The 408,353-nt window shown below is 42.2% G+C and overlaps 4 protein-coding genes and 1 long non-coding RNA gene across 19 annotated transcripts; 2 read left to right on the top strand and 3 right to left on the bottom strand.

Annotated features, from left to right (window-relative positions):
- Nucleotides 1–14,499: 14,499 nt before the first annotated feature.
- On the bottom strand, nt 14,500–58,793 carry ZNHIT6 (zinc finger HIT-type containing 6). Of its 2 annotated transcripts, none has more exons than XM_077333128.1 (10): nt 58,644–58,792; nt 53,337–53,402; nt 53,140–53,246; nt 52,624–52,709; nt 45,944–46,047; nt 35,273–35,341; nt 34,384–34,464; nt 34,115–34,195; nt 19,238–19,374; nt 14,500–14,827 (listed from the first exon to the last, which is right to left on the bottom strand). In XM_077333128.1, the coding sequence occupies exons 1-10, from the start codon at nt 58,694–58,696 to the stop codon at nt 14,751–14,753; spliced, it is 861 nt and encodes a 286-aa protein (XP_077189243.1). In that variant the 5' UTR covers nt 58,697–58,792; the 3' UTR covers nt 14,500–14,750. The 2 variants fall into 2 exon arrangements, with proteins under 2 accessions (XP_077189243.1, XP_077189245.1); XM_077333130.1 differs by lacking the exon at nt 14,500–14,827 and adding an exon at nt 28,723–28,785 and having other exon boundaries at nt 58,644–58,793.
- Nucleotides 58,794–61,344: 2,551 nt separating this feature from the next.
- Nucleotides 61,345–295,864, bottom strand: COL24A1 (collagen type XXIV alpha 1 chain). Of its 7 annotated transcripts, XM_077333120.1 has the most exons (61): nt 295,525–295,864; nt 276,049–276,113; nt 271,341–272,653; nt 255,216–255,269; nt 252,810–252,863; nt 251,693–251,746; nt 249,128–249,181; nt 243,263–243,307; nt 241,156–241,209; nt 235,719–235,763; nt 233,088–233,141; nt 226,636–226,680; nt 219,147–219,200; nt 214,631–214,675; nt 207,692–207,745; nt 206,065–206,109; nt 205,515–205,568; nt 201,746–201,799; nt 201,388–201,441; nt 198,016–198,069; nt 184,795–184,848; nt 181,195–181,239; nt 171,934–171,987; nt 171,380–171,424; nt 159,066–159,119; nt 156,626–156,679; nt 155,108–155,161; nt 149,608–149,661; nt 147,336–147,389; nt 146,919–146,963; nt 146,765–146,809; nt 136,791–136,844; nt 134,777–134,830; nt 134,378–134,431; nt 132,803–132,856; nt 126,253–126,306; nt 122,128–122,235; nt 118,274–118,327; nt 117,954–118,061; nt 115,836–115,889; nt 113,583–113,636; nt 106,608–106,664; nt 105,087–105,140; nt 102,772–102,825; nt 102,592–102,645; nt 98,507–98,560; nt 94,522–94,629; nt 93,820–93,927; nt 89,883–89,990; nt 88,877–88,930; nt 88,552–88,614; nt 85,443–85,484; nt 83,591–83,644; nt 81,200–81,235; nt 74,870–74,905; nt 73,871–73,897; nt 72,651–72,716; nt 71,199–71,367; nt 69,784–69,893; nt 64,109–64,324; nt 61,345–62,419 (listed from the first exon to the last, which is right to left on the bottom strand). In XM_077333120.1, the coding sequence occupies exons 1-61, from the start codon at nt 295,578–295,580 to the stop codon at nt 62,273–62,275; spliced, it is 5,130 nt and encodes a 1,709-aa protein (XP_077189235.1). In that variant the 5' UTR covers nt 295,581–295,864; the 3' UTR covers nt 61,345–62,272. The 7 variants fall into 7 exon arrangements, with proteins under 7 accessions (XP_077189235.1, XP_077189239.1, XP_077189236.1 ...); XM_077333124.1 differs by lacking the exon at nt 72,651–72,716; XM_077333121.1 differs by lacking the exon at nt 85,443–85,484.
- Nucleotides 186,813–235,434, top strand: LOC143835474 (uncharacterized). Of its 3 annotated transcripts, XR_013230159.1 has the most exons (6): nt 186,813–187,124; nt 212,465–212,544; nt 220,825–220,930; nt 231,600–231,752; nt 232,225–232,412; nt 235,078–235,434. It is a non-coding gene; the product is annotated as an uncharacterized LOC143835474 (long non-coding RNA). The 3 variants fall into 3 exon arrangements; XR_013230161.1 differs by lacking the exon at nt 231,600–231,752 and having other exon boundaries at nt 232,294–232,412; XR_013230160.1 differs by lacking the exon at nt 231,600–231,752.
- Nucleotides 187,293–190,843, top strand: LOC143835472 (uncharacterized). The gene is made up of 4 exons (XM_077333127.1): nt 187,293–189,178; nt 189,648–189,731; nt 189,912–189,995; nt 190,275–190,843. Exons 1-4 carry the CDS (start codon nt 188,557–188,559, stop codon nt 190,772–190,774), a joined length of 1,290 nt encoding a protein of 429 aa, XP_077189242.1. The 5' UTR covers nt 187,293–188,556; the 3' UTR covers nt 190,775–190,843.
- A 79,754-nt stretch (nt 295,865–375,618) lies between the features above and the next one.
- Nucleotides 375,619–407,537, bottom strand: ODF2L (outer dense fiber of sperm tails 2 like). 6 transcript variants are annotated; one of them, XM_077333113.1, is made up of 17 exons: nt 407,360–407,537; nt 405,155–405,318; nt 400,659–400,785; nt 398,855–398,986; nt 396,966–397,028; nt 396,011–396,082; nt 395,728–395,844; nt 391,472–391,657; nt 389,713–389,822; nt 387,022–387,157; nt 386,384–386,494; nt 385,009–385,113; nt 384,695–384,853; nt 381,809–381,894; nt 381,571–381,733; nt 378,995–379,120; nt 375,619–376,767 (listed from the first exon to the last, which is right to left on the bottom strand). In XM_077333113.1, exons 1-17 carry the CDS (start codon nt 407,372–407,374, stop codon nt 376,639–376,641), a joined length of 2,001 nt encoding a protein of 666 aa, XP_077189228.1. In that variant the 5' UTR covers nt 407,375–407,537; the 3' UTR covers nt 375,619–376,638. The 6 variants fall into 6 exon arrangements, with proteins under 6 accessions (XP_077189228.1, XP_077189229.1, XP_077189230.1 ...); XM_077333114.1 differs by having other exon boundaries at nt 405,155–405,311; nt 407,360–407,525; XM_077333115.1 differs by lacking the exon at nt 407,360–407,537 and adding an exon at nt 406,894–407,109.
- Nucleotides 407,538–408,353: the final 816 nt, after the last annotated feature.

Genomic DNA, 408,353 nt, shown 5'->3' with positions numbered 1-408,353 from the left:
CTGAAAAGGCTCTGCTGGGACTTGTGGACAAAAAGTCACATGGGATGGGACTGCAGTAATAAAGGGAGTCGGCCAATATTGACCCTCCTCCACCTCATAACAGCATAGAAACACCGAACTCAGAATGCAGGACGAGATGGACCTCAGCCAAGGAAACTACTACTTCAGGTGAAGGGACCCTTGTATAGCTCCTTGAGACAGGAATGTGTTCTTAGAGAGACTACTCCTTCTAGAGGTTCAAGAAGATACCACTGGCAAAGTTTTCTTTTTTCATAGATGTGCTCTTACTAGTTGTTAGAAAATGTGCAATTTCGTTTCTAATTACCACTCAGTGTAGAAGTCTGGATTCAGGCCCATAGAGAATGCCTTGCTTATATGAATCAAAGTATTTGAACCCAAGTTTTTCCCACCCGTGTCTAACATTCTCCATTGTCACATTACTTCCCATATGGGGTGGGGCAGGGGCATGCACTACAAGTATCAAGAGATATCAGCTATCGTTTCTAGGACTAGAGATAAGTTTTATTACATTATATTTCTACTCAATTCTAATTAAAAGGGACAAGCAAACTGCTAGCATACAGCAGGCTCATAAAGGTGCATTCCAGAACTACTGACAAGGGGACTCAGTGAATGCAGGAGCTCAACCCCTTTTAAAAATCGTCTATTCTCTCTCAGGCTTGTCATGTTCTCCTCACAAGGCTTTTGTATCTTGAGCTGTTTGGTATTTAAGTACCATCTGGACACTGGCCTTCACTACTTTTGAATTTGTCTCTACAGAAGTGTGACATTTATTGGAGTAAGTTTGTCCAAACTTGCAGTTCATCCTGAGAATCAAGTGTTACTAATTAAGAAGTAAAGTTATCCCTTCTGGGATACTGCCAGTACACTTTCACTTGATGTACCAGTGATTTAATGTCCTGCAAATATATGTGTGATTTCCCCTACTCAAACTAGTGGTGGACCTGAAGAATCATAGAGTTGGAAGGGACCTCATGGCTCATCTAGTCCAACCCCCTGCACTATGCAGGACACTCACATCCCTATCGCTCATCCACTGTAACATGCCACCTCCTTAAACCTTCACAGAATCAGCCTCACTGTCAGATGACTACCCAGCCTCTGTTTAAAAATCTCCAAAGATGGAGAACCCACCACCTCCCGAGGAAGGCTGTTCCACTGAGAAACCACTCTAACTCTCAGGAACTTCTTTTGGATGTTTAGATGGAATTTCTTTTGAATTAATTTCATCCCATTGGTTCTGATCCATCCCTCTAGGGCAAGAGAGAACAACTCTGCCCCATCCTCTATATGGCAGCCTTCTAAATACTTGAGGGTGTTTATCAGATCCCCTCTTAGTCACCTCCTCTCCAAGCTAAACAAACCAAGCTCCCCCAACCTTTCTTCATATGTCTTGGTCTCCAAACCCCTCACCATCTTCGTTGCCCTTCTCTGGACATGCTCCAGTATGTCTACATCCCTCTTCAACTGTGGTGCCCAACTGTGGTACTCCAAGTGGGGCTGTAACCCATTAATACTTCAAAGCTTACTGGACTTCGCTATATTTTGGTATTGCATTCACCTATGAGTTCAAATTAAACCCCAGTTAAAGGACATCATGCTCCTACTCTTTACATAAAGATGTAGAAGTGGTAGGGATTTATTTTAACTAAATTCATGGGCAGGTGGGACTCAGCACTAGAGGTCTTTTTATAAGGCTTTGCTCATAAATTTTCAGAGCCATGGTAAGCTGTGGTTTTGCAAAAGGAAAGCAGAAGTAGTTTATAGAAATACAAGGATAACCCCATGAGTTGAAGTAATTGGGAATCTGGTATTTTGCTCCTCTATGAAGCTTACTGAATCATCATCCTATTAATCCATCCCTTGATCACTAACTGCCTACTTGGCTCTCTGAGTCCTGTTATTCCAAACTGTTTTAAACATTAAGCACCAGAAACTGACCCCCAGATGTTTTGTATGCACAGCTAGAGCTCCCCACTGAGTTATGGCCATAACTCCCTGATGGTATCAGCCCTGACAAATCCAAGTGGATAACACATTCCAACTATTTCCCCACCCCCTTATCCATTCACATGGATTATTCAAAAATATTCCCATAGAGAAAATAGCAATCTTGGAAGAGACCTTGTGTTTACACATAATCCCAGGATCTTCATAGCAGAGTTGTATAAAACCCCTGAGAACATAAATGCAGTTTGTAGGAATTCAATTGCTCAAGCTCTTTGACGTCTTGTAACCACACTGTCAAGAAAATTACTGTCCCCATCATTTAAGCCCTTTTAAAGCTAGCCAGTGATCCTGAACTGTTTTTGCAGAAAACAAGGTGAGTTGCAAATATTCAGGGTCACATTAGCTTTGGATTTCCCTCCCCCTCCAAGCCCTGCATCACACCATCATTTTTAGCAACCCTGGAAAAATGCAATCGCTTCACCCTTTGCCTCCATTAAAAGCAGTCATAGAAGATGCAGAATGTAAGCAACTGGGCAGAATAGAAGAAATTTGAATGAATGAAAAATTACCAGTTGTAAAAATTGCATTTCATGGTAAAACTATACACAAAACTGCAATGGAATTTATGATGAACCACTGCTATGGCTGCAAGTAACCAGCAGTTACAATTTAAGAAGAGTTGGGTTTTTATATCCCACTTTTTATTACCTGGAGTCCCAAAGTGACTTACAAATACTTTTGTCTTCCTCTCCCCACAGCAGACCCTCTGTGAGGTAGGTGAAGCTGAAAGAGATCTGAGAGAACTGACTGGCCCAAGGTCACCCAGCTAGGGAATCAAATTTGGATCTCCAAATTAGATGCCACTGCTCTTAACCACTACACCAAACTCACTCACAACTACATAGTAGTTCTGAATTTCTACTGCACTTCCTTTTTCAACTGTCCAATGAAGTAGGGCAGTATTTTCATTTTACAGAGGACACATCAAAACTGATGGTGCGGGACTTGTCCAAGCACAAAAGAAGAAGAGTTGGTTTCCATACCTCGCTTTCCACTGCCAGAAGGTATCTCAAAGCAGCATTTAAACTTGGGTTGGAACAGTTGCTGTCTGCTGCTCATGGCAGCAAACTTGCAGCCGAGTATCTTGCACAGAAATCAATTGACACTGTGGTTGGATGCAGGATGTCAGTCCAGATGAACGTATAGGAGCAACTTACAAAAGGTCAGTGAGATGAAAAAATGGATCAGAATGGACAGCTTTAATCAGCATCTTGGAATGACTTTTGAGTACATCATTTTCTCTTTCATTCTAACCTACCTCACAAGAGTGCTGTGAAAATGCCAGTTCAAGAACATAAAAGGGTGGCGGTATACAAATATGTTAAATAAAATATTGTTGCTTGTCTTCAGAGAAAATATATTACAGAAGATGCTACCAACATTTTAAGGTTTTTGAGCAGGGTTGGCTCAAGCCATAGTATTGCTTGAGGCAAAAATGAATTTTGCTGCTAATATGAGGTCTCCCTGCTCCAGGAAATCTTTGGAGGGAGAAATGAAGAAGCGTCAACAGACATCTTACAAAATACTATAGCCAAAATTCTTTGGAATAAACCCTGACAGTTCAACTGGTACAAACGTGATGTATATTTGAGGAATACATGTTTCCCCCCCCCACCTCTGCACGTGGCTCATGGCTCCCTTGTGAACTGCCATTCCCTGTACTGAACCGGCTGAAGTCCACAAGGGGCCACCCTTGTGCTACAGCAAAAACACCACCACCCCCAACCCACATTCAATAGACAGCATGTTATGTCAGCTGAACTAGTACAATGATTTACTAGTGGGTGTTAATGTGCTATCAGTAAGCAAAAACCTTCCCCCCACTGCCTCCTTCTGAGATTACAAATTACATGAAGAATTTTATGCTGTCATATTAGAGGCTAAACAGGAAAAAAAACACAGCTACAGAGTTCAAGTCTTCACCCACCCATATATCTGTAAAGAAATGCTAGACTTAACACAAAACTATGCATCTCTTTGTTTGCATGTATATTCTGAATTCCAGCCACACTGTAACACTTGTAATTACTCATAAAATGACAAAACTGTGTGTGACTTTAAAATAGATTATTCCCAGGGCAGGAACACACCACACAAATGTCAACTCAGCCTTCACACAGCAGTGTTATAACAGTAGAGGTTTTTCAAAATGTAAAAACAAGAATTTCTATTCTAGGGCTGAAGGAAATTCATCAAAAGTTCAGTAAGCAAACCAGAATCCCAGAATGGGATGGTTGAACAAACTCTAGTAGCAATTACAGTAATCCCTTCTGCTTACCTAAAGGTTCCTGGTCAGAGGCAGGTGTTGTCAGCTGCAAAGGCACTCACAGGCCATTCTCAAATCTACAATATTTGCAACACAGCTGCATCGTGCCCATCCTGCATCGTGCCCATCCATCCTCTTGGCACAATATAAACTGGGTAGTTTCCTCAGAAAGTAATTTATTTATTAGATTTCTTACCTGCTGCTCTCAGAGCTGACTTGCAGCGGGTTCCAATCAAGAATAAAACCCCAATACATGACAACCATAAAAAAAAAAAACTAATAACAACCTGCTCTGGTAATGAGAAAAATAAAAATCCCTCTCTACCTCCCATGTCCCCCCCCATTAGCAGGGCTCAAATCCCCAGGGGTGCTGATAGTTCTTAGTTGTGGAGAGGCCCCTTCGATCTCCCTGCCCTCCACCAAAGGCCTGGCGGAAGAGCTCCATTTTACAGGCCATGCAGAACCATGAAAGCTCCTGCAGGGCTCTTAGCTCTTCCGGGAGCCCATTCCACCAGGTCAGGGCCAAGACTGAAAAGGTCCCTGGCCAATTTTTAATCTGTTCACTGTTTAATACATTGCACTTTGGTCTCACCACTCTTTTTCTCAGCTAGAGAGAGAGGACTCAGTATTTTGGTTTTGGAACTGCCACTGCAGAATTAACTTTAGTCTGAAACCATCGATGGGTTGTAGATCTTGGCTAGACTGGTAGAGAGGCAACGGATGTTGTAGTAATGTATCATCAGAGACTGGCACTTTGTGTGACAAGAATGGGACTAACCTGCAGGTCCTAAACCACAGATCAGTTAATCTGGAAAATCTTCTCCCAGTACTAGACTAGAAACTCTTCAGAAATAAAATACTCCCATGGAAGGTTGAGTTCTATGCCCCAACTCCCTGTACGTTAGTCCTTTGTTAAAGTGACAATACTGTTTATGATCTAATAGCGAGTGCCACAAAGGCAAAGAAAATGAAAGTAAAAGGGGAAAACGGGCCTTTTGCAGCTCCGCTGCCTAGGCCCATGCGCCCTAGCAATGAGACATCTTGCACTCACGTGTCCCCCAGTGATTGAGTCTGCGGCGCCACCACTCTCGCCGCCTTCCCAGTCTGATTGCACATGCGAAATCCAGACGCGAAGCGGGGCCACATGCTAGGCAGAGCCTGCTACCACTCGTGCTCTCACCTCCTCCAACGTAGAGAAGGTGGGAAAGGGAAGAGGAAATAACTGCTCACATTTTTAAAAATATTTTTTCTTTCTTCCAAATAGCTGAGAGAGTAGCCAAACTCACCACGCTTCCTCTTGAGGCAGAAACTGAGGACAGAAAGGGCTTTTCCCAAAGGAGACAGGAAGTGCAAAAGATTGGATCTGCCTCCCTCGAAGAGGTGGGAAAACACTCACAAGGGAAAACACTCCTGGCCTACAGGAGAACATTTCTGAGATGTTTCCCAGTCATTATCCGTGCCACACAAAAATCCTAGTATCACTGATAATCTTATTTGGTTTACTCACAAAAGCTTCTTGCATCTTGGGTGGGTCCTAACTCACCAATTGGGAATGACTAGTACAAACACATTACAGCTTCTGAAGCAAGCCATTCCATAGGAAAAAGAGAAAGAAGACAAAAGGAAACATGAACTCAGTGTGCATGGGTTTTAATCTACATTCTAGCACTAACAAAACTCCCAGAGTTCATTTGGTATTAATTCCCGCCCCCCTTCAGAATTAGATCACAAGCCACCTGAGATCAGGTGTATGCTTGTGATAAAAAAAATTCTGATAATTTCATTAAGATACTGATACTATTCCTTAAGACTGTGGGTCCTTGGATCACTGTCCTCTTTTCTAAAAATGCATTCTACCATTGCCCTGTTATTAATCTTCAAGAGAGGGTGGCATCACAAATCCAAATAGAATACAAACGGATAGTAATGGGTAAAGATTTTTTTTGTATTGCAGAACTATCCAAGATTCCATTCCTCTTTGAACTATAATAGCTTTTCATTAGGGAATAGTGACTTGTTTTAAAAATCTCCCTTTATGCTTTCCAGGAGAATCCATGTAACAGCCATTTCCTACAGGAAGTTGTTTCCTGAACTCTTGAATCATTTTGTGCTGTAACCCTAAAAAATTATCTGTACAACAGTAGAACTTTCCCTCTAGACAACAGGGCCTACTCCAGCATCCCTTACAATCCAAACGAAAAAATTACTAGGTCACATGTGCATGAGAGATGCGATCTTGTAGGTAGAACAGAAGCAGCTCTGAAATAAGTAGTCCCATTCCAGAAGTAAGCTAACTCAGTTCCTTCTGTCTTACAAATCTCTGAATTTGCATTCGTCTATAATCCCAGCAGTGGCAGCCTCCTTTTATCCTTTGGTGTTGTCTGGCAAAATGTTATGCATTCCAAAAGGTGTATTCATAATCATAAAGCAAATGTAGCAAATGGTGAAAGAAATAAAACAGAAGGAATGTATTCAAGAGATTAAGGGCAAAATCAATGACACAAAATAAAAATGTAATGAAGGCCCAGCTGTCAAATGCTTTTGTGTTAAAGCCTGAGGCCTCAAAAGCAGGCCAACTGCCTTCCGTTCAAGCAGAGGGCACACAAGGTTATAGGTGGCCAGGCCAGGGGGACTCCACATGCCTGCGTGCCATTCAGCATTGTTCCCTGGAATTTGCACAGCAGGGTAGATGAGAATTTGGAGACTAGCCAATGCTGGGAAACCTACACAAATCTTTCCAGCCCTTGCATTTCTGAAAAAGTCAGGAAAGCTCCTCGTCTGCATCACAGTCTGCTCGGAGCCCATATAAAAGTCCAGACAAAAATCCTAATTGTTGCACACAGACAGGAGCTTGAAACAAACAAGCAGATAGAGACACAATCATCACAGTACTTCCCCAGCTACATCTGTGAAAGAGAACCATTACAGGCAATGTAAATTAGTTGTAAATAGTCTCAGAAAACAGCCGGATGGATGTTATAAAAAACAGAGGGTTGCACTTACCTGTCACTGATGTTCGAGTGGCTTCTGTGCACATGGGACGAAGATGAACTTACAATGCCACAGTCTGCCAGTCAAGGATTACCAAGCATCAGCCATTTTAGTTCTTTGACTGGTATTCTTTTGTCCTTGGATTTGGAATCAGCTGTTCTGATGTAGGTTGGATCTTGGGGATGACAGTGAAAAAACTGATTCCCTGCATAGCCTGATCTACCAGCCCATTCCACCCTAGCCCACCATAAGGCTCTTGTCCTCCTTTCATCCATTCATCTGCAAACATCTGGAGGACAATTTGGTGATCCAAGGAAGTCAGCATGGATTTGTCTCCAACAGGTCCTGCCAAACCAACCTAGTTTCCTTTTTTGACCAAGTAACAGGTTTGCTGGATCGGGGAAATTCGGTTGATGTCATTTACTTGGATTTTAGTAAAGCTTTTGACAAGGTTCCCCATGATGTTCTGATGGATAAGTTGAAGGACTGCAATCTGGATTTTCAGATAGTTAGGTGGATAGGGAATTGGTTAGAGAACCGCACTCAAAAGAGTTGTTGTCAATGGTGTTTCATCAGACTGGAGAGAGGTGAGTAGCGGGGTACCTCAGGGCTCGGTCCGGTACTTTTTAACGTGTTTGTTAATGATCTGGATGAGGGGGTGGAGGGACTACTCATCAAGTTTGCAGATGACACCAAATTGGGAGGACTGGCAAATACTCCGGAAGATAGAGACAGAGTTCAACGAGATCTGAACACAATGGAAAAATGGGCAAATGAGAACAAGATGCAATTTAATAAAGATAAGTGTAAAGTTCTGCATCTGGGTCAGAAAAATGAAAAGCATGCCTACTGGATGGGGGATACGCTTCTAGGTAGCACTGTGTGTGAACGAGACCTTGGGGTACTTGTGGATTGTAAACTAAACATGAGCAGGCAGTGTGATGCAGCGGTAAAAAAGGCAAATGCCATTTTGGGCTGCATCAACAGGGGCATCACATCAAAATCAAAAGATGTCATAGTCCCATTGTATACGGCACTGGTCAGACCACACCTGGAGTACTGTGTGCAGTTCTGAAGGCCTCACTTCAAGAAGGACGTCGATAAAATTGAAAGGGTACAGAGGAGAGCAACGAAGACGATCTGGGGCCAAGGGACCAAGCCCTATGAAGATAGGTTGAGGGACTTGGGAATGTTCAGCCTGGAGAAAAGGAGGTTGAGAGGGGACATGATAGCCCTCTTTAAGTATTTGAAAGTTGTCACTTGGAGGAGGGCAGGATGCTGTTTCTGCTGGCTGCAGAGGAGAGGACACGCAGTAATGGGTTTAAACTTCAAGTACAACGATATAGGCTAGATATCAGGAAAAGGTTTTTCACAGTCAGAGTAGTTCAGCAGTGGAATAGGCTGCCTAAGGAGGTGGTGAGCTCCCCCTCACTGGAAGTCTTCAAGCAAAGGTTGGATACACACTTTTCTTGGATGCTTTAGGATGCTTAGGGCTAATCCTGCGTTGAGCAGGGGGGTTGGACTAGATGGCCTGTATGGCCCCTTCCAACTCTATGATTCTATGAATTCTACCTCCAAAGAGGTTTGACTCAATGGAACTATGATTTGACAGACAGTATTGGTGATGAGTTTATTTAACAAACCCCCCCCCCCCCAGTAAAATTATATGGTTCAGCCAAAGTTAACTCAGTGTGCTGATGAGTAATACATTTTGGCAGGAAAACATCTACCTAATATAGTTTCTAAATTTTGTAATCTGCAACTACCTATTAAATTTTAGCATGCATGTGTTTACTGCAATTTATTGTTTGTCTTGCATACATCTGATTTCCCGCTACTTCACTGCAAAGTCCATGAAACAGAAACATATGCTCTTCCATAGCAACATGCTAATACAAACACAGAATAATCTTTGTTCACTGGAGTACACAGTTCAGGTTTTTTTCTTATTAGCACAATCTGCATCTGCATACAACTCAACCAAATTCCATAGCAACCACACAAATACAAATGACTGCTTTTAACAAAAAGTTTTCCGGGAAATAGCCTGGAATTTTAAAAGTCAGAATACACTGTTTGTAAGTAAACACAGCTTGGATTGGGTAGCTCTACTGGCTGAAAATGTTTTCTTCTGTGCTCAGCTCCTTGGAAGAAGATAATCTGAGTCTTCAACTTCTTATGTTTGAGAAATTACAATTTCATGTGTTTTGTAAATGAGCCTCTATAATCCCAATGTTGTTGTTTCCTTAAAATAATAAATTAAAATAACATCTCTTATTAGGCACAGGTTAAGTCTCATTGTATTATTCAAAGACTACAGTATGAAACTACCCTTTGAGACAAAGTGTATAACTTTTGCTTTTGCATTTAGTTAAAACACCATTCTATTTCACAGGAACTCAAGGCAGTTTACAATGCAATATAATAATAATAAAATAAATACATAAAAGCCATTAGAACAAAGTTTGTTCAACATAGTTTTATTCTGGGTGTAAGCTTTCATGTGTACATATACACTTCTTCAAATACTAGTTAAAAACTTTAAAATCACTAAAATCAAGAATTTAGAAACTGCCAGCAGGTAGAACTAATCAAATGACATTTTGAATAAAACTGCCTTTAGCTGCCTCCTACATATTGAGAGTGAGGGGGCCAGGTGCACCTTCCTGCTGCTGAGAAAGCCCTCCCTCATGTACCCACCAGGAGCTTCTTTGGTCAATGGAAAAATCAAAAGGGCCTCCTCTCCTTGTGATTTTAGTTTGTGGACAGGATCATATCCTTTGTGGACAGGATTATCCTTCAGATGCTGAAGCTGGGCAAAAGCACTCCAAACCACAGCAGCTACCCAATGTTCTAAGATGGCATCTGCACTTAGCAATATCCCAATATTGGTTCAGAAATTCAGCTGGGGTCTGATTGGCTGTTAATTTCTTTCGCTCGTGGTTTAATTGCAAACAAAAAATGGGATAATAGCAGTTAGAGACAAGAGGAATGATCAGAAGCTGTAGACTTGGAAAGAAAGATTTTTTAGAAGTCCCTGAAACAGTAAGCAGGACACAATATATTGTAGGCCTTATGATTTCCCACTCTCACCACCACAGAACCCAGTAAAGCTCATCAGGCCCTTGTCTTTTCAGTATCCTCTTCCATCAGTGCAAGAATGGCCTACGGCAAGCTGAGAGGTGGCCCCAGTGGCAGTTGCACCACCAGACAACCTGCATGGCTTGGACCTCTACCACAGTGAGGCCCATTCTGCACTGGCAGTGCTTCGCCGAGCTGCTGCTGGGTGTTTGGGCCAGGACAGGTTGCTCCGTCTCTTCCTGGGTCCAGACAGGGGAGCATTTTCCCAGCTGCACCTAATACACCTTGGAGTTGTGCCTCTGAATGAGGCAGCTGGGGCGGCAAAGTTACAATGCAATATCCCATTCTTAAATTTAAAAAAATACCCCAGGCAGATCCGTCACAAGGTGCAGTGTGGCGGAGCCCACTGGGGATTTTGTATCCCTTCTGGGATGCTGTAGTCACAGCTGTGGATGGGGAGGAGCTGGGCCAGGACAGCCTGACTCTTCCCATCCCCCGGCCCAGGCCCGATATAGGCTCTGTCAGCGTCCAGGCCAAAAAAGAGAACATGGAAGTATCCCTTACTGCAAGACAAATGAGGACCTGAGTCAGGCTGGGTCTGGGATGGCTCTGGCCTGACCACGATGTCACGTGGAACTGGGAATTTGCCCTGCCACTGGATGAGCGGTGAGGCAGGGCAAATTTCTGGTGCAGAAAAGCAACAGGTATAAGCTCACTTGTGCAAGCCTGACCATTGCTCCAGGGACATTTTAATATTTTTTTCATGTCTGCTTCCCATAAAGTATTTTGCTTCATCTCAGTTTCCACTGGAGCCTTTTCAGTTGCTTACAGAACCCTCTGGAACAGTCTAAACAACTGTGGAAGGCTAGTTTGCTTTTATGTTTTTAAGGGTATGTAAGATTTTGCTGGAAATGGCTCAATAAGGTTTTGAACTAAAATGGATTGTCAGTTCTTTTGCGAATACCACCATTCTGAATGTGCATGGACAAACGGTTGAAATGGTTCAGAACTGTACAGATTATATTATAGCAGTCCGAAAAAGTGAACCACCAAATGCTTGGGAGTTTGGGGAATCTTGGGACACCCGTCTCAAGCTCCAGTGATTCAGACTGGATATGCTGCAGTGACTATATTCTCCTCCATTCTCTCTGGCTGCTTCAATGACTTAGCCTGTGTCTTCTGGAACAGCAGAGTACAGATTTGAGAAGAATTGTTTCAAGATTGTCTACCTGTGCACATTCAGAATGATTGACAGCTATTTGGCTTAAAGGTTACTAAGCCATGCCCACTTACTGAGCCATTCATCAGAAAGGCTAGCTCTTTTAAAACTGATTTCTTCGTATCTTTCTTAAAGCAAGACATTTTGTTTCACAAGATACTTTATAATATTGTAAGCAGTCCTGAGCCACAGGGAAAGGTGGGTACAAATATTTTTATAAATAAATAACCAAGGTCCCATTTACTTTCATGTTTTACCTCTCTTGGGTTTTCTCTCACATGCTAGATTATTATAACTCCTTAAATCCATATTGATCTTTATGGTATCATTTTATCCTAGTCCTAGACACAGTACATTTGCCTTACAGAAAATGACATAGTGTGTCCGTGCCAATTAATTCCAACTGGTCCATCAGTCCACCCACCTACACTGGGAGGAATGGTAGCTATTATCAGCCCCCCCCCCTTCATAGATCTCGGCTGGAAAGTATCACTAGCTTTGATTAAATGTTAATTATTTGGGGATCTAAAGATAGAGGAGGACTTCTGCCTTTCTACTGGCTGCCTATTGATTATAGTGTAATCAAGAGGCAAGGCAAGGTCCAAAATTGTTACTCCACTCTTTATAGTGCCTCTGACAGGCAATGTTAGGGACCTGTCTGCAGCCAGACAGCACGTGGCTAGACCTCATTCAGAACAAGGTTGTGTAGCATATCCTAGTCCCTAGAGTCCCCTGAACTAGGAGACAGACTACAAGATCTGCTGGGTTCTATCTGGGCTTCCACCAAATTCATGTGCAGCCTGGAGCAACCACCATACTATTTTATTGATTTATTTGTAAATTCTGTCTCCCTCTTCCCCCATTTTGTAAAATGAACACAACAAATAGTACCTACTCATTCATATGAGGACAATGAGCTAATGTTTATTTAACACTCTGAAGCTGCAAGAGTACCAACAAGAGTTGAACTTGCTATTACCGTAGCACTTTTTTCCAGTGCTTTGTCCAACCGAGCTTTAAATGACTCAGTTAATGTTATGATCTCCATTTCCCTGGGGTGGCTGTTGCACTGAACAGTTGAACAAGTTGTTAGGGTTTTTAGGCTGATTGTCTAAAATCTGTCATCTACTTATTTTTTTTCTGAGTTGAAGCCCATTCTGAGCTAACTGGCAGATGGGGTCGCAGCACATCACTTTCTATACAATGCAGCCTGCCCAGTGGATCAGGTAGCCAGCCACATCTAAGTAGTATTCCACAGTATTTTTGATCTGCAGAAAATTCACACCTTGCAAGGATCTATAGATTTTAGGATATTTTCAAAATGATTAGGTAAATATTTCTCTGCTTTATTTTAAGGATCACAGTCCTGTCCGCAAGCCCCTAATGATAATTATTTTCAGGGTATCCTTTAAAGCAGGGGTAGTCAAATTGCAGCCCTCCAGATGTCCATGGGCTACAATTCCCATGAGCACCTGCCAGTGAACGCTGGGAATTGTAGTCCATGGACATTTGGAGGGCCGCAGTTTGACTACCCCTGCTTTAAACAGTGTTCCTCTATATGCATCCAAATGAATGCACTCCAAACATGATTCCAAGAATGGCATGGAAAAATTACTTGCTCTTTGGCATGAGGATTCCTCTTCATCCCTCACTCAGTTCTCTTTGCTCTGGAGCTTTAGAGGACTTTGACTGCTAGAGGTATTAAGTTGTTACTGTGGCATTCTTCCAAGGAAAAGCAGGGAACCTCCACTGAGGAATTCCACAAGCCTAAGCAGCATATGGCAGCACTATCAACTGTGTTAGATCCAGCAACCCTGTTAGTCACAGATCTTTCCTGTTCCTTCACAAAACTATTTCTTACCCTGGGGGAGTTGATTCTTGGAGTCACTGGACCCATGTGGAGTAAAAGAGCATCTGGGTTGGCAGCCCGTAGTGGGCACAACTAGACTTCCTGCTTCTTATGTCAATGGAGTTGGCACTTCTGCCAGAACACTGTTGGCAGCAGAGGGGAAAGATTTATCCTCTCCCCTCAGCTCACTGCTGTGGCTGTTACTCCATGTTGGGTAACACAATCTGATAAGTTACTTTCCCATAGTCAGAGGAGGCTTCTGGGGGAGGAGAAAGTGGGGAAGTTTAGCAAACTTTGCATAACTAGATTACTGGATCTAGCCCATACACTAATCATATCCACACAAGACCAATACCATACCGAACCTAAACACTGTTTTTCTGTTTTGAACCTGAGTTCTAAAAAAGTTCATTTATGTCTATAAGAGGAGAGTTGAGCATTAATTGCTGAGTGAGCAGCATCAAGTTGCATCAACCTAAGTCTTACCAGATTACTGTGTGCACATATAGAAGGAAACAAGATGAATTCAGGTAATGGGTTGTTTTCCTCAGGCCATTTCTGCTCTCTCCCTCCTCTTACTAGCCCCTCACATTATGACTTGTCTTGTGCTTGGGGTGTGTTTGTGTGAAATGATTTTCTTACTTCACTTTTGTTGGCTACATTTCCTTAGATTCCTTTAGCTACCTCTAATCTATTGTATTGTGTGAATGGCACAACAACCTGGTTCAACCAAGAATCAAATGCCTGTTTATACTTTGCTACAATCATCTCTTAAATGGATTTTCAATATGGATGTCTCTTGACATGTACTTTTGCTGTGTTTACATTCTTAAGTTTAATAATCAATATAAATCTTATAGCATTTCAGCCCACCAGACAATCTAACCTTGCATTGTCGATTCTGTTAGTAACCTGCTAAGCACTCATTCTGAGGTTCTTCTCTCCCCTGATACTTGAAAGCTCTTCAACTGGAGAAGCTGGGGTGAATCTGGAATCATCTATGATAGCATCTCCTTTATAGTACATCTAGGCAAGAACTGAACCAAATATTGAAAAAGGATATTAACAGAAAGTATCTTTAATTACAAGCTAGGGCAAGAGTTCAGTGCTTAGTCCATAAATCCTCCTTTGTCAGCAGTTTTCAAGAAATGAAACTGAAGTTAGTGCATCAATTGTATTAGGTATGTTTGGATTCACAGACTTCTGCTTTAGGTACAACACATTAAAAATGTTAAAAATATACCCGCCTAATATATCTTCAAGGGTTAAATGTAGAGAAAGCTATTCCATTTCCATATATGGTCCATTTATTTTCAGGAACTATCTTGGATTTCTCCTTCTTCTTCAGATGAGTTTTCCTTAACTAAGTCTTTACTGGGGTTCTCAGCATCTACGGTGGAGGAGAAAAAAATCAGAATACTTTCACACAAGTTTTTGGGTTTGTACCTTCATACATGTGTCTATCATCTGTCCTAAGAAAAGTTATCATATGAGCCTTATTTTCTCTCCATAGAAGGAATGGCTCCAACTAATTTCTACAATAAAATGAAAGGGACAGAATGACATATAAAAGAAAATACACATCTACATAAAAAAATAAACTTGATGAAATGTATGCAAAACTTTGAGCTCCAACTTTACTGGTTGAAGTATCTTTACTCTCTTGTCTAGATGCCATTGAAGTTATACAGATGCATTCTAAGTACTATTATTCTTTAATCAGTAACTATACATTTTTGGTAACGCAAGACAGATTTTCTCATTAAGACTTCTTTGATAAAGTATTTTTCTAATAATCACCAACTGACATCATGTATAAAAACAAGCACATTTGCGTTAAGTAATATTAGCTTTAAAAAGGCACCCTTGAGAAGCATCATGTGGTTTTCCTTTGCAACAAGGGTTTATATATATTTTATTGCTGATGTCTGCTGACCTCATCTAAGGAGAAGCTGTAGTATTACAGCAGGAGAACCAGGGTGAGCTGGAGGGTTAAAGAAGAAGAGAGGGAGGGAGGAGTGACAAGCACATTGGAAAATGGTGTGACATCACCACTCAGTGTGTTGGTCAGTCCAGGGACTCTGGACAGCTTGAACATGTAACATTTCTGGCTCTAGAGCATGCAAACACTCTGTTTAGATGTTGAAATATACAAAACTACTATACAAGTATGTCATGCTTTAATATTGTTGAAAGGATTCCAGCATGAAACAATTCTTAGCCATATTCTGTGTAAGTCACAATCCTAAAATTGAAGAACTTTACTGCATAACAATACAAAATTGTGTTATATGAGGTTTTGCTGATAATGCTATATTACATCATGTGCTCTATAAGTATCTTTAACTCATTGCTTTATGAAAAAAGACTCTTTCCAGAACATAAAAACCTAGCAGCCCAGGTTCCCTGAAACTCAGTTTAAACCTGAAGCAACATGAAGTAGTCATATTTTTCTTGTGCATATGCAGCTATATACTTCCATGCCTTTCTGATGCAGAGTTGTAGCTCCACAGCCTAGTTACAACCTCTGTCTCAACCTTACCCAATAATGCTTGACCCTGAACTCACAGAAAAATCAAAGGTTGGGTCCCTGTTCTATTGAACATATAAATGTCCTCCTTCGTTGATCTATGTTTTCCAAGGCAGCTTACAGTTGAAGACAAGTAAGTCTGACAGCAATATGAGAAAATTATCTCTGACAGCACCACAATGAACAATTTAAAAAGAGCAGCAACAAATTACTAAAACCAGCCAGCTGGAACAAGCCAAATACAATAGTTTAAAAGGCCAATTAACGTTACAGTCAAGAACAAAAGCAACAAATTGCATCATGGATCATGACACAATGTAAAAACCAGTAAAACAAACAAATATAAAAACACACAAGTACTCAAGAAAGCTTCTTGTAAAAACAACTGTCTTTTCCTAGTGCTGAAAACAGGTTTGACACCATCAGAAGTCTGTGGGGAGAGTGTTCCAACATTATGTGATCACACAGAAAAGGCTTTATTGGCCTTTGTAAGGCCAGTTTATCTGTGTAGCACATGCCATGGGCCTCACAGTGTCTTCCCCACCATGGATCAGGGCTGTAGCCCCCCCTTTTTTTTCTCTACTTAAGGACACTTGGAATGATAACCCTTTCACCTGTGGGGGGCCACTCTGTCCCTTCTGGCTGCTCCCATTGCAATTTTACTCTGCTAGGGCCCTGCAAGTCATTAAAATGGCTGTGGTGCTGTGGGCCCTGCAAATCCTTAAACCACTCCTTGGCCTCTGACAACAAGGTCAACTGATGGGAGGGATGGACATGGCAGCAGGCAGTTCTTTCTGTACCCTGGTCCAAAACTGTTTAGGGCATTTAAGATAACAACTGGATTCAACCCAAAAGACAACTGGCAGCCAGATATGTTCTCTGTAACCTTGACCTGTCAGCAGTTCTACATCTGCCTTTTGAACCAGCTGCAGCTTTCCAAATAGTTCAGAGCCTTCTAGGATGGTGTCTAGTGTATATTGTGTACACCTACTCTGGCTAGCTAAACCAAACTTGCCAAGAACTCTAATGTAGATGAACATCATTCTGCAGATCATGTGCACATATGTGTATGTGTGTGTTTTAGGGCAGAAATAGTCAACCTGTGGTCCTCCAGATGTCCATGGACTACAATTCCCACGAGCAAATGCTGGCAGGGGCTCATGGGAATTGTAGTCCATGGACATCTGGAGGATCACAGGTTGACTACCCCTGTTTTAGAGAGAGAGAGATTTCCAATTCTGGGACTTCCATATCACTCCTTAACAAATAAGGTTCCTGCAAGAATGAACAAAACAAAACAACCAAAATCCAGACAACATAATAATGCAATAAACCTATAAAAATAAACCAGCAGATTAAACATTAGCTCAGTTCCTTGAACTGGTCTTAACTTCCAGAAGCACAGCGGATGCCTTCCAAATAAGGATAATATCTCTTCTTTCCTAAATGAGAACAGGGACTTTTCTGAGATTTAGAAAGCATGAAATCACCTTCTAGAATTTCTCTCAGGACTGTCACTATTAAAATTTAGATAATGTGGAGGCTCTTCCAAGGTATATTTTTGCTGTCATTCAATGAGGATAGCAATTCTTAAGATGCCATTTCTTGTTAATTCAGTAAATGGGTTTGGAATCAAAGCAACATTTTTGTGCAAATTACTAATCTGCCTGCCTGCCAGGGGTGCAAAAATGTGGTTACCAGATGCCAGTGACTCCTGGCTACTCAATAAATGACCGGCACTGGAATTGCTCAGCCAAGAAAAGCAGGAATGTTGCTTGGCCCTGGTTTGCCTGATATGTACCTTCTCAAGCCTTTACCCCACCCCCACCAATGCCCTTCCCTACCCTGGTCAGACATTGCAGCTATTATGTATACTGCAGCTACAATATATGTAGTATAGTAATGAAAGGCCCTCAGCATGTCTAGAATGCAATCCTATGACTAATAATACATCTTATAGGCAAATACATGAGGGACATCAGAGGGCAAGAAAGGAAAACTAAAGGAAGATTTTACCCCACTGTGCTTTGAGTATTTAATTTTGCAATGTTCTTTGTACTTTATTAATATAAAGGTAAAGGTAAAGGTATCCCCTGTGCAAGCACCGAGTCATGTCTGACCCTTGGGGTGACGCCCTCTAGCGTTTTCATGGCAGACTCAATACGGGGTGGTTTGCCAGTGCCTTCCCCAGTCATGACCGTTTACCCCCCAGCAAGCTGGGTACTCATTTTACCGACCTCGGAAGGATGGAAGGCTGAGTCAACCTTGAGCCGGCTTTATTAATACATAAGAATTCAAAAGTAGGTGAGCCAATGGCACTTGTTTTATTTTTTTCTTATTAGCTAATTTAATTGCCAATTTTAAATTTAAAAAGCAGTGAGGGGAAAGCCTTCAGTTTAGATTTTCCCCTTCCCCCAATGGAAAGTTCAGTAACTCCTATGAAGCTTATTATGGAATGTTACTTTCATGAACGGATGGATAAAAAAGTGCAAGAGCATGGTACTAAATGGATAACACAAAAGGGGTTTCAAAAATTGCTTGCTCTCCAGTTGATGTCCTGTTACTGAGGCTATAAAGGCAATGTATCTGTTCCTTCTCTCTATAAACATACAGCTATATTGTTATTTCCAAATTAGTAATGAGAGAAAAATATCTCCCAATGATGTACCTGGAAAAGTAGATATATTTATCTTCCTGTGGCAGATCCTTTATAAGGTGATATTTGTACCTTGTAAATTAAGGCTGCAATCTTCAGAACACCTTCCTGGCCATATGCCCCACTGAATACAATGGGACTTGCTTCTGAGCAGACCTGTTTAGGATTGCTCCCTAACTTGATTTTACAGTAGATTAAGAAGATATTACTGGGCTGTACAGCAAACCATAATTAGAACAATTAGATCTTCAAAGCAACATAAATCTTCAATTACCAAACAGATATCTCAGTGATTAAAGCAAATCAACTATGGGTGTTAACAAATGCTATGCTACAAACATTATACAAAAGACTATTCTTATAGCAGGTATGTGTTTGATATCTCAGAAGAATGATAACAATTTACCAATATGCTAGTAGAAAAATGCTAGCAATGCTATTTGAAATGACATGAAAATTTAATTATAAAGTGTAAACCAGAATGGTTTTAACCTGCAGGATTGCAGTAGAGCATTGAAAGTAGATTATTCACATCTAACACTAATAAAATGCTATTTTATTAATTAGTGCTTGTTTACTATATCTTACTGTACAATATTTAACAATATAAATACCTTTATTCTTATTGTAGCCAAGAACAGCCATATCCGTCTTGAATTTTTTCAAAACAACATGCAAAGATGGATATTCAATGACAGTCTTGCCCCTCAAATTGTCTAGAAGGCCTTTGCTGGCATCTAGTTCTTCATACCTTTGAAAAAGCAATCACAAAGTTAAGCAGCCTGCAAGCGTATAAAGTTGTTTAAAAATAAATCCTGCACAAATCTTCTAGGATTTCTATCCTTCCACAAATCCTATTCAGACATGGGAAGAGACTATTAAAGAAGAACTTCTACAGTCCCATGTGTCCAATAAGAGGCTAGTTTGCTTAGTAGTGGAATGCTATCCTCTGTACAGAGGCAAAGGCTGTCTTTATTAATATGATGGAAAAATGTCCCATTTCCGTATTTTACTGAGCCAGTACATTTTAGGTCAACTGTCTGCTTCTTTGCCCATTTTGGAATATACTTCAAAGGAAAGGAATACAAAATACCTTCCCCATAAAGCTCTTTGTCTCCCACAAAAGGATGAGTGGGTGAACCAATTTTCAAACTTTATATCCTCATGAATTAGACCAAATATCATTTTATACATACTTTAATTTCAGGAGGAAATGTATATAATTATTTTCAAAGTTTACAGTAAGTTGGACTACAATTTACCAAATTTCATCTTTATCTCATGCTGGAATAATTGAGATATTTACAGCTTTGTCTATTATTCCCTTTGTGTGTATGTAAAGTGCTGTCAAGTTGCATCCAATGGATAGTGATTCCAGCCTGGCGCTTTCAAGGCAAGTGAAAAGCAGAGGTGGTTTACCATTGCCTTTCTCTGCAGAGTCTTGGTTCTCTTCCAAGGAGTGAGCCTGCCTAGACTCTGAGATCTGATGAGATTGGGCTACGCAGGCCACCTTCCCGCCCTTATTTTCTATTTACAAGGAGAAATAAACTTCTTTTCAGACCTTCCTAGTAATTGGTCTATCACAAGCTGTGTGTGTGCAAACTTAAATGGACTCCGGGGAATGGTAGAGGACAGGAAGGCCTGGAGGATCATCGTCCATGGGGTCGCGATGGGTCGGACACGACTTCGCACCTAACAACAACAACAAAGCTGTGTGTGAACCACATTTCTGCTGGGTCAGTGATGTGTTTGCCAGCTGCCAAATTTCAGTGGTATGTCAACCATGTGTTATGCATGTTCCCTTGCATATTCAATTTTGAGTTTCCTAATCCAGGGGTCCCACATTCCTCGGTGCCAAATTTGGAGATATTTTAAACATTTTAAAAACACTACAGAATCCCATTCTGATGCATACAAATATATTATCAAAGATTTCTAGTAAGTGGGGGCATATTTATTTTATTATTTTATTTATTTTCACATTTCTATACCGCTGCTCTCAAAAAGTCTCACAGCGGTTACAAAAGTCCGATAAAACACAATAAAAAACCCATAAAAACACCCTTTAATACATTGGTCGGATGGTGGTCAAAGAGTTCCAGTCTCCACCCCATTCAGTCCATGGGTCAAAAGCTCTCTCTCACTAGGATGGCATGTACTGATTTTAAAAGCTATCAGCAATAGGAAACACTGAAAGTCATCTGTATACATTTCTGTACACTGAATGGTCTTTGGGGAAAAAACAACAACAGGACATTCCTGCCTGAACAGATTTTGTTACTGCCTAGCCTCTTGAAATTAGATGTACAAGCACTTCTGAAGCAGTCGCACTTTCCAGTCTGCACAGAATCAGTGAAGAGAAAAGAGGGATGAAAGGTTACTCATCTTTCCATATAATATAGCATGTACCGTATTAGCAGATGACTCACTTCTTAAAGTAGGTGATTGGTTCAGAGCCCTCTAGGGAAGGTAGAACTTTTGGGGATGATTTCCACAAGAGTTCTAAGGGCTGTCTCTTCTGGCAGTTGCTGGGATTACAGCTTCTGAACTACTGCATTTTTCCACACAAGGGGCAGCTGGGGCATAGAGAACATACTACCTGCCATATTATCTGGGGGACTGGATGAGGAGGGGGATGAGGGGAGGATTGATGAGGTTAGACCTCATGAGGAATGGGGCTGAAGGGTTATTGGAGTTGGAACAAAGAAAAACATTTAGAGAAATTAAAAGACAGCCAGGTGAAACATATGCCCAGTTAGGTTGTCGCCTTAAATAGGAGGGCTGAAGGGACTAAAGTAAAATGAAGCGATTTTACAGGCAATTTCCCTCACAATTTAGATGGTTCCTGAGGGATTTTAAATAAAAAGTGGATGAAGCCACCACTTTATTAGATGAGATTAAGGGGGACATGGGGAGGCATCTTTCCCTTTTAAATAAGTTGTGTCCCTCAATCTTAATATTCCAATTATGAGTGCTATCCCACCAAGGTTCTGTAACGCCTATTAGGTCACAGTCCCCTTCTATTAGGACTTCTGGTTCTTCCTGCTTGTTTCCCATACTCTGTGCATTAGTGTAGAGACATTGTAATCCTTCATTCATGCAGTAGGCCTCAGGTCATCACCAGCTAAGCAGCAGGCAGAAATAGCTGAGCCCAGTGAACTCTGTTGTCTTATACCCTTTTGAAATCTTTGCCCCCCTGGCTCCAACCCCAAATTGACAGGAATTTCCCAACTGAAATTAGCAACGCTATCCTCAAGCAAGGGCATTATGAACCCATCACTCTTTTAAAGATCCTGTGATTTCCTTTTCACCATCTCAACCATCTTGACTGTCCTATGAGAAAAAAATCACATGCCTTGCCCTGCTCCATGGATCAGCAAGCCTCTTCTAGAGAAGCAGGTTCAGATTACTTTTATGTATATAATGCTTATGTGTCTACCTTTCCCCCAAGCATCAACAGTTTTCTGATCGTTCCTGGCCCTAGAGAAACACGCCTGGCCTCGACCAGGACCAGGGCCTCTTCGGTCCTGGCCCCTACCTGGTGGAATGAGCTCACGGGTGAGCTGCAGGCCCTGCGGGATTTACCAGCTTTCCGCAGGGCCTGCAAGACAGAGCTCTTCCGCCAGGTTTTTGGTTGAGGCCGGGGTCAGCGAATGAGTGCCAGCATCCCCCCCCCCCCGGACTAAGTAAGTTAGATCTCCTCCCCACCCTCCCTTCTGCTCTGATAGCAGGGGATAGGAATAATGAGAGTTTCCGCCATGTTGGGATTGTTTTTAAGTCTTTTAATGGGTATTTTAATGGTGATGAGACTATTGTGACCTGCCACGAGCCTACGGGGAGTGGCGGGAAATAAATCTAATAAATAATAATAATAATAATAATAATAATAATAATAATAATAGAGCCCATTGTATTTATTTGTACAATGGGATTTATGGGCCAATGGTGTCACCATTACGCTTCTTTCTGGCTCAGAACCTATCTACAAACAGTTTGCTAGAGCCCAGTGTATTTTTTTTCACACAATGGGCATTATTGCTACTATATCATAAATGTTACGATACTCAAGAGAGTGGAAGCAAGAACTTTGTTACACAAACATCACTTCTGAAACCTCTCTCCAAGGAACTATCAAAGTATTGGTGCTCAGTTTGCATATTTCCATTTTTGTATGATCAGATGTACCATAATAATCCCCTTATATAGCAAAACATATCTGAACTATAACTTCTGGACAGAGTTAAGATTTCTAATAAAGACTGTAGTTTAATCCAGAGCTCCTTGAAGTGGTAAACCAAAGTTCAGATTTTTGGCTACCCATATGACTGTATCAACCAGCCAATTACATATAACAGAGATCGTCTTCTCCGGAGGAGGATGCATTAAAAGCTAAGAACAGGCATCATCACATGGTTTCTAAATAGCTACGTTAGCCATATGAATTCTTTATTGTGATAAACACAACAATCCTTCATGAGAGCCAGCTTTTAATCTGGCAAGCCAGGTTTGATTTCTCGCTCCTCCACATGCAGCCATCTGGGTGACCTTGGGCTCATCACAGCCCTGATAGTGCTACTCTCATAGAGCAGTAACATCAGGGCTCTCTCACCCCCACCTACTTCACAGTTATTGGTACCTGTTATTGGGGGAGGAAAGAACAGCAATTGTGCAAGCTGCTTTGAGACTCCTGGTAGACAGAAGTGGGGTATAAAATTTTCTTCTTCTTCTACTGCAGAAACACAAATATTTCTATCTCTAAAGATACTGCAATTCAACACTATCCCAGTAATTGTAAAAATACAATCTGAACTGTAAAGATCAGATATAAGCAAGTGTTAGAGGCTCATTTCCTTCCCTACTGTTAATTTCTATAAACTATATCACTTGCAGACTTATCAATAACCACAGCATGTACTGAACTATTTGCTGCATAACACTATTGGGAATCATATATTAAAAAAACCCTCAGCCACTAGCTCTGGAACTTGCTTCTTCTGGTTTTGGAAGAAACTGAACTTTAAGCAATGGTTACTTCCCTCAAATCCAGCTTCAATCATCATGAAAATATTTGGTTTCGTGTTTCTTTCAATCTGAAGTAATTATGACCAGTTCTTACTGAAACCTTTTAAAAAAGGATAACAGTATATTGCATTTCTCATTCAATGAGTGCATTCATAACTTGTGGATTAACACATGAACAGAAACATATTTACTGATTTATTTACAGTACTTTAATGCAAAGTGTGGCAATACCTTTCCGTTGGCAACAGTCTCAACACATTCTTTTCTGGTTAAGAAAACATTTACCACCAAAAGGCTAAAGTCATTCACATGCCACAATACACTTTCCATTATCTCATGTTTTAGACAAAACATCTTTAGCGTCCAGCTTGGCATAGCATAAAAGATTTGTACTTTAAACTATTTTATGATAGTAAATTATTCTAGTGTTAGATCACCAAGACATAGCTTTAAGTAAAGTTTATTGGTTGACAGACAGTGACAGCTTTTGGCAAACATATCAGATTTTGGTGCAGTGTGAAGAGCAGAAGAGTCTTAAGAGAACAGTATTGCAACAAAACTAAATATCTGGAATGTATCTTGTTTTTAATTCCTTGGTTATCCTCTCTAATTCAGCCTTTTCCAACCTTTTTACCAGTGAGAAACCCCTGAAACATTCTTCAGGCTTTGAGAAACCCCAGAAGAGGCATAATAGTGCAGAACACAGTTGGGAAGCAATAGCTGGGTACATGCCCACCTGGGGCCCCTTCCCATCTCTTCCAGGCTCATCACCAGCCATTTGGGGAGGGGAAAAATATATATTAAAATATATATTAAAAATTAACTAATTCCCACACATTCAGGAAACCTTTCCAGGGCCATCAATAAACCCCAGGGTTTCAAGAAACTCTGGTTGAGAAAGCTTGGTCTAATTAACTCAAATGAACAACTCCTAGATACAGTCTTCACCAATGCTTTCATAAATAGTCTACTTATTAGATCTATCGGCTCCTTTTGGCCTCCTGCATGTTACTTGCGCAGCAACTAGAAAGCAGAGGGGTGGGCAGGCCACAGCCTCTAAGGGGGGAGGGAGAGAAACATCTGAGAGTTGGAGTGGAGACTTCTGTCAACTCTATGAACAAAGAACAAAGATGATGACCAAAACTGGCTTTACTCTCAAGGGCTTGCATATTTGGCATTACAAAGCTTGAATAAAGTCTGTTACGACTGACCAGCAGTCGTATAAGCTCCAAAAATCTTTCTGCATGCTTCCCAGAAATCTGAAAGAGCAGTCTACTAATCCTTCTGCAAACTGTTGTCATATACAGTGTCATAAATGTATGCCTCTTCAACAGAGCCTCCAGTTATTCTCTCATTGGTGAATTCATTCATCCCTGCCACAGTTCAGACAGCAGGAAATTCCCTGCTAAGATCACTCCTTCCTGCATGTCATCTAGGGGGCCTTTAGTTTTAATAGTGGAATTTTTGTAGCCTGTGATTAAAGATAAAAATGAAAATCCTATGCGAGCTGCTCTCCTGTGATAAAGCAGGACTATCTCATCAAAGAGTCTGTCAGATGAACAAGGCATGCATACTTGGAAAAGAATGCCTGTAACACTGATTTTTGTTCTTTAAAAATCATGCTGATGCCAATTAACTTAAACAATGACTTCTGAAGCAGCTGTGCATACTCTTAAATTTTGAAATATTCCTTTAACTGAAAACATTAAACAGAAAACATAAATTTAAAAAACCTAGATAAGTTAACTTAGGATAAATTGAATAATGCTTCATGATCTTGAGAGAAGTTAAAGAGAATTTCTTTGAGGGCTCAGAATGTTTAAACCTCATTTTGTCATGGAGAGGGGGCAGGACAGAGAGTGCACAGAAGAGATGTACATAGCACTTCAGATTCCTTTTAAGTACTGGTTTGAGAGGCTACAGCAGAGATAATAACTACCAGATGGACAGTCATTCCTAAGTGGTGAATAACTGTTTCTTGTGGTTACGATTTGTGAACGGGAAAATAGTGAAATAAGCTTCTCAGAAGGAACTACATTCATAATTATACATTCAATTTTGCTGCAACTATGAACATTTGGATTTTGAAAGAATCTGGAGATATTTTACACCATGATTTATAAAGACTACTACCAGCATCTCCATGATAGCTTTGTTTAGACCTCCCAGGGCTGCTCTTGAAGGCTGTCCAGAAGCTACAGCTGGTACAGAATGCTGTTGTTAGAATATAGACTGGAGTGGGTTGTAGGGACCATATCACTCCAATCTTGTTCCATGCACACTGGCTTCCAATTTGTGTCTGGTCTCAATTCCAGTTGTTGGTATTGACCTTTAAAGCCCTGTATGGTCTGGGACCAACATTCCTCACCTTGTCCCATACAAACCTACCTATTCGCTCTGGTCATCCTCTGGAGCCCTGCTTTGCTTAGCCCTGCAGTCTGAGGCTAGACAGGTAGTGACTTGATAAAAGGCCTTTTTTGTCATGGCAACAAAACTTTGGGCTCCCTCCCCAGGAGTCTCCTATCAATGTCTTTCACCAGTACTAAAACCTAAAATATACATCTGGCTATGAACTTCCTTGGCCGCCCCACAATAAATGAAATTCTACAAGGACATGGACACTTCCCCTACAGTCTCCATCATGTTTACCCCATCTACTAAATCTTGCCTGTTAATATTAATTTGAGCATGGATGAGCCTCTCACAAATGCCTCCACCACTTGAAAAAGGAAGCAATTGGCCAGGGAGGTCAAGAAGTTGCATGATTCTGGATGCTTAGCAGAGTTTGTCTCTCAGAACACATTGGAGAGGCTAAAGTTATCCATAAGTACAAGGTCATCTTGCTTGGATAGATTGTCAAGCTACTCAAAGATGGCAGTACCCCCTGCATACACATGAACAATGACTTCTAGACAACAGACTCTACATACGATAAACTGAACTCCATAGGATCCACCCCCATGACAAGAAACAACTGAAAAAACAGCAGATCTGAGCATGTGGACAGAGCCCATACAATCAAAAGCACATAACTGAATATGTAGGGAGTAGGGTGGTATGATTACACTTTTTTACCCTCAATGAGCATTGATTTCAGTGGTATAACGGAAATATCATTACACTAATGTCTGTGTTTTAAATCTAGACACAAAAAAGTATTGATACTGTATGTGTTTCAGTATACTGTCTTAGTAATACCCTTTTAGGATATGATGTTCATGGTATTATATGATATTATGACATAGGAATAGAAGACTGCAACATGTTACATCACTGTGTATTCCAGAGGTATGTAATAGAGTTGGGTGCTTTGGTGTCCAAAGCAGCCGGTCTCTCCTGGTGCAGCCAGCGCCCCACCGGGGGGGAGGGGAGGCACGGGCATCAGAGCACCGTGCCTGAGTGTGTACATGCCCACCAGTGCACTGATGCCCTCACCTTTCTTCCCCCCTCCGGGGCGGCACTGGCTATCCTGGGAGAGACTGGCCGCTTCAGACGATGAAGCGCCCAACCCTAGTATGTAATTGTGCAATGGACACATGTACCATTTTCAAGTTGTTTTCCTACACCATGAAGGAAAAACGGCACATGCAACTACAGAGTTTATCAGATCTTGCACTGCAGAACTGTTTGTAAGGCAGGCTTCAAGCATGGTGGAGGAGGAGAAGCAAGCTGGTGATGGGGAAAGGGGGAAGAAAAACATCACCAACCTCTGTGGCCATCTTGCTCTTTCCCTGGGTGACTGCTGTTGTGGTTTTACTGAACTTTATCTGATGACAGGCTTGCTCTCCTCTCAGCAGCCACCTGGATTTTGGGTTGTGAGTGAAAGAATTATGAAGGATGGCAGGCTGTTGAAGAGGATGAGACCTTTACCCCTGAAACAACACCTGTAGCTCTGGGAGACTCAGAGTTCTCTCCTCTGGGCCCTTCAGTGGCAACTGTTTCAAAGTATGAATCACATGTCTACCACAAGCCCCACCAGGAAATGAGCTTGCCCATTTTCATGAAACATGGATAGGGGCCACATCCAGGAATGGTACTTACAGAAGCCACAGAGGCATGTTAAAAACCCTTCCAAAGCTACTATCACTATTCTAACGGGTCCAACGTTAAAGATGAGTAGTGAATTTTTGGTATCTAGGCAATATGCACATTTCAGGTCTGAATGACAGCACTTTTGACCTAGTATTTTTCAACCTCAACTAATAGATTTTGTTATGTTAGACAATGCACTAAGCTCCAAATCAGCCTGGGTTGCTCCCAACAGAGTACTACAACAAATGAAGGATGCAACACACTTCAAATCTGAAGTCGAGACCAATTTATCATTATAACTAGTAGACTGAATAATTTACTAGAATGAAAGTATCCAGAATCAAATTCTTTTTTTTTTTTAAAGAGGTATGTGAAACATACTGAGAGGCTTCAAGAGCAGACCAGAAAACAGAGTATATAGTTTCATGGAACTCTGGATAATAAAAAGGGCCTGTATGTTTCTGCTACTGCAGGATTCACATCAACCAAAAAGAACTTTGGACTCAGGCCAGAGCAGTAATTCCACATTTGCAAACAGCAAAACATCTATTCCACCCACATCTCTATCCCATCCAAACTCCCAAATATGGTTCAGAATGTAAATGCAAATATTAATCACACACTCAAACCTCAAGGACTGAAGAATCTTAAGTAGTCTGATCATTTTGCCAAACTATAGTTATGATGAAAAATGGTGGGAAAGAAAAGCTGATGCAGTAGGCATTGCATAATTCTGTGTAATCATTTGCGGTCTTGGAAAAGGGACTTTGGAACAGAAACACGAGGTATTTAATCTACTGTGAAAACAATGCAGCTACACTAAAAGACAGTTGTTTCCATGTATTTATTTTATCCGGCACATTTCTTCTCATGAATAAGAGAAAGCTGAGATTACGCTTTCACTCACACACTGTGATACAAAAATAAGTTCTTAATTCAGTATTTTATATTCCCTTTTACAGGTTTTGATATTCTTACAGAAGTTTAAATTTGCCATCTACTTGACAAATTGCCAGAAATCACTGAAAAATAAATATGTTCCCACCTCTTTGCCAAGGAAGGAAGGTCAAACATCTGACAAGGTCAGAAGAACAGTTCTAGTTCATTTCTGTTGAGAAGAGATAAACAGAGGGATTCCCTTTTGGCAAGGTTAAGTGGAAATAGTTGTGAAGGTTCTTTCTAACAACATGCAACATTCCCACCATCTTAAGTGACAGAAACCATGAAAGCAGCACTATTTCCCTCTTTTTTAGAAATTTAACCCCAAATTCTGTAACATTCACATACTGTGAAGTAGTCTCTTGGTATCTTGGCTTAACTTTTTCTGTATTACCCAGAAGGTGGTAAAAGCTTCAGCATGAAAAAAGAGCACATGTTTAAAACATTGCACTCACTTGATGGACCAGAAATTCAGTTGGATTCCACAGATAAAAGCTACTCTGCTCCTATAGCAGCCCACTGAGATGCCCAAAATGCTTTTCCAGGACCGTTTACGTACTGGAGGTTTCATGCCGGGATGCAGGCTGGAGTTTTAGTCGTGGCAGGTTGCCTCACCTCTTCCTCCACCCACACGGGGAAGCATTTGGCCCGGTGCTCCTCATCTGCTCCCGATTTGTGCTCCTGCATGGGAGCTGGGGCAGTGAAGTTCCCAGTGTGTAAACAGTCCAGGTGTGTGCACATTTGTGGCTCTGCAGGAATAACATGCAGTATAACATGGGGTTCTGCAAAGGGGAAATCAGCAAAAATCACATGCCAGCAAAAGTGTTCTATGAACACAGGTCATTGATGGAGTCAACCAATTGCTCCTTAAAGCATTCAAGCCTTCATCTTTCCATCCTATTCTACCGTTTGTACAAAATGTATTTGTATATTCTTCAGTGAACATTGTTTCTGCAAGAAATAACTCTCCGTTAGGGCCTTTTCCACTACTGGTTCCAACAATCAGACTGAATTCTCAGTAAATGAGAAGATGAGCTTGCCTCAAAGAGTTAGTGAAGGTGTTACGGCACATGGGCATTAAACAGGTAGAAGAGGAGAAAAAGAGCTGTTTTTAACCCTGCTTTTTCACTACTCGAAGGAGTCACAAAGTGGCTTACAAAACATTTCTCTCCCCACAACAGACACATTTCTCTCCCCACAACAGACACCCTGTGAGGTAGATGGTACTGAGAAAGCTCTGTGAGAACAGTTCTAAGAGAATGAGGACTAGTCCAAGGTCACCCAGATAGTGGCATATTCTTGAGTGGGAAATTAAACCCAGATTAGTCTTCTACTCTTTAACCAATATACCACATTGGCTGCAGCAGGAAAGCATCATTGTCCAGAATCTCCACTCCTAAACACTTGTTTAATTGAGGTCCAAATACATTTAACAACTTAGCAGTTGGTATAAGAGGAAATAGGCATGAATTCGGAAAACGTGGTTCATGATGTGACTTGTCTGTCAACAACAGACCAATATGAATTTTTAGCCACCTCATGAACTAGCTCAATTTGTGAAATGCCAAACTCACTGTGGTTCTCCAGCTGACTCTCCTCTACCTGCCCTCCAAGTTTCATGAGGACTGGATTTACGGGGTCTAAGTTACGGATCCCCAAAGAAAGTATCCCCAAGAAAGCAACTTCCGGGGGTCCTTTGGGGAGGGGCATAACTCAGACCCCATAATTCCAATCCTAACCAAACTTGAGGGTATTTAGAGCAGAGTCAGCCTGAGATCCCCTATAAATTTTGTGTCTCTAGCTTGGGCAGGATCTGTTCTATACAGACTTGAACCTACATACGTCTTTTTGACAACTGCAACTTCAGGAGGTTCAGGAGTATATAGAACGACTCCTATACAAGCTAGCAACTTCAAAGGGGACCTCCTTCAGATGATCCTCTACATATCCTCTAAACCAGTGGTCCCCAACCTTATTATCACCGGGGACCGGTCAATGCTTGACAATTTTACTGAGGCCTGGGGGGGGGTAGTCTTTTGCCGAGGGACATCGCCACCACCTGAGCCCATTCCCCACTTGCTTTCCCGCCAGTGCCCCTGACTTCTCGCCGGCCACTGGGGGGCGCTGCCAGCAGCAGCTGTGCAGTGCTACGCCGAGGGGGAGCCCCAGCCATGGTGGCCGCTGGAGAGCACCAAAGGTGAGCTGGCAGCAGAGTGGCAGGGCAGCCCCCAAGGCAGCAGCCGGGGAGAAGGACGAGGAGGAGCTGCGGCCCGGTACTGACTAATCGACCGGGGGTTGGGGACCACTGCTCTAAACTGTTGCTTTGAAAACATTCTGATTGAGCTGTCTGGGAATGAAACTGGCATAAACCTCTACAAACAACTTGATAGTTCATGCCTGGCATCTTCCCGGTTCATAGAAAGTTCATGTCGGGCACCCTAATTTCATGAAGCATAAATTGGCCAAAATTCATCACGAACTTTAATTTGTGAGCCAGTTTGTGCCCATCCCTAGATACAAGTCTTCACTGTCTGATATCCCCCCCCCCAAAAAAAAAACTACCATGTGCCCGCCAGGGCAAGCGAAAATAATAAAAAGGTTTATCCTGGGAGAGATCAGGGCATTGCTGGACATCAATCAGTTCCCTAGGGCCTGAAAGATGGAGCTGTTCCACCAGGCTTATAGTTATGGCCTACAATAACACCCACTGAAATAGCTGGCCTCACTGCTAGGACGAGGAGCAACCAGAAGATTGGCTCCTTATTAGAGGACTCCCATGTCTGGGGATTTTAGAGGGGGTATTTGTGTACAGTAATTCTTTTATAGTTTTAAATTATATATTGATTTTACTGATGTTATCTGCCCTGCATTCAGAAGGGCAGGCTAAAAATAAAAATATTATTATTATGCCTTTTTTTGTGCTAAAACAGTAACTATTGGTTACTGAATTTTACCATTCCTCTATAGTTTCCTTAAATAAGTTTTTAAAAAGCCCAAAATACAAACTCAAATGCATAAAGCATAAATACTTGATTTTCAAAATCTCAAAGAAATTTTAGAAAACTGGATGTATGTTATACCAATCATTTGTGATTTGTCATCATCAACCCCGCCATATAAACTTTTACTGCTTCACACTCACTTTGTCAATATCAAAACCATTCACTTACAAAGACTCTTCCGGCTACTCTCCATGGAAAGTTAGGTGTATTTCCCAAACTACATTGTTTAATTTGGCAGTTGTGTTTTTCCTTCCCTTACTGGGAAAAAAGCAATCATCCTATGCATGATGTCATTCTGAAAATATCCCAAACATAATATGTTGCACAACATTATTTTGAAGACAGGTATTTCTAAAAATAAGGTAAGCCTTATTTAGTGCTACTCCCCACCCTTCCACTAACTAGATCAGAAGAATAACAAAAATTGCTCTTTTAGATTCTCCAGGCTGAAAAACTTATTTTAAGCCAAACTCTTAACTGTATTTACAAGCAGCTTCTAGCATGAGGAAGAAAAAAAGTTGGTTCTTATATGCTGCTTTTCTCTTCCCGAAAGTTTTAATGCAGCTTACGTTCACCTTCCCTTTCCTCTCTCCACAACAGACACCTTGTGAGGTAGATGAGGCTGAGACAGCCTTGATATTACTGCTTGGTCAGAACAGCTGCAAGCCCAAGGTCACCCAGCTGGCTGCATGTGGAGGAGGAGTGGGGAATCAAACTCAGCTTGCCATATTAGAATTTAATGTTCATAACCACTACACCAAGCTGGCTTTTGTACTGCTAGGTTATGAAGATAGTTTAGCTTGCTATATGTTTTATATTCACAACTTTTATTAGCTGGACTTTAAATAATTGTCCTCCAGGATTATTCCCCAGTGCATGTCTCGCCAAGGTTCTGAGAAAGATGGATCCACACCTAGCATAGAAATCACAGATTAAGATTGGAGAGCCATAACAGGAGATACTGGAATGCTGAAGGCCACGACCAAGAAATTCCAATTCCCGCTGATGAGAAGAAACTCTCATGTTAAGTCCAATGCTTTGTTCTTCCATCAGTGGAGGAAGGTATCTTTGTATGGAATACTGAAAAGCTCTTGCCCATGGTGGGAAAAACAAACAGGAGAGGAATTACTATGGAACTACTTTTGGAACATTCTTCTACCAAACAAGTCTCTGCCAAGTCAATCATGGCTCTTCTATAGTGTCTCACAATACTAGACGTTGAGTCCCAAGTCACTGTCCTACAGATTTCTGAGAAAGATGCACTGGTGGAGAGGTCCACTGAAGTAGGGGTCACTCTCATAAATGAGCAGTGACCTTTGAGGGCAGCCGAAGATCCTGAATGTTGTAAGCCATGGAAAGCAATGCTTTGATTCATCTGCCTATGGCTGCTGCCGCCACCTTATTCCCATGGCATTGGGTAAAGAGAAGATGAACAAGGAGTACACAGTTCTGAAGGCTGCTGCCCTCAAGTTCTCCTGAAAAGAACACAGCTCATGTCTGATTAGAGAGGGTGGAAAGCTCAGAAATCTTAAAGGCTGGAGTTAACTTGCAATGGAGAACTGGATAGGCCTGCTCTCTTTTGGAAGTGCTTGATATGGCTATCAAGAATTGTCCTTTGTTGGGGCAGAGATCTGATGAGAGAGCTGTGACCTGATGATAAAAAGTGTTGTCTCTGAGGCCCAGTTCCAAGCCTTTCTGGAGGAAACAGACTTCTGGTATGCCTGTTGTAATGGTTTTCCTTCAGTGGCATCACCTCTGGGAAGGTTTCCAACTGGTGGGGAGAATAATATTCAGAAGAGAGTGGCGCCAATGCAATAGATCTAACAATGATCTCGATGTTAGAGATCTCAATATTGGAGGGGATCCTCCGATGGATTAGTGGGAGAGCTGCCCTGGCCTCAACCATATGCCTGGCGGAAGAGCTGAGGCCTTAGCTGGGCCACTATGATCATCAGGTAGAAACTCTAAAGTCAAAGGAGTCCTAAAAGGGAACACCCTGTATTGAAAACATTGTGGAGATTTCAGGAGTTCTTTTTGGACTTTTGGATGACACACAAGTTTACTTAGATCTGCAATAGCCCAAACACTTAAACATATTTGAAAGTCTATAATGCAGAAGACAAAAACACAACACAAATGTAGGTTTTGTTATAGTCGCAAAATGTACCAATTCCTCTTTATTGATTTTTTATATAACCTGAACAAATTATACTGAAATGCTTTTATATCAATCTTGCTTTTTGAACATTAGCAACGGCAGGGCCCTTCCTTATACTGTTCCACTGATGGCACAATCTTACCCTGTGTTTTCTCTTTTATTGGTCTTCAAATCTCCCCCTTGCCTAGAAATACCCCTTCAGGGCTTACAAGAGGAGGATGGTGAAAGGGAGTGGGGAAATATTTTCTTCTACATGCAGAATGAAAATAGGATACAACCCAGAATCTCTGAATAGTTTTCAAACCTTTTATTTTCTACAAATAAATTAAATCTCTTACCTGCTGGAGTTGCATGGGGTGATTTCAACTTTCATTAGAATCTGTATATCTGATGGAGGAGATGCTGAGTAGATTTTTAACCTAAAATAGAAAACAGTACATTTTATATGCTCTGGTACACCATAAAGAATTTTCTAGAGTGCATTATTTAAAAGCAAATTACCAGGGCAATGTGCTTGTTGCAGGACTGTGTAACACTAAGAGATGACAGGCTAGCCAACAGATTTTCATAGCAGATTTGTGTTACAAATAAATGTTTCAGTACGTACCTTTGACAAATGACAGGATCAGATTCTTGAGGATCAGTATAGTACTTAAGAACATCACACAATGGTTTATCATCTGGCACCCTTCAAACACAATACAGAGGTACATTAATCACAGAGTTTAATGTTTCCTAGAACAAACACAACAATGTCACTCCTGTATAAAAAGGCAACTATACATACTATGGAAAGAACTATAATACCAGGAGTTAGATTCAAGTGGGTAGTTGTGTTGGTCTGAAAGAGGAGAATAACATGTAAAAATCTACTGGCATCTTTAAGACCAACAAAGTTTAATTTAAGTTATAAACTTTTGTGTTTTGTCCCAAGAATATCAATGACGGTTCTGCCTAGATTTTTGTATGCTAATGGCACAATCTTAAGCAGAATTACACTCTTAGGTTCCCTGAAGTTAACAGGGTTTCAAAGGAGTTGTGTCTAAATAGGATCATCTTATAAATTTCTCCTTTCCTTATCTAGCAAAGTACCACTTTAAAATATTTGATACATTTATATTATGTTTTTCTTCCACTAGTTGATGTCTTTTAATTAGCTTTACTAGATGTGTTGTCTTACCCATTTTAAAAATAAAATTGTCTTGAAAAAATACACAGATTGAACAACTTTACTAGCAGTGCTACAAAAAGGACTGTAATAATGCAAGTTCTTTGCAATGACTGTGATCCAAAAGCCTTGTATACATAAAATTAGACATGGATCACCTTTCTAAACAAAATGATGAAATAAGTAGTTTAAACTGATTTTTACATTCTTGTTATAATTTCAGTTTTAGAAAGAAATTCACATTCTTTTTAAACAAAATTACTAACACAATATATTAACAGATCCTAAGTTTGTGAAGAGCTATACTACAAACAAAATATTTAGATACCTTTTTTCGGTGAATTTGGCATGACTGTGAGGAAATATGAGCTTCAAGTGCCAATAAAACTTTTTTTCCCTGAAACAAAAACAATCATTAATATAGAAAATATAGACACAGTGGCAGAAAATGTACTAATATTCCAGGGCTTGTTCATGTAACATACTTCTTAAATTCCTTCCTTCTCAGAATTGTTTACATGAGTAGAATTTAATCTAATAGGAAGCAGAACTAATTGTGACAAAATAATTCTGAATACAAAACCTACTTTAAGTTGTACAGCTTAAAATTGTATTCACTGATACATACATACTTAGATTTCTATACCGCCATTCCCAATTGGGCTCACGGCGGTTTACAATAATAAAAAGATAAAACACAATAAAAACATCAGAATTATATTTTACTGATGTAAGCCACTCCAAGCCTCATTTGTCAAGAGAGTGATGAGGCATAAACTTGATCATTTAATTTATTTTATTCCTCCTGGACATAACATTGCAGATATGAACGTCATGCTTTCTTAACCCACTGCAACATACTACATAACCCTTTACTGAGGTCCGTTAGTTTTCTTATGCTTGATATTGCTTCTTTCTTGATTAATAGCAGTTCATCATAACTACACTTTTGTATCACTGGAAATTCACATAATCCATTGTACACTTATGTTCTCACCTGCTATCTTTCCACTTCTACATTATCTCCTTGCCTTCATTTAAGATCTGATATAATTTCTGTCATTTGCAGTAGCTTCTGTAACTCGCTCTATGCAGGCCTATCCTTGTCTTTGACGCAGAAATTACAACTGGTACAAAATTACAACTGGTACTGTGAGGGTCCTCACTCGGTCATCTTGGAGGGCGCATATCCCGCTGGTGCTATGGAAGCTGGTGCTATGGCTGCTGCAATTGGCAGTAGATCAACTGGCTGTCAACATAAGTATGTGTGGCCAGTAGCAAATACGGGAGAGAATTTTTTTGATATGTATAATGAAAATATGTTCTTGAGTTACTGACAGAATATAACTCACTGGAATGAGACAGCATTCTGTAATATGTATATAGAAAACAAAAAGCATGAAGGAAAGTTACCTTTAAAAATAACTAGGTAAAAGTAGAAAAAAAAGAGATTAACTTAAACAAACCCAGTAACAAAAGCTTAAATTATCCTGATTGTTTTTTAAATACTGGACTGACCATGATGATGCTCTGACCTCACCCTACCCCTCCAAGGACTTGCTCAGTGTCCTTCCTTAATGCAGTGGTCCCCAACCTGCGGGCCGCGGCCCGGTGCCGGGCTGCGAAGGCCATGGCGCCGGGCCACAGCTCCCTCTCCCCCCCCCCGCAGTAAAAAACTTCCCAGGCCGCAAGCTTGCGGCCCGGGAAATTTCTTACTGCGGGAGGGCGGGGAGAGGGAATCAGGGCCAGGCCGCGCATCGCGCATGCGCGGCCCGTGCGGGCGCGGCCCAATGTGCGGGCGTGGTCCACGCGGGCGCGGCCCGATGCCCTGCCGGTCCCCAGCCTCAGAAAGGTTGGGGACCACTGCCTTAATGTATCTGAGGAAATGTGCGTGCACATGAAAGCTCATACCTTGAATACAACTTTGTTGGTCTTAAAGAAGGTACTGGACACTAAATTTGTTCTGTCACTTCAGACCAACACATCTACTCACTTGAATCTTCCTTAATGGTAAAACTACTCACGTGGTTGTAAGCAAGAAGCAAAAAATTATATTGAACACAAAACCACGGCGCCTTCCTTCGAACACCCACCCTGCTTTTTGTGTCTGAAACCATGAGAGGTTGGCTGTGGCTTTACAGCTGCAGCTCATTAAGAAAGAAAGTAAAATGCTAGGTCTTGCTGCAGTATCTCCACAAGTAATGTCTAAATGATAATATATATTTCCACTTGCAGAAATGAGGTATGTAAAACAAGAACCCCAAAGAGATTCTGCAGACGGTATTTCTTCTCTTTCAGCAAATTGTGTGTGTAATTGTACAGGTTCTGCAGAAAGGGTGTGATCCTTGAGTATGCTGAGACTTTGTTTAAGTGTTAGCATACTCTTTGATAAACTAAACCCATAGCTCACTGCAGTGAAGTATTAGATGTAATATCTAAGGCCCATCATACAGAACCAGAAGACGCAGTACTTTCTTCTAACTGAAGAAACAGAGTGCAAGGAAATAAACTGGCAGCAGGGCCCCTATCATCCCGCCTTCCAAATGAAAAAGTACGGACTTCATTGAATGTGTTCCATATACACATGATAAAATCAACTTTTTATAATAACTGTGCTGGAAATGTGCCTAGAGACTGATAGGCAATCAACCAGCTGCCAAATACCATTCCTCTAGATCTGGATCTCAGCTCAGCAAAACAGTAGGACTACAAATAACCATATTTGCTGTCCTATGCAATTCACAACATGTAGAAGGAATGTATGTCCCACTATCCATAAAGGAGGGCTTTTTAATGTTAAGAGAAGGCGGTTGTGACTGCCAATGGTTCTTATATATACACAATTAACTGGAAGATTTAAAATGGCTAAGAAAATGTACAGATTTGACAATGCTACAAATATTTTTGAAACTGAATTATGTAAACATGGCAATTGTGTAATTACAAAAATGTACAAGATGTTATTGAAATGTGAAACAAGATGAACAAATAAAAGAATGTTTAGTTAAATGGAATAGAAATTTTGGTTTATTGTTGTTAGGTGCGAAGTCGTGTCCGACCCATTGCGACCCCAAGGACAATGATCCTCCAGGCCTTCCTGTCCTCTACCATTCCCCGGAGTCCATTTCAGTTCGCACCGAGAAATGTTGGTTACAATGTTCAAATAGATCAATGGGAAAGAATGTGGAATAAGGGGATTAAATTTACAATGTGTGCCAATTTGAAAGAGAATTTTTATAAAGTGACACCAAAAAATGTGTAAAATGTATAAAAATATGTCTGTGTAAAATGTATAAAAATATGTCAAATCAGTATTGGAGGTGTAAATAAATCCCAGTGATGTTTTATCGTATGTGGTGGACTTGCTCTAAGGCTAAAAATATTTGGCCTCAGATTCATATGTATGTACGAAAAATCTTGAAAATTAATGTTCATATGAAACCAATAATAATTTCACTTGGACTAAATTTAGGAAAAAATATATAGACATGATTCACTCACTCTACACAGGCCTACCCTTATCCTTTATCCAGAAACTGCAATTGGTGCAGAGTGCAGCAGCCAGGATTCTCACCAATACACCATGGAGATCTCACATCTGGCCTATAATTCAACAACTCAACTGTCTCCCAATTGAATTCCAGATTAAGCTTAAGCTTTTGGTTCTTACCTTCAACACCATACGCGGTCTGGGCCCAGCGTAACGTCTCTCCGCCTATACTCCTCAAAGAGCTTTACACTCCACCACCTCCAACGGCTGCGGATCCCTGGCCCCAAAGAACCATGTCAGTCCTCAACAAGGGCCAGGGCATTGTCTGTCCTGGCCCCCACCTGGTGGAATGAGCCCCCTGAAGAGATCAGGGCCCTATCTGAACTCCCACAATTCCGCAGAGCCTGCAAAAGGGAGCTCCTCCACCAAGCATTTGCCTGAGACTGACCACAGGTCCCCCTCAGGCATCCCCTCCATGGCCTGAACCAGTCTGACCTAAGGGCCTTAGCTAAGGTCCTGTTCCTATTAAATTATTATTTAAGATAGCTGAAATTTTGTTATTTAGATTGTTGTTGTATTTGTTTATGTTATATTTTAAATTGTTCCATGTAACCCCCCATATTGTTGTATATAAACCACCCTGAGCCATATGGAAGGGCGGCACAGAAATCAGATAGATAGACAGACAGACTCAGGGCAGAGTACATTGTATGATGAGTATATAATGATGAACAGTTAATAACATATTTAAAACAATTAAAACAGCATCTTTAGCCAATCACAGCATCTATTGTTACCGTTGTTTCCAGCTGACTCCCTATTAATAGATCTTTTCCAGATTAGAATGTTTCTACAGTTTAAATTTATGTGCCTCTGAGCTCATTTTCTCCTTTGACTATTTGGAGACCTCTTTAAAACCATCCTGTAAATAAATAAGCCTCCTTTCTTATTCACAGACAACACCTGCCTCAGTGATCTGTGTTTTACTTGCTCGCCATAAAGCTTACCTCATGGCAATGACTCCAAAGACTTTACACTTGCTTTCCTAACTTAATGGGAAGCTTTACAGTTTAAAACAAACCTAGTTTCCCAAATTCATAAGAGGCTGGGTGGGTCTCTTCAGTGGGAAGAAAAGGCCTTTCACAGGCCTGATTTGTGGAAACATGAATTTGGAGATTGGGGTGATGAATATATAAGATGGATCTTTCCACAAACTTGAGAAAAGCCCCAGGTTGACAGAACAATCTGAAAAGTGTTAATGAATAAATAAAGTTGGGGGGGATTTAAAAAGGTGAATGGGAATGAGAGAAAGAAGTACAGAAAGGGGAGAGGACATGGGGGCTGTAAAAAGGAAAGAAGAAATTGTGTGGTGAAAAGGTTACAAAGGGAAATTTTTATTTATTTAGTTAGATTTACATTTTTATACTGCCCATCCATACGGCTCTGGGTGGTATATGAAGTATGATCACCGCAACTCCTTGTGGGTTCTCTGTTTCTATTCCTTAACTCTGATAAGTACCAGAGTTTTTGAGAGAGACTTGAAATTCCAGACTGGTTCAAATGCATGCTTACAAATTCCTGTTGCTCTTTTCACACGTAGTCTGGCCTTCCCTCATAAAATGGAAAGAGGAGCTAGAGGTAGAATTAGGCAATGATGAAGCAGCAGTCATCTTTGAAACACAAAGAATTGATTTACAACCTTCCTTAATTCACTTTTCAGTAAACTAGGTCCCTACAGTGTTCTATATTTTTTCTAAGCCCCTGTAAACAACCCTGATCCAGCCTAATTAAGTGATTATCGTCTCCTGTGAAACCCCTAAAATCTCATTAAAGTAAATGAATGCAGAGGTTTTTATGATATACCATAACAGAATCATTAGTATGGTATAGCTGAAGTTCTAACAACATAGGGAACCAGAAGGGGCCCATCTCTCCTGAAACCTAGCTAAGCTCCTGCAATTACTCCACTGAGATTTGATATAAGCAAGAAAGGTGTGTTAACACTGCTGCAAATCCAATTCTTTCTTAATCACTGTAAGCTGCAAAACAAGACAATTTACCGAGAAGCTGACTGAAGTGCCTTTTATTAATACACATTGGGCCTTTTACTAGGAGGGTGCAGAGCAGCAGGAGAATGAACTTACCACATGCAGTGTACTGCTCAAACACACAAGCACAGAATTTAAAGTTGCAAGGAAAATAAAGGATGCTTTCACGGTGACTAACTGAAAATAAAGCAATTTTAAGTATCTTCAACCAGATACAAAACACAGTTTCAAATGTAATACTTCTGCCTTGATTTGAGCAGGATTCCCAATAGCAGAGCAGTATTTTAACAGGCCTGAGTAAACAATATGGAAAGACTAAAATTTATTCCACTGTTCATCTAAATCACAGTAAACTCAATATGTATTGGAGCCAGAGTGTGAAACACTGTAAGCTGGACTGAATAATGTATTTTTCTATTACATGTTCTTTATGCATATGTCCCCCCCCTTTGATTGCTTCACGTTTGTATTATTTAGCCTGCACCATGTGGGGATACAGATTTTCCACATTGGAGAAGATAGCACTTCCTCTGCATCCTGCTGACTGCAGGAGACTGTACAAACGATGGGCAATCATCCTTGCAGGCTGCACAGCTTGAGTCTAACTACATGTTTTTGGCAGATAAGATACCAACCAAAACGGTATAAAATGTATATACTGAAGATTTAAGAGCCTGCTGTTTGATTCTAGACAAAAGAAAAAGAAAAGGCTAGGAACTAATATAACCCATCATTTTAAAACATTTCCCAGTCCTAGATGCCAGCATCATGGTTTGAAGGCACCTGAGGGTTCACCTCCTGTAGAAACCTAACCTTCACATTCTCTCAGGCTGACCCCATTTACCAGGCACAGCTTACTAATGGTACACTTGTAACCATTTTGTTTTTACCAAGTATTTACAAGTAGCAGATTACCAACTGGCTAGCTGTCTTTTGTACTTGAATCAAACTGTTTCAAATTACCTACAGGTCCTAACAGCTATTCAATCCTCACTGTTAGGAACAGGGGACTAATATTAGTTTAAGAAGGACAGAAATCCCCCCCCTTTCAATTTGCCTCCATCTGAAAATGCATTTCTGAAGTTCAAATATTATTTTATATTTCTCTACAGACTACTTCTTGGCTGTTTGACAAAAAAGCTATGACAGCAGTTTTAGTTAGATAAATTAATATACTTGCAAATGCAAATTAATACACTTGCAAATGTACGGATTTTCTAATCTGTTGCAAGAGAGACATCTACTGGTGTGCAGCTGGAATGTCACATTTCTTTTTGATTTCTAATTAAAGGTACTTGGTGTATTAAACTGTCTTTACTACAGTCAGAGAGGGAAGATGATATACTGTAGCAGGGGTCTCAACCTGAGGCCTGTGGGCCACATGTGGCCCCCGACCTCTTTCTGTCCAGCCCTTCAACCTGCTTGTCTGCTGCTATCACCCTCAGGGCATTTTTCCTGAGACCTATACTGTTCTTCCTGCCTCTAAGAGGCACCACCCACTGCTGCTCATCCAGCTTTTTAACTCTCCCTCTCCACGAACTGCCATCTTGAAGCTATGTATGTATGTATGTATGTATGTATGTATGTATGTATGTATGTATGTATGTATGTATGTATGTATGTATGTATGTATGTATGTATGTATATAAGGAAGGTAAAGTCGCTGTGTGAATGGGTTCAGAAGATGTCAGGTTTCCTTTTGCAAAAATAGGTGGGAAAAGGACAGTAAAAGGCCTGGTATTTTTGGGGGGGAAAGTTTACAAAGTGTTTTGGATACAGAACATCTCTAAAGGTTCCATCCATCAAAGCAAGTTACATTTTGGTTTAAGATGTGACTCTCTTTAGGCAGTGGCCCTGCAAATGCAGCCCCCATGTGCCAAAAGCTTGGGGACCCCTGTACTACAGGATCACAAAATGAAGCCTGATTAAAGAAATTCAAATATTTAATTCTCTTTTTATTTAACTTCCTTTTGGCTTTAATACAAGGATGAAAGTATGTTTATACTTCCATTTGAAAACGAATGTGTGGGTTATTCATAGATGAGGTCTTGACATTCTGCAAGACCTTACACCAACTTTAGACGCCGAAAAGGAACAGGAGGCCCTTTGGCTGCTTCTGAAGGATACACTAGACGGCTTCAGACGACTCTGCTAAGTGGACAGGATACTGACTTTGACAAGGCCAACCACTTGCCCCCTCTACCCATATAACTTAGTCTCCAAACCCCTCACCATCTTTGTTGCCCTCCTCTGAACACACTCCAGGTTATCTACATCCCTGTTCAACTGTGGTGCCCAAAACTGAACACAGTACTCCAAGTGAGGCTGAACCAGAGCAGAGTAAAGCAGTACTATCACCTCCCGTGATCTGGATACGATACTCTGATACAGCCCAAAATTCCATTTGCCTGTTTAGCCACCGAGTTACAGTGTTGACTCATGTTCAATGTGTGGTCTACTAAGACTCCTAGATCCTTTTCGCACATGCTACTGCCAAGAAAAGTCTCCCCCATCCTATATTGGTGTAGCTGTTTTTTCCTACCTAAATGCAGAACTTTACATTTGTCCCTATTGAATTTAATTTTATTCATCTTAGACCACTTCTCGAACTTATCAAGATTATCCGGTATTCTGATTCTGTCTGCTGTTGTATTTGCTACCCCTCCCAGTTTAGTTTAGTTTCAAAGTTTAGTTTCAAAGATGGAGGTCCTGTGGTTTAGTAGGAAAGGTCCAGGTGAGGAAGCACAACTGTCCTACCTGGATGGGGTGTAACTATCACTCACGCACTTAGCCAAAGATTTAAGCACGATCTTTGACGCCTCCCTCGCCATAGAGGAACAGATCATGAGAGTAGCTCAGCTAGCATTCTCCCACCTGTGTCAAACCAAGCTACTAGCTCCCTACCTAGCCCCAGAACATGTAGCCACAGTGATCCAAGTGATGGTCACCTCTAGGCTGGTTTCTTGCAACTTGCTCTAAACAGGCATGCCATTATCCAGAAACTCCAGCTGGTGCAGAGTGCAGCAACCAGGGTTCTTAAAGGAACACCTTGGAGGGCCCAAACCTGGCCCACACTCAGTTGCACTGGCTACCAGCTGATGACCAGGTCAGGGTTAAGGTTCTGGTAATCACCTTCAAGGCCATTTATGGTCTCAGCCCTGAGTACCTATGCTCTCCAGAGAGAGCATGTAGAGAGACTATGTAGTGTGTTACCATCAACAAACTGGTGATCTCTGGCCCCAGGGAAGCTCATCTGACCTTGACCAGAGCCAAGGCTTTCTGTCCTAGCCCCCACCTGGTAGAATGAGCTCCCAGATGCCATCAATACTCTGCCAGAGCTAAAAGAATTCTGTAGGGCCTGCAAAATGGAGCTATTCCACCAGGCTTTCGGTTGAGGCAAATGAACTCACCACTCACAAAAGAACAAAAATCATTGTTGAATGTCAAACTGGATGGGCAATATCAAGATGACCACACTACATTGTGCTATGAGTTCTTGCTCTTCTTATTTGTTCTTACCATTAGAAAGTTATATATTCAAATCAAAATGTTATAATTGTACTACAGTATTAAGGTTTCAATGTAAACCACCCTGATCCACAAGGGAGGGTGGTATATAAATATATACCCTCTTGTGGTTACCAGTTGAATTCCGGATCAGACTAAAGGTTCTGGTAATTACCTTCAAGGCCATACGCGGTCAGGGCCCAGTGTACCTGAGGGACCGCCTTCCCGCCTATGCCCCCAAAAGAGCTCTATGCTCTACTGCCTCCAATCAGCTAAGGATCCCTGGCCCTAAAGAAGTCCGTCTGGTCTCGACCAGGGCCAGAGCATTCTCTGTTCTGGCCCCTACCTGGTGGAACGAGCTCCCAGAAGAGATCAGGGCCCTGACAGAGCTTAAACAGTTCTGCAGGGCCTGCAAAAAGGAGCTCCTCCACCAGGCATTTGGCAGAGACCAGACGTAATCTACAGCAACCAAGGGCCCCTGCTCCCCCTCCACCCCCCCCCAGAATTCAATCAATAAGCCACCCCGCTCAGAATCCCATCAACAAGCCCTGGACCTGTTTGTATTACGATTGTTTACTGTTATACTGTGTTGTGTTTGGTTGCAATTGTTGGTTATCGATGTACATGTTCTACAGACTGTTTCATGTATGGTTCTCTGTTATAATGTAAACCGCCCTGAGCCTCCGGGGAGGGCGGTATAGAAGTATGATAAATAAATAAATAAATAAAATAAATAATAAATAAACAAAATTCTGATTAATAAATGAAAAATCCACAAGCCAACAGCAATAATTTATTATAATACACACAAGCTAGTTTTTACTGAGGAGTGAAAGGATTTGCCAGAAACAGTATTTTGCCCTAATATTTGGCACCCCCCACAAGACTCCCAAATGGGGCTTACAGCAATTAGAAAACAACATTATGAAGGGGGAAAAATGTCATTTCAAGCAGCAAAATATAAGTCAAAACTAGTGAAGCTTCTTGGAGGAGACAAAGTCAACTAGATTGTAGTTCATATATTGTCAAAACCTAAATTTTCACGAAGTGTGTTTACATACAGTCCAAGCAGCAGTATTGTGTAACCTTTAACACCAGCCATTGCCGATAGCAGAGGAAAGAACCACAGGTTGCGTCTATCGGTCATGCTAAGGACCAATCACCAACCAGAGGTCCAAACATCAACAACTCAGCAACGGGACTAAAAGTGGCAATTGGAAACAGGAGGGGAGGACAGATATGATTCCCATATAGGAGATATAATTACCATTGATAATTAACATGTTTTATGGTAAATTATTTGAGCAGTAAGGGAAAGAAAGAAAAAGAAATGGAGTCATAAATAAGGTAAAGGTAAAAGTATCCCCTGTGCAAGCACCGAGTCATGTCTGACCCTTGGGGTGACGCCCTCTAGCGTTTTCATGGCAGACTCAATACGGGGTGGTTTGCCAGTGCCTTCCCCAGTCATTACCGTTTACCCCCCAGCAAGCTGGGTACTCATTTTACCGACCTCGGAAGGATGGAAGGCTGATTCAATCTTGAGCCGGCTGCTGGAATTGAACTCCCAGCCTCATGGGCAGAGCTTTCAGACATCTGCCTTACCACTCTGCGCCACAAGAGGCTCTTCATCATAAATAAACAACCCCCCAAAAGCCTCTTGAAGCTACAAACCAGCACAGTGCTAGATGCACCCATATGGGATTGTGGTCCTTAATTTATCAGGACATATTTAGTATAGGCCTGTACCATGTTTGAGCCACCAAACAGCATGCATGCATGTGCTGTATTCTTTCCGGCACTGGAAACTCTGTTTTTTGTAGCCACACCGATAGAAAAACCAGGAAGGGAACTGAGCTCCTGATAGTTCACAATACTCAGCTGGAGGACTATAATCCGAATGAAGAAGGTTGCTTAAATTGCCCTGACCCCAAAAGAAAATTAAGTAGTAACTTACTTATTATTAAAGAACGTAGAATTCTCTCGTCTCTTCGTGAATCCAAATGGTAAAGTTTTCAGGTGTATGTTGTATCTCCGGGCTCGGTTTCTCAAAAAGTTCACCTGATAGCAATAGTAAAAGAGTTTCAAAACATGGCATTTCCCCCCTAATTGCTTGAAAGGCCAAGCCATGAGCTGAGAGTGAGGGGATAAAAACAGAATGAGGCATGCAGTACCATTCCCAAAAAAGTGCAAGGGAATATAGTGCATGCTGTGCTCTTCCTATATGGAATTTATACGTTTGGAAAGCAAGGTTTGACAGCATCTTGTATACCACCCCTCTCCTCTAAATTATTTACAGTTCCTGTAAGTTATTTTTGCTGTCTTCAGCCTTGAACAAACAGGCCAAAATGTTTATGAAAGGTTGCTCTTCTGCCAAACTACTTCTCAAAGCAAGGAACAATTCCACAAAGTTGGTTTGATGTCCAGGAGAAAATTCCATTGTGGGAAAATAGGGTCTATCAGGGCATGCTCAGAAATATCACATGAGGTCACAAATCAAAAAGCTGAGCAAAGTAATGCACTGATGTAATAGCAACTGTATGAACAGACCACATCTTATAACCCCTGACCTCAGGCTAGTCACACACTTTCAACTTAGCCAGCCTTGCAGAATTGTTATGAATATAAAATGCTGTGCAGGAAGCTTCTCCGGGTCCCCACTGCAGAGGAAAGTGAGGTACAAATGAAGTAAAAAAGCAAAAAACAAACAAACAAAAAACACCCCACAATTTACAGCCGTACACAACCTAATTAATAGTGTAGCCAGCCTTAGAATTACACTTTAAGATTCTTAATATTTAGAGTTAGGTGCTTCTGAAATGTATACTAAAAAAGCAGTATAAATAATACACGTAGCAATTCCTAAAATAATTGTTTTATATAAGAGGTTCAGCCATACTGGACTTAATACTGAACAACAAGCAAGAGTTGGTGGATGAGGTGAAGGAGGTGGGGACCCTAGGGGGAAGTGACCATGTCCTCATAGAATTCCTTTTGAGATGGGGAGCCAAGGAAGCTTGTAGCCAGAAGCGGATGTTGGATTTTCGTAGGGCAAACTTTAATAAACTCAGAGACATGATGAGTGTCATACCATGGACGAGAATGCTGGAAGGGAAGGGAGCATGTGAAGGGTGGGCGCTACTCAAACAGGAGCTATTGCATGCTCAATCAATGACTATCCCAGAAAGACGAAAACACTGCAGGAGCTCCAAGAAGCCTATTTGAATGAACAGAGAACTTCAAGAGGAACTAAGAAAGAAAAGGAAAATGTTCAGGAAATGGAGGGAAGGACAGAGCTCTAAAGAAGAGTACCTACAGGTTACTAGGCACTGTAGATCAATCATCAGAAAGGCCAAAGTTGAAAGCGAGCCAAGATTGGCCAGGGAAGCCCATTTAACATGAAAAGATTTTTCAGTTATGTGAGGAACAAACGTAAAATAAAGGAGGCAATAGGCCCACTGTTGGGTGCGGATGGACAAACTCTAACGGAAGATGCAGAGAAAGCAGAAAGGCTTAGTGCCTATTTTACATCTGTTTTTTCCCACAGGTCAAAGGGTTTAGGCACATCTAGAGATGGCAGTAGCCAAAGGATAGTGTCTGGGTGGCAGGTTAACATGGATAGAGAGGTTGTTGAGAGGCATTTAGCTGCACTGGATGAGTTCAAATCCCCTGGTCCGGATGAAATGCACCCGAGAGTGCTCAAAGAACTTTCCAGAGAACTTGCACAGCCCTTGTCCATCATCTTCGGGACCTCTTTAAGGACTGGAGATGTCCCGGAGGACTGGAAGAGAGCAAACGTTATTCCGATCTTCAAAAAAGGGAGGAAGGATGACCCAGGAAACTACGGACCAGTGAGTCTGACCTCTGTTGTGGGCAACATAATGGAGCAGATATTAAATGGAGCGATCTGCAAACATCTGGAGGACAATTTGGTGATCCAAGGAAGTAAGCATGGATTTGTCTCCAACAGGTCTTGCCAGACCAACCTGGTTTCCTTTTTTGACCAAGTAACAGGTTTGCTGGATCATGGAAATTCGGTTGATTACTTGGATTTTAGTAAAGCTTTTGACAAGGTTCCCCATGATGTTCTGATGGATAAGTTGAAGGACTGCAATCTGGATTTTCAGATAGTCAGGTGGATAGGGCATTGGTTAGAGCAGTGGTCCCCAAGAAGGCCATGGCGCCGGGCCGCGGCTCCCTCTCCCCGCCCCCCCCCCCCGCAGTAAAAAACTTCCCAGGCCGCAAGCCTACTGGATGAGGGATACGCTTCTAGGTAGCACTGTGTGTGAACGAGACCTTGGGGTACTTGTGGATTGTAAACTAAACATGAGCAGGCAGTGTGATGCAGCGGTAAAAAAGGCAAATGCCATTTTGGGCTGTATCAACAGGGGCATCACATCAAAATCACAAGATGTCATAGTCCCATTGTATACGGCACTGGTCAGACCACACCTGGAATACTGTGTGCAGTTCTGGAGGCCTCACTTCAAGAAGGACGTCGATAAAATTGAAAGGGTACAGAGGAGAGCGACGAAGATGATCTGGGGCCAAGGGACCAAGCCCTATGAAGATAGGTTGAGGGACTTGGGAATGTTCAGCCTGGAGAAAAGGAGGTTGAGAGGGGACATGATAGCCCTCTTTAAGTATTTGAAAGGTTGTCACTTGGAGGAGGGCAGGATGCTGTTTCTGTTGGCTGCAGAGGAGGACACGCAGTAATGGGTTTAAACTTCAAGTACAACGATACAGGCTAGATATCAGGAAAAAAACTTTCACAGTCAGAGTAGTTCAGCAATGCCTAAGGAGGTGGTGAACTCCCCCTCACTGGCAATCTTCAAGCAAAGGCTGGATACACACTTTTCTTGGATGCTTTAGGATGCTTTGGGCTGATCCTGCGTTGAGCAGGGGGTTGGACTAGATGGCCTGTATGGCCCCTTCCAACTCTATGATTCTATGATTCTATATATGAGATCCTAGTGGATTTGAAAAGCAGATATTTGACCAACTCACTCCTGAACCACTTTTCATACCTTGCTATTTCCATCCAACTGAAGCAATCTGAAGACAACTTCTGGTCAGTGACTGCCTCCCACTGTATGGGCAAAAACATTTTGGGACAGGGATTTGCTTTTCCCTGTGTTGCTTACAAATGTGCATATCCCATTTCTGTGTGTGCATGTATGAGTGTGCGCATATGTCTGCACCTGTGTACAAGTCAATGGCTATGTTAACTACAGGGGGCAAAGTAAGACACACTTCCATGGCACTAAAAGACTCCTTCTGCAAGACCCCAGGACTTGCTGTGTGCTGTATGCAGTTGTATTCATAGCTATATACAATAATATCCAAAATCTTCCTTGCAATCTCTTTGTTCTATAATAAATCCAGTGCCACTGTGCTCCATGCAAAAATGTGCATGGAAGAACAAGGAGGTTTGTGTACTGATCCTCTTGCAATCCACAGGCCCCTGTTAATGACTAGGCTATCAAATGAAGTTATTTAAAGTAACTTTTGACAGGATGGAAACATGGTGCATTCCTTTTACATGAGTAAAGTAAGACTTCCATTTATATTGTTCCTGCACTTCTTTATGACTGTGAAAATGTAGCTTCCTGATCCAATTCAGAAAATTTAAGATGTGCATGAAGCAAACAGAATAAACTGATTAAACTAGATGATCACCCTTAAAGAATGCACTCCTCTTACTTTTATTCCTTCTAATAATGCAGATTAATGCTTACATTCTTCATAACCGCATCTGGAGAATATTTTTAAATAGTGCTTAGAAACCTTATGACAGCTGTTCTGTAAGTAGTTTTATTATCTTCCTAATGGCACTAACATGACATTGCCCATAGTGTGTTATCTCAAAAGCCTAGAACTATCTACATGGAGGCAAAAAGGCAATAACATCATTTGTCTATTTTAGAACTATAGACTGCCTAACAAGGCATTTCACAGACCACCAACGCTCTGGTGCCCTGGTTACTGAAGAACTGAAACAATCGAAATGATCTGCTTGTGTGAAAGCTGCGGGCAGAATACAGGCTCTTTCTGCATGTATGGAAAGCAAGGAAGTGCCTTTCTTCCACACAACTGAGCTAGAGAGTCAGGGGCATAGGCCACCTGTTTCCTGATAGCAGGACTTAGGTGAACGCAAAAACCTGCCATTGTCACTGCAGACTAAGTGCTCTCAGTTTTGTAAATCATGGCTGGCCAATGCTGAAGATGATGTGGCTGGGGTTCCTGACAGTGGAGCCCTTGACAGAGAGAGAGGCGGGTGGGAAGTGAAAAGCTAGCATGCTCCCCAGCTAGCACGTTCCCAAGGTTTTAAGTGTAATCAGGGCAAGTATTTAGGAACATCCTCTGCTTTTGGGGGGCATTCCTGCTGTCATCTGAACCGAGGAGCTGGGGTGTAAGAATGAACCTGTAGGAGCTGGCTGCAGGCAAAATAGCCAGATGATATTCTATCATCAAACAATTTTACTACCTGGAAACTGTGATGAACAGGCTAGGTCCTACTGATAAGATTTAACTCTTTTGTGAAATAAAAAACTCAAATCTGATAAAAACACAAAAAGCCAAATAAACAGGCAAAAGCCCCAGATAGATCAAAAGATAAACATATGTTCTGCACAGGACAGGAAGATCTCAAGCCAAAGATCTTCAATTTAGAAAAGCTAACTCAGACTTTTTGTAAGTTTCATTTCTCATTTCTTACAGCATACAAATTATCATTGGCCCTCATGTTCTGTCCAAGTCCATCAGAGCTGGAACACTTTCCCCACAAGGAGATATTGCTACAGGGCACTAGAATCCCCCCCGACTCCCCCCCACATATTCCTGGAGAATAACATTTCATCCTTGAAGGCCATGATGGGGTCTCTAGCAACCTACAAGGTAGTGCCCTTTTTGTTATCTTGCACATGGACTTTCTCACTTCCCAGTAATGGCGTTTGCCAGGCTCTTCTTGTCTCTAAAAAACTGTGGCTAACTCTTATTAGAGTTTACTGAGTCTATTTTTCTGTGGTCCCACACTGCCTCTCCCTAGAAGTGACCAGTGAGAGCTGATGGAGTGTTGGGGAGAGACAGCTGGAAAACAGCAGTTAAAACAGCATTTGAGAGTTGGCAGCTATAGAGCTGAGAGGGAAAAGAGGATGCCTGACTGGTGTAGTAGTTAAAAGCAGCAGCTTGTAGTCTGAAGAGCTGGTCTTGATCCCCTGATCCTCTACATCAGTAGTTCCCAACCCCCGGTCTGGGGACCGGTGCCTGTCCGTGGATAAGTCGGTACCAGTCTGTGGCTCCTCCTTGTCCTCCTCCCTGGCTGCTGCCTCGGGGGCTGCCCTGCTACTCTGCCGTCGGCTCACCTTTGATGCTCTCCGGCGGCTGCCATGGCTGGGGCTCCCCCTCGGCGTGGCACTGCGTAGCTGCTGCTGGCAGCGCCCCCCAGTGGGTGGCGGGAAGTCGGGTGCCGGCAGGAAAGCAAGTGGAACAGGGGCTCAGGCGACAGCAGCGACGTCCCTTGGCAAAAGACTACCCTCCCCCGGGCCTCAGTAAAATTTGTCAAGCATTGACCGGTCCCCGGTGATAAAAAGGTTGGGGACCACTGCTCTACATGCAGCCAGATAGGTGACCTTGCATTAGCCACAGTCCTGATAGTAATTGTTCTCAGAGAGCAGTCATGTCAGAGCTCGGTCAGCCCCCACCTCTATCTCACAGGGTGACTGCTGTGGGGAGAGGAAGGGAAGGTTGTGAAAAGTAGGGTATAAAAACAAACTCTTCTTCTGGTTGAAACTAGTCAATTTGTAACAAAGGATATCAACAGTGGGAATAGGAATAAAGTTCAAAAGTTTAATAAAATAGTATTTGCTTTTGTTACTTTTAAACTGGAACCAAGTAGATAATCCCAGTGGTTCTGCTTTATTTTTAATGTTTTGTTTTGATTTTCTATTGTCTTTCCTATGTTACCATGCATCACTGTATCCAGACAATGAGTTCATCAATGATGTGCCCATAAACTGGATTAGTAAGACAGCAAGAGCACATGGTAAGCAGCAATAAAGATATAAGAAAGCCCACCCATCACTACACATTCCCATAAATCACATCGCATAATATAATTTACAACAGCTCAGATGCTTAACAATCAAACGGCTAAGGAAAATGTGGGCAGAAAAGACTGGCTATGTTGAACACTTTTAGATAAATTAGGGGCTAGCTGTATATTCTGCACTACTGCACATAGCCTAGCTACCACACTGGCATCTTTTTAGAAGGAAAAGAGAAAAGCTGCATCTCAGAGGCTGAGTAGAGAAATGGCAGGTGGAAGAGGGCACAAATCCATTTCCCCAATCACATCCCTTCTCACAGCAGCTTTCCTCCTTTCAACAATACACATGTTTATGTGTAACACAGCTCGCTTCTTGAAGTTATTTTGCACTATAATCTTATAAAACATATTTCAGATGAAGTTAACATTTTCAAGCACATTTCAACATATTTTGAAAGTTACCAGGTTCCCCTTGTGACTGGTACTTCTGGCTTTCTCCACGTCATTTGTTTCCAATTTAATATTAACAAAACCCCCACAACACACGTTTAAATGTTCTCTTTTGCATTACAAACAAGACAGGAACTTACAAATTTATTTGTTCTTGGTCTATGTGAAGCAACATCCCGAGCAGCACAGTCAGCCATTCTTCCCACATCTTCCAGAAACCGATAATCTGAAATCAGCAAGGAAACAGATTCAGAAATACAGCCACAGGCAAGGAGACATGAGTCACCTGTAACTGTTGCATGTGAAGATGCAGCATTGTTCTAGCAACTAATTTTTGTGCATTAGATTGATACACTTAACATAAAGTCAGACATGTAAAATGGCTAGAAATTTTCAAGACAGATGAAGAGAAATCCCCTATTCTTCCACTGCTCCTCCCCAATCTGTCACAGCTAAGCATTTCTTGAATAACATGCACTGTTGACAGTGTCTATTCTTGACACAAGAGTGTTAATATTCTGTCTACTCAGGTTTAAAAGAACGCAACATTAACAGAACATGGCATAAATGTGGTTCACTGACTCCTCACTCCCACCTATCTATTTGATAGCACGCTCGATCTGCAAACAGAGAGAAATGTTCAGAAACACCATTACCGCTTAGAAGATTTAAGTCACTGAATTGGTTTATAGAAACAAATGCTGTTTTTTCTCTGACTCCATTACAGTTGTATGTAGTTTTATGTTGTTTCACACAAATCAAACTGAAAAGCAAAGAGAGAAAATGTACTGTCACCCAACTTGCTGCACATAAGGGAAAAAAGCAAGAACATGTTCCTGTCAATTTTATGTACCTGCAGGAATATTTCATACAGCGAGGACACCGATACTTCGCTTCTTCCGTGTTACATACTTCACACCTTAAATACAAAAATTACAAGACAAATTACACTTTAATAGCATGGGTGTATTAAAGGGTATTTTGAGAAATTGTTTTTAAAAACGATGGATATACTTCTTAGCTAAAACTGGGATTGAGTCAGCAGACTGGGGTCCTCCCCCCGCCCAACATAGCCAACTGAAATTCTTTTAAATGCTGTTCTTTTTTATTTTTACTTAATTTTTTAAAAACAAAAACAAAAGAATACAGGGGGGAAAGTAAAGAAAAAATATCAGTGGTGGTGGGGCTACATGTAAGTTTCTACAAGCAGTTTCCAAATATCTAAAAATAAGTATATGTGCAATTGCTATCTATATGCCATGGTATTCAAATATTGATATAAAATTCTACAGCCCCCAATCCATAGATTTACCAGAAGCCAGTTTTTATCTTTTCAGCATTGAAATATGAATCTTTTAGTTGTAGTAGGGGCAACTGTTAGTACTATCATTCTACAAGGCATATCCAGACCTCAGCACACCCCTACCTGATTCATCTCCTCCCCTTATTTTGACTAGCTGATGTTCTCTTGCTTTCTCTGGATTTCCATGGGAGCAGGGTCAGAGTTATACGTAGAGACCTGTACCTTTTGCCTTAGTTTTGACAATGCCTTGCTGAGTGTTTTCTTAATAAATGAAATCTTTTGCTTCAAATCAAGAGTTTGCTTTTCTGGGTAACTGAGGATCCTCACACTTTTCACACCACAGAACTCAGTTTCCCAGGAGAAAGTGGCTGCTTTAGAGGGGGACTCGATGGCATTGTACCCCGCAGAGGTCCAGGGATGGCAGCCTCCATGTGGGTCCTGGGTATCACCCACACCGATAGCTCATTTGTAGACTACAGATATCAGTTCCCCTGGAGAAAGTGGATGCTTGTGAAGGGGGACTCAGGGGCATTGTGCCCCACAGAGGTTCAGTGATGCTAGCCGCCACGTGAGACCTGGGGATCTCCAGGTAACAGAGATCAGTTCCCCTGGAGAAAATGGCTGCTTGGGAGGGGGGACGGGACACTCTGGGGCTTTGTACCTCTGCATTCTTCCTTGGGAGGAGGGGAGAGGAGTCCACGTAGCTTACAATGGGAGGGGAGGAAAGAACCCTTTCCCCGACAGAAGCAAGCACTTTGCTGTGGGAATGTGAAGTGGGAAGGGAGGCGTGCTCACCCTTACACGCATGTACAGTCCAACAGATGGCAAAAGAAAGGCACAAAACCTGTGAGCGGCCTGTCCAAGGGTGGCAGAGAACAGGGTGGGTCCCTGTGCTGTTGCTGAAGAAGGTGTGGCTACGGCACAGCAGGGGTTCCGCTGTCTGTGGCCCACCTAGGATATCACCATTACAGCTGGCCTCCCTCAGTGTTCCCTCTGGCGCTTTCAGCAAAGCTGGCCTTGAGGTCCAGGGCACAGCCTTAGTGCAGGCAGTCTTGTAAAGGTACATCACCGGGGGAGAATGGCTCAGGCTCACAGCCCTCTCTCATCATGGGGGGTGTTCTTCCAGCAGGAAAAAGGCAGTCCAGTTTCATCTGAGGTTGTTGGCCAGATCCCTAGATTATCTTTTTCCTACTGGTGGAACACTGCCCCCTACTCAGGGCCAGTCATCTCCTGTTTTAAAGGTGTCGCAATATGGCTTTTTAAAGATTCTCTAGTTGCAGAAATTGCAAAATGAATGGGATCCATTCTAGCATAAGTAGGCCCCAATGCATTCTACCTAGAAATGAAATGCTGCTCTTGAGTGAAAGGGTACCTCCATGAACATAATGGGGGAAAGAGAATGGGAAAAAGAAATGTGCCTTAATGGTGCATGTTTGTTGTGTTCTCAAATATATCTTACGGAAAGAAAATATGCATGATCATCCATGTGTTATCCCCTGCAGAGCATCATGACCTTGTTTACACTCATTTCAATTTCAGGCTTAATTGCTAAATATTTTTCCACTTTCAAAACTATAAAATTTATACAGTAATTTCATTTTTATAACTGCCGTTTGAGGCAAAGTTCATAGTGACCCAGGATGCAGCCTGACACAGTAGAGTTTTCCATGCAGACAAAGAGCAGGCAAATAAAGTTTAAAGCTACCACCTTTTCCCAGCCAGAATTTCTGTGCATTTAACAGCTGTGTGCTAACTAAATCAATCACAGGAAACAATGTGACAAAACTTGGTCATAACTGTTCACAATTCATGATATATTCCAGCACTATGGGCCAAGCCCGTTGCATTCAGGAATACAAGGGGCGCTAGATTGGGGGTGGCCTCTCTCTCTTCCCCAGGACCTGGAAATCTGCAGGCTGGAGGCCCCTGGGCAGGGGCAGCTCTCACACAGCAGGGATCTGCAGCTGCAGAGGGAAGTGGAAGGAGGAGGGGGTGGTCAGGGGTGGGGGGTGGAAGGCAACGGGCTGGCCACTGGACAGACAGGCAAGCCGGCTGGAGGAGGAGGCACTCAGGGGTGGGACAGCCACTCTGAGTGGATGTTAAGTGCTGAGTGGCACATAAGCCATGAGACACGCTCCTCCTCCAAGGCCTTACCAAAAATATATTATTGTAAGGAACCAAGAGGTTGAGACCCCACAGAACAGAATCACTCCCCAGACATCACTATCGAGCTTCAGGCCAAAGCTTTAAGAAATCTTTATTGGAAGAATCAGAATTCAGGATCTACACTTTTCATGTGCTCACAGACAGGAATCTTGAAAGAGACACCCAAGAAGGGGGTCCACACAGATTATATACCTGGTCTTAGGGAGGGGAGCAGGGAATAGGCTTTCCGTGGGAACCTGGGTTCACACAGGAAAAGAGCAATAGTGTTTTTCTGATCTCAGAGGTGCCAAAGGCCACTCCTTTGGCCATCTGCTGTTATTTAGACTACTTAGCAGAAGGCAACCTTGAAGCACAGCGATAAGAAGGCACAGCAGAATAAGCCTTTTGAAATGCAGGGAAAGGATGGGGGGGGGGCGCTGTGGAAGGAGCCCATGGAGGTGTCACAACCCAGCAGAAGATCCGGGAGCGAAAATGAACAAAGAATAACAAGGGACGTGGGTCATGACAATTATATGCAACAGATGCCTTCCAATGTTAGCAGCATACAAATAAATTGATCACAAGATGATACTTTGAACGAATGGACTTCTAATTCATATTCACAGTACCTATAAATGCCAATACAGACCAGAATTATCACTCACTACCTAAGCATGTAAATCAATATAGAAACATTAATTAATCATGTATATGAAGAACTAAAAAGAAACGTGGCAGCCGGAAATACACAAAATATTAAATTATTGTCACAGACTCACTTTGGGAAGTAGGAGCACACAGATCTTAAAATGCAGGCTCATATGAGAGCAGATGTAAGAGAGCATACGTAAGATTCATGTATTTTTCCACTAATTCATTTCAGGTCCAGAATAATTCTTATAGTGCCTAGAGATGCATGCCCTCATATGGCCATTAGATTACAAACATCACTTCTAGCAGCTTTTAGAGTTAGAATCTGACTTCTGTTCATCAGTGATCAGAATGATCTTCTTTACAGCCTACTGCAGTCTTTCTCAATTTTTTTACCATTGAGAAATCCCTGAAACATTCTTCAGGCTTTGAAAAACCCCCAGAAGTGGTACAATTGTACAGAATATGGTTGGAAAGTATAGCTGTGTACACAGGGCCCCTCCCCTTCCCAGACTCTCCAGGCCCATCGGCCATTTTGAGAGGTGGGGTATATCGACATGACTATATATGGTCCTAAAGGTAAAGGTATCCCCTGTGCAAGCACCGGGTCATGTCTGACCCTTGGGGTGACGCCCTCCAGCGTTTTCATGGCAGACTCAATACGGGGTGGTTTGCCAGTGCCTTCCCCAGTCATTACCATTTACTCCCCAGCAAGCTGGGTACTCATTTTACTGACCTCGGAAGGATGGAAGGCTGAGTCAACCTTGAGCCGGCTGCTGGGATCGAACTCCCAGCCTCATGGGCAGACGGCTTCAGACAGCATGTCGCTGCCTTACCACTCTGCGCCACAAGAGGCTCTATATATGGTCCTATCACCCAATATATGTTTAACAAACTTTAAAAATATTTTAAAAATTGATTAACTTCCACCAATTTGGGAAACCTTTCCAGGGTTTCGTGAAACCCTGGCCTATTGACTGATCCTTACGTCCCAACTGTCTTTGAGCAGAAAAATCTCAAAATCTTAGGTTGACATGAGCTGAACAAAGAACTAATGTTTCTATAATATAAATTATGTACCAACCAATACATAATCTAATCAGTCTATTATTTCAAGTGTTGGTTATAATAGGACATGTTATATATGGAGAAATTTTATGCAAATAATTTAAAATTCGTTTTTATTGGTTTTACTTAGTTTCTGAAAGCCATATGGGTCATAATAATGCCTGAATGTAGACGGTGTGTGGGGAAGATGCAACGTTAGTTTATTGGGTCCCCGCTAGGGTTACCATATTTTTAAAAGCAGAAAAGAGGACCAACATAACAAATCTCATTTAAAATATCCTGACTATTTAAGCCAGGGATTCCCAGCCAGAGTTCCAGGGAACCCTGGGGATATGCAGCCCACTTCTAGGGTTCCTTGAAGTCTAAAGAACTTTTGGGGGCTCCTCCATAGTCAAATTGCTACTAATTAGGAATATTCCTAACCTTCCAACTCCAAAAGAGCTCATTTTTAGAAGAGCCCAAAAGATGGTAGACACCAAAACCCAAAACGAACCCCAAAGAGGACATCTGGTAATCCTAGATCCCACTGAGGAGATAAGCAGGGTGTAGAAGAGGGACTGATACACAGTTTCTCACCAAATCAAGCACATCAACGAACTTTAAAACACTCCTCAGAGCCATTTCTCGGGGTTTAAAATGAAAATAATGAAATGAGAATAAGAAAGAGCAGCCCTGCTAAGATTCATGGGTCAACGGTTAGCCATTTCCTCGCCACAACAGGCTAACACAATTGGATGCCTGCATACATTCAAAAACTGCAGGCGAGCAAAGGAGAGCCCTTGGCGTGTGCGCGCTCCTGACTAAAGATTCCTTTGAGCCGCCGCCCCTCCAGAACGAAGAAGAGCACGTGGACCCCCTGCCACGCGGAGCGCGCCCGCCCCTGGGGAGGGAGTTTCGTCCCCGAGCCCTTCCCTTAAAACAGACTCCGCTTCGGGGTCAGGAAAAGAGAGCAGGCAGGCAGAGCTGCCCGCCCCGGGACAGAAAAACGCCTACCTCTTCAGCGACATCTTCCGTTTTATATCTTCTTCGCAGCGCTCGTCAGCCATGATCAAAACCTCCCCTTCTCGATGCTCAGAACCGGACTGCGCCGTAATTCCGCTAAAGCCTAGACCGGCTAAGTAGGCGCATGCAAGCGAATGGCCTCCCCCTAGCGGCCGGAGTTTGGGAAAGGCCCCCGACAACCGGGGGAGGGGGGGGGAGGGGACACGAAGAAGCACGTTTCCGTCAACCATCGAAGGGGCTTGCAGGCGGGGTGGCGGATTGGTTACAAGTGGCTCCTGCCGACTGCGGTAACTTCTAAAGCCAGAGGGCTGTTTTTGGGCTCAGGAAGGGGTGAGTGACCCCTGTGCCTGCTCAGTCAGCAACAGTGTTCACTAGAGCTTTGCTCTTAGGTAAATCTGATATAATATTGCCGTGCATGCAAAGAAGGAGCTCCCTTGTTTCCAGAATGCTTTCCTAATCCGGAAGATCGCCAGAGGGGCCAATGTAGGACCCTTTGGAGCAACCCACCTTCACCCTATGGTTCCCTTCCATAGCCATAGATTTCGGAGTGGGATTTAACATTCCTAAGCAAATGGCTTTCACCATAACTCTCTTTTTAAAATGTTTTTTTTTTAAATTTGAGACATGACTGTTTCCATGTGGGCGGCCTCTAATCTGGAGAACACGGTTTAATTCACCGCTCCTCCACATGCAGGCAGCAGAGTGACCTTGGGTTTTTCACTATACTGTTAGAGCTGCTTTCACAGAAAACTTGTTAGAGCTCTCTCAGCCCCACCTACCTCACAGGGTCTCTATTGTAGGGAGAGGAAGGGAAGGTTATTGTAATCTGAGATTTCATTGAGTAGTGAAAAGTGGGGTATAAAAACCAACTCTTCTGACAACTTTAAAAAGGTCAATATCTGGCAAAAAGAAAAAGGAGCTGGTCTGTCTTGGGACATTATCTAGAAGTTCACTTCTGATAATCTGAAAGTGTCTCTGGTTCAAGATGCATATTTCAATGTCATTAAAATGCACAAATCATCGTGGGGTGGGAAATCTGTCTTTGGCTGTTATCATTCTGAGTATGGTAATTTACTTAAAGGAGGGGAAAAAGTATTATGTAAGAAAACTGTTCTGATTATTAAAAATAGGTAACATCTCAGGGCATAAAAATAACCACTTATATAGTTGATGATGTAAAAGTAAAATGTTAGGGGGAAATAATGGCAGCCCCACTTTGATTGTGGAAGGCCAACAGGCTCATGAATAAAGGGATTAACAAAGGTGTTAGACTTCAAAGTTTATTGTCCCCATAAACCACGCCAGTCTGGGTAACTTCCTGCTGGGATATGCAAGATCTGTCGTGTGCATGATTCAAAAGGACATGAAGAATATCCTACAGGGGGTATCACAGGAGAGATGTCTTTAGCAGAGATATATTCTTGATATTTTTTGAATAGTCCCCTGCTATGTCATGATTGGCTCCATTAGGAGAATTTTTGCTGCTTCGAGCAACTTCTTCCCTGATTGCTTCTAGAACAGACTTAAGGAACACAGAAGAGAATTAGAATTCTCTGTCACCTCTTTCTATAGTTGTTTCTCTTCTAAATAAACTAGTTTATTCATTAAAATAACCTAGTGCCGCATTCCTCTTGGCATAAACCCTGCCAACCCCTCTGAGGTTATAATGTTCTAACATTAAAAATTTGATATGGAAATTAACATGAACAACCATCAATAAACATATATATGTGGTATGTATAAAATCTGAATTAAGGATACCATCACTATATGTGGTTATTTGGATTGCTTTTTATTATAGCTCTCTTTTTAAAATGTTTTAGTTATATGGTAATCTTTTATCATTTAAACATAGTATTCCCTCAGTGGGGTTCAGTGCCATAGAATCCACCTCCCAAAGAATCAATTTCCCAAGGAAACTGTTCTCTGTTGTCAGCAGGTGAGCAGGAATTCTGAGGGATCCTCAGTTCCCACCTGGAGGCTGGAATCCCTATCTGGGAATTTTGGCTGTCTCACGCTGTCATCTGAGCTGCTGTGCCTCATGCTTGAGAAAAAGAATAAGGCAAGGAGGGAAACACTTCTCCTCACTCCGGATTTATATCCTGCCTCTCATGACTTTTGTTGCCTCGAGGCGGCTAACAATTAAAACCATATATTATATTAACATTACTATTTGTTAATGTTATTAATATATCTTATAATTTGCGTACGTGTGTGTGCGCTGTGGTGGCAGGCAGGGAGTACAATAGTCATGTGACTCTTTTTGGTTGATGGTGATTACAAATATGGCTCTCCACAAGCTGTGAAGTGAGTATTGTTGGACTACATAAACTGGCCCTTCTTTACTAGTCAGAATGTTTTGTATTCCAACTGCTGTTTATTATATTCCAATTGTGTACTTTCTTAAAGCATAAGAGGTAAAGCACAAATCTTCAAACATTGTGCATATTTAGGTAAAATACATTCTTAATTATTTGAGATGGTTTAAAATAATCAATGTCTCTTCTCTTTCAAGAGTATATGGTTGCATTCTGGACAATACTGGATTGGCGGGTTAGGGTTTTTTCAAGGAGTCAAAGAGTATTTCTGATATCTTGAGGACTGAAAAGTTTCCCAGAAGAAATTATAAAAACTACAACAGGGTGAAGTAGATGAGGCCAAAACTCATATAATACCCAAGAAACTAGAGTAATACAGATTATTATAATTTAATAGCACCCATTTAAAATATATGCTGTATTAACATTTTCAGCAGTTACAAAATATTTACAAAATACAACATTGTAGGTGGCCTTGGATAGTTAGAAAAAATCCATAACTGCAGTCCAGAAAGTTTAAAAAGACTACTATATGTAGCCCTTCTACAGCTACAAATTCCTGTTATTTCTATATGTACCAGATACAATGCCCTGTCTCATGTATCAGTTGCTTGTCTAAGGCAGAAACATTTTAAACAAAATTTTGACATAAATAATGTTTTCACTCAGATATGACCATTAATTTTTTTTACAATGACATTCTCTTGATGTAACCAGTACATAGAGCTTGAATAAAATAAAAAGCACCCCCAATAAACTATGTTAAGGCCACAAACACTTTGTGTTTTATATAGAGCACCAGGCAAAACAGACAGGAAACACAAAAGAGGTAGTGTATCATCTGTTAAGATGTCTGTTTCCATAAAGAACTGTAATACAACTTTAGTGTTTAAGGAAAAGATTTGGCTTTGGTGGCATAACTCTTTCTCATATCATTATAATACAAGCTATTGCACATTTGGGAGCATTAACCAAGGTGCTCCTTTGTACTGTATGCCTTCATCTTTCCTTAGGGGGTTCTGGACAGTGCTTTTAAAGAAGTTAAGAACATAGGTTTTTCCAGGTATATGTATAACTTTCAGTTCCAGAGAATAATACAACAAGCACCAATCACAAAATTAAATATGTTAATTTTGTTTTTTTAAAAAACCCACATTTTTCCTTCTTAGGAGGAAGTCTTTTTCTTCCTGAGATTATTTAAGAAACAAGCAAAACATTTCTTTTCAATTCTTCTGTAGCTTTGTAATAAACTCCTTCCAATAATTCCATGATGATGTAAGAAGCCCAATTCCAGTCAGAAGCCTAGAGAAAACATACTGAACCACTTTCTATGTAGTGCTGTTGTCCTTGTTTGAGATATGGAAATTTATGCACTTGAATGACAGGTAGTTGACTGGTATCTTGAGTATGAAAAAGGAATTGGGTTTTATGCCAGCTGCCATCTTGAACCTGCAATGCATGTAAAAATATCGTAAATAAAAGTATATTAACATTATAAATGAATTAAATAAAACAAGCAGCTTGCATACACAGGTTTTGTTTTGCCTATTCCTTAAACAGAAAACAATAGCAACAATAGAACATTAATTTGATGTTCCTATTTTCCTAAACTGGATGATATTCCCTTTGGGAACAAATCCCACAAGAATCTAAAGTGTAGATTGATATGGACTCCTTATCCTGTATTGTGTTAAATTCTGAAAACACTCTTCAGAAGTTATAAAAATAACTACATGTTATCTTCTGCAATACTGACCTAATTTTAATTAAAACTGTTACCATGTATAATGTATAATATAACTCAAAAGCAGCATCTGGGACTGGCATAAGAACTCCCAAGTTTTGAAATTTACAGTCATTCTTCTTGCCCACCCAATCAAGATTAGAGATACAGTGGAGACTACTGAAGAGTGAAATTTGTGGAGAAAGGAATCTGTGAGATTCTTTAGAAAAATTCCATACAACATAGTTTTCTGCAGAAATAGATCTCAGAGAATCTCACAGGAAAAATACCAATTAACAGCAGGCTGAAACTGCATGACATTTTTAAATATTACTATCAGTCTTCAGCAGAATAGTGAGCATAATATATTGGCTAGAGTGCTGGACTTGAACTAGGGAGATGTAAGTTATGCCCATAAAGTTCAACCTAACCCATCTTCCAGAATTATTGTGATAATAAAATAGGATAGCTCCATGTACACCACCCTAAGCTGTTTGGAGGAAGGACAGGATATAAATGTCAGATGTGTGGATGGAAAGTGGTAGGAATATAACCAAGTGGAAAATGCTGATTTGGTAGTAGTTTAGCACCTACTCCGCATGGTTTCCAGGTCTTTAAGGGCTTGTCATTCTGCCATCTGTCTGCACACTGAAGTCAGTGTGAGTTTCATAGAACAAATGATGACAAGAACAGATTTTGTGCAAATGGATACTTCATGGTTTTCTTGAATAAAAGCATTTAGTATTTGGAATGCAACATCTTGTTCATAACCAGAGTTGATCCAGTATCCATTGGAAATAAATTAGTTCTACAAGTTTCCATGAAATAGTTTCAAACATTCTGATTTTTAAAAAAGTTTAACCTTTCAATTTTTATTATGGATTAGACATGGATGGCCTGCCTATTGGCATAATGGTTATAGGGAGTAGGAGTTTGTGACACACTCGGACTGAGGCAGGAAGGGCCACAGCTGGTTATGTCATACTGACTTCTGCATTTCTACTTACCTCTCTCATGCCACATGACCTCTGGAAAAATCAGAGTTAAAATCACCCCAGATCACCAGACAGATGTGGGCTGCAAATGTATGTGACACCTCATATTGTGGATTTAACTTCTAGCATGGTTGCTCTAAAGGTTGGGTGTTCCTAATTTATGACACTAGGATAACAACATTAATGTTCATAATGTCTAGAGTGCCTGAAATCTAATGCTAAAGGCAAATATAATTGATGGACACCACAGTTCCTGTTAGCTTCTGAAGAGAAGCTGACATGTGTTAATGTGAATGTGCATGGGTGGGTGAGGAAATCATCTTCATTTAAAGAGAATTTTAAATTATATGTTACGTTAGAAAAAGACAATTTATATTAAATCTATTTGTAGAGATTTTAATATAGCAGTAGATAGTTTACCATGCATTCATCACGAAGCACTTTTGGTTCAAAGGAAGTATTTGCTTCAGACATTTGACCATTCCATCCTTTGAAGCTGATGGATGGTTTCTGGGCACCTGGTTCATTAGTTCCCCAGACCGGAGTGTTTAAGCAGTGAACGGTGATGGTATGGATTGCTTCTGAACTCAGCAAATGAAGAAAGTTCATCTGTACTTTTCCAATGCCAAACTCCAACTGGTGAACAAAAACATATTACAAGACAATCAGATGGACCTCTTTGGCCACAAAAGAGCAATGAACTTATGTATAGGAAATACCTTTCAAAAGCTTCATAAACATTTACTTCTTCTGGCTTAACAAACTAGGTATTTAAACAGTTAAAAGTAAACTAGTTAGACAATATATGCCCCTTGCACACCACAGAAATATGTTCCTCTTACATAAAGGTTTGAAGAATATGAGTAGGGAGCTAACATACAGTTAATAGTCAGAAAAAAAAATCAACGCCTGTTCTTCAAGAGGTCAGTTCCATATGGTAGTTTCTTATGGACATACGTTGACAGCATAAATCTAATGTTTCTTCAGCTGTATCCAACTAGGTTTTGTGCATTAGCCTGTGTGTCCTCAGGGAGTAAAAGCTTTTAAAGACTGCTCCTATCTTCTTAAATTTTTTCCATTGCTTTGAGAACCAGAATAAATGTGATAAATACAAGAACTACTGAAAGGCAACTAAGACTGTGGCTTATGGTCACTGCAGTCTGTGAACATCTGGAGAGCCACAGTTTGGCCACTCCTGCTTTAGACTATGGCAAAATTCTTCTGTGGTCCTGTTTGGACTCATGATTATTTGGCATAGCTCTGTGAGAAAAGATGCCTGTTTGGCAGGCTATAAGAACACATTCCTGTCTTAAAACTGCTACAAACAAGGATAAGTTGAGGTTAACAGCAGGACCTGATTGTTTTTCCAACTCCAAGGGAGGTCAGAAGACTTTCAGCCAAAACAAGTGTCTTTTCCATGACAGCACTAGCACTGGGAAACAGCCTGCCAAAGGAAGCTTGTGAAGTGTCATCTCTGTTGCTGTTTCTTGGAAAGTGTGAGGTAGAATTGTTTAAAAGGCCATTTCAGTAATTTAATGTGTTCTTAGCCCTCATAAATGTTTGCATTTTACATTTTGTAAAAATGAATCATAGAATCATAGAGTTGGAAGGGGCCATACAGGCCATCTAGTCCAACCCCCTGCTCAACGCAGGATCAGCTCAAAGCATCCTAAAGCATCTAAGAAAAGTGTGTATCCAACCTTTGCTTGAAGACTGCCAGTGAGGGGGAGCTCACCACCTCCTTAGGCAGCCTATTCCATTGCTGAATTACTCTGACTGTGAAAATTGTTTTCCTGATATCTAGCCTGTATCGTTGTACTTGTAGTTTAAACCCATTACTGCACATCCTTTCCTCTGCAACCACTGGGAACAGCATCCTGCCCTCCTCCAAGTGACAACCTTTCAAATATTTAAAGAGGGCTATCATGTCTCTTGTGGCGCAGAGTGGTAAGGCAGCCGTCTGAAAGCTTTGCCCATGAGGCTGGGAGTTCAATCCCAGCAGCCGGCTCAAGGTTGACTCAGCCTTCCATCCTTCCGGGGTCGGTAAAATGAGTACCCAGCTTGCTGGGGGGTAAACGGTAATGACTGGGGAAGGCACTGGCAAACCACCCCGTATTGAGTCTGCCATGAAAACGCTAGAGGGCGTCACCCCAAGGGTCAGACATGACCCGGTGCTTGCACAGGGGATACCTTTACCTTTACCTTTATCATGTCCCCTCTCAACCTCCTTTTCTCCAGGCTGAACATTCCTTATCTTCATAGGGCTTGGTCCCTTGGCCCCAGATCATCCTCGTCGCTCTCCTCTGTACCCTTTCAATTTTATCTATGTCCTTCTTGAAGTGAGGCCTCCAGAACTGCACACAGTACTCCAGGTGTGGTCTGACCAGTGCCATATACAATGGGACTATGACATCTTGTGATTTTGATGTGATGCCCCTGTTGATACAGCCCAAAATGGCATTTGCCTTTTTTACCGCTGCATCACACTGCCTGCTAATGTTTAGTTTACAATCCACAAGTACCCCAAGATCTCGTTCACACACAGTGTTACCTAGAAGCGTATCCCCCCTCCAGTAGGCATGATTTTCATTTTTCTGACCCAGGTGCAGAACTTTACACTTATCTTTATTAAATTGCATCTTGTTCTCATTTGCCCATTTTTCCATTGTGTTCAGATCTCGTTGAGGACATGATTTAAGGTTTACTATTTTACAGACTACTTATGAAAAACTCCACTTGTGGTTCACTGCACACAACCAATCTATTATTATTTCAGAATGTTGAGCCAAATAAGTGATATAACTCAAAGATTAAGTGCATGATATTTTAGCTTAGTCTCCAGAGTTAACAAAACATGATGGAGAAGGTGTGCTTTGCTGCAGAGGACTGTTCTCGATTTGTGTTTACTTCACCTATGTGAAAACAAAACATTGGACTTTACCTGAAGGTTTCTTCTCTTCAGTGGGGTGAAGTCATCCAGGTGGTTAGGTCATGCCTCTGCTTGCTAAGGTGGGCCAAACTGAAATGCACATTTTTGCCAGTTCTCCTTCAGTGACCACTGAGTGACCTCTCCAGTCTTGTCCAAGCCCTGATGCATGGTTATAGTAACTTGCATCCATCAGAATAGCTTCTCTGTGAATGTCCCACATCCCCTTCAGCGAACTTCCTTGCTTGGGGGGAGAAGGCTGAGTGGCAGCTACTGGTAAGGAGGTGCTTTTACCGCTTCCCCTTGTGGGTCAGCTGAGTGGCTGCTACTGGGAGAGGGGGCTCACAGCTGCTCCTCCGGCCCCACTGCTTGGAACAGCTCTAGAATGGCAGCCGTCTGTCCTCTTCTTCATCTTGGCAGATTTGTTCCAAGCAGTGGGGCCGGAGGAGCAGCTGCCTTGAGGCACCGCTCTACTCCTTTTCTTGTCCCCAGTTCACTGGAGGGGCAAGCGCTGGACATCATTTTCTGGCTGCTGCTGCTGCTGTCATGTTGGATGTGTCAAGAACTGGAGCTCCAGACTCCTCAGGGGTCTCTGCAGCCACAGTGACCCCTTCCCAGTGGTTTTGCTCCCATGCTGGCAACCCGAAGGTTTTTCAGCCTGCTCCTGGCTGTGGCTGGCGTTCCAGAGCACCAGAATAATTGCTGCCGCCGGTGGTAAGGTTGCCATCTGTCCCCTCCCTCTCCTTGGCAGGCTTGTCCTGAATGGCGGGGCTGGAGAAGTGGCCTCCTTGCAGCGCTGCTCAGCTCCTTTTCTTGGCCCCAGCCTGCTTCATCTTCTGGCCTGCCTTGCGAGCACTGGAGGGGGAAGGCTGGACATCTTCTCTGGACTGCCGCTGTGTTGGAGGTGTCAAGAGCCAGAGCTCCAGATCACTCCTCAGGGGTCTCTGCAGCTGCATTGACCCCTTCTCCTTTGCTCCTGTGCCCCCTGAAGATTTTGGTGAGAAGGCTCTTCAAAGATTTCCTTCCTTCCTTCCTTCCTTCCTTCCTTCCTTCCTTCCTTCCTTCCTTCCTTCCTTCCTTCATTCCTTCCTTCCTTCCTTCCTTCCATCCATCCATCCATCCATCCATCCATCCATCCATCCATCCATCCATCCATCCATCCATCCCTGTAGTTTGTAACTAAAGGTCTGTTTGGGCACATAGCAGGGCTCTAGTTGTCCTACCTGAGCAGTAGCGCAAATCAGACTGGAGAGGTCACTCAATGGTCACTGAAGGAGAATTGACAAAAATTTGCATTTCAGTTTGTCCTACCTGAGCAAGCAGAACACACCTAACCACCTGGATGACTTTGGCCCCACTGAAGGAGAACCACAAGGGCAGTTTTATAATAGCTATGCAGGATAAAGAGTAGGGCCTAGTCTGCATACAATAGATAATGCACTTTCAATGTGCTTTCACGGCTGGATTTTCCTGTGCGGAACAGGAAAATCTACTTCTAAAGTGCATTGAAAGTGATGTCTTGTGTGCAGACTAGGAGTAGGTCTGCCAAGTCCAGCATCTTTTCTCACACAGGAAATGCCTACAAAACAGGTCACAGAAAGCCAAAAACTTCCCCTGTTATTGCTCCCCAGCACTGGTGTTAAGAGGTTTACTACCTCTGAACATAGTGATTCCATTTAGTAGCTGTGACTGACAGCCATTGCATTAACTGCTTTGTCATGAAATCAGGTTCTGACTGCTAAATTTACTCAAAAGCTTTTGGCAAGGGACTTCGTTAAAAACTTTTTGGAAATCTATGTGTATGATATCTATTTGATTACCCTGGTTTATGTGTTTTTTAACTCTCTCAAAGAACTCCAAACAGTTGGTGAAGGAACTTTGTATTACAGAAGCCATGCTAATCCTTTCTCCAAAGGGTTTAATTCACCATAGCTGCAACACACTGATTTTCCTTATCCTACCAGGTTTTTGAGGGCCAAACTAGATGAGATGGCATTTCCAAGGTTGCCTTGGTGATATGCTGCTATTTTTTAGAGAGTTCCCCTCATGAAGCTCTATTTAACCATTTATTTATAATTTATATACCACCTCTCCCGGTATAACCTGCTTGAAGCAGTTCATAACATTAAAATCTCTAATACATAAATATGTACCAATTTAAAAATTAAAAACAGCTAAAATACATCAATCAGCATTAGCCAAAAACAATTTGGTTCTGGATTGCACTGTATCCAAGGTTGGGTTAATCTTGGGGGGGGGGGCACTTGATGGTATGTAGTTAGTTATTTACAGGTCCCATCCAAAAGTCTGGCTGGAAAGCTCCATTTTGCAGGCCTTTCAGAGCTGAGGAAGTTCTTGAAGAGCCCGCAATTCTTCCGGGAGCTCATTCTAACAGGTAAGGGCCAGGACCAAAAAGGCCCTAGCTACTGTTGAAGCCAAATGTACTTTTCTAGGGCCAGGGATAACCAGCCAATTCACATTGGCTGAGAGAAGCACTCTTTGGGGGGCATAGCCAGCCAGGCAGTCCCTCAGTGTTGTGAGGGTTTGGATTCTGGTTAGGATCACTGAGGTATGGAGGGAGAAGGGCCTCCCAGCCATATCATTTTCCCAACCTGAAATGGCATGAGGGGTTGTTATCTGCTGATACCCCCTCCCTCACCATTGGGAACACACTCTACAAAATGGTGGCATCTCCTCAAGGTGAACTCAGGGATGCTATCTTGTCAAGTTTAGTCATGTGTTACCACTATATTCGTGATCTCACTTGACACCATTCCAAGTATTTTCCCATTTATCTCAGAGACAACTGGCATTTTCATAAAGATAGTTTTTCCTTCTCTAAGCACCCTGAACATGCACATCTGCCCTTACAATGCTTTAGTCTCTTTGCATGGTTTATGGTAAGAAGGGCTCCCATGCACAGAGCTTGTCACCCAACCCCCAGAGAGCTATACTCAGAACAAGGTTCATCATCTGAGGAGCTGGTATTGTGTAAGTGATAAATCCCTTTCCCTCATCTTGATGTCTTCTACTGTCTTGGAATACATCACCATGCCTTTAGCACATCTCTGAAAGTCTCATCTGTATATCTACCTGCAGCTAAGAGAGGAAAAACATAATGCACTGTAGATACCAGTTGGCCCTAATGCTGCAAAAGAGAAACATATACCTTAGTCACAGATACAGGTGATAAACAGGTCTGGCCACCAGCAGTAAAGTTGCAGAAAACTTCAATGGCATCAGAAGTACATCCAATATTTGGATCAATCCAGTATTTCCCTATCAGTTGAGAAATGTAAAGGCAGAATAATTCTATTACCCCTTTCTCCAATTCATAGTGTTTAGAACATTTTGGATACGTCTGTAAGGTACATTAGAGAGAAGTTGGCTACACCACTTATTTTCAAAAGTTAGGCCCTGACTTTCTGTCCTCAGGACCACCAACGCGATTAGCAAATTAAAAAAACCATAATAAAAACACATCTTAAAACTCAGTCAAGCCAAATTTCATTCAAAACATCAAAGCCAAAGCTAAAATGCAAGCAAAAAATACAATTAAAACAAAGGGAAAGGAGGGATCACTATGGGACTATCAGGTGAAACACAAAAGTCTTTGCCTGCTGGTAGAAGATGGTAACAGATGGGGACAAATGACTCTCCCTTGGAAGAAAGTTCCAGAGTTTTGGTGCCACAACCAAGAAGGCATTCTCATGGTTTGCCAGTCAGTTAATCAAAGGAAGCAGGGTCATCTGAAGTACAGCCTCAGAAGATAGTGATCTGGTAGGTTCGTAAGGGAGCAGGCAGTCCTTTAAAGTCATTTGGGCTTTAAAGATCATCACCAACATTTTGAATTGTGCCTCAAAACATATGGGGAGCCAATGTACATGGGTCAGGAATGGAGAGACATGGTCTCTGTGACCCACCCTAGTCAATATCCTAGCTGAAGCATTCAGTACCAACTGAAATTTCCAAGGGCAACCCCACAGAGTGCGTTGCAGTAATCAAATCTAGATGTGATGACAGCATGCACCACAGTGGCTAGATCTTTTCCACCTAAGAAAAACTACAGCTAGCTAACCAGTTGAAGCTGGTAAAATGCCAGCAGCTTATCCAGCAAAAGGCTTGAGTACAAGAGGACCCTCAGACTATAAATTTATTTCTTCAAGGGGAGTACAACTCTATCCAGAACAGGTGATACCTTAGGGCTAGTGCCAGCCTTCCATTCACTGGTTTGGGGCATCTACAACCTCCCTTGGATCAGCCAGAAGCACAAGATAGAGCTGACTGAAAAAGCATAGGGGACAAAATCAAGATTTGTGGGACCTTAGGTCAAAGACAAAGAGGTTGAGTAGCAATCTCCCAGACCACCTTCTGAAACCTACCCTCCAGGTAGGTCTGGAACCACTGTGGTTCCAGCTTGAAACGGCAATCCAGAAAGATACTGCAATCAATGGTATTGAAAGCCATTGAGAAGTCCAGGAGAATCAACAACCCCCTCTGTCCATCTCCCAGAGCAGGTTTTCAAAACAGCATCTTCTTCTATTACTTTACACTTGTTATACTTGATGGTACTGGAGGACTTACCATCAGAGACCTTGCGTTCACAGTTAAGCAAGTCCCTGCAGATACGTGCTGGGTTGTCTCGAGTTCCCAATGGATTCTTGATAGTATGTAGTAAATTGGTAAGATAATGTAGTGTTTTGAATATCTCAGCACTGTGATCCAGAAATGTTACTTCAGTGTTCTGGTAGCTCTGCCAAGAAGAAGCTTTATATAGTTACAGTACCACAAAGAAATGCCACTGCCTTGGAATATGGAGCTCTATCAAATAGGACGGTGTGTATAATGTATCCAAGAGGATTCTCAAAAACCAACAGTTTTATGAGAGAATGAATGGAAAATATTATATAAGTTTAATGCCAAAGAACAGCATTTTTAAATGCCAATGGTTGTTTTCAATATATAGAATAGATAAAATAAAATGATGTCTCCACAAGAGATATAGGACAGGCCTTTCTTAAATATCACATTGTACTCTACTTGACATATTCCTGTTAAATCCCAATTCAGAGGCAGTGATATTCATCCCCATATATGGTATGGTGGGGAAGTCAGGGAAGAAACAGGAAAACAGATGGCACTGTTGTTATCTATTAGTAGCTTAAATAACTAAACAAAACTCAAAAGCTAACAAAATGATTCAGGCAAAGTTAGAGGAGCTGTATCATTTATACTAGCCAGCAGGGGCTTGTGACACTTGAACCCTTATATTTAGTATAACACTCACAAAGGCGATTCACATATTGTTGGGGATTAGAATAACATTTTCCACGGATAAAATAGATTACTAACAAAATGTGATATCTTTGTAATAAAAGTGTTTCTCTGAGAAAATATATGATTCTAGCTCAACATCTGAGACATTTGTTAGATTAAAGAAAGTAACCCCCAATTGTAGATAAAAGTTATGAGAAAACAGTAATGCTATCAATTATGCTTTGCACATTCAGAACTTATCTTAGGTTTCTGCCCCACAAACAAAACAGCACTTGGTATTTTAATGCATGTTTCAAATTGACTAGTATTGCATAATGCTTTTAGTATTTAGGTGTAAAGCCTCCAAGATTCACATGCAAAACTGAGTTTTAGCTGGGTAGTCAAATCTACACTCTTTAATATATCAACAAATTTTACCATATTGTATATTAAATAATATAAATACTGTTTGGGTTACTTTCACTTATTTAAAAATGTGATTCTCTATGTTGAGCTAACTTTATACTTATACTATGCATTACTTTTTCATGCCAAGCAGTTTACTCCTTTTTTGGGGGAAGGGGGAGTCTATTCCATTTGTTTAAATTGTTATTTTGTAAGCCCCTTTGATTCTTCATTGGGAAGACAAATGATTCTTCGTTGGGAAGATAAAATACTCAAATACATAGCAAATGTGTAGGTATGTGGTAAATAAACTCTTTATGAATAAGCAGGTTGTCTTTGAAATTTAAATGAAAAGCATAGAGAATGTGTGAGTACCTCCATCTGCAATGCAGCATTTGAATCAATCAAGCCTTGAATAGCAGCATTGATATCAATTTGCCTCTGTATATAATTAAAAAAATAGCAGCGTAATCAACAAACGGAGCTTCAAAAATTATTGTACATTTTCCAAAGGTTTCTACATAATTATAATATTATTACCACATAAGAGTTGTTTTGTATGGGACTCTCAAGCAAGGGGACTATCAGATCACAGAATGCCACATTTCCCTATACGTTTCAATAGGTAAGGTGATTCTGGGACACCTATGATTGCCATTTCTATTCAGGAGAAATCAATGTGCATTCATGTCTTGGAATGCAGGGGAACATCCATAAAGTATGTTACACATTAAGAGTTCCAATGGTGGATTAAAGTTGAGATTAGATATTGATTAAAATGAACAGAATGTTACCAAACAGGAGGGAGGGGAGCCTTTTAGAAGTGACATATTTTACCAAAAATTTCCAAGAATAGAAATGGACATGAATTTTGGCTGATTTGGCTGAAGCAATGTTAATGAACTGAAGAACAGTCATGAATTTTCACAAATCTTGATGCAGTTTATGGTGGTTCATGGAGAGCAGAAATCAGTGGTTTAAACCCCTGCTTTTTGCTCCCCATTCCAGGTGGGAGAAGAATGTTCTGGAAAAGCTTCAGGTGGAAGAATAATGTAATGGAAATGTTCCTAAAGAGTACCCATATTTGAAGAGACTGACACAAAGGATGATTTCTACTTAGTGATGCCTATACAAAGTGTGTTTTTATAAATGTCACTGCTAAAAAAGAAAATAGACTAAATATCAGAGACTTTAGCACTGAAACTTTGAGTCAATTGGGTATATGGTGCCCAGCATGCCTGAAGACAAACATCCTGTCCCTTTAACACACACTTAAAGTGAAGAAATGGCTTGTTAAACATTTTTCATGGCATGGAAGTAAACACCACTTGATATATAATACCTAATTAAGTCTCTATTAAAAAACAGGAATTTTTCTCATGGCCTGTTGGCAAGCCTAGCTGAATTAGTGAGTAGAGTTCTTCAGAATTTCTTCCCATACATCCTTTAGTGAAATGAATAGGAGCTTGGTAACAACACTCTTGGTCAATTCAAGTACATATCTAAGGAAAATTATTTGGTTGAATATCTCAAAGGACTGAATCTCAGCTCTGTATCTAACACTATCATAATCACAGGAGACATATATAACTTACTCTTGAACCTGGTGCTCCAGGTGGACCCTAGAAAATAGCAGGAAAAAGAAATACAAGAAGCCTGATTTCTTATTACTATGCAGTCATATTTATATTAGCTAGCAGTGAAGCCTGTTGTATTCAGGAATGCAACGGGCCTAGCCCAAGTGATCAGACTCCTGCCACCCAGGTCCACAGGGAGCAGGAGGTAGCATGGGTACTGGAGTAGCCCAGCAGGATCACCTGGGCCAGCCCTCCGGCTGTGGGGCCTGCATGTTTGGCAGGCTCCCCCCCATCCCGGTGGGACTGGAACTGGGCAGGTGGCAAGAACACTGGGGCCTGTCCTCAATTTGTGGCACCACCAAACATGGCCATCCTCCTCCCCCATGCCCAGTGTATGAGAAGTGGCGTCAACAGGAGCAGCCCAGTCAGGGCTGGCCCTCTGCCCATGGTGCTGCCAAGCATAGACTGTCGCTCCTTGCACTGGTCCCAGATGGGTGGGAGGTGTCATCAGAACCAGAGTGGCCCAGCCGGCTAGCTGGGCTGGCCTTCCTCCCACATCGCCGCCAAGCATGACCAGGCCAGGACCCAAGCAGGCAGCTGGGGAGCAGGGGGTAGTCCTCTGGCTACCCCCTGGCTACCATGACTAGGAGGATATGTGTGGACTGGAGCAGCCCAGTCAGGTGAGCCAAGCCACCATGACCAGGTCTGAACCCGCTGTCCCATCTTACCTTGGGCATCTTGCCAAGGAGTGAGGTTGGCTCTTGTCCTGGCCTGGTAAGTGGCCAAAAGTGGCAGGGAAGAGAAGGGGAATGAAGACCAGCAATTAGCCCTGAGTGGGTGAGTGCCCTCTCCCTACTGGGTGCATATCCCCCACTGCGGGCTAATTGGAGGCTTTGGCCCTGGGCCATATGGGAGGATGGTATAAAAATCTAAGAAAATAAAATATAAATACATAAATGTCATCGGAAGCACAGACATAATTGTATGTTATGATAATACTAATAGTTATTTACTTACAGGTAGACCTGGATAACCTCTTGGTCCACGAGGACCCTAAGTAAAAAGAGATTATACACATATATATTTAAAGAGCCATATTCCTGTTTGCAATGTAATTTACTTAAAACCAGCAGAAAAATATAATTTATGTATTGGATTAGCTACAAAAAAGACCGGTGGGGCAAGAGCTATTGTCTACTAGTTTTGACCTTAACAAAGATTTTTCAGTGTTGCTAAAGACTATTTGAGCATTCCTAAGAGTTCCTGATGTGGGCTTTTTAAAAAGTGAGGAAGTTTCTTGATAAAAGGTGCCTGCTCATTAGGATTGGATACTGACATGCTATATTTTTATCCAGTCAGCTCCATAGAGTAGCATTTAGAAGTAATTAAATATAATAACAGATACAGGTCCAGTTAATATATGATGTAAATTGATTTAAAAGTATGTTAACTATTTTGTATTATATTATGATTTGTTAGCTACTTATATAAACTACTAGTAATCAAGACCGCTGTAATCTAAATACAGCGGGCGCTAGACCAGGGAGCCCTCGGCAGCCGCGCTCTGCGCGGCTGCCGGGGGCTCCCTTGCCTGCGGCCTGACACGTCGGAGGCGCTTTGTGCCTCCCGACGTGTCAGGCCGCCATCAAGGGAGCAACTGCGAGCCGTGCTCTGCGTGGCTCGCAGTTGCTTCCTTGTCAGCAGGGCGGGAATCGGCCGGGCCAATCGGCAGGCGCAAAGCGATGGTCTGTCCGGAGGAAGGGGCCAATCAGGCCCCTTCCTCATCACGGACAATGCCCTCCCACCAAGCCCTTAACGAATTATTTAGTCCACGGCGCCCGTGGCGCTGCGGGCGTGTTAAGGATATGCAAATATTAGCCTTAAGTCTATTTTAGAATATTGAACAAGCATGCAGAAAGAAGCAGTATTTTACCTGGTTCATACTGGCAAGTACTTGTCTAGGAATGGATCATACCTTGATTCCTCTTTAAAAGGAAAATGTCTACTCCTGTTACATAACAAGATGCCATTTGTGTTCATGGTTTAAATCTTAACAAAATATCATGTGGGAAGAAGCCTTCCTGCAGCTGCTACCACCAATGATTCCAAAAGTTGCTAGAGATAAAATTGCTTCCATCCCTCTGCTATTTAGGACATGGAGACAGAGAGCTGCAGCTGCTCATTCACTCTTATCTCCTTGCAGTACCTCATTGAATTTTGATTCTTATACTCCCCCCGCCCCCGCCAAGATACTGCATTCCCTTGAGGGTAACTGGTTAGCTCCTTGCCCAAAGTGTGAGGTGAAGAACTGATAGCTGCTTGTAGCTACCCGAGAAGGAGCAATTACTACAGCTTCATTGAAGCTGTATTCCAGCCACTGCCTCATTAAGTGTATGGACCGGGGTATGCAATCTGAAACTACCTTGTACACAGAATAATAGAAATCCTGAACACACTTTGATTAAAATTCTCATATACTGATTTGGAATTTAGTTTATTGTTTGGACTAAAGCTCACAAGTGACAAACATTCCAAATATCATAGTTATCTAGCTGGTGTGCTTGGAATGACTCCTTTCTCAGCTTGTTTTTCTGACAAAGGAATTGCAATCTGCAAGATGAAAGGGAGTCATATTCTATGTGTAAACTGGTTCCTCTCATGTGTGGCTACTGTGTGAGTGTTGTTATGCAGCACCATAATTAGTAGATTCTGGATATGTTGATAAATCCTCTGGTATTCAAAGCAATACCTAGGGTTTTTTTAAAGCTTCTCTGCTAAAGAATATTAACTATACTATGGCTGCATTATGCCAACAATAGTGGGCTGCTGGTGTAACAGGAGCATAGGATTTGCTCTGCCCATTTGTGATATGACAGTTTACATTTTAAAAAGAACACAAAACAGTCTTCCAAACTAAGATTCTTCATCAGTTAAGCCGTATTTTTTAAAAAAATCACTAAATCCAGTAATACCCAAAGAAAAAACCTTCAGCTACTTTAACTCTGAGCATGACAGGATACTTAAATGCAAGAGCGTAACTTAAGAACATGTAAAGGAGGTTAAATAAATGAAGTTAAATAAAAATATACTGTAAATCAACAAATGTTTATTATGCTGTTGGGGAAAGTAGAAGCTGTGGAGGAGGAGGGTGGCTCTCTCCTGCTCCTCATAACTCTAGGGCAGTCAAAAGCTTTTCAGATACCAGCACTCTGGATCCAAACTAGGGTGGGCCCAGTGCACCCCTCACCCCTCATCCTTATTAGTAGCACCCTTCTATTTGGTGGGGTGTTCCCAGGCATAAGACCAGCCTCAATGGATGAAGACACAGCCAAAGTTAAATAACTGGTTTATTAAACAAAATGTGGCAATAGTCAAACAGGTGAAAATTAACAGCCAAAGGATCCAGCCATTGTAATACGGCTACCTCACTGGTTCTTAGCCATGCCTCCAGGGACAGTTCCAACCTTTTTGGGAGATGGATAATCTGCTGATAGCAGCCTCTCTGCCATCCAGTGCTGATTCTGCACTTGCTTTGTTTTTTCCATTGTCGATCCTGCTGAATTCAGATCCATTTGAACCTGGGTCTTCCTCCTTCCTATTTCCCCCACCCCCATCCCTGAATTGAAACAGAAAGTGTTCTGCATTTGATTGGGAAGCTCATAGCGGGGAGGGGAGCCAAGCCCAGAAGGAGGCTCTTTCTTTTCCTGAATGAGTGGAGGGGGGGAGAGGATTGGAGACAGCAGCCTCACAGCGGGAAATAAATCCAGAAGGCCAATCTCTGCTGAGAGAAGTGTGGGCTTCTGGAGTGCAATTACTTTAAAACAAGGCAAAAATAAGTCTTGGGTGGGAGACCCTGCAACCGGGAACCAGGAAGTCTTTGAACTGATGCCCAGCCAATCAGGGACAGACTGCCTCTCCACATCAGCAATGCAGGAAGTTAATCCGGCAAGTCACAGAAGATCTACACTATACTGGGGGCTTTAAAAACCAGGGCAGAGTCTGTACTTCGTTTATTCCATTGTCAATCCTGTTGAATTCAGATCGCTTTGAACTCGGATCTTCCCCCCCCCCCCCATTGAAACAGGAAAGTCTTCTGCACGTGGTTAGGGTAGTTCAGAAGGGGGGGGGAACCAAGCCTCTTTCTTTCTTTTCTTGAAGGGGGGGGGGAGAAGCCAAGCACGGAACCTCTTTCTTTTCTTGGAGGGGGGTAGGTGGGAGAGGATTGAAAAAGGCAGAGAAGGAAGAAAAAATCCAAGACCGACAGAAGTTGGAAGACTGTTGTGGGAAGAGGAAAGGGAAGCTGAATGTAAGCCGCTTTGAGCCTCCTTCGGGTAAAGAAAAGCGGCATATAAAAACCAACTCTTCTTCTTCTAAAAAGCAAAGTAGAGACTCCAGATCTTGAGAGAAGAACACTTACCTGGGGTCTTATATTGTCTAGTTTGTTTCTAAGTCAAATTCAGGATACTAGTTATGGCCTTTAAATCCCTTCAGTGCCCAAGACAGACCTATCTAAAGGACAATCCTCTAACTTAAGCCCCTGTGTGTCAACTATGGCCTTCAGGTGACTATCTACTTGCTGCTCTCTTGCTCAAGATGGCTCACTGACTTTTCAAAACATGAATGGGGCATCTAATGTAGTATCTCTGACCTGGGCCTTAGAGCAGTACAATAATGCTGTTCTGAAGAGCACAACTCATTTATAAACATTCTCTTATACAAGAAAAGACAAAGAAATTCAAATGTATGCAACTTAATCTCCATCACAAACCAGACTACTGCTTGAAAGTCACAGAGAATCTAATAGGAATGCCAACAGCATTCCTCTCCTTCAAAGAATAAATTCAGAACGGAATTAAAATTATTTGATCTCCGTTATTTGTGATAATTATTAGGACTAAAGCTCTTTCCTGGCTGTAGAGACTACGTTAATGGTTTTGTGCTGCCAACACTTTTCTTCTGACAAGTGTCTCATGCAATGAATTCATCAAAGAGGGAAACCACTCATTGCCAGTTGTGCAGAATTTCAAAGGCAAAAGGAAGTTATTCAGTGGCACAGAGATGTTCATTTTCCACTGAAATTCCATGGAAAGATTCATTGACTGGAAGCTGGGTGTTTATGTCACAGTATTTAAAAACAATAATTAATTTTTAAAATTCAAACTTGCCCTGAAGTGTTGTGCTGTTCTAATACATCTGTACTATGATCTGAAATGCATGTCAAATACAACATTAGAATAAAGTTTGAGTCCAGTGACACCTTTAAGACCAACAAAGTTTTACTCACTGTACAAGCTTTTATGTGCAATCACACTTCTTCAGATAGGTTACTCTTGACCCTAGCTAGTCCTTCCTGGCAATTATCACTCCCCCCCCCCCAATCTATATATAAGGTTGAGGAAATTCTGTTTTACAGTATATGAAGCATACACACAAAAGGTTATAGCTTGAATAAAACTGTTGGTCTTAAAGGTGCCACTGGACTCAAATATTGTTCTGCTGCTTCAGACCACCATGGCTATCCACCTGGACAATATTAGACTGTCATGTAATATTCTTAACCCCTTCTCTTTATCCCCACTCGCAACACAGTACAAAGATTCAAGACCAAAATCTTCAAACGTATCTAATTAACTGTGATGTTGGAATGCTTAGGTTAACACAGAGCCAGCGTGGTACAGTGGTTACGAGTGGCAGCTTCTGTTGTGGGGGGAGAGGAAGAGAGTCCTTCGGGCAGTGAAAAGAAGGGTATTAAAACCAACTATTCCTCTTCTAGGCTAAATTTGGGGTACTTTTCTTCCTAGTCACTGTATTTCTTAATCAGTTTGAGTAAACTGAACCCCCCAAAATCTATATTTTCTGATATTCCAAATCCCAATGCCGGTATGGTATTCAGATTTGAGATTTTTCAGAAATCCCAATTTTTTTCAGTTTTATTATACCTGTGCAATTTCCGTACATCAGTTAAAAATGTGTTATGCCTGCTGAATGGCAAAGCGCTAAATATTTTTGTGCTTCTAAGCCCCTCTTCACCTTTTCTGTTGTCTCACCTTTGTCTGCGACTTTTCACACGTCTCACCCTCCACAACTGCTGCTGGAAATGGCAGAAGAGAGCAATGTGCCTTATACACATTGTGCTTCCGCCTGTCAATCAATGCAGGTAACCAAACCCTTTTCTCCATATTTTAAAGGTCTCTGAATGCCCGCTAATTTCTTTTAATGCATACTTCTCCGTTGAAATCCCCATGCATCTAATCATAGATGCATAGTGCTTTTTGAATGTCACCCCTTATGGGATCACGAATCCTTTGAGACATTTAAAAATTAATATCACGTTCCTGATATTGGGGGTGGAGAAAACTTTCAAGAGCCATGCTTTATGTTAAAACTTTGAAAAAAAATTATTTTATTTCTGGTATTGCCTGCACGCTTGTTTGCCTATTCGTTGCTCCAGGAAGTAAGCCATTTAAAAAAAGAAATGCCTGTCTCCGGGAACAAGGGAGAGGGAGGTGAGTGTGAGGGCAGGACGAGGCAAGCGACTCTAGTGTGTTTGAGCCTCCATACCTTCCCTCTGCTGGTTGCCCTCTGGTAGCTAGAGCTAAATAGGTTGGTGAATCCACCTTATGCGATTCCCCAACTAGTGCTTTAAAATGGAGGTTGTAGCTAGCTGGTTACTGCCCAGATGCTGGATGTGGGCAACGCCATATGGAGGGGCCAGAATATAACAACTTGGTAAGGTAAGCATTTTACGACATTTAACAGGTGCGGAAATGTGCCCTCTGTGAACCCATATAGTCAATGTTTCTCCTAAGGTGTAATGGAGAAGTAATCCAGGGATATCTGGAAGTTGCCCCTCCCCCTGTTTTTTTTTTTTTTTTGGTAGTCAAGACACCAAATTTGCTCTGTAGCTGCTTCTCAAAACCCCCCAAGTTTCAAAAAGATTGGACCAGGGGTCCAATTCTATGGGCGCTCAAAGAAGGTACCCTCATCCTCCATTGTTTTCAATGATGGAAAAATGCATTGTAAGGACTTCCAGTTCCTTTAAACACCTTCTATGAGCCACAAGTGCACCCGAAAGGTATTTAAAGGGACTGAAATCACTAGCCCTTTAACTTTGGCTATTCAGTGGTCCTGAAAAATCCTAACTATTTGGGGGAATTTTGGGGCACAGCTATTTTGGATAGCTAAAAAAATCCTCAGATGTTTATGCAACTGAAATACCAATAAAGTATTTTTCAAATTTGATATAGCTAAATGCACATCCCTACTCTAGAGCCTAAAAGTCTTTACATTCTAAGTTAAGTAACCTTAAACCATTTTAATGTAAGTATTAATGTTCTTTTGACTTACGATTTCACCTCTGGATCCTTTATCACCTCTGGGGCCCTAAACACAAAAATGAAAAAGAGCTGTCTTCATTCTTCATCTTCTCAATTGCTACAAGCACTTGTTTAGAACTTACAAATATTTGAATAATTGTATGAAAAATGACATTCATATCACATCCAAAGACATCTATAGACCACTGGAACTATATTTTTGTTCTAGGGTAAACAGAATTGACACATTATAGTATTTTAAAAACCATCAGCCATTTTTGTCTATTCTAGATTACTGTACACTACATATATTTAAAGTTAGTTAAGATTTGCAAAAAAGTTTACAATAAAATAATGGATTATTCACTTATTCATAAACCACTGAGCCTTTGTGTGAATACGCATGTCTTAGGTGGAAGACAATCCCCCACTACTGGGGAGAGACCCAACATTGACCTTTTGGATGTTTCTAAGCATAACACATTATAATTATACCCTGAACTGTTCTGTGATTTCTCATTGGACACTAGAATATTAATACTAAGGTATTTGGGAGATTTATTAGTAGCAGTTCAAAGAGATCTTCATCTGGAAGTGGGTTTTTGAAGAACGGACTAATTCAATACAATTCAATAATACAGTCTTTCACCAACTGCACAACTGGCCAGGTGGAAGAATAACTACTATCCTTAACACGCCCGCGGCGCCGCGGGCGCCGCGGACTAAATAATTCGCTAAGCCCTCAGGTGGAGGGCTTTGTCCGTGATGAGGAAGGGGCCGGATTGGCCCCTTCCTCCTGACAGACCATCGGCCGGGCCAATCGGCAGGCGTGAAGCGCCTGCCGATTGGCCCGGCCGATTCCTAACCTGCTGAAGGAAGCAACTGTGAGCTGCGCGGAGCGCGGCTCGCAGTTGCTTCCTTGAGGGCGGCCTGACGCGTCGGGAGGCGCGAAGCAAAGGGAACCCCCGGCAGCCGCGCGGACCGCGGCTGCCGGGGGCTCCCTGCCCGGCGGGCCAACGCTGCGAGAGGCGCGAAGTGCCTCTTGCTGCTTCAGCCCGCCCGCAAAGGAACCCCTGGCAGCCGCGCGGAGCTGCATTTAGCTGCAGCGGGCTTGATTGCTAGTCCTCCATAAATCTCTCAACTTCTACAGACTTTCAGTGCAAACTATCACTGGCATTAGGAACTAAGGATAGATTAGGCATTCTTCTTATCTATGGGTTACCTATAAGTAGGTAAGTTTATTGTTGCAGCTTTATGCCAAACAACCATAGTGACAATATGTGACTGCCCAGCCACCATCCCAGTCACCATAGTGACTGACCAGCCACCATCCGCCCCACTTGATCTGGCTGCGAGCTGCCCCCCAAGGCCACCTTAACCTGCTTGGCTGGGGGCCAGGGAAGGGGAACCCTTTCAAGACCCGTTCTTAGGAACGGGCTTTGAAGCTAGTATATTTATATTTGCATGTGTAACAACTTTTGCCCCTCTTTTTGGGAAAATCTTTCAGGCTAGATGTATAAACTGGGAGCAGTGGTTTTTGAGGTAGAGAAAGATATTTTCCACACACAATGGATATGTAAACAGGCAACAGATAACTGGAAACAGGTGGTTGAAATTGTATCAATCAAATTGCAGAGACACATTTCCTATAAACCAGAGATCATACTGTTAAAATTATGTAGCTGACATGCCTAAAGCTCTTCAGGTTTTTACATATAATTTTTTTCAGGTTTTTTACATATAATTTGTATAATTTTACAAGCTTTATATATAATTACCATAGCCAGATAGGAACAGGAAGCACGAAAAAGAAGGCCCAAATTCATGACTAGCTGGTAAGAAATCTACACATGTACCCTACCAACACGAGATACTTTAAGATTAAACTCATTATGGTGAAGGGTTGTGCAAAGAAGAGAACTTGCAGCAAAATGTGAGAGAGTTCATAATTTCACAGGGTTGTTATGGTTCGGGTAGACATGCTCATCTTATACCAATTATGTACACACTTCTTATAATGTATATCTTTTTACAGTATTAAATAAATATGTTTTAAAACCATATACTTTTCTGTAGATGAAAACTTTGTGCATAGGAAACATTAGGCTCTGGACCAGGAAAGATGTTACTATAATGTTAGTTAAGGTACATCAGTACTTAGTTGCATTTGTAACAGACATTTTTAATTAAGGATAATGCAAATGAATAGAACTTGTCTATTTCTTAGAAAGGCTACTTATACTGATTTGCAAATGAATATTCCCTTGACCCTGACTGAAACCCCCTTCACATTATTTGTCTTGCAGGCATGATATAATATGAAAGAGGCCTGATCTATTTATCTGTTAGAGTGGGAAAGCCTTCACATAATGAGAGAAATGCTATAAGGTTATCTTAAAAAGATATAACAAACTACACTTACAGGTTTGCCTGCTGGGCCTATGATGCCTTCATTACCAATAGGGCCAGTATTTCCCTAAATACAAAAAAAGCAAAGGAATTGCTAAAACAGTACATGAAATCAGATCTATGAAAATACAATATAACAATATATTAGCATATAATGAACATACAGTTCTGCAACTGGCCCACACCACACTAGTCGAAGATCTGTGAAATTCTACTGGTCTTTCAAAGAATGATGCTGTTTCTGGATATGCAAGATAAATTTTCATCTTGTGGTTAAGTACTGCAAGAAATTTCAGTAAACCAATATGTATCTTAAAGATATTTGTTACCAGCAAGACAATAAGAATGAATTTACAGTGAAATCCTATGCACAGTTACCAAGTCTAAGCCCGTTGATTTCAGTGATCTTAGATAGGGGTAACTCTGCATAGGACTACACTGTACAGGCTTGTTCTGCTAAAGCAGGAAACTCCTTTACTCAGCCATTTTTACTTAGCCTTTGATGATCAAAGAGAGAACAACCACCACAAGCTGCAAGGTTCACAATGTATTTGAAGAGTACAATCAATCTCAAAAGACACAGTAACAATATATCTAATTCTTAACTTTCCCAAATTTGTGGCTACTTAAAGCCATAGACTGGAGCCATAAACAACAAGACATATATATCTACAAACCTGAAAAATGCCCAAGGTTTGAGAAAAATCTGAAATCTAAAATGAACACCAATATTTTGAGAGGGGGAGGGGGTTATTAAATTTCCCAAAATAATAGCAATGCCTATAGTTTTACAAAATAAATGCCCTCAATAGCCGTTGCTTAGTGACCACACAGTGGGCTTATCTGCACTGGGCTTTTAAAGCTGGTTGGGTTCAGATAAACAAAAGCCTTCTACACTTGATACTGATTGCCAGTCAGGATTTCCCCCCTCATCTGCACAGGTGAGCATTGACACTGGAGTCAAACTACTTACTCCCTAGCATATTGAAGAGCGGATTTTCCCCATTTCATCAAAGAAACGCAAGCCCATGGCAGTTTGGTGTAGTGGTTAGGAGTGTGGACTTCTAATCTGGCATGCCGGGTTTGATTCTGCACTCCCCCACATGCAGCCAGCTGGGTGACCTTGGGGTCGCCATGGCACTGATAAAACTGTTCTGACCGAGCAGTGATATCAGGGCTCTCTCAGCCTCACCCACCTCACAGGGTGTCTGTTGTGGGGAGAGGAAAGGGAAGGTGACTGTAAGCTGCTTTGAGACTCCTTCTGGTAGAGAAAAGCGACATATAAGAACCAACTCCTCCTCCTTCTCCTCCTCCTCTGACCTTGTGCTGAGGTTGCTCCTGATTGGTTTGTATGTGGCAGGAATAGCTCCTTTGTTCTGTTCCTCCATTTCAGTTTCAGCTGGATTGTGTCTAAGCTTCTGTGCAGTGGAAGTGCTTTTCTGATTTTCCTGGCCCCTTAAGTGAAGCATTAATCACTCCTACCAGAAGGAGTTAAAGACAAATCTGTGGCTGTCTTCAGTTGCTGTCCCTTCTCCCAGTCTCCTGCACTGCTTTCTGCAAGCGTTTTCCGTCCGTCAAACACATGTAGCAGATTGGGATAAGGGACAAAGTGCCTCCACACAGTTGTTTTTTAAACAAAGAAATCCTAGTGTAAAACATCCCATTCACTTTTTAAAAAAGATCCGAAGGAATAAACAGCTCAAGGTAAGGACAGCTCATCTTTACTTCATGCTTATCAGTTCACTTAAAGGGGAAGGCCTGCAATGGAACCACCAGACGTTAAAGGGCCTGGTCCTTCTGGAAACTAGCTAATCAGCAGAGACCAATCAAATCAAGGGAGGGGGGAGAAAAGTCTCAGAGATTACCTCCTGCAAAAACTGGTTTTTCTGGTTTCCAGGGAGAAGAGTCTATTTGGATGCAGATTACAGCAGGTGGGTTAATGCTCTTTCAAGTTGGAGAAATGATTGTTGTAGATTTCTGGCAATATCAGAGTCTGAATTGAATAGAAATCAGCAGAACCAGGAGCAAAAAAAAAAATCATTTGAGTGCAGAGTCAGCCAGTATTTCCATATTTTAAGCCTTTGTTTCTGTCATTAAAAGACAGAAAAATGGTGCTCAATACTTTGCAGGGCTATTTTGTTTTTTGGGGGAGGACTCACTAGACCTAGGGCTCACCGACAACCACTGGGTAATTTGATACCATAGGAATTGCATGAGTCACCCACCCTTGATCACGCAGCCGCATAAAGGCCACTGTGGTACAGTGATTAGTTTCAGATTAGGATCTGGAAGACCCATGTTCAAATCACACGACTGTGGAAACTCACTGGATGATGTTGGGTCAATTATATATTCTCAGACTAACTTGCCTCACAGGGTTGTTGTGAAGATGAAATGGAGGAATGGAGAATGCAGAAAGCTGCTTTCGGTTGCTCTTGTAGGCATAAATGAAATAATATAGCTAAAGAAGTGGGTGGAGTTTAAAGGTTGGTTGGTAGATGGGAAGAAGAGAAGAAGACAGGAAAAGGTCAGGATATGGGGGCTTCCAAGAGGGTATTAAGAAGTAATAGAAAGAAGAAATATTGTGGGAGATATGGGAAAATGAGGTGCCCCCAGCAAGTTATTCATAAAAGTTTCATGGTCCAAAAAAAATTTGCCCTTGATTGGGACATCTGGATGCAAGGATAAACTATGGCTAGGATCCTGTGGTAAATTCCTATAGGCAGGGGGGATTTCAATCAATGGAACTGAATTTCTTCACCTCACCTGCAGTCTAAAATAATTACCAAAATACTGCTCCTGGGGACAGAGGATCCTCAGGAACACCATGAGGTAAGAGACTCAAAAAAATCACCACCCTTCCATTTTTATCCACATGACTAAGCTTTATGTCATACACCAGGATTCTAAATCAGGTTGAAATGAAGATTTACAGAGAACTCCCCACCCACCCACACACACACAATTCAGTTTGCTTCACGCAGTTTGGATGTCACAAGGATGGCCCTGACTCACCTGAGGCCATGACATTGAAGATGTGGTGAAGCGGGGCCAAAAGAGAGCAAGCGTACATCTGGCCACCGGAGGCCTGGCAAGGGCACTGGCAGCCAAGGGTGCCAAGTGCAGCTGACCAGCTCTCATGGCAGCAAGGGGTGGTGGGGAAGATGGGGCCGGGCAAGCCCCCCCTATTTAAGAGGCTTCTGTGTGCCAGGCCCCCTCTTCCTGCCAGCCAGTGGCGACATTTCCCACCCGCCCTCCCTGTATTAATTTCTTACATGTTGTCAAAATAAAAAAAGATATTGAATATTACACCGTTCACAAAAAGTCTGAACAGAGACGATGCAGATATCACTAATGACAATCAATCAATCAATCAATCACTAATGACTACATTCCTCCCCAAAAGAGATTACAAACCTCACAAATGAACAAAAAGAGATATGCTCTAGTTTTCTCTGCTTCTAGGGACATACAGTGGTCATTGCTCATGCTGTTCAAACTACCATACCAATTTACAAGTTTAAATAGAAAACAAGCAGGTAAACTGTGCAAGAAGAGATGAGTTTCTTAAAGCAAAAAGCTGGTATAAAATTTTAAAGGGACAGACAATTAATACAGAGTCTTACAAAAAAGAGTAAACCAGTCAGTACAAGAAGCCATGTATAAAAAACATCTAAGATACCAAGCTGAATTTAATCAAGAAGGTGACAATGTCTGCAGCTTCTTTTTGCAGGACTTGAATCTTAATCCAAATTGTTAAAGGGGCGCAGTTTGTGAACCCAAATTACAGTGAACAGCATGAGCAATTACCATTGCACATTCCTACAGGCGAAGAGACCGAGAACATTTGCAAGTTATATCTCTTTTCGTTCATTTGTGAGGTCTGTAATTTCTTTTGGGGAGGAATTTAGAGAAATTAGTGATATATGCATCTTCTTCATTACTTTAGACTTTACACAAATGGTGTAATATTATTTTTATTATTATTTTGATGCAGATTACGTTATACACTGACAAAGTTTATCGAAACAAGGACAATTAACCAGGACCTGCTTGTTCAGTGGTTCTCCACCTTCCAAATGCCATGGCCCTTTAATATAGTTCCTCATGTTGTGGTGACACCCAGTTATGCAAGTGTTCTTTCACAGAAATTAAATCAAAACTGACCAATGGCATGATTGTATATAAATCGTTTTCCCACCCGGGGTTTTTCAGTTCAGTTCTGCCTCTTGTCACACCATGCCAATCTCGCTCTTTTCCACTGCTCCAGACAGACAAACGCTCTATCTCGATCTACCTCACAAGCCTGTTGTATGGATGGTGCCCCCCCATGACCCCTGTGAAAGGGTCGTTTGACCCCCAAACGGGTCCCGACCCCCAGGTTGAGAACCACTGTGGTTTTTGAATATTATGTTGTTGTAAATTGTGTTGAACTTTAGTACTCTCCAGTTAGGAGGTTCTTTCAGTAAACTGTTTATTCAGCCTGCAGGGATTCATTTGTTTACTTGATATATAGATATATGAATGGGTGTGAGACAGACTGACATCACGTCCGTTACGACTCCCCTCTCTGATAGGAGAGTAGTCCACATCTTGTCTGAGTGTATAATTTGTTCCTTTAACTCAATTTTATTTTTATCTTTTCCCTACATAATTATGTCCCACGTAAACTATTAAAAAAAAAAAAAGAATGGGTGTGTATATATAGATATTTACATATGTAAAATACAATAACAATTGCTGCACTTTATCTGAGCTGGACTTCATCACTAAAAGTTGGGCCAGTCCTCGTGTCAGCACATCATCACACATTTTTCATAGTTCTGGTTCACCAAGCCTTTGTATGCTCTTGCTTGCTAGCATAGCAGAAAATTTTACCAGACAGTCATACAGCCCTATATACACATATGGAAAGTTGTGGCAGCAATTCAGTAACAGAGTGACTGATAGTTTATAGCTGTGCAGAAGACTTACTATTTGGCCAACTGGCCCTTTTGGTCCTAGAATTCCCATTAAACCAAGTTCGCCTTCAGGACCCTAAAAATAAAGATCATGTAGGTATTTATTTTGACAGCAGAACTGGTTTCATATTATATTTGTTTTGTAATCATTACTCATTACATATGACTGGAATTCAGATTTTTTTAAAGGCAGAATCCAGGCAAAGTTTCAGCATTTTCAAATTGCATTTATTTCAGTGGGAGAGCTAAGGTTATATGTTACTGTCTCCCATTCAAATTAATAAATCTTATAAATTAATAAATCTTACACATGCTTAATTCTTCAAAAGTGATCATACCTTAGGACCTGGGAATCCTTGAAATCCCATCAAACCTGGATCACCAGATTCTCCCTGTAATATTAGCAGACAGAAGGACTTACTGCTTGGATTCATTTATTTCCATGCTGGCCAAATGGGTTCAAAATGTATTTAATAAAAACTACATTTAATTTATACTATTAAAAGACTAAGAGGAATGCGGTAAAAATATCTGCAAGAAGAATACCACATTATTAGTACAGAAAGTCCAGGATTATGTAACCATTCCCTGCAGTTCTGATGGTAGAGGAACATGCAGTGTGTTACCTGGGGGGGCCTATGTGTACAGACATATTCACATAAAAGCAGTCCTTGAGATATTCTGGTTTCAGAGCTTTTGGGGCTTTAAAGTTGAAACTTCCTGGGAATTAGTACTTTAGGATTGCCAGGTCTACTGATCCAGTGTGAGTCTCCCACACCTCGCCTCCCTGAACTCCCACCCAACTCACTTGAACTTGCAATATTCCAATGTCACCTGGAAATGACAGCAGCCTTGGGTTGTTGGCAGAGGGTGACACTCTGATTTTCTGGGGAAACTAATTCTACCTTAGAGTTTTGGCCAAAAGCCAGAGTGCTGCCAACCAACATCTCTGACATGCTGATGTCACTTCTGGGTGATGTCAGCATGTTGTGACACTCCTCCTCACTCCCAAAATGCTCCCACTCATCTCCCGTTAGCAGTGTTAAAGGACATGGCAACCCTAATACAATGGTTTCAGAACAGAAGTTACATGATCATATTGGCTCATCCCTGTCAATAATTTTATGGTGATGTAGCTTCTGAATACTTTTCAGAGACAGCTCAATATAGACTGCATTAAGGCATGTACACATTTGGATAGGTCTTTCCCCTCTAGGAAAGGTGACAGTATATCAACTAATAAAAGGCATTTCTGGACCTGGCTACTAAGGAGCAAGAACAGATCCAGGAGCACACAGTCTATATACAATATTAGCTACTTTACAAATGACAGAAGATACATACAGCATGCCCTTTCAGGCCGGGATCTCCTGGCGCACCTTGATCACCTTGTGTCCCAGGAAGGCCTCGTTTACCTTGCTTTCCTGGATGCCCTGAAAGTCCTCGTTCACCCTACAAAACAGGGAAAAATGTGTACACTCATTGTTCAGACAGAGGAACACCCAATGGCTTCTTTTGAAATGCTGTATGATGTGTTCATATACCCCCCAAATAGCCTTACGCTCCATCACCTACAACTGGCTGTGGATCCCAAGCATGTCGGACCTCAACAAGGGTCAGCGCCTTCTCGGTCCTGGCCCCCACCTGGTGGAATGAGCTCTCTCACAATCTCGCAGAGCCTGTAAAAGGGAGCTCCTCCACCAGGCATTTGCTTGAGGCCGACCAGGCCAAAAACACCCACTGCCCCTCCAGGCACCCCTCCCATGACCAAAGAATCTGACCAACCCAAGGCTGCGTCAATGTTCCTGTTCCTGTTTAAATATTGTTCTGGTTGACATGTTATATTTGTTATATTTGTTGCAATGTTCTATGTAATTTCCCCACGATGTTATATGTAAACCACCCAGAGCCGTATGGAAGGGTGGTATAAAAATATTAAGTAATTAAGTAATTAATTAAGTAAGTAGTGTGGTGGTTAAAAGTGGTGGCTTTGAATCTGGCAAGCTGAGTTTGATTCCCTGTTCCTCCACATGCAGCCATCTGGGTGACCTTGGGTTTGTCCCTGCCACGATAGTGCTGTTCTGACCAAGCAGTCCTGTCAGTCCTCTCAGCTTCACCTACCTCACAGGGTGTCTATTACGAGAAAAGGAAGGAAAGACAATTTTAAGCCAATTTGAGACCACTTTGGGCAGTGAAAAACAGGGTATAAAAACCAACTCTTCTTCTATTATAATTTATTCCTTATTCCTAATATATCTTATTAGGTTGGAGATTCAGAATTACTTCAAATCTGTATTAAAAGTGACTTTTTAAAGTATATGCATTTATTAATCCTGAAATTTACTTTCATTTGGTTAAACTTTTCTTTCCCCAGACATCAGCAAATCTGTAACTGCCATTTTTGCATTGCACTTTAAAAGAAAAAATAATGCAATGTTTTCAAAATATCTTTTGAAACCTAGAGAAAGAGCAAGTTACAATGTCCAGGCTATCAGGAAGGAATCTTTCCTCCTGGACAGATGGAGGAGGGGGGGGGGGAGAAGAAGTACCTAGGTCCGTTCTGCATTCGTCCAAAATAGCACAATGGTTACTAATTGAAATCGCTACAGTTTTGCCGTTATACACAACGTCGTTGACAATCTGCAACACTCCTGAAACTGATCCGCAAAAAGCGCTTCGTTGTAGCGCTTTCAGGGAAATCCCAAAAAGTGGATTCACCCTCCGGAAAGCGCTACACTCCTAGCGGAAAAGTTCTGTGCATTACCATTGTTGCGGTTTCTGCAAAGTCCCTCCCCCTGGCTCTCTCCTCTGATCTTCCGGCGAAGCGGTCGCCATTTTTTTTCTCCGAGCGAGCGGAGATCAACGCACCGGCAAGCCTTTGTTTACCCAGCGAGGCTTCCCCGGCTCTGTTTAAAGTCACCAAGCACAAGCAACACAGAGGCCCGTTTGCTGGTTCATTTTCCCTTTATTTTTCACACTGTTTTCGGCCGAAAATCGCGCCCGTGGGGGGGGGGGGATTTTTTTTTTCACTCGGGGGGAGCGTGGCAACGATGAAACGGCAGCTCAAACACCACCTGCTAGCTGGATGTGTCTCTCCGTTGCAACGAATTAACGCATATTCGTTGCAACGTGTGTGTGTGTGTTTTTTTAAACCTTCCTTAAAGGGAAAGGGGCTGTTTTGGAGCATAACGGCCGCCCATTGGCTGCTTGACGGCCAGGGGCGGGACACAGCTCAGCAATATCGCTTCCTAGCTAGCGATTTTTGCCGAGACCGGAACCCTGTGGAAAACGATAGAAACGCAACTGGATTCCACTACAAAGGCAGGTATGCATAACGACGAATTCCACTATTTAAAATGGCGATTTTTCGTTCCGCAAACAATTTGCAACATGGATCCCGTTGCGGAATGGCCCCTAGTGTTTTTTTTTCTGCCAACCTACAGAGATGTTAAAAATAAGAATGTATACAGGTTTTTTTTTCTGCTTCAGGAAGAATGAGAGCTGAATTCAGCAGAATTGCCTGGTCTTGTATTCCAAAACAAGTAAATTAAGCTAGTCCAAGTTGGAATAGGGCCAATCAGGGTGCCAGTTTTGCTGGCTGCACCCTGATTGGCCCTGTCCCTGCAGCTCCCGCCCTCCGTCCCTGGACTCTAGCCTCTTTGCTCTCAGATGCACCTCACTGCCTGGAGCCAGCAGCAAGTAAGGGGAGAGGGCCCTGGGTAAAGGGTGGTGGTGGAGGCCTGCTAATGGCCTGCTAATGGAGGCCTCTTGGCCTGCTAACGAGGGCTGCTGGGCCTGCTAAAGAGGGCCTACAGCCTGCTGACTGCCTGCTAAGGAGCTCTGTCCTGCACCCACCAGCCCCACTTGATCAGGCTGTGAGCTGTGGCCCAAAGCCACCCCCTTTTCTCTCCCCACAACAGACACCCTGTGAGGGAGGTAGGACTGAGAGAGCCTTGATATTACTGGTAAGTTAGAACACTTCGAACAAGGCTGTGACAAGCCCAAGGTCACCCAGCTCGCTTCATGTGGGTGAGCGGGGAATCAAACCTGGCTTGCCGGATTAGAAGCCACCGCTCTTTTCCAGTTCATTTGAAATGGCAATACAAATTACAGAAAGTTTACCAAAGTCAGCCTACATACATGTTTTATCACTTGGGTCATCCATAACAACATATAAATGTACAAGCTTTATTCAAGCCTAATTTTTGTCTTTATTATTTAATGCATCAAAGGAGCCCAAATACAATGTAAAGGAGCTTGTCTGTCTGTCTGTCTGTCTGTCTTATAGACCGCCCCTACTAAGACATCTCAGATCAGTGCACATGGAACAGTAAAAACAAAAAAGTACATTGAAGGCATTTTGCAACAATAAAGAAGGAACAGAAAAGTCAACAACAAACAAACATATAAAGCATCAGTAGGCCGCCTGGCAGGGATGGGTCCAGGAAGGCCCTGTTGCTGGTCTCAGCCAAAAGCCTGACAGAAGAGCTCCATTTTGCAGGCCCTACAAAATGTTTCAGCTTTGATAGGGCCTTGATTTCATTTGGGAATTCATCTCACCAGGTTGGGACCACAGCCAAGAAGGCCCTGGCTCTAGCTCAGGCCAGGTGAATTTTTTTTTTTGGGGGGGAGGGGGAGCAGAAATCACCAGCCTGTTGGAATGAATGGAGCATGTCACTCTTTGGGGGATATTGGGAAGCAGACGGTCCTTGAGGTACGCAGGACCCGGACCGTGTATGCCCTTGAAGGTGAGTACCAGCACAAACCTGATCCAGTATTCAACTGGTAGCCAGTGTGGCTTCTGAAGGATTGGGGTGACGTGGGTCCTCCATGATGTTCAGATGAGGACCTGGGCAGCTGTGTTTTAGACCAATTGTAGTTTCCGGAACAGGGATAAGGGAAGGCTTGCATAGAGTAAACTGCACTAATCCAACCTAGAGAGGCTGTTGTGTGGATCACTATGGCAAAGGGTTCTGGGGCCAGATGGGGTGCTAGTAGCTTGGCTTGTGAAAAATTCCATCTGCGCTACTTTCATGATGTGAGATTCCATGGTTAAAGATCATGTCCAGGTTCCTGACTGATGGTGCAGTTTTTAGTTGTACACTTTTCAGGCCAGGGAGGTACACTTCAGGGGGGGGGGGGGTGTCAGGCTGATCACCATCAGGAGGTAGAGCTGGGTGTCATCAGCATACTGGAAACAACTCAGGTCACAGTTTGGACCAGCTGGGCAAGAGGGCTCATGAAGATGTTAAACAGTTTATAAGTTATACAATTCTAGTACCTTTAGTCCTGGTGGTCCAGCATTTCCTGGCATACCTGGTAACCCCTTTGGTCCCTGAGTTCCAGGATATCCTGCCAGTCCAGCTATTCCTGGGCTGCCTCTGTTACCCTTGGATAAGCAAATAGCAAGTAATTTGCCACTGATTTACCACTGATTACTTGTTTTGGTCACTAAAACAAAGGTCTTTACTTCATGCAAACTAGCTTGTTTCACCTACATTTAAACACAAACAGAAACATTTACACTTAAATAAAATAAATGGTTGGATAATATTATTGCTTAGAAATTACCTCTACAATTTCATAAAACTTCACAAAGCCATTAGACTGGTAATATATTCTATGAAGGACCTCTACTGACAACCAGACATAAAACACGGTCCCATCTCAAAGCAAGGCAGAGCTTCCTGGAACCAATTTTCCGCTGTAAAAAAGCAGTCAGATTTTGTTTGACGACTAATGCTTGATACTTATATTTCCATTGTGGTGTGGTTGCTGCATGGTCTGGACATATACCCCAATGTGGCATACCGGTTAATGAAAAACACATGGGAAATGCAGATGATGTGGCTATTTCTCAGATAATGTTTTCAAGCAAGGAGACGTGACACGGATATGAAAAGTAATCATCTTTTTGTCCCTTCTGGCATCTGGTAGTTAAAAATTATTCCATGAATAAAGATGTGACACAAGTATTACTCACAGGAAAAGCCTCTTGCCCAGGTAAACCACGTTTTCCAGGACTCCCAGGAATGCCCTCTGGTCCAAGATAGCCCGGTGGACCCTTTTGACCTACATGACCAGGCTTACCCTGAAATAAATTTGAATCTTATTAGACTGCCAAACAGCATCAATATCTGGAGTGTGCAGCTTAATTATTGCTTCTATTACATTGTTTATCTCCTGTTTTCTGATAGCTAATGAGACATCAATATAATATTTAAATAAATTATTGCCAAGAAGGGTATTTATACAGGTAATAGGACTGTTCTATAACAAAATGGTTCAGAAAGATACTTGGGTAAAAGGTTAGGAACTATGGACTGTACTAGTCTGTATAGTTTGTACTGCTGTTGTAAATAGGATCCTATTATGTAATTTTAGCTGTAATTGTAGCTGTAAGTAGGATCCTATTACGTGGCTCTGGGATCACTTAACAAATTTCTCTCAGGTTTCATCAATATTACCTCCATTACATAGCTTATTGGAGATCTCATAATGTTATATATTTGCTTATACTGTGTAATCTGCTTTGAAACTATAATGAATGAATGACTAAATCTTTAAATAGGACAGGGTCCTATTAAATAAAAGAGTAAGGCCACCTGGGGAGGAGTTAGGGCGGGCCCTGTCCAGGATAAAAACTCAGAGGGCCCAATCAGGAGCCGCGAAGCGGCTCCTGATTGGGCCCTCCGAGTGTCCATCCAGGGCCAAGCAGCCAATGGGGAGGCGCGCAAAGTGCCTTCCTATTGGCCCCTCACCAGGAAAGACCAAAATTCCATTCACCCAGCCCAGTCTGGCTGCCAGTCTGCTCCTGACCACCAAAGGGAGAGGAGTTCAGTAGGGCTGCCAAAGGGGATGAGAACAGAGGCTTGGACAGGCTGTGCCAGCCCGTTTCACCCCAAGGCTGTCCTAACTGCCATGTCCAACTGTAAATTGCCTCAGAACCCTGACAGAGCTGGCAGGAGGCTGCAGAGTGCTCCCCCTCCCCCCTTCAGGCCTGCTGCGAAGGAGCCTCTGACAGGCCTTTCCAAGAGCAACGCAGGGGAGACTGAGGGCCTTCCTTTTGAAGGGGGGGGGGATTTCCCCTTCTGCCAAACAGTTGCCTGACAGGGAGGCTACAGAAAAGCCCCTTCTTACTTAAAATACTGCTCCGCCCGGAGGTTAGACACAGCCAAGCCATGTGTCTTTCTTCTTTGCAACTCTCTGCAGATTTGAGGCCACTGCACAGCGTTATTCTGCAGAGGAAGCTGGCTCTTTTGTCTCCTGTTTCATCTGCACAACAACCCTGTGCAGTAGGCCTCAAGTCTTTCAATTCAACAACAACCTGTGTGGGAAGCCTTAAATGTTTCTTCTCTACCACAACCCTGTCCAAAGTTGCCCTTTCTGCCTCGGTAGCTGATCTTTATACTCTGCAGGTGAGCTGTAATTCCAGGAGCTCTCCAGGCCACACCTGTAGGTTGGCTACCCCTGGGTTGGAAATATTCCTGGAGGTTTAGAGGTGGGACTTCAATATCGTACAATGCCTCAGAGTCCAGCCTTCACATGAGCCATTTTTGCCTGCAGTTGGTAGGGAGTGGTGCAGGAGTGTCCCTCCTGGCCTATGGGCTATGGCCAGCCCTTACCAGCAACTGTTTTTATTCTGGGGCACAGACAGGCAGACCAGCATCAGTCCTGTGAGTCTGGAAAGTGCAGGAAGATCTAAATAAATGTTTACAGCCTGAAACTAAATAGAGAACAAGTAAATGTCTGGAGACACATAGTAACTGAAATAGTAACTGGCAAATAACCTTGGCCTGGCAAATAAAAAAACAGTATTAAAAACCTTACTAAGGTCAAGACTGCTGTGCACAGACAGTCTTCCTCTTAGGGTTGCCAGCTTCCCTGTGAGGCTCGCTACCCCACCTCCCTCATGGCAAGTCTGCTATGGGGAGAGAAGGGGAAGACGATTGGAAAATGCTTTGAGACACCTGAGGCCTGCTGGGTCACTGCGGCCCATTCCCAGTTCTCTCAGATCTCTCACAACCCTACATACCTCACAGGTTGACTATTGTGGAGAGACAAATGGAAAAGGTGTTTGTAAACCGCTTTGAGACTCCTTTGGGTAGTAAGCAATAGGGTACAAAAATCCGTTCTTCTAAGGAGCAACCATGAAAGAAGCATGTGGGCACATAACATTTTATCAACAGTGAAAATATGGGAGACAGAAGGAACAGGGTGGACACCTGTGTACTGTGACTGCCCTATGTGTATTAGGGCAGAGGGACATTTCGGTGAATGTGGCCTAATTCACACAAGAAGGGAAATGACGCAGAACTGGGGGGAATTGGTTGCCATGTAATCTTCCCCTAAGAAGAGTCTCCAGTCTGATTTTCCCTTCACATATCTGAGGATATGGCTCTGGAAAGCTCATCTGTAACCACTATGCCACAATTCCCAAAGGTCAGTCCTCTCCCACACTCAACGAACATTCCACACCACAGGTTCTTGACACCCATATCTCCACACCATGGCCTCATTTGCCACCATGCCACCACAACCTCCCACACAACACACATGACAACCCCATGCCCTTACAGACTGGACAACTCCTCCCCTTCCTCTTCCCACTGCCAAGCTCTAGCGCCCATTGTATTCTTGGAGACAACGGGCTTTGCCCCTAGTAAATGAATAAATCAACAAATAGAATAAAACTTATACAATAGTACCTTGCTCACATACAAAAGTGGGATTAAAAAGTACTGCACAAAAGTAGCAATTTCAGCTGCCTAACAAATGTATATCTAAAATAATACAACAGAAAAACACAAATAGATTCAGGTGGATAGCTGTGTTGGTTTGAAACAACAGAACAAAGTTTGAGACCAGTGGCACCTTTAAGTCCAGTAAAGTCTGAGTCTAGGTATAAGCTTTCATGTGCCTTTTGTTCTAGAAGAAATAGAAATTCACTTAAGGAAAGGCTTACTGGTGGAAGAGCACTGTTATCCTAGTTCCTCACCTCACTTGTAACCCTAGCATCTGAAGCCCAAAACAGGGTATCTCTTGTTACCTTTCTTCCATTTGTCTAATAAAGGGTCTGGTTGTTCTGGGGCCAGCCCCTTTGGAAACTCTACCCTTCTGGCATTCCCATGGGATCTGACCAATTCCCTATGGGAAGCTGTTTCTGCGCCCCCTCCCATCCCAGCTGCAACTCATCTCCTTGATTTTTACAAAAAAAATCAAGTCAACCGAAACATTTAAATACCCCTTTCAGAAATGCCAAACTATAATCGAGGACAGCAGTATCAATTAACAACAATCAGATGCCACTGAAATTCAGCCAAAATATAAAAAACATCAGTCTGTTTTCTAGACCAACAAATCTTGCAAATAACACCGTTTACAGCTACAGCATCAGAATGAAGAAAACCTTAAAAACAATAGAAAACAATCTTTCTAAAGATAAGCACCCATAGCAGGATGATCAAAATGAGAGCATCTGAAAGCAGACACTTTTAAAGATGTATTTGACCCAAAATTATCCTGCACAGTCATAAAGTAGCTGCCTGATTGTGGATTCACTCAGTTCTAAAAAGTCATTCCCTTTTCAGAAAAGTTACAGTAAATAATAACTGTCAGAGCAGGAAAATGCCCGAGGCTTCCATATATGAAATCAGGGAGCAAACAGTAGTGAAGAATAAACAGAATCAAGTCATAAAAATCCATAAATCAATAAAAGCAGTTGATCTCTATTCATTTCATAACAACTGTATATGCATTGCAGACCCTCTGAAGAACATGGTTATAAAAGGCAACAAATGATCTTGGTATAATTTTTCTGCATGTATATGCGCCAAGTTGTATAAGCTACGTAACTGAAATTCATTGGCTTTTTGTTGTTTCCCGCATTAAGCAATTTGGATCTGCCTTTGCGCTACTTGATATCTGAAATGTAAGCACATGATGAACAAAACAGTCTGTTTACTTACAAGCATTCCAGGTTTCCCAGCTTGACCACTCATTCCCTTTTTTCCAGTAGGACCCTGGAGATTCCAAAACATCTGTTAGCCAATAAACCTGATGAAACTTAGCAACAGTCAGAAGCCTGCATTTCTCTGTCAAGGAGTTAGGAGCATTTGTATTATTTAGTGTTATGTCAATGTCAAAGAATGACAATCACTTCCATCAAGAGTAATATATTATCACAAACTTCTTGTACACTCATTATCTCTCTTCCTACCTCTTGGGTTTAGCAAAACACTGCACTGCTTCAAAAACATATCACACACATACATCCATACATTCAGCCACAATAGTGAATGGTGTTCTACTTTGGGCCGGGAATCAATTGTGTACTGAGTGAAAAACTATAGTTGTTTAGCTTTTGCTAATACAGGAACATTACACCACAAGGAAGTCATGCTCATGAAATGTAGGCCTTTTTCACACAAACAACTTACTGCATATTCTCTGAGCAGTCAAGCTTGACTTCAGATTCTATGATTGCCTTCACACACCATTCTTTTTTCTCCAGTGTATTTATTCTGCAGCTACAGCCTCAAAAAACAGAGTTTTCTTAATTCAGGTGGGATTATCATTTGTGACGTGCAGAGGGGCGTCCAGGTTTTTTTTTAATTGAAGCAATTGCTTATCACAGCTGCACATTAGTGTCAAGTAAGCACCTTTAATTTAAATCCTCCTGGTTCAGTTACTTGAATGAAAGGAACACAAAGGAACACAGGGAAACTACAAGAAATTGTCCTGAAACTGGCAAAACTTTATTGAAACTGATGACTAGAGCCTATTACACTTATTTAAAGGTGGGGTCTTTTTTACAAATGTCATGAGTCTATCAGTATGAGGTTATCACTAGTCCTGGTTTGTTAGGAAAACTATTGACAAGGAAAGTTTCTCTTGCAAACTACCACAGGTTTGATTTTTACAAAAGTCACATGCAAAGCAAAGAGGGGAAGAGAGAAGATGACTCAGTCTCCCCCTTTTCTGCAATGTGGCTTTGCGTGTGCAGACTCTGTGGGGTGGGCCACCATTGAGCCCATATCCCTGAGACTCACTGGGGCAGGGAAAGAGGAATCAGCTGAGCCTCATCTGTCAGGCCAAGCCCTTGGCCCACCAATGGGCTGTGTGCCTGGCTCACCAGACAAGTGTCTCTGTGCCACAGGGGCTTTCTGCCCATCAACCTCTTTGGCCTGGAGAGTGGCTCAGAGGACTTGCTGTGAGCCTTTTTGTGATAGAATTCTCAGGCAGAATAAGCATGCACCCCATTGCATAATTCATGAGGTATAGAGGATGGTATATGCAGGTCTACTGCCCTGGAGCATACACACGGATATATGATATGCTTAACAGTGAAAATGGATAATGTGGTCTTTTTCCTGTGTTTCTGATTGTGCCAGGAAATGCAAGAAAATGGTAGTGTCTTGTACTAAGCCTTACTGTATAATTGCTTGCATTTCTGCTTGCTAAAGATCTTGTGGAACTGATTTTCTAGCAATCTAATATATAAGGTTCACATGGAAGAAACTGAAATGGTTAATGATTTTCTGTTCCTTGGCTCAATAATCAACCAAAATAAAGAGTGCAAACAAGAAATCAGAAGGAGATTGAGATTTGGAAGGGCAGCATTGAAGGGACTAGAAAAGATCCTTAAATGTAAGGAAAGGCTGCTGGAGATCAAGATCAATATCATTCATACTATGGTATTCCCTAATACTGTGTATGGATGGGACAGTTAGACAATGAAGATAGCTGACAAACAAAACTGATTCATTTGAAATGTGATATTGGAAGATACCATAGACCCCCCCCCCAAAAGAAAAACAAGTGGGTTTTAGAGCAAATCAAGCCTGAACTCTTCCTAGAAGTTAAAATGACTAAACTGTGGTTATCAAGAGAAGATGAGACTCACTGGAAAAGACAGTAATGCCAGGAAAGTTTGAAGGGATTAGAAAAAGAAGAAGATCCTGCATCGCCTCCATAAGACACAGTCTTCAGCTTGCAAGACCTAAACAAGGCTGTTCATAATAGGATACTTTGGAAGACATTAATTCATAGGGTTGTGATAAGTTAGAAGTGACTTGATGTCATGTAATATACATAACGTATAGGGAGGAAAGTGCTAGACGTTGTGAAAGATCATGTGGAAGCAGAACTGTGCTAAATCCATTTGTGTTTCCACTTGTGCATCATGACTTCATTTGAGTGATGCTGGAGCTTTCCTTCAGCAAAAGGAGGTAATTATACCAAGGGAATACTATCTACTATCAGTGGAAGTAATTCACAGGTTCCAAGTCTGCACAAACTGTCAATTTTGTATTTGTTATCAGTTTGGAATCTGTTTAAAATACATTTTGATTCCTGTTCTATGCAATCAATGTAGTAGGAGCAGCTCAATATTTCTCATGTTACTAGCAGAGATTTAACTGCAGTTTTAAGATGTACATTTTCCATTAAGCTTATGGCTGGTAAATTATTTGTAGGAATATGCCTGGAATATTATATTTCAACCTAGGGAGCATAATGGAAAATTTGAAAGGGGGGCAACATAGACTAAACAGTTTTCTTTTTTTGGTTCTGAATTATGTATGTCTGCCAAACATTAAACATCCTGCAATTACAGGAGAAGCTTCACAGAGCTACTGAGATATGTAAGCTAACAAAATGTGATCTTGCCTTTACACAGATTATCACATATCCATCAAAAACTAATTTTACTGTGCAGGACTAAGTTGAAAGTAGAAGTCTTGAAGGTGCAAGTGGGTGCAAGAGCGTTAAAAACTGCTCTTTATTTAATCCTTTAAAATTACTTATTTGGCTACTTTAACTGCACATTCAACTCAAAGAATTAATTTCAAAATGTAACATCTGTACTTGGTCCTTTGGACTGAACCCCAAACTCATTGTTCCAAACACACAGGAATTGTGCCATAGCTGTGCTTTCTTTACAAATGAATTTAAATGGATAGTAACAGTGGTCACAACCACAAGAGTTTCTATAAGAAATGAGCATGCCCAGTAAAATTTCAGATTTCCTTTCTTTAAGTAACAGTCTTTCCACATTGCTACTTCTGAAATTCACACGAATCTCAAAAAGTAGCTTTCTCTTTAGTTCCTTTTCATCAAAACAAACATAAAACAAAACATCTGAAGAACATGCAGATTAAGTTGTGAGGGTCTCTGGTGGTCTCCGTCATCTTGGATATTCTGAGCTATTTTCCTAAGCAAACTTCTTTTAAAGAATGCAACATTTTAAATTTTTTTTACTGAATTTCCAGAAAAAGAACAACTTTATATTAAAAAAAATACTTCAGACAAAAAAATTATTCAAAACCACAGGCATGATGCCAGAAAGGCTACTGCTACTCAATTTGTCTTTTATATCGGTACTCAAAGACCTTCAACAGTTGTTTTCTACTAGCCCTGCTCTATGAGTTGCTAAACAAGTACCATGGCACAAAGGATCATATGTTGACTCCCAACAACTGCAGTTAGGGCCAAGGGCCCAACTGCTTGTCCCACCACAACACAATCCATCAGCACTGCTCTCTGCATCCTAAGCAGGGAAATAATAGGACTGGTCCCTAGTATAATTTTATCCTGCCCTGACTCCAAGAAACTCAAAAGCAACATACAAAGAACAAGAAAAGGGCTACTAACAGCATCAGAACTGCCATTGCATCTTTTAGTCCAACTTGCTGTTTCCGATGGTGGCCAAAGGTACATGTCAGGTATAAAATAACACCTGCACCTTCTTTATTATATAAAATGTGACTTAGGAGGACAAGAGGGAGGATTGAACAGCAGTGGCAGCCTCAATATTGCCTTGACTCCCCAGAAAAGCTTGGCAAGTCTGCTTAGTTTTAATATTTAAAATGCTGTTGAAGACTTTTTTATTATTATTTCAGCAGGCATTTGAGAGCTAGGGCTTATTTTAATCTTGGATTTTTAAATTTGCGCATAAGTACTTCTAAAGAAATTATGAGTTTGTTAATCTTTAAAGTACCAAGGAGCTTTAAAATAATCAAAACAATATATTATCTCATCTCTTTTGACTTACTCGAGATCCCCGCTCTCCTTTTGGTCCCGCTTCACCCCGTTCACCTGGCTCACCCTTTGGGGAGGAAAAAAATCCATTAAAAAAAAGTCAGAGATTGTCCTGAAGTAACAAATATGAAAATACAATTGTATTATTTTAAAATGAGAACAATGAAGACAGCCCACTTTACAATACACTTACTGGTGGTCCTTGTTGTCCAATAGCTCCTCTGTGTCCTGGATGTCCTGGGTTACCCTAGAAACCAGAGAACAACATATTACTGGCAGGCAAAGTATGCACTCCAACATGTGGATTTCATTGCAATACTAGATGGTAGGAACTTTTTTGGTCTTTCAGCTATATCTTATTCATATGTGAAGTCCCAAAACTTCCATTGCACTCTATTATATTAAAAATAAAATAATATTCAACTCAAGAACACATAAACCTTGGCCCTATTCTCTGTCTTCCTGGTTATCCATCCAATTTCATCAGCAAAATATAACTAACTCTGCTTTATTTCTGACTACAGATGCTGCAGAGAATATGTTCAGCCTGCTAAAGTACCATGCTCAGTGCTCTCCATCACTAATGAGACAAAACTCAGATCATTTTGCCATTCACACTGAACAGCTGTTGAACAGCTTTGTGGCTGCACAATAGCTGTGGTGGTTGAGTTTCAACTCCTACTTTGCAGGATTCTTTCACATATATGCAGTAAGCGAAATCAATTCTTCCCAGATGGTCAGAGGATATTATGGCTCCAATAAATCTGTTTGAATATATATATGAGTGAAATTACCTTGACAATAATGTGGGCCTGAAGAAACCTGGCTAGAATTGTTTAAAGATATGTTTATTTTTAATCATGGACTCATTGATTTCCTCACTTCATTTATGTAACCGGCTACTGAGTGGGAAGCAGAGAAGGCTGGACTGTGTGGGAAGATGCATGTATAGAGAACTGTCAGTTGAATCTGTGAAAAGCAGCTCAACAGAGTCAAATTGTTTCTGATCACCACCTAGTTCAGTTAATACCATGCTCAGTTGTCACAAGCAGAATCCAATAATTCAGTGAGTTGTGCAGGGGCATCTGGACATATTCAGATCTATCCAGTTTGCACAATTAAGTTGCTTTCTTTCTTCTTTTTTTTTTACAAATAGACTGCTTCTCTAGTAAATTAGATTATTTAATTCTTGGGCTAGAAGTGGACACAAGCAACAATGAAATCACCCTGTAGCACAAGTGGCTACCGATCAGTCACAAAGCTGCTTGGCATGGTATTGTACTTGAGATAAGCTCTCACCTCGAAACATGAGACAATCCAACAGGAGATCACCTCACACATAATCAAGGGAGTTCAAACAAGTTAAGTTTTTCAGGTAACTGTGTTTGCAGCCAAGTTCTCAACTTGTTTAATATGAACATGGGGACATGAGTCATTATGGTGGTCCTTGTGGTACATAAAATGTGTTTCCTGTGTGTTTACCTATAGGTACTAGGGACTGAATCTAAGACTTTCTGCTCTACCACAACAAAATTTGAGTCCAATGGCACCTTTAAGACCAACAATGTTTTATTCTAGGTGTGAGCATGTACACTTCCTCAGACAGTGAAATAGGAATAAGCAGAGTACAGATATTAGGAGAGAGTAAATTAGCAGTAAATTAGTAAACAGCTCTACCACAGGCTTTTTGCAGCGTTCCTTTCCTCTGAGAAGCTCCATTTTAACCACAAAATATCCCAGTGAGGTGCACAATGATTCTCCCACCATGCAGTGAACTTATTGGCTCAGAAGAGATTGATAATTTAGGTCTCTGTATCCCAAAGACTTCTGAACCATGGGTATTCGGAAAAATGCAGAAACAATACATTGGGGGTTAAGCCTATTTACCAGCATTGTGGCCCCAATTCACTTTTTAGCCTTTAAAGAAGTAGGAGTTCTTAATTATGGATCTCCCAATTTGTATTTAGTTTGGTCTTGAGACTTCTAAAAAACTGTTGTTTCATCTGTTTTAGTGGTGCCTCCTTCCTGCCATGTATTTTAATTGCCATTTTATGTATGTGCATTTTATTGTGTATTATTTATATTTATTGCCCTGACCTGGATAGCCCAGGGTAGCCTGATATTGTCAGGTCTTGAAAATTTAGCAGCATTCAGTCCTGGTTAGTACTTAGATGAGAAAACAACAAGGAAGTCTCAGGTTGTTATGCAAAAGCGGGCAATGACAAACCACAACTGAGTATCTCTTGCCTTGAAAAATCCAGGTGACCATAAGTTGACTGTGACTTGATAGTCTCTCTCTCTATACCCACACACAAACCCATATACACACATATATACTGTATTGTACTCTAGGTGTGTTTACCTTGGTTTTAATAACTCTTAAGACTTTCTTTTTATTATGTACATTTTAAATCTGTTAGCTGCCTTGGTAATCCTATATAAGTAAAATAAATAATAAAACAGACACAGATCATAAATACTGAGCCAAAAAACAAACTATGTTTTTACCTGGTAACCTACATCACCAGGCTCTCCTCTATCTCCACGTTCACCAATAGGACCCTAAAAAAATTAATAAGAGGCCCAATTGTTATAAATGCCATTTGTAATATAAATTGATTATGGGGGGAAATAGAAATTAAAAAGAAATAATTCAGAAAAAAGGAAAGAAACAAGAATGCTTTCAAAATTCTATATGTGAACCGAATTATTTTGTAATTAGCTCTACAATGGAAAATGATTAATATATTTATAGCCCGAGTACATGAAATACTAAAATTATTTGTAACTAGCAGTAAAGCCCATTTTAAAAATGGGCGTAGGAAGGCGAGCGAGCCAACTCCGGAGGTGGTGGCTGGTCCGCGAAGGGTTCTCGCCATATCTGTGACATAGGGAGAGCGCTTTGCAGGCCAAGCATGGTGGGAAAGCCCCCTCCCACCAGCTGTGCACCTCCGGAGGTGGCGGCTGGTCTGAGAAGCACTCTTGCCACGTCTGTGACACAGCGAGAGGCCTTCGCGGGCCAAGTGGGGCGGGAAAACCCCCTCCTGGGGGCAGCACACCTCCGGAGGTGGCGACTGGTCCGCGAAGGGCTCTTCCCATGCCTGTGATGTGGCGAGAGCCCTTCAAGGGCCAAGTGGGGTGGGAAAGCCCCCTCCCACTGGTTGCGCACCTCTGGAAGTGGTGGCTGGTCTGTGAAGGGCTCTTGCCTTGTCTGCACCCTTCTTGCTGGCCAGGAAGATTCTGGTAGTGAGGCTTGGTGACCTCCTCAAAGAGGCGGGCGCTGTGCCGGATTGGCTCGCTAGCCAGACAGGAGGTTTCTGGGTCCGGACAGCACCCGGACACAGCCAGACACAGCCAGATGGGCATTTCAAAAATATATAGAGGAACTATGGTAAGGATAAGGCAATTTTAATTTTTAAATTCCACGGGTTTATTAAAACAAACTGAAAAGCAGTTTGCCACTGCAGAACACAGTGGAAAAGTCAAATATATTTAAAAATGCTTAACATTTATGTAGGGTCTTATAGAAATCACAGCTATTATTTCATTGTTCTTGTCAAGTTGCTGCACTGTTATTTCCATATTAAGCTTAAGAAATTAATTCTTAAAATACTGACTAATTCCAGGCCACCTAGCAGGGCAAGAATTAACATTTGAACCAGGGAAATCCTTGGTTCATAACCCACACACTTGGGTGGCTTACTACTGAGGTAATATTTTAATTTAATATTTTAATTGTGACTTCCAAGATCAACTGAAAATGCCACAGGGCACACTTGCCATTCCAAAGGGGAACATCCATTGGTCTACAATAATTCTTTTGTCAGAAAATACATACAGAATTTTAAAAAGCTGAATGTGTGCAAGTCCAGACATAACTTTGTATTTTAAAACAACCACACTGATTCCATTTTTTAAAATCCAATCTGATGATAGTGTCTGGAGACAACTATATATTTTTGGAGAAAATCATTTCCTGCCTCCTATTTGGAATCACTTATATAGTTTTCTGGATAAAGAAAGACCTACTGGTTCACCTATGGGCCCAGGTGGTCCCAGTACTGTGCTGTCTTCACCAGGATAGCCCTACAATAAAGACAGATCAATTGTTTATTGGTCATTAAACTTGAGCAAGTCTTTGGTATTTATACATGAACATCTGAGATTATTTCCCCTCTACTTTAAACAACTGGGTATTTGCAATTAGACATCAAATACTAAACCCAGACCTTTAGTAATCCGTATATTTATGCCACATTAGTAGATATATAAATACAATTAGGGTTGCCAGGACTCTTGTAACTGCCATTTGGGGATGGGAGTGTGCATTCCGGGATGTGGGAGGAAAACTAACACAGCATGCTGACATTACCGAAAAGTCACATTGGCACGATGGCAATGTGTGTGTGTGTGTGTGGGGGGGGGGGGGGGGCGATTCTCTGGCTTTTGGGGAAAGTCTTTATTGTAGAATTAGCTTGCCTGATATAAGCACATTTACGTCCTGATTTTTACCTCCCCATGACTGGTAAGTTCCTCCAGTTTCTGAGAGCCCTAAAAATAAAGGGGGGGGGGGGAGAGGCTCCAAACCAGGGGATCTCAAGGCCCAACCTGGCAACCCTGAATACAATCTAACTAGTTACTTCCACATTATGTCCTTTTTGTGGTTCTGAAGGATTCCTTTTCCCTCAGTCAAATGCAAGAGGAAAGGAATGATAGTTCTACACAAAATTTAATATATTGCTGTATTCCATTTGGGGAAAATCATTTATGCTTAAATGATGCTTAATTTTAAGTAAAATAAGGTTGCTTCCCCATGGAGATCTTTCTTTGCACTCCTTCCTAAACTGTAACACTTAGACCCATTATGCACGGGGGGAATAACACACATTTGGGGTGGAATGGCGGCGACTAAAATCACCGATAACGCACGGTGCCGGCTGCAACCAGCCGCAGATTCGGTGCATGCCGCCGAAAAAGCCACGTTAGCGAAACGCGGAAGAAAGTGCAGCTTTCGGGTGACCGGGGCACAACCAGAAGTGGCACCGGGATCGCTGCGTGCATAATCAGTTACTCTGGGTTTTGCCGCTGTTGCGCCCCGTCCCGTGCATAACTGGTGTGCTTCGCGTCTTCCCCCTCCGCGTTTTCCATGTGACCCGAAATCGCCGTTTTGGCGGCCGTGCATAATGGGCCTTTGAATAGGTTTCTGCATGGTGAAGAAGAGTTGTTTTTATACCCCGATTTTCTCTACCTTTATGAGACTCAAAGCAACTTCCCTTCCTCTCCCCAAAACAGACCCCTGGTCCTTTTCTGCACACATTGGATAATACACTTTCACTGTGCTGTTGAAGCTAGGAAAATCTGCTTATCAAGTGCATTGAAAGTGCATTATCCAATGTACATGGAACAAGCCCTTGTGAGGTAGATTAAAGAGTTCTTAGAGGTCACCTATCAGTCTTCTTGTGGAGGAGGAAGGATTCAAACCCTGCTGAGGAGAGGAAGGGAAGGCAATTGTAAGCCACTTTATGATCCCTTCAGCCAGTGAAAAGTGGGGTATAAAACCCAACTCTTCTTCAGATTAGAGTCTGCCACTCTTAACCTTGACACCATGCAGTTGTGCAGTCATTCCCTTTCTGAGTTTTCTCAAACCCTTCTCTACAGTTTCCCAAACCTGCTTTGACACAATGTTTCCTGAAAGATCATAGTCAAAGCAAGTTGGATCTAGCTTGAATAAGAAGGTGTGAATTTCCACTTAACATTCAGTTACATAATTCCACGTATCCACTATTACTCCCCCTGCCCGCCATCATCACCAGTGGGATTTTAAAACTAGTAAGTAAATCACTATTATACTATAATGATGATATATTTACTGCTGATTTTAAAAACCCTGCAAAAATAACCACTGTGGGGCAGAGAGAAATGCCAGGTATGATGGGTAAATACAGAGAAAATCTTTGTGCAGAGGCTCCAGTGCAGCTATGAAAGCTTTTGTATTCACAGCAACAATAAGCAAAACAATCCCTGTCCTAGGATGGAAGCAGCCTAATTTAATTCCATTTGGTAAAGAACCTGCTTTTTCCTGTAAGTGTTCCTTTACATTTTGATTTTGCTTTTTTGTTTCACAGCATGGCTATAAATGCTTCTGTTTCTCCATGCTTAGCTAATTATTCTGAATGAATCCTTATTCATTCCCTTTTCCAACAGAAAGAAGGAGACTTTAAATTATGGCTTTTTCCTTTCTGGCCAACCATACAATGTGTTTTAAAGGCAGTTGTTTACGACAAGAAAAAAAATTAAAGCAGAACAAATGAACAGCAGAAGTACCTAGCAAGTATATGGCCAATTGTAGTTAGAGTCTCACCCCCTTCAAGGATCGCTGCCTTGTTGTGGCAAGGGGGCTTGCGTAGTTCAGTGAAGCTATGAGCTATGCCGTGCAGGGCCACCCAAGACGGACAGGTCATAGCTGAGAGCTCTGACAAAAGGTGATCCACTGGAGAAGGAAATGGCAAACCACTCCAGTATCTTTGCCATGAACACTCTATGGACAGTTCCAATAGGCATAACGATATGACGCTGGAAGATGAGCCCCTCAGGTCGGAAGGTGTCCAATATGCTACTGGGGATGAGCAGACGGCTAGTACGAGTAGCGCCAGAATGAATGAAGCGGCTGGGCCAAAGCCGAAAGGACGCTCAGTTGTGGAAGTAACTGGTGGCGAAAAGACAGTCCGATGCTGTAAAGATTTTTATTCCATAGGAACCTGGAACGTCAGATCCATGAATCAAGGCAAGCTGGACGTGGTTAAACAAGAAATGACAAGACTGAACATCGACATTTTAGGAATCAGTGAACTAAAATGGACAGGAATGGGTGAATTTAATTCAGATGACCATCAGGTATACTACTGTGGACAAGAATCTCGCAGAAGAAATGGAGTAGCCTTCATAATCAATAAGAGAGTAGGAAAAGCAGTCTTGGGATACAATCCCCAAAATGACAGAATGATCTCAGTGCGAATCCAAGGCAAACCATTCAACATCACAGTGATCCAGGTCTACGCCCCAACCACTGCTGCTGAAGAGGATGAAGTTGATCAGTTCTATGAAGCCCTACAACACCTTCTAGAAGCAACGCCCAAAAATGATGTGCTTATCATCATGGGGGATTGGAATGCTAAAGTAGGAAGCCAAAAGATAACCGGGATAACAGGCAAGTTTGGCCTTGGAGTACAAAATGAAGCAGGGCACAGGCTGGTAGAATTTTGTCAAGAGAATACAATGGTCATAGCAAACACTCTTTTCCAGCAACCCAAGAGACGACTCTACACATGGACATCACCAGACGGTCAACACAGAAATCAGATTGACTATGTGCTCTGCAGCCAAAGATGGAAAAGTTCTATCCAGTCAATAAAAACAAGACCAGGAGCTGATTGTGGTTCAGATCATGAGCTTCTTGTTGCAAAATTTAGGCTTAAATTGAAGAAAGTAGGGAAAAGCACTAGGCCACTCAGGTATGAACTAAATCATATCCCCGACGAATACACAGTGGAGGTGACAAATAGATTTAAGGAATTAGATCTGATAGACAGAGTGCCTGAAGAACTATGGATGGAGGTTCGCAACATTGTACAAGAGGTAGCAACTAAAACCATCCCAAAGAAAAAGAAATGCAAGAAATCAAAATGGCTGTCTGAGGAAGCTTTACAAATAGCTAAGGAGAGAAGGGAAGTGAAAGGCAAGGGAGAAAGAGAAAGATACACCCAACTGAATGCAGAATTCCAGAGAAAAGCTAGAAGAGATAAGAATGCCTTCTTAAATGAACAGTGCAAACAAATAGAAGAAAACAATAGAATCGGGAGGACCAGAGATCTTTTCAAGAAAATTGGAGATATGAAGAGAACGTTTCATGCAAAGATGGGTATGATAAGGGACCAAAATGGTAGGGACCTCACAAAAGCAGAAGAGATTAAACAAAGGTGGCAAAATTATACAGAAGAACTATACAAGAGCGAGCTTAACATCCCTGATGACCACAATGGGGTAGTTACTGACCTGGAGCCAGATATCCTGGAATGTGAAGTCAAATGGGCCTTAGGAAGTCTGAGTAACAATAAAGCTAGTGGTGGTGACAGCATTCCAGTTGAACTATTCAAAATCTTAAAGGACGATGCAGTAAAAGTGCTACACTCAATATGCCAGCAAATTTGGAAAACTCAACAATGGCCACAGGATTGGAAAAGGTCAGTTTACATTCCAATCCCAAAGAAGGGCAATGCCAAAGAATGTTCGAACTACCGCACCATTGCACTAATTTCTCATGCTAGCAAAGTTATGCTCAAAATCCTACAAGCTAGGCTCCAGCAGTATGTGGACCGAGAACTTCCAGAAGTACAGGCAGGATTTCGAAGAGGCAGAGGAACTAGAGATCAAATTGCCAACATACGCTGGATCATGGAGAAAGCTAGGGAGTACCAGAAGAACGTCTACTTCTGCTTCATTGACTATGCTAAAGCCTTTGATTGTGTGGAACACAACAAATTGTGGCAAGTTCTTAAAGAGATGGGAATACCAGAGCATCTTATTTGTCTCTTGAGAAATTTATATTCAGGTCAAGAAGCAACAGTGAGAACTGAACATGGAATCACTGACTGGTTCAAAATTGAGAAAGGAGTTCGGCAAGGCTGTATACTGTCGCCTTGCCTATTTAACTTGTATGCAGAGCACATCATGAGAAATGCGGGATTAGAGGAGTCACAAATTGGGATCAAGATTGCAGGGAGAAATATCAACAACCTCAGATATGCAGATGATACCACTCTAATGGCAGAAAGTGAAGAGGAACTAAAGAGCCTGTTGATGCGGGTGAAGGAGGAGAGTGCAAAAGTTGGCTTGAAACTCAACATCAAGAAAACAAAGATCATGGCATCCGGCCCGCTCAATTCCTGGCAAATAGATGGGGAAGAAATGGAGATAGTGACAGATTTTATTTTCCTGGGCTCCAAGATCACTGCAGATGGGGACTGCAGCAAAGAAATTAAAAGACGCTTGCTCCTGGGGAGGAATGCTATGGCAAATCTAGACAGCATCCTAAAAAGCAGAGACATCACCCTGCCAACAAAAGTGCGTTTAGTCAAGGCTATGGTCTTCCCAGTTGCAATGTATGGCTGCGAAAGTTGGACCATAAGGAAGGCCGAGCGTCAAAGAATTGAGGCTTTTGAACTCTGGTGCTGGAGAAGACTCTTGCGAGTCCCTTGGACTGCAAGGCGAACAAACCGGTCAGTCCTAGAGGAGATCAGCCCTGACTGCTCTTTAGAAGGCCAGATCCTGAAGATGAAACTCAAATATTTTGGCCACCTCATGAGAAGGAAGGACTCCCTGGAGAAGAGCCTAATGCTGGGAGCGATCGAGGGCAAAAGAAGAAGGGGACGACAGAGAATGAGGTGGCTGGATGGAGTCACTGAAGCAGTAGGTGCAAACTTAAATGGACTCAAGGGAATGGTAGAGGACAGGAAGGCCTGGAGGATCATTGTCCATGGGGTCGCGATTGGTCGGACACGACTTCGCACATAACAACAACAACAGTTAGAGTCTACACTACTGGGAACTATGGGCTTGATTGTAAGCAACACACAGCATTTGATGGAAGTTTTATCATATATCTAATTCTAAATATGGCCTTAGAATGCTGACTGATTAATCCATCATATATAACCAGCTACACAAAATGGTGGTTTTTAACCACCCTCCAGATAGTAGGAAAATCCAATACCTGTAAAATAAAAATCCGATTTTTTTAAGGCCACAAACTAGAGAAATTTAGCACTATCAATCTTGTCACATAATGTTACAAGATCACAACTGCCATTTTGGGTGATCAGAACCATTGCTAAGGAAAAGAAGAAAAGAAAAATGGGAGAAAGTTGTCCTTTCCAAGCTAAATCAGCTATCTCGCAGCAGTGGCAAGCAACTGACCAACAGATGAAATACTGAAGGGAAGAGCTGGTCCGTTGAGCAAGGCAGGGAAACAGGAAGCCAGGAGAGGATGTAGAGATGCTGAGTAAGGGAAGACTGGGCTATTGGCAGGTGACAAGTGAGGCAACAGGGGTGTAAGGAAGAGGCTGGGAGAGTGAGGCAAGCAATGGTGTCAGGTTGGTAAGGAAGCCCATAGCCAGTCCAGTGCTAAGCAGGCTCAAAATCAATAGGCACTAGCACTGTGTTTGGGAGAGAGCCTGTGATAAGGTGCAGGCTCTCTTACAACCCAAATATATTTGGGACTCATCACCCTCCTTTCCTTCCTGGTGGCAAGGAAGGAGGACACAGGAAAGATGGAGTAGTGAGAGGGAAAGGGTGAGGAGGGGTCAAATGGGGTATGAAGGAAGGTGTGGAAGGAAAGAGATGTAAGGAGGCAGCAGAAGGAGGGGAGGAGAGTGGCTAAATGAGGATGGAACAATTCACACAAATCAGAAGCTGAAGAAGACAACAAGGACCAATAAGGGAGTTTCCATATAAATTTCTTATAAATCTATTCTTGTAATCCTTATTTAGAAGAACTGCAAACCTAATACTTCACAAACATTAAAGTGTAATCATAAAAAAGGAGGGGTAGCTGAGTGACAGAGCACAAGCTTCGTATGCAAAAGGTTGTACCAGGAGGTGCTGGGAAAGACCTCTTTCCTCCTGAGTCTCTGGAGAGCCACTGCCAGTCAAAATAGAAAATCCTAAAATAGATGGGCCAATAGCATGACTTGCAATATGGTACCTTTGTTTGTGTAATATCAAGCAAAATAAATTAATCATTAGCAGTCACACTAATGATTAAAAACCGGTGGATCTATTTTATGAACAGAACCAAGCTGTAGATTTGTGCTATTACAAACCTAAATTTATTTCATTTACCTGGTATGTATTTTCACACAAACCAACGAATAACCCCATTCTAACTGATAGCAATAATTTCTATTACTGTATTTGTAGTAAATATACATACATTGTTAGACTCCATACCTTCTCTCCTTTGGATCCTGGAATGCCAGATGCTCCAGGTTGACCTTGATGACCCTAAGACAAGGAAAAATTACATGTGAAATTAGCTTCTCCTACCTGTTACCTCAACACCCCTCTCGCTTTCTCATGTACATATGAACATAGAGTTTGTAGTATACAGAACCCCAAGTATGTTGGGGAATAGATGGGGATGCAAGGTGTACATAATGATCAAAGAGGAAAACAGGACCTTTTAACTGTCATTCACTGAGTGGTCATTCATTGGGTACACATAGGTACACTGTGCATGCGAGCCTACCACAGAGATGTTTTGACGCTCAAAAAGCACCTGAGGACATTCTGTTTCCCATCACAGCATGCTAAAGAAGGGGGGTAGTGCCCTTATTTCTGTCCTACTCTGTCATTGCCAGATTGATGTAGAATTGTTTGATTTAATTAAAAGCTCACAGTAGGGCAGGAGGAAAGAATATGTAACTGCACAGATGAACACTTGATGAACAACAGTTGCAGGTAAGTGTAAACCTATTTTCATTATCACAGTATCTGTGCAGTCCCACAGGGTGGAGTAGTCTTACCAGTCTCAATGGCCTCCAGGTAGTCTTGTACTGATGGTTTCCACACTTCTCGGCCCCGCTCCCAGTCGCTGCTCACTAGAATGGTCTCCTGATTCCCCTGGTGAAGCTGCTGCTCTGTGACCAAGGCCAGGGTGACTGGATTAGCAGATGGCACCAGGTAACCTTCCCACCCCTCTGGGAGGCCACTGCATCGGTCTGAGATCTGGCTTTACCCCTTGGAATAGGGAATCTTTTCCTTTTTTGGACAGCAGATTGACTGGCAGGCTTGTAGGGAAGCCTGTTGGAGTATAAAGGGTGAGGCATCAGGTAACCTCTTCCACTGAAAATAGAGCAGTATGGTCTGTGGTAGGACCCAGAATTAGGAGCAGTGTAGAGTGGATCACTCTAAGGTTTGAACTAAAAGTTTGTCCTTCCTCATTTTGTCGTTGGAGCTGAAGAGATCTCTGCCTTCAAGAGGTATGTCTATAATTTTGGTGTGGGTTTCTGGAGGAAGTGTAGTGGATTTCAGCCAGGGTGCTGGCATTACACTGGAGGTTTTGGTATGGTGATTGGTGTTTGGCATCATCCCAATTTGTTAGATCCAACTAGTGTGATGTTTCTAAACAGTAGGATGGAGTGTCCAGTTGACACTTTCTGAGATGCAGCAAGGGAAGTGTGGTGAATTATCTGAGGGAGAGGGCGTTCTTGGAATGGGGACTGTCTCTTTGACCAGTTCCAAGGATGCTTTATGAAGAACGAGATATTTAGAATGAAAATGAGTAAGAGTGGGCAATGACTTTGACTTGGGAGACTTGCTTGGTGTTTGTGACTACTCTTTTTATGTGCTGGTTCTAAGTATGCTATTGATGTACAGGGAGCTTTAGCTGTATTATTTGTTGGGCTCAAGGTGGTCAGTCTTGGAGCAGTTGAAATTGAAAGAGCTTGGATCTATCTGTTGATGTTTGAGGACAGTGTTGAGCTTGGATCTTTTCATTGAGTGGTGTCAGATAAAACTTTTTTCCAAAGCACACCTTTTAGGCAGGAAGTTCTATCCTGCCTTGCCTTGGGAGTAAACTGGCAATAAACAGATCAGTGCAAGATATCATGTTCTTTGCTGAACATAAAAGACATCTCTTGTAGTTGTCTATGTGGGGAATTGTCAACCCACAGATCCGTATTTGTTGAAAAGTGCTTTTTGTGCCATTTCCCACAGAATAGGCTTTCTTGAAGCCAAGGACTGAGGGAGAGTTGTGCTGGTTAAAGAAAAGATGAAGCTTCTAATAATGAACCATTGTCAACAGTGGCAGAGAGAACTGAGGAAACACTGCTCCGCCCCCTTTTTATTATGTTGAAAAAGGTGGGAAACAGCATGGAATAGGGGAATGGAGTGCACTCAAGTGTTTTTTGAGCGTTGCAAACCTCTCTGTAGTAGGCCTGCATGTGTACAGAACCCACATAAGACTACACAGATATCGTGACAATGAACTCCATTTTCTCAGCCCTTCATCAAGTGTCTTTAATGTACACTTTTAATCTTCAGATTCCACCCCTGAACTATATATGGGATGCAATATATCTGTTTAAAAACTGTACATATTTATCCACAGTGTAATGAGAATTTTAATACAATATGCATACACAATAACTTAACAGAAAAAATCAGCCAGTTGTATGGACATATTCTGATAATGTCTCTTACCCCATAACCTGGAATTCCTGGCTCTCCAGCAGGTCCCATTAAACCTAAATACCCCTGTATCAGTGTAAGCAGTAAGAAGTACATTTTAATTGCATTCCCATTACTTAAACAGTAATTCACATGACTTTCCTAATTTGCAAAAATATATAGCATACTGCCTAACCAAAGTGAAGTATGGTTTTTTAAAAATGTATATCATGATTAATCAGGAAAATCTTACAAACATAAAATTAAGACAGATAGCACTACTGTCTGTAGCAGTCAAAAAGAGTAAAAGTTCAGTAGCACCTTAGCAAAAATGGAAATCACTGCTCACTGCCTTAGATACTGGAATGTGAGTCCATCTGTCCTTATAACTCGTAGAGTGGACTGATTCCAGATGCACTTCCACAGTTCTGCAGGGCCTGCAAGAGGGAGCTCTTCCACCAGGCATTTGCTTGAGGCTGACCGACTCAGAACACCTGCTGGTCCCTCCAGACGCCCGCCCATAACCCTCCCAATGTTACTGTTAATTGTTATTTATATTACAAATGTGGTTTTGTAATCTTTTGATGCTTTATTGAAAGTTGTTTTGATGTTATAGTCTGTATAATGTCCATGTAAGTTATATAATGTTCAGTGTAAACTGCCCAGAGCTGCAAAGAAATAGGCAGTATAGAAATCTTAAATAAACAAACAAACAAACAAACCAAAGCAGAGAAAATAAGCACATTAAAAAATCATTTAACCATGCCCAACTATTCTGGAGCTCAAGTATCAGGGCATTCATAATAGAATGAATCATCAGCAGTTATTTATTTATATATTTACTTCACTTATACCCTGCCTTACTTCCTAGTGAAAACCCAAAGCAGCCTACATGGTTCTCTTCTCGTTCACTTTATCCTCGCAACAACCCTGTGAGGTATGTTAGGCTGAGTGTGTGTGACTGGCCAAGGTCATTCAGAAAGCCTGTGTGGTAGGCTGGAGACATGAACAGATACCAGCTCAAACTCCAACTGCCACATCTTTTTAAAACAGTGAGATAGCAAGAAATGAACATAAATTAAAATCTTTCTTGAATAACATTTTTGATAGTTTTGCCTAACACTAGGAAAGTGCCTAGTTCTGCCTGCACAGAAGACCACTTGGTGAACAACAATTACAGGTAAGTGCAATCCTGTTTTCATTATTGTGGCTTCTGTGCAGTTTCCACATTAGAAGATTAGCAAGCTCACTGAGGGAAGGAAGTGAATGTGAAGTATCCATGCTGCCTCTCAGTGATATCTGTAAGACAAACATCTGATCAACGCCATTAACTTTTGTACCATCTTATTCTATGGATACCAACTTGTGGAGTGAGTCTTACCATCAGTCTTCCACTGATCCAGCCCACACCCTCCTCCCCAGTAGGTAAACTTGCTAGTTTCCCATATGGGACTGCACAGAAGCCATGAAGATAAAAGGGGGGCTGCACTTACCTGTAACCATTGTTCATTGATCTTCTGTGGTCTTCTGTGCAGATACCAATCTCTCCCTACTTTTCCTGCTCTGGGCTTCTCTACTGATGCAGACTCTTTGTGGCAGCAAAGGGAAATTTGAGGGACAAGTGCTCACCCTTCACCTGTCATATGATCCTCTGGGTGAGAAAGGATATGCTGTAGATAGAGAGGGGAGGGGGAGCACTCTTGGATTCTAGAAATGTATATTTAAAGCTTGCTAACTCCATGGCTGGTCTCTGAAAGTGAAGTCCCCCACATGGGACTGCACAGAAGTCATGGAAATAAAAGAGGAAAGGGAAAGAGGATTTAGTGAAGAAGGGGGAAATGAGATGCTTCCTTGCAAGTCATTGTGGGCCCCCCACATTGTATTTCTAAATGAGTTCCATGAATAGCACAAGCATTGTTTATTATTTCAACCTGCATATTCAAGCCCACAATCTGGATTAACTCTGTGATGGAACTAGAGGTGATGAATATATTATGTGTCTCTCTCCATCTGGAAAATTCATAAAACCAAATAATCCACTAAACATCCAGGCCCTTTCATGAATGTAACATTTAAAATATGTAATCTGGACCTCTCTTTTTTTGCTTGAAACTTGTAAGACTTCTCAGTATAAATTAATATTATACGAACCAATGGACCTCTAGTTCCTCTTGAGCCCTTTGGACCAATTTCTCCAACATGACCATGGTCACCTGTGACTCCATTTTCTCCTGGGGGACCAAGTTGACCCTTTTCCCCCTATTTGAGAATGGGGCAAGGCAAAAACAACAGAATAACATTAAACTATTATGCACAGGCCATGGAAAACCATTATAGATGCAACATTTATATTAGTGTTCTTTTTTAAAACTGGTGGGCACTTAATTTGTTAATGACTGATACATATTATTCAGTTAAAAAAATAAATGATTTTCAGAACAACTTCTAGAAGAAATACGAAGATAAATTACCTTTTTTCCTGGACGACCCCTTTGACCTGGATTTCCTGGAGCTCCTTCAGGCCCCTGAAATATTTGTCATGAGGGGAAACAGTTCTGAGAACATGTTTAACTTGTAATATAAATTGCATAATCTTAGCAAGGTCTTTCAAGATTACAAATGGAGGGATGGGAAACTCTTGTTAAGTTCAGTCTTGAAGAAGTTAGTGTGACAATTCCATGATATAACATAGTGATGTCATCTTTAGAATGATTTTTATCAAGCCCATGGAAATGCAACAAAGCATAACATGTCTGGGCAGAAACAACAGATGAAGATTAAAATATATATTGTGCTGAAGCCAAACTTTTAATCTAGCAGCTATATAAGGTAGTTCTAAAGGTATTTAGAATCCGGGCCACAACACGCTCCCTAGTGAACTGAAAGTAGATACGTTTTTATTCCTTTAGCTCCTGACAGCAGGTTTAAATAAGCACCATAGTAACTAGTTAGAAAAACCCACTGAACCAGAAACATTTCCAGCTTTTATGTTGCCAACTGAGCAATTTTAGATGTATTAAAATACCTCCACAACTATTAAATGGGGAAAGGGGAAAGAGCTGTTTTTATATTCTACTTTTCACTACTCAGAGTCCCAAAGCAGATTACAAAAAAAATTCCCTTCCTTTCCTCACAAGAGACACCCTGTAAGGTGTGTGGGGCTGAGAGAACTCTTAAGAGAACAGCCCTATAAGGACAGCCCTAAGAGAACTGCAACTAGTCCAAGGTCACCCAGCTGTTTGCATGTGGAGGAGTGGGGGATCAAACCCAGTTCTCCAGATTAGGGTCCAGTGTTCTTCAACCACTTCGCCAAGGAGAACAAGACAGCATGGTGTAGTGGTGGCTTTTAATCTAGAGAGCTGGGGTTGATTCCCCACTCCTCCAAATGCAGCCAGCTGGGTGTCCTTGGGCTAGTTACAGTCCTGTTAGAGCTGTTCTCACAATGCAGTTCTGTCTGAGGTCTCTTAGCTCCACCTACCTCACAGGGTGTCTTTTGTGGGGAGAGGAAGGAAAAGGTGTTTGTAAGCTGCTTTGAGATTCCTTTGGGTAATGAAAAGCACAGTATAAAATTTAATGCTGTTTCTTCTATGTGAGGAATTTCCCCAGTATGGACAACATTTTGATCACGACTCATGCAGTTCCCTTTAAATTAGATTACAATGAATTTCCTGTGATCAAAGGAGATTCTTCACAGTGATTGTGCAAGAGCATCTATTTTCTGCTTTCAAAAGGGAGCAATATAAAATGCAACAATGTGCCATTTAGCCCTTTAAAGGACTTTTTTTGCTTTCTCCACCAAAGTGTGCTGCCCCACAATTGTGACTCATTTGGGAAAGTAAGGGGAAAAGGGGACTTTCTGAGCCACAGAGGCCGTGTGATTGCTGTTTCACCTCGCACAGATGCCCCAAGTGGGAGTGGAAGTAGCAAGCAGAATGGCAACAGGTGAATATGGATGCCACTCAAAAACCTCAGAGGAGAGCTGCCATAGAGGGTGGATGTTTTCATGCCCCTGCATTGAAGCAGCCCAGGTTGTTACAGATTTGCTTTGACATAGATTTAGAATAACTATTCATGGCACGCCATCTTCCCAAATAGCATTTCAGTTATGTTGAACACATCAGTTAACTGCTAAAAGGTCACCATTACTAATCCCTTTCTGTTTCTCTTAAAAGATTATGGAAGTCAATCAGTGTCTTGCATATTACAAAGAGAGTTCTCCCCTCCCCCTTAGACTGTGGCAAAGCCTCACTAACAAATAGCAGATTGGAAACAGGCTGTAGTGGTAAGCCTCCATTCTGATTCATTCTCCATAATCCAGGAGGAACTCCCATCATTCCTTACTAAGCACCAAGGTACCCCCTCCCCCCCCAAAAAAAAAAAGAGGATGGAGGAACTGTAGCAGCCAGTGATTGGGTTGTTCTGCCTGTTCCACTGGAATTCCCAGCAGGAAACCTTATATCACCAACAAACCATGTAGAAATAAAAGCTGGGTCCAGATGTGATCCTTATTGCCATCTTTTTTCAACCAAACTCCAAAACATTAGGCACTTAAGATTCTTTCTCTGTTTTCGGTCACATTTACTTTTTTTTTTTTTGTATACACAGTGGATGGTCATGTTTTATAATTCAATTTAATTCCCACCCTAGCTTTTTATAGCTTTATACAACAGTAATTTGGGGATGGAAGAAAGCTGTTGATTGTCATTTTCTGAAAACAAACAGTGTAGCCAAAGTGTAAAAAGATTTCAGCAGACAACATTTTTATAAACAACTATCTTCCGGATTAGACTTGTAGACTTGATTCATTAAAAAAAATCACTACTGATATACTTGGGACTGAGACTGAGTTGCAGCTGACTAAATTTTGTGTTTCTCTTCCTTTGAGTGGGGGACTTTTGTATGCAATGTCTGATATAAGACAAACAACAGAATGTGCCATGGTAAAATAATCCATGTGTGTACAGGGACTCTTTTGTTTTTTCATAAACTCACACGACCAGGAATGGATAATGGATAATTATCAAGTGTTCTAAATATGCCATTCTGTTAAACATTAAAAAATATTGATTGATTGATTTTTATACCACCGCTGTTCCAATGGTCTCGCAATTGTTTACAACAATAAAAACATTAAAATACAATAAAACCCATAAACCATCCCTTACAACAAATAGGCGGCAGGTGATCACATATTAAACCCTTCTAATTCTCCGATCCCCTCCCTCTCCGTTCAGCTGGAGGCCGAGTTTTCTCCCATTGGGAGTGAGGCACCATATCTGATTGTACCTGGGGGGGGGAATCCTCAGATGGAATACTGGGACTCCACCTTGGCCTCAACCATACGCCTGCTGGAATAGCTCCGTCTTGCAGGCCCTGCGAAAAGCTGACAACTCCAGCAGGGGCCTCAGCTTTTCCGGGAGCTCATTCCATCAGTTTGGGAGCACAACTGAAAAGGCCCTGGACTGAGTTGAGGCAACGTGAATGCGGCCTGGGACAACCAGTAGATTCATACCTGCAGAGCAAAGAGCCCTGTGGGGGGCATAAGTAACCAAGAGGTCCCACAGGTAAGTGGGACCCAGACCGTGTATAACCTTAAAGGTCAGTATCAATACCTTGAACTTGACCTGGAAGCAGACTGGTAACCAGTGCAGACATCGGAGCACTGGCTGAATATGGGCCCACTATATCAATAGTGCCACTTTTTAATAATCTCAAACCATTCTGGAGAGTAGTGAATGCTCCACAACCATCTACTGTGTAACTTTCACTATTATGGCTGTGAACAGAACTGTTAATTATTACTGTGGGACAGGGTTCTATTCCAATTTAGTTGGACTGAGACCAGCAACTTGTTTCACATGAACCAATTAGCTGTTGCTATGCTGGCCATGGATTTCAAACCCTATACAAACAGCTGTTTGTACAGTAAATGTGGAACTGTTATTTAGTCTGGGGATGAAATTCAGACATCTTTCTTCCAGACAGCACTTCTGTAGAGAGGAAACCATATAATTTTAAGCCTTCAGTCCACGGTATTTTGATGCTGAGAAAATGCAACCCCAAACCCGTCCTCCCCAATATCCACAACAACTGCAGTAATGAGTGCATGTCATGGGCACATACTGGACAATGTCTTTGCGGCGATTAATAAATAGCAAAGTAACTTTTTCCTCTGTTTTGAAAAACAGTTTATACTTTTAAATTATCTATTTAAATTATTGGAACAATTCAAATGAAGAGTTGTTCATATGGCATACTTGAAAGACAAAGCACTGAAGACCTATTAGCTTCTTTTTTAAAATGTGCACCATCAGAGCATGCTTACTGGAATGCCCTTTATGCCAGGTTGACCTGCAGGGCCTGTAGCTCCTGGAATTCCAAGCTCTCCTTTTTCACCATCTTCTCCAGAAAGTCCTTTGTCTCCTACATTTCCCTAAGACAAAGCATAAGCAACAATTATGTTCTTTCTAAATCTCCCTTTCTTTAAGCAGACATTAATACAGTGATCCCTAAGTAGAAGACTGAGGGCAATTCCACACACTGAAAAGTGTTACACCAGCAACATAAGGTAAAGGTAAAGGTATCCCCTGTGCAAGCACCGAGTCATGTCTGACCCTTGGGGTGACGCCCTCCAGCGTTTTCATGGCAGACTCAATGCGGGGTGGTTTGCCAGTGCCTTCCCCAGTCATTACCATTTACCCCCCAGCAGCAAGCTGGGTACTCATTTTACCGACCTCAGAAGGATGGAAGGCTGAGTCAACCTTGAGCCGGCTGCTGGGATTGAACTCCCAGCCTCATGGGCAAAGCTTTCAGACGGCTGCCTTACCACTCTGCGCCACAAGAGGCCCAGCAACATAGCATAATGCTATAAAATAACACACCTCTGGCCATTCCTCATCTCTTGGCTCTCTCACTTTCCTTTGCCGCCTTCTCGTGCTTCTTGGCATTGTGCTTGCCTGTTTGAAATGGCGGAAGAGAGCAATGCACTTTACCCACGATTCTCCTCCCCCTAGCCTGCAATGCCAGCTAATTTTTTTACAAAAACTTTTCTGTTGAGATGCCTATGCATCTAATCATAGGCCATAGTGCTTTTTTTAATGCTCCCCCTTGAAACTTTTAAAAATTAATCTCGAGCGTGATTTTACTGGGGGGGGAGGAGGACTTTAGAGAGGCATGCTGAGTGTGTTAACTGGTGGAGGAATTTTTTTCTTTGCCTGGACAATTTAACCCCTATTTGTTGCTCCAGGCAGTTTGCTTAATTAAAAGAAAAAAACCCATCCCCGGGAGAAGGGAAGTGGGTGAAAGGGCAGGCATTGGAGGTGGAGATAGTGCTACTTCAGCTCCACACATTTCCTTGGTGTGTGGTTTGCTGGGTGCTCTCCTCTGCCCGTGCTACATATTTTGGGGAATACGCTTTACACAATTCCCCAACTAGTGCTTTAAAATGGCAGATGTAGCTATCAGTTTGCTGCTGGAACACTGGATGTTGATGACGTCATGAGAAACACCAAAAATATGGCATCTGCAAAAGGTAATCCTTTCACTATATTTTTTGGGTTTGAAATGGTTCTGAGACCTGGTAATGCAATACTTGCACAACATGATACTAAACATATTTTCCCCCATTTCCTGTTCTTGTAATCTGAATGCAAAACTCAAACTACAAAGCAGTATGAATTCAAAACTGGCTTTGTTTTCTACTCTACATTAACAAACTTCACAACTGCATATAAAGAGAACAAAACATGCTCAAGGTCACTCATCATATCATGTGTAAAAACTCTTGCTTTATTTTTAGAAGAGAAATGAAGGTTCCTGCAATATTAGGCGGTAAGTACAACATAAGCAACTATGGTTGTACTAGGGACCAAGCCCATTGGATTCAGGAATACAACAGGAGCTAGCTTAGGGGGGTAGAGTGAAAGAACTCTGCAGACAGCCTCCCCCTTCCCCCCAGGACCTGGAAAGGCTGCAGGCAGCTGTTATGGAACTCACCAGCAGGGGCAGCTCTCACGCTGCAGGGATCTACAGTCTCCAAGCCTCAGAGGGAAGTAGAAGGAGGAGGGGGTGGTCAGGGGTGGGGGACGGAAGGCGACTGGCTGGCCGTTGGACAGACAGGCAAGCCAGTTAGAGGAGGAGGCACTCAGGGGCGGGACAGCCACAGTGAGTGGACAGCCACCCTGAGTGGGTGTTAAGTGCTGAAATGCACTTAAGCCATGAGACACACTCCTCTTCCAAGGCCTTACCAGAAATATTAAATGGAACAGATAGATGAAGGGACGGCCAAGTTACCTAGATGTGATGGCTGTATTTGTTGTTTATATGAATTCTCCATTCACAGAGGTGATTTTTAAATAGAAAGAAGTACATATGACAGATTAGAAAACGAACCCTGCATGGTAGGGCCACTTTTCCTCAAGCACTGAGCCATTTTTGGTTGTTTCTGAGCCATTTTCTAAGCCTCAGCCAAGCCTTTTCCAGAGCACAGCCACGTTTGCATCATTCAGGCCTTTCTGCCTTTCCTGCTAGAAGCACAGAGACAGCTTGTCTCTTTGGAAAGAAGTGTATTTTATTGTGTCAGTAAGAGATAGACAGGAGACCAGCTTTTACTGCCCCTGAAGATCACTTGCTGTTACAGAACTGCAGGGTCCTTTGGGAGGCCTGATGTAGAAGAACTTGCAATCCCAGAAGTCCAGACAAGAGTTTGCCTGGTTCTGTCCTCCCCAAATACCTGCAATATGTTGTTAGCATGACCAAAGGGATGTAATGTAGATGTGAGAAACAGATAGCTTTGATATTCCATAAAAGAAAGCACTTTAAAGCAGCAGTTTCCCCCAGTGTATGGAGAGTTGCTGCTGGCCAGCTCAGGAAACCCGGGCATCAGAGACTGGCTTTTCTGTGCATGTCTTTCTCTGTGGCAGACACTTTCCTGACTCAGGGGTGGAAGGGGCTTAGCCTTTGGGGTAAGAGTTGGTCTCTTGGCTTCTGAGGAGGTGGGAGGCTTGCTAAAAATGCTTTGTTTCCTGTTGTTGAATAAAGTGTATTTTAATGGTGAATCTGTCTCTATGTTTACTGGGTAAAAGGAGCGGTGGTAATCTTTCCAATAGTGCACAATCCACCCTCTTAGAATGTGGACTGATCCTCTTCATTATGACAAAGGCTGAGGTGTGGTTTGGTTTTGGTGAGTTCTCCTTGGGATGCAGTGTTAACTGGTGGGATTACTCACTGTACGCCACCACTTCAAGGTTGAACAACAAAGAGAGGCCAAATTTCACCTAACACTTAAGCACAGAGAGCAGAACCCTCTCACTAGTTGCAATAATGGGCTGGGCAGGGAGAAAAGTGCCAGAGGGACCACTAGTGCAGAGAGGTAAACTGGCATATTTTTGATAGTTTTGATCTATAAATCAGATGACTTTATTACCTGCTTCATATGTTAACACGGTAGATGCATGAATTAAAAATATATGACTACCAGAGGTATATGACTGGCCTTCATTGTGTGTGTTTGGAAAGGGATTCTGAGAAGTATATCTAGATATCTGTTTCCTGTATTTTCACTGGGCAATGCTGCACACAACAGGGATCATGGGAAGGCAGTTATCCTCCTCAGCAATCCTGTGACCACTATAAGATGGTAGCCACTCGTCCTCCCTGGTCCTGATTGCCTTTGTGAATTATTTATTTATTTATTTATTTGATTTCTATACCGCCCTTCCATATGGCTCAGGACAGTTTACATACAACATCATAGGGGCATACATGGAACAAGTCAACATACAGCATAGTCAATATACAACGATAACAATCCAACAGTGGCTCTAAACAACACAACTTCAGTATTCCCAACAACATAATAAGAACAGAAACGTAGCTAAACCCCCGTTAGGTCAGACTGCTTCATTGAAACACAATGTAAATGAGCCTCAGGGGAGGGTGGTAAATAAACAAACAAACAAACAAATCTAGTCTTTTGCAACCAAAAGTCTGAAAGAGGCATCCCCATAAGAGCCCTGTACCTGATGAACACTACTGATCCTAAAACTCAGAGAAGTCATTGCTGAAAATGAATTTTGGGTAGTTTTAACATGTTTTTAGTTTAGATCAAATTGCTATCATCCATATAAATGTCTCTCAGTTATTGCCTTACCTGTTTCCTTGGCACAGGGACACGATATATTAGAATTTCTTATGCTACTTTGTTACAAAATATACATTGAAACTATGGTGCTAATTATAACAAAACTAAAAGAAAATGTACAAGAAAATACATTCTGCAGTATAACGGATTGATTGCATCAGCTCTTTTGAACAGAAATTATGCTAAGAGACCAAGTCTTTATGACTTTATCCTCTTTGATTTCTTACTGTGAGTATAATATCCACCCTCCACCAACCTGCAGAAAAACTGCAGTGGAGCAGGTTTAATTGTGAGAATTGACAAAAGTACCTTTGAGCCATCTTGCCCTTGGATGCCATCTTCCCCTGGTGGTCCAGGTGCACCCTATTTTTCAAGAGAAATAAAACCAAATGTTTACACTTACAAAAAAATGAATGTAAAAACATCAAATAATGAGGATACAACACTGAAAACTTGGCTAAAAAAAGGACAAGGGATATATAGGAAGAGAAGGATGGTATGTTCTTTGAACAAATCTTGTAAGAATAAACTCTACATGATAGGTTACACGAGGATTTCTACTTCCCACATTGGGAGAAACAGGTCAAATGTCAGTTTTGGGAATTTCTGAAGATGAGCTTAAAACAAAAAACTAAGAAGTTGTTCTAGTCTATTAGTGGAAGTATGTCTTAAAAAGCCAAGCATTACTTGGAATACAGTATGTTCTTTAAACAATTTAGCATTCTAAATTGTTCACCCTCTACTGAAGAAACCAGAGCTTCAGCTGGGCTGTCACGAATATGCAGATGATACCCAGCTCTATCTCCTGATGAATGGCCACCTGGACTCCCTCCCAGATACATTCACCAGACGTTTGGAAGCCGTAGCTGGATGGTTAAAGCAGAGTCACCTGAAACTCAACCCCTCCAAGACAGAGGTCCTGTGGCTGGGCAGAAAGGTCAGGAAGCATGCCTTCCCACCTTGGCTGGGTGCAATTTAACATCTCGCCCTTGGCCAGGAATTTGGGGGCAGTCCTGGATGCCTCCTTGTCTATGTAGACTGGTCATGGGAGCAGCAAGCACAGCATTTTTCCTTCTAAGTCAGGCAAAACTGTTAGCACCCTACCTGTCCTTGGACTGCTTGGCCACAGTCATCCATGCAACAGTCACCTCCAGATTGAACTTCTGTAACTCGCTCTACATGGGCCTACCCTTGTCCTTGACCTGGAAATTGCAGCTGATCAAAATGTGGCTGCTAGAGTCCTCACAAGAACATCTTGGAGGACCCATAAACAGCCTGTGCCGGGGCAACTGCATTGGTTGCCAGTTGCAGCACAGATCAAGTTCAAGGTTTTGGTGTTAACCTTTAAGGCCATCTGCAGTCTGGGCCCTACATATCTGCGGGACCACCTATCTCCTTATGTCCCCCGCAGGTGCTGTGCTCGGTGCCACAATCATGGCCAGGGCCTTTACATTCTTGGCCACTCCTTGGTAGAATGAGCTCCTGGTAGAGCTGCTGACCCTCTTAGAGCTTACATAGTGCCGCAAGGCCTGCAAAACGGAGCTCTTCTGCCAGGTTTTTGGTTGAGGCCAGAGCAAGGAAGATTGGGGCACTTCACCAAGCTCACCAATGCCACTGAGCTCCCCCTGGGGAAATCTCCTCTGAGGTGTGGTCTTAGATGGTCTGTTGAGATTGGGGGGTGGGGGGAGAGAATGGAAGGCTGAGTCAATCTTGAGCCGGCTGCTGGGATTGAAGTCGCAGCCTCATGGGCAGAGCTTCAGACTGCATGTCTGCTGCCTTACCACTCTGCACCACAAGAGGCTCTGAGGTAAACGGTAATGACTGGGGAAGGCACTGGCAAACCACCCCGTACTGAGTCTGCCATGAAAATGCTAGAGGGCATCACCCCAAGGGTCAGACATGACCCGGTGCTTGCACAGGCAATACCTTTACCTGAGATATTCCTAGTGATCAGCTAATTAACTGGCCGACAAATTGCTACCAGTACCACAGCCACATTGGGAGAAGTGGGGGAAGTTACTGAGGAAATATCCGGGGGCTTTTTGCACGCCTTCAAAATAGCACAATGGTTGCCAATTGAAAACGCTACTGATTTGCTGTTTTGCACAACGTCGTCGACAATCTGCCACACACCTGAAACCAATCTGCAAAAAGCGCTTCCTTGTAGCGCTTTCAGGGAAATCCCCAAAAGTGGATTCACCCTCCGGAAAGCGATACACTCCTGCAACCAATCTGCAACACTAGCGAAAAAGACCTGTGCGTTAACATTGTTGCGGTTTCTACAAAGTCCCTCCCCCTGGCTCTCTTCTCTGATCTTCCGGCGAAGCGATCGCCATTTTTTTTTCTCCGAGCGAGCGGGGATAAACGCACCAGCGAGTCTCTTTCAGTTTAGAGGCTTCCCCGGCTTCAGTCCCTCCCCTTCAGTCACTAAGCACACTTCAGTCACTAAGCACACTACTAAGCAGTCACTTTATTTTTTACACATTCATTCAGCCGAAAATCGGGCCCGTGAGAGGGGGGGGGGGATTTTTTTTTTCACTCGGAGGGAGCGTGGCAACGATTAAACGACAGCTCAAACACACCAGGCAGCTGGATGGGTCTCTCCGTTGCAACGAATTAACACAGATTCGTTGCAATGGGTCTGTTTTTTTTTTTAAAAAAACCTTTCTTAAAGGGAAAGGGGCTGTTTGGGAGCATGCTAACGGCTGCCCATTGGCTGCTTGACGGCCAGGGGCGGGACGAGCTCGGCAATAGCGCTTCCTTTCTAGCGATTTCTGCCGAGACCGGAAGCCTGTGGGAAACGCTACAAAACGCAACTGGATTCCACTACAAAGGCAGGTATGCATAACGACGAATTCCACTATTTTAAATGGTGATTTTTCATTCAGTGACCAATTTGCTACAAAGATCCCGGTGCGTAAAGCCTCCAAGAGTCCATGGAGTCTTTTTGAAAGTTGGAACTTGGTTTGGAAAATTGAAGCTATTTCGATTTTTTTTTAAACAAAATAATTTGGTTTAACAAGTCCAGTTTGAAATTAGAGGTTCATGGAGACTTGTCCAATGCCATTCCCTTATCCCTTTCAATGAAATGTCTGATCAAGCCTTTAGACAATCCCTTTTTATAGTGGCAGAATTAAAAAATCAGATCATTCTGGTTTGCAGTTATTCCCAACTATGTAGTAGTCACATTAGTATGTCAATGTAATAAAACTACTAGTGAAATATAAAATATAAATTATCATTAATGGTTCCTATAAACCCCAAATAGTCAAACACACAGATAATGCCTATTATATCTTTGCATGATTTATAGCAGGGGTAGTCAACCTGCGGTCCTCTAGATATCCATGGACTACATTTCCCATGATCCCCTGCCAGTGTTTGCTGGCAGTTTGCTGCAGGGGCTCATGGGAAATGTAGTCCATGGACATCTAGAGGACCACAGGTTGTCTACCCCTGTTTCATAGTACTGGACTTGATTCCTTCCAGTCAGTCACTGCTACACATAAGTAATTCTGCTGTGTCTCTGCTTTGGCTTTTTTATTGCATAATTCAATCAATACCAATACAGAGCTGCAGTAGAATTATCTTTGTGCTCCTGTATGGGAGCCAGGGCAACAAAGTTCCCAGTGCAGAAATGGCATGAAAGAAAGAAAGAAAGAAAGAAAGAAAGAAAGAAAGAAAGAAAGAAAGAAAGAAAGAAAGAAAGAAAGAAAGAAAGAAAGAAAGAAAGAAAGAAATGGCATGAGAGAAAGAGCTAACCCCGGCTGGGTTCTCCGTCCACCATCAGTAACGGACTGTGGGGCGGGGAGGGGGTGTGGCAATCCTGATCTGTGACAACATCTCCTTCAGGGCTCTCTCTGCGCCGAAAATTCCAGGAATTGAATGTGTTGGCCTCGGGTGGCGTACAACCGAGAGCGTGGCCATCTGGCTGGTATATCGCGCGCCCAATGCACCTCCAGATGCCCTGCCAGCCCTGCTAGAGGCGGCGGCCGCCTGGACATTACAGTTTCCTAGACTATTAATCCTGGGGGACTTTAATGTCCATGCGGAATTGCCACCCTCTGGCAATGGGCTGGACCTGGTGTCGGCCATGGCAACACTAGGGCTCTCGCAATTTGTTGTTGGCCCTACCCACCAGGCAGGTCACACCCTGGATCTGATTTTCGGTGCAGGGCTGAGCGTGGATCCGGTTACAATTACTGCCGTGCCATGGTCGGACCACTATACCCTGAAGACCCGGCTTAGGCTGCCACCTCCCCCTCACTTGGGCGTTGAGCAAATTTCAGCTCGCCCACGGAGACTTATGAATCCGATTGGATTCCTGAATGCTCTGCGGGACCCAATGCGTCCCGGCACTTCTCTAGATGGACTGGTCAGTGACTGGCATGACAGATTGCTGGCCGCCATTGATGAGATAGCTCCCAGACGTCCTCTCCATCCCCATCTCAAGCGGGCCCCATGGTACACCGAGGAGCTCCGCGAGAAGAAACGGGAACTGAGACGACTAGAGCGAGTTTGGAGGAAGACCCGCGACAAAGAATCGAGAGCATCTTATAGAATGCAGTTAAGAGCCTATGAGATGGCGGTGAAGTCAGTGAAATGCAACTTTTACTCGACTAGCATCGCGTCTGCGCACTCACGCCCAGCACAACTATTTAGGGTAGTCCGATCTCTCACCGCCCTTGATGAAGGGTGCCAAAACAATAGCCAATTGGACATTAGCTGTGAGGCATTTGCGAGTCACTTCGCAGACAAAATCTCGACTCTTCGCCATGATCTCCCTCCAACTTTGGACACAGAAAGTGAACTGGAGGCTCCTTGGCCGTCTTTGGAAAGAACAATGAGTTACTTCAGACAACTCTCATTAGATGAAGTGGACAGGATGCTAGCAACAACAAGACCAACCACTTGCCCTCTAGATCCATGTCCATCATGGCTCCTAAAAACAACAGACCTAAGAATAGGAGCTCCCCTCCGGGAAATAATCAACCTCTCCCTTTCAACGGGAGAATTCCCAGAGGGATTAAAAGAGGCATTGGTACGCCCATTGCTCAAAAAACCATCCTTGGCTCCGCAGGAGCCTGACAACTACCGCTCCGTCTCGCATCTGACGTTTCTGGAGAAGTTGGTTGAAAGGGCTGCTGCAGGCCAAATATCAGCATTCCTGGAAGAAACTTCAGCCCTTGATCCATTTCAGTCGGGCTTCCGGCCTGGCCATGGGGTGGAGACAGCGCTAGTTGCCCTGACGGATGACCTCCACTGCCAACTGGACCAAGGCGGGTCAGCGCTGCTGATACTATTAGACCTGTCGGCAGCGTTTGACACAGTCAATCATGAGCTCCTAGCTCACCGCCTTACCGACGCTGGGATACGGGGGACAGCCCTAAAATGGCTGATCTTCTTCCTCCAGGGTCGCAGACAGAGGGTAGCAATAGGAGAGAGAGTTTCTAGCCGTCACCAGCTCACATGTGGAGTCCCACAAGGAGCAGTGCTCTCTCCTATCCTATTTAATATCTTCATGCGCCCTCTTGCTCAGCTGGTGCGGAGGTTTGGGCTGGGTTGCCACCAACACACAGATGACACCCAGCTCTTCCTCCTGATGGATGACTGCCCTGACTCCCCCCCAGAATCTTTAGCCAGATACCTGGAAGCAGTGACAAAATGGATCAAGCAGAGTCGTCTGAAGCTCAATCCTGCAAAGACGGAGGTCCTGTGTTTGGGTAGGAAGGGACCATGGGAGGAAGCGCGCCTGCCCATCCTGGATGGTGTGCAGTTCCTAGCGACTCACTCCGCCAGGAACCTGGGCGTGATCCTGGATGCTTCCCTTACAATGGAAGCCCAGGTCACGAAGGTAGCACGGCTGGCATTCTACCACCTCCGCCAAGCCAAACTACTAGCGCCGTACCTGGAACCAGAGCACCTAATCACAGTGATCCATGTGATGGTCACCTCCAGACTGGACTTCTGCAACTCGCTCTATGCAGGCCTACCCTTATCCTTGATCCGGAAACTACAACTGGTGCAGAATGCCGCGGCCAGGATTCTCACTAAGACATCATGGAGATCACATATCCGGCCGGTACTTCAAGAACTTGGTTGGCTCCCAGTTGAATTCCGGATTAAGCTTAAGGTTTTGGTAATCACCTTTAAGGCCATACGCGGTCTGGGCCCAGTGTATCTGAGAGACCGCCTCCCTGCCTATACCCCCAGAAGAGCTCTATGCTCCGCCACCTCCAACTGGCTACGGATCCCTGGCCCTAAAGAGGCACGTCTGGCCTCAACAAGGGCCAGAGCCTTCTCGGTCCTGGCCCCCACCTGGTGGAATGAGCTCCCCGAAGAGATCAGGGCCCTGCCGGAACTTCCACAGTTCCGCAGGGCCTGCAAAAAGGAGCTCTTCCTCCAGGCATTTGGTGGGGCCGACTGAGCCATAACACCTACAGGTGCCCCCCAGACTGAAGGAACGAACCGACTGAGGGATTGTCAAGTTATTGTTGAAGTGCCGTTCTAATTGTTCCAGTTTATATGTTGTTGTTATTGTTATATTGTTATACTGATTTTGATATTGATTTTGATAGTGTTCTATGTGAATGTTGAAAAATGTTTTATGTAAACCGCCCAGACCCGTAGGGAAGGGCGGTATAAAAATATAAATATAAATAAATATATAAAAAAATTATCTCTCTTATAAACATAACCATGTTTATTCACATATAAGACCAAATTTCATTCAGGAATAATTGTGCCTCTGCTATTACCTTCTGATAATCAAAAACCTACTTATCTCAATAATAAGCCCATTAATGTAAGCTTATTATACTATCCAGAAATCACCATAAATATTTCTCTGTTAACTTACTCTTAAGCCTTGCTCTCCTGGTTCTCCTGGGTTGCCAGCAGGTCCACTGTCTCCCTGTCACATGCAACACATATATACACAATCAAACTTGTAGACTGCAGGAACAACAGCAGAAAGGATAGTGACATCTGAAGTGACACAATTTCATGTTGTTGTAGTATTATGAAATAAACTCACCTAAACAAAACATCACATTAGTTTTATGTTATTCTGTTTCATGCATAAATATCAACAGTTTAAAAAAAACAACAACTATGGTTCATAAACCATAGTTTAATTCCAATCCCAGTTAGCTGTGTTGTCTGAACACTGATAGTCTAATGCGGGGGTCATTAACCCCCGGTCTGGGCCGCAAAGGCCACGGTACTGGGCCGCTGGCAGTCACGCCTGCCCCCCCCACAGCGAGAAGGAAGGGAAGAGATAGGCGCGGCCGCTGGCACGCCGGCGACACAAAGCGCATGCGCACCCCTGGAGGCGAAAACACGCATGCACGGCAACTACACGCATATGTGTTAGCACCGCCTGGTGGCAAAAACGCGCATGGGAGGCAACTGCGTGTGCGCGTTTGCGCGCAGCTGCTGCGCATGTGTGTGGCACCTGGGCCGTCGGCTCTTCCCTCACCCCTGGAGGCAGTCCCTCACCTCAGAAAGGTTGGGGACCACTGGTCTAATGCATTGATTTTGTTGGCATTATGCCAATATTTCAAGCTAGGATTTTCTATCTCATTTGATAATCACAGTTTGTACTTGACTATTGTTTGTCATAGTCTGAATTCCCAACCCATAGTTAGCAGTGCTGCTACTCATGGCTATCTTGTTACAGACACAGCAATAAATGTAAGATATTACTCCCTCTTGAAGATTAGAAGGGAATCAAAAAGCAGACAAACTGGGATCTGTAATTTTTTATGATAAATTAACCCGAGTTTGCTGCTAAAACTAAGTTTTAAACCATGGTTTATTGTGACATCGGAGTGTAACCAGTGTCTGGGAAAGAGGTTCTCCATTTTGTATCCGTGTCCCAAAGTGCTATACATCCAATATTATGTAGATGTCATGACATGTGAATAGAAACATAATTATTTAATAAAAAGGTTAAACACCTACAAAACTGGCAATGTGGTTGTGGCTGGGAATATAACACACATAATATCAGACTGGCTGGCCTCCCTGGCAGAACTCCTGTTCAAAACATTGGGAGGAAACAGTGGAAGAAAAAACACCATTCAAAGAATGGAAACCACCTCTGTGATTTAGTCGCTGGTGAATGTACAGATAACTGAAATGTTTTAACTGTTTTAGAATATTTTTAATGCTGTTTATGATTGTCTATTGATATTATATGATCTGAGCCTCATGGGAAGGGCTGGTTAGAAAAATAAAGATGACCATGATGATGATTATGGGCCAATTAACTTCATATTAATACCCAGCAACTAAGAGCTACTGGCTATTTCAAGACATAGTCTATATGTTTTGAAACCGTAGGTGTCAGAGACAATTGTTTCTCCTTCTCAAACAGCATCCTTGAAACAAATTATTCCAACAATCTGATCTGATGTATTTTAACAATCACCTTTGCGCCTGGTTCTCCTTGGGGTCCTGACTCTCCCTCTGGGCCAGGTGCTCCCTGTATTGGACATAACTAAGGTTATCCACTTCCACCACTAAATGAACATAAATAAATAAATCTAAACCACAGCATTTTAATTTACATTAATATCCTCTTTGTCACCTCAGAGCTTTTGGCATGTAAGTAGTCATGCTGAAAATTTATGTATGCTCTTTTCAACAATTAAGTCAGTCCTATGGCCATTATTAGACCTAATAATTAACATTTCTTTTTGTAGGCTGTGATGAGCAATTCTGGCCCAATCAAGTTTTTGTAGAAAGATCTGTAGAAAGCATTCTGAAAAATTGCATGTGAAGCTTCAGAAACTGTCTTGACGTGATTTTGTAAAAATTGTATACTAACCTCAAAGCCCACTTCTCCTATAGGACCAGCATCACCTTGGGGCCCCCTTGGTCCCTAAACAAAACCGTATGTATGTAAGTATGCCCATTCAGTTATTTTGCATAGAAACTGGCAGCTATACTAAATTAACAAACTCATCAAGCATTATTCTTACTCTACAAGTGACTGTTGCATAATAAATAAATGAAAACACTTGTTTTTATCATTTTTAGAAAATCTATACCTGTACTATTAACACATTCTGGAGACTGTGAGTAATAAATTTCTTCTGTGATATAATAAAAAACCCAGTCTACTAATTTTGGTAGTCCCTACTGTTGGCATAGTCCTGAAATAAATTTTAATCTATAATATGGTCTCCATTTGATTAATATGGAATTAGGTAGGATAAAAATTAATTATTTGTATGGCTTGTTTTGTTAAACAATCTACAGTGTATAATGAATTTAAGTGAAAATAACTACCGTATGAATAAAAACCCTGGTGGCATATTATGAACTCAGTGTTTTTATAGAACAGCCTCTAAGAAGGTGCTACTAGGCTTACTCTCTCTTAACCAGCACAACCTCCTGTTCATGGATCACAGTTGAGTGCAAGACTTTTCTCTTATTGTATCTATAAAGAGCCACTGGCAGTCCACACAGACCAGCCTTTTTCAACCTTTTGACAATGGAGGAGCCCCTGAAATAATTCTTCAGACTTCAAGAAGCCCCAGAAAGCCTTGTCTGTCACCACATACCCCAGAAGTGACATCACTACCTACATCCTTAGCCCGTCTTTTGTTCCCCTTTCCTTCCTTTACTACTACTATGGCGGCTCTGCATTGCATAGGATGGAAAGAAGAGCAAGAGCTGAGAAGACAGCCCATACTCTTCCCATACCATGCCACTTCAAAGCTCTCACTGACCCCCTTCAGAACTCCCTCAGACCCCCAGGGGTCCATGGACTCCTTGTTGGGAATCCCTGGCATAGACAATACTGAGCTAAATGTGCTGATGGCTAAATCAACAGAGGACACATTTACATGTACATATATCCAGAACAACTAGATTCAAGTCCATTATCATTTTAGAAACCAACAAGATGAGTCTTGAAAGCTCATACCCTGCAAATCTTGATTGTCTCTGGGGTGTTACTGGACTTGAATCTAACTGTTCTATTGCAGACCTGTATGGCAGTCTTCGTTATGTGTCTGGAAGCCATTCTCAGGTTACTTAGGATAGTCATTACAATGTAATGGTCCTCAGATTAGTGCATTTCTCACAATATAATGAATTTTACATGCAGTGATATTCTTGGGAGCTAATGCAATGTGCAATGAAATTATAATAGCTAAACTCTGTATTTCAAAATAGCAAATGTTATACTGTAAGGGGCTTTTAGTCAGTTCATTTTAAACACAAACAACAGCTAACTTCAAGTAACAGAATACAAGAAGAAATCTGTGTGGCAGCATAATTGCCTTCAGCGTCTCCATGATATTCTTCAGCTTCAATGGCATGAAGCTTACAAGCTGAGCAAGGAGACAAACATTAATGTGCATATGAATAGTAATACATATCTGTAATTCAACATTTAGTATATTTTGCTGCTCCATCTCCAAGGTTCACACAGCATTCTCACAGTGTTCAAGCAAGCCTGGCACATATACATGTTTCTCATGACTATGACAACAACAAAAACTAGTTCCCAAAGCACTGTCCCTGCCTTTGTCACATGCTGGCTTGGGCAGGAGTCTCTGGCTTGGGTTAGAGTGAAGGGGGACAGCTCAGAAACTTCTAGAGAGACCTAGAGAGCTTTAAAACTGATTTCTGAAGCAGGCCTGCAGAGGTGCACTCACATGTGGGATTGCAAAGAAGCCACAAAGATGAACTGCTACTTATTTCAGGGAAAACCAAACAGGGTCCAATACTGGCAGTGCAGTTTCTTTCAAAATACATACTTAATTACAGGTAAAAAAATCAGGAAACCTGCAGTTTAAACACAGCATACGATGGTATGGAGATTAACTTACTAGTTCACCCACAGGACCTTTATCCCCTATGCTTCCAGGATGACCAGGTATACCCTGAAAACACAAACCCAACAGGAAGAAAATGCTGCTTTAATTACATTCAAAAATAAATTGTATTCCTTGTCTATGTTTTTAAACCCCATTATTCTCAAAATCTCTTCAGAACCATGCAAGCTGTTTTTTCCAAATATATGTTATATAAAAGTGTACAAATGTCTGTGCATTTCTGCATGCTCCAAGAATAATTATGTCAAACCAATGGGAATAAACCACTATTCTTTGGACAGTCTTAATTCAGGATTAATTAGGTGCAATTAGGTATTTCTCAGTTTGATATGCTATTTCTGTTATTCTCCTATATAGGAAAATATGAAATACAAGATTGCAACATAATTTCCACTGTCAGCACACTTTTCAGTTTTATGCTGTGCAATGATAAATTTTCTCTAATAAATATTCTGGTGAAACAATTACATAAATGCTACACAGGGAATTTTGATTGCGTACTAACAGAAAACTTTCAGAGACTTGGAAATGTTATTATAGGACTATCTAGGGAACAATGTTCTCAAGTAAAATGCTTGTCGGAGGTTTTCATAGTGTTTCACATCGTATTTTGAAAAAGTTAAAGCTAGGTGTGTTATGCATTACGGAAAACTCACAAAAAGACTGCCAAAAATAATTTTTTTAAATTCTTTTTTAATTTTTATTTTAAAATTCTTAACGTGGCACCATTTTCACAGTGTGAAACCCATCAGAGACAGGATGTTACATGCTCCAGTAGCAGGCACCCCTTCCCTCATTTGTCACTAAGACACTGCAAATCCCCTTTGCATGGCACAAAAGGCCTGGTCAGTGCTCACAGTGGGGTAGGTGGGAGAGAATGTGTGTCTGCAAAGAAGATGTTGATGAACAACAGTTACAAGTAAGTGCAACTCTGTTTTCATCTTCTGTCTTCTCGTGCAGCCCCACATTGGGACCAGTAGCAAGCTATTCACCAGAAGTGGTAGGGTGAGTCTCTCACTGGAACACAGCTTATAGAATAGCCTTGCCCACAGCTGCCTCTTTTCTCACCTGAAAATATAATGCATAATGTTTCACAATGTGTGTCGCCTTGCAGATGTCCAAAAAGGGAATTAATCACCAAATAACAGCAGACCTTCACCCTGCTTGGGTGAAGTGTGCTTTCAAAAGGAGCAAAGGAAGAAAAAAAGTTCAAGAAAGGGGGGGGGGGAGAACAGACCTCTAAAGTAGAGTATCTGCAGGTTACTAGGCACTGATTATGAAAGCCTACTGTAACAACAAAAGCTTCTTTAAATATGAGAGGAGCAAATATAAGGCAAATGAGGCAACAGGCCAACTCTTGGGCAAAGATGAAAAAACTTTGACAGAGGACAGAGAGATAGCAGAAAGGCCCAATACCTATTTTACCTCTGATTTCTCCCTGAAGAATAGTATAGGCACTTCTATGGATGGTAGCAGGCAACGTATAGTGTCTAGGTGGCAGGCTGACATATTGAAAGGCACCTGGCTGCACTGGAAGACTTTAAATCACCTGGACAGAATGGTGTGCACCCGAGAGTGCTCCAAGAACTTTCTGGACAGCTTGCAGAACCTTTTACAATCATCTTCAGGACCTCTTGGCAAGCTGGAGATGTGCCAGAAGACTGGAAGAGAGCAAATGTTACCCCAATCTTCAAAACAGTGAGGAAAGACGACCCAGAAAACTACAGGCCAGTAACCTCAGTCACAGGGAAGATAATAGAACATATATTAAAGGGGAGATCTGCAACCATCAACTCGGTGATCCAGGGAAGTCAACATAGATTTGTCTTTTATAGGTCTTGACAGGCCAACTGAGTTTTCTTCTGACTGAGTGATGGGTTTACTCAACTGTGGTAACTCAGTTGTTGTAGTTTACCTGAATGTCAGAAAGGCTTTTGACAAGGTTCCCCATGATGTTCTGATGGATAAACTGGAGGACTGAAGACAGGATTTTTGGACAGTTAGTGGATAGGGAACTGATTAGAGAACCACACTAAAAGATTGGAGGGAGGGGAGCACTAGTGTGTCACAGGGCTTGGTATTGGGTCCAGTACTTTTCAACATTTTTATCAATGATCTAGGGGGACTCGTCTTTAAATTTGCCGATGACACCAATTTGTGAGTAGTGAAGACCCAGAAGACAGAGTTCAATGAGATCTGAACACGCTGAAAAAGCGGGCAAGTGAGAACAAGATGCAATAAGGAGAAGTGTAGAGTTTGAGATCTGAATCAAAAATGAGAAGAATGCATATTGGATGGGAGATACACTTCTGTGAATGATATCTTGGTGTATTTGTGAACTGTAAGCTAAATATGAGCAGACAGTGTGATGTCTTGGTAAAAAAGGCAAATGCAGTGATAGACATCATATCAAAACTGCAAGGTGTCCCATTGTATACTGCATTGGTCAGACTGCACATGCAGTATTGTGTGTAGTTCTCTAGACCTCACTTCAAAAAGGATATGGCCAAAATTGAGAGGAGAGCAACAAAGATGATCCAGGGTCTGGGGACCAAACCCTATGGGGAAAGGAATGTTCAGCCTGGAGAAGATGAGGTTGAGAGGGGATTGTTTTCTCCCTTTAAGTATTTGAAAGGTTGTCACTTGGAGAAGGGCAGGGAGCAGTTCCTGTTGGCAGCAGTTCCTGTTGGCAGCAGAGGACAGGATCTGCAATAAGGGTTTAAATTATGTGTAGAATGGTACCAGCTAGATATCAAGGGGGTGGGGGTGGAAATTCAGAGTCATTCAGCAGTGGAATCAGCTGCCTAAGGAGGTGATGAGCTCCCACTCATTGGCAGACTTCAAGCAGCAACTGGACAGATACTTATAGATGGCTTAGGTTGAACCGCAGTTCCACAGGGCCTTCAAGATGGAACTCTTCCACCAGGCTTTTGGTTGGGGCCAGAGAGAATAACCCAATTGCCCCCCCTACAAAACCTCGATGGAGAACTGTAATTATGTTTCTACTCCAGAAATAATAGGACTGTACTGATGACATTGCTGAATGGAACTTAATGATTTTAAAGTTTTTAATATTTATATTTGTTACTAACTATGTGACTGTTGTGCACTGCCCTGAGCCTGCACAGAAGAGTGGTATACAAATAATAAGAATAATTTTAAAAATGCTACTACTACTACTAAGGCCCCATCTGACCAAGCCTTTGGGGTAAAGCAATGGCATACTGGACAAGCACCAACACTGTGGGCCTCTCCTAAGCACAGGAAGCAGAGCTCATGTTCATTGCTGTGTATCATTATTCTTCCACACTTAGAACATTTCTTGAACAGGTGACTTGGATGCCACGAAAAGGGACCACAAGCATAATCAAGAAGGTGTGCCCACTTTACAATGAGCCCAATAGACATAAAGGTGAGCCTAATTTACAGTGAGTCCACTAGATATAAAGGAGAAAAAAGAATATATGTTTTTCACAATAATAATGTACATCAGAAATAATCACAGATACACATTATAAAAGAGCAAGTTGTTCATGAGCAACCAAAAATATCATGAAATATTTTAGGACAAGAATTTCTTATTCATAAAATTTAAAATGATAATATTCTAAAGTAGGTAATAACAAAATGAGCATAAAAGGCAAATAACACCCTTATCATGCTTGCCTCTTCATGCAAAAAAAATTTCCCAGGGTGTTTTTTAAATAACTTTTTTACTAATTATGAAGTTCATCCAAACAGTAGATCATGCGTATGTTAGGATGGAAAGTGACAGGAAGGGGGCAGCAGATTTTCAAACTAAAACACACACACACACAAGCATATACACAACATCGAGGATGTAATGTTAATCAATATTATGTGATCTGCACTGCAAAACATGATAATCATGTAATGTTTTGATCCCTAGACATTATCTTTTCATAAACCTTTCTAGGAAAATCTTGGATTTCCATGTGCTGTATCCTGCGTAAGATAATCTGGATTTATTTATTTATTTTATTATATTTATATACCTCCCTCCATTGTGGATCAGGCCAAAGTCCAACTCATACAGTACTTGGTGTCCATATCACCTGCCACATGGACCATTAACTATTCCTGAGGTACTCATAGCAAATATGGACACTTTCACAGTATCTATCAATCAATCAATCAATCAATCAATCAATCAATCAATCAATCAAACAAACAAACTTTATTACAGTCGTTCAGACCAAGTTCAGACATAAGAGACCAAAAGAATATGGTCATTTAATGTAATACAATTGAAAACAGATCATAAAATAGAACTTAAAACTATGCTACTTTAGAGTAGCGATCCCCAACCTGTGGGCCGCGGACCACATGTGGTCCTTCGACTAATTGGAGGTGGGCCCCGAAGGACGCCTTCTCTCCCCCCCCGGCCCTTTACTTCATCCCCCCCAGCCCTTTACAACACACTTCATTGTTGTGGCGTGTCTGTATCTTATTTTGAAAGGATGTTTAAACATTACCATAGCAATCAGAGGGCGCTATGGCAGTGGTTGAGAGTAGAGGAGTAAACTACCCCCCCCCCACTGGGCCTCAGTAAAAGGCGTTGAGTGGTCCCCGGTGATAAAAAGGTTGGGGACCACTGCTTTAGAGCATCGGATTTTTATGGTGGGGGCACAAAATGTAGCCAGCTGTGTTGTCACCTGGGGGGACTTACACTTAGCAGCCTCTTTGCTTGATCTACATCATGATGTTCTGGCAACTTTTAAAGGAGTGGTTCAATCAAGTTGCTACGAATGTCTACATTGTTGTTGTTATGTGCGAAGTCGTGTCCGACCCATCGCGACCCCATGGACAATGATCCTCCAGGCCTTCCTGTCCTCTACCATTCCCCGGAGTCCATTTAAGTTTGCACCTACTGCTTCAGTGACTCCATCCAGCCACCTCATTCTCTGTCGTCCCCTTCTTCTTTTGCCCTCGATCGCTCCCAGCATTAGGCTCTTCTCCAGGGAGTCCTTCCTTCTCATGAGGTGGCCAAAGTATTTGAGTTTCATCTTCAGGATCTGGCCTTCTAAAGAGCAGTCAGGGTTGATCTCCTTCTCACTGTTGCTTCTTGACCTGCATATAAATTTCTCAAGAGACAAATAAGATGCTCTGGTATTCCCATCTCTTTAAGAACTTGCCACAATTTGTTGTGCTCCACACAATCAAAGGCTTTAGCATAGTCAATGAAGCAGAAGTAGACGTTCTTCTGGTACTCCCTAGCTTTCTCCATGATCCAGCGTATGTTGGCAATTTGATCTCTAGTTCCTCTGCCTCTTCGAAATCCTGCCTGTACTTCTGGAAGTTCTTGGTCCACATATTGCTGGAGCCTAGCTTGTAGGATTTTGAGCATAACTTTGCTAGCATGAGAAATAAGTGCAATGGTGCGGTAGTTTGAACATTCTTTGGCATTGCCCTTCTTTGGGATTGGAATGTAAACTGACCTTTTCCAATCCTGTGGCCATTGTTGAGTTTTCCAAATTTGCTGGCATATTGAGTGTAGCACTTTTACTGCATCGTCCTTCAAGATTTTGAATAGTTCAACTGGAATGCTGTCACCACCACTAGCTTTATTGTTGCTCAGACTTCCTAAGGCCCATTTGACTTCACATTCCAGGATGTCTAGCTCCAGGTCAGTAACTACCCCACTGTGGTCATCAGGGATGTTAAGCTCGCACTTGTATAGTTGTTCTGTATAATTTTGCCACCTTTGTTTAATCTCTTCTGCTTCTGTGAGGTCCCTACCATTTTGGTCCCTTATCATACCCAAGTTTGCATGAAACATTCTCTTCATATCTCCAATTTTCTTGAAAAGATCTCTGGTCCTCCCCATTCTATTGTTTTCTTCTATTTGTTTGCACTGTTCATTTAAGAAGGCATTCTTATCTCTTCTAGCTTTTCTCTGGAATTCTGCATTCAATTGGGTGTATCTTTCTCTTTCTCCCTTGCCTTTCACTTCCCTTCTCTCCTTAGCTATTTGTAAAGCTTCCTCAGACAGCCATTTTGATTTCTTGCATTTCTTTTTCTTTGGGATGGTTTTAGTTGCTACCTCTTGTACAATGTTGCGAACCTCCGTCCATAGTTCTTCAGGCACTCTGTCTATCAGAACTAATTCCTTAAATCTATTTGTCACCTCTACTGTGTATTCGTTGGGGATATAATTTAGTTCATACCTGAGTGGCCTAGTGCTTTTCCCTACTTTCTTCAATTTAAGCCTAAATTTTGCAACAAGAAGCTCATGATCTGAACCACAATCAGCTCCTGGTCTTGTTTTTATTGACTGGATAGAACTTTTCCATCTTTGGCTGCAGAGCACATAGTCAATCTGATTTCTGTGTTGACCGTCTGGTGATGTCCATGTGTAGAGTCGTCTCTTGGGTTGTTGGAAAAGAGTGTTTGCTATGACCATTGTATTCTCTTGACAAAATTCTACCAGCCTGTGCCCTGCTTCATTTTGTACTCCAAGGCCAAACTTGCCTGTTATCCCGGTTATCTTTTGGCTTCCTACTTTAGCATTCCAATCCCCCATGATGATAAGCACATCATTTTTGGGCGTTGCTTCTAGAAGGTGTTGTAGGGCTTCATAGAACTGATCAACTTCATCCTCTTCAGCAGCAGTGGTTGGGGCATAGACCTGGATTACTGTGATGTTGAATGGTTTGCCTTGGATTCGAACTGAGATCATTCTGTCATTTTGGGGATTGTATCCCAAGACTGCTTTTCCTACTCTCTTATTGATTATGAAGGCTACTCCATTTCTTCTGCGAGATTCTTGTCCACAGTAGTATACCTGATGGTTATCTGAATTAAATTCACCCATTCCTGTCCATTTTAGTTCACTGATTCCTAAAATGTCTATGTTCAGTCTTGTCATTTCTTGTTTGACTACGTCCAGCTTGCCTTGATTCATGGATCTGACGTTCCAGGTTCCTATGGAATAAAATTCTTTACAGCATCGGACTGTCTTTTCGCCACCAGTTACTTCCACAACTGAGCGTCCTTTCGGCTTTGGCCCAGTCGCTTCATTCATTCTGGCGCTACTCGTACTAGCCATCTGTTCATCCCCAGTAGCATATTGGACACCTTCCGACCTGAGGGGCTCATCTTCCGGCGTCATATCGTTATGCCTATTGGAACTGTCCATAGAGTTTTCATGGCAAAGATACTGGAGTGGTTTGCCATTTCCTTCTCCAGTGGATCACCTTTTGTCAGAGCTCTCAGCTATGACCTGTCCGTCTTGGGTGGCCCTGCACGGTATAGCTCATAGCTTCACTGAACTACGCAAGCCCCCTTGCCACAACAAGGCAGCGATCCTTGAAGGGGGGAATGTCTACATAAGCAGGTATATTTGGAACTGGAATTTACTTTTGTCCCAGTATTTCTTATTTTACCATTCTCATGCCAGTTCCTTCAGTGCACATCCTCCCATTTTAATAATACATTTCAAACAATGTTGCATAAAAAACTAAATAAAAATACAGACCAGCTAAGAGATTGAGGGAATGTATTTCCACAGATGAGCAAAGATTCTCTGATAAGCTTTGAATAAATCCATTGAATTCTGTTTATGTATAGTTCCAGGATTATTTTTCTTGATGGCTTTCCTTTTACAGTGTACAGCAAATGTAGATAACCTCAGATTGTCTGGCAGACCAGTAGGAAAGAAGGGGCTATCAAATCCAGGGGGGTCAAATTCATTTGTTATGAGGGTCAGATCTGACATAAATGTTATTTTTTTGGGGGGGGGGAGCAATGTGTGCTATAAAATAAGCCAGGTACTAGAGATATAAACTTTATAAGTGATACAGGCAAACTCTACTATTAATATTATCTTTTACTCAAATTACAAACAAAAGCAATAGATTTCCAGGACTGAAACAATTGATTTACTGGGCAATCTATAAAAGCCCCAATAAATGTATTTAATTATATGCAAGACTAGGGTTTTTTCAAGGGATACCATAAAAGGGGAAGTAGCTTACATTTCCATGCAAATTAGTTACTTTATGCATATTTATAGTACTTTCAGAATACAAATAATTTTCCTTGCAGGTAAATAAAGTAGTTGTTTTCATACCCCTCTATACCCAGCCTCAACAGCCAAGCACAGCTACAGTCTGTCTCTTGCTCTTTTCTTCTTTCTTCCCTAAAGTTAATAATGAATTTTGGCCTACTCATGGTTTGTGAAGCTATGTTTGCAAAGTTAAGAACCACCACAAACTTCCACAAATTTTAGTGCAGTTCGTATTGATATGTGGCAGTTCATGAATGGCAGAAAGCAGGGGTTTAACCCTGCTTACTGCCCTTTGGAAACCTCTGCTTTCTACTCTCCACAAAAAGCCATGGGGGGCAGAAAGTAGGGTTTTAAACTTTAAATGACTCTGATATGAGCCAGATGAACTTACAAACCAATCTTCCAGTCTATATGGGTTTGTGGTTCAGTTTGTGTTTCAGCCACGAACTGAGCCACAAAAATGTGATTTGTAACCATCTCTACTGAGGATCTCGAAAAGGCACATCAGACTTTTCTCTTTACCACCCCATCCTTGCCACCAACCCTGTGAGGTGGTTCGGCTGAGTGACTGTTCCAGGTGACCTAAATGACAGGGTCTTGGCTCAGGAGGAAGTGCCCCCACATGTCACCAGAAGTGTCATCATCCAGACACTCCCACCCTGACCCCCCAAAACAAGAAATGACCCACACCCCCAATGCTGGGCTGCTCTCCCTGGGGTGGTCTTCATGGCTTTGGCACTTCCCTGCCTATCTGCCAAGATACAGGCACACCAACAAGAATAGCAGCTCTCTCATGTGACTCGACTTGCTGTTGTGGTTGTAGGTCTCAGCCTCACGAGGGGCGGCCATGAGCCACAGTTCTGCTTTCCTCAGCTGGCCCAGAGGTGGTCAGCCCCAGCCCAGAGGGAAAAATAGAAATTTGGCTGCAAGGTTGGGGATTTGATCCCCCTTTCTTGTGCACTGCTGGGAGCTCTCCCTATATGGGAGGCAAAAACTGCGGTGATTCCCCTCATCCACCTACATGTATGCTGCCCCTGTGCTTCCCTTTTCTCTCTCTCTCGCAACAAATGAAAAAAAAGTAGGGTCCTGCTTTGCGAACAAAAGTTGGCAGGGCTTGTTGCAAAAAAAAGAAAAGAAAAAGAAAACTTCCCACTGCCACATGCCTATTAATATTTTTTTTTTTAAATGCAGGCTTGCAATGGGTCACCTGGGCACACAGTGAAGCAAGCACTTCGGCTCTGCAGGCATGCCAGGAAGGGGGCAGCTGCAATGCTTTCTCTTTAACTCCCCCAAGAATGGCCAAAATTGCACCCAAGAAGGCACAGCACAGATCTCTGTCCTTGCCTGAAGGTGGAGTAGCTGCAGTGTGAGAAGGGCCAGGGAGAGAGTGCTCTGTCACCCATCGTCCCTCAAAGCCAGAAATTGCCAAGTGGTCTACTCCACTGGGAACAGGGCTGGGGCAGGCATCTGCAGTTATGTTGCCCCTTGCCACCCACCAATACACTTAAGTTAAAATCAGGGTACTTACCTCTCTGGAATTTAGTCCCTACTACATGCAATGAACCTCTACCAGCAAAGATTTTTATGACCACAGCCCCTCTCCTTTCCACCCTCTCCAGGCCCATCATTGGCCTCTTTTTCTGCAGGGGGAGGAGGTCAACATAGCCATATATGGTCATATCACCCAATTTTAAAAAAATGTAAAACATATACAGAAAATTAATTAACTTCTACCCAATTGGGAAACTTTTCTGAGGTTGTCAAGAAATGGGTTCTTAACAAAACCCTTGTTGGGAAAGTCTGGTCTAACAGCTTGCCCCTGATTTATTATAATTTGAAATTGTTTTAACCTTGATGACATCACATTAGAAATAAAATAATGACGATAAGTGCACAGCATGAACCATGCCATTATATTTTCTGCATAATATGAACTTACTATTGCTCCTTGGTCACCTCTTTCTCCAGGGTTACCAGCTTTGCCCTGGTCAAATAAGAAAATTCCAATGTTAAACATGATCTAAAGAAATGCCTGATTAAACTTCCTACCCCATATATTAAAGGTGAAAGCATGTTACTTTTTTGGTACGCACAATTAGTCCAGGAATGCCTTTCTTCCCTTGGTCACCTCTTTCTCCCTGTGAAAAAGAAAGAACACAGAGCACATTTGATCAGGACCCTAAATCCTTCTTCAAAATCCTACACTACTGGCCTTTTAATCATGTATACAGACAGATTATGCAGGACTTCTCAGTTATTTGCTTTATTTTGAGAGCTGTACAATGTTTCCTGGTAAAACGCTGAAAAGCAGCTAACAAAGATAAAAACATTTTACAAAAATACACAATAAAACAATGACCATTAAACACATTAACTCCAAAATACATAGGGACAAGATTAAAGGAGTACACAGAGCTAAAAATGCCATTTTCTCAACAGGACGATGTTTATCTTTGGTTTCCATTGTAATAGCATCAGGAGTGCAGTTTCTGAAGAAGACTATCACTTACTTTAATGCCTTGTGTCCCTTGCTCTCCTGGAGGACCATCCGGGCCTCTTGGTCCCTGTAAATTAAACAGATCACTCCTAGTATTTAGAAAAGCCATTACAGTTGTAACCATGTATGTGTTTTAGACCAATGGTCTCCCTTGGTTGTCAGAATTTTCAAGTATGATATTCACAAAAAAAATCTATGTGAAAAAAATATTTCATAGGATCATATGACTCGCAGGATGCAATCCTCTGCAAAAGTGGGGATAAGCTCCAGTTAATTCATGGAAATTGCTCCTGAGTACATACACCTATTTTCTGCTGAGGTATGATTATTTGTACGTTCTCCAATTGAAAGCAAACCATTATTCAGAATAAATACTTGACTTCCTTTGTACTGAATTACAGCATTTACAAGTGGATCAAAGTTTTAAAAACAGCTTGTAAAAACACCCTGAATGCTGCACTAAACTTTCTTGGAGAATATATTAAAAAGTATTTAGGTTTGATAAGAAAGTACCGTATATACTCGCATATAAACTGACCAGGATATAAGCCGAGGCACCTAATTTTACCTGGGCAAAATCTGGGCAAATTTATTGACTCGCATATAAGCCGAGAGTGGGAAATGCAGCAGTTACTGGTAAATTTACATTAATTGAGGCACCAGTAGGTTAAATGTTTTTGAATATTTATTTCAAAGAAAAACAGTGAACTAGCTCTGTCAGTGCAAAAGAGGGCCAGCAAACCAGAGCAGAACAACAGTACCCGAAGTTGGCAACCTATTACAACAACCGCTACCAAACTGGGAGAATGGACTACTCTAACTACAGCTACAGTGCCCCACCCCAGAACAAAACACTGAAATAAAGAACGGTAAAACTGAACATTGAAAGAAAGAACAGTAAAAAAGAACTTTTAAAAGAAACACCATCCCAAGAAGGAAATGCAAACAATGCTGCACCTCAGAAAAAAAGAAGAAATAAACATTAGGGGAAACAGTAAATCCCAAAGCACCCCCAAAAGCCACCTCACCCCACCCCACCCACAGAAACCAAAAGAATAGTTTGGAAGAAGTAAAGGCAAAAGGAAAAAGAAGATCAGAGTCCCTCACTCAAACCATTGCTGTCCTAGAAGCAGCCAGAGCAAGCAAGCTTAAACTTACAGGAGGTTTGCAGAAGCAGTGTAACAACTGGCTGACTGGGAGCAGGCTGTTAGCTCAATTACCGTATATGCCCGCGTATAAGCCGAGGAGGACTTTTTCAATGTGAATACTGTGCTGAAAAACCTGGCTTATACACGAGTATATACAGTAATACTGAACGTATTTCAATCCCCCCTTTTTTCTGGAAAAAAGTTATCTTTTCCCATGGCTTCAACATTTCTGGAAATTGTATAACTCTAGTGTGGCATGGAACTGCAGTGATAAAAGGCCAAATGGGATCATACTGTAGCCTCATGTCTTCTGATTCTGCTGAGACTGAAAACTATAGAACACAACTGGGCAATCTTAAGCAAGTAACACTGCAAAGCATCACAGATTAGGTAGCCAGCAGTGCATTTTGATTGCTCCACTGTTTCAGGGAGTAAAATACCTGGACCCATTGCCAGACTTTCTAATCTAAGAACTTTACTCCACAAAAGTCCAGTAGGTACCAGAACCACTTTTCATTTAGTTGGCACAAATGATATGAACAGGGCTCCATAGACAGGGAAACTGGGAGGACAAAATTCAGAGGGCTCAAGTCATCTGGAAGGCCTTTGAATTCTGCATCATGCTGCATCCTCTGAATGTGTTTCCAAGGGGAGAGGGAGGAGGGGCCCCGCGTCCCCACTTCCCAAGCCTTTGGGGAGGGTGGAGGGGCGCCCACCGGCCTTCTCTGCGCCGCGGGAGCTGGCTCGCCGCGCCGGCTCCCAGGGCCCAGAGAAGGCTTTCTGCACCTCCGGGGATGGCTCGCTGCGCCATGCCCCCCCCCGTGAAGCCTTCGCCATGCTAGCGCCCATTTTATTTAGATATAAAATGGGCTTTATTTCTAGTCAGATATAAGTATCTTCATATCTGTCAGACTTGGTTATTTGAAAATATGATGATAATACATATTGTGAGAATATAAATCCCAGGAAAATACAATTGTGCTAGGAAAAGCTGAATGCAGCAGGAAAAGTCTGCAAGACATAAACATGGCTTTTCCTAAGAGGACATTTTGGAGGTTCTTAATTCACAGCATTACCATATTCAGAAGGAACTTGATGGCACTTATTCTGCAAGCAGAATAAAATAGTACTACTTACTCTTTGACCTTTTGGTCCCTGTGGTCCTGGAGATCCTCTTGGCCCTGAAGGCCCCTAAATATTTAAAAAGATTTTCAATATGAATAGTTCCAAAAGGCCAGTAATTCCCTTATGCTAAATTATATATTTTCAGTGACTGCATTCAGTTGTCATGACAGTTTATCTCAATCACTGATTGTTCAGAACTTTAAGTGCATTAGCAACATTATATAAATTTCTGGTCATCATACCACATTGATGTGACATTGATATAAACAAGACACTGATATGTTGTTGTTGTTGTTACGTGCGAAGTCGTGTCCGACCCATCGCGACCCCATGGACAATGATCCTCCAGGCCTTCCTGTCCTCTACCATTCCCCGGAGTCCATTTAAGTTTGCACCTACTGCTTCAGTGACTCCATCCATCCACCTCATTCTCTGTCGTCCCCTTCTTCTTTTGCCCTCGATCTCTCCCAGCATTAGGCTCTTCTCCAGGGAGTCCTTCCTTCTCATGAGGTGGCCAAAATATTTGAGTTTCATCTTCAGGATCTGGCCTTCTAAAGAGCAGTCAGGGCTGATCTCCTCTAGGACTGACTGGTTTGTTCGCCTTGCAGTCCAAGGGACTCGCAAGAGTCTTCTCCAGCACCAGAGTTCAAAAGCCTCAATTCTTTGACGCTCGGCCTTCCTTATGGTCCAACTTTCGCAGCCATACATTGCAACTGGGAAGACCATAGCCTTGACTAAACGCACTTTTGTTGGCAGGGTGATGTCTCTGCTTTTTAGGATGCTGTCTAGATTTGCCATAGCTTTCCTCCCCAGGAGCAAGCGTCTTTTAATTTCTTTGCTGCAGTCCCCATCTGCAGTGATCTTGGAGCCCAGGAAAATAAAATCTGTCACTATCTCCATTTCTTCCCCTTCTATTTGCCAGGAATTGAGAGGGCCGGATGCCATGATCTTTGTTTTCTTGATGTTGAGTTTCAAGCCAACTTTGGCACTCTTCTCCTTCACCCGCATCAACAGGCTCTTTAGTTCCTCTTCACTTTCTGCCATTAGAGTGGTATCATCTGCATATCTGAGGTTGTTGATATTTCTCCCTGCAATCTTGATCCCAATTTGTGACTCCTCTAATCCCGCATTTCTCATGATGTGCTCTGCATACAAGTTAAATAGGCAAGGCGACAGTATACAGCCTTGCCGAACTCCTTTCTCAATTTTGAACCAGTCAGTGATTCCATGTTCAGTTCTCACTGTTGCTTCTTGACCTGCATATAAATTTCTCAAGAGACAAATAAGATGCTCTGGTATTCCCATCTCTTTAAGAACTTGCCACAATTTGTTGTGCTCCACACAATCAAAGGCTTTAGCATAGTCAATGAAGCAGAAGTAGACGTTCTTCTGGTACTCCCTAGCTTTCTCCATGATCCAGCGTATGTTGGCAATTTGATCTCTAGTTCCTCTGCCTCTTCGAAATCCTGCCTGTACTTCTGGAAGTTCTCAGTCCACATATTGCTGGAGCCTAGCTTGTAGGATTTTGAGCATAACTTTGCTAGCATGAGAAATGAGTGCGATGGTGCGGTAGTTTGAACATTCTTTGGCATTGCCCTTCTTTGGGATTGGAATGTAAACTGACCTTTTCCAATCCTGTGGCCATTGTTGAGTTTTCCAAATTTGCTGGCATATTGAGTGTAGCACTTTTACTGCATCGTCCTTTAAGATTTTGAATAGTTCAACTGGAATGCTGTCACTACCACTAGCTTTATTGTTGCTCAGACTTCCTAAGGCCCATTTGACTTCACATTCCAGGATGTCTGGCTCCAGGTCAGTAACTACCCCATTGTGGTCATCAGGGATGTTAAGCTCGCTCTTGTATAGTTCTTCTGTATAATTTTGCCACCTTTGTTTGATCTCTTCTGCTTCTGTGAGGTCCCTACCATTTTGGTCCCTTATCATACCCATCTTTGCATGAAACGTTCTCTTCATATCTCCAATTTTCTTGAAAAGATCTCTGGTCCTCCCCATTCTATTGTTTTCTTCTATTTGGTTGCACTGTTCATTTAAGAAGGCATTCTTATCTCTTCTAGCTTTTCTCTGGAATTCTGCATTCAATTGGGTGTATCTTTCTCTTTCTCCCTTGCCTTTCACTTCCCTTCTCTCCTTAGCTATTTGTAAAGCTTCCTCAGACAGCCATTTTGATTTCTTGCATTTCTTTTTCTTTGGGATGGTTTTAGTTGCTACCTCTTGTACAATGTTGCGAACCTCCGTCCATAGTTCTTCAGGCACTCTGTCTATCAGATCTAATTCCTTAAATCTATTTGTCACCTCCACTGTGTATTCGTCAGGGATATGATTTAGTTCATACCTGAGTGGCCTAGTGCTTTTCCCTACTTTCTTCAATTTAAGCCTAAATTTTGCAACAAGAAGCTCATGATCTGAACCACAATCAGCTCCTGGTCTTGTTTTTATTGACTGGATAGAACTTTTCCATCTTTGGCTGCAGAGCACATAGTCAATCTGATTTCTGTGTTGACCGTCTGGTGATGTCCATGTGTAGAGTCGTCTCTTGGGTTGCTGGAAAAGAGTGTTTGCTATGACCATTGTATTCTCTTGACAAAATTCTACCAGCCTGTGCCCTGCTTCATTTTGTACTCCAAGGCCAAACTTGCCTGTTATCCCGGTTATCTTTTGGCTTCCTACTTTAGCATTCCAATCCCCCATGATGATAAGCACATCATTTTTGGGCGTTGCTTCTAGAAGGTGTTGTAGGGCTTCATAGAACTGATCAACTTCATCCTCTTCAGCAGCAGTGGTTGGGGCGTAGACCTGGATCACTGTGATGTTGAATGGTTTGCCTTGGATTCGAACTGAGATCATTCTGTCATTCTGGGGATTGTATCCCAAGACTGCTTTTCCTACTCTCTTATTGATTATGAATGCTACTCCATTTCTTCTGCGAGATTCTTGTCCACAGTAGTATACCTGATGGTCATCTGAATTAAATTCACCCATTCCTGTCCATTTTAGTTCACTGATTCCTAAAATGTCGATGTTCAGTCTTCTCATTTCTTGTTTAACCACGTCCAGCTTGCCTTGATTCATGGATCTGACGTTCCAGGTTCCTATGGAATAAAAATCTTTACAGCATCGGACTGTCTTTTCGCCACCAGTTACTTCCACAACTGAGCGTCCTTTCGGCTTTGGCCCAGCCGCTTCATTCATTCTGGCGCTACTCGTACTAGCCGTCTGCTCATCCCCAGTAGCATATTGGACACCTTCCGACCTGAGGGGCTCATCTTCCAGCGTCATATCGTTATGCCTATTGGAACTGTCCATAGAGTTTTCATGGCAAAGATACTGGAGTGGTTTGCCATTGCCTTCTCCAGTGGATCACCTTTTGTCAGAGCTCTCAGCTATGACCTGTCCGTCTTGGGTGGCCCTGCACGGCATAGCTCATAGCTTCACTGAACTACGCAAGCCCCCTTGCCACAACAAGGCAGCGATCCTTGAAGGGGGGACACTGATATATATGACCAGAAATGTTTGGTGTGCCAATTGAAGATAACTTTGTTAAATCCTCACTAGCTCACATCCCACCCACGGTGCAAGTGCTATATTATATATATATGCTGACATTTTCAGTGGGCACAAAGAAGAAAACACAAACATAAATAGCTCATAGCAATAGTGCATCTTAGGATATCACCTTAGTCTGTAGCCAATAACAGGTATCCTAAACAAGATTCTCGTATCTCAGGTTATACAGGCTGAAACCTGGCACCATTGCTCTGACTACTTCTGAATTTGGTTGGCATGGGAAAGTCTTTGTCATGCATATCTATAATAAGTGGATCTCGATAGTGTTGCTATGGACTCCACTACAGTTGTTATAGTTATGTCTCTTCTGAATATTTTATTTTGGAAGGTGATATAACAAGAGACCGCAGGATGGCAACTACATATGCAGACATTATGCTAGTGATGCACTACCAACCAGGGATTTGGAATTGTTATAGTCTGTTAAGAGCCTCTCGTGGCGCAGAGTGGTAAGGCAGCAGACATGCAGTCTGAAGCTCTCCCCAAGAGGCTGGGAATTCAATCCCAGCAGCCACTCAAGGTTGACTCAGCCTTCCATCCTTCCAATGTCGGTAAAATGAGTACCCAGCTTGCTGGGGGGGGGGGGTAAACGGTAATGACTGGGGAAGGCACTGGCAAACCACCCCGTATTGAGTCTTCTATGAAAACGCTAGAAGGCATCACCCCAAGGGTCAGACATGACCCAGTGCTTGCACAGGGGATACCTTTACCTTTATAGTCTGTTATGAACTACTTGGAACTTACATTTTCTGCTCTTTGGGCAATCTGTCTATCTGGGTCTATCTGTCTATCACCGCACACCCTCCCCCAACAAGGGTCTTGAGATAGCTGCATGCTGCCTATGACTGATTTTGCAATTATGATTTGCCACTGTATTTGCACCACATCAGATTCTAAATGTAGACTTTGAATTTCTGCTTAGCATTCTGCATCTATGTTTTTCTTCCGTCACTAGTTAAGACTTGGTGTGTTTTGCATTTTTGTCAGGAGAATGGGTAGTCCAGACTCTCATCATGACTCTCTCCCTCTTTTGCGGGGTGGGGCCTGAGCACACGCAATAGTGCATTCACACCATAACACAATAAAAAGAAATTGCACCTCCCAATTCCTCAATTCCTATGGCACTTGAATCACTCAAGCAAGGTGTATGTGTGTCCATGTGTGCTCAGTTACCATGCATAAATGAAGACAAAGCACATCAGTTGCCATTACACAACTGTTTATCAGTTACAAAGTGTCTTGTTGCACCTTAAATCATTAAAAGAAAGTCTGTTTATATGATGGAGGGGGAGATGGGGTAGGCAGGGGGAGGAATGCCCTCATTTTTTACCTAGGGTTAATTTTATGGAGCATTCCCAGAAAGTGAGCACTATTGTTATTGCAAATTCACATTGTATTGCGATCATGTTTAAATATTTTTATTTTTTTATTTTTATTTTATTTTTTAAATACCAAGGGGAAAGGGAGGAGGGTGAGAGGAGAAGCAGATAATAGGCATAATTGATATGTCATCCCTTGAGGTGGGAAGGGAGGAGGAAATAGAATCAATTTACGAGCTTCCTCACAGGATAACTGTGAACTGCCTTCCAAGGGGAGGGGAAGAAATAGCGGTTTCTGAGGATTCTCAAGCGGTGCAACAAACAGGGATTGCATGTGGATCTCTTTCTTAAGAGTCTGACTTTTGTGCAAAAGATTTGTCATTCCATGGGACTTTAGGAAGGCCACTGTGGCATTTTTCATGGCTGTGGAAAAAGTCTCTTTGTTTTCATTTTTGGTACATATTTGTGTGTATGTACGAAACCTTATATCACTTCTGGGCCTTTACTGGAAGCGACATAACAATGTGGCCAGTGTCACACTCCTCCCCCATGTCCCCACCCCAAACTCTCCTGCCAGTTACTATGCTTGGCCTGGCAAGCCTACTTACATGCAATCCTTGTGGCCCTATAGTCCCCGGTCCTCCTGGAGGTCCTGGATATCCCTGAAATGGAACAGAATATAGGTTGGTTGTCTGCTAGTCCAGTTGAACTTCAGTTGCTGAACATTCAAGAACCTTTTCCCATTATTGACTATGACTTGGATCTATATGCATGCTGCCAACTAGGAAAAGCCAAGACACCACTGCTTAGTTGAGTTTTCAATAACTTCCTTGGACAGGGAGGATACCAGAATGACTAAACGACTTCTCAGAAAGCAATTATTTAAGACTAATTACTTCCCTCATCTACCATTCAGTCTCTAATCTTGCACTTAAAGAAGAGGCAATGATTCTAAATGTCGGGCATGCTTGGTTTTCTTCAGATTTCTATACACATTCCAAGCTGGTTTTTCAATGCTCTTTGGTTCTAGTTCCGAACAATGTTTATTTATTTATTTAATTTATTTTCGCATTTATATACCGCCCTCCCCAAAGGCTCAGAGCGGTTTACATGGAACTGAAGGAAACTATACAGAGAACATTACATATAACTAATTATAATATTATTAACAGACTAGTAGTAAAGCCCACTGAAACAAAAATTCAGCGGGCGCTAGGGGCCTGGGGAGCATTTTTCCTCCCCCCCCCGATCTTCAAAAACGCTCCCCAGGCCCCGGGGAAGGCGATCCGCGGCCCGATTGGGCCCTCCGCTTGTCAGTCCAGGGGAAGGGGCCTATCGGCACCCTTCCTCATCCCGGACAGGGCCCGCCCTCGGGGCCCTTACTGCATTATTTCTTCCGCTCCGCGAGGAGCGGTTAAAGATAATAACAAGTAACTGCATAACATTTAACAATAATAATAAAACAATAATACAACAGGTCCAGGAGTCTTGGTGGATTTGGGGGGGGCAGGGGCCCTGCTGATGTTGTTGACTGATTGTGCCTGGCCTCAGCCAAATGCCTGGTGGAGAAGCTCCCTTTTGCAGGCTGCTTAGGCTCCGTCAGGGTTGGTTCCAACAGAGTTCCAATAGGGACAGTGGTTGCAATAGAAACAGTGCCTTGCATAATAATGATGCCAAAGCACTACATTAAAAATTACCTCACCTCAGTATGACAGTGAAAGTGGTAGCCTAGGACATTTATTTTAAAAAATATAAGCAGTTTCTGATTTATATTAGAATCTGATTTCTGATTTCTAAGAGCATCAGTCTGATGGGATAACTTCTCATTTGTCTTGTTAATTCACTCTCTCTCCATTGCAACATGATATTTATCACCTAAAAATAATGTGAAATGATCCTTAGATACATCTTAAAAATGGCTATTATATAAATGTACAAAATGCAAAAGTTCTTTCCAAAGCAAATCTTAACTAGCAATATTGGCTTCTCTAACTAGGTAGGGACAGAATAATTTTACATTTTGCTTTAATAAGTAGTCTAATGAGAAAACAAAGACTTGGTAGCTTTCAATTCTGAATTTTCATTTAATTTATATCCCCCCATCTGATATTCAATTAATTATTTACCATGACACCTTTTTCTCCAGGTGGACCCACTGGGCCAGGACTACCCCTCTCTCCCTTGAAAAAACAACAGAGAAACTTTATGATGTGCTGTTATTTTATTGGAACAAATTTATAATCCAGAGACACCTTTAAGACCAATGAAGTTTTATTCAAGGTATGAGCTTGTGTGTGCAGGCATATTTCCTCAGATACAATGTCATTTTATTGTTACAGTTCTAACAGTTATGATTATTTCAGAACACCATATTGCAGGGCCAAGAGCAGCTGATAAAATATTGTTATGCAAAAATAACAACTATGACAATAATAATAGCTTAAAGAAACATAAAGAAGGCTCACAACAATGGTAGGAGACAGTTTGGCTTAGAAGAGAATAAGAACTCTTTGCAATACATCACTTTTCACTAATCAAAGGAGTCCCAAGACAGCTTACAAATGCCTCTCCCCTCAACAGACACCATTACCGTTTACGCACTGGGAGCTTCACTGCACCAGCTCCCATGCAGGAGCAAAAATTGGGGGTGGATGAGGTGCACCGGACCAAATGCCCCCCCCTGTGGGTGCAGAAAGAGGTGGGGACGCGACTAAAACTCTAGCCTGCAGCCTGGCATGAAACCTCCAGTGCGTAAATGGTCCATGTGAGGTAAGTGGGGCTGAGTGAGTTCTAAGAGAAGTGTTCTGTGAGAAAAGCTCTAAAAGAACTGTGACTAGCCTAAGGTCACCCATCTGGCTGCATGTGAAGGAGAGAAGAATCAAACAGTCCTCTGCTCTTTAACCATGCTGGCTATCATCTAGAGAAAGTGACTTCCTAAACCCCAATCACTGAGTTCCACATACAGAAGGTAGAATAACCTGAGTTGTTAAATGTTCAGTCTTAATTCTGGAGCTACCAGAGCACACGCATATACAACAGAATTAACTAATACCTTTGGGGTGGATTCCAAGATCTTGTGAAGCCATAAATCTTATTTTATATGACTATTCCAAGCTTTGATCTGAGCCAAAGAGAAAGATTTGTATCCTGTTTGTGCAAACTGTGAATTATAACACTGCTATCCTTAAATCAACTCTTCCTTAAATCAACAAAAACATGCATTTTAACTAAAGCGACATCATTTTTCCCTTCAAACTTTTTCAGGACTTAAAGTTCACTTTCAATCCTTGCAGGCAAAACCGGCAAAACTTGACCTTTATACTATTTTTTACACCTGTTAATTATCATGGTACCTACAATTCAAACCGTCATCTTACTATTGAATGGAAAGATCACACCATTCCAGTGTGCATCGAGGCTGATGTGTGCATAATGCACATTCCAGTGTGCATTATATTAGCATGGACTATCCTACCCATCAAGGCAGTGTATCCCCAATTGTGCCAAGTAATACTAACACTCTAGTGCCTATGGCATTGTGATTGTGAAAACAGCACACTCATAATTTCCCTGGAGGAAAGCTACTATGTGATGTGCTGTTTCACTATAGTAAATATGGCTGGTGATACTGCCCGTCTATGAGACTGCATTTATTTGCCCATCATCATTCAAATTCCAAAGTCATATTTTAGTAACCAATTAATCGTGATTTTGTCTTTTGTAAGCTCAAGGGAGAAAGAGTCTTGAGGGCCTTCTCCACAGATGCAATATCCTTGATCTAAACTTTCTGTTCCCTGTACTTATGATTCTGGCTGAAATGGCTTTCAACTTTGCTCTAATTTCCTCCTTTTCCCCAGAAATGTCCTCCCTTGCATTCTGTGCCATATTTCCAGCACAGCTCATGGTACTTTGTCATTATAAATTAACTCAATAATTAGGTTCAGGTGAACGACAAAAGTTATGCTAAGCTTTTAACAACATCTTAAAATAACACTTTTTTCATTTTACAATGGATATGAAAGAATGATTTCAGCAATCCTTGGGAAATAAATGCCATGGTAATGATTAATATATATTTTATCTTTGTTTCCATTTGAATTTCAAAATTCATCATACAGGAGCATACAGCAACTAATCAGGAGCAAACTAGTTGACCAAACTTAAAGAGACTCCAAAATAAAATTAAAACAGGATAAAAAATAGTCCATGCAGGACCTGTAATCTTATATTTAAAATATTACTTAGAAGAAGAAGAAGAGTTGGTTCTTATATACCGCTTTTTCTCTACCTGAAAGACGCTCAAAGCGGCTTACAGTCGCCTTCCCTTTCCTCTCCCCACAACAGACACCCTGTGAGGTGGGTGAGGCTGAGAGAGCGCTGATATCACTGCTCGGTCAGAACAGCTTTATCAGTGCCGTGGTGAGCCCAAGGTCACCCAGCTGGCTGCATGTAGGGGAGTGCAGAATCAAACCCGGCATGCCAGATTAGAAGTCCGTACTCCTAACCACTACTACAAACTGGCTTAGGTTACAATGACATTTCATTTATCAATAAATAGTACTTTACCTTCTCGCTGGAACTTCCCAGTGGTCCAATTTCACCTGGCAAACCAACTGGACCCTACAGGAAAAATAAAATAGCTGAGCAGTTAATAACTTCACCAATAGCCACCTTTGTCTACATATCTGTGCCTCAACTCACATCAATGGTGTAAATGGACTATCCATGTACTATAAATGTTTTTCTCTGTATTCCTGAAATTAATAATATTTATCCCCGTCCTCTAGCTTTTTCATTATTGTACATTTGAAGCTTTGAGTTGAGAACTGGGAGACATGGAAAAGCTGACAAATGACTGCTTTACTGTCACTTTCATCCTAGCCTCAAACTGTCGCCGCCATAAATTCTTAAATGATATCTAAGATATCACTGAAGCAAGCTTAAAATTACTAGATCAAATCTCATTAGAAAATGTACTAATGGAACTCATTATCAGTCATACAGAAGAAATGCTAAGATACCTAAATGAAGCAAAGTATATGATTTACTTGACCAAGACCTTTTCCACATATTCCTCGTTTTTGCCTTTCTAAAGTGCTGAACTTTGAGTTTGGTTCTGTACTAATTTAATTACCGTATTTGCCGGCGTATAAGACAACTGGGTGTATAAGACGACTCCCCAACATTTCCACTCATAATATCGAGTTTGTTACATTACATTATAGTACTGTGGGCCACTATGGGCAGCTATGTCTATCCCAACTGAAGTGCACCCGGCGTATAGGACGACCCCCCCCACTTGGAGGCATGTTTTTCAGGGGAAAAGTCTTATACGCCAGCAAATACGGTATAATTTGGAGCTGTTCAATACTCAATACCTAATTAAGTACCTATCTCATTCCCATGCCTAATGCTTCCTCTAAACTTAAATTACTCATCAATCCAAACTATACCTAAACTGACTGAAACACTAACCCCAAAATTTTCCCTAATATGAATCTTAAAATGTTAACATTCCTTTACATTTAAAATAATAGAAAAAATATTAATACATCCTATGGACTTTCCTATAACCACGTCTCTAACTCTTCCCTATGCCTAATGTTCCCTGTAAACTTAACCACTCCCCAACCCTTGCTATACTTAAGCTAACCTATCCCCAACATTTACCCTAATATGAGTCCTCAATTTTTAATTTTTTTCCCCATGTGAACCAATGTAAAAATATATTGATACATCCCGTGGCTTTTCCTAATCATGTCCCTTACTCTTCCTAGTCCATCATGCAAATGTATTATTAAAATTACAACATGACTTGCTGAAGGACTGAGAATCCTAAAAAGAAAGAAAAATAAAAAAGAGAAAACAAATGTTTTATATTACTGTGTAGTTTATAAATTACAATTTCACAAAAAAAATTCAGATAAAATCCCATCAGGATCAGAACCATCCCTTAAAAACACTGGGTCAAAAATTAGGATTAGGCAAATTTGATAGCAGAAATCAGGCTCTAGATGGAACTGAAGTAAACAGCAGAAATATCAGAAAGGCAGGACCAAGCTCCAAACCCCTTGCTATATTCAGGAATATGTTATACGATCAGAAAACACCCAGGTCAGCATGAATCCTGAACAATACACTAATGAGGATTCAGGATGTCTATTCAGTGCCATCAAGATTAAGCTCTCTACAATGACTGGATATTTCCTTTCCAAAAGAAAACTAGTGGGCACAATAAAACACTTATCACCACAAAAACTTTTTGTTAAATTTGTTTAGGTGTTATTTCACTCCTTTGTTTGTTTGTTTGTTTGTTTGTTTTTGGTTTTGCTCTAGGAGATTAAAGTGGTTGTCCTCCAGAATGTTTACGGACTTTTGATACCGCTTCATTTATTTTCTATGTAATAGGAACTAAGAAAAAAAATCACATATTTTGCTGCAGGGTTCTCTGATGGCAGACACAACTTTTTTGAAGCCTTTTGGAAACATTTTTTTTTCTTAATGGAAAATTAATGAGTCAGTCCCACATCTAACACTTGCTCAAGGCAGGGAAAACATCCTGCCAGGGCATCTGATATTTGTTAGAAGTTGGAGTGCAGTAAAATAATTGGTAGCATATTGCATACTTACTGAGGAAAAAAATTAAGTATATAAAAATATTCTTTGGAATGACTATTTTAGGCAAAAGGATATAACTAGGCATTTTGACGGGAATCTAAATATTCAAAATAACCAGACCTTTTTGCTTCCTCAAACTTTCAACCTGCTAGCTCAAGTATTCACTGACTGAATGCTTTTTCAGAAATTTTCAAATAGCAATGCTTTTGAGCACCTGCCATAAGAAAACTGAAGAGACATATTTAGCTGCACTACATAACTACATTTCAAACCAAGGCCGAATTAAGAATAGTTCACAAATATTTTAAACACAGGCAACACCTAGGCCAGGTGATATGGATGGTCCCCTCTTTCCACCCTCACTATTAGATTTTTTGGGGGTGGGATGGGTGTTTGTGTAAAGACCACCGTGTTTCTGTGCTGCTGTTATGTTTTTACATCCTGTATTTTAATAGGGTTTTAATTGGGATTTTAGCTAAGAAACAATTAAAAGAATTTTAAAAGTTTAAAAAGATTGAAATACATACAATACATTGTATTTTAAACTGAATGGATTTAAATTGTAAACTAACTATAGTATAGTGTTTTATTATCTTGGAAATGGCTATATTGTATTTTAATGTGTGAGCCACCCTGAGCCTTAGTGAGAGTGAGAAGATTTCCACAATGAGTAGAAGAAGAAGAGTTGGGTCTTATATGCCACTTTTCTCTACCCGAAGGAGGCTCAAAGTGGCTTAGTTGCCTTCCCTTTCCTCTCCCCACAACAGACACCGTGTGAGGTGGGTGAGGCTGAGAGAGCCCTGATATCACTGCTCGGTCAGAACAGTTTTATCAGTGGCGAGCCCAAGGTCACCCAGCTGGATGTGTGTGGGGGACTGCAGAATCAAACCCGGCTCTCCAGATCAGAAGTCCGCACTCTTAACCGCTACACCAAAAATACCTTGCAGAAGGCAGCAACTTAGTGGGATCTCTTTGAGGTCTGGAAAAAGAAGGCTGCAGATCTGTTGAATGATCCGGGTTCACATCAATCAGAATTCAGCAGGATCGACAGGGGGGGGGGGGGATGTGAGTGCAGATTCAGCCCTGGACACTGGGAGTTCATTTCAGCTCCTTATTGTGACCACAGCATAATGGTACAGAGAAGTAAACTGAATTTATACAGAATTAAAACTGAACTGGGGAGCCCCTTGAAAATCCCAATTTATATACAGTGCAGCACAACAGATCTTCCCACTGGTGCACATTATTAGTCAGTTTCACTTTAAACTGATTGGATCCAGAAGTCAGGATCTAGCCATGCACTGGCTAATTACAGTGCAGGATTGCAATCCTGGCTCAGACCTCAAGCTTGGTTCTTGGTAGAACTACAGAGACAACAACTCCCTAGAAAGAACAGTATACTGAGAGGTATCTGAAATTAGTGTCTTGCATTCTGCAAGCACTAATCTGTTAGTGGTCCCTGGGTGTAGAGAGGTATGCCTGGTCATGACCTGGGCCAGAGCCTTTTCTTTTCTGGCCCTGACATGATGGAATGAGTCATGGGATAGCTGAGGGCCCTCACAGAGCTGTCAAAGTTCCACAGGGCCTAAAAATGGAGTTCTTTCATCAGGTCTTTAGTTAAGACCTGGTTGTTTAAGAATGTTGGGCCTTCCCCAGGTTTTTGCTACATCCTCTGTTGAACCTTTGTGGACATTATGGAGGGAGTGGATGAATTTATCCCTTACTTTTCTGCCATCTGGAGTTGAGTGGTTTTAAGATGGGGGATTTTATGTGTTTTATGTGTGAATGGCCACACAAAAACTTTTGGCTTGTCAGTATGATATGTTTTTATAATAGGCCCTCTGAAAGATAAAAAAACAACCATGATTCATGTGATTCTTAAAGGCTACAGTACACAGGATTTTAAGATGACAGTTGTATTGATAGAAAGAACTTCTACATGCCATGGTTTACAGCTTCTTTTTCTTCATATGTCTTATGTCTTTCACCTTACTGGGGCTGAGTAGGGAGCAACAATTAATGACTAGCAGAACGCGAGCTTTAGAAATCAGTATTAAATAGGGAATGTTCCTAAAATCAGATGCACTTGAATGATGTCTATCTTGCCCTCAGTATATATCACAACGATAAAAAGTATAGAAGATTCATAAATCAATTCCAGACACTATTATAAAAACTATTACTCCACAGTATTAAGAAAGAATGATTGTCTTTTATGGCCACTAATTAGAAATCTGTGATAGTTAGGTAAAGGTAAAGGTATCCCCTGTGCAAGCACCGAGTCATGTCTGACCCTTGGGGTGACGCCCTCCAGCGTTTTCATGGCAGACTCAATACGGGGTGGTTTGCCAGTGCCTTCCCCAGTCATCACCGTTTACCCCCCAGCAAGCTGGGTACTCATTTTACCGACCTCGGAAGGATGGAAGGCTGAGTCAACCTTGAGCCGGCTGCTGGGATTGAACTCCCAGCCTCATGGGCAAAGCTTTCAGACGGCTGCCTTACCACTCTGCGCCACAAGAGGCTCTTGATAGATAGTTATAAAGTACTAAATAAATAGGTATACTGAAAATTAATGCATGCGTGCATTCCACCTTCAAAAATCATCAGTTGCTTAGTGCACATGTTTCCCACTAGCAACATATCCTAATTTATGTATGAACTCCATCATACTGACAAGCCAAAATTTTTATGTGTGGCCTTTCAGCTGATTCCTTGCAATTTCAAAATCAATTTTATATCACAATAAAAGCATGGAGGCTCCACATATTTTTCTATTGTCTATTTAATTATGATGTACACTGCCCTGACCCATCTGGGAGGGCATTATATAAGTTCTATTATTATTATCATCATCATCATCATCATCATTATACAGAATTAAAACTGAATTGTGAAATAATATTTTAGTAATATAGAGGAAATGTTTATTATTCCATGCAATCCCATACAGCCTTGGGAAAAATGTATATCGTAGACTCCATTGGCTGTTAATTTAGAGATTTAGCCTGTTGATCCCTGAAACCCAGAAGTTCTGCAAGATTTCAAAATTAGACTTCTTTTTTCAGTGTGACAAATTCACAGTTCATGTAGGATGTAAGTATAATGTTGTAATCTGCTAAAACAGCTGCATTTCTTGGGTCATTATTATAAATTATTAGTAACTGAAGTTAGTTTTTAATAACATTAGATATGTTATGTGACCTGTTTTCTGTTTCTAATTGGAAAAGTCCAAGCGTTCCCAAACATTTCAAAGACTTTGCTCTAATAAGCATCTTTAAGCCCACAAAGAAACCGTAATCTACACTCTTTGCTATTTGGAGCAGAGAGAATTCTGATTTTTCATACCACATAAATCAGGTCGGGCACTTAACTGAGCTAAAATGAGTTTACCCAGGTGGTAGGGAAGTTTTTTTTTTAATTATTAGGCTTATATGCTATCACTCCTGGCTGGCTGGCTCGAGGCAGTTCACAACAGGTAAAAAATACAATCTAAAACCAGAAACAAACTAACCCCACCCAACCCATCCCACCCTCTCCTGCAGCACAATGGCTCGATATACTACCTCTCAACATATGATGGGGTGGTTCAAGGGGGGGACGACCCAATTGATGCTTCACAACCTGGCCTCAACCAAATGCCGGGTAGAAGACCTGTATCTTGCAGGCCCTGCATGATTGTGAAAGCTCTTCCAGGAGCTCATTCCACCAGGTCAGGCCCAGGTCTGAAAAAGTGCTGGCCATGGTTGAGACTAGGAGGACCTCCCTTGGGTCAGGACCCACTTTGTTGTTGTTAGTTGTGAAGTCGTGTCCAACCCATCATGACCCTATGGACAATGATTCTCCAGGCCTTCTTGTCCTCTACCATTTCCCGGAGTCCATTTAAGCTTGCACTTCAGTGACTCCATCCAGGCACCTCATTTTCTGTCGCCCCTTCTTCTTTTGCCCTCAGTCGCTCCCAGCATTAGGCTCTTCTCCAGGAAGTCCTTCCTTTTCATGAGGTGGCCAAAGTATTTGAGTTTCACCAGGAACCACTAGCCTCTGCAAATCCATTTCAATCCCTAACTGTGCAAGGCTAAACGAGTCCAAGTTGAGATCTTAGAGAGCCTCAAGGCAGTCAGAATAGGTAATACCGGCCTAGATGGATTACTGGTCTGAGGCAGCTTTATATATTAGTGTGCCATTCTTGTTGTATGTATAAGACTTTAGTGTTTCCAGCCATAGGTCATTACAATGTTACTAATGTCATAGCAGTTGATATCAAAAAAGCAATAATTAAAACAATATATGCAGTGGTCCATAGATAATGAAAGACAATAAGAATGAAAGACAATAAGAATTCGGATCTCTAGCTCTTTTGTGGCGTAAATTTGGCTCGAATTTTCCTTGCTGCTAGTGCAAATAATGAGACATTATAACTGATCAGGGAGTTGGTATCTGATAATAAAAATACCATTTGTCTAAATTCGCAGGGAAGTTCTGGCCATTCACAATTCTCTCAATATATTTGGTTCTCGGCTCCAGGTATAGTGGACAATCCAAAACATAATGATAGAGGTCTTCAACAGCAGGTTCTCCACAAATACATAGGCGAAGGACTAAAGGTACACCAGAAAAACATCCTGAGAGTAGGGCTGATGGCATAGCTTGAAAGAGTAAATGGGCAAAAGCCATTCAAAGTTTTGGTACAGAGATGGTCACTAAATAGTCAGATGTGAGATGGACTTTCTTGAATAGTTTAAACAAAGGGGATAAATTAGATTTTATTATGGTTTGTCTATCCAATATGGCATCACTATTAAAGATCCAGGCTCTCAGATTAGACCCATCAACTTCTGCTCTTAATAAATCATCACAGATGGAATACTGTGATTGTATTTTATCACAACAGGCAAGTTGAAAAGGATCAGTATTCAAGGTTAGCTCAAAACTTTGCTTGAATATTAAATTGGTAGTTTTTTCCTATGTTTTGTCCAAAATTTTAACAAAGCTAAGTGGACTCGAGTCCTGATCGATGGAAGCCCTAACTCTGTGTGCATATGTGTGGCAGGAGTTCCTCTAGGTAAGGCCAACATACATCTAAGGAAGTGATTCTGAATCGCTTCCAAACTAGAAATCAGGTGATCCTTCCATCCCCAGACTTCAATACCATAAAGGAGATGGGGTAAGGCCTTGGCTACGAATAGTTTTATTGCTGGATCAATAAGAAATCCACCCATTTTTGTTTTGTTTTTGAAACAATAGCTCAGCATCCTTTGTCCTCTTGGCTAGTACTCTATATACCAAACCATTTTGATCTCTGATCTCCTCCATCTTCCATTAAGTACATTTTTATAATAGACTCAACTGGGAGGAATCTACAGTTATATAAATCAGCTATTTAGACAGTGTGTTTCTCGTTTTGGCAAAGAGTGCTAATTTTTCCAAATATTAAAGATAGCCTAGAAACATAACTCTTGATTGGTTATATTCAGTTGTGAAAGAATATAATTCTAGAATCACCTTTCTAAAACATCTACATTAGTTTATGCACTGGATTATGCTCAGCAATGAATGAGCCAGGTTACTTGTTTCTTTGTATGTAATGTAATGTGGTTTTAAAGTTTTGCCAGCTAGTAATTTAAAAATCTGAAAACCAAGTATACATGCCAGCAGAGTTGAGACTTTCCCCATCTAATCCAAGGGCAATTTTCTCAGTAGCTAAAGCCAGTATTTTTCTTGGCATGGATTTTCAAAAACTTTGTCTCAACGGCACAGTAAATTTGCTCTGGCTGAACTCCTTTACTTCTCATTAAATTAATCAAATACTTTTTCAATGGATCTGTTGATTCTGTAACAGGCTGCTAATCTTACCAGCCTATGAGAAATGCAGAATCTCACGTCAGTTGTATATTCAACTTGGCCAACAGTTATACAGCTAAAATACTATAAAATGGTATTTTTTGTTGCTTGCTATCATCTAAACCCAATTTATGGTGACCCTGTAGGATTTTCAAGGCAAAAGACATTCAGAGGTAGTTTGCTATTGCCTGCCACTGTTTAAAAACCTTGGTATTCCTTGGTGGATGCCCAACCAAATACAGACCTACCTACCTGTTTATTCCACTTCTTCCCTGCCACTTCCGTGACTGGCTCATGATGGCTAACAATCTGGGTAAAACCACATTAAAAACCACCATAAAACCCCTTAAAATAACAACATAATCCAAAAACCCAAACCAATTGGTAACTGATATCTCTCCCTGACCCCTTGCTCATACAGATAGATACATCTCTGGGGGAGATTATAGGAACTGCCTATATCTTAATCAATGAAAATAAGCAAAAATAAGGAGGGGAGCCCAGATCGTATAGCCCCAGCCTTAACCAAAGGCTTGGTGGAAGGTCTCCATCTAGCAGGTCCTATGGAACTTCAAAAGATCCATCAAGGCCCTCAGCTCTTCCGGGAGCTCATTCCACCAGGTTGGGGCCAGGACAGAAAAGGTCTTGGCTCAGGCAAGCTTCCCTCAGGCCAGGAACTACCAGTAAATTAGCTCCTGCAGAACACACCGCCCTGTGGGGGCATAAGCAGGCAAGCGGTTGCTTAGATAAGTGGGGCCCTGACTGTGGATGGCCTTAATGTTAAATACCAAAACTTTGAACCTGACCCGGGCCGCAAATGGCAACCAATGCAACTGCCTAAACACCAGCTGGATTTGGGCCCTCCATGATGTACCTGTGAAGACCCTAGCAGCTGCATTTTGCACCAGCTGCAATTTCTGGATCAAGGACAAAAGTAGGCCCGTTTAGAGAGATTTACAGAAGTCCAGTCTGGAGGTGACCAGTGGTCAGGTGACTGTGGTCAGGTGTTCGGGAGACAGATAGTGCTAGTAGCCTTGCTTGGCAAAGAAGAATGAATGCTAAGCAGCTTACTCCTGTGACCTGGGCCTCCATAGATAAGGGGGAGTCCAGAATAACTCCCAAATTCCTTGCCGATGGCACAATGTGAAGTTGTGCCCCAGCTAAGGTGGGTAGGTATGCTTCATTGTCTGCTCCCTTCCCACTCAGCCATAGGACCTCCATCATGGAGGTGTAGAGTTTCACGTGACTCCACTCTAACCATCCAGCTACTGCTTCCAAACATCTGGTGAATGTATCTGCAGGGGTGTCCGGGCAGCTGTCCATGAGGAAATACAGCTGAGTGTTAATCGCATATTGGTGACAACCAAGACCATAGCTCCGAACCAGCTGTGCTAAAGGGAGCATATAGATGTACCTGCAGGCTGCAAAACCCTGTCGCTGCCTCTCTCCTTGTGATTGACAATGGAGGCCGCAGCCACAAGGCTTCTAGCAGGCAAGGAGGAAGGGTGGGAGCTGGAGAGGGAGGGCTAATCAGGGTGGACCTAGACGGATAGGGCCCTGGACAGTCTCCTCCCAGGAGGCTGTTTCCCAAATATATAAGGGAGCGAAATAGTGTTAAGGATAATCCAGAGATCTACATAACAAACTTCTTCATGACTAACAATGCTTTAATAACAATCTTTTTTCTGATCTTTACAAAGATCATGGCATAAGACAAAACTCAAAGTTTTAGCAAGTCTCAAGAAGGACCACAGCTAACTCACCAGCCAAAGCTCATGAATAGCTCCCTTGGCTATACTGACACCTGTTTATTCAAAAGGAGATTCAGGTCATCTTGGTCTCCAAACCCCTCATCACTTTTAGTGCCCTCCTCTGGATATGCTCCAGTTTGTCTACATCCTCCTTCAATTATGGTGCTCTAAACTGGGAATGTCACATCTTCCAGAAAAAAGAAAGCTATATATAGAGACAGATAATGTGCAATTAGTCTGCTGGAACAATTCATTTTGCTAAAGAAAAATGGAAAGAATCTGCAAGCTTGAAAAAGTATTTTCCTCCAAAAATAACACTGAAAGAGGAAACCTCTTGTTTAGAATAGATAACAATATTATGTATGGATGTGGGTTGTAGATCAAGTGATCAAAGACCATCCTAAGATTCTTAGCTCCTTGGGAGACAATGATTCTGTCTTTGATTTGCTGCATACTCATATTTTAATGACATAATCAAATTGTAACAATTTCACACAACTTAATCTTTGATTTCTGATTTAGCCAAGTCCTTGAAAAGACTAATTTAGAATTTCTTTAATTATAAGAAATTTGAGACATAGATCTATATTTTCAGAACTCCAAAATACACAATAAAACACTCTGCTTTACTTCACTATAGCAAAAAAACCCACAACAAAAAATAACAAAAAAAAAAAACCCATAGCATGTAAGAAAACAGATATCTAATCCAGACGTTGTCTTTAGTCTTGCACTGACCTTTGGATAACACATTATATATAAAAATCAAAACTAGTGGACACATAAAGGAATATTTCAGTGGAAAGAGCTATACAGAAAGTTCAGCTATATATAAAAAAACACCTGTTATGCAGAGCAAACCATTTATTTATTTATTTATTTATTTATTTATTATTACATTTATATACTTCCCTCCCAATGAGCCTCTTGTGGCGCAGAGTGGTAAGGCAGCCGTCTGACAGCTTTGCCCATGAGGCTGGGAGTTCAATCCCAGCAGCCGGCTCAAGGTTGACTCAGCCTTCCATCCTTCCGAGGTCGGTAAAAATGAGTACCCAGCTTGCTGGGGGGTAAACGGTAATGACTGGGGAAGGCACTGGCAAACCACCCCGTATTGAGTCTGCCAAGAAAACGCTAGAGGGCGTCACCCCAAGGGTCAGACATGACTCGGTGCTTGCACAGGGGATACCTTTACCTTTACCTTTACTTCCCTCCTAGAGTAGAATTAGTACTTTAAATCTTCCCTGTGCAACATCTATGATTGGACCATGGTGACACCACCTTTTCCCCACAATATCCAGGAGCAGATATAACTCACTATATTTGAGAAAACTGCTCCAAAAGCCCTAGTATGAAATGTAGATCTCTGCATTTTGCCAGATTAACTCCCCCCCCCTCCTCCGCGCCTCCAATGCTGATGCTGACATAGCATGGTAGTCTGCCGCTGACTGGTCAAGGCATCCGTTCAAAGATTGCTGGTTCCCGGTTGCCATTCCCTCGCAAGAGTTGTGTGTGTGTGGTTTTTTTTTTTTTGCCTAGTCAAATCTTGAGAGAAAATTGGTATAAGATGTTTTATAGATGGTACATAACTCCCAAAGCAATTGCTAAAATGTCTTAGGGTTATGATGGTGGTTGAAAAGAAAAAGTGGGATCTTTCATATATGGTGGAGATGTGAAAAAGTTACTAAATTCCGGGCAAAATTTCATGATGTATTAGAAAAGATGTTTGAAATTAAGTTTCCTTTGAGACCTGAATTTATGTTGTTAAGTGTGTGTTCTGAAGTACTACCTTCTCAAGCTAGAACTTTCTTTTTCTATGCTACAATGGCAGCAAGGTTAACATTGGTTAAGACATGGAAATCCACATAGACATGTACTATTTCATTATGGCTAGATAAAGTGGCTGAGTTATCGAAAATGGCAAAACTCACCTTGATAGTCAATAGAAAACGCCCTGAATAATACCAACAATGGCATTTCGACATGGATTACTTTCGCAAGTGATCTTCTAAGAAGTTACCCAAACTCCCAGAGGAGGAGGGATGGAGTGATTTGTGTCTATCTGTAATAGCTTATTTTTCTTTTTGTAATTTTTAAAATAAAAAAAATATTTTAAAAAGACTTATTTTTGCCCTCATTTTTGAGTAACTGTGCTCTTGTCCAAAAGCCTACACTTCTGTGTGCTGATATTTGCATTTTGGATTGTCTTTCCCCTCTTGTTATCTCTGCCTTGCTGCATTCAGGAAAACAAAAATGAACAAGCAGCCTCATGCTCCATCTCACCCCCCACAAGCGGCAGGAAGTGAACCCCTCTACAGTCTTGTGTTTCTTCAATGCCAGCTAGAGCTTCATGACTCTCCTCCTCCCTCTTAGCTTCCCCAATCAAGCAGGAAAGAGAAAGCAACCAGACAATTAATGTAATTAATTAATGTAACAAAGACGGAAGACCTGGGTTCAGATCTGAATTCAGAAGGATCGACAATGGGAAAAAAATGCAGGTGCAGAACCAGCCCAAGTCAGGACTTTTTTTAGAGCACCAAAAAGGCTATACAGGATTGGTCCTTTAATGACAAAGAAAATTAGGTGAAAAAGCTGTCTGAATCCAGACCTAAATTTGCAAAACACTGTCATGATACAATTATTAAATATATCCTAGAAAAAATATATTATTCTTACTGTTTCACCAGTTTTCCCAAGATTTCCTTGATCTCCAGTTTCCCCCTGATAATTTAAAAGAAATAGCATTTAGCATACAATTCTTTTTAATTTTAGCAAATGGAGTTTTCAGTTCAACAGGTTACTTTACTACTCTTTACCTTAACAGTTTATCAACACTTAGGAAAATTATTAAAAAAGAACAAAAGCCTTCTGTAGGACATGTAGCCACATGGATTTATTTATTTGGTTTCTTTGAGATTCAAAGTTTGCTATACTACCAATTCATTTAACTTATATGATTCTTTTTGGCCTGAGATGTCTTTGCAACCAAAGTCCAGTAACAAAGACTAATAACATTTCTGGCAGGGTATGAGTTTTCATTAGGCAATAATGTTTTCTTTGCAAATTTACAAGGGTTGTGCCAAATCACATTAACTTATACTTTGCACCATTCTTCAGTCTCTGTGTCTCACCGACTGGCATCATTTGTCTATTTTGAATAACCACACAAAAGAAATCTGGCATTCTAGCTATTAAATGAATGAGTAAAAATTGAAAGATTTTAAACATACCCTCAAGCCTTCTGGTCCTGGTTCACCTGCATACCCTTTCCGACCTGGCTTTCCCTGTATTCAGGTAAATACATCAACTATTGAATTATGTTTAGACAGAACTCCATGAGTTCACTAGTAACATCATGTTGCATCATGAATGACAAAAAATATCAGAGCTATTCAGGGACAAAATTCACACCACATATAACTGCATGTAATTTTAAAGTCAAAGTCCAAACATAGGATTCTGGCATGGAGCAGAAGTTAGTTAAGTCAGAAGAACTATTTTCCTGCCTATGATTTTTCCACCCGAAGTGCCATCCCCACTTGCTTTTCACCTGCAAGTTCCTTACAGAATTTCATAGGAAAAGACAAGAGGGAATGTGATTCTGAGTAGATGAATGCCCCATGTTTAAATATCCACCCCTGACCATTTTGAGTTATCTTCATATACTTGCATATATGTGTAGACTTCTTCTTATACTTTTCATTTGAAAAAATAAAGGCCAGAGGAAAATAACAAAAACTGTACATAGTCAGTGGGATCAAGGAGAAATAATGGGATTTTCTCAACTTCTCCCATTTTGTGGCCCAAAATGCTGCTCTTAAGGGACAGGTGCCTCAACCCCCCCCCCCTGAACAGCATGAGGGGAAATCTGGGGGCGGGGGGTTCAGCAAAATATTGTCTGTGGAAATCTATCGCTGGATCCAACCCAATCTGTATTTCCCCATTGATGATGGCTACTTTTATGTAGTACATGTTGTTTGTTTACATGTCTCAGAATAGCTGTTCTGTTGCAAATATTATGAAAATCTGCTACTAAGAAGATACTGCTCAGCCAATATTATCTCATAAAAGCCAATAATAAATATTTAAAAATATCCCTTCTAAGGCCATGATTCCAAGCAGACATATGGGAATTAATTTCTGCTGAATACAACAGGACCTCTTCCGCGTGACCAATTAGGCTGCAATCACCATTTGTTTGCATGCAGTTTTAAATCCTGCTTATAAACAGAATTGGGCCCAGTCCAGGGTGTTCCAGCTTACCCTCTCAGTTGTCCCGCATCACAGTAACATAGAGAAATCCACATTCCCTTTTTTGCCATGTCATCCAACAGTGTGCATGTTGGTGGTGGACCACATATAAGCAAGAAAACTCAGGCTTTCCTCAATCAGACATTGCTCCTTCACTCTCCCCAAAGTGTCTGATCATATTACAACACGATTCCAAAGTAACAAAATAGCAACCTGCCCTACCCACCATCATGTTTGGTCAGCACCTTTCCATCTTTCTGTTTTTTAACTTGGTTTTAGTAAGATCGGGGACAGTCTGCATGTGTGTGTGTGGGGAATGGCATGATTAAACAGTCCACGTTTTTGTATTCCCTTGTTTGTGTTGTAACAGTTTTGCATTACACTGCAATTACGGTATTTTCTTTTTAAATGTTTTGGATGCTCAAATGCAACAAAATGGTGCTAGAAGATGATTGGAGAGTTTTTAGCACATGACAATGATTGATTAGTAAAAAAATGGCAGGAAGTTTTGATTTCCCATCCCTCTGCTATCCCATACGTACACACATTTGGGGGTGGGGGAAGCAGACCAAAGGCTCCCTCTGCAGCAGTTGGAAAAAATCAAGACAGCTATCCCATGACAAAACAACATTGGGAAGTGCAGGATAAAAGCTGGGTGAGTCCTTCTTGTAGAACAGGTCCAGGACAGCCTTCTAAGTCAATGTATTTTGGATCAGGGATAAGAAGCATATTTAGGATAGAAAGAAAAACAAATAGCTAACAGAAGAAGAATTAAGCCAACAGATAATTTGCTGTGAAATACTGAATTATCTGATCCTAGTATCGTTTGCTCAGATCTTTCTTTCAAATCTACCTTACCCATAAAACTTTTAATCTTTACCCCATACTGAAAGTAAGGGTATATAACAACTTATTTTTGGTCTGTTGGCCTTGTGTGTTTCCATCTGAAAAACTTTAGATTGTAATACCACCAAGAAGGGACTATTTTTCTTGCTTTCTCCTTAATTCTGTAAAGTTCCACAGACATGAATAATGCTGCATAGAAGTAAAACTTCATTTTATAAAAATGGTTTTAGACTTTCCTTATTCTATGTCAGCTGGGAAAAATTCAAAACTGTATTGCTCCCTGTTAATATACTGAGGCTTTAATATAATAAAAGATCTAATTGTAAGCCAAACATTTTTTTAATTAACAAAAATTGTACCCATGCTTCAGCTGCTTGAGCTGAATTATAGTGACATAGTAAAAACTGCTTAGCCAAACTTTGCCACTGTTGATTAACTCAACATATAGAGACTATTGTATATAAATATATAAACAACAGAAGCTTAAAGTAACAGAGAATATGCTTTATTAAACACAATATAAACTGAACAGGGAATCCATACTCTTGTCACTAGCATACACTAAGGAATTCGGTAACACATTAAATATTCCTACCTTTGTTCATGGAAATTTAGTTCTGAATATTAAAGTATAAAAGCTTTAAATTTGGGCTGAAATATATCCCAAGCCCCCCTTCAGGGATCGCTGCCTTGTTGTGGTAAGGGGGCTTGCGTAGTTCAGTGAAGCTATGAGCTATACCGTGCAGGGCCACCCAAGACGGACAGGTCATAGCTGAGAGCTCTGACAAAAGGTGATCCACTGGAGAAGGAAATGGCAAACCACTCCAGTATCTTTGCCATGAAAACTCTATGGACAGTTCCAATAGGCATAACGATATGACGCCGGAAGATGAGCCCCTCAGGTCGGAAGGTGTCCAATATGCTACTGGGGATGAGCAGACGGCTAGTACGAGTAGCGCCAGAATGAATGAAGCGACTGGGCCAAAGCCGAAAGGACGCTCAGTTGTGGAAGTAACTGGTGGCGAAAAGACAGTCCGATGCTGTAAAGATTTTTATTCCATAGGAACCTGGAACGTCAGATCCATGAATCAAGGCAAGCTGGACGTGGTCAAACAAGAAATGACAAGACTGAACATCGACATTTTAGGAATCAGTGAACTAAAATGGACAGGAATGGGTGAATTTAATTCAGATGACCATCAGGAATACTACTGTGGACAAGAATCTCGCAGAAGAAATGGAGTAGCCTTCATAATCAATAAGAGAGTAGGAAAAGCAGTCTTGGGATACAATCCCCAAAATGACAGAATGATCTCAGTTCGAATCCAAGGCAAACCATTCAACATCACAGTGATCCAGGTCTATGCCCCAACCACTGCTGCTGAAGAGGATGAAGTTGATCAGTTCTATGAAGCCCTACAACACCTTCTAGAAGCAACGCCAAAAAATGATGTGCTTATCATCATGGGGGATTGGAATGCTAAAGTAGGAAGCCAAAAGATAACCGGGATAACAGGCAAGTTTGGCCTTGGAGTACAAAATGAAGCAGGACACAGGTTGGTAGAATTTTGTCAAGAGAATACAATGGTCATAGCAAACACTCTTTTCCAACAACCCAAGAGACGACTCTACACATGGACATCACCAGATGGTCAACACAGAAATCAGATTGACTATGTGCTCTGCAGCCAAAGATGGAAAAGTTCTATCCAGTCAATTAAAACAAGACCAGGAGCTGATTGTGGTTCAGATCATGAGCTTCTTGTTGCAAAATTTAGGCTTAAATTGAAGAAAGTAGGGAAAAGCACTAGGCCACTCAGGTATGAACTAAATCATATCCCTGACGAATACACAGTAGAGGTGACAAATAGATTTAAGGAATTAGATCTGATAGACAGAGTGCCTGAAGAACTATGGACGGAGGTTCGCAACATTGTACAAGAGGTAGCAACTAAAACCATCCCAAAGAAAAAGAAATGCAAGAAATCAAAATGGCTGTCTGAGGAAGCTTTACAAATAGCTAAGGAGAGAAGGGAAGTGAAAGGCAAGGGAGAAAGAGAAAGATACACCCAATTGAATGCAGAATTCCAGAGAAAAGCTAGAAGAGATAAGAATGCCTTCTTAAATGAACAGTGCAAACAAATAGAAGAAAACAACAGAATGGGGAGGTCCAGAGATCTTTTCAAGAAAATTGGAGATATGAAGAGAACGTTTCATGCAAAGTTGGGTATGATAAGGGACCAAAATGGTAGGGACCTCACAGAAGCAGAAGAGATTAAACAAAGGTGGCAAAATTATACAGAACAACTATACAAGAGCGAGCTTAACATCCCTGATGACCACGGTGAGGTAGTTACTGACCTGGAGCCAGACATCCTGGAATGTGAAGTCAAATGGGCCTTAGGAAGTCTGAGCAACAATAAAGCTAGTGGTGGTGACAGCATTCCAGTTGAACTATTCAAAATCTTAAAGGACGATGCAGTAAAAGTGCTACACTCAATATGCCAGCAAATTTGGAAAACTCAACAATGGCCACAGGATTGGAAAAGGTCAGTTTACATTCCAATCCCAAAGAAGGGCAGTGCCAAAGAATGTTCAAACTACCGCACCATTGCATTAATTTCTCATGCTAGCAAAGTTATGCTCAAAATCCTACAAGCTAGGCTCCAGCAATATGTGGACCGAGAACTTCCAGAAGTACAGGCAGGATTTCGAAGAGGCAGAGGAACTAGAGATCAAATTGCCAACATACGCTGGATCATGGAGAAAGCTAGGGAGTACCAGAAGAACGTCTACTTCTGCTTCATTGACTATGCTAAAGCCTTTGATTGTGTGGAGCACAACAAATTGTGGCAAGTTCTTAAAGAGATGGGAATACCAGAGCATCTTATTTGTCTCTTGAGAAATTTATATGCAGGTCAAGAAGCAACAGTGAGAACTGAACATGGAATCACTGATTGGTTCAAAATTGAGAAAGGAGTTCGGCAAGGCTGTATACTGTCGCCTTGCCTATTTAACTTGTATGCAGAGCACATCATGAGAAATGCGGGATTAGAGGAGTCACAAATTGGGATCAAGATTGCAGGGAGAAATATCAATAACCTCAGATATGCAGATGATACCACTCTAATGGCAGAAAGTGAAGAGGAACTAAAGAGCCTGTTGATGCGGGTGAAGGAGGAGAGTACAAAAGTTGGCTTGAAACTCAACATCAAGAAAACAAAGATCATGGCATCCGGCCCTCTCAATTCCTGGGAAATAGATGGGGAAGAAATGGAGATAGTGACAGATTTTATTTTCCTGGGCTCCAAGATCACTGCAGATGGGGACTGCAGCAAAGAAATTAAAAGACGCTTGCTCCTGGGGAGGAAAGCTATGGCAAATCTAGACAGCATCCTAAAAAGCAGAGACATCACCCTGCCAACAAAAGTGCGTTTAGTCAAGGCTATGGTCTTCCCAGTTGCAATGTATGGCTGCGAAAGTTGGACCATAAGGAAGGTCGAGCGTCAAAGAATTGAGGCTTTTGAACTCTGGTGCTGGAGAAGACTCTTGCGAGTCCCTTGGACTGCAAGGCGAACAAACCGGTCAGTCCTAGAGGAGATCAACCCTGACTGCTCTTTAGAAGGCCAGATCCTGAAGATGAAACTCAAATACTTTGGCCACCTCATGAGAAGGAAGGACTCCCTGGAGAAGAGCCTAATGCTGGGAGCGATCGAGGGCAAAAGAAGAAGGGGACGACAGAGAATGAGGTGGCTGGATGGAGTCACTGAAGCAGTAGGTGCAAACTTAAATGGACTCCGGGGAATGGTAGAGGACAGGAAGGCCTGGAGGATCATTGTCCATGGGGTCGCGATGGGTCGGACACGACTTCGCACATAACAACAATAACAACAATATCCCAAGCCCTCCAAGTTGAGATTCCCACTTTCCTATCAATTTGAAGCTTTCATAATAAAAAACTGATATTTTAAAGATGGAGGTAAAGACTCATTAGCAATACAAGAAAGGGGAGGAGAGGCCTTCAGTAAACAATGTCAGTTGGATTAATGGAATATTGGTTGGGGGGGGACTGATCATAACTTTTGCCTTCTTCAAAGCTCTCAGATTTCAATAAAATGGGAAAGGAACAAAAATCAGGGCGAGGAGGAAAGAGAGGGCTGCACAGAAAGAACTTTGCAAGCCAGGCAAGAAAGATGGGCTGCATTAAGAAAGGTGAACAATGCAAGTACAATGTCCTGCTGCTGCCTTAAGCATGCGGCAGCCATTGCACCAGGGGGAGGAGCACCAAGGAGCCCAGAGCAGCCGCACACGCGAAGGGCCCAGGGCCCAGCAGGGTGTGGCGGGGTGTGAGGCAGCAGGTATAAAAGAGGGCTGTGTTGGGACCAGCCCTTCTTTGTTCAGCGCCTCAGCTGCACCTGCTACTTTACTCCCTCCTTCCCCCCCTGTTTTGCCAATTATATATTTTTGCATATTCTCTTGCATGTCACAGCTGGTGGTTTAGAGTGGGGGGTGGAGCCACTGGGCAGAACCTATGCTGTCCAGCTGGGTTTGATTGCCCATTTGGAAGCCTCCTTAAGGGATTGCACATGTGCTTGGTGGCCAACTTTCCAGCTGGGGAGTCTGCTGTCACACATGATGAGGTGACTGGGGAGTTACAATAGAGGTGGCCCCTAATGGGGCTTCCTATGCTTACCTTCCCAGGATTCAGCAGACCTGATGGAGAGGGGGTGCTTGACTGGGGTGTCGTGGACCTGCTGATGAGTTTCCCTTCCTATAGGTGCTGTGGTCTGCTAGCTGTAGCATGGGGAGGGGCAGTATGGTTCCGCCCCCTCACCTGCGGTGCACCTATGCTCATTTATGTTATAAATAAAGCTGTGGCCTGGTTTATGCAAAAAAAATGAATTACACGTGTGCCTGTGTTATTGGCACACCAGTATCTGCCCTCCTTCCTAGCAAATTCATTGCATTTTGATCAAGCATCAAACCTATCTGAACTGTTCAGTGTAAGCCACCATTTATGCCAAAAAGATTTTGTAGAAAGAGATCTAAAGAAACATTTTGCAAAGGGCTCAAATAGCTTGAACCATACTGGCAGACTACTTTGCCTGAATGATTTTGATAAATCTACATATAATAATAACTTGGACTTCTTACAAAGCAGCAGCAGCAACAACACCTTGCTACACTGAATCCGGGAAGTTCTTTGCAATGAGGAGCAAAGAATAACACATTTTTATTCATTGATTTCATTTATACCCTGCTTTTCTCCCTTCTGAGGACCCAAAGTGACTTAAATTGCTGTCTTCTCCTCCATCTCACCTTACAACAACCTTCTGACGTATGCTATGCTAAGCATTTGTGACTGGATCAAAGTCACCCAGCAAGTTTAAGCGGCAGAATGGGGATTAGAATCCCATCTTTAAGATCTGAGTCTGATACTTTAACCAATACACCATATGTATGAAAGATACACTGCACAGACATTATTTAACTCATTTAACCTCTTTGGATGGTCTGCCCTCTTCATACATTTTAAATTTTTATTTTGTTTATTTATTTACAGGCCATCTTCTTCATAGAGATGCAAGACAGATTAAACAGTATAAGACAATACAGTTAACGGTACACTCAAAAATAATGCAATAGGATTTTTATTGCAGGAAAAAAAACCAAGCAGAAATCAGAGCTGAAGCAAAGCATAAGAATTTACATGATACATTTAACAAATACAGAAATTAGACAGTAGAATCATACTGACAGCAACAGACAGTATGCTGTATACTTAGTATTACAGTCCATAATAATTGTTCCTTTATGAAATAATCTCTCTGAACCATTTTGTTGCAGTTCAGCCCTATTAACTATGATAAAAAGGCTTTCATGAATAACTCAGTTTTGTATAATTTGCAGAATACCAGGAAAGTGGGAGCTTTCCTGAACTCATTCCACAAGCCATTCCATAAGGTGGGAGACTGTATAATTATTTCTGATTTTGCCCACTTGCAGACTGGCATCTGCAGAAGGCCTTGGTCAGATGAGCAAAGTTGTTGGGGCAGAGCTGAACCCAAATGAAGTAGGAAGCACAACATCTTTCAAGATCTCTGACTTCCAAATGAGCGTTTCACCTATCTTGCCAGAATTTAGTTTCAGTTTGTTCACTCTTAATTATTTAACAATAGCACACAGGCAGCAGGACATAAGGAAATACATAGATATGACAACCAACCCATAACACAGAGACTGAAAAGCATGGGGGATACGACTGCACCCTGTGGAACCCCACTGAATAGCACCCACATTGATAATAACTGTTCTTCAGCAGCAAGTCTTTGAGTCTAGTCCATGAGAAACAAATTAAGCCAGTCCAAGGCACATTGCCTGATATGTACTTCTGTTTCTGAATGGCTCAACCAGATGGCATGATCTGCTGCATCAAAGGCTGTCTATAAATTCAGTAGGAGCAATAAAGAGTAATGGCCTTTCTTTACATTCTGACTGAGGTTGTCACCTAAAGCCATTAGGGCTCTCTTTGTCCCAAATCTCCAGCTGGTCTGAAGAAGGTTTAGATAGGGGTCCCCCAATGTGGTGACCATGGGTGCATGTTGCCTGCCAACATCTCTTCTGGAGGCTGCCAAGTGTTTTTAGAAAGTGAATTGGGCCATGAGAGACATTCACCCAGCAGAACTTTGGGTCAACAACTGGAGATCTGTTAGACTAGAATTATTTACTCTTAATAGTCCCATGCCAGTCTCTTTCTACAATGCTCAGAGTAGCAATTTAGTCTTACAATAGTTGTTGTAATAATTGTGAAATATGTCATGCAGGCTGACATGCCAAACCACCATAGCAACAGAGACGACCTGTCAGCCAAAAATGCATAGAAAAGAAGAAGTACCAAGCTAGCGATGGCAAACCAAAAGTTTTGAATAATGTATAATTAACATTCAAAACGAGTTCCTAGGCACAATCTCATTTTTGTTTTATTTCATCAGTAATACTGTATTAATATTGTATTTCTTTTAAAGATTTCTTCTACAAAAAAGTTGTAAACCATAAATGGTCTTATCAATAAACCTTATATTTTAAGACATCCGTCCTCAAGTCATCTTTTTATTTTTAATGTATCTTGAGTGTACAAGACGAACACAAGATTGTGCCTAGGATCCCATTTTGAATGTTACTTATACATTTTGGTTCACCATTGCTGGCTTGCAACCATCATAGCAAAAGCAAGTCCACATTCCATATTCCTCTGCTGCACCACTGACATATGGTGACTTTTTCAAGCTGAAATGCAGATTTAGTTCATGTCTCACTTCCACATCTTACACTACAGAGCACTAATGTTTCAACTGCTTTCCTGCAACAACTTTACACAAGATTTCCATACTTACTCTTGGTCCAGCTCCTCCGATAGGTCCAAAAGGTCCTTCTTCTCCCTAAAATAACATCAAGTTAGTAATCTTTCTTTCCTGGACATTAAAGCATCTCAAAAGCAACATTATATTACATTAAACATCTGAATGTTATTGATTTATTTTTATTTATTAAAACATATTATGATGGCCCTGTCCACTTCCCTCCCTCAGAGGCAAGATTTTCCCTCCGTTTTTCTTTCTCATTACTGACTGAGCCGCCCTAGTGTCTTCTTCCTTGCTGAAGGACTCTGGCTGCCCTACCTTGTCACAGTACGATATTTTGGATGCTGGCTCAGTCCAGGAACCTGAGGGAAGGATCGGGAGCCGCTTTTACTCAAACAACTTAAACGGCACTTGAGGCATTTTCAAATTCAAAAATAACAAAATATTTTATTTAACAGAGTAGAAAGGTCGGGTGAAATCTGGGGATTGAAAATTTCTGAGATAACTCAATATAGATACTTTAATATATCGTGAACCATCTCAAGCCCAATGGGAGAGGGGCAATCTAGAAACCTAATAATAATAATAATTGCACTAACAACAACAGAAGCAGAAACAATAGCAACTCTAAGGAAAAATCAATATATGCACAGACTTTAGTTCTTACATTTTTGGCTAATGAAAGTTTCTTCAGGTATTTGGAGTTATGTAAATCGAAAAGCTTTTGTTCCGTTGTTTCCCACTTTAGTACACTTTCTTCAGAATTGTTTTTCCAGAAGGCTGGTACACCTTTTCCAGTACCCAAACCTCCTCTTGAAACACAAGTACTCTTCTTGAGTTATTAACTAATTCTTAAGATCCCTAAAGGAACTTTCTAACCACATCAGACAAGGGGCTCTCTACACACTTCAGAATTAATTGGCTAGGGAAATTCTCCTCTCTGAAGAACATCTATCCCCTTTCTTTGGCCAAAATGGAAGTCTCTAACTACTCAATAATCCTTGTCAACTTTCTCATTTCTCCTGTCCGTGTTAAACTGTTCTCATTTAGGACTGATTTCTGAATAAATTATCCTCCTCAGCATTCAGCTCTAAAGTCTCTCTCTCCTCAGCTGATTCTAACTAATCAGATTTCTTGGAATAGCCTGTCACTCAAAACTGGCTCTGACTCTGTGAAGAATTAACCCTCCACATTCTTCTACCTGTTTGTACAACATTTCTAAACTATTAAATATCCAGTTTGTCACACATGTATATACCATCTTTCCTCATGGTTCAAGGTAACTTACAATAGTAATTTAAAAACAGGGTTGCAATTACCTGCAACTGTTGTTCATTGACATCTTCTGTGCAGACATCCAATGGGACTGTGCTTATCAAGGCCAACTGTGGAGAATTTTTTCTAGCTTAAAAGCTCCAAAGGCTGACATCCCACCTTACAGGAACAATACATGCCCCAGTTTTCCCACTGTCTGCATCGCATCGTTTCAAAGGTGGCACACCCCTTCCCCTCAATACCAACTAAGCCACCATGAACTCTGACAGAACAGAACTGATAGATCTTGTAACCAAAGTCACCTTGGAGAACACTTAAACCTATAAGAGCTCATGGCAAGGTCAGAGGGAAGGAATGTGTGTCACAGAAGATATCAATGAATTTATTTATTTATTATTGGACTTGTTTCCCGCCACCCCTATCAAGCCGGCTCATGGTGGGTTACACGATGAAACCCCAGTAAATAAAATCCCCATTAAAACTCAATTAAAAATTAACTCAATACAAAACTACAATAATACAACATGGCGGTAAAAACAAGCCCTTCCCTACAGTGGGATGACTACCAACAGGAGCAACAAGAGAGTACAACAGCTGGCCACCACTAATGATGTTCCCAAGCGTGGTGGCAAATCTTACTTGGGGGGGGGGGATCCGTCTGATCTTCTCATGGCACTGGCCTCATCCATAGACCTGGTGGAAGACCTCCATCTAACAGGCAGCTCTTCTAGGAGCTCATTCCACAAGGTAGGGGCCTAGACCAAAAACACTTTGGGACTGGTAGAGGCCAGCAAGCTTCTGTGGGGCCAGGAATGACCAACAAGTTGGTACCTGCAGAGCACAAGGCCCTGCATGGGGCATAGGGTGACTAAGATACATGGATCCTAGACTGCAAAGTGCCTTAAAGGTCAAAACCAGAACCTTGAACCTGATCTGGGCCGCAACTGGCAACCAATGTAGCTGCCTCAGCACAGGCTGGATATGAGCCCTCCAAGATAACTTTTCCCATAAAGCTACCATGAGGCATAAGACAATCAGATTGCATCTTCACTGCAAATTTCTGACACACTGGGCAGGCACCCATGTTGTAGGACTTGCAAGACCCTACAGACAACAATCAGGCTCATCCGAATGGGACATTTTGACCCCACACTGAGCACATATCTTGAAAACAGCTCTAGATGCCATGAGGGGACCACAGGGGATAATGGGAATAATCTTGACTATGTAAGCTGTAGAGCAGTGGTCCCCAACCTTTTTATCACTGGGGACCACTCAACGCCGGGGACCACTCACCGGGGACCACTCAACTGCCCTAACGCTCTCTGATCGCTATGGTAATGTTTAAACATCCCTTCAAAATAAGATACAGACACGCCACAACAATGAAGTGTGTTGTAAAGGGCTGGGGGGGATGAAGTAAAGGCATCCTTCGGGGCCCACCTCCAATTAGTCGAAGGACCACATGTGGTCCGCAGCCCACAGGTTGGGGATCGCTACTGTAGAGGACAGAAATGCCCTTCTTTAAACTCCAGATGATTAAATATGAGTAAAAGACTAGACAACAGAACCAACAAGGCCAAATTACACAATACAAACAGAGCTGCTAGTAATGTGTCTTCCTCACACAACCGTGAAAAAGGAATGAAGGGAAAATCCCATACAAATTCTACTGAATTTGATTACTCTCTTTTTAATCTCTCTCAATGCTTCACAATAGCCCATACTTTGGATCACTACAAGCAAAAGACCCAGACACTCAATTCTACTATCATTTTTTATAACCAAAATAAAATAATAAATCCCAAATGTCTTCCTCCCTCATCCATCTTAGAAGATGCCTGCCATTCATATTTATTAAAACATGACTGGGATGGCTTACTAAATAAAATGGTAAAAGGTACAGTATTACGCTCAAAGGCTAAAATTCACTTATCAAGTTATCTGATTAACCAGGCTTACTAGGATGAACCAAGTCACCCCTAGCTATTAAAGTCAAAATGTTAAAATGTTCCTTTCTCCCAATCCAAATATATTGTTTTTACTTTCTCTCCCTTTTAAATCCTTACCTATACTGGAAAATGTCATCTTGTGAATTGTCATATAATTCAGCCTCAGAACACAAAACCTAATTCTTATTTCAGTGTACAAAACACCAGATGCGACTACTGTAAACACTGCACAGAAACCACCAGACATAAATAATGAAGTGCTGTGCAACAATTTCTACTCAACACCTGCCAGAACTGAAAGTTGATATCTTTGAAAACCAAAACAAAAGCAACCACACAAGTCAATGGATTTAAGTTTCAAGGGGGGGGGGGATGTGCATCATTAAGTGAATAGTTGCTATCTTACCTCAACTCCTTTGGGACCTGGTGGTCCTGGAGGGCCTCTATCCCCTAGAATTCCCTAAATAACAACAAATATAAATAATATAGTAAATAATCTAGAAAACCTAAAATGTGTAAATGGGTAAGAGGTGGAAATACTATTCTCTCTTAATCTCATAATTTATTATTTTCCTCAGAAAACCAGAATGAGTAAATTTGTGCTCAATTGGAATTTCTGCATAAACTTTCAATATGCTTAGAATTCTGTTTGCAGTTATATGGTACAAGCTTGCAACTGAGAAAAATGCTTACGGGGGGGGGGGGGCTGAAAAATGCTCCATGTAGAAAGCAATAATGGGCATCACTTGCCAGTTCCACTGAATTTAAGTAGTTAACACAGTAGAAAGAAGACTAGGACTTCTTTGCAAAGATGGTTCAGTCTTTCATATGTCAACCATAAAATATCGAGCAGCTAATCTTTGTCACATCTTATGCATTGATTCCATTGTTAGAATGCAATTTGAAGACCAAATTAAAGTCTCATGCCCAGTAAGCCTTTCTGCAGTGAAAATAAATTCACATGGGTAGCAATAAAAATTGGAGGTACACATTTCTCTTTAATGCAAAAAAGGTTCACATTTACAATTTTAAAAACCCAAAAATTCCCATACTTAGATAAGTCCATTGACTGCATGAAGTATTGTTCTGAATATGCCTCCTATTTGGAAAAATGCAAGCTCAAAAATCAGCCTTATATAGAGATGAAATGAGCAACCTTATTTTAATGTGGATAATTCTTTTGTGACTGAATGATCCAGCTGAAGCTTTAGCTAAGATACAGGAAATTATACCTTCCTCTAGCAAAGACTGACTGGAAGCAGATAAGAACAGAGCAACAACTCACATAAATACAGCATATGGTCTTCCCCAGGAACTTACTTGATGTACCATTAGACAGGTAGTTTTCTCATGGTGAATGCTGAATGTGTGAATGGTTTATTTATTCATTCAGGAGATGTATATGCCTCCCGTTCATCCTGTACTTCCACATTCCCCAATTGTTATGATTTTCACATTGGCTTGAAGAGAGCCAGAAATGGTACTACTGGATCTAACATTATAGATAAGGGCCAAAATCTACATTTAAAATTCTAAATTATAAAACTAGCAAAATATAGAATGTTTTTAGAAAGCTGACCTTTTCCCCATGGTACCTATCTATGAAAGGATAGACTTCTACTAATTAACTACTAATTTTCTACACATTAATAGCAGTTTTCTTTACTGCTACATTACTTATTTAAGTTGGTTTAAAAAAGCATTCAAGACCTTAGAAACACTACCAAGTTAATTGCCTAAAGTTTCCATCCATCTGTGTTGTAAAACAAGAAAACCAGCTAAGAAAAGAAAGTGGAGGACTTTTAAAGATTTATTGAACATGCCAGGAAAAAAATCTAGAGAGGCTATAAATAGGAATAATTTGTATTTCCTATGCCTATGCAACTTTTCTATCAACCTTTTTCTCCTAGGATTAGTAAAGGTCTTAATAGTCAATTTAAATGGTGGAAGCAGCCCAATGAAAACACCAGAAAGTATATGAAAGAAGCTATTCCTATTTGACAACTTAAGCAGTGATTCCTAATAATTAAAGACATCTGTATGCCAAAATATTCAATCCGGTGAAAGAGCCTGCTTTTGTATAATTTATTTCTTTGGGCTTGATCCCCTCTAACCAGTCACCGTTAGGGATAGTCATTTTGGTTGCACATAACTGTTATCCATGTTTAGAGGAGCCTATTCATTGTGTCTTTCAATGGGTCCCTATTCTGATCTGGCTTCCTTCCAATCAGGAGACACCTCTAAGTCAGGCTGAAATACTGAAGGTGATTCTCCTCTGAGGGCACTGGCAGGTAATTTTTCCTCTTTCATCATTTTTTCTCTCTATTTACGAAGTTCTTTCTCTTTACTATAAAACTATTCTTTAAGCAGCTGGTACTGCATCCCTTTGCATATTTAAACTTTGACAACAGAGTTTGTAGTCTGGTGCACATGACAGTGCCACACATTCATTGAATGTGAAGGAAGGGAAAGAGGGAGCAAGCTTGCTGGCCTCGCACCCTCCTTCCACATAACTGTCTGGTCATTTGCAGAGCCTGTTTGAATTATTGTTTTGCATCCTTGCATGCACACTCTGAGACTGGAGTGATGCATGATGGGAGTGTTCCATTTGACGGTTAGCTTTTGACAGTTGGTGGGGTGAGAGAGACAGAGAATGAGAGATTAGTTTGAAAGTCTCTCTGTTCATGTTCAGGTTCATCTGTCAAAAAATGTAAAGTAATCACTACTTCTGTAATTGTAAGTATCAAACAAAACACTATAACAACCTGATTGTTAACTTTATGTAAACCAAAGGGGGGAAAAGTGTGGGGCATTTCCCACGGCTTAAAAATAGCACAATGGTTGCTGATTGAAAACGCTACTAATTTGCCATAACGCACGACGTCGTAAACAATCTGCAACAATCCTGAAACCGACCCGCAAAAAGCGCTTCGTTGTAGCGCTTCTAGGGGAATCCAGAAAACTGGATTCACCCTCCGGATAGCGATACACTCCTGCAACCAATCTGCAACAGTAGCGCTAAAGACCTGTGCGTTACCATTGTTGCGGGTTCTTCAAAGTCCCTCCTCCCGAGCCTGTCCTCCAAACTTCCGGCGAACTGTTCGCCATTTTTTTTTTCTCCGAGCGAGCGGGGATCTACGAGGCAACGGGACAGCGACTGGCTTTCAAGCACGATCACTTTCGGAAATTCTGCCCGGACACCACAAGAGTTTTTCACAAGCACAGTGGCACACACCGTCACGTTCCCAAAATTTGCCCAAAGCTTAAAACCCCGTCTACCATCGGCCAGTCCTAGCGGAGTCAACGTACAGGGAGCATTTTAAAAAATTTTCCTCTGAGCGTGCCAACGAACATTCGCCGCTCGCAGTCTCCTGCTTAGCTTAGAGGGGTTCAATAGACGTGATTCGTGGTGATTTCATGAGGGGCGGCTTATGTGTAGTGGGTCTTTGTGTGGTTCCCAGTGCGTGCTTGTGCTTGGGTGCGGACAACCCCTTCCATTGGCGGCTAGACCTCCGGCAAGCGGAGTTGCCGTCCCCCGTTCATTTTAAAAAATTTTCCTCTGAGCGTGCCAACGAACGGTCGCCGCTCGCAGTCTCCTGCTTAGCTTACAGGGGTTCAATAGACATGATTCGAGGTGATATCATGAGGGGCGGCTTATGTGTAGTGGGTCTTTGTGTGGTTCCCGGTGCGTGCTTGTGCTTGGGTGCGGACAACCCCTTCCATTGGCGGCTAGACCTCCGGCAAGCGGAGTCGCCGTCCCCCGTTCATTTTAAAAAACATTCCTCTGAGCGTGCCAACGAACGTACGCCAGTTACATGTCATGTTTGGTTGATTTATGCTGTGGCTGGTGAATATTATTGGGGAACTGCCGAGTACTGCCGCACTTGCTCTCGGTTGAACACCGGCATGCGTTTGTGTAATGGCGGACATTTTCCTAAAATGGCTCCCGCTGCATGTTCAAACTGCTCTTCTCGCGTGTAAACGAATACGCGCATGCGTTAAGTCAAACAACAAGGGCGCCAATCTGGCCATTAGGAGCAGATCCTGTTCCCGCGCGAGGAGTTTTGAACGTGACATGTGACCTGATGTGGCCAATGTGCGTGTCCCCTGCTGCCCTCCACCAATCAGGAGCCGGCTAGTCCCTTTGTCTTTGTGTGCGGGAAGGTATATGATCCGTTGCACCCTGCACCTCCCACCACCATTTTGCTCAGCTACTAGCAAAAGCAACATGGAATCGTCTTCTCAAGCCTCGTCCGTCCCTGCAACCGGCCGTGGCCCAACTTGGAGGGACGCGGAGATCAGGGACCTGATCGGGATTTTCTCGGAGGAGAAAATCCAGGACGCGTTCCAGTCCTCCCACAGGAATAGGGAGGTTTTTGAACAAGTGGCTATTAAGATGCGCGCCCTGGGCCACAACAGGACCGGCCTTGAATGCCGGTCGAAGACCAAGACAATGAGGGCAGAGTACATGAGAGCCGTGAACCATAACAAGGGTTCCGGCAACGAAAAGGTGACCTGCCCCTACTTCGAGGAGCAGCGCCAGCTGTACGGGGACGGGGAAGGATCCGGCAGGCCGAAGCGCGTCGGCCGGAGCCTTAAGGTGGTTCGGAAGCCGGCTGCCCCGGTCGAGGAACCACCCGCTGAGGAGGATCCCGGCGAGGGAACCTCCTCCAGCTTTCGCCCTCCACCCCCCGTCCAGCAACGAGCCGCGGAATCGGTAACGCTGGACCTGATCGCCATCGTTCCTGGGGAGCCAGAGGAGGCTCCTGAGCAAACGCCCCTTGCCTCCGGTAAGTGATTTTCTTTTTATTTTATATTTCCTTTTAAGCAAATGTGTGTTCTGACGTTTGGGCATCGTTTTCTCGTGTGTTCGTTGCAACGCATAATACGGTAGGCTGTGGAGAGCTTGCTGTGGTTACTATTTGAAACGGTTTTAATTTTATAATTTTATAATTTAATTTTTAAAAGATTTTAAAAGAAGGTAGGCTGTGGAGTGCTTGCTGTGGTTACTATTTGAAACGGTTTTAATTTTATAATTTAATTTTAATTTTTAAAAGATTTATTAAGATGGTTGGCTGTGGAGTGCTTGATGTGGTTAGTATTTGAAACGGTCATGTTTAACCAACAGCCCCAAAATATTTGCAGCATGCCTCGCCCATAGGCCTTCTGCAGTACTTTGGCTCACAACTTTGGGAGCTTGCTTTGTGGTTCATGGTGTATGCTTGCTCGTTTTTCACTATTTTCTGCTCTTGTCCACAGAGACACAGTTGCCAGGGACGGGGCCCCTAGAGTCTCCAGCAGCACCTGACGTGGATAGTGATTCGGGGGCATCAACTAACATTGGTAGGTATTAGTAAAAATAGGGGGGGGGGGCTGTTTTAACTGCTTTGTGCTTTTCTGTTTGTGCAGGGCAGCAGCACTGCTAAGAGAAAGAAGAGAGTCCCTCTGCGTTGCTGGTGTAGGCTTTGAAGCTGGCTTTGCCACCCTTTGGTCCTAGATCTGTTTTTTTTCCTTTTTTTGCAGATTTCATACCCGGAACACAGGAGGAGGAACAGCCTAGGGTGCTTGGACCTCCTGCCCGGCGCAGGCGGATACAGATTCAAGATGGTGAGCGTGCATGACCTGTTCCTTTCGAGCCATAGCTGCAGGACAATGTCGCTAGGCACTAACCATGTGCTCCCTTTTAATTGTTGAGAGTCCTGCTGTGCAAGTAGGCAAAAGTAAAAGCACACCATGGGCAAACAAACAATAGCCATGTGCTCGCCGGGGATTGTTTAAATTCTTGGCAGGAAAACACGGGGACAAAAAAGAACACCATGTCCACCATGGTGTGTTTTGACTTTTTGGATGTTACTAACAGTTTTGTTTCTCATTTTTTGCCAACAGAGGTTCTTTCAGATGAGGAGGAGGAACCACCCCTGGCTCCAGGCAGCCCACCACCTAGAGGTGCGCTCCCAGCAGAGGAGAGGCTTACGAGGGAACGCGGCAGGCTGAGGCGCGTCTCCGTCTTGACAAGCGTGGGAGAGAGGCTCCTTGAGCACTGCTATGAGGAGTCACGGCGTGCCGCGGCCGCTGACCAAGCCATGCTCACACTCATTGCCCAGGAGGGGAGAAAATTGAGGGCAGTCCTTAGAGAGACAAACCAAATCCTACGCGAAGGCGTGGAGGAGGTGCGTCTGATAAGGAGACTCATGGAGAGGGCTGTAGCGGTCATGGAAAGGGCCTACCCTCCACAAATCGCCCCCCCACCACCACCCACACCAACACCACCACTTCCAGCACCCACCCCACCGACTCCCTCTCAGAATGCCTCCACCCAAACAAGAAGGAGGACTATTCTCGGAAAGAGAAAAATAAAACCAGCAGACAAGTACTCCCCCTCCTAGTTTTGCCCACTTTTTCTATTTCATGTTATCTGTGTTTTGTTGTTTGTTGAATAAAGTTTATATTTTTGACTCTGTCTCTGTGTACCCTACTGTAGAATCTGCAAGGCTGAAAGCGGCCTCTCTAGTGATTGTGTATATTGTGGTACTGCTGTGTGGGTTGGAGGTTGGAGGGGTGTTAGTTCAAGGAGTTTTAGGAGTGTGGTGTGGGGTTAAATATGTGCGAGTTTAAGAAGTCACACTGGAGTCTTGTTATAAAATTTGCAATAACATTTTATTTTAAAAAACATTTTAACAGGGGAAAAACATTAGGGAATGAAACTTGGAGCCCCACCAGCACCACCACCCCCCACCCCCCTGGAAAACCAATTTTTTTTAACAAAAGTATACATTTAACAGGGGAAAAACATTGGGGAATGAAACTTGGAGCCCCCCCCCCCAACCCCTACCCCAAAACACAAACAGGAAACAAAACTCAGGTCCCACCGCTCCCCTCCCCAGCCCCTTCCATCGCCCTAACTCTCCTGCACAGCCGTCCCACGGTCCCCCTAACTTTGCGCCGGAAGAGCTCTTCGTCCTCCTTCTTCTTAACTGTGGGGAGGGAGAAAAAGTACACATTAGTACCACACATATTTTCAAATTTCTTTAGTTTACATGCATACACTTTTAAGTGGCCTTAGCCACAGTGTGAGAAGAGTTGGGCAGTGGGGAACATAACCTACGCTCTTCCGCCTCCCTCTGTTGCCTGTGCTGCTCAATCTCCCCTTTCAGCTCCGCCACTTGAGCCTCCAGGGAAGTAACTCTGGCCTCCATGGCACGCAGCCTTGCCTCCACAGTTTCAGCTATAGAAATCAAACAAAGAATTTGATCACACTCCAAAAGGAAGCATCACATCAGGCTCCCATATGGCTCCGTGTGGGTACACACACATGGGTCTCCCTCACAGACATAAAACTCTCACCTGCAGCCTGTCCCGAGGTGGAAGGTCCCTCTTCCTCCCCCTCCTCACGCTCAGGTGCTGTTGCCAGCTTGGATGGTGATTGTGTGGCTGGGCAAAGAAAAAGACAAATCATAATTAAAAGCACACAAAACAGAGATGAAACACAGCTGGTGGACACACCACAGTTAGAGTCTAAGCGCATAACCAAAGTGGTTCTACAGTACTGGCTGGCTAAGTCTGAGGGGGTTGACAGCATCTAAATACTTTCTCGAATTTCATTGGGGACAGTAGGGGAAAGAGGCAGCTAGTCATTCCATGCATGTTTAAGGGCAAAACACAACGAGGGCAGCACTCACCCATATGCCTCCTCATGTCCAGGGGGGGCTTCCCAGCCTTCTCCCATATTTTCACCATCTGGTCGTGGAAGACCGTCCTCCCACTTGGCTGCGGGATCCCCCCCCACTGTTCCAGACTGTTTAGGAAGTCCAGCTTAAGGCGCTTGAATTTTGTCCGGACCTGCTCCCAGGTCCGGACATAGCCCCTCTCCCTCAGCTTTGAAGCCAACACCAGGTAGGCACCCTTGGTGTGGCAATGGGTGCTGGCCATTAGGCGGCCAACACTTTTTGATTGTAGCACCAGCTCCAGAAGTGCCTCAGCCTCGGCGCGCTGCCAGAAGGAGCCCTTCCGTGGCTTCGGCATCTTCGGAATGACGGTTAGGGAACGAACGTGCGTTGCTCCGATCGACCACCCCGTTTTTTAAATGTATCAAAGCTGCCCACCAATAAAATTATTCCTTGGAACATGAGTGGATTGATCCTCCGGTTTGACAGGGGTCGCCAATACTTCCTGGCTACCCGCCTCCCCGAACTTTCCCCATTCAGCGCTTCCGTATTGTGTTTGTCAATTTCAGTGGGGAGTTAGCATTTAGGGCTGTCAAAGTGCTTTTGGACCAGAGAATCCCCGTTTTTTTGCTGGCAAAGTACACAAACCGCACAAGACAAGGTTAAACAAAGAACACAAAACTTTATTCAACAACAGAGTAGGAAAAACAATTAAACACGCCTCCTGTTTCTGTAGATGTGGGTGGCTATGGCGTCCCGAACCTTGCACCCCTCAGCATATATCCTTTTTCTCCTTGCTTCAGGGATGTCCTGTGTGTCCTGAAGGACTACAGGTTCAGGTTCGTCCTCAGGGAAGGGGATGTTATGTCCCTTGTCCTCGCATATGTTGTGCAAAATCACACATGCGATTATCAGCGGAGTCACATTGTCAATATGTACATGGAGTCGTGACATTAAACAACGGAACCGTGACTTCAAACGTCCAAAGGCACGCTCCACTACATTCCTTGCCCGGGAGTGACTGAGGTTGTAGTGGCTCTGCACGTCCGTCCTTGGCCGCTTGTAGGGAGTCATGAGCCAGCGTCGTAATGGGTAGGCTCCGTCCCCGAGGACCAACGCCGGCACACGCACGCCCTCAATGGTGGCGGTGGGGTTTCCTGGAACAAAGACCCCTTCGTCCATGGCTTTCCTGAGGTTGGATTCCCTGAAAACAAGGGCATCATGCCTCCTGCCACTCCACCCCACCTCGGCATCGATAAACCGGCCGGAGAAGTCCACTGTTCCTTGCAGGAGAACAGAGCAAAAGTCCTTCCTGTTCCCGTACTCTTTTATGCTTCCCCCGGGGGCACGGATAGGGATGTGGCTTCCATCGACGGCCGCAAAACAATGCGGGAATCCAAGCCTGGCAAACCCGTCCATACTCTGGAATAAGGGAAAGAAAAGAATATAAGCCATGGCATGTCAGCGTGGGGTGTATCGCGTCTTCGTTGCTGACCTGTCAAACAAGAAAAAAAATTTAAAGGGCAAAGGGGATGGAATGACACTCACCGCTCCAAGCCGGTCTCCGAGGCACACGACTTTGCTGAACAATTCCGCCTCCATGGCGAGGCAGAACTCCTTAAGGATATCGCCAACCGTAGTGACTCCGAGTCCGAATTGCTGGGCTACTGTCCGGAAGTACTGAGGGGTGGCCAAGTACCACAATGCGGCAGCCACCCTTTTTTCAACTGGAACGGGGCGCCGCATGCCAGTGACTTGCCTCTCCATGCGTCCACGTAGAGCCTCCACGAGTTCAAAAAATGTCCCCCTCGACATCCTGAAGTTGGCAATCCAGTGGTCATCATCCCAGCGAGTCCACACAAAATTCTCCCACCAGTCAGAGGATCGTTCGTCCACCCAGAACCGGGGGGGGAACCGGACCTCTGCCAGAGCTTGCCAGCGTTTCTTGGCCGCCATGGTTACCCTTACAGAACGTCTTCTGCTGCTGGTCAGCGTTCCGGCCACCCGTTCTCGGTACTCCGCGATAGCATACGTCCGACGCGACAAGGCGGTATTCATGCGCTGGACCACCGCGAGCATGTAAGCCAGCAATTGAAAAATAAGCCTCTCCATTGCAACGTTGACCTGTGCTGCGGGCAGTAGGCTACGCAAACAAAAGAGTGAGGCCGACCGCGTGTCTGCCCAGGTGCATATAAGCAGGTAACCTGTGGGCGTGTACTGTGGGCGGGGATTAACCAATCAAACATGTCAATGCATCTGGTTCCTAGAAAACAATAGAAAACACGTTCCAAGGGCGCCAATGATCGGACGATAACGCGTTGCTACGGGGTTTCCTGGGTTTTTTAAAAAAAAAGGGAACCCCGACAAGTTCGGCTTCAGGGTCGAGGTCAAAGGTGTGCCTGCAGTTTGATTGACGGGCACGGGAGGCCAGAAGCGCTAAAAAGGGACCTCCTTTGTAGCGATAAGACGGAGAACCGGAAGCCTGTGGGTTACGAAAGTGGCGAGAAGTGAAAGTGCCAAATTCCGCAAAAACCGCAGCTGTGCGTTACGGGCACGGCTAGTTACATTTCGCTACTTGAAGTAGCGCTTTCACAAACGGCAACCAAATAGCAACTTTGAGCTCTGTGCGAAATGGCCCTGTATATCTGAAGACCAGATTTTTCCTCAGAGAAAAAGTTACTGTTAAAGATTGTATTTGACTGTTCTCTAGTATGTTAGTAAACATATTCATTACTACTACAGAAAACAATATTCCTTATTATTTAAAATAAGAAGAAAATAACTAAGGAATTGCTGTTGTCACCTGGCAGCTTTTATTTCCATTTTTTCTCATTCCGCTGAACAAACTCTGACTGGCAGATTACTGTAAATTGACCAGCTTCCACAAATGATTTCATCATTTGTTTTTCTAGCTAAGTTATTGATAGAAATCAAAATCTCAATATTTTTACCATTAAACCCAAGAGAGACAACACTGTGGAGTAAGTGGCTGTGCAAACTCTCCCTCCTCCCCATTATCAGCAATCCTGGATTTGAAATATTGCAATCCACAGGGAGGGAAAGTTCACAGTCACTTCCTTTGTGTAGTCACCCCTACAAATGACCAGACATTTGCATGGAGGCACAGGGAAGGCCAGTGTGCTTGTTTCTGTTCTCCCTCTCTATGCATTTGGATTCAGTGGATGCTTGGGGATGTCAGGTATATCAGCTCCAGATATATGGCTCTGGAAACGTAATAAAGCTTGTGTAGTCTACTTTTTCTGTTGCTGTTGTGACCAAAATGTATTAGTTGCAAGTGTCATTTAACAAAAATACACAAACATAAAAACAACCCCAAGAAAACCTTATAAAACAAATTACATGAAAATACTAATTATATAAGAATGTTGATCAAAGCACAGGTGCTCAAGATAAAACAAAAACTTTACAAAATGCTGTTTCCATGCTAAACTGTGACTTGATAATGGGACAATTATATAACATCTGTTAATAACATCTGCTAATTATATCAAAGATTTGGATTTCTAAAAAGTCAAGCAGATAATTTACGATTTGTCAGCAGAATGAAACATAGTGATCTTTCACTCACAATGTGCAATAACTGCCAAGAGAGTAGGACAGATGTATGTTTCAGATGTTGACCCTTTCACTCACAAGGGTCAACATCTGAAACATACGTCTGTCCTGCTCTCTTGGCAATTATTGTACATTTAACTTCGAAGGAAGCATAAAATAGAAGAATGAGGAAAAAAGGAGCTTTTTAGAACAGTCTTCCAAAAATAAAGGAGAGAGGAAACTCCTCAAAACCGCAGTCAACACAAGACAGCTGGGAGCTCAAAAGCCGAACATTTCTAATTTCATGTAGGCCTAGTCTCTTAGTATTATGGACTGTGTAAAAGATTTTCCATTTTGGTAGCACTCATCTCAGACATAAACCACCAATTTTCTCTGATTAGAGACGGCTGTCCAAGCTCTCTATTCTCAAGAGCCAAAATACTATGGAGATCATGAAACCTCTCCACAGAAATTACTCCCGTTGTATCAAACAACATCTGGATATTTCAGTTACCCAGTCAGCATTTTGACTATGATTTGGATGAATAATAGTCTACTGTCACAGTGAGATTTAAGGCAGTATATCAAAAATTTAGTAGGGGGAAAATGTGAACATACTCCTGGGTTCTAAATACCTGTACCCCCTTACATGCCTGTATCATTGGCATAACATCAGTATATGTGCCACTGTGCTGGTACTATGGTTGGCATCCAATGTTTCCTATTGAAGGGTAGTTTTCTATAGCTCTTACAATCATGAGAAAGCCAAACTTCATATAGGGCTGTATTTAAACTTAACAGTCTCTACGGAAGAAAATAAGGGTCCAGTCAAATTATTATGATGGTATATAGAGCTTTAACAGTGAAAAGGCATTCAGGCTCACATGCTCCTTGTATCACCATCTTTTTGCCAATATTTATGGTTGCTATTTATGCCTCTTCTGAAGGTCTAGTCAGACACTAAATCAGAGAAGAGGTTCTCGTCATTATGATCATGCTTGTAATGAGCAGGCAACTGAAATTATGTAATTTGTTAACACTGTGTCAAAATTCTCTAGAAGCTACTTTCAGACACAAGTATTTCCTGATGTGGCAAACAGGCTTCCAAGCAAATGGTAGGAACAGGGTCTCAGCCAGTAAAAGCTGCCTACCTCTTTTCTGTTCACATATTTGCTTCAAGCGTACAGAGCAGTTTTACATAATTCTTTTTATCTCCTACTCTGTTTACTGAGGCAATAAACATATTATTTATTAATTTATTTCATAAAATCTACACCTGTCCTATCTGTCCACCAAGACAGCTAACAACTTAATAAAATCACATCTTGAAAACCATTAAAACTAACTAAAACTAACTAAAACTATTAAAAACTAAAACTAGAGTTAAAATGCAAAGAAAAAAGGAGTAACAATTAAAACATAGGGCAGGAGGACAGATAACTGAGTAACCCCCCCCCACCAAAACACAAAAAACAAAAAGTGTTTACCCACAGGTGGAAGATGACAATAGAAGGGGATTGGTGAGTCTCCTTGGGGTTCCAGAGTTCCAAATTTATTTATTTCTTAGATTTTGGTGACATAATAAAGAAGGCGTCTCCCACGTTGCTTTCTGCCTAATCGCAGAAGGCAGAGGCACCCGAAACATTGTCTCTGAAGATATCTGCAGTGGTCAGTTTGGTTCATAAGAGAATAGAAGGAAATCCTATATAGCCCAAGCAATATAGGGCTGTGAAGGCCAGCAATACCACATTCAATTGTGCTTGGAAACAGACTGGCAGCCAGTGTAGGTGAACCAAGATCAGAGTGATATGATTCCTATGTAAACATAAGATCAGCAACTTTACTCTATAAAGATTTAGATAATTTTCATGTAGGGAATGACCTCTACATTAAGACCTTAGAACAGGCCTTCTCAACTTTTTAACCATTAAGAACCCCCTGAAACATTCTTTAGGATTTGAGAAACCCCAGAAGTGGTATGATGGTGCAGAATATGGTCGGAAAGCTGTGTGAATGCCCATCTGTAGGCCCTCCCCTTCCCATCTTCTCCAGGTCCATCACTGGCCATTTCGGGGGGGGGGGAGGAGGGCATGACCATAACATGGTCATATCACCTGAGAAATGTTTAACAAATTTTAAAAATATATACAAAATTAACTCCCACCCATTCACAAAACCCTGGTTGAGAAAGACTGCCTTAGAAGCAAACGAACAGTGACTTCACCATATATAATTTTCATTATTTTAAAAGAAAGACATGTTATTTTGTACTATTGTTCATTTCATTATTCATTTTATGCATTTAATCTCATACTTCAACTAACAGGATCCCATTAGCAACTGCACAAGTCTAAAATTTTATGCAAAAATTATGGAAGAACTTATATCAAATGTTTACATATTCTTACCTTTGGACCTTCTGGACCATTCAGACCAGGAACACCAATATCTCCTGGAAAACCCTAAGATTTTTGGGAAAAAAGTTTTTATTATGCTTGGTCTTGGTCCAGTGGCCCTATGGAGAAAAACATTAATAATATGTGATGTGTATGAACTAGCCTTCATTAAAATCAGCATTTTAAAAACACATTCTAAATTTCAATAAATATTCTAGAACAATACAAAACATTTTACTAATATTTCCCTATTAAGATTCCTTATCATCATCATCATCAACTCACTTATAGTCCACCTTGTTCACCGGGACTCAAGGTGGATTACAAATACAATAAGAACTATGCAATCTATTTGCAAGTGCTTTACAAAGTATGATATAAACATGTGAATCTAAAAGCCTATGTTCCCATTAAAATAGATAAAAACAGTGGGTGGATTACAGATACAAGAAAAATTGGTTCCCTTTAATTCATATGAAAAACTCATCTCCCTTTCCTTACCATCTGTCACCACTTTCCCTGTTCATCAGGTAAGTACTCCTCACAAGATTCCAAAAGGGAATAAAAGTCCACTATTATCCGTTACAGTTCAGCCTCCTTGTTCCTCAGGATTAAAAAAAACAAAAAACCACTGACATAGCTAGACTAGACTAAGGAGGTGGTGAGCCCCCCCTCACTGGCAGTCTTCAAGCAAAGGTTGGATACACACTTTTCTTGGATGCTTTGGGCTGATCCTGCGTTGAACAGCGGGTTGGACTAAATGGCCTGTGTGGGCCCTTCCAACTTTATGATTCTATGATCTTCATCTCAACTTGCTCTCATCCCACAAAACCAGGGGTTGCTCAAGATCCATAGAGTTCTATCACCAAACCCTCCCCACAGTTTCTCCCAGAACCACAGAAGAAGAAAAAAGAGGCAGAGAGCCAAGGTTGAAGCCTGGACCTGGTGAAGAACTACATGCCTAGCATGTACTCTCCTCTAGTTGTAGTGTCCTCTAGTTGAAGTGTGTATGCGCATGAAAACTCATGTCTTGAATACATCTTTTTTGGTCTTAAAGGTGCTACTGGACTCAAATTTTGTTCTCCTCTAGTTGTACTCAGAGCCTCTTGTGGCGCAGAGTGGTAAGACAGCCGTCTGAAAGCTTTGCCCATGAGGCTGGGAGTTCAATCCCAGCAGCCGGCTCAAGGTTGACTCAGCCTTCCATCCTTCCGAGGTCGGTAAAATGAGTACCCAGCTTGCTGGGGGGTAAACGGTAATGACTGGGGAAGGCACTGGCAAACCACCCCGTATTGAGTCTGCCATGAAAACGCTAGAGGGCGTCACCCCAAGGGTCAGACATGACTCGGTGCTTGCACAGGGGATACCTTTACCTTTACCTTTAGTTGTACTCAAGAGGAAGATTAAACTCCTTGTGTCTGAATGGGATAGTTGACCTAACCATTTCCAGAGGAATAAATGAACCAGCAGATCCCTTTGTAACTCCTCAGTTAAATTTCAAGATATCAGTTGTTCAGCTTGTGCTAAACTCAGGACAGCTTCTGTTTGGAGAGCCAGCTTGGTGCAGTAGTTAAGAGAGGCAGCCTCTAATCTGGAGAACCTTTCATTGTTCTGCCACACTAGGGCCCATTATGCACGGCCGCCGAAACGGCGATTTCGGGTCACATGGAAAATGCGGAGGGGGAAGACGCGAAGCACACCGGTTATGCATGGGAGGGGGCGCGACAGCGGCAAAACCCAGAGTAACCGATTATGCACGCGGCAATCCCGGCGCCACTTCTGGTTGCGCCCCGGTCACCCAGAAGCTGCGCTTTCTTCAGTGTTCCGTTGACGCGGCTTTTTCGGCGGCATGCACCGAAGCTGCAGCTGGTTGCAGCCAGCTCCGTGCGTTATTGGTGATTTTAGTCGCCGCCATTCCACCCCGAATGTGCGTTATTCCCCCCGTGCATAATGGGGCTAACAGATACGTAGGCACTGAGGTCTTAACTAGACTATACAAAGCAATGGGATGGATTTAGCAGATGTATTAATAAGGACTGACAAAGTTGATCTTTCTTCACTCTTCCTTCCTCCTAAGCAACTGCTGTATGTCCATAAATCCATCTCTGAGATGGGGTCAGTCTTACAAGTTAAATATATCACGTCAGGATGCTTCAAGCAACAAGGGAGATCCCAGTAAAATAGTCTCTTTCTCTTTCCTTGACTAAGACAGACAAAATTTAACTTGATTCCCCATCATCATTGCAATGCCAGTCCCCCATCCTATGAAACTTTTTGTTTGAGAGACTCAACTATCAGACGAGTTCTGGGACAAAGAGCTTGGAGAAGCAATGAAGAAAGATCCACTTAAGCAATGTATTACATGAACTCTTCTGTTGAATCCATTATGAAATCCTCAAGGCAGTTAGTATAATTAACCAGATACCTTAATTGGCAGCTAGTTAGATAGCTGGGCAAGAAATAGTCAGGCAAGGAAAGGTACCATCAAATCATATACAGATTTTATACATGGCAGGAGGAAAGCTCTTCTCCATGTTCTAAGTGACATGCAAGCATGTCCTATTTCTTCCATCTCTATTAGTTTCTGGGGATGGGCCTCAATTCCCACTACAAATAAGGAGAGGCTGCAAGGTCAAAGTTCAACATGGCTCCTGAGTGAGGAACATTGTGAAATAGCTTAAATTACTTTCTTACTTCTTAATACATAATAAAAAAAAACACCTCCAGTTTTTATATCCATAAGAGTCGAAAATTCTTAACAACTATAGCTAAATATTCTTTGTGGCACAGAATTATAATCTTTGCTTCGCCAAAGAATGGGAAACTAAGAAAATCATGAGACTCAACTGAGTCACTGTCTCAGATAGACTTATGAGTGACTATGTGACTGCAAAGAGATCTGAACTACAGGCCAGATTTAACAGTGCAGCAGAGGAAGACTTTACAGAGGTCTGCAGTGTGGTGCCTTCCTATTTTTAGGATGGGGGCAGGTAGGGCTTTTGTCCAGAAACATTTCTGATTAGCTACAGGAAATTAGATTAGCTGTGCAGAATTTTTAGAATGTTGCTTTGGCACCAGCTGCTAACACATCACAAAGACCTTCACTGGGAAATTGAAGTTAAGCTGCAGCAATTTTTGTGGCTGGGCTCTGCCTCCTGTGGCAACCATGTACGACTATGCTCACCATGCCTTGTCAGAATTCCAAAGGTGCCCACAGGTTTAAAATTGTTCGTGACCCCTGTTATACAGTAAAAAAAATGAACCAGACTATTTGAAAAAGGATGAGGGCATAAACCAGACAATTTTAAACGTAACAGGATTGGTGTACTTCAGCTGCAGCCAGCATCAAATAGGATGAAGTATTCAATTTTGAAAATTGTTTCTTACCTCTGGTCCTGGAGGGCCTGATGGTCCCTGACATCCAGAATCTCCTGTTTTACCCTAAAATTAGAACTTGCATTATAAATTAAATTTTGCAGGTCTGCAAAAGAGGTTTTCTGTCAATTAACACAGCCATAAATCCAACAACCAGTGATTTTTTTAATAAGCTGCAATTATTTTGCTTTTTGAATTGTTTAAAGGCTTTTCTTATATGCAGTATTTGCCGGTGTATAAGACGACTGGGCGTATAAGACGACCCCCCAACATATAATATAATTTAATATAAATTAATATAAATGTTTAATTTAATATAAAATCTTAATTAAAGTGTCAAAGAATACAAAATTTAAATAATAATACATACCATGGGACCGGGCTTTCCTCTGATTCCTGGAGGACCTGGCAAACCAGCAGCACCCTTTCAGAAAAACAATTAAGTTTCTACCATTTCAATGGATGGAGGGACGTTATTGTTTATAGACAAAGACTATATATATAGTCCATGTATTGTTCTTATGTCATTATGTAAAACGCCCTGAGCCCCCGGGGAGGGCGGTACATAAATATAATAAATAAATAGATAAATCCTGCCCGGATCAGGTTCAAGGTTCTGTTTTTGACCTTTAAGGCTATACGCGGGTTGGGACCCACATACCTGAGGGACCGCCTACCGCCCTATATCCCCCGCAGGGCTTTACGCTCAACGGGGGAGAATCTCCTGATCATTCCTGGCCCTAGAGAAGCGCGCCTGGCCTCAACCAGGGCCAGGGCCTTTTTGGTCCGGGCCCCTGCCTGGTGGAATGAGCTCCCGGGTGAGCTACGGGCCCTACAGGACTTACCAGCTTTCCGCAGGGCCTGCAAGATGGAGCTCTTCCGCCAGGTTTTTGGTTGAGGCCAGGGTCAGCGAATGAGTGCCAGCATTCCCCCCCCCAGACCTAGTAAGTTAGATCTCCTCCCCACCCTTCCTGCCGCTCTGATAGCAGGGGATAGGAATAATGAGAGCTTCCGCCATGTTGTGATTGTTTTTAAAGTCTCTTAATGGGTATTTTAATGGGGATAGGATTATTGTGACCCGCCACGAGCCTACAGGGAGTGGCGGGAAATAAATCTAATTAATAATAATAATAATAATAATAATAATAATAATAATAATAATAATAATAATAATAATAGTAATAGTAGTAGTAGTAGTAGTAGTAGTAGTAGTAGTAGTAGTAGTAGTAAATAAATATATAAATAAATGTGTGTGTGTGTGTTTGTGTGTGTGTCTGTGTGTCTGTGTATGTATATGTATAACACAGTTTAAAACAATATTGGATATAATTCCAGATCAGGCTTAAGGTTTTGGTAATTACATTCAAGGCCATATGCAGTCAAGGCCTAGTGTATCTCTCTCCCTATGCCCCTCAAAGAGTTCTGTGTTCTACCACCTCCAACCAGCTAGTGATCCCTGGTCCCAAATAAGTCTGCTTGACCTTAACCAGGGCCAGAACCTTTTCTGTCCTGACCCCCACTTTGTGGAACGAGCTCCGAGAGGAGATCAGGGCCCTAATGGAACTAAAACAATTCTGTAGGGCCTGCAAAAGGAAGCTCCCCTGCCAGGCATTTGGTTGAGGTCAACTGTAACTAAACAACCTCTACTGGATTCCCAAACATCCCTCCCTTGAACCCATATGACGGTTCTGACCAACTATGGGTCTGTTAAATTGTTTACCCTGCTAGGATGTTATTTCTCTGTTTATTGTTATTAAATTATTATTACAGTTATCTTCATTTGTTATAATCACTGAGTTTGATGTATTGTTTACATTCTATGTGAACCACCCCGAGCCTTACGGGAGGGCAGAATACAAATGTAATAAAATAAATAAATAAATAAAACAGTATAAACAAAGGTATGGAAATAAGTCAGATCCCGGTAAATACCATATATTAAAAGGTTAAAAATATTAACTCCCTGATGGGGCAAGTTTGCCTCTCAATGCAAATAATGACACATTATAAGTAATCATAGTATTAATATCTGATAACAGAAAGACCAATTTATCTGTGTTAGTATAAAACCAATAGACATATCTTTATTACGGTTGTAGACCAGCAAAGTCAAAATTAGCAAAAAATAAAATAGCCAAAAACAGGCATTTACTCATAAAGTAACAATATATAAAACAGCTTCAATAGAAATCTAGAAATCTAGATATAAATTTAGTCCTTGGCTCCAAATATAGAAAACAATCTAGATAAGTTACATGGTGTACATGGGAGTAATGACCAATGGCATGGTTTGAAAATGCAAATCGGTAAAAGTCATTTGAAGATTGTGTAACGAGATGGTAACTAGATAATTAGATCTAAAATGAACTTCTTCCACTTCAAAAATGACTATCTTTAACCGCTCCTGTGGAGCGGATAAAATAAAGCCCTAAGGGCTATTGGGGAGGAGTTAGGGCGGGCTTTGTCCGTGATAAAAACTCGGAAGGCCAAATCAGGAGCCGCTGCACGGCTCCTGATTCGCCCCTCTGAGTGCTACTCAAAGGCAAGCGGCAACTGGGGAGGCGCGCAAAGCCTCTTGCCACTTGCCCCGGCCTCGCCCGCCAGAGGACTCGCCGCGCCGAAGGACACACTGCCTTCGTCCACGGTCAGTCCTCCTGCCTTCCTATCATCCTGGGGAAAGGAGCCGGGACACTGTGTCGAAGTCGCGGCAACCAGCCTCCTTTCCTCCTCCCTCACCACACTACACGCCCGCACTACACCAACTGCCCCCTCCATCCCCAGACCCCTTCCCACCCTGTCGCTGCTCCCCTCGCTTTAAACACCCTCCCCCACACACACTCACGCACCTGCCGCCCGCCGGCCCCTAACCCCCCAACCTCCCCGCGCCCCACCGCCGCTTCCCACACTTCCAGCCCACACACACACACACACACACACACTCACCCGCCCGCCGATCACCCTACCACCCTCCCCAGACCCCTTCCCGCCACACCGCCGCCACTTCCCACGCTTCCAGCACACACACACACACTCACCCTCCCGCCAGCCATCCAATCACCCCTCCACCCTCCCCAGACCCCTTCCCGATGCAGCCTCCCCAACACGACGGTCACCTTACCCTGGTCCTCCGCATCCCTGGCCCTTCCCTTCCATTTCGCCTGCCACGGCCCCAGCCGCCAAGCTCTGCCTGGCTGCTCCCATGGCCCTGAACTGAACCACGCATGCGCAGAGTCAGGCACATGCCTGGTTCTGAAGCCTACTTGCTGCCACAGCCCCAGCACCCCACCCACTCACTGATGGACGCATGCCCGGAATCCCAAGCATGCGTCCTTCCCCTCCCCATCACCTGCGCCGCCCCCCAGACCACGCTCTGACGCTTCCCCGCCTTCACCCAACATCTGCTGCACACTACTACCCAGCCTCCTCCCCCCAGCACCCTCTGAGGCCACTTCTCCAAACGCCCTACCTCTGCCCATTTTTATAAATGGGCTTTATCCCTAGTACATTCCCATAAAAATAAAAGCAACTAACAGTGTAATCCTGTTCGTCATTTTTCAAAAACTGTATACTTCCAGTTTAGTAATAAAGTATCCGTAGAGAGCAGTGCTCCCCAACCTTTTTATAACCGGGGACCAGTCAACGCTTGACAATTTTACTAGTCTTTTGCCAAGGGACATCGCCACCACCACCTGAGCCCCTGATCCACTTGCTTTCCTGCCGACGCCCCTGACTTCCCGCTGCCTGTTGGGAGGGACTGCCAGCAGCAGCTGCGCAGTGCCATGCCGAGTGGAAGTCCCAGCCATGGCGGCTGCTAGAGAGCACCAAAGGTGAGCCGGCAACAGAGTGGCAGGGCAGCCCCCGAGGAAGCAGCTGGGGAGGAGGACAAGGAGGAGCCACGGTCCAGTACCAACTGATCCATGGACCGATACTGGTCTCCGGACCGGGGATTAGGGACTGCTGATATAGAGGACCAGGAAACTCCTGTAGATAAATACTATAAAGGTCTAGCTCAGGAAAAATAATTATTTTGACTTTTAATATTTTCTACATTACAAATTTCATAAAAATGAAGAGCTTAAATTCCAAGATAACTAAGCCCTCTAAAATTTTGTTGAAATAGAGTTGTTAGACATTCTTACCTTATCTCCTGGGTACCCCAGCTCTCCCGGCTCTCCTGTAATACCTTGTTCACCCTAAAATACATTATTATATACAGACCCATCAAGAGTGTGTGTTTATACATAGTGTGTTTATAAAATCTAACATTTATGACACAGGAATATCACAGTTTTAGAACATCTAATCATTAAAGCAAAGTGCAAAGTTTGATGTCATTATTCACACTAGTAAAATTTAAGACTTGGATCCCAAGGATCCTTCCTGCTAGTGGTGGTGCTTTCCTCCAGTGCAAAGCATCTTCTTCACCTTACTCAAGAGATCTTTCAAAACTCTTACATCCATGGAAGATTTATTGTGTTTAAAGAGCACTATTACAAAGGGAACAGATCTTAAGAATCTACCCAATAGCAGCAAAAGTATATGTTGGCTGAAGTTATATATAACAAATGTTGAAATAAATGCAGAACCTTATTGAAGTGCTTTAAAAAGTGTGACAGGACTCTTTGTAGAATTGCACCAGTATATAAGGTTCAGACTTAAAATAACTGATAATGAAACTATTTAGATCACCTTATCACCTTTCAATCCAGGTTGCCCCATACTCCCTGGAAGACCCTATACAAAAGAAAAATAAAAGAGCAGCAAATGTAACATTTCATGCTTTGGTATAGAAAAGAATTAAGCAGATGAAAGGCATTTAGTAGATACTATCTACATAATATTTTAAGGTTCTTTCCTTGGCTGTGTATTCATTTCTGGGCATGGAATTGGCATCTGGGCATGGAACAGGGTCACTGTGTGTGGTTCCTCCACATACACTCCCTTTTCCTCATGAAATGCTGGTCATTTTGCTGCTTCCACGGACCTCTTTCTTCAAGACTTGTAATTATCATTTCCCCCAAAGTTCTCTCTCCCCTCTCCTCCCTGTATTTCTCTTAGCTAGCTCTTGTATATGTGTTTACTGTGTGCATTTTTGCTTTATTCTTTCTCCTTTAATAAAAACCTTTCCAGTTAGTTTATTTCAAGATTTCTTTTTAGGGAAAAATCCCCATATACATAGGTGGAGAAAAGAGGGGAATCAAACAACTCAAAATCTTCCAATTTGTGTCAAAACAGTCAAGCTACAACAAACAAAAAATAAAATATTATATAGTGTGCACATATAAAATTAAAAACATTAGGGGTCTGAATATCAGACTGTACAATTTACAAACATTCCTGGTGGATGAATATGTTCTGTGAACCACATAAAACCAGATGTGTTTAAGCTTCCACAGCCTTCCTCAGTGGCTACAAATACATTAAATATATATAACACACATTCAGACAGTATACATATTTTTCACAACTAGGTGTTGCTCTCTCTCATGTTATGAACTTAAGCAAAGAATTCATCTTTAAATACTGGTTGATGTTACACACATCGAGCTATTGGGAATTCCATACCAGATCAAGTTGTTTGAGTACAGGAAGAACCATGGCCCTATGTATAAGAAATTCATCCACCAGGAATGTTTGTAAATTGTACAGTCTGATATTCAGTGTTTTTAATTTTATATGTACACAATAAATAATAAATATTTTTGTTATTTGTTGTAGTTTGGAGAAGCTTACAAACTAGAGACTCCATGTTACTCTCTCACATTCTGTCTCCTTAAATTACCAACTCATTAGGAGATCTCTTATTTGAGTAACACTTGGGGTTTGTCAGTGACTGACACCATGCCTTTGTAACACCTTCCCAGAAAACATTAGGGGCTTCTACCCTCCTGACTTTTTGGTGAGGCTATGCAACAGAACTAATCCACAGAGCTCTCTCGCTCTGTCTCCTTAACGCTAATTCCCCCAACTAATTAGGGGACCTTCTATTTGCGTAACACTTGGGCTTTGTCAGTGACTGACACCATGTCTCTGTAACAGCTTCCCCGAAGACATCAGGAGCTTCTACTCTCCTGACCTTTTGTTGAGGTTGTGCAATACAACTAATTCACAGAGCTTTTGAGATGATCTTGGCCAAAGTGAATATATTCACCTGTTGAATATTAAGTGTTATTTCCAATGTGGTTTTTGAGTATTTTACTTTTGATTTTAATAATTTTTGTGTGAATTACACTGAAATTGTATTTTATTTTACTATTATGCCTTTCTTGGGTCCTGACAAATGTGGGTGTATAAAAATAATTAAACAGTACTGTACCAGAGGTCCAGGAATTCCAGGTTGTCCTGACGGTCCCACTGGCCCTAAAACACCCTTAAAAGACAAGAAACGGTGTGATTGCTCAAACAGGAAAGCTCATAATGTAGAATATTTGCTATTTGACAGTCGGCTGTCTGGCCCATTCATATTTATTGGTATGCTAATTAAACTGTAATTAAATGTCTAAGACAGTGCTGCTTTCTTCTTTCCTCAGTTTTTAAGTATACACTGAATCATTATGGCTTTTGGCATCAGCTTTAAAAAGAGAACACAACAGAGGAAATTGTACTATGGGGAAAGGTTGTTCTGATAAGAAGATATATTTAATATTGAAGTGGGGAGTCCATTGCAGATACTTAAATCCATGGATCAAGCCCATTTATGCAGAAGTACGATAGTTCAAGAAACTTGACCTTCAGTCTGTACCAGAAAAGTGAGATTTGTAATTGAAGAATAGCACTACTGGATTGTCCTGACAAAAGGTTTTCTTTTTAATTAAGTCATTGGTTAAGTTTGTGTCAACAACATGAACTAATAAATAGCACATTCATTGTGGAAATACAGAGGAAAGGATGCTCCTTTCTCATTCAAGAACAAGCCATACCTTCCCTTCCAGACCCACAGAAAACAATAGCCCAAGAATGTCATGCTGTGGGTGATCTGTTTTTCAATTTATTTTTTTCTGATTTTAAAACAAGCAATTTTTAGTTGAAAAAACAGGTACTGCATGGTTCAGGGCAGCATTGTATGGAATCAACAACAAAAAGTATATAACTCAAGATGCTCAAATGGAGAATAACCTCTATGATTAATCTTCCACTGCTGGAACTGTACCACTTCAGAGTGCCTATAGGACCCATTATGCACAGGGGGAATAACGCACATTCGGGGTGGAATGGCGGCGACTAAAATCACCGATAACGCACCGAGCCGGCTGCAACTGGCTGCAGCATCAGTGCATGCCGCCGAAAAAGCCGCGCCAGCAAAACGCGGAAGAAAGCACAGCTTCCGGGTGACTGGGGCGCAACCAGAAGTGGCGCCGGGATCGCCGAATGCATAATCGGTTACTCTGGGTTTTGCCGCCATCGCGCCCCCTCCTGTGCATAACCGGTGTGCTTCGCGTCTTCCCCCTCCGCATTTTCCATGTGACCCGAAATCGCCGTTTCGGCGGCCGTGCATAGTGGGCCTATCTCTGCAACTGAAATTTACAAGAAGACAAATTCCAGTTTTTGGTGTTCTACTTTTCTATATCAAGGGAGTTAAAAGGTAGACTTGTAATCTTCTATCTGCTGCTTAAACTATGATTCCCAATATATGTATTTAAATGTCCAACTCTGAATCATCACTCAAGTTTAAAACTCAGTGTGGTAAAATATCTCAACATAGACAAAAGCAGCAATGCCCATTGTTTGAGCAAAAGAGTTTAGACTGCTCACACAACAAACCAAGATATTTTCATCAAACAGCCCATACAGATAAACATGAATTTTTTGGGGTTTTAGCACTCTTCTTCTAGGCCTTTCTGCATCAAGTTTCCATAGTACCATCCTCTTTTGTACTCTGATCTGGATAGCCAAGGCTAGCCCATCTCATCAGATCTTGGAAGCTAAGCAGGGTCAGCCCCGGCTACTACCTAGATGATACTGCCAAGGAAAAACAGGGTCATGGCATGGAGGCAGATAATGGCAAACCACCTCTGAAAGTCTTGAAAATTCTATGAGAGTTCTCCATAAGTCAGCTGTGACTTGACAGGAAATCAAACAAAATGAAAATCCTGTTTTATATCTGCTCATGCAACATTCATTGAAGAGCAGGATCAGTGCAAGGTATGTCAATAAATAATCCTTAAATCAAATCAAGGAATCTGAGTTTTCAATGAAAAGATTGGAGACAAGTCAAAACGGGATTCTGGACCTTTTACCTCATTTTTCAAACTTTCCTCAATGACCCACTCCTTATTAGGCTTTAAACAGTGTGTTCAAGACAAACTCTTATTCATGAAGTCACTTCAATTTTCTTACTAGCTTCAAAGCCCGTTCCCAAGAATGGACCTTGAAAGGGTCCCCTCCCCTGGCCCCAGGCCCGGCAGCTTAAGGTGGCCTTGTGCAGCAGCTTGCAGCCAGATCAAGTGGGGTGGGTGGGGGCAGGGCAGCTCGTTAGCAGGACCTGAAGAGAGCTCCTTAGCAGTCAGCTAGTCAGCTTCTTAGCAGTCCTTAACAAGCAATCAACAGGCCTGGAGGCCCTCCTAGGCCCAGCCTAGCAGGCCAAGAGGCCCTCATTAGGAGGCCCTCCACCACAATCCTTTGCCCAGGGCCTCTCCCCTTACCTGCTGCTGGCTCCAGGCACTGAGGCGTCTGCGAGCAAAGAGGCTAGAGTCCAGGGACGGAGGGCAGGAGCTGCAGGGGCAGGGCCAATCAGAACAAAGCTGGCTGCATCCTGATTGGCCCTATTTCAACTTGGACAGCCGGACACGTCCCACCCCCTAGGCTGTTTCATAAATATATAGGGGAACAACAATGGATAAAGATAATATCAGTCAACGATCTGTTATTGTATTATAGGAAGCTCTCAGCGTCTTTCATGGAATGTAACCTACATGAAAGGCACTGGAAGCCTCCTATATAAGAACCGATTGTCAACTCATATTATAAGAAAACAAGCAAGAAAGCCCATTGCAATCAGGAGTGCAATGGGCGCTAGGACCCAGGGGACACTGGGAGGTGCAGAACTCTCTCTCTCTCTCTCTCTCTCTCTGTCTCTCTCTCTCCCTCCCACTGCGTGTCTCTCAGTGTGTCTCACAGCAGGAAGCATAACAGGTAATTAGGGCTGTTTTGTAGGAGGGAAGGAGGGCTGGTGTGCAGTTTGGGGCAGCTCTCTCTGTCTGTCTCTCTCTGCCTCAGTCGCAGCAGGGGTAGCTCTCTCTGTTTCTCTGTCAATAGCTTGGGGCAGCTCTCTCTATGGGCCATTTCGCACGGCTTCAAAATAGCACAATGGTTGCTAATTGGAAACGCTACTAATTTGCCATAACCCACGACGTCGTAGACAATCTGCAACAATCCTGAAACCGACCCGCAAAAAGCGCTTCGTTGTAGCGCTTTCAGGGGAATCCAGAAAAGTGGATTCACCCTCCGGATAGCGATACACTCCTGCAACCAATCTGCAACAGTAGCGCTAAAGACCTGTGCGTTACCATTGTTGCTGGTTCTTCAAAGTCCCTCCCCCTGGCTCTCTCCTCCAAACTTCCGGCGAAGCGATCGCCATTTTTTTTTCTCCGAGCGAGCGGGGATAAACGCACCAGCGAGCCTCTTTCTGTTTAGAGGCTTCCCTGGCTTCAGTCCTTCACCTTTAGTCACTAAGCACAAACCACATAAAAGCCCGTTTGCTGAAATAAAGTCCCTTTATTTTTTACACATAAATTCAGCCGAAAATCGGGCCCGTGAGAGGGGGGGGGGATTTTTTTATCACTCGAGGCAGCGTGCCAACGATCATACAATCAAACGACAGCTCATATTAGGCAGCTGGATGGGTCTCTCCGTAGCAACGAATCTACCTAGATTCGTTGCTATGGGTCTGTTTTTTTTTTTTTAAACCTTTCTTAAAGGGAAAGGGGCTGTTTGGGAGCATGCTAACGGCTGCCCATTGGCTGCTTGACGGCCGAGACCGGAAGCCTGTGGGAAACGCTAAAAAACGCAACTGATTCCACTACAAAGGCAGGTATGCATAACGACGAATTCCACTATTTTAAATGGCGATTTTTCATTCCGCAAACAATTTGCAACAAAGATCCCCGTGCGAAAAGGCCCTATGTCTCTCTCTGCCTCCCTTGCAGCAGGCGTGATAGGAGGGAATGAGGGCTCGTGTTTGGTCTGGCAGGGTTCTGTGTGTGTTTCTCTGTCTCTGGCTTGTCTGAGAGGAAAGTGGCTAGCGTACAGGGAGGGAGGGAGCTGTAGGGGCAGGGCCAATCAGGGTGCAGCCAGCAGCTCTGGCTGCACCCTGATTGGCCCTATTCCAACTCAGACAGCCGGACACGTTCCACCCCCCAGGCTGTTTCACAAATATATAGAGGAACCATGGATAAGGATAAGTGATTTTGTGAACAAGAGTTCATCTTGGATACACTGTATAGCTGCAAGAGATTTATAGCTGCAAGAGATAAAACCCCTATTGAAATGTACACGAGGAACAGATTGCTTTGGGTGCAAAATATGAAACTGACCTTTTAATTAAAATGTACACAGATGTTCTTTCACACCATAGCTTTCCAGAAACAAAAAGATTAAAAGCAGCTACCATTATGAGCTTCATAATTTTTTTGGCAAAGTTCATCTTGGGCATTTTCCCATGATACAGACTTAAAAAAAAAAGAATGGTGTGCAATTTGAACCAGACTTAATTGGAAGAGCTACTGATTTAAATGGAACTTACTTTGCAGCTTAGGATGCCAGCCATAGTCTGGAAGCTGTGATCTGGCAATGGCTTAATGTACTTTTGTCAAGAAACTGGCAGCCCAGTGTAGACGTTATAGAAATATGCATTTGGCAAAAGCTAGCTGTAATTTAAAGGCTAGCTGAAACTATTCCAACTATAAGAAAGAGAGAAAATGTAGGTTCTCTGTGTTGATTTAGACTTGCACATGAGCTTGAAAGAAAATGAAGGATTTTTTTAGGTATGAAATAGAAATATGTTTCCACCAAAGGGGAGAAATACTTCCTAATTGTGCTTCTTACTACTTGGCAACATCCAAGAGAAACACATTATACTTTTCTGCATTAGGAAGTAAAAGAGAAGAATGTTGTAAAGAATCAAAATTATGGAAGAAGCACTTCATGCAATATGATGCCTAAAGAATACAGGTATGATTTTTTAAAAGAAACTCTTCACTACTCACATTGTAAAAAAGCAGATTAGCTTTAATTTACAATATTGTGAAAAATTCTTAACATGCTTTACAAAATCAAATGGAAACAATACATTTGAATAGAATACCATTCAAGTTTTTTTTTCTGTAAACATAAATTCATGGAAATAGATAGATACTTTTTTCACTGGTTTGTAATGGATTAGAAATTCACTCACATAGATAGGGGAGAGAGATTTTGATATAGAAAATTTTGTATAGATGTGCATGGTGTGTCTTGTACATATACAAGAGCTTGCTTTCTTTCACAGCTCTTTCCATACTCTTCCCTACACTGTTACAGAATGCAGCCCATGGAGATGCCAGATCCATCATATTTTCAGCACTTTTATACATCATCCCCCCCCCCCATACTTTCATTGTGCAGGTCTGTTAGGTGCTCTTTTTCATTCTGCATTTCTCCTTGGTTTAACTGTGCACATCCACAGAAAAGCAAAAAAGCTGCCAACCCTATTTATTTTATTTATTTATATATTTTATATTTATATTTATATACCACCACTCTCAAATGTCTCAAATGTCTTGCGGCAGTTTACACAATCCATAAATACAATAAATCCCATAAAAACCCATTAAAACATAATTAAAACACAAGCTTCACTGCCTCTGCCAAATACTTTTGCTTGAAAATGTCATTTAATATAGTGGCATTTACACATAGACATGGCCAGCATTATAAAAATACTTGGTATGGTGCTTTCAAAATACTTCATGTAAATTATCTTCTAGTGCTGAGCTTCGGCAGAGTGAGGCTTGTATCCCTGCTTTGAAGAATAAGGCTGCAAAAGTTGGCCCATGTTGGATTCCCAAGGCTCTCCAGGGCAGCCGGCAGAGAAAACCCCTTTCCTACTCCCATTCTCCGACTCACACGCCCTGACTGGAAGTGCAAAATGCATGCACAGCATTTGAAGTAAAGCCCTACTGACATCAGTGAAAATCATAAGTAAGCTAAGGGTGCATAAAAGGCCTAAATCTCAAGCATGCAATGCCATGGTGGCAATGTCAATTTACCACTAGTCCCATCCCTTACAATGACAGGATCACAATAAAATGCAGTGATTCAGTGACAGATCAACGCTGCCATACTAGGAGTCTTAAATGCAAAGCATCTTCTCCCACAGGACATTGCTATTGCCAAACTACAGAACATTCATTTTCCAGGGGATGTAACTAACTATAATAATAATAAATATATTAAAATCTTTAAAATCCTTAGACAACTTTATCATACTTTCTATAACTTGCTCTCTGCGGGCCCACCCTTAGCCTTGATCAGGAAACTGCAACTGGTCCAGAACGCTGTAGTTAGGGTCCTCAGAGCAATACCATGGAGGTCCCACATTCGGCCCATCCATCAACAACTGCACTGGCTTCCAGTCGAATCCCAGATTAGTCACCTTTAAGGCCATCCATGGTCTGGGCCTAGTGTACCTAAGGGATCACCTCTCTGCCTATACCTCTCAAATAGCTGTATGCTCTGCTACTACCAACTGGCCCCAAAGAAGCTGGCTTGATCTCAACCAGGGCCAGAGCTTTTTCTATCCTGGTCTCCACCTGGTGGAATAAGCTCCTGGAGATCAGAGCCCTAGTAGAGCTTAAACAGTTCTGCAGGGCCTGCAAAAGGGAGCTCTTCCACAAGGCTTTTGGTTGAGGTCGACTTCCCATTGGCCCCTGAGCACCCCCTCCCATGAAAACCACCACCACCATGTCCATCCCACAGAGCCGTCAGTATGTTACAGTTAAATGGACATTCTCACCATGTTTGTTCCATTATTTTTTTGTTCTCCTGTTATGACTGTATCATTATTCAGTTTATCATGTTATTTGTACAGTTTTTCTCCAGTTCCATGTAAACCACCCTGAGCCTCAAGGGAGAGTGGCAATAAATAAATAAATAAATGAATGAATGAATGAATGAATGAATGAATGAATGAATGAATGAATACTATAGTCCTGAAGCCTTACAAGAAAACTTAAAGGACATTCTGAAAAAAGGATACAAGATCAGGACTTGTACTCACTCTAAGTCCAGGAAATCCAGAAGGGCCAACACCACCAACTAGTCCCTTTGAAAATAAGAGTTTGTAAAGGTACATTATAGTATGTATATTTCTAAACAAATAAGGAGAGCTGTGTGTTGTTAGGAATATCAGGCTTGTATCTTAGAGAGCCAGATTCAAATCCCAATTCTACCATAGAAGCTTACCTGGGTGAACCTGGGCCAGTCACACACTCTCAGGCTAATCTACCTCACAGACTTCTTGTGAGGATAAGATGGAGAAGATAATGATCTAGACGCTTTCACATACACTGAATAATGTGCCGTCCATCCACTTTCAATGCAGTTTGCAACTGGATTTTACTGTGTGATATGGCAAAAGCCATTTCTAAACAATCACTAAAGTCCTATCAGACTGCAAATGTATTTTTAGTATGTGTGAAAGTGAGTGACCAGGGCATAAATGAAGTTAATAATAATAATAATAATAATAATAATAATAATAATAATAATAATAATAATAATAATATAAACAAAGATATCAAATAAGGCCATTTGCATGTAACTTAACCTACTAAAACTTCTGAATCAAGGCTAAGTCCCTAATTTCTGTTTATAGATCATTATATTCTGTGGGGTGCAACCAACCAACCCATATGTATAAAATACACCAGTGTATTTAAGTTAATAGCCAATTGCTAGGCCCTATGTAGATTTTTTTTGTGACCATCCAAACTTAAAATTAAGGGGCTGGCAAACTCCGGGGAGAACTTTAACTGCTTTTCATTGATGTCTTCTGTGCAGACACACACTGGGACTACACCTGTGCAGACCAGCTGTTAACATTTTATTTCCAGCTTAAAAACACCAAAGAAGGAACACCCTGCCAGTTTTGGAGCTGAGACATATGCAGGATTCCCACCCAATGCCCTTCCTCATTTCCTGCTAAGCCACTCCAAGCTCCATCATGGTGATGCTTTCCATCAGACTTTGCCCCTGTCTGTCTTGGCTGCTCCAATCTAGCAACCAATGGATAAGTGAACTCCTCAGGGATATTATCAACCTTTCCCTATCATCTGGGGAGTTCCCTGAGATGCTGAAGGGGGCAGTGGTTCGCACTTCACTGAAAAAATAATTGCTTGATCTGTGGGACCCAGCCAACTACTGCCTAGTCTCACATCTTGCATTTCTGGGCAAGGTGGTTGAAAGGGCCGCTGCGAATCAGCTCCTGGTGTTCTTGGAATAAGCTTTGGCGCTTGATCCATACCAGTCAGGCTTCTATCCTGGCCATGGGGTGTTGGTCGCCCTGACGGATGATCTCAGGCGCCAGCTGGACAGGGGCGGTTCAGCTATTCTCATGATATACAGCACACCTGTCATCCATATTTGATGTGGTCATCCATGAGCTCTTAGACCACCACCTAACCCGGGCTGGGATACATGGGACAGCACTTCAGTAGCTAATTTCCTTCCTTCAGAACTGGACACAGAAGGTCGCAGTGGGGAAAGAGTTATCATGTCCCTTCCAACTCCTGTGTAGAGTTCTGCAGGAGGCAGTTCTCTCCCCCACGCTTTTTTACATCTTTATGAGCCCTTTGGCCCAGCTGGTCCAGAAACCAAACTGGATCCCTGAGAACAAATTAACATCATCTAGCCACCAATGTAGAGATGTAACCACCGCACTAGCTATAGAAAAACAGACAAATGTATTTAGATTTCTATTCTGCTTGTTCTTGAAGGCTCAGGGTGGATTAGAACAATGAAACAACAACTGCATATAAAATGCATGATATATATAATAAAATCATAAATAAACAATAAAATATTAAGAAGTGAATGGGCCAGTAATTTCCAGGCCGGCCAACAGAACAAGTTCAGGAGAGTACCTCCCTAAAGAAGACTGACAGGTAAGCCTCACAGAAGTTCAGCAGGTCATACAGGGCCTTATCCCAAAAGGCATTCCATCAGGATGAGGCCAAAGTAAGAAAAGGCCCTTATCCTCATGGTTGACAAGAATACTTCCTTGGGGCCCGGCAACACTAACAAGTTACGCAATAATGAATGCAGTGTACAAATAGTGAGAGAGTTGGTTTGCATTTATTTATATCCTTTTTTCTTCCGCAATGTCTTACATCATTCTCTTCTCCTCTGTGAGGTAGGTTAGGTTGAGGGTATGTAACTGTCCCAAGGTCACCCAGCAAGCTTCCATGGCAGAGAAGGGATTCAAACTTGAGTTGCCCAGATCCTAGTCTGACACTTTAACTACCACACCAGCCAAAGTCTGATGGAAAGCAGAGGAGCCAGTGGAAGGGATATGGGAAGAGAGCCAGCAAAAAGGAGAAATCCTTGCAAGTCCTCCTCCTGCCACCCAAAAGTGTCACAATAATTTTTTTAAAACTTATCATAATTTTTCAGCTATTCTTTAGCAGGATATAAATATGGATTTGTTTTTTGGCTTTCCAAAATAGCCAAGCCTCCCCTCAAATTCTGAAAATACTTGGTTTCTTTTGGACTGCCAGATAGTTGAAGTTAAAAGTTATTTGCAGTCCCTTTAATACCTTCCAAATGAACTCACCACTTAAAGGACTCACCATTTAAAATACTGCAAGCCCTCTAAAGGCCTTCAGAGTTCACTCACAGCTTACAGAAAGCATTTAAAGAGGCCGTGATCTTTTAAAACAGGGGTCCCCAACCCCCGGTCCGCGGCCCGGTACCAGGCTGTAAAGGCCATCGTACCAGGCTGCCAACGGCCGCACCTGCCTCCCCCCCTGCAGCGAGAGGCGGGGAAAGAGGCCGGCACGGCAGCCGGCACGGCAGCCGGCACGGCAGCCGGCGCACCAGCGACGCTAACGCACACGTGCGGAACTGCCGCGCATGCGCGTTTGCGCCCCTGGTGGCCAAAATGCGCATGCGCAGCAACTCTGCGCATGCATGTTAGCGCCACCTGGTGGCCAAAATGCGCATGCGCGGCAGTTCCACGCGTGCGCGTTAGCTGGCTCTCCCCCACACCCGGAGGCGGTCCCTGACCAGATGAAGGTTGGGGACCGCTGTTTTAAAACACCTTTTCCTCCTCCATTAAAACCAATGAAAGTGGGGCACTTTCTTTGGGGGCCCATAAAATTTGACCCACTTTTCTAAAATAGGGGGAGGTGCTGAGAAGAGTCACCAACAGCTATTTTTGCAAATTTGATACCTCAAATTTACAGCCGCTCAAACCTCCAGATACTCATGGGTTGTTTCCTCATTAAACCCAATGGTCACCAATGGCTATAAAGGTCTTCACAGAGTATAGCAGAGTTGAAAAAAATCAGAATTTCCTAAAAACACCAAATCTAAATACCATACTGGTATTGGGATTCAGAAATATTGAAAAATACTGATATGTTTCAGGTTCAATATACCCAACCTAAAAAATAACAAACGTTTGCCTAGTCCCAACTATTCATCTATATTGCTTGTTTTTATTCTAATGTGAATAGCCTAGAAAGTGAAAGGTTCTGTGAAGGGGACAGTAGTCATTATCTCATCTATACCCTTCACAGAACCATTCCCTTTCCCATTATCCCTTCTTATCATGTTTCATCTTTCTCAGAGTATATTCAATATACCTAAATTGACTAAATTGACTCATGAAAGGGAAAATGACATATCTTAATTCTGTTCTCAAAACAGCCCAGATATACTTACTATAAAAGGAGGTAAAATACAATTTTGGTACCTGCCTTCATTAACTAACATGAGATGTAAGAAATGTTTCTGTCATGGGTGTGCTCTATGGTATTTGAAAACATAGTAAAAGAAACGTCATTTACCAGCAATGAAGGAAATGAGGGTGACATTTGAACATCTGTGGGAAGACACTCAGCTAGCTCTAAGAGACTGCAGTAAACATCAGAATGTTCTACTATTTCCTTCTGGGTCTTTTAAAATCTAAATTACTAGCAAATGTCAACCATCCATCAAATAAACATCAAAAGCAAACATGAGATTAATAAAAGGATAAAGCCTTAACTAGAACAAAATTCCTCGGCCAATAAGCCAAGTGTCTTCTCGGCTAATAAAAATTATCCATTTAAAACTGCTTTCAAAATGAACACATTTAAATGTAGGCTAGTGAACAGCACCAAGTCAGACACTGATAAATTAGGCCCATAACAATTAAGTAAGGACAGCAACGTTTTATAATTTTTAGGACTTATCACAGCATAGCTTCCACCCTGGCACTAAGTAGGGCACTGTGAAAAAAACCTTGGAAGAAAGATATTAAGCAGTATTTGGGTTTTGATCAACAGCTGTCCCCCCCCCCCAAATGTTTGGAGTCACTAATTCTGTTAATCTCTGTTCTGCTATTTGGAATAGCAGAAATCAGTATGGGATCAGCCTGGTCTTTTACAGCTTGCAGAAGTGACATACATGTCTGAATAAATGCATGTCATTCAGAAAACTCTCTATTTTGTAGCTTATCGTGTTTTGTTCCATAAACAATGAACAAGTCCATTATGAAGTGAAATATACTGAACACATAGTATCATACTTACAGGACTTCCATCAGGACCAGGGGGGCCTCTGTTTCCCAAATCACCTGGTAAACCCTAGTCAAAAACACAAACAAAGCTAATAGTTTTGTAAGGAAAAAAATGACTGTAAAGCATTACTATTTGGATTTAATATTAATTGTAATTAATGTGAATTTAATATATGTGAGACCAAGCTCAGAATTAGTTAAACTTTTGCTCTTCAAAAACTGCCAACATGCCTAATATTTTTGATATTTAACTGATCTCCCAATTCTTCATTCTTTTACTGGCCTTCTGAGACAGCAACAATACAAAATTAATGCGTTGGGATAATCCTGTCTATGTATATTACAAGAAGTAAAGGTTCTTTAGAGGTCCAAGGTCCTATGTGTGTGATTTTTTTTTAATGTCAGATCCCTTTGTTTTTACAGAAAAGAAGAATCAATGGTCAGTTGGTTTTCACAAATTAGTTTTCACAGACCAGACTTCCAGTATGTGTCAGTTTCATTTAAAACTTCATCAGCGGTCATTACAATACAATTTATCATCACACAGCTAAAACAACTGTCACTATCACAAATTGGTTTTTTACTAAACAAAAACAAATAGAAATAATTAAGCAATAGTATAATAATAATACTGTAGTATAATGAGAATCATAGTCTAATCATATGACCTATGATAAGAAATTACCTTCACAACGTAGTTGGGGTAAGCAAAAGGCAAAAAGCCATCAATAATCCCAAGCCGCCAGCAAAGGAGACACTAGCCATTTAGTGTAAGTTAACCGGCTTCAGGTATACAAACAGAAATTACTAAGTAAATAGTTAACAAAAAGTAACTGAAGGATTTTATATTTGCTCATATAGCAATATAAAATGTTACAACACTAAAAGTGGGATGATTTTACAAGAAAACACAAAATTACATAAAATAATTTAATTCTAAAGATGTATTTAACGTGGCTAGCATTGTAGTATTTAGTCTATAAATACAGAAACTTTCTTGTTAAGCCAGTATGTTTGAAATATCCCTAGAGTCATATTTCTTTTGCTTGGTAGTCTTAAGTACAAGGAAACGCAAGTCACTTTCAGTATGTCCCTTTTTAACAAAGTAATGACCTTTGTATCTAAGGGTGATTTGCAGGTATGAATGGATCCTCACAGATATAACACTATAAAAAATATTCATATTGTGTCTCTGGAGTCCATTCATATATTCTGCTGCCAGTAATCAAGTGTTGGATTAATGATACATTTCCCAATAGCTCCTGTAAACATAGTAGAAAAGTGAGAACAAGTCTGCTTTTCCACTTAGCCAACTTGTCTGCCCTGCCTTCAAACATCCACATAGGTGCTTAGAATTCTAAACAAGCCAGTAATACAATGTATATACCTGCAAATAGCACACTCAATTTCCACCTTTGTCTTCACCATGTGAAGGGATCAGTGATGTTTCATGTATTCATGTACTGGGGAGAGACTCTGGGTCCATCATACAGCATCTGCTTGGCATGAAAAGAAGGCCCCAGGTTCAGGAGCATCTCTTGTTAAAAGAGTAAGGGGGGAGGTATTTTGAAAAACCTCAATTGGAGACCCTGGAGAACAACTGCCAGTTACAGTGGACAATATTTTTATGTTGTCAGATGAATGACCAGTCTCAGTTTAAAGCAGTTTTATGATTATGTCATCCAATCCAGCCTCAAGTATCCAATAATCAAATGTGGAAAAGTCAGGTGATGAACATGTATGTCTGAGACAACTTCAACTGATTTAAGAACTGGCAGAACTACAGCAGCAACAGAGGTAAAACACAGAGCACAAATGATGTACTTCTTGATGGCCTGAACCATTTCAGTCTGCTGGTGGGTAGCTGAAAGTCTGAATACTCCACACATAAAATGCCAGACAATTGTACAGTTACATTTCCTAAGATTAACTTGGAATATCTAGATTTTAACATTTAGGGTTACTATAATTAGTTAACCAAAGGTTTTGCAATAGAAAAAAAACAAGTTCAAGTACAGTGGTACCTTCAAGACTAACAAAGTTTAATTCTGGGTACAAGTTTTTGTGAGCATGCACTCTTCTTCAGACATATAGATAGGGGGGAGGGTTAGTTGTCAGGAAGGGCTAATTAGAGTTAAGACATGTAAGTACATATCAGATTGGAATAACGTTGTTGGTAAGATCTGTGAATAGCAGCAAATTAGCATACAGATAATAAAAGCGTTAACAACAGATGTGAGAACTCAGTTTGAGTCCAGTGGTACCTTTAAGACCAACAAAGTTTAATTTTGGATATAAGTGGGAACTGAGTGACTTAACATATGTTATTTTGGGTTTGTCCAAAGAACATGTTCGTGGGAATTTTCTCTTTTTTCTATAGACATAATATCATGGAAGAAATAAATAAGCATGAGATAAGAACCTAATGCCTCTTTTAAGCCACAGGGATTCCATTGTGCTGTAATAACTTGTAATTCAGCAGTCTCCCCATTCCAATCTGTTCCTGAAATTCCCCTGCAATAAAACAGCTACTTTGAGGTCCCTCACTGAATGCCCTGGGAGATTGAGATGTTCTACAAGTTTCTCAGGTTTGTGATTCTTTGGCTTAAAGGGTTGACCTGTTTGCATATGTAGGGAACTGAAGGGCACTGCTGAGTCATTGTTAACTCTAATGTGCTGCAGTACTCTTCTGCTGAAGGCAGTGTCCACTGAGCAGTATAAATCAATTTTGTAATGATGAATGAATGTTAACATGGAAGACCAAGTAGCTACCTTGCATACATCTCCAATGGAAGTGCAGTTAGAGAAAGCTAGATTAATTGGCCACCCTATGTATTGAATGGGCAGTAATGTCCTGAGGAATCTCCAGGTTTTGGTCTTATATGCCTTTATAATGCAGAACTTTAGGCATTGACTTATGGTAGCCTTGAATATTTTCATTTCTAAATCTGGAGTAGAAACTGAGATGAAAAAGGCTGTCTGATCTTATCTGATCTATTCTGATTATGAATCCTTTTAAGACTCATCTCACTTCTAATGTGCGCCATAACTTCTTGTTAGGATGTTTAGGATTTGGGCAAAAGGTAGGAAGGTTGATCTCCTTTGCACTATGGAATGAAGAGTCCACCTTGGGTTTAAATGATGGATCAGTATGAAGGACCACCTTCTTTTATGAAAAAGGCATATTTCTGATTTGACTGACAGCATTCCTAATTCTGACACCCACCTAACAGACAGAATCACGACCAAGAATAATGTTTTCATTCCTAAAAACTTTAGTGATGATTGCTGAAAGGGCTTGAATGGTGATTTGGTCAAACCCAAAATAACTATACTTTCCATGCAGGAAATCTATAATTTCTAGATGGGTCTTTAGTAGCTGCACCTCCCAAGGAGGTATGTATGAGTGGAGGTCTTGAAATGGAACATCCTCTGACTAGAGGAATTACCATGGTTAGTGCCGCTATTTGTCTTCTCCAGACAGTGGATTTAAGACCATGAGTCACTCCAACTTGGAAGAAAGCCAGAACGTCTTTGATGTGAGGATGTTCAAAATCTAGCTTCTTTCTTTTACACAATCTCACAAAGGTTTTCCAGGTTATATTATACATTTGGCTGGTTGAGTTTTTGAAGATAGAACTGACTTCTTTGCTGTATCCAAGGTTCAGAAACTTGCTCTGCTCAATCTCTAGGCGGTCAGTTTGAGCCCCTTCAGATAGGAGCAACAGACTGGTCCCAGATGTAGCATATCCAGAAGAATAGGAAGGTGTAGATGTGACTCTGAAGACATATGCAGGAGCGTTGAAAACCATGGACCACAAGGCTACAAGGGAGCTATTACAATAATCTCTACCCACTGTTCTTTGATCTTCTACAGCATTCTTGGTAGAATCAGGATTGGAGGAAAGGCATATAGAAATTCCATTGGCCAATAAGATGTCAGAGCATCTGATCTCTCTGCTTGATAATGATAGAACCTTGTGAAGTAGCTCTCTGTGTGGTAGTTTAACAGAGATGAGAAATAGTAGTGCCCAAGTGACCCACTATCATAGAATCATAGAGTTGGAAGGGATCTCCAGGGTAATCTAGTCCAACCCACTGCAGAATGCAGGAAATTCACAACTACCTACTCACCCACAGTAACCCCAATTCCATGTCCAAATGATGACCCTCCCCACTCCCAGATTGAAGATTTTTCTCTTCAGCAACCACTCTGCCTCCTGGACCTGCTGTTGCCTGGGCCTGTATGTCGACCACTCCTCAAATGTGTTCTGTGAGTCTGTCAACAGGACCCATAACAAATTCATAACAGGTTTACCTCTGCCCATCTGAAGATCATAGAAGCTTCCTTGTGAAGTAAGGTGGACCGAAAGCCCCCCCATGATTTTTTATGTATGCCTTGTGTGATATGTTATTGGTTCTGAGTAGTACATGGCATAGTGTTATAACTTTTTAAGCAGAGGCTTGATAGTCATCTGAAATAAATGCTGATTTTATGAGCTTAAGCAGATTGTGAGTGGGTGGGCAGGATATACCAGTGTTTGTCTCTTGTGGCCCTTCCTTGCATACCCAGGGAATTGCTGGTTACCACTATGGGATGGAAGGTGAATTTTCCCCAGGCCAGGCTGGATTCTGGAGATTTTTGTTAGGGGGCATGAAATTGAGGTCACTGTGGGAGGCCAGGTAGTTGTGAGTCCCTTCATTGTGTAGGGGGGTTGACTAGGTAACTGGTAGGTCCCCTCCAACTCTACCATTCTAATATTTTGGAATGCCAGAAATGCCAGATGAATGTTGTATCCCTTTGAGACAACCTCTGTTGCCCAGCTGTCTGCTTGATGGTTACACCAGGTGTTTTGGAAACAAAGCAGGCAGCCCCTCACCAGAATGTTGATTGAATCACACTTTATTCGGCTTGGTGACCCTGTCTGTTCTATCATATCTTTTGGCATTCAATTTGTTGGGTTGTGGGTTAAAAGCACCATGTTGAAATCTTTGCCTGGATTGGTTCCATGATCCATATTTGAAATTGTGTCTGAACAGTAGCAAGGTGTATTGCCCACAAGAAAGATAGGAACCTTGGGGATGTTGGTCAATGTGATGTAGCCTGGAGAAGACGTTTTTTTGCCTCTTTTCTCCGCTAGTATTTTTTCAGGTGAATCTCCAAAACGCTTATTTCCCCTGAAGGGCTAAGATGCTACAATAACATTTGACTGGTAGTCAGTCTGCCATGCTGTCAGCCATAGCAGTCTATTAGTTGCTGTAGCTAATAGCTGAAAATATTAATGATCCAGGATGGCATCAGCGGAATAGGCTTTCAGGATTCTGTCAACCTGTGAACCTGCGATTGTTATCAGGCAGGAGCTATATCAGCTTCCTGGTTCATGCAATAGCTGCCCTAGAAACAGAAGCAGTTGCAGAAGTCCATGAGGCTACTGCCATAACTGTAGCCTCAAGGATCCTTTTCAATGCAAAATCTGCTCTTTTAACCAGTATGTATATTATCTGGCCCTCTCCATCTTTCAATAACAGGCCATTTGATAGCAGAACAATTACTGGCACATTCATTAATGACATCAGTAAAAAAAAATCCTCTGCATATGGAGGTAATGTGTATATTTTAAAAATAAAGCCAGGGAAATTCTTGTTTTACAGAGAGTGCATCCACTCAGTCCTTAACTGCCTCTCAAAGCATACAGGGAAAGGAAAGCCCTTAGGATTGGTATGTAAATTCGGGACGAATTCGTTACTCCCTCTAGGTCTGTTCTTAGAGTCAAAGCCAGTTGAACATAATCTTCTCCTAGTGATTTTAATAGCAAATACTGGAAGTCTTCTACTTTGAAAAATCTGAGGGACTTAAATTTCACCTTCTGCTTCCTCCTCTGATAAAAATTCTCCTTCTTCACCTGAGTTGTGATCAGAATCTGATGAGTGATCTGTTTCTATGACTGGGCTACTTCTCCTGCCTCTTTCTGCCTGCTTTAGTTGGCCAAGTATTCCAGTCTCTGTAATGAGGAACATCTTCCTGATCCTCATGACTACAGGGGAAAGGAAGGATTAATACTGAGAAGCTGGTCTATTTGCATTAAAAGTATCTTCTTGATAGACGTGCAGAATTTCCTCCCTCTTAGCCTGTCACATGAATGAAAAAATTCAGGAGTGAACTTAACATGGATGAGAATATTATTGTTATCGGGCTGTTATGTTTTCCCAGGATTATGCTCAATAGTACCTGAAATGGAACTCATACAGTTTATAGAAGCAGCAGGAAGGCTTTCACCACCTGTCAGAATGCTCTCAAAATGACTATCGGATTGAAACAGCTAATTTTGCTGTGCTTGAACTTCTGAGCCATTTTTGTCCATGCACCACTTTTGTCTGTTCACTGTTTTGCGGCACACTCCTTTGACTTGCTCACCACCTCTGATACAGGCTCTAGTGGGGCTGCTTGAATTGCCGCCTTAGGCATTAAAACCACAAGCCCTGAGCTCCCAACCATTATCGGTTCATCTAGATTGCCACCTCAGAGGAAACTGTCATTACTGAGTAAGGCTGTCATGCCTGAATGCCTGTGTGGGATGATATGCAAGTGGTATGAAAAAGTTTGCTGTGAAAGCCAAGGCAGACTTCATTAGCTTTCTAATCCTGACTATATGTTGTCAGCAGGAATAAGAATAGAAAGGATAGGAAGATAGATTAGGTGACAGAAAAAGGTAAAGAGAGTATTAGAACAGTATGAATTAGAACAGTATGAATTAGAATTTCCAAGTAGACTTGAAAATTAGAATAGAAGAATACAAATTTTTGAAACTAGAAAAAACCCTACAGACTGGTTCCTTGTATTTCCTGCTAAGGCAGGCAAAAAACTGAAGGAGGAGAGGTGAATCCAACAAAGATATAGGAAGTAGAAAACGGAAGAATTTTTAAAATTAATGCACATGTCAGGTTCTTACGGTACTGTACAAGAATTAAATGAACACACCACTATCAATATAATCTAGTAAAACTACATACACTAATGTTAAATCAATAAATGCAGCAACAGTTAAAAATGTTTCAATTTTGGCATAGTAAAAACAAAATATAAAAAGTATACATTTATTTAGCAGCAATAAAACACAAGCTATTAAAAACGAGTCACAACAATGCAGAAATTCCACTTAAAATCCTACAAGAATAAAGCACCTAAAACTGAACAGGCATATAGAGATAAAGGAAGAGTTATGAGAGACACTATCACCAATAGAACTCTGTCACTCAGGGAAATGTATTGGGCTCATTTCTATAAAAGTCTTCTTGTTAACTGCTGAAACCTGGTCTCTCCCCCCTCTTTGTTTTTAGTGTCACCATCCAAGTTTTTTTAGGCAAACATATACTGTCTACTCTGAATTCTTTTATGCCACACTTTAAAGAAAATAAGTGAAAAATAGTATTTTAATTTAAAAGCACATTCAACCAATTTAAATTCACAGAAACGAAGTAAAAAAATATATTAACCGATTTACCTGTCTTCCCTTTGGGCCCTTTTTTCCAGGTAAACCTGGAATACCCTGAAATGGAAAAATATCACAGAATTTAGCTGTTGTATTTAATAAAGTTTAAAAACATTGCTATATGCTTTTCTATGATGTTTAGTGCTCTTTATTTACAATTCCATTCATCTTTTCCAACATCTTTTGGAGTGACTAAAACTACAGAATGTGTAAATTCATCCTGAAGATAACCTTAAAACATTATTAAATTAAGAGTGAAAATAAAATTGAAGGATAACCAATAGTTGAACTGAAACTAGTTACCTTTTTATAAACTAGCACATTTTTATTTTGGTAATTTTAGCACTTGCTGCAATTGCAATCGGGTAGTTCCGTTTCCAATGCCATATTCCTTCTTTTTCTTTGCCTCCATAGTTCTTAGTCTTAGTAGCCAAACCAGAGTTTAATGCTGTTGGCTGTGTCACTCACATGTATTGCTCAATAGATGCTCAAAGCCTCAATGATCATCAGAGTCAACTGGCAGAAGAAGCAGCAAGGAAAATAATGCTGTCAAACAGTATTAAAATAACATAACTATTTTGCAAACTGATTATTTTTCAGTAATTTGACTGGATATATTGAATGTCCTACTAGTAAAATAGAACAGAGAGCCGTGAGGACCACATCATCCTGGCTGCTGAAATCATATCAAGATTACATCACCTTAATAAAACATTTTTATTTCTTAAATTTATGTTTCACCCTATCTCAACTCAGGGCCCCTTCCTTTGGACACTCAGAGAGGCAGCTATCCACTACTTTAAAAAGCCTTCATACAGAAAAAAATGACAAAGCAATTGAGAGAACAGTAGAGGACCAACTCCAAGTCTTCTTGGATAGCTCAACTGCTCTAGACCCTTTTCAGTCTGGCTCTGCTAGCTTTAGCAGAGGACCTCTGTCTAATTTTAGACAAAGGTCCTGCCTCTATTGCTCTTACTGGACTTATCTGCAGCCTTTCATACAGTAGGTCATACCATCTTGCTGATGTGCCTATAAACAGAAGTAGGTATCAGGGGATGAGCATTAAGGTAAGGTAAAGGTAAAGGTATCCCCTGTGCAAGCACCGAGTCATGTCTGACCCTTGGGGTGACGCCCTCCAGCATTTTCATGGCAGACTCAATACGGGGTGGTTTGCCAGTGCCTTCCCCAGTCATTACCGTTTACCCCCCAGCAAGCTGGGTACTCATTTTACCGACCTCGGAAGGATGGAAGGCTGAGTCAACCTTGAGCCGGCTGCTGGGATTGAACCCCCAGCCTCATGGGCAAAGCTTTCAGACGGCTGCCTTACCACTCTGCGCCACAAGAGGCTCACAAGAGGATGAGCATTAAACTGGTTCAAATTATGCCTCATGGATCAAACTCAAAGTCTTGTGGTTGCAGACCAGTTGTCATCAGTGTGGAACTTATCCCGTGAAGTCCCACAAAGCACAATCATACCCCACACGTTTTTCAACCTTATGTAAATCTCTTAGGACAAATTGTTTGTGGTTTTTGGGTTGGCTGTCATCAATACTCATATAATACCCAGTTCTATATATCATTATCTAAATCCACTGTTGATACAGCAGAGGTCCTGAATTGCTGCCTGGTTGCTGTGGCAAATTAGTTAACAAACTGAAATGAAAGTCTAAAAAGTCAGAGGTAATGCTAATTGGGAAGGAGAAGGTGTAGTGGCCTTGTCCCCTTCCCCTAAGGGAAAATATGCTTAAGGGTTAACAACGTGGGTAGCTAAATTCACTGCAATTGTTATTATTAATTTACTACTTACTAGATTTTTAGTTGCCTTTCACAAACAGTCTCTTGGCAACTTATATTAAAACCAATAAGGTAAAAAAAACATAACGTATGTGGCTATTATGACTATTTAAACACGTCAAATATGTGGTTACCCTCCAAAGGCCTACTTAAATAATTTGGCTTTGCATGTCCTGCAGAAACTAATTAAGTCTGGCAGGGCATGGGTGTCATCAAAGAGTGCATTCCACAGGGTAGGAGTGAAACTGAGAAGGCTTTTCCTCTGGTAACAGCTAACTGAGGCATCCTGGGGCCTGCAAGAGGCCCCTAGGCAATGACTGAAAGGAGCACAGGGGGTTGTAATGGTCTCATCGCCATGAGGGTCACAAGCCATTAAAGTTTAACACCAATTGGATCCAGAAACTAACTGGTAGCTAGTGCTGCTGCTACAGAATTGGAGTAATATGAGTTAACCATGATATTCCAATCAGCAACCTAGCAATTTCTTTCTGAAACACCTTCAGTTTCTGAAGCGCTTTCAGAGATAGTCCTACATAGTCCAATCTGGAGAGGACAATTGCATGGATCAATGAGGCAAGGACTGATCCAGATAAATAAGGAGCCAGTTGGCAGGCCCAGCATAGGTGAAAAGATGCTGACTGTGCTACCATGGACACTTATTTATCCAATTACAATGCAGAATCCATCAACCCAATGAGGCTCCTTACAGAGTCTACAGCTGTCTCAGGAGTGACACTTCAGCTACCCTTTCGGTCTTTCCCAGCCACATGATCTCTGTCTTGGATGGATTCAACTTCAGCCAACTCCCCCTTACCCTTGTCCCAGATATTTGTCCAGCAGGAGAAAGAGCAGCACCATCAGCATATTGATGGCACCCAACTCTACAACTCCTCATTATCTTGGCAAGAGGGAGTATCATAGAAGGTGCATTAGAGAAAGGGTGAAACCCTATAGGTCCCTACAATTCAGTTGTTGTTGGGAAGACCTCTCCTCCGCAACAGAGTTCTTGGAGAATGAGGAGAACCAACTGAGGCCAGTGGCCTTTACGACCATGGAGGCAAGGTGGTCAATCAGGACCAGATTGAAGGCCAGTGACAGATCAAGAAGAATTAACTTTATTCCAACGTAAATAGAGATCTGTGGTCTTATTTTTTACTGACATGGCATTACATAGCATCAAGGTTGAAGAGAAGGAAATTAACTGGGCTTGCACACTATCATGCCTTGGGATGAGACAGAGATCAGAAAGAATCATCAGAAAGGCCAAAGCAGAGAGTGAGCTAAGATTGGCCAGGGAAGCCCATTGTAACAAGAAAAGATTTTTCAGTTATGTGAGGAGCAACCGTAAAGTAAAGGAGGTAATAGGCCCACTGTTGGGTGCGGATGGACAAACTCTAACCGAGGATGCAGAGAAAGCAGAAAGGCTTAGTGCCTATTTTACATCTGTTTTTTCCAACAGGTCAAAGTATTTAGGCACATCTAGAGATGGCCGTAGCCAAAGGATAGTGTCTGGGTGGCAGGTTAAAATGGATGGAGAGGTTGTCGAGAGGCATTTAGCTGCACTGGATGAGTTCAAGTCCCCTGGTCCGGATGAAATGCACCCGAGAGTACTCAAAGAACTTTCCAGAGAACTTGCACAGCCCTTGTCCATCATCTTCGGAACCTCTTTAAGGACTGGAGATGTCCCGGAGGACTGGAAGAGAGCAAACGTTATTCCAATCTTCAAAAAAGGGAGGAAGGATGACCCGGGAAACTATAGACCAGTGAGTCTGACCTCTGTTGTGGGGAAGATAATGGAGCAGATATTAAAGGGAGCGATCTGCAAACATCTGGAGGACAATTTGGGGATCCAAGGAAGTCAGCATGGATTTGTCTCCAACAGGTCCTGCCAAACCAACCTGGTTTCCTTTTTTGACCAAGTAACAGGTTTGCTGGATCGGGGAAATTCGGTTGATGTCATTTACTTGGATTTTAGTAAAGCTTTTGACAAGGTTCTCCATGATGTTCTGATGGATAAGTTGAAGGACTGCAATCTGGATTTTCAGATAGTTAAGTGGATAGGGAATTGGTTAGAGAACCGCACTCAAAGAGTTGTTGTCAATGGTGTTTCCTCAGACTGGAGAGAGGTGAGTAGCGGGGTACCTCAGGGCTCGGCCCGATACTTTTAAACATATTTATTAATGATCTAGATGAGGGGGTGGAGGGACTACTCATCAAGTTTGCAGATGACACCAAATTGGGAGGACTGGCAAATACTTTGGAAGATAGAGACAGAGTTCAACGAGATCTGAACACAATGGAAAAATGGGCAAATGAGAACAAGATGCAATTTAATAAAGATAAGTGTAAAGTTCTGCATCTGGGTCAGAAAAATGAAAAGCATGCCTACTGGATGGGGGATACGCTTCTAGGTAACACTGTGTGTGAACGAGACCTTGGGGTACTTGTGGATTGTAAACTAAACATGAGCAGGCAGTGTGATGCAGCGGTAAAAAAGGCAAATGCCATTTTGGGCTGTATCAACAGGGGCATCACATCAAAATCACAAGATGTCATAGTCCCATTGTATACGGCACTGGTCAGACCACACCTGGAGTACTGTGTGCAGTTCTGGAGGCCTCACTTCAAGAAGGACGTAGATAAAATTGAAAGGGTACAGAGGAGAACGACGAAGATGATCTGGGGCCAAGGGACCAAGCCCTATGAAGATAGGTTGAGGGACTTGGGAATGTTCAGCCTGGAGAAAAGGAGGTTGAGAGGGGACATGATAGCCCTCTTTAAGTATTTGAAAGGTTGTCACTTGGAGGAGGGCAGGATGCTGTTTCTGTTGGCTGCAGAGGAAAGGACACACAGTAATGGGTTTAAACTTCAAGTTCAACGATATAGGCTAGATATTAGGGAAAAAATTTTCACAGTCAGAGTAGTTCAGCAGTGGAATAGGCTGCTTAAGGAGGTGGTGAGCTCCCCCTCACTGGCAGTCTTCAAGCAAAGATTGGATACACACTTTTCTTGGATGCTTTAGGATGCTTAGGGCTGATCCTGCGTTGAGCAGGGAGTTGGACTAGATGGCCTGTATGGCCCCTTCCAACTCTATGATTCTATGATCTGAGCATTTATGTATCTCATCAATCTTCATGAAAAAAATTCCTCCCACCATACCTCCCTCTCCTTCAATTTTACAGGAATAGACCTGCAAGACACAACACAGTCAGCAAGGAAGCACTGTTTGTTCCTCCAAGACAGTTGATGTAACTGTCAATTTGACCTCTCTATTCTATCCATAACTTCTGCTCAGCCCACAAAAATACATCAACTTCTGATGGAAGATACTTGATGTAAGATGGAAGTCTGTGTCAAAGGCCCTGTTACTCCCAATTGTTATTTGCTTGTGTAGTTTATAAGATGCTGAGAATAGATAGATTCTCATATTCTCTTTATACCATCTTTATTGGTTCAAGGCAGTGATGTGGTTTAGGATTGTTTCCCAGATGCAGCTCTAAGTATTAGGATTATAAGAACCTGTGAGGGGAAACCATAACATCATCTTCTGAGAAAATTCACCTATTTATGCCCCGTTCTATTTATAAAGCCTCACTGTCTTTGACTCGAGGCTCATTTAGAAAGGCAGACTATAAATAATATAAATAAAACAAAACATATGGATTTTGTTATCAAGTTTTAATTGACTGTATGATTAAAGCTTGTTTTTGAAGTAGTGGTGACTTGCATTGATGAGGTTCTGGTGCTAGGTGTTTTGTGACTTCATTATAAGGTAGTAAGCTTACTTCCCTCACTTCCCTTTTACAGAGTAAATTCCATTTTACAAGAAGTTCGTAAAAAATAGGACTTGGGTTGAAATGCCTGTCTTGTCCACAGTTCATTGTTAGGACTGATCCTCATATCGTCACTTTCATGTTTGCAAAGAGATCTGGCCTGTAAATCAAGATTCCTAAGACTGCTGAACCATACAAAGCAGGACTACTGTATGTCCCCAGGTAACTACTTAGTATATTTGCAGAGGCCCTAATTGACAACTGGATCTGTTGTTCAAGTGTACGATTAGTTGGATCACTTGTTTTTTTGCCCAGCAATCAACAGCACAAGGAAGAAGAAGAAGAAGAAGAGTTGGTTCTTATATGCCACTTTTCCCTACCCGAAGGAGGCTCAAAGCGGCTTACAGTCGCCTTCCCTTTCCTCTCCCCACAACAGACACCCTGTGGGGTGGGTGAGGCTGAGAGAGCTCGGTCAGAACAGTTTTATCAGTGCCGTGGCGAGCCCAAGGTCACCCAGCTGGTTGCATGTGGGGGAGTGCAGAATCGAACCCGGCATGCCAGATTAGAAGTCCGCACTTCTAACCACTACACCAAACTGGCTCTGGAAGGAGGGATATGCGTTTTGTGCAAATGACAGCACCTACATACTTGAATCATTTGGACACATTGCCCAGGGAACTTAACTCTGCCTTCAATTTTGTTTTTTTGAAAGATTTCAGATTTGTCTGCAAACCTAGGGGTTCACTTAAATTTGCAGAAAAAATTCCTTAGGATAAGTGTGGCGCTGATCTGCAGATTTAGATATCTGCAAATGGGAAACATGCCTGGAAAATAGATATATAGATATATTTATTTATTTACATTTATATATGCCCATAAATGTTCTATAATACCTACTCTTTCTCCTTCAAGTCCAGGCAGCCCTGCCACTCCTGGAGGTCCAATGAATCCCTTAAAGGAGATAAACAGAAGAAACAAACTGAGGAGAGATCCTTTTCCCAGCATAAAATCACTAAGTTTGCATACTCTCATATGAACAGTACCAAAAACTAAAAGCTATCTAACTGAAAATAACAGATTTTTACAAAAAAAGACATAATCACCTTTCATAAATCTCTCAGTTGTCTGGTCGCCCAGAGTGATTAAGAATTGCCTATTGGCAACCAGGCAAAGAAACATTATTGGGTTTTTTTAAATATAAAAAAGTATACTTTTTAAGTGGAAGAACAAGCACACTAGTTCTGTGCACACATTTCTAGATTTTATTCATAGCATTTCTATCATAAATTTTTTCTAAGGAGCTTGAGTTTGTCCATTTGGTTACCAGTTGCCCTTCTGTGTGGATCCAAAGGCCTGCTCCCACCCACTCTCAAGCAAATAGTGTGAAGAAATCGGGAGGGGATGATATGCACACAGTAATGTCACTTCCAGTTACCCCTATCTCTATTCCCCCTACCATACTGTTTGCGAGAATTCCCAGAGTCACGGATGTAGTGACATAACTTCATGGTGTTGATGTCATTACATCAGGACCTGTCCCCCTCCCCACGCTCCACCCTCTAAAAACAGAGCTGGCATCCCTAGTCATATAACATTTATTGGGAGTACTTCTAAGCAAGTTTACTCAGAAATGTCCTGTTTTACTTAATGGACCGACTTCCAAGGCAGTGTTTTTATGAATCCTCAGCCCGATTATGCACAGCAGCGGCCACACCAGGCCGCTGCCAGTCCCATGCCCCCACAGGGGTCCTTTTACTACAGCAGACACTGTCTGCCCTGGATTACTGAGTCCCTGTGTATGCAGCCAGGGTGGAAAAGTTCCATTGCACAGGGAGGGGAGGGGCTTTTTTTTCTTTGCATGAAGGTGGGATTGCATGCCCTATTTGGCAGTGCTGTGAAGTGCCATGGAGCCAACTGGAGAATTTTCATCCCTGCCGAGACACTGTAGGCATGCATGGACCTGGGCAAGCATGGGTGCTGAAGGTGCCCATGGCAGGAAAGGGAAACCCAAAAATCAGCCATCTCTTGCCATGCATACTCAATCTCTGTGAGTTTTATGACAGAATGGAGACTCAAACCTGATTCTTTCCTGTCAGAATCCAACACTCTAACCATTGCACTACACTAGTTCAATTTGCATGGTTAAACATGCCACTAAAATTATTTAAATTTCTTGTCCTTGTACATTTCTTTGTATGACTGATCACTAAAATGAAATACTCCAGCAAGCAAGTCTCGTCACAACTGAACTACTGACTTTTAGAAGCAAACAGTTTTTTTTCTCCAGTTAAGCTACTACAACAATTATTTCTTCTTCAAATGGATAATTTATTTTCTTCTCCAATTAGCTGAACATTTTTCTAACGTGCCATCAGAATAAGTAATGAATCTGAATGTCAAGCAGCTTCTATTTTAATGCATAATATTCTGAGTTGTGTGCATGATACAGTCAACTAATCGAAGTTGCTGAGAAAGAAAATAATTTTTCCCAGTTTTGCCATAAACTGTTCCATTAATCCACAATCAAAATGAATAGGCATATTCTACCAAGATTTTGCTCAGTGTTGATACATCCCTGTATCTCCAGTTTAGTTCTAAAGAAATTCAGAACACAAGACTGATAAAGAGAGCTAGCACCAAGCAGAATTGACAAAAGGACGCTAGAAAGACCTAACTTATTTTACATGATTAAGGCTGCAGATAGTTTTCAATCCATAGATAAATTTCTTAACTAATATGGAAATTGAAGAAGCCCCTTAGTATCCAGGTAATGGGATGATTACTGATGTGATTACCGTGTGTGTGTTTTTTTCTTTCTGTGAACCATTTTTAATCTTTCTGTAAACATTGTTGCTGTAAATGTAATATTCTACTCCTTCACTTGTAGGTCACAGATAACCTTTTTGGTGGGGTCAACAGTTAGGATCAGAGAACACTGTATTCAAATGTAACATCTCCCTGATCAATCATTATATGGAACAAAGAGAAAGAAGAGACATGTCACAGAAGTGCAAAAGTAGAAGAACTATTCTTAAGATCTTAACTGCTTGCATATATGAAATCAGAAAAACCACCTGATAAAAATCATAGTTTTGCTAACTTGATAAGAGTTCAGAATTTCAGTTAATCTTCTTCTTCTAATACAAAATATCTTTGTGATACTAGTACAAATTCACACACTTCTTTTGTCTGGTGTACATACACCAAGCAAAGTTGGAAGACTTGTATGAATAACTTGTAGACTATGAATGACAATGGAAAAAATCCTTATCCATTGAAATAGCAGAGTCTTGAGGCACCTTAGACTTTTTGCTATTGGATTGCAACAGACTAACGTGGCTCTGCTTTGGGCCATTCTTCAATGCATATTAATGAAATATAGTCTGTTAATAATGATTAGTTAGTACATTCTGTACCAGTAAATACAGAAGCAGTAACATCTGAATGAAATGTCTGCAGCCCCACTGTGAATGGGCAAAAAAATACAAGTCATGCATATCATAATCTGTCAAAAAAATGCTTACTTACTCTTACACCTTTAGGGCCTGGGTTACCTTCGGGTCCTGCTAAGCCCTAGCACAAAAAGAAATGCCTTTTACTTCATTTTCAGTAAGCAGAGGAGCTATAGTTTAAAAGTGACACAGCTATTAATTTGCAAAACTGGCAATGAGTTTTAAAGACAGTGAATATGGAAGTCAGAACACTATACATATAATCAAGTTCCCAGAGAGCTTTTGAAATATATGATTCCCTGGGTATGGGTGCAATTACTTTTTAATTACTTAGGGGAAATCACTCCCTTCAATTATGGACTTGGCTTATTGCGACTTCACTAGAACGTTTAATGAACGTGTAAGTTTGAATGCAATTCCAGACATTTCCCAACAAGCACTGGAACAACATGCTGATTTCAAACATTCTGAACTATTAATATCTGGAAAATGCTAGTATGCATTTAACTGGGCTGGTTCTGCACTTTCTTTGTTTTTTTCATTGTTGATCCTGCTGAATTCAGATCAATTTGAACCCGAGTCTTCCTCTTTCCTATCCCCCAAATTGAAACAGAAAGTGTTCTACACTTGATTGGGGAAGCTCAGAGCAGGGAAGAGAGTGGTGGTTGCCAGTCTGCTTGTTTCTCTCTTTTCCTGAAGGGGAGGAAGTGGCAGTAGCAGCCTTATAGAGGCAAATCTCTGCTGAGAGAACTGTGGGCTTAAGGAGCACAGTCGCTTTAAAACAGAGCAAAACTAAGTCTTGGGAGGAAAGTCTTGCAACTGGGAACTAGGAAGTCTTTGAACTGATGCCCTGGCCAGTCAGGGAAGGCTGATTTGCAAAGTCAGCATTGGAGGAATTTAATGTGGTAAAATGCAGAAGATCTCCACGTATACTGGGGCTTTTAAAAGCTGGTTCTTCAAATATAGCAACTTGTACCCGGTCCTGGATACTGTGGGGGAAAGGTAGGGTCACCACGGATCAATCATGAATTTTGCAGAGGGAAAATTTAAAGCGCCCCAAATCAAAATGGAAATCAAATACAGTGCAGAGGGGAAGGGTTTATTTGGGCTGGGAGAGGATAAAAGGCAAAGTGCATACTCGACCCTGGTTAGTATTTCATAGTACCTTAAAATATTTTAATCGATCATATTCATGACTGTGAGTTACTAAAACCATTGATCTGATATATCAATGAAGTGGGGGATCAATTCAAGTAAATGTATAACCACTGTGTATTTTGGAGTAGAGAATCATTCCTGATACCTTATGGAAATCAACTTTTTATGCTGATTGATGTTTTAATTGGTTCTTTCTATATGTACCACATTAACAGAAACAGTCCTTGAAAATACTAAAAGTCTTCTAAAAGTTTTAGAAATAGTCATTCTTGCTCCTGCAGTAAAAACAATAAAAAATTGACAACTATTTAGGGAAACTGTTGTATATCCAGAGCAGCATGTCCCCACTGCCAGAGCACTACAGTACATTTGACTCAGTCAAAATCTCCACCCTTCCTTCCAATTATTTCTTTAAACTGTCTCCTGTGCTCCCTTTGTCTCACCATGGGATCCCAAGCAGCTCAAGAACAACTGATAAAGTAATACAATCAAAAACCCCAAACTGAAAGCAGTAATATAAAATAAACCAAAGATCATCTTAAAATCAGAGCAGGTTGTTGGGTTTATGTATGTTCATGTGGATTTTATTGTATTATTGTATTGTATGTGTACTTTGAGCAGAGCAGTTCTGAGCTGTGCCGGTTCTGCTGTGGTCAGCCACCGAACAGCCATGCCAATGCTAGTCGGCTTCCTAATGGACAAGTCACTTAGCAGTCAAGTGGGGGGGGGGAAGGTGCCCAACAGCATTGCTGGCAGCTGATCCACCTGCATCCATGGCAATCCCACCTGCGAAGTCTTGCAGCATTGTTGCGAGGCAAGGGTGGCATGAGGGCAGGGCATGCAGGCCAATAGAAGCCCTGCAAGTCACCTGCAGTGAAGCAAGAGATTGTTGAAGTCATGGGGGGGAGGGGAAGTTGGGGAGGGGGGATGTCACCTTATCAGCCTCAATCCAGTTGGGCTGGCAATGGCTGTTCCCACTACCAGATTTTCATGTGGTCATGTAACTCACACATGTTGGAACATGGCAGTAATTCAGGATGCCTGGAAAGACACGCATCGCTCCGGGTTGTTCTGCCCCCTCTCCACGGCATGGCCATCATTGGTATATGCACCTAGGGGCTGTTAGGTCATGCACACAAGTGGTAGGTTGCATCTGGCAGCCATTGTATGTCTGCTAAGTGGGCAACAGCACCTATGACTCCCCCCCCCATCACTGCTGTTCCTTTTGGGAACCTCCTCAGGTTCTGCCTCCTCCTCAGAAGCTTGAAGTGAACCATATTCACATACTCCCAGCCCTATAAGTCTGGGTGGTGCCGTGATGGTGGAGGAGACATGATGCCTGCCACATCAACAAGAGCACATCAGCATCTGCACATCAGCCTTGGTTACTAGACCCTGCCAGCACTGATTCTGCCTCAAGGAGCAGGTCCTTGCCCCCTGCATCATCCCCATCTTGCAGAAAGTCCTACTGTTCCTCCTCTTCTTTGCCACCAGCTCCTTTCAGGGAGTCATCACCAAGGTACTGGATGTGTCCCAGTCCTTGGCCACATGTTTCTGGATGCCATATTTGTCCACCTCCAAGAGAATGGCCCCATGACAGAACCTCAGGGTTCACTTAATGAAGCCTGTGGAAGAAGTGTGATCTAAGTTTCTATGATCAATACTTGGAGTCACTCAGTGTATTCCAAACTCTCTCCTCAGGTTGGAAACAGGGATGGTCTCACTCAAGGCACGCATGTGGGTTCAAAAAACTGGTTAAATTTAAATTGTAACCCTCAGGGACTTACCTCTCTTAGTCTTCAAGATAACTATCACTCAAATTGGCTGAAAACTGCTCAAGGAAAATTGCAAAAGGATGGTTTCTCACCTTCAACTCTCTTACAGCTAAGCATTCAGAAAGCCAAAGAAATACTTAAGCAATGGATTTGGGACATGACATTGCAGTCAGAATGGACATGTCTGCAGAAGCATTCCACTGTAACATACCTCTCCAAAACCCCTTTCTTGTCAACAACTCTAGAAGTCTCTAAGTACCAAAGAATATTTACTTGGGCATGTTTCAATGCCCTGCTCTCTTGCTTTTCTGGAAGACAGATATGGCAGTACTCCTCATTCACAATAGGCATGTCCCTATCAAATGGGAAAGGTCGAGACTGTATAGCAGGGGTAGTCAAACTGCAGCCCTCCAGATGTCCATGGACTACAATTCCCACGAGTGAATGCTGGCAGGGGCTCCTGGGAATTGTAGTCCATGGACATCTGGAGGGCTGCAGTTTGACTACCCCTGCTGTAGAGCATGTACCATTGTACTGCTCCTACTATAATGACATTTACTCATAATATATCACACCAATGTTAATAAACTCCCCAGGAATATCAGAGCAGTTCTACACCTTCCTGCTTCTCTCTGGTCTTCCTTCAAAAATAACTCACAATATTGCAAAATTTTGTAGGAGGACATGGATGGTTAAGGCATTAAACAGGGCTGGATTATAATGACACCTGCAAATCTATTTGCTAATCTTAGTAATGTAGTAAGGTTTTAAGGTGATTTTATACTGAAATAAACTAAACTGAACAATTGCTGAGGGAGCATGTATGGCAATACATCTGGTAGTATCACTATCATGGGGGGGTTATTTTCTCAGTGTCCATTGCCCTCTGGATCAAGGGGGAATGACAGGCCCACAGTTGGGATCCCCCCCCCCCTTGGTGTGCTGCATCAACCAGTAGCAAAAACCAGAGAGCAGCACACAGCGCTAGGCTGCCAACGCAAGGCCACTGGGGTTGCAGGGCAAGCCAAGGCCATCAAGGGGCACGGTCCTGATCAGAACTTGAATTGAGGAGCCATGGGAGGTCATGGCGGGCAGAGCAATACAGGCTTGCTGGACCTGCTGTGGGCAACCAAAAGGCATCATAAGTCACTCCAGCTGTCTAGCACACCACCTCACTTGAGGAATCTCTGAGGAGATGTATTAGTTGTGTGGGGACCTTGGGATACACCACTTTATTCTTGGCAGCATCTCCATGGTGCCAGCAAGTGCAGGAAAGACAGCAAAAGTCTGTGCTGATGACACTCCTGGGCTGATTCTGCACTTACTTTTTTTTTACATTGTCAATCCTGCTAAATTCAGATTGATTTGAACCAGAGTCTTTCTGCTTTATCCCCCCCCCCCCCGAATTGAAACAGAAACCCTTCTGTACTTGAGCATGAGGCTGCTCGTCTCTTTCCTTTCCTAAAGAAGTGAGCAGGCGGGTTGGGTGGGGGGAGCAAATCTCTGCTGAGAGAAATGTGGGATTCTGGAGCAGTCACTTTAAAACTTAAAAAAAAAATTGTTGAAGGAAAATCTTGCAACCAGGAACTAGGAAGTCTTTGAACTGGCGCCCAGCCAATCAGGGACAGACTGCTTGTCTACCTCAGTGGGGAAGATGTTAATCCAGAAAAATGCAAGTCTACAATTTAATACCGGGAGCCCTCAATTGAGCCCTTGATCAATTATACTGAATTTTCTCCACTCCTGGATATCATGAGGGGAAGGTAGGGTCACCACGGCTCAATCAGATTGGTTGCAGAGGGAAAATTTAAAGTGCCCAAAATCAAAATGGAAATTGAATTCAGTGTAGATGGAGGGAATTTATTTGCACTGGGGGTGGATAAAAAGCCCCATGCAGACTCCACCCTGGTGAGTGTCCTCCCATCCTGGCTGAGACCAGCACCCTTCCTCCCTTGGGCATGGGTGGCCAGCTCCTAGCCACAGGGCCTGCTGCCTGCAGGTTTGAGCAGAATTCTCCCCATCCAAGATGATATGTTTTTCATACACGTTTGATCCCCTAAAAAGGGGCAACAGTGACAACTGATCTAGGAACTTCTGCCAGATAAGGCAGTTATGGACTGGAGTTGAACACTGTTCTGTAAACACAATGGGGAATAAAAAAAACCCAGAGTTTGTGGGAGGAGCAGTACATTTGCATGGATCATTGGACTGCCCCCCTCCCCATGGTACAGCCCCACATATCCTGCCGGCAGCCGATAGATGGTCTTAGTTCTATCAGTACATGGATCTGTAATCACTGTTGCAAATAGAACAGTAAATATGTGCATTTTTCCAGGAAACAGTTAATTTTGATCTTCAGGGAGGGAGAGAATTAAGACATAACAGAAATGCTCTTAACTTCTCCCGTTAATATAACTAAGCAGAAAAACCAACCAGGTTGAACAGAGTACAGCAATACAGTCTCAACGCACATAATATATTCTTGGCTTGTATTTATTATTTGTAAATATATTTCTGACAATCAGTTTTGAAAGCAAAAAGGAATTCTGATAATTTAGGTCTGAAGCATAGTTACTGCACCTGCCTGCCAGGGTAACCAGGAGCCCCAGGGTTGCCTGTCATTCCTGGAATTCCCTAAATTGAAAGGGAAAAAAGAATTAGTGCATTTTATACAACCACGTAAGCACTAAATTCTCCAAGACTGGTTTTCAAGTAACTTACATAAAACATAAATCTCATGTGTCAACATGATTATTCACCTGAACAGTGTAATACATAACTCAAAAAGTACTGAATGGGAGGGAATGGCTATTTTAGAACATGATGAAATACAGACTGATACATGAAGACAAACTTTAAAAGAATGTTGGGGGGAAAACACTAAATGGAAGATCCCCCCGCAGGCAGCTGACATTGAATTTGGTCACATTTTTATTCAGTATATTGAAACAATGTGTGAACACCTCAATGCACAATCTATAGTAAATTTCCCTAACGAATCTCTTACAAATAATCCAGGTGTAGAAGTTTTAGCTGTCAAAAAATCCCAATGGTCCTAGCCAATGAGTATTGGGAGGAAGCTAGCAAATTTGTGAATGAGAACAGTTAAGAGCCCAAAGATAATAGAGGAGTGGCTAATTATCCAGTTGTAAACGTGAGCAAAAGCAATCTTCATTCCAGTTGGTATATAACCACAATTTACATTTCTAAAACATTTAGGCTGTCATCTATATCAGTGGTCCCCAACCTTTTTATCACCGGGGACCGGTCAACGCTTGACAATATTACTGAGGCCCGGGGGGGGGGGGGGAGGTAGTCTTTTGCCGAGGGACGTCGCCGCTGCATGAGCATTTGCTCCGCTTGCTTTCCCCCCTGACTTCCTGCCACCCGCTGGGGGGTGCTGCCAGCAGCAGCTGCGCAGTGCCACTCCGAGGGGGAGCCCCAGCCATGGCGGCTACCGGAGAGCACCAAAGGTGAGCTGGCGGCAGAGTGGTAGGGCAGCCCCCGAGGCAGCAGCTGGGGAGGAGAACGAGGAGGAGCGGCAGCCTGGTACCAACTGATCAAAGGACCGGGACCGGTCTCTGGACCGGGGGTTGGGGACCACTGATCTATATGATTTAAAAAATAAATTAGAATACAATAATGACATTTTGTTGTTGAAGAGCCTATGGGTACCTTCAGAATTCTGAGAAACGATGGCAACTTCAAATGGTTGCCAAGGCACTGGACCAAACACAAAATATCTACCATTTGGCAGTGCCAGTCACAAAATGCAAAATTTCAGGAAGTTCCAAACCAAGCATTTTTCTGTTGCTTTGTAATAGGCATTTGCTGCAGCTGCAAAGATTATGTCCCCTGAACTCTTTTAAAGCAACTCTTGCACAGATAAGGTGAAGGAAAGCTAGGACTGGCTCTTTACTTTGGGAAAGAAATGCACTTTTTGGTTTCAATTTCCAAAGAAAGCAGAATCCTTGCTCACTGCTCAACCACAGAAAGAAGCTGCCAACCCAAATAATAAGATCTACCAGTTTTGGTTCTGTCATGGAAAAGACACAATATAGGTACACAGGAGAGCGACGAGGATGATCTGGAGCCAAGGGACCAAGCCCTATGAAGATAGGTTGAGGGACTTGGGAATGTTTAGCCTGGAGAAAAGTAGGTTGAGAGGGGACATGATAGCCCTCTAAGTATTTGAAAGTTTGTCATTTGGAGGAGGGCAGGATGCTGTTCCATTGGCTGCAGAGGAGAGGACACGCAGTAATGGGTTTAAACTACATGTACAACGATATAGGCTAGATATTAGGAAAAAAAATTTCACAGTCAGAGTAGTTCAGCAGTGGAATAGGCTGCCTAAGGAGGTGGTGAGCTCCCCCTCACTGGCAGTCTTCAAGCAAAGGCTGGATACACGCTTTTCTTGGATGCTTTAGGATGCTTAGGGCTGATCCTGCATTGAGCAGGGGGTTGGACTAGATGGCCTGTATGGCCCCTTCCAACTCTATGATTCTATGATTCTAGCCATAGCTTATTGCAGAAGGAATGGCTAGTGAAGTTTTAAAAATAACAACATACTTGCCACTTTTAAATCCCACCTTCCTCCACAAATCTCACAAGGGTTCACTTCCCTTGTTTTAATTTCACAACAGGTTAGGTTGAGAAATATAGTTCAAACAGTGTTTGCATCACTCACTTGCTCCCCTTGTGGTCCTCTTGGCCCTGGATATCCAATGGCACCCTGTAGTTATAAAAGAATAACAAACACTGCAATGAATATCCAAACACATGCATAGACACACAAACATCAGACACAATATAAAATTGCCATTTCTTTGTGACACTGTTACATCCACTTGTAATAGCAGTTATGGAGTATAACTACGGATGGGCACAAGCAGTTTCAAGTATTCACTATTTTCTACCACTAATGTGCTATCTATATAATGTGTCATTCGTATATCTCCATGTTCCTTCCTTGGACCTCCAAAAAGATAAATAAGTGGGTTTTAGATCAAATCAAACCTGAATTTTCCTTTGAAGTGAAAATGACTAAAAGGAAGCTATTGTACTTTCATCACATTATGGGAATACAAGACTCACTGGAAAAGACAATAATGCTAGGAAAAGTTGAAAGCAGCAGACAAAGAGGAAGACACAGCACAAGATAGATTGACTCCACCAGGGAAGTCATGGCCCCTCATTTGCTAGACCTGAGCAAGGATACAAACAATAGGATGTTTTGGAGGTCATTAAGCCATAGGGTTACCATATGTCAGAAACAACTTGATGGCACTTAACATAGACATAATCTAACTTTCATTATGATGTGCAAACTGAACAAATAGGAAGATATTTATATATTCATAATCTAATTTATATGCCGCCCTTTCCCAGAAGCTCACAGCAACTCAATATTTAAACACCGCCCACGGCGCTGCGGGCGCCGCGGACTAAATAATTCGCTAAGGGGTTTTGGGGCGGGATGTGTCTGTGATGAGGAACGGTCCGGATTGGACCCTTCCTCTGGACAATCAGAGGGTCCCTCTGATTCCCAGCCCCAGCAACTAAGAGCCGTGCAGAGCACGGCTCGCAGTTGCTCCCGGCCCGATGCGGCGAGAGGCACAAAGTGCCTCTCGCCGCGTTAGGCCGCCGCCCCAGGGAGCCCCTGGCAGTTGCGCGAATCGTGGCTGGCAGGGGCTCCCTGCCCGGCGGCCTGACGCAGCAAGAGGCGCAAAGCGCCTCTCGCCGCGTCAGGCCGCCCCCTCTAAGAGCCCCCGCCCCAGAGAGCCGCCCCAGAGGACCGCCGCCGGGGGACACGCACAAAGGTTAGTTCCTAGCACCCGCTGTATTCCTCATACAGCGGGCTATATTACTAGTCTACAATAAAAACATAGTTGAATTTTTAAATTTAAGGATAAAACATTTAAAAACCTTAAACATTTGAAATCCTAGGAGCATCATTTCTATTTCAGTGGAAGGGGGACAGGAGGAGGTAAAGTGCTACAGTGGTTTATTTTATGGCATACCGGCAACCTTTCTGTACCTGTATATGTTGTGCAGGCCAGCTATTGGTGGTATTTTGTATGCCTCAACCATAGGCTCAGTGGAATAGCTCTGTCTTACAGGCCCTGCGGAACTTTTTAAACTCCTGTTCTTGCCTGGAAGGAGCATTCCACCTGGCCAGTGCCTTGTCCGACACCTTTGCCAACTGGAAACCATTTTGCTTCGCAACAATCTGTTCTAACAGTAGCCTGCACATCAAAAGATGTTGTGCGCATTTATTTTAAATCCACCTGTAGCTTTTGATGATACATCCAATCCAATCAATCAATAAAACACAAAGTAATTATCATGCCTGCATCCCCCAGTGATGTGCCAGCAGATTTTCTGGACTCACCCAGGGAATTTGGGATCCCTCCACCTGGCTCAGCCACGTGGAACACAAGGTACTGGCAGACAATCAAAGGTGATAGTGCCCCTGGGATGATGCACTTCCGGGTCTGAGCCTGGAGTTGGGCATGCTGGAGGTCCCATCTAGTTTAGAGGGGATTCTGGGGTGGTAAAAATGGAGCTGGTAAACTGATCTGACAGAACACCGGCAAAGTCCAAGACTGACAACTCACTGTCAGCTGTGAAGGTGCACAGATGATAGCCTTTTATCAGAGGAGGATTGAACACAGCTGTGAGCTGGCAAAAAATGAGGCTGAGGGGCCATCCCAAGTGGTATTTAAGGTGGAACAGATCTTCAGCCTCTGATTGGGTGCATTGTTTGTGTTCCCTACCAGTCTGCCCATACACCTGTTGCTTGTTACAATATGGCAAAACTCTGCTGGACTGAACTCCTGGACCTTGAGCTCGGACTGCTTTTCAGATTCGCATCTCGTTTCCCTGATCCATTGGCTCCGGAACCCGTGGCTCCATGACCCAACTTGATGTGGCTCGAGATCCAGCCAGCCTGCTCTGGCTTCTCATTCCCTGCCTGCCTTCCCTTCTCTGGAATGTTCACTTCTGACTTGCTATTTTGACTTTGTTTGTGCTCCTTGATTCCATTTGCCTACTCCTGGCTCAACTACAGACTGTGTTTAAACTCTGGTGCTAGGACTGTGCTTTGGCAGCAGCTACCCAGCTGCAAGTGTAGAGACTTGAATAAAGTGTGTCCCAGCAGGATAGCACACTGATTTTCTTCTGAAATTCTCTGGTAAGCTCCAGTAATCAAATTGTAATATGATGGCTAGTGCCATTCTTTTAAACTTAGCTTAACATCTGGAATTTCTTATCCCAGATATGGTAAGTGTCTTTGTTGTAAAGTTTTGAGCACCATTTGGCTAGCATGGAAAATGAACATGATGGTACAATAGTTGCTACATTCTTTGATGTCCCTTTTTCAGATTTTGAATATAAATTGAGCATTTCCAGTCCATTGGCCTTTATTGAGTGTCATTAGTGCTTAAAAATATCTGTTCTATTCAACTTGTAAAGATGTAATCTTGCTTTCACACTTTGGAAAATATAGTGGTGAAGGCTTAATCTTAGTATGATATTATTATTTGACAAATGTATTATTACCAGTAGGAGTATTTCTAATTGTAATGACAATGGATAATGATGGCACAAAATAATGCAATTTTAGGCCTTTACAATGCTGAAATACTTTTCTGACAGTGGAAAAGGGGGCAATTTATTTGCTGCTTATGATGGTCCTCTGTCCCCCCAAGCAAGAGAATTTCAGGAGGCTCAATGGTAAATCTCATTCATGAATTCTGATCAACTCATGGATTTTTTTGGATACAGGCCTCTGTTTCTTAATTGGATGAATAAATAAAGCAACTGGCATTTGAAGGAGACATGTGTCTGTGCACTGTGCATTCTTTGTTGCAGTTCACTGTCCAGCTATGAGCGTAAAAAGATTAATTTTAGACAAGAGTTTTGACAATGAATTCCTTAAGCAATGATTCATTCACCTGTTCATCTCGCTGGTATTCCTCCATTTCCATATATAGGAGCATAAGGAATGCAGTAGCAGTTGCATAAATAAGCAGAAAGTCTTTGTCACTTTGTTTCTATTGAAGGATTTTCTGACTGTCCAGTAGAAAAAATACTGGTGATTATTTCTCCCTTGTCAGCAAACATCTTTTGACAAACAAATACATGTTTATATATACAGGAAGTGAGCAGGATACACCTGCTCATTTGGGTTGAGAAGGTGTAGGCAAAGGAGTGCACTGTGAACATGTTATAGCAAGATTGGTACAGGGAGCATGGCTACTGGGCAACAAAACTATCAACAGAAGCACCTGGGACAGCTTCTCATTTAAAATACTTAGAGGGCATCAGCCAGCTTGGTGGAAATGCCAAGAATAAGAAAAGTAGTAGCTTGATTATTGCATAGGAATCCCAGCACTGAGGGAGAGCCAAGAGACTGGCCCAAAGTCAACAAACAGATTCCTTTGAGTTAAGATTTTAACATGGGTCCCCCCAACTTTCTATCCATACTAGAAGTGTGTGGCCTTGGGGAATCACTATCTTCCAGGTTAGTCTACTTTTGAAGGTTGTTGAAAGAGGCCTATTTAATAAGAAAAAGTTGATAAGCACTAGAACCATAAACCAACATTTCACTAGCTGAATTCTCCCAATCTTATGGTTCTCCACGGAAGGTTCTCTAGACCAGAATGTTCAAACATTTGACACACAGGCAAATTTGGGTTTCAGTTTATTATTTTTAAGATAAAAATTACAGGGTGTGGGTAGATGGGAAAGATGGCTGCTTGAGCACTTCTCCTAAGGAAGAGCTCTTGGTCTGTATAGGAGGCTGAACGTATCTACATCCGGCAGACCCAAGCAAAGTGCGCAAACCTTGCTAAATTCTCCTTATGAGAGCTTCGGAAAGCTCCGGAACTCTAAAAAGGCCCGTTACTGATCTGCGGAGAGAGATTCTCAAGATCTTAAGCTATACGTGACTATTAAGGCCAAGAAGCAGTCTACCATCAGAGCCTTCTTTAACAAGGATCGCCTTTTCTTTCTCATTCCTCTCATTTTCTGAACTACTTTGAAGAGACTTCAGAGTTCTCTAACTTGAAATGCCTGCTATCAACAGTGAGTAACATTTTAATGACACTAAATTGTTTTTGTACACCTCCCCCTGTCTTGTCTACCAAGCCGCGGCAGTGAGTTCATCTTTCTCACAAAGATTTTCCTGCTTGTTTTTCTTGTCTTTTTTCAAACTCTGGGGAAAAGGTGAAACATATGAACAATTTTAAAAGATAAATGAGATAATTTGGACTGTTTACATTATAAGGAGATTTCCCTTGATAACGGCTTTCGCAATATCTCTCCCACTGTGTGACTTTCTAAGCAATCAGAACTTCTGCGGGAGGACCTCTCCTGGCTGTTTGAAACACTGCACAAAACTGGCTGGTGTTGACTTCTAAGTCTGATTTTTAATATGGCTATTTTGACTCAGATGGTCCGTCTGTTAGCAAAACAAAGAGAAGATCTGAATGCCTTCACAGAAAATTTGTTGAAAGTTATTTTTAAGGAGATCCGAAATGGCAAGAACAGGAATGATGAACTAAATGATATGATAATATTAACCAACTGGAACAAAAAAATAGCAAGAGTGAAGAATTACAGGATTGGAAACCTTCAGCGGAAGAAAATTTTGAAGCATTGGAGATGGAGTCCTTCAGAAAGCAAGACCTGAAACAAGAACTTATTATCATCACTGATCAAGTTCCCCCAGATGAGGTTACCTTTACTGAAAAGATATATCTCAAAGCAGAAGCACAAAAGAATCAGCCAAAAGACACATTGGTTTGTCCTGAAAGTAACTATTCTAAAAGAGCTTCCCAGGGAAAAAAAATGCTCCTAACACACCCCAGGCGATCAGGATGTACAACTGTTTCAAGAATCATTGGCAGATATTCTGTGGAAAGGGGCACAACTTCATTTCCTAAGCCTCGAATTGAGACCTCCTTAAGAAGACTGGGAGGAGACAAGGGGGGGGGGGGGCTGACATTTTTTTCTATATTCTGTTTCTGTATGGATGGCATTAATACTTACAGTAACTGCAAAGATTTTAAAACAATTTGAATTGAAGAATTTAAGAGCTTCAAATGCTATGATAAAGCGGGATTCTTTTTTTTCCTTCCCCCTTAAAAAATATATATATATACTGGGCTAAAGTAGCTGTAAATGTCATGATAAAGGGTTTTTTTCTTTTTTCTTTTCTTTTTATAAATACTAGATTAAAGTTCATATTGTTTTATAAGAAATGCTTAATGTTAAGTACTTAAAATATGTTGTGTAAACAAGTGCAGGAACCACTTGGAATATATAACACTTTGATAGTCACTATTATTTCCATTCTGATCCACAGCTCTGTTCACTTTCCCACAATCTTGCCATGACTTTCAGTAATCGCTACTTCAGCCCCTGACTGAAGATGACAGAGAAAGACATTGAAGATCTGTTTTCAGATAAGCCTCAAACCACTGTGCTTATCTTTATGGATGCCCATAATGGCCCTGAAAGTTAAATATAACAAAAAATAGATTCTTACCTTTTCACCTTTCATGCCTGCAAGGCCTGGCAAACCAACTGGTCCAGTATCACCCTGTAAAATCAGTAGGCGCTCATCACTGTAGTTAGCCACAGTATTGCAGAGATGAAAAAGGGGTGTGTGTGTGTGTATGTATATATATATCTATATCTCTATATCTATATCTCTATATCTATATATATATGTGTGTGTGTGTGTGTGTATGTGTATATGCATATGTATACACACACACACACACACACACACACACACACACACACACACACATATATATATATATATATATATATATACTGAAACTGTATTGAAGACTGCCAGTGAGGGAGAGCCCACCACCTTCATACAGCCGATACCAACACTGAACTGCTTGCACTGCAAGTTTTCCCCCTGATATCTAGCCAGTACCATTCTACATGTATGTAGTTTAAACCCATTATCCTCTGCTGCCAACAGGAACTGTTCCCTACCTTCCTCTGACAACCTTTCAAATACTTAAAGACAGCAATCATGTCCCCTCTCAACCTCCTCTTCTCCAGGCTGAACATTCCCAGATTCCTCAGTGTTTCTTCATAGGGCTTGGTTCCCAGGCCCTGGATCATTCTCACCCCTCTCCTCTGAACCCTAACAATTTTGTCCACATCTGTTTTGAAGTGAGACCTCCAGAACTGCACGTAGTACTCCAGGTGTAGTCTGACCAATGCAATATACAGCGGTACTATAACATCTTGCCATCTTGATGTGATGCCTTTGTTTGATACAGTCCAAGAGTGTATTTGCCTTTTTTAATGCTGCATCACACTGTTTGCTATTTGACTATTTCAATGGCTGTGAAGGTGGCAGCATAACTAGGCTCCATATCTTCCAGAGCATCTCTGCTCACATGAGAGTTGCCTCTGTGAGGTAAATCCTGTCATTGGGACAGTTCAAAGTGCTTGTCGTTGTGAGCTGAAAGGTCTGAACTGCCTGAAATCTTTGGCATGCTTTTTAATGGGTGGTGCTTTTTCAGGTGCTTCTTTAGACCAGCAGCAAACAGCTGGCCTCTGCCACAGAAGCATGCCACTTGAGGGCTTTGTCGATCTCCCCAGCAGTCTCCCTAGTGCCTGAAGTTAATGAGTCCACTTCCCCCTCTAAGAAGAATCTGTCATTGCCATTGGTATGTGCCGTTTGAAAGGCAATCTTACTCTTCTCTCTCCCTGAGGAAGAGACTGTATGAGAAGGCCTGATGGCCTCCTTTTGCCTTGATCCTGAACATCAGGGTAGGGAATAGAATGAGACAAAGAGGATTGGGGGTGGGGGAACAGACCCAGAGGAAAAAAAACAGTTAATAAATCAGAGAGAAAGATTAAAAGAACAAACTCACAAGAGGTTAAAGATTTTAGGACTGAAGAGGCAAAGCCTACTCCCTAACTGCTTTCTTTGTTGAGGCAGGAAAGAAACTGATGATGCTGACTCCCACAGGCTGGAGACAATAAGTTGAAAAGGGTTCTTGTCTCCATGACTAAACAGTGGGAATCACCCTTCAGGATTTCCTCTATTTCAGAAGGAGAATGGGAGTGCCTGCCAAAATTTGCCAAAACTGCTCCCTCAACATCTGTACCTTACTGACTCTTGAATATTATTTAGAGTTTATGTTTTATATACTAAATCCCTCAGAACTCCTTGAACACTGAATTGGATTTGCCAGACAGTCATGCCTGTGCTGCCAGCCCCTGCATTGGCGCAGCACCCGCCACCACCGCCAGAGGACTCGTTTGAAACAGCACTGATAGCTCTGCCACAAGACGACTTGTCCGCACTTCCCAGAGAGCTTTGCTCATGGCACACTGTCAAAGTAGATGGGCCCTCTGTCAAACTTTGACAGACAATACTTGAGGCCCCAGGTGCAGCTGTTTACATCTCACACAGCAGGTGCATTTAAGGAAGAGCAGGGATGGCATTTCCTTTTGGGTGCAACTGCATGTTGATCCTACCGCTACCTCGGATTTCAGTTCCAGCCTTGATTCCTGCTTCATTGAAGCTCTACCCATCTGCTCACCAGTTCCTGACTCCTGTTTTGGCTCCTGGACTTCTGCTTTGGTGCTTGAACTTTGGACTTGGCTCTTGACTTGGCTCCTTCCTGACCTTGGCTGGTGCTTTGACTATTCTTCCACCTCACACTCTGGACTCAGACTTGCTTGGTTGGTAATAAGACATGGACTGAAATGGGGTTTGGTATTTGGAAACCCATTCGGTCTTGGCTTAATGACCAAGGGTATCAGAACTTGGACTCCCCCCTGGATGTACCAGGGTAGGGCAGCACACAGACAGATAGACAGACAAATAGTGCAAACTTCAAGTAAAAGCATGTTTTGTTCACAGCTCCAAATCTGACCCTAATCTTTATATGTAGGCACATGAATTAACGATAAGATACCCATATGTTTTCTAATCATAATCCCCTTGTTTATATAACTCCACACTGTGAATATTCAGAAAAGACTATAACATAATCAGTCAACAATAGAAACAGAAATACTAGCAAGTCTTTTAAACACTTTTGCACAGACTATTCTTAGATCACCAAACCTTTATTCCACGTTTTGCTTGCCCAGGGGAAAATCCTGGATCACCTTTAGGGCCCTGAAACACAAGGTAAATGTTTAAAAATACACACATTCTCTATTATTGTTATTTTTGTGAGTGGACAAAACTGAGGGGGGGGGAATTTCAATAAGGTAGAATGGCTCTTCATGCCTGTGGTTTGCCATACAATGTTGACTTCTGAAACAGTTACACTACCATATAACTCAGGTTATAATACAACAATTATTTTTAAAGATCTTCCATTCCTTGATAAATGAAACTGGTCTATAACCAGTGAATGGGTGGATCTGTCTATATTTCAAACACCATATATCCCTCATACATTCCGTACATGCTCTTCTTCGATGCTCTGGTATTGCCAGATACTAATAAAAAGGCATCCAATTAGGCTATGTTGTTTTACAATGTCAAACTGTGGAATTCCTATTTGATATATTTTCATGGCCCAGAGTGCTTTTTAACACCCGCTGCTACAGGTCAGATTCCTGCCATGAGGAATCACACTAAAACAAATCAAGGATAAGGTTGTTTTCTCCTGCTATCAAATTGTTGTAACTAAATTTGAGCTGAAGGTATTCCACAACTGCACAAAACTGTCTAAAGCTATTTGCGTAGCTTGTGCTATTCAAGTTTGAGTTTGGAGTCACTTCCTAGGCCTTAATCTATCAAAGCTTCATTTAATCTCCGAGATTTCTAAAACACCCCAAAAAATCACTGGAAAAATTCAGAATACCTGAAACAACATCCTTGATACAATATTAATATGTTATCTTGGATCAATCTTTATTAAAGCAGGTTAACAGATTAAATGGCTACTTTGATAACCCTGTAACTCTGAATTAATTCTGATTAATTTCTGAAAAATTATGACTATCCAAAGCTACAAAAACTGCCCAAGATTAATAATATGCTACTGTCTATTTCCACCTCAGTCTTGACATCAGATTTACAAAAGAAAAAGTGTTTTTAGTCAGGGGCCTCATTTATAAGCCAAATAAAATGATTAATTTTAATGCAAGGAGGTTTTGGCAATTCCAGACAGGCACATATAATCATGCCTTATGATTCAGATGGCAGTTCTATTTATGTGTTAGCTTACCTTTGGACCAGGCAACCCAGGTAGTCCTGGATTTCCATGTGGGCCAGGAATACCCTGCAGAAAGTTAAAAGAAATAGCACACAGTACATCAGAAGGAAGGAAAAACAGAGCCCTTAGTAAAAACAATATATGAAGATTTGTCCTTGTCTATGATTTACTTACAGAAAAGTAATTAATCATATAATTGGGCAAATAAACCAAATGAAGTCGTAATCCAATTCCCAACTGAGTTCCTAATACATTAAATAATTTAGTCTTTTAGTTTATTTTATTGAGCCCTTCGCTGATCTAAAAGAGATTATCAATTAAAGTGATCAATTAAAATCCAATTCATTTATTTTTAAAGACTTTTCCTGAAGATTTTAATATATAGCATAAGAAAGAAGAAAAAAATACATTTAAAAAGGCTTCCAATTTTATCTATGATAAATATATATCAAATTACTTACCAGTTACATTAGGATTATATAAAATAAATTAAATCCCTCTTTTCTCTATAAATGCATATTATTCCCCCCTTAATCTTCAAAACCATATATCAATAGTTCATTTACCCCCATATCACACAAAAAGTCTATAAGAGGTCTAATTAGCAATGAAAATACATATTTTCCTTTAATGGAGTGTAGCCAATTCTGCCAATTACAATCACTTTTCGATTGTGGGTTATATTGAACTTTTCATTTCTGAGCATATACAGTCTTGCTGCAGTAGCCATATAAAAAACAAAGTCCTGTACCTTCTTTCAAATTCTTTCTCCATTAGTCCTAAAAGAAAAGTCTCTGTCTTCCTTTATATATCATTTATATATATATTTTCATTCCAGAAATAGACGTCCAACACAGAGAGCTCCAGCTCCAACCATTGATCCATCCTGGGCCAAATGGTGCCTTGGCCACAGAACAAACCTCACTTCAAAAGGCATCAGTTGTATTCAGCCTGCTGCCTCAATGGTTCTCCAGCCCATTTGGAAGCCACCCCAAGAGAGTAACACCCTTTTCTCCTGAGATTACATGGGATATTCTGGTTCTCCCAGCTTCTTTGTTCCTGAAGTCCTCCAATTCTATGATTCTAATAACATTTGTTCATTGGCCACAATTGTGCCTTTGAGTTTATGTTCCTGTGGGTCCTTTGAGGGGAAGGTGGGGAAGCGTATTTGCAATTCAGATACTGCAATCCACTTGTAGAGCGGATGGTCCTCATCCTGCTAGTAACTGTCAGACAGCTGCTTGAACAGACCAAGGTTTGCTATGTTGTCAGCCCCAGAACTGTGTGTTTTCAGCCAATACCACACGCAATTGCATTGAGGACTTACAGGGTGCAAAAACAGGTGGACTGCAAAAATAGGTGGGTCCTTGGGGCCCAGGCCACATCACCAAAGGAAATAGGTTTACAGACAATTCCAAATGATGGGGGGGGGGGGATGACACTTGTAATTGGCTCTACGAGTTCATGGAATAAAGTTGGACCCTGTCTGCTCTGTTGAATTTGTTAGCGGATAAAATGGCTGGCATCATTTGCTAGAAACACCACACCACCAGCTTTGGCATTGGATGGGTGTCTTTTGGAACTGGAAAGCAATGCAGGTCAATTTCAGAGAGGCTAGCCCTGGAATGCAGTGCAAAAGCCTACTCCTCTTCATTCAAACTAGCAAATGAATATGATCTTTAGCCTTCAAATTTAAATAGATGGTGAAAAGACTTTAAAAGATTCTTGCAGGGCAATCTTAACAGGGCAATCTTAACAATCGTATAGGCCCCAAAGCAAAGCAGTGTCTTGGTGCCCTACCTACACAACCACTCACAGGAATAAAAACATAAATTATTGATATAATTAAACTAATATTTGGTATTTCATTTCTGTCTAGGTCTACATTCTACAATTTTCACATCTTATCCAAGAGCTTGTCCATTCACATATCACAAACTATCAATACTTACATAATGAGCATGGGGCCCTTATGCTCATTCGGCCCTCAGCCAACTGCCCAGCATGCCCATATGTTAAGACAGCCCTAGATTATTGTAGTAGCATACCAACATGCTGCAAATTCTGAAGTAATTGTGATCACATTAATACAAAAGTTAGAGGTGCAAAGCAAAGCAAAATCGCTTTGCATGTTACATGGGTTGGAAAAGGTGCTAATAAAGAACCATAAGGTCTCCTGCATCAGTGTTAGGAACATATACCAAAGAGAGAGATTCTAATGGGTAGCCATGTTGGTCTGAAGCAACAGAACAAAGTTTGAGTCCAGCACCTTTAAGACCAACAAAGTTTAATTCTAGGTTTATGCTTTTATGTGCATGCACACCTCTTCAGCTAAGAGACAGAAAGAGAGAGAACATGCCTGATTTGATCATTAATTACCATGCTATAGGAACAGAAAACATTTCAGCCTTTACTCACTCTTGGGCCTCTCTTCCCCGGTGGACCAGGTAATCCTGGAGGACCTGGAGGTCCCTAGAGGGGGGGACAATAAAAATGGTTAAGCCTAAAATCAGACAGATGATTTACTGACAATGCTAACTGCTTTCATTTTGGAAACAAAAAAATTTAGTGCAATCAAATCAAATGTTCAGTCCACTGAAGCAAGCACTATTTGCAAGATTTCTACAAAGGGGCAATGCCGCTATTGGCTTCTGCACTAGGACTGCACAGATAAGGATGGCTATGAAATGGAAACAAGAGTTTGCTCACACACAGGAACAGCATACCCTTTTGTGGAAGAAGGGATGGCAATTTTCACTGACACCCCCTCCCATTCTGTCCCTTATGGTGTTCTTGAAGGTACAGTGATCCCCAGGATCAAAATTTAGGAGGCCTCATTGGGCTTCAGGAAGAGGAAAAAGCAGGAAATTCTCAGTCTGGAAACTGTAAAGAAGCTTGGTTGGCACCCTAAAGCAGTGGTCCCCAACCACCTGGCTGCGGCCCGGTGCTGGGCCGCAGCTCCCTCTCCCCGCAGTGAGAAACTTCCCACACCACAAGCAAATTGGCCGCCAAAGTGGCCGATTAGCTTGCAGCCCTGCAAGCTTCTTTTTGCGGGAGGGGCGGGGGAGAGGGAAGCGCGGCCATCAGCGCAAACATGCATGCATGGCAGGTCCGCGCATGTGGGTTTGCGGCTGCGCATGGTGCAAACGTGCATGCGTGGACCTGCCACGCATGCATGGCCGCCGGATCACCCTCCCCCCCCTACCGGTCCGCAGCCTAAAAAAGGTTGCGGACCACTGCCCTAGAGTAACTTTCAAGGTGAACACTGTCATTGTATCGCTATTGCTTGAATCTTTGTTGTAGTTTTTTGCTGTGGCCATTGAGCCCCTTTGAATGTGCTAGAGATAAAAGGTGCACCACATTACATAGAACTACAGAATTAAAATCATATTCCTTTCCCTTCCTGTTGCTGTCCCAAAACAAACACAAATGTAGTTCTATGTAATCAACCATCTCCTTATAAAAAGGAACAGGAGTTTGCTCATTCAAACTCCTTGGTGCCCACACAATCTTGTAGGGATCCATCACTGAGACTAACTTCTGTTGGGGAGAGTGAGGCCAGCTGTTCATGTTACTTTTCAATCAAAGCTGCTGCTTGATCACATAGGACTTCATCAACGATAGAACTAGGGCTCACTTACCAGTTTCCTTTTACCCATCTGGTAATATATTTTTCAAAGCAATGAAAACTAGTGCCTGGGGACTTTGACCACCAGCTCCTCCTCACCACCCAATTGTTACTCTCCCAGAAATGGCTATTGCCTCAGCTACAAGGACAGTCCAAGTGGCTTTTGACTAGAATATACTAGGTTCAGATTATGTTGGTCAATGTGGGGAAACAGCCTACCCTTAGTAGAAACCTTCAGCTGACTTTAGAAGCTATCCCTAGGGTTCCCAGGCTTAAGATGGGATCTGGAGTTTGCCCAAAATCACAACTGATTGCCTGAGATCAATTTCCCTGGAGAAAAAGGCTGCTTCAAAGGGCAGACTCTATAGCATTACATCCCTGCTGACCTCCATCCCCAAATGCCGCCCTTCGTAGGCACTTCCCCTAAATCTCCAGGAATCTTCCAACCAGAGTTGGCAGTCCTATTGCAACCCTATATGCATATTATAAGCCAGATGGTGAAAAAATACATGATAGAACCCTTACTCAACTTTTGGCTAGCCCCAGTCCCTTGCATAATTATAGGGAAGTCTGATAAAAGCTTATTAGTGATGTGCAGTTAAGAATTTTCCAAAGCTTTATTTCTCCATGGAAACTGTGCTGCCCTGCCAGGCTGCACTGCACAGCTAGGTGGCTGTGCTGAGGCAGAGAGCTTGTCATAATCCAGAGTCCAGTCCGGGAGGTCGGAAGCCAAGGGAGTCGGAGTTCACAGTAAGCAGGGGGGGGAGTGAAGTCAAGCTGAGCTGGGGTTGAAAGCCAGAGAGAGGGAGTCAAAACACAGACCAGATTCAGAAGTGGAGTCAAAGCCATGCCAAGCCAAGAGTCAAGTAGCTGGAACTTGGTTGGAAGACAAGCCAAAGGCTGAAGAGTCGGCATGTGGTCGAAAGCCAAGCCAAGAGTCTGGAACCGGGAGTCACAGGAACAGAATTTCACCATAGCAAACCTGAACAGGAGATGTCTAGGAAAATGGGCAGGGTAACATACATGTTGTCCCTATGAGAGACTTTGCCTCAAAGACCTTCTGAAATAGCCAGAACCAGGTGGAGCAGTCATCAGCCAGATGTCCACAGCTGGAACTAACCCTCATCAGAGGAAGGGGATGCAGCTGTGCCCCATCTACCTTGACAGCATGCTGCCAAGCGTGCAGATCTCCTGACTGCTATCAAGATAGATTGCCTCTGCTGTCACTACCATCCCAGCGAATGCCTAGAGCTTGCAGGGATCCGATGCTCCATGGCTGCTACTCTGGGAAGTCCTCCAGTCCAGGAGGGATCTTGTCCCAGGTCTTAACATAAGCCAGTACAAAAGGCTGCATCTCAGCCTGACTGGGCCCATGCTACTTGACATCTGGCAGATCCAAGGCTGAGTTTTCCAGTGGTTCCGGAAGTGGGTTAAGTGGCACCTCCAGACCAGCGCCCCCTGGTGCCAGATCCAGTGGTGTAGCTGGTGCGGGCATAACAGGAACTTTGCCACCTCACATACACAAATATAGTCTCAGGTGGGTAGCCGTGTTAGTCTGAAGTGATAGAGCAAAGTTAGAGTCCAGTGGTACCTTTAAGACCAACAAAGTTTAATTCTCAGTTTCATATGCATGCACACTTTTTCAGACACAAGAATCAAGATGCATAAGTAACTGAGTGATTATAGTTAAAATTGGATTAAAGCAGTTGGTAAGACTTGCAAATAACAAATTAACATAGTTAACAAACAGATCTGATAACAAAGTTTAATTCTGAGTATAAGCGAGAACCAAGTGACTTGACATGTGTAGTGAGATAAGAACTACACATGCTAAGTCATTCAATTCTCACTTATCCCCAGATTTAAACTTAGTTGATCTTGAAGGTACCAATGGACTCAAAATTAGTTCTCAGATATGTTAACCCTTTTATTATCTGTAGGTTAATAATGTGCTGCTATCCATAGGTCTTACCCACTTCATTAATCCAATCTTAGCTATACTTATTGCTAAATTACTTATGTATCTTGACACTAATTAGCCTTTCCTGGCAACTAACCCCCCTCATATATGTAATACTCAAAGAAGGCTGTTTTGAGGTACCTGAAGAAGTGTGCATCTACATATGCTAAACTGCTCAGTTATTGCGTATACTCAGAATTAAACTTTGTGGGTCTTAAACGTGCTACTGGACTCCAACAATTCTCACATCTGTTTGTTACCTCTTTTACTTGGATACTAATTTGCTGCTATTCACATATCTTACAAACTGCTTTAATCCAATCTTAGCTACACATATCCCCCAGTTACTTATGCATCTTGACTCTAACTAGCCCTTCTTGGCAACTAACTCTTCCCTGCCCTCTCTCTACCTACATATGAGGCTTGGGGAAGCCTGTTTCACTATATTATGAGAAAGTGTATGCACGCACAAAAGCTCACACACAATCAGTGTATCTGAAGAGGTGAGCTTGCACACAAAAGCTTATTCCCAGAATTAAACTTAAAAGTGCGACTGACCTCCAACTTTGTTCAATAAATATGGTCTGTTTATCTATAGTTGTCATGCAAATCAACCATGTGAGATGGGCTAAATGTAGGAGATGAAGCAAGGACAAACCCCAGTGATTGTACAGATTCAGGTTTCTAAATGTACAAAACCAAAACCTGTACAAAAAAATGTCTGATTCAAAATTTCTTGGGAAACCCACATCACTATGTGCAGTGGGCTCCCTCCACTTGAAAGTACTCTGTTAGGTGGGGCTTCAAATAATGTCAAGAGAATCCTCTACATATACAGTAGTTATATGCTTGAGAGTGTTACTATGTAGGCCTTTATATGAGTGCATGTAACATGAAAGCAGTAACAGTGCACATGATCTCATTCCATCTTTAACCGCTCTCCTGATTGGACCCTCCGAGTGTCACTCCAGGGCCAAGCAGCCAATGGGAAACCGCACGAAGCGCGGCTCCCCATTGGCTGCTTGGCCCAGACTCACCTTGCCTGGCTGGGGACTCACCGCACACAAGGAGAAACAGCCTTCCCCGACGGTGAGTACTCCCGCTGGCTTCCCCTCGCCCTCGCGAAAGGAGCAGGGACACTGCATTGCAGACACGGCATCCCTGCTCCTTTCCCGCCTGGGGTCCCTTCCCAATGGCCATTCAATGCAGGCGCTTCCCCACACCCACCCACCCACACACACAGCCTCACCAGCCAACCCCCCTGTCCGCCCCTCGCCCCGCCGCCACTTCCCAGACACCACACACAGACATGCACACAAACACAAAACCCCCTGTCCGCTCGCCCCGCCGCCGCTTCCCAGCCACCACAGACACACAGACATGCGCACGCACACACACAAAACCCCCTGGCTGCCCCCCCATTGCCCCGCCGCTGCTTCCCAGCCACCACAGACACACAACCCCCCCTGGCTGCCCCCCCATCGCCCCGCCGCTGCTTCCCAGCCACCACAAACACACAGACATGCACACACACAAAACCCCCTGGCTGCCCCCCCATCGCCCCACCGCCGCTTCCCAGCCACCACAGACACGCGCACACACAGCCACCCAGCGCGCTCTGCCACCCCTTCCCCCATCCCACACATCCATGCACACACTCCTCTCTACCCCCCTCTTCCCTCACCACCTCCCCCTCCCAATTCACCCCCCCGCTATTCCCCCCAACCTCACCCCCCTGTCCCCTCCCCTTTCACCTACCTCTTTGCCTGCCTGCCTTTCTTCCTTACTTCCTGACTTCCTCTCTTTCTCCATCTCCTTCCTGTCTCTGTCTTTCCCTCTCACTTGCTTCCTGTCTCTCTCCTTTACTTCCTTTCTTTCTCCCTTCTACCCATCCTTTCAACCACCCATTGCCCTTTTTTCTCCCTCCCATTCCTCCTTTCCTCTTCTTCCTTCCTTTCCCACAGTCTGCCTCCCCCTCCGCTAGGGCCCGCTGTATTTCTTCTACAGCGGGCTTATTTTCTAGTCTAATATATATTCAGTGAAGATTCAAAAGGAACAGTATACAGTCACCACCTCTATTGAGTCATCTGCAGTCTACCTCAGCAGAATTAGTATGTTCCAGGGAGGCCACTGTTGTGGACACAAGCAGAGCAGATCTTTGCTGAAGACGTTACTAGATTAACTGAATTAGCTGTGCTCCTATACCATTATCTCATAAAATACTTATATGTCCACCATAAACTACAGGAAACCATGTGACTTTTCCATTTGTTTTTAATTTTTTTGAACAGCACTAATAATGCTTTTGCCATGTGGCTCCCAGAAATTACACCACTACATAGAATCCCGTAGTCTGGATTCCTTATCAAATATTGGTAGTTCCAAAGCATATGCGCTGTAGCTCCAAGACCACCTAAAAGGAATTTTTTTGTCTTGAACAGAAAAGAACACTATTTTTTCATTATCCAAGGCTATCATGCTAAAAATCACATGCTTTAAAATGCTCCAGTATCAATACATCGATACATAATTAAATGAATCACAACAGATGGAGGAAAAACTATCCAGTTTTTAAGTACTTGGCTTTAATTTAATTTATATGGAAGTCTTAAAAATAGTCACATCTTGCTGGCTGCAAGTAAGTAAAAATCAATCCCAAGTAGACAGGCAGTGAAACTGTACAGAAGTTTGTTTCTCTTTTTGGTTTTAGGCCACAAATGGCTAAAACAGGTATATACTGGCCAGCTAACTGGTGAAGCTTTTGTGGCCTCATCTGCAGGCTGCCAAACTATACACAGTACGGCTGTATTTGGAAGTCAAGCATACTGTAAGTAAACAGAGGTTTTTTGGTATCATGAACAAATGCAACTTATTAGCTATGCTTGAGCACAGCCTTCCCATCTTATCCAACACTTGGAGCATGACTGAACTTTTCTCAGTTTGGTCAAGCTTTTTTGTCGTAACATTCACATTATGATATTTCAGCAAATGGCAAGTTGTTTTTCCCAGTGAGCCAGGATTCTAAATCAATGTTATATGCCATTAGATTCCTGGTTTCTAGGAAGAAAACATACCAGATTGATGAGGCACCTGCATTTGGATATCATGGCAAATTAATACAAGTGGCGTTTGATCAAATGTTCAGTCTATAGATCCTGGTGCATGGATAAGGGAGATTGGAGGAATCAAAGATATAAATAAGTGCAAAAATACTATGTGTATATGTGTAAAACCAATAATCTGTTTCTTAACTGGACAAACAGCAATTTAGCAACCAGTCATAATTTCTTTATACAACCAAAACATGGGCTTTAAAGAAAACCCTTTTGCATCTTACTGCATACTTCATCCCTACAATAGTACTGAATTCAAGCAGCTTTATATTAATCTTTCAGTTCTATGATTCAGCTGGGCATACAGTGCTTTCATGCAGCAGCCAATTGCTCTTTTTCATCAAAAGAACACAGGAAGACCTAAACCTAGAGCTAACTTGTTAAACACAAATATAACACAAAGAAATCTCAGATTGTATCTGCTTCTCTCACAACACTAATAGTTTCATCAATTGCTTGGATGATGTATAAAGAAGTCTACAATATTTTTAAAATTTTATTTAGATAGATAAGATAGATACCCTGCTTTTCCCCACATATAGCATCTGACAACACTTACAACAACATTCTTCCCATCCTGCACTTTATCCTCACAACAACGATATCCAACAAGCTTCCATGGCACAATGAGGATCCAAACCTGGGTGTCTCAGATCCTACTCTGACACTCTACCACTACACCATACTCTCAAAGTTCATTGTGAGCAAAGCCTATAACAGCATGTCCTGGTGAAAATGCCGCATGAGAACTAGTACCTGCAGGACTGTGTTACCATTTATTTTTTCAGAAAGTATTCCAAATTATATATAATTATATCATTTTTAGGTGCAAACATCCCATCTTTACGTGTCAGCTTTCAAATGACTAAAATATATATCACATAACCAGATGTCAGTATCAATCATCCTGTTAGCCTTTTATGCACTGGTCTTTCCCTTTGCTTTTGCCATGTATTCCCTTTGGGTGTATTTTTCTCTTCTGCGTGCCAACTCACTTTTATTTAACAGGTGGATAAGGCTTTCATTTTGCTTCTGCATGGATTTATCTCCCTTCAGGGCTCAGTTCATGTATCTCCATTTCTTTTAAAAGTACTATTGCCCCGGTTTTTCCCTTTCTTGGCTCCCAAGTAAAAGTAAATTCACAAACTGAACAACTCCACTGGATTTTCTCCCCCTTCTCTGAAGCCATGCCTCCACCACCAACGAAGTGCCTCAGTCTCTATTCATTGGCCAGTTTCGGGCAGGGTGTTTTTCAAAATTGTAAGGAGATATGCTTAAAGCTTCTTTCACTTCTGGGCTCCCATCTTAGTAAATTTTTCCCACCTTCATAGCTCCAGTACTGCTTAACCTTTTAAAATATTTAATAACCCCCTTAAGTCTAGCAAGAATTAAGGTTTAGTGTCAAAACTATAGACAAGCCTTTTTTTGGGATCCCCTCCAACCATTTCCTCCCTTCTTCCTCCTAACATGTGTATCACACAGTGTATGTGTGTGTGTGGGGGGTGATAAATGCTCCTCTGGGCTGCCATCTGCCTTCCCAACCTGTCTTGTGATTTTTTTCAATTCAGGGAACTTAATATGTGTCCTGGGTTTGTTTTTTAAATGATTTGAATAAGGCATTGCACTGATGTTTTGTTTTGGTTTTAAATCAGAGAAAGCTTTGTATGCACTTTATATGTTTTAAAATCCAGCCTAGGCTATATACTTCAATTAGTAAGACATCAGCCTGCAGATCACAATGTTATGGGGGTTCAAATCTATTTATGGGTATTTATTTTTCACTCAACACAAAATTTGCCATGCCAATTAAGGGTTGTTGGGGGGTTGATTTTGAAAAGCTCATGTTTTAAAAATGGCTATACCATTAAAAAGAAAAACAGGACTCTTAAGTGTACTGAGTTCCCTTAATTAAAAATAAAATAAATTGACAAGATGGGACAAGAAAGGGGGAAGAGCAGATGGCAGTTCTTGTGAGCATTTCTCAAAACATCCCCTCCTTGCTGTGTGATGTACATGGAGGAAGAAGGGAGGAGTGGCTATAGACAAGCAAGACATGTCTACAGTTCTGACACTAACACTGGACTCCAATTATCAGAAGACCTATGAGAGAGCTTTTTGTGAGAGACTTCAAATTCTAAATAAGTAAACTCTTTGAAGTAATGTTTCTTTATTAGAAATGCAAGTACTTTCTACATTGAAGACATAATCAGAACTGATTTACAAGACATAGTGTAAGCAATATAGGGGCTCCCCCTCCCTTGGGAACTAGAACCAGGCACAATTCAAAGGAGTCATAATAAAGAGATAACAGTTTAGGCTTCAAGGGACGAGGATAGGATAGGAGGTGAAGAATGTTTGGGGAGGTTGATATGCATAAAATACAATGGCGGGAAATCAACCTTGGGTGTCAAGTGAAGGCATCTGGGTTACATCAGGGGACAAAGGCCAGACTAGCTAAACACTCTAACTTACAGCAAAATATAATAATGGCAGAAATACATTGGGGTTTCTGACACTTAAAAAAAATTAAATGCTTAATATGTTCTGGAGCTTAGACAAGATGAAGGTGGGAAACCCAAGATGGCAACCTGGAAGTGACAGAGGGTTTAAAAATATCTCCTATTTCACAAGGCAATCCCTTCCCTGAAATTTGGGAAGAGCATAGACCAACAAGAGGTACACACAAAAAAAGAAAAGAAAAAAGTCGGCAATCTTTTCTTCATTAGTATGCAGACTTATACTATGCAATTTGGAGGAGAAAAATCAGAGAAAAAAAAAGAAATGTACAGAGTGCAGGATGCAAGCAAAATGTGAATTAAAGGGATACTGGCTTCAAGTCAGTGATAATCAAAATTTAGCTGTGCATATAGAAAGGTCCTTACTTGGCAACTGGGATTTATGTTTAATATGTTTTATTTTCAAAGAAAAATAGACACACAGAAAAGTATAAGAACAGAGGAATCATACATAGTAATTTTGTAAATGTTTTTCATTATATAGTTAAATAAAATATGTATTAATAGACATCTGGGATTCATGATGTATTGCTTGAAAGAATAATGAAATACAGTTACTGGCATTTTAATGACTTAGTTTACACACATACATAGGAAAACCAGATTCAACTGGGTAGCCATGTTGGTCCGAAGCGGCAGAACAAATTTATAGTCCACTGGCACCTTTAAGACTAACAAAGTTTTATTCAAGGTATGAGTTTTTGTGTGCACACACACTTTCTCAGATACAATGTACTAATTCGTCCTTACATATGCTACTCCAAAGGAAAAAAGCTGCACACCTCCCAGTATCACAATTCTGGCTAAAGCAAACAGAATATGTATTTTACAGAATTATAGGTCTACAGAATGTTCCCAAAGATTTAAATCTACTTCTGATCACCATATCCATTTAATGAGGCAGCAAATGTATTGAAGTATACTTGTACCAAACAACAGTGGTTTCAAGGGTTACTAACCCTGGCTTAGGAAATTCCTGGAGATTTGGGGATGCCAAAATATGGGAAGAGAACTCCATAGGGGTGTTTTGCCAAAGTTTCTGCCCTCTGAAACTGCTATTTCCTCAAGAACTGTCCACTGTAGCCTAAAGATCAATGTCATTCTGGGAGAACTCCAAACCCTACCTGGAGGTTGGCAACCCTAACTGCTTCTTGCCCTGGTATTAAGCAGAGATTAGTGTCTGGAGACCCTTTTCCATTTCTCATCTTGCCTTGTACTTACAGCAAGTCTTTTCTTCCTCTACCACAGTAATCCAACTCTTAGTGTTCCATTTTTTCTTGCCAGAAAAAATAAGAAAATCCTTTACCAGCTATTTTCTTTCCTTAGTCTCTCCAGTGATAACTGTTTATCCCTGTTGCTTCCAATTGTAAACAGCTACAGCTGCCACCAGACAGCACAAGCAAAGTGTTTATCATCTGACAAGGGAAAGTGAGGCACTGCTTTTGGGGAGGGGGGGGCGGAGCGCTGCAACACTCTCCTTACCAGCAGCAGGAGCAATATAGTCTTAGTAGCTGTCTTCATACACAGGGGAATTTAATATAAGAGGTTGCTCCTTAAAAGGCAAAGCATGAACCAACTCCAAGAGAGTGCTCTCCATACATTAACCAGCTTGGTGTAGTGGTTAGGAGTGCAGACTTCTATTCTGGCAAGCCAGGTTTGATTTCCAACTCCTCCTCCACATGCAGCCAGCTGGGTGACCTGGAGCTCACCACAGCACTGATAAAGCTGTTCTGACTGAGCAGTAATATCTGGGCTCTGTCGGCCTCACCTGCCTTACAGGGTGTCTGTTCAGGGGAGGGGAAGGGGAAGGCGAATGAAAACCGCTTTGAGACTCCTTCTGGTAGAGGTTAGATCACTACAATTCTAATTAGAGATTGACAGTGAACAAGAGATATGACATTATAGATCAGTCTTTCTCAAATAGGGTTTCATGAAACCCTGTGGTGTCACGATGGCCCTGGAAAGATTTCATTGATTGGGTGGGAGTTGGCGGGCAGAGGCAATGCCCCCTCCTTCCTGGCCCCCCCCCCAAAGAGGAACAGTGGCTCCAGCTGCTAGCTCCCACGCTCCAGTGAGGGCTCTGTGGAGGTGGCGGCAGGGCTGGAAGCAGCATGGGGACGTGGCTCCCCCACTCCCCACTCCCCTGAAGAGGGACAGTGGCTCCAGCCACTGCCTCTGGCATCCTGCTCTGCCATTGGGGTTGTGTGCTGGGGGAAGGGGGGCTGGCAAGCTCCACTAGGGTCATGGCAAGCTCCACCAGAGGCGGGAAGCAGTCCCCACACGGCGCCTCTGTCATCACCTCCAGCATTGCCGCGGGGCCGTCACAGCCTCTGCCATGGCAGCATGGGTCTCCGCAGCAGCGAGGGCTACTACAGGTGGCAGGGAATCCTAGCAGGTAGACTGCATGGTAGGCAGTGGTGCTGCCACTGTCTCAGAAGTGCAGGCCTTTGCAGCAGTGAGGCGCACCACAGGCAGCAGGCAGGCCCCACGCATTGCCCCTGGCCTTAGCCAGTGTTGCTGGTGCGGGGTCATTGTCATCCTGGCAGTGCAGCCCTCTGCAGCGGGAAGCCTCAGCAGAGGCAGGAGGCTGGGCATGGCTGTGGCCTCCAGAACCTGCAGCCTCAGCACGACAGCCATCAAAGGGATTTGATCTTTGGTGCAGGTGTAGCGGTAGATCTGGTGGTGAATAACATCGTTCCATGGTCAGACCACCATGCCCTGAAGGCTTGACTAAGGATACCACCCCCTCTCCATTTCGGTGATGGACGTATTTTAGTCCGCCTTCGGAGACTCATGGAATCCGAGAGATTCCTGAATGCTCTGTGGGACCCGATGCCCTCTGGCACCTCGTTGACGGCCTTGGTGGAGGACTGGCAGTCCCACCTTACGGCCACCATTGACAAGATTGCTCTTAGGCGCCCTCTCCACCTTCGCTCAAACAGGCTCCATGGTACTCCCAGGAGCTTCAGGAGAGGAAGAAGTGAGACGGCTTGAGTGAGTGTGGAGGAAAACTCGCGACGAAGCTACAAGGACATCTCATCGCACGCTTATGAAGGAGTATGAGAATGTGGTGAAAGCGGTGAAATGAGACTTCTACGCCACAGAAATCGCGTCCGCAAGCTCTCGCCCAGCACAATTATTTAAGGCAGTCAGATCACTTACTGCCCTGGAGGAAGGGTGACAAACGATAAGGGAATTGGATTTGAGCTGTGTGTCATTGTCAAGCTATTTTGTGGACAAAGTCCTGTTGCTCCGCTGTGACCTACCTGCCACGATTGATACAGTTAGTGAACTGGAAGCTCCGTGGCCGTCAAGGGGTTTAAGTGTTTGATGGCTTCAGGCGGCTCTCTGTAACCAAAGTGGACAAGTTACTGGGTTCAGTGATGGCGACCACTTGCCCCTTGGATCCCTGTCCATCCTGGTTGCTCAAATCAGGCGACCAGCGGATAGGAGGCCCCTTGAGGGAGATTGTCAACCTCTCCTTAACATCTGGAGAGTTTCCCAAGGGGCTCAAGGAAGCAGTGGTACGCCCTTTACTGAAAAAGCCATCATTGGACCCGCGGAACCCGCCAGTTACCGCCCACTTGGCGTTCCTGGGTAAGGTGATAGAGTGGGCCACGGCGGACCAACTCCTAGGTTTCTTGGATGAAACTTCGGCCCTCGACCCATACCAGTCTGGCTTCACCCTGGCCATGGGGTGGAGACCATGCTAGTCACCCTGATGGATGATATCCGGCGCCAGCTGGATTGGGGCGGCTCCGCCATTCTCATGCTTCTAGACCTGTCGGCCACATTTGATGTGGTTGACCACGAGTTATTGGAACACTGCCTTGCCGGAGCTGGAATAAGGGGGACTGTGCTTCATTGGCTGGTTGCCTTTCTCCAGAACCAGACACAGAGGGTTGTGATAGGGGACAATATGTAGAGCTCTTGCGAGCTCCTGTGTGGGGTTCCGCAGGAGGCGATACTCTCCCCCACACTTTTTAACATCTATATGCGCCCTCTAGCCCAGCTGGTCCGGGGCTATGGGCTGGGATGCCACCAATATGCGGATGACACCCAGCTCTACTTCCTAATGGACGGACGGACTCCACCCCGGATACATTTGCCAGCTATTTGGAAGCAGTGGCTGGATGGCTCAGACAGAGCTGCCTGAAACTCAACCCTTCCAAGACGGAGGTCCTGTGGCTGGGCAGAAGAGAGCAGGACCAGGAAGTGTGCGCCTCCCATGCCTGGACGGGGTGCAATTAACACCTGCACCAGTTGCCAGGAATTTGGGGGTGACATTTGATGCCTCCCTCTCTATGGAGGGGCTCAGGTCACCAATGTAGTTTTGGACGGTATTTTTCCATCTTCGCCAAGCCCGGCTACTAGTGCCCTACCTGTCCTCAGAACACCTGGCCACAGTGATCCATGCAACAGTCACTTCCAGATTAGACTTCTGTAACTCTCTCTACGCGGGCCTTCCCTTGTCTTTGACTCGGAAATTACAGCTGGTCCAAAATGCAGCTGCCAGGGTCCTTACTAGAACACCTTTGAGGGCCCACATTCAGCCGGTGCTTTGTCATCTGCACTGGTTACCAGTCTGTTTCCGAATCAGATTCAAGGTATTGGTATTGACCTTTAAGGCTATACGCGGCCTGGGTCCCATCTACCTGCCGGACTGCTTGGTTGCTCATGCCCCCTGCAGAGCACTCTGCGGCTATGAATTTACTGGTTGTCCCGGGTCCACGGGATGTTCGCCTGGCCCCGACCCGGGCCAGGGCCTTTTCCAACCTGGTGGAATGAGCTCCCAGAAGAGCTAAGGGCCCTGCAGGATCTTCCAGCTTTCCGCAGGGCCTGCAAGACAGAGCTCTTTCGCCAGGCACATGGTTGAGGCTAGGGCAACTCTCCCACTAATCCATCGGAAGATCCCCTCCGAACGAGACCTTGGGGTACTTGTGGATTGTAAACTAAACATGAGCAGGCAGTGTGATGCAGCGGTAAAAAAGGCAAATGCTATTTTGGGCTGTATCAACAGAGGCATCACATCAAAATCACAAGATGTCATAGTCCCATTGTATACGGCACTGGTCAGACCACACCTGGAGTACTGTGTGCAGTTCTGGAGGCCTCACTTCAAGAAGGACATCGATAAAATTGTAAGGGGACAGAGGAGAGCGACGAAGATGATCTGGGGCCAAGGGACCAAGCCCTATGAAGATAGGTTGAGGGACTTGGGAATGTTCAGCCTGGAGAAAAGGAGGTTGAGAGGGGACATGATAGCCCTCTTTAAGTATTTGAAAGGTTGTCACTTGGAGGAGGGCAGGATGCTGTTTCTGCTGGCTGCAGAGGAGAGGACACGCAGTAATGGGTTTAAACTTCAAGTACAACGATATAGGCTAGATATCAGGAAAAAGTTTTTCTCAGTCAGAGTCGTTCAGCAGTGGAATAGGCTGCCTAAGGAGGTGGTGAGCGCCCCCTCACTGGAAGTCTTCAAGCAAAGGTTGGATACACACTTTTCTTGGATGCTTTAGGATGCTTAGGGCTAATCCTGCGTTGAGCAGGGGGTTGGACTAGATGGCCTGTATGGCCCCTTCCAACTCTATGATTCTATGATTCTATGATTCTATGATTCTATATTGAGATCTCTAACATCGAGATCATTGTTAAATCTATTGCATTGGTGCCACCCTTTTTCTGAATATTATTCTCCCCACCAGGCTGAACTTGGGGGAAGTCGGGTAATTATGATTAGAATTATGACCACCGCCCCTTATATGTTATATGTGACATGTTGTTTGACGTAAATTAGGGTTTTTATGGGGATTTTATTGTGTTTTAACTGTTTATGTTGTAAACCGCCCTGAGACCTATTTGGAGAAGGGTGGTCTAAAAATTTTATAATAATAATAATAATAATAATAATAAATATTAAAACCAATAATTAAAACAAGCCATTGGGCATAAGCAGAGTAAAAGCTAGCCATAAAACAGAAGCAGATCTTTTTAAAACTTGGTAAAATAGAATCTCTAATTAAAAGCCAGGGTAAAACAATGTGTTTCAGTCTGTTACCTGAAAGAATGCAAAACACATGAGCCTCAAGGGAGAGTGTGTTATGGAAGCAAGATGTCACAATTGAAAATGCAGTGACTCTAGTTGCCACCCACCTCATTTCTGAAAGCAGGAACATAGAGAAAAGCAAGACTTGAGAAGCAAGTCTTAACGGCAAATTGGATAGTATGGGAGAAGGCAGTCCAGGTTCCCTGGCCCCAAGCCATTTAGAGCCTTAACAATAAGAACTATCAACTGTGAATTATGCCTGAGAGCTAGGGTTGCCAGGTTCTTTGGACCTGTTGGTCAGGTATGGAGGTAAACTTACCAGAAAAATAAACGTAATGTACTTAAGTGTTCTGAAAATGGCATAGGCGCAGCAAGGACATGGGGGAGGGGAGAAGAGAGACTTTGTTTTGAGGGCAAAACTCAAATTAGAATTAGCTTCTATCATAGTTTTGCTCAAATACCAGACCATTATCCCATGACATCCCCAACATGCCTATGCCACTTCCAAATCACATTGGTGTATGTTCATATTCTTCCCAGGTTTTTTTTTTTGGGGGGGGGGGATCCTCCCGTGCTGACCAGCTGCCTGGTGGTGGAGATATGGGGCCTGAAAGTGGGGGACCTCCACCCCCATGGGGGGGGGAGTGTCTGCTATCACTACTGAGAGTAGATGAATAACCAGTGCAGACCTTTCAGCACAGGATGATACAGTCCATATAACTAATTCTTGCAAATATACTGACTGCTACATTTTGGACCAACTGAAATTTCCAGACAAGTTTCAAAGGAAGCAATTGAAAGTTTGGCTTTCTATACTCCCCTGCTACATTAATGTAACTCATAAATAGATTTTTCTCATATGGAAGTATTCAATCCTGCAAGTCCTTCCACCTGCTGTCTGGAGTGATGCAACTCCAGACAAGGCTTACTATCTTAATGAAAATTACATGTGGGGAGGGGGGGTGATGTAACCATGTATGGTCAATATCACCTGATAAATGTTTATCAAATTTTAAAAATATATTTAAAAATTAACTAACCCCCATCCGTTCGGGAAACCCTTCCAAGGATGTCAAGAAACCCTAGGGTTTCATGAAATCCTGGTTGAGAAAGCCTGCTTTAGAGAAGAAAATATTTTGAGGTCATTTCCTATGCATAATTCTAATTTAGCACCAAACTGAGACGACAAGAAATTTCTCCATCAGCACATCCTGAGGAGGACAGTATAATGCAGCTTGTGCACTCATAGAGTATTTAATTAAGAGCAATAAAAGAGAACTTACTGGATGTCCAGGGTCCCCTTTAGGCCCTCTCAGATTCTCCATCTCAAACATTCTCTCCAATTCTTCATAGTCATAATCATAACCATCAATGTCAAGTTCATAGCTGCCTTCTGCATTGTAAGTTTCATCAACCTGAAATGTATCTTCACCCCATGGGCCGAGCTGATTATCCAAAGGCAAAGAATCAGAAGCCCTATATAATGTGGTATTTAAAATTTGATGAATTTCTACAGGTTCGTGTAAATACTCCTTTGATGTGTTTCTTACCATTTTTGTATTTTTAATCTGCTTTATGGAAAAGAGCAATGGTGGGTAATTTCTCCTGCTTATGTTTTCTGTAGCATTGTCTATAACGTTTTGAAGTAATTCTGTTTGAATCTGGGGTCCATTCTTTCTTTTGCTGATATCTTCCTGATGAATTTTTGACATATTGACAATCTGCTGGTCATTCTCTTCAGGCATAATTCCCAACGCAGTAACATTTCTTAAGCAAAGTGATGTCGGAACAGGTCTAATTTCTACAGATTCTGGTGGCACATGGACTGGTACAGAGTCCTTGACATAAAAGTTTGAATCTACTTTGCTTGTCTTTAATGTCCTGTAGTCTAGCACGCCTTCTTCATTTAACTGTTCACTTGGGTTATTTAAAAGCCCTCTAAGTAATCCTTCTGGAGGTGTTGGCTGAGATCGATATGTATCTGCTTGGCGACACTGTTGTTTCACATATTTACAATAGTTTACTGAAGCTTGCGCAGAAGGGATAATATCCAGCTGACATATTTCTCCTTCAAAGTTGGCTGAATGGGAATTCATCCTTCCTAAGGTAAGCAAACTATGTGAATCAAACTGCTTTACTTTAGAAAGAGTCTCCCTGATGAAACGCTTCCTTCCACACTGAGCAAACAGGATCACTGTTTTTTCTGTGACACCAATAGCGAATGAGTGCCATTGTTCATCATGAATAGTATAATCGAAATATACAGATTGCTTCCCTCCAGTGTGTACTATGATCTTCCTTGGTAGCAACTGTACACCAAACTGTAGTCTGTTTTTATTCCTAACACTGAAAAGAAAGGCATTGTTGGCTCTGTAAGAGCGTAAGACAATCAGTACAGTGAACTGGGAGCCTAAACTTGATGCTATCATTTGAGAGACTGGAACCTCAATGGCAGCATTTGTGGACAAAACAACTCCTGAGGCACTTAGATGAACCCCTTGAGGTAATGAAGAACACAATGATGGCGTTACAGTTTCTGTGGATGGATGATATGAAGCTTGTCCCCTTAGGCCTAAATGCTGAAGAACATCTATGCCTGAAAAGAAAGAAAAGAAACTGAGAATGCAAACCCATGATACATTTGACTGGTTCTCATGATCTTTTCAGCTCAAAACCATATGTCACATATGATAGTATCCACATTCAATTAATATTAATCTGGGGGAATTTTGAATTTTCCATACATATTCACTAAAAATTTAATATCATAATATTAATTTCTGGAAAAAATATCTTTTCTTAAAATTGGGGAGTTAGTCTCAAGATTTAGGAACATTATTTAAAAGACATTTTAACAAATAATTCTGCATCTAGAAAATGTGAAACTGCAAAAAGTTAGAACTGCAGGTTGTCCCCACCATTCAAAAATTGTATGTTAGAAATCTTTCTTTCACTTTTTGGCAGCTATCTACAGAGAAGCTCAAACCTATGCTCTATGCTGTCTTGTTCCTGTGTGCCCAGCTGGGTGGATAATGGGAGAACAGCTCCCAAAATGCAAGAAGTACATGTTCTAGTCCAGCTACTCCCATATGTTTTGTTGCTTATTGGCCTGTTGCTAGCCAAAAGAGGAGCTTTGTCTTACCAGCATACCCTCTGAAGCATCTGATCCCACCTGTCCTGTTTGCCACATAGACATTTTTCCCCACTGAGCTACTGGAGCACTGATAAACATGATTTCTGCAAGGATGCAGTGCTACCTCTAGCCTATGTTGAAGAAGGAAATAAATAAACAGTTGATGGGACAGAGGCTGCTTCTTTCATTTAACTCTGCCTATAGGATTTATCTTATCTGGAATTGTGCCACAGGTTTTAATTTTCAGGGTGGTTCTGTTGATGTAGCTTTTTATGCTGTTTTTATTTTATTTACATTGTAGTACTGTTTTCAATGCTTTTATATTAGTGTGTGAATTTACTGAGAAATAAATTCAAGTTTGGGGAGGTAGCAACAGATAAATATAGTAAATAAAGGAAATTAGGAACTAACTTCATAATGATTTAGAATTTGATAAGTAATTTTCACCAGGATTTCCTGTCTCCTTCACTTGGAGTTGGCAGATACTTTAAAAAATCATGAATTTTCCAGGCACCTTCACTTTTTTATTTTTACATACCTTAAAATAAAGCTTCAACCAGCAATGCAAAGTTGTTAATAGGCCAAATTTTGTTCCAGGAGCTGTAAATCTGACTTAAAATATTTATATATTATTTATGAAAAAATGTGCATATCGCCTTCCGCCACCCCATTTCCTAAAGGGGCCCATGTATATACATGTGATAAACACAGCTGTGAAAGGACCACGGATTTTTTTTAAAGTTATGAATGGACAATTTTGCCAGAATTAAAGCAAGCCACAACAAAAGTCAAAACTAAGTAAAGAGTCCTTGACAGAGAAGAACCTCTGCAGATTTCACACACACAAATTAAGTTCCGTTTTCCAACTTGCCTTCTCGGTTTATCAAAGACCTTACTAGCAAATGTTAAGAAAAGACACATTTTGGCTTTGTTTCTAGTAAGACTACACATATGCTTACAAAAAGCATGAGACTTCCCTGGAAAAGTTTTTGAAATTGGCACTGAATATATAAACCTGACTGACTCTGCATCTTGAAAATCAGTTACACACCTTCTCAGTGGTTCTAGTCATGTTCAGAGTGTACAATGGTGCCAAGTTTATAAATGGCAAGCTGCCAGCACAGTCCAAGACACAGGAAAATGTCTTTCAAGGAAGAAAAAAATTACACATCTGCCAATTCCTTGGGATACAAGCCTCAAAGCAATTCAACTATGGTCTAATCTGCAATAACTGTAGCGCCTTGAGCATGGTACAGTTGCAAAGCTTCAAGCCTTGACCAGTAGAAAATAATTGTTAGCTAAAATGAAAAGATCAAAATCCCCCAAACATGATTACTTCTTAATTTCTTTTGTTAACCACTTGATGTAGAAAGAGGCTGTAACTTTATAAGCACACCCCAAGTTAACAAAACTAGTTTAGGGGAGTGAATAGAGTGTGAAAAGAAGAAGACCTAAAGACCAAGACTGAATGACTCAAAGACATGACCTTCAGTTTGCAAGGCCAAAGCAAGATTGTCAATTATAGGATGTTCTGGAGGTCATTTGTGTTGGAATATGCAAGATCTGCAGTGTGCATGATTGAACAGAATATGAAGAATGTCCAGTTTTGCAGGTTTTAGTCTTAAGGAATGCTTCTGTTTATGCCACATCTCTTCTGCTCCACTTTGGAGTACATTTCATTGGCTCTATGCACTTAATGGCTCACTGAAAGCCATTGTGGTCTTGTGTGAATAAAGTGCCTATAGCCAGAGAAATGTATTCAACCCCTGCAACAGAAAAGTGCAACACAGCAAAAACCGAAGCAAGGCATAGGATGCAAGCCTCTGTTTGTTTGTTTTACTTTTAAGCAGTGTTCTGATTTTAGAGGAAGCCAGAAACACTCATGATTCTGAAGCTACCATCAAAGTGAGACTACAGACTTTATCTACATAGCAGTAATAAACTCAAGAAACAAAAAGAAGAATTTTGGGAAATCCTCAGCATGCGTTCACTGATATTTCTCTATTTACATTCCTGTAAATAGAAAATTAAGGCAATCTCTCCTGAATAACTCCTGCACAATTGATATTCCAGGAGTATACAAGAAGGAGTATAATCAAGCAGCTCCTCCTGTGGTAAAGTAAATATTTCTTAGTACTATACCATATCAGACTGCAAGTAGTTGAAACCGCGTATCAAAAACTGCCTACACACAGGAAAACTAGGTGTCAAGGGGAAAATACTTTCTCATTTGCCAACTGTTTCTATGGCAGTATTTTTGTTTTTCACAGGAGAATATTCAAATGTGCAATTCTCCACCAGAATTCTCAAGATCATGTCTGCCTTTCATCAGTATCATGTTATATGCAAATAACAAAAACCACAACCCTGCTTTCTCTCTGTAACCTGCATTTAAAAATACAGGAAAAATATACCAAAAAAATAAATGTCATTTATTTGCTTTAGGAGCTCTAAGTCTAGACCAAGTGTTTATTGTGAGCTCTGGTTTGTTTTGGAGAATCCTAAAAAGTGCAAAGGTAATTCAGTCTCAGTTTGCCACCCCCCCAAAACACCCACAGACAGTGAACTCACAAGCATAGCCTTTATATAAAATACCCTTTTATAGGAGTTTGCCTAAATATGTAAGCAATTCATACAGAGAAAATGTGAGTAATTTTGAAAAGGTCATCTTTCCTGGGTTCTTTAACCTTTTGCACTTGCTGTAACTTTTTCTGACATTTGGGTTAGTTACCTTTGACAAATGGGTTTTCAGGTAATTACAATCAAAATTAAAATTAATTCTCTCCCTCCCTTACTCCATTTCTTTTTCAGAGAAGTTCATTCAAACAATTTGTAATAAAATAAGGAACTCTTCTCACCTTCTTCTTGTATGTGTGTAGCACCCACAGCTATACATGCTGAAAGAAAAAGGAGAAGGGTCTTCCTAAAACAGAAGGGGAAAAATTAATTACATTGGCAACAAACTACAATTCATATGAAACTTCAGAATACAAGAATTTTTATATGTCATATACAGCAAGATTTAGGCCCACAAGTCAACAAATAAGAGAAATCTACATACAAGAGATACTTCCTCCAAGAGACTTTTCACAAACTGATTTGAACCCTATCACAAGACAAAGGGCCAGGTGTCACCATACTAGTATATCTGAAATTTTAGGCACACCTATGAGGCAGTATTTAAGAAGGTAAGAACTTAGGTGATTCTGCACCAGTGGCGACACTCCAGGCTGCTGTTAGTGCGTTGCTGTGGAGCTGTATGCTCCACAGCATACTGTGTCCCCATGGGGGGCACATTTAAGTGTTGGATCTTTTCCGGCACTGAAATGTGTCCCCCCAGGAAACACAGTGGCAGCAGAAAGGTTCCACCATGTGGGGAGGGGGAGGCAGGATGGGGTTATTTTGCAGCAAAATGGGGGGGGGGGGAGAGCACTGATCTGCCATGTAGTGCTGTGAAGCACCACAAAGCTGTCCAGGGCATTTTTGTCCCCTGCTGGCCTCCATAGGATGGGGACGAGCTAGTCAGGCCTGGCTCTTCCCATCCAGACAGGCCTGCCACAGGATAGGACCCATTGGCCCCCGTAGTGCCAAAAGGGAATGCGGAAGAATCCACGTTCCCTTAGCGTGGGGCTTCTAGGCCCAGTCTGCAGCAGGCTCTGGAGGGCAGTAGCCTGGCAGCAACATCATATAGACAAGGTGATCAGCCTTGGGTCCATACTGATGATGCCCCGGCCATTTCCACCTGTGTGGAATTGGCCCTTGAGAAATAACAAAGTATCCACCTTTTCCAGCAACTCTTTTTTTCTTTTGTAATGACCAATAATAGGTTTCTGGGAATAACATGAATTGGATTAGGTGAAGCTTGGGTAAAAAGAAACATTTTGGAATAGCACTTTAAAAAAATAGTACAGGCACCAGGTGACCCTTAAGGGGAACACCAACAAAGAAACACCCCTGAAACTTTTACTAATGTGTGTTATCTACAGAGTATTCTCAGGGAATTATACCAAGGAACATCACAGGCCATTACAGGAAGATATATAGAGAGAGAATATATAGAACTAGGGGCAAAGCCCGTTGTCTCCAAGAATACAACGGGCGCTAGAGCTTGGCAGTGGGAAGAGGAAGGGGAGGAGTTGTCCAGTCTGTAAGGGCATGGGGTTGTCATGTGTGTTGTGTGGGAGGTTGTGGTGGCATGGTGGCAAATGAGGCCATGGGTGTGGAGATATGGGTGTCAAGAACCTGTGGTGTGGAATGTTCGTGGATTGTGGGAGAGGACTGACCTTTGGGAATTCTGGCATAGTGGTTACAGATGAGCTTTCCAGAGCCATGTCCTCAGATATGTGAAGGGAAAATCAGACTGGAGACTCTTCTTAGGGGAAGATTACATGGTAACCAATTCTGCGTCATTTCCCTTCTTGTGTGAATTAGGCCACATTCACCGAAATGCCCCTCTGCCCTAATACACATAGGGTAGTCACAGTACACAGGTGTCCACCCTGTTCCTTCTGTCTCCCATATTTTCACTGTTGGTAAAATGTTATGTGCCCACATGCTTCTTTCATGGTTGCTCCTTAGAAGAACGGATTTTTGTACCCTATTGCTTACTACCCGAAGGAGTCTCAAAGCGGTTTACAAACACCTTTTCCATTTGTCTCTCCACAATAGTCAACCTGTGAGGTATGTAGGGTTGTGAGAGATCTGAGAGAACTGGGAATGGGCCGCAGTGACCCAGCAGGCCTCAGGTGTCTCAAAGCATTTTCCAATTGTCTTCCCCTTCTCTCCCCATAGCAGACTCCCCATGAGGGAGGTGGGGTAGCAAGCCTCACAGGGAAGCTGGCAATCCTAAGAGGAAGACTGTCTGTGCACAGCAGTCTTGACCTTAGTAAGGTTTTTAATACTGTTTTTTTATTTGCCAGGCCAAGGTTATTTGCCAGTTACTATTTCAGTGACGATGTGTCTCCAGACATTTACTTGTTCTCTATTTAGTTTCAGGCTGTAAATATTTATTTAGATCTTCCTGCACTTTCCAGACTCACAGGACTGATGCTGGTCTGCCTGTCTGCGCCCCAGAATACAAACAGTTGCTGATAAGGGCTGGCCATAACCCATAGGCCAGGAGGGACACTCCTGCACCACTCCCTACCAACTGCAGGCAAAAATGGCTCATTTGAAGGGTGGACTCTGAGGCATTGTACAATTTTGAAGTCCCACCTCCAAACCTCCAGGAATATTTCCAACCCAGGGGTAGCCAACCTACAGGTGTGGCCTGGAGAGCTCCTGGAATTACAGCTCACCTGCAGAGTATAAAGATCAGCTCCCCAGGCAGAAAGGGCTACTTTGGACAGGGTTGTGGTAGAGAAGAAACATTTAAGGCTTCCCACACAGGTTGTTGTTGAATTGAAAGACTTGAGGCCTACTGCACAGGGTTGTTGTGCAGATGAAACAGGAGACAAAAGAGCCAGCTTCCTCTGCAGAATAACGCTGTGCAGTGGCCTCAAATCTGCAGAGAGGTGCAAAGAAGAAAGACACATGGCTTGGCTGTGTCTAACCCCCGGCCAGAACAGTATTTGAAGTGAGAAGGGGCTTTTCTGTGGCCTCCCTGTCAGGCAACTGTTTGGCAGAAGGGGAAAGTCCCCCCCCCCTCAAAAGGAAGGCCCTCAGGCTCCCCTGCGTCGCTCTTGGAAAGGCCTCCTTCCCTCAGTCAGGGCCTGTCAGAGGCTCCTTCGCAGCAGGGCTGAAGGGGGGGGAGGGGAGCACTCTGCAGCCTCCTGCCAGCTCTGTCAGGGCTCTGAGGCAATTTACAGTTGGACATGGCAGTTAGGACAGCCTTGGGGCGAAAAGGGCTGGCACAGCCTGTCCAAGCCTCTGTTCTCATCCCCCTTGGCAGCCCTGCTGACCTCCTCTTCCTGTGGTGGTCAGGAGCAGACTGGCAGCCAGATTGGGCTGGGTGAATGGAATTTTGGTCTGTCCTGGTGAGGGGCCAATAGGAAGGCACTTTGCGCGCCTCCCCATTGGCTGCTTGGCCCTGGATGGACACTCGGAGGGCCCAATCAGGAGCCGCTCCTGATTGGGCCCTCTGAGTTTTTATCCTGGACAGGGCCCGCCCTAACTGCTCCCCAGGTGGCCTTACTCTTTTATTTAATAGGACCCTGTCCTATTTAAAGATAATATAAACTATAAATATTCTTATATTCCCAGTCATATTATCCTTTTTCAGTTTACAGTCCACACAATCTAGCTTTTACTGAGATAGCTTCTTGAACTGAGGTGAAGTTCTAAGTTGGGAGTCTTCTGCCTTGTAAGCCCAAAATAAAAGTCTATTACGGAATAAAATATGCTACAAAGAATACAACCACAGCATATTTCTTACAAAATTAAACTTTAAAAATTCTTCTATATATTACTCTGAATTGTATCAAGGTATATAGAGTTTATAAGGTATCCCAAGAGCTCTCAATCAGCTAAAAATAATCCTCATAGGTTGAGGTGTTCCTTTGAAGCAAGTGTATTCCATTTCCCTCACCCTCTCTTGAATTATTAAAGGTTAAGGCACTCTACTGATGTCAGTTACTGATACTAGGGCAGTTTCTGATGCCAGGGCACTGATACTGGCAGAAGCTGAGACTTTTTCTCCTTCCTTTCCAGCCATTGGACATATTCCAAGAGTTCTATTTTGGACTCATCAAGCAGAGAGATTCTCAGACTGTATGCAAGGCCTCTTATGGGCTTGGTTAGAGACTGTATCAACTCTAGAGAGGGAACTTGTAGACTAGATTAGACTGGTCTATGCTAAATGGAGCAAGAAGGAACAGACTGGATTAATGTAAAATTATAAATAATTTTTAAATGTCTGTCTTTAATAATGGAAATAACAAAAGTGAATTACGGTGTTTTTTTAAACCTGAACTGCAAACCATAATGGAAACAGATTCTGTGCAGATCTCTAATGAATATTATTCTAAATGAGTAATGCCACTCAATGTCAGAAATTCAAGGCTGATTCAAGGTGAACTTGTTTTCTCATAATCCAAATAGTTTCAATGAAATTAATCAGGATTCTCAAATAAAATCCTAGAGTCCTGTTACAACTGATATATTGACATACCTAGTCCTGTTAGCCTGAAAAAAATGTTTCTCGTAGAGAGATGTCTTTTAAAGATTTGGAAATGTTCATATTGCTGCCAGTAACTCAAATTTGGCTTTATAAATGCTTAGAAAAATGCATGTCCAACACTTACAGTTGTCCCTGGCTAATGTCAAGAACAGATGCACATTCAAACAAGAAAGCACGTGTAGAAGACATAAACAAAAGCAATTAATTTGGGTTTCTTAAAGATTGATACATCCTCGTTCCACTATTTCCTTAGTACACAGAAGTTAAATCAATTTAGAAAGCTGATCCTTTCCCTTAATCACATATGTTCTTTCTTTTTCCATAGTCTAAAGTTAGGAACAAAGAACAAGAGTAGTAGACCTAGTAGTTTGCTTGAAACAAAACTGTGATCATTATACTAGTTGTGCACGTAATAATAGTAAGGCTTTATCTTCTATATTCTCCTCCCTATGGACAATTGCCATATATAAAAAGAAATGATTGCAAAAGACCACCACCACCAAAATCTCAAGGCAACTCATGTGAAAAAAATAGTTTAAATACTGGTTTTAATCTTTAAGCTATGGATTCTAACTACTTTAAATTCCGTTAAAATAGAGCCAACTTGGTGTATTGATCAAGAGCCAGTTTGGTGTAGTGGTTAGGAGTGCAGACTTCTAATCTGGCATGCGAGGTTCAATTCTGCACTCCCCCACATGCAACCAGCTGGGTGACCTTGGGCTCACCACGGCACTGATAAAGCTGTTCTGACCGAGCAGTGATATCAGGGCTCTCTCAGCCTCACCCACCCCACAGGGTGTCTGTTGTGGGGAGAGGAATGGGAAGGTGACTGTAAGCCGCTTTGAGCCTTCTTCTGGTAGGGAAAGCGGCATATAAGAACCAAGTCTTCTTCTTCTTCTTCCTCTTCCTCTTCTTCTTCTTCTTCTTCAAGGGCAGCAGCCTCTAATCTCGAGAACTATGTTTGATTCCCCACTCCTCCTCCATCTGAGTGACCTTATGCCAGTCAGTTCTCTCAGACCTCTCTCAGCCTTACCTACCTCACAGGATTCTGTTGTGGGGAGAGGATGGGATAGCGATTTTAAACTGCTTTGAGATTCCTTTAAGTGGCAAAAAGCAGAGTAAAAAAATGCTGTTCTTGTAATAATTTTTTTAGTTATAAGAACTTGATAACATTTCATCCTTCCCTTCCCCGAAAGAGCTCAAAGAGGGTTTGCCTGGTTCTCACTCACACACCTTTTAGTTTCACAAATCCTTCGATAAAGGGAAGGCTAAACATAAAATCCTATAATAAATAAAAATAAATGAAGTAAATTAGGCTGAAGAGATTCAAACAGGCTGAATAGAATGCACTTTGGCAGCTTTTAAAATAGATAAATTTATCTTATCTTGGCATCCTCTTAGTGTCCTCTCCCGGAAGTTTCATAAAATGCTGGAGAAGGGGGGGGGGGAACTGAGGGGAGTTTAACTGTTAACGACCACCAGATTAACAGGCCAGTTGGGCTTTGGGAAAAAAAGGAATAGAAGGTATCCTGGACTACACAGGGAGTCCAGCAGGTACTATAGAGTATGATTTTTGACAGGCATGATTTAAGTCTTGTTCCCCAACGCAAACAGTAAATTGTAAAAGATGCCTAATTATTGTCTTTAAATCTGAGACACTGAAAAAAAACAACATTATAACCTTTAATAATGCACCTCTTAACTCTGGTGACATCTTTTGAAAGTGTAACATGTAATGCCTTCCCACTCAAGCCTACAAACTAAATAAACCTATGTTATTATAGACTAGATTCAAAGCCTGTTCCTAAGAACAGGCCTTGAAAGGCTCCCTTCCCCTGGCCCCTTCTCAAGCAGCTTAAGGTGGCTTTGAGCCGCAGCTTGCAGCCAGATCAAGTGGGGCGGGCGGGGGCTGGGCAGCTCGTTAGCAGGGCGGGAACAGAGCTCCTTAGCAGGCAGTCAGTAGGCTGGGAGGCCTTCGTCAGCAGGCCCAGCCTAGCAGGCCAAGAGGCCCTCGTTAGCAAGCCCTCCACCACGACCCTTTGCCCAGGGCCCTTTCCCCTTACCTGCTGCTGGCTCCAGGCACTGAGGTGTCTGAGAGCAAAGAGGCTAGAGTCCAGGGACGGAGAGTGGGAGCTGCAGGGGCAGGGCCAATTAGGACAAAGCTGGCTGCACCTTGATTGGCCCTATTCTAACTTGGACAGCTGGACATGTCCCACCTTAGGCTGTTTCAGAAATATATAGAGGAACAACAATGGATAAGGATGCGTCTGTTGTATTATCCTCAACCTATATAACTCACCTCACACATTGTGGGATTAAGAAAAAAAATGTCTTGATTTTAAGTGATGGGCTTTTTGGTACAGGATAAAGAATCCTGTGAGGGCATTTGTAAAAGACACACTAATAAAAGATGTCAACTTTACCTCATAAACCTAAAGTTAACTGCGAACCTGGTAAAGTAACATACCAGGAGAGCATAGGTCAGCTGCAACTCTTCAGCTTGAAGGATTTGTTACTGGCAAAATGGCATAAAATAAGAGAAAAAGAAAGGCCTGGACCAGGATTGTGACAATTGGGTTTGAAAACTTACTTATGGAAGAATCTAATTCCAGTTAACTGATACAGCTGTAACATTACCTCATTGTTAAAACAAACCATGGAAGGAAAGGAAAATGAAGCAAAGCAGGTATGAGCCTTTAGTATATTCCTAATCTTTTAACATATCTGTACTATACCAAGCTATCAATTGCAGGCACATTAGCTGAGCGTCTGGATGTCTTTAAAGTTTTCCAGTGAGTTTCACTTCATAGGACTGCTCAAAATCTGGGGTCTTACAACTTATACTGCATCAAGGTAGCTAATCTCCCATGCACAGCTGCCACCTATAGAACTCCAAAAGACAGAGCACATTGTGAGACCACAAGAAAAATGACATGCTATGGGTTTCAAAATATTACCAGTACCTTATCAAAACATATTTGTAACATATTGATTCTTTTTGGCAGTTTTGGTGCATCTATTTTCCATGAGTATGTATCAATAAGGAGGAGCTTTTCCTTCAAATAAGGAATCGGTAGGAAACCTAATTCTAGCCAACAGCTGCACAATAAGCGCTGTAATACATGCATCTGTGCTGCTGACAAAGTCAGTTGCCTGGTGCCAATAAAAGCACATTCAAACAGCTTCTTTTGTCCAAACAACAATCTGATGACAAGAACACTGTGTCTAAATAGAATTAATTCTATTTCAAATAAGAAGTTTTAAACTTTTAAAAACACAATGCCCCACTCACTGCCATTCTCTTAGAAATGAAAATGCAATTCTAGGTTGAAATTAATGTAATCTTTTCTCTTTTTTTGTCAATAAAGGGCTGTTTGTTTGCTTAAGTACTCTGCTTTCTTTGAGAAAGGTTGGATTCTTTTCTTACTTGCTCATAGCCAGTCTAGTGAAACTACAGTAACTAGAAACTTTCTTTGCATACCTGAGTTACCCAGTGAGGTATGTTAAGTTAGTCCCATTATGATCTGAAGGCATAACATTGATCAGGAAACAACGGAATCACTTGAATGACTGAAATAAGCAAATGATTTAGCCTTTGAATGAACCTGAAATGTATTTCAAAGATCAACAATTGGTTTATTTGTTTTTGTATGCCCCCCCAAAAAAGCAGTTCGTTATTCAAAGCTCTATTCAGGAAACCAATTATACAGAACATGTTTGATCTTTTACAGATCTTAGGGTATAAAACTTTCATATAACTTTATTTATTTACTAGCTTCAAAGCCCGTTTCTAAGAATGGGCCTTGAAAGGGCCCCCTGGCCTGGCAGCTTAAGGTGGCCTTGGGCGGCAGCTCATAACCAGATCAATTGGCGCGGGTGGGGGCTGGGAGGCCCTCGTTAGCAGGCCTTCCACCACAACCCTTTGCCCAGGGCCCTCTCCCCTTACCTGCTGCTGGGTCCAGGCACTGAGGTGTCTGAGAGCAAAGAGCCCAGGGATAGAGGGCGGGAGCTGCAGGGGCAGGACCAATGCTGGCTGCACCTTGATTGGCCCTATTCCAACTTGGACAGCCAGATACGTTCCATCCCCCTAGGCTGTTTCAGAAATATATAGAGGAACAACAATGTATAAGGATAACATTGTCATCTCACCCTTTCTCCATGGAACTTAGGGCAGTGTATATTATTTTCTTCTTCTCTATTTTATACTCACAGTAACCATGTAAAGTAGGTTAGGCCGAGGGTACATGCAAACATTATGGCAAACTGAAGATTTAACATTGGATTTTCTAGGTATCCTAATCCAATGCTCTAATCACTATCCTCCCATGATCATAGAATCATTGAGTTGGAAGGGGCCATACAGGCCATCTAGTCCAACCCCCTGATGATGGTGCATGTGATGATTGCTACTGACTATCAATGTTACAATTGTTGAAATATTACATACAAGTTACTCAAATCATAAAAGTTAGTTCTTCTGCCAAAAACGTGAAAATTGTTTGCAGCAGGTCAGAAGTTGTAGCGTGGTAACTAAACATCCTGGTAACTGCATTCATATTTCTGAGATTCACACATGTGAATTTTTTCCACACCCATAGCAAAAACTTTTCCTTCCTCTAGATTTAATTAGAAAGGATCCAAAATAGTCAGAAGCCTATCAGAAGGTAATATAGAGAAAGAAATAGAGGCAATTCTAACCACAGCTACTCCAGAAAGGAGCAGTTGGGTGAATTTCCCTACCTGAAGTAACTGCCATCTTGCTCCATAGCTGAGGAAATAAAATTTATTGTAACAGCATCCATAAAAGTGCATTCACTTCAAACCAACAGCACATAAAAAATTGTGTCTTCTATTTCATTTACAATTTGATCACCTTATGTTTTTTCTAAAAAGAAAAAAAGATGGACTCTCCCGCTAATTTGGCTAGATAAGTCTCCAGATATTTAATATGAACCACTTTTTTACATTAGTAGCTGTCAGCATGCAGACACATGAGACAGATAACATTTGTCCCTTGAAGTAATCCTGCACAGCCTTGTTAGAAGAGTAAGTCCCAGACAATATTTTATAAATTTTTTTGCTGCACAGACAAGACTTAACATGCCTTGGCAAAATACTAAATGCTATAAACAAAAATGTGTGTGTGTTGGGGGGAGGGGGAGTTCAGGCCATATTGGCGATAATCTTAAACAGGTCTATTCCAAAGCAAGTCCCATCTTATTCAGTGGGACTTAGTCCCAGGAAAGTGTTCTTGAGATTGCAGCGAATGTTTGCAAAATGTTGACTTCTGGCCTGAGAAGCATTTCCACAGACTATATAGCTTGTGATATGTTCATAAAACTATATGCAAACCAGGACTAACTCAACTATGCCAACGTAGTATTCTTTGAGTTTATCACAATGTGACTTGTAGTACGACTGATTAAGCCCCTCAGACACTCATTCCCACACCTTTAATGTATGAAAAGAAACTAGATACATAAACACAAATTCATTCATACATGAAAGGTTGACAAGAGTGGGTGTGCAAAGCAGTCATTTGCAAAAGATGGGATGGAGTGATCTACAATGGCCTGTAGCACTTAACTTCATATTACTTTTTAAAATATTCAAATAGTCTTAAATATTATTTGATTACTTTTGTACTGCTCCACTATGTTATACCATTGCCAGAATGCATCTCTTTTAGTGGCAAAGGCCACCACACCTCTCCGATGTCGCAGTGAGGAGTGGCATGTAAATCAAATAGTCAGCAGTTGAAGCCTACTCTTTTTCAAAAGGCCTTTAATTTACAGGTTCTCTTATATTTCTCATGGTATTTCTTTTGGAAACCTGTTTCTGGTTTATAAAGATAGCTAATGATTTAATGCACTATAGTCTGCTGGCTTTTATTCTTGAAGTTAGTATTTGTTGTTACAGAATGTTATTTTCAAGCCTGACAGGCTTTTAAGTTTGTTGTAAACTGTATTGGAAGTTTGATAAATGATTTTGAACAGTAGCAACTGTAAAACTATTGTCTAATGAACAGTTTGTAAACTTCGGTTCTTCCGTCCTGCATACACAGATTTATACCATGAACAATGTTTATATTAGCATTAACCACTCCAAACAAATAAACAAAATGAACCATACTTATACAACCAAATCCCACAGCAGCTATTCCTTCTGGCCATATATTCTGCAGACAGATTAGCTTAGCATTTGAGACACCAGCTCTGATCACAGCCTATGTCTCACAAATAATACATCTGAAATAAAATACTGTGAAATAAAAATGTGGCAACTATAACTTCACAACATTTCCATCTACACTGCCTATTACACCATTGTGAGGTAAAGAAACAATATAGCTAAGAAGTGTTTACCCACCCAATATACTAAGATGAAACATACAGCCTAAATTTAACACTGCCTTATGCCCAAATACAAGACTAGTAGTGGTTAAGGAGATGGTGGCTTCTAATCTGGAGAGCCGGGTTTGATTCCTCATTCATCCATATGCAGCCAGCCCAGAGACAGTGGGTTTGCCACAGCCCTGATAGTCCTGTTCTGACATGTCAGAAGCTCTCTCAGCCTACCTCACAGGGTGTCTGTGGTGTGGAGAGGGAGGGAAGGCAATTGTAGACCACTTTGAGACTCCTTTGGGCAGTGAAAAGCAGGGTATAAAAACAACTCTTATTCTTCTTAACTCCCATTAATGTTGTTTAACCTGCCAAAGCATCTATGGTAAAACTAGCTTGAGTATCTTTAAACCGCTCCTCTTTAAATAAAAGAGTAAGGGCTGTCTGGGAGGAGTTAGGGCGGGCCCTGTCCGGGATAAAAACTTGGAGGGCCCAATCTGATTGGGCCCTTTGAGTGTCCATCCAGGCCCGAGCAGCCAATGGGGAGCCACGCGATTGGCTGCTTCCCCCAGCCGGAGACTCACTGCGCAGACTGAACTAGCAGCCGACGTGGTGAGTCCTCCGGCCGGGGTACTCCTCCTCCTGCTTCTCCCAGCCACAGGAGCGGCCTCGCCGCATCGTAGACGCGGTGAGGCCGCTCCTACAGCTGGGAGAGGTACCAGCCATCATCCTGTGTGTGAGGGGGAAACCACTCCGCCTTCTCCCGGCCGCTCCAGCGGCTGTGAGAAGGCCGCAGATGGTGGCCGCTGGGGGGGGGGGGGGAGCCACTCCGCCTTCTTCCCTCTAAGCCACGGATGCTACAGATACCTGCAGCATGAGAGCTGCCCCTGCCAGTTAGTTCCCTGAAGCCTGCAGCCTTTCCAGGTCCTGTGGAGAGGGAGAGGCCATCCACATAGTTCTTACACCCCTCCCCCCAATCTAGCACCAGTTGTATTCCTGAATGCAACGGGTTTTGCCCCTAGTTTTAATATAATGCTTTAGCCCTTCTTCCAAAGCTTATCTCCAGAAAATTCAGTTTTATTCATCCTAAAGTACTTCTGGATCTTTCTGAAATTCCTAGAAGAATCAAATACTTTTATCACACTGGGCAGGGAAGGTACGATTAAGGAAGATAGGGATGTAGAAACTGGACAATAAGGAGGTTGCTGCCAAATCAACAAACACTGCATAAAGGGCCTCAGTTGGTCCTCTATTACTCTGGGTGGTAAGGTAGAATATTGTTTAGAAATGATCTATTGTACTTTGTTTCTTTCTAAAACCAGCTTAATGTTGGTATATGACTTTGTTTTCAACTTCCTATTCTTCTAATTTGTATAGCAAATAATTGCTATAAAATTTCATGGCCATATTCAGCACACTAATTGGTCAATAATTTTGTGGATCCACTTTGCTTCCATTTTTCAAAATACATACTACTATATTCATCTTCCATCCCCCCCCCCCCCAAGTGCAAAAGATTTGCTGGTTGTTTGGAAGTAGTGATTTGGCTCAAGCAAAGCTGGCTGAAACTCAACTTCTCTAAGACAGAGGTCCTGTGGTTTGGTAGGAAGGGGCAGACTTAGAAGCACACTTACCCACCCTGGATGGAGTACAACTGAGAGCTTCACACTCAACCAGGAATTTGGGGGTGATTCTGGATGCCTCCTTGTCCATGGAGGCTCAGGTCACCGTAATAGCCCAGCTGGAGTTTTTCCGCCTTCACCAGGCACAGCTATGAGTGCAGTTTATTTTGTTTAAGGTTTTTATAAGAGGATCTCAGAGGAATAACATGCCAAACCAACATATCTACTCTACAGTATTTGACCTGGCATGAGTACTTCATTACTGATTTCCTGGCATTCCCACATTCTTGACCAAACCAACCTCCTTGTTTATAATGGGTTGCATTCACTGTTGCCTTTTTAGCTATGAGAGGTTTTAAGCAATTTACAATATCCTCAAAACACGGACTATATTAAATCTTGTTTGCATTGCAGCTTGTCATCTTAGTCAAAGATCATCTTCAGATCATCTTGGGAAACATGGTCTAAAACAACTCAAGCTTGTTCTGCAATAGATTGAACACTAGATGAAATTTTTGCACATTTTCGATGTCCAGGTCCTATTCTGGCATTCAAATCCCCACAAATATGAGCATTAGGGCCTTTCATGTCTTGACAGAGTTCAGCTGACAACTTTGCACTCCATTAGGAATTTGGGGATGATATTTGGTGTCCTCCTTACAATGGTATCTCAGATCATGAATGTAGCATGCCAGGCATTCTTCCACCTGTGCCAGGTGAAGCTACTGACCCTGGAAAACCTAGCCAACATCATCCATGTAGCAGTCATCTCCAGGTTAGATTACTGTAACTTGTTCTTCATGGGACTACCCTTAGCCCTGACCTGAAAACTTACTAGGACACTATGAAAGGCTCACAACCTACCCTCCAACAGCTACATTGGTTGCCAGTTGTATTCCAAATTAACTTTAAGGTTCTAGTTCTAACCTTTAAGGCCATGAGTAGTCTGGCACCAGCATATCTAAGGGATCATCTCTCCCAGTATGCCCCCAGGACACTATGGTCTTCAAACACTAACATGTTGGAGGTCCCTGGCCTGAAAGAAGTATGCCTGGCCATGGCCCCAACTATAGCCAAGGTGATACCAATTCCTGTGTTCTATACTAATTTGTAATCAATTACACCTGTTACTTGGTGTGAATCTATATGTCATGTTGCTTGAATGCAAGTTAGACAAGCTTGAGAGCAACCCCATCACTCAGGAGCAGTTGCAAAGGTGATAACTATTAATGTAAAAAAGAATCTCAATACTGAGGTATGCTTTAAATTGCTTACTGCTGATTATAATATTTGTATGCCTTAGAAAATTATATAATATAAAACAATATATGATTGGGAATTATATTTGTATTCCAGAATAGCAAGCAATCACTGATGAAGATTCAGAAAAACAGGTTTATCAAATACCTGGGACCCCATTCTGAGTGCTAAAGTATTTCAAAGTGATTTATATGCTTGAGAGATTACTTGACATTTGGCCAATTTTGACTATTAATAAGGAAACAATGATTCTACTATTCAAGTAGGGCTGCCAACAGACCTAGAGAAAAATGTCCTCTTCCATTAGCAGACCATTAACAGGTTATCTTCCAGGTGAGGTGATTTACCTACATGCTATGAAGAACTTCTCTTCCCTCCTTAGATTGCCTGATCTGAATTATAGCCCCACACTCTGAAATTTAATTTTTGCTTAAAACACTGGGAGGATGCCAGGATCACATGCCAGGATCTCTTCTAGAATCATCCTTAAAACATTAGGAGGAAATCATACCAATTTAACTCACACCATTTTCCTCCTTTTTCACCTCTCTCTAGCCAAATGAAATTGAAAAAGCAAGGGATTTGTCAATTTCACTAGTGTGTCCTTACTTTTTAAATTAAAGTATTACAGTATTATGGGTATACACATAGTATATCCATGTGTGTAGGTAAAGCTACCCACACGTGTGTAGGTAAAGCTATAGATATAACACACACTCTGTCTCTTTGAACAGGAGGAAAATAATGAAGTGAAACTAACAAGATATGTCCTGACCTTACCAGTTTACTGGAGATCAGAACCCAACAAATATAATATTGATAAGAGTAGACTTTTCCCCGAACGTTATTAGCTGTGGGAAGTATCACTTCAACTGAATTAACTAACGCAGAAATAATTCCCAAATGAACTTCCAAGAACTTTAAAACACCAGTGTGATTTTACTCTTCATTTCAATGAAGAAAATGTCCAGAGCATTTGCTTTAAAGGTTACATATCTCAACAAAAGCAGCCAAATTACTCTCCAGTTCTTTCACATAATACTATGCATGCTATGGGGCTTGTTTACAGAAAGCTGCCCCATGAAATATTTCACATTAAAGAATTGACAGCTTGGTAGAACCTGTTCATTTTCTTAGCAGAAACAAATCAAAGGCCATGGAAAATCTAAGAGAGCACAGAAAGATCACCAATATTTTTCATGCTAGGTTTTTACTAGACAGCCAGTGTGGTGTATAGGTTTGAGTATTTGGGAGACCTGGCTTTGAATCCCTAGTTGTGCCATGCAAGCTCGGGTGACTTTGGGACAGTCACACTCTGAGCTTAACCTAAGACACAGTGTGTTGTGAGGATAAAATGGAAGAGAGAACAATGTAAGCTGCTTTGGATCCTCCACAAGGGAGACAGATGGAGTAAAACACTCAAGAACAAATAAATGGCTCACTACTTTTGTGTCTTCAAGGAGAGAAAAGGGATTATTTGTGCACATGAGTAAGAGGACCATTTGACTGAAGTTTCATTTTGGCAGGCAGTGTCTCAAAACAGCACTTGCTTTTAAGTGAGAGGGCAAGTGGGAATAAGTTTTCCATGTACCCCTACTTTCCTTATATTCACATACACACAAGTGTAAGCCAAAATTTTCCTTCCTCTTTCAATAACAATCATCTTGAGTTTCATTCATTCCACAAAGAGGACTGCACAGATGGACAAGCTGTTTGAAATGTGCTGTGCCTGGTACAGATCCCCAACAAAAACTTAGATCTTTAAACAATCAGGGGGTGGCATGGAGCAGCTCTGTCTTAAATTAAACTGGTTCCAGATGGGTAACTGTGCACACAAAAGCTTATACCTTGAATCAAACTTGGTTGATCTTAGAGGTGCCACTGGACTCCAACTTTGGTCTAGAAATTAAGCTATTCCTTCTCTCAAAATAACACATAGGTTTTACACCCTTCCAGGTAGACAGAAAAGCAAGCACCATCAGTATCCTTCCAGGTGTGTAGGGCCATACATAAGAATAGAGTGGAGCCTCAAAACAGCCCAGGAACAAGCTGAGCCACGTGGTTCTTGCAGTGCAGGCATTGACAGGCCATTTGGCTTCCAGTGACTCTGAAGGCATTGAGTCACTGGTGAACTTTCCTGTTAAATTGAAGGGCCACTCTGCCTCTGGGCACACAATCTAGGTATCATTAATTGCTATCAGTAGCACTAATCTCTAAACATTATAAGGTTGAAGTTGAGTGCAGACAACTCACTCCCTACCTGATTGATCCTCCCTGGAGGTGTGCTGCCAACAGGGAGAGAGTACTTTGCCAAAAAGGGCTAATCAGTTCAAATTGCACTCTGCCAATGAGGGCCAACTAGTTCAAATTGCATGTGCTGCCAATGAGAGCAAATCAGTTCAAATTGCAAGCAGACAACTCACTACCTACCTGATTGGCCCTCCCTGGGGTATATGCTGCTAATAGGGAGAGAGCACTACCAATGGGGGTCAATCAGTTCAAATTGCATGTGCTACCAATGAGGGCCAATCAGTTCAAATTACACGCAGACAACTCACTCCCTAACTGATTAGCCACAAGGGGGGGAGGTGTGCTCACAATGAGAGCAGTCTGCCAACTAGGGCCAATTGTGGGGCTTATCAGTCCTATTCTGCAGCTCACCGGGTGGAAGAGGTGCTGGCTTCTCTGAGAGGCCCTGCTGATAGTAAGTTGTCTCAACCTTGTCCCACCCTCCATTCCCCCCAAACAGGGGAGGGAAGTAATCTGCTTTCTTTGTCTGATGTGTTGGTCTCAGGTTTCAGCTCTCTTCTGGAAGGCAGCACAGAGCTGCCAAGAAGGCAGAGAGCATTAGTATTTCAAAAACAGAATGCTAAAAGATAGACATAATGCAATGAATGTCTTAACTCAGTGCAGTGAGTCAAGGGTTCATTCAGGCAGTCCAAGGGCATCAGCAGAAGGAGCAGTTCTACAATCCAAGCCTCCCAGCCTCAAGTTAATATAGGTTGTCAACAGCCTCTCAGTCCTTACTCTGTGATGACTCAAAATCTTCTGCTGTTACAACTGTCTTGCTAACATGGTATGGAGCCTTTTAGACTGGAGCTCTCTTCCAGCACATAGCTGACATTGCTTTATTGACTCACATGAGCCAGATGGGCTAATAAGACAGGAAGTTGCAGCTGGAGGTTGGGAAGAGGAATGAGGAGCTACTGCAACAACTTTACAATCTATGCCCTAGTTTGTCTGCAGTTCCATTCCCTCTTGCTGGTCAGAGCTCTCTGCCTGTTGAACATCTGGTTGGGCTAAGCTCTCATCCAACTGAGTCTCAGGTGAAGCTGGAAGCTCCTGGCAAGGCTTTTCCTCTGAGGAGTCCTCCCTAACAGGACCTGGGCTCACACCACCTCCCCATGTCCATGAGTTGGACATTGGAGAGCTCTTTGCTTTCCCCCACCCTTCCTCTCATCAGGGGAGCTGCGGGTATCCAGCAGCCCTCTTCACACAGCCTAGGGGGATGGGAAAGGAGGCAGCTAACCCCCACAGCCTAGCCTGTCCTTTAGGAAATGTGGGGGGTGGGAAAGAGGCTGCCCATCCCCCATGGTCTTTCCCAAGCAGCCTGGTCTTTGGTAGGTGTGGGATGGGTGGGAAAGAGGCAGTGCCCCCCCCCATCTGTTCCCACCCAGCCTGGCCTTTGAGGGATGTGGAGGAAGGGAAGGATGTAGCCTCCCTGTGGCCTTCCCCTCCTGGCAGAGCCTTTGGGAAATAGGAGGCAGAAAGGTGGCAGCCCACCCCCACTCCCCGCAGCCTTCCCAGCCTGGCCTTTGGAAGATGTGGAGTTTGATGGGAAGGTGGGGACAGTGGTGACCTATGTAGATACTGTTGTTGGATGTGGGGTTAGGAGAGCTAGTGCCCCTCCAAAGTAGCTGTGTTCTCTAGGACAGTGGTCCCCAACCTTTTTATCACCGGTGACCGGTCAATGCTTGACAATTTTACTGAGGCCAAGGGGGGGTAGTCTTTTGCCGAGGAACATCACAGCCGCCGACTGAACCCCTGCTCCACTTGCTTTCCCACTGGCACCCCTGACTTCCCGCCGTCTGCTGGGGGGCGCTGCCAGCAGCAGCTGCACAGTGCCACGCCAAGAGGGAGCCCCAGCCACGGCAGCCATTGGAGAGCACCAAAGGTGAGCCGGCGGCAGAGTGGCAGGGCAACCCCCAAGGCAGCAGCCAGGAAGGAGGACAAGGAGGAGTTGCAGCCTGGTACCAACTGTTCCGCGGACCGGTCCCGTTCCCCAGACCAGGGGGTTGGGGACCACTGCTCTAGGATATCTGCTGCCTTCCTTCCCCCCTCTGTCTTTCACCCTGAGGGTTTCCAGCCCCCTCCCCCAGAGGTTGGCAACCCAGCTTGGCTACATATGCAGGAGTCAGGAATCAAACCCAGATCTTGAAATGAGAGTCTGCTACTCTTTAAGATAGTGCAGGGAGCGGGGCAGAACCCAGGAAGGTCACAGTGCAGGCATATGTCCTAGCGCCCGCTGTATTCCTGAGTGCAATGGGCATTACCTCTAGTCATACATTTATGTGGGTATCCACAAGGGCTGCTGCATGTCTGCCTGAGTCTTATGCCCCAATAGGCCTTTTCTCATCAATGCTCCCTAACTGACAGGAAAGTATAATTGCCAACCTCCAAGTGCTGGCTGGGCTCCTGCTCTTACAACTGATCTGCAGACAACAGAGATCAGTTCACCTGGGGAAAACAGCTGCTTTGGGAGATGTACTCCAAGACAGGGGTAGTCAACCTGCGGTCCTCCAGATGTCCATGGACTACAATTCCCATGAGCCCCTGCCAGTGTTTGTAGTCCATGGACATCTGGAGGACCACAGGTTGACTACCCCTGCTCCAAGGCATTATACCCCAATGAAGTCCCTCCCCTCCCCAAACCTCACCCTCCAAGCCTCCCTCCTATCTCCAGGCATCTCCCAACCTGGAGCCGGCAGCCCTACTGGAAGGGGCAATTGGGCACCCATCACAGTTCTTGGACTGGTCAGAATTACATGATATAAGCAGATTATTGGGAGCAGACATTTATGTGCGTTCGAGAGTCCTATCTTTTCTCTGGTAGTGATGGAGTGAAGCTGCCACCCCAGTAGCTTGTGGGATTCTGTTGAGTGAACTGTATGTTTGAAGAAAAGAGATTTGTTTTAGGTAGGGAGTTGGAATCAATGACCAGGACAGAAACAAAACACACACAGACACATAATTCTAAATCGGAATAATAAAATAGGCGTGTGAACTGCTGTTCCATGGAGTCGGAATGCTCCTTGAAAGTAACCTCAAAAAGCCAGCGGCAGCAGGAGAAAGCTGCAGTTATCACAGTGGAATCGTCTCTTCGGAGGGAGCCACCGCCTTCCTTCAAGCCTCTGCTTGGCAACCCAAACAAACTGTCTAATTCATTCCCATCAACCTGCTGCATAATTCATCACCAGCAAATTGCAAGGGACCAAGAAAAGCACCTACAGAGATACATCTGCCGCCTCCTGCTGACGATCAAAAAGAAAAGAGAAGAAACCAGCGCTTCCTTTGTTGCCAAACCAATCCCGAGAGCTCTCTTTCTCCCTCCTGGCTGGCCCTCGTCAGTCTCAGGACAGCTGTTGGGGAGACCCGGGAGTCGCCGCATCTCCGCCGCCTGTGCTATCGAGGCACGGGAAAGGCGCCAGCCAAACTTTCTCTCTCCCCCCCCCCCTCGCTTCCTCGCCAAATGATCGCTTTCAACCAAGCGGCGGGACAGAGAAACCTTTGCGATAGCGAAGGCGGCGCTCGGACAACGCAGACCATTTTCCTGCCCCGGTTTCGGAAGGAAAAAAAGTGCAAAAATGAAGCCTCGTCGCCACGCTTGCAAAACGTGCGCTGTGTGCAAGCAAACTCCGGCAGCCACAGCAACCCGCCCCCTTGCCTGGGCTCCGCTCCCCGCCCCCGCCCCCTCCGCTGTTCTTTCTTACTCACGTTTTTGCTGTGGGTGAGATGTTTCCACGCCTTGTCCTTTGAGCTCCTAAATGCATTTGTATGCATTTGTCCGAGCAGCGAAGTCCTACGCGAAAACAGAAGCCAACTGCCGACCGCACAAGGTTCAGGTACTGTCCATGAAACCGAGGCCCCACGAAGTGGTCGCGGGCTGGTTTGTCCAGAGCGCTTTTTTGCACTAGAGCAGTTCCCACATGATTAGGAAAGGCAGCCCTGCCAAAAAGCCGGAGGGCTGACTCGCGTGCGGGTACCGGTTTATTGCTGCTGCTGCTGTTGGGGTGGTTTAATTGTTTGGTTTTGTTTTGCAAAGCGCAGCGCAATTGCGCGCAACTGGACTGGGGCTGAGAGGAGATTCCCCGCAGAGAGGCTTTCTTGGCGCTGGGAAGCAGCGGCAGTGCACACAACGCCAACTCTTTGGGAGAAGGAGAAGAAAAAAAAGGTTGCCCTCAGCAGCGAAGAGCGGCAATGGCACAGACATTCGGCGCTGAAAGGCGACTGCCTCTGGCTGCGGAGCACAGCAAAGAGCCAACCCAACGCGAAGCAAATCCTCCCCGCCACGGCTCGGTGTTAAATTTCACCGCTCACGGACTTGGGATTACATCATCAAACGCATCTCAAATATTCCCCGCCCGCCAAGCGACGGAGGCGAAGCTTCTGCCCCAGGCCGGTGATGGTTGGCTCGGCGTTGCCGCCAGGGGGACTCGAGGAGCCGCTCCCGCTACTGCGCCTGTTGGCGGTGTCTTGGAGCCGGACGCTCGGCGCTGTTTTTGCTTGCTTGGGGGCGGGGGAACCAAGCGCAGAACCCAGCGCCGTCATTCTCGTTGCCTTTATTCACTTTTCTTTCTCTACCTCAGTGCTGGGGATATAGGCCTTACAACACGTCCCTTCCCTACCAGGGTTTATTCCTTCTGTGGTAGTGAAAATTATTGTTCAACGACATGTTGATGTTTATTGACTCAGCAGAAAACACATTTATAGTGGGAGAGCAGAGGAAAGAAAGTCTACTAAAACGTCCCTCACACGTGCCAGATTATAGGGGTGGGGGAGAAGTTTTTGTCCCTTCTTTAATATCAGCGTTCATCTTGAAAGGATGAAAATAAATATATTTCAACACATTTACTATGACAGTTTTTGAAGTAATATATTTTTACTAGTAGAAAAACTGGGCGCTAGCTCATTGGATTGGATTTAGGGCCTCACTTGGAAACTGGCTACCCCAAGAGTAGGTCTCTCTGTGCACAATAGTCTGGACCCAAGGCAGGTTCAAGCACATCTAAGAAGTGTGGAACATGAACCTACACCTATCTGGCAACCTGACCTCTCTGCAATGTTTTCTTGACCTGAAATAGGTTATGGGGTGCTAGGTGGCTGGTTAGGTGGCGCTGGAGGCATTACACACTTTTGAGGCCCCACCTCCAAGCCTCAAGGAATATGTTCAGACAGCCAACCTCCAGGTGGGGCCTGGGATTACTGCTCATGTCCAGACTATAAAGATCAGCACCCCAGGCAAAAATGGCTGCTTTAGAGGGGTGACTGTAGCATTGTATCCCACTGAGGTTTAGGAATGCGAGCCTCCAAGTGAGGTCTGAGAATCCCCTGGAAGTACAGCTCATCTCCAAGCACTTAGGCTGAAGGAAAAGCTCACCCCCCAGCACATGCATCCCTTCAAAAGGAATGCATGTGGCCCCAGAATCCACTTGGTTGCTTGGCTGGTGATTTCTGCCCTTCTGAAGCCTGAGGCCTACTGCTGGCAACTGCAGTCCCTGTTGGCAACTGCAGTCCCTTGGTCTGCAAGACCAAGTTGTTGCCTAATAAAAGTGGTTCCCCCACAAAGTCTCACTGTCTACTTTCCAGTAAAGCTAACTCCACTTGAAATTCTGGGCCACCTATGCCTTTGATTTCGTAGGATCTTCCTGGCAAGTACTGATTTTTATTTATTAGGCCAAGCTTGAGAAAAGTCACTTCAGTTCCTATGTCTGTCTATCTATTTATTTGTTCACCTTTTACAGCTTCAGGCTGTAAATATTCTTTATTTAGATCTTCCTGCACGTTTCAGACGCACAGGACCCATGCTGGTCTGTCCATCTGTCTGCACCCCAAAATACAAACAGTTGCTGGTAAGGGCTGGCCAAAGCCCTTAGCCCAGGAGGGACACGCCCAACCCAATCCACCCCAACTTCAGTTTGCAAGGTGCTACCATCATAGCTAGTATCGCTGCTCATCTCCAGATTATAATGATCAGCTCTGAAGGCAAAAATGGCTACTTTGGAGGACGGACTCCAAGACATTGTACCATTTTAAGGCCCTCCTTCAAATGTCCAAGAATATTTCCAACCCAGAGGTAGCCAACCTCTAGGTGGGGCCTGGAATGCTCCTGGAATTACAGCTCATTTCCAGACTATAAAGATCAGCTCCCCAGGCAGAAAGGACTGCTTTGGAAGTTGGACAGGGGATGTTATGCAGAAGAAACATTTAAGGCCTCCTGCACAAGTTGTTATGAAGGCAAAAGAACCTCCATAACAGCATCCAGTATCATCTGTACAACAACCCTGTGTGGTAGGCCTCAAGTCTACAGAGAATCGCGGAGAAGAAATACACATGGCTTGGCTGCGTCTTCCCTCCAGCAGTGAGGCCGGCCATAGCTGTATTTTAAGCAAGAAGGGGCTTTTCTGTGGCCTCCCTATCAGCCAACTGTTTGGCAGAAGGGGAAAGCCCCCCCCCCCCAAAAAAAGGAAAGCATAAGTATACCCATGAACATCTCTGCGTTGCTCTCAGAAACACCTCTCTCACCTTAGTCAGGGGCTGTTAGAACAGTGATTCTCAGCCTGGGGGTTGGGGCCCCTTTTGGGGTCGAATGACCCTTTCCCAAGGGTCATGGCAGGATGATCAGCTTGACCAGGGGGGTTGCCACCACTGTTGCTGTTCTTCCTGCAGGCGCCCACACTTGGCCGCTAGCCACTGGCCCACATCCCTTTACTGATATCTCAAAATCTATTTTGTCTGAGGGAGGGTACCCGCGCATGAAAAGTCACACCTTGAATAAATGTTTGTTGGTCTTAAAGGTGCCCCAGACTCAATTTTTGTTCTTCCAAATCATTGGTTTTCATTATTTGGTTCATACCCCGCCGTTCTCTACAAGGGGGTCCCAAAGTGGCTGATATTATTCCTCTTCCATTTCATCCACACAACAGCATTGCAGGGAAGATTGAGAGAGCGTTCATCTGTCTGGAGCAGCATAAAAGAGCGAAATCGGCATGGGGTAAAAGACACAACTTAACTGAGAAACCCTGGAAAAAATCCAATTTATATACAGTCATGAACAATGGATCTTCACAGCCTTGGTCAGTTGCGGTTTAATTTCTGTGAAAGAATACTTGCATAATTTATGGTTGGGGGGGGTCACCATAACTTGAGGAACTGTATTAAAGGGTCGCAGCATTAGAAAGGTTGAGAACTACTGTTAGAGGCTTCCTTCACAGCAGGCCTGGAGGGGAGGAGTTAGCTGTCAGGGGCGGCTGACTCACCTGGTGACGGACTCTGATGAACTGAAAGAACTGTGAGGAGAGGAGACGGTCAGAGGTGGGACATGCACAATGAGTGGGCAACCACTTGGCGGGCAGCCAATCAGGCTGGAGGAGGACACCCAGGAGCTGTACAGGCAACCTGATTGGCCAGTAAACAGTCAGGCCCAACTCTTCCTAGGACCCCTTACTGTCTTTATTATAATGCTAATGGCTACAGATATTGCATTCCCATGTCCTGTTGTTTTCTCTCATTGCTAACTGTCAGTGTTCTTAGAGCATATTGTTTTAACTAAATTACTGTTTCTTAGGCAACATTTTCAAGGCATATTTTTTGCTGACATGTTCCAAAAAACTGCTGTGTTTTCCTTGACAGGACTTTAAAACAACTAGTATTGATCACAGATGAATTTCACAAGATTTGTAGTAATTTTTTTTTTTTTGCATTCTGCAGGGAGTTGGTCTAGATGACCCTGGAGTCCCTTCCAGTTCTATATTCTATAAGATTATTTTGAGCAGAACTTTAACAGCTGCTTAAGACAACCCCTTTGCAGCTGCCAAGATTTCCCAGATAGAAATCTGAGTTAGAATTATTATTTTACAAATGACCAGGTAAATATTTTTACATTACAAAATTCACAAAATCCACACTATTACATGTTCTAGTTTCTTCAAGGAAGTTAAACTAACTTTAAAATAAGAGACATACAGGCCCAATCACAAAATTGTTAACATACACACCTATTATGTGTACAACCAAAATAAGTCTTATCATAGAACAAAATTAAATGTGCCTTATCCAGATTGTAATTAGCCATACATTCAACAGAAGGTTTTTGTGTGTAGAAGCTTTGTTAACCAGTGGAATGGGGATTGGCCGCTAATCAAATAATTCCTGTTTAACAAAAGTTTTACCTAGTGGCCAGACTCCAGTACCATTAATCTGCTACATATTCTCCTAACTACATAACCCTTGTTTTCTGGACAGCATCTTCAGGCTGCAGGACCTGGCTGGGACCCACCGCCTGTTTAAACAGTGCATATTTGGTGCCGCGGGGCCCACACAGATGACTCAGCCAGCAGTTGTGTAAAGTCGGAGGTCATGCAAATGACCTGAGCAGAGCCCACCTAAATCCTTTGACCAGTGGCTGTGTAAGAAGTCAATTCTAGTAACATGAATGGCAGGTGTTGAATGACTCCTGCACCTACTGTCACACGCCAATTGACCAGCAGTGAGACGGCAGCATAAGCGACTCAGGCAGGCCAAATAAATTGTACCAGTTAACAAAGCCTTTTTGTAATTTGAAAACAAAAATTGAGTCCAATAGAACCTTCAAGACTATCAAGTAATTATTCAAGGTGTGAGCTCTCATGTGCAGGTATGCTTCCTCCGACATGTGTCTGAACTTTTGTCTGAGGAAGTGTGCCTGCACATGAAAGCTCATGCCATGAATAAATCTTTGTTGGTCTTAAAGGTTCTATTGCGGTGGTCCCCAACCACCGGGCTGCAACCCAGTGCCGGGCCGCTGCTCCCTCTCCCCGCCCCCCCCCCGCAGTAAGAAACTTCCCAGGCCGCAAGCAAATCGGCCACAAAAGTGGCCGATTAGCTTGTGGCACGGCAAGCTTCGTTTTGTGGGGGGGGGAGAGAAAAGCAGGTCCACGCATGCGCGTTTGCGCCATGCGCGGCCGCGTGATAGCCCTCCCCACCACCCCGGGTCCGCAGCCTTAGAAAGGTTGCGGACCACTGTTCTATTGGACTCAATTGTGCTACTTCAGATGAACATAATTACCTACTTGAATCTGTAATTTGGAAAGTTCTTTATAATTTTTTTCACATGAACAAAATCTTAATTCTCAGCATCCCGAGTAGGGATGGGCACAAACTGGCTCACAAGCACAATGCTGGAATAATCTTGATGAATTTTTTAAAATGTTGAAATCTAATTTTGAAAGAATACTGGAGTTATTTTTGTTGAACATTTTAGAGGGGAAGGTTCATACGGTTAGGGTTTTTCTTTATTTGATATTTGCAGTCAGAATTGTCTTCGCATATAGACAGAAAACCTCTGTCATCCCTTTGACTGACAAGTAGCTAAGAAAATGATGGATTATGCCAAAGTCGCTAAATAGTCTGCTATTTCTAAAGACCCCAATCTTAGAAAATATTATAAGCAATGGGCTTTGCTTTGGAACTATATAAAAATACTTTACAGACATTGTGAAGATCTGTACAATATGGTGTACAATATGGTGGCAGTAGGCTATATGCATAATTTTGTGCCACAAAATTAGGTTTGACTATTTCTCTTTGTTGTGCTAGGGGAAAAGTCCAGAATATCTTTAATTGTGTTTTTTTGTTTTTGTTTTTATTCTGACTAGTGTTTGGGCATTGAGGTTAACAACTTGTATTCATTTCCTGGAAACATAAAATTTGGAATTTAAAAAAAACTGGCTTAAAAGCAAGTCTTCGGGTCAAATCTGGGCTGGTTTAGGATTTAGGAAGTGATGTTCAGGACAGATGCACTCCCAAATATTCACTGAATTTTGGACTGTTCAATTCAGCCCTTGAGGACTGTTTGGTTACTCACAGCTGTCTCAGGACTCCCTCATTCCACTCATTTCAATGGTTTGCAGAAGGGAGCTCCAGATAGCTGGCCCAGCAGACAGGAGGTAAAGTGCCCTTATGAGGCACTTCACCTCCATGTTTAATCCTCTGGTTTTGCTCCTTCCCCCCCTTCAAAGTGGCAGGTAACAAAACTGGAGGATTATATGGCTGGGAAACATTTAAACCGTAGGTCCCCAACCTTTTTTATCACTGGGGACCAGTCAATGCTTTACAATTTTACTGAGGCCCGGGGGGGGGTAGTCTTTTGCTGAGGGACGTCGCCACCACCGCCTGAGCCCCTGCTCCACTTACTTTCCCGCCGCGCCCCTGACTTCCCACCGCCCACTGGGGGTGCTGCAGCAGCAGCTGCGCAGTGCCACGCCAAGGGGGAGCCCCAGCCATGGTGGCCGCTGGAGAGCATCAAAGGTGAGCCGGCGGCCGAGTGGCAGGGCAGCACCCGAGGCGGCAGCCGGGGAGGAGGAGCCGCGGCCTGGTACCGACTGATCCACGGACCGGTACCAGTCCCCGGACCGGGGGTTGGGGAGGACTGATTTAAACCTAACACTTGAGTAGGTGGGTCTTCAGCTCAGCTGTTAGCTTTAGATCCTACCTACCATTCTGCCATAACCTGAAATTGCCAGACCACATCAGTCCTTGTGAGGCCAGTAGAGTTCAAAGTTTGACTCAAAGGCTGCCACAAACCCTGAACTGTCTTTTTAAAAAGTTTGTGCCTAGCTCTAATATCACATTTTCTAGTTAGAAAAAGACGCTGATTCAGAACTATGGCAACATTTTATAGGCAAGAGTACAAATAATAGTTTGCAATTCAGACAAAATACAGATGTCGCATCTTTCCCACCCTTTCTCCAAAGAGCTCAGTAAAGCGTAAGGCAATTATCCTCCTGATTTATCTTCACAATAATGCTGGATGATATGTTTAGACAGAGTAGCCCAAAGTTTCCAGTGAGCCTTATGACCGAGTGGGAATGTGAATCCAGTTAATCCAGTCCTGGACCCATTCTGCACACGTTGGATAATGCACTTTCACTGTGCTTTTGCGGCTGGATTTTCCTGTACAGAACAGGAAAATACATACAGGAAAATCCACTTCTAAAGTGCATTGAAAACACATTATCCAACAAGTGCAGAATGGGCCCCAGTTTAACACTCTGGATATTTCATAAGAAACCACAACAAAAACAGCCTCTTACCCAGCACCCTCAATTTCTGATAACTTTAGTGTCGATTTAGGATGAACTGCACTCAGAAATTTGCCAACAGAACAAAAAGGGAAATTATTGATTTATTATTGTATAACGTCCCCATGCTTTTTGCCATGCAGGCTTCATCAGGGAATTAAAACATTTGCCTCATGCTGGAACTGTCCGTAGCAATTAAATAAAAAAATCAATCATCTATCACCTGGCATTTTTTCCCTTTTTTTTCTGTTGACTTTAAAAGATTTAATTGAATATTGGAGCCAGTATAGAAAACAACTGATTCAGAAATGGGTTCATCCACGCACCAGTGGATCCTGTAAACTTTACTTATAAACTAGCAATGATAAGAACTTTATGCATACTTTATGCATATTTTTATGTCATGCAACAATATATTCTGATGAGAAATAATAAGCTTTGTACTTCTAATGAGGATTGCTGAGAGTCTCTACAATAAAATCCCAATGAAATTTTTAGGCACCATGACAACTTGGCACCTGGGAATTGTTGCTATGAAGACAATGACCCAACTGTCATTAATATATTTGATATATACTAGTGTTTTGCTTACTGCCACCAAAATTGTGAACAGCACTCCAATATAATCCTAGGGCAAATGTTGCCATTGGCCTTTGACTTCAAGAAAAGAACATTTTCAGCTACCACCCCCTCTTTTTGGTTATAGCCAGGCCATAACACACACACCTCCCACTCTGCAAAACCTCAAAAGTAATAGGATGCTGTGAACATACCAACTAGGGTCTAATTTCCTGTTCAAGGCTAAGGTCCAGGAATAAGACACTGCAGCTGAAGCAACAATATAATATGGATGTTGTTCTAGCAAAGGTGGAAGGTGAAATGAACCCTTAAATACACTTTCAAGGAAGTGGTGATACAGTCCCCTCCCTTCCAGGAGTAGTCTGCCAGTACTTAAAGGTGCAGTGCCCAGTTTTGGAAGTCAGTACTGTGATGAGGCTGGAGTTTGAGAAACTTGAGAGTTTAGTGCATGACAGACCTCTGGCTCAGTGGCTGGGTCTGGATGAGCTGGCTGAATGAGGCTCTTCCTGCATCAAAAGAAGCTCCTGATTATCTCAGCTGCCTCCTCTGGCGGTGCCAGCTACATCCTCATCTGAGTCTTCGACCTCATCACCTTGTGAGTTAGAATATGTCCTAGTCCATGACATATGATCTACTTATTGATCCATGAAGTATAACTACAGATACAGATCCTTGCTAGTATTGTCTAGTCAACATTTTAAAATTTTCTTTTAAACCTGTCTTCCCTTTCCTTTCTTCCCTGTGTTTCACGCAATTGAAAATTTTAAAACAGAGATGGAATGAGGGAAGGGACTGTGTGCCTCATGGAGCATCTCCATGTTCACATCTTCCATTGCTAATGCAAACTGACTTGTGGTAGCAGTTCAGCAAAGCTAACAGGCTTTTCAAGGATGGTAGCTGTTTTGCTACTGGATGAAGGATCGAGAAGAAAGAAAACAGTAGAAAAATCATATTGTTTTGCCATGAAGGCAGTTTTGGAGCCATACATGAAAGGGAGGGGAGGTGGCATGGTATTACCCAACTTCATCAGTTCTCAGAAGCTAATCAGAGTTGGAACTTGGATGGCAGACCACCAGGGAAGGCTACCAGAGAACAACCTTAATACAGCATTTTAAGAAGGTCCATTAAGGTCCGTTAAGAAGGTCCAGCCTTCCCATTCCCCAAATGTATGGTGTCTTTTAGATTGTAAGGTTTTAGGCAGAATCTTTCATGTTTTGCTAATTGTATAGCTCTTTTATTGTACATACAACAATATATATTACAACAGTAATAAGAAAGCACACCATGTTCCTGCCCATCATTATCCAAATCAAACCACGTGACCTTTCTATGGCCACTTGTGGAAGGACAGGCCCTGTGTCTGCTGGGAAGCTTTAGGAATCCCTTTTCTCCAATATATTTGAAAGGGTTTCAGAGGCAATTGGAACTGCTTGAGATACCACCAGTCAGACATGCTGTTTTTCATGTTTCCACTTTTAAAGCCAACATTTGCTACAGGCTCATTTTCATTATACACTCCTTTAAAAGGAACAGCACCACCAACATTTTCCAGGCTCCATAAATGCAAATCTATTTGTATGCAGCCCAAATTAATCTGCAATGCTTTCTTCAGCCAAGAAGTAAAGACAAGAGGCATAAAAATAGGGGTGTATTTATTTAGTGTGATCTAAAGGATTGGCAGTATCAGCTTTCATTCCTGCTGGGGCACACCAGAAAAAGCTTGGCACTAAGATAGGGGAGAATGAAAAGGATGATGAAATGGAGGTTTTGTATTGAATAGTTAGAATAGGATCTAGGAATCTTCCTTCTGGAAAATGTTTGAAGAACAGATGCAATTTGGGAGTAATATCATGCCAAAAGAAATACAATACTCTGCTATCCCTTCTTTCCTTTTACTGTTTTAACGCCAATTGATTTTCCAATGTTTCTATATTTGGTCTGAGACACTATATAATTTTGTCTCCAAGGATTCATCCAACATGTATTTTGAAACATGCACAATATAAAGTTGAACAATGCAAGAAGGCCTCATGCAAATTATAGAAAGAAGTAGTAAAAAGACAGTTGCCAAAGTCATTGACCTTATTCATAACAAACCCTTATTCATACAGCAGCTCAACTGACTTCAGGGATTGTTATTTGTATAGTGAACATTAAGAATGTTGATTGTGTATACATAGTTAATTTCCCACTCTGTCTCTTGTCAGGAAAGTATTTCTTCCATATCAATATGCAATGCTTTATCCTTACAGACCAACAGTTTCTCACACTTGTAATATGTTACAGGAATTGTGAGAACAATGATTTTTCAAAGCACTTAAAATAGTAGCAACACTCTGTGGGGAAAAAACCCTAAAGATATAGACCAACTACAGTTTAAATGCCATGGCTTACAGTGAGAGTTAAGTACATCACATTGCATACTACCATTGTGCTCAGTTAAGCTTTATCCAGTGCAAGGGTCTTTTCTACAGAGGAAGAGAGTGAAGGAAGGCATCTTGGGATGGAGAAGGGCTTCATACTGAGCACCCCAATAGAGTGCAACCCATTGCCACAGAGAAAACAAATATGTCTCATATAATTTTGCTTCTCTTTATTCCAAACCTCCTCTACCCCACCCCCACCTGCACTGCCATGTATCTTGCGAGGCTGTTCATTTGAACACCTGGAGAAGGGGAAAGATCTTCTTCTGCCCAGCTTCAACTGAATGCCTGGAGGAAGAGTTCCATCTTTTCTTGTCTTTATTCTGATGTCTGTCTCTAAGAGATGAGGTTTGTGTATAGACTGACGATAGTTTCAGGTACATAACCATGTTTCTCTTAATAAAACAAAATCTGAGTCCATCAACATATCCTGAAAAAATTTGCTTGTCTTTAAGATTATACTAGACTTCAATTATGTATTCATAAATATGATTATTATAATATATTCATTATCTCTTGAACAGGGGTGTGCAAAAAAAGCCACACATTTTTGAGGGGTTCTGATAAAATGAATCCAGCAAATGTTGGTATTTATTGATATTTTCAATTCCCAAAACAGGTATGGTTTCGAATTCGATAAATAATTGGGATTTCTCTCCCCCCCCCCGGGGTTTCTTGGGCTCTGTTATATCTTATGGGGATCATTTATATTCAGTTGTCCCCACAGGGCAGCCCTTCTCAACTTTTTTACCACTGAGAAAACCCTGAGACATTCTTCAGACTTCAAGAAACCCCAGACATGGTGTGATCGTGCAGAATATGATTGGGGAGCATAGCCCCTCCCTTTCCCACCCCCTCCAGGTCCATCACTGGTCATTTTGGAGGGGGACAGGTCAACATAACCATATATAGTCATATCACCCAATAAATGTTTAACACATTATATTTATATATATATATATATATATATATATATATATATATATATACACTAGAATTAAAGCCCGTTGTAGTTGATACAATGGGTGCTAGCAGGGGGGAGGGGGAAAATAGCAAAGAGAGAGGGAGGTAGAAAGGAAGAAAGTGATTAAGATAGAGAGAGCTTAGCATTGGGAAGAGGAAGGGGAGATGCTATCCAGTTTGTAAGGGAATGACATTGAATATGTGTGTTGTGTGGGGAGTTGTGGCATGGTGACAAATGAGGGCGTGGGTGTAGAGAGATGGGTGGTTTGGAATGTTTGTTGAGTGTGGGAGAGGACTGGCCTTTGGGAATTGTAGCATAGTGGTTACAGATGAGCTTTCAAGAGCCATGTCTTCAGATATGTGAAGGGAAAATCAGACTGGAGACTCTTCTTAGGGGGAGATTACATGGCAACCAATTTATCCAAGTTCTGCATTCAACCTCATTTTCCTTCTTGTGTGAATTAGGCCACAGACACCGAAATATCCCCCTGCCCTAATCTACATGGGGTAGTCACAGTACACAGATGTCCACCCTGCTCATTCTGTCTCCATTTTTTTTTACTGTTGATATGTTTTGTGGCCACAAGCTTCTTTCACTGTTGCCGCTTAGAAGAAGAAGAGCTGGATTTTTGTACCCTGCTGTTTATTACACAAAGGAATCTCAAAACGGCTTACAAACACCTTTTCCTTTCCTCTTCCTACAACAGACAACCTGTGAGGGATATGGTGCTGTGAGAGGTCTGAGAGAACTGGGAATGGCCTCCAGTCACCCATCAGGCCTCGGGTGTCTCAAAGCAATTTACAATCACCTTCCCTTCCTCTCCCCATAACAAGACTCCCCGTGAGGGAGCTGGGGTAGAAAGAGCACTAGCTCATGGTTTGGTTTAGGTTTAGTGCCTCACTGTGAAGCTGGCAACCCTAAGAGGAGCTCTCTCTATACACAGCAGTCTTGACCCTAGTCAGGTTTATGCACACCTAGGTAGTGTGGAATTCCAGAACATAAACCTACACCAATCTGGGAACTTTACCTCTTCTCTGCTTTTTCTTGACCTGAAATAAGTGAGTGGGTGCTAGGTGGCTGCGGGGGAATTACATACTTTTGCGGCCCCACTTCCAGACTTCAATGACCAGGGATAGCCAACCTCCAGATGGGTCCTGGAGATCTCCTGGAATTGCTGCTGATCTCCAGACTATAAAGATCAGCTCTGCAGGCAAAAAATGGCTGCTTTGGAGAGGTGCCTGTGTATCATTGTATCCCACTGAGGTATAGGGATGCCAGCCTCCAGGTGGGGTCTGAGAATCTCCTGGAAGTACAGCTCATCTCCAGGCAGTTAGGCTGAAGGGAAAGCTCTCTCCCCTCACATTCATCCCTTCAAAAGGAATGCACATGGCCCCAGACACCCCTTGGCTAGCACAGTCTGGGCTTGGCTGGTGATGTCTGCACTTCTGAAGCCTGACCTCCCTCTTCACCAACTCAGTTGGGAGGAGGGGGGCATGAGGATTGCCATGCCTCTGCACATGATTCCCTTGTTGCTGTCCCACTGGCAATGAAGAGTTATGTGCCTCCCTGACCGACTCCCTCCTTTCCAATTCAGTTGGAGCTGTGAGGACTGCAGTGCCTCCCCACCCTATCCTCTGGTTACTGTCTTGGGAGGAGGAGGGCAGTGAGGACTCCCCTGGTCCCTTACCAGCTCCACTGGGGAGAAGACTCTTTCCTTGCAAACTCTATTGTGGAGCTGTGAGGACTGCAGCAAGGACTCCTGCCCCCCTGCCAATCTCCCTCCTTGCCAGCTGGGTTGGGGGAGCTGCAAAGACTGCAACACTTCCACACCTGATGCTTTGTTGCACACTTGGCAGGGGGAGAGCAGTGAACACTCTTACGGTCCCTGTCTGACTCCTTCCTTGCCAGCACCATTGGGAGCTGTAAGGATTGCAGCAAGGATCTACATCTGGTGGAAGATGAATCCACTGGAAAAACAGAACACCTAAGCCTTGGGGGGGGGAGTGAATCAGCAAAAGGAGACATAAATTTTGCTTCCGTCCCTTGCTTGGGCCTTGCTACTTCCTAATGCCTGTCAATCCTGATCCTGTATAGACTCCACACCAGGCATTAACATATTTGCTACTGCGCAATCATCCGAACACTCTTTGTTATCTCTAAAGCTGTCAAATGCTCTTTCCTTCTTCCACACTGTGAGTTTAGGGGACTCTAGTGGAGACTGAGGCCCTTTCCTCTGTGTCCCTTGTTTCTCCTGCCAGAATGAGTAGCCTGGCCCTAGACTGGGAAGGGTTCTCACTTTCTGATGTATCTCCCATTAGAGCTGCCTCTCGACAGCAAACCAAACAGTGGGTGAACAGGCTATGGTTCTTGTGGGTAAGGTGTCTGTCAGAGCAGTCCGTACCACGGAAAGGTTGAGTCCATGAGAAACCAAAGCAGCGGCCATCAGTACTGAATGTCCTCCTTGGATACAACGTCTTAACGTGGAGTCTGCATGAGTTGGAACTGGTTCCTCCTATAAGAATCAAAGATCTTGGGCCTCATTAGTAAGGCTAGGTACCTCCTGGTGTTTTTGGAAGTGATGGAACTGAGCACTTTTCAGAATGCTTGAAGTGCTGCATTGAGAAGCCTTCAGATCCGGTGATCGAGATCAATGCCTCTGGTACTGGAACAGATCACACAGACAATACCAACTGGGGTCAGGAAGAATACGTCTTCATGGTTGATGAATTTGCAGCCAGTTTTTCAGAGCTAGAATGGGCTCACTCCCAGAGAGCGGCCTTAAGTTGGGATGCTCTGTCCCTCCTGGTCTTGGGAGTAAACAGTTGGCAGTGCCAGCAGGCCCTGAGATTATGGCCTTTGGGTACTTGTCAGTTGGTGCCACTCTGCAGATACTTTTTAAACAATCATTTTTGAACCATTTAGAAGAGAAAATTGATGTACTTGTACAAGGAAGGGCAGAAACAAAGAGTGGAGATAGGTTGGTCCTCTCTGCTTGGTGGCTGAGGAAGAACTGAAGGGAAATAGTGTCACTCTCCCTCAGCACACAATGATTTTGGACAGAAAAAGCTGAGCATGCATGCTGAGAAGGTTCCAGAGTTTCAGAGCTAGAAAGTTCTCTAAAGGCAGGCCTGTTTATGCACAGTCCCAAATGTGGATTGCACAGAAGACTAAAGAAAAACTAAAATTTATCTCCATTTGAAACAAAGTTTCTTACATTTTTCTACCTTCCTCAGAGACTCCTGCATATTTTTCTTTTTTGTTTTTTTGTTTTAATTTTTTCTTTTCTTTTCTTTCTTTTTTTCTTCATATTTTTTTCAAGATATTTAATATAATGTTTGAAACAATATTATTACTGTGATAAAGATCTATTAACAGAAAATATGGTTCCGATAACAAACCATTTATATTTTTTCTACTTTTGCAGAAGCATAGGGTCAGGATTGTAGACTCTGTCATTATGAGTAATTAAGTTGGTCATCAGTTTTTATAGGAACAGTGAATTTTCTGCTTTAGTTTCAGTCCCTGGCAGCAAATCCATGGAGAAATTGAAATTGCTTCAGAAACCTATTTCCTCTGAACCCAACAACATTTAGTACTAAGACATGTATGAAGGTGTGTGTGTTTTTAAGCACAATATTCATTTATTTAAAATTTTGTAAGGGACAGCCAAAAATATATATATTTAATTGCTTTGGTTAAAGAAAATCTTACCAATCTATCAAATATAAGCTGAGGAAATCCAAGGAATGGAAAGGTTTACATCATGTATTTCACCGCAACTGGAAACATTAAAAAGTTAGACGGGTTCCTAAAACCTTCCCTGTTCTTGCTATTCCGTGTAAAGAAAAGAATTGTAATAAGAACAGATCTACATATTCAGGATAATAATAATGTAGTACAGCCATCTGAGGCTACACACTTTGAACTACAGGTGAAGGACTATCTTCTGTCCCACAGCTCAAGTGGCTGTAGAGCTGCTTCCAGAAAGTGTTCAACTCAAACCAAACGCTTTAGATCACTTTAATTAGGCATCACTTACGCAATTGCAAAGGTTCTTCTAAAGTAAAAGTGATTCTTTATAAGTTCGGGTAGGTGAAAAAGAGTGAGGCATCCATCTGCTGGGTATGGCTGAAGACTAACAAAGAGTTTGCAAAGAAAGAGGAAGGGGTATTTTCCCGCCTTGGCTATTACCAGGAAATTGGGCTTAAGTTCCAATCACATTTGAGGAACACAGGAAAGAGCAAGCCTACTACAATACCCAGAATCCTTTCTCTTAAAGCGACAGGGGAGAATATCTCCTGTTTCTCATAACTCCAGCCAAAAGCTGCCTGGTTGGACAGAACAGACTATATGACTGAATGTACCGCATATGAAAATGTGGGTGTGTCCTACCAAGGCCAACTGCCATGGTTTCTGTAACTATATTGATAATGAATTTGCACAGACATCCATGCTCATTGCTCACTTGCCCCTGTTCTGAAACCCCACGAGACCTCCAGTCCTTGCTGAATTGGATTTGTTGTCAGGTTGCTGTGGCAATTGTGCTAGAACTCTTTGCACTGCCACAACAGAGATTTCTTCCAAACTGTGTGGGCTTGTTTCCTATGCACTGCTCATAGAAGGACTGTTTTAGGGTAGATTTTTGTGTGTTTGATCTTTAGGGGTTTTCCCCCAAGTACATAATCAACACCCCTTGACATCTATTAGAACGGGTACAATCTCAGTACAACTTTACCATAAAGTCATTGTAGATCCGCATGCCAGCTCCAAGGTATTTTTTTGATTAAGACTCCAAAGCATCCAAATTTAATTCTATAGAATGAGTTACAGAGCTTTCGAACTGTTGTTTTTGCACATTCCTAAATCCAAAAAATATGTACTTCTTTCTGGGATTACTTAGATTAATGGTACATAATATCATATATTTTAATTAGTTTTATTAGTGTCATCACCAAGTCAGACTGAGTATCCATAAGGAGTTCGATCCCTTAGATTCATTCTGCTACTGGAAATATTTTCTTCCAGTAAAAGAAGCCGTCTCCTGACATGAGACACTGAGTTTCTTGTGTCAAGGGATGGCTCCTTCGGCCAGAGGAAAGCAGAACAAACCAATGGAACCATCCCCAAATTCAATCCCACTCTGACCAGCTGGGATACCACTGAAACCCTGGGTGGAAGAAGAAATTGCCCGTTCTTTTGACACTGACAGATGTTGCTTCTCTCTCTGGCTTTTCTGTAGTGCACACCCTGGCCTCTTCTGAGATACACTTGTATGGGTATAATTTGGAGATCAACTGATATGGGTCCAGTTTTGGTATCAAGTGGGGCTTGGCTTCAGTTCAGATATCAGCTGGCACTTGGGGGTGGTTACAATTAGACAAAAAGCCACAGCTCCAATTAAGCCCTGGTATGCTGGCCTGTAACCACGGTGCTTGTCAACCAGTTAACCAATAACTCACATAGCCAGCCCTCCCCCAGCACTTCAGTCCTCTTGAAAACGTAAAGATAGAAGTGTGGATTATTTTAGTCTAGAGGGCTGAATTTGTGGTGGCATATAGAGCATACAGAAAAAGCCAAGCCACAAATAACTATGCTGTTCTGAAGTGCTGTAAGATGAGCAGCTATAGAAAATGAAGGAATGTAGCCAGGGAAAGAAATGGAAAGTGTAGAGGGGAATGGGTAAGTGAACTGTGAGGTGGAATGAAGGTTTGTCAACCACAAAGTTTCAGCGTCTCAGACTGAGAAAGAGGGCTGTATTTCAGGAAGCCAACATGTGTTGCTCCTGAAATGCAGTCAGAAAGCCACTTCTGAAGGAGAAGGGCTACCATCAAGCTATAAGTGAAATCTTTGCTGGAAGAGGATTGAGACAGTCTTAATGCAAACCATTCCATGGAAGCAGTTCTGTTCTTGAACAGGAACTGTCAAATGCTATTCAAGAGATGACATAGTATGTGCCCTACCAGGAATTATGAGAAACCTAGGCAAACACCCAAGAAATTACAAAGGAAGAGAAGAAGTCTGTCTGGAGTATTAGCCAGATGATAAATTGTGTGCTGGGAAGAGAAGGAGAGAGGCAGCAAAAAAAAAAAAAGAATGAGGACTTATCCAGTCTATCTGTGAATGCTCCCCCAGCCATATTCTAGCCATTGCATGAGAATGCCATTTAAAGACAATAGCACAGTATCTATGTTGTATTAAAGCAAGCATATGAGAAAGGAAACTAGTCTTTTTATATGGTTGATAAAAGAAAAATCTGAATATACAGAAAGAACTAAACTAAACACCTTCATTTACACTTCATCACACTGCTACTAGCAAAATTTGACATTTTTGCTAATAGTTACCTCTGCATACTATAGAAGCTTTCTTGTATTTACATATGTACAGTTGGCTAGAGAGGGAATTATGTAAAAGTCATTTCCTGTCATACTGATTTTTTAAGTAAATGTAAAGACCTCAGAACTTGTCTAGAGCTTATAGGGCCACATTACAGCACTCACAGGAAAACTGCATGTGAAAGACTATGAACAGCAAGGCATGCCAAGGAATAGCCATAATGGATTTTCCAACAAAAAATGTTCCTATCAAGAGATATAATTTGTAGAGGACATTTTGAAAGCCCTTGCATAGCCCCTTGGGTCCTGAACTAGCCACAGAATACCATCTATCCCGTGTGGTCATGTCAACCAGCCAGTGCTGAGGCAGCTGCATTGATTACCAGTTCTGGCCCGGATCAAGTTCAAGGTTCTGGTTTTGACTTTTAAGGCCCTCCGGGACTTGGGCCCAACCTATCTGATGGACTGCTTGTCTGCTAATGCCCCTCTCAGGGTGCTCCACTCTGCGTGTACTAATCTGTTAGTGGTCCCTGGCCCCAGAGAAATATGTCTGGCTGTAACCCAGGCCAGGGCCTTTTTGGTCCTGGCCCCAACCTGGTGGAATGAGCTACCGGGAGAGCTGAGGGCCCTTATGGAGCTGAAAATTACCGCAGGGTCTGTAAAATGGAGCTCTTCCATCAGGTCTATGGTTGAGGCCGGGTTATCAAGATCAATGGGCCCCCTATAATATCTAACGTACCCATTGTCAGACAACTGCAGGAGGTAGTAATTTTTGGATTTAATAAATGAATGAACAAACGAACGAACGAATGAATAATGACCTAGTCTGCCCTCTTTTTTCTCACAAATACATGCTATAAGTGAACTTAAAACTGGGGTTCACTTTTCTTTGTCATAAGTGAAATCAATACCCATTTTTTAAAATTTTAACTGTTGCTTTGTTATCATATCATGGCTAGCTAGCCAGCCCAACAGAGAATCCAGATGAGATTCTCCCCTAGTTTAATCACAAGTGCTGCCACTGCCAGGAATGTGGTGCCTGGCCAGTCAGCTGGTGGATTTTAAAATGGCAATCAGACTGTTGGGGGGGGGGGCAGCAGAAGCAGCAGTGGGGCAGGCCAGAGAGAGCAGGACCTACAGCAGCAATGGAGTCCTGGGAGCTATGGACAATGTCAGGAGCAGGAGGGTCCTTGGAAGCAAGTCTGGAGCAAGGGTGAGACCAGCAGATAGGGCAGGAAGCCAGAAGAGGTCTGGAAATCACTTGTATTTCCAAATCCCACCTGGACGCTGGTACCCTAAAATGATCTTGACTAGAAAATTACTCCAACATGTTATAGTTATTGGTCCCAAAATGCTTTGCATTAAAAAAATAAGCATCTTAGGGACAGCTTCCTTTTCATTTTTCCCTTTAAAAACCTTACAGCAACTGTAAGGCTGGAATGGCTGTACTCTATTTCAGGGGTCCTTTTTGCTTCCTTTTGTTTGGAAAAGAGTAGGAAGCAAAATGGGACACTGAAGTCACTGCCACCATTTAAGCCTGAAAGCTTGGTGGGTTCACCCATCAGCTGTTCATTTTAAATGGCCATTTTGTTTTTCCACTCTTCCAGATGGAGAGAAGATAAAGGGAACCCTGAAATAACTTCTGTTTGGAATGGGGTAGCTAAGTAGTTTCACAGTCAGAGTAGTTCAGCAATGGAATAGGCTGCCTAAGGAGGTGGTGAGCTCCCCCTCACTGGCAGTCTTCAAGCAAAGGTTGGATACACACTTTTCTTGGATGCTTTAGGATGCTTTGGGCTGATCCTGCATTGAGCAGGGGGTTGGACTAGATGGCCTGTATGGTCCCTCCCAACTCTGTGATTCTATGAAATGGAGTACCAGGATCGATCTGGACAGTGGCAGCTGCCAGCTCAGCTCTGCCCAGGCTGGGGCTGACTCCCTTTGCAGTCCAGTTCAAACTGAATCATGAGGGGGGCCAGGCCATAATCAGCACTTTGGTGGGCTCTGTCAGGGGTCCTGGTTGAATCTGGGTCCCTAGCAGACCCCAAGCCTGTGGAGAATGTTCTCTCCACAGGATCAGCTCTTTGATGATCTTTACTGGGCAGCCTCATTCAAGCCATACTGATTTTGGTATTCGGGAACATTTAGGAAATACCAATATGTTTGGGTTCAATATACCTGAACCCAAAAAACACCAGTTTTTTTTTTTGCACATAGTAGAGACAAAAACATTTATAGTAGAGACAAAAACATCTTCACACATGTAGGCAAAGTCATAGCTTTGAGAAGAAAAATTGAGATCTAAGCAATTCAGGTTTCAGCAGGTAACAATTAATGTTTTCTGATGGTTGAAAGAATTCCATGTTTCACTTGAACATAAAGGAGATGAGATTAAAGCTAAAATTAGGCAACAATCACCTGCTCTTTGCATTACTACATGGAAAATACATCCTCTAGTTTTCTGCTGAAAAAACAAGGATGAGTGAGTTCAAAATCCATTTGCAACTGTTGTCCCAAAGTTGTTATTGTACAAAAAGAAGAAATAGTTGAACTATCATGTGAAAGCAACTCTGAAACATAAATAATTTTTTAGAAAGGTCTGGGCTGCTGCCACGTAATACTAAATATTTTTGTGAGGCAGGTTTCTCAGTAGTAACTGTAATGAAGACCAAATACAGAAGCAGGTTATATATCAACTAGAATTAAAGCCTGTTGTAAGTGATACAATGGACGCTAGCATGGGAGGAGGGGGAAAAACAGCAAAGAGAGAGAGAGGTAGAAAGACGAAGAGAGATATAAAGAGAGAGGATAGAAAACGAGAAAGAAAAAGAGATCAGAAAACAGATAGAAAAGAGTGATAGCAAGAAATGTAGGCAGAAGGAAAGAAAGGAGAAAAAGAGAGAGAACAGAGAGAGAAAGAAGGAGAGAGACATAGAATTACAGAGAATGAAAGAGAGGGAGAGAATTAAATGGAGAGAGAGAGAGAAGAAAGAGGAGGAGGAGGAGGAAAAGGAAAAGCCCTGTCAGCTGCACTTACCTGTGATCGGGATGGCTGCCTGGCATGGCATCTTACAGGGTCGGCAGGGCTTTTATGGAGGGGAGGAACTCCACTCCCTACCCCCTCAGCCCGTAAATGGCCTGGGAGACCAGGCAGCCATCCCAAGCACATTCACTGATGGGCCAAGAAGCCCTGGTGCTGCCTCTGTGGCAGTAAGCATACAGCTGGGTGCGGGGAAAAGGATGGCTGTAGTGTATGGTGGTGTGCTCCAGGGCGGGTGTTTAAGGGTGGAGAAGGCGCGGGGAGAGCCAGTGTGGAGGCGGGGGGCCCGACCTCGGAAGCCACAGTGGAGCATCGGTGGCTTTTTGCGGTGATATCCCCAAAGGGCGGAGGGGTAGCGAGGTCCCCCAGCTGGGTCTGCGGCCTCAGAAAGGGTCGGGGTGGGAGACACACCTTTCACTGTGGTGGCCAGGAGTGCAATAGCAATGAGTTCTCCAGCGTGCTCCTGGCTGGGGTTATTGGGGTTGGGCCAATCAGGATGCATTGCCCCGGAGTCTGGACATACTCTGCCCATGACGGCTCAGCTCTTTCATACATATAGCTAATGGTTACAAATAAGAGACCATGTGTGGCAACTATCAAACCTTCATTGATCTCATTGGCAAAATGCAAGCCCAACCATCCCACTGATATTAACCAAAATGGACTTTATTATGAATGCAAATATTAGTTCATTAAATCTAACATTGCTTATGTAACTGATATGTTTAAGATTAATCGTTTCAGCACATATGTACATAAATAAATAAATGTTTATTTTATCATATGACATTACAAACACATGAATGCTCTGTTTTCACACAAATTCAGACTATTTTCAAAGATCTCACTCAGTGATGGGATGGGTGGAACACTTTTCTGCGAAGGAAGTATTTCTTATTTGATGAAAGCATACAGTGGACCATGTTAGAGTATTTAGCTGAAAGGTTAAAAATATCATTGTAAAGGTATGTAAAGTAACCAAATAAAGCCAGGATTAAAAAAAAATACCAGCAGCTAGTACTCATCTGCTGGACCACCACCATTTTCCTCTCTAGGGCTGATTCCACACGAGTAGAAAGGATCAAGAGGGCACTCATATGGAAGCAGGGCTAATTCCTACTTCCACATGACACAGCTGCTGGGCCAGTCCCCTCCCAGGCATGGTGTGTGTTAGGCTGCCATTGCCTACTATAAGGGAATGTGGATATTTTCCATGCTTCCTTAAATGTTCTGTGGGCCAATGGGGCCTACCTGGTGGAGGCCTATGTAGACGGTAAACCCAGTGGAGGCTGGGGGACACACAAAATGCCCCACTCGGCTCTGCAGCACTTTGCAGCATCGTGAGGCCAAATGGGGCATTATTGGGTTTATGTGCAGAAGGCACAATCCTCCCTTCCTGCACACACACACCCCACTGTCACCCTGGCACAGTGGAACCATTCTGTCACAGCTGTGTTTCTTGGGGGGGGGGGCACATTTCAGCTATGGACCAGGTACATTGCTGAAATGTGTCCCCCACAGGGACATAATAAACAGTAGCAGACCAGCTCCACTACCAAAATGCTTCCCCTGTGGGGACACAAGAAACAGTGGAGCATCACTGCAATGCATCAATGGCACCTTGGAGCAGGGCCACTGCTGCAGAATCGACCTAGGACAGAGGAAAGAGAAGTGCACCAGTGGAAGAGCAAACTTCTGGGGACTATAAATTCAAACCATGTTGTTGATTCTGCTTGAAAGTTAATTGTTCTTTATATTAGAGGGAGGACTATGTTCTATGCATATTTGGTGCCATTATTTTTTAATATAGCTGCACATGATCTCCAGGTTGGTTTCCCCATTGAAAATAATCATTCTGAAATGCCAAAAGGAAATGAAGATTGGGGGGAGTATTTGAGTTTCAAACCAGTGGCTTCCTATCTGAGGGCCATTTCGCACGGCTTCAAAATAGCACAATGGTTACTAATTGGAAACGCTACTAATTTGCCATAACCCACGACGTCGTAGACAATCTGCAACAATCCTGAAACCGACCCGCAAAAAGCGCTTCATTGTAGCGCTTTCAGGGGAATCCAGAAAAGTGGATTCACCCTCCGGATAGCGATACACTCCTGCAACCAATCTGCAACAGTAGCGCTAAAGACCTGTGCGTTACCATTGTTGCTGGTTCTTCAAAGTCCCTCCCCCTGAGCCTGTCCTCCAAACTTCCGGCGAAGCGATCGCCATTTTTTTTTCTCCGAGCGAGCGGGGATAAACGCACCAGCGAGCCTCTTTCTGTTTAGAGGCTTCCCTGGCTTCAGTCCTTCACCTTTAGTCACTAAGCACAAACCACATAAAAGCCCGTTTGCTGAAATAAAGTCCCTTTATTTTTTACACATAAATTCAGCCCAAAATCGGGCCCGTGAGAGGGGGGGGGGATTTTTTTTTTATCACTCGAGGCAGCGTGCCAACGATCATACAATCAAACGACAGCTCACATTAGGCAGCTGGATGGGTCTCTCCGTTGCAACGAATCTACCTAGATTCGTTGCTATGGGTCTGTTTTTTTTTTTTTAAACCTTTCTTAAAGGGAAAGGGGCTGTTTGGGAGCATGCTAACGGCTGCCCATTGGCTGCTTGACGGCCAGGGGCGGGACGAGCTTGGCAATAGCGCTTCCTTTCTAGCGATTTCTGCCGAGACCGGAAGCCTGTGGGAAACGCTAAAAAACGCAACTGATTCCACTACAAAGGCAGGTATGCATAACGACGAATTCCACTATTTTAAATGGCGATTTTTCATTCCGCAAACAATTTGCAACAAAGATCCCGTGCGAAAAGGCCCTGAAAATCACAAATGCATAGTAAAAATATTCTATCTGGATCTGAAATTATAGCGTATTTTTTCTCATAGCATATCTCCAGTTTGATCAACAGTTAGTGCCAATATGTTTCTTACCTACTCAGCTGGCAATGTGTACAATTTTTTCACAACTGTGAAAAATGCAGTCATGGTCCTCATAATATCCTGCAACAAGTCCCACAGCCTCATAAGGCACCATAAATGATGTGTTCATAAAGGTCCAGATTCTATGGCACTAAGTTGACTGGGGAAAATACTGTGTGGCTTTTGAGATTTCTGAATAAGCAAGAAAAGTTGGTACCTTCTCTGAAGCAACAGCCTGATGTGGCAAGAGGCACAAAGCGCCTCTCACCGCGTCAGGCCGCTATCCGAGGGAGCCCCCGGCAGCCGCGCGAAGCTCGGCTGCCAGGGGCTCCCTCCCCGGCGGCCTGACACGGCGAGATGCGCGAAGCCGCCACCAGACAGGCCGCCACCAGACAGAGCCCCCGACAGTTGCGCCAAGCGCGGCTGCCAGCGCCTCCCTGCCTCCGCCGCTGCCTCCCTGCCGCTGCTGCCGGGGCCTCCCTGCCGCCGCCGCCGCGGACAGCCGCCCCCGGCGCACGGAGCCGCCGCAGACAGCCGTCACCGTGGGACACCATGCTGGGTAAGTTCCTAGCGCCCGCTGTATCCTGCTTACAGCAGGCTATCTTTCTAGTTATTGACAATTTGGATCCAAACTGGAAATCAAATATATATTGTTTTCCTTCTTCATTATGGCTTATACAACCTTGGGTAGTAGGAACTATCTTTTGTGTAGAAACTGCACGAACTATCTTTTGTGGTGAATTTTAAATTTATTTCCTTCATCAACGCATTAGTTACATTGTTTTGATTATTTCTTCCTAATTTAGTGTGTGGAATCACTTGGCATGAATTTGGCCCTGGCATAGCCCAGATGCTACTTATTAGCTGTCACCACCTACATGCCTAGTTGTAAAACTCCTTTGCTGTAGCCATAGTTGCATCTTCCCTTGACGCAATGCAGCTGTTGAATAGATAGGAGCAGTGCAGGATGGAGGCTGACCTGCTAATCCAGTTGTCACATAATAAGCCAGATAGCACTTTTTCACTGGCTCTGCTACTGAGCATTTAAAGCAGCGCACCTCAAAAAAGGGGTTTAAGGAAGTCTGCAACATAAAAAGTGAAATCTTCAAGTTAAGGCCATTGGAGGTGCAGGTGAGATGACAGTTCCCCCCCTCCTCTTAGGGGCTGGGCCGGTATTAGACTGTGCCGAGCCATCATGTGATCAGGATATCTAATATATTTCTATTCCTTAAGTTCTGCCTAATTCTAGACTGACCCAGTGGTTCCCTGAAAGGGGACTTTCAGATCCCTGCTGCATGAGAACTGCCCCTGCCGGTGAGTTCCCTAACAGCCTCCTGCAGGCTTTCCAGGTCCTGGGGAGAAGGGGAGGCCTTTCACCCTAACCCCCCTAATCTAGTACCTGTTGTATTCCTGAATGCAACGGGCTTGGTCCCTAGTACAAAATATACATCAGGAACACAGATTTATGCCAGTGCACTAAAACACAGTGCTTTAAAACACTAAAAGTAGTGTAGGGTGTTTGTGTGTGTGTGTATATATAATCTTTAACTGCTCCTGCAGTTAAATAAAAGAGTAAGGCCACCTGGGGAGGAGTTAGGGCGGGCCCTGTCCAGGATAAAAACTCTGAGGGCCCAATCAGGAGCCGCGAAGCGGCTCTTGATTGGGCCCCCCAAGTGTCCATCCAGGGCCAAGCAGCCAATGGGGAGGCACGTGAAGCGCCTTCCTATTGGCCCCTCACCAGGACAGACCAAAATTCCATTCACCCAGCCCAGTCTGGCTGCCAGTCTGCTCCTGACCACCGCAGGGAGAAGAGGTCAGTAGGGCTGCCAAGGGAGATGAGAACAGAGGCTGCGCCAGCCCTTTTCACCCCAAGGCTGCCCTAACTGTCATGTCCAACTGTAAATTGCCTCAGAACCCTGACAGAGCTGGCAGGAGGCTGCAGAGTGCTCTCCCTCCCCCCCTTCAGCCCTGCTGCGAAGGAGCCTCTGACAGGCCCTGACTGAGGGAAGGAGGCCTTTCCAAGAGCAACGCAGGGGAGACTGAGGGCCTTCTTTTTGAGGGGGGGGGACTTTCCCCTTCTGCCAAACAGTTGCCTGACAGGAAGGCCACAGAAAAGCCCCTTTTCACTTATAAAACATGTGTGCTACTTCCTAATAAATGTCTCATAATGAACATTTAGCTGCTAAAATTTTATGGATTATTAATCAACATATTAATTATAAGTAAGGTTAGATTCCATAATTTTATTTATGTGAATATGCTTTCTTGTTCCAGGCACTTTTGCTCTTGCTCTGAATTTTGATGTAATTTAACTCTTTCCTTATAAAAGGCTACAGGCCCCACCATCTTGCAGGGAAAGCTTTTTCTGACATGGAAGTGGGAAAAACTTCAGCCATTTAATTTCTGTGTGCCAACCTCTCTTAAAATACAGCAATGAAGCAATAAAGAATGCCTTATTGACTATTACTGTTTTCCAGCAATGAATGAAGTCAGTTTTGGAATACTATATTTGTTTTCAAAGTAGTATATTCATAATCCAAAACATTTAGATGTAAGTTATTTGCATGTTTAGTAGGAGTAAACTCTGGACTCATGGGGACTTATTCTTGCCTCAGATCAGGTTGCAGTTGTCTCTGGTAGGCACTTCTATGCATTCTAACTATGGTCACTGGGTGTGTTGGAGAACCTGTTATCAAGAAAGACCCCAGAAATAGCAGAACATTTGCATTTCCCAATATTTACTTTGCAAACAAAATGCCATATTTTAAGCCAAAGAGCTTTCATTCATCCTAGTAGAACACAGCCATGGTTTAAAATTGAGTGGCTAAAGAGTGGTTTCAGTAATCAAACATTCTAAAAAAGAACACTTCTGGTTGAAAGAGAGAAATAGAGGTTGTTTAGGTTGAAAATTACAAGTTTTAGTTTGCGATGCTGCAGTGCTAACTTCCCTTACAAGCCTGACAGCAAGAGTATACTCCAGCAGGAGCTTCATGCATGTCCGTGCACACACACGCACACACACACACACAGAGTTGCTGGAGATCCCCCACTACTACAACTGATCTCAAGGTGACCCAAATCAGTTCCCCTGGAGAAAATGGCTGCTTTGGTGATAGATGAACTATATCATATTATACCCTGCTGAGAGCCCCCCCCCCTCCTTAAATCCTGCCCTCCCCAGACTCCACTCTCCAAATCTCTAGGTGTTTCCCAACACGGAGCTGGCAACTCTACCAGTGTACCAGATATGCCCAATCCAGAAGGTTGATCCGTATGTCCTAAAATACAATATATCCTTACCAAAACATCTTCTACATTTTCTATCAGTACAGCTTTGCAACTCGTATATTTTTTTAAAAATCTACATTCTGATCTAAGGTAACATAAATTCTGCAATATAAAATGCTGGATTACATGACCTGCATTTACAAAAAAAGGGCCATCTAGTCAAACCCCTTGCACAATGCAGGAACTCATGACTACCTGCTTACCCACAGTGACTCCAATTTTATGGCCGAAGGATCCCCACCACCACCAAAAATCTCCAGAATCCAGCCTGGCCTGGAAGAAATTCACCTACCATCCTACATTGGTGATCAGTAATTCCCTGGGTGTGCAAGGAAGAGTCACAAGAGACAAACACTGGCACATCCCTTCCTGCCCACCTACTCAGAATCTGCCTAAGTACATAAAATATCATAAGTGATCATAATATTCTGCCACCAGTATTTCTGGCTTCTACTGTACTGGCTAGAGACCACAGAATTCAAATCCTAACTTCCATGAAACTCAGTGGGTGGTTTTGGGGACGAAACCCATTTCATATATTTTTTTTTTATTAGGACCAACTGAATTTCACAAAAAAAAGAGACTGTGAGCGAATCTTTTTAGTTCAAGGTCAATTTACATGTTATGGTGCCCAAAAGGACTTTTGATCAGATATTTTGGGGGTTCTGTGCTTCTAAGGCATGTACAAGCCCTATTTGGATTGTGACCACAGGGTAGCACCATTTTCCCACTATGAATGACCCTGGCTATTTCCCTATTGAGAAAAGTTGCATTAATTATGACTGAATAAGAAATAACAGTTCCATCTGATCAAATTGAGCCTACGTATGATGGAATTCCCTGCACAAGTGTGATCAACAGTTCTCATGATGAACATGTGCATTTTGCCTTGCTAAAGAGAGCCAGCTTGGTGTAGTGGTTAGGAGCACAGACTTCTAATCTCGCGTGCCAGATTTGATTCCCCACTGCCCCACATGCAGCCTGCTGGGTGACCTTGGGCTCACCACAGCACTGAGAAAGCTGTTCTGACAGAACAATAATATCAGGGCTCTCTCAGCCTCACCCACCTCACAGGGTGTCTGTTGTGGGGAGAGGAAAGGAAGGCGATTGTAAGCTGCTTTGAGACTCCTTCAGGTAGAGAAAAGTAGCATATAAGAACTGATTCTTCTAATCTACAGGACTGTTGAAAAGACAAAGGAGAAGAAGATAACTATGTTAAATGCCCCTATTCAGGATCCTACTCATTTTTTTTTTGTGGAGTTTATTCCCAGGCAAGGACTCTTAGGATTGTATTAAGAATGCACTAAAGTAAATAACTATGGCTACTTTCCAGTCCTGTATGGTTTGGGTTTAACAGTATCTTTACATTTATAATACCCATGTATATTTGAGTATGGCTTGGCTGTAAATGTCTTCCTCTTGATGTCAAGTCTTGTTCTCTAAATGCACCTGAACAGCTGCTGAGAATGAACTGTCTTGCAATTTCAAAAGCATGAAAGATCTTCTGTGTAGTCTTCAGGGTAGGTGGTTTTTAATGCCTGCATAGGTGGGTGTCATTGTTTTCACAAGACTAATTTCATACCTTTTAGTTTACTTGGAGTTTTGTTGAGTTCTTCCTTGGCTCTTTATACTGTGTTTTTCAACTTAGTCATTTGTACAGAGGAAGCTCTGGCCATGCTAAAGTGCTTGGGCTGTTCTATCAAAGGAAGTCTCAACAATAAGCCACTTGTGAATTGTGGGTGGTATATCTATTTTTTATGAATTCATCTGGAAGCTCTTGGTAAGCAAACATCTCTTGAAAGCTTATCAGGATGTTGCTACTGAATACCTAACAGCTTACCTAAGCTGCAATTGCTAACAGAGAACCCCATACCATTCTGCACTGCTTTTGTGGTCTTTCCACTTGGCACTACCTCACAGAGCAATGCAGTGTCCCAGGGCAATGAACTTCAAACAATGACCCCTGCTCTCCTGCTTGAAAAATACTTTCGTTCCAAAGACATCAGAGTGTTGATGTCCATGCCATGAAAATCCAGCTGAGGTCTGTAAACCAAGTTGTGGTTTAAAAGCAAAGGAACAAGCAGGGCCATTTTTGGTAGTCAGTTTGCAATCCTACTAGCCTTTTACATTATAGCTGGTCTTCAAAGGAGAAAACTATTTGAAATGGTCATACATATTCAGCATATTCAGGTTGTAGCTCTGTATACACACCCTTGGAAGTAAATCCTGCTGAACTCTGCAACAATTACTTCTAAATAATCTTGCATAAGGCCTGAGATAATTTCAGATCTAAGAGTTTAAATTCTGAGAGGAAAGATGTCACAAAATCCTTCACTGAGACAATTTGAGTGAATATTCTATTTGTGTATGAAAATAAATACTCCCCCCCCTCTTTCTTTCCCTCATAATTTAGGCTGAAGATGTGTGCTTCATGACTAAGTGGCAATTTGAAGTCTGGTCTCCTTAATCTCAGATCAAACCTACACCATTCACATACCGGATATTCAGTATGAATTTCATAATATATGTCAGAATCCAGAGTAAATGCCAGCTTCTTAGATAATGTGGCCTAAATATATGGGAGCATTTGTTCAATTGAAGTAGAATCCAGGACAGCAGAATTGCCTCATTTTCTATATCTGGGAAGCTAACTAACTAAAATACTTTGGCCACCTCATGAGAAGGAAGGACTCCCTGGAGAAGAGGCTAATGCTGGGAGCAATTGAGGGCAAAAGAAGAAGGGGACGACAGAGAATGAGGAGGCTGGATAGAGTCACTGAAGCAGTGGGTGTGAACTTAAATGGACTCCGGGGAATGGTAGAGGACAGGAAGGCCTAGAGGATCATTGTCCATGGGGTTGCAATGGGTCGGACATGACTTCGCACCTAACAACACCAACAACAAACTTCATCTCCTTCCCTCCCATGTACAGATGCACAGATGCATGTACAAAAAAGGGCTATTCGGATAGCTTCCATTTCTTTTTCTCAAAGCTGCAAATCTCAGGATACCAAAATCACCTCAACTTGCAGCATTTAAACCACAGGCCTCTTGTCCCCCACTCCCAACACACATGGCTAAAGACAGAAATATTCCCATTTATTTCATTTATTTTCCTTGAACACTTAATGCACACTTACCTAGGGATAAGTCCTACTGAACAAAGATGGTTTTGAACATGTATATGACTGGTCTTCATATTAGCATAAGAAGTCATTGTCCAGAGTGCCTATAGATAAAAGCATTTCACTGGTCTTCTTTATAAGCTGGCAATGTTTCTACTGGAAAAAGGCAACCAGTTGCATTGATATGTGGGATGAATTCATACAGATTTCAATATTCCACCCAACTGAATGTTGTTAACTCAGACTAACAGCAAGTTCACATATCCAACTTTTCAAATATGTCCTAAGAAGAAAGGTTTGCATTTCTGCTGCCAGAAGCTGCTAGGGCTCCCTGTTTGAAAAACATGAGTTAACAAGCCTGGCCACATTTTCAAGTTATGTCACAAGGTCAAAAATTCAAAACCTACATCTACAAGCATGAGAGATTTCAAGGAAATAGCACAAACATAATTGACTGAACAAATGCAACATATTGCAGTGTGTTCAGATAGCAAGACAGAAATATTGCAATAGCCCAAGCTACTGGATTTGAAATAATTTCTCCTTTTTATATTATGAAGTGTTTTTGGAGAGCCCTCTCTCACCCTCTGCTATTTTACTTGAAGCTAAATATAAGTGAATTGAATAAGCACATCCTTTTCCCATAGGTATTTCTACCTGCAATAACCTGCCCAGTGCTTTGATGCATAGAATGATTTCTTTTTTAAAAGCCTGCAGCATTTCTGTATTTGTATTTTTTAAACTTAAAGATTTCCTGCACAGGCATGTCATGTCTGATTGCATCTGGACCATTCAGTTGTTGTAAGATAACAGAAGCTGACGGACTCCTATAGTAGGAAGTGAATGGGTTGCAGTATTGCACATTTTCATTAGTTCAGGAACAATGAAATGTCACGATTTGCTAAAACCATTATGTTCATGAAAAAGATGTTTGTTTGAAAAATTCTTTGGCATAGATCAAGTTTTTCCAGCTGGCACACGCTTTAATGATTAATAATCAAAAAGTAGTACTATGAGTTTAATCAAACTGGCTAGGACAGGGTATAACTAAAACTCCCCAGAACAGACAAATTACCCAGAAATACCTTAGGACATATTGAATGTGGAGACACTTCAGTGGAAGAAAATTCCCATTATAGGATATGCAAGCAGAAGAAAATTCCCATTTTTTTTTAACCCCCAGCTAGTATTATGACAACCATACCTAGCAAGAAGGGCTAGCTGAAGTACTAGTAGCTGACATTTATCTCAGAACCAAAACCAAAGCAGGAGACAAAGCACCCTGTTCCGTCTTTGGTTCTGCTATCTGCTCCATCTCTTTCAGTGAAGAAAATTTCCCAATTACCAAATGGCCATTTGAGATTATATCATTTCCGAGTTTGTTTATGTTTACCCATTAGAAAGGGTGGAAAAACAACAAGGTCATTCACAGTTGGCTTACATGCAGCTAAGGTAACCCCTAGTAATGAATTAGTTGTGTTCAGTAGGAGTGGAGACTGTGAATGGAAGCTAGAAAAATGGAACAAATCTGCTTGGTGGGGAGCTGTATACAGTTCTGGGCTCTTATCACCTATGAAATTTATATTTGTAAAATCCTAATAGGAAAGGGGGAGTACATTGAATACGACTGATATTATTATTAGAATCATATTGTGGGCCTGTATTTTTCAAGTTGTATACAGCAGCCTGGTTTCTGGGATGTCCAGTTCTTTTTTGCAAGACAGTTGCATTGGAAGAGACTGGCACTTGGTGGACCCAAAAAGTTGGACATTGCTCACCATCAAGTTGTATCAAGCTATAATCAGTAACTGAATTGAAATACCTACTGCAGGTTTATGTTCTCTGTTACACCTGTGTGTTTAGTCATACAAATCTTATATTGTTCTATATGTTGGAGGGTTTTGATTTAAAGACATTTGCTAACTTACATTGTCTTATTTATTATTTTCCTAATTCTGACCCATAGAAGTCACAAGGCAGAGATTAGACTAGCATATCAAAAATGGAACCAGCCTTCATTTTCAGCAAGCATTTGTTTTATACATTTAAAAGAAGGTAGAGGAAAATGTTGAAATACATGATTTACATTTTATTTACATAATGATGATGATGATGATATAATATATGGCTAACATTTTGCTCTATGTGTTTCTTTGGTGCAGCATTAGCCAATTTGAAATCAGAGGTGGATGAGTAAACAGGAAAAGCATGGATTGTACACATTTTGTGCATTTCTCATTTTATTAGCTGCAACTGCACTTCAATAGATAGTTAACTCATGGTTGAACAGAACTACATCATCAGGCTCCTTTGCAAAAATGTAGTGGCATGACCTAGTTTTTGCATCTGGTTTCATTTCTAAAAGAAGGCATAGATTCTCATTAAATTTAAAATCAAGCAAGCTAAAATTACTATTTTGTAAGAAGTAATAAAGTGTTTATGGGAGGAAAGGTGGCATGCTGCAACCCAGTGTTGTCAAATCTCAGAAGCTAAACAGGGAAGGAAGAATCTGCAGAGGAAGGCAATGGCAAACCACCTCTACTTCTGCCTTGCTGGAGTCAAAAAGTCAGCTGCAACTTCACAGCACATTGTGCACATAATAGAGTGCCCCATGAATTCCACAAAAATGACTTCTTCATTGCTCCTAGATATCAGTGACAGTCATACATAGTGAAGAAATAGCAGGTGGGATAGGGTGATATGTAAATGTTGTCAAATTGTAGCTTGATTAAATATTCCTAACTGTGACAGGGAAGACAGGGTTAATTGTTTAATTTTGCCAGATTAGGTTGGTAGGACAAGAAGTGGCTACTGTCTTGTTGAATGAAACACAATTTTGCTATTGATAATAAAGGCACATCTGCCAAGATGCACCTTAGCCATTATTAGCTGTTATATCCTACCAGGCAGGAGGAAGGCATATTTTGACTGTATAAGCGATCAGAACTGGTTCAAAAGCCATATAAGGCAGGGAAATAGGCTTTCCTCATTCCCCATCTGCACTTTAGTGATTCAGCCAAGAACTGCCCCCCCCCCCTTTCTTCCTTCAGCACCTCTAACAATGCTTCTCACTGTTTTGCTCCAGTCACTCTGCAGCTGCTGCCAGCCCACTACTCTTCCCTTCCGGGTACAAGATGAAGAACAAGACTGGAACTCACTGAAGAAGCTCTCTTGTTAGCAGCTCTGAGGGGAAGGGAGGAAAAAAAATGGATGATCCCTACAGCCTTCCTAAAACTGATCACAACACAGCTAGGGAGGGGGAAAGTCTTATCCATGTTTAGTGCTAGCCAGCTCTGTGTTCTAATTCTGTAAAAATGATCTGAAAAATCAAGTAGGTTGAGGGTATTCCATGTGGCAGAAAGTCCCATGACTGCTGCTAATGCATTCTCTGGTACCATGGAGAATCATTGCTATGTGGAAGCAGACATGATATTGATGTGGAGATCTGATGTGGCTGAGCAAGTCCTGTCTCAGTACTGGAAATTTAACTATTTCATGTTCAAACAACGGATCAGACTTACCATCCTAAATCCTTTGCATGAAGGTAGAAAATCAGTAGTACTAACTGGCTGTATTTGTAACAGTATATTAGTGAGTAAACCAGAACAAAACATTTCCAGCAATATCATAGTTAAAACGGATGTTCTTCATTTGTGAAACAAAACAATAGTCCATGGAATGTTAAATAATACAATTCCTCACAAAGTCTGTAGTATAATGAACAAATTACTTTTCAGTCTTATTTTCTTGCTTGAATGGCCCTTTAAAATGAATGAAATTATCTGCTTGATGCATTTTCCAGGTTTCTCTTAAAAGAGGAAATGGAAATGAATGTGGTTGATCATTGAAACAAAAAGAAGGCCTAAAAAGCTTAAAACAAATCCCTAAAAAGGTTTCCTTCTGTTTTCCTCTTCCCAATTTACTATCAGAGTAAATCAAATCTCCCTCCAGCCAACTTTTTGGAAAGGAATTTTGTATCAATGTCTAACTGGTAAAAACCAACAAAAAACTGGGAGTATTATGCCATTTGGCTCTTGGGAAAATTCGCTGTGAAATACTTTTGACAAGTATACAGTCTTTAATGTGAAAAATTACTAAATTAACATTTTCAAACCTTCAGTTTTGGCATATTGAGATTCAGCATGCAGTACAATGATTCCAGGAGTGTAGAAGATCACATGATTTGATGCTTCTTAGAAAAGCATTGCTCTGTCAATAGCAAGTGAGTGATTTTTTTTCAAAAAAAATCTAATTAGTAGAATAAAATTAGCAAATTGAGAATACAATCAAAATTCCCACTTAAATTATAACATTAGAACTCCCAATAAAAACAGTGCAGTGTTGTTCATATGTGTTAGAAGTGAAGGACTATGCTCTATATCTTTGTACCAAGCACACCTGTATTCTAGAGGGCTCAGTAGGGTGGTAGGGTTGTCAAACTCATGGTTGGGCCTGGCAATGTCTCAGAGTTACAGCTGGTTTCCAGATTACCAGAGAATACAGCTATTTTGGAAGCTGAAGTTTATGGCATTATATTCTGCTGAGGTTCCTTCCCTCCCCAACTCCTACCCTCTCAAAGCCCCACCTGCAGGAATGTCCAAATCCAGTGTTGGCAACCCTATGTTAGGTCAGTTTCCTCTTGTCTGTTCTACCTTGCCTGTTAACCCAGGTTACTGCACTCAGGAACTCCCTTTATCCCATTTTATTCCTTCTCTTCCTGCTTCTTAGCCTAATCTCCTTGAGTCTGATCTCCTTCTATTCTTTTCCTGTCACAGTAGTTCCTTAACAATAAAATATATTGGTTTCTTTTCTTCGGTAACAAGTGAGCTTTATTCCTTAGAGCTGCATCCCCCTTCCAATGTGCAAAGCAGCTTTAGATCTATTCATATGAATTTTTTTCTCCATTTTAAGAGCTGTTTTTATTAGTGATTGAATAAGGCTAGCTACTGAGAATCATGGATGACAGGCAGTAATTAACAGTGTAAATAGGCTGTAGAATGGTGTAAATAGGCTGACTAGAATTCCCATCAGGGACTGTTTCAATGCCTTTGATAGACCTTTTCTGTAGGTGCATATTCCATAGCCAAATCTGATGAATGGAATCTATTCACAGTTGAGAATCCAAGCATAAATATCCATTGGAATCATAGTATTGGACTGAATATCCCAATTAATTAGGTACTATATAATGTGCTGAAGATGAAACTCAAATACTTTGGCCACCTCATGAGAAGGAAGGACTCCCTGGAGAAGAGCCTAATGCTGGGAGCGATCGAGGGCAAAAGAAGAAGGGGACGACAGAGAATGAGGTGGCTGGATGGAGTCACTGAAGCAGTAGGTGCAAACTTAAATGGACTCCGAGGAATGGTAGAGGACAGGAAGGCCTGGAGGATCATTGTCCATGGGGTCGTGATGGGTCGGACACGACTTCGCACATAACAACAATAATGTGCGGCAAAGACTCACCGCAGCCACTGGTTGACGCTGCGGAGGGCTGGCTGGAGGCGGAGGCGACTACCCCAGCAGCCCTGGCGGGCAGCGTGCTTGCGTAAATAAGAAAAGGCGGGACTGTGGCGCCTATAAAAGCGCCATGCGTGTGGGTTCCAGCCTCTTCGCCAGGACACCGCGGAGTAGCTTGTGCTCTGCGGTGACTGGGAACAGCGAGAGCCTCCCCCACCCTGCGCAAGTCGGCCTCTCATTGTAGAGAGAGCGCGAGCCAGAGAGCGAGCAGGGCAGGGAGGGGAAAGCCAGTGCGACAGGAGCCCGCAGAGTCATTGGGGGAAAACGGGCAGACTCGGAGAACCCCAGTCTTCCCTCCCAACCATTCCCATGCCAGCCCAGTTCGTGGCTCGGGAGCTGCGAGCAGAGCCGGAGCCTACTGGGCTCACGGGGGGGGGGGGGGAGAGGCTTACACACCTCCTCCGTCGTGTGCTTGCTGCTCCGGAGGAGGGTGGGTGAGGGCTTTGTTTTGCCTTTTCGTACTCGGAGCGCCCCGCCCACAAGCTAACCGGGAGGATTTAGCTCCGTCGTCATCAGCAGCTTGGAGAGGTTTGTCGGACTGTAGGTGTTCTGAGCTCGCAGGGGCATGCAGCTTCTCTCCATGTCTGCCGTGACAGGGAGTGAGCAGTCCGTCCTCACGCAGGCTGAGCGCCCCACCTGGAAATTTGGTGCACCCCTTCTATCTCAGAACCCATCACTTAGGCAGGAAGGGATTGGCTTCAGACAGTTCCTCCTTCAGGAGATGTGGCAGCTGAAAGGGGGGGAGGGTTAACCCATTGTCCAGAAGTGGTCTGGAGGTATGCTTCCCAAATTTTCCCCACTTTTCCTCCATACAGCCAGCACATCCAGTGGGGGTGGGGGAAGCGAAAGAGGCCTGGACTCTTTAGCAGCCCAGCCCAGATTACGCTGCCTGCGCTCTAGGGGCCAGGCAGTTCCATTCAGCTTGCATAAGCAAGTGGGGCATCTCTGCTTAGTATTTGGACGGGAGTCCAAGGAAGCATATGTTTTCATCAAAAGGCAGGAATGGCCTTTGTGCACCTTCTTTTGTGCACCTGTGTGCTTGTACTATGCAGGGCTCTTTATGAAGTCTAAAGGTATCCCCTGTGCAAGCACCGAGTCATGTCTGACCCTTGGGGTGACGCCCTCTAGCGTTTTCATGGCAGACTCAATACGGGGTGGTTTGCCAGTGCCTTCCCCAGTCATTACCGTTTACCCCCCAGCAAGCTGGGTACTCATTTTACCGACCTCGGAAGGATGGAAGGCTGAGTCAACCTTATGAAGTCTGGACTAGTTCAAACTCATCAGATCTTAAGCGGGGGGCTTGGTTGTGTCTGGCTAGCACTTCTACAGGAGCCCTCACGTGCTAACAGGATCCAGGCATGTAAGCAGAATGAAAAGATGAGTTGGTTATTATGCGCTGCTTTTTTCTATCAGTGGGGGGCTTGGGGTAGCTTGCGGTCTTCTCTTTTCTCTCCCCACGTCGGGTGTCCTGTGGGGTGGAGGTCTTGGAGGGCCCTGGTGTTGCTGCTTGGTTAGAGCAGCTTTGGCTGTGCTAGGCGAGCCCTGGGTCAGCCAGCTGGCTGCACGTGAAGCATAACTCATTTTTTAATTTGCAGGGGCTCCCTCATCAGAATTCAAGGCAGCGGGAATGTGACAACCCCTTTTCCTCTTTTTTGTAACTTCATGCTTCTGTCATGGACTGCATTGGCCTGAGCCTACTGACATCCTGGCAGAGTAGGGATGTTGAGCTTGCAGGATGCTTGACTGAGGCCTGGTGCCCCCCCCCCTTAGGCCAGTAAGGGGGGGGGGGTCCGTGCAACGGGCATGTTTGTCAGATCCGAGCCCTATTATCTTAAGTTGTGGGACTTGGAATGTTCAGCCTGGAGAAAAGGAGGTTGAGAGGGGACATGATAGCCCTCTTTAAGTATTTGAAAGGTTGTCACTTGGAGGAGGGCAGGATGCTGTTTCTGCTGGCTGCAGAGGAGAGGACACGCAGTAATGGGTTTAAACTTCAAGTACGACGATATAGGCTAGATATCAGGAAAACATTTTTTACAGTCAGAGTAGTTCAGCAGCGGAATAGGCTGCCTAAGGAGGTGGTGAGCTCCCCGGCAGCCTTCAAGCAAAGGTTGGATACACACTTTTCTTGTACGCTTTAGGATGCTTAGGGCTGATCCTGCGTTTAGCAGGGGGTTGGACTAGATGGCCTGTGTGGCCCCTTCCAACTATGTTTCTATGATCCTATCCCATGGTCTTATAACAGGCAGCTCAGGAAGAGATCCTCTCCTGGCACGTAGTGGTCCTCTGGGTATTCTGGCATCTCCAGAAGAAAGGACCGGACCGAGGGGGATGCATAAAACCCCCTCTTTAGACCTCAGAGTGTCGCTGCCAACCTGAGTGGACAAGACTGGTGTCAGTTTGCCAGGAGCCTTTTCTACCAGGAAGCAAATCAAACAACTACAAAACCTTCTCCCTGTCAATCTTTTCATGAGGATGGCTACAGGGATGATGAGAGAGTGGGCCTCTGGCTCAGTGGTAGAGCTTCTGCTTTGTATGCAATAGGTCCTATTTTCAGTCCCCGGTACTTACGGTGCAGGGAGTTGGCAGTGAGTGAGGTGAATGGCCTCTGTCCGGACACTGGAGTTTGTGTGGACAATGCTCACTTGGATGGGCCAAGGGTCTGATTCACTATAAAGCAGCCCATATCTTCCACCTGGGTTGCGACCAAGTCTGGTTAGGCAGGGGTGCCGGCGTGGAGGAACAAGTGGGGGGATGGGCAGAAACATGAAGGCCCAAGTTCCCCACTCCTACCTTTGGCATTTCTGTCATCCAGGAAGCGGAATGATGGGTGCGCATCCAGCAGCACACCTTGCAGTGGCTTGCCCTCCAAGTGAACAGGCGAGTCCATCTGGATCCATCAAGTGGATTCACCCTCCGGAAACCTGGCACAAGGCTGCTCTTGGTCTGCAGTACAGCTGGCAGGCTACACCAGTGGAGGGTCCCTTTCCTCACCCTAGCAGGAGGGATGATCTCGGCAGGGTCGAGAATACATATCCTGAGATGCCTCAGGATTGGGGGATTCTACCCGGATTGCTGGGCATGATCACCAGTGTGTCATACTGCATCTGATCAGCTCTAGCAGCACCAGTGTCAACAGGCTCTGGGGCGCCTTGTCTGTGGGGCCCACGTGTGGCCCCCTTTTGAAGTCCAGCAATCCACTGGCATGGCCTTTCTTGGGTCAGTGGCCATCGGGGGCAAGCTGGTATTAGGGCTTTGTTGCAGGCCCCTTGTGTTTACAGTCCTAGTGATGACGTAGGATACATGCCATGCAGAGCCCGATGGGTAGAATTTCAGTTTACAACCTGGAAGTGGTGCCCACAGGTGGCTGGCTGTAAGCACCAGTGCATTAGCACAGAGCGCGGCATCTTCAGGTGAGTCCTCTGATGGGGGATAAGAGGTCAGTGCCTATAAGACAAAGCAGATGGGGATGGAAGGTGAGTTGTCCTGGGAATAACTGAGGTGGCAGCATCCGGTTCCATGGCATAATCTCAGGAAGGTTTGCAACTGGCATCCCATCCCTTGATTGGCCCCAGTATCCTGAAACAGGATCACGGACCTTATTTGCTCCAGGGATTCTTGCACTCCCCCCTCCTCAACCTCTGGGGCTAGTGGCACAAGTTAGGGCAAGCCTGGTACACATGGAAAATGGGCTCCGCAGTTGCCATATTGCAGGTATGACCTCTTCCGCATCCCTGTTTATTTCCAGGGGGTCGGTCTGAGGTGGTTATGGCTGGTGGGCTGGCAGTCTTCAGGGTCCCTGGATACCCGTTCACACAAGGACAGCACCCTGTGATGTTATTGAGTCATGCCATGCTCTCCAGTGCAGCAGTGGTCCCAGAAGGTGTTTAGTGCCAGCCAGCCCATTCCATGCGGGGAAAAGTGCTTGCAGGTGGCTCACTTGCGGATTAGCACTCTGGGAGGATCAGAGCAGTTAATCAAGTTCAGGCTGCCGGGCTACTAGATATCTTCCTCCCGCTGAGTTTATAAGCACCGGGATGGGTTCAGGCCTTTGTCCAGCCAGCAGGAAGGGTTCATTGCACTTGGCTGGCACAGGCACAACGGGGGATGCTAACACTGATTTATAGGGTGACTTGAGCACGTTGCTTGGGGCCCGACTTAGAAGTGGCACCCAGGGGAACTTAATCATATGCTTGCTGCTTGTGGCTGCCCCTCAGGAATCTTAAGGGCATTTCCCTCAGTGGCCCAGCAGTTCAGGGACTTGGGACAAGGTATATGTCTCCACCTTATGAGTCTACCTTCTGAATTGTTCTAGGTCAGACATCAACACTGCTGATAATGCTGGTGGTGCGGCAGGGAATTCATGTACGGAAGGAGCAGGGTGTGCTGCAGGCTCAGGCTGTGATGTCCACTGATGTCACGGAGACCACCTTCACATCACCTGGCCGGACATCAGGGGGCTCGCACTCCGGACACCATTATGAGGGAGGTTTCCAGTGTCAGTGCCCCATCGATGACCAAAGGCATTTGGTGGCAGATGATCCTTTTTGGCTGCCCTAACTGTTCTGCTGCAGGGCCTCCCGCTTTGGGACTCAGTACAAGGTCCAAGTGGTTGGAAGTTACATGCGGGGGAGTGCCGAATTTTGTATTGGACTTCTTTCATGCCGCTGGTGCTCATAATGCTGCAAGATAGTCAAGGGGTAGTCACCTGGGTCTCGGGGACTACATTCACATTTCTAGGTCAGGATATTGCAGCACAAATGGCCCTGCAAGATACCCACTGGGTAGGTGCACCTGATGTTGTGGTAGCTTTTCATGGTGAGACTGAATTGCCAGTGATGCCCAGCTTCCAACTCATTAAGGAAATTTCAATGGAACTGGGAGTTTGGTGGGGAACGTCCCTGCAATGACAGGAACTGTGGAGGCGAATTCCTTGATTGGCTTAGTGACCTCTGGGTGCCGCCCCTGCAGAAGGTTTGGTTTGCCAAGTTATTGGGTCCATTAGTCTGACCCGGGTGTGATCTGTGGTTGCACAGGATTAGTTGTTTTTGCTTCCCTGTTGGAATTGGTCGTGGTTTTGGAGGGTTGGCGGGAACGGGGCCTGTTTGGCCTCGTTCTGTGGCGGGTTTGCATGGGATGGAGCCTGTTGGCAGGGAGTCCGGTGTGCGATCGGACTTCCTGGAGTTCGGGACCTCAGTAACAGGTGGCATGTAAACGAGCGCGGCTTACCCAGCTGGGGGCCAGGGGCTCGTTTTGCCAGGCGGCCTGGGGACAGCCAAATGAGGTGGACGCCCATTGGCTCCCCCGTATAGGTCGCTACCCGTAGGGCGGACTTCAGTAGGCAAGGGGATCTGCTCTCCCGGCGGGGAATGGTGCGGGTCCCCAGGGCGCCTCTGGACTCTGCGCGTTGTGGTGCAGTCTGCTGACTGCTAGGTCAGGCTCCCTCTCCCATGCTGCGCCAACCCTCCCGTGGGGAGGTAATAAAAGCTGTGGCCTTGTTTATCCCAACATTGGTGTGTCGTGTCTTATTCCAGCCCAAAATGCCCTCCTGCGAGTCAAATACATTTAACATGGACAACTTGCAGCTTTATCCATTGGCATCTGTAGCTCATAAAAATTCATCAGGATTTCATTAAAACATTGTTGACTTGAATGGGGTTATCCCCAAAACCCTGTTTTATCTGAGTTCATTGTGTTTTTATTTGCTTCTTAAATAATACTTAAATTTGTCTCATTTTCCATTACTCACCCTGCATTCAAGTGCACTAGGATAATATAGTTTGCATTGAGTGTTATTTGTGGATATCTCTGACGGAATCCAAATATACTGGCCCAGGTGCCAGTGCATATTTTCAGTAAGCATAGCACACAGACAACTGAATGTATTGTATACAGGTATGATCCATTGCTCCATATATAAGAACCCTTATATAGATAAAAAGCTTTTCCCTTGAAGCTGATATTGAGGAGATGGTGCTGATCAACTAACTAAAGTTTCCATAGGATTTCCATAAAGGAAATCAGAGGATTAGAAGCATCCAATTCCTTCCCAGTATCAAGCCAGTAACAGATCAAGCCAGGAGACCATTCAGTATAGCATGGTCTTCAATAGTGTCCAGTCAGATGTTTACAAACAGGACATGAAAACCAGATACCTTTTCATTGTCTGGCCCCAGCATCTGAACCCATTTCTCACAACTAGACCTATCACACTCAGTGTATTAGCATCAGTCTTGCTATAAGTCCATAATGGACTCTGGAGGGCCATCATGTGGAGAAGGTGGACACCAGTCTAAGCCATGCACTTGGGTGGGTACACAGTTACCTCAAACACAATGTTCCTGACACAAAATAATCTTAAGTAATGTCTACTTTCTTTTTCAAAAGGCAAAGACAAAAATTCTGAAATGTATAGAGAAATTCACTACTGACCCTTAAAAACATACAATTGCCAAGACTCTGACTGATTTACTGTAAATATAACATCTACTTACAGTATCTCTATGTTAGCTGTTTTCCTTCAAAACACGTTTAAATTAAAATTACCCAAATCTCCTTGAACAGTCATCTATAGTGCTAAAGGACTCCCTACTGCAAGCTTGCAACTATTGACCTCCTTCCTTACCCCTCTGGTAGTGGGGATGAATGGGTGGGGGGTTCCGCCATGTTCATGATTTTTAACGGGAGTTTTAATGGGTTTTTATTGGACTTTGTAACCTGCCATGAGCTGGCTTCAGAAGTGGTGGGAAATAAATCAAATAATAATAATAACAATTATCATTATCATTCCAAGGCTGTATTTATGTTGAAGTGAGCTTCAGGATAAAGAAGACACAAACTCGTATAAAGAACACAAACACAAACTGGGTTGGTATAACATCCTTGTCAGGCTTATCAAATATTTCAGAAAGCCACTACTGAACTATAGAAAAGCACGGTCATTGGAACTCTTCCTCACTCCTTTTAGAACTGCTAACACTCACAGGCTTCAACAAAATGTGAGAAAGCCACACACTCCTCCCTCTAGTATAGCTGCACTGATAGGTAGAAGGGAGCCATAACTGAAAGATGGCTACAGCTGGGGAATGGGAGTATGGCCATGATAGAGGGGTATCTGTGATGGATTCTATGAAGCCAGCACTTAGTCATACTCTCAAGATGCAAGTCCCATGTTATCAGAATCTGATTCCGCAAACACTTTCATGGAAATAAAAATCTACTGGGATACTCATGCTAAGAATCCCAAAAAGCTAATGTTGTGAATGGGACTGCCTTGCTGGCTTTAAATAATATTGGACTGATGCTGATGAAATCCTTACAGGTTTTATTGGATTTTGCACTATTGTTAGAAGATTTAATAACCACGGTAGCAAAGAATGTACTTGGTGTAGAAACTGGCTCTTCTGATGGATTCTGTTGATCTAACTGTGTTGTTCCATAATTCCGTAATTATAAGGTTGTATTACTGCAACATAATCCATGTAGGGTTGCCCATAAAAATGATGTGGAAATTTCGTTGATACCGAATACAGCTGCTGTGATGGAAGAACATTTTTTTCTTTCTCCTGCCGGCAGTTGGAGGGCCAGCTGGCAAAGCCTGCTAGGGATAGGAAATCTTCCATCTCCCATTGGCACAAGGCAACCTTATTTAGTAATTGTGAGGACAGATTCCTCTCACAAGCTCTATATGGGACTGCCCTTGAAGATAATCCAGAAACTTCAGCTGGTACAAAACATGGTAGCAGGGATTAGTATTCAGGATTTTATTGCTCCTATTTTTAAGTTCTTTCATCAGCTGCCGATTAGTTACTGGTTCCATTTCAAGATCGTGGAGCTTATTTTTAAAGCCCTTCATAGCATGGAGCCCACATACTGAAAGACCATCTCTTCCTGCATGTTCCCATGCAGCAGCTTTGTTCTTTCCAATAGGGCTTGTTGGCTATCCCTCCTTTGCCTAGGCAGACTTGGGCTTCAGTTTGGGATTTTTTAGGTGCTTATGGAACAACCTCCCAAAAATGGACAGAGGGGCTCTTCTGATTTTCTGGTGGAGCTATAAAATTGAACTATTTGCAGCAATCTAAGCAGGAGTCAAGAGAGCACGGACTATTTTTAAAGGGGTGTACTTAATGTTGTATTTTATTTTCCTGTTGCTCACCTTTGGTTCTGACGTGGTCAGGAGAAAGACAGGCAATTTACATTCTGAATAAATAAATTCTATGACTGTTCTGCTACTGAAAGTGAATCTTTCCCCTATGTGCCCTTTTGACATGTAAGATGTCTTGGCATGGTTAAGGATTACTGGGAGGAGAACTGAATGGGCTTGGCCTTCTGCTCTCTTTCATTAGCATAATATAAGTTTGATATTAGCTATCCATTTTTATATATCATCATAGGTTTCTAAGGCTGGAGAAAGAATATATTGCCTGTGCTGTCACCAAATCAGCTCTCTACCTATTCTGATCTACTTTAGGTTATTGCCAGCTAAAGTGGGATTTGCATGTGCTATATATTAAATACCAACTGCAGACCTGAAAATGCTCTAACACCCACTTTTCACTTCTTCAAAGTAACTTGTGACAGCCTACATCCTTTAAAAAAATCCTTATATTCCAGATGTGAAGGACAAGTGGGCTTACTTAAGCTATGAAACAGAAAGGGGGAAAGAATGACATTTCACAGTGGCCTTCAGTCTCCAACTGTTTTTCTGTGTTGGTGCCTGCTCTGGGAAACATGGATGCTATTAATGAGGTTCTTTATTGCTGCTACTGTAGTGGAAAAGTGTAATAACCCAGGAAAACACTTTGGAGTTTTTAGAAGAGCAGTTTATCCCACTATATAAATGAGGTATTGTATATATTAGCCTCATTTTTGATCTAGGATTACTGGGGGTTTTCCAAATGAAACCAAAAAGTCTTCACCTGCTAGTTGAAAACACCAAGGAGTGAGAGAGACAAATCTACTAGGGGAGGCTATTCCAAAACTTTGGTGCCACGGCCAAGACAGCCCTTTCTTTTTTTTTTTCTTTTTTTTATAATAATTTTATTGTTTATTGTTATATAAAGCATTTACAAAGAAGTTGTAAAGAAAAAGCGACCAGTTGATATGGTTTGCCATCTCTTTTAACATAGATATTTAGTTCCCATCACATATTATTCCTAATCTAGAAGTTTTTACCATTTTTCTTAGCCAAGTGATTGTTAATACATATGAGAGTATGATCTGTTATAGGAATACATTCTGTTATTATCTTAAATGATATTAAGTCAGTCTCCTTCATAAATTGGCCCTGACCCAAGAATTACTACTGTCGTCTTGTTAATGCCTATAAAATATGGTTTGTCATCCTCTTTTAGCATACATATTAACATACATATTCAATTCCCATCGCATATTAATCCTGATCTAGGAGTTATTACCATCTTTCTTAACAAAGTAGTTGTTGATACATAGGAGGGTATAATCTATTATAAGGATATATTCTATTATTGTCTTAAATGATATAAAGTCAGTTCCCTTCATATATTGGACCTGTCCTAAAGGTTACTGCTGCTATTTTTCCCACAGGAAGCCAGGAGAATACTCCATTGTTCAGCTCATCTTTCAGGTGGTCGCAGAAAATGAAATTGTATTTTTTCCCATAGTAGAGTATTTCTGATTGTCCTTCTGTCAGGGCCAAAGAAATCTCTTACTTGATTCTTGCTTGTAATCGCCTTTGAGGGGGCTCTGAATCCTTTGTCAATCTGGATCTCTTCCTCTGGTCGCACAGAAATATCTCTTGATAGCTTCCTAGTTGCTGTCGCTTTTGAATAGACTCTTTTTATTTTGCTGATCCAAGTCATTTCCTGCTCTGAATAGACTTCCAGGTTTTCGGTACTTTCCTTCCTTTTTTTTTTTTTATAGAAAGTTTTTATTTTATTTTCCAAAGTTGAAGACAGTGAGATACATGCAATCTACATTGTTAATACAGAAAAGGAGAGCTATGCTCTTCATTTGATACACTTGGTTCCCCATTTTAATCCCTTTTGTAAATAGTTCAGGTAAGGGCCCCATTGTTCTTGAAAGGCCTCTTCTATTCTTCCGTTAACTATTAGTGTCAGTTTGGCTATCTTGGCAAGATCAGCTAGTTTATTCAGCCAGTCTTCTGTCAAGGGTAGTTCTTGTGTTTTCCATTTCTTGGCCAATTCTAGTTTTGCTGCCGTCGTCACATAGAAGAAGAAGCTCTGTATGTGGGTTAGGAAGCACTGTGGAAAAACATTTTGATTCTCCGTTTCAATCTTAAAAACCCTCTTCTCTCCATTTAAGATTATAAGACTGGCTACAATATTATGGACTTTTACCCAAAGCTTATAGACTTTTTATAGACTTTTTCACGTTTGCACCACATTTAAAAAGAGAAGTCTACTTTGTTACCATCATTTCAACATTTGTTTGCATAGTTTCTAATAGTTTTAACAATCATAAACAGTTTATACTTAACGTATTCCTAGAGCCCTCCACAGTTCCACTAGAGAAAGGGAAAAAGGAAAAAAAAAATAAGCCTGCTTAGTTGTACGGAAAGAAGAGAAACAATAAGTGTACATTGTTAATACCAGAAATAATAAAATGGAGTCTTCATTAATTAGTAGAATAGATTTTTCGTTGGTTATATTTACACCTCCTCAGTTAGAAACCTCCTTTTAGTTATGCTTTAAATTTAGGCTGAAAGTCACTACAGAGATATGTTAGATAATTCAAATTCAGCTATCATAGGAAATCTAAAACCCCACACTATAATATAAGCCCATTCCATTAGGTGTCTTCTTTTAGTTATGCTTTGATTTTGGGCTGGTAGACACTGCGAAATTAGGTTTAATAATACAAATTCAGCTTACTTAAAAGATCTTAGACCCCAGATTAACTTCTTAACTAGTTATATTGCCTATATGGCTACATAAAGGAGGGAAAAGAGGAAAAGAATTTCAACCACTGTGTTACATTTCCATTCCCCAAGCTTCTTAAGGGGGTCTCATATCGAGGCTTATTACGTCTTGTGGCTCCCGTTGACTAATGTTCTGTCCTATTGGTCTTTCGCTGAGAAAGTACAGTTGTAGTCTTTCCCTCGGAGTACACATCGATAAATCTTGAAGCAGTTGTACCTCCTGGACTCCAATATCAGTACCGATGTTTTTCCATGAAGCTCCTTTCAATCGATTGCTTTCACCGCAGATCCATATGTCTTTTAATTGATTCTTGTGTATTGTTGCTTTGGAGTGGCTATATATCTTCTCAGGTAGGGTGTCCTTATCTGAGCTGCAAGACTCTGACATCCCCTTTTCCATCTCCATAATTTCAGATTCCTCTTCTGCTGATAATTTTCCACCTTGTTTAGAGCTATCATCAGCCACTACTATTGGTTCATCATTCCTGTTGGAGACTTCTTCCTTAATACCTTTAAACTCCATGAGCATATTTTTAAGTGAGCCATTTATAGATTCTTTCAGGTCTTGTGTTTGTTTCTCTAGAAGATATGCAAATTTTTTAAACGAAAACATGTTCCAGGTTTGGAATTTTGTTAGACTTAATCAATTATGCATATGTTGTTTCCAAAATATATTTGCAATTTTGCAAATAACCAGTAGAGGTCCTTCCTTATAAAACTCAGAGTCCTGGGAAATCAGCCAAAAGACAGTTAAAAAACAAGGAGTGATTGTAGAGCAAAACAGAAAGACAAGACCAAAAATAGCACTCCAGATAAAATTTTGTCTCTTTGCACACACTAGTCCCTGTAGTTGCCAATGGGAAACCGAAACTATTTTCTTCACCAGCTGTTGTCCGTCGCTTTGATGACCTGTTGAAGCTTTTCCAAGCCTGAAATCTCGTTCTGGCACAGAACTCTCGCAGAACTCTCGCGAAGTCCTTATATCTGCTTTTTCAATCTCCGGTTTATAAACAATGGTGAGGGGGTGTTCTGGCTGTCTTAGCCCCTTTCTCTACCTTCTCCCACTTATCTCCTTGTCACTCTAGCTGCTTAAATTAAGGAGAGCAGCTCTTCACGCCGAGAGTTTGTTCCAAAGGGAGAAGGTGCCGGGGGAAACCCCCACTCACTGTTTGTAGGCTCGATCCGATATCTGCCAGTTGTTTTCACTCCGGAGTTGTGATGAGTCAAAAGTCTTGCAAGGAAGAATCCAATTAGCTTTGAAGATTAAAGTAAAAGCTGTGTAGATTGCAGAGTTGTAAGAAAAGACGAAAGTTTTAAAATGGCGAACGGCACTTGCTGGACCCTGTGCACACTGAGCTTATGTTCCAGGGAGTATTAAATTCCCTGCGGAACAGAAAGGCCCCAGAGATTCACAAGGAATTCCTGAGAAGATGGTAGGTGGGTTTGCGTACCCAAAACCCGATTCTGTCAATCACAGCAGTGATTGACCCTCAGTGGAACAGGAGCTCGAAGTATTCAAGCTATCCAAGTGCCATGGCTCCGCCCTCTCGGTACTTTCCTTCCTTGAATCTGTTTTCGCAGGTTCTTTAAAGGTACTTTGGGTTTTTACATCTCTGGCACTCTCTCCCTCCAGTTGATTAACTTCCAGACATTGAAGTTTCACTTGATTTACTGTTAGCTGAGCTACGTCATCAGCTGGTCTCTCCGGACCTTGGGCTCCATCCAAAAGCTCCCCCTTAGTCCCACGAATTTCCTTTTCCAGCTTATTGACTGCTTTCAGTATCTCTGAGTTTCCTTTGCATAACAAATGGAAAAGCTGTGCCTTAGTTAATTCTTCCATAGTTCTAGGCAGTCACAAACTATAAACAGAAAGTCTCGTGAGGTCTCGCGGGAGCACGAGCGATCCCAAATTATCAGTTTGTCGATCTCCGTATCAAGTCAAATTCCCCCACTGAACTTTCACCAATAAATCTTCAAAGCACTCTCTTTGTTTGGTTAATGGGTATAATTAGCTGGGAGTCTCTCACTCGGCGAAAGAAGGAATTCTCTTGTGAATTGGTTGAGGGGGGGGGAGGGAAGAGCTTGTGGGAGAAGAGAGAGAAAAGCCAGAAAGCTTTCAATTCTTACTGTTGCAGATTCCAGCTTCTGTCAGCTTCTGCTCCTGTCGATCTGGTAAATGATGGTCTGGGAAGAATGTAAGGTCAGCTGGTCGTTTCAAGCTTGTAAAGTTGTTTGCGACAAAGACGCCATCGTGACCTTGAGCACACGCCGCTATTAATCCAGGGAGGTCGGTCTTCCTATCTCCCCACGGATCTGTAGGACCCTCAGGATGCCGTTCCCGGTTCCTGGGGCGACCGGTGAGCAGATTTGCGTATCTGCTCAGGTCAGCCAGGTGCAGAAGCTCCTGACCCTCGGCATGGCTTAAGAGCTGAACAGAAGTCCAGCTTTTTTTTTATGGTGCCATCTTCAGTTCTCAAGACAGCCCTTTCTTGAGTCACTGCACATCTGGCCTCAGATAGCAGGGGCAGCCAAAGCCTCCAAAGATGACCAAAGTGAATGGCTAGGTTCGTACGGGAGAAAGTGGTCCCTAAGATATGATGGGCCCAGGCTATACAGGGTTTAAAAGCTCAATACTTTGAATTGATCCCAAGAGCAAAATAGAAGCCAGGGTTGATAGAACAAGAGTTAACAGGATCTCTGTGAACAACTCCAGTCAGCACATTAGCTACAGCATTCTGTACCAACTGTAGCTTCCAGGCTGTCTTCAATGGTACTCCATGTAGACCACATTGCAGTAATCTAATCTAGATGTTACCATCGCAGGCAGCAGTGACAAGACCTTTTCTACCAGCAAAGAGCCGCAGCTGGCTCACCAGCCACTGCTGCCACCTATTTATCCAACAAGAGGCCCAAGTTCAGGAAACCCCACACCTGCAAACCGGATCCTTTTGAGGGAGTGCAACCCCATCCAGAACAAAAAAATAACTCCTTTCATATGTTCCCCCCTCACTATGTTTTAGATATCATTTCTGTTTTGTCAAGATTAAGTTTTAGATTGATATCCCTCATCCATTCCAAAACTGCCTCCAGGCACATGGGATCTGCTGGTATGAGACAAAGCTGAGTGTCATCTACATATTGGCGGCAACTCAACCCAGATCTCCAGATGACTTCTCTGCAGCTTTACATAAATATTGAAAAACACCGGGGACAAGATGAAACTTAGATTAGATGACAGCAATCTGTTGTATGTGGAATTGCCCTTGAAAGGTATTTGGAAACATTATTATTATTATTATTATTATTATTATTATTATTATTATTATTATTATTATTATTATTATTATTATTATTATTATTATTATTATTATTTTGATTTATTTCCTGCCACTCCCAAATGGCTCGTGGTGGGTTACAGTGTCTTAAACCCCCATTAAAACTCCCATTAAAAGTCTTTAAAATGTCACAACATGGCGGCACAATAATAAAATCCCCTTCCTACCCCCATTCCTAAAAAAGGGGGGGTGGAGGAGAAGGAGGTCAATGATGTTCAAGAAGCCCGGGGGAGAGCAGTCGATGTACCCCAGCAGCCCCAGCTTCAACCATAGACCTGGCGGAAGAGCTCCGTCTTGCAAGCCCTGCAGAACGTTGAAGGGTCCCGCAGGGCCTGCAGCTCACCCGGGAGCTCATTCCACCAGGTGGGGGCCAGGACCGAAAAGGCCCTGGCCCTGGTCGAGGCTAGGCGTGCTTCCCTAGGGCTGGGAACATCAATTGTTATGGAGTGCTGGAGTCAGACTTTTGACTGTAATGGATCATAGGGATCATTTCTCTCAAATTTTGGTCCATTTCCAGTTTGCTTCCAGGCATAATTTCAGGTGCTGGTCTTGACCTTCAAAACCCTATGCTTTTCTTTTGTCTTTGAGTTACTTGAACTCTCCTAGTTTCTAGAAGGCAGTTAACTTTTATGTTAGTACCCCCTCATGAATCTACCTACCTATTAAAGTCATTTTTGGAGGCCCAACTTCAGATGCCCACATCTGACATTAGGTGAGTGGGAACCAGGGAGAGGGCATTCTCAGTCATGGCACCAAAGCTCTGGAATTTTCTATCCAGGGGGGTTCATCTGTGTCCTTCTGTTACATACTTCTGCCAATGGGTGAAGACTTTTTTGTCTTGTTTGGCAGTCCCCCAATGCTTCTTAAGGGGAGTATGTGCAAAAGTCCTGTAGGTGAGAAGGAGCCAGTGCACTGCTACTGCCTACATAAATTTTCTGCATGCCAACTCAGTTGATGTGTGCATACAGGCTTTATCGTTGCAAACAGAAATAAATCAAAAGTTCCCAGACGTCCTCTCCACCCCATCTCAAGCTCGGTACACCGAGGAGCTCCACAAGAAGAAATGAGAGCTGAGATGACTAGAGAGAATCTGGAGGAAGACTCGTGACAGAGTGGCGAGAACATTCTATAGAATGCAGTTAAGAGCCCATGAGATGGTGGTGAAGTCGGTAAAATGCAAATTCTACTCTACTGAAATCATATCTGCTCATTCATGCCCAGTGCAATTATTTAGGATAGTTCAATCTCTTACCACCTTATTAGAAAGGCGCCAAAATAATAACCAATGGGATATCAGCAACGAGGCCTTTGTGAGTCTCTTTGCAGATAAAATTTCAACACTCCACCATGACCTCCCTCATACTTTAGACACAGAAAGTGAACTAGAGGCCCCTTGGCCATATTTGGGGAGTTCACTGAGTAAATAAAAGCACTTGATTGCAAGAATGATGTTTGTGCAGAATTATCTACATGGATATGTACAACAAATGTATATATGTGGGGAGCAAGGCAAGTCCACCCCCCACATGCATTAATCTTATGTACCAATATGCCAGGTATGCAGGGCTTCAGTTGCAAAGACATATATGTGATCTTCAGGTGACTTTCTTTTGCTGTTTTCCCCATGAAAATGTTTATAATGTAGGAAATTCATAATATTTGATGCAACTACGGAAAAGTCCATGCATTATGATTTACCATGTCGCCATCCAGCCAGTAAAAATGCCTTTTCTTACATAAACATTTTAAAAGGCATAACTTCTCCTTGGTGTAAAGTTAAGTGTTTAGTGGAGCCATGAGATTAAGCCAAAGACATCATAGCATCTCTAATGAGAAAGCCTGACCCCAGTGAATTTTTACAATTTAAGGGCCGTTTAGAGCTTCCAGTATAATTTATGCCACATGTTCTCTGATGTACCATTTTTAGACCAAACTGCTTTTCATGATTAAATGTTTCGCATAGGAACATTCCATTAATGTAGCAGGCTTACTCTCTTCTTGAGTACTGTGTGCCCTTTTATTATAGTTGGGATTTGCTTATTAGTTGAAGGACACGTCCCTGGGTAGGAGCCACCCAGTCAAAAGAACAGGAGGTAGGAATGCTGATGCAACAGACCCTTCAGTTTTAAATGCACATGCTCACAATAAGAACATAGCTTGTGTTACTTGTCTGCACTTTTGTGAAACTGAATTATTTCGGGGGTAGGAGGAGAGTCATGCTCTTAAGTTCTCAGTCAGTAACCTGTGAGCCTAAAGTCAGAATCTTATTTATTTGTTGAATCATAGTAAATATGGAACTCTTCACATGTCATTTTAATTCTACTGCACTTTGACTCTTACCTTTGGTAAACACTATTCATTCTATGTTCCGCATGACGTCATACACAATCTGCAACACTCCTGCAACACTCCCACAAAAATTGCTTTGTTGTAGCGCTTTTCGGAAAATTCAGAAAAGATTTCCCCTAAAAAAATCGCTAGACTCTTGAGAACAACCTGCAACACATCCAAAAAAGACATGTGTGTTCTCAATGTAGTGGTTGAAAGAATGTCCCTCCCTCGCTCTCACCCCTGAACTTCCAGAGATGCAATGGCAATTTTTTTCCTTAGATAGGCGAAAGCGATGAACGAGCGAGGCTTCTCCAGCTAAAGTCCCTCCACAGAAGTGCTTAACAGTAAAACAAAGCTCCCTACTGCAAGTGTCTTTAAAGTTCCCAAGCACAATACAGCCCCCTGTTCAACACTGCCCGTAATTTTGGCCACAAATCGTGCCCATTGGTGGGGGGCTTTTTTTTTTTACTTGAAGAGCGTGTAAATGATTAAGCGCCAGCTCTTATGCCAGCAAAAAAGGTCTTTCTGAGACAATGAATGAACAAATATTCATTGCAACTGGTGTGTTTGGGTTTTTAAAAAACAGTTTTTAAAGGGAAAGGGGCTTTTTGGGAGCACAAACACAACAGTTCATTGGCTGTTCTGTTTGATTGACATCCAGGGGCAGGAAGAAGCGTGGAAAAATATTGCTTCTTTTCTTGCGATTCTAGCGAGACCGGAAACATGTGGGGAATGAATACAACACTACTGGGATTTCAATATTCCCCTAGAATTAGATATGCGGATTGACAATTTTCTCTATTAAATATAGCATTTCTGCATACTGCAAACATTCAGCAAAATTGGTCCTTGTGCGGAATGGCCCTTAGTGTATGTTAATTTCTGGATACTATTCAGTCAAATGACAAAGACCAGTTTTTAATAATGAAGGAAACCCATTTACATGATGTCCTTTACAGTTTACCCATCCCCATTTTCCATTATCAAGACTGATAAGCTTACCTTGAAAAGCAGCATTTTATAAAAGTGAGAAAATTACCTCCAGCCACAAGAGTTATTCTGATGTTTATATGCTTTCACATTTCCCCCCCCCTTTTGCTGCCACTGCAGCTTAGAGAAGAAATCTACATACATGGCTTTAAAAAGGAATGTTAAGGATTTGTGTAGGTCTCTCTTCATGCAAGTTGTATCTTCTGAAGTCTGACCAATTAATTCAAGTCTATGGAAATCTAAACTGAATACTTCCACAGTTCACGTGAAAACTTTTCTTTGAAAGGGGGTGTGTGGAGAAATATGGCTGCTTGAGCAGTTCACTATCCAGTGAACTCTGGAACCTAACAGGGGTCGATTTGCAGCTGCCATTGGCAGAAAGGGGTTATTTAAGTCACATGGAGAAAACTGATGCTTTATAATGCTTCTGGGCTTTATGAGGTATGTTTGCAAACCTCCCCAATTTCCTACTCAGGAAGTTCTTGGGAACTTGTGGGGCCAATTCTGATCCTTAGGGAGATTTATCTCCCAGGATATCAAGCTGTTTGTGTTCCGGGCCACGAAGAAGCCGTTCGCCATCTTTGAACTTTTCTATCTTCTCATATTATTATTTTTTAAGACTGTTTTTTTTTCTATCCTGAGCTGCCTGGATAAAGTGGGGATGGGGTTCCTCCCCTCTCTCTTTTTTTATTAGTGTGTAGTTATAGGGACAAAGTTCACATTGTTCTACAAGAAATGTTCAATGTTAAGTATCTAATTTAAACCTGGAAATATGGTGTTGAATATCTGTCGGGAAGGCTCTTTGATTGTGTTAAAAACCTAATTTTTTATGCAATCACTGCAACAAAGTTACATCTATAGCCAACAAAAAATTAGCTGAAGAATCTCAAGAACTGTGGAATTCCTATGTGAGAAAATGTATAAATTTTGGGCTAAGGTCAAGACATCATCTTGGAAAAAGAGTAGGCTTTTCCTTTAAAAAAAATAAATACTGGGTTAAAGTATAAAAATGATCTGAATTGAAGAATTCAGGAGCTGGAAATGTCATAATAAAGTGGGTTTTTCCTTTTTTCATTTCTTTTTTTATGAATACTGGGTTAAAGTTCATATTGTTTTATAAGAAACATTTAATGTTAAGTACATAAAAATATGTTATTGTGAACAAGTGCAGGAGCCAGTTGACTTCCTAGCTTAAGGATAGGTCTTGGTTCAAGTTTAAGAGTAATTTTTGTAATACCCAAGTTTGATTGTAAGTGTTGGAAATGTTATGTAAAAGTGGGCTTTTTTTGTTGTTGCTTTGTTTTTATATTTACAGGCAACAGATATATTTGGAATATTTGGCAAAACAAAATTTCAAGCAAATGGGAACTTTGGGGGGGTAGAGGGGAGGGGTGATAGTGTAATCCAACATATTATTTCCTTGTCCTTTCCTATATATAAAAATAAAAAATTATAATAAAAAAAACTTTTCTTTGAAAGACCTAGCTGTCTGCTCTTAGAAAAGATGTGCTAGATTGCCACAAATCCTGAAATTTAGAGTAGTAAGAGAATTTCTGTAATGTTGCATTTCATCATTTAAAAAGGCGAATGCCATTTTGGGCTGTATCAACAGGGACATCACATCAAAATCACAAGATGTCATAGTCCCATTGTATATGGCACTGGTCAGACCACACCTGGAGTACTGTGTGCAGTTCTGGAGGCCTCGCTTCAAGAAGGACATAGATACAATTGAAAGGGTACAGAGGAGAGCGACGAAGATGGTCTGGGGCCAAGAGACAAAGCCCTATGAAGATAGGTTGAGGGACTTGGAAATGTTCAGCCTGGAGAAAGAGGTTGAGAGGGGATGTGATAACCCTCTTTAAGTATTTGAAAGGTTGTCACTTGGAGGAAAGGTTGGAGGAGGGCAGGATGCTGTTTTTGTTGGCTGCAGAGGAGAGGACACGCAGTAATGGGTTTAAACTACAAGTACAATGATATAGGCTAGATATCAGGAAAACATTTTTCACAGAGTAGTTCAGCAGTGGAATAGGCTGCCTAAGGAGGTGGTGAACTCCCCCTCACTGGCAGTCATCAAGCAAAGGTTGGATACACACTTTTCTTGGATGCTTTAGGATGCTTAGGGCTGATCCTGCGTTGAGCAGGGGGTTGGACAAGATGGCCTGTATGGCCCCTTCCAACTCTATGATTCTTTGATTCTATGATTTTATGATTCTATGATCATAATGGATTACAGGCTGAGATCAAATACTAGCAGCTATTAACATGTAGGCTTCGCACCCCTCTTTGGAAGTCTCACCCATGCATGATCTCTTGAAGAACAAAGCCACTGGAGGTTGGAATACATATTTAAAAGTAGATATCTATTTATAGCAATGAGCACAAGGTTTACTAAAAGTCAATCAGTTTTCAGGCAGTAAACATCATTTAGTGAAAATAATAGGCAGGTAGCTGCAATCTTGAAAATACAATAGATTTTAAAAAATCTAACCTATGATCACCTTTGTAATACAGGGTAATTTTGGAATAATTGCTTTAACTTCCTACAGTAAATTATACATACAATGTATTTCAATGCTTCTCACTTAAAAGGCAAGTGAAGATGCTAAGCTTAGTTTTAAATACAATTTATCCACCCGCTCAAAGCTTTGAAGTAAGTTCTATAAGGATTTTGCTGCTGTCGGTGCTATTCACAAACTGTTAATTAAGATTTTTTTTAATTCAATGGTTCCAAGAACATAACATGAATTGTTTGGATAATGAAACTAAGGGAACATGTAAACACTTTCTTTGATCTGTGATCCACTAGCATGAGATCACAACCACTTCATTATGTTTTATTGATTGGAAGAAGTTGAAAGCTTATAGAAGGCAGAAATTGGCACTAAGGGCTATATGAAATAGCTGCTTCTTTATCAAATACTGCTATTACTGAGTACGGTAGCATTGGTGAAAGACAAAGCAATTCTTCACTGTTCAAGATCTCAAGGAAGCATCCTTAAAAATCTGCCCATTGGGTATCATAAAGATGGTTACATGAATGAAGCTTCAGTATCAAACTAGGTTGGGTTCTTGTCTTTTCTCTTGCTAAGACAATCTCTTTGCTTGCCTAACTATATCAAAATAATTTATATATAGAATGTCATGCATTTGAAAAGAATCAGATAAAACAACTGTAGTGCTGTGCATATCTTATTCAATATATGATCCCATAGAAGAAGGATTAAAAACTGTTCAAGCATAGAAACAGAAGGGAATAGCTGAGGGCTAAAAACATGCAAAGCATATCTGCCCCATTCTCAACAAGCTGAATGTTTCTGAGTCCCATGAAACTGGATTCAGGTAGGGATATTGTGAATTTTGCCATAAATGTGTGTGGAAGTCACATTCATCATGTTTGAAGATGTTGTTCAAATACAGGTTAATCATCTAATCCAGTGGTCCCCAACCTTTCTATCGCCGGGTACCGGTCAATGCTTGACAATTTTACTGAGGCCCAGGGTGGGGGGTAGTCTTTTGCCGAGGGATGTCACCGCCTGAGCCCCTGCTCCACTTGCTTTCCTGCTGGCACCCCTGACTTCCCACCACCCACTGGGGGGACATTGCCAGCAGCAGCTGTGCAGTGCCATGTCAAAGGGGAGCCCCAGCTATGGTGGCCACTGGACAGCACCAAATGTGAGCTGGCAGCAGACTAGCAGGGCAGCCCCCGAGGCAGTAGGTGGGGAGGAGGATGAGGAGGAGCTGCAGCCCGGTACTGACTGATCCACGAACCGGTACCAGTCCTTGGACTGGGGGTTGGGGACCACTGATCTAATCTGTTCAGCTTGTGTCAAACAGCCACAAATGCCTGTTGAACTGGTTTGCTTCATATTTTTGCTAAACTGCACATGCCCAAAGATGCTACTCATTCAAACTGATCAACCACCATTATTTATGTACTAAGGAATTTATAGATGACTACCAACATAGAATGTTATTGAAGCACAGAATTTATGTATGGATTAATATAATCTATGTAATATAATTGTGTAGTTAAATGTGGGTAAATGCTTGTGGGTAGCATTTATACATCAAGGATGTGGTGGTACTAGAACTCAGGCTATGACCATTTCCACATTAATGCTATCTCCTATGTGTGTTGCTTTAAAACCCTGAAGATTCTGCTCGATTCCGCACCAAAATCCCCCTTTACAGCTGCTGATCTGAATTTCACACTAGCTTATCCTGTGGTCTGCAACTCCTCTGTTACAGTGATTTCATTTTTATGCCATGTTCTAATTCGGGTCCTATAATTGGAGAATTTATTAGAATTAATATATTTTCCCCACTGTTCCGTCATTTTGAGTACTCATCCACAACCCCCTTCTGCTTTGTCTGTCATTTCTTCCTTGCTCCCTATTCTTATCTCTCATTTAAAAAACTTAAACGTTAGGCTATCACGTTACAATGCTGATTGTCAACAGCCTAAATGTTTTCCTTGGTGACTGCTCTCTTTGTTCACCACTACGGCACCTCCCTAAGGATCAGCATTTGCCAAGAAGCCGTCTCCTTCCTCTTGATTCCTAGCTGATTCTTTAATGAATGGGAAGGCTTGTAGCATGGTTTGCAAGGGAATACCAGAAACACCCACCATAATCCACTGACAGATTATTTTGCCGGCCAATCAGAGCTGTAAATTAGGTTTAAGAATACACTATCTTTCCTTTGAAAGGCTTGGCTTAGCAAAAACAGGATCCACAATGTCATTTTATTATACCTACTAGCATGAAAGCCCATTGTAGAGGTCCCGCAAAGGAACCTCAAGGTCTGGGCAGGCAGTGGCAGGCCTTTTCGGGAAGGGGGGACTGCGGGTGGGAACTGGCCCCTGCTTGATAGCCCTCCAGGCTGCCTTCCTCCCTGCACATCAATGGGCTGCCACGGCCTTGGCAAGGCTTGGTGGGGCTGTGCAAGAATGCCCCCTGGCCACGAAAAGGGATGGTGAGGCAGCCCTCCAGCAGCCCTACCAACCTCCTCTCCCAGTGGCAAGAGGTAGACCAGCACCGTGCGTCGATGGGCCATATGGCTGGCTTCTGGAGGCGGGTGCTCTTGGGGCCACTAAGTGTGTCTAGCCAAAAACAGGCTGGACATAGGAAAGGGAGCCCAGACACAGGCCAGACACACTCTGCCCAGGAGGGCTGTTCCCAAATAATAGAGCGACAGTGGTAAGGATAAATGCACAATAACTCAATAAAATAATTGCAAGGCACTTCTCCCCCCCCCTTCCCGGCACTATTTTTTTTTGGTATTTTGTTGTTTTTTGCTTTATAAAATTCTAGGAGTTTTTTTAGGTTCCAGAGAATGGGGCAGGGAGGAGATTTTCTTTGTGGCTGTTTTGCAAGTTAGTTATATCACAGAATCACACAGAATCATAGAGTTGGAAGGGCCATACAGGCCATCTAGTCCAACCCCCTGCTCAACGCAGGATCAGCCCAAAGAATCCTAAAGCAATTAATTTGTGATTAATTAATTTTAATTAATCACAAACATTAATTAAAAACAAAACAGTTGGGTCTGCAATGGAAGCTTGAGGGGACAAATGAATCACAGAACACTTTGGGTGGGCATGTGGGAGTGCACAAAATGGTGAATGAAGACAAGATGCCATGTTTTTACAGTGACAAAATCATATCTTCTTGGTAATGCAATAACTGAATACACGTGTCACAAAAACCGAAACACATGCCAGGATGCAGCCTACTTTGAAGCTGAATATGCAAAGCATGCTGTGTGTTCAATCCTGCATGGAGGAGGGAAAATGTTGGGAGAAAAGCTCTAATGCCTAGTGCAAACTCATGGCATTCAAAGTGAAACCAATATGCAGAAAAAACAAGGTAACTTTTCAGTGTCGAAATGGTTTGTGTGAGAACCCATATGCATGGGAAATCAATTGCACTGTACTGCATGCTTAGGGAGAAATACAGTGAAGGAATACAATAAATCAGTCTGAAGACCAACATGTAAACAAAAGCTTATTCCTTGAATAAAAAGGTGCCATTTGTTCTGCTGCTTCAGACCAGCATAACTACCCATCTGATTCTAAGTTACAGGAAGATTTAATTTTAAATTGCTTAAGAATGGTAAGTTGACAGTATACTGCCTAATATATGTTTGAACTTACTCAGTTTCAAAAGGAAGGTCTCCACTCCACATATCCAAATAAATAACGTTTCAGTCTCCACAATCTGGTTTCTCTTCAGATCACATAAGTCACATTTTTTGCTTCATACCTGCAAAATTAATGTGTGTATGAGGCTAATATTTTTTAGATATATATCTACATGTCTTATTTAATGTTGCAACTCCAGCTTGGGAAATTCTTGGAAATTAATGGGGTAGTATCTGGAAATGGTGGAATTTGGTTTGTGTGTGTGTGTGGGTGCTCACAGTGATGAATGATGAGATACAATCCACTCTCTGAAACTGCCACTTCCTCCACATTGTCCAGCAATCCATTGCAATATGAAGAATACGCTTCATTTTGTTGTTGGTAAACCTATATAACCCTACCCTGGATAGCATAGACGAGCCCTGTCTTGTCGGCTCTTGGAAGCTAAGCAGATTCAGCTAGCATTTGAAAGGGAAACCACCAAGGAATACCAAGGTCCTGATGCAGAGGTAGGCAATGGCAACCCATTTTTTCCCTTGAAAACCCTATGGGGCACCATAAGTCAGTTGTGACTTGATGGCAACAACAACAAACCCTGAATCCATTCACTCACTTAAATCCAGAGCTTTTGTGTGTGTGGATGGCAGTATTCACCCCATCAGTGTTTCATGTGTTCACATTTACATTGCGGATTGGTTTTCTGGGATTTTAAAAATTTGTTTTGCTTTTTATTTTGTTCATCTGATAAAGTGTTGCAATGCTTCAGCAGCCTCAAAGGCAGAGAAATTCCCTTACAAGTACATTCTTCACCTACCTCACAACTGAGAGTCATGCTTTGTGTATGTGTCTCCTCTCTTCTGGGTTACTTCTTTCCTCATGTTTTAGCATTCTGTCTCATTGGGAACCCCCAACATTTTGAAGTTATTTCCCTGATTTACATCACTACACATTTCATAATAGCTTGTTTCCTTCAAATATATGTTTTCAGAGCAGCAGAACGCACTGCAATATGTATTTCAAAATGGTGCCCAGGGATGTGCTAGAATCTGCTCTTGAGTGTAAATGAAAAAATGGTAATAAATAGGTGTGTGCATTCAGTTCACCCAAACCAGAAAAAAGTACTGAAGCCAAACACAGATTCTTTGATCTGCTTTGGCTACTGGTATAGCTGGCCCAAATAAAAGCCATTTTCCCAGCTTTTAATCAGGCACATCCAGTTAAACCAGTCAGCTGACCATTTTTCGCCCCACCTCCACGTGAGGTGAAGCAAAACAGACAACTGAAATGTCTGCTAGTCATTTAAACGTAGCAACTTGACAGGTCCCTTTAAATGCCTTCTCCACAAGCTGAAAATGGCTGTTTGGAGTAAATTCATGGAGCTGAAAAACTCAGTATCCCTGAATTTACTGAATCCAAATACCATATATCAGTATTTAGATGTGAGAATATCAGGAAATGCCAATTTTTGGGGGTGCAATATACCTAACCCCAAAAAATTGTGAGAAGGAGGGTTGTGGACATCTCTAGTAAGGAAGGCAATTATTGGCTGCTGATTTTGGACCTCTGATTGGCCTGAACATGTTTCAGTTTAGGCACTGAAACACTGACATCTTGGCATGCAAATCACTGCCCAAATCCACTCTTTCTGGGAGGGCTCAGGTATGAGGCGGCAAAAAATGTTCAAATTTTGAGCAAGAGATTATTTTGCAAATTCAGTCCACAATGGAAAAATAAAGTACAGGAAAAACTAGTTTAGGAAAGAACGAGGGGTGGGGGACATGGAAAAGCACCATAATAGGCAAAGGTAGAACCAGAATTTCGGCTGGAGAAATAGCTGGTTAATTTACAAAAATCTCATAGATGTCATGTGAAAGAAAGTGGAAAGACGTGAGAGTCTATGTAGTGGGGCTGATTCCTCTTTTATGGTTCTAAAAATATAACATGGAATTGTAAGTCTGTTTTGTTCTCTTGAAAATAACATATGGCCCATCACTTCTTTTCTAAAACAGATGTATGGGGGAAAGTCTGCATTTTCATTCTGGGCTGATGCATATGTTTAGATATTATGGAATGCTTCAGGCTCACTTTCTGGCAATCAATGAAGCCATTGTTTGCAAATGAGTTTACAGATAGACATACAGCCCTTTAGATAATTGCACATGAACTGCTGATTGCAGTTTGGAGGAACTGGGTGTTGATATTAAACAAATGGGAAATTTCTTTCAAAACATCTGGTAGCAATATAGACTATACAAATTACATCTAGGCTGGGTCAAAAGTGTGCTACAGAAATGTGTTGCATGTTAATTTACTTACAGGATGAACACCATATATATATTTTTTAAATCCATTCACTTTTTCTCTCAGGGAATATCACACATTTGAAAAGATCAGATTGTATTCATATATAGCATGGCTGGAATTCCACTATTTAAATAGGAATACCAATAAAAGAGGCAAATATCACAGTATTACATCAGTCAAATGGAATGATATTTCTTATTGTTTGTCAGCTTGGTGTAGTGGTTAGGAACACAGACTTCTAATCTGGCAAGCCAGGTTTTATTCCCTGTTCCCCCTCCACATGCAACTAGTTGGGTGGCCTTGAGCTCACCACAGCACTGATAAAGCTGTTCTGACAGAGCCATAATAACACAGGGAGTCTGTTGTGGGGAGAGGAAGGGAAGGCAATTGTAAGCTCTTTGAGACTTGTCTGGGTAGAGAAAAGCGGCATATAAGAAACAACTCCTTTTCTTCTCCTCATAGCTGTTCTGACTGAGAAGTAATATCATGTCTCCCTCAGTCTCACCTACCTCCACTATAGCATTATACCCCAATGAGGTCACTCCACACTCCAATTCCCACCCACTTCTGGCTCCACCCCTAAAGTCTTCAGACATTTCCCAACCCAGAGTTGGCAACCCAAAACTGGGTAAAGAGAAAGAAGTCTACATGGGATTAACAACTTTAAATTGGTGCGAAATGAATTTGCCTGACAAAATGTCTGCATTTGCTATAATAACAACAACTGTAGAGCCCGCCCTTCCCTTAGGCCTCAGGCGGGTAACAACATTTTGTAAAACAATAGAATAATGTTATTATATTAAAAACATAATGGATCCTCTAAAGCAGTGGTCCCCAACCTTTTTATCACTGGGGACCACTCAACACTTGACAATTTTACTGAGGCCCGGTGGGGGGGGGTAGTTTACTCCTCTACTCTCAACCACTGCCCTAACGCTCTCTGATCGCTATGGTAAGGTTTAAACATCCCTTCAAAATGCGATACAGACATGTCACAACAATGAACATGAGGAACATTTTATTTTCATGAAAATTTTAACTCATGACAATGACAAATCAATGGGAACCCTGAGCTTGTTTCTCTGCAACGAGAAAGTCCCATCTGGGAATGATGGGAGACAATGACACCCGAAGTGTGTTGTAAAGGGCCGGGGGGGGGGGGAGAAGGCATCCTTTGGGGCCCACCTCCAATTAGTCGAAGGACCACATGTGGTCCGCGGCCCACAGGTTGGGGATCGCTACTCTAAAGTACTTACCACTTATGTTCTTGTATTGGGAGGTTTGTAGTAATGGTAAAGAAACATCCTTGAGAATCTTTACTATTGAGAAGGAAAGTTGCATATTAATTGTATTGTTGAATATGATTTTATCACTAGATAGTAATATTGGTATTGGTATTATTACCTGCTGCTATCAGCGAAGCCGTCTTGCAGCGGCTTACACAGTAATAAAACCACACATAAAAATATAATATCATGAATCCCCCATTAAAAAGTATCCTGGCGACAAAAAAAAAACACCCTATCATCCACCCCCCCCCCCCCGTTTAGACAGCTCCAGCTCTGTACCTCATGAGAGTGATCTACGGGTGCCAGCAATCCACTACCAGATGCCAATCTAAACTGGAGGGCCCATCTGATTTCCCATGCCCTGACCTTAACCAAAGACTTAGCTGAGCTCCATCTTGCAGGCCCTGCAGAACCCAGAGAGCTCCTGCAAGGCCCTCAGCTCTTCCAGGAGCTCATTTCACCAGGTTGTGGCCAGGACTTGATCCTGGTCAAGGCCGGGTGAACCTCTGGGGGACAGGTGCCACCAACAAGTTAGTAAGGCCCTGTGGGGGGCATAAAGTGACAGACAGACAGATATGTGACTGTCTGCCCAGATTACGAAGGGCCTTAAAGGTCTGAGCCAGAACCTTGAACCTGATCCAGACTGCAACTGGCAACCAATGCAGCTGCCTCAGCACAGGTTGGATATGAACCCTCCAAGCTGTTCCTGTGAAGACCCTAGCCTGCTACCCTTGTGACGTGCGTCTCCATAGAAAAAGAGATATCAAGGATCACTCCCAAATTCCTAGTAAGGAACATGATGTTAAGTTGCACCCCAGCTGGGATGAGTGGGTGTGCTTCCTGGGCTGCCCCCTTCCTTCCTAGCCATAGGACCTCCATCTTGGAAACGTTGAGTTCCAGGCAACTTTGCTCAAGCCACCCAGCTATGAATTCCAAACATCTTGCAAATGGTTCGGGGGGGGGGGGATCCGGGCAACTGTCCATGAGGAAATAGAGCTGGGTGTCATCTGCATATTGATGACAACCCAGCCTGAAGCTCTGAGCCAGCTGAGACAGGGGGAGCATGAAGATGTTAAAAAGTGTAGGGGAGAGGAACACCCCCTGTGCGACTCCACAGGGGAGCCAAAGTTGGTTCAGTCTTTGCTGTAAATACTGAAAGACTTCCAAAAACAAATTATCCTTGAGTTTATATTATTGTTTCAATAAGCCATATTTAACAAATTGCCTATATATTGGAAAATATGGTTCCAATTAAAATGGTTATTTTATCAAGAAGAATATTGTTTTAGTTTATAATGTAAATTATTCTTTAGTCTACATGACAGGAGAGGAAGTATGGGATACATATATACAGCCCTGAGCCTCCGGGGAGGCCCGTATAGAAATATAATAAAATAAAATATTTTAATAAATGGTGCTTTTGAGACTGACCAGCCCTTCTATAAGTAACATTATACAGTTTTCATTGTATCTTCCAGCTTTTTAACTGGACTGTGTAGCCATTTTTAAAGGCCTAATCTATGAATGCTTTCAGCTATAGCTTGCTGTGGCTCAAGAAACTTCCAGTGCCATCCTAAGCAGTGTTACATACTTCTAAATCCATTGAAGTCTTAGGAAGGTGTAACTTAAAGGTACTCCAATCAAGCCAAGCCATTATTCCTGGTCCATCAGTAATCATGTGGCTGCAATGAACAAAATGCTACAGGAGAAGATAGCAAACCTTCATTTTGAGAACTTAGCATATTTTATTACTTTCACTTTATGGCTAACATCTTGAGTAATATGACTCTTTCTGCAGAGAAAAGAGGCAGATTATCAAAGCCAACTAGCAAACAGACTGATTGGAGCATTTAGGAACAAAAGAAAGTAAAAATCATTTTATAGCACAGAGTGTTGCCTGGGTACATTAAATGGGACTTTGTCCATTAATGTCTCTTGCTTTAGTTGTATAGATATTCAAAATTGTGATAATTTGAATTTTTATCATAAGGAGTAGTATGCTTGTTATTTATTAAGAAACAGGGGAATGGTTTGCTGAAGCCAAGCAACACAAGTACCCACCGGACACGCATTCCTGTACTTTGCCTCATTTTAACTTAACTGCAGAGTGGGGTAGGCCTGCTCCAGCCCTGTTTCTGGCACTGGGAGGGGGGATCAAGGTGACATCTAAGCCCCTTCCCTTCCCCTCTAGCCCTATCTAGCCCCCCCAGCCAGCAATGTTTAAAGAAAAAAAATTATCTGCAACTCAATCATCAATCAGCTGGCAAGGCTTTGACTAGCATCAGTCCTCTCAAAACAAAAGAAGCTCTTTCATATATTTCCCTCCCTAATATGATTGGTTAATTGCTGTTGCTGCACAGGAAAACTGGTGCATGGGGGTAGAGACTGCTCATTTGGTATAAAGCTAACAGACCTTTGTATTTATCTGCTGTTTTCAACCTATGGGCTTGTTTCTAGATATATGACCTTGAACCAGCTGATTATATATAGACCATTGCAGCCATTTCTGTGATGATGACAGATTAAGATAATGTTCCATGTATTATTTACGTTCCATGTAAACCGCCCTTAACTTCAGGGAGAGCGGGATATAAATATAAAAATAAATAAATATGATGAATAAACTAAATCTCCCAGATAAGTGATCAATTCACACAAAGGGTTGTATGGCATCTAAATTCTATGCACAGAAATACAATTTATTTGCCTCTGGCCCCTTTAAGCAACCCCCCCAACCCCACGAAAAGCTGTTCCTAGGAGAGGGAGTTTCTCCCCCCACCACTTTGCATGTGCAGATATTTCCAAAGGGATCCAGTCCACAATCATATACTTGGGAGGAAACATAGGAAAAATACACTGCTCATTTGTGAGGGGAAAATCTAAAAAGTCACAACATGCTCCACAGATGAAGAGATATCAAATATCAGTTTGCTTCATACTGATGAGAATTACATCAAGTCATTTCAGGGGTGTGTGTGTGTGTGGCTTGAACACATAACTTACTTAAAAAACACACACACAAGAGAAATCCAAATTTAGCTGCTTTGAATGTTTCAGTTCCTGGAGAATATCACAGCTGTCAGCAATATGTTCTTCTCAAAGGGATTCATATGAACACTGTAAAGCTGTTGTTCCTAATTTCAAAAATATGGCCATACTTGGTAGTCACCCAAGGGCAGGTGTGCAGTTCAAACATAATTTTGGATTTGCCACCACAGATGTGCATTAACTAAGGATCTGGTCATCTTGGTCTCAAATGGAATCATAAGAGCTATGAAAACTCAAATCCTTCCATATGGTGGCCATGTGCCTTATCCAATGAATCTGCCATTTAGTGATTCATTTGAAAGTGTGCCAAGAAGTGCCATGTGTTACTAGAGATTCTGTTGGAACAGTCCTGTTAAGGACATAAGCATTATTTAACATTTTGGGCACAAAGCCCAAGGACTTGACTTTTGCCAGTGTACCTGGAGCCAGTTAGCAGATTATCAGCACCTTAAAGGGTTGAATGCTACAAGTTTTAAAGTCATGATTCTTCTTTCAATGTTCAAAGGAAATGCTTGGTTTTCATTTCTAAGAAAGGATGCTCAAACACCCACCAGTTTGGCTTGTAATCTGTTTACTGGTTGCAAACAGGAAGCCAATTTTTCATCCACCAATCAGCTTTACATGAACATTTTTGAGCCTGGCTGTTGGGCTATTTTTCATGTGTTCAGACAGTACAGTACAATGTAGTTGGCAGTATTCTGCATGTGTGCCTTCTCACACAGTCCTATTTCCTCCCTTCCTCACAGAGTTGTTGGCTGCTCAGCAGCCAATCATAAAAATAGCGCTTATACCCCATTGCAGTCTCTTCATAAAACCTGCCCTTCTCAGGCTCCAGCCCCAAAAATCTCCAAGTAGTTTCCAACTCAGAGCTGGCAACCCTAGAGATAAACTTGATGTAGTGCAAGAAACCTACAATAAACTTTGTCATGTTGTTAAAAATAATTGCTTAGCAGGAGGGCAAGACCCGGTCCTGGAGGCAAGAGGCTAGTTAACAGCTGAGCTGCTCCTTTAAAGGGGGCAGCTCAGCCCATGCGCGGGACACTCCGATCTTCTCCGAGTGACCCACGCGCAACTTGCAGCCGAGCGGTGAGGCGCGGCTGCGATTATTTTATTTTGTTACATTTATATACCACGCTCCCCTGGGGCTCAGGGCAGTTTACACGGAAGGCAAGGAATTATACATATTAATAATTAGTTGCACCATTCCACAGTTTTATAGATTGTGGAGGAGGAGGAAGAGGAAGCAGTTAACTCTTTCTTCCCATGCTGCTTCTATTATTCAAATAGCCCTCCTGAAGCAGTAACTAGTTTGTGGAAGGGGAAGAGGCTGGTTCAAGTTACAACAAAATACAGCACTGTAGGCTTACTGTAGAACCACATTGTAAAATTAACCAACTGAAACTTCGTAGTTCAAACCATAAAGCACGTTTAAGAGGAGACAACTACTTTAAGATTAAAATGTCAGGTTCCAGTCACATACAGAAATTAATATAGCTTGCAAATTCTCTTTCACGTTCTTTTCACACACATTCATTTTTCATGTAATTTTGAGACTGTAGAGTAGTACCCAGTTTAAATGGAATGCCCCATTGTATTAGTGTATGAGTACTTCATACTAGGGACCTGTTTATGTAGCAGTCACCCCAAAGACAAATATTTGTGGGGGAGGAAAAACTACCACAAAACCCGCAAAGCAACTACTACATTAACTTTAAAAAGAGATGTATCATTGCAGAAGAGCCAAGAACTGCTACAAGTGTTTCCACACCAATCTTTTCCAATAAAAAAGGTTTCTGTATTTTAAAAGACAATGAAGACTCTTGCTCCCCATGGCATATGTCCTCCAAGAGTATAACATTTCTGTACGCAATATTTCCTGTGCTTTGGGCTTTAAAGGAACCAGAAGAAAAATGGTTTATGTATCAATATACCACCAAAAGATTTCCTGAGACCCACACAGGTTTGTATTAAACAACATTTTGATCCATCGTGTGTAAATTCATTATATGGGCATGGGAACAATCTAGTTCAAAGAATGATTAATCAGCTCCAGTGCAAGAATGGTTAAACAAAAATGATTCTTTCCAGACATCTGGATCTTAAAACTAAGACCTGGTGCTTCTGCAATGCTAATCAACTACATATCGGACAGAGAAAATTCAGGAAATGTGTAGTATTATCACAGAGATTGCTGACCATAATAAGACATCACAAACCTTACTGACCACAGCAGGAATCCTTGCATTGGCACAGCTTGGCAGTTCCAATTAATATCCTACCTGCCCCCCTGCTTATTCTGGTTAGACTTCAAAAATTGGTTCTCCATTGTAGTTTTTAGAAACCCTGTTTACATTAAAGCATTTCTGCAATCCATATGCTCTCACAGACCACATTTTAATTTCCCACTGCCAATATTTCTCTCTGCACAATCCCAAACAGACAGCACAAAGACAAAAAAGCTATGGCAAAAAAAAAAAAAAAGTAGCTGTAGCGTTCAAACTATGTTCATCATCCTGTGAGCCTCTGCATATACAAACAGCAGACAGGAGTGGTACTAGGTTATGCTAACATAACAGCATTTGCTGGCAGGGGCTCATGGGAATTGTAGTCCATGGACATCTGGAGGGCCGCAGTTTGACTACCCCTGCTTTAGAGACTAGTCCCGTTGGACAATATTATCTTGGAACTAAAAGTAAAGCTGACAGCGAGCTCTGCTTAGTTATAGTTATACTCCTAGGCAGGATGTTTTGTTAGTTTTTATAAGTGTAGTTGTTCCTTTATAATATATCCTACATTTTTTGTTAAATCTAAAATAGCTTGTCTCTAACACTTCATAAGTATTGTTGAAAGGAAACATTACTTGGGCAAGAATATTAGACATAAGAAAACTGATCAAATAGTGTGGTTTTGTTGGAAGGCTTGGAAACTGAAAGTGCTAGAAGATTTGTGGAAAATTAGATCCTCTGAGTATGTTTTTCGCGTTTATCTAAGTGTATTTAAAGTATTCCAAAATACGTGAAGAGGTCATATCAAGACACATACATAGGTAACAGCTCTACAATTCCAGCCAAAAGAATGAGGTGCAAGACAGTTTCTATTGTTAATTAGTAGAATAAATATTGGGTGAATGGCAGAAAGGAATGGAAGGAAATCCATGTAAAATGCTAGCCTTTTGGACCAAGATGTTTGTCTGATAAAGAGAAGACTGAGCTCAACAGAGTCACATTTCTTAAAAAGGGTTAGGACTTTCCTAAGAACATGAAGAACAGGAACAGCAGGGTTTCTTGGTCCTGTTGGAAAGTGCTCGTGTGAACATGAACTGGAAACGAGCAAATAATGAAGAGAAGGCAGCTTTATTTATCATGATTTCATACTTGTTCTTTTATCTCTACCACAAAAAATACCTGCACAATCTTATAAAGAGATCAAGGGAAACCTGAAATCCTTACCAGTATAAACAACAAGATTGGATTTTAAAATGTACGAAGAACCCAACACATCTTATACCGATTCAGAAGACCTCCATTCCCGTGATTCTCGACTACCCTGGAGATAACGCATTAATGGGACTCAAAGCTAAACTGATAAGACTTGCATATATATACAAATTCTGTTCCGCTGTGCAAAGTGCCATACCATCCTAATTGCAGTGAAACTCACAATATTCCGATGCTACAGATACTTGCATTCACGGCACAACAGTATTTTAAATACAAAATCACATAGCACAGCAGTATTTTAATTTTTTTATTTATTATATTTATATACCGCCCTCCCCAGAGGCTTAGAATCACATTGTCTTGGGATTCACCTTTAGATTTTTCTGTGATTCCAGTGTTATTTGGGTTCCATTATTCTGTGTGGGGGATTTTTGGAGGTGGGGACTGGAAATCTGCTTTTTAAACAAATGGCACAAACACTACAAAAGGGCATAGTGCCCAGTGTTACAGGCCTCTAATACAGGCTCTATACAGGCCTATACTACTTGGAGGAGTATAGACTGAGGGGGGGGGGAACAGCCCTGGAAAAGGGAGGGAGTCTGGAGGGAGGGAGTAGGAGTGGGCCTAGCTCAGAACAGCCAGAAGCCAACTTCCCCAGCCTACAAGATGCCTCCATTCCTCCCATTTTTTGGCAACCTGTTAAGGACAGGGGAGGGATTGTTAAAATCCCTAGCCTGAATATACCTGACTATTTCCAGAAATATAAAGGACCAAGATACTATTCTTGAGAATCCTGAGTACCATTCTTTATATACAAATATACCCAGAAAATAATTACAATGATCTTTGAGTCCAATCAGTCAATTTTCCTACCACCACTCCTGCCATTGATACAAGAAAAATAACCTTAAAAGTGCTATTTGGTGGTGGTGTGACATCATTTCTAGGGAAAACCAGGGAATGATGTTAGTCTGATGTAAAAATTGCTGGAGGCTCTGGAGAGATGTGATATCCCTTCTTGGTTTCCCTGAGAAGGATGTCATACCATTGCCTTATGGTGCATCCCATGTCCCTATCCCTTGAGGACTATTGTGGGACTATTATTAAATAGCCATTATTAAATATGATTTCAAATACAATTGTTTGTTGACAAAAATTTAAGCAAGAAGCAGTTCATGGTTTTTACTAAATTCTGCACTGATTTTTCTTATATTCACAGTACATTCTGCTTTCTTGGAATATAAAAATGCCAACCTAGCATTTTTTTTCCTGCAAAAATATGTGTTTTTTCTCCTTTGAAACCAAGATTGTGAAATTAAGGTTGCTAAAAATACATGTTTACTTTTTGTAGTTTATAATTCACAATGACTCATTTTGTGGGTGGGGTTGGTAAATTGGTATGTGGATTGTTGCCGCAGATAAGCAGGCTGCATCTCTGCAAGGAAGTACCTCAACCAAGAATAATCATGCGGTCACAATGATAATTAAAAAGGGGGATTGGCATGACTGATATTTTGGTAGGAAAGGATTGAAGTTGTGGAGGTGGTTACAGGGTGTCTAAAAACTACTCTAAAAATTAGATGGTACAGATGAGACATGATGTATAAAAATTTCACATGTCTGCTTCCACAAGAACTTTAAGTTTTTACTAGAGATTAAAACTGATGCAAGATGAAAATATTAGCATTTACCCTATTCTAGCAGAAACACCTACGTTTATGGAGCTGAGCCATTGTTCTTGGGTACTTGAATTCCTAATTCCTAATTTTTACTAGCATATATTGAGCATGCCTAGGTGCCAGAGTAGAATGACAATGTTGTGTGACAATAACAAAGTCCCAGAATGGAATGACAGCCCCTGGAAGTAGAAGTGTTTTGGATCTGGAATGACAGATCCAAGGGCGGAATGACAGCCCCTGTGGCTGAAACCAATGCTAACATGGGTTGTCATTCTGCTCTGGAACCTTTCACTCCAGACCCACAACACATCTACTACTCTCGTGAACAGATGGCCTTCATTCCACTCTGGCAGATGTAATTCCATTTTCAGAACATTTCAGTTACCTCCAGGGCCATCATGCCAGTCCCAGGACATCCATGCTACTCCCAGGAACTCCCAGGAACTGATCTAGGAGCTGCCATTCCGATACCAGAAATACACTAAATCCTCCCAAGCAGGTAGGAGCAAGTACTGTATGATGACATCAGACTGCAAGGGGACAGCTGAGGAGAGGGGAATGAGGTCATATGATCCTTGCCTTCAGCTAACTCCTCCAGACTCCCTCCACTAGCAAGAAGCAGCCATTGTGAGTGGCCTCTCTGGAAGCTCCCATTTGTCAGCCTGTAAGCACCTTCAAGAGCCTCTTGTGGCGCAGAGTGGTAAGGCAGCCGTCTGAAAGCTTTGCCCATGAGGTTGGGAGTTCAATCCTAGCAGCCGGCTCAAGGTTGACTCAGCCTTCCATCCTTCCGAGGTTGGTAAAATGAGTACCCAGCTTGCTGGGGGGTAAACGGTAATGACTGGGGAAGGCACTGGCAAAACACCCCATATTGAGTCTGCCATGAAAACGCTAGAGGGCGTCACCCCAAGGGTCAGACATGACCCGGTGCTTTACCTTTACCTTTACCTTTAAGCACCTTCCAAGACACTGGCTAATTGTCACATGTTCTTCATTCATAACATGTCACAAGACAAGGTCATAGCCACATGACTTCTTTTTAAAGCCTTTCAATGGTCAGACTTAGCACAATCCATTTAATTTAAGTAATGGCTTCATTGAGACATTCTTCTTGGACTACACCAGGGTGGCAGATCATTCTCAGCTGAGGAAAACAACTGAGGAAAGATTTCCCCATGCCATGTAAATACATTAGATGTACTCTGAAGTGCTAGATTTCTTTGCACAAAGCTACCATTCTGTGACTGGCTACATCCACTAAAAAACTATTTTGTGATTGTTGGCTCCCAAGGCTCTTGAAAACAACTAAGGAGCTCCAAACAACAAAGTTTGCGCCACGACAATCTACTCAAAAGATATGAAGATGCAAAGGGTTGGCATAGGTGATGCAATTTCAGAGACAAAGCCAACCCAATATGGGAGAGGGGGAGAGGAGGAGGAAGAGAAAGAAAAAGAAGAGGCCATGGCCTCTGTGAGGCTGTAGGTGTGCTTCCAGGCTCCAGGGGAGGCTGCGGAGTCATGGGGCAGGGGGGGGGGTCCAGCCTCGCCTCCTCGTCGGGGAGGGGGCCCTCTCAAAGCCCGTTCTTATGAATGGGCTTTGAAGCTAGTTTGTAATAAGACTAATCTCTGTCAACACCACCTTCCAAAAGTTAAAACCAAAGGACAGGACCACCACATATGTAGAAAAGTTCCAGCTTTGCCTGGTACCACAGTAAAATGGTGTAATCTTTCCTCTATAAGGCCTATCTGGGCTGAACTGACCCTCCTTATTCTTCCTTTCAGTTTCTTCTTTACTAGTCCCCTCATTTGAGATATGTTACTCCTTCTAAAGTTAAATGTGGTTATGTTGGTCTTTTGGGGCAGTTCCCTATCTACATAAAAGTTAAATAGCATTATAGTAACTGTTCCCAACCGGTGTTATCACTTTACATCTTTCACCAGGTCTTGGGCATTACTTAGGACCAAGTCCAGAATTCTCTTCCCCCTGGTAGGTTTAGTGACCATCTACTCTATGGCACAGTATTGAGAATATCAATATCAAGCTCACAGCCTTGACTCTCCATGATACAGGAACGTTTACCTAATTATACTCAAATATTAACAAGGACGGACTCACTGCCACTGACGAAAGGCAGACTGAAAACGGAAAACAAATCTAGAAACCGTTTTGGCAGAGTCAAAGCCTGAATAAATAACATAAGAGACTTTTTATCTTTTTATGCTTTATTAAGCCACTGGATAGATTCTGCTTCTCCCTCGTCACTAATTTGGAATCGTCCATTTTTTTCGTGCAGCACTATCCTGGGTTAGTCTTTTGAGGCTGTGATCAAGTGGACGAGGTTAACTTATAGAATCTGAATCCAGGGCATATGGAGGTGATGCTGGTAGGGAAAGACAGAGTTGACACAGGAATTGATGTACCATTATTGGATGGGGTCCAGATTTCTTTTACAGATCAGGTAGAGAGCTCAGGGGCCTTGGACCTAACTTTGGTGTTAGAAAGTAGGCTGGTGGTATTGCTAACATCACCTTTTTAAAAACAGCCTAACCAGAACTGCATTTAAGGCTACCTTCTTATCACTACTCTAATCCATGCTACTATAACCTCCAGGATGGACTACTGTAACATGTTGTATATGGGTCTACCCAGATGACCAGATACAAAATGCAGCAACCAGAGGTTGCTTCAGTTAGTAGCCACTGGGACCACAGGAAACCCATGTTGTAGCTGCACCCATTTTCTTCTGAATCCAATTCAAGATAGCATTGAGTGGCCTGTACTCTTATTTAACAAACGGTACATCCCATTGTGCTTCTTCTCACCAACTACATTCCTTGGATGATTGCTTTCTTACTATACTTTCCCTCAGGCTAGTGATGTCAGTAATAGGTCTAACATTGTGGAATGACCTACTTCTGAAGGTGTGCAAGGGTCCATCACTGGCTATTTTTTGTGTAGCATGCAAGACTGCTTTATTTCAGAGAGCCTTTGTTGGAGTATAATAAAAGTCAATTATGTTGACAAATGATGTACAGGGCCATGAATAATAATATCTGCTTAAAAATTTTTAATGTAGATTATTTTTTCTTTGCCTGATGTTGCTATGTAAGCCACTCTGAGTCTTTGGAGAAACATAGGTGAGAAGAAATATTTCACTAAAAAGCTGTCCATACTCATCTAGTTTGCCATTTCCCATGATTTAGGCAGGGTTATTCTTTTTGGCTCATAAAGGCCAAAGACTGCACTTTTCATGAATAATGTCATGATAGTCATTCATCATTCATTTAAGCACAAACAAATTAATAGGGGTTGCAAAACTGCTCTGGGATTGGGAGGGCATCAGTGCTGTCCCTAGCCAGTTTCTGCTGCCAAAACAAAAACACCCTAGAATGATTCCCCCACTCACCCCACAAGATTGGCCCTAGAAAGAAAAAAAGGGAGATGAATGTAGTATAGTTCTAGAATAGCCCCACTAAACTCCCTTTCCATGAGCAGAATTTATTTATTTTATTTATATACTGCTCTCCCCTGAGGCTCAGAGTGGTTTACATAAAATCCAGAAAACAGTACACGGAACTCAGCATTTCACAATAACATTATCATTAAACTATAACAGAGGTAACAGAGTATAATTCAAACAGGTCCAGAGCAGAAGGCATGGGTGGATTTCTGGGACGGAGGGAGGGAAGGAGCAGGGGCCCTGTAGATGTTGCTGGTCACCTGGTCTCAACCAAATGCCTGGTGGAGGTGCTCCCTTTTACAAGCCCTGCAGAACTGTTTTAGCTCCATCAGGGCCCTGAACTCTTCCGGGAGCTCATTCCACCAGGTGAGGGCCAGGACTGAGAAAGCTCTGGCCCTGGTTGAGGCCAAGCAGGCTTCTTTAGGGCCAAGGATCATTAGCTGGTTGGTGGTGGTGGAACATAAAGCTATTTGAGGGGCATAGGCAGGGAGGCGGTCCCTCAGGTACACTGGGCCCTGACTTCATATTCCTAGTGGTCCCCTGACCTGCTAGAATATTTAAGATGGTATGGGTGTCAGGAATGGGGAGGCAGAAAGATCTGTTCCACAGTTCCACTCTGTTATTAGTATCCAGTCTTATACAAAACTAGCGTGTAGACTCTAAATATTACTATTTTAAAGTGCAGTCTTAAAGTGCAATAGTTAAGGTGTTACCCTTCCAGCTAAATAATAGATCAGTTCACCTGATGCTTGAACATCCAGAGCTTGGTTCCAGATAATTCAGAATTCTACCGAATTAATTCAAGAAATATTAGATGTCTTGAGCCAATCATCTACAGAGACTTTCATTAAAGAATTCAGTATGTGTTAGTATGTCTTGCAAGAAATTCTTTAAGGCATTACATTTCCAGAAAAACTATTAAATTTCTATTATCTGGTTGGGGTCGCCCCTTAATGTAAGATTTATAGCACCTTCATCCACAGATAGGAAGCAGAGATAAAAGTTTTATCAATCCTGAAACACTAGTGATAGTCTATTTGGCAGGCAGGATTAAAGACTATAGAGGCTCCAAGTTGCCTTAAGAGTCTTCTGCTTCTGCTTTAAGCTGTGCTTTCCCAAACATTTAACAAATCAAAAACACATGATAATAATGAACATTCTTTAGCTTCAAACTGCCTTTGTCCCAAGTAGAAAGAAATGAAGGATGATAGAGCACTAACCATTTTGTCTTCCAATCCAAAGGGTTTTGTTTACTGACTTTTTACAACTCCGGATGATGCCAGAATTCCATCATTTAAAAACCAGAAACAACTTACATATTAAAAACAATAGAATTATCTGGAACTTGATTAATGTAAGAGAACTGCCACTGATGAGTGAATAAAAGATATAGTAACTGCAGACCTAAAACAATGAAGCTATAAACAATGAGGCATATATATATTCTGGATGGTTCCAGATATCTCCAGGATCACATTCTCCTTACTTCCTAATTATATACGCCTTTGTGTTGTCAGTATTTCATGAGCCCACACACTGTTGCAGCAGTCTCTCTTGCTCTTCTTGACCAGCTCCTACATTTGTTTTTTTATCTCAACAGATGTTCTAGGGCCCATAAAAGAATCTTGAAGAACAGAACCCACAGCGCAAGCAAATTTTGTTAAAGTAGGTGTTAAGGCTGACTATACAAAGCCAATAACAGATACATACACAAGCTGTTATCAGAGAGCTGTACAAAGTGATTACCACTGATGTCAATGACAAAACTCCCATTGCTCACACACATTATTATGTAAGTCATTCAGGAAATATGAGAAACTAGCAATGTTTTCCTCTGTAGAATTACTGTAGTCTAAGCCCAATGAATGTCTTCTCAGCATGGAAGAGTGTTGGGACAGTGCATCTGCACAGCCATCACAGACCAAAGAAAACCTGTACTTCCAAGTGACCTTGATGTGTGTATGTATATAAAACACAGCCACTAAAAGAACATTATTAAAGCTCTGAAGCACAATCTTCATTTCAAAAATTCTGTTTTACAAAAATTCTTTACCCTTAATCAATTTATCAAAGAGCCTTTCAAAAAAATTTTAGTAGTACTTGGTCTTGAATAAAGACAGCAGAATCAGTCTCTTCTAAAAGACAAGAACATGGTATAATAATGCTATATTTGAAAGGGAAGCCTTGAGAGACAGACTGTTATGAAGTAACATCTACCCTTCGTTTTCCTTCATCTTCTTTCACAACTGCAAAATCACCTTACAATGTAACGTGATTCTGTCTCAACACTGCCATCCAGATTTATATTCTCATGAATGTTTCTGAGAGAGGTCTGTTTGTGCATGACAAAATAGTTATGTTTATAATGAATGAATACAGCTACTTCGCTTCTGTTTTGCGAAGTGAAGGTAATAAAACAAGAAAAGGCACATTCCAAAATATCAGAGGTGAAACATACTGATACACAATTAAAATCTTTCTTGTGTTACCTTGTTCAAGGAGATGTTCTATTTCACTATGATGTCAGCACTAGCAGAGCACATAAATTCCATGAGCAACTTAGCAATACAATTCTTCTATTTTTTGCAGCTAATTGAACCATTTGGAAGTGAGAAAAGAACACAACAAAGAGAAGGAGGAACCTTTAAGCAGAATGTTGAATAGTTGAATTTTCCTTTCCTTTCACCTTGGTAGTTAGGCACAATCAAACTGGGCACTGCCCAGGATATTGCACAACTAAAAGAAGCAGTGGAATATCAGAAATCATGGTGACGGTTGTGCCATAGGGTCACCAAGAGTCAGACTCAACTGAATGGCTAATATCATCATCATCATTCCTTTCACCTAAACCCTGATTCTCAAGCAACTCAATCAAGCCAGTCTTGCATTTTGAAAGGGAGTTATTGCCTTCCTCTAGCCCCCAATACTGTTGTTCAACATGTACACCATGCTTTAGCTGGAGATTCTCAACAGTTTTCAGATTATTTTAGGAGTCAATTTTAAAAATCCAGCTAAGATACAATGACATCACTGTCACTTTGGCATACATCAAGGAATGTCCTTTAAAATTATACCAGGACTTCAGTCCAACTATCACCCTGAGCTCAGCCAAGACAGCAGATCCATTAGCCACAACTGGTGAACTATGTAATGAACTTATTAAAGTCCTTTCTTACCAGAAACCTGGCTATTTGCTGAACTTATCCACTTGTCTCCAGCCGCCATGAACAACACACTATGAAATCTAATCTCAGCACCTAATGTGTAGTAATTGCACCCTTCAAGAGGGACTCAAAAGACAAATAGACTAGCAAGACCCAAGAATCACTCTCTATAAAACTGGCCATGCAGAGAAAAATAACACCACATTGTTACCTGCAGCTCCCATTCCAAGGTCCCCAGTCCATCAAGGATTTGTAGCTTTTTAGAATATTTATTTTCTCTTAAAGAGCCGGGGTGGAGGAAAGCTCATTTTTACTTATGCACAGTTCCATTCAAATTCAAGTAACTACTCTGTAGTAACAGTGGACTAGTAAAACAAAATGCCAACCCCAGAATTAGCCCCTGCAAAAACAAGACAAAAAAACTCTACCCAGTTATCTAGATTGATGAGCCTTCTAGCTTCTATTTGCAGTGAGACAATCTGTACTGCTGCATATGATAAAGTAGGCTCTGCCTCTTAAAAGCTTTCGCTACAACAAATTTCTTAGTTTTGAAGCTTACAAAAGAGTATTGTTGTTCTGGCTGTAACAGATGAACACAGCTGTTACCAAAATAGGTGGCTTATTAATTAGATGGGGGTACTAGTTTTAAGGAGACAGAGTAACTAGGATTCTTGGCCAATATAGACCAGAATTTTTCCCTTTAGAGAACTCTTAAATAGGCAGATCCTCAGTTCAACTTGAAATATTTTAAAGAGATTGAAACAAAATGCACACAAATAACATACATAGAAGAGCAAACAGAGAAACATAGGGAAGTGAGGGGAAAGGTGATTTTAGGGAAGGGTGATAATGACTGATCTTGACAATGCCCACAGAAGCAGCAAAATGATCAGCATTTAAAGAGAGGAGACCAACAAGAAGAGGCTCCAAGACACACACATACTCTCTCTCTCCGCTGGGAAGCAGGATGTTCCAGTTATAGGGTAAAATATACCCTTGGTTTGATGACATGCCCATAAAACAATAACTTGATGGGCTTTCCTGAGGTAGATAATGGTGTGGGAGAGGTTTCATGACCCTGCAAGAACTGGGTAGAAAGAGCTAATGGGTTAGGTGAATAGAATTAAGTGTTGATCACATCACTGCTTAAATGAGTACAGGGGAAGTAAGGTTGGGTGTTAATGGGATTAGTCCACAGGTTTTGGGAGACCTATATTCCTAAATTATGTATCTCTTTGTAGCATGAAGGCAGGGAGTAGAGTTAGTCATTCTTATACTTCTAAACCACTGGCCCAAGATAGTTCCTGACTTGCATCCTTTTGTTTCATTTCAGACCAGGAAATGTCCTGCACTTATGAATTTTGGGGAGATATTTTAAGATGTTTATGGTTATTCTAGTTATAAACTCCTCTCTGCAAGAGAAGGCATCTGACTGCTAACACAGCTAGAAATCTGCTCAGTGGGCATTTAACACAGTTACCATTCAGCTCCAAATTTAGCCATTTTCATGATTATACGTAACATTCTGCGTATAGCCCAAATGATAAATTTTTTTGCAGAGCAGCGATAGCCATTTCCACATGCTGTAATCCCGCTTATAGAATGCTAGAAAAACCAGGGGACTGCTTTATGGGTCCTTTCCTACCATCACTAAGTGGTGAAATAAACTGTTGGGATGTGCCCCTGCAATAGGCTTCACCCGTAAGATTCTGGTACATACCTGCTCCTACACATAAGGATGGGAGCCTTTTACTGATGGTGTGTTCTGAAAAGGAAGAGATCTCCTGCCAACAAAAGCAGCTCTCATATGAAACAGCATAAGAATATTTGTTTACAAATACACACTACCTGGAAAGGTGGACCCTTATGAGGTTGGCAGAATGTAAGTTACAGGACAACAGTGACTTTGTTCACATAGTGGAAATGAACATTGGTGTTCTACACCATGGTCTACACTAGAGACTTTCCCCATATGCAGCAAAGACTATGTTCAATACATAAGAGGGCAAATGCCAGAGACTATTCTGCACAGAGCAAGAGAAACCTGTACTTGGGGTCTTTGTAGCCTTCTTGTTCTCTTCAGTAGCCTGAGCCTCGGGGAGGGCGGTATATAAATCTAAATAAATAAATAATAAATAAAAGTAAACTGCTCCCTGACTGCTTCTAGACTTGGTGTTACCTCACACAGCTCTCTGTTTGGATGCCTTCTGTCCCTGGCAGCTGCCTCTTCACGCTCTTCTGTTTATGCAGCATGTCCCTCATTGTCCCAGGAGATGACAGGCAAAGCTGTAGAAGGGAGGATAGAACTTCTGCTGCTAGTGAGGCCCCTCCCCCACATGTACTGGGCCTGCCTGCAAGTGATCAAGATGCTGTTTCTCTCCCACATCTGAGGGGAATTTGGAAGTTTTGAGGGGGATTGGGGTAAATTGGTTCCAGGTGGTAGTGTTATAAAATAAGACAGAAGGCTTTAAAATTTTATTAAAAAATTAAGTCAGGGTTGATTTGTCGGAGTCAACAAGCAAATAAACTTAACTGAAGCACTTTCCTAGTGCCCTACACAGTACTCTTAAATCCATTTTTTCCAAGTATACTGAACAATAGGAAATGTGCAACATAAACAAGGATAACAAGTGGTATTTTATTGGGCACCAATTTTCCTAGTTTTTGAAAAACTTTGCTCTGGTGATATGACATTTTTGTGGAAACATTTTTTAGACACTAGCACCACATGCTACTGGTTTTGTATGGGGAGGAAGCAAATTTCTGATCACTGTGTTTCTTTATATTAGATATAATTTGCCTCTTAAAATGTATTACGCTAAGGTTAACAATATCAACCCAGTCAGAGATTCAAGTCTTGCTTCTGCTATTATCAATAAGAGTACATCTGATTTTAATTATGTATACAGAGATCTGTGAAAATAGGCTGAGCTTTCATTTGTTTATCCTTAAGCTACCATCAATACAAACTGTACTACTGTTGGGCCAAGGAGTTGTTTCATATTACTGCATTCAATTTAAGCATGTGAATTAAGTGGCTAGAACCCATACTGAAGCACAGAAACCTTTCCAAACGTGTGTCATCTTCCTGATTCATTATTGCCCCTAATCCAAAATTCAACATGTCTTCTGATGCATCTACATGAGTGACCAACCTCACTCAAGGGGGAAGAAGTTCAGAGCATATAGGGAAGCATGGGTTTGTATGCAAATGACAATACTACCATAATTCAAATATTCATATCACCATCCATGGAGATCCTCTAGCTGTATTCTATCAAATTCAAGATTAAGAATATCCAGGTTTTTTGGGTGCAACTGCAGGAGTGGTTCTCAGTGGTGTATTACTAGCAATTACAAACTTCAGACAAGTTTTTATCCATGTTAGGGAGAGTAACAAGTTTAAAAATAGGAGATCTGATTAAGTAAGCACAGACCTGAACCCACATATTGTGCTAATGTTTTGAAAGCAACAAAAAGTTAGCCAAAGATGGTTACATAGGTGGTTTTCAAATATTGGACATAATTCTGGATGCTTTGGTTCTGATTTTCGGATTTTTGAAGACTATTTTCTAGCTCTTTCAAGCATACTTCACGATGTTTTTCACTCTGAAAAAAACACAGATTGTATTAGACCCAAGTGGTTTTGTGAAAACAAACAAGAGACTGCCTTAGTGAACAGGAACAAACTAATTTTTACAAATTTAATTCTGAAGTAACTGTGACATCCTCATACTACTGCAATGTCAGAATCCCTGCAGATCTTTCTTTCTTTTTTTACAGAAGCACCTGTAACCAATTTAAATTACATTTTTGGTACTGAAGGTGCTTGTTAAAACAAAGTGATGGATAGCAGTTTTATTAGAGCCATTTATAATCCACCATCCCCATAAAATACACTCGTTCTTAAGATTAATTATGTTTATTAGAACATAAACTTACAAATACATGTGGTTAAAATAAGTGTCAAAGCTGTCACAGAATTTATAAGTACTGGGTATATTTTTAATGCAATATTACCTTCTGGGTAAAAGTAATCAAATGACTTCCTAGGGGCTTGTTTTCAAACTGTAATGCCCTACAACATGAGTGTAGTAAGGACTCCTGAGTCTTGTTCATAAGTATTTACAGTTCATTACCATTTCCAGCAACATCAGCTCACCAGGAGTAGAACAATATGTTGTACTTTTCATAATGTATTCCCAATCTCTGTGTTTATATGTATGTATAGAAAAACCAATTGCAGGAGAACAATGAATATGTTTGTGTTGACTATGACACTGTATTCAACCATGAATAATATTAGCTTAATTCTTATTTTTAACTGTCAGTTTAAGAAAGACTGAAATAGAAAATGCTTACTCTGTGTGTGTTTGTATTATATATAGCAGCAGTGACATATGAAGGAGAAATCATTCTACTGAAGAATAAGAACAAAGAATACATATCTAAAAGCAATAAGTCCTATATTCATATGCTTAGTTTTGCCCTCAAGTAGAATGCTTGGAAATGGTTAAAGCTGAAAGTAAATTAACATCTATGGGAAAAGTTACAGATTATTTTAGAACAGGGGTAGTCAAACTGCGGCCCTCCAGATGTCCATGGACTACAATTCCCAGGAGCCCCTGACAGCATTCGCTGAATTAGATTCCAAAGGAAAAGAAGAAAGAAAGAAAGTCATATTACTGGGAAAAGTTGGTCAAGTGCACAGCTGTTGAAACTTGCATGAATTAAAATGAAAGCAGTTTTCCTTTCACCAAACTAATGTTCTGATCAAAATCCACCACCATCCACAAGTGGCACTATAAGTAGCTTGCAGTGATTGGAGAGATAGTAAGGAATACAGCCTCCTGCTCTAGAGATAATTGTTTATAAAAAAAGAAGTCCTTAGGTAGTCTTCCTCTACTTCACCTGGTCATAATAGCTCTGATCCTTTGAGTTCAAATTTGAACTACCCGAAGGAGTCTCAAAATGGCTTATAGTCGCCTTCCCTTTCCTCTCCCCACAACAGACACCCCATGAGGTAGGTGAGGCTGAGAGAGCCCTGATATTACTGCTCGGTCAGAACAGCTTTATCAGTGCTGTGGCAAGCTCAAGGTCACCAAGCTGGTTCCATGTGGTGGAGTGCGAAATCAAACCTGGCTCACCAGATTAGAAGTCCGCACTCCTAACCACTACACCAAGCTGGCTCTCTTTGGAGATTTCAAAGTCAATTCCAGGAGATATGAACATCAAATGAACTATATTTATTTAGCTTATTTATAGCTCGCTGTTCTCACTGCGACTGAAGATAGCAGAGTAAAAGAAAGAAGAAAAAAATTATCATATAACATAAGACATTCCAACCAGGTCTCTGCCATACAAGCTGGTCATTTTACCCTCCGTGACTAACTCTGACAGGAGTGCAGGTTTATGTTCTCACAGATTTGGTGCTGCTTAATATTAATTACAACGGAGTGGTGGTGTTTAGAGACTCTTTCGTGCACTTCTCTCAAGATGAGGTGATCAACTAAACTGCAGCCAAAGCTTAACAATTCTACAACACATGCATACACTTGTTTGGTGTTCAGATACAAAAGAACTGGGAGAAGCAAGAACATTTAGTATTCCATTCAGAACCAGAGGCTGTTTTCTTGACTTTGGAGGGTATTAGGTACTAGAAATCACATTGAGTGTATTGTACCATATATGCATATTTTAATCTAGCTAAAAAACAAAGAAAAGGGAGTGCATGGGGTCCTACAGGCTAAAGTCTTACAAGCTATGGGTCAAATGTCCATTGGCTGGATGGCCTACAATCACAAAGCAATACCCCACTCCCCAAATATCTACTCACATTATTCAATTTCCTAGCTAGTTGTTTATGTTCTTCTTTTTTCTGTCTTAGTTCATTTTCTAGATCCAACATTTTCAACTGAAGGGCCTGCTCTTTAGATGAAATTTTTTCCACCTCTTCTGCTAGCTGTAAAAGAGAGATCAACCCAAGATTATACACTCAAACAGAAACTGTGGATGAAAGTAATGGCTTAACAGGGTTATTTTACTATGACTAGTTCAGCTAAGTGAAAATTACAAAACATTCGCAAAATCATCCTATTAGTAATTTATCCCTACAGTATCAGATCTGACTTTTTCTGATTGATTTTGAACATAAAACGAAGCCCACCCCCCAAAAAAACACACACACACACAAGACTTTCTCCCTCCTTCTCCTTGTGAACTGGATTATCTAATGAAATGTATCTGCTAGTTCTTCAGGACACAGTATTTCCATATGGCTACCATATGGTGATCGTAAGCTGCTTGGAGACTCCTTCTAGTAGAAAAAAGTGAGGTACAAAAGAACCCTGGCTCTTCTTCTACCTAATATTGTGCATAGGGAGAGAGATCTCACTTTAACACTGTTCAGCTAAATGTCTACAACTCATCTAACTACATGGGATAAATGTATGCCTCAGACTTTGTGGAAAAGTCAAGGCATGTTGCAAAAGTATATGCCTGTGGCCAGTGTATGCCTGTCTGCTTCTTTATACATATTTGCTAAACACAAGCATTCAAATTAGTACACAAAACAGAGAAAAGTTCTTATCTAGATGAATCATGTTGACTCAAATTGCTATATTATGTTTTCTCGCTCACTAGCAGTTTTTTTGTACAATGCTATTACTTTATCTTAAGAAAATAAAGTTGCACATTATTTGTAGGCAAAGTGGCTTTTGAAGTGAGATTGGTTCACACTTCCTCTTACTATATGCTTCCATGTTTTGTCCAAATTCTGGATATGCACGTAACTTCTTGATGTGGTGCAGCTTTTCTAATTATGTCTTAAGAAGAGCCTTGCTAAATCCCACCAAGGGCACATCAACTCCACAGTTGAAGGAGGAGGAGTTGGTTCTTATATGCCACTTTTCTCTACCCGAAGGAGTCTCAAAGACCGTTTATGCACTGGGCACTTCACTGTCCCAGCTCCCATGCAGGAGCAAAAATTGGGGGCAGATGAGGAGCACCAGGCCAAATGCTCCCCCGTGTGGGTGCAGGAAAAGGTGGGGCAACATGCCACGACTAAAACTCCAGCCTGCAGCCTGGCATCAAACCTCCAGTGCATAAACGGTCAAAGTGGCTTACAGTCGCCTTCCTTTTCCTCTCCCCACAACTAGTTGCCGCTGAAAAGCCACCAGCATTGCATGGAAGCAACAGGCTTCCTCTGATAAGCAACTGATATTAAACAGAACATTGACTCTGAACTTGGAGGATCCATTTAGCCATCGTGGCTGGTAGCTGCTGATAGACCTATCCTGTTGTCCCAGACCACTGGGGTCATCGGATTATTTGAAATATAAGCCTATCTTCTGTGACTCTGACAAGTTTCCTTGTAAAGCTATCTAGCCAGTGGGCATCAATCCTTGTGGCAGTGAATGCCATAACTTTATGTGTTGTACAAAGTAGGAAACCTTTGCATTTCCTGGATCTGCTGCTTATCATTTTCATTGGGTGACTCTGAGTTATAGTATTGTAGGAAAGGTTGAACACATTCTCATAATGTTTTCTGATCGATGGCTTTATAAATCTGTATGAGTTTTACTTCAGAGGGGAGCTGTTTGTCTATAACTGCCTCCATGCAGTTCAGGTAATTTTAACTGCACAATTGTCAGAACGCTTTATCCTAATAGCTTCCTGCATGGAGCAAGTCTCTACATATTAACAAGTTCCTCCTCCACCATCAATCGAAGTATGACTCCAACCTATGTATCAGCTCAAGTTGCTCCTTTCCCATGCTAAATCAGAGCCAGAACTAGTCCAGGAATGATTTATCAATACCGGTCTCTCCCTCACCTCCAAATAATCAGCTCTTTGGGTGAAAGCATTTCCAGGATAAATTGTATGACTTTTAAAAACGTTTGAACCAGAGAATGTTTCACTTTAGAATGTGACATTGCTCTTTCTCATTAGCAAGTGTGTTACATAGGCCCATTATGCACGGCTGCCGAAACAGCGATTTCGGGTCACATGGAAAACGCCGAGGGGGAAGACACGACGCACACTGGTTATGCACAGGGTGGGGCGCGACGGCGGCAAAACCCAGAATAACCGATTATGCACGCGGCAATCCCAGCGCCACTTCTGGTTGCGCCCCGGTCACCCGGAAGCTGCGCTTTCTTCTGCGTTTCATGAACGCGGCTTTTTCGGTGGCATGCGCCGAAGCTGCAGCCGGTTGCAGCCGGCACCGTGCGTTATCGGTGATTTTAGTCGCCGCCATTCCACCCCGAATGTGCGCTAAAACCCCTGTGCATAATGGGTCATACTGAGAACCACACAGATTGTTTCTTTCATGGGGCTGAACTTGTCCATTCAAGAGACTAAATATTGCTTATCTGAATAAAAATAATTCAAAACACTAAAGGTTGTATCTACCCTTTTCCGTCCATCTTCCAAAGCAGCTTCCAGTTGTCTGGTCAAAGCATTGTAACTTGCAAGCTTCTGTTTGAACTGCAATTCAGTTTTCTGAAGATTCTCTTCCTGGATCACCAGCTGATTTTCAAGTCCTTTGTTTTGCAATTCCATTTCACCTAATTTTCTTTTAAGGCAGATAGATAGTTATGTAACTTCACTACAGAAGGAAATACTCAACTGTGGGAGGAATCATATTTACCTTTGAACTTCTTCATACTTCATCTGGATTGTGTAATTTTCATCTTCCAAACAATGGTGTTTCAAGAAATCATCACTGTTCCCTACCTGTGAAAACAGTGGTTCCAACATATCTAACAAAGCAGCATAAAGAAAACTGAATTTCTATCAAACCCAGTCTAATGCAGTCACTTCAGAGCAGTTTTAGCAATATGAACACATCAAGACAAACTTTATTTGGTCTATTTGATTGATCACATGGCAGGAGAGTTCACATGGGAGGTAAATTGCACTGTTTCTCTACAATTATAATGCAGATTTTGTCCCTGCTGAAAATGTGAATTAGGTGTCTCAGGTACACTTTCACAGGTAAAAAAATATAACTATAATCAGCATAAGATCAAAACTTTTATGGCATGTAAAATGAAGTTCTTACAAAGATCTGACATCTTAATCTGCTAAAGCGGCATTATTTCTGGAAGCTTTACTACATAGCCTACAAGAATGCCTTGCAAATCAAGACAACAGATACTTTTAACTGAGTTCCTACCTTTTACAGGAGGCTATTCAGAGAGAAGATATACAAGTTATTTTAAAACAGATGACTAAAGGGGAATGGGGGGAGCTTTTCTTTTAAAAATACATCAGAGCTTGTGGTCTAACCACGTTCAACAAAAGTTGACCAGGTTTCCATTCTGAAACAGTATTAAAGGAGAAAGTGTCTGTACAAAAGCACACTCCTTTCTTGTAATAGAGCCCTTTGGAATGCTGCCTTAAGCGACACCAGTTCCCTTTCAAAGCCAATTTGGCCCCAGTTAATGTATTTACTACCAACCAATGCTCAAAAAGTATAGTCCCTCACTTTCCCTATACAGATTACCTCCTGTGTGAACGGAGCAACCAATGTCAATGCCCAGCCATATAACAATGGGTTCACTAAACTTTACAAATGAAATGCAATGTATGCAAGTTTAGACAAGATTAAGATGCACTGCACTCAATTGACTTATTGACTTCATTTAAAGGTTGCCAACAAACCTGTTGTTCATGCCAAGGCTGAGCCATGCTTACTGCTGTTTGCACACCAAAGGGTGGAGGGATGATACCTGAGAAGAGGTCGGAGGTGTGGCCTGCATCTTTCATTGCCTCCAGATTCATGGCACTGCTGCCTTGGCCAAGGTAGTTGCGGAGAATCATTGCAACCTACTTTAGAGCCAGTTTCCCTGCAGTACTCATGCAAAGCTGGTCTTCTTTTAAGCAGCCATGAAAAGAAGTTGCAGGGCCAAAAGGAATACGGAAAGATGTTCCTATGTGAACCCCTCTCTCTGGCATACAGCCCAGACAGGCCACTGTGGAAAAGGCTCACAGTGTCTCAGGCATACAATTTGAGCACTCCTAATGCTCCACCCATTCTCTTGTTGCATGTGGAGTTCAGCTGAAGACTTCCCAGTTTTGAAGCTTTTAAGCTCCAAATTAAGATCACATCCAAGCACAAACAGCTGAGCAACTTGGATAATGTTTTCTCTTAACAAACTAGGATGCTAAATCAGAATTTAATCTGCCTTAATCCTGGTTTGTGACTAAGAAACAAACAGCAATTCATCCACTGACATTTAAATGTCATGGCAAACTGCATTTTAACTGAAGGCTTTCCAAACCATGAAGACTTCAGTCACATTCCAGGTACAAAGGAGGTAGGGAGGAACAATGCAGGGACAGCAGCAAGCTGGTTTATGCCCATCACAAACCAACAGTCTGAACTATGTCACTGTCAATTAAGTATACAGCAGGCTTAAACTGAAAAACAGTTCTTCTCAGTAATTTTTATCATTTACTGCAATTAACTGGGCATCTTCTGTAAGCAACATTGTACTGCCCATAAAAGAAATGCAGTACTTTCATTATGATGATAAAAATCTGGAGCCTGAGCTTCTTTTAATGCAGCATTACCCAACAGGAACTACATATTTCATTGCATCTTCTTTAGGGAGGGAAATTTGTACATTTCAAGTTTAGACAGCGTGAAGGAGCAGGTTATCACAAATTTATTTATTTATTATTGGACTGCTATCCCTCCACTTCTCAAAAGACTCAAGGCAGGTGACAAGATAAAACAATAAAACCTCCTTAAAAACCATACCCCCCCCTCCCCAAGAACAGCAGCAAGATCAGCATAATAATTCTCTCTCACCCCACTCCAAGCAGGCTGCACAGTGTACGTGCAGGGACTTGATTCCACCCTGGCCTCACCCAAAGACCTGGTGGAAGAGCTCCATCTTGCAAGCCCTATGGAACTGTCAAAGCTCTGACAGGACTCTCAGCTCTTCCGGGAGCTCATTCCATCAGGTCAGGGCCAGGATTGAAAAGAACCTGGCCTGGGTTGAGACCAGGTGAACCTTAGGGTTAGGGACCTCCAGCAGATTGGCACCCACAGAGAAAAGAGCCCTGTGGGGGGCATAAGGAGACAAGTGGGCCCTTGGAAGGTAGGCAGAGCCGCAAATGGCCTTAAAGGTTAATACCAAAACCTTGAAGCTGATCCGGGCCATAACTGGCAACCAATGCAGCTGCCTCAGCACTGGCTGGATAACTAAGGTTCAGAGGTTTAATATCTAATATTCAAAGTTCATTAGCAGAAATTCAAATACATAAATAAGTAGTAATACCACTGCCTTTAAAAACAAAGAAATAGATGGGTTTCATTTCAGAGCACTAAATCCTACACATAAAGAACACTGATTCTACCAGGAAGCTACAGCAGATGACATGAGTGCCCCCAGCTGGCAAACACGGTTTCCCCATCTTTACAATATTTAAAACAACCCAAAAGGGAGAAGAAAAACTCAGTTTCTTAGACTTTCTTCTACATTTCTTTAGAGGCTTTAACCAACAATGACTGTTCCTCAAGCACCTGAAACTGCAGCTCCCTAAAGGCTTTGGATTTATCTACACAACTCTTTTGGCAAGACAGCAGGCTTTCTTGACACTTTTGCAGTTTCCCTTCAGCTGAGTTCTGTAAATCACGGACATGTTCTAACTCCTTCAAACGAGCCTCCATCTGGCCCCTCATCTGTGCGGCAGCATTGGTGACGGGGGTGGGGGTGGGATAAACGTAAACAACAAAAAAAGGGAGTTAGCATTAATTGACACTTTGCACAGCCTAGTAAGTGCAAGCTACTCTACAGTACTAATTGCACCAAAAAAGAGAAAATACACTGTACTTACCTTATCCATTTCTAAAGCTTTGACTTCCATTAAGTTTTTCCTTTCATGTATGACCTTTTCATACCTGGCTCTCAATTCTTCGGCTTCCATTTCTAATTTCTGCACCTAAAACAGCATTTCACAGACACTAAATTATTCTTTCTGGTATTTGTTACTGGCATAAAAGCTTGCATTTGTGTTCTAAATAGTTTTAATTACAGTTTTTAAAAGAGGTAGTGAGGTAGTGATGGCCACAAGTAGAGATAGCTTTAAAAGGGGGTTAGACAGATTCTAACTCACTTCCAGACTCATTAGCCAGATGTCTGGAAGCAGTGATGAGCTGGCTCAAGCAAAACTGTCTGAAGCTTAATCCTGCAAAGACGGAGGTCCTGTGGTTCAGTAGGAATGAGCCAAGTGAGGAAGCGTGACTACCCAACCTGGATAGGGTGCAACTGTCAGCTGCACACTCTGCCAGGAACCTGGGTGTGATCTTCAACATCTCCCTTTCCATGGAGGAACAGATCACAAAGGTGGCCAGGTTGACATTCTTCCACCTATGCCAAGCCAAGCTACTTGCGCCCTACCTGGGCCCAGAACACCTAGCCACAGTGATCCAGGCAATGGTCAACTCTGGGCTGGATTTCTGTAATTCGCTCTATGCAGGCCTAACCTTATCCCTGGCTTGGAAGCTCCAAGTGGTGCTGAAGGCGGCAGCCAGGGCCCATATTTGACCCACACTCCAACAGCTACACTGGCTACCAGTTGACTACTGGGTAATTACCTTCAAGGCCATATGTGGTCTGGGCCCTGAGTATCTAAGAAACCCCCTCTCCACCTATGCCCCCCAAAGAGCTTTACGTGCCAACACCAATAAACAGGTCATCAGGGTCATGCTGGAACTAAAACAATTCTGCGGGGCCTGCAAAACTGATCTCATCCACCAGGCATTTGGCCAAGACAAGTGAACAAGCCGCCAACCACCAACCAGAAGCCCATAATTTACACTAATAGAAAACCGGACCAGAGTGCAGACAAACGAATCTGTGGTTTGTTATTGAATACTGTTGTTATATCGCAGTTTGTTGTTGTTCAGTACTGTTGTTATATTATACTGTTTGATACAAGTTTCACTATTAAATAAGTTTTATATTGAATGTTCATTGTACTGTACCACAATTGAGAGTTATAATGTAAACTGACATGAGCCAAAAGGAAGGGCAGTATATCAATATAATCAATACAATCAATAAATAAATATGTGGAGATCTGGCTAATAGCCCTAGTGACTGAAGGAAGACTCCATATCCAGAGTCAGCAAACCTCAAACTCCAGAGCCGAGAAGAAGCAGCAGGTGAGGGAATGGCCTGTATGCTCTGTTTCCAGTTGAATGGCTCACCTCAGTCTTATATTGGTTCACCAGGTTCTCTTGCTGCTTTGCTTCTTCATGCAAGTCCAGGAGTTCAGCTTCTGCAGACTTAATATCCACTTCCAAAGCAGCAGAAGATGCCTAACATTTAGAATGCAGCTTTAATAAATGTTACTTAGAAGGTTTCATTAGGTAATGAAAAAAATGGGACTGATCAGTGTGGCAAGTATATTAAAAAAAACTGAAGTTAATACCAACTGTTTTGATTTATTAAATATTTATATCCCTGTTTTACATCCAGATTAGCTAACAACTAATCGTCATCATTTAAAATAATCTTTGAAATTATCTATAAAAATCCTCATTAACAAGTTGTAGACCTAGAACTGTAACTCTATGCAACCCTACTTGAAAGTCAGTCTCACTGTATTCTGAGAGTGCTACTCCTCAATAAGCAAACACTGGACTGGTATGAAATTGTTGTATGAGAAATAAAAGGAATGTGTGCACTTTAAGAAAATCAATCTTTTTCATGTGCAGCCATGTGAAAAGCTGCTGCAACAAGACAGCTCAAAATGCATGGCTAAGATAGGATCAAGATGATATTCAATAGAGGCTCTTAACATAAACAGGAGGCCTACACTTTTTACAAATGAAAATATAATTACCTTTAATTTTGCATTTTCAAGAGAAATATTTTCCTTTTCAGAGAGGACAGAATTAAGCTTTCCAAGAATATCTCCCTTGGACTTCCTCCCATCATCTTGTAGTCTTCGTAGTTCCATCAAATGGTCTTCCACCTGCCTTTAACATTACAAGTCATGAATGACCCGTCAATCCAAAAATCAGCAGAGAAGAAACTGATGATGGCTGTTTATTCAAAGCACTGAGTCACTGTGTTGAATAAACTGGTTAATCGCACAGCCATCATCAGTTTCTTCTTTAACATTTCAAGCACAGCCTCTGTAGTAATTAAATCTATGTGCCTGTGCTACATAGTTGCACGTGAACCTACTTCCTCATTTTTGGCTTCTTAGAAGTTATTTCCAAAAAGCATCTCCATATTCAACATATGGAAAAAAACATTATTTAGCAACAATTAAAATTAGATTTTCCAGATAATGATGCTAATGGTAACTATATGGAATAGCACAAGAGCAGAAAGATTGTGGTGTGCCACACCGAGGATGGTGTCTCTCTCTTGCAACAAGAAGTGGACTGCCCTGGAGCTTACAATAAAGGATCTTCAAACTGAAGAGTCTGCAATACAGGAGGCACAAAGCAACATGGGGGCTGTTGCAGACTGACTAGTTTGTGGAGAATTACCCTGGCTGCTGGGGATAAGGACTACGTAGGTCCCCACTGTATCCTCTCCCATGGTGGATTGAGAGCAGGTTGGAATGGCATACAGAACTAGACAGCAATAAGATAAGCATGGTATGGGCACCTTGTAGGTTATGTGCTTAAGGCCAGGGCTGTACAGTATAATGCCCCCGGAGTAGCCCACGAATGAAAGAATTTCACTGCAGCAGTTTACTCAAGAGCAGTGATGATGTCTGATCTGGAGCACGATTGTTCAAAAGTAAGTTACACAGTTTACAGTGAAGCTTGATCTCCAATATTCATATTTAGGATTATAATTTTAATAATTATGTATATTTATACAACAATGCAGTACAAAGCCTAGGGAAATCATTTTAGCTAGGTTACCGATGTTATGTGGAGATATAAAAGGTTTTTTGCTTCTTGGTCGTGACCAACAGCAGCGGTTAATAAATCGAATAATAATAATTAATAAGCATATTCTTTGTACTCCACATTGAATTTCTTTAGAGACTGGGGTAATCAAGACTGTCTTTGGGAGATGGCAATGCCACAGCATCCCCAGGTCTCTAAAGATCCAGCGTGGGCTACAGACTTATATAATCCCTCTCAATTTTATTCTGCTTCTCCCATACAAATTTTCCTTCCTGATCCCTTAACAGCATTAACCATGGAGTTTTATTACATTTGCAGTGAAGTCAAGTCTAACGTAATTAGTTGTTAACCCTTCGAACAACGTTTTGGTCCAAATAAATCAAAGAGAAAGAAGTACAGATCTCTGCTTTCACTATTTCAGCTATGAATTTTACATTGATTGTCTGGTCTAAATTGCAACAGGGAGCTTATGGTCAAATCCACTACTTGTGAGTAGCTGCTGTCTATCCCAGGGTTCCCCAACCTGGTGACCACTGAGGTTTTCAGAAGGTGGGCAGGGCTGCTGTAAGGCAGGGCTTATTATTGGCTACTGTCATTCAAAGGAAAGGAATTTCTACCAAGGGTCAGGAGAAATGGTAGCATCTGGGCTTTCCTTAGTCAGGACATGGCTCCATCCTCCCCTCCGGCTTTCCTTCTTCCCAGGAGGTGTGAGGAGGGAGACATTACATCTGATTCCACCTCCTACGGCAGGCATATTGGCACTCACCCACTTCTCTCAAAATTCCCAAACTGCCCAATTCAGAAAGGCTGGGGATCTACCAAATGGAAATATTCAAAAACATTCAAGAAAATCCTAATACTATAATAAGGACTTGAGGATTTTCCAGAAATAATTGGCAGTTCAGCCATTTTACTTTTACTTTCTGAACATTTTGTATATTTTAATAAGTACCCCCAAAATAGCAGCATATATATTCTGTTTTAGTTTCTAGAGTGTGAACTTTAAAAGAAATAAAGGAAACATCTTATGTGAAGCCTATTTCAATGCTGTAAGCATTCTTTCATCCATTTAAGGTTTATATTTCCAGCCTCAAAAATACAAGATGTCAATTCTGATACTGGCTGCTTAAAAAAAAAGTCCTGGGCATGTTCTTGATCTAGTTGACATTATTATCAAGAAATGGGGGGGGGGAAAGAAATGGGGTGGGGGGAGTATATGCAATACTAACAAGTTACAGCAAACATAGACCTTCTGCTGAAGCACTCTAAGAGCCCAACATGTCAAAAGTTTGTACTGAGTTCTTCAACTGCTACTTCTTTTTTCCCTGCTTGGAAGAAAAAGAGCTAACAGGCATAGAGGCTGTACGATCACCAAGCACTGCCTGCCTAGTACATACTCTCAGCAACTCAGTGATTCCCTAGTTTGGAGCCACAGAACAAACAGGATATCTCCCACAAGAAATTTCTTTTATTCATAAAGTTTTTGGATGCTGTGGGAGAAAGAATGTCTGTGTTTGGCTACAGTAACCATTGTACTAAATTCTAAAATCTGTTTGGAATCTGAGGAGTAAAAATCCAGGAAAGTAAGAAACCTGTTAATAAAGCTGTATTAAGTTTTCATCAAGAGATTATTTACAAAGATGTACAACATACAAACTTACTTTTTCAAATTTATAACTTGAACCTCTAACCTGGTCTTTTCATTTACCACTGTCTGATGATGACTTTTCCAGACATGAGAAGCTGTAAGTGCTTCAGTCAACTGGATTTCCTAAAGAATGTACAAAATACAGACCATGCAATACAAGAACTCTTTTAAAGATCTTTTCAGTTCCCTAAACACAGAAGGTATTTTTACTTTAAGACATAGTCAAGACTATTGCAGTGGTATAGGATAATATAAATATGCATCTCAATATAAGCATACACAAAAAATTGAAAAGCTACAAAATATTATAATCAAGTGTGACCTAATTAAATTAGAAGTCGCTGCTTGAATATTGTGCCCTTCCCACAGAGAAACAGCAAAAATACACAGTGAACCCACTATGGGGACTTTAGTTTTCCTAAACCCAGAACAAATTTTATCAGAGAGCACATGACAATTTGAAACAATACACTGTAAACTGAAAAAAGAGAGATGAGGAAGAAAGAATATTTGAGAATACCTTAAAAATCATCTGCTGCTTTCTAAATATAGGATGTTTAGTTACATATCTTTTAAAAAACAAATGTATACAATTTCAAACAATATCACATAGTTTAAAAAACATACTCTAGTCTAGGCTAGTATAAAAACCAATGGTGGATATCTTCAGAAACACAGAACAGTGTGGGAAAGACTAGGGATAGCAGAACACGTAACTAAAGAATCTATAATGTGACGTTTAATTTGTGCATATTTATTAAACAGCAAAATCCTTTTGAAAGCTTATCCTCAGTTTTCCAGAAATATTCATTTGAAGAACCATTAGCAGATTATTGCTTTCCCAAAGTCATTATATATCTTAAAAGAGAAGCCCAAAACAGCTAAATTCACATAAATATACATCTTGAGCATCACCCTTCTAAGTTGATTTAAATCAGTAAGCTCAGAAGGGTAACTCTGTTTAGGATGTCACAGTTACTTATAGTGTCATCTTTAAGGCTGATTTTTGTCCAGCACACAACTCTTCTGTTCATTTGTGCCCTACATTTGCAGTATGCCTGACCTCTCAGATGAAACTAGGACATCAGGGCCAAAGTATGGTGTGTATTAGAATATGGATATTGCCTTAAGAAAATCAGGAAGACTTTCAGGGAAACAGATCTTTCAATCTTCCCATCTAGGCAACAATCTGATACATGGGATTAGATCTTTCCATGCATTTGGTTGAACTTGCTGCCTTATAGAATGGCTTCCTACTATTGTGCCTGAACAAAATTATTGGAAAGCCATAGCCTATTGTGGCTAGGCTGCTTAGCTCTTGCATGGGGCATAATTTTCTCTCCAGCCAAACAAAGGTCAGTTCAGCTGAGTTTCTGATTAGGTTTGTTGAACTACTTGAATTAAAGCAGCTCACCTTTTCAGACACTTTTCTTAACTACCACACATATTCTGGTAATTTGATGCACAGATATCAGATGGTCACTTGTAAACTAATGTGAAGAATATATTTAATTTCTGATGAAGGGAGCTTTGCCTCTTGGAACTTTATACCTCAAAAATCTTGTTGGTTTCAAAGATGCTACTGGACTCAGATTTACTGCAAATCAACACAGCTGCTCTCTGAACTATTTACTTTTTAATGCGGTCCAAGAGAATGAAATATGTCCATTCAATTAAGCTGATACCTCCAGTTATCCATTAGCATTAATCACAAAGATTAATGGGGATCTTTGTTATTTTGAAACAATACAGCTTCCTAATAAACTACCCACCTTGTCCTTAATTTTGGAAATTAAGTTTTCCACAGCAGCTTCCAAATGATCAGCTCTATATTTCTGAACACTGGCTGCTTTTTTCAGTGCAGCCTTCCTTTCCTTTCTTCTTCCTTTTTCATCCAAAATCTGCTGCTTCTGCTCTCCAGCTTGTAGCTTCCACTCTGTAATTTTCTTTTCTATAACCTGCAAGAGAATTAAGATAATAAATTATATATTCTGAATGGGAAGGGACTGCACACAAACACAGGGATCTATTATTTACGTATATATTTGGTTAAGTGACAGATCAAAAAAGTAACTCTTCAAATTTGATCCAGTGAATCACAAGGATTATCTGAGTTTTCTGAATTACTTTGCCAAGGCAACTTAAACATACAGCTAAACATTTTCTTGAATGGTTTGAGGAACTTGTTCAGAGCACTGAAACATGACTCAACACAGCAGGCTTAACTGAGCTGCAGCAAGACAAGTTAAGGCCATCACCCCTGCAGCTGAAATATGATCCAATACCTTGGAAAATTCCACTCTCTCTTTATTCTCACTTCCAATGGATGAATTTTTACTCTCCTGGGCAGATTAGACCACAGGGTGTCACTTAAATTTAACAGAGGGGGCTCCCAGCTCCCAAATGTTATCAGCATGGTTCATTTGAAGTACAAGAATGGCATAGAGATGCTGAATTGTCACACCTGCACTAGGCAACTTCTATACCAGCAAAAATAAAGGTTGGTTTTCATACCCCAAAGTTTCATTACGCAAAACAATCTCAAAGTGGCTTACAATCGTCTTCCCTACCTCTTCCCACAAGACACCCTGTGATGTAGGTGGAGCTGAGAAAGCTCTGACGGAACTGCTATGTGAAATCAGCAGGGCTGTGACTACTTTAGGGTACATTGCTGCATGTGGAGAAGTGGGGTATCACACCTGGCTCTCCAGGTTAGAGGCCACCCCTCTTAACCACTACACCAAGCTGGTTCTCTGTACTGTAATGAATCAGTAAGATTCCTGTAATGCAGTCCTATACTATCTCCCATATGGACTCAAATAATACTTGTTATAGCAGTGAGATCTCCAAAGAGAGTCCAACTAACATAATTTTTTCCACACAACGAAGGTATAAAGTAAGGGCAAAGTAAGTTAAGAATATATATTTAAATTTTATTATTCAGATTAAATCCCCCAAATTCCCTACACATTTTGCCAACAGGCTTCATCATCGGTTAGTCTTGCTGCATTCTGCAAAAAGAATACAAGATCAGCACTGAGAATTTTAACACTAATAAAATATATTTTTCCTTATTTCACCTCATGTTGCACCACTGGCCTTGGCCTTATTTTTACCTCCTCGTGACTGGCACGGGCCTTTTGTTTTCTCTTTCCAAGGAAGAAAAAAAATCAGTTCTGGTTGCTGTGGCACAGCCATGCTGAAGGTCTCCTTACTTTAATTAAGCACCTTCTGCAAATGTAATCATTTTTGTGGCATCTTTAAGCAGCAATGCCGGCATGAGGGGAGATGAAGACAGGAAGATAACTGTAGTTAACATGGTTACCAACAATTCAGTCTACCAAGCAGACCTCCCACAACAAACATCCAAGTAAGTTAACCCACAAGGATTTTGAGGAATGAAATATTTTTGCTGCCTACTTAGGACTGCAAGAGCAGTGGCAATGTCAAACAATCACTCAGCAAGCTATAATACACGGCTGGTGGAAAGCATTCAGCTTGGTGGCCCAGAAGTAAAAGGTCTTAACTAGAAATGTGTCTGTTTGTTGACAGCAGATAATAATCCTTAGGCATAAATACAGCTGCTATTTCACCTACTTTCACAAGATGTCGCCATCATAACATGCAACTTTCTTAGCAACCTCATCCCCCCCCCCACTGGTTCCGCCTATAGAATCACCAACAAGACTACAAAACAGTTGTTTCCCCAGTTTGCAGTTCTTTTCTTCAGAAATACAGGAAAGTCAGGTTTAATACGGTGCATAAGTAGATCTGACTGAATGCTGCCTTTCTATTCTGTGTCAGCAAGGTGCCAGCAGTTCTGTTTTAAGTTATACATGGATATATAAACTATGCTATTAATGTACACAATAAAACCAACTCATTTGTGTAAGAACAAGAATGCAGTTCAATTGCTTTACAACCTCTAAAAATAAAATAAAAAATCCTGAAAATAAGTAATACAAGCAGGGAGACCATAAGGACTTGTGGGGGAGGGGGCATCTCATTTCCCCCTCCCCCACTATTTCCTTTTCTAATTCTCTGGGAGCCCCCGTTACCTCTCCCTGCATCCTTTTCACCTACCAACCAACCCACCTTTTATCTGTGCCCATCTTTGGCTATATTAATGTTTACTTACTTCATTTATATTTCAACCTTTTTCCACGTTAAAGCAGATTATATCTAACCTCCATTTTATCCTTACAACAAGCCTATGAGAATTTAGGCTGAGTGTGAATGATTGGCCCAAAGTCACCCAGTAAGCTTGCACAGTAGAGGGGGGGATCTGAACCTAGGTCATTCAGACTCTAGTCTGAAATTCCTACATCACACTGGCTGCTGTTGACAGTAGCAAGCAGCTGGGCCTGGGTCAGTCATATGAGTCAGGTGGTAGCAAGGCTGGTGGTGGCTGGTGGACCTGGCATCGATGAGTTCTCCATCAGAGGCCAAAACATCCCTGGAAAAGACCATGCCTCCTCCATTGCCTTTTACTGACAAAAACCAATGCTTGAAAACTGAGCCATACTGCTGTTGTTGCCTAACAAATATCACTGAGGGAATTAGTTACTTAAAGCTACAAAATAAGGCTCTATTATTTTAGAGGGTTTTAGAGCTTTAAAAATTATTGATGTTTCATATTTTTCTGCAAACCTGGAGGCTTTGGTGCAGGCATATAAAAAGATGTGACATGTCTGTGATTACAATCTCTGGATTTAAGTATCCACAGATCTGGCCGTATTGAGAATCAGATATACTGATGAGGTCCTGTTAAGGATTGCTCACTTGTTTACTATTAACTACTGCATTTATGTATAGCCAGCATATATTTAAATATATTAAGTAAAAACACACTATCATCTTTTAAAAAAGAAAGCCTTCTGGTGGCCTGGGGAGAGAAATGCTGGTTAGAGAAACTGGTAAGTCTTACAGCCACTCTTGTTTGGTGTATGAATCATATAATTTCTGGGCAATCAGAACGGGCTCCTAGGTATATTTTTCCCCGTTTTCTAAGACGTATCTATGTCTTAATTTACTGTTAAATGGATTACAGACTCTGCAGTGGCAATCATTGAAGAAGTATTTGAAAACGGGGAAAATCATATGATTCATACACCAAAAATCAAAAATCATATGATTCATACACCAAACAAGAGTGGCTGTAAGACTTATCATTTTGGTTAGAGAAACTGGGGCAAGGGGGGAAAAGGTACAAATATGAATGGGACCTTAAAATCCACTTTCCCATCCACAGTGGGGCAAGCATGCTTTCAGTGTGAACCTTTTAAGGCTGACCAAAAGCACATTTGAAAAAGATCAAAGTACAGTAGGAAAAAATGTTGGAAGGCATATGAATATACAACAATACCATGTGGACTCTGAGGAAAAGACCACTTCTGTTTGGGAGTCACAGCAGAGCAAAACAGCCATGTAGAAGTAGCCATATCATGAACCCAGCAAGAGTCTTTGTATGCTTTTACCAACTGTGGTTTAGACAGACATTTGAATGCAGCTCTTGTTTTCTATGCTACTGGTAAATATCTGTGTTAGATTTGATGTGAAGGTAAACTACTGAGAGAGGAGTCCAAGCCCCTTGTGAAAAACACCAATTAAGGGCATTATATACCCATGGAAATCATTTTAGGGACTAGTAGTTGAATCATAGAGCCTCTTGTGGCGCAGAGTGGTAAGGCAGAAGTCATGCAGTCTGAAAGCTCTGCCCATGAGGCTGGGAGTTCGATCCCAGCAGCCAGCTCAGGGTTGACTCAGCTTTCCATCCTTCCGAGGTCGGTAAAATGAGTACCCAGCTTGCTGGGGGGTAAATGGTAATGACTGGGGAAGGCACTGGCAAACCACCCTGTATTGAGACTGCCATGAAAACGCTAGAGGGCGTCACCCCAAGGGTCAGACATGACTCGGTGCTTGCACAGGGGATACCTTTACTAGTTGAATCATCCTTATGTTAAAGAACTTCTCAAATAAGACAAATGAGTCACACACACACACACACACACACACACACACAAATAACCTGAATTTTTGTTCTCAGTTGGTTATTCTCAGTTTCTTTTTTTTCTATCTGACATTGCAAATGATTTTGTACTACTTGTACCAATTCTGCCTGGTGTGATGCTTTTAGTACATCAGCCTAAAAAAGAAAAAAGAAAGCACAAATTAAACAATAAATTCTACTATCATAAAGTCTTCACAGCTAGATCTAAAATGAGCATTTCTATTCTGCAACTTGTTTCACGTTATATGGATACAGTTGCTAAGACTCAAGGCTACCTGTTCAAATATTCTTATTAACTTACTTTCTCTTGCTGAAGCTGAGCAGAAAGCTCTAAAATGAGCCTTTCTTTTTGAAGAACTTCATTTTTAAGATCCTTCAAAGGAAAAAAAAGTCAAATATGGTTTTCCAAATAAATATTAACAGTGCATTCCTGTAAATGTACACGAACAGAACAAGATTTATTTTCTTTTACTGTGTTCATCCAGGTCAGAAACCCAAGGCAGGGCAAGCATGCTTAAGAACCCAAGAGTTTAATCAGTTCTGAGAATCCTTAGACTCTCAGAAAACAGTTGTAGAAAAACTGAGGTCACGTGAATTCCATGTGGGTTGGGTACTTGCCCTCATGAGGAGGAAGGAGCTGAAATTACCCTTCCTACTTCTTCTACCAGCAGAGTTGTTCTGATTTTAAGAACTCACCCCAGTAATCTATTGATGTAGAGGTAGATGACAGAGGTTGTGATACCTAGTAACTGCATCTTAAACTTGTCTTTTCTGTAATTAGTTGCAAATATCTTTAAGTAATCAATAATATCACCTCTTGTGCTTCCTTACACAGAATCTTCTTTCCTCTGTCGGTCTTTTTTTTCATTGCATTGCTTTACTGAATTTAATTTATTATTAAGGACACTTTGTTCCTAAATCTTGATTTGTAGCTGCACACTTGGTTTGTGCCCAGCTGTGGCCAAGAGACAAAATCTGTAGCAGGCAAGCAAGCATGGTATTATTGCCCCACCCTGCTTCCTTTAAGAACAACTACTGTGGCTGAAGCCCTTCTTTGTATGAGCAATTTTAATCTATCACTGGAATCCTAAGAAGGTCAACAACCACCACTAGACTCTACTCAAAGAAATCTGGCCGGGCGGGCGGGCAGGCAGGCGGGCGGGCGGGCGGGCGGGGGGGGGGGAATAGCTCCACAATGGCCCTATGCAGGCATAGAATTGTAGCAAACAAAAGCCTTGACAGAAAACAGAACTTACTACAGCTTCACTTTCGCTTTCAGTTAACTTCTGTGTCAATTCTTGAAGCTGTTTACTGGTTATCTACAAAAATCAGAAACGTGACAAATCTAATTGAATGCACTTAATATAACACACAATGTAATAATTAAACATACTTTCTGTGACTTCAGCATTCCCCACTAAATGTCCTAAATAAGCATACAATTGATTTGCAGTTGTGGGCAAAGAATGAAAAACTCTATCCTGACAAATGCCAATTAAGTATCAGAAAATGGAGCATTCATCAGTTTAGAGACCAGGAACAAGTTAGTATAGAAGAAGAAGAAGAGTTGGTTCTTATATGCCGCTTTTCCTTACCCAAAGGAGGCTCAAAGCGGCTTACAGTCGCCTTCCCATTCCTCTCCCCACAACAGACACCCTGTGATGTGGGTGAGGCTGAGAGAGCGCTGATATCACTGCCCGGTCAGAACAGTATAGAGGCCAACCGTGGTCATTCTATTAATCTGTTTTTTCTTTCTTTTAAGGAAATTGCATCCCTATTTAATTTTTTTAATATGCATATCTTTTTCCCCTTAGAGTATTCCCAACTGCTAATTAGACAAATTCACAAGTAGAGGAGCTGCAGCATAGTGTATCAGGTCTTAGGCTGCAGTTATTTTTGATGCTCCAGCTCACTGCTAGACCCAGTATCGGCATGGATTTTGCCCATGGATCTGCCCTAGGAGAAGACATTCCTCCCCAGGGTTCTGTTGGTGGAGGTGGGAGAGTTCCAGGTGGTGCTTCTCTTAGTAGGTTGGAGTTCTTATTGGAAAACAGATCCACTATCTTTAGCATGCAAGAAGGAGCAGTTATACTAAAATCAATCTCACAGAGATTAGAAGACCAGGATGCTCAGGTTTTTTGGTTCCTCTAATAACAGCATATGCTCTCCCGATTTCTGGGATATTCCTTTAATATACACAACCATGCCCTTGTATCTCCAAATTTTGGGAGGCACACCTGTTAAAAAGAGCATTTCTACTAGCATACCTAGATATCTTTTCCTCAAACTTCACTCAAGGTAGTTTTTTGAAGATCTCTCCTCAGGAAAGATACTGTTTTCATAGGTGTAACGTCCCTGACATGTTATATCACATACTTTTGGCATGTCCTAAGTTTATTCTATATCGTCACCCTTTAGCTAATTATTTGAAGAAACTGAGATCTTGCTGTGGTGACAAGAAACATTGGATTAAAATTATACTAAGTGTGAGGGATTCAGCAATCATTGTAAAAGTAGCTAAGTCTTTGCTGGTAATTTTAAATGAAAATATTTCCATGATGGAATCTGTAACTGTTTAAAACTTTTAGTTTTATGCTTTGCTATTTTTATGCCAATAAAAGTAGTCTGACTGACAGGATCTTTAGCTTTCATTTGCTCTGCACAACTATTTGCGATCTGTGAGGAAGGCCTGCAGCCTGCCACAAAGACCAAGAAAAAAGAGCACTCAAATGTAAGCCAATCTATTTATCAGGAATTCCTGTGCTGCTTCTTGTGCTCTTACAGCACAGCAACAGGGAGGGGGAAGAAACAGGAGAACAAACTTTGAGAACTTGATTTCCTTGATCCAAAATAAAGCAGGCTAATACAAAAACAGCCTTCTTACATTATTCTCTGTGATCACTTTTGCCTGGAAGTAGGATTTTCAAAAAATCAAAGAGTGTTTTTCAGTGCTACTCTTGGTCTTGGTTTCTTTTAATATATATACTTATTCTGCCCTTTCTCTAAGGAGTTCAGGGCAGTGTACAAAGATTCTGTCTCCTCCATTTCATCCTCAGAAGCACCCTGCAAGGTAGGTTAAACAGAGAACGAAGGGCTCAAGATCAATCAAAGGATGACGAACAAGGATTTTTGTGCATCTTCTTACTTCTTTTTCCATGCTTGTTCTAAGTAGCTGCTGTAACCATCCCTTCATATTTTTGAGAGCTTCTAGCTCCTTTACCAGTAAATCCGCTTGCATAGAAATCTTTATCATATCTGATGCAGAAATGTAACAAGCCTGGCAAAATATTAAGTTACAGTTAAATCATTTTGCATATATTTACTAAGCCAGCATCACTTTTCAAGCTAAAATATTTTGAAAACAAACTACAGTAGTCACTTAAATATGCAGAGACACAAAAATCATACAAAACATTGTACTGCAGTATAGCACACAATTTGGACACCATCCCATCTAAAGGATGCCCAACTGGCTTTTCTTCATGGCTGTTTCTATCTGGGGCTTTCTCTGTTAAGCCAGTCCAAAGAAAAGCCACTTTTGCACTTAAGGGAGAAATAGTGCTGTGGCAGCAGGCAGGGCCTCTAGGTGAACAGGCAGCCCAGAGCTTATCGCTAAGCTCTGTTTTTCCCTTCAGCTCTTTAGCATTTTATTCTACAAGAGGTGAAGAACGACTCACCCCTGGAGCAGCCTCTCAGCTACTGGAGGGGGAAGGGAGACTGCTGGGCTGCAGGAGGGCCTGACAAGATCCTTTTTTGGGTCAGTACTTTTGTTCTGATACAAGAAGTGGGAAAGAGGTGGGGAGCAAGAAGGGAGCATTGCCAGGGGGGGGGGAGATATGTACGAATGCTTGCTCTGCCTGCCTCTAATCCAATTTCCACTGTTTCTACTGCAGGATACAAGTTCATGACCCTATGTAGGAGCAGCCCGTAGCTGAGTACCAATGATGGTACCCTGCACGGCCCATAGCATTTCACATCATTTTCATACAAGGGTATGACTGACAGAATATCACTCCAGCTTGGAAACTATGTGAGAACTGTTAATCAGGATTAATTTGCATGTATGCTAAAGGCAGCATATAGCTCTTGTGTTCCTGTGCCCTCCTACAAATTTAAGTGGGAAGAATAACCTTTTTATGTGCATAGAAACATTAAGAAGAATAAGCTGTAGAGATGGATATGAGATAGTTATTATACCCACACTGCAACACAAAATGCAAAAGACACAAAACACACTGGCCCCTGTAAATTAAGCCATAGTTTAGTTAGTTGACTCAGTCCTTCCTGGTAATGATAGAAAGTTTACTTACTTGAAACTATGATCTGAAAGTGGTTTATTCACTATAATTATTTGTAAGTATGGTTTTGCCTAATATGCACATGAGGAAACTTGGCTGGCTATTTTTTGTACTTGTCATTCTAGAGAAATGCCTGGCAATATGGACTCAAAATCAAAACTTCCCTGATTTAACTACCTGCCTCTAGAAGCCCCCCTCCTTTATCTCTGCCATCTCTTTAAAAGTTCAGGAATCCTGCCTTTCTCCATCCTTACAAGGAAACTTCATTTGATTCAGTGTCACAAAGAAGTATGAATCAGAAGTATGCTCCACCTCCCCAATCAGCTGTATAGCTGGAAGGATCTGGAAATTGCATTACACATACAATTTCCTGTAGTAACCTGGGAGAGGGGCTATGTGTCCGACTTTGGAGCTTCATGGGCATACACTGTTATCCCAGACGGAAACAGCCCCGGCTGAAACTGTTTGCTTAACTGTGTTCTTACTCATTTACTTAAGGCGTGTAAATTTGAGACACATAACTGAAAGCTAAATTGCAGCTCATGTCTAATAACACATACAGAGGAATATTAAGCATACTGTTTCAAATCTTGTACACTACAATAGACAAGATTTATTAAAAATATATTAATGTTACATAATGCAACTTACTTTTGTAATTCTGTTAAGAGTTTCCTTGAAAGATGGCAAAAACATTTCAGCTGAACCAATTGCAAGTTCCGCTTCTTGAATCTTTTTCCGAAAAGTTACATTTTCATAAAGAGCACCTTCCTGCAACCTATAGATAAAAATAATAAAAACGGAAGAAGGCTTGGCTTCTGCCTGGATGAAGAGAGAAGGGATAGGAGGAATTAGGTGGCTTATTTGTCACATGCCACCTTTGCTGTTGTAAGGGAAAATTTTTTGGTTTTACTGTATTTTAATGTTTTATTGTTGTAAACCACTGCGAGCCCTTTGGGAGAGTGATGGTAAATAAATTGAAAAATAAATAAATAAATACTTGCAAGGTTAATTATTCTTTTGGAATTGTATAATACACTTTAAAGGAAGGGATATACATATAAGAAGCCACGTCTGAACACTTACACCTTTTCACCCAGTGAGTTTGGGATAGCACTAAAACAGTAAGGTTTTAGGCTCAAGTATCAGCAAGTTAGTAAAGGGTTAAAGTTCCTCACTAGAAGAAAGTGTTTGAGTGACAGGCAGCTCCAAGTGTTCTAATTGGCCAGCAACAGCTGAGAGGAATTAATATGGTGGCTGTGTGCTGGAGGGAAATCATTCTCATTTTGGTACAGAGACAGAGAGCATTCTGACAGAACCTGCCTGTGCCTTAGCTGAACATTTGCTCTGAGGAGAAATTTTCATCGAAGAGACGTCTTTACTAAAAGTTGAAAGGAGATCTACACAGTGTCTGGAGAACTAGGACACCTATTCTGGCAGAGGGAATATGGGCAGTGAGATGATACTCCCAATCTCCTAAAGGAGAATTCTTAAAGGGAAAGGAGGATTCCTGTCCAGTTAAAAAGGGAAAATCAGGTGTGAGGATTTCCTTAGACATATGTGAGAGGAAGTTTGCTTTGGGCTCCTTAGAAGTCAGAGGGATACTGCTACTCCTAGAAAGGGGAAAAGAGTACTTGCTTTCTATTTACCAGGAGCGTTTGGGGAACTCAAAGACAAAAAAAACCAGTCATGTTTTGAATGAATACAGTAACAAAGTGTAAACAAATTTCAACATCTAAGAAAAACATTTAAAATATCTCTAAGGCCTGTAACAAAGAACTTTAAACTGTAAAATAACTGATTTATATGTAACAGTATCAAATCCTCAACCCAACCTCCCATTCCCTCTATGTGTAGTCAAATCTTTTGTTTGTTCATTGTTAACAATGCCTCAATGTCATTCTGACCAAGGTTTAAGGTTCCAGGGCTAAGCAAAGCCAAAACATCTGTCAATGATACAGTGGGACAGTCAGCTTTATTTTATACCAAAGAAACCATGCTATAAGGGCTGCTCAGTTTGTGAAGGAACAACATTTTATTTTGAAGGGGAAAATTTACCACAGAGTGGTATTTGGTGGGAACACCATGATATGAAAAAAAAAACCAACTAGCACATTAACAAATTAAAACAGGAAAGATTTACTAAATTCAGCAGAGTTGATTTTTTAATACCCTGCTTTTCAATACCTGAAGGAGTCCCAAATACTTTCCCCTTCCTTTCCCCACAATGGACTGACTGTGACATAGGTAGGGCTGAGAGAATTCTAACAAAGCTGCCCTGTGAAAACTGCTCTAAGAGAACTGTGCCCAGCAGGTTGCATGTGAAGGAGTAGTGAATCAAACCTGGTTCTCCAGATTAGAGGAATTTTTTTTTTTTAATTCCTCTCAGAAATGGCACCACCTTGAAGATCTAGAGAAAGACATGGAGATGAGAAAGATGAATCAGGAGCTGAGGAAAATCCTAGCCAGAACTTATAAGTAATGAGAATGAAGATTTAACTGACTAAAACAGAATCAGAGAGAAAAAGCCTCAATTCAGGCAGAGGCAGAGAAAGCCAATATGGAAAAAGAACAACAATTAGAATTATAATTTTAAAAAGAAAAAGCTATTATGGCACAATTATCAATGCAAATATTTGGAAGTACCAGATGAAGGCAGAATGCTTTACCTGTATCCACAAATATGTGAAGGTCTGAGTGAGGTCTATTCAGAGATGAAGGATGAAGAAACCTCAAATTACCAGTTGTTTAAAGAAATGGTCAAGGTCCCATTTGGTCTGATTGCAGAACAAAGCCGAAAAGCCTTTAGAGATATTAAATGAAGGCCAGGCAATACTTATGCCCAACTAGGTTGTTGTTTGAACAGACCCTTCAACAGATGGTTGAAGGGAAGTAAAGTAAAAACTTTTGAAGAACTGAAGCAACTGACAGGATTAGAACAGATCTACAGATAAGTACCCACTGGTTTAAATGGTTTTTGAGGGATAAAAGGCTAAAAGAAACCACCACTTCATTAGATGAAACAGAAGGGGACTTGGGTCGATCTCTTTTCCCACCCACATCAAGAAAAAAGTTTGGGGCACCCTAGAAAAAGTTGGACCATCTAAAACCAACTCTGCGAGGCAGAACAATTCGATACGAAGCAGACAAGGAGAGGTAGTGTGTTGTCACAGTCAGCAAGAAAGACATATAAAAACCTGTTGTCCAAAAGTGGAAAAGGGAGAATCCCAAATCCCAGCCAAACCTGGTAAAAGAGTAAAAAGGTCAGAAGAAGTCATAGAAACCCCAGTCACAGACCCTTGAGTCAGAAAAAGCACAAACCAGCTAGAGCCTCTAATCTGGAGAATTGGGGTTTATTCCCCACTCCTCCATGTGCAGCCAGCTGGGTGACCTTGAGCCATTCACAGTTCTCTCAGAGCTTTCTCAGCCCCACCTACCTCACAGGCTGCCTGTTGGGAGAGAAAAGGTAGACAATTGTAAGTTGTTTTGAGTCTCCTTTGGGTAGTAAAAAGCAGGGTATTAAAAACCTTCTTCTCTGCAAATGTGGAAAGTGCAAGAGTGGTCTACTCTCATTGGAAGCAGCTTCCCAGCATCTTATATCTGCTATTCTGTTATCAATTGAAGATACCAGGATGCTTGCAAAGCACATGTTCTGCCAGCACACAATGATGGTTCAATATATTTTGCCTGAATATGTAGTTGTGAGTTTCCTGCATTGTGTGGGGGGTTAGACTAGATGACCCTGGAGGTTTCTTCCAACTGTATGAGTCTATGAACCCTTAAGTTCTTACAATTACATAAAAAAGAAAACAAATCCTATGAATAATACTGGGTCTACTTTGAACAATGGCCACACCTAGAATAGCTGACACATACCGAATTTTAAGTGCTTTTAAGTGCTTCTCCGAAAATTAGTATATGCTAATTTTTAATCTAAATTAAGACAGTGCCATTAGATTCACAATTGTTCTAGTCAATCTTCCCCACTAATATTTGAAATGGATGTGGCTTGTTTTACTAAACTGGGTTTTGAGATCTAAGCAAGACTTGAGACTAGATATAAATCTCTTAATTATGACCTATATAAATGAATTATTTAGATGTATAAATAGTATTGTATTTAAATATAAATACATATAAACACTTCTCTCAAAAAATGAGAACAATGTAAAATTTAAACTCATTGTTTAAAATATCTTCAGTGCTCTGATATAGGTGGGCACTATATTATACACATACTAGCAAGAAAGCCCATTGCAAGCAGGAATGCAATGGGCGCTAGGACCGAGGGGACACTGGGAGGTGCAGATCAGCATCTTGGTGGGCCTCGCAGCAGATGGCATAGCACGGTGGTCCCCAACCATTGGGCCGCAGCCCGGTGCCGGGCCGCGAAGGCCCTGGCACTGGGCTTCGGCTCCGTCTCCCCATCCCCCGCAGTAAGAAACTTACCAGGCCGCAAGCTTGGGGCCCGGCAAGCTTCTTACTGTGAGAGGGGGGGGAGAGGGAAGCTGGGCCGCGCATGCGCAAAAGTGCTGCGCATGCACGTTTTTGGCTGTGCATGCATGGTTTTGGCTGTGCATGGTGCATGTGCGGCCGGGCAATCGCCCTCCTTGCTGACGCCGGTCCCCAGCCTGAAAAAGGTTGGGGACCACTGGCATAGCAGGTAAGTAGGGCTGATTTGTAGGGAGGAAGAAAGGCTGGTGTGCAGTTTGGGGCAGCTCTGTCTGTCTGCCTGTCTGTTTCTCCCTCCGTCGCAGCAGGGGTGGCTGTCTGTGTCTCTGTCTGCAGCTTGGGGCAGCTATCTCTTTGTCTCTCTCTGCCTCCCTCACAGCAGGAGCGATAGGAGGGAATGAGGGCTTGTGTTCAGTCTGGCAGGGCTCTGTGTGTTTCTCTCTGTCTTTGGTGTGTCTGAGAGGAATGTGGCTAACGTCCAGGGGGGAGGGCGGGAGCTGTAGGGGCAGCTATTCCAACTTGGCCCTATTCCAACATGGACAGCCGGACACGTTCCACCCCCCAGGCTGTTTCACAAATATATAGAGGAACCATGGATAACGATAGGGAAATTAACAAAAGATAAATCATTCTAGAGCAAAGCACTCAACTTATTAATGTCCGTTCTCCCCCTATCAATCAAATAGTAGGCATACCATTTTGTTTCACTTTCTTCCATGCTTTCTTCCAGAGTGTTATCCTGGGATTTTCTTTTAAGGCATGGTAACAGCTCTTTCATCTTGGCCCGGTGTTGATTCACAAGTCTGCTGTATGAACTCCAGTTTTCCTTCAAAGGTTCTTTTGCTATGCATTCTGGAAGCTTATAAAATAAGGATTTTATTTTAGTCCTTATTCTCCCCCAGAATCTTAACAAGTAGACTTTACATCAGAATTATGCAATCCATAATAGCAAAACTTAATTTTCATCTATTCATCTTTCCCAGTGGATGTGAGTGATTAGGTATTTCAGCCATTATGGATTCTAAATGTGCTATTTTTTCTAGCTAAGTACATAGGACAAGTTGCCTGATGGTCTATTGGTATCTATTATATTTTCTTCAAATATCATACAATCAAATGGGCAGGGGATTATATATATATATATCTTTTAAAAAATTATATCTTAAAAAATTTCAAGCAGCAATTTTAGTCACTTCATTCAAAGTGCTTACATCACTGGCTTGTAATTAATATATAGACTCTTAGTATCTTTCAGTGCAAGCTTATTTTCATATTGTTGCATCACACAAACCTTGACACACACCCCTCTTAAGCACAGACTGCTGGTATGACAACTCTTTGGATTTCACCAAACCACTGGTTCCCTAAGTTTCTACATTCAGGAAACCTTTCCACCTCAATCTATCTTACAAGGAACTCCCGAATGTCTGGATATTGCACATCTTAATAAACTTCATAAAGCACAATTATCCTACACCAAGTTTGCATTAATATAAGTTTCATGTATACATTCAGTCAGGAGAAAGAGTACTTCAACTATCACCTTAGGCTATATTTGAAAATTACATTTTTGAAAACATCTATTTTATTTTGAAACATCACACAGCAAACAAATTGCAGGTTATTACATTGTCTCAAGTTTTAGAATGGCCTACTTTATAGAATAATTGCCTCAACTATGCTGTTATATATCTGATAACCTTCTCTAATAATACACTTGCAATAATGAACACCAGTTCGTTTTTTAAAGCCAAAATCTGGCTCCAAGATGAAATAGTACTGAGGAAACAATACAGATGAGAAGCACCTGTTAATTACTAACCACACATTAGAAAGGCTGAAGCCCCTAACCAGGAATCTTTGCCTTCAAGACTTGGGTGGAGGCTGCCAAAGCGAATGCACAAAAAGCACTCTGCACAAGCTCACTGCACCTTTGCCTCTGAAATGTCTCAGGGGAGCAAGGTTGTCAGATTAACCCCCAATTCAGATTAAATGTCAAAGGAAGATAACACACCAGGGCAAAAAAGTAAACATTTCTCATCCAACATGTATATCCCAACTGTCTTCAGTGAACATTATAATATTGTAAAGGGGGAATTCCTGCAGAGAAGCCAATTGTTACCACCTCTCTATATTTACTCCACCAATATGATGTCTAAATTCTCGACTACTTCCTTTGAAAGCTGGAGGGTTCCACAGAATTTAACTGGACCCATGAGGCTTAGCCCTATTTGTAAAGCTAAGGTCTAAAAGTATTAAAACAAATGCCTCACTTGTATCTTATTATCCTGCCCTCCCCCAAAGGAGCTCAGAACAAGGCGGGGAGATTCTCCCATCACTGCTTACTTTCTGGTCCAAGCTTATGAGTGAGCATCATAACACAATAGAAACCAGGTCCCCCAGCCCCTGTCAAGCACCCTAACTGTTACACTACCTCGAGCACATGAACTGAGCTCGGCTGGTAAAACAAAAGTTGCCAGGTCTCACACGTCCTTGAAAGCCTTTTAATACCCGATCACGGAAAAGGAGACATAAGCTCCTTGTGGGTGCTTGCTAGGAAGTAAGCAATTCTGCCCATGCTTGAACCCTCCCCATTTGCTGACATTCTTCAGGCTCCAGCATTGTAGCAGGGTATTTACTACAGATTCTGAGGCTTAAGGCACAGGCGGGTCTGCAGGAGTACTGAGCTCCCACAAACAGTTCTGTGGCTTTGGGGGCCTGCTTTCTGGGGGTGGGGGTGGGAAGAGGTAACCATAGGCAAGTCTGAGTGACAGCCGCTGTAATTCCAGAAATTAAGCACCGCCCTACCCTCAAGCTTACTCCTATCCCGCCTCCAGTTCCTCCCGCCTTAGAAAACCACTTCCTGCAATCCTTTCCAAAGAGTCAGTAAGCCACGTTACCTCGCTTTCCTCCATTGCCGCCCCTCCGCCAGTCCCCGCCACGGCGAACGGGGAAGTAGGAAAGCGCCTTTGCAAAGCCAAAGCGTCCTGCCTGGCAACACTACAAGCAGCGCCTGCAGCCTCCGAATCCCCAGCTTCCGCGGGCTCGTTTCATCCTCGAGCATGCTCAGTAGTAGCAAATGAAGCCTTCCTTCGCCCTTACTTTGCGTCCATTTGTGTGTGTGTGCGGTGCTAAGAATGGGCTCGAAGACTCACGCGGACGTTAGAGAAAGCGAGACAGTTATGGGAAAAGCAAAAATGCTGGGGGCCGGGTGCGTATGTGTGGAATCGTATTATGAACCTATCAAAGAGAGACCATGCTCAGAAGTTTCCGGTGTAGCCTAAGTTCCTAACCTTTTCCCATTTTCCGTCTGAAATATCAGGCTCTAGGTGGCATCATTCCAAAACAAAATGCGGTGAATAGTGGACTTGGTATTCTGATGTCTTCAGCTCAAAATAGCAGCTGGCCCTGCTGCCACTAAGGCGGGCTGGACACTGTATTTGTGATTTCTCTTCTTAGCTGATAGAGAAATGTATAATAAAAGACTGCAATTTTTAATTAAATGGTACCCTAGATATATCAACATCAAATCTAATCCTCCCTGTAAAGGAATTGCTCCTCCCAACTGTGTGTTGGGAAATTCCCCTGGGGTTTGTTTACATATACACACACAGCATGATATAGATCAGTGGTCCCCAACCCCCGGTCCGGGGACCGGTGCCGGTCCATAGATCAGTCGGTACCGGACCGCAGCTTCTCCCCGGCTGCTGCCTCGGGGGCTGCCCTGTCACTCTGCGCCGGCTCACCTTTGGTGCTCTCCAGTGGTCACCATGGCTGGGGCACCCCTTCAGTGTGGCACTGAGCAGCAGCTGCTCACAGCGCCCCCCAGTGGGCGGCAAAAAGTCAGGGGCGTCGGCGGAAAAGCCAGTGGAGTAGGGGCTCATGCGGCGGCGG

This window comes from Paroedura picta, chromosome 4, assembly GCF_049243985.1.
Source record: "Paroedura picta isolate Pp20150507F chromosome 4, Ppicta_v3.0, whole genome shotgun sequence".
NCBI classification, from domain to species: domain Eukaryota; kingdom Metazoa; phylum Chordata; class Lepidosauria; order Squamata; family Gekkonidae; genus Paroedura; species Paroedura picta.
This window is presented reverse-complemented; position numbering and strand designations above follow the sequence as displayed.

Bases quoted from the DNA above. Each gene is read 5' to 3' on its own strand.
- ZNHIT6 (XM_077333128.1), bottom strand. From the start codon at position 58,696: ATGGCTGACGAGCGCTGCGAAGAAGATATAAAACGGAAGATGTCGCTG. The intron at 53,247-53,336 runs GTACATAAAATT...TTTGCTTTTCAG, and splicing joins TGTATGAAATATTCCTGCAG to TTTGATTTGTGTGAAACAAC. The intron at 34,465-35,272 runs GTATCTAAATAT...TTGTGTTTGAAG, and splicing joins GCCAAATTCACCGAAAAAAG to GGTGCCAGATGATAAACCAT.
- LOC143835472 (XM_077333127.1), top strand. From the start codon at position 188,557: ATGATCCGTTGCACCCTGCACCTCCCACCACCATTTTGCTCAGCTACT. The intron at 189,732-189,911 runs GTAGGTATTAGT...CTTTTTTTGCAG, and splicing joins GGGGGCATCAACTAACATTG to ATTTCATACCCGGAACACAG. The intron at 189,996-190,274 runs GTGAGCGTGCAT...TTTTGCCAACAG, and splicing joins GCGGATACAGATTCAAGATG to AGGTTCTTTCAGATGAGGAG.
- COL24A1 (XM_077333120.1), bottom strand. From the start codon at position 295,580: ATGCATTTAGGAGCTCAAAGGACAAGGCGTGGAAACATCTCACCCACA. The intron at 241,210-243,262 runs GTGAGTGATGCA...CTTTCAATTTAG, and splicing joins GAGGACCACAAGGGGAGCAA to GGAATTCCAGGAATGACAGG. The intron at 207,746-214,630 runs GTGAGTACAAGT...TTGTCTTTTAAG, and splicing joins CTGGATTTCCTGGACTTAGA to GGTGTTTTAGGGCCAGTGGG.
- ODF2L (XM_077333113.1), bottom strand. The intron at 386,495-387,021 runs GTAATTATATTT...TCTAAATGTTAG, and splicing joins TTGAAAATGCAAAATTAAAG to GCATCTTCTGCTGCTTTGGA. The intron at 381,895-384,694 runs GTGCTTGAGGAA...CTGTTTTCACAG, and splicing joins TTAGGGAGCTGCAGTTTCAG to GTAGGGAACAGTGATGATTT.